The sequence below is a fragment of the Ictidomys tridecemlineatus genome, chromosome 3 (assembly GCF_052094955.1).
Source record: "Ictidomys tridecemlineatus isolate mIctTri1 chromosome 3, mIctTri1.hap1, whole genome shotgun sequence".
NCBI classification, from domain to species: domain Eukaryota; kingdom Metazoa; phylum Chordata; class Mammalia; order Rodentia; family Sciuridae; genus Ictidomys; species Ictidomys tridecemlineatus.
In genome coordinates this window covers 16,526,934-17,103,649 of record NC_135479.1, presented here as the reverse complement: position 1 = coordinate 17,103,649, position 576,716 = coordinate 16,526,934, and the positions used below count along the sequence as shown (strand labels likewise).

Genomic DNA, 576,716 nt, shown 5'->3' with positions numbered 1-576,716 from the left:
TTCTGGACTTTAGGGATTCAATTGTTAGAATGGGCAATTGATGAGAGGTGACATCTATCTTGGCAGGTCGCTGAGAACTGTTTCTGGGATTGGATGGCTCTATCTGCTTGAGGGGCTCAGAGTTTGTGAAGTTGGAGTGTTGGGACCAGGGGTGGATCTGGGTTTTGTGAAGCCTGCTGTGTACACTATTTTGAGTGTCTGCCATAAGAAGAGTAACACAAAATTATGGACACGGGGAGGGGCCCTGGCAAGTAGAAGGCATCAAGCACAAACTTACCAGCTTCCCAATGAATTCTCCTAGGCCCATGACTCATTGGGAGCCAGTAGACTCTCAGCATCATCCCCTGACAGACGTGTTCTTCCAGCTTCTAGATCACCCTGTTAAGTAAGTTTTCTACCTCCCAAATCTTTAACTTGGCAAAAATTTGATGAATGTCCACCATGTGCAAGGTACTGGACTGGGCCCCTCCCTTACCTGCTTCTGTTGCAGAACTGCATTGGGCACGGGCATGGGAACATCCGGTCCTGACTCAGGGAGCTTCAAGTCTGTGCAGGTAGCATCGAGGTGGCAGAGGAGAGACATGCTGCAGAAAGCCAGATGGGCGAGTAGGGCCATGTGCAATCTGAGGACTCAGGTGGTCCTCTGTGGACGTCAGACCCCTGGGTGCAGAGCAGAGATCCATGCTGCTCCTTCTGGCTTCTAAAAGGAGATATCCCCGCAGAAAGCTCAGAGACCTCGGCAGCCTGCATTGGAAGAGAGGGCTCAGCTGTTTCCTGCGATCCTCTGTCAGACGCATCACCCCTCTCTCGGGGCTGGAGTCAAATGTCACCACGCAGAGTTGGCAGATCTGCTCTTGGATCCTTGGTCTGGAGCCCAGCTGCCAGCCCTGTGCCCACAGTTGTCCCCGACACTGTCTGGCCCTTTTAAAGCTGATGGAACTCTAATGTCTAGAGAACTCCAGATCAATCCTAGATTCCATACACAACTTCCAAGTGTTTTCCTTTCTCTTAGAATTATTAAGCAGCAGAAATTGACAGGCTTGCCATGGTTTCTCTGCCTTCCTGATCTGCTTATGTGACCAGGTCTGTTGTGGACTTGCAGGGTGACCTTGTGGGTAGGAACCCTTCATCTGTCTGAACCTTTTTCCCTCATCTGTAAAACTGAGAAAATTGCTCCCTGTGAAGGGCTGTTTCTGAGGGCAAAGTCAGCCTGGGCCTGGGGACAGGGAAGGGAACCAGACATCTCACAGCTATCTCCTGTCCAGCTGCACGGGCGCTGGCCGAGGCTCCCCAGCTGGGATGTGTGGTGGAGATAATTAGGCAGGTCAGGGCTCTTGGAAGCCCTCGATTTGCTCTGTGGTTCATGAGGTTTTCCCATCGTTTGCACTGGGCAAGGGCCTGAGAAGGCTGAGGGCCAAAAATAGAAACAGCCAACCTTAAGGTGACAGACGTGCCTGAACATTTTCACATGGAGATGCACGGTACTGAACAAAGACCTGAAAACTCACTTTCAAAAGCTGAAGCAAATGCAAAACAACTCGCACCAGACAGACTCCACGGCAGACCAGTGTTGGGGTGAGGGTGGGGGGCGGGCAGAGGCTAGCTCAGCCAGAGAAGGGGGCCGAGGAGGAGGTGGGGAGACACAGGGATGGCCCGGCAAGGTTTGGGAAGGGACGTCTGGGCCCCCCTCCAGGGTCCACCATGACCCCTGTTTCCACCAGAAAACCTAAACATCTCCACTACTTATGTTCATGGTTTCCTGAACTTCCTAGGCCTTCCTCTAACTGGGGGTCCAATGTCTTTAGGGGCATCATTCGGGAACTTGGAAACCCTTTGGTATTGTATGCAGAATTTTAGGGGTGTAAAAAAAATTCCATGTGGCTGGGCTTCAAAATTTTTTCTGGAAAGAGAGGCCTGACCTTTCACCTGCTTCTCCAGTGGGTTCCAGACCCAGAACAGAAACCCTCAGTCTAGACCTTGCTGGAGGTAGGAAGAGGCTGGACCACATGTGATCCCCATAGGGCCGCAGGGAGGGTGGGGGCACAGGGCACTCCCAACTTTAGAGTGGGCGAGGCGGGGCGCCCAAAGGAGGGAATCTCGGGATGTACCTTCCCTCAGGGTGTCGTCCCCCCCCCCCCCAGTGGAAGCCACACTCCCTGGCAAGGCCTTGTAGGAGAGCCGCAGTCAGCACCCATAGTGAGTCCAGCACTGTGCTGGGTGTGGGAATGAGAGGAAGATCAAACGTGGTTCCTGTCTGCCTGTGTCACCATCTAGGGGCCTGGGGGAGCAGACCAATGACAATTTGTAACGATAATGCTATAAATGTAGATGGACGAAAGAGAAGAGAAAATATCGACTGGCTTAGCTCAGTCTGGAAGCTGGATGCCACCCAGGAGGTGGGTGGCATGGGTCTTGGGTCCAGGCTGTGTGACTCCTGAGAACCTCAGTTTCCTGTTAGTGCAATATGATATTAAATGATTATCATTATTGAGCCACATGAAGTCATGTCCACACAGTGCACCTGTGAATGGGATCTTAAAGTGGGATTTGACTTCTAGAAAGATCTAGAAGGTCACTGAAAGCAGTCAGGACAGCATAGGTGGAGGCATGGCTCGGGTGTGGCCCCTTGTGCCAGCTCAGCAAGGCTTCCGAGCTTTGACTTGGAGGAACTGGCTTTGGATGGTCCAGCGGCCTTCAGCTTCAATGACTCTGCAGTTCCAGGGTTGACGACCCGGCACTTTGAAGATCTGTGGTTACTAGTGATTAAGTAAGCAGAGTGTGTGTAAATCGGGGCTGCCAATCACAATACCAACCATTGCTAAAACGATCGCGCGTCTCGGGTCCCACGCAGCTGTCTGGTCCCCTGATGGAATCCTTGAATTGTGCTCATGGAAGAGACTGCACAATCCATGGGTCCACCGGTTTCCTTCAGTTCCAGTTAATTCTTCCCCTCCCCACTTAAGACTCTCTATGTCCCGCCCCCCTCATCTGCAATCCCTCCTAAACATTTTAGAACATAGAGCTGGAGGGGACCTTGGAGACCCTCATTCTCTAGAGGAGGAGAAACTAAAACCCTTAGTGGGGAGGGACTTGTTTTTCTAGACTATAGAAAAGGGCCCTGAGCATCCCACTGGGTCCAGCTAGAAGACCTGGGGGACCTGCAGCCACTTGCCCACGTGACGTTGGGTGGAGTCGGGCAGCTGATCCGCTGGGTGGATCCACACATTCCCCAGGACTCACATCCACTCTGTTCTGTTTCTAGGCTGTCGTTTCCCCAATAACCCAGGCCACCTAGTGTTGCCTTGGGTTAACGGGCTAAGGCAAATTCATAGGCATCAAATTCATAGGCATCAATAACATTTGTGTGTGTGTGTGTGTGTGTGTGTGTAGTGCTGGGGATCAAACCCAGGGTCTTGTGCATGCAAGGCAAGCACTCTACCAACTCTACCAAGCACTCTAGCCCCAGTCCTACAATTACATTCTTGACACTATAGAAATCATCACTATTTCTATATTATTTTCATTACTCCAACTGGAACTACCCACTACTTAAAATTTCCTCATTCCCCTCATCTCTTAGCCCCTGGAAACCACCAATCTACTTTGTTCCTTTGTGCCTACAAATTTGCCTGCCTTGTCATGTGGCTGGAATCACACAATACTTGTCTTTTTGCTTCTGATCTTATTCACTTGACCCATGTTGCAGCAAATCATTCAGCAGATCGTTCCTTTTTGTGCTGCATAGTATTCCACTAGATGGTTTTGTATATCCAGTATCTTGCCCCCAGAGGCCCTTGCTTTTCTCTTTCCTTCCTTGCATCTGCTCCTTGGGTCTTGGATCTCGTTAGGCTGGGAAGGACATGGAGGGCAAGAGGGCAGGGATCCCTTTCCTTCCTGGGTTCTCAGACCCTTAGCGCATCTGTCCTGCTCCATCCAGAAAGTGAGTGTCCACCGTCTGTTTGGCCTCTGCAAACAAGTCAGGGCTTTTGCTGGGGCCAACAGTGTCACAAGAAATAAGGCCCCTTTTTAGCCTTGCATCAGCTTTAATCGACTTTCTGCTCCGAGCTGCTCTCAGTGAGGGATTGATATTTTATTCAGTGTGTTAAATGGCTGACAGGAGTTGACCGTGGTAAAGGATTGCCCTGGAAGTCCCTCCCTGAGGCCCCGTGTAGGAGCAAAACAAGAAGCTGGCTCTCTCCTGGGGCGGAGGGCCTTTCATCTGGCCCCAGGTCTTCTACTGAGCTCTGTCCAAGGTCGCAGTCTCTGCTTCAGAGTTGGCACCTCCGTCCCGCTCCCTCCCAACTCCTTCCCTCCAAACTCTTGCTTTGGAGACCTTTGCCAACCCTTGGCTTCTAGTTTTGGCAAAGTTTCCAGCGTCTCAGCTTGGCTGCTTTTTGCACAATAAATCACTTGGTTTATATCCGGACCTCCATTTCTCCAAGGGTCAGACGAGAGACCCCTGACAGCGGTGCTTTTTAAGCTGCTCCACAGAACCCTGGGACTCTGCGCAAGGCCAAGATCACCTGGAGCCCACCACCCCTGCTTAGAGGGCCCTCACTTGTATTTATATTTTATCCTGGAATTCTATGCAAATAGCTCATTTGGAAGTCAAATTCTGCTGCTTAAAAGAAGTTGGAGGGATGAGGGCGTGGCCCGGTGGTAGAGTGCTTGACTGGCAAGGGTCAAGGCTCTGGGTCATCCCCAGCACTGCCAAGGAAAAAAGAAACAGAGGGGCGTGGTGGTGCACACCTGCAATCCCAGGGGCTCAGGAGGCTGAGGCAGGAGGATCACAAGTTCAAAGCCAGCCTCAGCAACTTAGCGAGGCCCTAAGCAACTCAGTGAGACCCTGTCTCTAAATAAAACATACAGAGGGCTGGGGATGTGGCTCAGTGGTTAAGCACCACTGAGTTCAATCCCTGATTACCCCCCCCCCCAAAGGGAGCTTGAAAATAACCACCTGGATGGTTTTTTCTCCCCTGGTTTTCTCCTATATTCCGTGTATTCTATATTCTTTGGCCTTGACATCTTCTCTGTGTCCAGCCTGCATGACCTCAGCCTTGAGTTTCCCCTGAGCTTCTGAAACTCAGGGCTCAGGACACTGTGCTTCCTTGGGGACAGGCGTGGGGCAGGTTGGCTGCTGTTTCAGTGGACTGTCCTGTCTAGAAGGGGTTTCTCCAGCTGGGGGAGGGGCCGGGGCAGGTGCAGAAGGTTCGGGTGGCTACCACAAGCCTTTGGGGAGTGGGTTCCCCTAGAGGAAGCCTCCATGGAGGAATAGACGCCTGTCCATCGACCTGTGACAGTTCCCTGTGACACTCCAGTGGACTCTCAGGCCCAGCAGGGGCTGGGGAGAATGGAGGTCCAGTGGGAGCCACCTGTGGGTGGCTGTCCTCACTGCCTGAAGTTGGTAGAGGGCCGCCAGCAGCACCATGAATGAGCCCCTGACACCAGATCCCCAGGACGGAAAGCCTCCCCAGGACGCTCCAGGAGCCAGAAAGGGGCTGTTTCTCCCAGAGAGGAGACGGGGTGGGGGCGGGTCAGGTCCCAGCATCCGCATCTGCATCTGGAAACCGTGTGGGCTCCTGGGTTCAGGGTGAGAGGGCAGCGTCCCAGTCACTGCACACACCCTGAGGCCCTGACTCAGGCTTCTCGGGGGGAGCAGCGTGGGGTGTGTGGGAGCTCCCCGCGCACATAAATGGTGCCATAAATGGTGGCACCATGGTCACCCCAGAGACACTGGAAATAGCCAAAGGGAAGAAGAGGACAGGAGCTGGGAGACAGCACTGTCTGTGTCAAGGGAGTGCCTGGTGGCATGGGGTGAGGACAGAGCTCCCAGAGGAGACCCGAGGAGAGCCCTGCCCTGGCACTCGGGTTTGTAAACTTGGCCAAAGAACCTGCGGAGGCTTAGCAGTCAGCGCTGAGGTTGGATCGACCTCTGCCCAGCTCTTCACAGGAGGATGGCCCTAGGCTACTTATTTGAGAACTTCTCAGCCTCCGTTTTCTTATCTGTGAAGTGGGGATGATAACAAATGCAGATGTCACTTCCACCCACAAGCCAATGGCCCTTCCTCCTTCAGTTTTATTTGGGTGGAACATGCTCAGTGTAGGAGGGCCCTTCCTGCAACTCCAAGTATGTTCAGGCCATTTGCTCTTGTTATTGATGGTTTAGAGGTGGGCGTGTGATCCAGTCTTAGCCAGTGAGATATAAGGGGAGGACATCTGGAAAGGATTTTTCTTTCTAATATGTCCAGAAGTCCTGTTCCCACCTTCCTATCCTGAATGAGGCTAGGTGAGAGTGTGATGATCAGAGCTGTGGCAGCCATCCTGCAACCATGAGGGAATAAGCACAAGAAAGAAAAGACAACATGCCACAGATCATGGAGAAGAGAGAGAGAGAGACTGGGTCCTTGATTTTGCTGAGCTCCTGCATCAACCTTGGGTTTGCTTATCCTTCCAGACTTCTTATCTGAGAGAGAAGAATTTTGAGCTTAGAGATAAAAGAGATAATTGTTATTTATTGCCACAATAATGCTGGGTAAAGTAGCCAGGAAACCTCAGCGGCACGACAAGGAACACCTTAGCTCACAAACGGGAGGCGCGTTCCACCTGCATAAGAAAGGGCCACAAGTCTATACTCAAAAGCTACTGAATGACACAGTTTAAACGGGCGAATTTTATGGTATGTGAATTAAATCTCAATGAAGCTGTTAGAAGAGAAAAGAAAGAGGGAGAAATGCTTCCAGACTAAGGAGAGGGGAGGCGAATTACTAGGTGGTGGAGATATCCATCTCCCACCCTACAGGTTCCTCAAAACCCAGCTTAAGGATTTCCTCCCTGTCCTCGGAAATCATAACTGATTGTATGCTTTTCTCTGTAGGAAAAAGAAGATTCCCTCGGTAGCCATTCACCATGTGGCCAGCCTGGGGGAGAGCAAGCCCCTCGGAGCCCAGAGAGGGCCTGGGGCCGGGGCACCACAGGTGCAGAGTGGGGTGGTATGGGGGCCGTGGAGGCCTGGCAAAGACGAGGTGCGCCGGGGTAGGACAGAGGTGACTGTGGGTCACCAGCTGCCAAGGGCTGGGCTCTCGGGGCTCTGGAGTCTTGGGCAGCAGAGCTGCCTGCACCAGGGACTGGAGGCTGCCCTCAGCGTCCCAGCAAGCGCCTGGGCACCCGCCCAGCTTCACACGAGCTTCTTCTTGGGGACGTTCCCACCCTCACTGCCGTGGGCTGCCCAATTCTTCCCTGTCCTCAAGACTCAGGGAAGATTCCCCTTCCCCAGAAAGCCTCCCCCAGCGCCCGGGTGCCCATGTGCCACCTTGGCACCCTCTCGTTGAGGGCCATTAGACTGTGGCCACCTGTCCTGGTAGTCAGGACACTCCTGGCCAGAGGTGCTGCTGAGGGTCTGGGTATGTGCTGCTGCTGGAGCCTTAGCCCAATCCTCTCCTTCAACCGGGAGGGATGGAGCCGCACCAGCTGGTCAAGGGCATGGGCAGGGCCAGGACTGGCACCAGGTAAATTCCTCTCCAACCCCACCCCCACGAGGGGTAGTGACCACAGGGAAGCCCTCTGCCCTTTTCTGACTGCCTGTTTCTCCCTGTCCCCCATGTGATGGGCAGGGGAGCCCTCCTCTCTCGGCCAGGCACCTCTCCTCCCAGAGGAGACAGCCTTCGGGGTATAGCTGCAGGCTCCCAGGTCCCTGGGAGGTTCTGCTCTCAAGGCCCAGCCTGGCCTCCCTTGGTCCACTTCCCCTGCCCTAAGGTCCTCAAGAGGAAAGGGACAACCTCTCCAGGGCACAGTTCCTTTTCCAAAAGCAATTCTGTTTACTGAGCTGGACCTCTAGACAGGCATGCAGTAAGGAAAAATCCCACAATGCATTCCCAAAGACCTCCAGGGGGCCGAGGCAATTGCTTTGTATTTTCTGCTTTTGCAGAAAGGGCTGTGGAGGTGGGAGATGCTGAGAGCCAGAGGCTTCGTTTTGGGCCGCACAAAGGGAGTGAGCCAGGACCGCTCCAGTTCAGCATTCTGATGGCTCCGTGGCAGGTGAATGACTGGGATGGTTCTAGGTGTGATGTTCCAGCTAAGGTTGGCCTATGTTCATTTTGGTCTGTCTGTCTGTCTCTCCATCCATCCAAATACCCATCCAACCACCCATTCCATCATCTACCCAGTGGTAGAAGGTCAGAGGGTGAATAGTGTACGCTTGCAGGCCTGATGGTCTATATAGTAACTACTCTGCGCTGGCCTCAAACTTGCAATCCTCCTGCCTCTGCCTCCTGTGTCCAACTAAAACTACCTTATCTCTTAAGTCTTTCTGGAATGAAAAGTGCAGCACATCCAGACCTAAAGTATAAAGTCATCATAACTAGTAACTGCCACCTGTTTTCCACCAAAAATTGAGAATTCTTCCCTGGGCCTGCCTCACTGTGACATCCAGTGACCACTGACCACTGAGGCTGGGAACCTCAGTCCCAGCCCAGCATTTCAGGAAGCTCTGCAGAGGAAATGGCTGTGCCACTCCAGTCCTCCTTTTCCCACAACCCTTTTTCCCTTTGCATCATTTTACATTCCAGGAAACCAAAGCCCAGGGACAGTGAGCAAGTTATCCAAGTTCAAGGGCAGGCTCACATGAGGAACCAGGCAGCCCCTCCGGGCTCTCATCTCTGTGGAGCTGCTCTCTCCTGGCAGGTGGATTTCCCCACTTATAACTGAGGCTGATCTCTGGGCCAAGTTGTGGGTGTGGTGCTGAGGGCACCCCGAAGTGAGGGCTCTCTGGGGACCTGAGTTTTTTCTGAGCTGGGTCTCACCCAGTTTGGGAGGCAGCATGGAGGGCAGCCGTAAATGCAGGCATTAGAGAGAAGCACGGCTCTTCTTTACTAGCTGTGTGATGAGGGCAACTTACCTAACCCCTCTCGGATTCTGTCTCTCTGTAGATGATAAAAATCCCTGCCTTACAAGAATGTTGTAGGACTGGAAAGAGTTTTCGCACATAAAATGTTTAGCGTCACTCCTGGCACAGAACGGGGGCTAATAAACAGCAGCTATTGTCGGTACAGCATCTTTTATTTCATCTTGGTATTAGCTCCATTTCTTGCCTCTATAATGTTCTGGGTGGTGTGTTTGGCAACGAGAGGGGCGGGAAGCCAGCTGGAAGACAGGGGAGATTCCAGGCACAGGGGTGGGGGAGGCAAGGTCCCTCCAAGGGACTGGTTGAGCTATGACCCAGCACGGACCCACGCACACACCACCAGCCCTGCCCACTTCCCGACTCTGCCCCGGGACCCCTCTCTCCCACCTTCTGAGCTGAGCTGGGTGTCACCAGGTCCTGCAGGCTTGGCGCAATGGCCTCAGTGGAAAGGCAGGCCCTTCACGTTGGTAGCCTCTGGGGTTCCTAGCAACCTGCAGGGACACAGCCAGACAGAATGAAAAGGGAGGGATTTTTTTTTTTCTTTTGGTACTGGGGATTGAGTCCAGGGGTGCTTGACCACTGAGCCACATCCCCAGTGCTTTTTAGTTTTTATTTTGAGACAGGGTCTCCCTAAGTTGCTGAGGCTGCCTTTGAACTTGTGATCCTCCTGCCTCAGCCTCCTGAGCCAGAAGGATTAAAGGTGTGAGCCACTGTGCCCAGCACCTGAAAAAGAGGGATTTCTTTTTTTTTTAATTTATATTTTAGTTGTAGTTAATACCTTTATTTTATTTTTTTATTTTCATGGGGTGCTGAGGATGGAACCCAGGGCCTCGCACATGCTAGGCAAGTGCTCTACCACTGAACCACAACCCCAGCCCCAAAGAGGGATTTCTAATCAGCGTCAAAACAAGAGATGGGGGGCTGGGGCTGGGGCTTGTCTAGCACGTGCGAGGCACTGGGTTTTATCCTCAGCACTGCATATAAATAAATTAATAAAATAAAAGTCCATCAACAACTAAAAATAGGCATGAAAAAAATTTTTAAAAACTAAACTAAACTAAAAAACAAGAGCGGAAAGGCAGGTAAGACCCACGGCAGGAAGGTCAAGGGCGTCCATGTGCTGCCGTGGGAAATGAGAAGGCCAGGCTGGGCCTTGAGAGCAGAAACTTCCAGGGACCTGGGAGCCTGCAGCTACACCCCGAAGGCTGTCTCCTCCTCCTCAGCTCTGGGCTGAGAGAGGAGGGCTCCCCTGCCCATCACTGTCACAGCCTTCGACATCCGATCCCTGTCCCTTGCTCACTGCCCAAGCTGGGCCCAAGATGTCCAAGCCCCGAGCCACCCACCCACAGCCAAGAATATGGGTGAGGAGGAGGGGACAAGCTAGCGGGTGTGGATGGAGACCGGATGTGGTTGGTTTGGGGTGCACCCCGCTAGGCTCCAGGTGACTCATGGTCACGTGGTGCCCCCCCCAGAGACCGCTCACGTGGGCCCCTCAACCTGTGCTTGTAACCTGTTTCCTTTCTCAGGGTTTGGAGAACTTTTCCTGGGGACTCCCCTGTGGAAGAGTTGGCTCTCAGCTGGTGTCCGTGTGTCCCCCCCTGCCCCGGCCTGCCTGGCTCCTTCAAGATGAGTAGAGCAGAACAGCATCCATCCTGGGATCTGGGTGTCACAGGGATGGCCCAGAGAGCCGCTGTGTGTCTTTCCTCCAGACTGTAACCCAGCCTGGGCATGCCACCCCAGCTTCCGAGCTTCAGGGTTGGTGCTCCTCTCAGGGTCCTCTCCCCACCACAGTGTCCCATCCACCCGAGTCCCCCTTGGGGTGGAGAGGCTGCAGCTCCATCTGGATACAGAGTGTGTGGGATTGAGGGGCTGTTTTTAGTTCCGTGGGAGAACTCACAACAAGCGGTTGTAATCTCTCTCCTCCACCAGGCATCTGCTGGCCTGCTGCGCGGAGATTCTCGTCATCTCTCAGACGGGGCCCGTCTCTGGAGCCAGCATCCTGGGTGTGACAGGGCCTCCTCACCATGTCCACCTCCCAGAGGCACGTGACTTTGCTCTGAACTGGGGGCCTGTCCTTCATCTCCCCCTCTCTCCCTGGCTGACTCACGCAGGGCCTCTGGTCCTCTCTGCCCTGAGTGGCACCTGAACACATCTTGGTCACCCCTTGTTCTGAGCTCTTTGAGCCACCTCGGACCCCCAGCGCATCCTGATAGCTCAGCCACTGCTCCACCTCTGTGCCTCAACAGGACATGTCCCAGAGCTCCGGAGATGCACAGGGACACCCCTGTCTGTGTGACGTTGGCCGAGTGGGTGGGAGGGGAGGGAGGTACGGACTCCCATGAGGTGCTTGTGCCAACAGTGGCACACACAGGGGACTTCAGGAGCACACAGAGGGGACTTCGTCTCCTGGGGGCAGGAACTCGGACAACTGGGGTTTTGCTCCAGACCAGCCAAATATAAAAGGTTATGACATTTGAGAAGATGCTTTCGGACCATGTAATGAAAAATGTCCCCTTCACAGGACAACAGGACCCGGCCTTCAGTGCAGCAGACATCTGATAGGAGCAATGATGATATAAAATAGGACGCCCCAGGTGACAGACTGAATAATACCCCGCTCTTCTCCCTCCCCCCACAGCCACAACAGGCGCCTCTGAGGCGTTTTGAGGACACCTTTATTGTCCTTGTCCTGGGCAACGAGGCTGCCAGTTCTGGTTCTGGCGGTGGAGGGTGCAGAGAGCAGGGGTGCTTCTGCGTGTGGAGGGGTGGCAGGAGTTTGCCCAGCGGGTGGAGGGGTGTGTGGAGCTGGGGGTTCCAGGGGAGGATGGAGGCACGGAGGTCGCACCATATTCTGAAGAATATGCATCGTGTAGCCTGGCAGAGGCTCGAGACCAACCGCCCCGTGGCTTCCCACCTTCAGGCCTTCGCTCCACTCTGTTATCCTCTCAGGAGCAGGGGGCAGGCACGGAGGGGGCGAGCAGGGTGCCCCAGGGTGCAGCATGGGGCTCTCACCCTGGAAACAGAATGTGCGGGCGGCTCCTGCCGTGGCCGCCTGGCTCTGATCCCTGCCTCGCCCTGCACCCAGCCTCGTTCAGGAGGGAGGTCACTTTCTGCTCATCCTTGTGTCCCCAGGGCTTGCGGCAGTGCCAGACCCTAGTAGGAGACCAAGAAATACTTCTTGAGTTAGTAAATGGGTGAATGAACCCCTGTTTTTTCCTTTGCCCAGGGCATGCTCGCCTTCCTCTTGGCCCCAGAGATGCCATTTTTTGTTTGCAACTCAACTTCTTCCTGCAGCATCCCCCCATATACTGCCCTGCGTCCTCGGCACATCCTGACTCCCACCAGGTTGCTCTTCTCTCCTGGAAGAGGACGCGGACAGAGTAGGTGCTCTGGGACAGCGGGGGGCACGCTCAGACCAATCCAGGCGCCCGGGGTGGGAGACAGTGCCTGCTGCTGCTGAGACTGCTGAGGTTTGGGGGCTCCCTCCCTCCACCCTCCATTCCCACTCTTCAAGGACCAGACTCAGAGAAGGTTCTTGAGAGTTGTCCATAGGTCCCCCCCCTCTTGTCCACTCTGCTTTCTTTCTTGCTGCATTTTTTTTTTTTTGGTAATGCGAATTGAACCCAGAGGCGATTACTACTGAGCTACATCCCCAGCCCTTTTTATTTTTTTGATTTTTGAGACGAGGTTTCACTAAGTGGCTAAGTATCTTGATAAATAGCTGAGGCTGGCCTTGAACTTGGCGATCCTCCGGCCTCAGCCTCGGGAATCACTGGGATTATAGGCCTGTGTCACTGCCCTCAGCTCCAGTGCGCTTTCTTTGCTTTGCCTCTTGGGGTGGCTCCCAGCTGGTTGATGCTCAGGCAATTACAAAGGCTCCAGAGGACTTCTGAGTCACCAGCCCCTCCCCACCTCCTCCCCAGGTATGGCACCCACAGGGTCGTGGCTAAGAAGCAAGGTTAAACATGAACACTCTGGGCTGTTGAAGCCGGGGCATGATTAATGAGACTACTCAGGAAGGGTTGAGACATTCGCATTTTTGTTCAGTGGAGGATCTATTTCAATCAGGAAGCTATTCTCACTGTCCAAAGAAGCAGATCAGCGCCCTCCCAAGATCACCCCATGAGAACACAGAAGACGGGCACAGGGCATTGTGTGGGTAGTGCCATCACAGAATGCCCAGGTAGGAGCTGAGCTGGCAAACTGAGAAGGAGCCACTGGGATTCAGCAGACACTGGTGTCCTGCAGACCCCCAGGGAACACCCGCCTCCTCAAGAACGTGGTTGCTAAAGAGCCGGTGCTCAGGTGAATGTTAGGCAACTGCGAGGATGAGATAATCTGCAAAGAGCAACAAAGGGCCGAGACAATGACAGACCCAAATCCTGTGCAGTGAAGACCTCTTTGAACCCTGGAGGAGGTCCAAGGTCTGCAAAAATAAAGAATGGATTCTAATTCAATCAGGGAAAGAACCAGGGTATGTCTTAGTCATCCCTAACTGCAGGTTTCTTATTAGCTGCATGGATAATTACACCTCAGTTGCAAGGCAGTGTAGGGTGTTGGAAATGAGGTCTGCAATTTACTAGCTGTATGTCATCAGGTAAGTTACCTAACCTTGCTGGACCTTAGTTTACTCATTTGTAAAATAACCCATAAATGGTGATGATTAAATAAGACCTCAGTAGAGTGTTCAGCATACAGTGGATGCTATGAAGCTATTAACCAATAAAGATGATCAGCCTATTTCCCACACAGTTTCATCTCAGAGCTCTTATTCTGAGCCTAGAAGGATTCAGTTATTTGAAATATCAATTCTTGTCCTCTTCATGAAGTTCAAGTTCAAGGTGATGGAAACATGGGCCAGACAGGATGTACCTGACTTTGAGAACCCATATTCTGGGGCCCAGAAGGGTCCCTGGCTTCCCTGAGCCTTTAGTCTAGTTGCTTTTTTTTTTTTTCCAGCTAGGTCCTGCAAGGTGCTGCTGGAGGGGGCATTTCTGGTCTGTTTCCCACACGGCCCTTCCTCCCCAGCTCCTTAGCATGGTATTTGACATTCAGCAAATGAGGAAGACATACTTATGAACCAAGTGACCCACTCTCCACCAGCAGGGGGGAGAGGCAGCTGCGTTCCACCGCTGGCACTAAGTGGAGCCCGGGAGAGGCGGCATAATGACTGACCTCGGAATGAAGTGCTCTCCAGCAGCACCCCCAGCTGTGGGCGGCACTTAGGCTGGTTTCCCCACCCTCCAGCCCAGTTAGAGGGTTCCCCACCTGGAGAGGTTTATTTTAAAGCAGCTCCAAGATTGGCTCATTGAAACCAGGACGCTTCTGCCAGTGAACAGCTGTGCAGAATCCAAGCAAAGGAAAGGATGCATTTGCATCAGGGGTGGGGGTGGCGAGGGAGTGTGTTTTGGTTCAAGAGGTTTTAGCAACTTTCTCTGCTGTGTCTGATTGTGACCTGCTTTCTCCAAGTGATTGGGGTGGGGTGATTCTCTTCCTTAAGCCATGGGCACGCAAAGGGGCAATGGTAAGGGATCTAAGATCTGTCAAGCCAGGGCTTTATACAGCATTCTATTTAATCCTTCTCATAGCTTGCAGGTTGATCTTCTTCTTCTTCTTCTTCTCCTTCTCCTTCTTCTTTTAGATTAGAACCAGAGGTGCTTAACCATTGAGCCACACCCCCAACCCTATTTTAATTTTATTTAGAGACAGGGTCTCACTGAGTTGCTTAGGGCCTCGCTGAGTTGCTGAGGCTGGCTTTGAATTTGCAATCCTCCTGCCTCAGCCTCCAGCTGGCATTATAGGCATAGACCACCGTGCCTAGCAATATTATTCATATTTTACAGATGGGGACACTAAGGCTCAAGAAGTTATGAGGACAGCTAGGCTGTGCAGGAATAAGAATTTGGAATGTAGCAGTACTGAGTTATTGTAGTAAAGAGGCCTTGAAAATACAGCGATTTAAAGATGATGATGGGTACCTCTTTCTTGATCACATCCAAGGTCAGTAGTAAAACTCTGCCCCAGGCAGCCACTCAGGGACCGAGGCTCCTGCTATCTGTATCTTCACAGTCCCTAGAGCTGGGGCCAGCAATTTTTTTTCTATGAAGATCCAGGTAGTGAGAATTTTAGGGTATGTAAGGCATGGGGTCTCTTATCCTTCCTTCTTGACTATTGCTCTATGATGACAGCAGTCTTAGACATTATGCAAATAAGTGGGTGTGGCTAGGTGGCAATTGAACTCTATTTACAAACCCAGGCTGGTTTGGGCCCAAGAGCTGGTAATTTTGTCCATCCCTACCCTATGGAGGTGGTTCTCCGAGTGTGGTCCTGGGGTTCCAGCAGCATCCTGTGGAAATGTGTCAGAAAGGTAACTTTTGTGCAGTCCCCAGACCTACTGAGTTAGAGGATGTGGGAGGGACCCAGTAATCTGGGCTTTGACCAGCCCTCTAGTTGGTTCTTATGCATGCAGAAGTTCAAGAGCTACTGTTCCAGAGGCCTTGCCTCTCAGCCATGGCTGCACATAAGCATCACTGGGTACCTGACTGCATCCCAGGGCAGCTGCCTGGACCCTGGGGTAGAACCCAGGCATGGGCACTTCTAGAGCTCCCTGGTGACTTCAAGGTACAGCCAGCACTGAGAAGCAGTGCTCTGGGCGCTGTGGCCACTGGCAGGATAGAACCAGCTTATCACCTGGCTTCTACCACACTCGCTTCTCCAGGGGGGCGTGTCCTGTGCCCTGAGCCCTGGGCTTTGGCCTTTTTGTCCTATCTCCTGATCCCCTGGTGCTTTCCTGGAACTTGATGGAGCTTCCCAATGAGGAAGGACCTCAGTTAAGTCCCACCATTTGATCTCTGGTAGGAATGGGGCAATGGACGAGATGACCTTGTGGAAGTGATGGGGCATGGAGAGGACACAAAGCAGGAGCAGGAAGAGGACTTGGCTCACAAGTGCCTAGCACAGTGGTTGTCACTGAGGTTCGGTGGGGGCCAGTGCTCTCCCACTTTCTGCCCAACTCTACACAGCCCCAGGTCCTGGCAGCCCTGGCTGGTGCGCTGCCTCCCAGAGGCCTGTGAATGCCATAGGGTGACAAAGAGCAGTCCCTGGGACCCCTGGGCTGTCCTTCATACAGGGAGCCCTTGGGTAAACGTTTACCGTGAGCCTGGCAGAGTTCAAGGGCTTCCTTTGGATCATCCTCTGGAATCCTCCCAGCAAGCCTCTGGCCTGGAGCTCTCATTACCCCCATTGTGCAAGTGGGGGGACTGAGACTTTAGGGTGTCAGTGACCTACATGAGGTTACACAGGTAGTAAATAGCCAGGATTCAACTCAGGAAATCTGGCTCCAGAGCTGAGCTGTTGGCCACTAGGCCCTGCTACCTCTCTTCCTAACAGCCTCAGAGGTGGACCTGTTTGACCGGAGGTCACGGAGCCAAGGTCACGGAGCCAGGAGCTGGTGGAGGAGGGGTTTGAGCCTAAGTCTCTCTGCCCACAAAATCCTTGGATTTGCAGGTTTGCCCCCAGCCTGGTTTGAGGTCCCCTCCCCCGTCCCCTCCATCTGTCCGCCCAGCATATTCTGGGTCTGCACGTGTGGGGCTGACTCACAGGGGGGCAGGAGAGCCCATCCTGTGGAGAGGGAAGGCAGATTTTATTTCTGTTCAGAGCTGTCTTGGGTTGGTGCTGGGGAGCTGCCAAGCCCAGCTGACACCACCCCCTGCCGAAGCTGCCGAGTGCGTGGGCAGCCCCTGGGGCTCCAAGGGCCCCAGGATACCGACTCCTCCGACGTGTCTCAGGAAGGATGCGCCTGCCTGCTTCATCTGCCTGCACTACAGTCTCTTTCCCCAAGGGACTTCACTGGGCCTACAATCCAGTACAGTTCCCCTGTGGGATTGTGCCAGGATTAAAATTCCAGTTGTTAAACTCTCTGATTTTGCTCCTCTGGTCCAGGAGCTCCAAGAGGCCCTTGTTCCAGGCTTGACTTCAGGCAGCCCAGGGGATCCTGGCTCTCCCCATCTCACAGACTCAGTGTCTGGGCAGCTCTGGCTGCTAACTGGCTTGTCCTTTTCTCCCTAGAACATTTCCCAAATGTCTCTGGCAATGATTCACCTGGGGCACTTGTTATTTGTGGAGATCACTTGTCTTCTACCCTGAAAATTTCTAAACAGTACATTAGAGCCGGGTCCCAGGAATCTGCCCTCTGTTGAGCGCTGCAGGCGGATCACAAAAGAAGAAGGGACATGGGAAATGGTGGCTAGGATGGGCTGTGATTAGCCAGACTCAACATTGTAACAGTGGTCCCTGAAACTTGGATCAGTCTGAAGGGCTTGGCTGCTCAGATAACCCCATTTCCCCAGCCCCCATGGCTCAACTTGGGGAATCAGAACAGGTTTGGTAGAATGATGCGCGGGAGCCTCCATCCTCTGGCTATTTCTGCTGTATCCTCCAGGGGATATTTGCTGACAATCATCAGAGACCTTGAAAGTCTTCTCAGATATATGAGAATTTTTCTCCACGTTAGTCAGACACTCCAAATATTGAGGGACTCCCCACTTTCTGAAGGTCCCTAATCCATTTGTTTCTGGTCTATGTAGGAAAATCAAAAGGCCTGGGGTGAAGGCAGTTGGTATCATGTAGTGGTGGTTTTGAAACATCTACCAAAAGTCTTTGATACTCCTTCCTGGAGAGGTGGAACCCAATTCCCCTCCCCTTGAATGTGGGTGGACTTAATGTTTCCCTTCTAAAGTGCAGAATGAGTGGAAACCACTGTGGATGACTTTTTTTTTTTTTTTTTTTTTGGTCCCAGGGATTTCACCCAAAGGCCTTTAACCATCGAGCCTCTTCCCCAGCCCTTTTCATTTTTTATTTTGAGACAGGGTCTCACTAGGTTGCTTACAGTCTTGCTAAGTTGCTGAGGCTGGCTTCAAACCTGCAATCCTCCTGCCTCGGCTTCCTGAGCTGCTGGGATTACAAACATGTACCACCACTCCTGGCTACCATAGTTGACTTCTAAGGCCAGGTCATAGATGGCACTGTGGCTTCTTTCTCTCACCTGGGTTACTTACTGTGACGCAAGCCAGCTGCCATGTTGGGAGGACACTCAAGTAACCCAATGGTGAGAAACTTCCCCCACATGCCAACAAACTGAAGCCTCCTGCCAATAGCTCTTCAGGAACCGAGGCCTTTTCCAAGAACTATCTGAGAGCGCCATCTTGGAAGCAGATCCACCAGCCCCGGCCAAGCCTCCAGACGACCGGAGCCCAGGCCAATATTTTGTCCGCAACCTCACTGGAGACCCTGAGCCAGAACCACCCAGCCAAGCTGCTTTTGAGTTTTCTGATTCATGAAGCTGTGATATAATAAAGATTGGTTGTTTTACTAAGTTGTGGGTCATTTTGAAAATGCAGCAACAGATAACTAACACACAAGGCAAGAGCAGCAACCTTCATCTGTAAGCTGAGAGGAGATGAGAGAACCGAGGCGGGGTGAGACCCAAGACCTCCCCTCCAGTGGACAGGGAACTGACACTTGTCAGGACCAAGGTCAGCGCTTTTATGAATGCCGGTCATTTGCCATCAGTGCTGTCATTAGCCTGTGACATGCTGCGTTCAGTGAGGTCAAATCATAAACATGGTGGAGTGAGTAGCACAGCAAGAGTATGAACCCAGTCTGTCTGCCCTGTTTCTGACTTTCCCGCTCTTCCGTGTGCCTTGATGATCTTGGTGACCTTGAGCAAGTTCCTCCCCTTCTAAGGGCTTCCCGTGGAACTTGAGCAGGCTCCAGGCTTATCAATGAGAAGGCTGAACCTGGTAGACACCTGCTCTGGGTTGTCTAATGTAAGGTATATGAAGTTCTCATAGCTTTGTCCTGAAGGGTACCTTCAAGAAGGGCAGCCCTGTCTGCTAAAGATCTAGTGACCAAAGAAGCAGATGTGACAGCTTCGCCTTGGCAGTCCCTAAGGAGACTCACAGCAGCTTTTGACACCACCACCTTCTCATTCCCGCAAAGACACATGGACCCCGACAGTTTGTGAATCATCACCCTCCGCCCTCGGCCTCACTCCTCCCTTCACCTCCACTGGTTCTCTATGGCTCCTACTTGTCCCCTCATTTCAATGGCAACAGCTGGCACTTGTTTAAGACACATGTGCTTGGGGGAATGTACCTTGTCATGGTCCCGTCACCTGGAGGCTCAACTGTGAGGTCACTTCCAGGGAAAGCAGCCACTATGGGGACAACACTGCCTGCAGGGATGATAGTACCTAGGAGCATCAGCTGAGGAGGGAAGGGGGGAAACCAGGACCTGGAACCATCTCGGGAAGGTGACTACCAAGCTGCCTGCAGTCCCTGTCCCTCTCTTGGGACCTGGGAGGGACATCCCTTCTTCCACATCTTCTGCAGGCCAGGCCAGAGCCCATCCGGGGACCATCCTCCTCTGTTGCTCTATTCCGGCCTTCAGTATCCCCAGTCTCTGTCACAGCCAGGACCCCAGCCCCCTCCCCAAGCCCTCCCCCCTGCCCCCCCCTTGCCCTAAGCTCCCCGATGGAAGATCCTTGAGCTGCCAGCAGGGAGGAGAGCTTCCTGCAGCTCCACCCTCACCCTGTCCCACTTCTTCCCAAGACCAGGCCATGGTTACCAGGAGCCTGGCCTCTTGCCTTAGCCGAGGCCTCCCACATTCCCTGGGCTGCCTCTCTAAGGGCTTGAGCTGGGGCTCCGGGCCTCCTCTAGCTGAGCTCCTTCTGTGGACACCCCCACTCCCTTCCACACACCTCCCACACCAGAAGTAGAGGAAAGGCCGAAGGGAGGGTGCACAGCCCGAGGCAAGGTGCAGGGCAGGCAGCTGGAGCAGCCCTGGGAGGGACAGATGGACAAGGCCTCCAGCTCCCCTCTTCCTGAATGGCCATGGGAGGGAAGAGGTCGCCGCCCCACGCTTCTCACAGAGCTGCTGGGAGTGTGAATGAGAACAGCTTGCGAGCCAGGGGCGCTGACGGCAAGGCCTGGTATGGAAGACCTTTGGACCCTTCCGGACCTGGCCTTGATCCAGAAGACAGTCATGTGACCCATGGCACTCTACTCCTTCAGCCCTCCCCACTCAGGGCTCATGTCCCCCAAATCCTGCAGGGGCTCTTAACCAGGGGAGGGCGTGGATTTTCCAGGTAGGCGGGTTCCGGGACACACAGTTTGGGTTAAGTCTGTGGCTCTCGCAAAAGGTTTAACTAGGTACCAGGCGCCCAAGCTGGGCAGTCTTCACTCTGAAATTCTAACACAACGGGCTCCAGGGCGGTGGAGATCAGCCTGCCTGCCTCAGAATCCTTCTCTTGCTCACTGTGAACTCCAGGCCACTGGTAACATTCCTATATTTCTGGAGACCTGAAGTCATTGATCCCATCCTGCATCTGAGCAGCCTCTGCCCAGAGGTATCTTGATATTTTTTTTTTGTTTGTTTTCTTACAGGCATGGGCTTTTGCCTTGTGTAGGAATTTTGGTGTGCTTCTCAGAACTGAACTTGGCTTCCCAACATGGAGCATAAGCTGGTCCCAATCACAGCAAAACGACTGTTCTTGATCTCACCTAAATTCTCTTTTAACTCGGGGTCCAGAAGCTGACCACAGCACAATCATGAGAGCCATACAGCTGAGGCGGCAGCTTCAAGGATGGCCCAGTCCCAACAGAATCTTGTTTATTTGTTTTTATTTTACACATAATAAGTTCCTGGAAATGTCTAAGAACATTGAATGTTATCAAAGCTGCATGATGGATGATGCTCTTTGGATTGACAAGAAGCAATGTGGCCTGTGGTTAAGGACATTGATTATGATCCTAAAGTGCAGGGGCATAATTCTGCCTCTTCCTAGGTATAGAACTAGAGACCTCTCCATGCCTCTGTTTTGCCAAAAAGGGGAATGAATGATTTTAATAACTATTAGGTAAGGTTTTTGTGCAATCATTAACATGTACAGTGCTTTAAACATATGATATCTTGATACACTTAAAGAACTATCAGTTATTATTGCATTTTGTAAGGTGGCTTCTGAATTCAGAGAGCTAAGAATAATGATGGACTCCCTCAATACATTTTGCCTTTAAGAACAAATCATTGATGGTCTCTTTCTAAAAATGTGTTTTCTTTCCCTAGCAAAGAGATCTAGTTCATCAACTTGTTTGTCAAATACTCAGCAAAAACTAGACTTTTACCCCTTTCAGCATCCTACCAATTTTCATTTCATTTTGATTATATTTAGTTTATGAGAACATTTGTTTCTTATTACTAGTACCTACACTTTCATTTCCACACTTTTCTCATTTTTTTTTTTTTAGAGTCTAAACTCAACAACACAGACAAACAATTATACCAACATGTCATGTGGTGCAGGCCAAATGGAATGGCAGTGTTTCAGAAATGGGACAGCTATGTGGTGGCTCATGTCACCTTGTGATATCCCATCATGGTTGCCAGTGGATGTGGAAAAGTCCAAATATTGTAAAGAGAAATCAATTCAGCACCATCAAAACACAACCCATGACAGCAACGTTGGCTCAAAAGCCAAAGACCATGGAAGCTGGGTCATATTTCTGGGTTCAGGTCAATGCTCTACTTGTTGAAAGAACAATTTGTTACCATGAAGAAGGAGACAGACATCCTTCACTTTAATAACTGACCAGTTTCAAGAGAGCTGGCTCATAAAGCAACTATTCAATACGTGAGCTGTGTGTGTGTGTGTGTGTGTGTGTGTGTGTGTGTGTGTGTGTGTGTGTGTTTATCCATTTAAAAAAATTAAATGGTCTTCTAGAGGAAAACAGACCATTTTGAAAAGTTTATGGGTATAGGGCCAGGTCCCAGGTCCCCCCCAGGCTCGGCTGGGATTGTGGTGGGAGAGATTGAAAGCACTTTCAGTAATTGCTGTTCCTTCTTGGAGCAGACTAAAAGTGGAGCTGCTTCAATGGAGTTCTGGTGAGTTCTATAGGGTGGCCTGCTCAAGAATTTTCCGGCAGGTACTCAAAGATGCCTCCTCAGCTGGCCTGAACTTCCTCCCTTTATTCTCCTGGAGAATGATGTGCTCTATAGCTGATAACTCTTACTGTATCGCCACATTTTTTGGGGGGCGGGGGTGGTACCAGGGATTGAACTCAGGGGCACTTAGCCACTGAGCCACATCCCCAGCCCTATTTTGTATTTATTTAGAGACAGGGTCTCTAACCATCAGTGAGCAAGAACTGGAGGGACTTATTATCTTTCCACTTAGGGATTATGTGGTCTTGGTGTTCTCCCAACTTTGATGGCTACCTTCTAGAAGCTGGGGAGGACGTGTGTGAGTCTGAGCTGTCCGTCTGGCACGGACATACCAAGAGAGCCCCGACTCTGCCAGAAGTGTTCACCGGTTGACAATACAGGGCCCCCTCCACAGGGTGTCAGCTCCAGGTGGGACTCCCTAAGGCCAAGCACAAGATGCCCTCCTTCCCCTTTCTTCATGATGGCTCCCACCTCTTAATCTGGAAGGTGAGTCGTTTGGGTGGTGGAGGTTTGCCAGCCCGACAAGGAACGGTGACTGTGATAATGTTCACGTGACATCTGGATGGCGTCAACATTTATGAACGTTTCTATTTCCGTCTCCTCCTCTTGTCTTGCCAGTGGGCATGCGAGGTCGGCAATGCCATCTTCAGGTCAGCCTGGCAGCCCCTGTGCCTACACGATCCTGGAGACCAAGGAAGGTCCAGAGACCCCAAAGAGTTCAGCAACGTGGTCTTGACCAGCTCTGGGACTCCACCATGGACTTTGTGTGCCTTATGCTTCTCCAAACCACCAGGGTTTCTCCTATCTCTGGGGGGCTTCAGCTCTGTCCTTGTAGCAATCCTAAGCCTGAAGGTCCCATCTAGTTCTCAGTTTAGGTGGTTCCAGAACTCATGGCACCTTCTCTCTCCCCAGCTCCTGTGCAATTTTCAGATGGGACAGAACCTGTCACTTATCGCCGTGGGGATGGGCACTTGCTGGACTCAGCACTTCCCTTTTGAAGGCACCTTATGTGAAGAGTTCTGGAGAATCCAACGTTGTCTATCCTCATCCATCCTAAAAGTCAAGTTCATCTACTTCCAAGAGCATGTGATAAAATTTTTCAGACCCACTTAGAAATCCATTATAAGGAGCGTTTGCATTTTAAAAGATTTATCATTTTGCCGATGATGAAAGTAATATATGTTCACTTCAAAGAATTAAGAAAATACAAAAAGGTACAGAGAAGGAGAAAAAAAAATCTCCTAGGATCTTCTCTCAAAAATAACTATTATTAGCATTTAATGTGCCACCTCTTTTCTGTGCACAACCATTTATAAAATTACTTGGTACTTTATCTACAATTTTGTATCTTCCTTTCTCCACTTTACACAGCCAGAGCATTCCCCTCTGACATCCCCTAGTTTTCAGAGACAGCATTTTAATGACTACCTAATATTTCATTGTCTGGTGGTACCAGGATTTATTTAGCCAGATCTCTGTTTGCAGGCTTCTGGGCCGTTCCCTATTTTTCATGATTATAAATGATGTAGTGGCAAATACTCTTGTCCAGGAAACATTTATCGGAGTTTCTGATAATTTTCTCAGAAGAGATTCTAAAACAAGAGATTGTGGCATCTCAGTTGTGCTGTGCATCTCCTGACAGAGGCTCAGAGAGGTGGAGTGGGTGGTGTTGGCTGGGTGGAGGCCTCTGGAAGGCCAGGCTGCTGAGAGAGATGAAAATGGGGCCCCTGAGCCTCCGCAGCTCCCAAGCAGTCACCTGAACCCGCTCCACACAAAGCAGAGCTTCCCCCCTGCAGGAATCATTTCATAATTAACTTAGAGACTAAAGCATATTTAATTAACCATGGAAACCTTTCCAACCATCTGCCTCTGTTTTTATTTTGAGGAAGATGGCAGATCTTTTTTCTTTTCCTTACCTCCCTCTTTTTAGGGCTGGAGCTCATTTCCAGCATCTTGCTTCTCCTCTGGATGGAGCACGTCACCCTGCCTTTCTGGGTGGTAACTCCAGAGAGGCAGAGTCAGGGATTTGCTGGGGTCCGCCCAACCCTAGGCGGGGTGCGAGTTCACACAAGCCTGGGTCTTGTAGAGCCAGCCGGAGCTCCTGCTTGGGGTCTTGCACGGCAGGGCAAAGGCACTGTCACCCCCATGGCATGGGCCATCAATGACACAGCCCTGTCTCTTGGCTGCTCTCCTAAAGTCACAGGACGGAGTGTTAGTGTGGGAAGGGACTGTGGAAAGAAAAGTCAATACTCTCACTTCATAGATGAGAAAACTGAGGACCAGAGAGGCTCCAAGCCTCTTCTCTGATCCTCTGTTATAGCCCCGAGGAAGGGGTTTGGTTTTGATTTCAGTGGGATCTCAGATGACCCTGAGGGAAGGAGGAGGGAAAGCTGCTGAGGGGATAGGAGCTATGATGTCCTGCGACATCAGGTTGTCGTGGAAGATGCACCCCCAGATCACATCTCACCCATGCTCAACCTAAGCTCAAGAGTCCAGAGGTCCCAAGATGGGCCCGTGGTCACATAGCTGACAGGGGAGCACCCAGGTAGAGATGGCAATGCTGAAGGTCTTGGTCTGAATTCCTAATACATCCAAATTCCTATTTCCATGGGATTCCTCACAGGACTGGTCAATGAAAGGTCCAGTGGTATATTAGGCCAGTTAGTTCTTGGGATATCACCTCCTCCAAGAAGCCCTCCTGAGCCATCCTCCAGGCTGAGCAGGGAGGGAGGACTTGTTCTCTGCCTTCTTATGTCCCCACTCATAGTTTGTTCTGATTCTCTGAGGCTTTAAACTTCTCAAGGTCCCCCAAGGCCTAGTCAAATTCTGGCTTATACCAGTCATCAATAAGGGATATTGATTGGAATGAGATCGATATGGACACAGGTGTCTTCAGTCCAGCAGCCTCCTTCCTCCTTCCCACAAGGGTCATCTGAGATCCCTCTGGGGGGTGGGAGCCACAGGTGCTTTGGGATGGCCCCTGAGGGCTGCCATATGCAGTGTTCATGCTGCCGGGCTGGCCACGCATCCCTGAGGCGGGGCTGTCGTGAGGAAAGGGGAACTGGCCCCGGGACCCCGGCCAGGCACCATTACCCTTAAGATGCGCACACAGGCCTGGCAGGGGCAGGGGACTTCAGCCACCACACAGTTTGTGCTTCTGGCAAGTCATTTTCACCCCCTGAGTCTCATTTTCTTCTCTCTCAGATGAGGCAATTGGACTGGACCTTTCCAGCCCTGGTGTTGATAATGACCCCCGGCAGGGGCCAGGAGTGGCTGAATAGGGACCAGGACAAAGAGATTGAGAGTCAACTGCACAGGTCAGGAAACTGGACCTGCTTACAGGCTACAATGCTCCCTACATATCAAAAACGGAAAATGACAATACTTCCAAAGGCCCCTGGATCTACTTTAATGTTCCTGCCAGGCTGAAAATTTCTCTCCTTTTAAGCTGTAACAGATTTGCTCCCTGAGACTCATCTTCAATCATTTTCTATTCCTCTCCAGCCACCGACAGGCTGGAATGAAGACAAGGAAACCTGAAGGGATGCATTAGGAATCCATAGATCCTCCTCCAGAGCTGCGTTTGTGAAAACCCGGAGCGGGGCTTGGCTTCTCCAAGGCAGATTAACCAAGTCAAGCCCTGGAAGGTGACGGCTGAGCCTGGGGTCCGCCCAACCCAGAGCCTCGCGGCAGGCAGGCTCTCTGGCACCCTGTGCCTGCTGCAGTGCCCAGCCCAGCGCCTGGTCGAGCTAGTCTCTGAATTATGGTAAAATGGAGTTGGAGAACTGATTTTTTTTTTTTTTCTATCAAAGGCATGACCCACAGAATGAAAAAATAAATCAGTGGAGGAAGATGAAAGTCAAATGCAGCTTCATTCAGGGAGCTTTTGGGAAGCAAGAAATAGAAAATGTCTCGGTCATTTGCTTTTAAAGATCAAGACAGAGGAAGCCTGGAACTCTGGGTAAATAAACCAAGAATGAAAATGCCCTTGGGGGCTGGGGTTGTGGCTCAGCGGTGGAGCGCTGGCCTCACACATGCGAGGCACTGGGTTCGATCCTCAGCACCACATAGAAATAAACAGGAGGTACTGTGTCCACCTACAACTAAAAAAAAAAAAAAAAAAAAAATACTTAAAAAAAGGCCCTTGGGTTATACACGGTGGCCAGTTCCTGGAGAGAGGTTTGAGAAGGAGAGAAAAGGGGTTCAAGGAGCCAGGAGGAGAGGGTGGCAGCATCAGAAACAGGTGACTGGAAATAAAGGGAAAATCAAAACTCAGTACGGAGATAACACAGGAGTGACTGGTTTGCATTCAAAGAAACAGAAATTACAGGAGAAAGGGGAGAGAAAACAGCACGCATCCACAGAAGCTGGTCACGGGAGAGCTGGAGGTGCGGAGGCCAGAGCCAGAGAAAGAGCTGGAGGAGGACGGGAGAGGGAGACGGCAAGGCTGGGCCCGGCTGGCCACTAGGCTCCTGGAGAGAACCAGACAATCTAGGGTTGATTTTTTTTTTTAAGAGACAAACATAACCAGAATTATTTCTTATTTTTTTTTTTTAAGAATCATTTTTCGGCTGGGGATGTGGCTCAAGCGGTAGCGTGCTCGACTGGCATGCGTGCGGCCCGGGTTCAATCCTCAGCACCACATACCAACAAAGATGCTGTGTCCGCCAAGAACTAAAAAATAAATATTAAAAAATTCAAAAAAAAAAAAAAAAAAGAATCATTTTTCAATGTGTTTTTATTCCTGTCCAACTTTGAGAAGCAAAGTTCTTCTTAAAAATCCATTTTCCTCATCTGCCACCTGGAGGATGCCTCATTCACAGTCTGGGCAGGATGGTATCACACCTCAGTGCTGGGGCCTTTCAGAAGGAGGCCTCTGAAGACCTTTAAGTTTCACTGTGTTGTCACAGCTGCAGATCTAAGAGGTGTCACCTGTCCCTGCAGCGGAACTGGCCACAATCAGATCAACCCCATCCCCACTTCCAGTGAAACCCTCTGTGTGTTCAGAGACCACCAGTTTTGGAGTCGGGGATGAGCCAACCAGGGCTGGAGCTGCCATTTCACTCTGCTTGGTGGCAGGGTTTGCAGGACAAATGAGTCAGGAAAGTAAGATGGGAGCGGATGTGCCCAAGGAAGGAAAAGAACAAGCGCCAGGCACTCCAGCCGCCTCCCACCAGGGCGCATGCAGCTTCTCAGCCCTGCCCAGCACGCCCACATCTGACTGCCTGGGGCTCCTCTCTCCTCTCTGACTCTGCTGTGGGAAACCCTTGCCCCCCACCTCCCGACGATCAGCTGATTGTTCTAAGCCCTTCCTCTGTGGGTCTTACCAACAGTCCCTACAGCCTGAGCAGTCGGTCCTTCCTCAGGACTCCAGACCCTGTGGGTTGCTATTCCACTGTCTGTCTGAGCATGGTTCCCGAGAGCAAAACTTTCTCAAACTCGCACTAATATTTTTGGCCGGGCACTGCTTTGTCGTGGAGGAGGTGGGTGTCTTCTGCATGGTAGGCTATTTAGCAGCATCTCTCACCTGCACCCACTAGATGCCAACAGCCCCACCACTCCAGTCCTTGCCAAATGTCCCCTGGGAGGCAAAACTCACACCCAGGGACACTGTTAGAGTGAGTGTTTTGAACATATCAGCCCTCTGAGAGGGTGTGTCCTCTGAGTCCTCACGGCTGGAATGGCACCTGGCATAGAGAAAGCACCTAGATTCTGTGCAGGAAGCATCCAGACACTTGGACTGTGCCCACAGACCAGCAGTCAATGAATTAGGCAGCTGCATGTGAGCCGTGCTGGTAACTGAAATAGAAGCGCCTTGGCATGTTAGGTCCATACCAAATCCAAAAGCCCCTCCTGAAGGAGTTGTGGGGGACATGCACAAGGAGCAGACAAAACAGCTTCGACAGTCAAGGCTCCTGCCATCCAGTTCCCCAGAGGAGGCCTGGGGCCACAGGACTCGGACATGGGAACACCTCCCATTATATAGGGAGGCAGTGAGGCCCTGTGGTTCCTCGACCTGTGTTTAGGTGTTTCCCGAGGGGAGGTCAGTGGGGGCAGGGAGCTGCTATGCCTGTGGACAGGTTAGGGGACTTCATGGGACTTGGCCTGGCTTTTCAGAAGGGTTGAACTTGGATGAGGACGGTGGAGTTGGGGTGGTGGAGCGGGAGGGAGTGTGTGTCGTGGCTGGGAGCAGGGTGAATCCACCTGGCCTGGAAATTGGGTCTTGACTCAGGGAGGCCAAGATCTCCTAGTGTGTCCCAAACAGCTTGCATCAGGGTCATGTGGGAAGCCCATCACAAATGCAGATTCCAGGGCCATCCTGACTTGGTGAGTCAGTATTACTGGGGTGGGCTCTGAACCCTGTTTGATGCTCCAGGTGGTTCTGATGCTCTGAAGTTTGTGATCTCCTTCCCTATGGTTGGGCAGAGGGAGGGCAGGTCACAGAATTTAGTAATGACCTTGACTTCCACTGGGTGCAGCCTGCAGGGCTCACACAGACTGGGGCAGCCCCTGGGCAGAGGTGCTGGCTGCTGCGGATCGTCTTGTGGTTCAGTGACATCTAGCTACATCTGGGGTTGAACTTGGCCACATGCCTGCAATCTCTGTGCCTCGGTCTTCTCAGCTGTGACATGGGGTTAACAACGTCCCTGCCTTATAGGATGCTTTTGAAGATTAAGTCAATCCGTTCCTATAACGGCTTCACCTGGATCTTGGCAAGAGGAAATGCTCATGCAGTGAAGATTAGTGACTGTCGTCATCATCATCATCAACATTTCAGTTTTCAGTGCTTGCTGAGGGTTTGAAAAGGCCAGAGTCTCTTTTCTTTAAAACACAGTCTGGCCCCCATAGGCCTCTGCTCCCCTCCCCTTGCATCCAGTTACTCCAAAGCATGAGGTTTCAATGGCCTCTGGGGACCCTGAGGCTCTCTGAGAGTGTGGAGGGGCAGCACTGGGACAAGGCAGTGCTCCTGGCAGGGTCAGGTCCCTGTGGGTCTTTGGCTCAGAGGAGACACTTCTCCCCTCCCAGCCCTGGGGTGACATATTGAGGTCCGCACCACCTCTTGCTAGTGCCAGATGGCCGTGTCCCTCCTCAGCAACTCTCTCCAGGAGGGAGGCCCAGGCTGGGGCAGGAGGGAGGAGAGAGCATCAAGTACAGCGACCTGTTTGTAATAGTGACATTGTGCCCCAAACCCTGGCACAAACTCCTCCTCTGAGTCTTCCAAGGACCCTACGGAGAGGGTAGGGAGGCCTTGCCCACCTCGTGTTTTAAAACAATAGCTTGAACTGAGGTAAAATTTTCATACCATACAGTTCACCTTTCTTTTTCTTTTTGTCTTTTTGCAGTGCTGGGGTTGAACCCAGGGATCCATGCATGCTAGGCAGGCACTCTACCACTGAGCTACACCCCAGCCCAATTTACCCATTTGAAGTGTGCAATTCATGGTTTACAGTGTATTCACAGAGTTATGCAACCGTCACTACTATCCAATCTTAGAATATTCCATCACCCCAAAAGAGAACATTTTAATCATTCCCATTACCCCTTCCTCCTACGGATTTGCCTGTTCTGGACATTTCACATAAATGGACTTATACAATTCTGGTCTTTTGTGTCTGGATTCTTCCACAGAGCATAATGTTTTCCAGGTTCATCTGTGTGGTAGCATGTATCAGGATTTTGTCGTCCCTCCCTTCCTTTTGTACTTCATTTATTTTATTTTTAATTTTTCAGGGGGGGGGGAAGGTGTCAGGAGTTGGACTCAGGGGCACTCGACCATTAAGCCACATCCCCAGCCCTATTTTGTTTTTTGTTTAGAAACAAAGTCTTGCTGAGTTGCTTAGTGCCTCACTTTTGCTGAGGCTGGCTTTGAACTCATGATCCTCCTGCTTCAGCCTCCCAAACCTCTGAGATTACAGGATTGGGCCACCACACCCAACTGTACTTCATTTATTTTTATGGACAAGTAAAATTTTATTTTATGTATATACATTTTTTTTTGTTTATCCAATGGACATTTGAGTTGTTTCTACTGTTTGGCAATTACAAGCAACACTGCTATGATCTCTCATGTTCAAGATATCATAGGGACATAGGGTTTTTTTTAAAATTTTTTTTTTAGTTGTTGATGGACACAATACTTTTATTTATTCATATGTGATGCTGAGGATGGAACCAGTGCTTCACACCTGCAAGGCAAGCACTGTACCATTGAGCCACAACCCCAGCCCCAGAAACATAGGTTTTTAAAACTCTTGGTAGAGACTTTGGAGTGGATTTGCTGGCTCATGCAGAACTACATGTTTAAATTTTTGAGGAGCCTCCAGATTGCCATCCCCAATGTCTGCACCCTTTAGGTCTCACTAGAAGGGTAGAAGCATTCCAGTTTTTCCATATCCTTGGCAATGTTTGTGATTATCTGTCTTCTGGCTTCCAGCCACCCGGTGGGCGTGCATTGGTATCTTGTGGTTGACCCCAAGAGGAGATGAAGGCTCCAAGCGGTGAAGCAACTTACCCACATACACTAACAGCCACAGGCGAAGCCAAAATGCCAACCAGGCAAGACTCCACTGCGGGTCCCTGCTTTTTCTTCACTGCAGGCAGCCCCCCACTGAGCCATTTCCTCCATGCCTGGCACAGTCCCCGTGTCCAAGTGGTTACAGTCCCTGTGTCCAAGTGGTTCAGGGGTCAGGCGACAGTGATGCTGTGTCTGTGGTCTGCTCACCTAAAGCTGACCAGCTGGTCGTTGCTCACTCTCCCGGCCAGTCTGTGGTCAATGCTCATTGAACACCTACTGTGTGCCGGGCTCGAGATGTAAGTAGATTAAAGAAAGCCTGGAGCTTCCCTCAAAGCTGGACGGATGGCTCATGGTGGCTCATCTGATGGATTTTCAGTCTTTAGATTCACAGTGTGACAGAAGGGGCAGAAAGCTGACCCTGGAGGTGCCAGGAAAGAAGAGTGGAAACTGAGCGCGGTGGCACACACCTGCAATCCCAGCAGCGCGGGAGGCTGAGGCGGGAGGGTCAAGAGTTCAAGGCCAGCCTCAAGAACTTAGCGAAACCCTGTCTCTAAATACAAATGAAAAGGAAGGGCTGGGGATATAGCTCAGTTGGTAGAGTGCTCACTTAGCATGCTCAAGTCCCTGGGTTTAATCCTCAGCACCACCAAAAACATAAATAAAAAAATAAAAAGTGCTGGGGATGTGGCTCAGTGGTTAAGCACCTCCTGGCACTTAATAATAATAATTTTTTAAAAAGAAAGAAGAATGGAAAGGGACCCCCATCAGGAGGCTGGGCAGGTGAGGGCACCGAGCCAGTTTAAGATTTGGTGCTAACACTGAGGGGCGTGACCAGGAAGGAGAGGGCTATGTTGCAGAGGCTGCTTGGATTATTTTCAAGGATGGAGCAATTAAGAGGCAGAAGTCAAGAAAGGAGTTAGAAGAAGGGAGGAGAAAGAACAGGGGCTGGTCAGTGCAGCTCTCCAGAGCACAAGCCTCCCATGTAGGGAGCATTCCACAGGGACAGTACTGTGCCGGGCACTCTGCTGACCCTACAAGGTCAGTGTTAATGTTCTCATTTTACAGACAAGAAAGCTGAGGCCCAGAGAGGTGAATTGCCTCTTTGGCCAAAGACATACAGTTGGTGGAAAACTCTGCCTCACTTTAAACCTGTTCTCTGAGCTCCCCCATTTTGACCTGATGAATGACCGAGGGATGTTTATGAGGAAATGTGCCACCGGAGGTGCTGGAAAAGGGGACCCAGGCTCAGCTCTAGAAGGCTAGTATCTTTGGAAACAGAAATGCTTTGGGGATGGTGGCTTCTTACCATTGGGCCACTTCCCCAGCCCCCCCCCCTTTTTTTTTATTTAGAGACAGGGTCTCGCTGAGTTGCTTAGCACCTTGCTAAGTTGTTGAGGCTGGCTTGGAACTCATGATCCTCCTGCCCCAGCCTCCCAAGCTGCTGAGGCTTGCACCTCTATGCCTGGGTACTTATTTATTCTTTTTTATAGGAAAAAAAAAAAACCAACAAAAACCACTAATGAATTTTCCATCAGATTGAGCTTGAGCATTTGACCAGAAATCCTCTGAGGCTTATGGGGCAGGTGGTAGGGGAGAGACAGTTCATTCCCACCTGCCCTTGAAGTGGTCAGCTATGGTGAGCGAGGCCCCTCCCTAGGGTCTGGCACCACGGGGCTGAAAATCAATCCCCAGGGAATCAAGGCTCTTGGAGAGATGGTGTCCCACAGGGGCAGCAGGTGCTAGTGGATGAAACAAGATATATCTAGAGGGGGGTGCAGCAAACTCTTCCTGTAAAGGGCCTGGTAATTGCAGGCTTGGCAGGACACTGATGGTCCCTATTACACATTCCTCTTTCTCTTCTTCTTGTTCCCTTTCTCCTTCCCTTTCCTCTTCTCCTCCCAGAAACCATCTTTAAAATGTAAAAACCATTCTTAGCTCATGGGCTTCACAAAACACACTGCAGGTTGGATTTGCCAGCAAGCTGTTGTTTGCCCTCCCAGGGTCTAGATACAGCTTGGAAACCAGCGTGGACAAAGTGCTTCACTTCTTAGAGCTTCATATGATGTATTTATTGAACATCTACTGTGTGCACTGTGTCTAACTAGTTGCCTATCCCAGAGCTCATTGTCCTCTTCTTCAAAACAGACTCTCTAAGTTTTAGTTGGGTACATGGCCACCAAGAATAAAGACTGATTTTCACATCCTGTTGTTGCTAGGACTGACCTATTAGATACAAAGAGCAGTACTTACAAAGAGTCGGCTTCCAGTAAATTTCATTGAAAGCCCCTTAGCATATGTCCTTTAGCTATCTTAGCAAGTGTGTCTTAGCAAGTTGCAAGGGAGAGAACCAGAGATAAATCAAGCTCTGCTCCAGTTGCTGGTGGTGTGACAGAGGCGGAACACTGGTGGACCTGGAGTTAGAAGATCTAGGTAGCAAGTCCACTTCGGTCCCCAAGGGCCCTGCAGGGCCACAGCTGTCCAATGGGGCCAATGGTGCATTCTTTGTAGGATTAAATAAGTCCAGGAGTAAAAGAATTTTGGAAAACATCATATCGGAGCTATGTTTAGAGAGTTGAGGTTGCACACAACTCTGAAGAGCTGACTGACAGTATAAAGAATATATAAAGCCATGACACCAGAAGTGCCACAGGTTAGGAGAGAAAAGAAGTTGACAGGGATGCTGTCATATGAGACTCACCATGTCAGTCATTTTCACTTGTATTAGCTTGTGGGTGATACAGGCAGTGTATCAATTAAGACTAGGTTTGACTGCTTCCTATAGGAAAGTCATAATGACAAAACCAAAATTTAGATCTCTCTCTCTCTCTCTCTCTCTCTCTCTCTCTCTCACACACACACACACACACACACACACACACACACACACACATAAAGTAAAGGTAGACAATCTAGAACTCATACAGAAACCTCATAGTGTCAAAACCCAAGATATTTCCTTTTTTTATTCCATTATTCTTGCATGTAGCTCCAACCTCACAAACTCATCTCCTGGTACAAAATGACTGCCAGACCTTTAGCCATTATGTCTGCATTCCAGGCACGTGAAAGGAGATAGGAGCAAAGAAGAAGAGGGCTAAAGGACAGACGCTGGGGGCTTTTTCGAAGTTTCCTGGAAGCCGGCTCTTTCTATCTAATATACCAGTTCTAGCAACAAGAGGATGTGAAAATCAATCTTGGTGGCCACGTACCCAACTAAAACCAAGAGATTCTGATTTGAAGAAGAAGAGAATGAAGTCTGGGGTAGGCAACTAGCTAGGCTACCAGGGGGAGACAATTCAAAGAAAGGACAGATGTCTGCCTGGCAGTGAGACCCAGCCTGGCCCTGGAGAAAGGAACTGCATTGTATGTGGTGGAGATGGGTGGAGAGCGCCTTCCAGGCAGGGGAGAGAGCGTGAGCAGAGGGGAGCACAGCCAGCATGGAGGATGGGAACAGTGAGCAAGGCCAGCCTGGAGCTCTCCACAGAGGAGACTGAGAACTGAACCTCTTCTGGGAGAGACGGTAAAAATAATACTGTCACCAGCCGGGTCCCACCACCCTGGGTGACGCACCATCCCTGGGCCACTTGGCCACTCCCCAGAAGTTCTTCCCTCCCTCTCCCCTTCCTTCAGTGTGTCCTCTGCACGGTTCTCATTGGCAGGGGTGGTCCTCAGCTCCTGGGTGGACTGATCATGCCCATTCACCTTGCCCTGGTATCTTTGGCATCCCTGTCCCTGAACTCTGCTGGACAGTTCCCTGCTGATGTTCTCTCCTCGACTGACTGCTGACGCAGGCCTCACAGTCGGGTTTGACTTTGACTTTTTCTAGTGTGAGTTGAGCCCTAGGCTCTGTGTCCTCCCAGCTCTGGGTATTTCAGGTCAAATTCTCCCAAGAGACCTCATTCCAGCTCCTTCATGGCATCCAGCTAATGGCATCCTCATTCAGGTTTATTCACCCTGCCCTAGTCTGGGGAAATTGAGATGAGTGGGTCCGGTGCCACCCCAGCCCTTGCTACTAGCTGAGACATCTGAAACTCCACCTGTTCCCATCACCTCCATCCACCTGTAGCCTTCTCCTGGGTGGAGGTCCAGATGCAATGGGGCCAGTCCTACCTGGCCCAAGGTCTCCCTTCAAGACTTGCAGGCACTTCACACCTGCAGTTCTCAGCCATGGGACCTCAGGTGAGTTTCCACACCTGCAGAGCAAGATCCATGGAACGCCCTGCTCCATAGATTGCATTTATTGTGAGCTGTGGGTCATTAACCCTTTGCCCACAGGACCTTTATAGGTGAAGAAACAGATGGGACTAACGCAAACAGAGAAAAACACCCGTGAGAAATGAGGCCAGGAGAGGGAGGCCGGGCAGAGAGGAGAGGCCTCTGTGCTGGGTCGAGAAGCTCGAACCTTCTCCTTTGAATTATGGGAGTCATTAAAGGGTTCTGAGCATATTGTGATGTCTCGGTAGTGCTTTTGAAAACTTGATCTCAAAGCAGAGTGTAGACTGGAAAAAGAGGGGCAGCTGTCCCCCACTAGAGAGTGAGTCCTATCAAGTCCTCCAAACAGGAGGAACAGGAGGGGGAGCGGGACGGTGGAGGGGAAGAGACAGGAGGAAGGAGAGGGGCCAAGGAGGAGAAGTAGAGGGGCAGGAGGTGTCTAGCTCCTGGGCACTCACCACAGTAGGAGGGGCTTGGGTAACAAGGGTGGCCCACCCCAAGTCCTTGCAGCACTCATAGGGAGGTAGGAGGGAGGGAGATGGCACCTGACGTGTGCAGAGCACTTTGGAGTTTACAAAGGGCTTTCACAGATATTATCTCACCTGATCCCTGCACCTGTCCTGTGAATAGCACCCAGCAGGTGTTCTGCCCATTTTATAAATGAGAGACCGGTGACACAAGCAAGCAAACTCATTCAGGTTTATTCAGCCAGGATGGAACAGGATTCGATCCCAGTGCTCTCTGTGCTACATCCAGCACATACAGGAAAAGTTACCCAGAGCTCTTGGGGACTCAGAATTGGGCAGAATGCATAAGGGCTGTGTTCTGGGGTCTGACTGCCTGGCTCTGAAGCCTGGCGGCATCTTGAGCTTGCTCTGTGGACCTTGGGGGCGTTTCTTACAGTCTCTGCACTTTGGCTCCTTCATTTCTAAAGATGTGAAGAAGAGTACTTGCATCCTAGGGTTGCATGAGGCTCAGGGGACATACTGAACAGGCCTGGCCCCAAGTGAGCACCCGGCAAGTGACTCTGCCATTCCTATTCCTATGGAGCTGGGTGGGACAAGGAAGATGCTCTGGGCAGGCGTGATGAGCCATCTCAGGGGGAAATGGCAGGGACCCAGGGCTCTGTTAAAAACATCCTTTATTTTTTAGTGCCTCGATCCCCTAAATCCCCAGTCCTGATCTTTTGCTTTCTTTCAGCATCTTCTTCTATTGCCCTCTTGCTCTTTTTTTTTTAATCTTTTTTTTTTTTTTTTTTTTAATTCTCCTGCTCCTCCTTGAGAGCCCTGGGGACTGGAGATTTTGCTGACAACTCCTCATCTCTTTCAAGTGGACTGTGGGTCAAGAACCAGCCTTCCAAATTGCTCTGAGATCCACCGAGAAGCATGGTTCCGAAATATTAGCCATCCCCCAGGTCTGTCAAAGGCTCTGAGAATCCCGCTTTCCTGGGGAGACGAGGTTTCTGCAGGTCAACCCCCCCCGCCAGTGCTGCTTCTCCTGAGCCTCAGTCCACATGGCCTCCTTTTTATTAAAAGCAAAGAGGGAGAGAGGCAGAGAGAGATATTAGAAATATGATTACAACTCGCCCCCAGGTTTCACAGAAGGTAATCGGGAAATAGCCGAGGGAAAACTGGGCTCTGTGGTTATTATAGCTATTAGTGGGAGATTATTTGTTTATCAGCTTGGGAAAGGTCCCCAGCCTTGGTCCAGGTAATTGCCAGGCTAGGTGGCTGGCCAGGTTGGGGCACAGGGGAGGGGAGGCTGTCTTTTCCGATTCATTGGTCTCCATTTGCTGCTTGGTCAAGGGTTCAAAAGAAAAGGTTAATTAAGAATCGGGGGATTTGCTCATCGAGTTGTCTTGTAGCACAAAGGTCACCACTATGTGACAACTGCTTTAAAAACCAACTCAGTTCTACCTGCACTTACTGACACCCTGGACCAGGTGTGTGCTGGGTTTGTTCCAGGGAGGTGAGAGCAGGTGAAGTATGGGGGTGCAGGTCTTTGGTGATCACCTGGGAAAGAAAACTTACTCCATCGTGGACATGGCAATAGACAGTTCTACTGGACTCCTGTAGAATTGGTTACTTATCTCTTTTGTGTCCTTGGAGTGCTCACCTCTTCTGTCCCTAGGCAGGCTAGCATCGGTCACCAATTCCTGATCATGTTGTTCTAAGGATCGGGAGGAAGTTGTAACAGAATCATCTTGGACAACTTTTAAAACTGTGCACCATCAAGGGTTCTGACATGTGCCATCTACCCAGTTGTGTCCATGTCTTTCGATGCATGGGGTTGATTCTGTGGAAGGTCACCCCGGTTCCTCTTTTAGGACTGAGGTCCTTGCTTTGCTAGCTGATGCTGGGAGCATTGGCAGATGATGTCTCTCAGCTGGATCCTGGTTCAAGAATTGCCTCTGCCAAAGTGAGCCTTCTCACCTGTGGCCCCACCACCTTCTTGGGGGCAACCTTGATCCTCCTATAGATAGGACAGTCTGGAGGGTCATCCTGGATCTGGAGCCCCCTTGGCAGAGACCCTTCCTGAAACTTCATCCAGTTCAATTTCTCTCTGTCTCATCCCACTTTCTATTTATTTATTTATTTTTAGATGGACACAATTAATTTATTTTTTATTTTTATGTGTTGCTGAGGATCGATCTCAGTTCCTCGTGCACGCTAGGTGAGCGCTCTACCACTGAGCCACAACCCCAGCCCCTCATCCCACTTTCTTCAATCTCCTCTCCATGTTCCACCTGCCAGTAACCACTGATGTCAAAAGCATTCTAATAAATCTCCTGTATGCAAATCTCCATTTCAGAGTTTGTTTCCCAGGCAACACAACCTAAGGCAGGACCAAAATTTTAAAAATGAGAGTCACTGGATCTAACAATCACCAGGCCTCATCCACCCATGCAGCCAGGAAGTGTTTTTTCACTATAATAAGGTCGGCACTAGAAGGCTTCTCTGACAAGGAAGGATTCCAAGTGGACCTGGAAGAGTGGGCAGAATAGAAAGCAGGAGAGAGGCCGAAAGCAGGACGAGGGAGGCTGTGAATTTCGGGGGGTTGTGGTGTGTGTTACGATGGCCGTCACTGTTCTATCTCAGCATGTGGGTAACCGCCATGCTGGAGATGTAGCAACCAGCTGGATATTTGGTGCTACCATGGAGTACCGAATTTACTAATTTTGGCTTTGGAATGGCACTATCTGAACTGTATGGATGTTGGATTATTGCTTTTTTGGAAATTCTACCTTGCTCTACCACAAGACATGTCCCAGTGTCACTCTGCCACACATATCCCGCTAAAGTTGTGCCCCACCCTTGCCCTTTGGCCCACATCAAGCAAGGGTAATCCCCCAGCTCCATGGTAGTGTTTGCAGTTTTGTCCAGAGTCGATCCCTTCATCCCACTTTAAATCTTCTCCGAATTATCTGCAGAGGCTTCAGTTCCTCCCGCTAACCCAGGGCTTTTCCTACTGTGCTGGACCCTTATGATTGATGTCGCCCTCCCAGCCCTCAGCCTTTGATGCCCTCCTCACTTAAAACTCAGACATGGTTTTCATCTGGTCTGTGTCTTGTCACTGCAGGAGTGGGCCCAGCCCAACCCAGCCCCATGTTCTAGCCCGGCACCACCCTAGATGGCCAGTGTCAGCTGGCTATAAACCCCATGGCCACAGACCAAATTTAGTGTTTAGGGAGAGGAGGATCTGAAGATCTTGGAGGGAGCTGGGAGATGTGACTCTGGCTGGGTCACATGACTGGGATGGTTCCTCATACGGAGCACAGCAGGATGGTGATTCACAGCCCCTTCCTTTCCAGGGTTCTTGGTCTCTATTCCAACCTGGCACAATTGGGCTACTGGTTCCCTGCCCAGTCTTCCCAGGAAAAAAAAAAAAGCAGGTTCAAGTGGAGCAGAGTCCTCAAGGAGGCAGCCACAGACCTTCCTCACATCCAAGAAATCAGGAAGGAGAGAATAGAGAATAGAAAACACGCTGGGAGGAGCGCGAGGGAGGCGAGGCTCTGTCCATGGTGCTGAACAACAATCCGGGGAAGAATGCGTCTTCCGGAGGCTCCGTGCTCAGCGGGGCGCTGTGACCAACCCGAGGCATGGGAACCCAGATTCTGCTATGAAGGGTATTTTAGGCAAGTTGGGTACAACAAAACACCTCCAGGAGAACGCAAAGGGATAATCCTGAATGGTCCAAATAATGATGGGTCTAAGAAAATCGCACTGGGGAGAGCTCTGGAGGTCTTGAAAAAGAAGTCCCTGAAGTGAGCCCCATATCAGGGCCTGGACCCTTGAAGAGAAAAAGGCTACTTTACATTGAAATGCAATTTCTTTACTTGTCAGCCCCTTCCCTACAGGATTGGAAGCCTAAAGGTCTTGGATATAAAACTAGTTGATCTAAATACAGCAGAGAAGCAGTTTAAATTTAGGTGCCAATGCTATGTTTAAAAAGTAAGCATGTGGTTGGCTCTGAGTTATGTCTTTAAAAGGATTAGTGAGTAATTTTTTTCTGGGTGTCTCAGTCCCAGACAGTATGACTGTGGTCTTGCAAAACTGGGTGCTTGTCATAGTCACACCCAGCTGATCCTGTAAGCAGGAATCCAAGACCCCAGGACTCAGCAGTGTCCCCATCCCCACCCACTGCTGATGGGAGGGCAGCCTGTCCTCTGCCCTCAGCATTCTGGGGACCTGGGCATGTAGGGTCAGTGTCTGTCAGCCCTACTCTGCTCCCCCCATGTGTCCCTCATTGCCTTGAATGAGAAGGGGCTGCTGAGCTTCCACTCCATCCAGGGAGCCTCACTAACCTTCCCCACTGGGTCTCAGGAGGAAGATAATTGTGATTGGAAAAAATATTGGAAAAATTTACATTCAACTAATACACGGATCCCTAACCAACTTGTGTACGGGGGGCAGGTCACATGTCTGTTGGTCTCAATTTGTCCTTTAAACAAGAGGTTCTGGCTGGATGATCAAGCATGGTTCCTGTGAATCCTAACAAGTATTGGCTGGGTCCTTATTTACCTTGGACAAATAGGCACCCATACATCCTCCCTGAGAGCTAATATGCAGGAACTCTCCATCCATGAACATATCCTTATTTCTCAATTATATTTGATTTCCTATCCATGAAGATGAACTAGACAACATGGACCCATGAGGAACTGTTTTAGTCAGCTGTTTTTTTTTTTCCTGCTATGACTAAAGAATCAGACCAGAATAATTGTAGAGGAGGAAAAGTTTATTTAGGTGCTAATGGTATCAGAGGTCTCAGTCCATAGATGGCCAGCTCCATTCCTCAGGGATTGGAGTGAGGCAGAACATCATGGCGGAAGAGTGTGGCAGAGGAAAGTGGCTCACATGATGATCAGAAAGAGAGAGACTAAGCTCAGCTCACCAAATATATATACCCCAAAGGCACACCCTCTCAAAGACCCACCTCCTCCAGCCACATCTTACCCGCCTTCAGTTACTACTTAGTGAATCCCTATTAGGGGATTAATTCACTGATTAAGTTAAGACTCTCATAACCCAATAATTTCTCCTCTAAACCTTGCATGGTCTCACACATGAGGTTTTAGGGGACACCTCACATCCAAACCCATAACAAGCACCTTTCAACCTCTCCCCTGAGACTTAAGTCACAGTCAAACCCATCCATGAGCTCCTCCTTCCATTTCTATTAACTCTGGAGAGAAAAGGCAGGGAGGGCTTGGCTTGCCCCGAAGCCTCACAACTTTCGGAGAAGAGAATAGATTCTCCCTTTTCCCAAAGTCTTCACCCCCAAGGCTTCAGGAAGGGGTTGAGTGAGCTGGTGTAGAGGGAAAGGCGTGGAGATGAGAAGTTAATCCCAATTCACTGGGTGATAAAGATTGCTCGAGAAGGTTTCCCAGAGAAACTTACAGAAGATGTGCTGAATGAGGATTTGCCGAGATCTGGAGAGAACTCTATGTTGCAGGCCAGCGGCATAATTGGGAAATTGACTGTGCTTAGGGAGCAGGAGGAGGGATCTGGAGTCGTGTTTGGTGACGCAGGACTGTGGGAGTTGGATGACGGGAGTTTGATTGCTGGAGTGGATCTGCTGCCGTGGGAACAAGAGGGATGTCAGTCCTGATGTGAGGCCTCTGTGGGTTTGTCCTGGGACTCCCAAACTTGGGGAGAATTTAAGGGGCCGACAAAACTTGGTGTGTGAATGCATGAATACGGGTGGGGACGGGGACGCAATGACATGGAGTTTCGTTGGAGTCATTCTTGTTTGATCTGAATTAATTTTAATTTGGTCAAGAGTATTAAATGGATGTTTATTAGTAATTGGTAATTAGTTCCAACTCAAGCCAAGGCTCCTGGGACTGGTTGTCAGGCTTTGTAATTGCTTCCCCACCAGGAGAAGGGAGAACAGAGCTCAAATGTTTGGTAAATGCTGGGTTGGGGAAGAGAGATGGATTTTTTTTTTTCTCTTCAGTCTATCAATTTTGTTATCCTCAATTACTGTCTCAGTGGACCCGCATGCCCCACAGAGCTCTGAGAAAGTTCTGTTACATCTGGTGTGACGGGGATAGGGGAGAAAATGCTGGGAGGGGCACTGAGAAAAAAAGTCTGAGGCTCTCAGGGGAGGCTCAGCCTCACTGGAATGGGCGGTGAGGTTGCCACCCACAAGCCCCCTCTGCACCAGGAGCCCATCTTGGGCTCCTCAGGAAGGATTGGGAAAGCATGTTGGGCCTGTTGGCCTGAGTGAGTCACCCTGAGTGGGAACAAACGACAGAGAAGATGACTCGGTGAATGGAACAGACTGTGGGTGAAGATGGGACTGGCACAGCTTCCGCTGCCCAAGGACGTGTGCAAATGCAGGGGACTTCAAATGGGCCCAGCTGGTGCCCACTGATGCCATATTGGCCCGGTGGCCCTGCCAGTCTCAGGTCCTTCTCTGGGTCTTGCATAAGGTGTATGGTCTTCCTGGTCTTGTCCCAGAGCTTCCCTGTGTGTTTTGTCTTGGTCCCTTTAACTCTTCTTTGCAGTGAGGTTGGTAAGCAGAAGCTGAGAGAATCCAGCTAGTGGCCTCCCCACTGCTACGTCCACACCGATTAACGGGGCATGGAGTTGGGGTCCGGTGTCCTGGTCTGAAAATTTGGGAACACAGTCTGCCATGGGGTCTGTCTTAGTTCCTGGATATGGTGATGCCCTATGGGAGCCTCTTTTTGTGGAAGTCGAGGAGAGGGATATTAGCCTGTCTGCTTTGGGCTGTTGCCTTCCTTCTGTGACCTGCACCTTGCTGGGAACAGGAGGCACCATGCTCTGGAGAGGCCAATGTATGTAGAGACAGAGAGTCAGGGAGGGCTGCCATAGGGCATGCAGCACTGGTGATCACCTGCCTCAGGGCCACCCAAATATGTGAAGAGGATGGCCGATGCCTTCATTTGTTTCAGGCTATTGTGTCACATATCTCATTCTCAGTGATGCTTCCCTGGCCATGCCATTTAAATATCACTGAACCCCCAGCATTTCAGCATTTCCCATCCCCTTTTCCTGCCCTATGCTCCTCCATATTAGTAACCACCCTCTAACACACTGTGTGTCTTTTACTTATTTGCTTTTTATTTCATGCCTCCTTCCATTAAAATTCAGGCTCTATGAACAGAAGGATTCAGTCTGTTTTGTTTATCGAAGTATCTCCAATATCTAGAAAAGATCCAGGTGTAAAGAAGGCACTTGATATATCTTAGATGAGTTAGTGAATTAACAAAGACAATTTTGAGCTCCGTTTGGACAGGTTATATGCCCAGCAATGGGTCACCCACTGCAAGAGGCCAAGTGACAAAGGCTTAGACTGCGATGCAGGAGTGTCTGGGCTGCTGGCCTGGTCTGAGCTGTGCTCTACTCCGGGTGTGCTGTTCCAGGAACCACGAGATCCACTCTGTATGGTTGATGGGCAAAGGTCTCAGGCACAGATGGGCCTTAGTGCTCTTCTTCTGGGCCCATGGCTACTCAACTTCGCTGGCCCTACTTTTCAGTCTCAGCCCCGATTCTTGTCTACAGTTTGATAAAGTCACTTGCCCACCCCTCATCCAGGTGCCTGTGGCCTGCAGGAAACAGAGTCACAGGGTGTGTGGGAGGAGGGCTTCACCCTTAGGCTCCTGGGGTTGGGGGCAAGGAGAGTTGATCTAGAAAGGCAGCAAAGGCCAAATAGCCAAGGGTTGAGGACAGGTCTTCAGTACCATCCTGCAGGCCAGGGCTCCAGGGTAGATTCTAGGAGAAATTAATTGGGCTGTGCCCAGGGACCCTGGCTGAACTTTAAACTTTATCTTCACTGTCCCTTCACTCCCAGCCTGTCCACTCACAGTCTCCAGGCCCACCTCCACCCTGCAGTCTCCCTGCCTGGCTCTTCTCATTCAATCAAGGGCCACCCATCCTCCAGAATGCCACTGCCCTTCTACTTCCCTAGCCCCCCAGCCCCCCATCACCCCGCCCCCACTCCCACGTCTCTTCCAGGTCATTCCCAGCTCTGATGGCCCTTCATGTAAACTACCTCATGTAAAGATGGTTCTTTTAGGGCCATTCTATACTACTGTTCAATTCTGGTAACCTCGAGGCCACTGCTGGGCACATAAAGATGTTTGTGAAATGGCGTGATCATTTGCCTTTGGGACTGAAAGGGGTTTTAATCCCTGTCTGGTCAAATCGGTGAGGAAAATGGAGATCCTGAGAAGAATATTTTGCCCAATATCACCTGGGATTAGAATTCAAGTCTTTTTGGCTTTTTGTTCAGACAGAAAGGAAAAGAAGAAGAGGCTTTGGCTGAGGAGTTGGTGCCGCAGTGCCACAAGTTAATGAGTGGCCAGGGAGGCCTCAATATCATGAAGTGAATAGTGGCTCATCTGGGTGGATGCAGAGACATCCAGAATTCCCCACCTCCCTGCAGGGACCCAGAGCCTGACACCCCACCAGAGGCCATTTGTTTCTTTGGAGATAGGCATTTTCCCTCTCAGTTTCCTCTTCAAAAATGCAAATCCCAGAGAGATGGGCTCCAGGGTACAGGCTGGCAGAAAGCTCGGGTCAGGTCTTCCTTGCAGGGAAAGGGAGGGATGGCGGAGGAGGAGCCTGATGACCCTGCCTGCCGCCCAGCCTGGCTCTGGCCGTGCACACGAGGTGTGTGCTTCCTGATTGACAAGTGGACCAAATAAAAACCAGGGGATGTGGGGAGATTAAGTTCCACTTTATTATCAGGGTTCTGCTATTTTGCGAGGGGGAGAGGCAGGTTAAGCTGCACAGACAACAGGATGAGCAGGGCTGGGCTTTCCCCAGCTGCTGGGAAGGCCCAGGGCCAGGGCCTGGAGGGTGGTCCCAGCTCGAGTGGAGGGTTCGGCTGTTGGATCTCACCCTGCTTTACCTGAGGCCCTTGGAGAGCTCCCGGAAAGACCTTGAGGGTTGGGAAGACCTTGCAGGTGGGAAGAGTGAGGCCCACAGCAGCTGAGTGGGTGCAGACAGAGTGAGGAAGCAGAGAGAGAATTAGATTGGGTTTAGCCTCTGGCCCAGGCATCACCCTAACCAGCTGTGTGACTTGGTCCAAATTTTCTGTACTTTCTGGATTTTTTTTTTTTCACTCAGGTGTGGAGGTTGGACAAGATTAGTGATTTCCAGAATTTGTTTTGTTTTGTTTTGCTCCTAGTCATGGTGGGCACATGCTCACCCCTTTCATGGGTCTGGCCACTGCGAGGACCACTCCAGGGGCTATAATACAAGCCCCATCTCCTCCCCAAAAAGCTCATCAGAATAATGGCACCGAGATGGGCGTAGAGGGAGGCCTTTGCCTGTGTTCTAATTTATATAACAGAATCCAAAGTGTGTGTGCACTGACTTCTCCACAGAGCAGCTGCCTCCTGGTCTTTAGAATTTCAGCCTTCCCAGGCCCTCAGGCCCAGGAGCTCTGAGGCCTGATTCTGGGTTCCTAGGGTACCCCAAAGGAGTGGAGGCCAGGCTGGGCAGGTCTTGGGTGTGCAGCCTTGATGTCCCTACTGACACTCTAGCTCCCCCCACAACCGAGCAAAGGCCCACATTCCTCTACCTCTACCAGGCTCAGCTCAAGCAGATCCAGCTCCAAATCCCACTCCCTGGGGATCTGAGCTGGCTTTCTCCAAGTCTCAGCATCCCTTCCTCTGCCTCTCCTGTGAATAATGCCACACAGGGAGCCTGATTTGCCAAGTCTTGTGTGAGTCTTGAGATGCTAATAGGCCCCCTGGGGATGGCAGGCTGGGACGGAAGCTGGCGCAGGAGAGGCAGACTGTCAGGCCGTCCCCACCCTAACCCAGAACACAGAACAGAGACACCCGGTCAAGGTCGTTCACACCTTCAGGTGGAGACCCAGGGCTCAAGGGCACTGCTGCATTGCTCTTCAAGCCCTGGCAGCATTCCAGAGACAGCCCAGGCCAACCCAGGCTGGGAATTCTTCTGTCCTGGGCTAATCTAGTGCTGGTTTCAGTGAGAATGTGGCGGCTGGGAGCGCACTGTTCCATGGAACTTGAAGCCAGAGGAAGAAGAAAGAAAAATCACCATGTATTGGGACCTGATGGAGGGTGGTGACTTCTTCAGGGACCCTCTAAGAGGTTCCTCCCATCAGCCCTGCGCTGCAGGCATGACTGCTGCATTTAAAGGCTCATCGACTGCAATTCAGAGAGGTCAAGTAGCTGACTCAAGATCACACAGGGGGGGCAGAGGGAGAATTTCAGCACGCCTATAAGGCTTTCCATTTCACAGCATCAGGGAAAGGAAAGTTAAGAGGCAGAACCCATCTTCTAGTGGTCAAGAGGAGGCCATGTTTCCTCCTGCCCCGCCCAAGGTTGGCGAAGACCCTCTTTTAGCACCGCCTCCCCCCACCTTCGGCTCCTTCTGAGATCTCAGCATGGCAATTTCTTCTGTTCAAGAAAGAAGAGAATCCTCATCTCCTGCCAGCAGAGATCAATAATTCATGAACTACTGCTCTAGCCGGAGCCGAGCTCGATATTTTTTAATGCTTCTTAAAATCCAATATTAACAAGTCTTCTAAAGGGTGAAAATATTTGAATTAGGAGAAATGAATGTTTTACGAGCCGGAAGGGGAGCAGTCCCTTGAGGTAGCTGGGGGATGTCTGGGGGAGGCAGCAGAGTCTTGCACTGAGGCTGGCTCAAGGGTCCTGAGGGTCCAAGCCTGAAGCCTACGCGACTTGAAGGGAATGTACCTGGGTAGAGCGAGTGACTTGACCGCGGGCCCTGAAGGGCCTCCATCCCCGAAGCCTGGGAGGTGTTGGCCATGTGCATCCAGGTCTGAGACTACTGTGCATTTAAATTCTGGTCGTGGGAACTGCTCATGTGAAATGGCTGGTCCTCCAGCCCTTCCTGCCCAGGAGGTTGCCGGCAGTCATCTTCTGTGGTCAACTGTGTCATTGTGCAACAGCTACCTACTGTCTGTTCCTCAGGATGCAGCCCAGTATCCCACCCGGCCCTGTGGACTCTGGCTTTGGTAGATGGAATGTGGGTGACCCTGGCTTACAGCTCATCAAGCAGAGGCTGAAGGGTGGGAGGACAGCTTGAGCCCCCCAGGCCCCAGCCCTGCTACCTGAAGAGGGCCTGTCTCACGCAGCCACTCCTCCTCCAACCTGGATCCAGGATGAGAAAGGAAAGCCAGACGCAGGGAGCAGACACCACTGCCAACCTGCAGACTCAGGAGCTCACAAGGAGGGGACATTGAGAATTGTGTGTGTATGTGTGTAGGGGGGGTGTTTGTTACACAGCATTGTCACGGAAAAGTGAGCACAGCACACTCTTGTCCCCCCACCACGCCTTGTCATACCACATCTCCTTGCCCCTTATCCAGGCTCCCTGTGGGCAAGTTCATTCATTTTGAAGTATGTCTACTTTCCTTTCAGACAGCCTTCCCCAGCCTTTTCCAATTTGAAAGCCCTTTCGTAGCATCCAACCTTGTCCCAACAGCCCCCACCCCTGCCCCCAGGTTCAGCAGTAATATTTTGATAATCACTGATTGGAGCCAGTGTTGGAGGGATCCAGCAAGGAAAAGCAACTATGAATTAGTTACCCTTTAAAATGGATTATATTTTAATGTTTATTTTATCCAATAGAACAGCATTTTGCAACGACCTGTAAAGCCATCCACAAACCTAAAAGGTATGGTATTTATTCCATTGTTGCTGGGCACACTGCAGGTTCACAGAGTCCTTGTCATCGGAGGCTCACAGGCACTGGGAAAAGAGCGTGAATTTTTTTAGAAGACAAACCACTCATCACAAGCCACCTCAACTCTCGGAACCCCAGTTTGGAACACTTATGCCACAGGGTTTCAGTAAGTATTAAGCAGAGAGCATGGGACTGGGTTTGTGGCTCAGTGGTAGGGCACTTACCTAGCATGTGTGAGGCACTGGGTTCGATTCTCAGCACCACATATAAATAAATGATTAAAATGAAGACCCATTAACATCTACCAAGTATTTAAAAAAAAAAAAAGCAGAGAGCATGAATGGTCAAGCAGATGTGGGGATACTCCGTTTATTTATCTTTTTTCCCATTCTGTCTCAGTTGCTTTTTCAGCCTTGTGACCTCAGTTTCCTCATCTGCGGAATGGGCAGCACAGTTCTTATTTCAGCATATGGTGCAGGAATAATCCAGAGTTCTAACTGTCCACACCTGGCACACAGTGGGACCTGAAATAATTTCCTTCTTTCTTTCTTTCTTCCCTGCCAGGTTTGGAGCTGACTCAGCCTCAGCTGTGAGGAGGCACGCCTTCGACAAAGAATGTCCCCAAGTCCCTCAGTCCACGCAGTAGCCTCCTTGAGGACAAAGTCCCTCTCCAGAAATGCACTCATCACAAGCTAAAGACCTGACAGTTTATGTCAGTCACAGACAACTTAATCTCAAGTTTATTTAAAATGCTGTTTACACGCCTCGACCCTGATCACACCTCAACCCTGATTACGTGCTCCTGTGACCCACAGTCCTGTGCCTTCATTAAAGCAATTAGTGCGGCATTGAGTGACAGGCTGGATTTCTCAGGCCTCTGCCAGTTTCACACTTGCCTGTCTTACCCGAGGACAGGCCAGTGAGCCTGTCCACACCTGGTGCTCACAGGGCCACCAGGCTCTCACCTAAGTGCTTTGATGATTCTTCCTAATGGAATTGGAAATAGAATCCTGCCAGCTGAGGGCAAAGCCGGGCAGGAGGAGCATTTAGCTGAAGCAGGTACCACACCACTATTTTAGCAGTGACGCCTGATTTTTCACACCAGCTAACTGGACCACAGGTACCTCCTGCCTCAGCCTCCTGGGGCCAAGCTCTGTGCTCCCCACCTGCCAGTCCCTGCCTGAATCCTCTCACTCTGCTTTGAGGACAGTGCCAGATATCCATATTACTAAGAGCTACAAGAGGCTGAGCATTCTGTGGGGCCTCGAAAGGTCATTCTAACGTGGTGGAGAGTGCCAGTTCTGAAAAGGTGCACACAAATGGCCAACAGGCACATGCAAAAATGCCCGACATCAGCATCCGTTAGAGAAATGCAAATTAAAACCACAGTGAGCTCCACCTCACACCTGTCAGAGGGGCTGTCATCAAAAAGGACAAAACATAGCAAGTGGCCCAGAGTGTGGAGAAAGGGGACTCCTTACACAGTGTTGGGGGAAATGTAAATTTGCACAGTCATTATGGAAGACAGTGTGGCAGTTCCTCAAAAAAATTAAAAATAAGCTGGGCGTGGTGGCTCATGCTTGTAATCCCAGAGGCTCGGGAGGCCGAGGCAGGAGGATCACAAGTTCAAAGCCAGCCTCAGCAAAAGTGAGGCACTATGCAACTCAGTGAGACCCTGTCTCTAAATAAAGCACAAAATAGAGCTGGGATGTGGCTCAGTGGTTGAGTGTGGCTGAGTTCAATCCCCAGTGCCAAAATAAATAAATAAATAAATAATAGAGCTCCCATATGATCCAGCAATCCCGCTACTGGATATATGTCTAAAGAAAATGGAATTTGTATGTTGAAGAGACATCTGCATGTCCTTGCATAGCCAAGGCAGCCAACCACCAAAGTTCATGGCGGATGGACAAGGAAGAAAAGGTGGTCTGCACCCACTGAGTAGACCTCACAGTCCTGTAGCATGCACACCCTCCCTGCTTTGGTTTTTCCTTTTTATTTATCTACAGCAGCACAGGCACATTTGTCTGCGAAGTTGCTTCTGTTCCATTTTGTGGATGATGCATCGAGTCAGGTCCTCTCTTGGTCATTCAGGTTGTTTTCCAGGCATGGCTTCCAAGCAGCGCAAGTCCTGAGTTCAAAAGGAAAGACGTCCTGTCGTTTCCAACAGCCTGGATGAGCCAGAGGACGTTTTGTTAAGTGGGCTGAGCCAGGCACAGAAAGACGGACACTGTGAGATCTCACTTATGAGTGAATCTAGAAAGGTGGAACTCAGCAATAGAAAGGGTGGAAGGGAGATATTGGCCAGAGGATACCAAATCTCAGTTCGACGGGAGGAATGAATTTGAGAGATCTATTATACAACACGGTGACGGTAATTAATGATAAAATATTGTAATTTTGAAAATCGCCCAGAGCGGGTTTTAAGTGTTAAGTACAAACAAGTAAGTAGGTGAGGTCATGCCTATTAATTAGCTTGGTTTAGCCATTCCACAATGAGTACCTATTTCAAAATATGTTGAACATAATAAGTATAGACAATTTTTGTCCATCTAAAATGTAAAAATTTTTTTTAAATGAAAAAAAAAAAAGGAGTCAGTTCTGGGTTTGGGTCCTGACTCCAACTGTGTGACCTTGGACAAATGAACCAAAGTCTCAGTTTCCTCATCAGTAAAATGGGGCTGTAACAGACACTGCCCGTGGGCCATCATGAGGGTAGAAGGAAGTAATGGTCATTGCCTGCTCCACACAGTGACTGGCAAGTCAGAGGAGCCCAATACACATCAAATATCTTTATATTTTGATAATGAGATGACTTCTCCCAATAACCCTGTGTAGTAGCTGCGCTTATGCCCTGTTATAGATGATACATAGGTTGAGGGAAGTTAAGTAACTTGTCCAATATCACACAGCAAATAAGAGTGGAGCCCAGGCCAGGCACAATGATGCACACCTGTAATCCCAACGTCGGGGGAGGCTGAGACAAGAAGATTACGAGTTCAAAGCCCAGTCTCAGTAAGCAACTAAGAGAGACCCTGTATCTAAATAAAATATTTTAAAAGTAGGGTTGGGGATGTGGCTCAGTTGTTGAGAATCCCTGAGTTTAATCCCCAATACCAAAAAAAAAAAAAAGAGCTTGGTGTGCACACAGCACAGGACCCCTCTGTGTCAAATGAAGTAATGGAGACCTGTATGACCTCTGCATGGATAAGCAGCCCATGGGGAATGCAGGGGCCTTAGAGATGAGGTTAGTGATTCCCAAACCTGACGGGGAAATGTTTAAAATGCAGATTCCTAGGAACATGCCAGCTCCTCCACAGGGAGGGGTCAAGGAGCCCATATTTTGCTGGGCATGGTAGCACATACTAATAATCCAAGAGGCCCAGGAGGCCGAGGCAGGAGGATCACAAACTGGAGGCCAGCCTGGGCAACTTACAGAGACCCCATCTCAATATAAAAAATAATTTAAAAAGAAGTGAGTTGTGGCTTAGTAATAGAGCACTGCTGAGTTCAATACCCAGTACCCCCAAAAAGAAAACAAGAAAAAGTCTGTGTTTTAAAATACTTTTCCAGATGACTCTGATGTAGCCCATCCAGGAGATGCCAAGTCACTTATGGGAAAAGTGGGGAAACTGAGTCCTATAGAGAAGTATCACCAAGATCACCCAGAAAAGTCCAAAGAAAGCTGACAGAACGTCACCTACTGTCAAGTCTGTGCTGTATGAAGACCACACTGGGGTCAAAGAAATGGCAGAAAGGCCCAGGAGTGATGGGCTGGAGTTTGGCTGTGTAGAGCAGAAGGCTGGGACTGTGGGACCCCCAACTCTAAAGCCTTAACTGTGGAACAAAGAGGACCCAAATTTTTTTGAGCACCTGCTTCATGCCAAGAAGTGGGCTGCGTACCTTTGTGTCCCTTTGTTCCAAAGCCCCTGTCACAGGTATGCAGAGCCAGGGAGCCAGGATGACAAGGGACCCACAAAGGCTTGAGATCAGTAAGGCCCCGGCTGCTTGTCACCCCCAGGGCCCTGGCCGCCCTCACCATGACTCACTGAAGGCCACAGGCATCAGCTGGGGTCCCTGGTGGCACACCTGACAGGCATTCTTCTTTTCCCACTAGAACAGGTAACACACACCCCTTGCCCTTTGGTTTTTCCTTTTGATTTACCCTGAAGATCTCACTTGGAGAAGAGCTTCGTGAAGGAGCACGTTTTTCACCCAGTTGCTTCTTTTCCATTTCATGGATAATTCATTCAGCCAATCCCTCTCTTGGGCATTTAGGTTGTTTCCCAAGAGCGCGCGCCACACAACGCTCCTGCGTGTTTGTACTTGCGAATTTCATCTGCAGGATAAATCACAGGGAGTGAATTCTAGGTCAGAGGCCATATGAATTTTTAATTCTGAGGACCAAATTGGCTTCTCCGGAGGCCGTACTAATTTACACCCTCACCCACAATATCGGAACTGTGTTTCTTTGCCGATTTGACAGGTGAGCGGGTAAAAGCTCTCTCCTTGTAGCCTAATTTGCATTTCTTTATGAGCCAGGTTGAATATTTTTTTCGTGTTTTAAAACATTTGTTATTCCATACTTGTCAACTGCTGATATGCTTTTCATGCTAGTTTTGGATCGGGATTGTTGTTCCATTTTCTTGTACATTTGGAGAGATCTTTACATATTAAGAAATCAAACCCTGTCTGAGCTGGCAGTTGACAGTTCGTTATTTACTATATATACAGCATTTAGGTTTTATACCAAATTTTTAAAGGTCTTTCTATCTCCAAATTAATATAAAAAATTTTTAGGGGCTGGGGTTATGGCTCAGTGGTAGAGCACTTGCCTTGCATGTGTGAGGTCCTGGGTTTGATCCTCAGCACCACATAAAAATAAATAAAACAAAAACATTTAAAAAATTTTAAATAGTACTTTTGTGATTTCATTTATGTTTAAGACTTTGAAACAACCTAAATTTATTTTAGTCTAAGGTCTGATGTTTGTGCAAAAGCTGCATATTTTCAAATATTTTTCTTTAATTCCAATTAATAATCAAATTCACATAAAAAACAAAACAAAAGCTTTTTTTGGAGTATGCAAATGAAATTTCACTGAAATATACAGTTTTGAGAAAGACGGAGCAACTTTGTTTTTCAGAGTTACCCGATTATTCCATGCATTTAATAAACAACCCATCTTATGCCTGGCAATTTGAAACACCACCTTCCGCATCCAAAATTGCCGTTTCTTTCTGTTTTCACTGTATACGTTCCCCATTTGACTGACGGTCTACTGGTGTGATTTCATTGCCATGGCTTGATCCTACTTTGAATATCTGGTAGGTGTAGGCCCCCTCACCGTTCCTTTTTAGAAAATTTCTGCCTTTTCTCGCTTGGCTATTTTTCTGTATGAATTTTATAATAGGCCTGACAATCACTAAAAGGAAGAACCTTTAGGGAACACAGGGGTGAGCAGGGGGTGGCGCTCGCTGCCTCCTCTGGGCCTGACACCAGAGTCCTGTAGAAAGGATGAGATGATGCTGGACCATTCCAGGTGGCTCGAGAATGTTCTCCTTTCTCCATCCCTCAATCAGCGAGGGCTTTCTGGAGGAAGAGGAGGTGAAGGATGCAGAGAAAGAGAAGCAGCAGCAGAAGAAAAGGGAGCAGTGGAAGAGAGTCCCTGGAGCCGGGATAAAAGAGACCTCCAGGCAGAGAGGGCAAGAATAGTCCCCTCTGGGGAGGAGAGGGGCCCGGTGAGGCGTCGGCAGCGTGGAGAGTGGGTGGGTGAGGAGTGGGGGCCAGCTGGGCTGGTTGGTGGTGGCCTGGATTGACCACAGGCGTGGCCAGAGAGAGATATTGCCTCAGAGTCCTGCTGACAGGTTCCAGGTGGTTAGGGACACGCTGCCCTGGCTGAATGGAAGACAGGAGCGGAATCAAAGCTCCGGATTCAGTCCAGGAACGCCTGTTGGCCCCTAGGGTCACAATCTTACGTTCCTTCTGCTGACAGAGTCCCTGCCTTCAGGGACACCCCAGCGTGGGGTGGTTTGAATGGACCGATGTGGTCCAGTGGGTACCTGTGCTCCAGGAGAGGAAGCAGAAGCCTGGTTCTGAGAGTGCGGGGTGTGAGGTGTGGGGTGTGGGTGAGCATCCGGGGCTCCACAGTGCGTCCTTGGTGGGGAGGGGGCGTTTCAGCCCTGCTTTATTGGAAGTTGTGATTCTCCAGAGCAAAGAAGGCTCAGGGAGCTCAGTCTGGAAAGGCCAGTATAAAGTCAGGGAGTGGCCTGGCATGGAGCAGGGATGGCACGGGGGCACGGAGCAGGGATGGCACGGGGGCACGAAGCAAGGCTGTGGGAGCCTGGGCTGGGGACTCACAGCAGGGGGCTGCAAAGGGTGGGTGAAGAGAATGAGTGCAGGGGTGGAAATGAGCCCAAGGGCTCTTCCTCACCTCCAACCAGAGCTCCTGGCAAAGGAATTATTACGCAGGAAGGTGGCCCTGTGAGAGGAGCCCCCACCCCAGCAGGCCCTCCCACACTGCAGCAGACCGTGTGCAGGAGCTGCTTCTGCCCTGCTGCAGTGCCTGCCTTCAAGCCAAAACTCCTCACCCTCATGCTGCCTCTTCCACTCTGGGCTGGGCTGGCCCAGAAGCGGGGATCCATTTGCCTGCCCAATGGCCTAAAAGTGTTTCTTCCCTCTCTAGTTAGAATCACCTGGAATTCTACCAGGTCCAACACCACCCCCAGAACTTCCTTTCTGAAATCATGAGGCTCAGAGAAGGTATTTGAGGGTTCCACAGCCACACAGTGAACCAAGTTATGAATGTGACCAGCACCAAAGAACAAAATTTTGACAAATTGAGTTTAATGATCTAACTGGCTTTCACTGGTAATTCATGAATTGGGCAGCTTCCCATCTATGAAATAGAAGGTGCTCTACCAGGCTTGCAGGACTGTTGTTGGCTTTTTATAAGATGACTTGAACAGAAACAAGACAACAGCACAGTATAAAAAACAAAACAAAACTAACCCAGAAGGGTTAATAGCAGGTGACTTTCCTCAAAAGGTGCTTCTTCACCTTGCTGGCTAACAGTGGTCTGTTTGGAGATTGGGTTATCATGTCTCTCCTGGTTTCTCAGAAGGTTAGCTCTTACAGGTAAACAGCATAGGTTTCAGTTTGGTCATATAGGATCTTAGCACGATTGACTCCATGTTGAGCTGGTCTCTGGAAGCCTAGTGTGGGCCTCTTGAGGCTCAGTTCAAACTGATGGCCTCCTATACAGTTTAATAACATCAGAGTCCAGGTTGCTGGTTCCTGGCTGCAGGTTTTCCACCTAGTCTAGGCCTCCTGCAGAGTGCTGCAGAGCACGTGTGGCATCCCACCCAGGGTCCTGTCCTCTCTGCACTAGGCCTGGGGGCAGAGGTCATCCTCCTACCAGAGAACCAGGACATCTTGAATTTTTGTTGTTGTTGTTGTTTGTTTGTTTTTTTAAATTTTTTAAGGTATAGATGGACATAATATCTTTATCTTATTTATTTATTTTTATGTGGTGCTGAGGATCAAACCCAGTGCTCACACATGTTAGGCAAGTGCTCTACCACTAAACCACATCCCCAGCCCCCAACATCTTGTTTTAATGAGCTTAGGATCGAGGATCTTGAGGGACTGTGTTTATTTTCAGTTACAATGAATGGAGTGTTTGTTATGGTTTGCTTTATTCATACAAATGAGCCATGGAAATGAGGTCACCAATACAGATCTATAGGGAGCTAACAGCGTTCAGAAGAAGAGATTCTTGCTGAGGAGCTAATAATTAAGGTGTGTCTGGGCCAGGTGCAGTGGTGCACATCTGTAATCCCAGCTGCTTGGGAGGCTGAGGGAGGAGGATCGAAAGTTCAAAGCCAGCCTCAGCAACTTAGTGAGGCTCTAAGCAACTCAGTGAGACCCTGTCTTTAAATAAAATATTAAAAAAGGGGTGGGGGGCAAGGCTTGTGGCTCAGTGGTAGAGCGCCTTGCAGGTGTGAGGCACTGGGTTCAATCCTCAGCACCACATACAAATAAATAAAGGTATTGTGTCCATCTACCAAAAGAAAAAAAAATTAAATTAAAAAGAAAAAGGCTTGGGGTGTGGCTCAGTAATTAAGTGCCCCTGGGTTCAACCCCTGGTAGCAGAAGAAAAAGGTGTGTGTGGAAGTCACTTCCTTTGCCTTTGATTTCCCATCCTATTAATCAAGAGCGTTAGATGGAGCATCTCTGAGGGTGTTTCAGCTCTGGCCTGCTCTGATTTTCTGAAAGGGCTGCAGCTCCACGCACTGTCGTCCTGGGCACCCAGTGGGGACAGGAGTGAGGCCTTCAGAGACTTCCCAGGGTAGGAGTGGGCATGATTGGCATGAAGCCCTCAGGCCTCGCTCTGTTGGGGGCCACTCCTGCACCTGGGTGGCAGGGCAGTGGGGGGGGGCTTGCTGTCTACTCAGCAGGTGCTTCACATGCATCTCAATTTTAGAAGGGAAGTAGCTGCCAAAGGCTCCCCTGGACCAAGCCTGAGGCCACAGGTCAGGAGAGGAATTCAGGTAGAGATGGAAAAGGCTCCTCACTGCCAGGCTGGGCTGGTGGGGCTCTTCTGCCCCACTCTCGTGAAGCAGAGTAGCAGGGGGACCCCCGAAAGAGCATGTGCCCTCTCCACTCCTCCAAGGGGAAAACAGGCTTTACGACTGTTAAAAACACAGAGGAGTTGGAAGGGCATGAGTCGGTGATGTAAGCCACGCGACAGAAGTCCCAGTTCCATGGGTGTTGAAAGAGTATTTTAAAGACTCAAGGAAGACTCATCAGCCCTGCTCATAACTCAGGTGACAGGGATGCTCTCTCTGCCGCACCTCTCAGCCACCTGCATGGACTTTTGGTTCACGTCAGAGTTGTGCAGAACCACTTGGGGTGATTCTTTCCTCTAACCACCGCTCCCGGCCTCTCCTCCCCAGCAGCCAGAGGAGACTTTAAAAAATACAAATCATTCATCATTCATCATTCCTCTGCTCTCAACTTTCCCGCAGCTTCTGTAGAATATGATCCCAGTGCCTCCCTGGCCTGTGGCAGAGGCTGCTTACGGGGCCTCACTAAGATCCCTGTCCCCCTTTTTGTCCCAGGCTCACCCCTGCACTGCGTTTCTCCGTCTCCTGGCAGGGATGGGATGATGATGATGGGGGTGGGGACGTGTGACTGGTTCTTGCTAACGTGAGTGGAGGTGACATGTGTCACCCCAGGCTGAGGCACTGGAGAGTGGTGTGCCTTCTCCATGCAATTGCCCATCTGCTAACCGGAAGTCCCCCAGAAGGGTCTCTGCAAAGATGGTTGTGCCACGTGATAAAAGACACTTGGGTCCTGGAGCATAAGGAGGGAACGGCACATGGGTAGGGAAGGGGTTATGAAATGACAGTGCTTGCCAGTCAGGATGGTACAGGAGGTGGCGTTGGTGGCCCTGGGATACAGGTGGAGTCAGAGCGAACCTCAGAAAAGCCTGAGTGGAGAGAGAGTGAGCACTGGGCAGAAGCCAGGAGACCTGACTTTCAAATCCCAGGTCTGCTCTGAATGGCGTAGACCATCCTTGATCATCTGGCCGTTCACTTTCTCTGGGTCTCAGTTTCCTGACGTGCCAAACCGAGAGGCTAGTCCCTCTTGTATGGGACAAGAAGAGACATTGGAGGCCTTTGCCGGTTGCACTTGCCAAGTGTTCAGCTATTTGGACTGAGAGGTGGCCAGGAGCAGCTGGGAGGTTCCCCTGGGGCTTGTGGGATGGGAGGGCTGAAGGCCGCACTCCTCTTTCCTGCTGTCAAGGCAGCCCATCGGCCAACAAATCAGCAATTTCTCAGAGTGGCTGCTCTACCACCCAGGCCTTGAGCTGAAGGTTATCAGAAGTTGGGAGCTTGGGTACGAAACCCACTGAGATGGGGGGCTGCTTGTTACCACAGCCTAACCTCACCCACTCTGACAGACTCTGTGTGCTCGTCAGCTTTCTGTGAAAAAAATACCTGAGATCATCAACTTCAAATGAGGAAAAGTTTTATTGTAACTTGCTATTTCAGAGGTTTCAGTCCATAGTCACTTGATACCTGTTGCTTTGGGCCCGTGGTGAGGCAGAGCATCGCGGAAGGAGTGCGTTAGGAGGAAGCTGCTCAGTTATGGTGACTGGGAAGCAAAGATAAGGCCTGTGTGTTTTAAGGGCCTGTCTCCAATGACCGAGCTTCCCTCTAGGTGCCCCCTCCTAGAGGTTCCACTCCCTTCCAATAGCATCCAATTGAGGACTGAACCTTTGACACACGGGCCTTCAGTGGACATTCCCGATCCAAACCATAGCACCCTGACACCTCACCAAATGCTGCAGAGATACATTCAACTCAAGGCATCTTATGAGACAGAAAGACAGAAACGGACCGAGGCACAGAGAAGGCATGTGTATGAGTGTGTGCGTATGTGCGTGTGTGTACTTGGGCAGGATGGAAGGGGAGGGACCAATTTGAAGAGAAGATTGCTACAGGGAAAAGAGGGGCCCAGAGCCCCTGCCATTCAGGATGGTACAGTGTGAGTGCAGATTGCCATTGGTGAAGCAGAATTAGGATAAAAGATATAGAGATCCAGGGATATAATGAGAAGGATCCGGGGTCACACAGCAAGCCGGTGGCTGACTTCAGCCTAGGACTTGGGCTTCCCAACACCAAATCCAATGCTCTTTCCTGTAAGTTTTACTGCCTCATCTAGAAGGTTCCTGGATGGGATCCCTTTTCTCAGACTCCTTGGAATTGCAGGTGTTATGCCAGATTCATGGGACCCCAATAGACCTCCAGGAGCCAAATCTGATGCAATCACACAAGAGTCTTTATTGCAAGCTCGAACCTGGACTCACAACCGTTCCCGATGCAGTGGTCCCAAGGAGTGAGTCCTGGTCCTTTGTTCAGTGAGATTTTATAGGTTTTGGGGGGATACTCTATGCATCACAACATCACACAGCAAATCATTCCATACCGCGGGAAAATCAAGCAACAACTCTTAACATTGATTAGCACATTCACTGGCGGGAACAAGTTGGGTAGGGGTGATAGGTGAGTTCAAGAGGTGGATTCATTTGAACTGATTGGTTTAGGGGTATACATGTTATCAATCACTGAAACTACTGGGAGAGTCACCTGGCATTCCAGGTATTTTCCCTGTCTCACACTGATTGGTGGTTGCTATGGGGTGGCTATGGGTCTTTCCCGGAACTAGCCTAACTGAGTCAGGGACACCTGGCGCTACAGATCTCTCCTGTTATTTACAGACAAACAACTCAGCAAGGTGGCTATGTGCCTAGGAGTGCTCTGTGGGTTTTTCCAAGGACAAGGGTCCCCCCCCACACCCAAGACAGGCTTTGCTCTGAGGTAGAGGCTGATTTCTCAAAAATGGAGTCACATTAGTTTTTCTCAGGAAGATGCACACAGGGCTCCAAGAACCTATAGTTATGACTGTCCTCACATCTGGATGATGGTGGCACATCTGCACTCACACTGGCCTTTAGTCCTCCCTGAGGGGTGTGTGGGAATGGGCAGTGAAGTCTCCTTTACTTCGGCCAGCATAAGCCACAGCGGGATATGCACTGGGGAGAACCAGGGGGCTCTAGCTAAGAACTTGGGCCTTGGGAGGAAGAACGATGAGGCCATCTCTGGGGACCATGGTGCCCTGTGCCCACCGCTTTCCTTCTGTGCCTCTCAGGGTAGAGGTTCAGATTCCTAGGAGAAAGACACTGTCTGGCTGGCTTTAGCCAGATGCACTTCCTTGCTCCACTTAGCCAAATCCCAGGATGGGACAAAAGCTGAGAGCAGCTGGCTGGTATGAGGTCCTTGCTTAGCATCTGCAGGGTCATCTTAAGTGACAGCCGCCAGTTTAAGGAAAAAGTTTCGCTTTCCTGCCCAAGGGCGTTTCTGACAAGGGCTCACTGCTCCCTCACACCATCCCAACCCCTAACTGCCCACCTTAAGACCCACTCGGCTTTGATTTCTGAGCCCGCCCCATAAAAGTCCCGGAACCCGAGCCTGTGTCGCCTCTCTCCGTCTATGGAGATGGCCTTTATTTGTCAGCTCTGACAAATAAACTCTCGTGTGGATCTCTGCCTGGTCTCGTCTTTCATTTCTTGCTTCCCCGGCTCTCATTCCTTGCTGTCCCTTCAGGTGGTACCTGAAGACAGCCAGTTCCTGGGAAGGGGAAGACATTGTGAGCCTCAGACTGCGGGGAGGCGAGTCTGCAAATGAGGTCTCTGCCATTGACTCCCACCTCCTCTCAGAAGGGCCTCCATTTTTCTAGAGAGAAGAGGTTTCTGTCACTTCATTCAGTTCTCATGGAGGCTCTAATTGATGTTTCACAGGTACCAGGTTCTGTGGCGGGCTCTGGGGATGGAGACAACCCTCACATTCCTGTAAAGACAGGAAAGTGCCATAAAGCAAAGCCACGGGGCATAGAGCCTTGGGAGGACCTGACCGAGGTGAGGCCCATCACTGCCAGCTCTGCACCCAGCCAGGGAATGCTTAAGATGGGTACGGCAAGCTGGATACAGTGGCACCCACCTGTAATCCCAGGGACTCAAGAGGCTGAGGCAGGAGGATCACAAATTTGAGGCCAGCCTCAGCAACTTAGAGAGGACCTAAGCAATTTAGTGAGACCCTATCTCAAAACAAAAAAATAAAAAGGGCTAGGGATGTGGCTCAGTGGTTAAGTGCCCCCGTGTTCTATCCCCAGTACCAAAAAAAAGGTACTAAGCCAGCTTCAGTCACATGTGGACAGAAAGTACTAGAAGGTACTTTCTGCAAGTTCCTTACAAGGAAGGTTTATCAAGAATTCTGGGGCTGCGGGCTGGGGATGGGGCTCAAGCGGTGGCACGCTCGCCTGGCATGCGTGCGGCCCGGGTTCGATCCTCAGCACCACATACCAACAGAGATGTTGTGTCCGCCGAGAACTAAAAAATAAATATTAAAAAAAAAAAAAAAAGAATTCTGGGGCTGCATTTCATGTATTCATCATCCTTGAGATTCTGACGGTGGAGCTTTCCCTAGAGAGGGTGGCCTGCCTTTTGGCCTGGTGTAGTACTGCCTGCCGGAGAGGATTCCCTCAGCTCAATCCCTAACTCCTCCCCACCCCCTGGGGACTCTCTCTGGCTGCCTCTAGGCCAAAAAAAAAAAATCCTCCTGCTCTTTGGAGGAAACTGACCAGCGCCCTGTTGTTATTTTCACTCCTGTTCTCATAACAGTCCCTGTGGAAGGACAGAAAAATGTCACCTAGATAAAGACACAAAGCATAAGAAAGAGAAAAACAAGAAGTGACATTTGGAAAAGTTTAGCCAAGAATGGCCTGGGCAGGGCTGAACTTGGCAGGAAGGAGAAGGTCAGAGCCAGCAGGATTAGGGACGTCAGGGCTGATATGGCCCAGGCTCCTCCTTACTGAGGAGCAGAAGCTGCTCCCTGATCCCCCGGGGCACTCCCTATAGGCTAAGCTGGATGCTAACTTCAGGGTTCGTCTCAGCCGTGTATTCAGGAGCGAAGTTTCATGGAGGAATGGGGTTGGCAGGAACGGGGTGACCGCCTCTGAGGGACCCACTTTCCTGGTGGAAAATGAGCCACTGGCCAAAAGAGGAGTTTGGGCTTATACAAGTTACACTGAGAGATGATTTAGTGCGCGTGTCAGTTTGGGCACTCAGGAATTTGGGTTTGGGGGTTAGGGGGTCTGTGGCCAGCACCTGGAAAGGATTTATCTTGAAAGAGATGAAAGCTATCCATGTATGGCTTTCCCCCAGGCCGCACTATCTTGGGGCTCTTCATTTTCCACATCGAATACTAAGTTCCTTTCCTTCAACTGCCAGAGGAGGCAGCTGCTATTCCCCAATTCACAAGGAAAGTGGGGAAACTGAGGTCCAGGGAGCTTGAGTAACTTCACCATTTTCAGCCTGGCCACTCTACTGTGTCCATCTGTCTCCAGATGGCGGCTCCCCTTCAGATGATCCCCTAGCCAGAATGGGAATAGGCAGAGAATAAAAGAGACAGGTGAGAGATTCTGGGAATCAGCCCAGCCTGCAAGCACGATAGGCATTCAGAGTTCAAGGAGGCTCTCTCCCTTTTCCAACCACCTTAAATATCTCCCTCCCTTGCCTTCTGTGTCAGCAATTCTGCTATTAGAGAGTCACTTTTTAGCTTAGCAGAACTTGCCTCCATTAAAATGCACATCCCTTAGCGAGCAGGCCCTGTGTGAGCAATTATCTGTGATTTAGTACCAGTGTCTCTTCAGCTTTTTTCCCATTTAGGCCGAGGAAAGGAGGGAGAAGCCTCTGAGGCCTTGCCTGAGCATGTGCAGGAGAAAGGAGGATGCAGATGAGGAGGCTGGCCATCCTCCCGAGGCCACAGTCTGTTCTGGGTGAGCCCAGGGCACTGACTGGAAGTCTTGGAGAAATAGCCGCTGTTTTTCTTTTTTCACCCCTTCTTTGCCAAAGTTTTGATTAATTTGTTTAACCTTGTTTATTTTGGGATCACTGTAGATTCACATGCAGTTCTAAGAAATAATACAGAAAGATCCTATGTGCCTTTTACTTACTTTCCCCCTTGATAGCATCTTGCAAAACCTTACTTGCATCTCCCCAGCAGGATATTGACACCGATGGGTCAAGACATGGGACCTTTCCGTCACCATAAGGACATTCAGGTTGTCATTTCATAGCCATGCCCACTTCCCTCTCACACCCCCGCCCCTCCTTAACAGATGGCAAAAACTAATCTCTCTTCCCTTTCTATAATTTTGTCATTTCAAGAATGCCACATAGAGCGGTACCAGGGACTGAAATGGAGTAAATTCAATTCCATGCATGTATGACTATGTCACATGAACCCCATTAGGACGCACAACTATAACACCCTAATAAAAGCACACACACACACACACACACACACACACAAACAAAAAAAAAACAATGCTCTATAAATGGAATCATATGTATGTAATTTTCAGAGACTGATTTTTTCACTCAGTGTAATTCTCTGGGGATCCATTCAGGTGGATATCAATAGTGCTTTCCTTCTTGTTGCTGAGTGACACTCTCTGATAAGGTATATTACAGTGTATTTGATCATCTTCTCCCCCACCCCGACCCACTGGAGGACGACGGAGTAGCTTCCAGTCTAGGGGTAAGCCATCTGGATACAGGTTTCTGTGTGAACGTAGTCTTCATTTCTCTGGGCTAAATGCCCAGAAGTACAATTGCTAGGTTGTGTAGTAGTTGAATGTTTAGTTTAGCTTTTGTTTTTGTTTTTAAAGAAACTGCCAAAGTGTTTCCCGCCATGGCTATACCATTTTACATTCCCACCAACAACGTGCGAGTGACTCAGTTTCTTCCTCCACATCCTTGCCAACCTTGGTGTTATCTCTATTTTTTTTTTTTTTTTTTACTTTAGCTCTTTGGATAGGTAGGTAGTGACACTTCATTGTGACTGTGAATTTTATTTCCTTGATGGCCTGGGTTGAACATCTCCTCACGTGCTCATTTGCCATCTGTGTGTCTACAGCGAAATGTTTCCTCTATCTTTTGCCTATTTTCTAATTAAAGTGTCTGTTTTGTGACTGCAGTAATTTTTAAGAAGGGGTGACAGTAAGTGTGTGGAGGAGATTCTGGACAAGATTCAAGGAGGCGGGGCACCCTGGATGGCCTGGGCGGTGGCAGGACCCTGGAGGGCCGGGCCCATTTGCTTAGGGTTTGTAGGGAGAGCGTTCCCCAGGGCCTGGGAGGAGGCCCAGACTCCACATCACCTCCTCTGCCCCCTGGAACTTCACAGTCATTTTCAACAGAGCCATCTGTGAGCCCCTGGGATCAGGCCCGAGGGAGGGAGGGTGGCCTGGGAACCAGAAACCTGGCTCAGGGCCCAGCTGGGTGACACCTGAATCTTAGGGAGGTGGCTGAGGGGCCAGTCCCCTGGGGCCTCCCGGGACAGCTGGGGACAGGGAGGGGCAAGCTCAGATTTCACCACTGTTTGATATGTGACCTGGGCTCCAGTGGGGGTAGCAGAAAGATGCCAGGCCCTGGTCACCATCCTTTCCCACTCCACACGCGGAACTGGACTTTAGGCCCCGTAACCTGGAAGGAAAGGGACCAGCTTTCATCCAGGTCCAGGGCAGAAACCTGGAGAGTTAGATCAGGAGGGGGGATGTGAGGTGTGTGTGTGTGTGTGTGTGTGTGTGTGTGTGTGTGTGTGTTTATACACACATGCAGGGTGTGTAGAGGACTTCCCTGGATTCTGACTGGCTGAATTCTGTCACCCGCCTACCTAAGAAACAAGCAAACAAGGGAAAAAAGAAAAATGAATTTTATGCAGTTTGATCAAACTGGGGAGAAGCAGCTAGATTACTTCTTCACTGGTCCTGCAGACACGGTTACAATTTATAAAAACAAAAGGCAGGTGACACACATATATAGATTTAGCTAGGCTGAGCTTAGCCAGAGAACGTGAGTCTTAATTTCCTTGGCACATCTGTCCTTAGCATGGGGAAGTTCAGTAGTTAAAACAATTTGGAACTTTTTAATTGTAAAGGGGGTCTGTTTCAATACTGTAGGACCAGTAGCCTCCCAATATTTGCTTTCTGTTTATTAACTGTGTAGTCTTGGACAAGAAACTTAGCCTTTGGGGATTTTGGTTCTTTTTTTTTTTTTTTAAGATTTGCACTACACGAGTCATTTTCCAAATTTCATTGATACCAGCATTACCTGTGATTTGTTTTTAAAAACTAGATTCTTGTCTCTACTACAGTCTTTTTTTTTCTTTTTTAATATTTAGTTTTAGTTGTAGTTGAACATAATACCTTTACTTTATTTATTTATTTTTTCTATGTGGTGCTAGGCGAGCACTCTGCCACTGAGTGATAACCCCAGCCCTCTACGACAGTCCTAATCAGCATCTCTGGACTTGGGGTTCTGGCATCTGGATGTCTAATAGGTTCAGGACTGCTTATGGGCAGCCAGTGTGACTTTTAAATCCATTGATGTAAAATAAAAGTTGGTTAAGTCCAGACCAAACTGCAGTTTGAATACGGGGAGAGCTGGACGGGAATCCCAGGAAGCCAAGTGTTGGTGCTTGGGTGCTGTCATTTGGTTCCCTCTCCCAGCACCATATGGCAAACTAAAGGAGCCGTCAGCTTTTAGTTCATGAAAAGGTTAGCACGCAGCCATGTCTGCCTGGGGGCTCAGAGTGGGTCTAGGAGAAGCCCTCTCGGCAGAGCGGGCACCCTGAGTTCCGCAAACACTGAATGGCAGCGGGAGTAGCTATCACCAGGGTCCTGGCCAGTCCACGCGCACTGTGTCTGAGTCCGCTTGCGCTTCTGACTCTATTACAATGGGCACTACTATGAGGCATTAGCTTAGGTGAGGGAGGTGGCAGTGCTGTCACCTGCAGTGGATACTACTAGAACCTCAGAAAGGAAGGGACTGGCACCCCTTCCTGCTCCTGTGCAGATGTATCTGTGCCTAGAATAAAACCACCTCAGCGATTCTCTTGGTTAGATGGTCACAGATCATCTTCCCCTGACACCCCACCTTGCTTTCAGAAGTAACAAGCATTGTAAGAATTGGGCATGATCCTTCCACATTAGAAAAATAATTTTTTTTACATGTTAATAAAATGTGCCCTTAGAAAATATATACTATTGTGTGGGTCTGCATATGTGCATGGCTTAGTTTACACTATGGAGGCTCAGAGTGGGTGGAGGAGAAGCTCGCTCGGCAGAGCGGGCACCCTGAGTTCCGCAAATGCTGGTTACATATCACACAGCAAAATGCTTCTTTTAAACTCAAGGTTGCATGTTTGAGACCTAATTAGGTCATTCCTTTTATCTGCCATGTAGCGTTCCACCTGGTGTCTACCCAGGTGTCATCTGTTTAGCCTGAGGTTAACATCATTCTATAGCTAAATGGTGGCTTTTCTTATTCTAGGCCAGGCAGATGGGCTGTCCTTGGCTGCAAGCCCAGAGAGTTGGTAAGAAACCAAAGGCTGTGAGAAAGCCTAAGGGTAAGTAGTCACCTCTGGGCCCAGAAGGAGCATCCTCTGCCTGGCTCCGCCGGCTCTGTCTGCAGCCTGCAAGAAGGAGTGTCAGGGGGGTCCCCCGCTGCCTGAGGATGACCTCAGACTCTGTCTGGGGAAAGCAGAGTGGGAAGAAGGGAGTGGAATTTCTGTCACCCAGGGAAGGATCTGAGTTTCCTGCTGCCTGAGAAGACCTTGGACAGCCACCGGGCCAGTGTGTTAGCACCATCCTCACTCCCTACGGGTGACGGTCTAGGACCTTGTCCAAAGTCAGGATGGTCTACATAATTTTCAGGGCCCAAAGCAAAATAAAGATGCTGTGCACTTATTCAGAAAGTCTGAGGATGCATTAAGCCAAGACCAGTTTCCTTCAAAGCTTGTGGGTCTGTGTGACTGCCCAGGCGGCATCCCCAAGAAACTGTGCCCCAGGGACATCCTATGCTAGGGTGAGAGAGAATGTGCAAGGCTCTGCAAAGGGAAGTGGCTATCACTTTGCAAGCAGTTTGGGTATGTGGTGCTCAGGAGGTCAGGGCACAGGTCCGCCCTCCAGGGGTGATTAATTGTTGCTTAGCTCCTCTGTGCCTCAGTGTCCTCATCTGAGGCCAGGCACCTGCCTCATGGGACGGCTTTGGGATTAATCCTGACACTCTCTGGAGAGACTGAAGATAGGAGATGGCCCCTGATGTCAGATGGTCTTAGTTGATGTTAGATATTCTTTCCTGGAAGATCAGAATGGGGGAGGGGAGCAGGCACAGGTGGGGAAAGCTCTGGATCCTGAGTCAGAAACCCTGAGTTCTAGCTCCAACTCTGCCACTAACCACCTGCTGACCAGAGGTTGGCCATTCTCCCTATCGAGTCCCATTCCTCCAATCCAAAATGGGGTGAGGGGTAGCCAGTCCCTTCCAGCTTTAAAGTTCTAATTCCAAGGGATTCTTCCCCTCACTATCTTATCGGAGCATTTATTTTCTCTGAGATGTAAGAAGTTCCTCCCCCTATCTGACCGCAAATCTTTCTGCATTAGTGAAAGTCCACTTCTCCTTGTTCTGCTCTTTGTGTGAAAACAAATGGCCAGTGACTCATCTTATAGGCTAAGAAACCCAGGCACATGAGTCATCTGCTCTCCAGATGAGCAATCCCAGTCCTTTCAGCGTCCCCTCTTGTTAGCCTTCCATTGCACCAGCCCCAGGAGTCTGCATCCTCCCGTTCAGAGACTCACGTAGGTCAGTCCTGCGAGCTGAGCACTGAACTTGTCCTTTGCCTCCATCTGTCCATTCAGTACTCTCCAAGCCTGCAGGGAAGTGGACCTTCTTCTCTTGTTTGACAGCTGGAGAAGAGGCTCCTGGAGCCTGGGCTGGGACCAAGGTGAGTTCTCCACAGGTGCCTCTGGAGACCCCTTAATGCTGGGAGGCAGAGCCTCTGCCCTCAGGCCCAACCTCCTCCGGAGAAGCCCAGCTCTTTCCAGCCCTTTCTCCCCTCAGCTGACAGATAGTGCCCTCTGCTAACCATCCCTGGGCATGCACCTCCCTGGTTATGGCACCTGCTGCCCAGCCCCTTTACTGCCACCCAGGAAGACCCAGGAGAATGCAAATAGGTTTGAGTGACCTTATCAGGGGACAGTCCTCAAACCTATCCCCCTTCCATAGGAGCCCTGATCAGCTCTGTCATATTGATAATATGGTCTCCATATTAATGTGAGGGAATTATTTAATGTCCATCTCTCTGACTCAAATACAATTCTGAAGTATTGGTGGGGGCATGACTTGGTCTCAGATATTTGCCCAGAGCCTAACTCTCTACCTGGCACACGGGGGTGCTCAGTACCTATTGGATGGGTAAAGAAAACATCAGTGAGAGTTATTTAAAGGAAACCTCTAGCAAATGGGGATCTTGACTTTTATTAACAAATTCCTGGAGACACATCTGTCACAGGATCACTCTGAAGGGCACTGACTTAGAAAAGCTCTATTTTAGGCATGATGTGAGGCTCACTCCTTCAGTCTGTACTGAGCACCTTCCTCCCTGTGCCAGGCGCTGGGGACAGAGCCAGGAACTAGCAATGCCCTACCCTCATGGAGGGTACATCCCAGTGGGGAGACTTACAGGCCATGCTCGGTGCTGGGGAAGGGCAAGGCAGGAAAGGGCTGGAGAGAGTGTTGGGGGGTTCTCTTGTAGACCCAAGTGTCCTCGGAGATCTGCAGAAGCCCTTGGACTTGAATAGAAGCTGCTCCTGAGAGTGACTCTAGAGACTTGGGCATCCCAGGTGAGGAATGGGGTTCAGAGAGGATTCCTCAAAGTCGCAGGCTCCTTGTCACACGCTCTGCTCGCCATCACTGTGAATGGAAGGTTTGCCAGAGACATCTGGGCAGCAGCGGCTGCTTTTCAAAGAAAGAAGAGTTTGCTAAAAAACCAGAGCCGGGGAGTGTCCTGAGGAGCAGGCACTCTTGAGTTATAGGCAGCAACTGGATGTCAGCCCTGCTCTGGAAGCACGGAGGCTCACTGCTTGATCTCTCTGGGCCTCGGTTTGCGCATGTGGAGACAGGAATGATGAGTGCCTTCCCCCTTGGGCTGCGACAGTCACCTGTGTGAGTCGCCCAGCCCCTCGCTGCCACGGTCATTCTCTTGGGTCCAGTGGGGCCCATTCATTCTACTGGGCCCCCCACTAGTCACCAGGCACTGGGCATGAGGGTACCCAGAGGGGGAACACCTGAGCTTTCCACACGGGAGAGGACACTAATCCAAGAGGTTCTGGGTCTGAGTCTGCCCTCCCAGCTGCGTGAGGCCATGGGGCTGGGCGTGGGGATCCCTGGGTGAGCCACCTGGCAGAGGCTGGCTCAGCTGCAGTGCAGCTGTCTGAAATGAAGAACATTTCTAGAAAGGGCCTTTCTTGTTTCCTCCAAATTCCTGTTTCCACTTCCAGCTCTGGAAGTAATTACAAGCCTTCTTTTAGGGTCCCTGCATCCCTGCTTGCCTTGTTCCTCCCCACCCTTTGAGGCCTCCACTGTCCTCCAGGTGTCTTGACTCTGGTACTGTCCCCTTCCAATTCCTTCTCCTTCCTCCTGCGTCATGCCTTACTTATCCTGTGCCTCTTTCCCTCCGGCTTGTGGGCAATTAGGTCGTAAGTTGTGTTAATTCATTTTATTCAAAAAGCATTTCATGAGCCAAACACAGTGGCACATAACTGTGATCCGAGTGACTAAGGAGGCTGAGGCAGGAGGATCACAAGTTCAAGGCCAGCCCCAGCAACTTAGTGAGACTCTGTCTCAAAAAAAAAGAAAAGAAAATAGGGGCTGGGGCTCAGTGGTGGCACACTTGCCTAGCATGTGTGAGGCACTGGGTTCGATTCTCAGTACCACACGCAAATGCATAAAATAAAGGTCCATCAACAACTAATAAAATATTTAAAAGAAAAGAAAATAGGCTGGGGATGTAGCTCAGTGGCAGAGCATCTCTGGGTGGTGCAATCCCCAGTACTGCAAACAAATAAATAAAAACAAACCAACAAACAAGAAAAGCACTGAATAAGTTGTTTTAGGAACTCTGGGGCACCAGGTACAATGAAGAAAACAAATGTTCTGCCTGAGGGCAGAGATTGTGTCCTAGAAAGGTAGTGGAGAAGCATAGTTTAGTGTAGCACCTCTCCAACTTACAGGTTCGTACAGATTCACCTGGGCGTCTTGTTGCAGTGCAGATTCTCATTCAGTAGATCTGACATCTGGACAGCAGTGGCTGATTTTCAAAGAAAGAAGAGTTTGCTAAAAAAAAAAAAAAAAAAAAAAAATCAGAGCCGAGGAGTGTCGCTGAGATTCCAGCGAGTAACGCCTTGGCCATAGTTTGAGTGGCAAAACTGTTATGGATTTCTCTCCCAGGGAGAGAGCTCCCTGCGATGGCAGTGATTTCTCCAAAGGAGTGACTGTCCAGTAGTAGAGCCCTGGGGTCGTACTGGTGGTGGTGGGCCCTTGATGGCTTAGGGGCTTTGGACTGGCCCTGTGAATGGCTGCTGTCTTTGACAACCTGTGAGGCTGTCTTAGCTTTCCAGCTCTGGCTTCTTAGCTCCCCACCGCTCCTGCTCAGCCAGCCTGTGGGTGAGAACATCTGGAAGGGATTCCCTGGAACCGGAGGGCATTTCCAGTCAAATGAGGCTCTGTCAGCCCAGCCGGGAACACCCACCCCTGCCATCTGCTAGAGTCCTTGCAGAATCTGTGCCCCATCGACTGGCAGTTTCCAGCTCCTCCAAAGGCACATGTCTGTGTCCCAGGGACCTGACCTAGGTGCATGAGGGGACTGAGTGCTCTTTGAGTGTACAGCAGTTCCCCTCCCTTCCTCCACTGAGAGGTGAGGGGCCTCCGAATTCTAAAGATGCCCTGAGGGCCCAGAGCTTTCTCTCCCCTTTAAGAAAATTTGTCCAGCACAGCCTGTCCCTTGCCTGTGAGGCATATTAGTATCGAATGTCCCCCCCTAGGCACTAATGGCCTGGGAGGGGGCTTTTCTGGATCCACACGGGGACTACAAAGCTGCTCTTTTTCTCACCTTCACACAGATAGGGCCTTAGCTGCTCAGAGAGGTCAGGTTACCTGCAGAAAGTGGCAGAGCCAGGATTTGAACCCCAAGACACTTTTCCCCAAAGCCTAGGGTCAAGCCATTGTCGTTGCCCCTAAATATTCTAAGATCAGTGCCTGGCCACTAGGGATGGCAGGACAGATGGGAACTCGCTCAACTGTCTTCCTCTCTCCTCCTGCCTGTGGACGCTTTCCGGTCCGGGGTTTGGGGAGAGTGTGCCTAGCCACATTTGTCACAAGCAGCTGCCTAAGACCAGGTGGCTCCTGTTAGTAAGGGTGACAAATGACTGTCATCAAGCCTGGGAGTTACTCAGCCCTAAGGATAGGTGTCCTAGCCTGACATGCTCATTACCAGCAATTGCCAAGAGCAGAATGTCTAATCCCAAATCAGGAGCCCCAGATGCTGGATGGGAACCCAGGGGTGGGGTGGCGGGCGCTGGAACAGCTTGCCGGGACATGGGGAATGGGGGTGGGAGAGCCAGGGATCGGGGTCTGCTCTCAAGGGGTTAACATTGCAGCATCTCTGCCCTCCATCCCCTGGCCCCAGAGGGATTGGGGGGTGCCATTCAGTGCCCACCCCTGCTCTGGCCCAGTTCTTTCTCCTTTTGCCTCTTCCTCCTACACCCTCCTGGGTTCCCTAGCAGGAGCCGTTCTGAGCTCACAGGCGGCTCAGCCAGTCTTGATGGGTAGCACTCCTGCCAACCCTTCAGAAGCCAGCCGATCCCCCGCCCCTCCCAGCCAGCCCCCAGAGACTGCGGGACTCAGCAGGCTCCACTGTGGCCCTGTCTGCACCTGCCCCGCTGCCCTCTTTGTTCACCCTCGCTGTAAACCTGAGCCAGCAGGTGTGACAAGGGAAAGAGGACTCCTTGACCACCATTTGCCAAGAGATTAGGGGCCCTGAGAGGAACGATCTTTGTTTCTGCATTTCAGTTTCACGGCCCTGGGAGGTTGGCGCTATCTTGCGTTCCCCAGAGACTACAAAGGTTCTGTCAAAGCCAGTCAGCGGGGCCCTTGCCTATAAGTGGAAAGACAAAAACATTGTCATCTTAAGGAGCTGTGCCACCTCACCTCTGGGGGAGGAAAAAGCAGGCCTTGACTCACTCCTGAGGATGAGGCAGGAGCCCGATGACAGATCCTGACCATGAGCTCACTGTGTGTCTCCGGGCCAGGGAGGCACCTTTCTGGGCCTCCTGTGGGAAGAAAGAAGAAATGAGTTCAGAAATACAGCAAGTTGGTGAGAGAAGTAGGAGAGGTTGGGGAGGAGGCTGCAGGTTGGAGGGAATAAGGACAGGGTGTTGGGAAGCGGCAATTCTGGGAATTGGGGCAGGCTGGAGGCTGGAGGGTGACTTTCCAACAGCTCCGCAGCTGTCTTCTGCTCCTTCTTTTGAGCATGGGTGCCCCTGGTGCAGGCTGAACAGGCAGGTGTATCAGCAAATGGGCCGAACTTGTACCCACACCAGTGAAATAGACCCCTGTCTCCCCCTCTCTCCACCCCTCCAGCATTGCCCATCCCACCTTGGGGCTGCTCAGCTCTGCTTCCAGTCCCTCCCCAAGCTGAGGGTACTCATGGGGATTGGGTGAGCCCATGGCCACTCTTGGTTACCTTCTGGGTTCTTTGGAAACCAACCTTGTCCTTGGCCCCAGCTCCAGGCTTGGGTTTGGACCCAGCTCTACAGCTTGCTGTATTCACACCCAACTTCTGCCCTGGGTCCCACTCCCGCTCATCTGTAAGATGAGCATAACAATGGTGCCTCCTTCTGGGGCTCTTGGAGGATAAAACGAAAGGCGGGGTGCTCCCAGCCAACAAGCGAGTGCATGTGGCAGCAGCTCTGTTAATTTCCACGGATTCCCTTGGGCGGTGCAGTTAAATGTACTTGTTTGCAAAGGTCCCAGCCCATCAAGCACAGCAAGGGAAAGTGGAGTGACTCCTGCTGCCATCTTAGCAGCAAAGGGGTTGGGGGCAAGGAGCTGTCCTCTATTGAGTGCTCTCTGAGGGCCAGATCCTTGGCAAGCAAAAAGCATAATTCTCCCAGAGCCCTGCAAGGAGGTTGTATTATCCATGTTTCAGAGACCAGGAAACAGAAGCTCAGGCCTCTTAAATACCCTGTCTGGGTCCCCCAGCTAGAGAGGGCTAGAGTCTTACTTGGAATCCAGCCCCAACGCCCAAATCAGCTGGGCTCTTCCCACCACCTCGCTCTGTAAGATGGGGTGTCACTCAGGATGTGCGACTGGCTGGTGGACCAGGTGAAGAATAGTGATTATGGAAGCAAAGTACCAAAAGTGCCAAAAGCTGCGGTAGCCAGCCCATACTTAGATGAACAGAGACCATGCAGGACCGACAGGTACCACAACACCCCCAGGGCAGGGAATCGCTGTGCGGAGGGAGGGGCCCCTGCAGTTCCTTCTGGGGCAGTGTATTTCCCCAACCTAACAGAGGCCAGAAAGAGAAGCGATTTACTCTACAAAATCCAACACATACGCTCAGCCAGGTGCCAGGGAGCCCTGAGTCCCCAGCACATTTCCAAATCAAGCTACTTCTTCCAGACTCCTAAGAAAGGAAGGGCCAGGCACCGTGCAGACTTACCCAAGGTCACAGACACTATTCCAGGTATGAATTTTATTGGCAACCAGGTAACACTTGAAGCAGCTCAGAAATTGGGGCGAGAAAAGTCCCTGGTTGTTATTATTTAGTCCGGTCTGGGAGGAAGAAAGGCCTCTTTGTAGAGTGATGAAAGGGACCAAAGATAGAGGCAAGCCCTTGCCCTCCCGAGCAGAGATCATCTTCGCAGACCGTTTCTGCAGCGCCTGGTTCAATCTTGCTCTACCTCATTCCCCAGAGGCCGGAAGACGTGTGGATACTTTGTAGCCTTCTCCCAGCTGCAAATGAGGAGCTGAATGTGGATCTCCTCTGGCCAGTATTAGTTAGAAACATTTTGACAACTAGTATCTTTATTTTCACTAGTCCGTTTCCTAGGTCTCTCTTTTCTTCCCTTTTTAAAATTTCTGCTGGGAACAATATAACTCTTTAACACAGTTTGCCTGTGAGCCAGAACACCACTGAAGAGCAGCCAAGGAGGCCCCATAGACATAGAGATGGCATGTGTCCCCCAGAAGAGATAAATCCAAGTGGCCACTGGTACCATGACTTCCCCCAGGGAAGGCCTGCCACAGTCACAGCATTCTCCCCCCCACGCTTCTCTATTCCACTCCTCTGTCCTCCCTGCTCCTGTGCCTGCAATGGCCTCAGTGGTAAGTGACTTCCTACCCCAGGGTGTGGGGACCAGGATGCGCACTAAGGATGTCTGGGGAGATGTCAGTGCGATTGCAGGGATCTCTGCAGGCCCAGCCCCTCCCCCACCTCCTTGAGAGCTGCACCCACCTCCTTTGCACCCTCAGCTTCTTCCACAACCTCCTCATCCCTGGCACTCCATCCCCTTCTAGAACCTTCTAAATTGGGAAGAACTAGGGGAACTCTGGGGGAGGGCAAAGGTTCTGGGTGGCCCATCCCTGGGGTAGGCCCAGGAAGAGGGACCAGGGTGAGAGGAAGGGGCCAGGTGGGGGCAGCATGCTGTCTGGGTGTGCACCTGGCCCTGGGACTAACTCCCTCCCAGAACTCAGGACCAGCCTTTGCAGCTACCTGCTAGACTCCCCCAGAACCTCCCCAGGCACCCCAATCCAGGCACCTCCCAAACCAGAGGTTTCTCCACCCACCAAAGCACTTCCGTGTCCTCTGCCCACTTATGCCAGGAGTACAGAAGTCCCCAGAGCCCATCCAAGTGTAGGCAGCCAGCCCTCTGGGGAGGGAACCTGCCCAGCTAGAGCTACATCCAGCAGGAGCATGGCCAGTGGCTGGGGCTGGTTCTAGGGAGCTCTGAGTGGCCTGGGAGGACTTCTGGGGAGGAACCAAGGTGGGAAGACTTGTGGCCCAGCCATAGTCACAGGCTGCCACCAAGATTCCTCTTGGAGAGGTAAGGCTCCCCGAGGTGTGCTGGGGCCAGGAGGCTGCAGTCCCCTCTCATCTCAGAATCACCTGCAACCCCCCCGCCCCACTCCTGGATTCTTCCTTTCCCCCATTTTCAGTTCTCCATCAGGTCCTGGTTTGGCTTCTCATCCCTCACCTCTGCCTCCCCCTCCAGCTGGGCCTCCTGCCACCTCGACACCAGTCTTTTGAAACCCCCTTCATCATAGCATCTGCCTTCCAGTTGCTTTCCATCGTCAGCGGGGTGAAGACCTGCTTACCCAGCAGCCCCAGACCCTGTGTCCTGCCTGTCATCAACAGGGCCCTGGCTGAGCTCCTGGTTCCTGCCACTCTGGCCTCTCTGCTGACACCAGAGCTCACCTATGTGGACCATCTCCACCTTCCCTCCCAGCTTCCTGCTCAGCCTGCCCAAGACAGCCTCCTGAGGAGTCAGCCTGCCACCGAGGGCCGGCTGCACCATGGCTGTGGGGCACTTGGGATATGGATAGTGTCACCAAGGAACAGTTTATTTTTTTATTTTTTTACTGTGGATTGAACCTAGGGGTGCTCAGCCACTGAGCTACATCCCCAGCCCTGTCATTATCTTTTATTTTTGAGACAGGGTCTTGCTGAATTTCTTAAGGCCTTACTAAGCTGCTGAGGCTGGCTTTGAACTTGATATCTTGCTTTAGCCTCCCAAGTCACTGGGATTATAGGCGTGCACCTGGCCCTCCAAAGGAACAAAATTTTAAATTGGATTTATACCAGTCTCTTTCAAAACGGACACCTTCATTCCATTACCAGAAAACTTTTCAATGTGTTTGGAACAATTTTGGATACAGGGACTTACTTTTTTTTTTAACTGGAAAGTTCCTGTACTCTGGACACGGAGCTGATGAAATCCTTCTGTTTGAACTTGGCGTCCATGGAGATGTGGTATAAGACTAAAACGTGAACTGGACTTGGAAGATTTGGTACCAAAAAGCAAAGAATAGAAGAGCTTTTTTAATGCTTTTTTTTGGCTATGTGGTAAGATGATGTCAAGTGAACACAGGATCCAAGAGCAAACATAAATCTTAAACTTAATTCCACCTCTTTTCTGTTTACTTTCCTAATTTGACTCAAATTCTATTTCCACCGCGTGTGCTTATTTATGATCGAGGGAGCTTGTGATCAACGATGCAGCCTGGCTGTCTTCCCCTCCCCCCACATCCTCAGGAAGCCCCTCTCAGGCTTTTGTATAGATATACTTGGAACGTTGACCTTGGTGTGTCGCATGCATGTTTGCAAACACCCGTGTGTGTTCCTGTGGCCGCATGCACATCTGTCTCTGTCCAGATGTGCACATCCACCTCCAAGATCTTGTCACAGTTTCTGGGTGAGTGCACACTCAGGGTCCCCATACCAAGATACCTGAGTGGGAGCACAAAGCCCACGGGGAGTTGATGTGAGGACAGGGCTGGGGGCACGGAGCCTCCTCCGGCAGGTTGTTCTCTCCCCCTCCACCCAGGGAGGCTGGAACAGACAGTGTTTCCGTGGCAAGCTGATGAGAATGTCATGAAGGACTGAGCCAACAGCCGCCCTGAAATCAAGATCGATGACAGCTCCTCTCGGCCCTCGCAGAGAGGCCCGTCGCTCTATCACTGGAAAGGAAATTAAATTGGTCTGGCACAGTTGGCTGTTCCCAAAGCCAATTTGGTCGCTTCAGTGTAGTGTGTTATGTACTCCAGGGTGGTGTCTAATTGATCATTTGGTTTATTCATAAATTTTGAGGTACCGTCTGTGGAGCTAACCAAGCCACAGGAAATCAGGAGGATGGACCTATTTCTTTCTAAAGGTATGAAACAACCTGAGCTAAGGGTATAGCTCAGGGTGGAGCGCTTGCCTAGCATGCACAAGGTCCCAGTTTCCAGCCCTAGCACCCCCCAAAAAATATAGGAGGCAACCTATCCATCCACCCCTCTCTTCCCCCAACCATCCAGCCATATATTCATCCTCACTTATTCAAGTATTCAGCCAATATACATGAAGCACCTGCTGAGTCCCAGGCATTGTACAGAAAAGAAAAAACCATAGAATGTGAATCTAGAAACCTAAAGTCTAGAAACCCAGACTCCAGGACCCTCCCTCGGGCAGGTCTCTGGGCTCTCTGGGCCTTAGATCCTCTCTGCAAATGAGAGAGTTGGACTTGGGATCTCAAACCCCTGACAATGCTGGGACTTCAGGGCTCCTGGCTCATTTTCTGGGGGCAGAGGCCTCTCATTTCCAGGCAGTGGTCTTCTTCCTGCCCAGGGGCTGCCTGAGCAATGCGCTGGGCTCCACAGACCTGCGCATCGCCCACCCAGAAAATGGGGTGGCCCTGAAACACACAGGGTTCAGTTCAAGTGGGCATTTGTGGGCTTGGTTGTCAGACTGGGGTACCCAGCTGGCCAGCACAATACAAAATTAATATTGGGCTGCTGTGGCCGGCGCGGTGGAGCCTCCCAGGTTCCTGGGCAGGCGGACTTGAGGGAAGCTCCTCTGGTTCCTCCCATCTCCGCAGAGTCCCTATCCAGGCCACTGCAGGACCCCCTCCCTTTTTACCCCTCTGGCCCTTTCCTGCCCTCCCCCTCCCTGCTTCTCACAGCCCCACGCTGGCTGCGAAGCCCACCCCTGGGGCTCAGTTGTCCCAATTCCGGGTCCTCCTAGGCACCTTTGGCCTAGCCTGCTGGGTCAGCGCAGAGTAAGGGAGCCGTCGATCTGCAGCCTGAGAGCTCTAAACTCCCATCATGAGCATCGGGCCCAGCCGAGCTCCCTCAGATCCTCTGTCTGTGTAATATCCGTTTTCATAATGGAGGCGCTTGATTGCGGGCTGTCTGGATTGCAGGTGGGCGGAAGCCCGGGGACAGGGCTGGGGAGAGGCTCTGTCCTTGAGCTTCACTGTTTTGATCCTGCCAGCAAAGAGCAATTTCCTCTGACTCCTCCTCCAACATCCAAACCCCTGTCAGCAAACCTAGGAAACTCACATGCACAACCACAGCGAGGATGGCATGTTAGGACATCCCAGAAGTCAGGGGGAAAGGTGGCAGGAAAAGTGGCCAGTGAGAGTATTTGAACTCACCTCCCAGAGAATTCCTCTCCCCACCTAAGCTCTACTGTAGTCCTGATTTGTTTTGTATCCTCTGAGCCCAGCTCAGTGCCTGGCCCATAGTAGTTGTTCAATAAATTGCGTGGAATAAAAGGATTTCTAGCTCCAGGGTCTCTCTAAGAAGATTGCTTGGTAATGAGCCAATTTTGGAGGGGCTTGTGGTATAATTTATTTCTTCCTCAGGTATTTGTTAAGCAGCACTCAGGTCCCTGGCACCGTGCCAAGTGCTAAAGACTGTGATGATTAGAAAATTGAAATTCAACAGTATGCATCGAGCTCTCAGTCACACCAGGCCCAGAGCTGGGTACAGGAGACAGAGAGGTGAATGGGACAGATATTCCTCCCTCCATGAACGCATGGGTTTCCTCCACAGGAGACAGATAATAAGGAAGCAAACACATAATAAGCAAGATGATTCTAGATCGCACAGGTGCTGTAGAGGGAATCTGTAGGGCTTGGGGTTGGAGGCCATTTGGGTGGTCCACTTCAGGCCCCCCCAGAACCTGAAGGCTGAGCAGAGACAGCCAGCAGCCAGGAGAGATTACACACATGCAAAGGCCCTGGGGCCAGAGACTTTTCATGGGCTGGAGGAGCAGCAGGAGGGCAGGACCGAGGGGTAAGCAGACGAGATGGGGCTGGACATGTCACTGTCCTTAGCAGACCGCACAGAAAATGTGCAGGGAGGCCACATACTCAGCCTGGAGGAGGCAGCTTCGCACCGACCCCCAGGACTCGGTGGAGCCCAGAGCTGTTCCCCCACCCTCTGTCACTACTGACCTGCTCCAGTCCCTCCCTTTCCTGGCCCCAGTGGGGCTCTGGAGTGGTGCCAGCTGCTGGGTGCACTGCTGACTCCCCCAGATGATCCCCTGTCCTGAATCTCATCCCTGCTGCAGAGAGCTGTGGGGTGTCAGCAGCTGAGGTTCCCTGGGACAAGCCGACTTGGCAGGAGTCACTGTGGCGGGGTAATGTCACCACCCTGAGTCCTCCCTTTCATCTCTCTGTCTCCTGAAGCTTTTATGTCACTGAGACCAGCATCCAGCAAATAGCCCCAGTGCTTCCTTTTATCTGGCTGGCTTTCAACACGAGCGGGCGGCCCTCCAGGAGGCCGTGGGCAGCAGCCCCGGAGCTGCTTACACTCTCGTCCTCAGGTGGCTGTGCCAAGCTTTTGAGTAGTAATAATAATCATATCAACTAATGATGTAGTAATAACTGCGACTCCAGCTCCTCATTTACTAGGATATGGACATTCTGGGCCTTGGACGCAATGCTTTCTGGGCACTGATGTAATTCTCAGTACCACTTCTTAAGGCAGGCGTTGGTATGAGGCTCAGAGAGGTTAACTATCTTGGCCAACATTGCATAGCAAATGGGTCCTGGAGCTGACAATGGACTCAGGGCTGTTTATTCCACACTCTCTCTGCCGAGTACCAGGGGTTCTCAGTGCCAGGCTGAATCATCAGGGCGACTTAATAGAAAGTAATATTTCCAGTCCCTTGACCTCAGAAATTCTGATCCTGGAGTTTTGGAGTGGGACCGAGGAATCTGTTTTTCTGTTTGTTGTTTGTTTCTGTTTTAACAGGTTCCCGTGGGGGATTCCATGAGGGGCCAGGTGTGTTCAGGTATGCGCCTGAGGGCCAACTTACCCTTTGAGAATAGAAGACAGAGAGGGGAGAAGGGTGCTCCCTGCCAGACACCCCTGCCTCTCTGGCCCTGCACGTGTCAACATGTGCCACTGTGTGGGTGAGTCTTGAGGAGGTCACACTAAGTGAAACCCACCAGTCACCAAAGAAATGCTGTGGGGCTGGGGCTGGGGCTGGGGCTCCGTGGCAGAGCGCTTGCCTTGCATTCATGAAGCACTGGCTTCGATCCTCAGCACCACATAGAATAAACAAATAAAATAAATGCATCTGTCCATCTACAACTACACTTTTTTTTTTTAAATGCTGCATGATTCTACTGAGAGGGGGCACCTGGAACAGTTGAAACCACAGGGACGGGAGGTAGAACGATGGTTTCTCGGGGCTGGGGGTGGGGCTGGGGAGTTGGTTGCACAACACAAAGTGAATGTACTTCATACTACCCAACTCCACACTTCAAAGTGGTTAAAATGCTAAACTTTGTGTTATGCATATTTTACCATAATTAGAAAATTTAAAAATAATTTTAGAGAAAAGTCGAGTGCTATGTTATGTGGAACTAGTATAGATTACTCATTTCCCCCCAGTATTCATTCTCTCTCTCTCTCTCTCTCTCTCTCTCTCTCTCTCTCTCTCTTTTAATTGAAATGGATATTTTAGCTGGGCCCATGGCTGCCCAGATTAAAGGCTACGTTTCCAAAACCCCTTGCAGGTAGGTATGGCCATGTGACTAAGTTCTGTCCAGTGGGTATAAATGGAAGGGTCCTGTGAAAGCCCTGGGGCTCTTCCTTAAGAGTCAGCTCAGGCATGCTCTTTGCCCCTTCCTCCGTTGGTTTCCAGGATCATGGGTGCTGCCATCTCGGATCCCGAAGTTGGGGTGACGTCTAGCAGAGCAGAAAGATGTGAAGGCCCAAAATTAAAATACCATATTAGCCCTGGGCTTCTACGTGACAAAGAAAGAAACTTCCATCTCTTTAAGGCCATGTTACTTCTGTTTTCTTGGTCATTTGTTCCCAAACATAACCCTAATGAATACCAAGGAGCAGAATGGATGATGGTGGGATTTCAAGGAACAGAAAGGACCGGAGGACTGGGCCATTCAGAGAAGGCCTGGGCTGTCCTGTAGACGATGTGCTGGAAGAGGAATAAGCCATGGTCCATGTCCTCAAAGGGCTCACTGTCCAGCAGGAGATACAGACAGGTAACATCTGTAGCCAGGGCCACTGCCATCAGCCCACATCTGGGAGTTCTTGCCACACATCAGGTCAGTTACATGGCCTCAGATTTAATGTTCACATCCATCCTGAGGTAGGTACTATTATTATCATCCATGCTTTTGGGGGGGAACTGAGGCTCTTAGGGGTCAAACAACTCACCAAGGTCATGCAGAACAGTGGCCTGGCGGAGATGGCCGCTGAGATGGTTTGGTCCAGAGCTCACGCCCTTGACCACTTCCCTGGGCAGAGTGGTCTTCCTGGTCTCAACAGAAGAAGAATTCACGCTCATTTGTTGAGTTCTGGAAAGCTCCATGCAGCAGGTGATGAAGGCCTCCCAGACAGGGACACAGCCCAGGTCGTGGCTAGGGAGGCTGAGCCGGGGCTGATGCTAGAGGCTTGTTGGACGAGACGTCCAGCTCCACACACAGGGCTGGGCTTGTTCTGTAGGAAGTCATCACAGGGCCCCGAGTGTCCAGATGAAAAGGGTGAGATTTTATAGGAGATCTGGGATGAGGGGCCTTCCATAGGGTCAATCCCTAGTACAAAAAAAAAAAAAAAAAAGTTCAGTGGACAGAACATCCACAAAACAGCCATGGCCCTCAGAGAGGGTGAAGTGGTGAGCCTTAGAGAAGTGACGTGCTTTCCCCCGTCCCATGGCTGCCAGGTGGTGCAGGAAAGACACCAGCCTCGGGCAGGGAAAGAGGACAGCCTGGAGCAGGCAGATGTCGGGCCAGAGACATAACTCAGGGAAGCGCTGCTCCAGCCCCGGCAGGTGGTGGTGAGGTGGGGTAGAGAAGAGAGAAAAGATGGGTAGAAAGGAGACAGAGAGAAGGGAAAGGAGACCGCAGCTGTTCACCTAAAACCCCCAGCATCAGAGAACTCACGTCTTCATTCCCCAGGCCTGTCCTTCTCGGAGCCTCTCACTCCCAGATTTCTGAGAAATCCACAAGTCTTAGAGTGACATAAACTCACTCCTCTGTGAATCCCCTCGTTTTGAGTAAAGCTTAAGTACCCGGTTAGCCTACACGATGTGTTTTTCAGACTAGAAAAAGCAAAGAGAGCCATACGCATTTAAAGAAACTTATAAGCCTATTCTAAAGGTTATCTAGATAGAAGAGAAGATGCCAACCTGCAGATCCTAGGACAAGACAAGACCACCACAAACCTCCTGTCGTCACCAGGCTGTGGTTGCCAAATACCTTCCCATGCCTGCCCCTCGCAGAGTTTCCTTTAAAAGAACACCCTGAGACCTGAGCTCAGTGGCACAAGCCTGTAATCCCAGCCACTAGGAGGCTGAGGCCTGAGGATTGCAAGGACGAGGCCAGCCTCAGCAACTTAGTGAGACCCTACCTCCAGATAAAAAGGGCTGGGGATGTAGCTCACTGGTAGACAGCCCCTGGGTTCAATCCCCAGTTCCAAAATAAAGTAATAAAGAAAAAACCCGAGACCCTAAAAATGCTTTTCACTCTGTAGACAGCTGCATCCCTCTCTCAGGACTTATTTCCACCTTTCACTTTCTAAAAAGCTGGTCCTCTTTGCTAAATCCTGGCTCATCCTTGAATTCTTTGCTGGGCCAAGAGCTCGAAAGGTCTGAGAGAGACCTCGAGACACCTCCCTCCAGTCCCCTTACAGTGACAGTGGGAGGGGAGGAGTGGGCAGGGACTGAAGCCTGGGGACCCTCCTCCCCGCCTCCAGCCCCTGTGTCTTTCTCATGCCCACCCCCAGCAGCTTCTTGATGGGGGTGGGGGGTGGGGGGGGAGAACACCCCTCCCTCAATACACGCCACATAACCTGCAGCGGATCAATCCGAGGAGCTTGCAATCTCGGTGCCTTTTGCAAGGGTTTCTTGGGGTCCCTTCCACTCCCTCAGCTAGAAAATTGTCCTGGGGTCACTTCGGGGAAAATTGTCCACGGATCACTTCGGGGAAGCAGCCCGGCTCTTCCCTCTCATCAGCAGCTTGTTCTCCATCCTGGCTGCTCCCCCAGCTCCATCTGGAACAGCTCTTGTCACACACTCCTGCCCCTCAGCCGCAGCTCCCTGGCCTTCCAGCCGCAGCCCACCTCTTCCTTCTCTAATCACCACGTCAGTGCCACAACTCCAAGAGGCAGGCACTCTGGAGAGAGTAGCCTGGGTCTCCACTCAGTCCTGTGTGACCATGGCCCTTGCATAACCTCTCTGAACCTTGGGTTCCTGATGGGGAAAAACAAGGATAATAACACCGCTTTTACTACAGTTTTTGGCCAAGGAAAATACCTAGTATGCATAACAGCCCTCAGCATGTGCTCAGCACATAGTGAGCTCTTAGATTCCCTTCTCTGGGTCCACCTCTGCCTTGCCCCCAACCTTCCTTCTACCTCTCTGAGCACTTCGTTGACACAGAGTTGATCTGGGGCAGAGATGTCAGCCCGGCTCCTCTGCTGGGGGTGCCCAGTGTATGCATCAAGCTCCCTGTGGTTAGAATCCCCACTGGGACAGTCAGGGCTGGGAGTCTGTGTTTAGCAAGCACTTAGTGCATGCCCAGGGGACATGGGACCAGAAAGACAGAGCAAGGGAGAAAATAGGGAATGAAAGGGAGGAGAAGGAAGGACTAGAGAGAGAGAAGGAAAAATCAGGGGCACAGGGAAGAATCCCTTTTCAGCAATGCCTTTAAATTTTATAAAGGCTGGTGCCGAGTGGGGCTGGCGCTCAGCGGGGTGCAGCATGGGACAGGGGCAACAGAAGCAACCTGTCCAGGCCTGGGTGGAGGGGGATGTATCCATGATTCACTGTTCTCCCACGTTGGCTCCCATGTTGAGCCAGTTCAACATGCATGGGTGGAGGGAGGCAGGCTGCTGAGGGCGTGGGGTGGGCGGGTTGTCTACCTCCTGCAGCCGCTAGGGCTGGGGGCCTGGCCAGGCCTCTGCATCAATGCCTGGAGGAACTGGAGCTGCGGAGCCTGCAGCCCAGTGGAAAGCCCCCAGGAGGGCCTTCTCCAGCCCAGCTCTCTAGGATGAGAGGCAGGAAGAGGGGACCCTTCCTCATCCTCTGCCCCCTCCCAGTCACTCTCATTGTATCAAGCGCGGCAAGGGCCCTGCGGAGTCCTGCCTTAAGGAGACCTGTTTCTTTCTAACTTGCAGTTTCTGGAAACCTCTACCACCAGGTAACTCTTCTCCCTTGAGAACTCTTCATTGATTTCCTGAAGATGCTGGAGTTCTGTGGGGTGCCGTTGGAGATGCTGAGGTAGATCGAGAAATGGAATGTTGGCACCGAAAGACAGAGAAGGGGTCACAGAGGCTCTCCTGGGAAATTCCGACTCACCCTTTGAAGCCCGCATCAGATGCCCTTGATTCGCTCCCCCCGTCGGGGAGAATTAACCCGTCTCATCCATCACACTGAAGCACCACTCTATTCTGTTGGCTTCACGGGGAGTTGATGGGTTGTGTCTGTCTCCTGCCAGACAGACAAAGAGCTCCTTAAGACTGCTCGCCTCTGTTTCCCCAGCTCCTGGCACATCCTCGGGCTCATTTATCCTCACACCCTCACAGAGGAGCAGGCTCAGGCCCAGGGAGGAACTGGGCTCAGCCGCTGCACTCAGCTGGGGCAGCTCCAGGCTCCGCTGACCCACCGCCTCCCCTTCCCCTGACCCAGGCTAGAGTTCCTCTCTGACATGTCTAACACTCAAAAGGGAAAGGACTCAGTGCTGGGAGCTCAGCCCACTGCAGGCGGCCTCTTCTGCTCCAGCCCCAACCCCTGTTTATGTTGCTGAGGGCCCGAGGTTTGGTTTCAGGGCTGATAACCAGAGCCTGGCTGGGTGGAGTCCTGTGCTTCCTTGTATTCTTTTGTGTTGAGACTGACTGTTAGAGTCCCAGTGAGGAGAGCAGCCATCAGTTCAATAAGCCTGAGAGCAGGAAGGGGGAGGAATATACAGAGGGCTCCCCCCCCTCCCCCCCGCAGCTCACTGGGCTGGGGCTCCAGGCCTGGCATGGAGAACTCAGTTCTCTGAAGTCCTCCTCATGGGCCTCAGGGTGAGGGATCCTGGGACTCTGTACCAGGGGGTCTGCGGGGACCCGGTGGGAGGGAAGATGTAGGGAGTGGGGGAAGGTGGCCACCACTGCCTAGGCCCAGCTCCGCTCACCTGCAGAGCCCTTGCTTCTAGCATCTATGTCGGTGCCCCTAGAAAGTAGATCCCCCTCATCAGGGCTCCCGGGCAGGGTGTGACTCTGGAGACAGGGCGGAATCTTTTGTTTTTTCCTTTTGGTACCAGGGATTGAACCCAGGGACACTTAACCCCTGAGCTACATCCCCAGCCTCTTTTTAAATATTTTATTTAGAGGGGCTGGGGTTGTGGCTCAGCGGTAGAGTGCTCGCCTAGCAGGAGCAGGACCCGGGTTTGATTCTCAACACCACATAAAAACAAAGGCATTGTGTGGTGTCCATTGATACCTTAAAATAAATAAATAAATATTTTATTTACAGACAGGATCTTGCTGAGTTGCTTAGAGCCTCACTAAGTTGCTGAGGCTGGCTGGGAACTTGCAATCCTCCTGCCTCAGCCTCCTGAGCTGCTGGGATTACAGGCAGGCGCCACCGTACCCAGCTCAGGCAGAATGTTATATTTGATCAATTAAACAATTACGGAGTGGGTGCCATTTTGGGCTGAAGCATGGACCCTGGGGATGGGCACAGAGGTAATTACCTTTAAGGATCTTAGGGTCTTGTTACCCCAAGATTCAGTACTTCTGTACCTTCTTCAGGGCTCAGCAGCCCTGCTAGGTTGGGGGATCAGTGTCCACCTGGGTGGGGTAGCAGGGAGGGCGACCCCTTCATAGGCTGTGTGTGTACTCCATGAGGGGTGGGGCCCAGAAAGGGACCCAGGGAAACCAGGTGCTGTTGGTGGAGGTTGGGGGGGGGTGCCCTGACTTTGTGCTTTCTCCTGGGGTCGCTCTGAGCCACACGGGCTCCCAAGATCCCCAGTGAGATTGATTTCAGTCACCCATGGAGTAAACTCCTTTGTTCCCTCCCGGCTCACTTCTCCAACTTACCACTGGGAACACACCCTCCGTAAACCACCTGCCATCTTGACTCCAGGGTCTGCCTCTAAGGAAGCTCAACTTGAGAGTGCAAATTGGCACAATCTCTCTGGAGGAAGATCTGGCACTAAGTATCAAAATTATGAATGTGCCTGTTCATGGCCCAGTGGTTTCACTTCTGGGAATTTGTCCTAAGATTTGTCTGTCAAATGGCCTATGAATGAGGAAATTGCAGCACTGCTCATGAGAGCCAAAGACTGATGCCACTTAATGCCTGTCACCGGGGATGAATTAAGGAGATCTAATGGTTCATGCCATCAGTGGAATATGATGCAGCCATTAAAAGGGAATAGGCAGAGATGCTCATGATGAGCTATTTTGGAAAAATCTCCAAGATAAAAGAAAGAGGAAAATCAAGGTATAGAGGAACATGGTTGCTTAAAACAAAATACACAGGCATAATTGCTACTGATGTGAATAGACTGTGTCTGAGAATTTACCAAGAAACGGATAATTGTGGGGTCTCTAGAGAGAGAATTATGTGGCTATGAGCAGGGAAGGGAGGGACATATCTCTGTGTACCTCTTGATTTTTGCACGATGTGCAAGTTCTTCATTATCTATTATAAAAATATATAAAAGCCAGGCGTGGTGGCACATACCTATAATCCCAGCAGCTTGGGAGGCTGAGATAGGAGGATCATGAGTTCAAAGCCAGCCTCAGCAACTGTGAGGCTCTAAGCAACTCAGTGAGACCCTGTCTCTAAATAAAATACAAAATAGGGCTGGGGATGTGGCTCAGTGGTTGAATGCCCCTGAGTTCAATCCCTGGTACCTCCCCCACAAAAAATTAAAAATGTATGCAACAGAAAAATTTTAAAAAAAATAAGAGTAAAAATAAGAGGTGTCTGCCATGAAGATCAATCCAATTTTGTCCCATCTCAGAAAAACTGAACCCACAGACATTGGCGTCCGCCTTCCTTTTCTCATCTGGCCTTCCCATAGGGCATCCCCCATCATTACTCTAGGTTTATAAATAAGGAAGGTAGGCCTGAGTTCCTCCCACCCTAAGTCTACACCTTCCCTCCCCCTCCCCTGAGACACCAGAAGCTTCCTAGACATTCTGGACCCAGGGAGGGTCACAGCCCCGCCTTCATGGAGTCCTGTGAAATGCAGACCAGGGTCTTTGGAGAGCTGGAGATGAAGCAGGGGTGACAGGAGGTGGCTGCTCCGGGAGCTCTTGGTGGGTGGGAGTCTGTTCCTATATTCCAGGGGCCTGGAGCAGTGTCTGGCGAGTTGGTTGAGTGCCTGGCTGGCTGAGTGTCTTTTTGACCCAGAGCACAGGCCTGGAGCAACAAAAGGGAGGGAGCCCCTCCTTCCAACCCTGGGGCCCTGGGCAAGGAGAGCCGGTGAGCGGAAGTTTGGAGTTGGACACATTTGGCTCAATGAGGCTCTGCCCTCCCTCTTGCCAGGTGTCCTCAGGTGAGTGTCTTCACCTGAGCCTCAGTTTCCTGTTACAGAGGACTAAGCAAGACTCCATTAGGGAGCCGCAGGCTGGGCCTGACACACAGGGTCTGCTAGCTCTTCACTCGGCCCCTCCCCTCCTTTGGCAGAGGAGTGACCCCCAGGGGAACAGACATGGGCCGGCCTTTGCCCCCCCCCTCACATCAAGAGGGGCCTCCTCCTATCTAGGTGAAAACCCTCTCTGAGGCCACAAATGCCCGTGCTATTGTCTGTGGAGCTGTCCCCACGGTCCCCACAGGAGACCTTCCAGATCTGAAGGCCCAAGGAAAGTCAAGATTGAGTCTCATCAAATAAGGGCCCAGCAGCCCCGGCCCCTCCCGCCAGACCCCCATTCCAGCTGCCCACCACTGGCCCAGGGACTCCTGGTACCAGGTCAGCTGAGAGCTGTCCAGGGTCCCAGGCCACACCCCCGCCCCTTCCCCACCCACTCCCTTCCCCTCCACCCAAGGAGTCAGGGAGTAGCTCAGATTCCAAAGACCAGGCCCTGGAGCCCCAGGCACCACCTCGGCTGCTGAGCTGTGTTCTACAATAAATCTCCACAATTAGACCCTGCAAACTGTCACTGTCACTTGCCTGATAAACAGCAGGGAATTAGCTTAATGTTCTTGGTAACTAATTCTCAAGACTAAAAATAGTCGGCAGAGTGTGGATTCCTCTTTCCCTCCCAGGTGTCAGGTCTCTCCCGGGTGTCCTGGGTCCCTGGAGGGAATGACCTCGGGGACCAGGTCTCGCCTGGTGAACCCAGACTTCAGGGTCAGGAACTGCCCCACAAGGCCACAGGGTGAGGCTGGAGCTGCCTTCTGCAGGTGAGAGGAGCCAGCTGAGCTGGTGCACCTGGAGCACAGAGGCCTCCCCGGTTGATCTCCCCAAATACCACCTCTTCCCCACCTGAGTGCGCTCCACCCAGGGCAGCACGTGAGGGTCCAGGAGGTGGGTTCTGCCCACGGTGGGTGTCACGGTGGGCCTGCCGCCTCTCTCTGGGTTTTGGTGTCCTCATCTGCATAGGGAGGGATGGAAGGAGTTGATCTGTTCGTGGCTTGGGTTCCCAGGCACTGTGGGCCCTCACAGTTGCAAGTGTTCCGTCTTCAGTGGCCTCACACGGTGTGCAAACCCCTCCCAGACCACCAGACAGCACTGGGGGTCCTTCTTCAGATGGTGTGTACTAATTTTCTCCCTGGGGGAAAAATCACTTTAATTTTGACTTTGAAATCTGGTCCTGGATGGATGTGGTGGCACATGCCTGTAATCCCTGTGACAAAGGAGGTTGAGGCAGGAGTATCTCCAGTTCAAGGCCAGCTTCAGCAATTTAGTAAGACCCTATCTCAAAATAATGGGTTAGATTGAGAAGGTAGCTCAGTGATAAAGTGCCCCTGAGTTCAATCAGGATTAAAAAAAAAAAAAAAAAAGTCTGGTCCTGCTTGGGTCCTCATTACACTCTCTCTGTAATGAGGCCTTCCCTGTCCCATGGATGAGAAAAGTCCCTCAAGATCCTTCTTCTAACAGCATATGGAATTGGGCTGTGGATGTAGCTCAGTGGTAGAGCACTAGCTTGGCCTGTGCAAGGTTCTGGGTTGGATCCCCGGCACCACAAAAACTAAACTAAAATAAAAAAAATTTTAAACTGTTTTATTAAAGTCTGGACCTGCTCTAAAATTTCCCAAACTCCTCTACTTTTAAACAATCTGTCAACAGCACAACAGCACGACAGCAATCATTCCTATAAAACAGGTTGTTCACAGTCTTACCAGCCAGTCACACTTTAGTGTAAGTGAGTCTAAAAATTTATTTTCTGATGGAGGGAAGAGCATAGAGTCTGAGTCCCTCCTGGGGCTGTGAGGATGTTGGACTTCTCAGATCCCCACCATCCCTATGGAGAGCCCCCAGGTGGAAGCCAAGGGCCTCCACAAGTTGTGGCCCCCGTCCACCTTTCCAGCCTGAGAACCCCAGTCATTCTCTGCCCAGGGCCCACAGCATTTTCTCCTCCTCCTCACACAGTCCCAGCACAACCCCGCCCTGGGCCTTGCTTCCCACGGCGACTCCACTTGGGCTTTTGCTCACAATGGAGTGCTTTTCTAGTCCCCCACCACAGTTCTCTGTGGGTGGAAATCTGTACATGATTGCAAGTACAAATGCCACCCTCTCTGTCATGAGGCCTTCCCGGACCCGTGGATGAGAAGAGCCCCTCAAGATCCTTCTTCTAAAAGCATATGGAATTGTATAATTTAAAAAATATATAAATAGTTTTTAGTTGTAGTTGGACACAATACCTTTATTCATTCGTTTGTTTGTTTGTTTATTTATTTGTGATGCTGAGGAGGGAACCCAGCTCCTCGCACATGCTAGGTGAGTGCTCTACTGCTGAGCCACAACCCCAGTCCCTTGTGTGATGTTTGACTGTGACTCATAAGAAATCCACTGTGTGTTGTGACCCAGCACACACTCGCACTCACACACACACTCCACCACGAGGAGACACATGTGAACCTATATGCAAACACACATGGACACACACACGGGCACAGACACCCACAATTGCAAGAAATTTCTTTAGGTGATACCTCTAATGTGCGATGTCTGATATGGTGGCTTCTGATTTTTTTTTTTTTTCTTAAAACTGATTCTGACTCACTCCACTCTGTGATGGGTTGCAAACAGCAGTGAAAAAGACTGGCCTATAGTTCAAACCCTTATTTACAATCAGGACCATCCAAGTCCAGAAAGAGTCAGAGACTGGCCCAAAGTTGCACAGCCAGGACTCAGGCCAGGCTCCAGCTCCACGGTGACCTGTGTCTCTCTCCATGGGCCCTTGACTTGTGGCTGCTCTCTGCCAGGTTGCATTTCTCCAAGTGAAAGGACTTCATCCCCTCCCCACCTCCATCCAGCCCCTGGCCTGCAGTAGGTGCCCAATAATGGCTCCATTGGACAGACTGAATAACGATGAGAACATTTTGGAAGTCAATGAGGACGCTGGCAGAATGAGCGATTAATAAATTCAACCGCCGCGGCCTGGAGCCGAGGTCAGCAGTCGCTCCTCTGCGGGGCTGGGCAGCCCGGGGCTGAGGATTCTGAGATTGACAGCGGAGCCGCGACGAGGGGGAGGGGCGGCTGGGGGACCGACGCGACGACGGGCGGGAGAGGCTCTGGGGGAAGGGACCTGGGCCCGGCGGTAGGTGTCTGGGCGCGGGGGCTGCGGCTCATTGAAAATCGGAACGAGCTGCCGAGAGGACGGAGCTCAGCCTTTCTGCAGCCTCTCCCCGAGCAGAGGCGGGAAGGTCGGGAGGGAGGCGCGGCGCAGCCCTGTACCCAGGCGGAGACCGAGGCCGCGGAAGAGACGCAGAAATGAGTAATTTCGACCCAGCTCTGCCGAGTTAATCTCAGAGGTGGAGCTGCTCAGGGATGGCCGGGGAGCCAGGAGGCCTGCACCGTCTCCTCCGCCCCTCCACCACCCGGCTGCATCTCGGGGCCTGTGGCAATGAGAGGTGGGCGGCCAGGCTGCCCGGGAGGGGACAATGCTCATCAGGAAAGCAAATGGGAAACTGCTCTGCCACACCGGGTCCTGGGGTAGAGGGAGATTTGGAGTGGGCAGGTAGAGTGGGGAGTGGAGAGGACCAGTCACCCCTCTGCACCCCAGTGGGGGTGTGTGGGGGTGTGATCTGCATAGATAGAAGATGGAGAAAAGGAGAAGAGAGAGGTGGCCCAGGGGATCCAGAGCCTAGCCATAGACTAACTCACTCCCGAGACCTGTACTGAGTTCTATTTGCCACCAGGGCACAGGGTGCTGCAGGGTAGTTGGGAACAAGCAACAGGCCTTCCGGGGTGGCAGGGAAAGCTGGCTTTGCACGGGGCGTCTGAGTGGCCAAAGAGAAGCCCTCGGAGCTGGCTGGGGACCACTGGCAAAAGGCTTCCTAGAAGGAGTGAGGTTTAAGGTGAAATTTCCAAAAATGCAGTCAGGGGGACAGCCTGCAGGTAAGGAGCTGGGATGTGACAGGCAGCCGGGGAAGCCTCTCCTGTCTGCGTTTGCTGGGCTCTCCTCATCCCTGCCTCTCACCCTCGGGTTTTGAAGCCTCAGGAACCCTGCTGTTTCAACTGCCTCCAATGGGAATCTGACTCACAATAAACAAACCTTCCAGAGACTGAGTCATACATCAAAATGCCAATTTGTTTTTCTGAAATGGAAGTATATTTGGCAAACTAAGCCTCATCAGCAGCCTTCTTTTGGAACCAAAATCCAGTGTGAGTCTCAGTGCCACATCATCCCAACCAAGAAACTTCGGACAAACCTTTAATCTTCTGTCTCAGTTTCCTCATCTGAAAATCTGGATAGTAATTCTGTTTCGCTTAGCCTAACACAGACACTGTACTAACTTTCTAAGTTGGATCTAGAGGTTTCTCTGTGCAGAGTGAATTGTAAGCTAACTTGATGGGTAAACAGATGGTAACCTACTCTTGTAACAAGTGGCCGAGTCTCAACCAATCGTAAATGACCGACTGTTCAAGCCATATTCAAATAAGACAGACTTGAGCTGCAACCAGTTGGGCTGACTGATCCTCCCTTCCGTTTTCTGTACCTCATTTCCCTTTCTCTGGCTATAAATATAATCTGTCCATGTGGTAGAGCAGGGCATTCTGAACCATATTTAGTTACGACTGCTGCTTTATTCTAGAATTGCAAATGAAGCCAATTAAGATCTGCAAAACTAGCTTTGTTGTGTTTTCCTCTTGTAACAGTGGCTACTTACCTGGGATCATGAGTAAGCTCTTGCACTGAAAAGTGCTTTGTTGGCTTATAAGAAGTCTACAAGTCGAGGGATCTCTTAAATTTATATTTTTTAAATAGATGATGCATGTACATTGTAGATAATCCCAAGGGACCAGGGGAAATAAGTCAACCAGCACATCTACTCCCTCCTCCCTGCCCTTACTTCAGTCAGGTACCTCCTCGACTCTTGAAAGCAACTGTAATTATCAGCCTGTTGTATATGACTTTCTTTTTCCTAAAAAAGAAAGAAAGAAAAAGCCTTTTATGTTATAAAAGTAATAGTGATCTTATAAAATGCCTAAGAGAACAAAGGGACTCCTTCCTCCTGGGTCCCTAAGTTCATCCCCCAACCTCGGCAACTGTAGTGGGTGGTCTCTTCCAGTCCTTTCGAGCAAAACTACTCTTGGTGATTCTGGATGTGCCTTTCAGGGAATAGTCTGCTCAGGAGACCCAGTTACAAATGAGAACATTCTGGATTAGCCAGGAAGTGGGCAGAGGCAGTGGCAGGTTCCCAGGGGATATTTCTATCATCTTAGAGCCATGGAATGAATTGCCTTCATCACTCCGGGGAGATTCATCATCCACCCACCCAGCCACCCAGCCATCCATCCCGCGGACCTCTCTAGGTGCTGAAGGGAATGCAAAGATGAATGAGGGAAACGTGCTCGCTGCTCTTGCATCTTTTATTAACAAGGCAAAATACATGGATTCGTGAATTTATCCAAGTCTGAAAGGGACAGGATACCTCTCACTGCCACTACCATTTCAGACAAAGAAACAGACGCAGAGAATCAAGGTCACATAGCAAGGATGTGATGGGGCCAGGCTGGAAGGTAGGTTTGGGGACACCATCAATACAAATGGGGATGGCTGCAAGGAGAGGTAGGCTCCAATGAGCTTCGGGGAGACCCTCGAGTCTCCTCTGGGGTCATTGGGACCACTTCTCCAGCTGATTCCCTCCCCTGGGATCTCTGCTCCTTTGTTTGAGGTTGACTGTCATCCTGACTTCTTCTTCCTTGTCATTGTCTGTCCCGTCAGGCCCCTGGACTCCCGAACTCCCCATCCTTCCAGTTTGCTGGAGTCACACACAAGCAAAGTCTCATTGTACACACATAGTTGGAGAACTTGACCTCTGAGCAGCCTGCCTCCACCAAGGTCTCAGCAGGAAATGACAGCTCACGCCCACTCGTGTCCAGATACTGGAGAAGGGCTTATTAAAGAGACTGTTTGCAAGTATGTACAGGGGGTGAGGAGACCTCAAGGGACCACACCATGCATTACATATTAGCATCCTTGGGTCCAAAAGAACGTGGAGGAAGAGGTAATGGGGAGAGGCTGCCAGGAGAGCAGCAAGGACCCCCCCCCCAGAAGGCACAGGGCCAATCAGGACCCACCCCAGTTTGGAGAGTTGCTGGCATAAATACCCACCTCAGTCTCCTCCCTCCAGCCAAGACTTCCTATTGGCTGAATTGAGCCAGAAGTAGGAAGGGAAGGAGGCTTATTGGCTAAGTTCACTGTGGTCAGCCTCGGGCCCAGAGCACGCGGGAAGGGTGAAGTTGGAGGTCCCCTGCACAGCCACCTGACCTGCTTCACCACCGACTGCCACCCATTCTCCCTTTGGCTGCTTGTGAGCCCTGCCAGCTCTTTCTAGTAACGAACCTCCCAATTCAGCATCACAGCTAGCAGCCCCCTTCCCTTCCTCCCTCCCCACATGACTCAGGCCCTGTGCTCCCCCACAGCTGGCCTTCAGCAGGCCCAGTGGCCCCAGCCTTTATCCTTGCCTTGGCCTAACTCCATGGCTAGTCCTTTCATGCAGAAGAGGCTCAGGAAAGACAAGTAGAAAGCTTTCTTCTAAAATGTGCTGCTGCTGTAGGGCTGGTGGGCTGATTCCTGCTCTGCACTTCACTGGCTCAGGAATGCCTGAGAGGTGCTGGCTCCTGTCCAGCTACTGGGGCCTGGCCAGATGGCTGGCCTCAAAGCCAAGGCTGGCTCTGAGCCACTGGCCTGGCTTTAGAAATCTGGCAATGAGTGGCCAAGGGAGGCAGCATGGCCTCGGCCACCTTTGGACAGGCGGCACCATCCAGCTCCATTCCAGCTATGGCTCACTGAACCCAGACCCCAGGCCCTGAGTCTTGCAGGAGCTGTGGGCAGCAGCAATGCCTGAAGAAGGCTAAGGATAGGCCCAGCTCTGCCCCTGACACACCTGGTCACAGGAAAACTGCTCCATCCTCTGGGCAGAACCTTCCCAAGATATCTCCTGTAGAATTTCACTATACAAAAAACTGGTTGAAAGAGAAGCACAGTGTCCCCAGTCCCTAGCTCCTCCCCTTCCAACTTTAGTCCCTAGTCCCTAGGGTCTCTCTTTGGAATCTTCGAATATAGAAAATAGTTTGGAATACCCAATCTCTGTGCTGCCTAAGGGTCCCACATAGCTCTCATGTGCTTTAAATTTTGTTGTTTGTTTTGTTCTGGGGCTGAACCTGGGATCGAACCAGGGTCTCCCATGTGCTATGCACATGCTTTACCACTGAGCAGCCTCCCCAGCCCCTCATGCTGAAAAAAAAAATTAGATGCATATAAAATGGACTAAATGTTATCGTAAACCCCCATGTGCTTATTACCCAGATTCAACAATTAACAATTCATGACGAATCTTGTTTCATCGATATCCTCGCCCACTTCCTCCTTCCCGGATTCCTCAGTGTGAATCCCGGACGCCACATCATTTCGCCTATAAATGTTTCAATTGGTGTCTCTAAAAGATAAGCACTCATTGAAAATACATAACCACAGTGCCATCATCACCGTTTTCAAAATTAACAACCATTCCTGAAATCATCCCATGTCTAATTAGAGTTTATATTTCCACTTGTCTATTTATAGATTTTGAGCTTTTATTTCAATTTGTTAAAAATCAAGGTCTCCTTAAGGCCACGTAACGTATTGCAGCTGGTGGCTATGTCTCTTCAGTCTCTCTCTGTCTTGTTCTGTGACTTGTAAGTGGCCAGTGAAGGCTGGGGTGATTCTCTGCATGGCCTTCCCTTGGGGGGGCAGTGGAGGAGGCTGGAGGGGGATCCCCAACTGCCTAGGGTTCTGCTTCAGGCCTGAGAGGAGAAGTCGGTCTGAGGCTCACATATGACTTCCCACCAGGAAGATGTAACTGCCTGCCTGGGCTGGGGTGGGGAGTGTCCCCCTCCACGATTGAGGTGACATCAACTCAAAACCAGGAGCACCTGCCAGGTGGTGCTAAGATTAAAAAAAAAAAATGTATGCCTAGTGAAGGTGCTTCTAGGGGCAGGAGCCTGTGTGGGAGGCTGCTCTGAATGATTCACATTCTCCGTTCTGGAGCAGAGAGGCTTTGACCATCACTACATCTTGTAGTTGAGAAACTGATGTGACTCCATTTTTGAAAACAGCTTCTACCTCAAAGCCGGTCCAAGGAAGGGGGCGTGACCCTTGTCCTTGGAAAAACCCACAGAGCACTCCTAGTCACATACCCACCCTGCTGAGATGTTTGTCTGCAAATAACAAGAGAGATCTGTGGCTCCAGGGGTCCCTGACTCAGTCAGGCTAGGTGAAGACCCATAGCAACCCCCTAACAACTCCCAATCAGCATGAGACAGGGAAAATACCTGGAATGCCAGATGACCCTCCAATAGTTTATGGTGGTTGATAACATGTTGGGAAACCATGTTGTTTAGCATGTACACCCCTGGAGGCTTAAATCAATCAGTTCAAATGAATCCCCCTCTTGTACTAAGCAATCACCCTTATCCAACTTGTTCCCACCAGTGAATGTGCTAATCAATGTTAAGAGTTGTTGTTTGATTTTCTCACGGTATGGAATGATTTGTTGTGTGATGTTGTGATGCATAGAGTACCCCCCCCAAACCTATAAAATCTCACTGAACAAAGGACCAGGACTCACTCCCTGGGTCCGCTGTGTCAGAAATGGTTGTGAGTCCAGGCTCGAGCTTGCAATAAAGATTCTTGTGTGATTGCATCGGATTTGGCTCCTGGAGGTCTATAGGGGTCCCACGAATCTGGCATTACATAGTGACCTGGACATTGCCCTGGTCCCGGAAGTTTGAGGATGCGTCTTCGGACGTAGGCATGTCGCCCCATGGATTGAGCTATGCTCACTGTTCCTTTGTGATATTACCCCTTTGCCCTGTTTGGGATAGAATGTTCATGGAAACGCCCTTTTATGTCCCCTTCTCTTGCTCTGCCTTTGGGTGTGACCTTCCTAGATGCCAGACAACCTGCTGACAGCAGACATCACAAGCTAGACTCAGCCCCCTGAAACCTGACCCCTTGCCTCATTTGATTGGCTTCTCCTCAATAAAAGGGTTCAGCACAAGCTCACAGGCGTGCTCTCTTTCTCTCTCCACGGACCCCTAAGGTCAGAGAAGGAGCCATCACAGGACCCCAAAGGAAAAGGAATCTCTGTTTCTTGTGTGGTTGTTTTGTGCAGCCCAGTTCACCTGGAGTGACCCTGAGGGTTTTAGTTGTGAGGAACGTGACAAGCCTGGGTCTCACGCCCTGGTAAAGCTGGCCATTGACTGAAGGCATTGAGTTGCATTTGGAATCCGCTGAGACCCGACTTTGCCAGAGGCTGGGGCTGTGGGAATGAACCCAGCCACCTTTGCTCTCCAGGAGCAAAGAAGCACACTGTGTATTTAACCTTAAGGCTTCAGTGGACCTCTCTGTAAATTGGAAAGAGCAGCACCTCATCTGATAGAATGGTAGGTTGCTGAGGGCCTCCTAGCTCTAAAATGGGATTTGATGAATAGGGGAAAAGGGGACAAACTATATCTCTAAAAGAGATGGGGGGTCTGAGCTGGGCAATAAACTGGGGAGGGGTGGGAAAGGTTCTCTGAAGGTCTCAAACCCTGGCTCTCCCAACTACCAGCTGGTGGCCTCAAGCAGGACGCCGCCCCCCCCCATTGTCTCCCCTGGGGTCCTAGTGGTTGGAAATATTGAGGTCGGGAAATGTAGCCAGGGGCCCTAGGTTTACTGCAAATTTCATGCAAAATAGGATGTCTAGGTTTGGATCACGACCTCAGCACAAGGCCAAGTTTCCGCTGTCCATGGTACCAAACTACTGACTCAGCCTGGTTTCCTATGGCCGCCTTGAACTAAATAATTCTTTTTGGTGGAGGCTGTCTTGTACTTGGTAGGATGCTTAGCAGCATCACAAGACCTACTAGATGACAGCAGCACTTCCCCAGCTGTTGCAACCCCAAATCCTTAGATATTGCCAAGCCTTCCCTCCTCATGAAGGGACATAAGTATCCTGGGTTGAGATCCTCTGGTCTAGGCTAGAGGAATGCTATTTCTCTATAAAGGTAACTGGTGTGTTTTCTTACTTTCTGATTTGTTCTTCCTTCCAGAATGTTCCCAAAGTGCCTTTCTATCACCCAACGCTTCTTACTTCAATGAACTTCGTTTTTTTAATGTTTTTTTTTTTTGTTGTTGTTGTTGATGAACCTTTATTTAATTAATTTATTTCTTTGTGGTGCTAAGACTCAAACGCAGTGCCTCACACATGCTAGGCAAGTGCTCTACCGCTGAGCCACAACCCCAGCCCTTCAATGCACTTCTTAAAAATTAAATAACAACCACCACCACCACCAAACTTCAGTGGCTCTCTTGGCCACACTAATAAACGTGAAAACATGGTCTTAGTGCTCTCACCCATGAGTGATCCAAACTCAGACTTGGGGAGGGGTGGAGGAAAGGCTGGTAGGTCACCTCTGTGGCTGAGTGGCTTCCCTTTGCTTGCCATCATTGTCAACCGCTGTTCCGTGGCTTGCCTCCATTCCTCCCTTTTGCCTACCTGCTGGGAAGAGAAAGAAGGCAAGATTCATCTCAGAGCCTCTCAGTCTGGAGCCAGGGCCTCCTCTAGGTCACAGCGTCACAGCTCAGCTCCGTGAGGTTTGGGCTCAGGTCGCCTCTCCACCGCATGCTGGAAAATATTGGGAGTGGGAGTCGGAACGGGGCTGCGATCCTGTCTGGGTGCAGGCCAGTGGTGTAACCTTGGGCAAGCAGTCGCCCTCTGAGCTCGGCTTCCCCATCTGTAAAGCGAGGCTGTTAACACCTCCGTCATGGAGTTGTTACAAGGATTAGATGGGAAAATATTTGTGAAAGAGCTGTGGAGTACAGGCTGCCACACAAATCCTAACCACCAATACGATCTGTCCAAAACCAGAGAACGAATAAGGTCAAGTCCCCTCTCCAAAGGCTGGAAGGTCCACATCCTGCTCCCTGGCAGCTGTGCCCGGCCCCAACCAGTCCTTGTACCTCCAGCTGTTGTCCCATCGGCCAGTCTCCTTTCCTGTCCTTGTCCCTCGGGCTGCATTTCTAAGAGACCCTCCTACCTTGAAAGACTCTCTCTCTCACCTTCACCTGTCCACATCCATCTCCTTCAATACCCAACTCCCATCCTATCCATCCTATCCATCCAGAAAAGTCTTTCCTCTGACAAAGGGGGTGGGATTAAAGCCAGATGACCCCCTTCTCTCAACTGACCCCTACAGCCCTATGCCAAAGTTAAAGGCAGGGCTGGGCATATCTCGGTGAGTAATAATAATGACAACAATAATAATTTATCATATTTAATAATAAAAGTAACAAACACATTGGAAGCCCTTGCTCAGTGCCAGGCTCTGGGTTAAGCTCTTGACACATTTTAAATCACTTAACAGAGTGCAGGGGGCCCTCTGGGATTGAACAGGTACCTGCCTCTCCACCTCTAGACCCCAGCCCAAGCATCACTTCCTTGATAGACCCTTCCCTGGGAGCCCTAGGCAGAATTAATATTGCTGCCTCCATGCCCACAGTTGACCTAATTTTGCTAGCTTTTAATTATTTATCAAAGTGGTTTTCTCCCATTCCAGGCAGTGAACATCTTGAGGGCTAGGAACCTGGTATATTAATCGTTATTAGCCTTGGTGTCCAACAGTGACTGGCACATAGTTGCTGCTCATTAAACGTTTATTGAATGAGTGGAGTAATTAACACCATATCCCCCAAGGATCATGGGATTTTAAAAGCTGCTCCCTTCATGGGATCATTTTCCTGGCTTCATACATCCAGAGCAGTGCTACCGTGGGCATGATCTGCAAACTGGCACTTGCCTGCAAACTCTGTTGTCGATCTGTGATGAAGTAAGTGCAGAAATTGAGAGGGAACATTTAGAAAATTTAAAGTAATCTGATAAAGTAGTTTTAGGCCCACTGAATCTACAGGTTTTTAAAATTGGGCTTTTGTTCTGTCTTTATTTTTTAATTCATTTCCTAATAGTTCATTCCTCCTGCATTTTGCAGTTGTATCAGCTGAAAGGGGTGAGAAATTTAGAAATAAAGAACCTGTTGTTACTGCCCGTGGTCTGAGAAATGCTGTTGTTCCATACTGTCCATCTTCACAGGGCCCGTGGAACCCCTCAGGCGGGAAGCATCGACAGGGTCCCTCTCCCTGGACCCCTTCATCATTTGTTCTCACATCTGTCTTGCCTATTGTTCAGAAGGGCATGTGATTGGCTTTTATTGCTGTTTGGATTCCTCGTATCTCTCTTTCTTCCAAAATGGCAGGTTAAAAGAATGAAAGGTGATTCTGGTCTGGGTCTAGGCAGGAAGAGGAGAGGGCAGGAGAGAGATCAATTGGAGGAGAGTTTGGGAAAGGTCAGTCTGGGAAAGAATACTCAAAGGGAGCTGAAGTCTGTCCTGAGGGCAGTGAGGAGAGGCTGCCCACAGAGACCAGCCTGAGCCGTCAGGCTGCAGGGGCTAGAGTGGCTGGGCAGAGAGGGGAGAAGGGCATTCCAGGGCAAGAAGGGGGGCCAGCGTAGACACGTGCATCTTCAGTAGGCAGAGCAGATTGGAGCCAGGCTCTTGAAGGTGAAACGAAGCCTTTCCCAGGCAAATGAAAGGGGATAAGGAACCTTTTACAGAAGGCTGTTTAACAGGAGCTCCTTCTAAGCCCCCTGCAGCTGTCAAGGCCAGAACTATAAATAAGTAAGTCACGGAAAGAGGCTGAAGCCCCCTACCCCCATCTGGGGGGCAGATGGAGGGTAAATCAGGGAAATAACATACCAGGGGAAATGTACAAGCTGCAGATGCCACTTCAGGAAGAGAGAAGGTCTTCTATCCAGCCTAAAAAGGCAGGAAGAGCAAGACTTGATTACAAAGAATCGATGGCATTAGCATATTTAAAGATCATGTCAAGGGGAGAAGGATGGGCTCAGAGAGGCAAAGTTAATGGTGTTTATTAAGCAAAGGGAACCAGAATCTCAGAGAAGTGCAGAAACTGGAGCTGTCTGATCGCTGGAGCACATGCTCCAAGGTGAGTGGAGAACAGGCCTCTGCAGGACTGATGACCAGCCAGCCTCCTCCAATCCCACAGTCCACTGCTTCTGGGGCCTTCCAATGGAGAAATTTGCTTCTCACAAACATTGCCTAGAAGAGAGACCAAGCCACCAACACAGGAGCACCTGGTTCACTCCATCTTGATGACAGCTAGGTGACTACAGTTAACCATCATGAAGCTATTGCTATGTGCCAGGCATTGAGCCAAGTCCTTTACAAATAAGTCATTATGCCCTAGCAGGTAGATGTTCTTGGGCTCACTTTATAGATAGGAACATTTAAATAATTTTTCAGGGTTAAGCTTGTAAGTGTAAGAATCAAGACTCAAGCCCATGCTGCCTGACTCCAGAACCAGATGCCAAACTACCCTGCATTCTGCCTTTCCTTCTTTCTTTCTTTTCTGCTTCTTGGAATTGAACCCAGGGGTGATCTACTACTAAGTCACACACCCAGCCCTTTATATTTTTTTATTCTGAGAATGGTCCCACTAAGTTATCCAGGCTGGCCTTGAACTTGAAATACCCCTGCCTCCAACTCCAGAGTCCTAGGATTACACACACGGGCCACTGTGTCTGTCTGCCCTGAACTTAATTTTCATTGAGAATAGTAAATTGGCCATTTAGTTGGTCTGTCAGTCTCTTCTGGGTTGATTGACCAGCTCTGAGGCCCTAAGCAAATTGGTTTTTGCAAGGCTCAGAACTATGTGCTCCATCTAAATTATGACATCAATTTGGCTAAGCCAATGTGACCAGTTGGCTTCCTGGTCAATGACCTCTCACTTCAATGCCCTCTCACTTCAAAACTCTTTTAGGGCCCAGACCTCCAAGCACTTTGAGGTGGGAATCAGGAAGGGGAGGACTAGGCTTATCATCTATGGGGCTTTGGACAGGTCACACCTCTGTGTGTCTCAGTTTCCTCACCAGTAAAATGTGTGTTGGATAACACGACTGCCTGCAAAATCTCCAGCTCCAAATAAGGATCATTTGGACCCATGAATGCACTGGCTCTTGCTCAAAGTGCCAAGATGGGGGTGGAAGGGAGGAGGCGGGGGCCTGGTAAGATGAGGAATCCAGGGCAGCCAGGCTGTTTGATTTCAAAACCAGCTGGCCGCCACTCTGGGACCAGGCTTCGCCCAAGGTGCCTCTACATTTTCTGGGGGCGGCTGCCATTGTAGCTGGGACCTACGCTTTGCGGGGTAGAGTGAAGATTTCCCAGGGCCTCTTCTTGTCCGTTTTCAGATCTGGCTCAGGAAGAAAGAGGGAGAAGAAAGTCAATAAGTTCTATCCACCTAGAAGGACTGGAGAAGGCAAGACCTGCTTCTCAGAGCTGGGGTGAGCCAAATCAGATGAAGACCCCAAGATCTGGCGGGACTGCTGACCCTGACCCTGAGGATTCGGCCGAGAGGGGGCGCTGTGGCCTCCTCCACGCCCAGCCGACTGGATTCCCAGCTGCATTCCCAGCGTTGCAGCACATTGCGCGCCGGCTTCCCCCTGGCAGCTTTTGGGTGCCAGCTAGTCCTGCACCGCAGGACATCTTCCCTTTATTTTGAGGCGCTGCCCCTTGTTTGGGCCAAACTGAGCAGTTATTCAGTTTGTAAAATGAACGAACGAATAAATGAATAAGGGCTCCTTCCGCAGAGCTCTCCTGTCTCAGTAGGCACCAGGCGTGTCAATGCCAAAGGTGCTGGGCGTCCAGCCCAACGCCCCGGCTCAGCTTAACGCGGGGCCGCGGTGACCTGACCGGTTGCAAGGCGGGAACTGCCCAAACGCAGTTTCCAGGTTCATCTGTTTTCCGCAGCGGCTTAGCTCGGTCGAGCTCGCCCTGTCCCCCACTCCCCAATGGCCTTGCTCTCATAAATTCACCTGAGTCTCCCAGTACCCCCCCCCCCCGCCAGATCCCTTGGACTCCCCTAGTCCCGACCTCCAGCCGGGCGGGAGGCAGAAGACCGGAGTCTGCCTCCTTCTCCCGCCGCCTCCTTCTCCAGCCTGTGCGGCGGCCACCACCACTGCCAGTACACCTCACCGACTGCCGCAAACCGGGGTGCAAGGCAGGGTGGTCAGCGGGGCGAAGGCTCGGGGAGCCGGCTGGTGGGAGGGCGGGGAACCCAAGAGGCGGAGAGGGCGGAGGGAGCGGGGGGGGGGGGCGAGGCGCGGAGGAGGGACCGAAGGGAGGGGGAGGGAGAAAGAGGAGGGGACGCGCGCGGCGAGGGGGCGGGGAGCCAAGGCGAGGAGCAGGCGGACAGCGAGGGAGGCGGGCTCCGGGCGGGCGAGAGACGCCGGCCGGGGCTGAATCGGAAAACGGCGGCCGGACTTGCCCGGGAAGGACAAACGAAAGCCCGCCGGGCCGGACCGGGCCGGGCCGGGCCGGGCTGGGCTGCTGGGCTGGGGAGCGCTCAGCTCGGTACCTCGGTGCCTGGTAGCGACCGAGGAGCCCAGCTGCCCACTCTGCGTCGCCGGAGTCTGCCACCGCCGGGCGGCCCCTCTGGGATGTCCGAGGGACCCAGGCATCCGGGACGGTAACGGAGCGAGGATGGGACGGCGCCCGCAGCTCCGGCTCGTCAAGGTGAGAGCGAGCGGGTCAGCCTGGATCGCCGGCGCCGCCAGCCCCCGGCCGGCGCGGGACAGGCGTGGGCTGCGGGTGGGGTGGGGGAGGGGCGCTGGGGAGAGCGGGGCACAGGTCCAGGGAGGCTGGGGCAGCCTAACTCCTTCTCCACGAACCTTTGCAGCCAGGCTTGGGTGGGTAGAGGAAGAACTCCGGGGGAAAAAGAAACCGTGTGGCGAAGCGCCGGGATGTTGGCGGAGGAGGGGTCCGCCCACCCGGGGAAGCCGCTCTGTGCCGAGATCGCCGCAGACTTTGGGGCCAAAGCTTGATTCCACCTCCCACTCCTCCCATGCAAACCCCAGCCCCGGCACTGGAGGCTCTGGAGGTGCGTATCCCTCTTCATCCCAGCACCCTCTTGGCCGCCCCGGGTCCTAGTCCTGGGCACTTTTTCCTGACCGGTCCCTCCGCGAAAGCCCCCAAGTCCAACAAGGTAACATTCGCCTGCGCGACTGGAGCCCTTGATTAATATCGCAGCCTCCGATGGAGCCGGTGCGCGGATCCGCGGGGTACCGCAGCCCCGGCGCGCAATGCTGGCTCTCCAGCCCGCCGTGCCGCTCGCGGTTTCGGCGCTGGGAGTTTAGGAAAGTCGCCAAACGGTGAATGCAGCATCCGCTGGATGAAGTTCGGGGGCGGCGAGGGGCTGTCCGCGAGTGGTGGAGCCCTGGGAAGGACTAGGCTCTAGTGACAGCCGCCACTTGCCGGCGCCGAGCGCATCCCCGAGCGCTGGGCTTGCTGGTTGCAGACACGTTAGCTGTTGGCTGCCGAGAAGGTGGGCGTGTGGGTGGGTGGACCTCCTCCCAGCCGCTGGGCAGCTCGGCTTGTGACTCACCCGACTCACCCGGGGTCGCCTGGCGCGGGTCTCAGGACTCCGCAGGGTCGGCGTGGACTGCCTGGGCCACAAACACAGACATCACGGCGGCTGAGTTCAGGGTATCCCAAAGCGACTCCAAAGACTTGAGTGGATTTGAGGGAGGGTTATGGATTGACAATTTTCTTTTCCATCGTTATCCACCAGCTGTGCAGTTTACCTGCTCACATAGCGGTTTGAGTTAAAAACCATCAAGATTTAAAAATGCAACCTCTGTGGGTTCATCCGTTGTGACTATAAGTTACCGAGGCTTTCACCGCCTTCTCTCCTAGCCAAATATTTACAAGTTATTTTTTAAAATAAATGAGGATTGGTCTCACTGAACACACATCACCTCCTCTACCCAATACCTGAGGGCTGAACCCAAGATTATTTTCTAGGTGTTGGGGACACCGTCAAAGGAAGTAGGAAGAAAAACATCCACGGAGGTTGAATAGATGGCACTGAGTGGGATATTTTCCCAAAGCCTCCTGTGTCTGGAGGCTTAGTCTAAATTCACAAATCAGAATCCAATGTTTTAAATGGATTCTAAGGATTGAAAAGTGGGTATTTTTTTCAAGTTTACATGGAAATAGAGAAATGTTCTTTTTCAGGCCTTTCTTAGAATTGTGTGCAAATTTCTGTTTAAAATGATCACATTTTCTTAAAAGAAAGTCTTTCTCCCTTCCCCCCCTTTCTTTCTTTTTCTTTTTTGTGGTGTGTATGTTGTTCCCACTAGATGGTGGATTGTGTGCCCCTGATGTCTGGCCTGATGGACTCAGTAGGTACCCAATAAATAGGGAATGAATGAGCAGCAATTAGTGCATGGAGTGCTTATGTGTAGCATGTTCAAATTTCTGGGAATCCATCTAGCTGCTTTGTAAATATTAAGTCATTTCATCCTCATAACAGCACCAGGAACTCGGAATTCTACCTGAGGCACAGAGAGGCTCAGTAACTTGTTCAAGGTCACAGAGCTGTGAGGGACTGAGTGGCAGAGCCAGAATTTATATCCATGCATTCCAACCAAAGGCTTTGTTTTGTTAGCTCTTACCAGTAAATATTCTAAGCCACTTAAATCACGCTCTGAACCTGTGCCAGAGGCAAAAGCAGGTAGTTTGGCCTGTTTGAATATCTGAATCTAGGGGATTTAGGATTAATCCCAAATCCAGCCAGTGTTGGGAAGGGATCCACTCTGGGGCCTGTAGAGTGGGCTTCACACTGTACAGGTGTGAAGAGAATGAGGGAAAGTGTATGTGATAGGTGGAGTATGTGTGTACATGTACATGCATGTTCATGGGTGAGGAGGAGACAGAGGAGATACTGTCCCAACCCCCAGGGAGAGATGGCGTGAGCACCTCCATGGCAGCCACCCGCCAACTGCTACTCTTCCTGAGAGAGATTTGTGTTCTGGTGACAGGTGACCACGATGGGTGGAGAAGGCCCAGGCCTAGCTGGGCTCTTAAAGGAGAGAGAATGCCGAGGAGGCTGCGGGTTTTGTTGCTGTCCTTATTATAAAAGCAACTTAACGGCATTAGGCAAAGTTTGGAAGCCTTGGGGGAATTACTGCGCCCTCACTCTCCTAATTTAGCTGCTGTAACATTATAGAAATGATTCTGGTGGTTCCTCTTCTCAAGCACAGGTTTGGGCACAGCTGTGGCTGTGGGGCGGCCCTCTCACTGCTGTATCAGCCCAAGTCTGTCCCCTATAGTTCCTGAGCCTTTAGAGGGAGACTGTTCATGCCTGTGTACGACTCGTGAGTGGACGTGCTTTGCCATCCTGCACGGGTGCCTGTTTGGGCCATTTTCAAGTTATTTCTTGGCTTACATGGTGTGGAGCCAGGTCTCCAAGCGGAATACTGCAGGAGGCTTGTGTAGGCAAAAGGTGCTGGGGGTGGGCTTGGGCTGCTGTAGGGTGTGGGACAACTGGCCTGGCCACAGACTGGGAGCAAAGTTGGGAAGGGGCCCGAAAGCAAGACCAAGCCTTTTTGATGTGACATGACCAGCCCTAGGGAGGGACACACAGTGCTCAGGGAGCGTATAGATGCTGACCCAGAGCCCGGGAGGATGAGCTCAGTGGAAGGGCCACGTCTCACCCTCGCTATCATGTGGCTCCTTGGAGAGGAGCAGCAGCCAGCTGAGGTCAGCCACACTGAGGAGTTTGGGTCAGAGGTACCCTTTGGCACCACCCAAGTGCCCATGATTCTTGCCAAACCCAGGAACCTGAGCTCCGGGCGTGGTGTGGACTAGAAGGAAGGGTTAGGAGCAGGCTGAGGATTTCAACAGCTAAAGGAATGGAAAGACCATTACGCTGGGAGCCAGCAAAGCAGACTTTGGTTCCAGCCCCGCCTCCAACTGACTGTGTGACTTTAGGTAGGTCATCTTCCCTCTCTGAGCTGAAGTTTCTCTATAAACAGGGATTTCGAGCAAGACTCCCTGTTCACATCACTCCCTTTCACATCTCTCGGAAAGGTCTGTGTTTCCAAACACCCCTTAGGGCTGTGACCTCCCATGGCAAGAGCCATGGGCAGCTGATTCCATTCCCATCCCTGCCTCCTCCCAGCCAAGGGAGCTTGGTGCATGGTACTTGGACCTAAGTGCTCTTTCTGGGTCTCTCCTACTGTCATTCCCACTTCCCAGCACTGGGCCTGGTGATGGACCCTGGGACCATTTGACTCAGTAATCATAGAAATGAAATCAAGCCAGGCGAGCAAACATGTAGGCAAAGCTTTTATTGGGGCTTTCATTTAGGAACGGAGCCAGCTCTGGCAAGAAGACATCAGGCCAGCTCCCCGGACAGAAGGAGGATCCTGTTTTCTTGGTTAGTTGCAGGGGCAGGAATATTCATTGTGCTCAACTCAAGCATTTTTCCCTGTGCTAAAAGATAAGTCACTGCAGCTGTCGATAAGCACATACCCAGGGTACCCCGAAATCAACAATGCAAAGCTGACATTGGTTGAGGGTGACACACACCAAGCCCCCCCGGGGCTGCTGTCAGGCCATGAGCCAAAGATCAGAAGTTCCTTTGTTCCTATGGTGGTCTTTGTCTCGGGCCTAAAGATTTATTGCACATAGTAGGGTTTAAGAAACATTTGTGGACTGGACAGATGAGTTTTATTGTTACTTCCTCCATTTAATATTGTGTAATTGGAGCAAACCTATCACTGTCCCCACAGGATATGGATGTCACGTCAAAACTGAGAAAGCTGAGAGGTGCTTAAACTACCCTAGCAGAAAAGCAATCTCTAACGCAGAAAAGACTAGAACTCCCCCTTAAGCCCACTGTGGTTATTAAAAATGAAAAAAGAAAGCAACAAACAACCAGTTCAGCACCCCCAGTGATTTGGAGTCGCCCGTGAGGGTGGATCTGCAGTCCTGAAGCTCCAGCCTTTCGCTGGGTGTGGGGAAGGGCAGGTTGGCAGGAGGTAGTCTGGGCCTTTCTAGCTCTCTGCTCAGTGAAAAGAGGGCTGGGGTGATGTCTCCCCCCCTCCCACTCCCTCCTAGCCAGTCACAGTCTCAGCAAAAGGGAAAGTGAGCCCATTTGGGAGGTGAGGCCAAGTGGAGATTCTAGCTGCAATTTTATAGTCAAAGAATGAATTTGTTAATTATAAATGAAGTTCCTATCAGTATTACTCCTCTTGCCAGGCACAGTGATGTAGACTTGTAATCCTAGAGACTTGGGAGGCTGAGGCAGAAGGATTACAAATTCAAGGCCAGCCTCAGCAATTTAGTGAGACCTGTGTCAAAATTAAAAACAGAAAGGTCTGGGATGTAGCTCGGTGGTAAAACATCCCTGGGTTCAAGCCTCAGTACCCAAAAAAGGAGAAACCTACAGGGAGGCTAATGAGAAACGATGAGCTCACTGATGTGAACGATCATTTTGAAGACAACTATCTGGAGTCTGAGGGCCACTGATGGTCGACCACTTGTTTTCAGAGTAAGTGGGGTCTGCTCCAACACAGTGGAAAGGCAGGCAGGGAGGGACGCAGAGGCGGCAGACTGTGTCAGTGTGGACAAGTGCTTCCTTTTCTGTGAAAGGGGCATGGCAGGGTTTTGTTCTGGGAGAGGGGTCCCTGCCACAGCCCACCCATTCAAATGCTTTATCCAAGCATGTTCTTTGGCGGCTGCCCATCCAGCAGCTAGAAGACTGTTTCTGGGATGAGGGAAGGTGTTTATGGGTGCTCTTCCCATCCCACCCCCTGGCCCTGCTGGTGCAGCCTCCCAAAGTGCTGAGAGGTGGAGTCTGTGGAGTGTGCACCCCCCCCACCCCACCCCCGCTGTCAACCCGTTTCCAGCCTCAGCCAGTCTGGCTGTGAGCCAGTGCACCCAGGTCAGAGCCCAGAAGAGAAACTGGCCGGACTGGTCCAGCGGCTCTTTCATGGCTACCGAAGGAGAGGTGGGGATTGTTCTCAGCTGCCTGGCTACAGGTTGGAGTCCACCCACTAGAGTGCTAAGAGGTATCGGGGCCATCGGGAGGCTTAGCGGGAATCTTGGTTGAGCTTTTATGCACTGGAAGTTCGGGGCCTTTAGGAGAACTGAACAGCTATTGGTGAGTGTCCTGGCAGGACACAGAGCCAAAGAGTGAACAGCTAGGATAACAGAGGGGGCTGCGACAGTGCTCTGGTGGCCTCCTTGGCAGGCTGCGTGAAGAGCTCAGTGGTCCTCCTGGCTCAGCAGAGCCACAGACACTGGTCATTTCCAGAGCGGCCCCTCACACTGTGGGGACAGAGCTGGGTGGGCAGCCTGTGAGCAGAGGAGGAGAGAGGTCCTGGGACGAGGGGTGGGCTGTGCAGGCGCAAGAGAAAATCACTGGGCAGGAAGGGACTGGCTGAGGGAAGGTCCCAAGCTTTCCAAGGCATGGCCCTCCCAAGGCCCGGCTCTCAGAAGCAGCAGCCTAGCCCCGTGGAACCCCTTTCTCTCCATGTCTCACAAGAGCCCCCAACTCGCCATGCAGAGGCTGATGCACAGGGTGGAAGGACACCCTCTTGCCCCTGCTCCCCACTGCCCCAGGGCTGGGTCCCCACTCTAGCAGCAGAGGACAAAAGCCATAGAGACTGCTGCCATTGTAGTCCCAACTGCTCCCTAGGGAGAATCCCCCTGTTTCACACACACACACACACACACATACACTCTTTCACACACACACAGGGAGTAAGCTACTTCTGCAATGTTTGTAATAGCGTCCCCCCCCTCCTGCCACCCCTCAGAGTCCACTATGTGGTCACCATTTCTCAGCACAGTCAGCGCTCCGTGGGCTGCTGGTCCCTAATCCTGGGCCTGACCAGTGCCCTGCCGTCCCCCATCCTCCCCCTGCCCATTCCCTCCGGGCCGGACCAGCTTCTCTCCGCAGGTGCATTGTTTATGGGGTGGAGTGGCTCCCATTGCTGAGCCCGCCTTGTGACCCTGCTGAGTCCTCTGCACCACCCTAGAGGTGAAAGAAGCAGACCCTGGAATCTTGCTGCCATCACTCTGCTCTCCTTCCTGCCCCAGCCTCTCCACAGGGAGGTTCATTTGGGCCTTTGACTGGCTGTCACTCCTGCTAGGACTTCTCTCCCTCGTCTCTCCACCAGTTCTCATCCATTCACCACACCCACCAGAGTCTTCCTGAATCATCTACTTCCTCCTCCAGGAAGCCCTTTGGTCTAAGCCACTTCTTTCCTAAGTGTCTTTGCCTGTTCCTTGTCCCCTCCCCCTGCTGTGAGCCCCAACTCATGGGGAGCCTGGGCATTTAAGCCGGGCAGGTCCTTAACACTCTGATTGACCAGACCCTATGAGGACCCCTGATTGCCTGCATCTAACCCAAGCCCCTATTCCCACCATAGATTCCTTTTTTTTAAAAATTTTTTTTAGTTGTGGATGGACACAATACCTTTATTTAATTTATTTATTTACTTTGATGTAGTGCTGAGGATCGAACCCAGTGCCTCATACTTGCAAGGCGGTGGGGGGCTCTGCCACTGAGCCACGAGCCCAGTCCCCCCACCATAGATTCTGAGCTGTGCCTGGGCCAGGAAGAGTCCCTCAAAAAATAACAGACCCAACAGATTCTGTGTGCTCAGCATCTAACCCAGAACTGTGCACACATGAGGTGCACAATATTTACTGAATTTAATGAAAGGTCTCTCTGTGCTCTAGTCCCAGATGAACATCCATCTGTGCACGTGGAAGTGCTGTGGCGACAGGAGACACACCAAGGACCCGCTAGACAGACAGGGCTCTCTGTCGCAGCACGTGGGATGGCTCCCAGGCTTATCTAGGGTTAGGCTGCTGACACCATTTAGGGACAGTCAGAGATTCCAGGCCAGCTGTGTTCTGCCCTGGCCTTGGTTACACTGTGCTTCATGAGGGGCTCTGAGCAGAGGTGGGGAGACATCACGGAGGGAGACTAGGGGCATTGAGACAAAGGGGCAAGAAACTTCTCAGAAGCTGGGGTCCAAGCAGGTTGGTGGCAGCCCAGGGCTCCCTCCCCGCCACTGCCTCCATGCTGCTGGCTGCAGGCAGGAGTAGCCAGGCCAGCAGAAGTGCCCGGAGCACCAGCATCCATCTCTCCTCCGTGGTGTCTTGTGCCCCAGTCCATACCACAGCCCTCCAGATCCCTACCACAGGGTGGCAGGGGGCAGTCTTTGGGATCCTTTCTGACTAAGTGGTTGGGCTCCTGGCCTGACCATGAACGCTCCTGCCAGGCTGTGAAACACGGGGCCTAGGAGTGGCCTGGCTTGTGCTTATCCCTGAGAAGAGCACCCTTGGAGGAAAGAACGCTGTCCCCAAAGCGGACAGAGCAGAGGTCCTGGGGTTAGAGCTAACCCTGGCACTTCCTGGATGGGTGGCCTTTGGCAAGTCAAACAACCTCTCTGTGTTTCTGTGTCCTCTTTCTCGACCATGATGGGGAACAAAGGAGGAAATGCCTGCGGGGGACTTGTCCCCACTGAAGGCCAAAGAGTGGGACCTGCTGCTTTCACGGTCGGGGTCCGCTGACCTCCTCACTCCCCTTGGGGGAGGGGGGAGGTTAAGCCCAGCCAGCACTCAGACCCCCTCACCCCATGAGACCTTCCCTCCTGAGCCAGCTCCTCTGGCTGGAGGGTGGACCAATCGGCTGCAGGCCAGCATGTGGTCCTCCTGCACAGCCACCCAGTGGGACTCGCCTGGCAAGTGTGACAGCATCTGAATTGGTCTAGACCCTATTCAAGGAGATGAGTTTATTGACAACCTGCTTGGTTGTCACAGCAAGGACAAATTCACCTCGAAGTTTCCAAATGCTTATTCTCCGCTGTTGTGCTATCACCATGTGGACCAACAGCAGGCGGTTAGCACCCGGCAGGCCTGACCCGCCAACTGGACTGACCGCCCTTTCAGTAGCCCCATCTGAAACCCCTCTTTGGGGGCCAGAATTCACCGCCTGAATCTCTGGTTCACTCTCCATGAGCCTGGCTCTCGGGCCATGTCCTTTGCACCTGTGTATCTCACTGCGGTGACGGTGGCAGCTGAGGCGGGGCTGACTGCAGTGGTGGAGCCCATGCGGGGAGGGAGGACTTTGGTTTGCTCAGAATCCCTCTTGATGGCAGGATCTGGGCGAGACTCCTTCTTGTTCTCTCATTCACCCTCACGGGTCACAAAGGTGGGGATAAGACTCTTAGCTTTCATGGGTCACAGGACCCTAGTGGGGCCAGGGGAGCCTCTCCTTGGGGGCAGGTTCACTAAAAGCTCCAAAACCCCAGCCCTGCATAGGTTCTGCCCCTTATCTCCAGGTTTTCCCAAGTCAGCTGCCTCCTCCAATATGCTGTAGAGAGGGGGTGCCCGCAGCAGCCTTGCTGGCTGACCCCCCAACTTTGGCTGTGTCCACAGGCAGATCTTCTCACCCCTTCCTGGTCTCCCATGCACACCCCACCCCAGAAAGAGCCTGGAGGTGCTGACCAGGCAGGGCCTCCCATCTGGCCAGGAAGAGTCCCTCCACTAGTCCCCTGCCCTCAGACTGAGCAGGCAGTGGGGAAGGACTGGTCCAAGTCCTGCAGGTAGAGAAGGCTCCTCCTTCTTATTCTTTCATTCTTTCCAAGGTCTCCCCAAATGTCTTCCTTCCTCCCTGGGTGATGGGCGAGCAGGTGAGTGACTCCAGAGCTCTGCAGCCCTCCCCCAGGGTTTCCCCGGCAGCAACACTATTGACACATGGGGCCAAGTAATCCTTTTGGGGAACAAGGGGTGCTGTGCATCATCGGATGTTTAGGGACCTCCCTGGCCTCTAGCCATTAAATGCCAGTACCCCCCCACACACACACACACCATTCATAGCCACCAAGTGTGTCTCCAGACATTGATGCCCCATGTTCCCTGGAAGGCAAAATGGCCCCTAGCTGAGGCTCACTGAGCTGGTTCCGTTATCCTCAATTCAGGCATCATTTCACAATCACCGGAGAGCGTTAAAAAATATAAGGACTCCTGAGTCCTCCCCCCCACCCCCCAGGGCCTACTGAACTGAAATCTCTGGGGTGGGGTCTGAGAAATGGAATTTTCTTTCTCCCAGGTCAGAGGCTAAGTACTGTCCAGAAATTTCTAGGTTTGTCTTACTCAGTTTTACAGGCAAAGAAAGAGGGCGAGGACGTTGCCCACCTTATGATTGTTCTCACCTGTGCCCTGCATCTCTGCTCCGTGGACTTGGAGCCAGCAGCCCCTTTCAGCTCCCTCCCCAGGTGTTGAAAGGCAGTCACTTCTCCAGGAAAAACAGCCACAAACCCTTTAGCGTTTTCAATCAGCTTCCCAGAGGCAGACAGATTCCCTCTTCCTTCCTGGCTCTCTTCAGATCTCTAGAAATGCAGCTCCTTCAAGGGCATCCTCCGCCCGCCACACCACAGTCCCCTCACTTTGCACTTGTGGCCGAGCAGCCAAGGCGAGAACCCGGCTGTCAGCCTGCATGGCTGGTGTCTCCACAGCTGTTCCCACACCTCGGCTCTGTCTCCCAACCCCTCAGGGAGGGTTTCCCAGAGGGGGAGCCACTCATGGGTCACAGTTGTACAGCTCCAGGGGGAGGACCGTCGCCCTTCCTGAGCCCCCCTGCTGAGAGGGCCTGACAGGTGGGTATGTACCCCTCAATTCCCACTGCCAACTCTCAGGAGGCCAGGATGCAGCCGGGCGGGGGCAAAAGAAACCCATAGCCACCTGACCTGAGGGATCCAGGCTGGGAAGAGGTGACCTTGGGGAGAGGAAGGGAAGCAGCAGGGCACTGCCAGGGGTAGGAACCAGGCCGACCCCAGACCCTCCAGTTACCATGGAAACCCGAGGACCAGTTACCATGCCCATACACATCAGCTTGTCATCTGTACAGTGGAGACATGGTGAAGGATCCCTCTGAGAGGGACTGAGAGGATTAAATGAGAAAAGTCACAGGGTCTGTAATTGGGCAAGCGGGAGGGAGGGAGGAAGAAAATGGAGGTAAGGGAGGACCGAGAGAAGCCAGGGAGGGTAAGACAGGGAGAGAGAGACGGTGGGTAGAAGAGGGGCAGGGAGGCCCAGAAGGCAGGAGCCATGGAACATATTGGTGTGAATCTGAGTGAACCCAACCAAAGCGGGTGGGGATGACTGCAGGAGAGGCTAGGAAGGAGGCCAGATGGGGTTGGCAGTGGGCAGTGTGCTCCATCATGGATGGGGAGGTATGTGCCATTTTTGTGGGTGGCTGCCAGCTCCTAGGAACCGACTGGTGGTGGAAAGTGGTGGTTCATGCTCTGGGTAGACAGAGGACCAGTCAGAGCATTTGGGGGCAGAAGGGCTGAGTCAGGAAGAAAATAGCTTGTCCCTGGACAGAGGTGGCTTCTGTGGCACTTAGCATGCACTCAGCTCCAGTCTCTCCGAGAGCTTGGGGGTGTAAGTGTTTTAGCCCTATGAGTCCCGATTGTGGATGGGGAAACTGAGGCAGGGAGACGTTAAGTGATTTGCCCACCCCCACCCAGGTAGGAAGGAGCCAATGAAAGCTTCCGGTGTGGCTCTCTCTGGCCCTAAATTTAAAGGGCTGAATTTCTGCTCTCCTGTGGGTGCTCAGGCAGGGCAGAGTCAGACCTGGAAGAGAACCCTGGGAACAAACACAATGCCCTGGGCACCTCACACTTGAGGAAACTGAGGCAAGGAAGGGGTGCCTTGGCATCATCCCAGGGCAAGTTTGGCAGAGTCTCAACGGGGCCTGCCCCCACCTACCCACCCCAGAGCACTTTTTCCTTTAGCACAATCTCCTGGGGGCCAAGGTGGGGGCCATGCACAAACCCAAAACCCAGAGGAGGAGGAAGCTCCTGCCGGGAAGGAGGGAAAGAGGACATGAGCCTCCAAATGTCCTGGTGCGACCCCGTGGTCCAAGGGGGTAGAAAACAGAAGGCCATCTGTTCATTCACTCACTCCGTCATTCATTGATTCACCCACCAACGTGTAGGAGGCCTACACCGTGTCAGGTCTCTCTGAGGGAACAAAGGTAACCCAACACAGATCCTGCCCTCGGAGCTTACGACTCAAGTGGACATACTCCTGGGACCTTGAGTGGCATCTGTGAACTCAAGAGCTGGGGTCAGGCCTTCCCTGCCCCTGGGGTGGGTGAAGCAGGTGGCGCACAGGTCCAGCCCTGCCATGAGCTCTCATTAAGGGATAGGAGTGCAGAAGAAGGGATAGAGGGGTGGTGGGCAGGGCACACCCTGAGCCCAGAGCCCCAGGGAGAAGACCTGGAGGTGGGGAGCACCCAGGCGCACCCCCTCCCTTGACTGTAGGCAGGAGATTTTCCGTTCCATTTTTTCTCCCCTGTAAAACAGCAATTTAAGTTAATTAAATGTAACAATAAATTATTTCTCGTCTGCCTGGAATAATCTTTCACCGCTCACACACTTTGGGGGAAAGAACAGGCTCTTTGACTTGGGGTGGGGGCAGGTTGTGGCTGTCACAGAAGGAGGCTGTGGGAGAAGGGACCTGGCCTGGGGCAAGATGAGGAGAAGGAGCTGCTTTGGGGTCAAAAAGTCTTACACAGTCAGGAGGGCAGAGAAAGGCCAGAGGGCATCACTGCTGCCCTCTGTCCCTGGCTGGTCTTTTGGGCACCCCTGAGGGTCTCGGCTCTGCCACGCACAGCTTGCCATCCTGCCCCCGCCCACCCCTCTGTGCTGAGCAGAGACTGCATTGGCAGGTGGGCCCTTCCCTCATCCTGTTGGATCCGTTGGGTTCGTGACTACAGATTTATCTCTCAGAGGCAGGGACGGGTTTTGAAGAGTCAATTACACATTTCATTTCTGCAAACCAGACCCTGGGTTTTCAATGCAGCAGGGGAGACAGGTTTGTAAGGAAATCGTGATTTATGACCCCTTCTCTCTTGCACAACCAGATTCGCTGCTCTTGGCTTTGCTTTAAGACATGCTCCCAAACACAGTGCACGGCACGGCCCGGCAGCCAGAACCCCCAAAGCCCAGGACCCAGGAACCTGGCCAGCAGGTGGCAGTGTGGGCTGGGGGCCTTGCGACTAGGAGAGTCACCAAGGAGGACTGTGATCTGGGACACACAGGGTGTGTGTGTGTGTGTGTGGTGGCGGGGGTGTTCAGGGGCCTTTCTGGGCCCTGAGTCTGGGTCCCCACACTCTCTCGCACCAGGGAAGACAGCAGTTCCCAGCTTTATCCCCGACTTACTAAGGCGCTCCCTGAGCAGAGGACTCCAGCCTCTCCCTCTCCCTCTCCAGATCAAAGTTACCACACCTACAAACGATTGTGCCTACGAGCTCCAACCGTGTGCCGCTCTGGTGTCTACCCTGGCACCCCAGGCCTATGCATCCAGCTCAGCCCTGTGCCTGAGACCCAGGACCCTCCCCGGGCCTGGGAGGCCTTCTCTTTCCTGTCTACCCTGCCCACCCTCAGGCTCACCCCCTCCAGAAGCCCCTGCTCCCCTGCACTCGGCTGTGTCCTCTGTGTGTGTGTCCACACGTGTGAGTCTGTGCGTGCCGTCCTTGTCCTCCTCTGCCTCTCTGAGTTCCTTTCCTTTTTTGCATACCAGGTACCTAGTTAGCCCTGGATTCCTTGAATGTAGAATCGCAGGCCTGTGACGGGGCTGGGAGATTGCTAAATCTGGTGGTTTTAAAAACAAACACCAACCTTCCTTTTAAGCTGAAAAACTCCTCCAAAAGGCACCAAAGGTGAAGGCGGGGAGCATGTCAGAGAGGTGACCAGCCTCTGCCCCCCCCCCAGGAGGTGATAATGACCTTGCTGACATTGGCAGGAGAGTTTGAATTTCAGGAGCATCTCTAGCTTCTGCCTCCAGGAGTTCCACATCCCTGTGATGTGGGGAGGTGGGGAGGGGACTCCGTTGTCCCTGCCTCACAGAAGAGGAAGTGGAGTCCCAAGGGCTGGGTGACTCACCCAAAGTCACACAGTAGTGTGGTGGGACTGGGCTCAGAGCTCAGCAGGAGGGTGAGTAATTGCAGGGGTCACTCTAGCACTGTGGCCTCTGATTCCTTCAGGCCAGCTCTGTCCTGCTCCAGAGGGCCCTGGGGTTCTGCCAGAGCTAGCTGTGAGAGGGCAGGGAAGGCAGGACCTTCTCCCTCTTCCTCAGGGCACTTTTAGGAGGTGTGTGTGTAGGGGGGGAGCCCCAGCTGCCTTGACACCACCCCTCCCTCTCTCTGGTGGCCCTTCAAGACCCTCCCCAAAAGGTTAATCACTGAATTATCCCATCAAAGAAAATTGCACTTTTGTGCCTTAAAGACCAAACTAAGCTTCAGCATCAGAGTTATTTATGGTCTCTAATAAGCATTTTCCGGGTGTGATTAACCTTTATGCCAAAGTCACGCTGGGAATTGGGATGGCAGCTTGGATTCTGTGTGGCCTGGGGTGGGGGTGCGGGCGTGGGCAGCAGCTGAAGCAGGCAGCTGTCAGACTCCCGCCGTACCACCCACCCCTCCTGGGCTCCTGAGCCACTTTGCCCTCCAAGGGCATCTCTCCTGTCTGTGCCTTGTGCTGACCTGGCCAGGCCAGAGCACCACCCACCTCGCTCCATGCAAACGTGGATCAGATTGCCAGATCCCAGTCCTCGCTTGCTGCTCAGAACCCCTGTCATCCTCAGCACCTCAGTGAGTCCAGCTATAAAATAAGGACCCCAGGACTCTGTCTGCTTTCTGCAGCCCAGTGCTGCATCTGTGTCAGGTCCCCATGGTACCTCAGACAGTCATTTTAGCTGAAGCTGTCTTTGAGCTGCAGTAGGCCCTTGTCTGTCTTAGATTTAACCTTCAAGATTTGGAGAGGTGAGGTTGGGCAGGATGGCATCAGCCTGTAACCCCAGCAACTCAGGAGGTCAAGGCAGGAGGATTGCATGCTTGAGGCCAGCCTCAGCAACTTAGTGAGACCCTGTCTCAAAATTTAAAAAGTAGGGAATGCTGGAGATGTACTTCAGGGGTAGAATGCCCTGGGTTCAATCCCCAGTACTAAAAAAAAAAAAAAAAAAAAAAAAAAAAAAAAGTCTTGGAGAGATTTAAAATAAGACAGAAGTTTCATTTGGGGCTGCCAGGCTGGGGTGCAGAATGGGGATCAGCTAGAGAGTGGGTCTAGAGCTCTGCCAGATTCACATTCTCAGTTCCATTTTGGTTTCTCTGCTAGTTGGAAAATGGCAAATCTCATGAAGTGCTGAAAACTTGGTTTGTCAAAATGATTCTGGAATTCTGGAAACCCAGCCAGTAGCTAGGGCTCATGTGGAGGGGAGGAGCCAGCAAGGAGGAGTCCAAGCAAGTGTTAGTTCTTAGGCCCAAAGCACTTTAGTTTGAGCTAAGAGAGGGTGACATGTCCAGTTTGGTGGAGGCCTGGACCTCTGGGGGGACCCATTCAGCATATGTTCCAGCCATAGTACTTGCTCTTTTGGGGGTGCTAGGCCTTGCTGAGAAGTAGAGGAAGTGACGAACCCCCCAGGAAAATGGTTTTATTGCACTTACCATTCTGCTTTAATTCCAGGGTGTTCACACTCCCTCCCTCACTGTGTTTGTGGACCCCAGATTAAGGACCCCATTCTCAGTTTTAAGAGGAAACAAACATTGCCCCTAATACTTTTGGGGTCTGTTCCCACCAGCACAGTAGTTTCCTGATGATAGGGATAGAAAATGGCAGTGTCACTGAAGAGGACCGTGTCATCAGCAGAGGGTGGAGGAAACAGGCAAGAAAACCGGACTTTTCATGGAAGTGATTCAGGAAGAAGCCTTTACAAGGCTTCCTCAGGACAAGTAGCGACGCAGGCAGAGATTCTGCTACAGAGTTGACCTTTCCAGAGAGGAACGGTTGGTCTGGGAATTTTAAGGAGCATTTTCTTTTGCATAATGCAACACAGGTCCTCACTGGACAGGAAATGGCTTGGTAACCTGCATGTCCAAGAAGGAGACAGCGTCAGGGCTGTAGGTGGCCAAGGGCAGTTGAGTTCTTTGCCCTGTGGCATTTGGTTTGATTTTAGGATGAATCTGGAATTGTTTGCTCTTCTGTAAACCCCAGGACATTAGCATGCAATCTAATTCAAGGCTTGGGCCCTGGGTGCTTGATACCGAGGTGGTTTAGCTATCTTCAGGGCTAGTCTGAGGCCTCCATCTGTGAGCCTCCTGAGCATAAGGCCCAGTGCATGTACAGGGCACTTTGGGGACACATTGAAGGGGTAATTGAGTCACTTTGCTTTGGCGGGCTGGGGAGGGGCCCTGTATGTGAATTTTGAGGAATGCACAGCTCACCAGGGGCAGGGGCAGGAGAAGCTGGGGAGGGGGCACCAACTGCAGGCGCAGGAGGGGCCGGTGTGCAGGGGAAGTGACACATGGTGTTTAGCAGGGAATAGATGGCAACGTGCCTTAAAGGGGGGATTGAAGGCTGGAGCAGGAAGCAGGGTCTAGAGGTTGGGTGACAGGGCAGCGTGACAGGGCAGCCAGCCTGGTTTCCAGGAGGTGTTTCCAGTATCCTCTGATTTGCCTGCGACTCGGCTGAGTATGTGAGTGAAGTGGGCATCCTGGGTGAGACGCGGAGGGCAGGATTTCCTGGTCACTTTCTAGAAGAAACCTCTGGCCATAGCAGCTGGGCTGCTCACCTCTGGGGACAGCAGAGCCTGGGCCTCCGCCGAATGCTGAGCAAGCCCAGCAGGTTTGTCCTGCGGGCTGCTCTCTGTTTCTCTCCTTCCTTGGGGAAGAGCCACTTGGGAAAGTGGGGGTAAAGGTATTTCTCACCTCTCTGGAGACTGCAAAGTTGAGTTACTGATGAATAAAGTGTTGGAATTTCCTTGGGCTATAGAGATGAGTAGGTTTGTCCCCATCTCTGTTGAAGCCCAGGAGCAAGTTAGCTGACCCCAGCGCCATTCAGTGAGTGTCCCTTGTGCCAGGCACAGGGCGGGCCTGCAGGGCGGGGCTTCTTGGGAGCCGAATGCTTGCTGCAGGAAGAGTGGAGGACAGAGGGGGTAAACCAGGCCCACCAGGGACTCAGGTTGACATTGAAGGGACAACATGACCCTGCGAACCACTGGGGTCAAGGAGAGCTTCCTGCAGGGGTGGCAGGAGGACAGGCTCTGCCCAGGAGAGGAACTGCTCCATGACACCTGGGAGGGAGGGCTGCAGAGCCTGATGTCATCACGGGGACAGAAAGAGGAAGGAATGGGTGCCTGTGAGGGTGGAGGTCCTGGGGGTGGGGAGGACATTCCTGGCAGGTGAGCACAGAAAGTTGGCCCCTGGAAAAAGACAGACACATAGACAGAACCAGACTCAGCTCACTATGGGCAAGTGAAAGAAAATGATATTCAAGTTTGCTTTTAAGGACTAAGGGAAGGCCCTGAGGTCCAGAGAGGATGAGCAGGGCCAGGGCAGCAGTGGGTGGGGCAGTGGGTGGATGGGAGGGTGTGATGGGGCCAAGGGTTCGTGGAGGGAGGCATTCTCCAGAGCACATGCTAAGGCAGGAGGTGCCAAAAGCCTCTGTAATCACCATAAGTAATATCATGATATTATTACTGATTTTTTCCCTTTTCCCCAAGCTCTAATGTAATCAGTACTGTCACTGAACCTGTATTTTTCTTATTTTGTTCATCATGAATTTTTTTTGTTGTTGCATTAATTTCGATTTTTTAAAATACTGCATTAGGGGCTGGGGTGTAGCTCGTGGTAGAGTGCTTGCTTGCCTGGGAGGCACAAGGCCCTGGGTTCTATTCCCAGCACTGCAAAAAAGTAAACAATTGCATTAAAATATGACATATCCTGACTCCTAAGGGTTTTGACACCCCTTAAATTTTGCACCCACTTCACCCTAGTCCAGGTGGGGCCACTCATGAGGGCTGCACGCTGCGGGAGAGCCCCACTGCCCTGACCTTAGCTAGACTAGCAAAGGGAATTCCACCCTCCATCTCACGTTCCTGCTGCAGAATCCCAGGGTGGGCTCCAGAGCTAAGAGTCTGGCCCTGAGTTCAGCCGTGCGTTTCGCAGCAGGTGCAGAAACCGGCTGGGGCTGAGACATCTGGACAGAGGGACGAGCCTACAGGAAAGAGCAGGGGAGCAGAGCAGGGCTGGTGAGGAGGAGAGCAGTCTCCGGGTTCAGCATCCTGCCTGGAAGCTCTGCAGGAGGGTAATTTAAGGAGGCTAGCCTTCCAGTTGAGGGGCTCCCGCCACTCCCCCTGTCCCCAGCTAGACTCAAATTCTGGAATCAGAGTGGGATGGAGCCTTAGGGGAGGTTAAAGAGCAAACAGGGCAGCCATCTTTCAGACGTGTTCATTCCGTCACCGCTCTGCCTCAGTTTCCTCATCTGCAGTTAGGCACAGCTACTCTGGCCCCAGGAATAATTAAGCCATGGTAGATGTTAAAGGGCCTGATACACAGCGAGGCACAATTTGTAGTGACTGGTAATAAGCCAGGTAGGAAGCAGAGCCCAGGAAGCAGCTCATTAAACAAGAGGTCAGGAGCACTGCTGCTCTGGAGCCAGAGAGGTGTGCTAATGAGGGTCTGTGAGCCCATACAGCTAGCAGCAGCAGGCAAGTGGGAGGGCATATGTGTATGTGTGTGTGGGGGGGGATGCGTGCATGTGTGCACATGCACGGGAATATAGTTGGGCCGTGCTTGGGATCCATGGTGATTGAGGTGGCTTCCTCCAGCAGAGCCTCTGTGCTACAGGCTGCTCCTCTTACCACCCTCTGTTCCAGGTCCCCTCTGAGCAGGCAGCTCCAGAGCTTCCAGACCAAGAGGATTCGAGGGAGCAGGGCCAGGAGACTAGGGGCAGGGGCTGGGAAGAAACTGGATGTAGGAGGGGAAGGGGGCAGAGACAGGAAGCGGCAGACCAGGCTGCTCATGGCATCCACGTAACCGTGTCCCTTGCTCTCTGTGCCCACAGGCCCTTCTCCTCCTGGGGCTGAACCCTGTCTCCACCTCCCTCCAGGACCAGAACTGCGAGAGCCTGTCCCTGGCCAACAACATCTCTGGTGAGTCTCCTACCCACTTCTGCAAGATGTAAGGTCACTACAGTGTCCCCTGCCACAGAACTCCCAAAGTCTGTGCACAGAACCATGCCTGGGGGCAGAAACGGCAGAGACTTCCCCTCCAGGACTCTAAGCTATTTGTCATGTCTCCATACTATCTAGGAGGATGCTAAAGCTGGGTGTCCATTTGGTGGGAAAGAGAACTAGTTAGCCAGCAGCCTGTGCTGTGGGCAAGTACCCCAAGCAGTCACTTCCCTGCTTTAGGGTGGGCCACAGGGGAGGATGTCCCAGCCCCTGCTGCCAGGCTGTGACTCGGACATCAGATGAGGGAGAAAGATTGCTGCTTTCTGCTGCTAAAAGTGCCCAGAATCACCTCCGTGGGCTGCTGACCGTGCTCCAGGCAGGACTCAAGGAATTCAAGACGTGTTAACCCCATGTGCATAGCGATCTTCTGAGGGGGCCACTGTTGTCCTAAATTTGACACATAAGGAAACTGAGGCACAGAGACACACTAGTAAGTGCCGGATCCCAAATGGAGCAGGTGGACATGCTCCGAAACACAGGGCTTTAGACCTCCCCAGTGGGAACTATTGCAAATGTTGCTCATGCCTAGAACTTAACTGCTTACAAGGGGCTTTTGTAGTATTATCTTATTTCATCCTCACAAGAGTTGAAAACCCGACATTCATCCAGAAGGGAAGTTTGAAGTGGGAAAGAATTTCTTAAGTCTCCCAGAAACACACCATCAGTGGCTGGGACCCAAATCAAAGTCTTGGGGCTCCCAAGGCCAGGCCTTTGCTAACTTTGGGCATCATCCTGGGAATGTCTGGTACCAGGCAAAATGCAGCAGTCTCCTACACCTAGGGGTCCTTGGGAGGGTTGATGTCTGTGGTGATTTAGTTCCTCCTCAAGGCTTTCCTTGATTCATTAGCTGAGCACCTACTCTGCAGCAGGCCCTGTGCAAGGGGGTAGGGGAGCTCCCAGCCTCCAGGTCCCCCGTGCAGGTACTAGAAGGCAGAGTGAGAGACGCACTGGCCGAGAGAGGGACTGGAGTGTGTTAGCAGATCAGAAGGCATCAGTTTCTGCATCTGGGCCTGCAGGGACAGGAGGCTTCTGCAACTCAGAGCAGCTGTCACCTGGCCTGCTGTTCCTTCACCAGCCAGGGTTGGGGGAGAGGGGTGAGTGCTGGGCATGGGCAAGGCAGACTGACTTCTTGTGCTGGCTGATAGCGAGGGCTCAGGCATGTCCTGGCTAGGAGGAGGGAGATGGGCAACCACAGGGACAAGCATGCCTTTAACCCCTTGGAGCCAGGCTTTGTCCGATGCTAAAGGGAGAGGTGACTCCTGCCCCAGGACCTGTCAGAGGTCAATGGCACTGAGTTTGTGGCTGTTTCTGCAGAGTGTAGGCCACTACTGTGTACGATGATGGTTGCCTGTGTCAGATGGCTTTTAAAGGTGCTCTCTGTATAGCTAGAAAGAAGGGAAGGACCCTGTCATCAACTGCTTGTGACAGTGGCGGTGGCAGGAAGGCAGGACAGGGTTGGGGTGAATCCTAGCAGCCTTCCTAAAGGAGAGGGGTTTCAAGGTGAGTCTTTTTTTTGGGGGGGGTGCTGGGAATTGAGCGCAGGGCCTTGTGCATGCAAGGCAAGTGCTCTACCAACTGAGCTACATCTCCAACCCATCAGAGTGAGTCTTAAGAGAGATTCTGGGAGCTGGCTAAGAGCCAGCACCTGAGCCAAAGCAAAGGTGCACTGGGGACCAATAAGTAGGCTTGGCGGAAGGACCAGCGCTGGATGAGGAGGGAGGAACATTAAGCCTGGGGAGGTGCTGGGAGCCCACAGCATCAGGCTGCAAAACTGGCAAAGCTGGGCTCTAGGGAAAGGAGATTCACGCCCAGTCAGCAAAGAGGGAGATGGGGAGGGAGGAGGCCCAGGGGGAGTGACTGGGTACCAGGTCAGGCTCCATTAACTTGCTTGTTGTGTTCAAGAGGAGTGACATCCCCGAGCCCATGCAGGTGTCACCTGTCCTTGGCAGCAGCGGGCCTTGATGAATGGTATTCATTCCCTGGTGACTTGTACTGGGTGCCCCCACCCCCAGCCCAGCCTGCCTGGCTTTGTGGCGTGCAATCCATCACCCTCCAAACAGCCTCTGGTATCGGGCCATTTGTCTTCTGATGCCGAGACCTACCCAGAGCGATGGGCATTGGTAGAGACAGATGGTGAGGGTGGGGCCAAGGGGCCAGGACAGATGGATGGGCGTCTGGCTGGGGCAGCTGGCACTGAGCCGGGACTTTTGTGGGGGGGCTCTCACATGCTTCATGCCAGGAGCAGGGAGAGGCTGGTCCCCAGGGCTAAGGCCCATCATGTGGCATATCACAGACTTGGCAAACCTAAAATCATGGCATGAGGACGACCATGCCAGGAAGTGACAGAATTGCCAACTAACAACATCACAGACAAATGGAATCAGAGTTGACGAGGACCTGGGGTCATCAGTTCCCATTTCTGGCCTTAAGGAAGTGAATGTTAGTAATTACTTAGTGCCCACTATGTATTTTTTGGACACTACTCCAAGTGCTTCATATCATCCAGTATCACAAAAATATAGTCAGGAAGAATTTTTACCTGAAAGAGGAAACTGAGGCCCTGAGGGATTGAACAACTTGCCTGAAAACACACAGTTACTAAGACTGACAGCGAGTTTTGAGCCAAGTGGGTTTGATTTCAGACTTAACCACCAATATCACATTATGTGGCCACTCAGAGATCCATGGTGCTCAGAGTCCAGTGTAATCAGACATCGGGGGTATAGAGCCACCACTGAAGTTTCCCATACCAATACTGGATTTGCACATGGTCCCAGTTTTTTCTTAGCATCTACTATATGCCTGGCGCTATACTAGGTGTTGGAAATTCAGAGAGAAGAGTGTGCAAACCCCCAGGCCAGGAGGGTCTGTGGCATCTTTCTTCTCTGGCCAACCAAGAAGGAGGCAGCTCAATCATTAGGTGGCCAAGCAAAGACCAGGGCTCTGACTGCCCTCTGCTACCCTCTGTAAGCCGTGCCACCCTGGCAGATCTTCTTCCCACTCATCTCAGAGGTACATTCTTCTGAATGTGTTTCAGAGGTTGCTCTAGGGCCCCTGGCAGCTGCCACTCAAGGCAGCCTTTAAATTCAGCCTCCCCTGGAGTTAAGCCAGACAAAGGGATGGGCTTCCCACCTGCCAGGATACTGCCAAGAACCCCTGCATCTTGTCCAGAAGTCCCTGATGGGAGCCAGGAGCCAGGTTCCAATTTCCTTCTGAAATTAGAGCACAGTTGGACCCTAAGACTAATGGGAAGGGAACTGCAAAAGAAACTAGGGCCCAGTTGGGCACAAGTCACCTTCAAAAGGTCTCTATTCTTATGTGAATGAGGGTGTGAGCCACCCAGCAATAAGGAGGTCAACACCTTAGGCACAATAAGCACCCTCCTGCCTCAGGGCTTTGTACTTCCTGCTCTCTCTTAGCTCCTAGAGCATACTGTCCCAGCTATGTTCCTTCCCTCGCTTCCTTTAGGTTTTAATTAAGTGCTATTATTTTATAAAAATGCTAAATTAAAACAGCACTGTCCGTCTTTATCTCCCTATAGTGCTTAGTTTTACTTCATAGTATTTCTCACTGGTTTGTTTGTTTGCTTATTGTCTCCCGGCCAAGTAGGACACAAGTACCATGCCGGCAGGGCATTTATCTTATTCATTACTTTACCTCCAGTCCTGGTTATTTCTTAGGTTTACCTAAGTGCTTCCTGAATAAAGAGCAGTCATTCTCTTCCTTCTGTACCCTAACTGACCAGGAGGGGCGCTTTTGGCAGGAGCTGCAGGAGGAGTTGGCTCCTAACTGCAGCTCACCTTTGCACTGTGGCTGGCCAATAGGCTCAGCTAGTGGCAAGGCTGGCTTACTCTGAATCAAACTGCTCCTCACCCAGAACCGTGAGGTCCAGGTGTAAGAATAACCCCAGGAGGGCAGAAGAGGCTGGACATTTGTGACAGTGGGACCTGGAGGGGATGTTGGCCCAAGAATCCAAGTCCAGCAGCCCTGAATTGAGGTCCTTACTATGGTCACCAGGCTGTGACATGGAGACTTCCTTCCTGCCTTCTCCCTTGCCAGCTGGTAGACGGACACCTCCCTATCTTGTGAAATCATCTGTCTTCCTGGCTTTCTCTGAGTCTCGCTCTCTTATCCTTAGTGTCCTTAGTGTCTTTTTTTTTTTAAACTCTCTTCCCCTCTTCTCTCCCTCCACCTGACTTGGCTTCTTCCCTCCCCACCCCTCTTTTCTCCCCCTCAAAGAGTGGCTAGGGAGATTGAAGGAATGGCTGAATTGCCTAAGGTAAAGCGCCCTTCACAGTGCCTGGTATACAGTAGTGTTAGACAAATGTTGGTTCCCCTGCCCCGAGTCCTGTACACCAGTCCCCTAAGGGACACCCCCCACCCCCGCTCTCGTCCTTCCCGGATGCGGATGCGGTGTCCACCGGGCGGTGAGCTGAGGTCTTGTATGTGCCACTTGAGGGACTGCGCCCGGGAACACAGTGCCCGAGGCCCTCTCTTGCTGCCTCCTCCCTGCCTTTGACCTCCGGGTCCCCTTCCCATCGTCCACTTTTCCTTTACTCCCTGTTCTCTTGCTGCCTCTGCCTCCTCTTGTACTTTAAAACCACAGGCCAAACTCCTAGCGCAAGTTCAGCCGCTCTTTCCACGCTCTGCCGCAAAGCCCCGCCCCACATGACTGACCACGCCCCTCCTAGGACCACGCCCATCCAGCCTTGAGTCCCAGGCATGCGTGCTGCGTGCTGGTCTGACTCTGGAGCAAGGGACGTCTTTGTCGCCTACCCCTTGTATTTGGCTTCTCTTCTTTGCCCCTGTAGCCTTCCTTCCTCTCTTCCTGCCTCGCACACAGATTTCTACTCCATGAAGGATTTTCTGGGCTCTTAATGCAAAGGCCCCAGGCGCCACTTCCGTGCAGTTTCCACGCAGTCTACTTCGAGCGACTGGAGGCGCGGGCAGGGACCCGAGGGCAGCCCCAGAGAAGGCAGAGTCTTCTCTGAGAGAATGTGCGTTAGGCATGTTTCAGACACTACCACCTATGGCATCCCTTTTAATATTCCCAGTGCCTAGCTCAGGAGATACAGTGACCGAATGAATGAATGTACAACCTATGAGGAAGGAACAATGACATCATTCGCACCTGGTGCGTGCTGGCACCCAGTCAGCCCTAAATGCTCCCTTCCCTGTTGCCTCCTTGACTGCCCCCCCCACACACACACACACTTTATTGCCACACAATATGGTGCAATTGAAAGAATGCTTAATTTAGAGTCAAAAACATCAGGCTGAGCCAGGTGCAGTGGCACAGGCCTGTAATCTCAGTGGCTCAGAAGGCTGAGACAGGAGGATCGAGAGTACTAAGCAACTCAGTGAGACCATGGCTCTAAATAAAATACAAGGCTGAGGATACAGCTCAGTTGGTAGAGTGCTTGACTTGCATGTGCAAGGCCCTGGGTTCAATCTCCAGTACATCTCCCCCCACCCAAACAAAAAAATCAGTCTGTGAGTCTTGACTCTTTTACACTTTGACTTATGACCTTGGACAAGTCACTCAACATCCATGGGCTTTGATTTCCTCATCTATAAAGGATGGGGGGAGGGTAGACATTGGAGGAGACATTGGAGGTTGGATGAGGACCTAAGAGACGAAGAGCTTTGAAAAAAGCAGAGCGTAGTTCACAATTTTATCCCCCTCCCCGCCGCCACATGCCCCTGGCGTCCCCTCCTCTGGGTTCAGCACTATCAGCATGATCCATGACAGATTGAAATCCCAACCTGGCACACCAGGGCATTGCAGAGTGCTGCCTTCCTCACTCCCCCACTGCTCTGCGATGCCATCAGGAGGCTCAGCTGCAAAACAGCACCCTCCTGGCCCACCCCAGCACCTGGCCTGCCCCAGCTCTGGCCCCTCCAGTCCAGATTCTTTCTTTTAATTAAGCCACTGGCCTTGAGATCTCTGCCCCCTGAGCCCTGATTTGCACAAATGCCCCATGAATCGCTTTGATCAGAAGGAAAAGCCAGCATTTGGTACCCATGTAGCTCTGCACTGCCCTGATCCAGCAGGAAGAGGAAGCCAATTTAGCCCACTGCTGTTTCCTGAGATTGGAGACAGGCTAATTTGGGGAGGAAATGGCAGACAGGCAGCCAGGGCTTGGCAGCTGCTGATGCCCAGCCCCAAAGAGGCTGTCCCCTACCTGTATAGATCATGGCTCCCTGGCTTGTCTGTACATTTTGTGCCAGTTCCAAGTTATTAACCCTTTCTGCCATGATGGGACAATGGGTCTCAGCAGGACTGGTGAACCAACCTCATGCCCAAAGGGGCGTAAAGGCAGAGAAAGAGGGGAAGCACCGGGGAGATGCCAGGACCATGCAGGGGTGCTTAGCCCCCACCCTGGAGACTATTTCCCCCTACCCTCCAGAAATGTCACTGAGGCCTCAACTCTACCCCAACACACACACACACACACACACACACACACACACACACACACACACACACACAATGTCTCTCCCTCTTTTTCCCCACTCCACCCTAAAATCTCTTTATCAGAGGAAAATATTAATGTTTGAAGGGGCCTTTAATAATCTTTTTCTAGTTCAACTGTTTATGAGTCTTCAGAATCACAGACCCCCTGGATCATCTAATAATAGCCGTAGCATCCTTTCTCCATTAGAGCGTGTATACGCCAAAGTTTTCATTATATTCCAGGTCTCTATGAACTCCTGAGATTCCCAATGGATGGAGATTAAGGATTTCTGATCTCAAACCGGGGGTGTAGCTCAGTGGTAGAATTCTTGCCTAGAATGTGTGAGCCCCTGGGTTCAAGCCCCAGGACTGAAAAACAAACAAACAAACAAAAAAAAAAAACGGATCTAATCCAACCACTTCATTTTATTCTAGAAGAAAACAAGGCCCAGTGAGATTTGCCTATGGTCACCCAGCAAATTAGTGGCAGAGCCCATTCTGAGCCATGGGCCCAGACTCCCAGCTCAATGCCCTGAAGGTGTCTCCTCCCTTTTCTCCCCATGGGCCCAGGTCCCAGTATAGACCAGAGCACAGGAAACGTGTGCTCAGTAAGTGTGGCTGTCAGACCAGCTGGTCGACCTGGTTGTGCTGCATCTTCCCTGCGGGGTTAGGGCAGATGTGGTTTGGTTCCAGAAATACATGAGGAGCCTGGGTCAGGAGTTGACTGGACCTGTTCCAGAGTGTTCCTGTGAAGTTTTGGAGCTCTAGTCTGATACCAAGGATGGGGTCAAAAGATGTGTCCCCAAGAACAGGGGACCTGAAACAGACCCAGCCATCTTCCAAATTCCAACCAGGACCTTAGATTTCAACTCCACTTCCAGCCATCTCTGTTTCTCCTCTGTTCTAGAACTCATGCTGGCTCCAGACTCCTTCCCGGGTGTCTCCTCTCATAGACAGGCTCATTTCTGCACCCGGGGCCATTGATTTTGTCCTGTCTCTATGTGATTGGGAGCAAGTGGGGGGAGGGGAAGGGCTATGGAGGGTCCTCTGCCTAAGGAAGGGGTCCTGCTCTGCTTACCAGTCATCTCTGTCCCCAGGCCTGCAGTGCAACGCCTCCGTGGACCTCATTGGTACCTGCTGGCCCCGGAGCCCTGCAGGGCAATTGGTGGTGCGGCCCTGCCCTGCCTTTTTCTACGGTGTCCGCTACAATACCACAAGTAAGAAGAAGGTAGAGGGTGGACATCTGCTGGGGTGGGGTGGGAAGAGCTTGAAAGTGGGGAAATAACAAGCTATAGCTATACTAATAATACCTTTTGAGGGTACCACCACCACTGCAAAGCCCACTCTGGCTGACTCTCACAATACCAGGCAGCACCATCTGGCATAAAGCTAAGCCTTCGAGGCTCAGAGAGGTTAGGGAACTTGCCCAAGGATTCCAGCTGGTAAGGGGTAAAGCTGAAATGTTTGTGTGACATTTTCTCCTATAGTTGCCCATCTTTGGATTAGTCTATTGAGACCCACAGCAACCCCATGAGGTAAGGCAGGGATCTTTCAAAGAGCCCCAACTTTGCAGATGATAGCTCAGGGCCCTCCAACCAGGACATGGAGCAGGGGCTTCACTGCCTCTCAGGGGTGCAGTGGGGCAGGACTGACCCAGGGCTGTGCAGATACTTGATCCCCTGTAAACACCGCGCTCCCCTGAGGCCCCACACATTTGCGCCAGGCTTTGCAGCTCCTTGCTATAGCACCTGCCACCCGCAGAATTAATTTGCTCTCTCCTGTCAATGACTCAGATCCCTGCATATGGAGAGAAGAACAGCTGCAGACCAGGGGCCCTGACTCACCCGAGAGAAGCTGGGGATGGGGTTCCCTGCCTTGGCCTTTGGATCCAGTAGGCCTGAGCCCAGAGCCCCAGGAGTGTGCCAAAGACGACTGCAGATGCTAGTGGTCCACTCTAAGACTTGTTGCATGATCGCTGCTCATATTTTTCCCTCTGCTGGGGCAGATTCCCCTCTGAGGATTGAGGGGGCTGGATGACCTGGTTTCTAAGGCTTCTTCCAGCTTAAAGCCCTCCTGCCCCTTTTTCCTTTACAAGACAGAATTAAATTTGGGGGCTATGCCAAGGAGGCGTGGGAGGACTGGGAGGGTGACTGTGACCCTCTCCTGGGGGCTGCTAGGGCAGAACAGGAGGCTGGAACAGCCCTTCCAAGCCTCTGTGTTCATCTGTAACCATATGCTGGCTATAGGAGGGATCAGGGAGGAGAAGAAGGACTGGGAGGAATGTGGGGACTAAGGAGAGGAGACCCAGGTAGGAGAAGAGGAGCAGGGCCTACGAGGCCAAGGAAGCCAAAGAGGAGAGTTTGCATCGAAGTGGGCCAACCTCCAATTTAGGAGGGCTCATTTTGAATAGTGAGATTGAGGCACAGAGAGATTAATAACCTGCTGGAGGTTAGAAAGCTTGGAGGCAGAGTCAGGCCCAGAGAGCCAGAGCCTGCCCAGAGCTCCGCGTACCATGCTGAGATCTTCAGGAGTTCCTGGGACAGCTGCAGTTCCAAAATTGGCATGCCGGCACATCTGGCCTCCCCTACAGCAACCCCAGAACCTGCTGGTCCCAACCTCCCTGATCTCCTCCCCAGTGCCGCTGCCCACTCTCAGGCACCCTAATCTCCAACCATAGTTCTGAATCTGAACCTGTTACCCTCACTTGGAATGCACACTCTGTGGCTCCCTGTTGAGTCCCTCCTCCTGTGTGGGCCTGCGAGCTCTTGCAGACATGGTCCTGCTCATTTTTGCACCCAGTCCTGGCTGCTCCCCATAAGCACCCTATACTCTTGTCCCCCAGGGTTACTTTACATGCCCCAAATAATCACCGTTAGGCCTTAGTGCTGGGCATGTGCTACTCAATTTGCTGGCCCTGCCTTCAGTGGAAACCAGGAATCCTGGGTTCCAGTGCCAGCCCATCTGTCCCTCTGCCCTGGTCCTCTCTGGGCCTTGGTTTCTCTACCTGCAGGATGGGGATTGGGCTGGCAAGGTGCCCTCTAGGCTCCTTGCTTTTCCTTCTGTGACTCCAGGAAAGAAGCAGGGGCCCCTAGATGTGGGGGACATTTCCGGGCAGGGCTGGAAGATCCCCTTTGCGGGTTGTCCCAGTGCCAGATGATGAGGAATGTGCCTGCCTGTGCCATCAGGAGGAGTGGAACCAGAGCTGCTCCCAATCATTAGGCACTAATTAATTCATTTACTGATGAGGTGTTGCCAGGATTTCTAGGCTTCTCCTTAATGCCCTCCCTCCTGCTCATCAGATCTTCAAAGGGATGGGAAACATTTCCAAAAATATCTATTTTCCCGTGATTCTTTGGGAGGACTGCTCAGCTCAGCAATTAAAGACAAGGAGGTCGCATCCTCCCTGGCAACGGCACCCAGCGGGTGGGGCCTGTTTTCCTTCAGGGTCACCTCCTCTCTCCAGGTCAAAGCCTGTTGCCTAGGATGGCCCGGCCCAGAGAGGGATTCCACGTGCCCCACCCCCTGTGTGGGGTGCCCTCCCATTAGCTCCACCAGCACCCCCTTTGATCAGGACAAGTGGCACGTTCTGAATGTTATATAAGGTAATATAAATATCGCTCCAAGACAATAATAATAAACATCACGGCGACACCATATGTCAGGCACGGTTCTAAGTACTTTGCACATGGTAACTAAAAACCCTGCACCAGTGAGGTGGAAGTCATGACTAGGTCGGCTCTATCTCATGGATAAGGACACTGAGAGATTGAGTGACTGGCCCAAGGTCACACAGCCGGTGGGGGTGGCACCAGGGTCTGCAGGAAGCCTGCCTGGGTGGAGGGCTCAGCTCTGAACACTGTTTCGTGCTGCCTCTCTTAAGGCAAAAACTGCATCCACAACCCTCTGCCCCCACGCCCTTCTCACCAGGTCTCTGCCCCCAAGCCCCTCTCTTTGCAGACATTCCAGAGCAGCCTCTGGTCCCAGGTAGTTCATGTCCACTGTAGAAATGCTGTATCGTCATTTCTGCCCAGGGCTCGGCACTGCACCAGACCAAGGTCCACTCACAGGGAGGCTGGGCAGAGCTTTACAAATCCGCCGAACCCCATTTCCCTTCCAGTTCCCCACAGCCAGAGCTGCTACTTGGGTTAGAAAGGAGGCCATCGCCTTTCAGTCCAGGAGGCCAAGTTGAGGCTCCTTCTCTTGGGGTCAGCATCCACTTTCCTGCCCCACCCCCCAGCATCTCCCTCTGGTCCCGATGCTGCCAGCAGAGAGGCAGCTCCAGGCTGATGGTCCCATGGGAACCGTTGGAGCAGCTCCCTTTTATAAATGAGGAGAGGGCTCTGGCTTCCTCCCAGGGCTCTGTCCCTAGGGGTTTCCAAGCCCAAGACTAGAACTCGGGCAGCTCCCTCAGTCCTCCTCCAGCTCTGTGGGTCAGTGAGAGCCACAGAGAGGCCTGCAGAGGCCAGCAGAGATGGCTCAGGGCTCATTCTCTTTTGCAGTCAATGAATTAAGTCAAGGAAACAGGATAAAGCTACTGATGCCAGAGAGGGATCTGGGGTGGCATAGGACAGCCTCACCAGCAGCAGAGGAGGCAAGACAGAACTTGGAACCCCTCTGTCCCTTCCCTTCTGAATTTATGTCCCTGGTGTCCAGGGGGAGGGGATCAGGTAGAAAGGCCAGTAAAAGGGACCCTTTAGGCAGCTCTGCCCATCCCAGAGCTCCAAAGCCAGGCAGCAGCCCTTAGGGTTTCTTGGAAGGTGACAGTTTGGGGCTCAGTTCAGGCTGATGGCTGCACAGACACCCACCCTTCCCAGACCATGCTCCTGCCTTCTTTCCCAAGTGCCGCAGGCCAGGCCAGGAGCAGTTGTAGTGGGTTCTAGTGCAATAAGATCACTACCAAGCAAGACTCACCCGGTCACCTGACATTTTCTGTCCAAGAATCCACCCCCATGTTCCTACCACATGACCCTCCAAAATAAAGCCTGCTTTGGGGCAATGCCACCAGGGGACCTTCCTTGAGAACTGCCCAGTGAAACCCCACCCCACATTAAAACCTGCCACACAAGAACCACCCATGGAAACCTCCACCACCCACAGACCTACAAGGAACCATGTCATTTAAATCCACTTGAGCTGTCACCACGTACCTTCCACCAGATCCTGCCCAGCTGTGTGAGACTGACTCAGGGACCTCATCCTCCTTTTCTGCGTGACTCCAAATGGGAGCATCTCAGAAGAGCACCCGCCATGAAATCCGCCACCTTATCAGGGCCTAGAGGAAGGCACCCAAGGGGTAGCCATGCTTGTTCACAGGCCAGTTCTGTGGCAAGGTCATGTCAGCTTCGGGGCAGAGCCGTGTCACCCAGAGGCAGTGGCTGCTGTAGCCCTGTGGGAGATGAGTGGATGGGCAGGAAACGGGGTGATAAGAAAAGCTTCCATCCAGAGGCCCAGTGCTGGCCCAGATGAATGGATGGACAGACAGACAGACAGATGCCAAGCTATCACAGCTCTCTTCTTTTTCCAGACAGTGGCTACCGGGAGTGCCTGGCCAATGGCAGCTGGGCCGCACGTGTGAATTACTCTGAGTGCCAGGAGATCCTCAGTGAGGAGGTGAGCTGAGCTGGGCAGGCTGCCACACTGAGGGGTCGGCCAGGAACCCCAGCGTGAGCTGGATGTGAAGTGGTCAGCTGGGGCCTGGGGGGCAGAGGTGATGTCAAGGCCCTGCCCCAGGGAAGATGACCGGCAGCTGCTGGGCAAGCTGTACAGGGACAAGCAGGTCCCGGTTCCTTCCCCCCGTGCCCACTGGAGGCTGCCTGCTGGGGTGTAGTCAGTTCAGACTACAGACATGGTTGTGGGGTTCGCACCCATTTCTACCCCACACACCTGAGCAACACCAAGGTCCATGAGGACTGTCAGAACCAGACATGGAAGTAGGGTAGTGGTGCCATTTTAAAAAGCCCCGGAGATCCTTTTAAAAATTTAAGTGTTTTGAGTAGATACTGCTTACACATAATATAAAATTCAAAAAGTACAGATGGGAATACAGTGAAAAGTCTCCCTCCCACCCCTGTCCCCAGCCAGTGGATTCCCTCCCCAGAGACAGCTGATTTGCCACTTTCTTGAGTGTTGTTCTGTACATACAAGGAATTACGTGTGCGTGTACTTTTTTGGTTTTACCCAGATGTCACATATCATACGTGTTCTTTGACACCTTGCTTTTTTCATGTAGCCATCTATCCTGGAGACCATTCCGTGTCACTACAAAAGAGCATTTTCATTGTTTTTACATTTGCACAATGCCCCATGGTCCATCTATGCCATAACTTACTGAACCGACCTTTATTCTCAGTCTTTGGTCCTTACAAACAGTACTGCCATGAATTCTCTCTTCCGGTGACATTTGGCGGAGGCACGAACGTCTCCATCCAGTGTTTCTGCTACCTCCGTCCCCCTCCGCCCTGTCCCTCCACCTCTACTCCCTTTATCCACAAGTGCTGAGGGAGACGGGGGTCGTGGGCTGGAAGAAATAGAAAATGTAACCGAAAAGCAAAGTGAGCAGAAAGCAAAGGGCAGAAGGGAAACCATCCCAAGCCACCAGGGCCCCTGACTCCTGGAGTGAGGAAGAGGCTGGTCTAGGCAGTCTTGAGGATTCATTGCCTTCAAGATCTGAGTTGGAAAGGACCCTGGAGACCTTCCGTCCCATCTTGAGGTTCCCAGCCCTGCCTGGTGGTAATTAATCACACGAGAGCACTTGTTAGCCGCAGAGCTACGCCCAGCACCCAGTAGCTCAAGCTGCCCAGGAGAATCTGGGAATTGGTATTTTTAACAAGTGCCACCAGGGGAGCCTGCTGTTGGGGCCAAAGTGGGAAACCTGGATCTGGTCCAACACCTTCACTTCACAGAAGGGGAGACTGAGGTCAGGGAAGTGGACAGGCTTGCACAAGGTCACGTAGCTAGAACCTGGAACCCGGGGCTTCGGAGTCCAGGTACCTGAATGTAGCAAGGTGGTTGCAGAGAGGAATCTCCTCCCCCCCCCTCCAGCCCTGAGCACTCTCGTAAGCCCCTCCCGGTTCCTTGAGCTGCTCAGAAATCTCCTTCCAGAAGTTGCAAAGGCAGGTCACTGCTTAGCCTAAATAATGACCAGCTCTTTCACAGTACTGCTCTGGCAGGGCAGCGGAGTTCCTTGGGGTGCAGGATGAGGGGTTTCCTGCCATCTCAGATTTCACAGGTCAGACCTGGGCTGGGCTGGCTTGGCCCAGCATCCCTACAGTCACACCTGAGCCCCGAACATCCTGACTGTGAGCCGACCTGGGCGGTCCTGGGGCTGGGGAAGGAGTACCCCCCTGGACTGGAGGAGGGGTATAGGGTCCAGATTAGGAAAGTTGACCAGAGGAGATGGCCTTGGGTGGGTGGTGGGATGGCCAAGAACCACTCAGAGGGATGGAAAACGCTCCCTGGCACACAGTAGAGGAGATGAGACGGAAGGAAATGGGGCTTGGGCTCAGAAAAGCAGATCTGTGCTGTGGTGGCTCTTGAGACCATTGTTCCTGCCCAGTGAGGGTGGCGTGGGGAGGTGCAGCTGGGATTGCATCTGTCTTGCAGGACAGATCTTCATCGCACCCACCTGAGGTCTGAGAGCCCTGCTGGATCTGCCATGGCAGACGTCTCTAGCTGTCCCACCATCAGACAGAGGGGCAGACAGTTGTGCCTTTCTTGGACATTGTCAAAGCTGCAGTGGCCCGAGCTGCTCTCCTACCTGACCCCCACATCTGAGCCTCCTGATTGTCAGGGTGAGGTCAGGGTTCCCCGTCTCTCCTGCTCTATCTTAAGACCCTTCCTTCTAGTTGGCTGATGAAGGACACTCAGCAGCCCGATTCCCCCCAGCTCTCTTCAAAGACTCCAGGGCAGGAGGTTGGTTGCCTCAGTCCTCCCTTCTCCATGCCCTGGAGGCCCCACCTCTGCCTGGGACCTAGGACTCTCCCTCTCTCCACCAGCAGGTTAGGCCAGAAAGGAGGAGAGCATCATTTCTCGCGAGCACCCCCACTTTGGCAATATAGTGGGAACAGCATGGCCTTCAGGGGCAGACAATTTGGGGTTTGGAATGATCTTTTATTGTTTGTTTTTGATACTCAAGATTTAACCCAGAGGCACTTTACCTCTAAGCTATATCCCCAGCCCTTTTTGTTTTTTTAATTCAAGGTGGAGTCTCACTAAGGTGCTGAGGCCAGCCTCAAACTTGGGATCCTCTTGTCTCAGCTGGAATTACAGGTCATTGTGTGTGATCTTGAGCAAGTAGCTTCACCTCAGTCCCCTACAGGGGCTGAGAATAATTCAGTGGCTGTCCCCTGGAGGTTGGGAGGGGGCTGCCTTGGCCTATGGAAGGTACCCACTCATCTGCTACCTCTCTGCCTCTCACCACCGGGGAGATCAGAGGAGTTGGTGGTGTACACAGGAAGGGATGAGAAAACTGTAACAGGGACCCCCTTTCTCTGTCTTGGTGGAACTGGCCTGCTTGCTTAGCTACTCTGGAATCAATTAATTTAATTAGTGAAAACAGCATCCCTTCTGAGCCCCTCCAGATGTTGATAGGCTCCTTCTCCTCCCAAGAGGCTTAGCCCCTTTCTCTTGGAGCTGCAAAGAGAAAGTTTCCAATTGGGTGAGTGGCAGGCTGGGCTAAGCCCTAATGAAGTACCAGCGCCCTGGGGTGGAGCAAGTCTGTGAAATGGGACACCCAGATTCCAGGTGCCCACAGCTAGACCACCAAGGGACAGGTCCCTAATTGGAAAGCCTGATTCATGCGTGGCCCAGCCAGGGGTCGGCAGCAAGTCCCCAGCATGGCTCTGCACCAGTTCCCAGTATCAGTCCCCGCTACACACAGCTGTGACCTCTACTGTGCCCTTCCCCACTGTCCCCAACTCTCTCCCGCTCCCTTGAATGCACTCAATGCCTTCCCTTATGCTCTGCTGAGCACATGGAATCTGACCCTTGTGCACATCCTGGAAGGACAGTAAAGGTACTTACTCTGGGGATCTGGGGATCTGGGCCAGGACAAGGGTTTCTGAAACATGGTGCTTAGGAACCACGTGGGCTTCTTGCTAAAATGAAGATTCCAATTCTGAGCATCTGGAGCGAGGCTAACACTCCACTCTTCTCAAGACTTCTGCAAGCTTCTGGATGCTGATGTCGCTGGTTCAGGGACCATGCTTAACAGAGCAAGGGATTGGGAATCTGTTGGCAAGGCCAGGGGAGCAGTGCAGGAAGCCCAGGTGGAGAGGAAGAGACAACGTGGGTGGGCAGGGATGAAGAGATGAGACCAGGGTGAGTGGAGGGAGCGTGGAATCCTCCTTGCTGCCATCCGGTCAGGCATAAGGACGGGTCTGACACCACCGCCATTTTGGACACGATAGTGTCTTGGAGACTCTGCTCAAAATCAACCAAGCAGTAAGTAATTGCTTGTGAGATTCTGGTCATGGAGGGCATAGCACAGTGGTCTCTGCCCAGTGCCCCTCTGTGTCACCTGCCTCAGGGAACCTGCTGGTCTTAGGTATGCAAACTGGATGGGACAGAGTGCTGGTCAGCCCCCTGCGGTTGGCTTTTCCCATGTCCTTTGGGCATCCAGCTGCTTCTGCAGTTCTTGGTGGCTGTCCCTCAAGCAGTCACTGTCTCTGGGTGTCCCTGGTCATCTCTTGGAGGGTCATTGGCTGTCCCTCGGGGTGTTGCTGGTTATTCTCCTCAGGTGTCATCGGCCACCTCTCAGGGTATCACTGGCTTTTTCTTGGGGGACGGTCACTAGCCATCTCTCGGGGTGTTGTGAGTGTCTCTCAAGGAGCAGTGGCTCAGGACCGGGCTGGCCAAATCTCTTGTTAGTGGTAGAAGTTTCTAGGTGTCTCTGGCTGTTCTGTCCATGTGTCAACTGGAAAGACTGGTCTTTCAGAGTGTTTGCGACTGTCTTAGTCTGTTCTGTGCTCCTGAGACGCACACCTGAGACTGGGTAGTGTGTAATGAACAGGAATGTCCTGGTTCTGGAAGCTGGAGACCCAGATGGGGGACTGGCACCTTTGAAGGCCTTCTAGCTGCATCATCTCCTGATAGGAGGGCAAAGAGGGGAGAGGGAGCAGGTGGGGCCCACATTCGCCCCTTGCAGGAAGCACCCATTCCCACGATGACAGCAGCAACCCATTCACGAGGGTGGTGCCCTCAGCTCCTGACACCTCTGACAGGTCCCACCTCAAACCCCTCTGTCCTGGGGCTCAAGTTCCCCACCCATGAACTTTGTGGGTATCTCTGTCGGGTATCTCTGGCCTCTCTTAGTGGCGCTATTGTCCCTCCAGCCATCTTCTCCAGCTGTTTCTCACTTGTATTAGGCCAGAGGTGGCTTGAACTCAGCCAGACACATCTCAGGAAGTCATGTGGAACTTCTGTCCCCCTGGAATGGTCCCTGTTGTCACTTTTCAGCTTGAAGAACACTCGGCAGCTCCCACGCCCCCTGCGGAAGCTCTCAGAGGATTCTGGGCCCAGCCTGGAGGAGAGCTCCCCAGACCGCACCTCGGTTGTCCATCCCTGCTCGTCCCCCAAGAAATGCACAAAGCCAGGTTTAAATTGCTGGCTGGGTAGCTTGGGCCGGTCATCCAGTCTCTTCAATGGGAAACCAAGGACTCAAAGACCAGTCTCTGAGCCCAGTTGTGAGAAAGAAAAGCAATGACATTGGAGAGATGCCTGGCTCAGTGCTCAGCATCCAGTAGGTGCTTAATAAATGACTCCTCCCTACCCCAAACCAAACAATCCAGGCCCAACCTGATGGGCCCAGGCAGGGCCCCTAACAGATGGGCTCCCTGTGACTCTGCTCACTTGTCCCACCTGGGCCTGTGAGTGAAGCCAGGATGTCCTGCTGTTCGTGGCTCTGCAGATGTTGTCATTACCCAGGGGCTTCTCAGCATGGATTTGTGGAAATTTTAATAAAAGGAAATTAAGTCCCAGCTCCAGACAGGCTCTGATGTGTGTGTGTGTTCTGGAGCCTCAGGGTTGTGGCATCTGCCAGAGGCGCTTAGAGACCTCTGCATCTGCAGCGGTGGCTCAGGCCCCCTCTTTGTCCCCACCTTGTCCCTCTGTCTCTCCTGCCCTGCCTCCATGGGTCCCAGCCCTTTTGAGGCTGGAGTTGCTAATGTGATTTCGTGGCATGTCCTTGAAAACCTCTATCCCCAAAACCAGTTCCCTCCTGGCCCCGTGGGCTTCCTGGGAGGATGTCTCTTTGGAAGGGGTGCCGAGGGCAGGGAGAGCATGGGCCGGAGGGCGTGGCCCCTCTGGGATGCCTGCTAGGTGTCCCTTCTTATGTGTGTTTGGGCCTCGGTTTCTTCATCTGGAGAATGGGCAGGGCTGCTGCCTTGGAGCAGCTCTGACTTCCGTGGATCCTGTACTTCTGGCAGGAAAGTCCGTGAAGAGCCAGGAGCTCTGCAGTGCTCTGTAAGGGTGAGCAGAGCCTCTGCCAGCCCGTCCTTTCTCGGGTTTGCATATGGCCAGTTCCTGTGCGTCGCAATCCCCTAGCCCCACCCCAGACCAGCAAAGGGTAAAGGAGGGGGATGCCAGAAGGGACCCCCCTCTCCAAGCCGGCTGTTTCCGTCTCCCCCGTTCCTTCCTCATAATCATGGAGCCCAGCTGTGTGCCAGGCTCTGGGTTTCTAGGCGGTACGTTCCTGGGACCCAGAAAAGAGTGAGGGGGGGCTATGCCCTCAGCAGGGCAGAGAGCGAGCCCTGAGGACCAGCCAGCCCCTCGTTATAGGGCGGGAACCTGTTCAGAGTCTTAGCCCCTTGATCTGCAGGTGCAGATACCAGGCAGTTTGGAGGTCAGAGCGGGGAGACCTGGAGGGAGTCCACATGCTTCAGGGGCTCTTTCTATAAAAGAAGTGACAGGTGCCCCTCTGACCCTTCCCTTGGGGTCACCTTGAGGGCCTGAGAACATAACAGACATAAACCCCTCTGTGACTGCTAAGACTTCCTGTTCTTGGAGCTTAAGATTACTGGAAGGATGGGGGCAGTAGTTTCCTTGTGTATTTTAAATTAATTAAAAAATAAAATTAGGGAATTTGAGAGATCTCATTCACTTTGAGAAGCCCTGGGTAGGGAGAAGGAAGGCCCTAGGAAGGGAGCCACAGAACCTAGACAGGTTTCCTTGGTGGCTAACGATTCTGATCCACAGTGCTGCTCCCCCCCTCTCCTGGCAAATAAGAGCTGGCCGCAGCTACAGAGAGACTTAGGAGTGACCAGGAAGATGGTGACACAATACAAAAATGGGTGGAGGAAAGAGGTCTTGGAGAGCTGAGGTCTCTGAACCCACCAGGGCCACCAAGTGTTAGGACAAGATGGCAGCGTGGACAGGTGTGAGCCTGGAGCTCACTGTGGGCGGCATTCCCGGGGTGTTATGTAGAGATGCCATTTAACTCAGATTTTCCCATCAGCACAAAGCAGTAGGCAGAGCCCCGGATTCAGGGACAGACTGGCTTCAGCTGGACAGTGCTGCTCCAGAGCAGTGCTTGACACCCAGGAGGGCCTGGGGAGGGGGCGCCCCAGCATTTCCACCCACTCTGTCCCTGCTGCCCTGAGCGCTTTGTCCAGCGGGTGCAGGGGCATGGCTATACAGGAGCCTCACCTCCACCCCTCTGTTCTGCTTCAGAAGAAGAGCAAAGTGCACTACCACGTCGCCGTCATCATCAACTACCTGGGCCACTGCATCTCCCTGGTGGCCCTCCTGGTGGCCTTTGTCCTCTTTCTGCGACTCAGGTGAGAAGATCCTGGCACTGCCTGCTGCCGTCCCTGGGTCCTCGAGCAGGGCAGGGGAAGTAGGATGCAGGGCAGCCCTGGGCTTCTGGGAAGGGGGCATTGCCTCTGCCTTCAGTGGGAAGAGGGTGGCATACGTGGGGGTCTTGGAGCTTCAGGAAGAGCCTGTCCTGGTGGCCTGTCCCTCTACAGAAACTACTGAAGGGGGCAGTGAGCGGGGACAAAGCCCAGGCTTCCCTGTGTCGCCCACACCTTGGCGGGTCTGTACCCATTTCTGGAGACTGGGCAGGTGGAGCCCTGGAGGTGGGGTGCCAGGAGTGACCTCCCCACTTTAGTTTCAAATGTGCCACGGCCGTGGAGTGGGGGCAGGTGGGGAGCAGCAGGGGCTTCCCCTTGGAGACCTGTCGTATTTGCTGACCCTCTGCTCTCAATCCTGAAAGGGCTGGAGTGGAGGGGCACCTGCCAGGGGAAGGGGCACCCACAGTGAGCCCGGTCCACAGAGCATGCCCTGCCCTGCCCAGGAGCTCACGTTTGGGTGGTCACAGTCAGGAAGGGCCACACAGGGCATGGAAAGAAGCTTGCTGCCTCCTCCCTCTGTGACTTAGCCAGCCAGCCCCACTCTCTCTGAGCCTCAGTTTCCCCAGCCACATATCCGGACTGCCGTGAGGCTGGCGGCCTGTCACTCATTCTCTCTCTCTCCTCTTGTCATTCTGGTCATCTGCCTGCCCCTGCTGTCCCAGGAGTATCCGGTGCCTGAGAAACATCATCCACTGGAATCTCATCTCGGCCTTCATCCTGCGCAACGCCACGTGGTTCGTGGTCCAGCTCACCATGAGCCCCGAGGTCCACCAGAGCAACGTGGTGTGTCCTGGCAGGGGGAGCCAGCATGGGGACAAGCCCAGGATCAGAGGAGGGGTCCAGGCCAGGCCTCGTGCCCATAGAACAGGAGTGGGATCCTGAGGAGACCCCAGGTCCGGGGTGGGGTGCTGTCACTGCCCCCGCCCCCACTCATCCTCACATGTCTTTTGGGGGGGGGCGGACAGGGCTGGTGCAGGTTGGTGACAGCTGCGTACAACTATTTCCACGTGACCAACTTCTTCTGGATGTTTGGCGAGGGCTGCTACCTGCACACGGCCATCGTGCTCACCTACTCCACCGACCGGCTGCGCAAGTGGATGTTCATCTGCATTGGCTGGGGTGAGCGGGGCGGCCCCCGCCCCAGGCCGGACGCTGCAAACCCTGCTGCCCCCTCCTCACCCGGAGTCAGGCCAGTGGCCGGGGCCTGGGAGCTGGAGGCCAGGTTGGATGGAGGGGTGTGCACCTCCTTGGGGGTGGGGACAACAGGACCATCATGAAGGTGTGTGAGCTCATACTCAACTCCTGGTAACCCCACCCCACTCTAGGCCCTGGGCTGCACTGGGGTCCTCCAGACCCAGCATCCCCCCTCCCCAAGTTGCCCTGAAGGGCTCTGTGACTGCCCGTCTCTTCCTCAGGTGTGCCTTTCCCCATCATTGTGGCCTGGGCCATTGGAAAGCTGTACTACGACAATGAGAAGTAAGTCACCTGCCTCCCCTCTCCAAGCCCTGAGGTCCAGGCTCCCAGCCTAGCTCTATGAGACCCTCCCCGAGGACCCTGGGTCATTCTGCCTCCCTGCCAGACCTTGGCTTCTGCAAGGGGCTGGATTCAGTCCAAGTGTCCCTCCAAGTGCTCTGTCAGAGGTGGCTGGACAGGCAGCAGTCTCTGGGCTCCTTCATTCCTCTTGCGCTTTAACAAGAACAGTCTCTAGAGCCAAGCTTCCCAGGTTCTGAATGGTGGCTCCATCATTAAACATAGGTACATGGCCTTGGGATAATTACTGCTCTGTGCCTCAGTTTCCTCCACTGCAAAATGGGCATCCCACTAACAGTGCCTACCTCACAGGGTCCTGGTGGGACTAGCATGTGTGATACCTAGTAAGCGTGGAGAAACAGCCTGGCGTGTAGTGTATGCTGTGTTAATGTTTTGATTAAGACTTGTTTTAACAAACAGTCCGTGGATTTATTGGAGATTGGTCCAGATGGCCTCAGAGGCTCTTTCCAGCTCTGAAGCTTTGGAGACTCTTGTTCCCAGTCACCCCTGAAAACTAGACTTCCGCGGTTGCATGGAGAAAACTAGACAGCTGTGTCTCACGGAGAATCACCTGGAAACTCTAAAAACTGCTGATTCCTGGGCTCACCACAGAGAGAAGGATGTCGTTGGTCTGGGTTGTGGCCTGGGCACCAAGGTTTTTTTTTTTAACTGCCCAGATGGTCCCAATGGGCCGCTAAGACGGAGAAAGAGGCAGAAAAGGCGGGTGGATCAAACTGGTGAGGGAAGAAGACAGAACTGTTGCCAACAAAGCATTCTCAGGATCCACTGACCATCTGACCAGGCTCCAGGTGCCTCCTGCTGCCCTCGGCCAGAGAGGAAGCCAGCGCACCCTCCCTGGCTGGGAAAAGGGTAAGGAGGCTTGGAACCAAGAACAAAGTGGGGCTCAGTGGCTCTGAAGCTCCACCTGCTGGCGAAATATAGACACTGCAACAGAAAGAATGGGAGTTTGAGACACATGAGAAAGAACTTGCAGACCAGAAGACCTGGCCCTCAACAGCTGCATTTAGCTTGCGTGGTGCTGTTCAAAAACTTGATAGCCACCTTTAAAAATCAACAGGTTTCACATTAAAATCTCAATTTCTGTTACGGGAGCAAGATGAAGTCTAGCCACTGTGGGTCTCTGCCCACAAGGACATGGGGCTTCCAGTTTGTCCCACCCACTCCCTGGAACTTGCTGGAGGGCAACTCAGGAAAATGCAAAGCAATTTTGTCTCTTGCAACAGGTAGTTCCTGTGAAATTGTCCCCATTAAGGTCATTCATGTTGCAATTTAAATAATTCAGATAGAGCCTGGCACAATGGCACACGCCTGCAATCCCAGCAACTCTGGAGGCTGAGGAAGAAGAAGGATCGCAGTTCAAAGCCAGCCTCAGCAATTTAGCTAGGCCCTGAGCAACTTAGAGAGACCCTGTCTCAGGAAATAAAGATGGCTGGGGATGTGGCTTATTTATTAAGTGCCCCTGGGTTCAATCCCCGATACCGATAAAAAAAGGAAATTTAAAAATAAAGCTTTTAAAAAAAGAATTCAGACAGATGGCTAACTGCCAGTGCCCATTTCCATAGCACCATGCTCAGCCACAGCCACCACCAGGGGACCACAGGGAGGAACGGAGGACGCAGTGCTCTGTTGGGCCCCGGCCTGTTCCTGGGCACTCAGTGGTCTTCTCCACCGTCCCTCCCTGCCAGGGTCTGCTATCCACTTTCCATCTCATAACAGAGGCTGCTGTCCACCCTGCAGGTGGGATAACTGAGGCACTGCAGTCAACTGGCTTGATCTTCTGTCAGGATTGGAATTAGGGTACCCACATCCTGACTGCCAGCCCCAGTCCTGCCCTGGCCAAGCACAGCCCTTCCCTGAGCCACTGAAGTGGATCCAGATGACGTCACCCCCTTCCCTTTCCTCTGTGACCTTCCAGGTGCTGGTTTGGCAAAAAGCCTGGGGTGTACACCGACTACATCTACCAGGGCCCCATGATCTTGGTCCTGTTGGTAAGAACCTTGGCGGGGGGCCAGACAGGGCACAGTGGGAAGGGGCAGTCAGTACCTGCTGTGGACAGAGAGGACCCTCTGCCCAGAGGTGGGGACCACTCAGAGAAGCCCAGGCCAGGACTCTGTGGGTGTTAATGAGGAGGAAGGAGAGCAGTGGGGTACAATTGAGAAGGCTGGGGACCTAAGCTGTCCCCTCCACCCACCACGACATCCTGCACACATCCACTCCCCCGTCTCCATCCGTGTGCTCGACTTGCAGATCAACTTCATCTTCCTTTTCAACATCGTCCGCATCCTCATGACCAAACTCCGGGCATCCACCACATCCGAGACCATTCAGTACAGGTACCAGTCCCCTCCCCACCCAGGGGGCTTCAGAGTGCCAGCCTCTGAGCAGGTCTCTAATGAGACCTGCCACCTCCCACCCCAGCCAGAGGCCCGGCTCCCTCCTGGACAGGCTGTGACTCTGGGTCCTCACCCCCCTCCACCCCAGGAAGGCTGTGAAGGCCACTCTGGTGCTGCTGCCCCTCCTGGGGATCACCTACATGCTCTTCTTTGTCAACCCCGGGGAGGACGAGGTCTCCCGGGTCGTCTTCATCTACTTCAACTCCTTCCTGGAATCCTTCCAGGTACAGGGCCCTCGCCCGGCCCCAGCGCTGGAGGGACCTCAGCGGCACCTGCTCCGGTGGGGATTCTCCTGGGAGGTGGAACAGAGCTGGGGACAGCCTGGAGTCTGGGTGGGCCCCCTACCCCTGCACAGGCCTCTGACGTCCCCCTGTCCCCCCCCCCAGGGCTTCTTCGTGTCCGTGTTCTACTGTTTCCTCAACAGCGAGGTGAGAACCCGAGTCAGAGCTGGGCTCAGGATGCTGAGGTCCACAGGAATTGGAGACTTTCCCCCTCTGCCTCCTCCTGCCCCAGGGCTGGCTTCCTGCTCCCAGGTCCCAGGAGGATGCTGCTCAGAGCCCCCGAGGGCCTGCCACGCCAGCTGTGTGTCCAGGGCACCCTCTCCTTTGCCCTTCGGCATTGGCATTGGGGGGGGCAGGAAGCTGGGCCAGGAAGCCCCGGGGCAGGGTTTGGGGAGAGTACAGTGGGCGGGAGGAGGGGTGTCACAGGGCTGAGGGGAGGGGTTTTGCATGGCAAAGGCCGGGTGGCACCTTGGTGCCAATTAAGAAAAGGTGTCCTTTCCTAACTTGAGAAAGTGTCCCAACAAACATGGCGGTGAGAACGTTAGCGACGTGTTTCCACCTGTGCCCGTGTGAGGGGTCCTGAGCCCCCAGTCAGACCAGCCATCACGCTCTGCTCTGTTCCCACAGGTCCGCTCTGCCATCCGGAAGAGGTGGCACCGGTGGCAGGACAAGCACTCCATCCGTGCCCGTGTGGCCCGCGCCATGTCCATCCCTACCTCCCCGACCCGCGTCAGCTTCCACAGCATCAAGCAGTCCACGGCTGTCTGAGCTGCAGGCCATGGAGTGGCCCCCTGACATCTGTGGCTGGGAGGATGATGGCCCCTGTCTGAGGAAGCTACTGGCACTTTCCCACTCCCTCCCCACCCAGAGCTGTGGGCCCTGAGAGCCCGGGAGGGCCCCTCCACCCAGCAGTTGTTGTTCTAGGCTTCTGAGTGGACAGCGGCCTATAGGACTGGGCTGGGCTGGGCCCAGTTCTCCCTGAAGAACGACGCTGGAATGGAAATGGGAAGCTGGAAAGCCCTCAGCAGCACAGGGGGCTCCCCGAGAGCTATCTTGTCTCAGAGCACAAAATGGCCAGCCCACTGGAGAGCTGGGGTCCTCAGCAAACTGGGGAGGCATTGCCCCGGGGCATCCTGGGAAACTCTCCTGACACATCTATTCACCATCATGCCTCCAAGCATTAGCCTACCACTGAGAACCCAGGTCATGTGGTTTGGTCTGGAGCCCTGGGGGTATCATTAGAAATTGGGTCGCATCATCAGATATTGGGCCACATCACTAGAAACCAAACCCAAGCCACCAGAATGTCATCGGCACGGTGGCGCTGCCACCAAAAAATGCCCTGCCTTGCTGCTTGCACCCTTGGACACTTACTACCTGTGGGACCCTCCGGCTTCCCCTCTCCTCCCCACTGACAGTGCCCTTGTCCTGACTCCTGCCACTTGCTGCCCCTGGGAGTCTCCCATCTGTGAGAAGATGGGGGCAGGGAGGGGGGTGGAGTGGCCTGTGAACAAGAACCAGGTTGTGCCCCAGCTAAGGCCAGTCTCCTTTTGAGGAAGGAGAGAGGTCCTTGGGGCCTGCAGCTGCTGGCTTTGGGACTGCCTCTGGGGCAGGATCGCCCACTGAGCAAAGGGAGAAGGGGCCCTCTCTGCCTGAGTGCTCTGGAGCAGGACAAATGGCTTACCTGCCTCCATAGTGTGGACTGGCCCGCCCCCACACTGGACCCCCATGTCTAGGGGACTGGGCAGCTAGGGCAGGGTTCTGCAGTGGGGAGGCAGAAGTGCCCGCTGCGGGGGTGGCTAGTGTAAATAATAATATTTATCTTTTCAACCAGCATCTGTGAAAGCCTGGACTCTGCCAGGGACGGGGGAGAGGGTACCTGAGAGATGCACCCTCCTGGCGGAAACCCTGATCATGGCTCAGGGCTGCTGGAGGGGCAGGGGTGGGGACTTGGAAGGAGATGATCTGGCCTGCTCTTAGTAAGGAGGTGAACCAGGGAGGGAAAGGACATGATCAGTAAGGTGGGGGAACTTTGCCGTGGCAAGGGACAGCTGGAACAAAGGCATGGCCACGGGACCCTACAGGAGAGGGTTCAATCCAAGGGAGGAGCAGAGCTGGGGAGCAGGCAGTGGAGTTAGGAAGCTGGGGAGTCAGACTAAGATAACTGTGGTGCCCGGAGTCGGCCGCTCCTGCAGGGGGTGGGGAGGCCCTGCGGGAGTTGCTGGGGTCCTTGAAGGACATATGGGGTGCCCTGTTCTGCCAGTTCCCCAAGCTCTGTGCCCTTAAGTAGAGAGATGGGGACAGGGGGACCCAGGAGTCCCAGAGCAGGGATGGACCAATGGTTCCCAGAGCAATTTAGAGTGTGAGCTGGGGTCCCCTGCAGGGATCAGGGAGTAGCCCTGCTGGCTGACAGGAGGACAGACTGACTAGTGAGTGTCAACAGCCACAGCTGAGCCTTGGAGACGCGGTTCTCAACTCGCCTTTTCACACAGTGCGGCAGTGAGGAGGCAGAGCTTTCCCCAGAGGTGGGTGGGATGGGGGAGCCTCCCAAGGATGGGGAGCCTGAGAGGGCTGCACAGACTTGCCCCTTCCTGCTTGGGCCCCTGGTTGCCCCAGCTGTCGGGCACCTTCTACTCTCAGTGTTGGGCCCTGTGGGAGGGGAGAGGGGAGCAGCCATCCAGAATGGATGCTGGGGACCTGTCAGAGCCCCTGGCCTTGGAAGGCCATGGGGCCTGGCTATGGGCAGAAAAGCCCAGCAGACAGGGCTGGTCCAGAGGAGCCTGGGCCTCCCATCCAGAGACTATATGGGGCCGCTGCTTTATGGCACAGTGGGGAATGTCTGAGCCCCAAAGATCTGCAGCCCCATGCCAGGGCCAGAAGCCCAGAGCTTCACCCATCTGCAGCAGGTGTGTTCCGGGCTTCAGGGTTAATGCAGGCCCAGACCAGGCCACTCTGCTCCAAGGTTTGGCTTGTGGGGCCGGGAAGGCCCCATGGGAGTGAGCAGGGTGTGGCACCCATCACAGCAGCAGCAGGATGGAGGTCACTGGGGTCCCCCCAAGACCTGAGTTCAAGCCCTTCCCTTATGCCCTGAAGAATCTTTCTCCACACCACACCCAGGGGTCACAGCACCCTGAATGTACCCACACCTGAGCCCATTTCTCCTTGAGACCCTGCTCAAAGTCATAGACACACAATTCTTCCAGTTCAGCTCCCCCTCCCTGACAGACAGCACAATCCCCTCCCTGAGGTCCTTGTTGTCCCTTCTAGGTCCCTATGCTGGCCGCCCTGGGGCCAGGACTGGGGAAATCGAGTATTAGAGAGGGAGGTTTTAAAACCCAGATAATAATACCTGAATCAGGGCCATTGGTAGACTGGTTTTGCAATCCACAAAATCCTTCATAGTGTGTCTCACCTAGTCTTCAACTAGCCCAAGGAGGTAGGAACCAGCCCATTTTGCAGCTGAAGAAACTGAGGCCTAGTGACCTCCTGAGATGGAAGCCTTCTGGCTCCAAGTCCAGGGCTCCTTCTGGCCCTCAGGTGACTGAAGTCCTGGGGGCATTGGGCTGGGAGGCCAGGACTGATAAGGCAGGTCTGGGACCAGAGGGCTGAGGAGGCCACAGGGTTTTGGATCGACCTGAAGCACGTCCCACCTGAAGATGTGACCCACCACGGCTGGCCCAGCCGGAGTCCAGCAGCTGAGGCCAGCTGGCAGGAGCAATGCTGGCTCAGAGTCTCTGGCAGCCCTTCCTCACCTCCCACCCCTCCACTCTCTAAAATGATGCTGAGCTTCAAACCACGTAGCCCAGGCCCCCAGAAGCCATGGCAGCCCTCTCTGCACCCCAGGCCGTCTAACCCCGTGAGGCAGCCGCTGGCCTCCAGCTCAGAGGTGTCTCGTGGTCATCTCATCCAGCCCCCAGCTCCCAACTCAACTGCTCACTGGGCCCAAACAGAGCAGGTGCTCTCTACAGCTCATCCCCAGCAATCCTGAGCGGCATTGTGTTAGGGGGCATCAGGTCACGCACACGAATCTTATCTATTCTTCCTACTGCCCTGCAAAGCAGATGCTATTATCCCCCATTTAACAGGTGGGAGAAGTGAAGCCCAGAGAGGTCAAGAGACCTGCCCAGGGCACCTAGCAGTGGCATGTCTGGATGAAAACCCAAGGTGGCTTCACGCTGCCTGCACAGAGGTACAGGACTCTTTGCAAGGTTACCCTCCCTGCCCCACTGCCTCCTACAGTAACTTTCCAGGGACATTTTTCTATTTTCCAATCTGTAGACAAACAGCATTCAAAGATGAGCTGGCCGTAGGATCTGGAGCCTACACAGCACAGGCCTCAAGTGCCCCCTGTGTCCCCAGGTCATCCCAGCTCCACCTCTCAACATGGCCTCCTGCCTTTCTCTCTAGCCCAGCAACCCCTGCAGATACCGCCCTGCAGATACCGCCAGGCAGGCTCAGGGTCAAGAGAGGCCTGGGCCCCGTCCATTTCTCAAAGCTCTCGGTGACGGAAGCACCAATGAGTTCATCATTTGGATGAAACTCCAAACTGCCACCAGACTGCCACCCAGCCCCTTCTGTCCCTCCAAGTCGTTCTGGACAAAACCCTGCCACCCTGCCTCATTGTGCACTGGGCCAAGGCAGGTGAGAACAAGGGGAGGGCTCTTAGGGACCCAAGGAGGATGGTGAAAACTGGGGAGGCCCGAGCTCCTGCTTCTCTCCCCTTCGTGGCTGGAGTGAGGGAGAGAGCAGATGACAAGCCAGTCCCTTCCCAGGTCTGCACCACCTCCAGCTCAGGCCTGGGTCAGCAGGTCGAGGCAGAAGAGAGGCCAAGCAGCAGGGTGCTTTCCCTGCCTGCCTGAGCGGATACCTACTGCCCCTGAGTGGGTGAAGAGAAATGTTCCAGACGCTGTCTAGGTCCAAATGGAAGGCAGAGACTTTGCCACTGGTCTGCCCTGGGCAGCCCCCTGAGAGCTCAGGTCCTGGCCGAGGTGGGGACAGGGGAGAGAGCAAAGCAGCCAGCGCAGGGGCTGTCATCAAGGTCAGGGTCAGGAGTCTGCAAATCCTTAGAGCAGGATTATAGCAGGAGAGTGGACCACAGCCCCAAAGGGCACCAGCCACTCGTGTGAATGCAATGATCAGGGCTCAAAGTGGCCACCCTGAAGGGCAAGCCCAGGGCTGATGGGCTGGGCTGGGGTAGGCGGGTGGGTAAACAGTGACTGAGGCAGGGACCGCCTTCAGCAAGCTGGGTCCCAGGAGGAGACATGGAGGGAAGGAGCCTTCAGAGAATCCTTTGAGCCCAAGGGTAGATCAAGGAGGAAGGCACGAGCAAGCTCTGTCGAGAGTACCCATGTTTCCTTTCTCTCTTCCTTTCTTTCTTTTTTCCCCTCTCTTTCTCCTTCCCTTCCCTCATTCCATCCATCCATCCTTCCTTTCTCTCTCTCTCTCTCTTTTGTGCTGCGGATTAGACCCAGAGCTACTCTACCACTGAGCTACATCCCCATCCTATTTTATTTTATTTTGAGACAGGGCCTCACTAAATTGCCCAGGCTGGCCTCAAACTTGCCATCCTCCTGCTTTAGCCTCCTGAGAATCTAGGATTACAAGCATGTGACAAGGTGCCAGGCTGGTTCCCAAGTTTGCTGAACCCCCAAGTTTGGGGGCACATGCTGGCCTGGCAGGATTCTGAGGAACCACAGTGAGACCTGTCCTGAGGACTGTGCCAGCCCAGGGGATGAGCCCGTTCTTGTTTTTGTCGTTCTGGGCGTGATAAAGCACAAATTGTAAAACTGTTTTAGCTATGTTAAAGTGTAAAATCCAGTGGCATTAAATCCATTTGCACCCCATAAATCTGTTCAGTTGTTATATAACAATAAAAATATATAACAATGTTGTGCATTTGTTTCCCCAAATGGAAACCCCATTAGCAGTCACTCCCCAATCCTCCTCCCCCGGGCCCTGGCCACCATGAATCTGATCTCTATAGATTTGCTCTTATATTCCAGATAAGTAGAGTCAACCATTTGGTATTTGTCCTTTTGTCTGGCCTTTTTCACTTACCATAATATTTTTTTAAGGAAATATTTTGGGGGGGGCTGGGGTGGTAGCTCAGTGGTACAGCACTTGCCTAGCCTGTGTGAAGCACTAGGTTCGAGTCTCAGCATCACATATAAATAAATAAATAAATAAATAGTTCAACAACTAAAAAAAATTTTTTTAAATATATATATATTTTGGTTTTTAGTTGTATTTGGACACAATACCTTTATTTTACTTTTATGTGGTGCTGAGGATCTAACCCAGCGCCCCCCATGTGCTAGGTGAGTGCTCTACCACTGAGCCAAAACCCCAGCCCCTTACCACGATGTTTTCAAAGTTCACCCACATTATAGCATGTATCTACCCTCTTCTCCTTTTCACAGCTGAGGACTTCCCACTGTGTGGCTGGACCATTCTTTATCTATTCAACGGATGGTGGACACTTGGGATCTTTCTATGTATTTCACGTCGTCCTGCATAGTATTGCTATGAGCATGTATGAATTTTTGTTTGGACGCCTGTTTTCGATTCTTTTGGATGCACACCCGGGAGTGGAATTGCTAGGTCATGTGATGATTCTCTGCTTAACCACCAAGTTGTTTTCCCCAGTGTCTGCGCCATTTTGAATTTCCACCAGGAGTGCATGAGGGTTCTTGTTTCTCCATATTCTCACTTGTTACTGTCTGGGTTTTGTTTTTGTTTTTGTTTTTGTTTATAATTTCTATCCCAGGGGTGTGTTAGTCCTTGATTTCTAAAAGACCCAAGAGTCCCTTCTTGGGAGCAGGGCCCTGAGTGAGGGCCTATCCTGCTCATCATAGCTGGGGGCCAGAAACGGTTTTAGGTTCTCAGCTCTCAGCAAGGGGCTTCCCGACCAGCTAGCATTTAGGTGCCCAAATTCAGACAGGTGTGCTCCATAGGGACACTGCCTTAGGCTACGATGAGGCCTATCCAAGCTGACCCCTCTCCCAATCATCTCCTGACCAACAGTAGGAACTCTCTTGAAGGGGCAGCCAGCAGCTGGGTCCTGCCCATTTCCACACCAGCTGGTGGCACCCCATTCAGCTCTGTTGGTTTTCTGATGTGTTTTTGACAGTTCAGTTGTCATTGTAATTATTGCTTGTAATCTAATTAAATGTTACGTTAATGGATAAATCAGAAGTACACAAACGAGGAGAAATGTTCATTATGAAAATTCAGCTGAATGCTTTGGAAGCCACAATATTAAACAAGTCACAAAAAGCAGCTGTCAAATTAGGAGTTGGCAAGACAAATATATAAATGATTAGGGGGAAAGGGCTATCAAAATCTAGATGAGTCATGCAGACTACTTCGCAAGGTCCTTTAAACTTGCTCTCCACTTCAGAACATCCAGAAACCCAGAGCCCAGAGCGGGGGGAAAAAATGTGGAAACAAACAAAATCCAGAGCTGGATGCTGGAGATGGTGTTTCCATGATGAGATGTTCCCAAAGAGAGTGACTCGGAATTGGAAAGGATGGACGCGCTGTGGACGAGGAAGACCACCACTTGCTCTTTGGAGGTTAAATTAGCATGTGTGTCAGCAGTGGAATTGTGTCCCCAAAAAGACCTGGTGAAGTCCCCATACCTGCGAGTGTGACTTTATTTGGAAATCAGGTCTTTGCAGAGGTAATTAAGTCAAGATGAGATCATTCAGTTGAGCCCTAAAGCCATTGTCACTAGAGTTCTTATTAGAAGAGGCACAGGGACAGAGGGGGGCAAGCCATGTGGCACAGAGGCAGAGATTGCTACCAGGAAGGCAATGAGGCTTGCAGCCACCACCATCGAAGAGACAAGAGAGATTCCACCCAGACTCAGAGGGAGCACCCTGCTGATGTGACATGTTGATTTCAGGCTTTGTTTTAGACAAACCCCATGGACTAGGAAGCTTAACAACATTTATTTATCATAGTTCCAGAGACCTAGAAAAAGCTTAAGATCAAGGTGCCGGCTGATTCAGTCCCCGGTGAGGGGCTTCCCCCTGGTTTGCAAAGGGCCCCACAGAGATCATCTCCCTCCCATCTCTTCTACAAGGGCACAAATTCCATCCTCCTCTTGACCCAACCATCACCTTCGGGTCAAGCTTCAGCATGTGAATTTTGAGAGGACACAACATTCAGTCCATAGCAGGATTCTGGCCTCCAGAACTGTGGGAGAACAAACGTTGTTTTATCCATCTTGTTTGTGATCATTTGTTAAAGCAGGCGCAGAGCCAACATCTGGGACTCCTGACTTCAAAGCCAGCTCTCACTACTCTTTGAGTTCCCTCTTTCTGACTGGATGTCTACCTACTGGGGACAGTGGCACAGAATCCAGTGAAAATGAGAGTGAACATATTTCATTTCCAGTGAAAATGTTTGAGCAAAATCCAGTGACTTCACCAACACGAGAACCCACACCCTTCCTAGCTGGGGCAGTTTAGGTTTCTCTGAGCCTGACTGTTACTCATTCATGATGTAGGTGGGTTAGGGTAAGGTTAAGCTGCCATAACAAAGAGGTCCATAACAAGCCAATGGCTTATTATGGAAGACAATGTATGTCTCTGGTGAGAATTCTCAGTGAGCATCTCCATGCAGACATCCAGGGACCCAGCTCCCTTCACTTTCTTTCCATTCCTTAGGACATTGTCCTTCTTGTCATAGTCAAAACCAGATCACTGGCCTGTCCTTGTTTCCACTTGTGAGAAAGGGACAGACAGAAGGGATGAGGCGCTCCACAGTCTTTCATCCAAGGTCTCCAAGGACTCACATCATTTCTGTTCAGTTTCTACTGGCAGAAACTTGGTTGTGTGGCCATTCTAACCACATGAATGTGTGCCTGGTGGAAAGAGGGATGGATTTTGAAGGACAGCTCGAGGTCTCAGGGCTAAAGAGTAGGACCCTGGTGACATCTTTACCAGGGCCAGGATTGGGGAACACAGTCCTGGAAGGGACCCTGTGCCCTGTGCCAGTGTCCTCCGCCAAGATCACGCAGCTTTGTGACTAGGTAGGTGTGGCCCTGGTTTCCAGGATGGGTGGCCAAGCTGCTCTGTGACAGAGAGCCACACCCTGGCCTGGCAGGGGAGTTAGGCTGTGGGCAGCTGCCACCCGGGGACAACACAGTAGGTGGCTGAGGAGGATGGCGTGCCTGGGTTTCCTCCTCCTGGTGGGCTCACTCCTCCTCCTAATCAGCACCATGGCCCAGGGGGAGTACGGCGTGGTCCACGTGGTGTCCGAGAACTGGAGCAAGGACTACTGTATCCTGTTCAGCTCCGACTACGTCACCCTACCCCGAGACCTGAGCCACGCCCCCCTCCTGCCCCTGTACGATGGCACCATGGCAGCCTGGTGCCCAGGAGAGGATTCCTTCCACCAGGCCCAGCCCAGCTCCCCCAGACCACAGCCCCTCCGCCACACCACCGCCATGGTCATGAGGGGCAACTGCAGCTTCTACGAGAAGGGCTGGCTGGCTCAGGGCCGAGGCGCCCACGGGCTGCTCATCGTGAGCCGGGTCAGCAACCGACAGTGCTCAGACACCACGCCAGCATCCCAAGACCCCCGCAAGCCCCTGCCAGACCTCACCATCCCTGTGGCCGTGCTGCGCTACAGTGACATGCTTGACATCTTCAGCCACGCTCGCGGCAATGCCGTCATCCACGTGGCCATGTACGCGCCCCCGGAGCCCGTCATGGACTACAACATGGTGGTCATCTTCATCCTGGCTGTGGGCACCGTGGCCGCAGGAGGCTACTGGGCCGGCATGACTGAGGCCGATCGGCTGCAGCGGCTCCGGGCCCGAGGAGGAGGAGGGGGGCCTGGAGGTCACAATCAGCCGCAAGGAGCAATAGCCGAGGGGTCTCAGGGAGGTCAGGAGGGTGAGGAGGATGAGGATTCGCCAGTGGACTTCACACCAGCCATGACGGGCGCCGTGGTCACCATGTCCTGCTCTATCATGGTGCTGCTCTACTTCTTCTATGATTGCTTCGTCTACGTCATGATTGGGATCTTCAGCCTGGGCGCCGGCACCGGCCTCTACAGCTGCCTGGCACCCCTGGTGCGTCACGTGTCCCTGTGGCAATACCAGTGGCCTGGCAGCCGGTCCTATCTGCAGCTGTCCCTGCTGCTGCTGGCAGGCCTGTGTGCCTTGGTGACCCTTCTCTGGGTCAGTTACCGCAATGAGGACCGCTGGGCGTGGCTCCTGCAGGACATACTGGGCATCACCTACTGCCTTTTCGTCCTGCGGCGTGTGCGGCTGCCCACACTCAAGAACTGTGCCTCTTTCCTGATGGCCCTGCTGGCCTTCGATGTCTTCTTCGTCTTTGTCACACCCCTCTTCACCAAGACAGGGGAGAGCATCATGGTGGAGGTCGCTGCAGGCCCAACAGATTCTTCCAGCCAGGAGAGGCTGCCCATGGTGCTCAAGGTGCCCCGGTTGAGCTTCTCGGCCTTGACACTATGTGACCAGCCCTTTTCCATCCTTGGCTTCGGTGACATTGTGGTCCCCGGCTTCCTGGTTGCCTATTGTCACCGCTTTGATGTGCAAGTCTGCTCTCGCCAGGTCTACTATGTGGCCTGCACCATGGCCTACGCCGTGGGCCTGCTGGTCACCTTTGTCGCCATGGTTCTCATGGAGATGGGCCAGCCGGCCCTGCTCTACTTAGTGTCCATCACCCTGGTCACCAGCCTGGCTGTGGCTGCCTGCCGCCAGGAGCTCACCCTCTTCTGGACGGGCCAGTGCAAAGCCAAGGTGCCTGCCCAGCCTGGGGCAGGGCTCTGTGTTGCGCCGGTGGCTGGCTCCAAGCAGAAGCAGGAGGGCACAGCGGATGGCCACCCCGCTGGCGAGTTTGAGGTGGTCACCAACCAAAGCACAGAAGACATAGACGTCAACCCTGGGGAGGACACAGCTGAACTGGTCACCATTTCTGAGGATGAAACCATCCGTCCAGAGGGCCACAGTGACAGTTCTGAGGGCTGGAGCGACGCCAACCTGGATCCCGATGAGCTGACCCCCAACTCTCCCGGGTCCTCAGAGGAGCTGATACCACTGATGCCAGTGATGCCCGTGGCCATGCTGGTCCCACTCATGCCGCCACCCCCACCCTCGGAGCTGGGCCATGCCCACACCCAGGCCCACGACGCCAGCCTGCCCTGGACAGGGCTCCACAAGAGGAAGGGCTTGAAGGTAAAGAAGAGCTTGTCAACACAGGCTCCCCTGTAACTGGAGGCCCTGGGACCTGTGCCTCTACGAGGGCCGCCAGAATATTGCAGAGCAAAGCCACGCGTGGCAAAAGAGAGATCGGGGCATTAGAGAAATTCCATATCTACCCGAGGAGCCTGTGTGTTGTTAGGACTAAAGCGTGAAGCCGTCCCGGGACAAGTCTGCGCACGGCCGGGGGTGGGCGGTTCCTTGGGAGTCGGTGCCTCTCCCAAATCATGCCAAGGGGAAACTGAGGCCTGGAGAGGACACATGACTTGCACAAGTGCACTTGGCACATCAGGATTTGCTTCCAGGGCTCCCTGGGCAGCTCATTCCCCTCCCCTACCTGCCCAGACCTGCAGGTCAGCCTCAGCTCCTTAACCTGCCAATCAGCCCATGTCCCGTCCCTGCCACTCCTGGCCCCACTGCCCATCCTCCCTTGCTCAGGCCAGTGGGACCATGGCTGTTCCTTGATCCGTCCATGTCCTGTCCCCCTGTCTCCACACGTGCTGCTCCCTCTGGTTGGGATGTCCTTCCCACTCCAAACAGAAATACCCCAAACCAGTCCCCTGGCTCGCTAGAAAACCCCTCAGCATCCTTAAGCCTGACTCACATCTGTTCTGCTGAAGGTCTCTGCTCAAGTCGTCCCGGACACCGGCACCCAGCCCAGCACACTCCTGCATGCAGCCACCCACTCCATCCAGAGACACTGAGTATGCCCTTGTTGTGTGCACCTCCTTGTGAGGGGCCCAGGAAAGGTGGAGGTCCAGGACAGACAGATATCAACCTGAGCATTGTCTTAAAACAGGGGCAGGAGAGGTTGGAAGGGTTGGGACTGGGGTGGGGGAACACGGGACCACGGCTCTGGTTCCCATGCTGCCTCACTGACGGGCAATGGACAAGCCTCCTCGGAGCTAAATAGTCCTATCTGCAAAATGAGCCTTAGAATACCATGTCCACCCGGAGGCAGGGGCATGGATGAGATGACCTCCAGGGATCCTAGTTTCGGGCTCTAGGTTGTGTGTAGGTGTTGCTTGATCCGAGGAAACAGAATCGGGGTGGCCGACGGCTTCCTGAGCAGGCCGTGCTGGGGATGGGGGTCATGTCCCCAGAGGCTGTGCATCCTCATCTTGTCCATGCCTCAGCTCAGGTGTCCCCTCCTCGGGGAGGCCTTCCTGTGACCCTTTCTGAAGGCTCCCAGCCTCAGCCCTGTCACCCACCATACACCTTGCTCCTTGGTTTTCTCATCTTCCCCAGGAGAGCTCGGCTCTGTGAGGGTGGGGTCCGCATCCCTCTTGATCGTCTGGTAGTTTCCAGGCTGAGGACGGGGCCTGGCCTAGGCGAGGTGCTTGGCCTCTCTTTGTTGAAGGAATGAATGAACCAACAGGGGAAGAGCCGGTCCAGCCTGAACTGAGGAGGAAAGGGGAGGCCAGGAGAGAGGGCCCTGCTGCCCACCCTGCCTCACAGGGGTCCTGCAGGGCCTGGGTCAGGGTGGAGGTGAGGCTCAGGGGGCCTGGGTAGGCCCAGGGGTGGGAGTGCGGGAGCTGAGGCATGGGTGCAGGGATGGGCGAGAACAGGGCAAGGCCCCCCTGCGCCAGGACACCAACCGGAGGTGTTGGCAGCCCCTCCCACTGGAGCCAGCAGCCATCTGGCCTGGACAGAGGGGCCGCCACAGGCCCTGGCTCACCCCCAGCCCAGGCAGCCTCCCCACTGCTGACCTGCGTCACCGAGCCTGCCCAGGTAGGCTACACCCCCACCAGGCTCAAGGGAAATCGCTGGGCAGAGCGCAGGCCCCTTGTCCCCCAATCCTCAGAGTCCGGGGTGGGAGGGAGGAGCTGGCTCCCCAGCACTCACAGTTGGGGCAGCTCTGAGGATGCTGGCCTGAGCTCCCTGGGACCCGGCCAAGGCCAGCCTCCAAGGACAGGAGTCTCAAGGAGGGACTGGGAGGAAGACCCCCACTCTGCATCCATCCAGGGGCCTAATGTGGAGGGTAGGGAAGAGCCTGGGCATGCTGTGCGCCCCCTCCCCATGGCTGGATACACGGTATTGGGCAGTGGGGTTGAAGCAGGAGTCCCAAGTCCTGACCCAGGGTGGACAAGAACCCAGGGTGCAGTAAGTGTGGGGGTGCCCATAGTCCCAGCTCTGCTCCTCACTGGGAAATTATCCTGGTCACATAAAGACTGGTCCCAGACAGGGTAATGCCCGTATGAGGCCAGCCCAGCTCCAGAGCTCCCGAGCGGCTCCCTCAGCTAACCCACACTGCGGCCAGCTTCTCTCTCACCCCTCTGCACCCCTCCCTCCCTCAATGTCTTCCCAATATCACTGCCCACAATTCTCTTGAGCCTGATTCCCAGGGACCCAATCTAAAACAGCTACAGCTGCCTTCTATGTGTGAGCCTGACAAAATTATCTAGATTCCCCCTCAAGCCCCTCTGCTCACTCTGGAAAAGGTGTGTGGGGGCGGGGCCTTCCTTTGTTCTGATGAGAATATTCTGCAGCAGTTGCGCCCAGTCACAGATGGGGTTGAGCAGGAGCTCTGGGTGGACCCTGCAGCCTGGGTGTTTAGACACAGGCCCCCCAGCATGGGTGCATGGCAGGGATCTGTGGGACACTCACTGACATACAACTCCTGGACTCCAGCCCAGTCCTGGTCTGGCAGGCCCAGGGCCGTGGGGACCAGGCATCTGCAATTTGGAGGTACTCCTGTGCCCACCCCAGGCTGAACACCTCCAGAGACTGGCCTTGGTTTCTTATCTCAGTTGACCCAGGGGAAGGTGGAGGAGAGGCCAGGTGCGAGTGCAGGGTCTGGAACAACCATGCTCCTGCCCTGGTACACACATCTTGTCAGGCTCTCTGCAGGCCCCTACCCAGGCCCTGGGCCCCCTTGACCATCCCTGGAGGGATTGAGCCCATTTCACCAACCAATCACCTCCACCTCTCCCCCACATTCTAGAATGTTCTCACCCCATGGCAGAAGTTTCTTTTTTTTGTTCTGTACTGAGCCTTGCACATAGGTGCTCAATAAAATGTCTGTTGATTGAACCTCAGGGGCACAAAATATCCTTATCTATGTAACGGACATAACCACTTCACGCCTCTCAGGAGGCTGTGTTAAGTATGGAATCATCGGGAAGAGCTGAGCCCCCTGCCTGGTGCAGTCAGGGCTCCAGAAATCTCAAGGTGCTGCTGCTGCTTTCTGGTGGTCCAGTGTCACTGCCTGCCCCTGCCTGGAGGTCTCCTAGCTGTGCGCCCTGCAGCACTTGTCAGGCTCCTTGCCAGGCACTGGGCTGAGTCCAACCAACTGGTCCAAGCTGCCATCTGCCAGAGGTGCCCAGAGCTGCAGCCTCCATCAAAAGGACACGGGACGCTGCATGTGAGCAAGTTCACACGTGTACCCCTGGACACACACACACACAAACATGGACGCACATAGAAACAGCATGGGCACATGCCTATACCACACTCAGCATGTGCACACACCCGTACACCTGCACCTCTGCTGCACACCTGCATATAGACCCTTGTGCACGCCCCAGACATGCATGCACACACCTGTGCTCTTCAGATCTGCCCCCCCCAATCCTTCCCTGGGCCCATGAGACAGTGGGGCACTAATCCCTAGATTCCCACCCCAAGGGCAGGTGGTCTAGGTCCCTACCCCTTCAAGAGAGCTACTCTGAGGAATGTGGCGGGCTGACGACTTCCTCCAGGGGCTGCCTCTGCTTTCCAGCCTGGCTCATCCTTGGGAGGAGGCTAGGGGGCAGGGAGGGCCAGGCAGGGGCAGTGGCACCAGAGCCTGGCCATTTCCACCTAGCATGGCCGCCTCTAGCAGGGGGTCTTGGATCAAGTGCCTGTGCTGGTGGGACCTGCACCCCCGTCTAATGGTGTCCCCTGATGGAACCTGCTCCCCACTTTGTTTGTGGGTTCCGAACTCCATCTCGACCTCTGCTTCCTGAGGGCCCACCCAGCCTGTGACAAGTGAAACCTAAGGTGGGGCCCTGGAGACCACACCCAAGGCTCCAGGTGGCTCAGCCCAATGCTGGGACCGTTTCACTCAGGCTCCCAGCATTTCTCTCTGGCCTCTCATCCCATCAAGATTCTTCCATGGGCCTTGGCTCTGCTTCTTTTAGTTCATGAAAGTGTTATGTGCTGGAGTTTCTGGATTCCCTGGGTCATGAGGACCAGCAAGGATCTGTGGGATGCTCTAATCCACAAAAGCCCAAAAGGGTCAAGGCCTGTCCAAGGTCACAGTGGCCGGTCAGCAGAAACGAAACACAACTCTGGTCTCCTTCCACCCAGCCCAGAAGTTGGGACCTCACCCTAATCCTCACCTCCTGCCCGATCCATGCTCTTCTGAAAACACACCACCCCTCAGGAAAAGTCTGGGTCCGCTCTCCTTGCTCCATCTCCCTTCCATAGGTTGAGTCCCTATCCTTGATGAGATGTGGCTGTGCCGCCTGATAAAGAAGTTGTGTGATTCAGCATCAAGCACCTCCCCAGCTAGGGAGGGAGGACAAGGCCAAGCACTTCTGTCACTGCCATGTGACACCCTTTGTGCCTCGGTTTCCTCCTCCATAAGAGAGGCTGCAGAGACTTACCTTGAGGTTTGTTGTAAGGAGTACGTGAGGCGATGTATGTGTATGAACAGCTACTTGCTAAGTGCTTTTAACAGGTCAGAAATATGGGGTATTGCATCACATGACGCCCAGGATTAAAGCCAAGGTTTCCAGGCCAGCACGCTGCGCCTGCAAATGCCATCTTTCCTAGGTGAGCTTTCAAAGGTGGTGGTGGTGGGGCGTCCTCGTGCCTCAGTTTCCCCTGCTTATGCCGAGTCGGATATGCTGGTAGGTGCATCACAGAGCCAGGAAGCCGGGGTCCCTGCAGGGTTAACTGAACCAGGAAACGTTTCGCGCCTTTTTCCAGCAACCCTGGCCTTTGAGCGCGCCTGTGCTGCCACCTGCTGGCCAATGTGATAATAGCAGGCAAGGCACGCCACTCGACCGCGTTGCAATAATCATAACCAGGGGTGATATTTAAATATCTATGTAATCAACTACTCATTAGCAGAATTACAAAGCCCTTCATAGGCCCAGGATTAACTCTTTAGAAAGTGTGCTGTGAGGATGCTGAGGTGGCCTGGAGGAGGGTATTTTGCTCTAAAATGAAGCCAACACCGCATCATGGAATGACCTGGTGTTCTGGTGCTGATCCCACCCCACAGAGCGAGGACAGCATGAGTCAGCATTCTCAGACCCTGGGGTGACCAGTTCTATACTGTGGGTCTGGAGCTGGACCACCTCCACATCTCAGGACAAGTTCTGGAAATGGTTAATTTTGTTCACAATGAATCTCCTTCCCACCAGGCTTTACATTTCCAATACTTATTTTATCTGGGAGGTAGATCCTCCCAGGGACTCACCTCTTAGCTAAGACTCTGGAATTCTCCCCAGTGTGAATGTCTGTCCAGACCTCCCTGCTAGGGCCTCCTCTGGTGACAGGAAGTGGGGCCTGGGGACGGGTTGGAGAGGCAAGCAGGCACCTGTGACATGCCAGCTGCTGCCAATGCTCTGAGGTGTTGTTCTGAGAAACACCTCACACAGATCCCCCAGCCTCTTAATAGCAGCCTCTTAATAGCAGGAGGAGGGCTACATCATGGTGTGACCTTCCAGAACCCTCAGCACTGAGCACAGGCCTTCACAAGGTCACACAGTGTCAAAGTCAAAACAACCAAGAACCAGAAACCAAATGCAAATGGTTGCCTTTCAGAGGTTGCTTCATGAAGCCCCAAGCTCCCCCCAATAATGGGTCTTTTTAAAGCAGGAAGAGAGAAAAAAAACTTACTGGACAAACCCTAAGCCCTGGTCCACCATGAACACTGGCCTGGCCCATCTCTGGTTCCTGACTCAACCAGATGCTGAAGAGAACTTGGGCAGGAGAGCTGCATCCCTGAGAGGCCTCCCCCATCATGGCCCAGGTGCTTTTCTAGGCCACCCCTTGGGGCACTCCCAGGAGTGTGTGACAAACGGGGGCCTTGTCTCCATCCACTGTGATAAATTGATAACGTCCCCTGAAAAGATATTCATGTTCTAATTCCTAGCACCTGTGCATGTCGCCGTTCAGGAAAGAGGGAAGTTAAGTGAAGGATCTTGAAACAGGGGGGATTGTCCTGCATTATCCGTAGTCACGTGTTAAGGTCTGTAGACAAGTCAAAATAACACCTGGTATTTTGCCAGGGAAATGTTAGAGTTCATAAACAAGTCTGGATGGTGCCTGGCAAAATGCCAGAGGGAGTGGTTTGAGAAGTAACAAAAGCAAGCCATTAAGTGTGGAGATTTCTTATTAGTTGACTGATGTATCTAGTTTATGCTAATTAGATAATCTGTGCAAAATGTATAAATAGCTCTGTTGTCCTACAATAAACGGCTTCCATTCCTGCTGCATCAATCTACAGAAGTTATTCGTCACCCCCCGGTTATTATGCTGCAGCCGGACTGCGGCAGTCACGTGGGATCTGGGGGATTACACGTAGAGAAAAAAAAAGACACTGTGGTGGAGGCAGAGACCAGAGTGATGCAGCCGTAAGCCAAGGATTGCTGGCAGTCACCAGAAGCTGGAAGAGACCCGGAACAGATCCTCCCCTGGAGCTTCCAGAGGGAACACAGTCCCATGGATCCCTTGGTGGCAGCTCAGTGGTACTGATGGCAGACTCCTGGCCTCCAGAACTGTGAGAAAACACGTTTCGGATGCTAGAAGCCACCAAGTTTGTGGTCGTTTGTTATAACAGCCACAAGAAACTTGCATGTTGTTCAATAGATGTCCACGGCCCAGGCTGCCACACGTCCAGCCCTGTGCATAGCAACTAAATGTCCCTGGAGAAGACCAGATGAAAACAGGACCAAACAACCAAGCTCCCCTAGTCCATGAAGTGTTCCCCTCTGCCAGGCAGAGCCAGGCACAGGGCAGCCAGCAAAGGGAGAGCAGGAATCAGGGTCTCAGCTATCCGTGGGTAACTTCTTTTTCCTGTTTATTATGTTTTAAAAGAAAACTGGAAATTAGGGAAAAAACACATTGACTGAACTTTTAGTTTATTTCCACACAGGTTTTTTTTTTTCCATTCATAAGAGTTTTATTTTCCATTTTTAAAGATTGTAGTAAAACATGTATAACATAAAGTGACCATATTTCAGTGTAGGGTTCAGCAGTGTCAAAAACTTAATGACACACACTGTCACCACCGGCCAGCTCCATCACTCTTTTCATCTGGTAAAACTGAAATTCTGTCCTGTTAAATACTCGGTCCCCCTCCCCCTTCACCCAGCCCTTGGCAGCTGCCATTTTCCTTCCTGTTTCCAAAGTGCCTCACACAAGTGGAATCACACAATACTTGTGACTGGCTTATCTTGCTTATCACAATGTTCCTGAAGTTCTTTCAAGTTCTACCCTATTGCAGAATTCCTTTCCTTTATGTGACTCAGTAATATTCCACTGTATATGCATACCACATCTTGCTTATCCATTCATCTGCCAATCGGTGCTTGGATTGCTCCCACGTCTTAGTTGTTGTGAATGATGCTGTTGCAGACATGGATGCACCAATTCTCTTCCCAAGACCCTTCATCATAAGAATGAAAATTCTTTTGAGTGTGCATCCAGAAGTAAAATTTCTGGATCATATGATAAATTCTGTTTAATTTTTTGAGGGTGTGCCATGCTATTTTCCAGAGCCTGTGCCATTTTTCATTCCCACCAATAGTGCACAGGATTCCAATTTCCTCACATCCTCACGGACACTTATTATTTTCTGGTTTATTTACGTTAGTGGCCATCCTCATGGGTGTGAGTGGTAACTGGTGTCGCTTTTGTCTGCGTTTCTGGAATGGACAGTGATGCTGAGCATCTCTTCATGTGCTTATTAGCTGCTGTGTGTGTCTTCTTTGGGGAACTATCTGCTCGAAAATTCGTCTCATTTTTTAATTGGGTTTTCACAAACTAATTTTTCAGAAATTTCTGTAAGATAGATCTAGTCATTTGATTTCTGGGAAGCTAGGGATATGAAAATCTTTAAAGCTTAGAATGCATCTTGCTAAATTATGTTCCAAATAATGGGCCAATTTATCCTCTATGTGTGCTGTGAAATATGGAAGTGACAGTTTCACCAGAGCTTCACAGCGTCCTTGCTAACCTGATAACGATGACAAACAGCATCTACATTCATTTGTGTATCATTAATAGTGAGGCTGGACTTTATCTCTGCCTTTTGGTTTATCGAATTAATGGTCCCATTCTGAGGCTTAGCACAGTGTTAAGCACGTGACCATTTCTTGTTGCTCCTATACTGGAATCTGTTTTCTCCTTTCCAATGTTAAAGTCTTACCAGTGACTGGGAAAGGTAGGAGAGAGAGGTTGCTGGGGAGAGGCTGGGCAACAGGCAGCCGTGACATAAATAAATTCCAGTGATTGTTGTTGTTGTTGTTGTTGTTGTTTTGTTTTTGTTTTGTTTGCAGAGTAGCATAACTATAATTAATAATAAAACATTGTAACTTCAAGCCAGGAGCCATAGTACCCTCCAGTCTGTAATCCCAGCCCCTTGGGAGGCTGAGGCAGGAGGATCACAGATTTGAGTCTAGCCTCAGCAATTTAGAGAGGCCCTCAACAGTTTGGCGAGATTCTGTCTTAAAATAAAGAAAAAGGGAGGGTGGGGATGTAGCCCAGTGGGAAAATTCCCTTAAGTTCAATCCCCGATACTAAAAAAAAAAAAAAAAAATTGTAATTTCAAAATATCTGGAAGAGAGGAGTGAAGGTCCTCCCCAGGGAGAGATGATGTGATGGATACCCTAATGGCTCTAGTTGATCATTACGTATTGTTTACATGTATCTGAACATCACACACAGTACCCTATAAAAATGTACAATTCTTACATGCCCCCTGCTTTTGCTGTACTGCAGATCAAACCCAGGGCCTCGGGCGTGCTAGGCAAGCACTCTACCATTGAACTATGTCCCCAGTCCTTCGTGAAAATATTTTGAAAAGCATCCATCACCTGGGCCATTAGGATCCTTGTTAAATAAAAGAACACAACTAATCTTCATTGCGTTCCCCCAGTTTCGGGACTTCCAAGGCCTCCCTGCTGGAGTTGAAGGCCATCTGAGATCAGCCTCCCCTCCTGGCCTCCACACCCTCTACAAGCTCCTGCTCTGCTGTCCCCTCACTTCCTGGGAGTTCCTATCCAGGACTCTCCACTGAGATCCCTCCCACACTCTCCAGGGCCCCAGGGCTGGCTCTGTCCAAGGTCCTGGAGAGGAACATAACCAAAACACGGTCCCTGACCGAGAGAATCTCACCGTGGCAGGCGGCTGAGGGGACACACAGATATATGCTCAGCCCCTTTGGACTTCAAAGACTAAGTACCTACTCAAAGGAGCTCAAGCCAAAAAAGCAGATCGGAAGGATAGAGCCATCTCTCAGAGCACCGGGGACCTTGGGAATGGAGATTTTAAAAGCTCTCCGCCTCTCCCAGCCAGCTCTGCACCACCACTTCCTCTCCTTCCCTCCCTAAGCCATTGCCTCTGCTCACTCATTTTGCTCTTGGCCCATGGTGGCACTGGCCCAACCCCACATCCTGCCTCTGGGTCCAGGGATCACCACCAAAGGCAGTCCAGTCTGCTTAGCCACCGGTCAGACTCTGGAGGGACAGGCTCTGCCTTGGTTAGATTGCCCTGTTTGTTCAGGGTCTTGTCCTTGGCCATTGGTAAGCCATGTTCCCTTGACTCAGGCATCCACCTGGCTTAATCAGGGAGACTGAGGAGGGCAGGGACAAAGGCTGGTTCCTTCTGGAGATGGGTTCTCCCAAACCAGAGTCTGAATCTGAACAGGAGCTCTACGTGACTTGCGTGCGTATTAAAATGTCAGAAGCCCCGCTGCAGAGCCGCCGTTCTCAAAACGTGGCCCTGATCTGGCAGCCTCAGCAGCACCTGGAATCCTCTTAGAAATGCACATTCCAAGTCTCGCCCCAGCCCGGCTGAACCCTCAGCTCTGAAGATAAGACCCATCGTTCATTTCTGCAGCCTTCAGGGGGATGGGATGTGCATCGATGTCAGAACTGTCACTCTCCATCAGGGGCTGGCAAACTTCCTGCAAAGAGCCAGGTGGTAAACGTCTCAGGCTTTGTGGTCTGTGGCAAGCCTGCAGGCGAAGCCCCAAGCAGCCCGAAGCAATAGATAATAGACATGGCTCCACAGTGGGCAGAACTCAGGAACCTCCGTATCCAGGCCCCAGAGAAGCCTCCCTCCCCTGAGGACAGGCAGAACTTGTGCATCTGAAGGGACATCTGTCTCACCATCAGGTTACCCTGTGTGGCAAAATGAAGGAACGTTACAGGTGTCTCCTACTCATCAGTTGCCTTTGAGTTAATTAAAGAAGAGATTGTCCCAGGTGGGTCTGACATTATCAGGTGAGCTCCTTTTTGTTGTTGGTACCAGGGATTGAACCTAGGGGCACTTTACCACCTAGCCCTTTTTATTGGGAAACAAGTTCTTACCAAGTTACTTAGGGCCTCGTTAAGTTGCTGAGGCTGGCCTTGAATTTGCAATCGTCCTGCCTCAGTCTCCAGAGTTGCTGGGATTACAGGCGTGCACCACCAGGCCCCCACCAGGCCTGACTCCAATGAGCTCTCTCAAGACAGTTTAGAGGTCAGAGATGGAGGGTGTCAGAGCGATGCTCCCTGCTGGCCTCAAAGGTGAGGCAAACTGTCTCCCATATCACACGAGGGAGAATGGAGGGGCTCTGTGTGAAGAATGGCAGAGCCTCCAGATGCAGAGAGTGAGCCCCAGCAATAGTAGGGAGATGGTGCTTTTAGTCCTATGACCACGAGGAACTGAAGTCTAACAATCTCAAAGAGTCTAGAAGAGCACCTGAGATTCAGGTGGGATTTCAACCTCACAAGACCCCGGGCAGAGGACCCAGACTGCCCAGTCTGCTCCCAGACTCCTGACCCACAGAAATTTCCAGACGGTAGATGTGTTTATAATAATTTGCTCTGCAGCCATAGAAAACTGATAAAGCGTGGCTGCGTTCCAGTACGACTTTGCCAAAACAGACAGTAGGATGGACTTGGCAGCTTGCCGATCCCTGTTTGGTGGATATGGATGGTGGAGCAGCTGTGTGCCTGTGTAAACAAACACGGAGAACCCGAGGGCCACAACAGAGGCCCGGACCACACACTGGGGGAGCAAAGAGGAGGGACGTAAAGGCGCTGCCAGGGCATCCCACTCAGTGCTCAGTCTGGGCTCTTCCCTCGCCAAGTCAGCCTGAGATGAGAGGGGCGGGAAGGGTGGCAGCTGCTGCTTATTGGATTGGAGGTCTTGGCCTGTCCTTTGATGGTGAGTGGCTTACAACCATCCCACAAGTCGTGGCATATTGAAATATGAAGCAGTCTCCAGTTTGGAGGAAGGTCTGTGTGTTCTAATAAAGATCCAACTCCAGGGGCTGTGGCTCAGAGGCAGAGCGCTGGCCTAGCATGTGTGAGGCTTCTGTGGCTCGGCATTTACAAGTAGCTTGGCGGGGTGGTTCTGACTCAGGGTCTTAGCTTACAGAGAAGCCATCCAGAAACCAAAGGATCAGCCCACAGGTCAGGGAAGAGGCTGGGAACCCAGAGGAAAGTCTGCACCCTCTCTGGTCTCTGGAGTTTGCTGCCAGGTCCTGGCTGATCTCACCTTCCAGACTTCTGGTTTCTTCTTGAATTTTCTCTGAGGGCTCTCTGTTGCCCTGTAGGCCCAGCACCCACTCCTCTTGTCTTACTTGGAGATGCGCCTCACCTGCCTGCCTATGCACCACCGCCAGTGGGTGGCCGGGCCCAGGGCAGCTCAGGAGCATGAGGGATGGTCGGAAGTCACATCATCATTTGGTATTGGCTGCAGAAGGGACCCCATTTCTGTGGTTTGGGAGTATATTTGGCAAGGACCACGTCCGGCTGACTTGAGACCTGCCTTAAATGTGGAGCAGCGAGGGAGAGAAGAGGACCTAACCCCAGGAGACCCACCAGCCCCCTCCCACCCCCTGGGAGCAAGCAGTCACCTGTGTGAAACCCTGAAAAGTCCCTGTCTTAGCCATCTGAGCTATAACAAAATAAAACAGACTGGGCGGGTGACACACAGCGGACATTGGTTTATCATAGGTCTGGAGGCTGGGAGGTCCAAGGTAGAGGCTCTGTCACATTCAGCCTCTAGTAAAAGCCACTTCCTTTACCCTCACAGGGCAGAACTCTGGGGCTCTCTGGAGCCTTGTTAACCCCGTTCCTGGGGGCTCCCCACTCTTGAGCTAATGGCCTCTCACGGGCCCGGCTCCCAATGCCCTCACCGTCAGGGTTAGGGTCAGCTGAGGAATCTGGAGGGACTATAAACATTCAGGCCATGGCAGGCCTGTCCTTGCTGGGAGATTCTCAAGTCAGGGGAGTGACTCTCCGGGTTGATATAACCTGAGGAGAGAGAGGGGTTGGGAGCCACCGTCACCTGCTTCACACCACATCCTGCCCTTCCTCTTCCAGAGAAAATCCCCACCTCCCCCCCATGGTAAAGGGCCACCATCCTGCTCCTCACCTGTCACCTACAGGGACTCCAAACAGGCTGCTGTACACAAGTGTGACACAAAGATATTCGCTTAGGCTCGCCACATTCATCCGGGCTCACCTCCCCATTCAGACAACAAAGGGCTGGTTCCCGTCATCCCCTGAGGGTTGTGAGCTTAAGTGCCCTGCTTTGTTCCTGCCTGTGTTGTTTTCCTGTGGTTTCTGTAATAAAGCGGCAGCTTCAGACAACAAAAGTCTATTTTCTAAGCCTGGAGGCCAGAGGTAGGAAAAGGGTGCCTGCAGGGCTGTGCACCCTCCCCAGGGGGAAGGGAGACCCCTGCTTTTCCTCCACCTCCATCTCCACAGGGCCTTCTCCTCTTCTCCATGTCTCAAATCTCCCTCTTCCTGCCAGGCGAGAACACGCCTGCAATCCCAGCAACTCCGAAGGCTGAGAGCAGGAGGATCACAGATTCAAAGCCAGTCTCAGCAACTTAGAGAGGCTCTGAGCAACTTAGTGAGACCCAGTCTTTAAATAAATAAAAAACTTTAAAAGGACCGGGGATGTGGCTCAGTGGTAAAGTGCCCCTGGGTTCACTCCCTGATAAAAACAAAAAAAACTCGCTGTGAGTACAATTGTGACTGGATTTGGGGCCCACCTGGATAACCCAGGAAGATCTCATCGTGAGGTCCTTAACTGATTACAAAGATCCACAAGGATCCTTCCTCCAAATGAGCTCACACTCACAGATTCTGGGTAGGCAACTATTTGGGGGGTGGGTGACCATTCAACCCACCACATCACCCCCGCCCCAGCCAAACGGACAGGACACACGGTGTCCCCTGCCAACCTTAACAGAACTGTAACTGATGAGATTCTGTTAGCCTCACGTTAGAGCCAGAGAGAAACTCAAAGCAAACAGGCCAGGCTCCTGCTCTCAGGGAACCGATGGCTGATTGGGATCAGAACAGCCAGGAAGGATGTGACCTTGCATCTCACCCATGGTGGCGCCCATCCTGCCCTGCACCTCCTGTCTGTTTCCAGAGCTGAGGCTGGAGGATGAGATGGTGCCCTCAGGAGGGGCTGAGCGTCTAGGATGGCGTCCCGGGAACTGCAGGGTCTAGTGCTCCCGAGACGCCACGGATCCTGTCTGCAGCTTCCATCCTGCCAGCTCAGGAGGCTGATGATCGCCAGGATGGCAATTAAGAAGGAGACCATCGGCCAAATGGTGCACTCTCGGGCATTCTGTGCCGCCTGTCTCCGCGCCAAGGGGATGAGCCTTTCCAGAGACTGAGGCGTGACCAGACGAGACCTAGCCCTACAGCCTCTCCCCCTGAGTGCTGAGCACTCAGCAATGCTGAGTGGAAGGAGGACGGAGCTGCTGTGGCCTGCTGGCTTGAGGGATGCTGATAAGAATGTGGTCTGTGACAGCTGGGGACACGGTGCATGGGCCAAGGAAGAAAGGAAGCCACCGAGGGTCCAGAAAAGCCGTGGACAGGGCATTGGTGGCAGAAATAGGGGATTAGACGGGGTTCTTTTCTCAGCTTGGCCAAATTGTCTGTGTGAACTTGGAAGCATTTTTAAAGCGTCCCTAGAAATTATTAGAAAAAGACACCTAACCGGAGGGTGGTGGTGGGGAGGGAAATGGGCAAAGAATTTGAACAGGCATTTTACAGAAGAAATGCAGATGGTCAAAAAATATCTGAAAAGATGTTCAATCTCTCTAGTAATTAGGGAAACAGAATTTAGAGCAATGAGAACACAGTGGGGAAAACAGTGACATCTGAATAAAATCTGTAGTGCATAGCCTCCTACCCAGGGTACTTTCTTAGTTTGGCTCATTGTATGCTGATTAGTAAGATGCCAGCATTAGGAAAAGCTGGTATACTGGAACTCTGTCTTTTCGTGACTTTTCTGCAAGCCTAAATGTTATTTCAGAAATGAAAAGCAGGGCTGGGTTTATGGCTCAGTGGTAGAGCGCTCGCCTAGCATGTGTGAGGCACTGGGTTCGATTCTTAGCACCACATAAAAATAAAGGTATTGTGCCCATCTACAACCAAAAAAAAACCTGAAAAGGTAAAAATTCCTATTACCATCATGACAGAAAACAACTACAACAGAGATATCACTGCTCACCCAACAGAGTGGCAAGAATGACAGAGGTTGATAAGATGAAGCTCAGACTGAGCTAAGGGACCAGGCTCTCTCAGTGCTGTGGCTGGTAGGGTAATATGGTGCAGCCTCTGCAAAGAGTCCTTTGGCGTATGGACTACAATTCCACTGTGCATGCCCCTTGATCCCTTACCCAAACCTTTGCCCAAACAGGCGTGTCCCAGGGTGACTGATCCTCAAAGCTCTTTTGTAACAATCAGAAGAACCCCAGTGACTATCGGCAGAGGACAGGTTAAATGATAGAGGGTATCCAACCACAAAATTACTGTGCAGCAGGAAAAAGGGATATGGTACATCCAAATGAACAAAATCACAAAGATTTCCAAAGCACAAATGTAAGTGGCAAGTCATACATGGTGGTGCATGCCATAGTCCCACTACTTGGGAGTAGGAGACTGCAAGTCCAAGGGCAGCCTCTGCAAATTAGCAATACCCCATCTCAAAAAAAAAAAAAGGTAAGTTGCAAAACAATATATATACTATGATTTCATTGATGGAAAGGAAAAGGACAAGTAAAGCCATGCATTTCAAAAAACGTATGTATACTAGTACACATGGAGCCCTGAAAGTCAAGAAAGGTACCCTCCCCACTGGTTGGGGTTTCCCCTGGAGAAAACAGCGGGACTGAGGATTGGAGCAGGAGGGGTGGAAAGAGGTGGTGGAAATGGGGACTTTCACTTTTCAGAATTCTTCAAATTTTAAATAATGAAACTTTCATATATTACTTGTGCAGATTTTTAATATTAAAAACATTTTTTAAACAGGTGCTAACCTTCTCTGAAATGTAGTTTCCTTGTGTTTAAAATAAAGGAAGTAGGAGCCAGGCATGGTGGTGCATACCTGTAATCCCAGCTGAGGCAGGAGGATCGCAAGTTCAAAGTCAGCCTCAGCAACTTAGCAAGACATGTCTCAACTTTTTTTTTTTTTTTAAAGTAGGGTGGTGGCTCAGTGATTAAGTGCCCCTGAGTTTAATCTCTCCTACCAAAAATAATAATAATAATAATAATAATAATAAAATAAGTAAATGAAGGAAGTTGGATCAGGGCCCCGCTGCGTGGCTTCCAGCTCTGCATCTACTGAATCTGAAGCTGAGCCTCTGTCCTGCTGTCCCTCCCTGCTCCAGCCCATGCAGCACCACAGTCCAGCCACACCTACTCCTCTCTGTTCCTCAAAGTCCAGCTCAGCCCTGACTCGGGGCTTTGCCCTGCTGCTCCCTGGGCAGCCAAGGCCTGGCCATGACCTCCCTGCCTGCCTCCTCCTCCATTGCTCAGTGTAAAGGTCATTTCGCAGGGACCCCTCCCCCATACACACACACTGCCCAGTGTAACACAGGGGTGGAAAGCAAGGCAGGGCTACACCTGAGGGGGCCTGTGGAGCCAGGGTGCTGGCTCAGGGGGGTCTTCCTGCACCAATCCCACACCGTCCAGCCAGCAGTCGGCCTGAACCTTGGTGGAACATGGAACACAGGCAGAACCAACAGGACTCCAAGAAGTTGAGGGTGGTCTGAGGTAGCTGGGTTAGCCATCCCGCGGGCTGGAGACACAATGCATGACCTCCCCTGAGGCCTGCGGTCTCCTACTCTAGCCTCTTCATATCCTCCCACTGAAACCCAAGTTGCTCTCAAAAACCGTCTCTCAACACAGAGACACATCGCTCCTTCCTCTCTTTCTCTTTCTCAACCACTGTTTCCCCAACCTCTTCCCCAAACTTCCTAAAGCTTAGCCATCCCGCGGCCTCGCTCCCTCTTCTTCTTTCTTGGTTAGTGCGATCTTGGAGGGTCCTTTGGAGCCATCTCTCCAAAGGGCTGAGTTGGGGGGAGGGGAGGGTGTTGCTGGTCCTGCCTGCCCTTCCCGAGTGGCCTGGAGGCCACTGGCCCTTCTCCTGCGGCTTTCCAAGGCTGGACCCCTAGAACAGCTGCCAGAGCACCATCCCTCCTCCCGCCTTCCCTGCTTTCCACAAGCCCCGCCCACTCACGCAATCTATTGGCTGAGACTCGCCAGGGTGCAAGGGAAGGCTCCGCCCAGCCCTCCAGCCCCCCTTCCCCGCAGGGCCCTGGCTCCGGTTCCAGCTTCTCTGTAATGGGCTCCCTGCACAGGGCTCCCGGGGGAGTGAGAGTTCCTTCCTTCCCAGCACGGACGCCAGAGAGCCAGGGAGCCTCTTCCTCCAGCCCCAGCTAGAAAAATCTGAGAGGTCGTGGGCCCAGCTTCGGTCCTGGGTTCACTTGCAAGGCCAGAGGGGTGGACGTCCGAGCAGGAGACCCCGACCAAGACCACGTGGTTCAAACAGAAAAAGGGATCTTTCTCCTCCAGAAGAGGGCATCCATGTCCCTGAAAAGGGCAAAGGGTCCCTGGCAGACAAATCAATCAATGCACCTTGGTCAGCCCGCAGACACGCCTCGATGTCTAGGAAGACAGGCAGGGACCACCCTGGGCCACCCGCCTGCCTGTCTCCACCGCCCAGAGGCTGCCTTCAGCCACAGGTGCCTGGACCTCACCTGCTCATGGCCCATCAGTCACACACTTCTAAGGCACCGGAAACCCTGGATGCTGCCAATCTGACTCGCTTCAGCAACAAGCCCATCTGGAAGAAAGGGATTTTAGATTTTAAGGTCAGATTCGGGGACCAGTTTGTCCCAGAAAATGCATCATTTGTATACAATAATGGGCTCTCACTTCTTCCCCAGATATTGCTTTTTTTGGGGGGTGAGGTACCAGGGATTGAACTCAGGAGCACTCAACCACTGAGCCCAGCCCTATTTTGTATTTTATTTAGAGACAGGGTCTCACTGAGTTGCTTAGCGCTAGCCTTTGCTGAGGCTGGCTTTGAACCCTCCATCCCCCTAACTCAGCCTCCTGAGCTCCTGGGATTACAGGCATGCGCCTCCCAGCCCAGATATTGCTTTTTAAAGCATCATAGTTTTTTTTTTTCTTTCTTCCAGAACTAAGAGACCCTTAGAGGTCTTCTATTCCATGAGGACAGAAAGGGTGAGAGTTTTGCCCAATTATACCAGCAAGTTTGTAACTTGGCAATAAAAGAATCTTAAGAAAATTAATCAACACTTGGGGTTTCCACCTGACACTTTTGAAGTATTTAAGGAAAAAAAATATGGTTAGAAAAAAGGGGTTTTTTTGGACAGATGTACCTCACTATTTAGGCTTAATTAAGCATAAGCCATTGATTTTCTTTAATTACACAAATATTAAATCTAAGTTTTCTCTTCCTTGCATACATCTACAAAAAGCTTTTTCTTTTCGTGTGGCTGAGCTGATGCTACCTCAGGCATTTTGGGGACCTCTAAGCAAACACAGTCAGGACTTCCCACCAGAGGAATTGGGACAAAGAATTCTATGTGAAACCATCCTTTCTGTCATTGGTCTCTTCCTGGTTTATCTAGTGGGGATTGTCACTTGTCTCCCACAAAGAGAAATCTACCCCTCTATTTATTTATAATTGGGTAGCACAATTTTTTTTCCTTTAGTCTGTTCATAATTTTGATTCCATATCCCAACTGGCTCTAACTGGCAAGAGAAAGAAGTTATTGTGGATGAATAAACAAAGCCCGCTGGGGCCTGTGATGCTATTATTGGACACAAAAGCCCCTCTGTGGCTTGAGAGAGCCAGTCCCCTGCATCCCACGCACAGTGAGAAGGGCAGCCCCTGTGCTCATGCTCTGTGTGATCCTCTTGGATTTGTAAACAACTGAAACGTAACACAAACAAGTTGTTTTTTGAGCTTGCTGGTGTTTTAAACTCAATAAGATGCTTGTTAATTAACTCTATGAGCTTTTATTTTAACCCCTCTATTTTCTCTGCATTTGAATGGACTCCTCTTACTGGTTTGAAGTGGGTGTTTCATTTGAATATGGATTGATTTCTGTGTATGCACCTTGTAGCAGTCAGGATAGGCGAATATATGATGCAGTAACGAATAATATCCAAAATACAATGGTTTGATAAAAGTTGGTCTCCTCTCTTGCTCTCTTACTCTCCTCTCTCTCTCTCTCCCCCTCCCCCCTCTCGCCCCTCCCTCTCTCTCTCTCCTCCCTTCTTCTCGCTATGGTCCTGCTAATAAAATCTCAGACAGGTAAACGGTTGTTTTGGCTTGTTGAGTTTACGGAGCTTTTCCATCGTCCTTTACATTGGTACCGAAATCCGGGACGGGGATTCCCGTCACTCAAGGCAGAACCCTGTTCCCAAACTCCAAGCCCAAATGTTCCTGTCGTAGTCCACTCCTCTGATCACCTGCCTGACATCCACCACCAGCCTTCAGATTGCTCCTCTTCAGGGATTACCAGCTACTTGCCAACCAGCGGACAACATGAACATCTAGTCATCCCAAGAAACCTCCATCAAGTGCTAAAAGATGGAGATACTGAATGACAACTCCACCGAAGGCCCATCTCTACCCCACCATGCCAAAAAGAAATAAGTCCTTGGTTTTCAACTTTATATGTTCTAGTCTGTCTTCTCCTGGGCATAGGCTTTTTCTACCAGCTCTACAGACTGGACATACTGTCACCTCCAATCCCTGTGAATGGCGTGAACTTTGAATGGCGCACCTCCTCCAATCCCTGAAGTGGTGTGAACTCTCAGCCAATGAAGAAGTAACAGCCACTCACCTTGCTCCTCCTCATCCTGTGTTAAGCCCATAAATATCAATACCCTGGTCGTGTTCGTTCTCTTACTCTTACTCTTACTCTTGCTCTCTTACTCTCCTCTCTCTCTCCCCTCCTCTCTCTCTCCCCTCCTCTCTCTCTCCCCCCTCCCCCTCTCCTCCCTCTCTCTCTCTCTCTCTCTCTCTCTCTCTCTCTCTCTCCCTCTTTCTCCTCCCTTCTCCTCTGCGACTGGCTGCTGCAGTCCTGCTAATAAAATCTCAGACAGGTAAAAAAAAAAAAAAAAAGTTGGTCTCCCCTTCATGCTACATGTCCACTGAGCATCAACTGGAAGATTCCATAATCATCTCAGCTGATGGAGGGAATCATGGAGGGCCTGGAACAACCATCAAATGCTCCAGCCTGGAGGTGACACTCCTCACTTCCTTTCACAACTCATCAGCTTGAAATAGTCACATGATCCCAGGCAACCCTGGGGGGTGAGGGGCAGGAAATTCAGTGCTTCCCAGAAGAGGAGTGCAGACTATTGACCAGTGCAAGAATCCTCCCCTCATCCTGGATCTAGGTGACAGTATGTCTGAGGAGAGCCCCAAGCCAAAGAAGCCAGTCACAGGTTTAAGTATCACCTATGAGCAAGACCCTGGACACAAGTCAGGAATAAGGAGTCAGTATTTAGACATGGAACCAGTCATGAAGGTGCTTCTGGCAGAGGGCAGAGGGCAGAAATGGTGCTACACATCCTCCCAGGCACAGAACAGTCCCTGCCACAAAGACTCATGTGGTCCAAAATGTTTCACATTGAGAAACTCTGTATTAGAGAAATGCAAAGTTCACTCTCCGAAAACAAAGCAAAACAAAAATAAGTTCTTAAATTACAACAAGCAAAAAACCCACCTCGAGCTCCGCCCTGCACCCCAGGTTAGCAGTTAGGTTGCGGCTCCCATTGAAAGAACCACCAGGAAGCCTCCACAGCCTGGGCCACTACAGGGCCCTGGCCAGGGTGAGTGACCAGGTCATACTGCTGATCATGGTTACTAGTGGCCTGAATGTTCTAAATGCCAGTAGCATCCCATTCGTTGTAGTGACAACCAAAAAAGACTCTGGATATCGCCAGATGTCTCCCAGCCGAGAACCCTGCTGTTTGAACTTCCCAGCAATTGCCAGTCCAGTTGCTCCAGTGAGGAACCATGAGCCCAGACCGGCAGCTGTAAGGCCAGCCCCCACCTGCCTCGGCCACTGCATTATCCAGTCTTCTCTCTGTGGGTCTCAGCTTCCCTATCTGGAAATTGAGAGGACTGAGCCCGACAATTCCCAAAGTCAGGTCAGAGCTTCTCAAACTTTTTGTTTTGACTCTATCGTAGTCACAACCCAACACACAGGCAGGATGGTGGAGCAGGGATCTGGCACAGCAAGATGGCCCAGATGATGGGAGGGGGATGGGACACTACAAAGCAGGGGTGCTGGCGTTTCCTGGGTTGACCTAAGCTTCCCCACTAAGAAGCCATCACAGGACCCGAGGGAGGAGAAGGATGGACAAGGGGTGAGTTTTGGGAGGAAGAAGTTACGAAGCAAGCAATGCTCACAGAAAAGAGCAAAGTGCATAAGCGTGGGAGGGGGTTGTGTGTGTGTGTGTGTGTGTGTGTGTGTGTGTGTGTGATCTTGCCATCTCCTTGCTCCTAACAAAAGATATTGAGTATACTCAGTTCAGCTTGAATCTGCTGGGAGCTTGAAAAACAGTCATTATGGCAGGATTATTAGGTTTGCAGATCTCCTTCTGGCCTCTTGACTCTCATTCAGCTGTTATCAAGAGACGGGCGAGAGGGGAGGCAGCCCAACCCTCATCACCCACATTTCCTCCCAGTCCAGCTCAGCAGCCAATAAATCTTGACAGCGACCTTGAAGGGGAGTGAGTGGTATTTAATAAAAGGCTGCTCAGTCTAAACAATGATTTGAGACTCTCAGAAAGCCAAAGGGAGAGGCTGGACAGCCTCCTCCACACATTGCCACTTGGAAAGGCTGCTGTGGATCTTCCCGTAGTCTTTGGTTCATACCTGCTCCCACGGCGTGTGCCCTTGACTGAGTTGCTGATAAAATGAGCCCCCGGGCTATGTCGGCTACGCTCCGTCCAGAGTCAGCAACTGTTTGTCAGAAATATTTCACCAGGTTGTTCTCTTATGCTGCTGTCCCCCAGCTGTTTCTGAAGTCCCTAGTGTTTGTCAGGCTGTTATGGGCCAAGGATACAAAGGTGAATCGAGGGCTGGGGGGTGGCTCAGTGGGGGAGCGCTGGCCTGGCACAAGGAGAGGCCCCCGGGTTCTGTCCCCAGCACCATAAGAGAAAAGGAGAAGAAGACCCATATGAACAGAGTCCAGGCCACGCAGGGCATAACTCAGGTAGGCCTGAGCAGGTTCCCAAGTGACCACAGCCCAGCCGACCCTAAGAGGACACGGAGGCCTAAGTCTTGAAGTACCAACGGGAGCTATGCAGGCAGAGGTGAGAGACGGTACAGCCTGTGAAAGACACAAACATGGGAGCAAGGTTGGAGACCCCTGAACCGCGAAGGGCGCTGTGTGTTTAGATGATGTGTCTGATGCAGACAGGGGACCTCGAGAGTTAGACCAAGCCGGCCCTCAAGACTGTGTCTGCCGTGCCAGGAGCTCTGCCTAGGCCTCCATCCTGTTACCAAACTACGGTTGATTCTCTTTGCTTGCAGTACTTGTGTCCTATGATGTTGCCACAAATAGTGAACAAGGGAATCCCGAACTCTTGACTCCTCAGGAAATCCAGGGTCAGGGTCCTGTGACCTCCAGGGACAGCATTTTCTTTAATTGATCGATACCTAACCATGTTTGATGTATGCCTCTTGTTTCAGAACGTCTTATCTCCTATGTGGGTTTGTTCACAAGCATTGACCTCACAGCCAACAGCACCATAATTCATGCCTGAACAAAGCTCACGGGATGCATCTATTTTCTCCATAAGGCACATCACAGTCTCCTTGCACTGATAAGCCCTGGACAGTGTTCCAGCGCTGCTTTGGATGGTGTTTTCTTTTCTTTTTTCTCATTTTTTTTCTTGGTGAAATAAATCACCAATTAAAAAGGCACAAAATTGTTTTTTTTTAAAAAAGGCACTCAATAGACCACACAAAGGACACTTGTTGACACTGTGAGGTCTGAACCAAGAAGGCAGAGCGTCACCCCGTTTGACCTCAGCTGGGCCCATCAACCAGTCTTTGCCTCTCTGCACGTGGCCACACATGGTCCCAAAGTGCTCTGAATATTGATTTGGAGGTTACAAATACATTCCAGCAAGCAGATACATTTGAAAATATGGATTTATGAATAATGAGGTTTGACTTATGTGAAAACCATAAACAGGAATCCTTACATTCTCAGTTCTGCAAATGACCACTAGCATATTTTACCTCTTGGAAGACAGAAGAAAGGCATGAATGAATCCACAGATATCTATGAATTGAAGGCTCAAGCTAGGGTAAATCACCGAGTGCCACATGACAGTAAGGCAGTGTTTCAGACCATCCGGTGTCATTGTAAGGCCAGCCTATCAGGGTGACTTACAGCTCATTCCCCATGCAAAGCAAGCCAGACTCCGATAACTGAATCATTCTGGGAGCCCCTGAGGGCTTCCAGAGCATCAGCTGTCAGCCCTGACATTCCGGATTCAGAAGTGGAGGGGCATCAGGAAGTCTGGGTGTCTTGGGCCTGCCTGTCAGTGTCAGAAATTCAACAGCCTTTACCCAGCGTGTGTTTAGAGAACAGTCTAGCAGCCAGGTGCATCAGAATTTTCCAGGACACAGTGATACATCGACTCCTTGGACTGCTAACTCCCAGGGCCTCTTCCAAGCCGATGATTGATGTGAGCTGCTAGATACTGCACTGACGGGTTTTATCTAATATTTTAAAATATAGGTCTTTTCTTACAAAGGGAAAAAAATAAGCAGAGCACAATTCCCTCTGGGTATAATCTTCTAGCTGACTCACTGAATTCAGCAGGGACTTTTTTGTGGTAGAATATAATTTATTGCCTTAGAGTTTGATTTTTATAGAATTCATGCTACACTTGGTAGATTGAAACCGATCGTTTGATGCTGTATAGATGGTATCTAACCTCTGATATTATTTTTTGCATTTCATATATTTTTTTTCACTTTTAATCTATAAAAGTAGACTGTTTTTTAAGAGAAGTTTTTTTTTTTTTAAATTCACGGCAAAATTGAGGAGAATGTGCAGAGAATTTCCACCCTGACCCACTTCTATCCTCTTCTGCACCAGAGTGGTTCATTTGTGACAAGCTGGAAACTTATGTTGACATGTCAGTGTCACCCCAAATCCATAACTTCCTTTAGGGGATCCCTCCTGGTGTAGCAGATTCTATGGGTTTGGACAAATGTATAAGAACATGTTTCCACACAGAATAGTTTCACTGACCTAAAAATTCTCTGCATAGCCTATTCATCCCTCCCTTCCCCCACCCCTGGCGGCCACCAATCTTTAACTGTCTTTAGCTTTGCCTTTGCCAGACATATAGTTGGAACTCTATAGTATGTAGCCTTTTCAAAATGACTAGCCTCGCTTCCCGCCCCCCACTTTGGTAATGGGGATTGAATCCAGGGGTGCTCTACCACTGAGCTATATCCCCAACCCTTTTTACTTTCATTTTGAGACAGGGTCTCACTATGTTGCTGAGGGTCTTGCTAAATTGCTGAGGCTAGCCTCAAACTTGCAATCTTCCTGCCTCAGCCTCCCAAATCACTAATATTACAGATGTGCCTGCATTTTTAAGGTCAATATAGATTAATAAATTACCTGCAAATCACTACAGTGTGAACAGCTTGAGGTCTTTGTCACAGCTGTATTCACGTGCTTAGGAGACTTTTGTGTGTTGAAGGATGAATGGGTGAATAAACCACTTCTTGGGGTTGAGGGGATAAGAACATTAATCTAATTATAGTCAGTGTTGTTCTTAGAACTTCATACTGCTTAGGAAAAGAGATGCTAATTCTTTTTTACCCTGAATAAAGAAAAACTTGTAAAAAAAAAAATTTTTTTTTAAAAGCCAAGTACAAGAGCCAGACTTTAGGCCATGAGATTTCACTCAGATCTTAATATTCTGCTAATTTTTAAGAATTCAGCCGGCATCTTACATAAAATGGGATGTTGCAACGGATAGCCTGGTTTAAGCAGAAGGGATTTCTGCTCATCTTTTGCAAGCTTTGTATTTGGGGCTCCCCTCTGAGCATTCCCCAAATTACCTGACATTCTCCTAGGCTTGGATATCCAGTGTGTCTGGGCACAGCCAAATGAGAGGATGACCTCACGGATCTGTTATGCTTATCCCTATTTTTGGACCCCAGAATCATCCTAGCTTTTTTGACAATAGTTACACTGCTGAGTCATGCGTAACCTAAACCTGCATCTGCAGTTACCAAGCTTCTTGCCAGGACCCAGGACACCTAGACAAGGGGCATTGGCAGGGCCATGGAGGAAGGTGGGATGAGGCATTCTGGAAATATCAAGTTGGATAGGAAACCTTGAGTTCAAGCAATCATCCAGGAGAGGTAAGTCCAGGAAAACCGAAGCTCGGGTCTGCCTCGCTTGGAATCATTTAGATATTTATAAATGGGTGTGCGGATGGACCCATGTTCAGCTGCAGCAGGGAGCTGGTGTTAGGGGTGGCTGGTGCCAGTTCATTTGGTACAGTGGGGCACTTGCCCGTGTCGTTCGATCCCTCTCTGACTGGCTGGATTTTACATCGACATTTCCCGGTGCTGGCTTTGAGGACTGGCAGGTGCCTCATCAAAGCACTCCATGTGCAACAGACAATTAGGCAGAACAAATACATGTGAAGCTGTCTAAATACGCCCTGGATCTGGGTCTGTGAATTTACAATGGGAAATAAAGGAATGTTGGTTTTGAAGGCTGTCATCTGTCTCCGTAGAAAGTGCCTTTTTATGGAAAGTGTTTTCAGGAAAGTTTTAAAGAGAAAGCATCAGCTGCTCATCCATAACGAAGGAATTACCAAGCGAGATGCTTCATAGCATGACTGTGGCTGTTACCTGATGTCCCCTTTCCCCCTGTACCTGGTATTTAGCTGGTCAAAAGTCTCTGTATAATAAAAAATGGATTTTCCAACTTTACTAGCAACTCTGTGTGATTATGTTAAATTCTGATCCATAGGATGCAAGCAAGAAGGTCATGAGTGAGTTCTAGGAAATGTCCCTAAAGTACAGACATGCTCCCTTCTTTATTTCTTCCTTAACTGGGGGCTAGAATGCAGATGTGATGCCTAGCGTTCAAGCAGCTGATTTGGACTATGAGAGAGCATGCTAAGGATGGTAGAGAGAAACCAAATAGATGTACAGGGATTTCCTGATGACTTTGGAGCTTCTCAGACAGCCCTTGACAAAATTTCATTCATGAGATTGCCATCTCTTTGCAGTGTTTAATTAAGTGTATTTATTAAACCCATACTATATATAAAAACAACATAGGGCCTGGCAAGCGGTGGTGCATGCCTATAATCCCAGTGGCTTGGGAGGCTGAGGCAGGAGGATCACAAGTTCAAAGTCAGCCTTAGCAAAGGAAAGGCACTAAGCAAATTAGTGAAACCCTGCCTCTAAATAAAATACAAAATAGGTCTGGGGATGTGGCTCAGTGGTCAAGTGCCCCTGAGTTCAATCCTCGGTACCAAAAGAAAAAGAATGTAGGGGTTCTTACCCTCAGGATCCCATGAACTTGGAAGGGGAAAAGTTCATTTTTATTTTTACAACCTCAACTGAAAGTTAGCATTTCAGTAATGAAGGTAGTATTAATAGAGCCAGTGATCATCATTAACAGATATCAGGTCACCATACACATATTACCAATATCTCCAAATATCAGTTCTATTTACTAGTAAATAGAAATTAAGAAAGTTATCAAACCTTTTGTTAGATGTTGTTATTTAAGACATTAATGAAGAAGCAAGTGGAGTTCTCCAGAGAGCCAAATTCTGAGACAAGGTTTGGCACATGAGGTATTTATTAGGTAGTGCCGTTGGGAACATCCCTGTGGAGGGTGGGAAAGGAGCAGGACAATGCAGAAGGAGACGTCCAGCTGCCATGCAGGCCCAGCGACAGACCCAGCTGACAACACAGGAATCCTGGAGCCAATGTGGACCATCAAGGCTTCCCCATGATGAGCCCTGAGCCCCTCGCAGGTCAGAAATTAGATATGGACACAGCCTTAGAGGAGGCAGCTCTCTGCCCAGACCATCTCTGATGGACGACAGTCCTTCCTTAGCTGGGACCAAGGTGGTACATCTTATCCAGAAGAGCACTGCTCAGTTCTGCCTTTCCAAATGCATTCAGAGATAAACTTTTCAGTATTCCAGGGGCCCCTCTTCTTGGGGGACACTTAGAAGAATAAGTTGGGTTCTCCCTGTTGAGCTTCAGCCCCTACAGCAGTTGCAGGTCTTGGGCCCACAATTCCTACTCATCTGCTCTGAACTCTACAGTTCATTCTAGATTCCCCTTGCCCTTAGCAAGCGTTTCTGCTGGCCTTGGGAATTACATGATCCCATGACCCAGACCATCTTCCCTGAGGGGTCTGTGACCTGGTCACCATGGGCTTCTACAACAGACAGAATAATGCCTCCAGCCAAGATCACATCCTGATCCCTGAAAGCTGCAAATGTGTTACCTTACATAGCAAAGGGGACTTTGCAAATGTGATTAAATTAAAGGGTTTAAAATGGGGTGATCATTCTGGGTTATTTGGGTGGGTCTAATATAATCACATCAGTGGAGGAGGGAGGTAGGAATGTGAGAGGCCAAGAAGGAGATGCAACCACAGAAGCAGAAGTTGAACCGGTGCGATTCTGCCAGGAGGCCACCACCAAGGAACTCAGGCAGCAACCAGAAACTGGAAAAGTCATGGAAACGGATTCTTCCCTAGATCTTTCAGAAGGAATGCAGCCCTGCTCACACCCATGATTCTAGCCCCATGAGACCCAGTTTGGACCTCTAGAACTGCAAGATAATAAATTTGCTTTGATGTAAGACCTTACATTTGTGGCAATTTGTTACAGCAGCAACAGGAAACTAATACACTTGCTCCAGCTACAATTGATGCACCTGTTCCCCCCCACAATTACAGTATAGCAAGAAAGGACCAAGAGGCACCCAGATGACAATCATACCCCTTCCTGCACCACCCCCATGTAATAGAAGCCCTGTTTCCTGCTTGTTATTAAAGTTAAGTACCCCTACCAAGAAGGGAAATTTCCTTTTTGCCCCCTGCTGTCCAGAAATAAGGAACCCAAGGTGTTCAGCTTGTAGCCATAGCTTATAGTCCAATGAGAATCTTGCTGTGTCCCCCTCTGGGACCTCTAACCCTCAGACGCTGGGGTAGTGAGGATGGGAAACCTGAGTTCTCGTAGGAGTTGGCAGAGCTGCTTCAGATTCCTTGGTTCCTCCCCTGCATTTTCCTCATGGGGCTTGCGTTTTGTAACCCTGCTGCAACAAATCACTGCAAACTCATCTTACAGCTCCGACATCAGAAGTCCAACAAAGATCTCATTGGGCTACAGTCCAGGGGCTGGCAGTGCCGGCTCCCTGGCTGGACAATCTGTGGCTTTGCCTTCCTACCCTCTAGATCCCACCTGCATTCCCTGGTGCCTGCCCCTTCCTCCACCTTCAGACCATGTCTCTCGGACCCTCCCCCCATGTCACCTATCTCACTGTTACTGCAGCTAGGAAAGGACCTCCGTTTGTAAGGAAGCATGAGATTATAGAGGGATCCCTTGGGTAACCCACATGCTTCCCCACCTCAAGCCCATATGTTTAATCACATCTGTGAAGTCACTTTTGCTCTATTGGGAAGTATATTTGCAGGTCTGGGGGACTCAGATCTAGACATCTGGGGAGCAGTTTTTCTACCAGAAAGTTGTAGAAGGGTCTTGGATTCAAGATGTCTGGAGAATTCTAGAGCATGGCTCCCATTCTCTTAAAGAATGGATGCTTCAGCCTTGCCTTCCAATTCTTTACCAAAATCTCCAGAAGCTTCTAGAAGGTGAAATACATGACACACTTGCAAATCCAGGCTCATGGGTCTGACCATCCTTTGCTGGGAAGTGGATCCCTTAATCAGATCCACACTTTGTGGGATCACAGACTAGCGAATCAAATACTCAAAAGTCTTCAGATAAAGACACTGGGCCCAGGCCCTGCAAGAAGAAGGACTAAATCATTCCCAGAACAAATGTCTTTCCTGTTGGAACCGAGCACCAGTGGAGGGCTCTCAATGTAGTCAGCTTGCCAGCTCAGGGTCCATTTTGAGGATGCAGCTTTGGACACTGCTGCCAGAGATTTGACCCTCAGTGGAAGCAGCAGCTTTGGTACACAGGAGCCCATTCCACACACAACTTGTGTTGTGCCACCACGGTGCTTCATTCATGTGCCTGGTCAGCACTGGAATGGCCAATGGCAGAAGCTAACTGGCATCAACAGCCTTCTTAATTTTGTCTTGTTGGTTGACCACTGTCTTTCCCATAGTCCATAGTTTTTAATGGATATTAACATGTGGCACAAAGATCTAGCCTGGTGCCCACTCCCATGTGTCATCCCGGAACCCAGACCACCTTGTCTCCAGTCTCCTTCCAGGTCCATGACCAGGCTATTTGCACTACCTGTGGGTGTGCACCTATCCCAGCCTTGAGCTCTTCTTTGTCCATGCAAAATGGATGACCAGGTATACTGCCAGAGTTCTGCTCCTTGCCAGAATTTGGTCTTGACACTGTCTTTCAAAGGCATTCCAATCATTTCCATCCTGTACCCACATACCCAGCCAACCCACCCACAAACTATATGTTGCTCTCTCCTGGACCTAAGGAACCCTTCATATAACCATAGGCGTGCACCAGAGGGCTGGATGCTGGTGCACCTCTGGTGGGCAGCGATGGTTGGGGTGGTTGAGTTACCTCACATGCAGCTGGCTTGTGCCCCCTGGTGCCGCCCGTGATCAACCTCAGATACGCCACTTCCATCAAACAATGGATCCTTTCTAGGTCTGCCTAACCCTCTGATTTGGTTGGTCTGACATAACCCAGTCACTGAAGGGCAGTGCCAGGTGCAAGGTCACTTGGGATTCCATGGCCTACACTCCATTTCTACCAGAGCACAGCAGCATGCTGGGAGTTGTTTTTCAAAAGGCATATGATCCTCCACTGCAGATGGCATGGCCTTGCTCCAGCACCCTGGGGACCAGCATTGTGACTGTCCCACTAGGGCACACTATGAGCACCACTCAGCATCTTTTCCATCACTGGCTCCTCTGGTACTAACAGATTCTGCTGGATCTAAGGGCAGGGCTGCAAGACCTCAGAGCCCTTTTTCCATTGAGGGTCACTTTCATGTCAGCTGGGCCAAATGGTCCTTTAATAATTTTGTGCAGAAAATAAAGTCTCAAAGTTTCATTTTCCACTTGTGGCATCTTGTTGTTGCTTCAAAAAGTTTTGAATTTGGAAGCATTTCAAATTTTGGATTTTGGGCTAGGGATACTGTACAAGATGCAATAATTGGAGTTTGACTTTGGATGAGATGTCTTCATGTGCCACTGAACGCTGGACTTTTACAATGCTTACTGGTGTGCAGTATCCCATCTTTGCAGAATTTATCTCCCACCCTCTGGAATGCATGGAGCTCACCAACATCATTAATGTCAGCTACTTTTTATTCATCTGACCCCTTAGCATCATGTCACTGAATCATCAATCAAGATGTTCTGAAGACTGTCCAGATGACCCAGTTCTCTCTGTATCATTGCCAAACAGGAGACAGAAGCCACAAAGTATTTTAACCAAGAAAAGTTCAATTTTAAAACATCATTATGTCTAAAATTTTAAAGGTGCTGGCAGACAGTGCATCGTGATAGATGGGACATCAGGAGCCTGCTAACCATTAGGGCAGAGTAAGCCTGTGGTGTGCAGTGCCAGGAGGGGCCCAGGAAACCACTCTCCAGGATAAGGGTGAGCCAGAGCCATCAGGTGCATGCACAGTGGAAGCTGAGTGTCAGAAGCTTGAAGTGACAGCAGAACAACACTGAGGCTGGGTGCTCATGTCCTCACTGGGAGAACCACAGTGAAGTGGGCACTGACCTGGGGCCAAGCCTATGAACTCACCAAGGACCAAATGCTCTGAGTGCAGAGGGCAATCATACAGTCAAAACAAGAAGCAGAAGAATCCAAGCACCTGAGAACCAGAAGAGAAACCTCTTCTTCCTGTATGGTCACTCTCAGGCATGGACAGGTGTTATGGTTTGGATCTGGAATGTCCCCCAAAGCTCATGTGTTGAAGACTTGGTCCCCAGTGCAGCATGTCCAGAGGTAGGGCTTTTGAGTAGTGATTGGATCATGAAAACTTTGACCTCATTGGTGGATTAATTCATTCAATGCATGTGTCCATCAAAACGGACGGATTAATCCATTTGATGGAATAATAATCAGAATAGACTACTAGGAGGAGGTGGAAACTGAAGGAAGTTGGGGCATGACTGGAGGAAGTAGGTCCCTGGGGTTGTGTCCTTGGTGACTATGTCTTGTCCTGGCCCCTTCCCTGCCCTCTTTCTCTCGGCTTCCCTGCTGCCATGAGCTGGGCAGCTTTCCTCCTCCATGCCCTTCCACCATGATGGTCTGCCCCACCCCAGGCACAAAGCAATGGAGTTGGCCAGCCATGGATCTGAAGCCAGGAGCCAAAATCAACCTTTCCTCCTTGAAATTGTTCTTGTCAAGTATTTTGGTCACAGTCAAAAAGCTGACAAGTTTATGACATCATGCTCACCACAAAGGAGGAAAGGCTCAGATCCATTATCATAAAGCAGGTAATGAAAGCTGGATTGGGAGATGAGACAATAAACTGAAAAACTGACACAGACCACATTGTGACAGACGGTGGGAAAGTTAACATAGCCCCGGTGTGGACTGTAAACAAACACTGCCGTCCATTCCATGTGAATGTGGACTATTGGGAATCTGGTAGGAAGAGAAAAGAATGAATTCACTAACAATTGCCACCAATAATGAATCTGAAACATTCATCTGTTCCATCAAAGTCACTACCTCTGTCTTGGGAGATGCCATGGGGGCTCCTGTTCTGCTGGGTTTGAAGTAGTGTAGTCTCTCATTTCGTAGAATCACTCTTGTTCTCCATGAGCCAAACCAGTGAATTAAATGAGATCTGAAGGGAACCACTACCCTCGAAGCCTTCAGAGCCCTAGGATGGCATTAATCTCAACCTTTCCATCCTGAGTTGCAATATTATTTCTCATTTATCTTATTCATGCACTGAGGCTTCCCAACTCTGCTAGCTCTACTCCACAAGCCCCAAACGAGCGTACATAGATGGACCAGAGGTGGTCCAACTGTCCACTACTCATGTGACTCTCTCAATCTTCATGGGGGAACCATGGAGAGGATGACTGTGCAGGGCCTAGGGACCCACTGCGCTCACTGTCAGCCAGACCTTGGCCAGGACTCCATTCATCACAGACTCCATTTATTATGGGGCCCATCTGTGGTGGGGCCTCCACGTGTCCCCACTTAAGTGAGAGTCATGATGGTACTTTAGGTCCCTGAGTATCAATGCCAACTAGGACTGAGTCCACTGGTCCTTATGATGTTGGGCATTGCCCGTTTCTTGGTGTACCCTCACTAGAGCATTGCAGCATCCTTCTTAATGGGCAGCCAGCCTTCTTTTCAATCAGTTTTGGATGTAAAAATGGGCCCAGATGTGAAAACTGGGAGGGGAGTGTGGCTGTTTATTGGGGTGACTGCCCCACCTTCTTGATCATTCACCCTCAATTTCTTTTAATGTGCACATTGAGTAGTGCTCTTTCTGGCTGCCCACCTCACTTGTCCTCAGTGTTGTTATCCATTTCCATAACCCTCGCAGGTCACGCCCCTGGGCATCACTCCAACCTTATCAGTCACTATGCACCCACCTGGCTTCTGATGGTGCCCCAATTGTGCCTCTTGGGATTAGTGAAAATACTTATAAGACTCTAGAAAGTGTACTCACCTATGCTTGAATAAAAGTAAAGGAAATAAGATACAAGGATAAAGAAACCGTCAGAGCTGTCGGAGACATCTGGGTATGGCTTCCTCTCAGGCACCCAGAATGCACCCCATCTCGGGACAATAAACTACCATATGTACAAATACCTTGGTCTCAGGGAAGCTAATTCTCAATATCCAGCAGGCCACATAGCCAACCTCAGTAGGTGTGATCAGGCTCAATAAGAAGATAACATAACAGAAACCAGATACAAACAATCATTCTGGACCTTTTCTTTTTCTTTTTTTAAATTTTTTTTACTTGTAATAGGACACAATTCCTTTATTTTATTTATTTTTATGTGATGCTGAGGATCAAACTCAGCTCCTCACGCGTGCTAGGCAAGCTCTACCGCTGAGCCACAACCCCAGCCCTCATTCTGGACCTTTTCTATAAACAATGGTGACAAGTCAGTATGGACCATCTCTGGTGTTTTTTAAACTCAACACAGAACTACACTGATTACTAATTTGTGAATGTTATTCTGGATGGGTCAGTACCACAGCTTTAGGATCCTCTGGGGATGAGCACAATGTTGCAACAAACCAGGTAAAATTAACCCTGTGTCTACACAGAAAGTTAAGGGCTACTCCTGGCCCCTATTGTTTTGGGTCCTATCATTCCATCGCTATCCATAGGCCTGACTCTGTGAGAACCTGTCTATCCAGTCCCACACAGAGGAGAGCAACTCTGAACTTACTGATGCTGGTGCCCTTCAGATTAGCACATTAATTCTGGCTATGGAAGGACAGACTCTGAGCCTCCCTGTCAGCTGGTGTGTTTTCTGGACTTTTCACAGTATGTCTACTCCAGCTGGACCACGGCCCAGTGCCTTCCTACACCACCTACCAGGCAACTCTGGCATCTCTACCCCTCTTAGTGTGGGCCTTTGTTTTTTCCTGCTTCTAGGAGCCAAGTTCACAATCTCTCGGGGTGGGGGTGGGGGGATCTTTGCCAGAGCGTTGAATTCTATATTATGAGAGAGAATGTCCCAAACCAACACAGTCTCCCTCTTCCAATTTCATGCTCTGGGCTCTTCGACTCAGCACCCTCAGAAGCCAGCCCCAAATGTCCCTCTTGCTCATGACTGCTGATTGGGTCTGGCAGCTTCATTTTCTCTCTGACTATGCCCCTGAATTATTCTGTGAATTAACCCTAGTCTATGTTTAGTGGCCAAGCAGAGGGGAGTCATCCTGAAGAAGCTCCATGTTGATGTGGGAAAGTGTTTTTGCATTTTCTTCAAGCTCAGATGGGGAAGTACACTTCTGCAGGTGCAGAGCTTTGAAAGGAATCTCGGAACCCAAGATTTCAGGTGCATCAAGTAAGATGTCCCTATTTCATACTTCAGGGACATATCCTTGCCCAACAAAGGCTTTCACCTTGTCATAGCTGTCCTACATGGACGGGAACCTTAATCTCTGTAGCATGGAGAGCTACTCCATTGGACTTAGCAATGGTCCCCCAATTACATTATCTTCAGTTATTGTCTTCCCTGTGTTTCCATCACCTGGCACATCACACTCACCAGCGCATTCTCTTCCACCAGGACACCATCCCCACTGACCATTTTAACAACTAGACTGCCTCCTCACACCAGGGCTATCTGTGCTCCAGTGTCCACAAATGACCAGGTCCTCACTGCCATTCATGCAAGCAAGTGATCGGCTCTAAACCCCACATAAACATCTGCTTTCCTGGACCACCCCTGACAGCAACTGCCCCAAGTCAACTTCCTAGGCAGCAGAGGTCTTAGGAGAAAGAATATTTCTTAGAACATACCATCGACACCTGAAAAAGTGGGGTCAGGAAGCAAGCAAGCCTGAGCAGATGAAGAAATCGAGCTATAATTCAACAACACAACAGCCTGGCCACCCCCCCATGGGGAGTTCTGGGATTAAAATGGCCCATCTAGCTTGCCTGGTGTGGGGTCAAAAGGACCTCGTCTTGGATTGCCTTGACTCAGGTGACTCTTGCAGCCAAGGCAATCCCTGCAGGTTTGGACAGAGGTAGCCTGTCTTAGAAGCTCTCCCAACAGCTGGAATGAGTCATTCCAGAAGGTAGTCTGGACAGCATATCCCCACATCCATCACACACCACATTGCAGATATTTAAGTACTTTGATAGCTTTGATAAGGATTTGCTTTGTAATCTTATATATTTTATTTTATGCATTTAAAAATATTCTGAGAAAGGGCTTTATCAGACTGCCAAGGGGTTCCATGGCATAAAACAGGTTAAATAACTTCTGATACAAAAGTATACAATGATACTTTCTCTCCAGGCTTGGGGACGCCCATCTGGTGATGGGTGACTCAGAGGCAAAGGCAGGAGGATCACAAGTTCAAAACCAGCCTCAGCAACTTTGTAAGGCCCTAAGCAACTTAGCAAGACCCTATCTCAAAATAAAAACTAAAAAGGGCAGGGGATGTGGCTCAGTGGTTAGGCGCCCCTGGGTTCAATCCCCAGTAACAAAAACAAAGCAAAAAAAAAAAAACAAAAAAACAATGATTCCTTCTCTTTCAGAAACTTCGTTGGAAATTTGCCTTTTATCTTTCTCTCCAAATTATCTACCCCTCCCTGCCCTCCATGGTCTGCCAACATACTTACATGTCAGAATCTCATGATAGACAAATTCAAGGTCTTTTTCTATTTTCCTAGGGAAAATACATATGGCAGAGACAGGTTTCTACCAAATCCTTTCTCCTCTTCTTCCTGGGCCTGCGACTCTCCTACATTCACAGGTCTCCTTTGCAGTTAGGGATGGCCAGGTGTCTAAGTTCTGGCCATGGAATGTGATCAGATGCCACTGGCAGCCTGTAAGACAGTCAATGTGCTTCCTCCTTCCCTTCCACTGGCTGGACCTTGCAAACGACCCAGCCTCCACCAAGCAAAAAATAGTAAGGCCCTACAGAGGTGTGGAGCCTCAGGATGGAAGGAGCCTGAGTTCCCTGAAGCTCTCTCCAAGGAGGCTACCCACCACTCTGGAACACCACCCTGGGGTACTAGGGGAGTCATGTTTGAACCATTATATTTTGGGGTCTATTTGTTACAACACTTTAATAGCAGAGGCTCCAAATTCTACAGATCTGGATCTCAGTTCTAACTATATCTGGGACACTATTCAATAAAGGAATTGAAGTCCAGGGAAGGTAATAGATTTGTCTAAGGTCATACAAAATGTCTAAGAATAGGACTCCGCTCTCCTGCTACCTAACCCTTTTTCTTCCCTCTATGGCTATCTGCCTTCTATGGTCCTACAAGTGTTGTGCTGTATGTGACCATGAGGTTTCTATTTCCACAAGAGGGAGCAACAGGGAGGGAGAGAATGCGTTTTTTTCTTGGCCTGCATTAGTGAGCCATTAGCTACCTACAGTGATTAAATTATCTGGAATGAACACTCAGCTCCACATCACATACAGTTCAATGTCAGATCTTTTTAAAGTTGTTCCTAGCATTCATTATCTCCATTTAATACAGGCAAATGTGACCATTGAGTATCAGGGGGCTACAGTGTCATCAGGTCTCCATTACACTCCATCTTGAGGGGTGAAAATAAGAATTTTGAATGTGGAAGACGGTTAATTTGTTACAGATTATTTTACTTGCATACAGAAAATAAGTTGAAAAGGAGGATGGAATAAATAACAACCACTTATGATTTAATGAATGCTATGTCAATCATTGTGTAAGAAATCTTGAATGCGTGCACCTACACACAGAGAGAGATTTCTGTATTAGTCAACTTTACTCTGGTAACAAACAGCTCCCAAAATTTCAGTGGCATATGCAACAAATATTTATTTCTTATTCACATTATATGTACTTTTCTACCTGAGATCTCAGCTAAAGGAGCCATGCTATGCAGACTGCCATTTTGGTGGTGGAAAGAAAGAGTCAGATGGTAGAAATTTGCAACACCTCTTAAAGCTTCTGCTTGGACATGCCTACATCACCAGACAGTGATGGACAAGGATGTATAACCCCCACGCAGAAAAAGGAAACTATTGGGGAAAGTAACAAAATATCAAATTTGAAGACAGAATTTGATATTTTCAGAGAGGAAATGAGTAACTTTGCTAAGCTCCTTCTTGAGACTGGAAATACCCTATCCAGTTGGGGTGATTAGAGAAGGCTTTGATAAAATTCCGGCTAGGGAGACGGTTTGAAGGTTAGGTAGGATATTGGCGGATGGAGAGAGAGAGCAGGGACTTTGCAGGCAAAAGGAATTCCAGAGTACAAAGGTGGAGAAGTGTTCCCGTTAAACAACTTCCACTGGCAACAGTGTAGGTGAGAGAAAATCAGAGAGGACAGGGTCTCAGATCATGAGGCCAAGGGCTTCAATGCTGGACCAAGGATTTCATTTCACTTAGGAGGCCATGAGAAGCTTTTTGCTATTTGAGCAAGAGTCTGCATGACATTTTAGTTAGCTTTTATCACTGTGTCCAAAATACCTGACGAGAACAATGTAGAGCCAGGCACTGTGATGCGTGCCTGTAATCCCAGTGACTCAGAAAGCTGAGGCAGAAGCATCACAAGTTTGAAGCCAGCCTCAGCAACTTGTCTTAAAATAAAAATTAAAAGGAAAAAAAAAAGACTAGAATATACCTCAGTGGTAAAGCACCCCTCGGTTCAACTCCCAGTATCAAAAATAAATAGCAGGGCACGTGGCACACATCTGCAATCCCAGGGGCTCAGGGGGCTGAGGCAAGAGGACCAAAAGTTCAAAGCCAGCCTCAACAAAGCCAGGCGCTAAGCAACTCAGTGAGACTCTGTCTCTAAATAAACTACAAAATAGGGATGGGGAGGTGGCTCAATGGTCAAGTGCCCCTGAGTTCAATCCCCAATACCCCCAAAATAAATAAACAAATAAATAAATGAACAATTTAAAGGAGGAAGTTTGTTGTGTTCATGGTTTTAGAGATTTGGTTTATGGTCAGTTGACTCCAGAGCTCTGGACACGAGGTTATGGAGAATACCATGGCAGAAGACCATGGGGCAGAAAGGCTCAGGACATGGCAACAAGGAAGCAGAGAGGGCTTTCTGTTTCCTCACCAAAGACAAAATATAAATCTCAAAGCCCCCCCCCAGTCAAATTATAAACCTCCAAAGACATTTACTTCCTCCAGCCACATCCTACCTGCCTATAGTTTAATCCCTATCCCTGGATTAATCCACTCATTAGGTGACACATCTCATAATCTGATCTTTCACCTCTGAAAATGCTTGCATCATCTTACACATGAGCTTTTGGTGGACACCACATATCTAAACCATAACACATAATTAAAAGCATCTCTTCTGAAGTCGATTCCAACTAGAGGACACAGGTGGCCTGAGAGAGGGAGACATTGAGAGCAAGGAAACAAGTAAGGTCCTACATGTCCAAAAACCAAGGTAGGGGTCTAGAAGCAAGGAAGTGGCAGCTGAAACAGCGGCAAGGCTCAATTCCAGAAACTCAAACCTGTGGCTCCACCTCCATCACCCATATGAATAAAGCCTTTTTTTTTTTTTTGCGGTACCTGGGAATTAAACCCAGGGCCTCGCGCATGCAATGCAAGCATTTTTTATTACTTGCTTTTATGTTATTTTGTAACACACATCTTTTTTTTTTTTAAATAATAAAAAGGCCATACAAATTAAGGCCTCAAGACAAGTGCCCATCTCTCTAGGAGATAACCAACCCCAAGCCCCCAACCCTGACCCCCATAAGCCCCCATACACGGAGAGTCTCCCACCTCCAGGGCATCAATGGAGATATTAGAAACCCAAGCTAAGGCCAAAGCCCAGGGCCTGGGCGACTGGGAGAACCAGTGTCACTAGTGTTTCAGTCTGAGGCATGTCATCCAGGTGACCATCTACAGCAGATACTTAAAAATCCAGATTTCAAGCTTTACTTACAGTGTAAAAGCGTTTCAACAAACGAGATAAAAATAACCATGTATGTGAAAATGCTTTGCACGTGTTAAGCATCATTTGAACTTCATCTAATTTAAAATTTTCCCCTAAGGTCATAGTTAAATAATAGATGCAAATGCTCCTAACAACCCAGTTGGCATGCTTTTGGGAAGATCTGTTAAGAATTCACTTCTGTAAAAAGGGAAAAGGTGGGAAACGACGAGTAAGGGAAGCGCTGAAGGGGAAGTGGTTTCCAACCTGGAGGTTTCGGACTGGGCTGGGGGAGGCCTCGAGGTGTGGGGTGGACAGAGGAGTCCGCTAGGTGGAAACCCGCCTAGGGGCTCTGTAAGATAGGACATTGCCCTCGGCTGACAGAAAGGAAAGGGACAGCAGACCCTGCGGACCCCGAGGGAGGAGACCCCTCCGACAAGACAAAGGCTGCGTCCGCGGGAGGCCGAGAGTGCGCGTGCGCCACGCAGCGCGCGTGCGCGCGGCGGTCAGCACCGCGGCCCGAGGCGTGGCGGGAGTAGGACCAAGGAAGGGAAGCGCCGAGAGGAGCAAGCCAGAAGGCGCGGGAGGGCCGAGCGGTGGGGCGCTCGCGCGCGCCCACTGGCGGCCGGAGGGAAAGGCGCTGGGAAGGCCTTAACTGCCCGCCCCTTCCCTGAGGAGGCTCGCGCTCCCGCTGCTCGCGCCTGCGCCGCCCGCCGGCCTCGGGAACGCGCCCTCTCGCTGGCGCGCGCGCTCGCAGTCACCGCCACCCACCAGCTCCGGCACCAGCAGCCGCGCCGCCGCCACCGCCCACCTTCTGCCGCCGCCGCCACAGCCACCCTTTCCTCCACTGTCCTCTTCTGTCCTCGCCTTCTGTCGACCATCAGGTAAGCACCGAGGCTCTGAAATCTGCCTCCGGGTCCCCTCCACTGTATCCCCCGCCGCTGCCCCTCGCCCCAGATGGATTTAACGCGCTGGGCATCAGTCCGGGGCCACGGCGGGGGGCCCTCCCTGCGCCCTCGGTGCTCGGGGGCTGGGACTAGGGCGGCTTGGAAATGCACGCGTGCAAGGGATGCACGCGCGCGTGTGAGGGCGTATGTCTCTGTGTTCGTGTGTGCTGGGGGGTCCTCAAGACCCGCTTCGCGCAAACCACAGGGTGGGGCGCCAATGGCGGTGACCTGGAGGAGGGGGCTGCTCAGCACTCTCGATCTCATCCTTTTGCCGCAATGGGCGTGGGTCTCTGTGTGTGTGGCGTGGGGCTCAATGACGACCCTCAAAACCGAACCTGAAATCCGATTTCTTTGCTCCTATTTGCCATCACCCCTAAGGAAGATATGGATCGGGTTCTAGAAAAGATGACTCCCGACATACCTTTCCCTACGCCCCTACCCCTGGCAGCGACACCCACTGGGCCCTTACTGCCCTTGATTAAGGCGGTGGCTCGCCCCCTCCCCTTTTCCTCCTTCAAAAATCCGCAGGGGACATTTGGGGGCTGGGAGGGATTGGGGAGATGGGGAGGGGTCCAGGCGCTGTCACTTTAGTTGCCCTTCCCCCTGCGCGCGCCTGGTAGCCGAGACGAGACAAGCGCCGTGCCCGAGAAAAGACAGTACATGGATCCCAGTGTGGAAGCTTGACATGGCAGGGGTCACCTGGCCTTGCGATGTTCAGGAGACTCGGCGGCCACGGCTCCCTGTTCACGGGCGCGCACAGCCGCAGCCCTGCACAGACGGGCGCGGGGTCTGCAGGTGCATTTCGGGGCGGGTTCCTTTCTCTGTGCTCTGAGCCTGGCGCCCGGCGTGTGCGCTCTCTGCCGGAGGCGCGGGGCTGGCGCGTAGGGCTCGCCCCTCACTGCGGCAGTGGGTGTGGACCTGGGTGGGCGAGGAGGGGGAGGGCAGGCTGTGCCTCCTCCCACTCCCACCCTCCTCATTTTTTCCCCCTCCGAACGCGAGGTGCCATCTTTTTGCGGCATGTCACGTCTTTATCGTACCATGCCAAGTCGGGTGGCCGGTTTTCGGAGAACAGGACAGGGACTGGAATTGAAGAAGAGAAGGGCAATGAGCTCTGAAATCTTGACGTTTGGGGTTGCGGGCGTAGGCACTGGGGTCGTTCACTGGGGTCTTTTAAGGGAGCTCGCTGCTTTGTTCGTAGAGGTTAGGTGATCTGCGATCTGCGCTCCCAGCCCTGTTTTTTTTTTTTTTTTTTTTGCTTTTGCTCTAAGAGGGTACTTAGCTACCCCACCTCCAGCAAGTCCCCTATTTTTTCACCCCTAATTTCTGACCCTTTTGTTGAATCTAGGGATTTGCTTGGATCGATGAACTCGAGTCACAGCCTGCAGGGCACGCACAGAACGGGTGTGACTCGGAGCAGCCCCCTCCTGGAATTCCGCCCAGCGCCTGGAGGCGTCATTCGGGCCAAAGGGGTGGGATTTGAGGTCTTGGCGCGCGGGGCGGATAGCCAGAGAAGGACCACAAGCCTCCCTACATCCCTAGCTCCTTAGAGGCTACACCCCACCAGGTTTCCAGCTAGGGGCGCTGATCACACCCACGGATGGGAGGAGATCGCAGATGGCCCCTCCCTCCTTTACTCCCAGTTGCTTGCCCTGCGGGAGGAAGTGAGGAGGGGACTGGAGGTTCCCTCAGGTGCTGCGGCCACACCCATCTTTCCGAGCCCACTGGGAGGTGGGCAGCGTGTGGGGGTTGCCGTGGGAACCACAGGCGTCCGGAGGAGGAACCTCGTTACATTGCCCCGCCCCCTTGCCCTAGGACATTGAGGACCTTGGGGTAAGGCTGCCTAGCCGGGTTGGCCTCCGGGCGGCAAGAGAAGGAGACCCGAGGCCTGACCTGTGGCTCATTTAATAGGTCCGTCAGCCACAACTACCCAGAAAGGCGTCCTTGGTGTATTTTTATTATAATGAGCGTGCTAATTAGTATTATTTCATTAATTTTATTTATCTTAGGTGTGGGATTTTTCACTTAAGGGTTGGAGTTCACTGTCACCCTTAAAACCAAGGGGGAGGGCTCTAACTCCCTGCCAACAAGTCCTAGCCTCGCTGTACTGCGGTGAGCTGGGTCCACGAGGTTTTCTGGTTAATTCTATCGCGAAACACTGGTGCGGGGGCGCAGTTCTGAGACGGACGAGCACCTTTTGAGGCCGATAGCTCATGCGGGCTGCCTAGATTGTGCTGAATTTCTGGGGAGTGTCTTGGCTCTGGTGAAGAGCCCTCTCCGGGTCAGCTGTGGCCTCGGGGAGCCCAGCCAGCCGCGGGAGGGTTTCAGAAGTTACTGAAGGATCCATTCAAACCTCTACCAACACTCGCCCTCCGATAGAGCCCGGAATAGAATTCCCATCCCAGACAGAGGAGGGAGGATCTTGCTCCCGCCCTGGAAGAGGGAAGCTTGCGAACAAGGCTGCCCATTGCAGACTCTGGGGCAGAGATATCACCTGTCCGTTAGGAGAGACCAGTGGGAGCGAGAGCATTTACCCCAATGCAGGAACAAAGCACAGGCCATGCTTCTGTTATTTTGCTCCATTTTGAAATGCGTTGAAGCTTTACTGGGGCGCTCGGGTCAGCAAGACCGAGGATCTATTAATGGAATAACCTCAGGGATAGCGGGTGGCCCTTGGAATGACGATTGGGAATCTCATTCCTGGCTCTGCGCGTGCTTTTAAGCTGGGACTCCACCCCAGGAGCTGGAAGGATGCAGCCTTTGAGCTTATGCCCCGATAGTGGAGCAGCACATCGGGAACTGTCCAGGCATCCGATCCCTCTGAGGGCTACCGAGCGCGCGCGTGCGCGCGTGCACTAAGCCTTGAGCAGTACCCAGCAGTCGGGGGTGCTCTTTTACGTCCGGTGACACCCCACTCACCCTCTGGCGCTCCGGAAACTGTAATTCCAAGTCCTGGTTTCCAGCTGGTTTGGATTGGAATGGATGATGGTGTCTGGGATAGCGACTACCCGTGGCCTCTCCAGACTGCCGCACACTCAGGCTCCAGGCTCGGCAGCACAGCTTTGAGTTTTCTGTGGTCCCTGCCTCACCCCCTCAACTGACCCATCTTACAGCAAAAAAGGAAATGGCTTTCCTGTCCGTAGTTGATTCTGTGACGTCATGTTGTGTTTAATGATGTTCCTTGTGTTTACCACATAAGTATGGCTTCTCTGTTTCCCATCTCCAAACCCTCTAAATAAATAGATATAGATGATTTAGTGCAGCACCATCCTCCCCCAGCTCCTGTCTCTTGAAGCTAATTCATTCCTTGACCAGTTTGCTTCCCTAGCTCATGTGTTTACAGCAGTAACTTGGAGTGCACCTTTGGACGGTTTGGTGGCGGAGTTTGTTGGCTTTGCTGTTTTTTGGATGAGTGACAATGTCCCTGCCCTGCACAGACCTTGTTTGCACACACCCATGGTGGAAGGGTGTGGCTTTTAAGTGACTTCTAGTGTCAGCCACTCACTGCTCCCCCAACAGGAACAAAGGAAATGGATAATGCCTACCAATTGCAAGAAACTAGAATGGGTTTGAGGAGGGATCAGATTTATTCCCAGGAGGAAAAGAATCCTTTCAATTGAACATGGCCTTGGAAGTCAAGACCAGCCTGGAGATGTGATAGGGCCCTGGGGTGTGCCCTTTGTTTATGCTGACTTTTCCTTCAGCCTTTTAAACTTTAGTTCATGCAGGTCACTTGTTGGAAAACTTAAGAAATTTTATTCCATCTTCCCTCAGCACTGTGGATATGGTTTGAGTATCCCTGAGTGTGGATGTGAATATGTGCTATTTTCCAATTGGATGGGATAATTTTCCAACTGAATCTTGCATTCTAATATTTAGTTAATATCTTCCTTACTTCCCCTTTGAAAAATAATCTCTCCAAAACAAAACAAAAACCACCCTTAGGGCCCTACAGCAGACATGCATAGCAGACATATGATAGATATTTCATCCATACTCATTTAATATCATCCTGGATGGAGAAATGGAGAGCACGATGGTGGCAAAGAGAAAGTAGATTGGGAAGTCATATGTGCTTTAGTTGTAGTCACAGTATCCGGAAGGTGTGGGGATACATCCTATGCAGTTTGTCCTGGCTCTGTGTCTAAATGACACCCAAACAGCTGCCTGAGCCCCTGGTACACCTCCTTGTCCTCTCTTCCTCTGCTTCAGAGAAGACACACTTCTCCTGCCTGCCAATTTTGGGGTAGAGGTGCTCCTTCTGCAAGAGGTCAAGGTAGTAGAGGTGGGGACCCCACTCCCTCTGCTCCTTCCTGTCCCCCAACCCTGCTTTTTTCATTATTCACTTCAGAGATTTCTCACCCTTCCACACCCCCAGAAGCACTCAGCTGCCCACTGCTCGTTTGCCATGCACAGGAGTTAGGTGCTTCCATTAGTGACATGGAGCTGGCATTGGGGACCCCTCTGCAGATGAGGGAAAAAGAAGACTCCAACTCCACCAGCCGGGCTGCAGCAGGCAGTGGAACGGTGATGTTCCATTGGGGACTCTTGGCTGTTTTCCTGTAAAACAGTGATACTGAGCTGTTGAAAGAGATTTTTTATTTTCACAGCTGGAGAGGGTGCTACTGGCCTCTCATGAGCAGAGGCCAGGGATGCTGCTAAACATCTTCAAGGCACAGGATGGCCCCCTAGACCAAAAAATGGTCCCAAATATCATTACTGCCCCGGTAGAGAAGCCCTGCTCTAGAGAGTTACCCTGGCACTATTATCTCAGTTACATTCATTGCCTTCTAGGAAGCTCCAGGTGCTGCTGGAGGTGATCTCATTTAGTCCTCACAACCTTGCCCCTGAGTAGAGGGTACTGTTATTATATCTGTTGCAGGCAGAGACACTGAAGCCCAGAGGAGCTTTATAGTGTACTAAGGCCACACAGCCAGTAAGTGGTGGGCCTGGGTGTCTGACGCTAGCCCCCACCCGTTCTCAACTTCATGCAGGTTTAACAGGCCTTTGTGGGCAAGCCTGGACCTCAGTCATATATGACATTAACCCAATGGAATATTCTGACTCCAGAATCACTGACTCACAAAAGAACTTGTGTAAGAGTCTGTGATCAGAGCGTGGACTGGGATAGGGTTAGAGAGATGTGGAGTTAAAGCTCCAGTCTCTGAACTGGCCCTGACCTGAGACCTGGGGGGAAAGTATCCTACCAGGGTCCTTAAACTTCTTCCCCAACACCCAGAGTCAGGCACTGTCATGCCAAGGGACATCCAGGTTTGGTTGGCTCAGAGAAGGCTGGAAGTCAAAACTGGAGAGTGGATAGATTCAGATGAGGCCAGGAACAAACACTGTGGCTTTAGGGAATCAGATCCCCTTATTGGGTCTGTCCGTCCCAAAGGTTGACCCTCGGCACCCCCCGATGGGAACCAGCTCTATCCTGTGGGTGCACATGGAGTTGGGTGGGTGTGGGAAGCCCTCCTGTAAGAATCCCAGGTCTCCCTCTGCCAAGTGGGCCCCGGAGGCTTTGCTGGCTGCCTGGGGCACAGGCTCTGCTGTCAACATTCCCTTATACTGTGGGTTAGGCGACTTCTCTGTCCTCAGGGCTCACTGCCAGTCACCCAGGCGGAGGCATGAGGCAGCCGCAGACCTGCAGCTCCCGCTCTCACACCACCTGTGCCAGCGATGGGACCATCGTGCCTGTCTTGCCCTGTCGCCTTGCCAGAGGGGTGGCTGTCCAAGAATTTCTTTCTTCTCTCCAGATGCCATGCTCTTGCCACCTCTGCCAGGTTCCTTTGCTGCCCAGATGGCTCCCATCAGAGTGGGGAGGCAGTGTGAGGCCCAGGACGGGCTGGGAGCTCTTTGGGTTCTCTGATTCTGTAAGTGTGCTGGTAGAATGGGCTTCAGCAAAATGCAGACTCAAATGGCTTCAAACAGATTATCTTAATTTTGATGCTGCAGCAGGCCTGGCGCTGAATCAGAGACGCAATGGAAGTCTCAACACCAGGCCATTTAATCCCCAAGAAATGTACTTTTTGCCTCAGTTATACAAAGAAGGCTTGAGTGCCTCAAGGGTAGTTGTGCCCCCCACCTCAGGTCCTCAGTGCAGGGCAGTGTCCTGCATGTGGAAGCAGTTTGGCCTAATGGTTAAGGGTATACTCAGATCACTTAAGTCTGCTAGACATCTTCAAGGCACAGGATGGCCCCCTAGGGCTGAAGTCTCAGCCCTCCCAACTCCACATTATAGGACCTAAGGTGTTGTTCTGGCTCTAGGAGAGTTTTTTGGCATCTGTAACTTGGGGTATAATAGTACCTATCATGGGGTTTAAATGGGGTCATGCACTTCTTGCCAGGGCTGGGCACATACTAACTGTTCAGCAAATAGTATCATTGACAGTATCCTCTGCATGGACATCTGTGATTGGATAAATGTACAGAGGTGCCTTTGGACCCCAGTGAGGGATCAGTTGTAACACACACATGACTACCCTGAATAGGGATCAGGGAAGGAAGAGAGCATCTGCCCAGCTCTCCTGGAGCCAGACGTTGTTTTGGTGAAAGTGGATCCCTGAAATCGTGCACACCCATGTTTAGATGTGTACATAGAACTCTTGACACAGGCAAGCAGAGTGACTTATCTGTTGTCCCGCTTGTGTCCTCTTCCTTCCTGAAATCTACACTGTTCCAGGAATAGACTGCACACTCCCTAACCCGAGCTGTCTCCTTCCCAGCTCAGCATGCAAGGTCCAGAGATCTTTCCAGTTTATTCTGATGATTGAGAAAGGAAGGCAGTAGCGAGGGCAGTAGAAGTGGGGAAGCTTTACAGATGGACTAATTCAGCAGAGTGTGGAGGTGAGGGAAGGCGAGCAGGGCCTATGAGCAGAGTAGAAAATGTCAAGTAAAGCCAACTCCTGATGAGCTGCGTCTTAGGAACTCCAAGCATCCACTAAGCAGAATCATATATGAATCACTAAATAAGTGATGAATGAGGCTTAAGAATTCTTTTTATCAGCAAGACTGAGAATCATAATACATGTTTTAAAGTCATTATAACAGAATATCATCTTTAAATGGTGCATATATATTTTGAACATTGTACTTAAATCCAATGGATGTGTGTCTGTTTACCCACCTTTTAATGCAGGCCCAGACCTTCTCTGAGTGTTTAGATTAAGTGGCTGCAATTTCTGGTGGTCTTTTTTTTTTTTTGTCTATACCACACTCATAATGTGTTATCTAGGTCTCTGGAGTTCAATTCTGATGCTGGATTTACACAGTGGAGTAAGCTGGGTGCAGAATCCCTCTGCTATTTTACCGTTTTGGTTTTTAATGATTTTTAACACCTCATTGGACAATAAAAAATCACCCACTTTTATGTAGTCTTTCTAAAGCAGTCAATTTAATTTTCTTTAAACCAGTCAAGGATTTCATTCAACGCTTGTATTCCATCAGCCTGCATCTCTTTTAAGTTGTGTGATTTTTGTACCAAGAATGGATTGGGCAGGTTTCTGAAGCACAGAGAAGCTTGGTGGTGCTTCTTGGTGGTGCAGGAGGCGGTGGCTGCAGACCTCAGGCCCAGTGGAACCCAGCCTTGAGCATTTCCATTTCCTCTTCAGGGTGTCAGGAGAGGCCTACTGGGGAGACCTTTTGTGTGAAGTAAAAGGTGGGTGGAGTCCTGCCCGCCCTCGGAGTTGTCTTCAGAGACCCAGCAGTTTGAAGTCATTCACAGAGTTCCAGCTGAAGGGGGCATCACAAAATTCTCCCCATCAGACGCAAAATAAGTTCTCTCCTTAGGAAAGAGTTTCAGATCAAGGCCCAACTACTTACAAACAGTTTGAAATCAGCAAGTGAGAATTTAATCTGAAGCCATTGATAATTACGCTTGATTCATGGCCCTTCCTCTGGCCTTATCCACCCCACTGCTAAATCTAGGCATCAAAGAGGAGAAGGAAGTGATTATCTCCGGTTCCAGCTGCTCCGGCTCCTCCCAGCCTATGGCCTGGTGTTGTTTTCCTGGGAGGCTGGTGATGCTGTCTTGGGACCTAGGTCGCAGTTGAACCACAGAAGTACTAGGGTGCACTTTTATCCTCATGTCCTCCTCCCCAGGGATCACAGGATATTAGAGACCCCTGGGTCGTACTTGCCTGTCATGTGATCTGCAGCCAGCACATAATGACAAGAAGGAAGTGCTGGGAGGAACCAGTTGGTGGAACCAAAGAACTGTGCCCCTCCCCTGAGGGAAAGGCCCACTGGTCCCCTTGAATTACATCAAATCATATGTGAACAGAATTGGGGGGAGGTAGCAAAAACCCCACAAAATATAAACAAAACAAGGGGAAAAATCCCACCAAACAAGTGGAGTGCATACTTTTCATCCCAGCAATTTGGGAAGCTGAGACAGAAGGATCACAAATTTGAGGCCAGGTTCAGCAACTTGGTGAGACCCTATCTCAAATTTTAAAAATAAAAATAAACAGGGTTAGGGATGTAGCTCAGTGGTCAAGTGCCACTAGGATCAATCCCCAGGCCTGCAAAAAATAAAAATAAAAAATAAAAACCACCCAGAACTATCCTGGACGAAAACCAAATCCATTTCTATCATTGATTTTTCAGATCATTTCAGGGGTGCTTATTTCTGATTGTCTTATCTCATCCTCCTCCCATGACCTGCCCCTCAAAAAGTGACTCATTGAGCTGGCTACCATGGCATATACCCATTGCCCTAGTGAGGCAGGAGGATCTCGAATTTGAGGCCAGCTTTAGCAGCTTAGGAGACCCTGTTTCAAAAGCTGAGGATGTAGCTCAGTGGCAGAACATCCCTGGGTTCAATCCCCAACACCAAAAATAAATAAATAAAGAGATTGAAAGAGACACAGAGAGAGAAACAACCAATTAATTAATAATCCGATGCCCAATGCTTAAATGCTTAAGGGAAGCTTACAAATTAAAGAATCATTTTTTTTTGGTGTGTGTGTGTGTATGTGTGTGTGTGTGTGTGTGTGTGTGTGTGTGTGTGTGTGTGTGTGAATATTCACTACCTTATTTGTTATATGTCTGGATTTTTTAATATTGAGTTTGCTGAAACTTGAATAGCATTCTGCTTTGGTGGTACATCACAATTTAAACCCAGCAAAACTTGGATGTGTAAATAAAACCCCGTTCGACCTCCTGCTGCATTGAGGCCCAGTGTAAATCATGATGGAGACTCATGAACTTGTCCCTTTGGTGCTGCCCATTGACAAGAAACACCAGGGATAACATTTGGAGGAGTCATCAGCCCTCCTGCCATCCATTTGTCTTGTCTTGTCTTGTCCCTAAGACCAAGGGAAAGTCTTTGCAGGTCCCCAGCAGGTCCCCATTCTGCTGTACCCCAGGTGCCACAGTTTAGTCTGTCTCCACTTCAGAAACACATCAGTGGATTTTGCAAAACATCCCTAAATCTGCTTGGATAATGGAGCGATGAATCACAGACTCACTTGACCCTTCTTTAAACCTATTAATATTCTCCATGGATAAGCCTATGGGGATGACAGGCAGGCGTCCTGGGCACCTCTGTGGGGCTCAGGGCCGCCTCCTTTGGTCCTGAAGTCCCTCCCCTTTGTGGCCTCTCATCTATGCCTGAGAAAAGGCCAGAGAGAGATGCACTCTGCTCCCTGTGGAGTGCTAATGAAGACTGAGTACATTGAAGTGCATCCCTTTCAGGGTCACAACAGTGCTATAGAAAATCATGAACCAAGGTTTGATGGTTGATGGGGCAGGTAGGAAAAAAGAATTTTTTTAATCGGCAGGATTCATGTTATAAATTGACAATCTGGTCTGAGTTTTTAAAAAAAGGACTTTTTAAAATGATCCAATATTTTGTTGTCAACAAGACTGAGTTACAGAAGGCAGGCCTTGCCTCACACCCTGTGATCACTGGCCGCTTGGACTCGCTACCCCCTGGCTTTAATTGCTGACTTCCCATTTACCAACTAGGAAGCTTTTGGCAAAGATGAAGGATTCCTGGATCTCCGATCTTCTAAAGTGGGGATTATGCAGACTTCCCCCACAGAACGGATGATGACGTGGGCAGTCCCTCTTCTCCCTGGAAGCACAGAACTGAAAGGAAGCATTCTTGAATGCCTCAATGCCTCGGAGCATCTCCGAAGTCAGTGCACAGGGAGAGGGAGATTTCCCAGGAGCCGCAGTCAGGTGCCTGATCTGAGTCCCTCCTGAGCTGAGTGGAATGTGAAATGGTACAGCTGCTGCCCCCTGGCTCCTTAGCTCCAGTCAGGCGGGCAGCTGGTTCCCAGGGGTGTACTCCAGGTCACAGGGCCCATGCCCAGGATGGATGGTGAGGCAGCCTCAGGCCAGTCTGCACTGATCTTTTCTGTCCCCTTTTTAGAGAGAAGGAGACCCAAAGTGGGGTGCAGGAGGGTGGGTGGGGTGGCTTTAGCTTGACCTCAAGCAATTTCCAGCCCCTGCCAGTGCAGACTTCTCTGGAAAGGGGCCGGAACTTCCTTTTTGGCTCATGTTATGACCCTTGGATGGAATTTCCTGGGACCTTTTCTGTTTTCTCTGGGGTTTTCAGCTTCTTCCTGATCAGCTGGGGACTTGGTACAGAATCTCTCTGGGGTTTTCAGCTCCTTACTAATCAGGCGGTGACTTGGTATAGAATCTCATATTCTAATTGTGCCCAGGGGCAGCATCTCCCTGCGCTCAGTGTTCGGCTGGAGATGGGAATCCATTACGGCAAGAGTGATTAAATTAAAGCCGGGCATTGACTTTGATGGTATAATATTCTGATTGCTCGTTCATGGAATGGCTTTGAATTGACTGGAACCGGCCTGAAGTTCATTTGCCTTTTCCCTGAGCACAGAGGGTTTCTCCAGTGTGTGGATGGGGGAGAGTCTGTCACCGTGTGTAGCCCGTCCCTGGCAGTGGCCTGTTCCTCATGGCTGGGCTTCAGCCAGAACCTGGGTGTCCAGAGGCCCATGTCATTGCTTCTTGGTAACAGTGGTGTGCCCTCATTACTGCCTCGTCCACTCACATGGGTCACAGCCTTCCAGTCCCCAGTACAGCAAAGCACACAGTCTAGAGCTGCGCTCCTCCTCCACATCCTGAAAGAGATCCCTCAGTGTCCCCCCTACACGGGCTCTGGAGCCCTCCTTCCAGTCCCATCCTCACCAAAGCCAAAAGGGATTTAGGCTTTGTCACCCCCCCCCCATTTCAATCATCATGGAAACAATAATGAATTATTCCCAGTTTCAATTCCAAAATTCACATCCAGCCCACTTCGCACACCACTTCCAAACTCCCACAGCAGCCCTGTCATCTGTCATGTCTTCAGTGGAGCCTGAGTCCCTGATCAGGCTCTCCGTCACCTGCTAAGCCAACTCCAACCTCGCACCACCTGCCTGGTCCTGGACCTCTGCTCAGCCTCCCTGTCCAGTCCCACTTCCTGCTGCCTGTGTGGAGGATGTCTCTGCCTCCCTCTGTTTAAAACACCCATCTCCGTCCTCCCTGAAGGGGCCACACTGCTGGTACTCGAGACCAAGGGCCTGCCACACCTGATCCGGGCTGCGGTGGCTAAGACCTCATTGTCTGCCTTTGTGTGTGCAGGCCTCGTCTCCCCTCAGGATCTGCTCTGAGGGCAGAGACTGTGTCCCCCGGGGCTGTCCTGTCCCCTGGATGTGTGCACAGTCCCAGAGCTCAACCCACTTGCTCTGGATGAAAATAGTTGGGCACTCATCGATCACAGACTGTTGTCAGCTGCACATTACGTTTTAATAAAGAAGGTCCTCCACCTACTAATCCACAGTTCCGTTGCTCTGTGCACTTGAAAATAATAAAAATCACATTTCTTCTGAAATATTCTATTGCTGTGACTTTGCCCTGATTCAGTCCAACCTAACACACCTCCTGGTGGTCCACATTAGTTTGGCTGTGTGAAGATGCAGGTTACCCTTTATTTTACCAAGAATACTGCCCCATTCAATCCTCACTCCCCAGTGAGGAAGGGCGTTACTTTCCCATTCTGCAGAGGAGAACTGCAGTGCAGAGATGTCACAACTGGACGGGAGGCAAGGGGTGCCTCAGTGGAGGCATGAGCCCTGCCCTCAGGCCCCCTTAGGCCTCCCGCTTAGGCCCCCTCTACCAGCAGCAGAGGAGCCAGCAGACTGTCCTGGTGCTAAGGACCAGGGATGCGTGCCCTCCAGTCCCTGGGAACGGGTCACTTGTAACCAGAGCCTGGAGAAATTATTTTAAACGGAAAGCAAGCCTCCAAACCAGGCTGCCGCTTCATGTCGCCAGTGACAGCAGAACCAAATTTAGTGTCACAGATAGGTCCACACTTAGGAAGCGGAGACACTCATTTTTCTTCCTGCTCATGTAAAGCATGAGAAATGTTCACAGCCTCCCCATTGGCTTGGGGGGCCACGAGGCCAAAGAGGGAGATGGGGGGAGCAGGGAGCGCAGCTGTAAACTCAGGCAAGAGGAGGACCTGCTCCCCTCCCCGGCAGCATCTACCGGGAGAAATGTAATTAAAAGTGGGGCAGCTTCCCTGGCAGGGCCGGCACAGCAAGCCCGCTGCTGCCAGGAAAGGAGAGAGGGAGGGGCGGCTGAGCTTGCTGGGTACACCCACGATTATTCCCCGTGTCTACACCCGTGTGCTTCACTGGGAACAGGGGGCACCCGAGGAAGCAGCTCATACAGATGCAAGTGGGACCCTGCACATCGGGTTACCTAGAACCTGCACCCTCCCAGGGCGTCCTCAGGGTTTGACATAAGTTTCCCCCACACCCTCCCTCTCACCAAAACAGCAGCCATTTCTGTTTTCCTCTTGCCTCCCACCTTCTCCCCAGCACTTTAAAAATCCATCAGCTTAAAAAAAAAAAAAAAAAGTAAAAAAGTGAAGATACCATAGTAAGTTCCTACCCACTTCCAGTTTTTGTTTTGTTCTGGTTTTATTGTTTTTTTCTTAGTAGAAGGAGTCAGGGATCATTTCAGACTATAAAATGTATTCAGAGTGAGCAGTGAGGCATTCTAGAAGAAAATCTTTAAAAGCACCCAGAACTGAAAATTGAAGCCCCCGGAGAGAACATGGGCAGCCTGGCCTGAGCACAGGTCTGCTTAGCTCTTCTGGATCCAGCAGGAGCTGCAGAGTGCGGGCAACTTTGTGCACAGCCCTGGTGCAGCTAAGGGCTGGGCAGAGGCCATCTCTCCCTGTAGCCAATTGGACAATCCAGAGCACACTGGTCACAGATTTTGGGGTGCTGGGATGTGATCCCAATTCTCCAAATTGCTTACAAGTAGATGGTATTTTATGATTTACTTGATGTCATTTAATTATTGACATGAACCTGTAAATTAAGAATTCTAGGGCTGGGATGTGGCTTAAGTGGTAGCACACTCGCCTAGCATGCGTGAGGCACTGGGTTCGATTCTCATTACCACATAAAAAATAAAAAAAAAATAAAGATGTGTGTCCACCTAAAACTAAAAAATAAATATTAAAAAAAAAAAATTCTAGCCAGGCACAGTGGTGCATGCCTGGAATCCCAGTGACTCAGGAGGCTGAGGCAGGAGGATCACAAGTTAGAGGCCAGCCTGGCTAACTTAGTAAGCCTGGCTCTTCAGTGGTAGAGTGCCCCAGAGTTCAACCCCAGTACTGGAAAAAAAAAAATTCTAGAATTCTGGGGCTGGGAGTATAACTCAGTGGTAGAGTAGTTGACTGGTGTGCATGGGGCCCTGGGATTGATCCCCAACACTGAAAAAAATCCTTCTCTTTTATAAAGTAGGACATTGAAATTCAGGGAGGTTAAGCAGGGTGCAGGAAAGTTAAGTGGCACCTGAAATCACTCGGCCACTTGGAGGCTGATGGGAAATCTGAACCCAGGACTTCTGCTCCTTAACCCGGGCTTTGGCTCCCCAGAGCTCACCCAGCTTTTCCACTCGTTGCTTTTACCTGGGGTGGGGGCTCCTGCCGTTTATCAACCTGCCAGTGCCTGGGCAGAAGAGAGATCCTGCTGCTTTTACCCCCAAAAGACAAAGAAAAAAAGATGATAGATGGTTTGTGGGTTGGTTGGTTGGTTGGCTGGCTGGCTGGCTCCACAGGGCAGAGGCCTGGGATCGTAGCTGGAGGACTTGTACTATATGATAAATAAATGGATTGCTTTTTCCTTTGAAAAAATAAAAGTTAAACTGTTCAGCATAAGACGTGCTGGGAGTGGGCATTATTTGTGCCAATAAGTGCTCCCAGCACTACAGTGATGGGAGACAGATTAGGGGAGAAATTGGGGTCCAGCAGCTCTGCTGTGAGCTGAAAGGGGATAGCTGGGGGCTGCAGGCACTGCCAGCGGACCCAGGAGATGGCAACTCCCAGATGTGACTCCTGGGGTCAGAGGTAGTGGGAAGAGGCAGAGGACCAGCCTTGAAGCTCACCTGTACTTCAAGGGATCCAGAAGACACAAAAAGAGGCAAATAAATAAATAAATAAATAATTTTGGGGGACAACTAAAGGCTAAAAACATTCTATAGAATTTAAAGATAATTGGCACATTGACTGAATTTCTCTCTGGTTTCAAATCCAGTCAGTTGAAACTTTCTACTCTCACATTACTGGTGCCCATCATCTGTGTCTAGTTTTAACGACATCAGATGATTCTCCTCTTTTGGGCTTCCCTAGGGAACAGGCTCCCTGACCCACCCATCTGCTGAGTGATGGTTTATTTGTATCCTCAGTGCCTGGCATAGTGCATGGCACAGGGTAAGTGCCACTTGTTTTTTAGTGAATGAATAAATGGATAAGTGAGTAAACTCAGTATGGGTTAAAACCCGAATCCCCCCTCACCCTGTGTTGAACTAGGGATTCATTGTGTTGCCCAGGCTGGCCAAAGCCTTAGGTTCAAGTGATCCTCCTCCTCAGCTTTCCAAGTAGCTGTAACTGTAGGAGTGTGTGTCGCCAAACCCAGCTGAGGCCTTTTTAAAGAGACTTGAGAACAATCAAAGAAACAAATGCATCATTTGGGATTTTTTTCCTCTTTCTACCTTCCGAAGGGTGCATAGGTGCAGATCCACATGTGGTATTTTGAGTGCTGACCGTAGAAAGACACACACATTTTCGACGATCTCGCTCTCACTTTTTGCAGTGCTGGGGATGGAACCTAGGGCCTCTCGCAAGGTAGGCTGGTGCTCTACCACTGAGCTCCATCCCCAGCCCCTGCCATAATCTTTGAAAAAGTTAAACCAAATTCTTTCAGATTCTCCTGAGGACTGAAATGCCACCATAAACCTTGAGCCCCACTTCAAAGACACAAGATCTTCCTGAACATGGCTGGGTCAGTGTTCTGGGCCCCCACACCTACAAGGAAGGGGGCAAGCAGAGCAAGCCAATCACCACAGACTGCCGTCTCCTAATAGGTGTGGACCCAGGCAGGGCTGTCAGAATTAGCAAATTAAAAAGACAAGTGTCGGGGCTGGGGATGTGGCTCAAGCGGTAGTGTGCTCGCCTGGCATGCGTGCGGCCCTCAGGTTCGATCCTCAGCACCACATACAAATGAAGATGTTGTGTCCGCCGAGAACTAAGAAAAAATAAGTAAATAAATAAATAAAAACACAAGTGTCTAGTTAAATTTGGATGTCACATAAACAAGTAATTTTTTTAGCACAAGTGTAGCAGGCTGCAGAATATCCTCCAAAGATATCAGGTCCGATTCCCCAGGATTATTTTCCAAAAGGGTCTCTGTGGGTGTGATTAAATAAGGATTTCCAGATAAGGGGGTGATCAGGGAGTATTGTGGCTGGTCTCAAATGCAATCACATATGTCCAGGGGCAAAGGCAGTGTGTGATGGAGACAGAGGAAATGACGTGGCCATAAGCCAAGGGTTGCCAGCTGCCACCAGAGGCTGGAAAGGGCCAGCAAGGGATTCTCCCCTAGAGCCTCTGGGAGCCACGTGGCCTACCAACTCCCTGATTTCAGTGATACTGATTTCAGACTTCTGGCCTCCAGAACTGTGGGAGAATGGAAATCTGCTGCATGGAGCTTCTCAGTTGTGGCATTTTGTTTCGGCAGCACAGTGTGTGCACTCCACACAATGTTTGGGGCAGACACTAAAAAAGTTAGGTGTTGCTTATCTGGAATTCAGACTTCACTGGGCCACTTGTATTTTACTTGGCAACCGTCATAGCCAGAGCCAAAGAAAGGGGCTTTTGAAATCTGCAAGGAAGCTGGGGGAGCTCTCAGGAAGTGGGCTTTGTACACACTCAATCTGAACTTCACTAGCCACCTCTGGACAAAAGAGGGGGCACTTGGACAGGTGTGAGTGACATACTCCTTCCCCAGTCACTGGAGTACCTACGATAATACAGAAGCTGTGTATCAGGGTGAGTTAGGCATTAACCGAGGGCCTCAAGGTAAAGTCACCAACCATTCAGAGAACCACGTGAAATAGGGCTGTGAACAGCTCAAGTGATCCTGCCCCAAGCTGCGCCTGGAATCCCACAGCCCCAGAGCTTCCCACCCTTCCATGGGGTGGTGGCCCAGGTTGCTGAAGGAGAGGACGTGGCGGCAGGCCTGAGGAGGATGGGGCAGAAGCAGGAGGAGGTACAGACCCCATGTCCCCTAGAGGAGCCTTCGAGGGAACACAATGTCTCCATCATTTCCTGTCACATCACACTCAGAAGTGCACGTGACAAGGGGCAGGATAGACATGGCCCATTTTCCCATGTGAAGAGGGCTGCCCCCTCATGCCAGGACATCAGTGGGCAGGGGCTGGGGCTAGGCAGTGTCCCAGGGAGGACGAGGGTCTGTCATTTACTATTGGCTCCCTTATACCTAGACCCTCACCCTCGGGCTTTTAATGATGTCTACAGAATCCACAGTGCTAGGGCTCTTAGGGGTCGTGGGTCATGTGGAACAGGCAGGGGTTCTGGACACCCCAGAACTGCCCCCAACCAATACCCAGGCCTGGTCAAAAAAAAAAAAAAAAAGAAGAAGGAAAAGCAGGTCCATCCCAGGGGGGAAGAAAAGCAGGACCAGGTGTTGAACGTGACAAGCTGCTTGATCTCCCCATATTAAAAAGACGCTGCTCCGACTGCAGCGAGATGCCTTTGCTTGTGATTAGGTGGCAAAGACCCAGAGGGTGTGGGCAGTGAGCCTGCCTGGGCCAGATCACCGCCACTCCAAGGGACACCCGTGACAGCACCTCCGCCCCAGCATCCCTCCTGCCTTGTGAGCAGAGGCTTCTGCTAGGGACTCCCTGGAGAAGTGTGTCACACAGGGGTCTAGGGGCATGTGTTAAGTGTGGACCCCAAAGAAGTCAGTGGGACCCTGCACATGCAGGGGATGCCCCTCAGCTGTGTGGCCCATGAGAAAAGCGAGAGAGGGACAAGGTGGCACCACCTCGAGGAGAGCAGCCACGTGTGAGGGGGCCCGGCGGCGGCGTGGAGCCCGGCTCTGCAGGGAGACTCGATCCCACAGCAGCCTCCGGAGAGGGAGGCAGGGAGCAAGGAGCTGCCGACTTCCCGCCACAGCCTTTCGTGCTATTGATCCTTTTTTCCATGTTTAAATATTACTTAAAAAAAAAAAAAGACAAATAAGCTCATGTGCCAGCACACTTCAAAAGGGTGAAGATATCTGGAAGAATTTTCTTTTAAAAGGTGGTGTCACCTTCCTGGGTAAGAAGCTCCACCTGGCTGAACCCTCTTGAGCAACCCTGGGAGATGCAAGCTCAGCCACCCCAGGCCCCGTGGGCTAGCCTGGCACTTCACTGCCTCCGACAGGGGACACTTCCAGATGAACCGTAGGAATAGAACTTACCGGAAGTGGAGCACACAACACGTGTGTGTGTGTGTGTGTGTGTGTGTGTGTGTGTGTGTTGTGCACAAAACACGTAGCAGAACACAGAGAAATCTTCTAGAGAGCTCTCTTGGAGGCAGAGGTGGCCGGGGTAGGCGGGTAGGGGGAGACGGGCTGCTGTGTTTTAATGTCTAATCCTTGTCATAGACGACCCGAACGAGCCCATGAGCCACCCTGGTCCCTGCATCTGAATGAGAGCCCCATGGACCAGTCCCCTAAGGCAGGCTGGCTAGTGTGTCACTTGACCATTTTAATGCTGAACCTTATATCCAAAACAACCTCGAGGCTATTTTTCCTCCTAGTGTTTTCACACCAATGACCTCATCACATCCTCCTCACCACTCTGCGTTGGGTGGCACTTCCCATTTAGTACAGGAGGAAATGGACACAGTCATCCAGAGCCAGGCCACTGCAGTTTGTCCCTGGGTGCCACTTCTACACCCCGCCCCATAGTCCTTCCGAGGCTCCTCGACACTGCGCCAGGCTAGGGTTCCTCCAGAATCCATGGCGTCCCACTCCCCCGCCACCTTCCTTGAAGGACTGAGAGCGCAGCCCAAGATCATGCTCTCCAGGGACAATATCCACACCCAGAGGAGCAACCAGATGTGGAGCCTTAGAGGTGTCCAGGCCAGTTCTCAGAGGGTTTTAATTACTGCGCTGGGCGTGGATGCTCTCCAGGGAGGCAGGGGTGTGGTGTCACCTGACTGCACCCTGAGCATCTCCAGCTTCGCCTGCAGGGCTCTGAACTCCCCAGAGCCCCACGTCCTGCCTGAACTTCCTCTTCTGCTCCTGACGGCAGCCCAGCTCCCCAGTGGTCCTCGTGAACCACCTGACCAGGGCACTGGAGGAGGGAAAGGACGGCCCAGAGAGGATGATCAAGGTGTTGGGAGCAGCTCCCAGGTGTGCGACTTCCTTCCACGGAGTCACCCGCTTCCCTTTCCGCCTCCCTGCGGGACCTCCTTTCTCCCCACACCTCCTCTGCTGTCGGAGGTTATGCTGAGAAAAACCCAGAGAGGTGCCAACATCACATGAAGGAACATGAGTCTACACTTTAACAGGCACCAGAGCCGCTTGAGAAGACAGGGACCTGAGCCCCAAGGTAACAGCAAGTTCATGGCAAAGCTGGGCCAGCAGAAGTCTCTTGCCTCCCTCCTCAAGTCGACCACCTCCCGTGCCCCACGTCATCTCCCTCTGGTGGCTGGGCCACCCAGAGAGGGACCCTCAAGCCCACCAGGCTGGTGAGAGCAAGGAAGCCCATGTTTGAGATCCCCTGAAACGGAGGCTTATCCTCTCAAGTGATGGAGGCCAGACCCAGGAACTGCTGATCTGATTTGCAGACCGTTCTTCAGCAGCAGTTTTCCAGAACATTCCCCACTCCTCCACAGTGTGAAGAACTCTTCTGCTGTCTCTTCCCTTGGACAAATCACGTCGCTTGGCACAGAGGCTGAGCTCTGCCTGGGAGGGTTGCACCAGCCTGTGTTGAGTGACAGATACTGAGGCTGAGTGGTCACCCCGGGTATGTGCCAGGCAGGAGCTAGAGTTGTCTCAGGCTGGTGGCCAGGACATGGCCTCAGGAGAAAAAGAAATAAAACCAAAACCAAAACCAAAAGTCCGCCTCTCAAAGAACAGAGCCCTGGTGATGTCCCTTCCCTAAAGCAGCCAGGCTGAGTTGTCTTTGTTCTGTTAAAAAATGAGCACGGATCCTTCCCGTGACCCGGGATTTCTGCAGCAGGTGGGTGTGACATCCTGGGTGAACGGCCTCCCTCCATGACCAGGCCCTCGGCTTAAATAACCAGAGCAGCGTTTGCTGCTGAAAAATATCAATTAAGTTAATGAGGTTTTCTTGCCCAGGGAGGTGGAGCAGCTCCCAAGATGGAACACAGCGTGGGAAAGCAGCCCACCTCCCGCTGGCCGGCCCACAACGGGAGCCCTGCGACCCCGCCAGGAGATCCCGGGATGGACGGGTGGAAAAGGTCATTTTTAAAATCCACTTTGGCCACTTCTTCTCTTTCTCTCTTTCCTTTTTCTTTCCAAAGTCAGCCCGTCTCTCTATTAGCATAAAAGCTGCTAGGGGCTCCTCACTCTTCATCTCTCCCTGAACACGACTGGCCCATTTCTTAGCCACTCCATCCACTTTCCCCGACTGTGGCTTGAATCATTTGTATGGCTATCCTGCTCAAGAAATGAACACAGATGGAGTGGGCCACCCTGGAAAGCAGGTGAGATACGATGGGAAGGGCTCAGGGCTTGGAGCACTAACTGGGATTGAATCTTGCCTGCCCCCATTAGCTGTGTGACCCTGGGTAAGTAGTTCTACCTCCCTGAGCCTGGTTCCTCATCTGAAAATGAGAATAAGAGCACCTCTCTTTCAGGGCTATAGTAAGGAAGATGTGTAAAGCATGAGTGGCACAGCAAGTGAGCAAGCCCCTCAGCCACAGTCCTGAGTACTTTGTAGGGAATGGGGTGGCTGTGTGGGCCGCCTCCCCTCCAGGTGCCTTTGAGTGCCTGGGAATCCCACACGCACCCCACCCTACCCCCATCACCCCCAATCCACAAAGGAAACATCTAAAGTCCCCAAGACAGCAGAGCCCCTCTGCAGGGTCCAGCTGTTGGGCCTGGGGAAAGTAGTAGCAGGCTGAAAGGCTGTATGGCAGCTGACTAGTGAGGTGAGCCCAGCTCAGCACCCGCCATGCTGTGGACATGGAATAATGATGACATTGCTAGTGAGCTCAGAAGGCCAGCATGGGCCAGTGATGTGCGTCTTTGCACATTTATTAGACACATGATGAGCACACCGTTCAGAAGATGCCCAGGTCAGGGCACGGAGGCTGCTTAGCCTCCACACGTGGATGCCCTGAGCCAGGAGCCCAGCACCCCACCTCCTGTGGTCAATGGCCTGCTCTGGAGGAAGCACAGCTGGCCTGGAGAGAAAGCCAAGAGGGCCACAGATTGTATAGCTCAACAGGTGACAACTAACCGCCAGTTACCCCAAGGGACAAGGTGTAAAAAGCCCCATGGAGCATCATTTCACCCAATGTCCCCTCTGGTGTGGTGCTAAGGATGGCATCTAATTGAAATGAGAACCCAGTGTAGCAGATCATCCTGATTCCTCAAGATAAATCAGAAATTGTATTTCATTGAATACTCCTGTTGCCAAGTGTGGGTGACTAATTCCAGAGCTTCAGAATTCTGTTATGTGCTCATGGACTGTTTGGTTTATGCTCTATCTGGAGAGAATTCAAGCTAGACTATAGGAAGAAACTCCTGAGGTTTTCTTTTCCTTTTTTCTTTTTACTAGGGATTGAACCCAGGATCTCATACAGGCTAAGCAAGTACTGTACCACTAAGCTGCACCCCCAGACCTTATTAAAAATTTTTTTTTTAAATTTTGACATAGGATCTGGTTAAATTGCTGAGGCCGGTCTCAAGCTTGCAATCCTCCTGTCTCGCCCTCTAGAGTAGCTGGGATTATAGGTGTGCACCACCACACCCAACTCTAAGGTGAGGATTTGAGATTCTGAGGAAAGGGAGGAGACCTTGGTGTATTGAGCACCATCCTGCCAGAAGTGAGGATCAGGGCGCTAGAAGATTCCCCTTAGCAAGGTCCAGAGCTCCAGAGCCCAGGGCCCTCAGCAGCTGGGTCTGACTGCCTGGTTCCCGGGCCCCTCTCTGGCTCTGTGCCTGGCTCACGGTGCGGCTCATCACCAAGGCCTTCTAGTTTGCCCTCTCAGGCTTCCTTTAGTCTGATGCTTATTAATTGTCTTCTTTTATATCCTATCAAAATACCCAGTGTCTAGGCAAGTTAAGCCTTAAAGTTTGAAGATGTCCCGTGTGTCCATTGAAATGCCTCCTGTGTGCCAGGCACTGGGCAATTGGGACCCCAGTTAGTCCCCGTCCTTGAGAAGCTGAGGCTATCAGGGAAAGACACACATACACACACACACACACACACACACACACACACACACACACACACACCCTGTTACGGCCCCCCTGGGTTCACTAAAACTTTTATGTTGTTTTGTTGCTACATTTTGACACCCAGAGACTCTCTGAAGAAGAGAGCACCTAGAACAGGTGTCACCTGAAGTCTCCCCTCTCCAGCCTTGGGTCTCTTCTGTTGTGACTCAGGGTTTCTCACTGAGAATGGGATGGGATCATGGTCTAAAGATGGGACTGACATTGGGATGCCCTCTAGCAAGTCCTCCAAGCTGGGGCAGGTCCTAAGAACCTTCAGGAAAGGCCACAGGAGCCAAAATGAAGGATAGAATTAACTAAACTTGCTTCAGATCCTGAATTGGACTCAGATCAAGCACGATGCCAAAGGAGTTCACCGAGGGCAGAGAGATGGAGCCTCTCACCCAGCAGCTCCTGAGCAGGGAGCCCTGGCCATGTGGCCACAGCCAAGCAATGGTGGGCCTGCCACAGTGGGTTGCCCCAGTGGGCCCAGGGTTTACTCCTGTGTCAGAGGCTGGATGGGATAGCCTGGAAGGCTGGCTGTCCCTGGTTTACTCAGAGGCACTGGGCCATGCCGGCGCCAGCCAGCCCTCAGGCTCTGTGTGGCCCTGGGTGCCTCCTGTAGATGGTGACCCAAGCCTCTCTTACTCAGGGCTTGCTCACCTCGTGTGCTCATCATGCTGAGTTCACACTCAGGACCTCGACCTGCCCGCCTTACTGACAGCACCTTTTCTGAATGATGCAGACCAGTGGGAAACAGACTCAACTCTTAGCTCTGTGAGAGTTATGTGCCTTGAAAACATTTATCCTGCAGTTTCATTGATGTGGCAGTGAGGTGTGGCCTGGGTTCAAGCCCCAGCTCTGCTGGGTCCTAACTGTGAACTTGAACTTGGGCAGGTCACTCAACCTCTCTGTGCCTTCCTCATCTCTAGGACTGGAACAGTGGCAATAGCTGCCTCACAGAGTTGTGATTCAAAACTGGTGAATAGAGCTTTGCATGTTATAAGTGCTTTGTAAGTACTCGATTTTTTATTTTTTATATTTTTGGACAGTACTGGGATTGAACCCAGGAGCTTATACATTCTAGGCAGGCACTCTATCACTGAGCTATATAGCCCCAGCCCTTTTTAACTTTTATTTTGAGGTGCTATCGCTAAATTCCTGAGGCTGGCCTTGAACTTGTAATCCTTCTGCCTTAGCTTCCTGGGTTGCTGGGATTATAGGTATGAGCCACCAGCCCCACTCATTGAGTGATTTTAAAGAAAAGATCCTTAAATGCATTCTTAGTGCATTTCACAAGCCCTTCATTTTGCATTTCACTACTGAGCTCTGTCTCTCCTGGAATCCAATCATAATCCTGCCTCACAGGCCTAAGACAGGCTCCAGCAAATCTGCAGAGGAGGCGGCGGCCCCCAGTTCCAGCTGGCGAGGCCAGGATGCAGCCGCCTCACTGCCCCAGCAGGTGTTCAAAGTCTGCAATCTCCAAAGCCCACTTCAAATATGCGTGCTGAGCCACGTGAGTGTGAAGTCACCTGTCACTCTGAAGGCTCAGTTTTGCTCAGTCCATGGTCAGGAGCAGAGATCATGGGGAGTGGGGCATGCTTAACATCCCCCAAACACTGGGGAGCACTGGGCCGGCGGTGTCCCTGTCCCTGCGTCCTGGCCTTCACTCCAAACCTGCTCATCCAGTCACTTGCCCTTTGAGGCAAACAAGACCCAAAACAGCACCAAAGCCTCAGTACTAAGGCCTGGAAACCTGTGACTACACAGAGCCAGCTTTTCCCCATGGGTGACAGTGATGTCATGCCCACCCTCCCTGGCCATGCGGCTCCTGGGAATCAAGCATCCCACATGTCCCTGTGGCCACCCAGGCCAGCTCAGCCAGTAGAGCTTCTCCTGCCACCTGGAGTCCCAATGACAACTAGGAGTTGCTGATGTGAAGTCATTCCAGTAGAGTGACAGTGTCCACTGTGAAACACTGTGACGGGGACTCGCCTCCCCTCTAGTCCAGGCCCCTGGTCAGCCAGAGGCCCCACTGTTTCCTTCAAGGTGCAGGGAAGTGGCACCTGAGACACACCAGGTCTGTCCCTCCTGTGTCTTCTCAGCTGCTGGATCAGAGAGCTGAGCTGGGTTGGGACCTTGCTGGTCCGGGAGGAGGTCTGCAGGTTCTCAGCCCAGGACACTTGATCATGAACAGGATGAATTCGGGCTTGAACCCGGCCTCACCTTCTCTCTCTCTTGTTTTGGACCCACGATAAGAACTCAGAAATATGTTCGGAGATTCTTTTATCCACGCAGACAACTATTTCTTGAATGCCTCTCATGAGCCGGGCAGAGCTGGGGCCCTGGGATCTGGTGGGCTACACCCTCTCTCCTGGGTTTCTGCTGTGGACGGGGATTTTGATGGGTTTTTCCCTCCAGGGCCACACTTTTCCCCCTCTGTGCCCCTCGGTTCTACTCGCCCTCAGGTTGCTTCCCTCCTATGAAGACAGCAGTTTTCTGAGGCAGGTTCCCATACAAGACAAGCAGGAGTAGGTTTGGACGGATTCACAGGAAGCAATTAGGGGCAGTATACACAGAGAGCCATAAAAATATTACTTCTCAGGTTCAGAATTTCACTTCTAGAAATATGTCCCAGGGAAATAACTGTCCCAGGGAAATAACTAGTCACATGGAATAGATTTATATACTAAGACATTCATCAAAATGTTATAATAGGAAATCTCGGAAACAGGCTAAATGTCCATCCTCTGGGAAAGAGTTATGTAATGGCACATACCCATTAGAAGGCAAGACGATGGAGTTCTAAACACCGTGAGGAAATGTGGGACGAGGCACGGTGGCCACACCTGTAATTCCAGTAGGCAGGAGGATGACAAGTTTGAGGCCAGCCTCAGCAACTTAGGCAGATCCTATCTAAGGATAAATTAAAAAAAAAAAAAAAAAAAAAAAAAAAAGAAGTCTAGGGATGTAGCTCCGTGGTATTCCCCAGTACCAAAAAAGGGAAGGAAACACTCTGACATAATGAGAGCATGGCCCAGGGTGGTGGCTTAGTGGTGGAGCACTTGCCCTAAACTTCACCTGCAGTACCACACTCCACCTGCAGGGTGAGGGCCTGGCACAAAAAAAAAAAAAAATTGTATTTTCAATATAATCTTGACTGTTTTAAAATGCATGGGAAAAAGTAAAGAGGAAATGTGAGAAAACATCAAAAGGGATTTCTCCAATGGTGGGAAGCGCTTCTGTTTCTCTGTACTTCCCTGTACTGGATAACATGTGCATATATTGCTTTGTAAATAAGAAAAAAAAGTTCAATTTGAAATTGGAGTGAAGCTGGGTGTGGTGGTTGCACACCTGTAGTCCCAGCTACTTTGGAGGCTGAGGCAGGATTGCTTGATCCCGGGAGTTCAGAGCCAGTCTGAGCAGCATAGTCAGACCTGTCTCTTTAAAAAATAAATAAAATAGGGGCTGGGGATGTGGCTCAAGCGGTAGCGTGCTCGCCTGGCATGCGTGCGGCCCGGGTTCGATCCTCAGCACCACACACAAAACAAAAGATGTTGTGTCTGCTGAGAACTAAAAAATAAATATTAAAAATTCTCTCTCTCTCTCTTAAAAAAAAATAAAAAATAAATAAATAAAATAGGAATTAAAAGGATTTCTGTGTGTGTGCTGGGAATTGAACCCAGGACAGCTTTACTACTCAGCTAAGTCTCCAGTCCTTTTTATTTTTTATTTTGAGACAAGGTCTCACTAAATAGTTTAGAGCCTCACCAAATTACCTCGAACTTGCAATCCTCCTGCCTCAGCCTCCCGAATCACTGGGAATATAGCCGTATGCCACTGCGCCCAGCTCGGGCACAGTCTTTTTTTTTTTTTTTTTTTTTTAAGTATTACTAAATACAATCCTTAACTGGATCCTGGGTCAAAGAAAAAGATCCATCTATAAAGGACACCTTTGGACAATTAGAGAAATCAGAGTGCAGGCTTACACAGGTTGAGCATCCCTTGTCTGAAATGCTTAGAACCAAAAGGGCTTTAGATTTGGAGTGCTCCAGATTCAGGAATATTTGCTTAGACATTGTTGCAGAGGCTCCCTAATCTGAAATTCTGAAATCCAAATGTTCCAAAATCTGAAACATTTGGAGCATCCTGTGGGCACTCAAGAAGTTTTGGTTTTTGGGTGCTTACCCTGACGTAGGTGTGCGAGTGGGGTGAGGGTTCTGCAGGAAACAGGATTGTTCTTTGTAGAGAGGTTTTTCTACCCTCCCTTTCACCTTGCTGACTTCTCCTGGTTCAGGTCTTGGCATAAACATCCCTGTCCCCAAGAAGCTTCTTAGGGAGGGGCACCAGGCTGTCCATAGCTGATTCTCAAATAGCTCAGGAAAAATTATATATATATATATATATATACACACACACATGCATATATTTACATATATAAAATTATATATATGCATACAGAGAACACAAATGTTGCCAAGTTAACAATTGGTGAATCTTGCTGTTTGGGTATATGGTGCTTATTGTCTTATTTCTGCAAACTTTCTGTAGGTTTGAAAACTTTCAAAATGAAAAACTGGGGGAGGAAGACGTATTGGTCCATACTGGATCATTTCCATGCTGGAAATAGAATCCACACAATTAGGCAATTGAATGTGTCTTGTTCTGCAGGCTGGTGGCCCTTATGTGTGGGGGCTGGGGGAGTCTTTGGTGTGATAATCTTAAGAGGAAGAAGCAGGGCTGGGGATGTGGCTCAAGCGGTAGTGCGCTCACCTGGCATGCATGCGCCCCGGGTTCGATCCTCAGCACCACATACAAACAACGATGTTGTGTCCGCCAAAAACTGAAAAATAAATATTAAAAAATTCTCTCTCTCTCTCTCTCTCTCTCTCTCTCTCTCTCTCTCTCTCTCTCTCTCTCTCTCTCAAAAAAAAAAAAAAAAAGAGGAAAAAGCAAATGCCTACACTCCAGGGTCCAGGTTCTTTGCTCCACTGACCCGTGTGGTGGGAGGCCCAGAGTCAGCGTTCTGGGTGCGCTAATTCAGCACTGTTCTGTTCAGGGTCAAAGTTCACCCTGGGCACTTCTGCAGGCAGCTGGCTTGGGTGGCTCTGCTAAATCCAGGTCCTCCTGCACCCCGTGTCCCAGTTGCCATCCCTCTGCCTCTCCCACCATTTCAGGAACCTTGCTTACATCTTATTTTTTCCCTTCTATTTCTCTCCTCTCCTCCTCAACTATTTCCCTGTCAGCATTTAGGTTTAAATAATTAATTCTCCTCTTTACAGCAAAACAAAACCAATGCCCTCTCCATTCACCCCCACCTCTTAGCTCTCTCCTTTTCCCAGCCAGACTTTTATTTAAGCCATCCTCAATACTTTTGCAACCTCCATTTCCTCCAACATGACCACCCTCTTCACTGGCACCCAACCAGGACTCAGCCCCACCTTCCTCCTGTACCCACTTATATTAGTCAGCACAGCCAGGATTGTGTGCAGTAACAAACAAGTCCCATGTTCTGATGGCTTCACACATCTGCATCTTCCAGCCTCTTGGCCATCTTTTAGTTTTTGAAAACTCTGTAGTTTTTTTTGTCTTGGGGCCTTTCCAACATTCTTTCCTACATCCTCCGTTCCACCTTGCAAACTTGTACTCACCCTTTGGATCTCAGCATAAATATTGCTGCCCCAAGGATGTTTTCTCAAACCCCAGATGACACAGTACCCATCTCACACTCCTGTGGCTCACTGGCCTTCCTTCTTGACACTTGGCTCACTTGACTGTCCACTGTCTTCCCTTCCAGCACCTTTATAAGAACAGAAGTGTCTGTGTCACTCAGTGCTGTGGGGATGGTACCTGTACCCTGGATGCCTACCTTAACTCCACATTAGAATCACTTGACTCACTTGAGTACCAGGCCCCACCCTGTGAGCTGAATCCAGATCCCTGGGCCAGAGCCAGACATCAATAGATATACAGTATTTCTATTGCAATGCACAAGCTTGCATTTTGGGTGATACTCAGTAGCTTTTTCTAATTGTTAAAAATCATTTTTTTCATGTTTTGGTACTGGAGATTTCATCAAGGGGTGCTTTGCCACTGAGCCACATCTCCAGCCCTTTTTATTTTATTTTGAATCAGGATTTTGCTAAGGCGCTTAGGGCCTCTCTGAGTTGCTAAGGCTGGCTTTGAACTTGTGATCCTCCTGCCTCAGCTTCCCGAGTTGCTGGGATTACAGGTGTGCACCACTGCACCTGTCCTCAGTAGCTTATTTTGAATGAATAAATGAACCCCTGCAAAATCAATCTCCCCAAATAGATAGGATGGTGAGGACATTTTCCTAGATAACAATATATTATTTCATGAAATGGTCTGTTTCATTTAAACCAAGATCTGTTATACATCTCACATGGGGCAGCCCAGTGCCTGGGGACGGTGTGGCCATTCCCATTATACAGATAAGGAAAAGTGACTTCAGGTGAGGGGGACCCACATATGCAGTCTAGGATTTCAGAGAATGTGTTAACTTTTCAATTGCAAGTAACAGAAGCCCAAGAAACTGGTTTTGCACACAATTTCACTCTTGCTCTTAGATCTGAAAAATTCAGGAATAGATATCAGGTACACCTGGATGCAGTCACTCAAATGATGTCACCAAGAACCTGGAAGGGCCATTCCTTGGCTGTGCTTGCCTCTGAGTCATCTTCCCCGGGCAATGGTAAAAATGGCCACCCTGGGCTCGTGACCTGGGTTATACACAAAAAGCTCAATAATTGTTAGCTCCAACATAAAGCCAAAGCCAAACCCCATTGTTCTTTAAATCGTGAGCTAGACCTTCCTTTTCTTCCTTGTTATTTTCCCCACCTGCAGTCCGGTCCCCTAAGTCCCATGTATCGGGTGTCCTGGTGATTTCTTCTCCATTACCCACAACGTGCACATTTATCTAAAATGCCAGGATTACCTGGCCTTTGTTTTGCTGTTAACTGAGCCCAAGGCACAGGCTTTGGGAGCTTGTCATGGACGTCCAGCCTTGCCACCTCCACCCTCTGACAGGCTGAGTCTGGCACTCTGCATTCCTGGAGAAGTTTCTGGGCCTCAACACCAAGCCAGCTCTGAGGAGGGGTGCATAAGCCCCAACATGCTTTCATTCTGGTCCTCTAGAATATTTTATGTTGTTACTGAAAACTAAGGAGGGGTCCTCAGAGAACAGACTGTGTCCATCTCAGGACAGGCTTCAGAGGTTAGGGTCGTAGCCTTGCATCATAAATAAGGACAGTGGGACTCAGGGTGGTCAAGTCACTTGCCCACGTCACACAGCCAGTACAATAAGAGCCAGAATTTGGCCAGGTACAGTGACACACGCCTGTATTTCAAGGCCAACCTCAGCAACTTGGCAAGACCCTGTCTCAAAATGAAAAATAAAAAGGGCTAGGGTTGTAGCTCAGGGGTAGAGTACCCCTGGGTTCAATCCCCACCCCACCCCCCAAAAAAGCAAACCAACAAACTCAGAATTTGAGCCCAGATCTTTCAGCTCTAGACCCTAGGGTTTTTTTTTTTCCATCACCAAGGCCACTGTAAATCAATTCCCAAGATTAGAGTCTTCTACCCGCGACTCCTGCTTCTCATCCTCTAAAAGAGGTGGACTGCTCTGAAATTCCACTGGCCTGGGCTCACTCCACACTCACTTATTTTTGCTTTGTCACTGCTGCCCTGTCCCTGCCAGTAGCCCAGGAAGTAGGTCGTAGCTGCAGGGGCCACACGCGCTGGCTGCTGCCTCTGTGTCCAGGGCCAAGCGGGGCCTGACCCAGCCGGGAGCACAGCCACCAGCAGGCTCTGATCATCTTTCACATCCTGGCCCCAGGAAGCTATTGCCAACCTTCATATTCTGAGCTTTACTTTCTGGAATTCTCTGTCTCCCGGGCTGCTGTATGAGGTAGTGTTTGGAGAAAGGAGCATTGAACAAGACCAGGGCACCTGGTGGTCTCGGGAAAAGTCCATCTTTATTTTCTTGCAGACCTGTGGCTGATGGAGCTGGCTGGTCATTGAAGGGGCCCACTCTATCACCAGGTGACACCTTACAGGACAGTGGTGTCTCCACTTGACAACTAGAGCTAACCTTTGTTTTAGCAGCCCCCCATTTTTATAGGACTAAATTAGTTTCAGAAATAATCATGGAATGAAGTGATTTTAACAGGGGCCAGAAAAGAAATTCAGATAATAAAATGTTTCTCTTATTGAACTCTCATATCATTGCACCAAGATTTTCTAAAATAAAATTTAAATATTATAATACAAAAAAGGAAAAGGGCTGGGGACATAGCTTATTGGTAGAGCACTTGCCTAGCATGAGCAAGGCCTTGGGTTCCATCCCCAGCCCCTCAAGAAATAAAGAAAGCAAGAATAAAAGAAAATAACATGATTGTTTATTAAGTACTTTTTCTATCTACTTGAGTTTTCATCTTTTGGTTGCAGTCTTATATAAAATGATATTTTATGTAAATCATTGTTTCATTACTAATAGGTGAATTTTAATAAAAATGAGATAGCTGCAGAGGTTTCTACAGTTTATCAACTACTGAACCATACCACTGATACACTCTTTTGTTCTTAATTCTTTTTTTTTTCCGTGCATAGCTACTTCCTGATTAATTATTCAAGCAATAAAATTCATAATTTAAAAAAATCCATTTCAGACTGGCGTGATGGTACCCTCCTGGAATTCTAGTGACTCCGAGACTGAGGCAGGAGGATGTCCTTAAACTAGGCCAGTCTGAAGAACTGAGACCTGTGTCTCAAAAGAAAATCTGCAAAGGGCTGAGGAGGTAGCGCAGTGGCGGAGCACTTGCTTGGTTTGTGCAAGGTTCTGGATTCAGTCCGTAGGACTGGGGAAAAAAATTATTTTGTTGTACAAGTTGATCAAATGGCGTCGGCCATTTGGTTGAACCTGTGTCCAGTGGGCTCCTGTCACTACACTTTTCTTGCTGTGCGCCACCTGCTAGCTAGAGATGGGCCAGCACAGGTGCAGGCAGACACTGGGGCATGTTCCCAGGTGGATGCAGAGTCAGCACTTCTTGGAGACACCCAGAACTGGAACTGCGGGAGCACCTCTGACCCCAGCAGGAGCCAGCTTCTCTCTCCCTTCCCCGACCCTCAGCTGGGAGATTCAGCACCCCTACCCCCACCATCACTGGCACTGAACCCGGGGGCTCGTGTGTGCTGGGCAGCTGCTCTGCCACTGAGCTACATCCTCAGGCCTTTTATTTTTTATTTGAGGCAGAGTCTCCCTGAGTTGCCCAGGCTGCCCTTGAACTTGCTGTCCTTCTGCCTCAGCCTGCCGGTGGCTGGGGTGACAGGCGCCTGGCTGACTGCACAGGCCTCTGTCACATCCTCTTTCCTTACCAGACTGAAGGTGGGCGGGACTTGAGGCCAGTTGGAGCTTTTCTCCTCTTAGGAGGACCTCCAGTCCCACTGGGCTTAACAGCCATGGTTAATAACCGGGGAAGGCCAGGGGAGCTTCTGTGTAGGTAACCACGTGAGGGAGGGAGGTTCGCTCTTCTGTGGCTGGACAGACACGCTCCAGCCTTCCTGGACAGACTCTCTGGGGAGGGCTGCTGTCTCCAAAAGCCCCTCACTGGAATTTGAAAAGCCATGGTGGAGGGCTCTGCTGTCTTGACAGCTGAGGCTGCGCTGGGATTTGTGCCTCCCAAGAGGCCTTCCCAGCCCTCCAAGGGACCGGGCTGGGCTGCCGTCTCCTCCTCCATCCCCACCCCCACTATCCTGTCCTCTCTTCCACTCCTCCTTGGCTCTGCTTCTCAAAGGCTTTGTGCACTTTTCTAAGGAGGAAGTTCTGGCCTGGGCCCCTTAATTATGTAACTCGCCGCTGCTCCTGGTCCAAGGATCACTCTGAACAGTGGTCAGGGGTGGGCACACCGCCAGGGCCACTTCACTTACCATCCCCACGCCCTCGGGCGGCACAGGAATTTGGACCCTGCAAGAATTAGCAGCTCTGTCACTGACCACAGAGCCCACTTCAGGATAGCTGTTCTTCCTTTGTTAATTTCCAGGGCACGGGACTGGTCAGTGGCTGCTAGGGGTCCTTGAGGAACTGTCCCCATGATGCTGTGCAGGACTTCAGCTGGCTCCTGGCCTCAGGTCATTCTGATCTGAGCTCCTCCCAGATGTCCTCTGTTTCAACTGTCACCTCCTTGACCAGTGGTGTCCCTTTGCCCTTTGATGTCCCCCTTGCCTCACAATGGCCTTGCACTGCCTCTCTCCAGCCCGGGGGTGTGTGGGGGGGTGGTATTGTTCCCACTAGCCTGCCCTCCCTTCAAGTGTTAAGTTCAAGTTCACCTCACCAGCCTTACCAGTCTTCCAGAGCTCCATCTCCTTGCGCCCCTACGGTCGGTCCATCTCTAGCACCTATTCACACGTAGCTCACAGATTCTGGGCGCCTGGGGTTCAGGCTAGTTGTTCCTCACTCTCTTCTTGAACTCTTTCTCTCTTTGTGTCCCCTCCCAACCAGACCCCAGAGGGCAGGGAATCTGTCTTCCATCCCTCTGTCCAGCCTGGTGTCCTGCACGTAGTAGGTAGCATTCCATGAATTGAGTTGACCAGGGGGTCACTTTGTTCTGAAATGACCCCTGTGTCACTCACTATTTGCATATGTGCCTCTGTGGCCAGACGGAATATGTCCACAGGCAGGGGCCAAGTCTGTTCCTTTGTCTGGGTCCCTGGTGGGGTTGGTACATGCCTTCCTCAGAGTACCTGCTCCCTGTCCTGGTCAACAAGGTCTCCCTAGCCACTCAGCCAGAGCTGGGCCAAATGGCTGCTACTCACACAGTCCTCTCCCCTTGTGGCCTCCTCCTGCCCCCAGCTGTCCTGGAATTGCCTGTAGGATGGGAGGGCACATGCACACATTGTGCTCCGGGCACACACAACATCAATAATGCATTTTGTGCATAGAAAGCAGCTATAAACTTTATTTATTATCCTGCTGACATGTCTGAATCGGTCCCCAAATCCACCTCCAAATGTGTTGCAAGCGGCCATCCCATCACTTCGGAGCCTGCTTTTCTCTGTCCATTAATAATAGATGCCTCCTACACCCCGAGCTTGGCAGCTTTTATTTAAAGTGATCTTCACAGAAGGGACTAATGGTTGGGCCCGAGTGTGTGCCCTCTTAAGCACAAGCATTGCTCTTAATGAACTGGGTCCCTGAGAGCAGGAAAGGCCCCCTCTGCTGCCTTGACTGCCCCTCCAGCACTCTCTCCCGTGCCAGGTCTATCCAGGTGAGTCCCTGGCCATCTTGCCCCACCTGGGACCCATATAATCTGTGGTTCAGAGTGAGGAGGAGCCCTCTTCCGGTGTGCAAATGTGCAGCCACCGATACAGAGCATGTCTGAGGGGCCGACTCCGCACCCGAGTGCCCTCCTCCCTCCAGCACTCGCAGCCTGTGTCCTCGCCCCTCTGTGCCCACTGGCGAGGCCATGGAAGGACAAGTGGGCCCTGCAGGGCGTGGAGAGAAAAGGGGGCTGTCATTGTGGGCCCTCCATGAACACAACCAGACAGCAGGCACTGGGGGCTTTGGGGTCCTTTAGCTTGAGCATGAAGAAAGGAAGCCCCCACTGAGAAATGCAAAGTGCTCTGGGGACCAAGGAGCCAGGTTCTGAGCCTGGCTCTGCACTGCACCTGCTGAGGCCAAAGGCCTCTTAGAGATGTTCAGAGCCGTCGGCTGCCCCGGGCTCTGGCAGTGTCTACCAGGCTAGAGGGCAGCCTTGGGGAGACCAAGAGCGCCCAGTGGCCCAAAATCTGACACAGTGCCTGCCACACGGCAGATGCACCACCCAAGTCCTTTTCTTTCCCTCTATCTCTCAAAATTCAAGTTGTCATTGAAGCGCTAGTCCACATGCACTGAACAGAGTCTTCTATTTGCTGCTGTAGCAAATCACCACAAGTTTAGTGACTTAACCCAGCTCAAATATATCATCTGACAGTTCTGGAGGTCAGAAATCCAGAGGCCCACACTGGCCAAGGCCAGGGCATTGGCGAGGCTGCGTTCCTCACTAGGGGGTCCAGGGCAGAACTGGCTCTCTGGCCCTTTCCAGTATTAAAGGTCGCTGTACTCCTGGGCCTGTGACCCCTTCTATCTTCAAAGCCAGCTACAACCGTCACTCTTTCTCACGGGGACCCGCTCTGAACCACTTCCACCCTCGTGCAGGTTTGAAGCCCCTCATCACCACATTGGACCACCCTGTCACCCAGGGTGAGCTCCCTGTCCTAGTCGGCTGGTGAGCACCTAATTCCACCCGCAGCCCAACTCCTCCTGCCATGCCAAGCAGCACGTTCACAGTTCTGGGGATTCGGCCAGGGACTTCTAAGAGGCCACTGTCCTGCCTGCTACCTTACATGCAAGTGCTTGTGTTTGCTTCTTAGAGGACTGAATGATTAAAGCAAGGTCTGGAAGAAGAAGGAGAAGTAGCCACCTTAGGATATAAATTTGGATCTGGCAATATCCTTGCTCTGAGGGTCTGATCAGATTTTCCTAATCAGCTCATTTTGTAGCTCTGTCGAAGCATCTCACCTCATTTTTCTACTTTTTCACCTAGAACAAGCCTTTGGAGCACGGGGCTTGAGGGATCGAGACATCCTGTGTCCCTTGGATGGTGCTTATTAATCAACATTTTGTGGCTCCCAGGAAAAATGACTGTGTTCTTTAATGGTAACAGGTTTTTACAAAGAGGTTTCTAATTTGCTCATTTTTGTTTTAATTCTGGGGATCAAACCCACACCCCCAGCCCTTTTTACTTTGAGACAGTCTCACTAAGTTGTCCAGGCTGGCCTTGAACTTGTGATCCTCCTACCTAAACCTCCCAAGGACCTAGGATTACAGGAGCGCACCCCAGCACCTGGCTCCTCTGCTCATTCTTTTCTGTTGAGGAATTGAAGTGTGAGTGGCACGTCCTTGGCAGATAATCATGTGATGAGACTTCACCCTGAACCTTTGAAGACCAAGGCACAGAGCAGGAACCCATGCCCCAAATGTCCCTGGACCACATCTAAGGAGAGCCCTATATTTTGTGCCTGGCCTGCATGAGCAGGGGTCTCTCTTGACCTAACATGTTCCCTCTGTGCACATTCCACATTATGGGATTCTGTTTTTCTTCTGGGGAGAGATGTGACTCAGTTCACTTTATCATATTTTTGTCACCATTCTGTGGCTGGAAGGAATCAGATCATTTTCTTCTATTTGAAAGCACAGTTGCAATGTCCTAGAATTGTGCTGGGGCCCCAAAGAGAAGAGAGAGTAGTAAAAATCTATTGAAAGGGACAAAGGCAGGCAGTAGCTTGGAGTGGCTACAAGCTTTCTGTTTTTATGGCATAGAGGTTGTATTTTCTAAGAAAATAGAAGGTCATTTTACCTGCAGTATCACGCCCGTGGTTCAGATGCTGTGGGACACAGTGGTTTTCAGCCTTCCTCTGGGTCTCCTCAGTATGGGAGATGTTTCCTCCTGACTTAGATTTGAATTCCGATTTTACTTTTGACTAGCTTTGTGACCTTAGGCAAGTCACTTCATCTCTCTGTTCTAGTGACCTCATATGTGACTTCGGGATTCAGGACACAATCTCTGCCTCCATCCCACAACTCCAGCAAATATTCTCTCCAGTGCGTATCAGGGTTTAGCTATCTTTCCAGGAGCTGGAGTGGCCCATGCAAGAGAAGGCTTCTGGAAGCAGGGGCTGCTTTGATAAAGCCTGAGCTTGCACGGCAGCATACACGAAGGCCTGGAAATGAGAGAGAATAGCGCACACGACCCCCACACATGGCACTAACAAGGTGTGGAGTGTCATTTCATTCTTGAATTGATTCTTTCATTCATCCACTCACAAAGTGCCCTCTCCACACCAAGCACTCAGGGCGCCAGGCAGAGTCAGTTCGCACCAGTACTCCCCATCAAGGTGCTCACCTCTGGTGGCGGCCAGTGGGAACGATCAATGGGAGCCTGATGTGATGGGCACAAGAGTAAAGATCAAGCCGGGTGCAGTGGCGCATCCCTGTAATCCCAGCGCCTCAGGAGGCTGAGGCAGGAGTATCGCAAGTTCAAAGCCAGCCTCAGCAAAAGCAAGGTGCAAGACAACTCAGTGAGATCTGTCTCTAAATAAAAACAAAATAGGGCTGGGGATGTGGCTCAGTGGCTGAGTGCCCCTGAGTTCAATCCCTGGTACCCCTCCCCCCCAAAAAAAGTATAAAGACCAGCCAGGAGTCGAGTGCAGGAGGGAAGCAGGAGGCCATGGAGGTCAAGAATTCCTGGCCAGGTCTCTGGATTCTTTCCAACCTGAGCCTCCAGAGGAGGCAGGATCAGGCTGACGTGGTATACATGGGGATGTCTTCTGAAATGAGCATGTAGTGGTATTTCCCAGACACCTGAAGTGTGCACCTGAGCTTCCTCTGCACTCTATGAGCCCTGGAAGGGTGACACAGAGGAGGCCCGTGGCAAAGAGGTGCCCTGCTGAAACAGACCTCCCCACAGGCCTCAGACACAGGCCTTCCCTGCGATCATGTTTTGTTTTGCTTTGTATTGGTTGGTTGGTTTTTGCAGTCTGGGGATTGGACCCAGGGTGCTCTATCCCTGAGCTAAATCCCAGCCCTTTTTATTTTTTATTTGGAGGCAGGGACTCAAAAAAAAAATAGTTATCAAGGGTTTCACTAAGTTGCTGAGACTAGCCTTGAACTTGCCATCCTCCTGCCTCAGCCTCATGAGTTGCTGGGATCACAGGCTTGCACTGCTATGCCTGGCCCCCGTGCTGTGTTTTAACAGGTTAACCCAGGACTTGACACTGTGTACCTCCCCTGCAGAGATGTCCTCTCCCGCCAGTCCAGGAGAGCACATCACCTGGGAAGGCGCCCTTTGGCCAGGAGCTTTTCCCAGTGCCCCTCTGCTCCCTGGTGCACCACAGCCCCACATGCCACCTCATCCCTGTCCTCCCTGATTCCCACCCAGGGCCCATGTCCTCCAGAAGAGCTTCTAGGTTTGTACAAGCCACAAGAATCCACCTTTGTGGTTGTTTTAAGGCAGACAAACTCTCCCCAGAGATTGATTTGAGCCAAAGCCAGATTGGCAAGCTGAGAAATTTGTGTAGACGCGATTCCCTGGAGAGCTTGCTGCAGGACCGGAGGCTGGAAGCTGAGACCCGTCTGAGCTGTCCTGAAGGCCAGGTGGGATCTGCAGCTCCTGCCCAGATTAGAGGGACATCTGAATTTTTAGATTTAGTTACAGAAAAGAAATGCAATGCTGAGCCTCCTTTTCAATTATTGAAGGCCACATGCACTGGGATGATCGTTTCCAGACCATAAAATTCCCCATCGAGTTACCATTCAGTGGTTTTAGTATTGTTGCCTGATTGGGGTAGTAACTCCTGTGACACCTGGAAGACCCAGAATCCTCTCAGACATGAGGGTGGGGACAAAGGCTGGGTCACAGTCTGCATTCCTTGTCTCCCTCTTGATGAGTGTCAGGCTTCCAGCGCGTGCACACAGGGGCGCACGCGCACTCCCACCCCAAGAGAGGTGTCTGTCATTTTTCCAGGTAGAATTCCATTGCCTACTTCCTCTGACTCTCTTGCCAGCTTTTTCTACGGGGTGCTTATTGCTTTTCACCAGGTTGTATGTATAGTACGTGTTTAAAACTGAGATGAAAACAGAGACGTGACCAGCGAAAGCCGCGGTGGCTCACACCTTCCCGAGGCCGGGAGGAGGGTCAGCCGGGTCTCCTTTAGGGACCTGAGTCTGCGCACTGACATCGATGCGTTAGTTTCTCGTTTATAAAGAGTCCCTTCTGCACGTTTTTACCACCACTGTTTTCTCTGGCCGACGCAGGGGCCCTCCAGGCCGGTGCGCGCCTTTCCCGGGTCCCTCTCACAAGCGGTTGCCTTCACACAGGGTGCACCAGGACAGGGTTTTGGCCCCGTCCCCAGGCCGTCACGGGACCAGGGGATGATCTCACAGGGTCTGCCATCTGCCCTGCCTGGCCGGAGGCTGCGCTGGGAGGGCCAAGGGGGTACCACGTGTCCCGGGTATTTTCAACAAGAGCCTTAGCTGTGGAGCCCCGGTCTGGGTTTTGCGTCCGGTGCTGCTTCCCGGGGCTCCCAATCCTAGAACCGTCCTCAGGCCCCCTCCCAGTGCAGCGGGGGCAGAGCAGTAGTAGAAGGCAAAGCCAGGCAAAGCCAGCCACGGGACCGGGTTCCACTGGGGAGTCCTGACCCCGGGGACTGTTTCAGTCCTAAAATCCGAACAGAGCACAGAAAGGCTCCACTGAGTGACAGACGATAAGGTCCTAATGACAGTAACCACGGCGGCACTGCAGAGCTTGACACCCAAGAACTCGTCTAGTCCCCACCTTTACAGATGGGACCCGCAGGGCTGAGCGACTTGCCCAGGGTTGCACAGCCCATAATGCAGTGGGCCCCGGGGACCCTGCCAAGGTGTGCCCTGCACTACCCTGAGCTCAGCCTTGATCCTCCGCACAGCAGGGGCCGGGTCCCTGTCAGGGGGGAGGATTCAGGGACGCCTGCTTGACCCCGTGTGCCGTTCTTTGGCGCATGCAGCAGACACCATTTATTTTCCATCCTCCCAAGGCCACGCTGAGCTCAGGTCACTCATTACTGAGAGACAACTGCTGATTAGCCATGTCCCCTACATCTTTCAGGGTATGTCCTCAGGCTCAAAAAATAGAAATGAAGCCATCTTAAAAACTACCACCTTTCCTTCCTGATTCTGCTCTCCCCACCCCCTCCATCCTCCTTATTGTCCCCAGCTAATGAAATGTCATGGCTAGAGGATCCCTTTCGGGGCTGTCCCCTGTGACCTTTCAAACTCCTACCTTCCCCTGCTTTGGGCCATGTTCCCAGCAAACTGAGATTCTGGCATGGAAAGTTCCAGGCCCTCTGTCCCCCCACCCTCCCAATAGCCTGCCAGTCCTCCCTGTGCTCCATGCCACTCTCTGCACTGCCCAGGAGGGAATGGGGGGCGGGGACCGTGGTCTCTGTGACATTCACTGCCTCCCCCCAAGCCTTCCCAGAAGTCCCTGGCTTCCCATCCTCTCCAGGTGGTCTTCCTGTGGCCCCTGCTGTCCCATCCCCTCCACTGGGACAGAAGCTACAGAAGGACTCCTGTGGGCCCAGGAGTCCTGCTTTGGGTTCATCTTCTTGTCTCTCCCAAGTCTTCTCCTGGCTCACCTCACAGGGTCCTGGTGGTGGTGGCTCCAAAGGTGGCCCATTTGTCTAGATGGTTACTGAAATGCTCACAGTTTTTCAGTGACCCCACAGCCACCCTGTGAGACAGGTGTGGCTTCATCCCCAAGTAACAGATGAAGACTCTGTTGTTCAGAGAGGGCAACTGACGGGTCCAGTGTCACCCAGCTAATGAGTGGCCCTGACAAACCCAGGGCTTTGGACTGCGCTCCAGGTGTCCCATCCACCGGAGTCCACAAAGAGGTCTGAGCAGGGAACAAGGTCCCGAGGGAAGCTTCAGAGACGGTGCCTGCCCCTCAGGAGCCAAGGGCTGGGAGTCCAGGCTGGTCCAGCTCCTGTTGCCTCCAGGAGCAGACAGGTTGGGGTCGGGCAGCTGCTCGGTGCACCCCAGGAGATGATCAAAGATGGTGGTCCAGACGGTGAGGGGAGAGTCCCTGCTCTGGGGGACAGGCAAGGGACTCTCCAGGTCACCACTGGACCCAGAAGGAGGGTTTAGGGTGCCTCCCCTGTCCTGTACTGTGAGAATGAAGCCGTGCCATCTCCACAAAGTGCCTCAGGAAGGGACAACTCAGAGCCATTACCAGGCCCAGTTGTGGCCAGTGGAGGAGCCCATGCTCCCGGTTACCCACACGCTCCTGGGCAACTGGCCTGATGGTGACTCTGAGAGGCCTGTGGCACCGCCAAGGCCAGAGCCTGCCTGTGAGGACACCCATTCATCATCAGAATGACCGCGTCTGTGTGTCCCAGCCCAGCTCCTGGGACCCACAGGCAGTGCCAGCTCTCCCTCCCAGCTCACTCCTGCGTCCAGGCTGAACTTGAGCAAATCACCACACGCCAGACCCTCCCCCAGCTCTGCCACCTTCTCTGGTTCCACTTGAGGTCCCGCAGCTGCTCTGAGCCTCAGTTGCTTTACCTGCAAAATGGAGCGAAGATGAGTTACACATCCCTCAGAAGTAAGGCTAGAGAGGCACCTCCCACCTTCAGGCTTCACCTGGGCTTCATGAGTCACTGTGCCTGGACTTCATGAGTCACTGTGCCTCACTGTCTCCAAAGACTGACCTCCCAGTGTCAAAGTGAAGGCTAGTGCTTGGACCCACAGCCACGTCCACCCTCCCTCATCCTGGGCAGCTGAGCTTCAGTGCATAAAATGGGGATAACAACATTCACTTCTTCACATAAGAGGTTGGGAGGATTCAATAAGATAAAGATATGCAGCTGGGCACAGTGATGCATGCCCGTAATCCCAGCAGCTTGGGAGGCAGAGGCAGGAGGAACATGAGTTCAAAGCCAGCCTCAGCAACTTAGCAAGGTTCTGAGCAAGTCAGTGAGACCCTGTCTCTAAATCAAATACCAAAAAAATAAAAGGATTGGGAGTGGCTCAGTGTTTAGTGACTCCAGATTCAATCCCTGTTCCAAAAAAAAAAAAAAGAAAGAAAGAAATATGAAACAGTGCCCGACTATAGAAATATCTACTCATGGTGGGCACAGTGGTGCACACCTGTAGTCCCAGTGACTTGGGAGGCTGAGGCAGGAAGATCACAAGTTTCAGTTCAGGCTCAGCAACTTAGAAGGCACTTTCTCAAAATAAAAAATAGAGCTGGGCACAGTGACACATGCCTGTTATCCCAGCAGCTCAGGAGGCCGAGGCAGGAAGATTGCAATTTCAAAACCAGCCTCAGCAACAGTGAGGTGCCAAACAACTCAGTGAAACCCTGTCTCTAAATAAAATACAAAATAGGGCTTGGGAGGTGGCTCAGTGGTCAAGTGCTCCTGAATTCAATCCCTGGTACCAAATAATAATAATAATAATAATAATAATAATAATAATAATAAAGAACTGCAGATGTTGCTCAGTGGTAAAATACTCCTGAGTTCTATCCCCAGTTCTATCCCACGCACGCGTGTGCGCACACACACACACACACACACACACACAAAAAAAAAAAAAAAAGTTTTGGAAAAAAAATATATTTACTCTTGGTGTTAAGAGATGGGTATGCATGGCTTAAAAGGGAGAGACTTTAAAAGCCACCCTTCCCAGCAGATTTAAGGGCACTGTCCTGTTGGTCTGTGGACATTTGCAGCTGTCAGATCTCACATGACGAAGAAGCTAGAACCTATGTCTGTTGGAATCAGCCAGAAATGAAGAGAAAGCTTATTAACAGTGGCAAATTGTTAAGTGAACAAAGCAGGCTAATGAATAACTGGGACAATGCCGACTCGTTTAGGGACAGCTCCGTGTGCAAGGAGAGGTGCCTGCAAGGACGTGTCCTGGAGCATGGCCGGGGGTCAGTGCTGTCCCTTTCACATTGTGGAGTTGACTTTTTCATAATGACTCTGACTTTTGGAACATGGCACCTTCCCTATCCTGCTCTTCTCTCAAAGTCTAACAGTGATTTGCTCAAGGAAACTTTTTTTTTTTTTTTTTTTTTTTGCTGTTTTTTGGTTTTTGTTTGTTTGTTTGTTTTTGGTTTGGTTTGGTTTTTTTGGCTTTGGCATCAGGGAAAGCTCCTTCTTGCCTGTTTGGGGCTCCAGGTTCAGGGGACTTCTTTGAGGCAGACTAACGTGATGAACAGGGATGCTGGCGGCCACTGAGCTGGACAGAGGCTCAGCAGCCACCTCCGCACCAGCGGGTGTCACACAACAGCCACCGTCCTCATCCAAAGGGGATGGAGGAAAAGCTCCGGGTGTTCTGGAATCAAAGGCCATCCACCGGTGACACTGCAAACACTGCTCAGCTCTCCTGTGGTAACAAAGGAGAGAAACTTTTAGTTTAAAAAACGAACAAAAACAGAAAAAGTGAACTTAAAACCAGGATGGCCTCTCGGATGCAATCTGCAGATTTTCCAGGTGGGGGGCGCCAGCAGCTGATACCGGCTGTGACACTCGGGGTGCACAGCCTCTAGAAAGAGCCCTCATTCACACCTCCAGGCCCTCGGGTGGCCCCCTGGGGCCAGTTTCCCCTCACCAGTGTCTCCCCTCTGTGTGCTCCTTCTCTTCTCTCCATTGGATCCTGCAGTTTTGCTTGAAATCTGGATCTCTATTATTGTTTGGTTCTAGAACATTCTGTGATAAGCTGCGCTGTGATGTAACCCCCAACTCCTCAGAGGTGGGTGATGCCATCTTCCCTGCAGCCTCATGAGCACTGCCTCTGCTCGCCTGGGGCTGTCTCCCGTGAGGGGCCATTGAGCAGGGGGACATGATGGAGACGGGCTCTCTCTCGGACACTCGCGGTCAGGATGTTACTGACCAACTGTCACCCACTATCACTTCGACAGAGGAGCATCGTGGCATCAGAATTGCCAGGCCCCAGGCCCGAGAGGGGGACATTTAAGTCTTGGAGGCTCTTTCTTAGGTTGCAGTTGGCTCCATGAGTGGAAACACCAGGAGAAAGTTCCCAAAGAGCTTTAGTCCGGTTGAGCTAAAGTCTTTAGCAATAATTTCTTCTCCTGAGATCCTCTCTGAAGCCCCCTTAGCTGTCATCAGGCACTGCCTGAAATAATCACCCTTATCATCACTTGGCTTCCCCTACCAGCCTGCCTGGCTCCATTATGTACTGTGTGACCTCCAGCAACTTGCCCCACCTTTCTGTGGCAGTTTCCAAATCTGTCAAAGCAGGCCAAATAATCAATCAGCTACCGTGGAATTAAATGAGCCAATACCGGGAAATGCTTGAGACGTGGTCCCCATCATTACGCCCTGGTTCCCACCCCAGGTTCCCACCAGCAAATTCATGGGAGAGCAGAAAAGGGGACCAAGGAAAGGAAAGAGGGGATGCAGAGTGCCAAGTTCATTTAAAGTTATTTTGGATTCCAGGCTTCTCTTTTCTTGGGTTTCGGTGATCTGCAGACATCTATTTGGAGTTTTGCTTTTTATTTTTAAAGATAGCTTGATGGAGATGAAACTCTCGGGCCACGAAAGCAGCGCCGCCGCCCGTCAGGTGCCGCGGCCCGAGCGCGGGTTCGCTGAGTCACGGCGCCCGGGTCTCCTCGCGGCCGCCGGGCGGCGGGCGCCCCCTAGTGTGGCCCGGGCACGCGCCACCGGGCGGCTCCCACCCGGATTGCACTCGCGGTGCGTCCAGCTGGGGCCGAGGTGAGCCAAGGCGGAGACCCGCCCCGGACTCGGGTTCTATCTTAATCCTCCATGGAGACTGGATCATGACCTTTAGCGCCCCTTTGAAGAAGGTGATGAGCCTCTGAAAAGACTCCTGGGGTGAGCCCTTGCCCTGCTTAGCTGTGTGACCTTAAACCGGCACTGAACCTCCCGAATTTTCTCATGTGCAAATGGGGAGCAATGATTTCTTCTCCTGGGAGAGATCCTCTCTGAAGTCCTCTCTGAAGATGCTTCTAATAATCCAGCTGCCAAAGGGGAGTGAGCCCCAGGAAGCTCTCCAGAGCTGAATGGCCGGTCACTTACCCATTTGCTTTGATAAGAGAGTGAGGGTCATGGGCCCATGCTTATAATCCCAACGGCCCAGGAGGATCCAGATTTCAAAAGCCAGCCTCAGCAACCGTGAGGCGCTAAGCAACTCAGTGAGACCCTGTCTCTAAATGAAATACAAACTAGGGCTGGGGATGTGGCTCAGGGGTCGAGTGCCAAACAAAACACACACACACACACACACACACACACACACACACACACACACACACGGATTGCAGGGGCGCCCCTTGCTTCCACCTGGACGACTCTGGAAAACATGATGCTTAGGAAAAGAAGCTGGTCACCCAAGGCCACCTACTGTCCTGTTCTGTTTATAATGAAATGAGCCCAATTCACTTTAAAATGGTCAGCAGGATTAATTTTGCCTCAATCACAAAAAAAGTTTAAAAAGAGAGGGAGACGCCGAGGCTCAGCTGGGTCAGCACTTGGCCCCTGGCCGTCCCGCATCCCCAGTCCTGCTCTCCTGACCCATGGCACTGTCGTCTTGCTCCTGCCTCTGGAGACCCTGAAGACAGGCTTGTCTTCCTCTGCCCACCTCCCCAGTGGGGCCAGGCCGAGAGGGGCTGGGAGGGTTTCATCCTGCAGGCCCGAGCCCAGCAGCCCACTCCCACCCAAGGCCTCGGGTTAGCTCCAGGATGACGGGGACAGCATCTGGGATCCTGGCTTCCCCTTGTCAGGAGGTGCACCTTTTCCAAGGACCCATTCTACTTTCAGGTGTCACTCCCCTAACATTTTTTCCTGACCCCCCTCCCCTACCTGGAAGCCTGGGCCACAGGAAGCAGGAAGTCGGGGAGTGACAGAGTCTGGAGGACCAGGGAGACTGAGGAGGGCGGGCGAGGAGGCTGGCTGTGGGGCCTGTTCTCCCTGCTGGGTCCTGGGGACGTGTGGGGTGGTGACGCCTGGTGCAGGCTCAGGCGTGCTCGCTGAGGTGTTCCCAGAGCACTGTCCTGGCAGGAGTCTCGGCCCAGCAGGCCTGGCCGTGCCATCTGGGGCTGGTTCCGTCCTGTGGCCAGTCATTCCACAGGACTCATCCGGCCCTGGCTCTGCAGAGGGCAGCGGGGAGGGGGGCAGTGTGCAGACCCTGGGCTCCACGCCAAGGTCACCTGCCTGGCGCCTGGACCCAGACCAGAGACCTGCCATCCTGCCACTGGCCCCGGGCTCCTGAGCTGGGGACACAGGCTCAGTGGACGCACTTAGAATAAAACGCTGGTGCAGGGAGGAAGCTCGGGGGTCACGGGGTGACATTCAGGGGATGAAAACCTAAAGGCTAGAGAGGCGACTTCATCACAAGCTGCTGAGTGTGGGTCCTGGCCCTGCTCCTCCCTCACCCCAGACCCCTGCCCCAGGGTCCACACAGGAAGTCAGGGAACTTTCTGTGGTCCAGGATGAAAGAGTGTGTGGTGAGGGGCAGCTGAGTGTCCCTGCCATTCAGGACACAGGCCCTGCCTCCCACAGGATGCCAGCTCAGGCGGGTGACTCCCCAGGTTCCTGGGAACCTGGTGTCTACAACGATGGTGGTGATGACGAAGATACCCACCTCAAGGACAGTTGTGAGGGCTCCTGGGGGCTCTGTCCGTGGCCCACACAGTGCCCACGGGAGCACGCACTCGTTTGGCAGGTTCTGTGCCCGCACTTCCCATTGCCAGCCTGAGGCTCCCACAGCATCAGCCCAGGCAGGTCCCCCCAGACTTACATGTTTAGGGGCCATCCGAGTCTGTCATAAGATTGGGAAGAAGTGACTTCCTGTTGCTCTCCAGGGACCTCCTCTTTCTGGGTTCTGTTTTCTGCCTGTGGCAAGCAGACCCTCAGGAATGCTCCAGAACATGGACTTGCCTCCCCAGTCCCACCCCCCGCAGTGCTGCTGGGAATTGAACCCAGGGCCTTGTGCATGCTGGGCCAGGGCTCTACCACTGGGCTACATCCCTAGGCCCTTTTGGAAATTTTCTTTTGAGACAAGAGCTCCCTAAGTTGTCCCGGCTGGCCTCAAACTTGAGATCCTCCTGCCTCAGCCTCCTGAGCAGCTGGGGTTGCAGTTGTGTGCCACCGTGCCCGGCCCTGGCTCGTCTTTCTTATCATGGCATGTAGATTCCAAAACATTAGCACAAGGACTGATGATCTAGGCCAGCATTCCAAGTGTTGAAGAAGGTGCAGGAACCTTGGGACACTGGCCGCCTGGGGCTGGGGCGGGCTGAGCCTTTCTGTTTACAGATTTCCTCCCTTGCATTCCAATTTTTTTCTGCAAAGAAAAATATTGACCCTTGAGATGCAGTTTATTTATTTGGCACGGTGAATACTCGCCTGTGTTTTGAAGGATGATTTAATTTCGGCGTTGGCCCCTGTAATTTACACAGCTTCCCGTGGGTGTGTCTGACTCTGCAGCGGACAGGGTCTGTGGGGGCAGCGGAGGGGCAGAGTGGTCATTAGAAAGCCGGGAGGTGGGACCCATGGCCCTGTTGTCTGCTCATGGGGCTGAACGAGGCAGCCCAGCAGCTGTGCACACCCTGGCGAGCGTCCCCAGGCCTCAAAACAACAGCACTGCCCACGTCCAGCCGTGACCCCTGGTCTCCTACTCCTGAGTCAGAGCCTGTGGAAACCTCTAGAAGCAGCTGAAGAAAACCCAGTAAGGAAAGTAAAAATCCACACTGAAAATATAGGGGGTAACCACAACAGGGTGACTTTTGCTAAGACTTATTTATTTATAGTTTTTGATTTGTTTTTGTTTCTATTCAAGAAATACGAGAGAAGCCTTAAGAGGTTTGTAAACTATGGCCCACAGGCCAAATCTGGCCTTGAGCTAAGAATGCTTCTGTGTTCTCAAATGGTTGAAAAAAAAAATGTAAAAGAAGATGATATTGCTGAGCATGGTGACACAACCTGTAATCCCAGTGACTCAGGAGGCTGAGGTAGGAGAATTGAAAGTTTGAGGCCAGCCTCTATAATCTGGGACCCTGTCTCAAAATAAGGACTGGGGTATATAGCTCAGTGGTAAAGTGCCCCTGGGTTCAATCCTCAGTACCAAGAAGAAGAATGCTATTTCATGACCTATGGCAATTATATGAAATTAAAATTCCAAAGTCCATAAATAAAGTTTTCTCACAACACAGTCATGCCAATTCATTTATCATCACAACTGTTTTCCCAGTGCCAGGCAGAGACAGCGCAGAGCCTGCAGGGTTTACTGTCCAGCCCTTGATGTTGGAAGATTGTCTGACCCTTGACTTGAAGCTAAAGTGGAATACCTCTCCATTGAAAAACCTATTAAAATAAAGCTTCATGAAAAACTTAAAATTAGCCAGGGATGGTAGTACACATTTGTCATCCCAGGGACTCAGAGGCCAAGACAGGAGGATCACAAGTTTGAGGCCAGCCTCAGCAACTTAGCAAGAACCTGTCTCAGAATAAAAAGTCAAGGGCTGGGGATGTGGCTCAAGTGGTAGCGTGCTCGCCTAGCATGCGTGCGGCCCGGGTTCGATCCTCAGCACCACATACAAACGAAGATGTTGTGTCCGCCGAGAACTAAGAAAAAATAAATAAATATTAAAATTCTCTCTCTCTCTCTGTCCCCCTCTCTCTCACTCTCTCTTTAAAAAAAAAAAAAAAGAATAAAAAGTCAAGTCAGGCGCCGTGGCGCACACCTGCACTTCTAGCAGCTTGGGAGGCTGAGGCAGGAGGGTGTCGAGTTCAAAGCCAGCCTCAGCAACTTAGTGAGACCCTGTCTCAAGATAAGAAATAAAAAGGGCTGGGGATGTAGCCCAGTGGTTAAGCACCCCTGGGCTCAATCTCTGGTACCAAAAAATAAATAATAAATAAAAAGTCAAAAGGGCTGGGAGTGCAGCTCAGTGGTAGAGCATCCCTCGGTTCAATCCACAGGACAGGGGGAAAAACAAATAAAACCATAACGGAAGTCAGGGGGATAGTAAAATGAATTTCCTGGAGCTTATTAATACTGAAATGAAATCACCAGTTCGGCCAGCACGCGGCTGGGGGTTTCTTCCACCTGATGGCAGGACCCGCCCTCGTCATCCAGCACCCTCCCTCCTAGTGCCGTCCCCTTTGCCCGGGCCACCCCTGCCCCCACCGGGCTCTTTCCTCTGGCGTGCGCTGTACCTAGTCTCTCTGCTGACCTCAACCCGGTTTTGAAGTCTGGTCTAATGTTTTCTAAAATGCGCTTCTTGGAGCCACCCCTTCCTGCCGTCTCCTCGCCTGCCCTTTGGGGTCCCACTCTGTGTGCCCGGACCATCGCCGTCACCTCCCTGCTCACAGTTGCCCCGTTGACCTCAGGCACCTCTTCTGGTGCTGCCCTTCCCTGTGAGCAGGGTCCAGACTGGCCCCTTCCAGCTCCAGGCTCTGCTCATCTGAGTGAGGAGCAGCCACGGTGCCCAATCTGCCCGCTTCTCATTGACCGGGTGGAAGTGCAGAGGGACCCAGGAGAGCGCGGACGGCCACAGCCTCTGACCTGGGTGTAAGTCAGGTGACAGGAGCCACCTGTGACCATACGGCCTACCTCAGAAGGGAAGCCCGTTCCGTCTGCACAGACAGACACTCTGTCCGTCTGCGCCCATGTTGCCCATCAGGAGCTGTCTAGACCCAGTGGCGGGAACTGAGGGCCACTTAGAACTGGCGCTCAGTGGCCTGGCCCCTGTTGAGCTGCCCTGACATGTGTAGCATTCTGTCCCTTCTCACGCTGTGAGAGGAGCCAGCTGCCAGATAGGGCACGCGTGTGTGCAGGCGTGTGCACAGGGGCCGGGCTGGCAGTGTGAGGTAGCCAAAAGGGAGGGTGCCCCTCACTGAGCCTGTGCTCTCCGGGCGTCCCTGGAAGGCGGGCTTGCCCACGTGGATTTTGCACCCAGGGGTCACCATCTGATAAAGATGGCCTGGGAAAAGGACTCTCCCCACCGTCCCTGGAGACCTCCAGTGCGGCACACAGCTGTGTCATCCAGGCACTGGAGCTGGGAATCCAGGGCTGCAGCCATTCACAAAGGCAATGCCAAGTATTAGCAGCAAGAAGGGCGCAGGGGGTGGGGGTGGGGTGCTGCAGTCACAGAGCCCTCGCCTAGGTGCTGTCCCCAGCTCCAAGGATTAAATAAACAACAGCAGGCACATCTGTAGTCCCAGCCACTTGGGAAGCTGAGGCAGGAGGATCAGTTGAGCCCAGGAGTTCAGGGCCAGTCTGGAGAACATAGTGAGACCCTGCCTCTAATTAAAATGAAACAAGCCGGGGGCTGTGGCACACACCTGTAATCCCAGCAGCTCCGGAGGCTGAGGCAGGAGGGTCAGGAGTTCACAGCCAGCCTCAGCAATAGCGAGGCACTAAGCAACTCAGTGAGACCCTGTCTCTAAATAAAATACAAAGTAGGGCTGGGATGTGGCTCAGGGTTCAAGTGCCCCTGAGTTCAATCCCAGGTACCCCTCTCCCCCTAAAAAAATCCAAGAGTTGATTTGGGGGGCTTGGGATGTGGCGCAGTGGTCAGGTGTCCCTGAGTTCAATCCCCAGTACCCCCACCAAAAAAAAAATCTAGCATTTTCCTTCTGAAGAAGTGGAGAGAGCGCTGAGAGTAAGGGCTCAGGTCTGCAGAGCCTGCCTTGCACAGCGATTTTGAGTGTGAGCTGGTGTAACGCTGGTTACAAACACATAGAAATGTCCCAACACTTGGGCAAGAATGCGGAGCACAGGTTGAGACGGGCCACCTGCTCCTTGGAGAGGGGAGTGGGGTGGCCAAAATCTGCCTGCCGTGACCTGAGGGCGGACACTCTCTCCCTGTCCCCACCGCAGCCCAGCACTCCTGGGAACTGAGTCCTTCAGCTCAGCGTCCTGCTGCCACCTCTCACCCTGCATCTCCTCCCTCCAGGTGAGCCTCGCACCAAGATGGCTGAGCCGCGCCAGGAGTTTGACACTGCGGAAGACCACGCTGAGGGCTACGCCCTGCTCCAGGACCAAGAGGGGGAGCACGGCCTGAAAGGTTAGTAGACAGCTGTGTGCAGCAGGCCACGTGCCCGGGGAGCACAGCCAGCCTCTTGCTTTGGCAAGGGCGGGCAGGGGGCCTTTGCATCCTGGTCATTGGGCTTTTCAACACCTCATTGTATAAGATGTCAGGGGTGTGGAGCCTTAGTAACTTGAAGGGGCCAGGATCACTCAAAATGTGAGGCTATTTCAAAATTTACCTTTCCAAAGGAGAGTTTGCCACATGAGTGGATGGAGTGTGACAAGCTTGCAGGGCTCAGGAATACAGGGGTCCTTGACGTCTCAGCCACACCCGTTATCCTATAGGCCTGTGCTCCTGAGCACGTGAAATGCCCAGCGTTGACCTGTACTTCTACCCTCCCTCAGTGAGTCCCCGCCTACGCGAGCTTCCAAAATGTCTGTCACACAGTCTTCTGGACACACTGACCTGACTCCATCCTCAAACCCCTAAATGCACAGCCAGATACGGTGGTGCACACCTATAATCCCAGCGACTTGGGAGGCCCAGGCAGGAGGATCATCATAAGTTCATAGCCAGCCTCAGCAACTCATCAAGAAAAAAATAAAAAGGGCTGAGGATATGGCTCAGCGGTAAAGTGCCTCTGGGTTCAATTCTGGGTATCGCTAAATGCACGTGATTCATTTTGCTGTGTGACTACGTGTCAGGGAGTTTGGGACGCTCCTGGGGCTGCCCCTCTCTGGAGCATGGAGCTGGCCCAGGGTGCTGAGCGGTGTGACAAAGAGCTCTCTCCATGGGTCTCCAGGGCACAGCCCCACTGCAGTCCTGTGGGTGGATGGCTCGGTCCCACCCACCACCAGACCCATTTCTAAGGAGACAGAACGGAGACCGTCTACATTTCTCTTTTTAATGCTAAAAATTGCAGCTGGGGTGCGGGTGGAAGTCACAGAACTCCAAGGTTGGAAGTGACCTCTGCCAGCTGCACCTATCCAAGGAGAGTCCTTCAGGAGGGGGCATCACAGGGTCCCCCAGATGTGGGGAGCAGGGGGACCAGCTCTCCTGCATGTGGAGCAGCCGTCCCCCCTGGAGAATTTTGGGACCTGCTCAGGGATTCCAAGGCTGGTTTCTCTCTCTGGGTGTCAGCAGGGAGGCTTTAGTCTAAGATGCGCATTGGGAATTGGAAAGGTGAGTTGAGGGCAGGGGGGAGGATGTGGGCACCCTACCGGAGCACAGAGGGAGGGTGTGGGGGATGCAGGCTCCAGCCAAACCTCTGTACCCAGCATCTCCACCAAATGGAGACGAGAAATGTTGAATAACTAGATTATTAAACTCTCATTCGTGGCATCCAAGTTAGAATCACAGCATACTGAATTCAGAGTGAGCTCTTCAAACACTGAGTTGTACCAATGAAAAATGGCACTGTCTATAGAGGTAGGGCAACCTGGCTTAAATATTTGGTTAAAAATATATGTTGTCTCTGGGCACAGGCAGCACACACCTGTAATCCCAGCAACTCAGGAGGCCAAGGCAGGAGGATTGCAAGTTCGAGACCTGCCTCAACAATTTAGTGAGACCCTGTCTCAAAATAAAATTTATAAAGGGCTGTTTTTTGCTCAGATTGAACCCCTGGGTTCAATCCCCAGTACCATATATTATATTGCAACAAACATACCATAATAATGTAAGATGTTAATGATAGGGCGGCTGGGTGTGGAGAGACTTATATATATTTTCTGTATATCTAAAAATATACTAACATTATAAATTCATTTAAAATCAAGTCCCATGAGGGGTGATTTTTACCAGTCTTATTTTTTGCACTAGATTCAACCTGCAAACAAAGAATAATTGACCAAGTTACTTCGTGTTTCTGGGTTGCCTTAAGTATGTTTGTTCAAACTGCTATTCAATTCTTTAATATAAGATGTGATCAGAAGTTCTGTGCGTTCTCTCTCTCTCTCTCTCTCTCTCTCTCTCTCTCTCTCTCTCTCTCTCTCTCTCACTCACACACACACACACACACACACACGCTGCAAAATTTAAGTTGCTAACCTTTTTGAAATGCTGTGAAAGGAGAGGACTCGCAGATCGCTAGCTGACCCCAAGACGTCCTCTCCAGGAAAGCCAGCGAGACCTAAGAGACTTCCAGTCTCACCAAATTAATTCTCGCTACTCAGCATTCAAAGGAGCTGTTTTTATGTGGGGAGCTGGAGTTGGCAGAAGGTGTCACTGTACTGACAACACTTTAGATAAGTGACAAAAGTCTATTTTGAATAGTGACAAAGAAACTGCATGTTAAATACCAGAACAAAGAGGGTCTGAGTGGGTGCTAAAAGCTGCAGTGGGGCGGGGACAGCCACAGAGAGCTATATGCCAGGTACGCTGGGGACACCAAGGACACCGGGGATGCCAGGGATGTGGGTAGCTGGAGAAACAGTGGCCTCTGGAGTTGAAGGCCTCGCCGGGTCGGCTGGTTAGACCTTCCTGACATTGACAAGGGGTTTTCCCTCCCTCCTTCCCTTCTCTAAGGAACTTAACAAGGATAATGCAGTTGGAAGAGTGGGCAGGGGACAGGTGCCCTGTGCCGTGACTAATGTCAAGACCACACGCAGTCTGCAGGCTGTGGCCTCGTCATTCAGCCATGACCTGCTCAAGACAGTCTGCAGGTTTTTACAGGCTCCAGGACCAAGGAGCTGGGCATGTGTGAGAAGCTTGTTTTGAACAGGCCAATGGGTATGGCCAGGGCCTGGTGTCCAGGGATGGCCTTGGGACCAAGCGGGTGGGTGTCTGATCACACGGTGCACTTGAACTCCATCCGCCTTTCTGTCATCTTCACATTCTGCCCCATCCTGAAACTGAGGTTGCCCCTGCCCCTGGTGAAGTGGCCTGGTCCACCAGAGCCTCCCCATTTCCACTGAGTGCCCCATCCCCACCCTGTACCTCTCCTACACTGCTGTTGGAGACTCTGCCACCACCTGGTCCGCCGTGACCCCAGCCAGTGCCTACATCATCTTCAGCTCCCCAGAGACGCCGCCCACCTCTCTGCTGGCCCTGGCGCCCTCACCACAAAGCTGGGTTTGGAGACAGTCGCCCTGTGGCCTTGCGTACTTCTCCCTTTTTGCTGTCACCCACTGTCACCCTTAAGGCCAGGCTCAGCAAGCCATAGCCGGACAGGCCAGATCTGGCCCCTTGCCGGCCTGCATCCAGCCGCCAACTGAGAACGGTCTTTATTTTTCACACGGTCGAGAAAACCTACATCCTGAGCATGTGGCTTCTACCCCCATGGTGTCCCACAGGTGGGAAAGGCAGCCAGAAGGGGAGGAGGGGACAAAGGGAGCCCTTCCCCACTGAGCTCCTCCCAGAGAGATGCCCTGTCCAAACACTTCCCCTGACTTCCCACTGGCCACCCCTGCCTGGCCAGGAGGCTGGAAGATGTGGCCTTCTGATGGGGTGCAGCTCCAGCCTGAATCACCTCAGGTTCTGTGTCCAAGGTGGGTTGAATGGGCTGCCAGGAAAGTCCCCTGTACTCGTGGGCTATGGCTACTAAGTAATGCTGGACCTTTCCTCAAATGGCCAGAGTCCACTTGTCCATCTGTTACAATGATCAGCTACCTGTTGGGACCCCCAGGGACTCCCAGTCAACATCCACATCACTGTCATCAGCACTGTGAGTGTTCGGTGCTACGCTGGGCCCTTCAACCAAGGTGGCATCATGCTGAGTGACAGCAGGCACCACTACTTACCAAGGGCTTCTCACACGCAGGCCCCGCGTGGTGCTGTACACAGAAGCCCCCTGAGAGGGTGGACCTGTTTCCATGCCCAGGAGACTAAGGCAGAGAGAGGGCAAGTCCCTTGGCCAGAGTCACACACACGGCAGGCAGTGGAGCTGGATTTGGGCCTCAGCACAGCAGCATTACAGGCAGCAAAGGGAACAGTGTGAAGGGAGGGGCCCTAACACACAGGGGTAAGCAAGGTCACCAAGATAACAGAGCAGCACTGACCTGATGGCGGAGATGACACTAGGCACCCTGGAGAGGCCTCTCTGAGCACACAGGGCCAGGCTCAGGAGAAGAGGAGGGAACGTTGGTGAGAGTCAGCACAAAGGGTTCAGAAACTCCGATGTGAGCTTCCCAGATTTCCATCTGTTCATCCATCCAGCCATCCAACTAGCCACCCAGACATCCCGTCACTCAATAATCCACCCAATCATCCGTTCCTCTGTCCCCTCTTCCATCATCCATCCACCCGCCCACTGTCGTTTGAGCCATGGCTTACGATGAGGGTCATCTAAGTCCCCAGTGGGACTGAACTGCAGGGACTTCTTCACTTCACTGAGAACGAGTCCCACAAATGCAAACCCTCAGGTTAGCAGACTGCTTCCCCCACGAGGTTCCCCCCAGCAGCTCCAAGAGGAGGGGGCAAGTAGGGTCGATGTCTTGTCACTCATTTTACAAATCAGAAAACTGAGGTCCTGAGAGAGAAGTTCAAGGCCCCTGCTTAGAAAGAGGTGGAACTGAGATGAACCCAGACATCGTGGCCCTTTTTTTCCCAGTGCTTTCTAGACTGTAACGCCTCTTCCTGTTAGGAGACCTTCACGAGGACAGTCTCAGCTGGCCTGGGCCTGCTCTGGGACAAGCTGGCGCCTGAGCCCTTTGCTCCGTGTGGCCACTCTCTCTCCCTCATTAGGCCGTGTGCCCCTGGAGGCAGGCTGCGTCTTTTTAGCATCTGATTCTCTCCGAGTACCCAGCCTCTGCTCTGCACACGCCAGGCGCTCAGCAGGCCTTCCCCTGCTGTATTTGACGACCTCGGCTCATCCAGCCCCAGAAGCTGAGGGATGCCTTGGTAAACCCATAGCGACCAGAGCAGATTGACTTCTGGTGCCAAGGTGCCACACCAAAGGGGGACAATGCGGTCCTTCCTGGATGAGGAGGAGAAGATAGACTTCTTCATTCTATTAAAGCCCACAAAAGCCACCTGACAAGGGCGTTCGTGGTGGAGGGTGTGGCTCTGGATGGTGGGTCTTTTGGGGGTCCATGCGAAGCTTTCCATGAAAGGAGCTGGATGAAGTCTAAGTGGACGCAGGCCCTGGGTCCGCCCTGGGCCAGTTCTTTTCCGAGGCGGGAGCTGGATCTCTGAGCATTTCTCCCGGTGTCCACTTGTCCTTCGTTAACAGCACTGGCCAACAGCAGGTTCACTGCGGCTCGGCTTCCTGGTATTTGCCGCCATTTGTCAACAGGAGAGCCTTTGCCTCACGGGAACTGGGTGGTGGAAGGGCAGCCTCTCCTGCGCCAACGAGCGTTCCCCACATCTTCATCTGGTCACCCTGGTGTGGGGTACAGTTGTGTGGGGGGGGTGCTGGTCCCCTTTGTTGTTTGCTCACATGGACGTGGGGTCCACACTGAGGGGTTTGCAGCTCCAAGGACTCTGCTCCCGAGTTCAGGGAGGCCTGGGGAGAGGCCGCCGTCCTGAGGGGCTCACTGTGTATGTTCCAGCGTCTCCCCTGCAGACCCCCGCCGATGACGGATCCGAGGAACCCGGCTCTGAGACCTCGGATGCTAAGAGCACCCCGACGGCCGAAGGTGGGCTCCCCCTCTCGCTGCTTCCTCCAGACACTCCCTCCCTGCCGCCAGCCTGCGCTTAGCCGAGCTTTGGGCCACGGTCCCTCGTGCGCTATGCTCCAGCTGCATTCGCTGCCCCCTCTCCCACGGGCTGAGAGCTGTGCTTGCTGGATGCTTCGCAGGACAGGGCTGTGGGCGCCGGGCCCATGCACAGTTCCACAGAGCCCCTGTCCCCAAACCATTGTCCTCCCACAGTCCCTTGTGAAGTTACCCTTTGCTCTTCTTTTGGGGGCCACCAAGGCCCACAGCAGCCATTTGTTTGAGGAAGGGGCAGGTCAGTGCCCATCTCCTCACCTGCATCTGGGGCCTGGTCTTGGTTTGGTGTCCTTCGTTTCTTGGGCTCTGGGTGTGGCTTGGGCCTCTGCCCTGGTCAGCCTCTGCTAACCTGTCCTTTCCAGGCCTTTGTGACCAGGTTGTTACAGGTCCCTGTGTACTTGCTGAAGTCTCCTTAGTCCTGGTTTTAATCACCTTCCCTTGTGGTCGGTGTCAATCACGACTACATCGGGAGCCAGGTCCAGTGGTGCACACCTGTAATCCCAGAAACTCAGGAGGCTGAGGCAGGAGTTTGATGCCAGCCCGAGGAACTTAGCGAGACCCTGTCTCAAATAGAAAATCAAAAGGTCTGGGGATGTGGCTCAGTGGTACAGCACCGCTGGGGTCAACCCCTGGTGACGAAAAGAAAAGAAAGGAAGAAAGTGGCTGTCAAGTGGCTGCCAACTGCCTGCTCTAATAGTGAGTCCCAGCGCTCTTACCCCTGAGGTCCTCAGCCTGGAAAAATTCCTATTGCTCTCCCGAGAGCCCGTGATGTCAGACATTTCCTGCTCATCTTGTTAGGACAGTTTTGCAAGTTGCCTGCACCCTGAGAAAATCCTAAAACACTACCCAGACCTCACGCCAGCTTCCCAAACCTTGGCTTTCAGAGCTCTGTCCATGTGACTCTAGAAGAACCTCCCACCCACTCCCAGCTGTGCTCTGGGCTGTCCGTGTCCGGCCCCAGGAGCTTTGGCTCTCACCCACAGGGAGAGGCTGGACTTTGCCCAGCTACTCGGCCTGTACCCAGCAAATGATGAAAGTGGCCTTCATTGAACTAGGCTGATTTCAGCTCCTGGGAAGCCTTCCAGGGTGACAGCTCCTCGGGTATGTGCCCAGAACACCTGGGGTGACTGGGCCAGGATGTGTCACTGGGCCAGGAGGAACACTGGCCTGCAGAGCTCACCTTGATGGGGCACTGACCGCAGCTCCTGGAGGTCCATCCTCACTGCCCGCCTCTGCTGCGAAGCTCAACCACCTCTGGTCATGCACCAGCTCCAGGCAAGACCAGGCCTGGTCATTGCCACGCAGGGGCCTCTGCCCTCTGATCGGGGTCATGAACTAAGATCTGGAAAAAATCTCTGAGACCACCTAGAGATGGCACAGATGGGGAAACTGAGGCCCAATGAGGAAAAAGCACTTGCTCAAAAACCTCCCAGCAAAACTGTAGGCCCCAGCCCTATACCCAGGGTTCCTGCACTGCCCTATCCCAATCATGTCCTCCCACACCGCCTGCACTGCCCATGTCCAATCATGTCTCCCACACCGCCTCGAGGGTCACATATCTGGCTCTCAATTGTTCTTTATTGTTCTTTACTTAAGTTTTAGGCAGACACAATAGCTTTATTTGATTTTTATGTGTGCTGAGAATCGAACCCAGTACTTCACGTGTGTCAGGCGAGCACTCTACCAGTTGAGCCACGACCCCAGCCCTCAATTGTTCTTTAAAAACAGTGCTTATGTGGGGTGGGGACTGCTGGGCTTGCCTGGCAGGGCCTGGCATCTGCCTGCGGTGACATGCTTGTTGGGGAGAAGGGGCAGGAGCAGCTCTGGGTCTTGCTTTGTGCTGGTGCTTTCTTGCATGTGGCCAGGTCCCCTCCTGACTCCCCCTGCTCTGCTCCTGCATAAGCAGCGAAGAGAGGGGCTGGGTGTGGCCCGCCCCTCTGAGGCGACTCTCGGTGGTTTCCAGACGTGACTGCACCCTTAGTGGATGAGAGAGCCCCCGGCGAGCAGGTGGCCGCCCAGCCCCCCACGGACATCCCAGAAGGAACCACAGGTGAGGGCGACCCCAGGAGCCAGCGCTGGGCTGACCTGCTGCTGGGATGGTGCACTTTGGGTCATCCTGGTGTCCGGGCGAGGCAGGATGTGGGCGACCCTGGCTTCTGGGGCTGTTGGGAGCCGGGGCCTCGGGGCCTGCAGCCTCCCCGAGGACTGACAGCCTCTGGATTCCTCCTGGAGCCTCCTCCCCTGCCTCAGTCAGTGCATCAGCTGCAGAGTGTGCGGGGCTTTCTGAGGCAAGTGACAGAGCCAGGCCTTCACACCCCGGGCATCAGCCCTCCTGCTCCAACTCTGCCCAGCAGCAGGTCACCCTCCTTGGCCGGTTTGTCCGGAGGAGCACCCGAGCTCACAGCAGGGCTAGATGCCTCCACACTTTTTGAGGGCTTCATGGGGCAGTCCTAGGAGGATCCCAGAGAGCAACCTGGCATCCATTTATATCACTCTTGCCCTGGACACAGTATTTGCAGAAAGGCGAGGAGAGGTGCCCTATGACAGGGAATCAGACAGAGAAGGGTGCCGACAGGAACAGCACTGGCTCGGGGCTGCCCAGTTCCTAGAGAGCTGCCTCCTGGGGTCCCCAGGAAAGGGACAGCTCAGCTAGGGCCCCTAGTGTCATTCTCTTTGTGGCCTCTTCCTTGGCCTTAATTGAGAGTGTCCAGCAAGAAATGCAGAGGGCCCCGCCACCCTGGGCCAGCCGTGGAGGGCAGGTGGAAGCCGGCAGCAATTTTCTTTCCTTCCTGGGTCAGTGCTCTCTCCCAGCTGGAATTGAGAAGCCACTGGGGGGCATGTGCACCCCTTCGAAGTGCGTTCCTCCTTGGCCAGGTGATGGGCAGCGAGGCCTTCTGAGATGGCTGGAGGGATGGTCCCCAAGCCTGCAGGGCTTCAGTCTGGAGCATGAAGGTGCTCAAGGACCTCGGAATGAAAACTCACAGAGTGTGCTCACCGGTGACTTGATTTTGTCCCCTGCTGTCCCTTATAGTGTTGTTGGTGGGGGAGTTTGTCCCTTGCCCAGGATGAGAACGTCAGCCAGCTCCTGACTTTTCATGGATCCTGGGTAATCGGGGGCACCATCTGACAGCCAAGCTCCTCACACTGGCCGAGCTCAGGCCCTCCACTGGGGTGGCCCGGGGCAGGTGGGTGGGATGGGCGGCAGGCCGGCCTGGTGTGAGTTGCTGTCCTCCCTGGCAGGTGTTGGGACAGAACTCTTTCTCTCTTGGAAACCTCATCTGAATTCTTCTGGGCTCTTCTTTCCTTATTCCCTATCTCTTGCCACTGTCCCATGAAGACCCTCCCTCTGCACTGGATTCCGGCAGACTTCCTGTCCCCTCTCTCCTGGACCCAGCAACAGCTCACCTCTGCTGAGGGTGGCTGGCTTCCACTGGTGGCCTGTTAGATGTGATCTGAGATGCCCTCCTGAGCCTCTGACCTGGCCAGCATCAGCTCCATGGGAGATCCCAGCAGCAAATTTGGGGTACCCTGCTGGCTGGGCTGCAGTGGTGCTCCTCTGCTCAGCCCCCGAAGCATCCCCTCTCCCACCCCAAGGGGGACCCTGACAGTGCTCACTAGGTCCCTGGCCAGAGGGAACATGTCAAGTGTCTGTCTCCAAATGATCCCTTGGAAACCACAGGGCCACCTCCCACCCCCAGCCCTTTCCACCCTCGGTGTGGTGGCAGGTTTTAGGGTTCGATGAGCATTTTTTCAGCTGTCGACAAGATGTGCCTTCGTTTAGTACCTCGTCTTGGTGCACCCTGTTTGCTGTGTCTTGTGTTCCAGTGAAACTGCCCACGGATGTCCCGTGGGGTGCAGTGTGGCTGCCACTGCAGGAGTCCTGCCTTGCTGGGGAGCAGGGAGCCCTCCTGCTTCCTTGAAAGTGCCCCCCAGGGATATCAGAGGCTGTTAGCCACCACATCCCCACTGCCATGCTCCCTGCCCCTCTGGGGTTTTTCTGAGCGTCCCTCCCCCTCACCAGGGCCTTCCAGTTCTGCACCACCAGGCCAGGAGGTCGCAGTTCTGCAGTGGCACAGGAAGGCCTTCATCTGCTCCGTGGCAGGGCAGCATCCCGGGGTCCTCCTTGTGCCTGCTGCCTTGAAGACTCTGCGGCCGGTTAGCTGGACGGTTAGCTGGTCGTGCTGTCACCGAGTGCCTTTCTTCCCTTTTCATCTTCTTCCAAACTCAGACCAAACTCATGCTCAGAGCTCCTGAGCCATGGGCTAGCGTTGGCCCAGTGCTGTGTCATGGGACAAGAAGCTGTCACCATTGAGACTAGCCCAGTGCTGTCTGTGGGGGACCCAAAGGGTGTCCATGCTGATGATGGACACCCTCACATGCTGCCTCCTTGCAGCTGCCCTGGGACAGCCAACCAGCTGGGTAATTAGGAGGCCACCGTGTGGCTGCCCAACGACCCTGGGTACCTCTTTCCCTTGCCACTCTCTCCATGGCAGAGCATGCTGGCATCTCTGCCGGTCTGGGGACTATGCTGATGGCCCAGCCAGGCTCACAGGCATTTCTCAGAGGCCGTCACCTCTCGTCGGCCTTAGGCAGGCTGGTGAATGCTGGGGCAGAGGTCAGTGTGTGGCCAGCTGCTTATGTGCTCCGCCTCAGGCAGTTGCATCCTGTGTTCTAGGAATGAACGCTTCTTGATTTAGGTCCTGTGGATATTGTCAGGAAATTGACTCAGCTTTCTTTGTTTGGGGTGACCGGTGGCTCCCTAAACAGGAACCCAAGACCCCCCAAAAGCTACTCTCTGGCACTGCTGGCCTCCCTCCGGCCAGGCAGCACCCGTTCCTGGAGGGTTTGAAGGAAAGAAGTTAACGAGTTTGGGGCACCTACCCTAGCCAGGCACCCTGCCGCACACCTTCACACGCACTCTCTACTCTCTACCCCTCCCATCCTCCGGAAGACAAGCTGGGGTCATCTTCCTGGGGCTCCAGATGAGAAAACGGAGGCTCAGAGAGGAGGTGTTGGCCGCAGGGCAATCTGGCCCTGAGTCTCCCACCTGCAGTGCTGACTGCGGGGGGCCTCACAGCAAGTGCTTCTCTGACCTCTGGGTTCTGGCATCTTTGTGAGTCATGACTTGAACCCCCTCTTCCCTCCTAGGTGACAGTCACCGGTCAGGTGTGTGGCTTTGGGGTTTTGTTTAGGAAACCGTTGTCATTGCTGTCCCCAGCGGTGACCTCTGCAGAGCCAGGGCTGCAGCCCTTGGTATTCTGAGGATGTGTCTTTCCTGCAGGTTTTAGGGAAGATCTAAGATGCAGAGTTGGTTCTGGCAAATAGTAACTGTCTGTTTTTGTCCTCCCTCTGCTGACCCCTAAACCAGCCGAAGAAGCAGGCATTGGGGACACCCCAAACATGGAAGACCAAGCCGCTGGACATGTGACTCAAGGTCAGTGGGCCCAAATTGCCTCCACCACTTGGGAATCAAAAGGAGAGAGATTCGAGCATTCAATGGGCCACCCCAAAAAGAGCTCAGACCTGGGCCCTAATTCACCAGTCCAGGAGATTTGGGGGACTTGGTTCTTACCAAAGGTGGGCCACTCAGTAGCAAAAGAGCCCTAGCAGGGTTTTTTTGTTTTTTTTTTTTCTGTCATTCCTGAAGTGTTCAGTGTTCCAAAGGGAGCTGACCTTGCCCAGCCTGGGAGTCGAAAATAAATATCTGACAGAAATGCAAATATATATGCAGACAAAAGCTGTCCCCATCACCACCAAACTTTTGCATTTGAACTTTCTTCTGTGTAGCCTGCAAACCTTATGATTTTCTTCTCAGGAAGTGAACTTGTTCAGTACAAGAAAAGCAGCTTTCTGTTATTGTTTATCATAAATATGCCAAGAACTTAATTTATAACATCCTAGAGACCCAGGGTCATTTTAGCACTAAGCCACATCCCCAGACCTTTTGATTTTTCATTTTGAGACCGAGTCTCCCTAAGTTGCTGAGGCTGAACTCGAACGTGTGATCCTCCTGCCTCAGCCTCCTGAGTTGCTGGTGTTACAGGTGTGTTCCATTGTGCCCAGCTAGAGATTCTTATTTTTTTTATTTTTTTATTTTTTTATTTTTTTTATTTTATTTTTTTAAAGAGAGAGTGAGAGAGGAGAGTTAGAGAGGAGAGAGAGAGAGAGACTTTTTAATATTTATTTTTTAGTTCTTGGCAGACACAACATCTTTGTTGGTATGTGGTGCTGAGGATCGAACCCGGGCCGCACGCATGCCAGGCGAGCGCGCTACCGCTTGAGCCACATCCCCAGCCCCCAGCTAGAGATTCTTAATCTTGGGAAATGGAGACTTCTGGTATAGATACAACATGGGCTGGGCTTGTTTAGTATCATTTTCTGGCCAAATGAACTGTACGATGTGAAAGCTTCCAGAGTACAAAAGAGCTGAGATATTGTTCTTTTGTCCCAAAAGTGATGGGGGATTTGAGGCCAGGGTGCTGTCTGTCTTTGGAGACTCGGCCTCCCTGAGAGCATGGTGAGGCTACAGATTCTCATCTCACCTGGCATGGAGAGGGTGCCTTCGTTCTTAGATGAACAGAGAGCTTTGGAAACTACTAGAAGGAGAACAATGCACCGCAGGGCCTCCGTCTGTGTGAATTAACTAAAACCCTGGCTCCTGTTTGTGTGCAGGAATGGAATCCGGGTGTGACACAGACGCTGGGCCACCGAGCCCAGCTCCCGCCCTCCCATTCCCTGTGGTTGTGGGTTTCAGCTTAGGTAACATTGGAGCTTTCGTGAATTATAATCTCCAGAAGTCATCATCTATTTCCTTTTTTTAAAAAAAGTGAATGTGAGTTTGTTCTACAGATTTGGGGTGCAGCCTGTAGTCCGACGGTACCTAAGACCGATAAGGTTGTCTCTGGATAGAGCTGTGGTGTGCGGGGAGTCGGACAGGTGAAGGCCTTGACCAGTCCAGGGATACCCGGGGGTCCACCCACCTCCTTCAAGTGACCGCAGAGACCAGGCCTCTGGGAAGAAGATGGGGGACCCGTCTGGAGGGCTGTCTGCCCTGCCCCGTGGCGGCCCCGGTGCTTGCCGTGTGGAATATTTGCTGACACCTCATGGTGTCCTGGGAGTGGACAGGACATTCTTCCAACTCACTCCTCCCTCTGGGAGCGAGCTGCGCGCTGGGCTCCCCACTGAGGCGCGTGGGCTGCACCCCGTCCCCCGCCCCCGTGCTGATGGCTTTCAAGGTGTGCTCCCGTCCGTGTCTGGGGGCTTTGTCTCTTTTTGAAGAGTGGCTCTTGAAGCCCTGGGGTCCGAACCTCCTAGTCAAGAGCAGTCCCTAGGAGACTCTGGGAGGAATGCGCTTTCTGGAAGGCAGTGGGGACCCAGCCTGTTGAGTGGCATGGTGACCAGCCCTGCCCTCGCCCTGGGCCCATGAGCTGGCCCGATGACAGAAGTTCTGGCCCTCAGGCTCAGCATGGGCTCGGGTCATGAGCATGTCCCTTTGGGGCTACTTTTCTGAGAGGTTGACTGAGGACCCCAATAAGGTCCCCAAAGACCCTGCAAGAAGCAGGGATGCGTCTTTTCCTGACACCAGCTGATCCAGGGAGGGTGCATTTATTGATCACCTGCTGTATGAAGGCACAGTTCTGGGAACACAAAGTGAATGAGATGGAGAGTCTGCCCAGCAGGAGAGTAGAGGGGGATTGAGCTGTGCCTAATCTAGGTGGCAAGCCAGTGTGAAGCCACACCCCTGCTGACGGGTGGGGACAGGGTCTGGTCCACACATTACTCACATGCCCACCGCTGCACATGTGTGTGGACACAGGTATGTGCTCCCCTGCCTTCCCTCCCCTCGTCCTAATCTCTTTTCCAAGTCCCTGAATCCTTTGGGGCCACAGGTCTGGCTCCAGGAGAGCCCGGGAAGTTTTGTGGGTTCTTCTGTTGGAACCAGATGGGATGTTCAGAGTTGGGAGTTAAAAAAGTAAAGTGTACTTATGAGGACCGTTCAGAACACACAGCCACATGCTGCACAGAGGGACTCACATGAATGTCACAGGAATAAGCCAGAAAAAAAAAAAATGAGCGTGGCCTCCATCAGCTGAGTTGGTGCAACACGTGGTGTGACCGGTTAGAGCAGGCGACCCCTGAGTCTTGGCTGCCACCATGGTCCTGCCTCACCTTAGGCAGAAGGTCTGCTGAGGGAGGGTGAGCTGGAGAGGGCTGTACGCGCTCCCCTTTAAGGGAATCTTATGACACTCTCGATCCTTGATGATTATAAATCATGGCTTTCCAGGCTGGAGGCTGGGTGGGTTTGTGGCACCCGCTTCCTTCACCAGAAAGGGAAGCAGTCAGAAAGAGTAAGAGGAAAGGGGGCCCTCTCTGACAAGCTCCAGGCCCTGCCCAGAGTCTGTGGGTAAAAGGAGAAGTACTGCCCACACCAGAAGGGGCCTTGGAGGTGACCAGGGCTAAGCCCTCCTTTTATAGAAAAGAAAACTGAGGCCCAGAGAGAGGAGGGGCTCACCCCAGGTCACCCGCAGGTTGGTGACAGTGAGACAAGAGAGCTTTCATTCTAAGCAACCAGCAGCAAGAGGAGCCCAGAGCTGTGCTCCTGCCAGGTCAGGGGCCTGTGATGCGTCTGAGCGTCTTTCTCTTATGGCGAGAGTGACGTTCCCTCTCTAAACAGTTCCTGTGCCCTTGCTAACCTTTTGCCACTGCTACCTCTTCAACCCAGAGAAGGTGAGCGCTCCAGGCCTGCAGAGGGCGGCGCCCGAGAGGCCCCCGGCCGAGGTCTCAGTGGCATCTCTGGGTGGAAAGCAGCCCGAAGCTCCCGTCCAGGCGAGTGCACACCTTCCTCAGCAGCAGCCCACCTGCCCGGTGCCACCTCCACCAGGAGGCCCTGGAGAAGCCCCCCTGGAGTGGGGTCAAGAGCACGGGGGCCCAGCCCAGGAGGGTGTGGCAGTCGCAAAGCCTTCCTCCCCTGCGCATCTCCACGCGGAGCCCCAGGGGGCCGAGGTTGTCCAGGAGAGCTGGCACAGGGAGATGGAGCCCGGGCCCCGTGAGGGCGAGGCCTCAAACGCAAGGGCCCCAGGGCTGACCCTCCAGCACGTCCCCCCCAGGCCCAGGACCCCCATCCCACCCGAAGACCCCAGAGAGGCCACACACCAGCCCTGGGGAACAGGACCTGAGGACCTAGAGGGAAGCCAAGACCATGGGCCGCTGGAGCGCCAGTTATGGAGAGACCAGGACCAGGAGGGGCTGCCTCCAAAGGGAGGCCATGACAAAGAGAGGCTGGGAGGCCGGGAGGAGGTGGATGAAGACCGAGATGTCGACGAGTCGTCTCCCCGAGACTCCCCTTCTTCCCAGACCTCTCCAGAAGGGCCGTCCCCTCCGGCCATCTCCAGAGAAGCCGCTGGTATCTGTGGCTTCCCGGCTGAGGGTGCCATCCCACCCCCTGTCGATTTCCTCTCCCAAGTTCCTGCAGAGATCCCGGCCTTGCAGCCCACTGGGCCCAGCACAGGGCCCCCGGTGGAAGGGCCCGAGGCTGCCCCCGAGTTCACGTTCCACGTGGAAATCAAATCCCATGTGCAGAAGGAGCAGGCCGGGTCAGAGCTGGATCTGGAAAGGGCCGCACAACTGGGGGCCCCTGGAGAGGAGCTAGAGGCCCAGGGCGACTCTGTGGGAGAGGCCACAAGAGAGGCTGGCCTCCCGGAGCCACCTGAGAAGCGGCCTGCAGCTGGTTTGCCAGGGAGGCCTGTCAGCCGGGTCCCCCAACTCAAAGGTCTGTGTGTTGAGCTCCCTCGCTCTTCCCCTGGCGCCCTCCTGTGCCACCCCGGCTGCGGGCACTGCCACTGGCCCTCCTTGACTCCTGCCACCCCAGAGTTCCAAGACAGCCACTAAAATGGCACCTGAGCCACCGCTGCTCCCCTCCCTCGGCCACCTGCCCCTGGGGCTTCAGTAGCACGAGCTCCTCACGCTTGGCCGCCGTTTTGCATGTCACCGACACCCCTGCCCAGTGCTTTCTGCCCTGTCCAGTTCTCGGACCTCTTGATGTATCCTCCGTGGTCCCTCAGCCCACAGGCGGTGGGTGGGCGAGCCCCATAGAGAGGACAACAGCCACCCCCGTACCCAAGGGCTTCTGCTGTGCTTCACACTCATGGTTCTAGAAACTCCCCCACACTCCCAAACAGGCAAAATCAGCCTCATTTTACAAATGAGAAAACCGAGGCTTAGAGAGGTAAAGTAACCTGCTGAAGGTCACCTATAGGAGGGGAAGGATCCAGGTTCAGAAGCCAGGTGGGTCTGGTCTGAGAGGCACACTCCCACACTCCGCAGTGCCTTCCGCAAGGTGCTGGAGCACGCTTTCCTCATGCAGGGACACAAGGGCTACGTGCCGGTCTTCTGCTGTCTTCGTCAGACATGTCACATTTGGCAGGTGACACCCACGCAGCAGCATTTACAGGTGGCCAAGAGCCCAAACTGAGCCTTTGGCCCAACAGCCCCGCCCTCACCCCGCCCTGCCTTTTGGCAGGAGACTGAAGAAGCAAGATCTTTCTGGTCCAAACCCTCAGCAGAGACCAGAGACCCCGGAGGCCCCTGCATTGACATCACAGGGGGGTCGCAGCCTGGCCCACCTGGAGCACAACCACAGCAGCTTGGGGTCAGGAGAGGTAGGAAGAGAGATTCCCCAGTGTCGTGGAGAGGACTTTCATATCCTAGGAGAGACCTTTGGCCTCAAAGTGGATGTATTCATAGGTTTAAGATTTTAGAATAGTTAGCGTTTTAGAATTATTTGCAGGGCCCAGGAATTGATGCTACTTAAGCTCACGGTCATCTATTAGATTTTTATTAGGTTCTACTTACAGAGCAATCTTTGAAGTGTTATAGATAAAGGAAACTGTGTTTAAGATTTAGGACGGAGTTGGGGTGGGAAAATCCTACAGCCTGGTTTAGATTCCAAAGCAGGAGGGGACAAACGACTGAGGCTTGTCGGGGTTTTTACCACGGGGTTTTCTAAAGTGATGTTTTATTGAATTCTGGTCCACCTGATGACAATAGGTGCATCCAGAGGGGAAATGAGTTCCATGGCCCTGTGAGTTTAGAAACCAAGTTCAGGTTTTGCTGCTGGAGAATTTGTTAGAGTCTTTAATGTATTAATGCATGTCTTGGCCCTCCAAGGACGCATCCTATGGACTTCCCACATTTATTTGATCCCTCCTGTAACATCTCCTGGAAGAGGGCTCCTTGAATCCTACCTGGATTGGGGAGATGCCGATCTTGCAGATTCTCCTGTGATCAGATGGTGCTGTTGATTTGAGCTAAGGAAGGAGCATGTGAGTCAGACCCTCTTTGGCTCCTATTCAAAGGTCTGGGTGCCAGGTTCGGCTTACAGGCTCAGTCTCGCTGAGCCCGGAGCCACTGTCTCCAGGTGGTTCTGCCACACCTGGGCTAGAGGAGAAGCACCAGGCCCTCCAGAAATCCAAGACTGTCACAGCCAGTGAGAAACCCCAGGAGCTCAACGTCCTCGGGGCAAGAGGGAATATGATGTCACAACCAAAGAAGAAAATGTGCTATCAATGTTCAATGATGAGCATGTGCTAGAGGAGAGGCTGGGGTTCGGTGGGCAGGCCCCACCACGGGCAGCTTCCTAAGCAACAGCCACCAAGTGCTGAGCCCCATATCCAGATGTTATCTGTGGGATGTTGGATGTTAACAGTTTATAGCTAATTAAGGATTAGCTTCCTCCGTGGGAAGACACCCCCCCCCCAGGGCTGGAGGGGGGATGGGCTTATGTACGCATCCTGGAACCGGTGGCCGAGGACCCATTAGAAAGGCAGGTTCTAGGGGTGCATCCAGAAAAATGGGGTGAAGTCATCCCCACCAGACTCACCTCTGCTGGTGGCAGGTGACCAGGAGCAGGGAGGCAGGGTGGTCAGCATAAGAAGGCAAATATTAGGATTGCTTATGAACCGACCCAGGGGCCAGGGGAATCCAAGGTGGCTCCAGTCAGGCCTCAAGGCCCTTAAGAAGAAACCAAGGCTGAGCCTAGCCACAGGGTGGAGACAACCCCTGATCCTGAGGTCCTGCAGGAGAACAGAGCCTGGCAGAGCTGTCCCCAACCATGGCTTTTAAATGCTCCTCCATGGAGTGGGCTTGGCCTCTCCTGGGTGGGGCTGACCCCGGCAGAGACAGGGAAAGAGTCTGTGGGTGGGAGCTGGCACTGCCCACCCTCCCAAGACAGCCCTGTGTCCACACGTGCCTCTAACAGCCTCCACTGCGTCTCCTCTGCATGTCCCCGCCCTCAGCCAGCCTGCTGCCCCCTCACCAGGTTGCTCTGAGCAATGGCCCCAGTGTGGTGTGTTGTACTAACAAAGCGACATCTAGCAGATTCCGGGGGAAAGAAACCCCACTGTGTTTTCACCAAACCCAGCTGAACAAAACGCGGGCCACTTACCCCGAACTACGGCTGCTCCACCTGCGCACCAGGAGAGTGGGTTGTAACGCGCATTCTCGTTTTATATTTTATCAGCCCGCATGGTCAGTAAAGGCAAAGAGGGGACTGGAAGCGAGGACAGAAAAGCAAAGGTAAGCTGACTCCGGGAACCTCTGATGCCGGTCGCTGTCATGGAGGGCTTGAGCTTTGTGTGTGCGGTCACACACCACGTAGGGGGCATTTGTCACTAGAGAGCAACTGTCATTTGAAGTGCATTGTGTTTTTCCTGCAAGGTTTAAAAAAATCCCATCATTTATCAGTTTTGTACCAGAGAAGGACCGTCAGAAGGTTAATGACATGGTGCTCCTTAAATTGCCATCTCCTCAGCATAGTTTGAATGAGGGTATGTTTGAATTTTCTACAATAAAGTTTGAGTCTTGCACATCTTACACTTGCCACCCCAGATCTAGGCCCAGCAAATAAATAAATAAATAAATATACATTGTGTGATACATAAAAAATATATGACACTATATGTGTATATTGATCATATATATATATGATACAAATGTACATGTATATGATACATAGAAAATGCATTAGGGCTGGGCACAATGGCACACACCTGTAATCCCTGTGGCTCAGGAGGCTGAGGCAGGAGAATCTCAAGGTTCAAAGCCAGCCTCAGCAACTTAGCAAGGTCCTAAGCAACTCAATAAAATACAAAATAGGGCTGGGGATGTGGCTCAGTGGTCAAGTGCCCCTGAGTTCAATCCCTGGTACCCCCCCCCAAAAAAAAAAAAAGAAAAAAAATGCACCAGGGAGCTGAGTGTGGTGGCACACACCTGCCATCCCAGTGACGGAGGCAGAGGCAGGAGGATCATAAGTTTGAGGCCAGCCTGGGCAACTCAGAGAGCTTGTATCTCAAAACAAAAAATAAAAAGGCCTGGGATGTAACTCGGTGGCTGAGCGCCTCTGGGTTCAATCCTCAGTACTGCACAAAATAAACAGAATACATTAGGAGGCTGAGGGGATCTTGAGCCAGGAAGCGGTCTCCAGCCAATGCAGGGAGTCCGGTGAGCCCGGGAAGTGAAGGAAGTCAGTGAGCAGGCTGCGGCAGGGCAGGGAAAGGCTTCCACGGAGGACAAGCACAGCACCAAGGGCCTCAGGCAGAAGTGTAGCGGGGACTAGCGACTGGCCCGTTGCTGATCCTCTGTGTGGGCTGACGTGAGGTGGCAGGATATGAGAGGAGGGAAAACTGACCCACTCCTTAAACAGAGTGGAGAAGCGAGGGTTGGTGCAGTGGACACCGTTTTGCAGTCTTGCCATAGTGGCGATTTGGGCTGAACCCTCATCAGTCTTCAACAAGCAATCCCAGGGACGGCAAATGAGGCCACCTGTGTGCCACACGCCTGCCTCCTGAACCCTGCTGGTCCCTGTCAGGCGTTCATTCTTCAGCTGCAGTTTACCCCCTCGGTAGCTCTGCCTCCTTGAAAGTACTCCAGAGGCTTGGCGTAGCAGCACCCACCTGTAATCCCAGCCACTCAGGAAGCTGAAGCAGGAGGATCTCAAGTTCAAGGCCAAGCTGGGCAACTTAGCAAGAACTTGTCCCAAAGTGAAAAAAATAAAGTAAAAAGGGCCTTTCTTCTTCCTTGAGTCCACTCTCCCCTTTCCTTTTCCTTCTAATAAACTCATGCCTGTTACTGGAAAGAAAGACAGGAAAAGAAAAAAGGAATGGGAAAGAAGCCGCTGGGGATGTTGCTCAGGGGTAGGGCACCCCTGGTTCAATCCCCAGAACCGCAAAAATAAAAAGGAAAAACGATAATGTTCCCAAAATTGCTCTGCTCAGTTTCCCTAGAAAATTCCACCTGGCTCTCAACAACACCTATTTTAGAGCAAAAAAAAAAAAAAAAATTCTAATATAAATGCTCCCCTTTGGGGTTGGGGAGGTAGCTCAGTGATAGAAAAAGGCTATAAGTTCCATCCCCCGCACCACCAAAGAAAATCCAATGCTGCCTGGAACATCTGGAGTGCCCTCAGTCGTGGGGCCCTGTCGCATCTCCAGGTGCAGAAGGTGGCTTGAGTTTGGGAGCAGGTGTTGAGTGCTGCCACTGGAAGAGCTTGCCCAGGAAGGCAGATGAGCACCCGGCAAGGACTGAGAGAGCCCTGCCCCTGTGCTTGAGGCCCAAGCAATAACTGTCAATCATTTAGTGTTGCAGAGGGGCAGGGACTGGCTGCCTCGGTGTTCATTCATTCTGCACACGTGGGTGCAAGGTCCCTGCCCTCGAGTGGCCCCAGTTGCAGGAGGTCAACTGTGCTACACACCTAGCCAAGTAGGGAGAAATGCCAGTGGACAGGAGCCTTGCCCAGCTAGGGAAGGAGGGGCCACCAGTAACTACCCCTACGTTTTCAGCTTTGTCACCAGCCCCAGAGCCTCAGTCCTTGTTCCTTTGCCCCCTCCCTTGGGCTCTCCTCCTTGCCAGGGCTGGCACAGAGGGACTCGGCCACTATAGCGGGGAATTCAAGGGTGAGGAGGAAACCCCAGAGAAGCCCAGTGACATCTCTGGCCAGGCCGCTGCTCTGTGGCTCTGACTCCCTCCCCGGGGCGCCCTAACTTAGCTCTCAGCTTTCATTCCTGAGGGTGTGGCCCCAAGAGGCAGTTAGGACAAACCAGGGGTGTCGGCCTCCGTCCATCAAGCCCGTCCTGTTGGCCGTTTCATTAGGTGGAACACGCAAAACTTGACTTTGCCCATCTTGGAATTTACCAGATAGGATTAAGACTAGTTTTATTTGAGACTCATTCAGAAAACTTGCATGTGGGTGACCTCAGTGGTGTCAGACACAACTCCAGGGGTTGGAGCTGGGCAGTCCTCCCTGAGGATTGTACCTCCTATCCACTTGTTATCTTCTCTTTAAAAGTTCTGTCATTTGTGAGTTGGCCACCGTAGCTCATCTAGCTAGCTGACGGATAACTCCGTGATCCGGGAAGGTGGTGGCTTTTCTTTCCTGGTGACCAGGACGGATGAGGGCACCGGTCCCAACAGCACGGGGCTCGCCTCTTTAAACACGCCGGCCTCTGTTCCTGTATCTCTGCCCTGTTTCAGTTTGTCTCCCTCCCAAAGTGCTGACGTTCACTTTGGTTTTATTTGTGTTTAGTTGAAGACACCCACGCCTTCCTGTGCTAAAGCCTGAGAAACAGGCCTTGCCTTAGCCCCAGCGCCCCACTCCTTGTAGCTCAGACCCTTTGATCAAACCCTCCGGCCCCGAGCCAGCTTCCTCTCCTAAACACTCTCTTCTGTCACACCCCTAACGGGGAGTTGGGAGCAGAGGAGATGAAGCTCAAGGTAAGGAAATGACCTTGGACAGAACCAGGCTACCCTAGCAGGGTTTCCGTGAATGTCCTCTTAGTCATGGTGACCTTCTTTAGATAAGCCCCTGCAGGGTCTTTCCACATAGAATAGTGAAAACTCTAGCTGAAGAGGAAAGGGGCCTCCGGGCCTTGCCTCTCCCGTCCCCCTGCCCTTGGCAGCAGCGGCCCCTGAGGCCCTGAGGATCCGAGTTTGAAAGTCGCCCCTGGGTAGGTTGCTGTGCCCATCCTTGGCTTTGGTAACCGGAGCGGCCTGCAGATGACCTGTTCCCATGGGCTTACTCCCTCCTGAGCCGGCTAGTGCTCTGTGGTCAGTGCTGGCTGCTTCTTGCAGCTCCTGTTAGGTACAACAGTCACCTCCTGGGACAGACTCCCAACTGCAGACTGCCAGTGCGGCTCTTGCTCCTGACCTTTGGCCAGGGTTCACCTGCCAAGCGCCCTTAGCGCACCTGAGACCTGCAGGTCGTTTGGGCCAGAACAAAAGAACATGACCTCGTTCTGTTTAGTATTTTCAGTCAGGTTCAACAAATAGTGTCCCCAGGAGTCTCTGGTGACACCAACACGTCAGCCAGGTACATCCATAAAGTCGGAAAATGAGTGTCCCCATGGGCATGGCCTCCCAGTGTCCTGCCCACTGATCAACACCTAGTGGACAACAACCCTGATCTTGCTACACGCTCTTTTGTCTTTTTATAAAATAACGTCAGCACGGCGCGTGCTGATAACCAATGCAAATAATGCCCCTGGGAGGAAATGGCAACGGGGTGCTTGGCGCTGGGGTGGGGCTGGGCTGTCTGAGCTGCAAACCCTTGAGGTTGTTGGACACGTTTGTTGCATCCAGAAGGCAAAGGGTCACCCGCTTTCGCCTCCTTGAGTTGAGGAGGGGTCCTTGGGGCCGGCCTTGACTCACGACAGTCACCCTCCCCGTTGGTGAAAAACACTTTACCCTAATTCCCTTTACAGGGGGCTGATAGTAAAACTGGAACAAAGATCGCCACACCCCGGGGAACAGCCCCTCCAGGCCAGAAAGGCACGGCCAACGCCACCAGGATTCCAGCCAAAACCACACCCAGCCCAAAGACACCGCCGGGCACTGGTAAGAAGAATGTTCTCTCGAGTCCTGGTCAGAGGAAGCTCCCAGAAGGTACAGTCCTCTCAGGACGCCACTGGCAATAATAACCCCTGCAGCTGAGCAAGGCCTTGCGGTTTGCTAAGCACTGGAATGTTCTCCGTCTTTGTAATACTTTTGGCAGTTTTCTGGGGTGGACACTAAATCCTTTACTTTTAATCAGTGAAGAAATGGAGGCTCTGAGAGTTTGCTTGGCTCCGTCTAACCAGCTGGTTTGAAGCATGAGGAAAGTGCTGTCACATGACGCGTTAAGTGGCAGGATAAGGGGCTTCTGTGTCTTCCAACCCAGGGTTCTGGGGAGGCAGCCCCAGCTGAAAGTGTTTTCAGGCCCCCAAACAGGGCATGGTGGCACTGTCTCTCTGGAGACAGCAGCAGTCTGGACAGGTCACTCCGGGTGACCTCACACAGGGCTTGGCCCTGAGCAGCCTCACTCTCTGGGTATGTTAGGAATCTTCTGGCAAAACCCAAGGGTCTTAACTGAGCAGTGGCGAGCTGTGCCCATTGTCCTGGACTCCTGTGAGCCAAAGCCAGTCCGTGTTGGATACCCGCCCGTTGGGCTGGCCGTGTGCAGCTGCTAGGAATGGCAGCCCTCTTCCATTGCCCGGGCGACCTGTTCCCTGCAAGTAGGTCTAGATGCTGCACAACTTAGGGGAGTGTGGCCTGCATTTGCTTCTGGGCAGCACCCAGGAGGCCTGTGGATCTTGGTGCCGCTGTGGTGAAGGCCTGGCCTGTCTCAGTGTCCCCGCTTGCCCAGCCTGCGGTGGCCCTCTCAGCCATGATTGACACTGCATGCTTCTGACCTGGCGTTGCCCCCAGTGTGCGTGCGGGAGGGTGGGCTGCTGGTTCGGGCAGTGGGCTTCGTTTTCACTAGTGTTTTCTTGCTGGGGTTCCCTCGAGCACTTATGATCTGGGGAGAATCAGCAGAGTTTCTAATGGGATTTTCATACGATTTTGAGCCTGCTGCGTCTCTTGGCTTTATGCCAGTCGCTTTGCCTATTGCAACAACTTGGACAAGGGTGTGCCTTGCTCTTCAGCTCTACCTGTTCTTAGGTGGCTGCCTGTAGGCGGACGTGTCTTCTCGGCTCGGCCCTGGACTTGGTTTCCTGCCCACTGTGCCTGTTCCCTGCCTCCCGGTCCTGGGCCAGATGGGCCAGCAGGCTCCACGTGAAGAATGCCTTAAGACCCTTTAAGCCTGATTGTAATGAGGCCGTCTGTGGCTTTTTCTTTTTAAGCTTCCAAGCAAGTGCAGAGAAAACCACCCCCTGCAGGGGCAAAGTCTGAGAGAGGTAAATGTGGGCCTGCTTCCCTGGGTGGGCAGGCCCCCGGGGCATGTCTGCTGCCCGGGGCTTGTTGGCAGGGCTGGGCCAAGCTGGCAGACTCCCCAGCGAGCCGAGGGCTGCTTCCCTCCTGTGTGATTTGTGCAGCTGGGTCTGTCTGGTGGACTCTCCACACAGCCTCTTCTCGTTTGCTTCAGGGACTAGGGCTGTGGGGGTGAGGACAGGGGAGTGTGTGCCGCAAGGCATTTGGGGTGCTGGTTCCTCACGAGGGTTCAGGTAGGAAATTACCTCTGGCCTCTTGAAGGTGCGTTCTGTGAGCACCACAGCTGGGCTAGACATCGCCTGTTAGGACGTCCCAACTTCAAGACCATCTTACATTCGCCGGTGCATAAGATGCCTGTAATCCCAATGACTGAGGAGGCTGAGGCAGGAGGATAGCAAGTTTGAGGTTGACCTCAGCAATTTAATGTGGTTCTAAACAACTTAGCAAGACCCTGTCTCAAAATAAAAAAATAAAAAGGGCTGTGGCTCAGCGGTTAAGCGCCCCTAGGTTCAATCCCTGGTACCAAAGGGGAAAAAAAGACCATCTTGTGGGCAATGATCCCTCTTCCCAGGCTTGGGGAGGGTGATTGACCTGCCCAGAGTCACTCTGCAAGAGATGACATTTCTCGGGTGACCACGACCGGGCCTCCTGTGTCCCTGGAGACAGGAAGGCAGAGGCTGGCCTGGAGCAGAGGCCCCATCGGGTGTTTCCTTCTGGGGAAAAGGCCTCACTTGTCTGTTGCCACAGCATGTGACCACTCTAGGCACATCAGAGACGTGGAAATTCACACTCTGCACAGTGAGGTGCTTGCTGTCACTTGACAAGGGCACTCCAGACGTTGCAGACAGCACGGCGTTTGTTATGGATGGTTCCTGGCCTGGGGTGGGGAGTGAGGAAACCAGTTTTGCCAGCCCCACGCCTTGAGGTTCTGCCCTAGCAGATCAGGATGGGGCCCAGCAATCTGCATTTCACAGGTCTCACTTCCTCCTCAAATGCTCCAAAGACTTGCCAAAGGAAAAGAAAAAAATAAAATGAAAACTCCCAGAGGTTCTGACCTGGGGTTCCCAGGGCCCCACTTTGAAAATCACCAACTGCAGACAGAATGGCAAACTCTAAAGTGTAACGGGGGCACGGCAAGTGCAGCCACAGAAGCAGGTGTAGGGGTGAAGGACTCTCAGAGGTGGCGGACCCAGTCTGCTGGCAAGCAGAGGTCCCGGCTGCAGGGTCGGGGCCTGCAGGTGCTTGGAAAGGGGTGTGGTCTGGCCTGCACAGGTGTGGGGGATGGGCATTCTTGGGGAGGGACAGCCAGCAGGACCTGGTGTTGGGAAGAGGCTTGGCGTGGCCGGTGGTTTCGGGCAGCGAGGCAGATGGTGGACATGTGGTTCCAGAGCCAGGGAATGGGGTAGGAGCCCTGGAGTTGGACGGGGTGGGTAAAGGGCCAGCTTGGTCTGGGCTTGAGGGCAGCAGCTGAGTCCTGTCATCGTGTCACCTTTGGGCAGGGTAAGGGCCACACTGGTGAGAATTTTGCAAAGCATATTGACACATGCCTCCATAGGCAGCCTCCCCCCCTACAGGCTCCATAATCCTGTCCATCTCCAATCTGAGGCCTCTGAGTTCAGAGAGGGGTAGTGACTTGCCTGGGAGTACATAGCTAGTTGGCCCCAGGGCCATGGCAGGATATTGATGGGATATTGATGAACCTTCTGTTGCTGTCCTGGGGAATGGCGTCACTGTCCCTAAGTGACAAGGTCAGCAGGAGGAGAGGCTTCTGCAGCAGTGGGCTCCAGGTCTTCCTCCTGCTGAGGTTGCTGAGCTCTCAACCTTGTTCCCACCTGCCTGTTCCGTTCTGAGCCTGACAGTGGCCCCCGGGGCCTTTGCTGACCCCCTCCCCTTAGCCTGCCTTCCTCCCTTTCTCCCTAGGTGAGCCAGCAAAATCTGGGGATCGCAGTGGCTACAGCAGCCCCGGCTCTCCAGGCACCCCCGGCAGCCGTTCCCGCACCCCGTCCCTGCCAACGCCACCCACCCGAGAGCCCAAGAAGGTGGCAGTGGTCCGCACTCCACCCAAGTCACCGTCTTCCACCAAGAGCCGCCTGCAGACTGCGCCCGTGCCCATGCCAGACCTGAAGAACGTCAGGTCCAAGATCGGCTCCACCGAGAACCTGAAGCACCAGCCAGGAGGGGGCAAGGTAAGGCGCGCGGGCTGCGGTGCGTGAGGGCGGACGGGTGGGTCCTGTCACGAGCCTGGCTCAGCTGCCACCCCTCCCAGAGCACCTGCCCTGACCCTGGCCTCTTCATCAGGTCACCTTCAAGCCGCGGTGTCCTGCTTGGGGCAAAGCCCTGGTTCTTCCTTTCCCCCGTGGCCCCTGCTGATCAGATGGAGAGTACAGGTTGTGTCCCCTGGCCTGTGGTCCTCAAGGTGGGGGTGCCCACGGCGGTGCCATTCAGAACTCGGCACCATCCAGAGGTGGCAGGTTTCTCTATAATCCTCGGTTCTGGGGAAATTTGGGGACACCACTTGGAAGAACTGACCCTTCTGGAATTAGGAGGGCATCGCGGAGTCTTCGGACGTCCTAAGGGTGGAGAAACGGGCGTTGAGGGCCTAGGGCAGCAGGACAGGGGACCGGCCAGTCCCCCTTCCTCTGCTGGTGCCTCTCCCCCATGTGAGACGGTTAAACAGGGGAGATGTATTTCCTCTAGTTCTGGAGGCTGCGGGCCTCAGTGTGTCCAGAGGCTGGCTTCTGAGGCCTGTCCTCAGCTGGCCACCTTCCCCGTGCGCTCACTCGGCCTTCCCTTCATGTGCCCGTTGTCATCTCCTCATCTAAGGACACCAGCCCTGTTGGATTAGGGCTGCTTTAGTGACCTCCGGTCGACTCAGCCACCTCCTTCAATACAGTCACATCCCGAGATCCTGAGTTTGGGGTGTCCACATAAGGATCTGGGGGGACTCAGTTCAGCTCAGAACACCCTCCTCTCCCAGCACCCGGAGGAGCCGAGAAGGGAGAAGAGGAGGCGTGCGTGGGGTGCCCACCTCCGCCACCCCATGCACTGGGCTTTCTGGGCCCCCCTTCTGGGGCCTCCTGAGGGCTGTGTGAGTCCTCGGGACCTGAGTGCTTCCCTTCCAGTTGGGTCAGCTTGCCTCCCCTCGGCGGGTGCTCGCCCCACTGTTGAATTTATGTCACTCCCGGCTGGAGCTGGTCACTGCAGGGAGACGGCCTCGGTGCCGTGGGTGCCTTCCTCACCTGACCTGTCCTCCTGTTGGCCCTTCAGTCCTCAGAGCTGGAAACTCCTGCCCGCTGGTCGCTTGGGGCAGCCCCTGGGCCCCAGTGCCTGGCCATCTTGCCCCTGCCTCCAGGCTGGAGGCTGGAGGCCGGCCGTGAGTCCAATGCTGGGTCTCGATGTCACCGTGGCTTGGTCCTAGGTCTGTGTTAGTGGCACTGGCCCTGCTCCTCCCTGGGGACACCTGGCTCCTCCAGAAAGGGCCCTGGGGGTTGACCTGAAGTTGTCCCTGTGGAGCTGTGGCCAAGGCCCGGGAGGCAGCTTTGGGAGCTGGTGGGATGGTCTCCTACCGAGCACCTGCGGTCCTGGCCCTGCAGCTGCCGCATGGGCCCTGTGGTCACAGCGCATCAGGGCGCACCAGGACCGTGTGCTTCCATCCCGAAGAACGAAGAGGACCCTGTGCAGCGTGGCCACACAGTGCGGTGGCAAGAGGAAGGCAGGGCCACCCCCCACTCAGGGACAAGTGCACCCCGGCTTCCCGGCTCCGCACACCAACATAGACCCCCACGAAGTGAGTGGACGAGGAGCTGCGTCCTCCCTGGTAGAAAGGACAGAAGCTCACGTCACACGGCTCAGCCGCAGCTCAGGAGCCCCAGCGCCAGGCCCTGTGCGGAGCCCCTCTGACCAAAGGATGGACAGCGGCCCACCCAGGGCCCCACACAGGGCCATGGAGACAGGCGCGGCCTGGGGACTCGGAGTCAGGAAGTGGGATCCATTGGTCTCCTGCCCCGGGCACTAATCCTAGTTGGATTAAAGGTCCTGCCTGTCCCCACTCTGGCTAGTGTGTGGCTTCTAAACGAAAAGACAGCGACTCCGGAGGCTGAGCAGGAAAATAGTGAGTTTGAGGCCAGCCTCAGCAACTTAGCCAGACCCAGTCTCCAAACCAAATAAATGGTGACAAGGGCTGGGCTGTGGCTCAGGGGACAGCACTTGCCTAGCCCGTGTGAGGCCCTGAGCTCCATGCCCAGTACTGCGAAGAGGGTGGTGGAGAGGGAGAGGGAGGGAGAAGGAGAGGTTTGTCGGACCCATGGTCAGGTAGCCCTGCAGAGTAGCTCCAGGTCACCACGAGGGTCTACCCAGCATGAGCACCCCCAGCTGCTGTCCACACTGCCATCTCAGGCTCCCTTGTCCCTAATGACCCCAGGAGGCTCCATCTCAGGACCCCAGTGACTGTCACTCTGCAGGGTGCCGGGCTGTTTGACCCACAAGGTACCCTGACTGGCTGTCCTCCCTCTCCCAGCCTGGACACCCCACTTCAGCCCCCTAGACTGCGATCCAGGTACAGCCACGTCTTCTCAGGCACCCCTCCTCTTCTCCTACCCTCTCCCAGATTCCGCACGAGCTCTGCCATGACCTGGCTCTGCCCTTCCACCCCACCGTTGCTGTTCCAGCCTCCCTGTGCCCATCAGACCCTAGTCCTGGACCTTGGCTCTACCAGGCCTGTGCCCATGACCTCCCCTCCTCACATCCAGATTCTGCCGCTTCTCCTCCAGGTTTGGGCCCGGGACCTGCCATCTGCCCACCCCCGACTCTCCCCTGTGTCCTGCTGGGCTCGGGGTGCTCTGCTCAGTCCCTCCTTGCCCTTTCCATCTGCCTAGAATGCCCTTCCCTCCGACCTCTCCCTTCCCTCAAGCCAAGCTCAGGTGCCATCTACTCCAGGAAGTCTTCCCAGATTCCCTCTGCCTTCTGAGCCGTAGCCGAGGGTGGAGGCTGAGTCTCGTGGCCACTCAGGTGGCAAGCGCTCCTGGAATGGGGGACAGTGTAACTCAGCACCTCTGAGCCCGCGGAGGACTCAGGCGGAGGGGGCGGGAGCTGTACCCTGATGGAGGCAGCTCCCCTGGCAGCCCTGGCTGGGAAGGTGGGAGTGCTGGGGACCAGGGGCGTCCTGCAGCTCAGCTGGGAGCAGCAGAAATAGGGATGAACGGGAAGATGACAGTCCACAGAGGAGGCCCTGAGCTGTCCTCGCATCAGGGCAGCTGGACAGAGATGGCACATCCTCATCCACTGGAAGGGCCTCTCAGGGCAGAACGGTGGGAAGGGACCGAGGAGCAGAAACAGCCTGTGTCACGTTCCATGAAGCCTAGAAGACCTAGGTGCAGCCACAGAGGCCAACCCTGGGACCTCCAGGGACAGGGGAAAGGCCGACAGATAAGCTCAGGCCTCCTCCCTCTGGACTGGGCAGAAGGCTTGGAGAGCTGCACTGAGATCTTTGGGTGCCCAGGTCCACGCGCAGCAAGTGCTCAATAAATGTTCAGCTACAAAGAGACAAAGCTGTGAGAGTCTGAAGAACCGGACGGCGGACCCCCAGCGGCCGATGCTCACCTGAGGAAGGGTGGAGGCCCCCGATGTGCGCCAGACACTGAGCCCCCGACCACAGGGCACTGGTTGGAAAGTGTGCGGACGTCTATTTTTCTCCTTTGGGCTTTTTCTCTGTTTTCACAATTTGCGACCGTGAACCCGTATTGCTTTAAGAGTCCAAAACAAAGTTATTTTTACAGGAAAATGCAGAGAATCAGTGCTGCACCCCAGAAGGGGGTGGGTGGAATCCAGGCGGGGGCTGCACAGCCGCTCAGGGATTCTTTTAAACATCTAGTGCCTGAGTCCCCACGGACCTGCTGTGGCCTTGGAGTGGGCCTTACCAAGTGTCTCCACTGGATAGTCCAGGCTGGGACCTGGTGTCCAAAAATCTTACCTGCTGACCTCAGGTCTTGACCCCAACTACTGGGGGCTCTTGCGCATGCTGGATTTGGTGACTGATCGTCCTATTCTGGTCGACACCCTGTCCCCGTTTGCAGATTCCATGCAACTGGCTCCTTGGTCAGCTCAGACCCGGCCATTGCTCAACCCTCAGGAGCTACCCCCAGCCCTGTGCGGCCCCTGGGGGTGGGGAGCTGGGATGGATTAAAACTGTCCCCTGCGGCTATGAGTGATGGGCTGTCTGTGCCCTTGTGTCCTGGTGAGGGTGACAGTGGGTGCAGTCAGACGCCACAAGGGAAGGTTCCTAGGCTCTCAGCTCAGTCCTCAAGTCAATGATCTGCTGAGGGGCCTCCTGCACCTGCCTCTGGACTAGAGTGCAGCCTTGGTCAGGTCACCTTGAGGCCTTTGTGGCCTCCAGGTTGATCCCGATCCACAGTAAGGGCTGTCGGTCTGCATCTTAGAAACAAAAGCTGGGATTCAGAAAAAAATGGTAAGCTCAAAAAATATGCATTTATTAATATTTACCCCCAAAATTTAAATGTCTCCAATAATGAGAAAATCAATACTATAAAATATTATGGAATCATTAAAAAGGATCTTTGAATATAATATTCAATAATTATAAAATTATAAATTGCTCTACTAATAAATGAATAAGTAATGTAGGCAATGCCTCCCATCTATAGGAAAAGTAGAAGCAAAACCAGGCACGTGGCCACGCCTCGACTCAGCTTCTCCAGAGGCTGAGGCAGGGGAATGGCAAGTTTGACTCTAACCTGTGCAATTTAGTGAGACCACCTTAAAACAGGAATTTTAAAAAGGGCTGAGGATGTTGTTCAGTGTAGAGCCCTTGCCTAACAATGTGGGAGGCTCTGAGTTCAATCCTAATATTGCAAAAGTTAAAAAAAAAAAATGCAAAGAAGAATGTCTGAAAGAAAATATGACAAATAGTGACTCATAGGGATTGTAATTCTTTTTCTTGTATTTCTCCCTTCCCAAATTTTCTACAATGAAAATATTTATAATCTGAAGGAAGATTTATAGAAATTCAGTTGTAACTGGAGATGTTAAATAACAGTGAGATGAGAGTAAAGTACAAGACAAGGAAGCCACGTGCAGTGGCTACACCTCGCAGCAACTCAGGAGGTTGAGGTATGAGGTTTGCAACTCGGAGGCCGGCCTCAGCAACTTAGTGAGACTGTCTCAAAATAAGATGGGCTGGGGTTGTGGCTCGGTGGTAGAGCACTCGCCTAGCATGCATACATGAAGTCCACATAATTGAAAAGGGAAGTGAACAGAAAAATACCAGAAACTAAACTGTATGACAGGGGTCTGCCTGTTGTTATGAGTTCAAATATTATGCCGATAATCTATTTAGGTCATAAAGAAAAATATCTATAAATAATTTTTTAAATCACACAAAAACAGAAGATTCAATAAATAAGACAAAAAAATTTGATTTTTTTAAAAAAGTAAACACACACACACACACACACATAAAGAGGCATAACCACAGTATAATAAGCCGGAACTTAATTATCTAAGTATCTCCAACATGACCATAAAGACTTGGAAATTTAAAACGTTCTGTGTCACTGATTATTCTTATCTGATCATGGAGGTGGCCTGGTTGGCCCTGAGCAGATGGAACTAAAGTCACTTCCTCTGGGGATGTCCAAGTCTGAGGCAAGAGAGAACCTGGGGGCAGGGGTCAGACAGAAACTTCCAGAGCGATAGGGCTTTGACGGGCTTGAGACGCAATGTTCCAGAAGGCCACAAGGAGGCGATAGAGTGCTGCGAGCGTCCTTCATTCTTGGACCCACCCACCGCGGCTGTTCCTTCTGGCAACTGTGTTAATTTGTTTTTCTCCTTCCCTTATCCTTGGTCTCTCTCTGCCACTCACCTCTGCTCATCTTCTTCTGATCTGTTTCTCTCTCTTTCCACCCCTTTGCATTCCCTGCTGACATCCAGGAGATGGAAGTGTTTTAAATGCACTCCCTTTATTAACAAAATTCCGGTCGTCCCTTTTAAAACAAACTTGCAGAATATGGATGTGGATAAAGTGAATTTGAACCTGGGGCAGTCTGCCTCTCCTGGATCAGGGCTGGGAATCCGCTGACTTGAACTGAGGACTTCAGAGGCCCCACAGTGAGCAAAGAGGACCTTGTCCTCATGTCCTGAGTGTGTGTGCTTCTGAAAAATCCTAAAGGAGCCCGGAGCAGTCAGTGTTTAAGGATGGAGTGCCAAGAATTCCAAGGGAGGCTGTCCCGTTAGTTGATCTCTTTGGCCAGTCGACTTGACAGGAGACGGACAGGTTTCTCGGTGTCAATTTCCGGGTGCTCACCTTGGAGCTTGTTTTTGTTTGGGGGCTGGAAATTGAACCCAGGGCCTTGTGCAAGCGAGACAAGCTCTCTACCCACTGAGCTGTATCCCAGCCCCTCACCTTGGACTTGAAGACAAGGTTTGCTGTGGGCATCCACAAGCGCAGCCTGGGTTAACTCCCCCCCAGCCCAGCAAGCATGGAGCCCTGCTGGGGACAGGCCCCCAGGCCTGGAGAGTTGGGGCCAGGGAGAGAGCAGCCTCAAGAAATCTGAGTCCAGACAGAACCAGATCAAGGCCCCGTGAGGGTTTGGGCAGCTTTGGGTTTTCCGGGATACGGACTAAACCCACTCCTGCTCCCACCCATGGCAGCCTCTCCTCGGGGGTTACACCCTGACCACAGACATCCCCCCACCCCGACGAGGAGTCCCTGAAATCAAACTTCAGAGCTTCCAGTACATTGTTCTCTCATTTCCAGCGTCTAGACAGGGCTGAGGCACAATGTCCGTGTTGCTCCAGCTTAGAAATTGAATTTCTTGATTCCAGTTTCATAATACCAGCCATTACTGCTTTTTCTTCCTTCTGTAAATCTTAGATTCTGTAACGGGTGTTGACTTAATGTGACGACTAACAGTAATTCAGGTCTGCTTTGTAAATATCCTTGTGTCTGTTGCCAAAGCCCACAAGAGTTTGTTGCTGATTTTTGTGGGCTTGGAACAAGAAAACCACATTGGAAAAAAAAATTTTTTTTTCTATGTATGTTGCAGACCTTACATTATTGCTTAATGTCCTTTCATTCATTTGATTAGTTTCTTTTGTGGATCAGTACAGAAAACAAGGTTATCTTCCTTGAAAAACTGGTTTTGTCACATAAGAAGAGTTACGTAACCCATCATATTTCCTTTTTTGACTTGGCTTCCAGGAAGCTCAGAGCTAAGTATAATTATCACTCTTGTAATTGTGACTCTGGATGACCTCCCCTTTTAACATTATTCCTTTAAATTTGCTTGTTTTATTATGGAGTATGTGTTTTCTAAGTTGCTCCACATCCTTTTGAAAGCGGGGAAATCTGCTTCTAGGACTTATCCAATGAAAGAATAAAAACTGATTCCCAAAGAGGGGATTCACATGGGACGCCTTAGCGTCTGAGGGGGGCAGAAATTCATTCAAAGCCATCCTGTCTCCCCCCTGGCAGAAGGGCAGTTCAGCGCCTGCCTAGTTAATAGGCTCCAGAGCAAGCCAGATGGAACTGTCTGGTGGATGGCTGGTGGCTGCAAGGATGCCTGCATCTTTCCACGTGGCTTCTGCCACTGACTTGTTTTTTGTTTTTTGTTTTTTTTTTTTAACTAGGGATTGAACAGGGGATGCTTAACCACTGAACCACATCCCAGCCCTTTTTTATATTTTATTTAGATACCGGGTCTTGCTGAGTTGCTTAGCACCTTGCTAAGTAGCTGAGGCTGCCTTTGAACTTGCGATCCTCCTGCCTCAACTTCCCTAGCTGCTGGGATTACAGGTGTGCCACCCCGCCTAGCTTCACCACTGGCTTCAGAGAGACCAACTTAAGACTCCCCTTTAATGGCCTTCCTGTCTCTAACAAGGGCTGACATGGGTGAGAAAGGAACTTGGAGTTCAATATTTATCCAACTCTACATTTACGTTTAACGGCAGAGAAATTATACAAGAAGAATTTGAATCGATCAAAATGTAAACATTTGTGTGTTAGAAAAACATTTGTGCGTTGTTGGCACCTGCCAACAACCAGGGGTGAAGAAGAGATTTCATTGGGAAAGAAATGTAGAATCAGCCAGCAACGAAGTTATTTATTTTGGTCAGAGAAGCAGAACGATTTTTATGACCTTGCATTATAATTATGACTTGGAGATATTCCAAGGTGACAAGAATCACAACGGCCTCCATTTACTGGGTGGTTGATAAGTGCCAGGCCCTGTTTTCAGTGTTTTCCGGGAGTTAACTGACTTCATTTCACTAAGACTCTAGGAGGCAGGTATTATCACCCCAATTTTACAGATGGGGAAACTGAGGCCCAAGGGGGTTAAATTGATATCGAAGGTAAATTACCAAACCAGGATTCAAACCCAAGCTTTGGCTCCCAGCTTATGCCCTTAACCTGGAAAGGCATGTCCCTGTCTGGAAATTATTAAGTAGTAAGAGTCAAAACAATGTTTTAAATACCTGATGTGGGTGAAAATATGGTAAAGGTGGCTTTCTCAACAGCAGTTGCGGAGAAAATTAATCCTTTTAGAAAGCCATTTGGAAAGTTGTATTGAGGGCTTTTTAAATATTTATAACTTTGACCCACAAATTCTATTTCTAGGACTCTATGCTATGAAAATAATCCATAATATGGAAAAAAATCCTTGCAGAGAGATGTTCACAGGAGGTATTTTTTATTACTTAAACTGGAATCAATGCAAATCAGCGTGTGGATAGCACAGGATCAGCAATCACAGGATGAAACAGGATGTAGTATTAAGAACCATGCCGGCAGCCAGGCACCATCGAGCAAGCCTGTAATGCCAGCGGCTCTGGAGGCTGAGACAGGAGGATCGTGAGCTCAAAGCCAGCCAGCCTCAGCAAAGACAAGACCCTAAGCAACTCAGTGAGACCCGGTCTCTAAATAAAATACAAAGTAGGGCTGGGATGTGGCTCAGTGGTTGAGTGCCTTTGAATTCAATCCCTGGTACCAAAAAAAAAAAAGAAAAAAGAAAAAAGAATCATGCTGGTGTACCTGTGGTCCCAGACTTGGGAGGCAGAGGCAGGAGGTTCGCTTGAGCCGAGCCCATCCTGGGCAACATAGCAAGACTCCTTCTCAAAAAAAAAAAAAAAAAAGAAAGAAAGAAAAATGCTTAGGGTATGATGTTAATACAGGAGGCAAAATGATATGTTTGCAATAATTCTACCATTTGTATGTGTAAGGCAGTGGTTACAAATAAGACGTCAAGGAAATAGAACAAAATGCAATGGTCATTCTGTTTGGTTGGTAAGAAAGCTGCTTTGTTTTCGCAACTCTATTTTTGAAATCATATGCTGTGTTTTTCTAATGTAAAAAACAGTTTTTTTTGTTGTTTTTTTTTAAAAAGGAACATAAACCAGGTGTAGTGAGTGATACATGCCTATAATCCCAATGACCTGGGAGGCTGAGGCAGGAGGATCGCAAAAAAAAAAAAAACACTGAGATGTAGCTCAGTGGTAAAGCAACCCTGGGTTCAGTCCCCACTACTGGGGCATGGAGGATGAGAGAAAATAAAGAGATAGGTTAAATATGTGATTCCAAAGTTTTACAATTCAGGCCATGAAAATTAAGAAAAGAACCAGGATGGGTCAGAGACCAGGTGGGAGTGCAGACCCTGACCCCAGTCCCAGCCTGTCCACAGTATTCGCGAAGGTGCCACTGCAGACTGGGTTTCGCTTTCAAATTTTCAGAAACCAGCTTGGCCCTGCTGGCTCTCCATTAGGAGCTGCAGCCGTCGCTATTTCCATCTGTGATTAATAAGAACCAGGGCACCGCGGGCTCCTGGGGAAAGACACCTGGGAGGAAGGTGGCGCAGCCAGGCCCCAGTTTCAGTTCCCCTGAAACCCCGCTGGCCTAGTTCATGGGCAAACTGGGTAACAGTCGTTCTTTACCAAAATGATGTCCCCACACCTTGTCTCCCTGGTCAACAAAGTCTCAGCTCCTGGGAATGCAGCTCTCAGGGCCTCATCAGGGTCACACCTGGGGACACACGGGGACACTTGCTCAGTCTCTGGTAGGCGCCTGGTGGGCTGGAGGTGGCAGAGGCTGGGTGGTGGGAGGCGGGACAGTGGGGCTCAGAGCCCTCCCTGGAGGGGGACTCCTCACAGGCCACCCAGAGGCCTCCCAGGCTTGGCGTGGGAAATTCACGAGGGGAGTTTCCAAAGTGCAGCGACTTCAGCCAGACTTCTCCAGGGGACCGAATCCTCGGTCAGGGGAGGGGCTGGGGTTTTCTTTCAAAGAAAATCTCCGGCTGCGCGCAGCGCCCCGCGCCCCCCACCGGCCAGAGGACAGCGCGTGCATCTCTGTGTCCCCCTCCGGAGGGCTGTGTGGACAGGAACACGGGGCTTTTTGTTGACGTGTGACTGGGCTCATTTTCTCCTCCAGGCCAATCTGCTGAGCCCCCGTCTCTGATTCACAGGCCTCAGGACCCCACGGGCTCCACAGGACCCGCCTCCCCAGGAGGATCTGGTTGTCATCCCGGTCACCAAGCTCAATTCCCCAGACCTTGCAGGCAGCCCCCTCTTCCCTTCCTCCTGAAGATCGGTCCCTTGGGAGGGGTGGCCCTGGCCCGCCCCTCCCCCCACGGCCGCGCACCTGGCCTGGCGCCTCCCTCCGCCCTCCTGGAGGCCCCGTGTGTGGTGCAGAGCGATGGATCTGGGTGTGGTGTGTCACTCATCCTTTTTTCTGGCTATCAAAGGTGCAGATAATTAATAAGAAGCTGGATCTTAGCAACGTCCAGTCCAAGTGTGGCTCAAAGGATAATATCAAACACGTCCCGGGCGGCGGCAGTGTGAGTACCTGCACACGTCCGTCCGTCCGTCCCACGCCCCGCTGTGTGTGCGCTGCGCTCCTGACAAGCGGCATGAGCGTCTCGACTTGCAAAACATTGCACAGAATAAATCATCTCGGGCTCGGGATCTCCCCATGCAGCCCAGGGGCTCCAAATCCTAACCCTGTGTCCAGTGTCCTTCCTCGTGTTCCAGGAGCCCCCTTTCCCTCCAGCTCGTGAGGGCCATGGGGTCCCCCGAATAGGGAAGGTTGGCTCGACTGGGTGGCGCTGTTCTGTAACTCCAGCTTCTCAGGAGGCTGAGACAGGAGGATCTTAGGTGGAAGGCCAGCCTTGGCAACTTCACAAGACCCTGTCTCAAAATAAAAACAAAAAGCACTGGGAATGTTCTGCTCCGTGCTAGAACACTTGCCTAGTCCCATCCCCAGGACTACCAACAAAGTCAAAATGAGAACAGGGAAGGAGACTGATCCCCTCTCTGGCCCCTCCCTAGGAAGCTGGGTCCTCACAGCGTGATGCCCTTCACTCACTGCCCAGGCCCTGTCCCCACGAGCCCCACAGCCCATTTGAACTTGGGCTGAAGGTGGTAGCGCTGGGCTGTCACCTCCTCCCCCATCAGCTGGGCAGTTTCACTTTAGGTGGCTCCACTGTGGGCAGGTGGCCCATTTGTTCTGACAAGTGGACACAGAGGACTCACCATCCTACCTCAAGGGCAAGAGAGTCCAAACTGCCTGGTTGGCTGTCCTGCATCTTCTGGGACGGGCCAGTTCCTAAATCTCCCAGCTTAGACTTAAACCCAGCTCCACCTTTAGCCGGACTCTAGAGGCAAAGAGCCAAAGGAAAGCCCCACAGGTGGTCCTGTCTGCAGTCATTTGGCCATTTGACCGAGGGAGAACTACTCTTAGGGCCCTTCTCAATGTGGCTGCCTCCAACGCCCCTGGGGACACCTTGTATCCTCATAGGTGTGTCCCTGTGGAATACTGGACTCTGATCCTCACTTCCCGTCCTCCCTCCATGGGCTCAGAGACACTGTCACCCTCCTGGCTGGACTCCTGTGTGCTCTCCGTGGCTCCCTGCACACTCTCCAAACCTACCCCTGGGGAGCTGGAGGTTTGAGATCCCTGAGGCCCACCCCTCCGGAGGGGCTTGGTCTCTGGGTTGGAAGCACCTTGCTCCTGGCTGGCAGTGTCACGAGCCCCCAGGAAGGTCCTCCTCCAGTCAGTCCAGCCCAGAGGGTTTATTCTTGCAATGTGCTGCGCCCCTGCTGCCCCAGCACCTGGACCCTGCCTCCTGCCTCTGAGGCCTCTGTGGCTGCGCATGGGGCCTCACTAACGCTTCCTCACCAGTGTCTGCTAAGTGTCCCTCTGTCCTCCACTCCCACCCCGTCACAGGTGCTTGTTCCTGGGCCCCTGCCCAGCTGCTGTTTGAGGAATTCTGGCTGTGACCTCTCTGGCACTGCCACCCTGGCCAGAGGAGAAAGGCCATGTGCTTCCCAGATTGACAAATCTCTGGGCTCCTGGGCTGCAGAGGCAGATACTCCTGGAGGGGAAGCTGGGAAGGCAGCCCAGGGGCCACGTGGCTCACATCCTCTGGTGACCAGTGGTTGCTCAAAGAAGCTGCAGAGCCCAGGACACCAGGGGACTTCCTCCTGTGTGTCCTGCACTGTGCCAGCCCACAGGCTAGCCTGCCACCTTACATGGAACCACAAGCTAGTCCAGGCTGACCAGGAGCGCTGTCCTTGGCCAGTGGCCACTGTTGGCTTCGGGAGGAACCTCAGTACTCTTTTCTGGTGAAGCTGTTGGAGTCACCCGCACACTGGCAGCCTGTGGCATTTTGGAGTACTGTGTCCCTGGCAAGCCCCATCTCTGGCTTGCTCCCTGGGCCTCCCCAGCTTGGAAGGGCTTCCCAGCAGGCAGGCCCTGCTCCTCCATCTTGGGATGCCCCCTGCCTCTTGGCTGGGCTCCGGGCTCCTCTCCAAGGCTGCTCTCCTCCCCACCTCTCCTCTGGTGGCCCCAGTTTCACTGACCACCTGCCCAGGGCCCCCCCTTCATCTGTCCCTTTTTCTTCCGGCCACTCCAGGTTCCAGCATCTCCTGCTCTGCACCACCCTGGCTCCCTCTCACAAGGGACCTCACCCAGGCCAGCCAGCTGGAAGGGAGTGAGGCCCGGGCCTCCCTCGAGGGAGGAGAGCCCGATGCCCCTGTCCACCTCCTTCAGGGTCCGCCCCAGAGCTCGGGCTGTTTGAAGATGGTCCTTACCGTGCTCATCCCTCGGCCCGCCTCCACAGGTGCAGGCTGCTGCCCCTGCGTCCTTCCTGTGCACATTCCTGTCTTCCTCAGCCCCTCAGCAAACAGCAAAGGCCAGGCGACTTTGAAGTCAGATTACTGGGATTGTTTTATTTAGACCTAAGGAAAAGCCCCTCCTTTTCTCTGTTATTCTCACACACAAGGCCTCCTCCTCCCAGAGTGTGCAGGTGAGCCTCCTGTGCCCTCAGGTGACCTCCAAGAGGGTCTCCGTGGGAGCCTCAGGACTTGGGGAAGTTATCAGCCAGTGAGTGACCTGCCACCAGGCCCCTCTAAGCTACAGCTTTACTAGAGACTTGCCTTTAGGAGACCCCATCCCAGGGTCCCTGGGGGAGCTGAGATCAGGGGTAGCTCAGGGGCATCGTTTCCCATGGGAGGGTTGGCAGTAAGGCTGGCTCTGAGCCCGCAGGCCCCCCGTGTCGAGTCTGCCCGCACTTGCCAAGGCACTCGGTGTGTGGATTTTGCTGTGTGCCTGCCTGTCCTATTGGTGTTGCTTTCTTCCTCTTGGTAGAGGCTGAAGCGTCCTGGACACATGTGCTCAGGCACCAGCTAGTTCTTACCCGGAGTCATTGAGTCCCACTGGGTCTCACTTGCTGACCGTCTCTATTCTGTTGGGGGTGCTGGCCTCTGTGGAAGCGTCCCAGAATGGAGCCCACCCTCAGTCCTCATGCAGCCTCTTCTCCCAGGGGGCCCGCTCACCCCGCACTCTGGCCTCCCCAAGCAGGTTTTGCAAAGCTGCAAATACAGATCACATTGATCCCTTCTTCCTTTACGCCCCCACTGGATGTGGCCTGTCAGGCTCCTGTCAGCAAGGGAGTAATGTTTTTACATTTAACTGTTTGCTAAATAACCAGGGTGGCCCTGCACAATGACCGAGAGTCCCCCGGTTTCTCTGAGGGTCTTTGTTCTGCAAGGATTGCAGAGGCTGCAACCCCACAGTTAGTCCATCAGGACCCAGCTCCCTTGGGGCAGAACTGGCCAAATTTCAACAACAACTCATTTTTCCACCCTGACTGGGTGTGTTCCTAATGCAGACGGGAACCACTGACCCAGCGGCCCAGGATCACACAGATGATTTCCATTGTCACACCCATAATAAAATAATCCCTCTTTATTCTCCTTCTCTCTCTCTCTCTCTCTCTCTCTCTTTCTCTCTCTCTGTCTCTCTCTCTCTCTCTCTCTCTCTCTTGCTCTTTCTCACTTCCAGGTGCAAATAGTCTACAAACCAGTGGACCTAAGCAAGGTGACCTCCAAGTGCGGCTCCTTAGGCAACATCCATCATAAACCAGGTAGCCCTCTGGGATGGGAAGGGCCTGGGGTGGGGCCGGGAGGGGCAGAGCGCTGGGAAGGATTTGTTGCCTGGGTCCTGCAGGAGAGTGTTAGTGTGGAACTTGCTGGGACCTGGGAGGCGTGGCGGCCCCAGCTGCTCCTGAGCAGGGCCTTGTTGGCCAAAATAAGGCATGGAGGGAGGGAGGATGCTGGTCCTGAGTCCCAACCTGTGACTGACTCTCCAGCAGTTTGTACGTGGTGCTTTTAGGGTGCCCCTGAAGGCCAGCTATATGGATGGCCTAGCTTGGTTCCCAGCCAACATGGGGGATACTTCACCACCCGCATCAGCTACAACATGAGACCCCTGGGCTATTGCCATGCCCTTGCTGTGACTTTGTTTAAATAGAAAACGAGGCCACTGGAGAGCCCCCATGCTACTCTCCCTCCCATCCCACACTATAAGGAGATCAGTGCACCCTTCGTCTCTCTGGAGTAACAGAAATGTACACCTGTGCTGTCCAATGTAGCCAGTAACCACATGAGGCTATTGAGCACTTGAAATGGGGCTAATGCAATTGAAGAACTGAAATAATTTTATTTAATTAAAATGTAAATAGCAGCAGTCAGTCAGCGGTGACCATATTGAACAGCACAGGTATAGATTTTTTTTTGGTAGTGGGGATTGAACCCAAGGTGCCCTACCACTGAGCTACATCCCTAGCCATTCTTATTTTAAGACAGTGTCCCACTAAGTTGCCAAAGGTCTCACTAAATTGCCAAGGTGAACTTATGATCCTCCAGCCTCCCAAGGCCCTGGGATTTCTGGCGTGTGTGCCCCACAGTGTCTGCAGCATAGATTTCAAATGGCACATGACAGTCCACAGCAGGGACCTCTGCCTTCCTCAGGCTCTATCTGGAGCAGAGGTCTTCACTGGAAAGAGAAAGTCAGTTTGGACCAGAACATGTCTGATTTTTTTTTTTTTTTCCTGGCTCCCTGGACACTTTGTAGGAGTTGAGTATCAGAGAAAACTGTGCTACGGCACACCTGGGGCCACCATCCTCATGTGCTGTGAGTGGCTGTCTTCATCCTCCTCAAGAAATCTTCATGCCCTGTCTCCCACTCTTGGGCTTGGCATAAAGGGTCAAGGAGGGCTGGGTGCCATGGTGCATTCCTGTAATTCTAGCAACTTGGGAGGCTGAGGCAGGAGGATCACAAGTTCGATACCAGCCTAGACAATTTAGCAAGACTCTGTCTAAAAGATAAAAGGGTTGGAGATGGGGGCTGGGGATGTGGCTCAAGCGGTAGCACGCTTACCTGGCATGCATGCGGCCCGGGTTCGATCCTCAGCACCACATACAGACAAAGATGTTGTGTCCGCCAAAAACTAAAAAATAAACATTAAAGAAAAAGTTTAAAAAAAAAAAGGGTTGGAGATGTAGTTTAGGAGTAAAACACTCCTGGATTCAATCTTTTGTTCCCTGAAAAAAGATAAAGAAAGGGTCAAGGAGGGAGAAAGGATTGGGGTCTTTCCTTTTTTAGTGTGCATTTTGACATTTGATTTGATTCTGAGATCTCTCAGGGCTGTGGTTTACAGGATATTGATGTGGGAAGATCTCACTTTTTGGAAGTCAACCAATTTAGAAGTTAGCATAGTTTCTCCCCAACTGAGTTGTCATTTACCTTTGCATTATCTAAGGAAGAAGAGTTTTCATAGTAAATATTTGATGTACACCTTGATTAGAGAGATGATGCAATGTTTTCAAGCTCTTTGCAAGGATGTACTTTTACCCAAACACATTCTAAACAAAGGAGAATCTCAACAACTCTCCCTGAGTCACTGGCTCGGTCCCCCTTGGAGTCCCGGTGCTGTCCTGTCATCAAGGGCTCCCCTTCAGAGCCCTGGGGTCTCACTTAAATCTGTGGTGCCCCAGCAGCCCCTGGCATTTGGCTCCACAGACTGCAGCTCTCATTCAGTGGATGCTTAGTCTACTAAACCACAGGGAGAGATGGCAAGAGGCTGCTGTGTGTGTTGTGTTCCAGGAGGTGGCCAGGTGGAAGTAAAATCTGAGAAGCTGGACTTCAAGGATAGAGTCCAGTCGAAGATTGGGTCTCTGGATAATATCACTCATGTCCCTGGAGGAGGAAATAAGAAGGTAAGGGGGAAGGGCAGGAAGGAGGCCACATATGGATATGGGTGTTCATTGCCTAGTCAAGGCTTGTCTAGTTTTCTAAAGGTGGAGAGCAAGGGATCTTGCCTGGACTGTCTTAGCAGCATCCAGGACATCGGGTCTAGACCTTAGCTGCCCCTTGCAGTCACGTGGGAGTTCTATCAAATTTGAGACCTGAAGATGCTAATTATTCAAGTGCAACTGGGTAGATGAGGTTTTTTAATAACAGCTCTCAAATTATTTTTTTTTTAAATATATATTTTAGTTGTAGATGGACACAGTACCTTTATTTTATTTATTTTTATGTGGTGCCTAGAATCAAACACAAGGCCTCACACATGTGAGGCAAGCGCACTACCACTGAGCCACAACCACAGTCCCTCTCAGATGATTTTTTAGTGCAAAGGTGAGAACCACTGTGCCAGGCCCTGGGGTTCATAAACACCCACAAAGGCAAGTAGCCATCCCCCAGGTCAGCCCTGGTACACAAGGAACAAGTTATGGGAACGTCACCAAATTATGGGACTTTCCCCACTTGCTCTAGGTTAAGGTACTTTGGTGGTCATCAGGCCTGGCCTCTCCCCAGAATCTGACTCAGTGGATCTGGGACAGGCCTGGGCATTAGAGATCCTCTGGGTTAAAGAAGGCTTCCACCAGTCTCTGGAAACTTCTGTGCCCTGGGATAAGTTCTGGGCTTAACTCTGGAAGTCTGTTGTGATTGAGGCAAGACCCAAAGATTTTCAGCCTCAATTTCTCCTTTAGCAAGACAGGATGGAAATACACAAATCCTGGGGAGTTTGTGAGCCCCAAATGAGCATGCTTCTGGAAGGGGCCTGGTGACTTGCAGGAGCCACGTCTAAGCCAAGTTTCTCAACTCCTGTTTCTAATTCAACTCTGTGATGGCCCAGAAAGGGTGGGCAGGGCCCTGCGTCTGCTCAGAACACACTGTCCTTATCCCAGGGGATCCTCTTCTGATTCAGTCCCCCATTTCTCTACTATGATAAACAAAATTGCAAACAGGGAGCAGAGCACATGACCAGCCCCATGAGTTCCTTTCAATTTGCGGGATTTTGGGACATTCCCAGGAATCTGTCCTATTTTTTAATTTTTTAAAAAGAAACAGCACTTACAAACGCAACAATAAAAACAATTAATTGCTACTGGGGGTGTAGCTCAGAGGCACAACGTTTTCCTAGTATGAGAAAGGCCCTGGGTTCTACTGTCAGCACCATAGGAAAAAAAATTAACATAAAAGTTCTTATCACAGCTTTTTTCAAATAACCTTTCAAGTATAGTAGTATGAAAGGGTCCTCTTTTCAAAACAGTGACCCCAAACGAATGACATATGCACCTATCCTGAATGGGAGTCTGGCTTTTATCTATACTCACATTCAAACCGCTGAAATCAGGCTCTTCACTTGGGTTTTCATGGACGCCTGAAATTGCGTGGAAAGAAGGCACTGTGTGTGGGAGCACACGTGTTCACAATTTTCTTGCTTCAGCAGATAGTCAAAGAGTCTGGGACCCAACATAAGATGGAGTTATGGTGTTGTCTACTTTGAGTAAATCAGGAGAGAATATTATGCAAACTCATATTTCCAGCTAAAACTTCCTACTTCTGAATTTCCTGGTATCCTTGGGACTCCTGGTTTTGTTGCTGTCCCTTTAGGAAGGGCATCATCTCGTCATTTCTTCTAGCGTACCAAGGAGAGTTGCCCATAGTTGCTGCAACCTCAGACTCATCAGTCCCTGGCACTGGGAAGGCGTTTGTGAAGCTCCAGGCTGGCATAGGTGGCTCTGGAGATGGCCCTTGACTTTCTGAAGCTTCTCCTTCAACACCTTTACTTGCAAGTTGGTGATAATCTAGCGGAACATAATGTGGGGTCAGTGTGGGGCTCAGTGGTAGAGCCTGTGCTTGTCAAGCACAAAGCCCTGGGTTCCATCCCCAGTACAAGGGAGAAACCTATCTTTTGACTTAGCATCTCCACTTCTAGGAGACAGAAGTGGAGACACTTATATGAGTGTAAAATGATGTGTGTACAAGGTCACTCAAGGTTATTCGAATGTTCTTCTGCATAAACGAAGCCCTAGCACTTTGGGCTTCTGAAAAAGACTGGAAGCTCCTAAATGGCCATATGCTGGGGAGTAAGTTTTGGTCCCTCTGCTGTGTTGATGTGCTGAGCAGTATGTCCTGATAGCAGAAGGAAGTGAGTTTGAAAATCAAAGTGCAAAGCATGTGTATATTGTTACCATAGCTGCTGAACACACATGTATGGTCGGACTCTGGCACCCATTTGTATATGTGTGGGACATCTCTGGAAGGTACACAAGAAACACTCTGGTTATTGTGTCTGGAGAAGCAGGTGAGGAAAGGACCATTGGTACAAACACTGCCAGTTGGAAGGCAAGGCCAGTCCCTGGTGGTGGTGGGGTCTTCAGGGCCTGTCCTTCTCTCCTTGGCACTTTGTCACACCCTGCCTCTCCTTGCAGATCGAAACACACAAGCTGACCTTCCGAGAGAATGCCAAAGCCAAGACGGACCACGGGGCAGAAATCGTGTACAAGTCGCCGGTGGTGTCCGGGGACACGTCTCCCAGGCACCTCAGCAACGTCTCCTCCACCGGTAGCATCAACATGGTGGACTCGCCCCAGCTCGCCACGCTAGCCGACGAAGTGTCCGCCTCCCTGGCCAAGCAGGGTTTGTGATCAGGCCCCCGGGGCAGTCAATAATCGTGGAGAGAAGCGAGAGTGAGAGAGTGTGGAAAAAAAAAGAATAATGATCTGGCCCCTCGCCCTCTGCCCTCCCCCGCTGCTCCTCACAGACGGGTCAACCGGGTCGTCACCTAACCTGCTTTTGTGGCTCGGCTTTGGCTCGGGACTTCAAAATCAGTGATGGGAATAAGAGCAAATTTCATCTTTCCAAATTGATCGGTGGGCTAACAATAAAATATTTTTCAAAAAAACAAAACCCATACACACAAACATGTAAAAACATGGCCACACCAACATTTCCGTGGGCAATTCCTTTTGATTCTTTTTTTTTCCCCTCTGAGTAGAAGAGGGCGAAGGAGAGGCTCTGAGAGCTGCTTCCGGGCAATTTAAGGGACTGGGGCGCCCGCCGCCTCGAACCCCATTTGAGGGTGTCACAGGGACAGCGGCAGCAATGAAGGATGGGAAACCTGGTGAGCTGCAGCCCCAGGCCGAGGATGTCAACCTAGGGTGCGGTGTGGGGCAGAGAGGGGCGAGGGGCCCAGTGGGGCGGCCTGCGCTGCTTCTTGGCCCGGGGTCTGCTGCCCCCTCTGGAAGGTGGCCTGTGGGAGAAGAGGCACTGAACAGAAGGAAGGTGGGCGGGAGGGTGGCATCCTGGATTATTTCCTTGGAGAAGACTGACCCTGCCGTCCCAGAGCGCTGGCTCTCCTCCCTGCAGGTGGAAGGTCTGGAGCTGAGGGGCCCTGGGCCCAAAGGCCCCGATTCACTGAGTTCTGAAGGTTGGAACTGCAGCCACGATTTTGGCCACCTCACAGATCTAGGACTTTAGGGCTAACCAGTTCTCTTTGTAAGGACTTGTGCCTCTTGGGGGACATCCTCCTGTTCCCAAGCCTGGGCCTCCGGCATCCATGGAGTGTGTGGGGTGGGGGTAATATTTGGGAGGTGGGTCCTGAGCCTCCCATCCTTTCCATGGCCACTGCAGCCCCCTCTGCCTGTCTCTCTGTACTCGTGTGTCTGCCGTGAGAGCCCAATCACTGCCGTACCCCTCATTATGTCACTGTCCTGAGTGCCCAGCCTCCCCCAATCCCTAGTCATGGACACTGGTTAAATGCTGGCTGCACCTACTCTACACTAAGGGTAAAATCAAGAGAGGGCAAAGTCCAGGCACAAGGGCTGGAATTCATTATCTTGCTCTAAGTCCCACTGACCCAACTGGAGTGAACCAGGGTGGGGTTGGCCATGACCCTAGATGTTTTTGCCTTCCTTGTTGACTTGTCTGATAGGCCTGGTTCCCTTCCTGTGTTGAGCTGGTAGCAGGAGGTAGGATGTCCTGGTTGCTAGTAATAACACAAGGATGGGCAGGTGACTCCCAGGGCAGGGCCACACTCTCAGTCCCTCACTTCCACCCTAGCTTAACTGCCAGTCTCCCAGAGCCCAGCCACCGTTCAACTCCATGTGCATGGAATCAGCCCTCCACACCCTCAAGCAGGGAACATGCCCCTCGGAAATGATTCTTTTCCCTAGTCCCAGTTGAAAGCAATGCTGTTTGATCTGCTGGAGCAGCTGGACATATACATAGATGTTACCCTTCCCTCCCCTGTCTGCACCCTGTTGCTTTGTAGTTGGATTTGTCTGTTTGGATTCACAAGAGTGACTAAGATAGTGAGTGTAAAAAAAAAAAAAAAAAAAAAAAAAGAATGAAAAAACAAAAACAAAAAAAAAAAACCCGGACGCATGCATCTCAAAACGCGTGTAAAGAGGCTTCTAGCCCACCCTCATGAGGGTCCTGGATGTCTCTCACCCTCACACAGGTACTTGGCTCCAAGAGGCAGGTGTAGCTGTACCCTGCAGGGGCCACCTAAGTTTTGAAAGGATTTCTTCAGCATCTGGGACCCAACAGAGACCAGATTCTGACACCTGAGGGCTATCAGCTGTGAAGAAGGCCGGAGGCACAGGGCTAGGACAGAAACATGGTGCCTCCCTCTGTCTCTCAGGCTTTCTTGTCAGGGCAGGCTGTGGCTGGTCTGGTTTGCAGCATGGAGATGGTCCTCTCTGGTGACAGCCTCAGGTGGGGAGAGAGCTGTAGCCCCCAGAAGCTCTACCCTTGGTCTGGGCCCTCATGAGGGACAGCCTGGGCCTCCGCATCAGTAGGGACTGAGATGGATTGCTGCCAGCCTGGACAGGCTCCAAGGGGTCCTGGGCTATACTGACAGAGGAAGGGGAACTAGCTAGAAGACACCATTTCTTCCCATGACCCCGTTGCTGTGGAAAAAAGGAAGCTGCCTTTGTGGATACTCAGCTGCTTCCAATTTGGGTACAGATAAAGGCAATCCTGGGGCTGGGTGGGCAGGGCTGCCCATGCAAATTACCTGGGTCTTTAACTTTCCATAGTGAGGTTTCCTACTGTCCTGACTCCTGGATAGAAAGTGTGGTTTAAAGATATGTGACCCTTCATCACTGCCACCGATTTCAGCTGTTTCTTCTTGCGCCTCTTCTTGTCCTCCTGCTGTTCTTCATGCCCTGCTCTTCAGCACCGTGGGTCTTACATGGAGAGCTCTGCAATCTCCCTCGTGGGATGGGCTATTGGGGTCAGCCTAAATATCATGGTTTTGAGTGATCAGTTCAGTGCTGATAGGTAACTACCTATCATTTTAATGAGGACAATCCTCCCAGGGCTGGGCACTCCCCTCTCCCTCCATTTGTCCCACCTCCATAGCCAATGTCCCTGGGTGGGCTAGATAGGATATACTATATGCCTGGTTCATTCAAGCTCTCGATTCACTTTATCAATAGTTCCATTTAAACTGACTTCTGTGGTGAGACTGCATCCTGTTTATGATTGCTTGCTGTGCTATGGGGGGAGGGGGAGGACCATGTAAGACAGTTCATATGGGCAAAGGGAAGGTTTGGAGTGCGCAATTAGGTTGCCTTGAAGCCCTTTTCATAATTTCAACCACACTTGCTTAGAGGGAGGGGGGTGCCATGGGCTTGAGGCCATGGGGCTGTGCTGTTCTGAAAGGGTTTCCCAGTTGCAGAGGCAGCTAGCTAGTTTTCCAACCCTTCCCAGCCAGTTATGAGGCTTGTGTAGGAACTGGAAATCCTGTTGCTCTGGCCTGCTGCTGCTGCACTTTGGTGGAGTTCTGAATCCACAATCTTACCTCCCCAAGACCCTGGCATCCTTTCCTCTAAGCTATTGGCACCTCAGTGTCACCTCTCCCACTGGGCCAAACTTCTAGCAGCTATCTCTTCCTTTATTTCCCTTGTCTTTGTTCCTGAAATAAAACAAGAGTTGGGGACAGAGGAAAGAGGTGGTTATCAGCTACAGGTCTGTGGCTTCATGAGCCTCCCAACTTCTCTCCACCGTTGGAAAGGGTTACCCTGGGCATTGACCCAGAGTCTCACCTCCTAATGGACTTAGCCCATGAATCTGCTGTGCTGGGCAGGATGATTTCTGGCACTTGCAAGTCCCATAACTTCTTTGGTAATTTTGAGGGTGGGGGGAGGGACATAAAATCATTTTAGCTTAGCTTCATGTCTGTGAATGTCCATATAGTGTATTGTGTGTTTTAACAAATGATTTACACTGACTGTTGCTGTAAAAGTGAATTTGGAAATAAAGTTATTACTCTGATTAAATAAGATCTCTGGCTCATGGATTCCAAGGACAAGAAAATTATACAGAATGTATGACTCCCAAGTTCTTTTTCACACTTAAACTTAGAACAAAAAATGACCATTTTGTTAAAAGCTGGACATGAGGCTTAACAGCTCTTTCTGGGGATCTGAAGGTGAAAAGAGAATCCATACTTGTTCATTCTCAGTTGATGCTTTCATTCTAGTTCTGGCAAACCTTTCCGACCAACTCAAATGGGCAATGAATACCCATTAAACTCACAATACTGTACTAAAGCATTAAGACCCATGCCAGTGCACTCGAACCTGAGATTAGAGGCTTGAGGCTAAAGCAGAAAATAAGTCATTTACCTGAATGAATGGCTTAGATCCCTTACAGGTTTACACACATAGCTGTCTTCTTTCCTTTGGAACCTTATTGTGGACTAACTCACCACATTATTCCTTAATAATCATGTCAAGGTCATGATACTGCTGGGAGCTACTTCAGTCAAGCAGATCTTAACTCCAACTAAAGCAGCAGCACCAGCTAGCTAACAAGGGATGTTCTCAGAATGACTGCTTTCAGAGCCATGATTGCAGCATCATTTGCTGTTCTGGCTTCACTGCTATGGAAAACAGGAGACAGAGAACTGGGTCCACCCACTCATTTGTCTTCTACAAAGGAAATCTCCTCAGGAGAAATGTTGCAGGCCAAAGAAACAATCCAGGTACCATTAAAATTACACATATTCTCATTGATTCCCAACTTCAGAAAAGTTAAATGGTGAAAAGTAAAATCTTCATTAAAGAACAATTTAGATTTACATACATACAGTGCTGGCCTCACTAGAGAAAGAACACTGAGAGGCCACAGATGGACTGCTTTCATTCAGTAACAGCAGACAGTCTTGTGCTGGCCTCTCTCCTCCTGGTACCTCTCATCTCAGTGAAAACCATCATGTCCTCTCTCATGACCATCACATGAACCTGCCATGCTCCCAGAAGACAAAGGTCTCCAAGGTTCAGAGCCAGGCAGACCCCCCAAAGTCTGGCTCCAGCAGAGCTGCCTCCAGAGCTACCATCACTGCCATGGACACCAAAGTCTCGTAGGTCAATAAACGGCTGACACCCAACATTCTGTAACTCTTTTTTTTTTATTATTTTTTTCATTTTTCCTTCCTTTTTTTTTAAGCACTAGTCTGTGCTTTGCGAACAGAATCAAGACATTAACAAAGATCAGCTTCTCTGAAGAAAAGCATTTCTATAGAACAAAGACAGCTACATGTTTCGCTGCCATTACACAGCTCAAAGCAGGAAAAGAAAATATTTACAAAATACAAGTTTTTTTTTTAATTTTTGTTTTTTGGGTTTTTTTTGTTTTTGTTTTTTTTCTTTACAATGCTAAAAGGGTTATTCAGAATTTTCAACCTTATAAATAGAAGAAGCACTTTATGCATAGGGATATGGTGCATTATTGTTGTTTAAAGAAACAATGACAAACCCTTTAACTTGCAAACAGAAAAAAAAAAATCACTAATGTTGAAAATTGTGAAAAAACCCCAACCATTAAGCAGTTTTGCCTATAATTTTTATACGATTACAAAATGGCAGAAAAAAAAAGTCCTTCCCCCCGCCCCCTTTTTGGTGATGTGATTACACATGAGACAGGCACAAGGTTAACAAAGGAGGGTGATGGGGAGTGATGAAAACCACAGCTAGGTCCAGACAATGTTCCACAGGCAAGGGGAGCATGAAAGAGGAAGAGTCTAATTGACACTGACAGGGAAATAGAGGTGAAGGAAACATGACAAAGTGAACCAGTCAGTGAAAGCAAAATTATACAGGGGAGATGGCTGCTCGCATCCCCAATCTCCTAGTTTGTAGGGGAGTGGGGATGAGGTTAAGGAGACCCTACCTTCACAGACCAGGCCAACATGGAAGGACTGATGTGTGTGGGTGTGTGCATGGCATGGGGAGCAGACGAGGAGGGGCAGGATGGGGGAACCTGAGCAGCCGCAGCCAGGTTACTGCAGTTAAGGAGTCAAGAAAGAGATGACCAAATGCAGATGAAACTGAAAACAGGTCTTGAAGACCTGGGTGACAAGGGGGAGCCATCCTGGTGGCTGAGAGCTCAGTGAGAACAGCTGGCAATTATGGCAAAGAGGCTCTGATGGGGTTCTCCAGCACAGAAAACCAAAGTAGGGATAGGGGGACCCAGCCAGAAACACTAGAGCTTAGCCAAGCCACAGATGGGAGGGAAGGGGAGTAAGAGCCCAGAATGCCCTTGTTCTGTCCCATCCTAAACTAAAAGGCCATGCTGAACTGGAGCTTTCCATCCCCTCTGCCCTTTGGCTTTTCTACCCTGCCCACAGGTATGAAGGAAAGGGTTGATCATCTAACATTGCTAAGTCCAGTGATTCAACAGTGCAGAGGATGTACCAGGACCAGGCCAGCAGGGTCTTATCCTGAACTTGTCTGCCAACTAGAGGAAGTGCTCAGGTGGGTGACAAGAAAACATGGAAACAGAAACAAAACAAAAATCAAAATGAGGAAAAAAAAATACCAAAGGAGGATCTAAATTCCTTAAATTCACTAAAAACTGTGAAAATTTCCGGCATATGATGTTTGAATATCAAACGCAGAGATTTCTGAAGCTTTAATGCCAATAGTTAGTGAGTCTGTTTAGATTCTCATCTCCAGCTCATCTGTGAGTTGGGCGCTGAGCTGTGACCGTTGCTGCCAGATGCCGACTCTTGAGGGGGACAATGGGAGGCGAGGTGGGTGCCACCTCTAATTCCCGACCAGTCTTGCTGCCTGAGGTGCGGCGAGTACAGCGGGCTGCCCGTTCCTGTGCATCCAGCTGGTCCTCACACTCTGCCTGGGGACTGTATGGCAGGGGGAAGGTTCGTCGCTCCCATGGCTGGACAGACTGTGGGCAGACAATTTGCTCTGGTGAGGACCCAAGCCAGCTTCCTGCCCCAAAACTTGTGGTCTGAAGCCCATGACCAGTCTATTTGGATTTTCTGAGCCAATTCAGAAGACCCTTCACAGGGTGGGCACTCATTTAACAATGGTTGGTACAATTCCCTTGTACATGCAGAAAATCAATTTGAAGTGCATGATCCCACCTCCAAATGGGGAGAAGGAATCATAAAAATGAAGATTCATTTTCTGCAGGTACTACCCCTTCCCAATTTCACCCGCCACTTTGCCAACCCCACCCAGGCAAAGGTGGTATACCTCACCTGTTCATCCAATCCCAGCTCTGGTGTGGAACAACGGGTGTCTTCGCTGGCTAAGTGTCGCAGAGTGTCCCGAGCCATAGGGGTGAGAGGTGCCGAGTGCAGTTCTGGGCTAATGGGGCTCCTAGGAGACTGACCGTGGGATAACTCTGACAGAGAATGGCTACTACTGACATCAGGGGAGGCGGGCTGTGGAGTGGAGGGGTTGGCACTGCCCAACTGTGGGGTGGTCCGGCCGTCTGATGACCTGTAAGACCTGTACACCAAGGAACGCAGCTGTGAGTGTAGGCTAATGGAGGAGTTCTTGTCTGTGTATTTCTGGGTGGGTGAGGGGTGAGGAGGATGTATGAAAAAAGCATCCCTACCAACAGACACTGATGCTGACTGATACCAGCGTGTTTTCTTAAGATTTAGCAAATCTCGCTTCATTCTACTACTGCCCAGAGTAGGAGATAGAAAACATAACATCTGAGAACTATGTACATCTATCATCCTGAGAAAGTCAGGGCTAAACAATGCCCAGGGCTAATCCCTGGCAGAGCACATAGTGAATTTAGGGAATAGGGAATTTAGTCCAAACTCGGATAAATGGAAACAGGATAGTGATGTGTGAGATAGTGAACTGTGGTTTCCCACTTCAGAGAACTAACTCAAAGAGGGTTAACTTGTGGTGAGGCCTTCAAAACTCCTTCAGCTCAATCACCATGACTGGCCTCCAATAGCCATAGGCAATCACAATAATTTATGAGAACCAGACAGGGACTACTCAGCAAGACTGTAACATTTGACTTAGTCATTCTTCTCCTAGTTCCAACAAATACTAATTGTAATTAATTCTAGGACATTGTCAATAGATGATATGAAAAGCAAACAATCCTGTGCACTGGCAATCCTGTGGACCCAGGCAGGCCCCAAACTCCCTATCCAGCACCCTCCCTCCACAGCCCTGGGAACCTGTGCCTGCCCCATTACCTGCTGCCCCGCCGCTGGGGTGGCATACTCGTGGTCCACAGCCACCGTGCCCTCTCCATCTCCTCACATTTGGCATGCAGGGCGGCGAAGGCTGCATCAGATAGGTCCTCGATCTGCAACAGAACAGCTTCATTAAGTCTCTCTTTCCCCCAGGAAGCTGAGTTTAAGTATGGATATAGCAATTCTAGAACCAGTCCCACCCCTTTCTAGGTTCTTCCTGGACAGGACAGGTATACACGGAGCTTTCACTTGACACCCACAGGTCTTGAGGCATCTTGAATATGTGTACCCAAGAGTTTGTTTTCTTCTAAGAGAGTATGACCATGCCATTACCTCCTCATTCTCCTCATCAGGACTCCCCTTCAGAGATTGAAGATCAACCTCCCGCCAGCTGCAAAACCAAGAAGGAAAAAAAGTCCCATTAGATGGTAGGCAGGCTGCTTGGGGAAGGCTCAGCCCTATCACAGCTCATCCTCTGTAACCCTGAGACCTCAAAAAAAAAAAAAAAAAAAAAAAAAAAAAAAAAAAAAAATCCTCATATTCAAATACCCACAAAGGCCAGAAACACATGCAGCAAGCTGGGGTTGGGGATGACAGACTAACAAACCAAAGCAAGGGAACCTCTTTAAAGGGGACAAACACTATTCAGGACTGGTACCATTATGAGAATGTAAGTAACAGATAAAAATCAACAAAAATTGGAAATAATTCTGCCTTGAATTTCAAAACAAATTCAGTATTTTAATAAAACATGTTTATATGCTAATCATGGTCAGTGACCTGCCAGGCTGTGATCTCTGGTCATACAAAGTAACAAGAGAAAATTATATAGAGAAACAATTTCACTCCCTAGGTAAGACTTTCATTTAAAGAGAAGACAGAACACCCCGGGAATCAGTGGCACATGCTTATAATCCCACATACTTTAGGAGCTGAGGCAGGAGGATATCAAGTTCCAAGCCAGCCTGGGCAACTTTAGTAAGACCATGTCTTAAAATAAAATTAAAAAAAAAAAAAGGGACTGGGGATGTGCTTGTCTAACAGTTTTGAGGCCCTGGGTCCTATTCCTAATATGGCAAGCAAGCGGAAAAAAAAAAAAAAAAAAAGTGAGGAGAGGGAGATTAAGAGAGAAGACAGATCCCAAAGGTCGGTCAGAAGAGAAGAGGGGAAAAGGGCAATAACAGAAGGGAGAGGAGCTGATTATTCAAGGCTTCTACCTGGGAGTAAGGATTTCCTTGTATTGTAGTTTCTCTACTCGGGTTGTTGCAGCAACAGACATTGGGATGACAATGTTATTAATGTCAAACGAGCTCTCTCCCCTTCTCCTCCTTATTGGCTGCTGTTAAGACAAAGGTTATGTTTTAAGAGAGGCACAATTTTATAAACGTTATATCATTCATTTAAGATATAAGCAGGATTACCAATAATCAGGCATTTGGGTCCTTAGACAGAACTCTGTAGTGAATGCCATGGCACACCCCTAGAAACTGTCTCTAAGAGCAGAGTCCTTGGGGAAATACCAGATGGTCCCAAGGAGTAATTTTCATTCATATTGCCCCACTAGCCCCCTTTTCCTTCATGAGCTCATGTGAAAAGAGATTTGTTGAATTTTATAGAGGTGAGTATTCAGGGGTTTTAGGTCAGCTGTTGAAGTTTTTATTCCTCTATAAAAACTCTATTAACACCCTCCTTTAAAAATCCCTACTCCCTTCTTTTATTCCTGAACCCTATCACTTAGCTCCTAAATGGCAATGTTTATGCTTAGTGATGACTTCTGGGTTACAAATACTGAGTTCTCTTACTCTGAAAGACGCTCCAAGGTTAGGCCCTCTCAACAGACCATCTCACCTTGGTTGTTATGAAAGCATCCTCCTCTTGATAATCTGAATTCTTTAGATAAATCTGCACCCACCACCTGCTTGGCTCTTGGGTAATTTCCCCTATTATTCTTGGAGAAAGAGCCTAGCGCCTTCCAGTTGCATCACTGAGATGAGGGAAACTTAAGAGGAGGAAGTATCCACAACTCCCATTCCTGAAGAAAAAAATGTGCTCTGATGGGAAGTGAAGAAGATCAAACCCTTGGGGAAACAAGACTTCCAAGGATCCAATTTCAGAGGCAGAGGTGGGTATCTACTGTAGCTGAGAGATGAGGAAGGAATGAAGTAGGGAGCCAACTGGCCTAGTTTCTTAGATGGAAGAGAAAGTCTACTAGCTGCTTCTGTCCATACAGCATATACCTTATCCTGAAACAGACTGTTAACTGAGCTGTGAGGGAAACAGTGGGATGACAAACATGCTGCCATGGCAACAATGCATCTGGAAACATCTAAGAGGCTACATTCACACCCAAACCACTAAGTGTGGCCAAGCCTCAGAGGAGGGGCTTGTGAAAGAAGATAAGGAGGGTCAGAATTTCCCCTACAACTAACTACAACTATCCTCAATTCTTGGAAAGTGATGTACAGTTTATTCACCCCATCATCTTAGAACATTTTCAGGGAATATTAAAAATTAGCACTTCCTGGACCAGGATTTCAGCTGCTGTCATTTATGATTTCAGGTAACCACAAAGTCTTTTCCACTTCTATCTTCTTCTCCTTTTCCACTTCTATCTCCTTCCTATCTCCAACTCAACTAGACTTGTCAATAAATTCACAAATTTACAGCAACTGCTTAGCCAAAATGGTTGAAAGATTTTTTGCAAATCTTGACTGGATGGGTTCTACAGCTAAGGATCAGTGACCTCATATACAAAAGCTTTAGCTACTGCCACATCTCTGTTCAAGTTCCATCCATGTCCCACAAAAGAACACAAAGAAAGGGTGCCTTAGGAGATTCAAACTTCTCCGTACCTTGGTCAAGAATGTGAAACTGCTGGAAAACAGGTATGTATTTTCCTCAAATCTTTCTGGGCCTGCTATTTGTACCTTCCAGGCAAAGTGGCTTGTGGAACTGTCCAAGAACAACTTCTACCTCTCATCTTTGTCCTAGACCCCCCCATTCTGATAGCTTCTTTTGATCTAACTTAACTGCGTTCTCCTATTTAGAGCCAGAGGTAGAGAGCAGGCAATGAGAACAGTAAGTGGTTCCTATATCTAGTTGTACATCAGAAAACAAGAAAGGAGAGAAGGAAAGTAGGTAGGTTGGTTGGTTGTGGTAAAAATATATATTTTTAAAGCCACTAAAGTGATTCTACTGCAACCAATGACTCTGGCAAAGCACTACCACAAATACCCTGCTCCCACCATAATTTCTCCAGTGTAATCCAGTCTCTCTCTGAATAATTGGCCAATCACTCTGCTTACTATTACATAAATCCATATTCACTGAATAGGAATGAAAGCATTAAGGGTCACCAGAGTGCTATACACAAAAATCTATATGCCAGGGCTGGGGCTGTGGCTCAGTGGTAGAGCACTCGCCTAGCATGTGTAAGGCACTCGGTTCGATTCTCAGCACCACATAAAAATAAAATTAAAAAATATTGTGCCCACCTATAACTAAAAAATATTTTTAAAAAAAATCTACATGCCAAAATTAAGTAAAAATTCCAAAGCATCCAGGCCCAGATTAACATTTTTTCAGACTCAGAAAGCCTGATATATTCAACAAGTCCCAGGTCTTAATAGCTTATATTTTCTATCACAATGAGACTTCTAAATTCTTTGATTATCTGAAACCCTATGCTGGTGAATAATTGAATGTGTGAGGTGAAGAAGGGGAAGTAGTAAGAAGCCCTCTTGAAAAAGATGGTCTGATTCGTAAAAGCAAAGAGAGAACAATGTGAATTCCTACCTGATGATAGGAGCCTAGGGAGCACATTTTGTGAGCTTAGAAGTTTCTTGATCTAAGCTCCGTAAGAGCTTTCTTTCTAAGTCACCTCTGTAATGCCTCCACCCTTAGACTGTGTACTGTCATGGTGAGAAAGCTGGCTCTGCAGTCACACTGTTGGGGTTTGAATCACAATTATAACCCTTCACAAGCTGCCTCACTTTATGCAATTTACTTAACATTGGAAAGCCTTAGTTTTCATGCCCAAAACATGGGAATTCATAAAACCACCTACATCTCAAAGGGTATTTATTATCGGATTAAAAGGGATCACACACATCAAACACTTAGCACTGGCATAAGTGTACAATAAACATTAGTGTTCTAGAGTTTTATTATTACTGTTATAATTGTTATCGAAATTATTATATGAAGAACTTTAATGGATACAAATCAGCTACAAGTATATGTGTTCAAGGGAGTGCAGCTTGAGAGATGAAAATATTAAAACAAAATTAAGGAGAATGTTTGAAATGGCTACAAACAGCTTGATGGATGGAATATGGTACTGTCAAAATTGATGGGGTGAGGGGAAAGAGTGCCTTAAACGGGCTGCCATTATGAATGTACTATGTGGACATTATCGCAGTGACCTGCTGAATTTGTAGTTCTGTTCTCTCCAACTAAAAAAAACAAAAAAACAAAACAACAAAAAAAAAAAAACATGGAACTCTCTGCCTACTCCCTTCCTTTCCAATACCTCACACCCAGTTTTCACTGGAAATAACCTCCATTCACCTAAGAACAGAAATAAGGAAATCAACAGCTATCTCCAAAGCCCATCTCCCTCCTCTCACTTCTTGGGCCAAGAGAGTTAAGGCCATGATACTGTAGACTTCTGAAGTTTAGTTCCACAAATCTTGAACAGTCAGAGATCACCTTAATAGTCTACTTCAGTAACAAGCTTCCTGTGGGTGGCTCAGCAGAGATCCAACTCCACTATTAAAAATAAAAGATTAAGTACCACCACTATGGCTTAAAAATGAGTTACCATGAATGTCCTGGGCTTTATAACTTACCCTCTAATAAAATACCCCAGAGACATGTGCATGAGGGGCAACCTGCAGAGGATGCCCAGCCAAATACACAGAGGTACTTACGGAAGCACTGGCTGTAACTTGTGAGCCAGAGCTGGTGGGTGCGGAGCTGTCTGACGAGGTGGAAAGCTGTCGCACCAAGGGACTGTGTGGTGGATGGTGGGCAGCAGCCAAGTAGCTTGAACTGTTCACATCTGTGTGATGCTTCAACACTGCAGAAGTCAACAGAAAAGAAAGGAGTACATAACTATCTCAACAAGCTTCACTTCTAAATACACACTAAAGAACAACAGCAATATGCATGAAAGGTAAAAATGCTTTCTAAGCCTAGAAGATAAAAAGGTGAAGCAAACTTGGTGATGGGAGGTAGGGGAATTGGCAGAGGTTGCTGCAGCGGTAAGAAGTGACCTGCATTTAGAAGCAGTAGTGCCCCCCTACTCAGCCTTCCTAGAAGGCGAAGGACAAAGCTGGCGGGCAATTAAGAGAAGCCTGGGCTGCCCCAGAAAGCCCTGAGCAGGTGCAAATGCAGGTAGAGGTGCCGGGCCTGGCCCTACCTTCACTTCTCTCAGATGAATGGTCTCGCAATCTCATTTTGCTGTGGTTTGGGTCATGCACGGGTGGCGGTGGGTTGAGCAAGCGCTCTGCTTTTGGCGCTGTCACTCGCTCCACCATGGGCACAGCCCCCACATCGTCTAAGTGCTGCCTGTGGGTCCTGTCAGGCCGGGTTTGGTGATGGGACAGCTCTGAAGAGGGGAACAGAAAAAGAGCTGTGAAACACCTTCTCTCAAATCTTTTATTGGAGCCCTTAAGTTCTCTCTAGGTCAATGTTATATACTCAGGGCAGCAAGAAAGTCCTTTGGGACTGAAGCCTCTAGTAAATAGCACAATGGCTAGGACAGGCATAGGGAATCCATAAGCAGAGAAATGTGACACTAGGCTACAAAAGACATAGCATTGCCGACAGGTGGATGCAATGCTATGTCACTGCCAACTGTTCAATGGACACTTTGGGTCTTCCCCCATGATCCATGGTGTTTGGAATAGCTTCCAAAATCCATCTAAGAGCATCGAAGACAAGCAGAAGTAGACTATGATACAACTGCCTTACCCAACACACTGGCATGGCAAACCAGTAACTTGAGAACATAAAAGAATGAAAAATAACTAGGACTCTGGAGGACTCCCCAGTTCTCTGAAACTTACTGGCTGTTGTCAGGAAGGAGTTGACCAACTTGTGCCTGTCTTTACGAGTTGGATCCGGCAGACTGCCTGGCATGGGTGCTCTGTGCTTAAGTGAGAATTTTTTGGGAGGTTTGATTTTGTCAAAAGGCTTGTTCTGCCACTGAGACTTTAGCATGCTCTGGAAGTGCAGGCTCGAGGGAACATCTGCAAGAAACAAAGAACACTGCAAGTAAGTCCAAACACCTGATCTCTGGGCTCCTCTTTCCTGAAGTGATAGGTGTTCACCACTGACTCTCCTGGACTTGACAAGCAGAAGCTGTCAGATAGAAGATCCATCTATAAAAACCTTGGTAAACATAGTTACTCTACTTACAAGTCAGTGTTCACCACTGACTCTCCTGGACTTGACAAGCAGAAGCTGTCAGATAGAAGATCCATCTATAAAAACCTTGGTAAACATAGTTACTCTACTTACAAGCACGTTACTTGCCTTTTCATTTTCAAGTTCCAAGCAGGGGAGTGGAAATTACAAACACCCTTTATTAGACTGATGGAGTCCCCCCCTCAAGGATGCATTTCTCTAAGTCTACTGTCTTTACTGGTTTAACAGATAGATGAACACCCTTTTCTATTCTTCTAAAGACTAAAACCTGCTATCTTCTATCAGTGTAGGCTTAACAGTTAGACCCTATCTCTAAATAAAATACAAAAGAGCTGCGGATGTGGCTAAGTGATCGAGTGCCCCTGACTGAGTTCAATACTGGGTACCTCAATCCCACCTCACCCCCTGCTAAAAAAGAAAGATTCTACAAGGGGGCTACTTGGAAGGCAGGATAATATCCAGTTTGGGGCTAGCCTGGAAAACTTAGTGACAACCCGTCTCAAAAAAAAAAAAAAAAAAAAAAAAAAAAAAAGGGACTGGGGATGTAGCTCAATGGTACTATTTGCCCAGCATACAAGAAGCCCCGGGTTTGATCCCCAGCCCCCTGTATTAGAAGAAGTGGGGGTGAGGGTGGGAGAGGGAGGACAGTGTTGCCAAACACTATAGGGAGTACTATATTACCTTTCCTCCAAATAAGAAACATATAATACTTTCCTTCCTTTGTAGCCTCCTCACCTTCTACCACCTCGGTTACCTAGGTTATTTTTTAGCTGAGCAGTCAAATGTTATACACCACAAATCAATTATCTTTTGAACTTAATTATAATCTTTAACTTTTTCTCACTACATATATATTTTTAAGTACAAAATGCTTCATGAAATTGTGTATCATCCTCGCACAGGGGCCACACTAATATTCTTGGAATCATTCCAGTTTTAGTTTATGTGCTGCCGAAATGAGCACTCTTCACTATTATTTTTTTTATCTTTTCATTCTTTAGACCCCCACCCCCACCCCCGCACCTCAAGATGGGGGTGGGTCTTGCTACACTGCTCAGCTGGTCACAACCTCCTGGGCTCCAGTGATCTCTCAGCCTTCTGAGCAGCTGGGATTGTAGGTGTAAGCCACAGCACCCAGCTCTAGATTAATTTGAATTTCCCAATAGGTCCTTCAGGAATTTCTGGACTTAAAATTACTTTCCTCTCCGACCTTGAAAGCTATTCTTCCATGGTATTCTACATCCAGTGTTACACATCAGAGAGAATCTGATTCTTATTTAGTAGGTGGTCTGAGTTTTGTCTTTTAAGCTTTTGTGAAAAATTAAAACCAAACAACAAAACACCTAATGATACTCCAGTTCAGTGTGGGGATAACAGTCATTTGTTCTGCCATAAATACTGAATTTCTAAATGTCAACATGTTATCTTTATTTATTTAGATTTTTCTTTTATTTTCTCTACAAAGTATTTGGTAGTTTTGGTGATCCCATTAAACTCTTTATGCCTTTGTGTTATTCCATAAAATTTTCCCTGTATCAGTAAAGAGATTATTTTTTTTACCCATTATTCTTGAACTCTAGTGACAATATGCAACTTTAAGATATTCTTTTTCTATGGTACTAGGGATAGAACTCCAGGGAGATCTACCACTAAGCTACACGCCCAGACCTTTTTATTTTGAGATATGATCCATGAAACACTACAAAGTTCCAACCCTTGCAGAGCATGGAGGCATATGCCTGTGATCCCAGTGACTCAGGAGACTGAAGCAAGAGGATCAAGTTTGAGACTAGCCTAGGCAACTCAGTGAGGCTCTGTGTCAAAGGAAAAAATAAAAAGGGCTAGGCTTGTAGCTTAGTGGTAGAGTGCTCCTGGGTTCAGCTCCCAACATAGCAATAATATATATAATAATAAATCCAACCCTACTAGAGTCCATACTAGTTACTGCTTCAGTGTGAAAGGGGTATGAGAAGGGAAATCCAACTCATTCCAAATTTATACAACTGCTCAGGTTCTATCTAATCTATGCTCTTTAAGTCTAGATAAAGAAACTGCTTTAAGCAGCTCCCACTACACAGGAGTATATTTTCCCCTATATTATTTCTTGTCAGAAAAATTCCATCTTTCAAAATTCAATGAAAGTTCACTTATTCTACTGAGTAGTTTCTGAATGTTTATGGTGTTTTGGCCCCCAGAAAGGACAAAGGATGTGTAGAATTAGAACCAGGATAGGGAGTCAGGGAAGAGACGAATAAATTACCATTACTGAACCCATTCTTATGTGACAGGCATATTATGTGTGTATCACTAACCTTTTCAACAATTTCATGAAGTGAGCATCATTATGCTTATTTTGAAGACAGGAAACAAAATCAGGGTGAATTAACTCTGTCTAAGGTTACAAAGTTAACACTGCCAGGCATGGTGGTGCATACCTATAATCCCAACTGCTCAGGAGGCTGAGGCAGAAGGATCCAAATTTGAGGCCAGCCTCAGCAACTTAGTGAGACCCTGTCTCAAAAAGGACTAGGGACATGGCTCGGGTAGTTAAGTAGTTAAGTGCCCCTGGGTTTAAGCCCCAGTACCTTTAAAAAAGAAAGAAAGAAAAAAAAAAGACAATAACTGAGAACAGTGCAATCTTCTGAAAAAAATTTCCAAAATAATTCTTTCTCATTTACATATAAAAACAAACTTACCTATACCAATTCCTAAAAAATTAGTTGTACATTAAAAAGGGGTGAGGAAAATAACACATTAATCGTGAATCAAATTTAGAAGTATTGATGGTAAAAGTTCTTCTAATTCAGACCAGGTGTGTGGGAAATAAAGCATTGTTAAGAAGTACCCAGCGTAGGACAACAGTCTGAAAGCTGGGCTCCAGCCTGAATGCATAACGAAAGCTCAGGGAAGGAGAGGACACTTTCTGCATATGCCCAGATACCCCTTTGTCAGAAGATGAATACCTCCACTTGGCAAAATGTGTGTATATATGTAACAGGACACCAAAAGCACAGTGATTTTGTTTTTTTTTTCCCCAGTCACAACTCTCCCAAACCTGAAAATGAAGCCAGTGAAAAAAGGGTACATAGGGAAATGAGAGGCCTGGTCATACTAAAAATAACAATGGACTAGATTTCAGATTCTTCTTAAAAAAAAAAAAATTAAATTAAATTAAATCCAAATAGCTATTGTTAAAAATGTGAATCAGGCATGGTGGTTCCTATAATCCCAGCAGCTGGGGAGGCTGAGGCAGGAAGATTGGGAGTTCAAAGCTAGCCTCACCAAAAAAGCAAGGTGCTAAGCTACTCAGTGAGACCTTGTCTCCAAATAAAATACAAAACAGGGCTAGGAATGTGGCTTAGTGCCCCTGACTTGAGTTCAATCTCAGGAACCAAAAAACAAAACAAAACAAAAAAACTGAAACAGGCTATAGAAGGGAACTGAAAAGAATATGAAACCGAAAAAAAAAAAAAAAAACTTAACAGGGATCCACGCAGCTAGAGGACATCCCACATTCTATACCTGTACCTGGGGTTAAAGTGTTATTAAGTGAAGAGGTTTCCTTATCAGATACATAATAGGAAAATAAAACCACCTTAAGTTACTATTTCCTCAAACAACTGCAGGTCTACCAGGTTCTGGTATTCTATGATTCACTGGACAGTTCCACTCATTACTTTGAACCATTTTCTTAAACAAGCTTTATTTTGTAAGCTCACTTCTTCCTCCTGCTGGGAAGTTGTAGTAGCCTCAGAGGCCCAGTTTGGCAACTCTCAAAACAGCAAAGAACTTCCTGGTCAGCAGATGATGCCGTTAATAACCCCTTTTTACAAACTTAAAAGTTAACATTGTTTCCCCCAAGGTTATATACATCCTCTACATTTCTAAATAGGAATTAATTAATTACTAAGGAAGTTGATAAAGAAACAATACTTCTGCTTGAATACTAAGAGGCTATTACACTCTATTTCCTCCAACTTCCACAGCCAGGGGACTATACTATCGATGTACACCCCAACCCCTTTTATCTGGAGACAAGTTCTCCCTAAATTGCCCAGGCTGGCCCCAAACTTGCAATCCTCCTGTCAGCCTCCCACATGACTGGGGTTACAGACTTGAGATACCATGTCTAAGCCACCCCATCCAATTAAATTTCTTATCTAGATGCCCTTAACAGCAATGAATGGAGCACTGAAGGTTGAGCGAGAGAACTCTAGGGCCAGAATAGCAGCTGGCTGTGATACAGCAACCACACAAACTGATTAGGAAGCATTTGTAAAACTGCTTAAAATTTGTTACAGAGCCCTACAGAATATAGCTAAGTATCACATTTAAACAATTCCAAATGTGGAGGAAGAAATCCCAACAGATATCCAATGAATGGAGCGATTAGAAACTCAATGGAACCATTTATATGTGAGGTTTATATGAATGTAACCATCACAGGAATTAAAGAATGAATCAAAATTAACCTTGTTAAGAAAAACAAAATTGGAAATTCTGCCATTTTTAAACATCTCCTAGAGAAGAGGCTACAAAAGGGCAGACCAGTAGTCAAGTCTAGTGCACAAGAATTGGAACCACAGTACTAGGATGAGTTGTCTTCAGTGTAGTTAAATGCTATACAGTGAAACACAGGGAATACCAATACTTCAGGGGGTGCTTTTTGGGGGTGGGGTACTGGGATTAAACCCAGGAGCACTTTATCACTGAGCCATAACCCTAGTACTTTTTATTTTATTTTTTTTGGTGACAGGGTATTGTGTTAAGTTGCTAAGGGTGGTTTTACACATGTGATCCTCTTACCTTGCTCTCCTAAGTTGCTGAGATTACATATGTGCACAACCCTGCCTTGTGGGTGCTATTCAAATAAATGACTGGTACCCTCAGGAGTTGGGCGTTTCTATGGCTCTGGGAATTGTTCATTTACAAATAGACTGTGCTCTGAATATGGCATTTATTCACATCAAAGCAAAATTATCCTAATAGGAACAATGTTAAATAGGATAATTAGAATTATGTGAAATAACCTGGGGAGACCTAACTAACTCATAGACAAATATAGTTCATGCATCCTACTTAGGATGGTAAAATTTATAAACGTTTTTGTTTATATTTTCATAAATAGAATATAGCTGGCCAACTCTCTTGTCCAACCCCAGATTTATAGTTAGGAGAGAGGTGTGTGTGTGTTTTATATAAGGAGATAGCAGATAGGGGAGGAATAACATACACACAAGCAGTATCTGGAGGCAAGAAAATGATAAAGATCAGAGAAAGAGGTGCTCTAAATATTTTCTTTCTTTATTCTACTGCTTGGAATGAAATGGTATAGTGAAGTGTAAGGGAGGGCAGAAGGGTGGTAGTCATATAGGTATGACGTAGCAAGTAGAGCAGAAAATATTAATAGGGAACGAGTTAATAGCATGCTAAGTGATAAAATACATGAGAGATGTGAGGCAGGTGGCTCAGGCATATTTGCTTGTGAGTTGGGGGAGACCAGTTATACATGGTAACACTACTGACAAAGGAATGATTACCATGCTTATTAGGGGATTTTCATTGAGTACAATTTTGGATTTTTTTTTTTGGTCTTCATTTTGAGACCATATAACACTATAATTTCAGAAAGTAGTTGGCATGGTGGCCCATACCTATAATCCCAGGGACTTGGAAGGCTGAGGTAGGAGGATGCCAGCCTTAGCAACTTAGTGAAAGCCTGTCTCAAAATAAAAAGTGCTGGGGATATAGATCAGTATTAAAGTGCCCCTGGGTTCAATCCTGATACCAAAATAAAAATAAATAAATTAATTAATTCAAAGAATAACTCAAGAAAATGCTTTCCAGTTTTCCTGGAGGCTCTGTCTGGAGTCAGAATCTTGAAATGGGCAGAAATCTGACTTTTCATAATAATTTCTCTGGGAAGGAACACAGAATATAGTGAGAGGAAGGAGAGGCATTAGCTGACTCCCAGTTTGAATTCTACAGCCATTTAATCTTGGATAAACCACCACATCTCACTAAGCATTCTTTGATCTATAAAATTACAAGACTTTGGAAAGAGGCAAATGAGACAAATATGAGAAAAGTGCTTTTTAAACCATAAAATACTATACAAATAATAATGGAAATGGTAATATCTATAATTTAAAGGGACAAGTGAATGACTTTTGAATATGAAGTTCACAGGAAAATGTTCAGGCATTTCCTACTCATGGTTCTTATCATCTTGCTATCCATATGCTCCAAGTTTTCTGAATTTTCCTACTCTTACAAGTCATCATGTGGCAGCAGGAATATTATACCACTTCCTTTTGACAAAGAGGATTTTGGTAACAAAAGCCAAAACTCCTCGTAGCTACAGCATTTGGGAGCCAAGAAAGAATTCAGTCATTTGAAGAACACACACAGAACAGGAAATTACAGTTCTTTAATGATCAAATGACAATTACAAGGGGGATTCTTAAGGATGGGGGTTAGCAATGACTATTGCTGTAAATAGTCATTGGAACACTGTTCCAATAGTTATTGGAACACTACTTGGCCTCCCTTTTTTAACTAATAAAGGTTGTATATTCTAGAATACTACAAATGCTTTAAAACCATTTTATTAATACTTTGGCAAGTAAATATATTTACTTTCATTAATTGATAGAAAAAAATCTTCCTGTTGAACCTGCCATTAGTCCACCAAGACTTTGGTCAAAATCTGACTTACACAAACTTACTATAAATTATAGTCTACACCAACATGATTTTATTTTTTGTTTTTTGTTTGGAGTCTCTCTCTGTGTGTACACACACTGGGGATTGAACCTAGGAGTGTTCCACAGTAAGTTATATTCATCACCAGCTTCTTTTTTAAGTTTTACTTTGAGACAAGAGTCTTCACTCAGCTGCCCAGTCTGGCCTCGAACTTGTAGTTCTCCTGCATGAGCCTCTTGTGTTATTGGCATTATAGGTGTGTGCCACCATGACTGGCTTCATTCCTTTTCTTTTTAAATAAAAACTAGCCACTCCACCTAAACCCCTGCAGTGATACTGGGGCTTGCACACCGGGCTTTGCTCATGCTTAAACAAATGTCCTAGCACTAAACTATATCCACACTCATCTTGTAAATTTAATTCCCAGGATTAAAATTATTATCTTTTTTTTTTTTTGGAAGGGAGAACCGGGGGTCAACCCAGGGCTTTGCAAATTTGAGGCACTGAGCTACATCCCATCCTGGGATTATTATTTAGGAGCTGTGAACTCTTAGAAATGTTCCCTTTATTTGTTGTCTTCTGTGTTTTATATTCTCTGGAACAAGACCCATACCACACTGAGGCTCAACATGGCCAAGAGGAATGCATGTCTTTTATCATACTGGAGGGAGCTAGATGTGAAAAGGGAGGTGGGAAAGGAGAACTGATAGACACAGAAACTTATCAGAGGCAGGTAAATATCAGAAAAACAATACATGCCAACACTAAGGATCCACGCTGATGAACACACTGGAAAGATGTCATGTCTTCACATACACACCAATATGAATACACTCACAAGAACAATGCTGCCCATTCTATTTTATATCATGGTGCATACAAAGAACATATTTTTAAAGATAAGCTATAAAGAACCAGATTACTAGAGGTTGGGGGCAACTGAACCCAGGCACCTCCCAGACACTCAAGAGTGAATGGGAAAACTCCCTAGCAAGCTGCAGTCTTTTTAGTGTCACATACTGGTTTGGCACATCTATCGTACCCTTTCTGCAAAGTTTGAAGACTGATGGGAAGTGGTACATTTAGAGTGAGTACCTGAGCTGAAACCTTTGTTAAGACTCATTCATTAGACTTTATATTCTGTGGTCTTTCTTACCATCTGGAAATGCTAGCACAGGGTGAACACAAGAGTCCAACTGGGAAAGGCGTTCCAACAGAGGGGCTTCGTAGTGGATTTCAGGAAGCATGGTGTTGACACTGCCTGAACCACACAGTGCACAGGAGGGATTTACATCACAGCCAGAGCGGATTGTGCTGTTCCGGTGAACCTATGAAAAGCCAAACAAAATTCTGATAATTTAGCATCGGATAAAAACCATGATCCCCACTCATTATCCCAAAGATTCAGGAAACCTTGTCAGACAGCGATAAGACACTGCCAAGAGAATGTTTGATTAGTTAAGTCATTTCCATTCTCTAGAACACATTGACCTTCAAAGTGATTAAGGTAACTTTCTTTTCAATAAAATCCAATTATTTGGCACCCTAATTGTTTGCCTAGATAGCAAACCCATAATAGTTCAAAAGATACTGAAATTGTGCTGAAAACAGTTTACAATATCTGCATAGTGAAGTTCTGTGTGTTTGTGTTACTGGGGGCCAAAACCAGGGTGTTCTAGTACTTAACTACATTCCCAGCCTTTTAAATTTTGAGACAGGGCCTTGCTAAGTTGTAAGACTGGCCTCAAACTTGAAATCCTCCTGCCTTAGTCTCCTCAGTTGCTGGTATTACAGGTATGCACCGCCACATCTGGACCACCTGATGGTTTAACTGTCTACCAAGGAGAGTAGTAGGCTCCTGATTCTCAGGACTTGGGTTTATTCTTTTTAGCAACTTCATCCACATGGAAGCCCTTAATTACCAACTACATCCTTTTTGTCTTTATACTTCTTCCTTAAAACGTTCAGGTAATCCCATACAAGGTGGCATATTTCTGGAGACAAGTAATTCATTAAATTCTCTTTAACCTAGCCTAAAACCCACTGTTAAAAGATTCATGCTTAAGTAATCAAAATAAATTTTGAATCCTGAGTGTTCTTATTCATAGTCTTTGTATTAATTCTAAGGGGTCAGAAATTATTTTCATTAAGCTTCCTTTGTATATGAGGGCAAAATAAACAATCTCTCCAGCAAAGTCTGGAATGAAATATGAACTAATTTAAGTCTTCAAAAGACTTAATTCTAGCTGGGTGTAGGGTGCATGCCCATAGTTCCAGTGACTCTGGAGGCTGAGGCAGGAGGATCAAGTTCAAGGCCCTGAGCAACTCAATAGACACTGCCTTAAAAGGGGGGGGGGGGCGGCGCTGGGGTTGTGTTTCAGTGGTAGAGCATGTGTTAGGCATTGGGTTCGATCCTCAGCACCACATAAAAAATAAAACAAATGTATTATGTCCATCTGTAACTAAAAATAAAAATTAAAAAAGAAGCCTGGAGATGTGGCTCAGTGGTTTAATCCCCAGTATCATGTCCCCTTCCCCCACAACTTAATTCTGCTAAAAACAAAAATAAAAACAAACAAACCCCCCCCCCCCGTGCCTTTAACATATTAGGCTTGGAGGAGAAAAGTCGAAGTCATGTTGATCCCTATACTATAGTTATTATAAAGAATAAATATGGCATTTACCAAAGCATAACTCCAAATCATCTGGGTAATACCACTCCTAGAAGAAACAACCTGCCTAGGGAATGGCACTATGAGATGGGATCCCAGGAGCAAAGGCAATAACATAATAAAGACAAAAATGTAGCACAAATCTCTATTGGCAAAAACATCTGCTGCAGCTGCATTCATTTCCAGCATACTCTCTGAAAGTGGCTTCCCTTTATGGACTTGTATAGGAAAAAGTAAATATTTAAGAACAATGGAATCTTTAACAACATTCTCCATCCAACTGCCTCCTTCTAGCAACCACACAGACCAGCAAAGACGGTCTTTTGAAGGTTAGAATGGACAAAATGAAATGAAGATTCTAGTTAACCAGCAATTGTAGATGCCAATGAAAGGAAAGGACACTAACTAAATATGATATTTTTAGGTAGACAATATTAATTTCTACAGTTTTTGGGAAAAATTATCCTGTGCAACCCTATTTAACTGGTTTTCTGAAGAGTCAGAGAGGAGAATATGTTTGCAGGTATGAAAACCAGATCACATCATCAATAAATGGGAGGATTTGGGAAGATCTTTAGGATCTAAAAATCATACCAAAACTATGAATATGAAAAAGATTAAGATACTAAATATCTAAATAAGAAAAAAAAAACACTGAAAGAGCAATGTGGGTTTTTTCCCCCTCATAAACTGACCCATGACATCAATGAGCTCTCTATATGGGACAATAACATTATTTCAAGGCTAGGGCATATCCCTTCAGTAAAAAGTGAATACATTTGGGTACGAAAAGAATATGGCAAGGGGCTGGGTTGTGGCTCAGCTGTACAGTGCTTGCCTCGCATGTGTGAGACCTTGGGTTCGATCCTCAGCACCACATACAAAAAGAAATTAAAGGCATTAAGATACGAAAAGAAGAACTTAAATTATCACTATTTGCAGATGATATGATTTTATACCTACAAGACCCAAAAGGATCTACAAAGAAACTACTAGAGCTAATAAATAAATTCAGCAAAGTGGCAGGATATAAAATCAACACGCATAAATCAGAGGCATTCCTGTATATCAGCGACAAATCCTCTGAAATGGAAATGAAGACAACCACTCCATTCACAATATCCTTAAAAAAAATAAAATACTTGGGAATCAACCTAACAAAAGAGGTAAAAGACTTATACAATGAAAACTACAGAACCCTAAAGAGAGAAATAGAAGATCTTAGAAGATGGAAAAATATACGCTGTTCATGGAAAGGCAGAACTAACATCATCAAAATGGCGATATTACCAAAAGTTCTCTATAGGTTTAATGCAATGCCAATCAAAATCCCAACGGTATTTCTTGTAGAAATAGAGAAAGCAATCATGAAATTCATATGGAAAAATAAAAGACCCAGAATAGCAAAAACAATGCTAAGCAGGAAGTGTGAATCAGGCGGTATAGCGATACCAGACTTCAAACTATATTACAGAGCAATAGTAACAAAAACACCATGGTACTGGTACCAAAACAGGTGGGTGGACCAATGGTACAGAATAGAGGACACAGAAACCAATCCAGAAAACTACAACTATTTTATATTTGATAAAGGGGCTAAAAGCATGCAATGGAGGAAGGATAGCATCTTCAACAAATGGTGCTGGGAAAACTGGAAATCCATTTGCATCAAAATGAAACTGAATCCCTTTCTCTCCCCATGCACAAAAGTTAACTCAAAATGGATCAAGGAGCTTGATATCAAATCAGAGACACGGCGTCTGATAGAAGAAAAAGTTGGCTATGAGCTACATACTGTGGAGTTGGGCTCCAAATTCCTCAATAGGACACCCATAGCACAAGAGTTAATAACTAGAATCAACAAATGGGACTTACTCAAACTAAAAAGTTTTTTCTCAGCAAAAGAAACAATAAGAGAGGTAAATAGGGAGCCTACATCCTGGGAACAAATCTTTACTCCTCACACTTCAGATAGAGCCCTAATATCCAGAGTATACAAAGAACTCAAAAAATTAGACAATAAGCTAACAAATAATCCAATCAACAAATGGACCAAGGACCTGAACAGATGCTTCTCAGATGAGGACATACAATCAATCAACAAGTACATGAAAAAATGCTCACCATCTCTAGCAGTCAGAGAAATGCAAATCAAAACCACCCTAAGATACCATCTCACTCCAGTAAGATTGGCAGCCATTCTGAAGTCAAACAACAACAAGTGCTGGCGAGGATGTGGGGAAAAGGGTACACTTGTTCATTGTTGGTGGGACTGCAAATTGATGCAGCCAATTTGGAAAGCAGTATGGAGATTTCTTGGAAAGCTGGGAATGGAACCACCATTTATTTGACCCAGCTATTCCCCTTCTCAGTCTATTCCCTAAAGACCTAAAAAGAGCATGCTACAGGGACACTGCTACATCGATGTTCATAGCAGCACAATTCACGATAGCAAGACTGTGGAACCAACCTAGATGCCCTTCAATAGACGAATGGATAAAAAAAAATGTGGCATTTATACACAATGGAGTATTATTCTGCATTAAAAAATGACAAAATCATAGAATTTGGAGGGAAATGGATGGCATTAGAGCAGATTATGCTAAGTGAAGCTAGCCAATCCCTAAAAAACAAATGCCAAATGTCTTCTTTGATATAAGGGGAGTAACTGAGAACAGAGTAGGGAAGAAGAGCATGAGAAGAAGATTAACATTAAACAGGGATGAGAGGTGGGAGGGAAAGGGAGAGAGAAGGGAAATTGCATGGAAATGGAAGGAGACCCTCAGGGTTATACAAAATTACATACAAGAGGAAGTGAGGGGAAAGGGAAAAATATTACAAGGGGGAGAAATGAATTACAGTAGAGGGGGTAGAGAGAGAAGAGGGGAGGGGAGGGGAGGGGGATAGTAGAGGATAGGAAAGGCAGCAGAATACAACAGACACTAGTATGGCAATATGTAAATCAATGGAAGTGTAACTGATGTGATTCTGCAATCTGTATACGGGGTAAAAATGGGAGTTCATAACCCACTTGAATCAAAGTGTGAAATATGATATATCAAGAACTATGTAATGTTTTGAACAACCAACAATAAAAAAAAATAAAAAATAAAAATAAATAAATAAAATAAAGATATTGTGTCCATGTATAACTATAAAAAATTTTTTTAAAAAAGAATATGGCAAGAATACCAAAGTAAAACTAAGATTAAGGTAAATACCTTAATCTTAAAAATTAGAAAGAGAAAACACATGCTAGAAATGACAAATTTAAAAAGTTATTCAATACTTTGTTTCTATATTCACCCTCAGAAGCAGGTAAACAATCAATTTACTATATGAATAGCTGAAAGACTAGTCATAAGGAGAAAAAAGGGGGAAAAAAAACCCCACAAAATTTTAAAAATTCTTCAAAAAAAGCACTAGTTATGTGTCAAACTGGCTATATATATTTATTACAAATGAAACAATCAACTGTAGTCATTTTTAAGTCTGTACAAGCTAACCTGGAGGAATATTCAATATCTAAGCTAAAAATGAATAGTTTTGACATAGTACTGGCATAAAGAAATTAGAAAGGCTTCTATAGTCCTTTTAGAAAAGGATAACAAACCCCAAACCTGGCAAAATTTAATAGAGTGTTTGCCTAGCATCACATAAAAAATAAATCAATAAACAAAGATATTGTGTGTCCCTCTACAACTAAAAAAAAAAAAAGTATTCAAAGACAAAGTTCCTGGATAGGTGCTGTGGCACATGCTATAATCCTAATTACTTAAGAGGCTAAAAGGCAGGAAGCTCCCAAGTTCAAGGCCAGCCTGGCAACCTGGTGAGAACCTATCTCAAAAAACTAAAAAATAAAGCCCAGGTTCTTGCAGAGGGTCCTAAACTATCTTTCACCTCTACCACCTCTTCAACTTCATTTCCTGATACTCACCTAGCCCACTCTACCAGTTACTCTGGTTCCTTGCTATCTTTCTCCAGTATGGTAGACAAACTTCCAGATCATTTGCACTAGGCTTTTTTCCTCATTCACTCCATGGTCATTCTCTTACCTTAGTTCTTTTTACTCAAATAGTCACTTTCTTAAAGTGAACACTTATTTTAAATAATATATATTTCTAAAATATGTAAGTGAAAAAATAAGATTAAGGTAAAAATAGAAAACACATGCTAGAAATGACAAATTTAAATACTTATTCAATACTTTGAGAACTTTGTTTCCATATTCACCCCCTGGGCAATTTATTGAGACTCTGTCTCAAAACTTAAAAATAAAGTAAAAAAGGGGGTTCATGTGATGAATTGGGGATGTAACTCAGTGGGTTCATCCACCTAGCTCCTCAAAAGAAAGCACAATAAAGCTTAAAGATACTAATATTCTAAAGATGAATCTAAAACATTGAACTAGGTTTGAGGGGGAAAGCAGCAGTAAAAAGAATTTAAACAAGTAATCTTAAAACTACAACTGAAAGAGCATGCTACAGGGATACTGCCACATCAATGTTCTTAGCAGCACAATTCACAATAGCTAGACTGTGGAACCAACCCAGATGCCCTTCAATAGATGAATGGATAAAAAAATGTGGCATTTATACACCATGGAATATTACGCAGCACTTAAAAATGACAAAACCATGGAATTTGCAGGGAAATGGATGGCACTAGAGCAGATTATGCTTAGTGAAGCTAGCCAATCCCTAAAAAACAAATACCAAATGTCTTCTTTGATATAATGAGAGCAACTATGAACAGAGCAGGGAGGAAGAGCAGGAAGAAAAGATTAACATTAAACAGAGGAATGAGATGGAAGGGAAAGGGAGAGAAAAGGGAAATTGCATGGAAATGAAGGGAGACCCTCATTGCTATACAAAATTACATATAAGAGGTTGTGAGGGGAATGGGAAAATAAACAAGGAGAGAAATGAATTACAGTAGATGGGGTAGAGAGAGAAGATGTAAGGGAAGGGGAAGGGGGATACTAGGGGATAGGAAAAGTAGTAGAATACAACAATTACTAATAGGGCATTATGTAAAATTGTGGATGTGTAACCGACACGATTCTGCAATCTGCATTTGGGGTAAAAATTGGGAGTTCATAACCCACTTCAATCTAATGTATGAAATATGGTATGTCAAGAGCTTTGTAATGCTGTGAACAACATTATTATTATTTAAAAAAATAAATTAAAAAACAATAACAACAACAACTGAAAGACAGAATACAAAATGAACATGCAAAACTCAACAGCTTTCCCTTACCTCAGTAACAAATTTGCTGAGGGCTGGGGTTGTGGCTCAGTGGTAGAGCTTGCCTAGCATGCGTGAGGCATTGGGTTTGATCCCCAGTACTACATTAAAAACAAACAAACAAAAAAACCTAAATAAAGGTATTGTGTCCATCTACAACAAAAAATATTTTTTAAAAATATCAAATTTGCTGAAAAGGAAATTAGGAAAACAATTCCATTCACAATAATCTTTCTTTCTTTTTTTTTTTAACAAAGTACATCTTTTGTTTATTTGTTTATTGTATGTGGTGCCAGGAATTGAACCCAGTGCTCATGCATGCTAGGTAAATGCTCTACCACTGAGCCACAGCCCTGGTCCACAATAATCTCTTTAAAAAAAAAAAAAACCTCTAACCAAGGAGGTGCAAAACCTATATGATAAAAATTATAAAGCACTGAAGAAAAAAATGGAAGTCACTAGAATACAGAAGAACTTCCCATGTTCATGGATAGTCAGAGTTAATATTGTTAAAATGGCCATATTAGCAAAAGGGTTTCAAGTCAATCCCCACTGAAATACTGATAACGGAATTAGAAAAAAAAAAAAAGTCCTAAAATTCAAAATGTATTTGGAAGAATGGAAGACCCATTATCACCAAAGCAATTCTAAGCCAAAAAAAAGCAATGCTGGAGGCATCACAATATTCCACTTTAAATACCTCTATAGTAATGAAAACTGCATGGTGTTGGCATAAGAGACACACAAAAGAATAAAACAGAAGACAGACAAACCCACAGGCACAGTCATCTGATTCTTGACAAAGGTGCCGCAAACACCCGCTGGAGAAAAGACAGCTTTTTAAACAAATGGTGCTGGGAAAACTGGAAAGCCATATAAAATGAATGAAACTCGATCCTATCTCTCATCTTGCACAAAAGTCAACTTTGCAACTGTTACAATAAAGTGCAGGACCAACACTCCTCTTCTTCTGACAGATGATTAATATCCAGAATACATAAAGAACTAAAAACAAAACAAAACAAAAACACCGAACAACCTAAACAATAAATTGTCAAATGAAATTAATAGATATTTCTCAAAAGAAAAAAAATACAAACAGCAAGCATATCAAAACTACACTGAGGCTTCATCTGACTCCAGTTAGAATGGCAGTCACCACAAATACAAACAATAATCCAGGAGTGTGGTGCATGCCTGTAATCCCAGCAACTTGGGAAGGACAATCACAAACTGGAAGCCAGCCTCAGCAAATAAGCAAAACAGAAACAAAAACCCCCACAATAAATAATAAATGCTGATGGCCGGGCACGGTGGCACACGCCTGTAATCCAATCTGTGGAGGAGGATGACACAGGAGGACCAAGAGTTCAAAGCTACCCTCAGCAAAAGTGAGGTGCTAAGCACCTCAGTGTGACTTTGTCTTTAGATAAAATATAGAATAGGGCTGGGGAAAATAGGCCCTTGAATTCAATCCCTGGTACCAATAAATAAATGCTGGGAATAATAATAATAATAATAAACAGAAAATGAGGTTGGAAAAGGAATACTTTTACTGTTGGTGGCATTATAAATTAGTACAACCACTTTGGAAATCAGTCTGGAGGTTCCTCAGTTGTATCATTCATTAGTATTTCTCCTAAAGAATTAAAGTCAGCATACTATAGCAATATATCAATAACTACATTTATAGCAGTATCATTCACAATAGCCAAGTTATGGAACCAGTCTATGTGTTCAACAGCACAGGAATGAATAAAGAAATTGTGGTATATATACACAACAGAGTTTTATTTAGCCATAAAAGAATAAAATTATGTCATTTGCAAGAATATGGATGAAGTAGAGAATATCATGCTAAGTGAAATATGCCAAACTCAGAAAGTCAATGGTCATATGAAAAAGGGGATAATAAAAGGGGAGAGGGAATCTCATGAAAATAGAGGGAGATTAGTAGAAGAAAGATGGGGGAGGGAGGTAGAGAAGAAAGGGGGAGGTACAGAAAAATGAAATTGACAAGATTATACTATTAATATTGTGTGCATGCATGAATATGTAAAAACAAATTTCACTACTGTATGTAGTTATATATACCAACAGAAAAAAAAAGATTCATAATAAAACAAAAACAAAACCTGGAAGAATAAATGTAAAGTAACTGGTAATTAACATAATCTGTTTGTAGCCTGATGTGGTGGTTCACATCTATCATTTTAGTGATTTGGGAGGCTGAGGGGGGAGGATCACAAGTTCAAGGACAGCTTCCATAATTCAATGAGACCTTGCTTCAAAATAAAAAATAAAAAGGGCTGGGATGTGACTTATTGGTAGATTCAATCCTTAGTACCAATAAGTAACTAAACAAAAATAAAATAACATTAGAAATCTGCTCTTAGAGGATAACTATACAGCTTAAAGGTAAAGCACTTGTCTTTCATGCCTGAGACCCAGGTTTGAGCCCCCAGGATTGAGGAGAAAAAAAAAGAAAAGAAAAAAGAAAATAATCTGCTCAAGAATTAAACTGGGCTAAGGTTGTGGCTCAGTGGTAGAGTGCTTGCTTCACATGTGTGAGGCACCTGGTTTGATCCTCAGCTCCACATACAAAAGAAACAAATAAATAAAGGTATTGTGTCCATGTACAACTAAAAAAATACTTAAAAAAAAAAAAAAAGAAAGAAAGAACTAAACAGCCTAAAGCATATAAGGTGATTTTTCAATAAATGGATCAGATAAACTAGGGGTTCATCACTTAGGGGGGAAAAGTTGGATTCTTGCTTCACACAAAAGTATATTCCATATAAAAACAACACCAGTTTGAACCTTAAAAAAAATTGTGGGGCAATATGTAGTGGTAAAAATGAAGGCTATTCTGTCTAACTGCTTGGGTTTTGAACCTTGACTGCTACTTAACTGTGTGACCTTGGGTAAGTTACTAGGCTTCATTATAGCAACGTAACACATAGGACTTTCTGCTTCTAGCCATGGTGAAGTAACAGTGACCAAATGTACCTTTTAGTTATAAGCTAGAAAACTGGACCACAGACAATGTTAAGACTGAAAAACAAATGGGTGGCTTCCATAACAATTCTGACTTTCACCTTAGAAGCACATTCTAGAAATGCAGAGTAGGGAAAGGGATTCCAAGAAGAAAATGAGGGTTTCATGAATTGAGGAAACAAATTTCCAGAAGCTAGGGTAACTGGAGACTGCAAGGCAGCAGTCAAGAAGTTATACAGAAAAAAAAGCTCCAGAACTCTCTGTAAGATCCCCTTCAGTGTTGTGAACACTAGAAGCACATGTACAGGCCAGGCAAAAAGCAGCTGGAGAGCTTTGAGCTTAATGGTTTCCAGAGTGAATACTGGCTGGCAGGACTTCCAACAGTGAAAGTAGTATGGCATATTCAAGAAAGATCCTTGTTAGGTATGGAACTAAACTACTCAACAGGTTACTCCTCACCTGCCCCAACTAAGGACAAATCATTCTTGTGCCAACAAAGCCCCTTTAAAGGAAGATATCATAAACTACAATCAGTTCAAATCGAACACCCAGCACTCAATAAAAGTTGCTAGATACACTGGGGCTGTTCAGTGGTAGAACACTTGCCCAGCATCTGCAAAGTCCTAGGTTCAATCCCCCGCATGGGGGCCAGGAGGTTACTAGATAAGCCAAGAGGTAAGTAAATACTACTACAGAGATCAAGAAAAATGTAGGTCACAAGAAACTAATGGATAAATAAGCCATGTTCTCAGCAAATACATTATAAGGAAAAAGTGTATGATGGATAGCTTGAAGCAAAAACTCTAATAACTAGAAAGGCCACTCTCACTGAGCAGAACTACCAAAGTACCAAATACTAAGCATTTTTCCAGAATTAACCAGGAAGAAGCAACTAGAAAATGTCAGTTCACTTCTATAGTTCTTTGTCCCTAGAATTCTGGCTACTAAATGTTGTCATTAAGTTAGTATTAGCATTTCTTTGAAACCTTGAGTTCTGACTTTTTGTTTATGTTTTCATTATTTATTTATTTTTAAATCTGGCCTTTCTAGAGGGTCACTTTTTGGAAACAGAGAACTGAGCAGAGTTTCTGGTGCTTTCAAAAGGCTGAAGGGACACTGTACATTTAAATGCTAAATTTCCAGTGAAAAGAGAGGAAAGGAAACTAAGCATGACAATGCCAGGCACTCACCTTTACAAGGCAAACTGTGAAGCTATGAAAGGTAGGAAGCTAAGAAGCTAAGGAGAAATCTGACTCTGAAAACAGGGCTTTAGCAGTCTCATTTGACCCATAGAGGTCCTAGAGAAGTCAAACCCAGGGTCTCATGAATGCTGGGAAGTGCTCTAACACTGAGCTATACCCTTAGATTGGCAGTTTCACTTTAAAAAGGAGACCAAAACCAGAGTTCAGGATATATTGGTCAACATAATGGGCTCAGTTGGCTGAAAGTGGGCATGGGAAATAATTTTATATTCCAAGAATGAGCCGGAGGTAGAGCTTTATCAAAACTAATCTGGTCACAACGCAGCTCAGTCCCCAGATGGACTAAGGGTTTCAGCCCCATTATATATGCCTAGCAGAAGAACGAGGTGAAGACTCTGAATAAAAACACCATTGCTTGTAAAATCTTTTAAATTTACAATATCTAACAGTACTGAAAACAAAACAGACAATAGAAATAGAGCTCCAGTAACCCAGATTTTGGAGTTGGCATAAAAGGGATTTTTAAAATGTTTGAAAAAAAAATACTTAAGTTCAAGGAAATACAGAGAAAATAATATATACATAAAAATATACACATATGCCAGAATCAAACAGAAACTTCAGAATGTGATGCAGACACAACAAAAGAGTTGTGACAAGAGAACTGGTAGTCTGGTTAATACAAAAATTAATTAATAAATGTTAAGAAAAATAGAAAACACCTAACAATGTATCACAGCGTACTGTGATAATGTCCAATGCACTTGTAATCAGTATCTTAGGAGGAGGAGAGAGAATGAAGCAAAGGCAATATAAGAAGAGATTACAGCTAGTTCGTGTGAAAACTCATTTAAAATTTTACCAAGCCACAAATTTAAAAAGCTCTGCAAAACTCAAGCAGGAAGAAAACACAAAACCACATCTAAGCATATCATAAAAATGTTTAAATTACAAAAAAAAAAAAAAAAAAAAAGAGAGAGAGATAAGGGGAAACCTATAAAACCCAATTTAAAAGACATAATTTACTGGAATCTGAATCTTGAGTCAAAGAAACTTTAAAATCATTTATTAACTTGGCACCTGAGTGATATCATGTCTTAAAAAATGTAAAATAAAACAAAATAGGGGTTGAGGATAAAGCTCAGTGGTAAAGTACCTTTGGGTTCAATGATCAGTAATGAGAGGGAAAAGAAAAATAAGTTCATTTATGAGAGAATCCTAGAAATCTGAATAGACTATTCTTTTATAATGTCAAAAACAGAGATGTTATTACCTGCTTTAATCTTTTTTTTATTCTTTAGGTGTAGATGGACACAACTCAATGTCTTTATTTTTATGTGGTGCTGAGGATCAAACCTGGGTCCCACCTGTGCTAGGCAGGCACTGTACCACTGAGCCACAATCCCAGCGCCATGCTTTAATCTAAAAATAGCCTAAACTGGCAGTATACAAGAATTAACAATAATATTAGACTCTTCTACTTTGGTAAATAGTTTTTAGAAGTAGAGCCACAAGAAAGTACTTCAAAATAATAATGGAATGTGTCGAATGTTCACAGCCTACCATACATAGAAAAGTTAAAAATCAGGGGCTCAGCGGTAGAGCGTTTGTCTAGCATGTGCAAGGCCCTGGGTTCGATCCTCAGCAACACATATAAATACATACATACATACATACATACATACATGGTATTGTGTCCAACTACTTCTAAAAAATAAATATTAAAAATCAAATGTAATGGTTAAATAAATTATACTGTAACTTTACATGTTTCATTTAAAAATGCCAAATATTACTGATGTTAAAAATATGCATACGCGCCTGGCATCATGGTGCATGCCTATAATCCCAGAGGCTGGGGAGGAGGATCAAGAGTTCAAAGCTGGCCTCAGCAAAGGCAAGGTGCTAAGCAACTCAATGAGACCCTGTCTATAAATAAAATATAAAATAGGCCTGACTGCCTCAGTGGTTGAGTTCCCGGTAATTGCCCCTCCCCACAAAGTATATAGAATTAAAATAAATATGTACAAAAAGAAAGCAATATATATATATATAAATACATTAATACTGAAAGAAAATGTATAATCATTTGACCATTAGTTTATTTTCTTGAAAACTAGACTATATCTAAAAATAGTAAGTTAATATTGGAAATAAAGTTTCTATATTTTATATTTATTCTAGTATAATTCTGAGATGAGATTTTAAGATAGAAAATACTGGAAAGAGTTATCCTGAAGCTTTCATTTCAGTGTTGCTAAATGCACAAACATAATATAAAATAACAGAACAGAAAGCAGTTTTTCTAAAATATTTTTCTAGGAATCCTAATAATTCATGAATATGATTACTCAGTATTACTTTTACAAGATTCCCTGGTCAAAGTTCAGGGGAAGAAAAGACTTGTAAGTCTTTTAAACATGTTTTATAAAACACAAGCAGTGACTATGGCATAAAGAGCTTCCCAAACTGATTTACCCATCATATTACAGTGGTAACACATATCTTAGAAGTACCTTTATGTTCATCATTACTTTGAAACTTTGACAGTATTACACCTGCTGCTTAACTGACTGATCATATGGAGGACTGAACTCAGGGGCACTTTACCTCAGCCTTTTAAAAATTTTGATGAGAGGTAAATAAGGAGCCTACATCCTGGGAACAAATCTTTACTTCTCACACTTCAGATAGAGCCCTAATATCCAGAGTATACAAAGAACTCAAAAAATGCTCACCATCTCTAGCAGTCAGAGAAATGTAAATCAAAACCACCCTAAGATACCATCTCACTCCAGTAAGATTGGCAGCCATTCTGAAGTTAAACAACAAGTGCTGGCGAGGATGTGGGGAAAAGGGTACACTTGTTCATTGTTGGTGGGACTGCAAATTGATGCAGCCAATTTGGAAAGCAGTATGGAGATTTCTTGGAAAGCTGGGAATGGAACCACCATTTATTTGACCCAGCTATTCCCCTTCTCAGTCTATTCCCTAAAGACCTAAAAAGAGCATGCTACAGGGACACTGCTACATTGATGTTCATAGCAGCACAATTCACGATAGCAAGACTGTGGAACCAACCTAGATGCCCTTCAATAGACGAATGGATAAAAAAAATGTGGCATTTATACACAATGGAGCATTACTCTGCATTAAAAAATGACAAAATCATAGAATTTGGAGGGAAATGGATGGCATTAGAGCAGATTATGCTAAGTGAAGCTAGCCAATCCCTAAAAAACAAATGCCAAATGTCTTCTTTGATATAAGGGGAGTAACTGAGAACAGAGTAGGGAAGAAGAGCATGAGAAGAAGATTAACATTAAACAGGGATGAGAGGTGGGAGGGAAAGGGAGAGAGAAGGGAAATTGCATGGAAATGGAAGGAGACCCTCAGGGTTATACAAAATTACATACAAGAGGAAGTGAGGGGAAAGGGAAAAATATTACAAGGGGGAGAAATGAATTACAGTAGAGGGGGTAGAGAGAGAAGAGGGGAGGGGAGGGGAGGGGGGATAGTAGAGGATAGGAAAGGCAGCAGAATACAACAGACACTAGTATGGCAATATGTAAATCAATGGAAGTGTAACTGATGTGATTCTGCAATCTGTATACGGGGTAAAAATGGGAGTTCATAACCCACTTGAATCAAAGTGTGAAATATGATATATCAAGAACTATGTAATGTTTTGAACAACCAACAATAAAAATTTAAAAAATAAAGAAAGAAAGAAAGAAAGAAAGAGAAAAAAAAAATAAGACAGGTTCTTAATAAGATGCCAAAGCAGATCTCAAACTTGTAACTCTTCTGCCTCTTATAACAGATGTTTGCCACTGCACTCAGCTAAATCTTATTTAAATCATCAATAAGGAAATGCACATTCCTATGCCACAATATTTATATTTTTTAAATAACCATTTCAACATATTTGGTTTCCCTTCAATAATCCAATGTATTTTACTTTATGCATTTTTAAACAAAATGTGTTATAAGAGGCTCAGTGACAGAGCACTTGCCTAACATGTCTGAGGCATTGGGTTTGATCCTCAGCACCACATAAAAATAAAGGTATTGTGTTGTCCATCTACAACTAAAAAAAGAAAGAAAATGCTTTAAAAATGTGTTATGAGGAGTCCATATGCTTCACCATATTGCCAAAGTATCTATGATCCAAAAAGGATGCTGGGTATGGTGGGGCATCCCAGCTACTCAGGAAGCTGAGCAGGAGGACTGTTAAATTCAAGGTTAGCCTAGTCCCAAAGTTTTAAAAAAGAAGGGGGTGCAGTGGCAAAGGTCTCATTAGCATCTGTAAGGAGGCCACAGGTTTAGTTCCTAGCATGCAACCAGCCCTACTCAAGGAAATAGGAGGTAGATATCAGGGCAGTACCAAGAGAATTTTGATTTATCAGTCAGAAAACTGACTAGGAAACTTGAGACCTTAGTGAAAAAGTCACATGAAAGAAACTGAAAGCAAAGTCCTGACCCATGTTCAGCTAAAAGTTTCAAGTTCACATTACCAGCTTATGACCAGAAACCTCATTGCTAATAATATAACATCTGAATTCATCTAGATTCCAGTGGTCTTTTTAGAAGATAAGGAGAAACTGTATTGGAGAGATACTTCCACAGCTCATGTATCACAAAGAGTCTTAAGGAAAACATGACTCCTCTGATCCATGAGTTCACTGTTGAAGACTATAAAATCACACAAGAATACAGGCCTTCAAGAAGCAGTATGCAGATGCAAACAGAAGAAGAACCTGTCTCAAGAAGCTACAAAATAGGACTTAAAAGCTATTTGAAAATAAGTATATTAAAATTGTCCAATGAGGCAAAAAAATTGTTTCTAAAAGTTACCACACACAAATCACGAAAGAAAAGTGCAGACTAAAGTAAACTCAACTGACAGTTTGAACAGCAAACTAAAGAGAATAAGAGCAGCTAAATCAAGCTAAGAGATGTTCCAGACCAGCCAGAGGCAGTGGTGCATACCTATAATCCCAGTGACTAGAGAGGCTGAGGAAGGAGGATCAAGTTCAGGACAGCCTCAACAACTTAGCAAGATCTCATCTCAAAAAGACTAGGGATGTGGTTCAGTGATAAAAGAGTTTCTGGATTTAATACCCAGTACCCTTGCGGGTACCCATGCCTATAATCCCAGCTGCTTGGGAAGCTGTAAGGAACCTAGTGAGACCTAGTCTCAAAAAATAAAAAGGGTTGGGGATGTTGCTCTCAGTGGTTAAGTGCTCTCGAGTTCAATCCCTGGCATACACACACAAAATTAAACAAAACAAAAAGCATTTCATACCAAAAAAATAAAAACAAACGACCCCCCCACCAAAGAAAGAAAGAAAGAAGAAAACATAAAAGAAACATTTTAAAGAAATACTCAATTTTTAAAAATTTGTTTATTTTTTTAGTTTTAGATGAACACAATATCTTTATTTATTTATGTAGTGCTGAGGATTGAACCAGTGCTTCATACTTGCAAGGCAGGCACTCTACCACTGAGCTTCAGCCCCAGCCCCAATACTCAAAATTTTTTTAAATAAATAAATAATTTTTAGTTGTGTTTATGTCGTAATGAGGATCAGACCCAGTGCCTCACACATGCTAGGCAAATGCTCTACCACTGAGCCACAATCCCAGCCCTCAAATATTTTTTAATTCAAGACAAACAAATCCTCACAATGAGGATACACAGCATCCTAAATGAATGAACTCACAGTTGTAAATACATTCCTTGAAATTCCAAAACATAAAAATAAGATTTTAAAAGTCTTAAGTTACTGCAAAGACTAGATAACCTATGAAGAAATGACAACTACTATCAGAATTTTCACCAACAGGTCCCAGAAAGCAAACATTATCTTCAAAGTGCTGGAAATGAACATATATAAACTTGTATATACTCACAGAACATAATTCTGTATGTTTTTTTTTTTAAAGAGAGAGTGAAGGGTGGGGAGAGGGAGAGGGAGAGGGAGAGGGAGAGGGAGAGGGAGAGGGAGAGGGAGAGGAGAGAGAGAGAGAGAGAGAGAGAGAGAGAGAGAGAGAGAGAGAGAATTTTTTAATATTTATTTTTTTTAGTTTCCGGCTGACACAACATCTTTGTTTGTATGTGGTGCTGAGGATCGAACCCGGGCCGCACGCGTGCCAGGCGAGCACGCTACCGCTTGAGCCACATCCCCAGCCCCAATTCTGTATGTTTTTAATATAGAGATTAATTTTCCAGCTCAAAGATCACTGTTGGAAGTATGTATTGAGCAAAAAGAAACAGAAATTTAGAACAATGAAGTAGAATACAAGAAGTAACCATGAACAAGAATAATAAAAGTAGATATGAAAAACTGTGCTGTATATGTATAATAAGAATTGTAATGCATTCCGCTGTCATTTATTTTTAAAAAAAATCAATAAAGAAAAAAAATAGTAAAAGTGCTGGTTAATGTAAATAAGGATGAACTTAAAAATAAATTACTTTGGTTGGGGATTTAAAAATAATATGACTAAAACAACAAATTGCAGATAATGGGAGGGCCAGATCAGGTTTTTTCTTTCTTTTTTATTGTCAGACGGGTATGTGCTAGTGTTGTAACAAGGTTTAGAGTGAGGCACAGCATGAACATCCAATCAACACACTTATGAACCAAAAAGGATCAAGATTAGTTTTCTAGAAAGGCTTTTTTAATTTTTGCAGTACTGTGGTTAAAACAACATTTTAAAGCCGTATGTTCCAAGAGCAACTAGAGATACTAATCAAATTTGTACTGTATTTAAATGCATTTTTCACATGTTAAGGATAACTATTAAATGAATACAAATGGAATGTATAAGCAAAAGAAAATAAAATTCAACTAACCTAATAGCAGAAAAGGAATAAAACAAAGGCAAAAAAAGAGCAAGGCTTATATAAAAAATGATGGCAGAAATGATTCTGTTATTTTTAGTTTTTAAGCCATCCAAAACAAGACTACTTCACACATCAAAGGCTGTAGAATACTACCCAAAACAACACTCAAAAGAAATCAAAAAAGTAAATGATTTATTATTACGTAAGGAAAAACCCCCCAAAATAAACAAAGTAAGCACTTAATAACACAAGAAGGCAGGAGGAAATTAACAGCCAAGAAGTTGATCTTTGAAAGAACAAATCAAATAGAAAAACTGCTGATAGGAAAAAAAAAAAAAAAACAAAAAACAAAAACTGCTGATAGGATTAATGAAGGAAAAAAAATTAAGACTAAGGAATTCTACAGAAGTCAGCCTTAAAACACAGAGCAATCCTCTTTATACTCTAATGCAAAACTACAAAATTCTAAAATAATGCCAGAACACTGCCACACAATTTGTGCGAAGACACTACTTTTAAAAAAATTTGAAGAAAATCCAGAAGTTTCAAGGGTATGCTACTAATAAACTGGGCATTATTTCTTCTACTGGCTATTCGTATAAAGAAGAAGTCTTTTCACCATTTATTTACTCACACTGTTGTCTGACTATATACAAGTTTTCAGTGGTCTGAGATAAAGCTGGGAACGTCAATTTATTAATGAATTACTAATAAAACTACATTTTCCTCTTTTCCCTTTTTGGAGGTGGAGGATATTGGAGATTGAACCAGGGGCACTTTACCACTGAGTTACATCCCCAGCCCTCCATATTTTTTTTGAAATAAGGTCTTACCAAGTTGCTGAGGCTGTCCTTGAACTCAAAATCTTTCTGCCTCAGAATCCTGAGTGACTAGGATTACAGTCATGTGCTGCTGCACTTTGCTTCCCTTTCCTTCTTGAAATACTATATGTACCATAATTTACTTAATTTATTAAATAACTTTACTTGAAAAATATAAAGTAACACTCACTATGTGGGGGTTATTTTTAAAATTTTACTATCTTGTTATCTCAACTAATGTTTAGATTAAGTTACAAGCACCTATCTCACAGAAACAGTAGGCCAGGAAATTTTCATTTGGCTTACTTACTAACATCTACCATCCTAGACCCCTAAAGTATGAAACACAATAAATAGTAATAACAGACACAACCTATAATCATGTCCTAACATTACAATGAAACTATGCGACAGGAAAAGTAACCCATAAAATCCATGGGCTTTACTCCTTCCAACACAAGACAGCAACATTTCCCCATTTGTGTCCTCTCAATTGATATTACTTACTATGTCCTAACCAGATAGCCTTTAAAATCTATTCCATCTTCAGAGTTTTACAGTCGTCAGGCTATTATTTCCTTCAGAATTATTATTGTTAGTCTCTCTTTCTGCCTGTAGTCTCATTTATATCAATCCATTCCCAAATAAACTATCTCCAGATTTATCTTTCAAAAAAAAAAAAAAAAAAAAAAAGATTATGGGGCCTGTGACTGTAGCTCCGTGGTAGAGCACTTGCCTAGCATGTGTGAAGCATTGGGTTTGATCCTCAGCACCATGTAAAAATAAATAAAGGTACTGAGTCCATAATACAACTTAAATATAAAAAAATAGGTTATGATAGTTACCTACCAAACCCTTAAAACTAGAGGCTAAATAAAACTCAAATCAGTAGTTCAGGTACTCAAGGATTTTTATTACTTACTCTTAGGTCTCATTTTTTTTTTTTTAATTTCTAACAAGTTCATCTTACTAGATACTTTGTTCCAACACTTAATGTGCATCTCAATTTTAAAGTACATACATTCCAACTGTGATTCAACTAAGCTGATAGTTCCTTAAAATCAGTAAAGAAATGAGTCCTTTTTCAAGTGGGTATCACAGTATTTGGTTCTGGAATGCAATATTTATATTTAAATGTAAGTTCAGGCAGTAATATTGACATTAAACATTTAAAAAAATATCCTATAGCCATATCTTTTTCAGGGAATTACAAACAAAATTTGAATTAATCCAGAAGTATATAATTTCAACAGAATCCCTTTTATTCAGAAACAAAAAGCAGAACTTATCACAATAAATGTGAATTCTTTGGCATTAATCAATATTGGAAAATAATCTGTTAACGTCTTTGCTATCCAATTCTACCATTAGAAAATCGGATCTATGAAGGTAAAAACTTTGTTTTGCTCACCAAAAGTTTTGATGAATTCAGCAAGGAGCCATGTGAGACACAGCAAGCAACCAAGACAGGGAATGGTGTTTATCACCAATTTTGGCAGAACTCCAGCCTTTCTGCTTTACCTAGTAAATGGTTCACTACCCAAAGTCAGTTTATCTCTTTATTTTTTGTGTAACTAATTTTTGTGTGTGTCAGGATGACTGTTTTAGAAAATGGCACTTTTCACCCTTTGCCTCAACTGTTTTTTAATTAAATTTAATCAGGTGGGGGTACTGGGAACTGAACGCAGGGAGACGTGAGTCATATCCCTAACCCCCTTCTCCCCTTTTAAATTTTTATTTTGAGACAGTCTCACTAAGTTAGGGCCTTTGCCAAGTTGCTGAAGGTGGTCCTGAACTTGTGATTCTCTATTATATTCTTTTCTATTTTGTTATTTAAGTACAGTTTGAAGAAAAGACGGGAGAGAAATATACTGCCAGTCAATTCTCATAATACTTTCCTGCCTATGATCATGCAAAGCAAACCAAGTATTGAAAATTCACTGTCCAAATACTAATAATTCCAGCAACTGTCTCTCATTCCCCTCCTCTGTCCTCAGCCAATAAGCTACAATAGTTCCTCTTAAGAAAGACTGTCCTTCAAACAGGCTACTCTGCTTTCTCCTTTATAGCAACATTCTTTTAAAGATTTTCTTAATGGTTCCCTCAATTCTTTTTGTCCCATTCTTCCCTGAACCCACTCAAAACAGGCTTTCACCCCTTTTTACCCTCTACCAAAAGTGCTCATCAAGGTCACCAAAACATCTCTGGCCCTGTCAGTCTTTTTATTATTAAACTGTCTACATCATCTGACTCACATGGTCATACTTTCCTTTCTGAAACACTTTCTTCCTTTCCCTACCATGCTCTCTTGGTTTTCTTTTTGCTTCAAGTGTCACTTTTTTGAGCCCTTTCTTCATCATCTTTCATAGCTCTATGTCTTGTACGTTCTCAGGATCTAATTAATCCCCAAATTTCTTCTTTATTTGAGCTTCCCAGCATTTTCTTATTTCCTGTTGTATTTTTTGCCCCACTATTTAATGCTATATGACATATTATATAGTTCATTTATTGATGTGTTTCATGAGAGTAAATATTTTTATGTTTTTAATTAGTATTGTATTCCCAATACTCAGAAAAGATCTAGCTCACTATAGCTCAATAAATACACAGAGAATGAGTGAATGAACAAAATCAAAAGTGGTAAACTAGTCTGTACTAGGATCTTATCAACCATACACCCTAGTAAGCATGTTATACACATATCAATCAATCTTCAAACAATCTTATGAGTTTTCTTAGGTTTTTGGAAAAGAGAAAGTGTGAGAGGGGCTAACATCTTCCAAACTACTAGGTGGCAGTACCATAATTCAAAGTAAAATGAATCATGTTTGAAATCAATGTTTTTGGCCACTGCATGGTACCGATTTTACTGGAGTATTATTTTATTAATTTAAGAAGAGTATAAACTCTGCTAACTAAAGAATCAATAATAAAAAGTCCCCCCGAAACTGTGAATTAATCTTCATTTTCTTTGTGAAGATAAACATTCATTTAGTAACATGTCTTTAGTAACAAAGCCTTCAACACTGCCATTTTCAGTGAAAACAGTGCAGGTGAGAAAGTACACTCTCCTCCAAATCTGGCCGAACAATCAATCACCTAACAATGTTTTGCTTTTTGAAAACATAACTTTCAGCTCCAATCCAGAGCAACTGAATCAGACTCTCTAGAAAACAAGACCCAGGAACCTAGTATATTTTTAAAGCTCTCTAGAAAATCTTGGTTGTTAGCCAAGTTTGAAAAACCCTTAAATTAAGCAAATCAAAGGTGGCATGAGATCAGTTAATCCCTCTTAGCACCTGGCTCACTGACAATGACCAAATCTCTCTGGTACTGACCTTCTTAGAAAGAGGGACAATGCTATTGGGTCGAACAAGCCTCCGCTTCTTACAGCTCAGTACGGGACGTGTCCGGGCTGCCACACAGGTACCATCAGATGATGAAGAAACTAGATTCAGTCGTTGCTTTTTATGTAATTGTTCTTCAGCATCTGAGCTGTCACAAGGAATATGGTCTGCCAAGACAGGCTGAAGACTACACAGGGGAAGAAAAATTCACTTTTTAGAAAACATGGGAAACAAAGCCTCTAATAACTGGTTCAACCTCCTCTACTAGCAAATGCTCACAAACATAAACAAGTGTTCTACAGCGGAAGCAGGTCATTTCTGGATAAGGTCCACTAATCTAAGTATGTTGCTGTGTCTGTGTTTATTTATAAGGTTCTTGGGTATGTTTACTCTATTATGTCTGAAAAGTACAAAGGTCAGTAAGTAATCTTAAATTCCTGTGATTAGGTTTTCCTCAACACAAACGTGATTAAAAAGTCTTGATAATTACAACTGGTAAGAAAATGATGGAAATCTGCAAATGTTAATGAGCTGCCTTAGAATCAGCATACCTGTGAATCTTCAATTTTAGGGATACATACTGTTCATTTGTTTAGGGTTCTGTGAACCTTCATATACACAGATTTACAAACACGGCCTTGGGGAAATTAATCTGTTCTACCACAGAGGTATTTATGTAAACTTCTTTGAGGAATTCCTCTAAGATTTGGGACCAATAATAATGATGTAAAATAACTGTATACTATTTTTTTTTTCTCCATGTCCAGGCCCTTTTAGACCATGGCAGGTAAGAGAGAAATACATAAATATATTGGTATAGTAGGACGCATGCAAATTATTAATCCACGATAAAGCTTCTGCTTCTTCAAATCAGGATCAGTATTGGCTAGAGACAACAAACTCACCTTTTATAAGCCTACTAAGTATAAAAAGTAGAAGGGATAAAACATACGTGTTAATAACTCCATTGACAGGTCTCAGTGCTCCACATGATTTGGTAGATAATGACTCTGAAATAGGACCAACAGGGGCACCATGGTTTTCCAGTGGCTGAGAAACAGATTCAATCTGAATAAGAAAAAAATAAAATACACATTAACATTTACCCAATAACACCCCTATCTAAAAAAAAGTACCATATCATTTATAACAAGCACCGAATATTTCTCATGACCGACTTGAAAATTTGAGTAAAACTCATATAACTGAGGGGAAATTAGCTTTTGCTTTGAAACAAAGAATGAGGAACATAAATATTTATCAGATTAAAAGTAGTAAAGGCCTACTGACAGGGAAATGATCCGTAGAAGAGAACTATATAGCCAAACAATTACGCAGTAACATGAACCTTATGCTAAGGTTCAAAGAGTATAGAGTAATACCAGTATTAAGGCAACTAAGAGAAAAAATTAAATATAGTTATTATCTGTTTATGGTGTATGGTGGAAACTTGATTTCTAAGAATTGCATTTTTTGTGTGTATATGTATGTATGTGTGTATATAGATTATTCTTTTGCAGGAAACAAAATCAAAATATCTAATGAATCTAATTGACAGATACTGACTTCAGACTATATAAATCAAATATGCTTAGAATATAAGATGAAATAAGATAGATGTGTAAGAATTATGTAAAGGTTTTTAATTTCAATACTCAAAACAAATCAGGAACAGTTATTAGTGTGAGTCACATGGCATCTTTCAAGTACAGGGAATAAAGCCTGTAAGACAAGGAAAGCTATCAAGCTATCCACTGGTTCTGGGGTTGGTGAAATATCTCAGAAAGATTGTTGTCTTTATCCCCTTACATTTGATCTGGCTTTGGGATGTTCTGAAGTTCTCCTTCCTATAATTGCTACCCTTGCATTTCAAGGTCAGTATTTTGAGGTTGAAATCCCACCCGCTTCTTCTACGAAGAACTATTTCTTCACAGAACTATTTCTGATCTTCACTCTTCCAAGAAAATAGACCAAAAGATCTACAGTCCTGAAAGCAGCCCTGGTAAGTATAAAGTAAGTACACAGATTAGGAAGATAATTTAAAAGATTTAATACAAATTAACCTCCAAAGCCAGCTCAAGGTAAGTATACAAACAGACTAGTCATGTAAGTATACTACAATAAGTGAACACTGTTTTCCTTGTTAGATACCCTGAACATCTACTAAGGTATCACAAATGTCTTAATTATATTAATCAATGCTATAAAAATTTTGTTTTGTTTTGTTTGGCAAGGAGTATAGAGATTTAACTGCAAGGACATCTTCCAGGATAAAATGATACCATTCTTTAACCAAATCAAAATGGCACACAGATTCATTCCCTTAAACTGTTTTGACGTTCCTTGGAAAGCAACATGGCATTAAACTGCAAGAACTATAAGATAATTAAATTGTATTTATAAAGTTCGTCACAGCAATAATATCAATAACCTAAATGCTCAGTATCTGAGGCATAATTACAAATTGTAGTGTACCAAATCAAAATGTCAAAAAGAATCATAAAAGATATTACTTCTTCTCATGCCAGGAGAGTATTTAAAGGAAAAAAAAACTTCACAGAAATTGTTTTAGGAAATGGGGTAAATGCAAAATATTTTGAATACAGTTGTAGTGACTAAAATGTATGTATACACATAATGAACAAAGTGTTAGAACCGAAAGTTTTCCTTATAAATAGGTTATATTTTTATGTTAAAAACAAAACAGTAAGAGGAACCTCATAAAGAATAAACAAACATTACAACATGACAAAAAACTACCAACAATAAAAAGGACTACAAAAAAAAAAAAGATTCAGGTTGTGTGACTTCAGGTATGCTAAATATGAAGAAGATTCCTTTCAACACAAAAATACTGTGACTATCAAATTTTTGCTGGTATACTCCAACATGAAGAATGGGTGTTAATTTTAAGTTCACTTAAAATATAGCTTTTAGCATTAAGTTGTGACAGAGGTCTGATTTATATATCTACATATTCTACAAGGCACCATGTTACGTAAGGTTGAACCTCCATTTCAGGTTTTGTTTTGTTTGGCAAGGAATATAGCAATTTAACTGCAAGGATATCTTCCAGGATAAAATGTTACCATTCTTTAACCAAATCAAAACAAATTTATCTTTCTACAGAAGAATCAATTAATACTTACCAGTAATATTATCACTCATAGGTAACTACTGCTAAACAGCCTTATTTTTAATGTTTATAGAAATATATTTAAATGCCACTAATCTTTAATGTAATTTTTATTGATCTTTTCAAAGATAAACCTACATTAAAACCAATAGGCAAATACTGTTTAGTGCAGAAATGTTAAGATGGGCTGGGGTTGTGGCTCAGTGGTAGAGCACTCACCTAGCAAGTGTGAGGCTCTGGGTTCGATCCTCAGCACCACATAAAAATAAATAAGTAGAATAAAGATATTAAAAAAAAAAAGAATACAGAAGCTCACAGAGATCAAAACCATAAACATCAAAGAGGAACTTTACCAAGATCCCAATCCCAGACATACAAGGAAGCAATGGATATTTAGAAGAAAATCCTGTAATCAATCTAAAACCCAAAAGCACAGGATTTGGCTGGTGTTGTGGCTGGCTCAGGGGGACAGCACTTGCCTAGCACGTGTGAAGCATGGGGTTTGATCCTCAGCATCACATATAAATAAATAAAATAAAGGTATTTTGTCCACCTACAACTAAAAAACTATTTTTTAAAAATGCACAGGATTTGAGCAAGTAGGTTCACCCATTCTCAAATGCAAAAGGGTTTAAAATGGTAACCCCAATCTCAGCGCTCCATTTAAAAAAAGAGAAAAAAACTCACAAATACGTAATTTCACTCAGAACTTTTATATACATTCACGTGAAACAAGGTGAACACTCCCTATCCTGAACTCTGAAAAGTGTGAACATATTAACAAACTTTTAAGAAATGTTAAATCCACAAATAATTTAGGCTTTATCAGTAACTACTGTAATGGTTCACATCATTATAGTGTTTTCAGAAAATTAAAGCATGACTCGGGTATCTTACCTACCCCTCCAATAGGAAACTAAAAAAGGATGAACGAATCTATGATTGTCCTGAGCAGAGAACAGGGGTTATCAATAAAAAAGCTTCTATCTGAATTTTATGTGTTCCGATGTACCCTAAGAGTTTCTGCATCCCACAGCCAAAAAGAAGAGCAGAAAAGCTAATGTGGTAGGTAAAATGCTTTTTATAATCCCCTTCTCTTCAAAGCAGGGGCACAGGGGATTACCTTTGGCATAATCTTAAGAGTCAGAGGAGGGTTACTGAACATTTTTCTTGACTCAAAGGACAGGTGTATGGCATAAAATGATTAAATCGGCAATGACATTCAAATTTGTTATTCATATAAAGTTAGCATCTGTCTGATTCATTACTCCACCCTGTTAGCCAGACAATTAAGTGTAACAAAGCCTTTGAAGAAAAACTAAATTAAGGATTTACGAAGGGTGTGCTTTTGTGGGGCCTGAGAATCACTAGATTTGTTTTACCAAAAGGTAAAGAAAGTAAAAGGGTAAACACAAAGAGGCTCACACTTAAAAGTGCACAATAAAATTAAACTCTACGTTTAAGATATGTGTATGAGGTTTTACTTTGTTATTCAATTCACATCACATCACACCTGCTTGAAATACCATTTTATTTTAAACACATTTATCGGCTAGAAAATTTAAGAGTTGGGTTTTGGTTAGTTAATTCTCTTTCTAACAAACAGTATCAAAATAAAAATGCTAACTAAGTGATAGGAATTTTTATGCCTGTCTTAAGATAAATTAGTGACTCTGTAGGATAACAGTACTACATTTTAGAGAGCATGGTTCTGAAAATTTCACTTCCGCCAAGTTACTTATTAGGTTCAATTTCTCCTTATGTAAAATGGGGCCATGTGCCTCATTTTCCTATGTCTGTAAGTTGATGATAAAGGAGAAGTTATATAATTATTATGTTTTATTTCAACAAACACAATGCTGTTACAAGTCCAATGGTCTGAACCTAAGATTTATACTTACTAACATTGCTGAAAACATGCATCTAAACAAACAACAGCAATTGTACTCACAGTCTTACAGATCTTTATTATTCAACTTATTTATCTAAAGCTCTATTTACTTCAAAAGGCTCAATTAGTCAGTATTTAATACTGTGGATCCAGTATTTTCTACTCAGCATCCATCTCTTTACTTTCTGCCCCCAAACCCTTGTCAGGCCAATGTACCACTCATCAATCCTGGTAACTGCAAAACTTCAAGAAAAAGAAAGTGTTTCCTACTGAACCAATGGTACAAGGAATATATCTCGGACTATTAAAAAATGACAACGCTTTACACTTTTAGCATCCTTTTCTCTGAGAAAAAACATCAGTCCTCACTTAAAGTTCAGTTCTTTTCCCCATTACTTCTGTAAAGTAGGATGAGTAAGAAAAAGTACAAGGCTTATCTTACAAATATAAACTAAAAACAAATAATGATAAATAATAATTATATTTTATTATAAATAATTATCACATTTTATATTAAATAAGCATTGCCTGTGCTAAACAAAACCAAATATCACTCAATTTCAAATATAATCTTTAAAAGAAATATTTACTAATGAGGGAAACATAAGAAAATCCAAACACCAATGAAACTGTTTACCTACTGAGAACATAATGTAAAAAAGGAAAAATGGAAACAGAAAAATAGGAATATTTTTCTATGTATCTCTAAGAACTATAGTAACGTTACACAGACAAAACAAAAACCCAAATCAACTATTTTCTCTGTGAGAATGGGACTAGAAACAGTGTCAGCTACGTACAAAGAACCAAACTCAGAAACAGTGTTTTCAGACTATGTATGATAGAGCTACCATTGTACACAAATATTATACTCTAGTTAAACTTATTTCTTACAGAGGTATGAGATGGTAATTATGAAACGGGAACTGAACCAGTGATTATAAGTGGGTGAGGAGGCTGATGAATTGCTATGAACGCACGGTTTTAATACACAGATGTTAGATAAATGTGTGTGTAAGATATAGGAAATGCACATATTTCCTAGTTTTATCTGTTGAGAAATTCCAGCAGCAATGACATAAGTAGTACCCAGATCTTGGTTCAAAACACTGCTCTCAAAAAGAACCAAGAATTGAGTAGACAAACTATAAAATGAGCATGGACCTCTTCTATTGCCAGAAAGTAAATACTCAAAAGACGAGGGGAATACGTTGAAAGAACACAGGAGACAATCTAACGGAGCTCCCAATGCCAATAACAGACAACTGGAAAAAAACTGAATAATAATAATAATAGTATTATTATATAATATAATCCACAGAATAACATTAAGATGCATGGATCCATTCTGAACTAAACAACTGAATAAATGGGGAGAAAGAATAATTCTTCCCAACAGAATTACAATTAATAAATGTTAAAAAAAAAACTAGTCAGAAAAATCCCCACTCAGTAAATAACATAGCAAAAATCACTATGAAAAAAGCCTATTTAGTTAGATGATAAAATTGTGGGTGACAGTATTTGCACAGCAACTCCCTGAGAGATAGTATTCTTACCTTCATAATGAATGATTAACTTTACAGGGGAGCAATAATCTACCAGGCTCTTTTTTTTTGGGGGGGGGGGTACTTGGGATTAATCCGGAGGTGCTTTACCACTGGCCACATCCCCAGCCTTTTTCATTTTTTATTGAGACAGGGCTTCACTAAGTTTCTGAGGCTGGTTTTAGCCATCCTCTTGCTCAGCTTCCTGAGTTGCAGGAATTACAAGCAAGTACTAGCACAAACAGGTAAGCAGGTACTATATTAACCAAGTAAATAAATGTATCATCATCAGTACAAAGACACAACACAACACCACCATAAAACCTGATACAATTCTCCTAAGAGCTTAGTAACACTTATGTAACAGTCTTTTAAAAATTACATCTAAGAATGAGAAAATACCAGGCAACCCCAGTTTGAGGAAAATTAACTGGAGTTGCTACGAAATTAACTGACCAGTCATGAAAGAAAAAAGCTGAGAAACTTATGGACTGGAGAGGACACTTAAAAGATTAAAAGAGGGCTGGGACTGTAGCTCTGTGGTAAAGCGTTTGTCTTGCGTGTGTGAGGCACTGGGTTCGATCCTCAGCACCATATAAAAATAGATATTGTGTGTTCATCTGCAACTAAAACAAATATTAAAAAAAAAAAGATTAAAAGAGATGTCAACTGGGGCTGGGGTTGTGGCTCAGTTGGGTAGAGCACTTGCCTCACATGTGTGAGGCACTGTGATTCTCAGCACCACATATAAGTAAATAAAGGTCAACCGACAACTAAAAAAATTAAAAAAAAGACAAAACAAAACTCCATTACAATTAAATACAAAATGAGATACAAAATACAAAATAAGATTCTGGATAAGCAAAACAGACATTAGTGAGAAAAACTAGTGAAATTCTATTAAAATGTCTAGTTTTATATCAATGTTATTTCCTGGTCTTTGTCAATGGTTATTATGGCAAATTGTTAACTTTAGAGGAAGCTAGGTAAAGGGTGTGTGGACATATATATGACTTTGAAATGTCTTACTAGGTGTAAAATCAATTTACAAGTATCAAGTTGGGCCTGATGACATGCACCTGTAGTTTCAGCAACTTAGGAGACAGAGGAGGGAAGATGCCTTGAAGCCAGAGTTCTATGCCAGTCTGGGCATCACAGTGAGACACCATATCCATCAAAAAATTCATTGAAAAGAAGAAAGGAAACAATGATCCAGAAATATCAAAGTATATTTCATTCACACATAAACCTATTTTCAGTCTACATTTTGTTGTCAGTTATAGGATGAAGGTCATACTTTAAGATAAATACAAAATCCATTATGAATTAGTCAAAACATCCAATACTTCATCATAAGTTATTTGCAGTTCCCTGATAATGCCTGGTCTCATTACCCTCCCTGCTGGAACGCATTCCCTATACCATATTTCAGCAAGTCCACAACACTCAAGTACATCTTTCCCAATACAACCACTTTTCTGACCTCCATTAGACAAAATAAAAATTCTTATACCCCCCTCTTCCACATGCCTGTTATTCCCCACATTGTTGACACCGTTTCAGCCTCCTTGGTAAATTATAGGCATCCATCATCACACCCAGAACAACAGCAAGCTTTTACAAAATTTATTATAAGCAAACATTGTTAACAGTACATTTTACATCTTAAATTACTATCAACAACCCTAAGGAAGTAGGAACAAAGCTACACAAAGACCCTTGAGAACAACATATATAAAAAATAATTCACTGCACATCAAGGTAAGCAGCTAAAGAATCAAATACATTAATATTTCTTTTTTAAAAAATATTTTTTAGTTGTTGGACATTTAATTCTATTTATTTGTATATGGTGTTGAGAATCGAACCCAGTGCCTCATGCATACTAGGCAAGCGCTCTACCACTGAGCCACAACCCCAGCCCCATACATTAATATTTCTTCTTTCAGAGTAATGTATAGGCAAAAGGACCACATTAATAGCATTAATGTTAACTGAAGACATTATATACAGCAATAGAATTCCACAGGAAAGCAATTTTAGAAATTTCACTTGGTATTTATTTTATCTACCCAAACATACAAAACTGAGAAAGAATCTCTCACTGAGGTAATGTACCAGTTCAAATAAGTTGGATATCACCCCCATAGTAATACCTAGGAGCTACTAGATTGAAAACAAAACTCCATTACTCAATGCTGTCTGGAGCTAAAGAGGGGAGCAATAAAAAATATATATGGAAATCCTAAAGCAAACAAAATAATGAACTTATTTGAAAAATATTATCACTAATAAGAATGAGTCTCAAAATTTCTACATAATTCTGAGACGAAAATGAGGAGAGTTAGGGTTTAAAGAGGTTTTCTATTTTCAGGTAAGAATCAATATAGTACACACTCATCATGCTATTTCAAACACCATCATGCTAATTTTTATTGCTTTCAGAAAAACCTAATTCATTCCCTACCTATACTCCAAGAAAAAGCAGACTATTATAAATGGAGAAGGCAGCACCGAATTTCTACACTTAAAAGAGATCTCATTAACTACTATATGTGAAGTTGATTCCTTGCCTCTGTGTAAGATATTTAACCAAACAAAATTGAAGCAAAAAATTGATATATTTAAATTTTTATTGCAGAACAAAATATTTATGAAATTCAGTATTCTTATTTACTTAATGTTCAATATAAGACTTCATATGTGTGTATGTACACACACACACAATACACACACATAAAGACAGAGATTCCCGAACCTGAGAATTCATTAAAATGAATTTATTTTCTTCGTATTCAACGTCTGACAAACTAATGACAGAAGATTAAGATATATATTTTATAATTTATTTATTTATTTGTTCTAATTTGTTATATGACAGCAGAATGCATTTCATAGTATACAAATGGAGCACAATTTTTTATTTCTCTGATTGTACACAAAGTAGAGTCACACCATTCATGTTTTCATACATGTACCTAGGGTAATGATGTCCATCAAGATTAAGGTACATGAAGAAAAATCTGACAGAACTAGAGGTAAAAATAATTCCAAAATCAAGGAGATTTCAATATCCACTCTCAATAATAATTGGGTAATCAGAAAGATAAGCAAGCAAACAGAGGACTTGTCACAATCAGCCAACTAAATCTGGCAGAAAACTTGACCCAATAAGAGCAGCGTACATATTCTTCACTTGTTCATGAAGCAAACTAAATCTCAATATATATCATTTCTGTGTTACTGGGGATCGAACTGAGGGCCTCACATGTAGTAGGCATATGCTCTAGTATGAGCTACATCCCTAGCCCTTTGAATTTTTTATTTTGAAACATAGTCTGCTATGCTTCTTAGGGCCCAATTGCTGGGGTTGGCCTTGAACTTGTGATCCTTTTGCCTGAACCTCACTAGCCACTGGGATCAGAGGCATATGCCCCATGCCCATTTTAATAGATTTTTAAAGAGATCGTACAAAGTAGTTTCCTAAAACAAGATGGAATTAGAAATCTATGAGAGGCCACACATGGTGTCGCACACCCATAATCTCAACTACTTGGCAGGCGGAAGCAGGAGGATCACAAGTCAGAGGACAGCTTCAGCAACTTAGCAAGACCCTGCTATAAGGAAGAGAAGGGGACCTGGAGTGTAACTCAGTGGCAGAGGGTGCCTGAGTTCAATCCCTAATGCCACACACACACTTCCTGGCCCTATTTTTGTATTTTATTTAGAGACGGAATCTCACTGAGTTGCTTAGCACCTTGCCAAATACTGAGGCTGCTTTTGAACTCATGATCCTACTGCCTCAGCCTCCTGAGCTGCTGAGATTACAGACATGCGCAAATGCGCTGGCCCGTGGAGCACTTTCTTGGGCAAAGTCCTGGGTTCAATTTCAAGCACTACCAAAACAAAACAAAAAAACCCCACATCCCCCCAAACAGTAACACCCTATAGGGCTGGGGGTATAGCTCAGCTGGTAAGAGTACTTGCCCTGCATGCACAAGACCCTGGGTTCAATCCCTGACACCATAAGAGAAACAAACCAACCAACCCACAAATCTATATAACATCCCAAAATTTATGGGAAGTAGTTAAAGTGTTAAATTTTATGAGGAAAATTTACTGCTATGAACACTTACATTAAAAACAAGATCTTGGCACTGGGGCTGTGACTCAGTGGTAGTGCACTTGCCTGACATGTGTGAAGCACTGGGTTTGATTCTCAGCACCACATAAACATAAATTAAACAAAGGCCTATCAACAACTTAAAAAAATTTAAAAACATTTAAACAAACAAAAGCCCAAGATCTTAACTTTATAGAAAATAAGAAAAATAAGTCCCAATCCAAAGCTAGCAGAAGGAAATAATAAAGATGACTGAGAAAAAACAAACCGTGATACCTAAAGGTGACCATCTGATAAAGGCTTTATCTAGAAGGACTAAGAAAAATAGAAGATTGAAAAAAAAAAAAAAGTCATATGGGGCTGGGATTGTGACTCAGTGATACAGCACTTGCCTCGCGTTGTGAAGCCCTGGGTTCAATCCTCAGCACCACATAAAAATAAATAAATTAAAAATAAAGGTACTGTGTCCATCTACAACTAAAATAAAATTTTTAAAAAGTCATAAATAAAAATGGGGATATTACTACTGATTCTACAGAAACTAAAACAATTATGAGACTATATGAACAATTACACACCAACAGATTGATGAAATGGACAAATTCCTAGAAATATAAAATCTATCAAGTCTACCTCATAAAGAAATAGAATATCTGAATAAAGTTAAAACAAGTGAGGAGACTCAATCAGTAATAAAAAAAATATAGCAAGCAAGGAAAAGCCCTGGACCTTATGGCTTCTTGGATGACACTACTGAATTTAAAACACACCTGCCCATATGATGTTGGGAAAACTGGATATCCAAGAATGAAGGTGATTCTTCTCTAAAATTACGAGTAAAAATTAACTCAAAATGGATCAAAAGGGGCTGGGGTTGTGGCTCAGTGGTAGAGCACTTGCCTCACACATGTGAGGCACTGGGTTCGATCCTCTGCACCAATAAAAATAAATAAAAAGATGTTGTGTCCTTCTACAACTAAAAGAATATTTAAAAAATGGATCAAAGACTTAAAAGTTAATAACTAAAACTATAAATCTCTCAGAGCAACAACTACAAAAAATACCACCTTTAAAACACTGAATTTGGCAATGATTATTTTTATTTTTATTTTTTTTAAGTTGTAGATAAACATAATACCTTTATATTATTTATTTATCTTTATGTGGTGTTGAGGATTAAACGCAGGGCCTCATACGTGGTAGGCAAGCACAGCATGCTAGGCAAGTGCTCTACCACAGAGCTACAACCCTAGACCTGGCAATGATTTCTTGATATGACATCAAGGATTAACAAAAAAGACAAATTGAATTCATGAAAATTTTAAAAATGTTGTGCATCAAAACAAAACAATAACAACAACCAGAGTAAAAAGGCAACCCAGAGATTGAGAGAAAACATTTGCAAATCACACATCTGAATAGGGAATGAAATCCAAAACTTGTAGAACTCTTGAAACAATGAAAAATTTCAAAAACAAACCACTTCAAAAATGAGAACTGGGGGCTAGGGCTGTAGTTCAGTGGTAGAGCACTTGCCTAGCATGTGTGAGGCATTGGGTTCAATTCTCAGCACCACATATATACACACACATACATACATAAAACAAAGGTCCATCAATAACTTTAAACTTTTTTTAAATAAGAAAAGGATTAACAGACATTTTGCCAGAAAAGACATATAAATGGGGAATAACCACATGAAAATATGTTCAATATTTTTACTCTTTGAGATACCATCTCATAACCATTAGGATGACTACAACCAAAAAACAAACAGAAAACAAAAGTGTTGGTTGAGAATGGCAAAATCAGAACTCTGTGCACTGTATATCAGTATAAAACAGTATTCAGAAAAAAACATGTCCATACTGAATATATACAGACTTTCTTTTGGTCATTATTATCTAAACAGTACAATCTAACAATTATTTACATTATTTACATTGTATTACAAGAAGGGCATGTTTCTTAACACTGGAGAACTCTCAACAGAGGTTAAACATAATCTAGAGGTTACCTAATATCTCGAGATTGAAGTATATAGGAGGACATGTGTAGAAATACTATATGCTACTTTACAGAAGGGATTTGAGCATGCCACAATTTTGGCATATGTGGGGGTGATGCTGATATCAATACCCTGGGAATACCAAGGGATGGCTGCACTTCTGCAGTTTTGGCAATCTCTTAAGGAATCTGAACATTTTATTTATGCTGCGACTGAACCTCCCTCTGTGAGCAATTTATCTAATTCTATTATTTTTGGCCTCATCCATCTTGAGCAAAAATGCTTTATTGTGTGGAATTCACATTTTTCCAATGGCTACTTTTAAGACTGTCTTCACTTTTGATTGTCACATCTGACTACAAAGTAGTTCTCATGTATACTAGTCTCCAAAGAATTTTTTTACTCCATCTGTAAGTTGACTTTTCTTCATTTAAACAAAGTGATATTCTTCTTAAACTTTGTCAGTCCCATTTTCTCTTTTCTCCTTCATAACTAAGGATCATATTTTACTGGTTATTCCTAGGTATAATAATTTTTATTGCATACATCTATATAGAGACTCTGGTTTCAATTCACTTTCCCTGAAGGATGCTAAGGTTTTTCTAAGTGGTCATCTTGATTTTGTGGAACTGGTAATTCTGCATTCAAAGAAACATACTGAAGCCTACTTAAATATTTTGGTTTTCTCCTTAATCCTACAGTGAATTAGTCTGGCGAAACATTCTTTTAACTCAAAAGTGTGAGCACCCCATGCTTTCAATGCGAAGTCCAATGTGAGATCCAAACTCCAAATTCTGCGTTCCCCACAGTGAGTAACGACAACCATCTCTGTTCAACTCTTTCAGTCTTCCAACTGTTACTTTCTATTAGACCATGTAAAAATCTGACCTGAACATGGACAGCTCAAAGTCAGATCAAGATTTAAAGGGATATATACAGATTATGGGCCTAAGTCCTGCTCCATCCCATGTAGCTCCCTCTTCGCTACTCCCTCCCTCAAATTCTACCTATGGGCCAGCTCTGAATTTCATCCTCCAACAATATACAAGCCAACGATACTATGGCTCTCTGGTGGAATACTAGAAACCCTGTGATACACGGACCAAAAAGCCCTCACTTCTTCCTGAAAATACTTTTTATCTGAAATCTTAATGACTTTCTTGAATAATTTTAAACTATTTTATTCACTTAGTTCACTTAAATAAGTTTCAAGTTAGTTATTCTCTGGTCCTTCACTACTTTTTCTTACATGGATGAAAATGGTTTGCTACTCAAGGGAATGAAGAGTGAGGAGGATAAAGGGCATGCTTCTCAACACTGGAGAACAACTCTCAACAGCTTTTTTCTTTCCAGGGGCACACCTTCTTTGTACAAAAACAGCCTTACTTCACATCAGCTATTTATTTGAACACAGAGAAGACTTTATTGGCAGCTACAAAGCCATAGGCCTTCACTGTCTCTCTTTAGCAAGCAGTACCTTTCCAACTTTCTTGAGTGGTAAGATTGTGCAAATCCCCAGAAGGGGGAAGAGGAACTTTTTAGGAGTTCCTCATTAGATCGTATTTTCTTCTCCCAACACAAAGCCATCTCCTATCTCAAGGAGAATTTCTTGCTTTGCTCCATGGCTCAAAAGAGGCTCACCTAGTCTCTAAATGTCACAGGCTGGGGCCCTTTAGAACAACTTAAATTTCAGTAAAATCTGTACTGTCTTCAAGACCCACATATATAGGTATTGATTCTGCCAAAAAATGAACATTCAGTTTGGAAATAAGGAAAAAAGACTGGCTATATGTTCTTTTGGTATTAACAATGGAACATTATTCAACAAGCCCACATTTTGTTTTATCTACTATTTATAATTGATTAGGGGCCCAGATAATCTAAGTTAGATGTTTATTGTAGATTTTCTTGTAAAAACTGATTCGCATTTTGTTGAAGACATATGATACTTTATATAAATGTTTACAAAGAACTTATTCCCAATCAAATATGCCTCAAGTTTTTTGTGCCTCTTTATTATCATCAGCTGACCTCTCAATTTACCCATGATTCTTCTCTCACTAAGCAATATTTCCCTTGGCTGGAATAATTAAAGTTTCATAAGTCACTTAAAAAAATTCTATTGATAGCGTATAATTAACTCACATTACAGATCCGAATAGTGGTGTAATTTCTCACTCTTAATAAACTACCCTCCAGTTAAGAACTCTTGATCTCTTAATGTTATATTTATCCATAGCAACAGCAGCTGGCATTCAAAACTGAGTAAAAGACCTTTTCAAAACCCAAACATCTCTATGACCTTTCTCAGAAGAAAGTTAATTTTCATTATATTTTATATGAATTCCTGTTAACCATGATAAATATAAAAGGTAACATGCTTTAATGAGTTGCAGATATAAAGAGACAGGCTAGTAACCCCCAATTTAAAGAGTTAATACTGCTTACTACCAGGAAGCATAATCAAAATGAATAATTACTGGAATTTCAAACTCAGTTGTTGAGCTGACATGAAGAAATGCTAATATTCATAAAAGCCAGCTAGCTTTTAGGGAAACTTAAAAAGTATAATAAATAAATGAGCACTCTTAGAATTCAGAAAGAAAGAAATTATGTTAGGGAAAGGGAAAGAATAGAAGAAGGAGATTTGATCTAGGGTCTAAGGATATGGAAGATTATGAAAGATAGTTTTATCCTTATTATAAAATAAGAATCACCCACAGACAGTATTTTCAACATTTTTCAGAGTTTAACCTCTAGTTCCAACCTTTTAATGAAAAGATTATATATATTATAGTAAGCCAAAAAAGTTTTATTTTACCTCTCAAAGGGTCAGGGTATAGTCAGGTCTACAGATTCCAAACAACATTCCAAAATTTCATATTTGCTCTGGCTGTGGTTTCTTGAGGGTTAGGAATCACCTTTAAATTCTAAGGTCAGCTACACAGCAAGAGGGTTCCTATGTTGCCCAATTTAGGAATTCAGATCTCAAAATGCCCAAAGTGATAAAAGGGGATAGTTTCCTTCTTTTAGCCAATGGTAACATTCTATTTATAAAGAATAAACTGTGTGCTGAAGTTATACCTTCAATTCTCACGTTTCCCCTTTCCTTTATTTTATACTTACCAATTTATCAGTCCCATGATCTGTCTTCACCTCAGAACTAAGTGGAAGCAGTAAGTCTGCTGTATGTTCTGGAGGAGGTGCCTCCCCAAGAACTATCAACCCCTGTGGGACAGAGAGGAGAGATAAACAACACTAAGTGACTGAAATAAATGACAAATTTAGGAGCTAATCTCAAAAGGGTAGAAGCAGAAGACTGATTTACCAAAAGACTTTTCTCTTATTCTATTGTTCAGAAACAAACTACACCAGCAGAGCACTCTGCCAATAAGCTATAGCCCCAGGTCTTTTATTTTTAATCTGATACAGGGTCTCATAACTTGTGATTCTTCTGTCTCAGCCTCTGAAGCCACTGGGATTACATTTGCCTTACTCCAAAAGCGTTATTTAACCCATTATGTCCCATTTAACCATTTATGGAATACCTAAAGAACTTTAATTGAGACAGGCATGGTGGTGCATGCCCATATTCCCAGTAACAGGGAGGCTGAGGCAGGAGGATGGGCAAATTCAAGGCTAGCTTTCACAACTTAGTGAGACTCTGCCTGAAAAGTAAATACAAGTATTATGGATGTGGCTCAGTAATAAAGCGCCCCTGGGTTTAATCCCTAGCACTGTTAAAAAAAAAAAAAAAAACTGATCAATAAAGCAAAGAATATACTACTAATGGTAACTTTGAAATATACGTTTCCAGAGTTTTGATAAAAAAATAAGCTCTATATAGATTTCCAATCTACTTTAATGCACCTGTATCAATTTTATTGAAATACTTGCTGAACTAAAAATTTGCTTCTTAATGGATGAACAAAAAGTCTAGTAGTAGGAGGGTATTCAGCAAGGCAGCAAAGGCTTCCTCACTATTCCACCTTAATGTTCTGATTTACTTGACATGTCATTCACCTTTTATTCAGAGCCTGGCATTTTTTAGTATTTTATATATATTACCAACTGGACTGGACTGAATCAACATAAGCAATGCAGTGTTTCTAGTTAACTTGATCACAAATGTGGCTGAAGGATTACCACATTAAATGTACTACTACTGTCAACTATGAGCTCAACAACTGTATTGCAGAATAATGGAGTGAAACAAAAATGGAAGAGTCCCTGGAATCAGAAATCAAAAACTTTTTTTTAATGCCCCACTGGCACTCAGCATATATAAAACTTTAGATTAAGTTCCCGCTTGACAATTTCAAATTCAGATCTTACATTCATCCCAAGTAATAGTGAACAGATCAAACCAGATTAAGAAGCTCTTATTAAAGATGGGCATGGTGGCACACACTTGCAATCCCAGCAGCTCAGGAGGCTGAGGCAGGCAGATAGGGAGTTCAAGGCCTGCCTCAGCAATTTAGTGAGGTCCTAAACAACTTAGCACATCCTATCTTAAAATAAAGAAGGGCTGGGGATGTGGCTCAGTGGTTAAGCAACCCTACATTCAATCCCCAGTGCCCCACCAAAAGAAAAAAAAAAGCAGCTCTTATTAGAATCAGCTGGGGAATATATCAAACATATGGCAGGTCCGTCATCAAATCTACTTATTATCTCAGGATAGGATTAAATATTCCACATGAAATCTCTTTCCAGCAAGGTGGGGTGGCACATTCCTGTAATCCCATGCATTTGGGAAGTTGAGGTAGGAGGATTTTAAGTTCAAGGACAGCATAGCAATTTAGCAAGAACCTGCCTCAAAACAAAATTTAAAAAGGGATGGTGATGTAGCTCAGTGGTAGAGCATTTGCCTAGCATATGCCAGGTTCATTCGATCTGCAGTAATGTGCAAAAATACATACTAGACTTCTAGATCTGATCAGTCATGGTTCTCCAACAGAATACATCAGAGAAGAGCCTAAAATATAGATTTCCTTTTTTAAAAGTCCTAAAAATTTTGACTATATTAGTTTGAGTTCACTAGAACATTGAGATATAGGTTCTTATGAGTGACTGAACCAGACTGATCCATCCCTAGGATCTTTTTTTTTTTTTTGGTGGTGCTGGGGATTGAACCCAGGGCCTTGTGCATGCAACGTAAGCATTCTACCAACTGAGTTATATATATCCCTGGCATCCTCTGGGATCCTTTTTAATTTAAAATTTTTTTAAAAGAAGAGATGTAAAAAGATGAAATGTTTATCTCAGACAGGTTTAAGGCCAGCTCAGAGAACGTAGGGAAACCTGTCTCAAATAAAATTAAAAGGGGGCTGAGAGTGTAGCTCAATGATACAGCACTCATGGGTTCAATCCCCAGTAGAGAGCAGGATGTATGAGTAATACAATATTATGGGCCACAACTTCAGTAACATTGCTGTCCCCTCAAATTTACAGAGGTTGGGAAAATAAAATATAGGGGAGGGAAAAGTGGGATTACCAGGTTATATGGCAGTTCTAACTTTTAGTTTTCAGAAGAACCTCCAAACTGTTTTCCATAAAACCTGTATCAATTTACATTCCCACCAAACAGTGCATTAGAGTTCCCCTATCACTGTATTCTTGCCAGTATTATTATTTTTGTTTTATTTTGATAGGGTACCAGTGATTAAACCCGAGGGTACTTAACTGAGCAACAATTCCCACTCCTTTTTATTTCGGGAAAGGGTCGCACTAAGTTGCTTAGGGCCTCGCTAAATAGCTGAAGCTGGCTCTAAACTTATAATCCTCCTGCCTCAGACTCCTGAGCCACTGGGGTCACAGGCATGCACCACTGCCCCCAGCAAGTTTTTGGTCTTTTTCATAAGAGTCATTCTGTATTGTGATGACACAAGTTGTTGGCCTTTTGTTCATGTTCTTTTGAAAAATGCCTATCCATTTTGTCCATTTCTTAGCGGGATTCTTTTTTTCCTGGGATGGGGCTGTTGCTTGAATCCCTTATATACTCTGGATATTACTCTCCTGTTAAATGAACAGTTTGCCAATGTTTTCTCACATACTATAGATTGTCTCTTCACTGTTGTTTCCTTTGCTGTGCACAAGTTTTCTAAGTTTGACATATATAATTTGTCAACATTTTCTTATATTTATTTAAGTTAACCACTGTTCCATTCATAAACATTTTTTAGGTGCTGGGGATGTAGAAGAGAATGAGACCTCTCCCCTCAATCTCCCCTAACGCATCCCTCAAAATTCCTTACATTATTCTAATACTGGGGTAAGTACAAACAATATGAAAGGTGTCAAATGGAAAAGGGAAGGACCTAGAGAAGGTTAAGAAGTGGAAGTGAATACTATTTCCTATTAGGCAGCCAGAGTAAACCATACCAGGAAGGTGATATTTGACTAAATATTTGACAAAAACATGAAAACAAACTTTACAGGTATCTAGAGAAAAGTCAATGCAAAAGTTAAGATGGGGGTAAATTTGATGATTTGAAGAATGATTAAGTTTTAAAGGATCAATCTAACTACTGTGCTAATACAGACAGTGGAGGAAAAACAAAAGCAGAAAAAACAGTTGCTTGGAACAAAGTGGCTGGACACTGGATATATATTTGAAGAAAGAATCAACCATATATGCAAATATGCTTGTGGGTTGGGAAGGAAGTCAGAGAACCTGACAAGGTTTCTAGCCTCTTTCAAGAAAATTAAAAAACAGATTCTACCATAAGGAACTTAACTTTATCTAGCCTTGGATTAAAAAAGTAGGCAAAGCATTACTATAACAGAAGTTTAGCAGCACTATAATAGAAGTTTAGAGAAGGTGACCTAAAAGAGAAAAGAGGTAGAGCCTAGCTAATGAGGCTGATGGAAGTGAGGCTTTAAGGAGATTTACATGATTACTTGAAATTTCCTAAAATATTCAAATATATCATTAAACTGTAGAGTTAATATTAAGTCCTTTTTTGTATGCAAGTAGTTACATTCCATTAAATTATTTGGGAAAAAGTTTATTCATGTTTAACAGCCATGAAAAGAAAGATTATTATCAGCTAAGAAAACTCTTCCACTCTACCCTGTCAAGTCAACTCAAACATGGAATTCCATAGCATTCTGTATTTCAACTGGGTCAATGAGAAATGGGTATGGCCATCAGTTTGAGCGCAAAAAGCCTTACGGTTAATGTAATCTGAAAGAGATAGCAACTGATAAAGGACAAAGTTAAAGGCCAAGAGTGTCACTCTATTCTTCACTCCAGCCCTTTGAGCCAGAAACAGGATCATGTGGCCTGCCCAGCCCTACAGAACTCTCACAAGGTAAGCTTCCGCTTTATACAAGGACCAATGGAATTGGTAAGGTCACAACTGCAGACACAGTCTTTAAAACAAAACAGTAATTGCAGATGAGTTTCTTAAGAACGTCCTTGGGCTACCTGAAGAAGACACAGCTATAACGTGGTTAAGCTGGGAACCTTAACTCTTTATAAAATTTAAAGGCTGGGGCTGGGGCTTGGAAGTAGAGCACTTGCCTAGCACATGAGAGGAACTGGGTTCAAACCTTAGCATGAAATAAAGCTATTTGCCCACCTGCAATGAAAATAAATAAATAAAAATTTGAAGACAAAAGATAAGCTCCTGCTACCCGGCATTTTTCTACCTGGTGTTTTCAATGCTTTTCCACCTCTTATCCTCAATAACATTTCCGTCCTTAGCAAGTACTATGGAATTTCTCAAATCAGTCAGAAGAAGAGATGAAAAATAATAAAGCATTTTAATGCATTAGATGTGGATGCAGAAGAATATTGGAAATATGAACTTATTCAATACATACACATATTATTTTCCTTTCTCTGTCATGGAAGATTTTTTTTTTTTTTTTTTGAACCGGGGATTTAACTTGGGAGCATTTAACCACTGAACCACATCTTCAGTCCTTTTATTTTGAGACAGGGTCTCGCTAAGTTGCTGAGGCTGGTCTGAAACTTGTGATCCTCCTCTCTTAGCCTCCTGAGCCACTAGGATTACAGTTGTGTGCCACCATGGCCAGCTGGGTATTATCTTTTGATATTAACTTCTGATAGCAAAGAACATGATGTATGGAAATTAGAATCACCTAGCAGTAGTTCACAAATACTTCCCCAAAATCTTCATTTTAAGAAAATTAATACAGTAAAGCCTTAAAAAATAAAAGCCCCACCATCTCTCCAATCTTCTATCCAAAAGACAAAGTTATAACTGAACATCTGATTATCAAACCTAGAATTGTCTCATGAACAACATAGGCAAATGACGTAAACCTAGGAGCAGAATGGGAACACCATCCACTCTACTAATGCACAGAGAAAAAAATCCCTTGGATTTCAATAACCAGAAAAGTAACAAAGCACTTAAAAGTGACCACCAACTTAAGCAAAACTCTGGAGGCCAGATACTCAAACCTTGGTTTTGGATTCACTTGGATACACTTTGGACCATGCAGAAACTACTTAATCTCTAAACCTTCATTTGTTTATCTTTAAAACTGTGGATAACAGTAAAATGCCTATAGCATAGTTTTTGGCACACAGTACAGGTGCTCAAAGGTTTCTATTAATAAAATAATAGAATAGTCTAGGTAAAATCCAAATGCATGGTAATATATCACTGAGGAAATTCCACTGCTTATTTATTAGGCTGGATTGAAGTATTCCCTCACAATTTATGTCTGCTAAGAACTAACAATATGACATTATTTGGAAGCAGGGTCTTTGTGGATGTAATCAAGTTATAATGAGCCCTTTACAGTGGCCCAAAACACACTGCAACTGGTGCATTTTTAAAAGTAAATTTTATGTATATTTTTGTTGTAGATGAATGCAGTATATTTATTTTTTTATGTGGTGCTGAGGATTGAACTCAGTGTGCCTCACGTATGCAAGAGGAGCGCTTTACCACTGCACTACAGCCTCGGTCCCCAATTAGTGCATTTTTAACAAGAAAATTTGGACACAGATATTCAAAGAAACAATGCTCATGTAGAGGCAAAGGCAACAAACAACTAGAGTGACACAGCCTCCTCCAAAGCACATCAAGGACTGCCAGCCACCACCAGAACTGTGGAAGAAGCAAGATTCTTCCTCAGAAACTTCAGAAGGAGCATGACCCTGAAAACATCCTGGCTTTAGACTTCTGACCCCAAGAACTAAGAAAGAATAAATTTCTGTTGTTTCAAGCCACCCAGTTTGTGATACTTTGTATGGAAACTTAGGAAACTTAACAGATTTAGATGAAAAAACAAATGACTTAATGATATGAACAAATCATTAAATCACTAACATTTAAATGATAGAATGATCTGAAAAGTTTTGAGGTTTTTTTTTTGACATATTACTTACTGGGATTCTCATTCTAATTTTATTGTCAGAAGTTTGTAATTGATACTGTATTTAAACTGCAGAAAAAATGTTTTATAAAAGATTATCTAGAATGACATATTTTATAGACCAAGAAACTGAGGCTCACAAATGATAAGTGACTTTATATGACCAAGATTATATAACTGTTAACAAAAGTCAGAATTAAAATGAAATATTAGTAAGTCTGGTGTTTCTTTAATATATTATGCCCTGAATATCAAGACTCCTGAGTAATCAGTATATACATAAAGTTCTAGAATATTTTCCAGATATTGAGAAATATCTTTAAGTTTTTAAAAAGTTTCCCCAAATTGCTCTGACATTACTACTAAGTGATGAGACAAATAAAGCAAGAGCCAAAAGTGAGATTATCTTTTCATACGTAGTTACCAAATCTGTAAACTGACAGGGACTGCCAAGACACTTTTCTCTACAGTGTGCAGCAAAAATATAAAAGTTTTTATGTCTTTGACTGAAGTAAAGATGTTTATCATGACATGCCTTATAATTAAAAAAATAATAATTTAAATAATCAACAAGAAAAGTTGGAAGAACATAGTTAATAACAACAAAATTTCCAGAAAGTGACAGTAAATATTCAGGATACACTGTAACAAAATTCTTTGTTTAAAGTAGTTATGTGACACTGAGAAAAATGATGGAAGAAAATATATATATAAAAATGGTTTGGGCTGGAGTTGTGGCTCAGTGGTAGCATGCTTGCCTAGCATGTATGGACCACTGGTTTCGATTCTCAGCACCACATATAAACAAATTAATGAATAAAGGTCCATCAATAACTAATAAAAATTTTTAAAAAATATTTTGTACCAAGTTGAGCTTATTAGGGAATGATCCCCCATACTTCTTTGTAATTTCCAAGTTTATCCTATTAATTGAATTGATACACAGTATTTCATCAATTTTAACTAAACCACACTTTTTCACATCTCAACATCTTTTAAATCAAGATGCATTTCACAACTGCTTTGCCCTGGTTTAATTGAAATAATCTCTGAGTGATACATAAAAAAATGGTGCATCTTACATTCTATGAAATATGATAAACTCATTGATTAATCAGAATACTGGGGGGTTGACTTCAGGATCTCATAGGTTAGTCAAGTGCTCTTTCACTGAGCTATATCCCCAGCTCTTTTTATTTTGAGACAGGGTCTCACTTAGTTGCTCAGGCTGGCTTCAAATTTGCAAACCACTGGTCTTAGCCTCTTGAGTAGCAGGGATTACATGTCTGCATCAATGGGCCTAGCACTATGGTAGTTTTATAATGAAAAACTAATATGACAAAACATATACACATATATAAAAGCACATATCTATATATGAATGTATATAAAATAGATGAAGCAACAAATATGACTGTTGTACTAACCAAGAGACTCTAGTTTTCATATATAGAAACTCCCACCTAACTACTGGCTAAAATAACTTAGAAACAGACACTGAAGAGGCGTCCCTGACACAGAAAGACTGTTTTTTTCCTCAGGATAGGTAATATCCAGTCATCTCCTGGCTATTCTTAGTCACCATTCCAGTTCACTCTCTATAAATCAGGCTTTAAAATTTCCTTTGTGAAGATGAAGTAAGAAAAGCAAAATAATCACCACCTCTAAAATCTCTAGAATATTTCTTAGTTTTGTTCTAGCTAATTTGTTTTTTGGCTAGGGGTAGGAGATGGGGGAGTACCAGGGATTGAACTCAGAGGCACTTTCCATTGGGCTACATATATCTCAGTCCTTTTCTACTTTGAGACAGGGTCTTTTTAAGTTGCTTAGGTCCTCACCAAGTGCTGAGGCTGGCCTCAAACATCCAATCCTCCTGCCTTAGCTTCCCAAGACACTGGTATTACACGTATACACCACCACACCCTCAGATCTTCTAGCTAATTTGTTACAGTTAGTCATGATTTAATCTGTTCTCTCCCCTAAGGGAACAAATTATTAAAAAGTTAATCCTTTGGACTATGTCAATTATAATATGCTCAGATGGATTATTGGAGATTTATACATAAATCCAATATGAGGGGGAAAACCTAGAACTATCCAGTGAACTTTTTGTTTAAAGAGGAGAAGTGGAATTTTTTTAAAAAATATTTATTTATTTTTTTAGTTCTCAGTGGACACAACATCTTTGTTTGTATGTGGTGCTGAGGATCGAACCCGGGCTGCTTGCATGCCAGGTGAGAGCGCTACCGCTTGAGCCATATCCCCAGCCCCCCCCCCCCCCCCGAAGTGGAATTTTTAACATAAATGTTTAAAAAGAGTAGATAGAGGAAGCTACAGAACTTTTACATCAAACTTTCATCACTTTATTTATCTTGTCATTTGATCACCCTTTAACTTTAGACCTATTAATTAATCTAACGCATACTGTTTACAGTAAGCAGTTTTCTTAAGGCCGTGACAAGCATTAAGGATAAAAAGATACTTAACACATTTTTAGGAGTAGACTTTATCTAGACCCATCTGTCAGTCATGAAGCTCATAAAATATTAAGAACAAAAGACACTGTGCAAGAATGTAAAGCTCCATGAAGGTAAAATTTTTGTTCACTATGTGACCATTCCACAGAGAAAAGTGGTGCTACACAGTAAGCACTCAATATTTGTTGAATAGATTTTTTTTTTTTTTTCTGTGCAAATTTCTTTTCAACTCAAATTCAAACTGGAGGGGCTGGGGATGTGGCTCAAGCGGTAGCGCGCTGGCCTCCCATGCGTGCGGCCCGGGTTCGATCCTCAGCACCACATAACAACAAAGATGTTGTGTCCGCCGAGAACTAAAAAATAAATATTAAAAATTCTCTTTCTCTCTCTCCTCTCTCACTCTCTCTTTAAAAAAAAAAAAAAACTGGAGCAAAAAGCTTTCTCCTATGTTGATTTCTCACGACGAAAAACTATGTAATGTCAATATAAAAAATAAAAGCTGTAAGGTAGCTTATTAGTCCTTCACAGGGGAATAAAGCAAAATAAAACTCTTCATCATCAATGTATTTACCTCAACAATTGTTTAGGCAAACCCTATTTTTTCTCAAGCAAGCAAGAGAGGCTTAGTAATAAAACAGGAAACAGCTAATCAAAAGAGCAAGATAGTAAAAATCCTCACTAGACATGAACACATAATGAATCTGATAGCTAATGGTTTACATTAATTATATAGTCTTTTATTTGGGGTGGGTTTTATGTTAACTCAGACACCCATGCTGTTCTTTTCTAAATACACGTCAATTAAATATTATATTCTAGCCTTGTTTACTACAGTATACTATCCAACATCAGCTTATAATATCAGATTAAACCTTTTATCTTGACATAGTGAAGAATTACTGAAAGGGTAGGAGAGGATGAAAAAAAAAAGGGAAAATGGTAGTTTTTAATTGGGCTGAAAACACCAGATACTGATCCCTTACCTTATTAGCACGAATCTGTTTGTAAATATCAGTTTGCTGACGAATTCGATATTCCAAGTCAGAAACATGAGCTTGAAGCCAGTTCCAGCGGCTCACAATAGCTGCTCGGTCTGCAGCCCATCTCCATTCTGACCTGCGTCTCCTAAAAGGAAATAAACTGAGTGAAATCCAAGAGTAGATAGTATCTATACCAAATCAGATGAAGGCACTTATACAGACTAACTTATTATCAAGAAAAAGTAAAGATGGACACACACACAGAACCTACAGGAAGGACACTTGTGGAATAAAACACTTCATATAGATTAAGAACCCTGATCCTGTGCACCCCCCCTAAAAAATCCTCTGAAATTGCCTTAATTTTTCTACTTTAAAATAAGACATATATGAAAAATAATTTGTTAAAAATTCCAGTCACAGAAAAATATTTTCTGTAAAAGCACTACTCATAACTAAACTCATCAACAAAAGCTAATACTAGAGGAAAAAAATCTTTAAAGATAAATAAGTCTGAGAGATATAAAGATCTACACAAATGGCAAGATATATGTTTTAATAAGGCAATTTTCATATAAATCTGTAAATTCAAAGACATCCCAATGAAATTCTCTGCAGGGTTCTAAAAGTTCACACAGAAAAAAGAATCATTAGCAAAGATATTCTAAAAAGTAAAACATGATATAAATTTAAATTATCAGCTATCAAAACTCATTATAAAATTATGGTAACTAAGGCAATATACGATGGACAAAAGACCAATGGAACAGAATACAGAGCCTCACAACTTAAAATTGGATATATAAAGCTATGGCATTCAAATCAAGTGAGATTCTAATGAATTAGATTGATCTATTCAAAATGCCTAGTTCTTTATATAGGGAAAGTAAAAGTTTCTTTTTTCATGATATAATTCCATAATTTAAAATTTTCAAATTGCTATATTTGTACATATACACTTAAAACACAAAGAGTATCTTGGGACTCAGAACAGGAAAGAATTTCTTAAATAAGAAACAAAACATGACCTAATTTTCAAAAAGGTCTAATTAACAAAGTTAAAAGGCAAGGTACTGATTGGTAGAGGATATCTGTAAACAGACATATCTAAAGATTAAATAATCAAAACATATAACAAAACTCCAGAAATATGCTGGAATTAAAAAAGAGATGATTTTAATTCACAGGAGAAAAACTCAAATGATCAATAAATACAACATATGCCCAATCTTATTAGAATTTGGTTAAAATAGTAAATAAAATATTGAGATGCTGATTTAAATCTAGACAGGGGATGATAAGATATGTAAAACAGCAATTTGTACACTGCTCCTAAGTGGTATGACTACTTTTGAAGAATAATTTGGAAATATCTGGCTAGGTGGACAATCTACATACCTAACCATTATGAAATTGTGCTTCTGAGAATTTAACTTTTACATCTGCATATGGAAATAGGTTCATTGCAGAATTTGTAATAAATCCAAAATTAATTACAACCTAACTGTTAAAGCACTTAAATTAATTTATTCCTCTAAAAATTTCTCCTATAGTAATAAACACAAATCTATAACTCTACATATCAACAAGACTAAATCTCAGAACACAATATTAAATGGAGAAGTCACATAAAAACAAAAAAATAAGTATGAGTACTATTACAGGGAACAGAGTGTAGCTCAGTAGTAGAGTGCTGAAGACCTGGAGTCAACATGGTGTAGGAGGTAGGAATAAATACTAGTACAGGTACATACAAATAGTAAAGGAATTTAATAAAATACTATTTGGAAACTTAATTTGCTACATGTATCAACATGACCATCAACCAACAGTGGTGCAATGGAAAAACTACATGAAAAACTAAAAAATAATGATTGTTACTAATATAGTTAGGTTTAAAAAAACGGTATAAAACATGTATAGAATGTATATACAACAAATTCAGGATGAGTGTAAGGTCTTTATTATCTCTGGGAAGGGGAATAGAAAAATTGTGGAGTTTAGCTCTACTTAAAATGTAACATTTGACTTCTCAGAAAAATTATGACAGAAATGTGGCAATTTAACATTCTTTAAGAGGGGTATATTGCTCCTGCTTTATTCTGTATTCAGTTTGTAACCAAAATATTTCACAATCTACTACAAAATTATTTTTTCCAGAAATAAACAGTCACAATGCCCTTGGTTCTACTACTAATTAGAAAACACACACTTACTACTAAAAATTATAATACATGAATTTTTATATAATCCCATTGATAAATGTCAATAATAAATATGGTTGCAGTAAGGTTAGAAATGAGTGCTTAATCATCATAATAAAAATAGTAATTGTACTAACTTTTATATGATCCTAACAAGTCATTCAGATCAACCATTGTGATAAAGTATTATACAATTGTGTATGTTCTTCTAGAAACAAGGCATTTTATAGTTTCCTAATTCTGATGGAATAACTTTAAAATAAAACAATACATTGTAGTACGTAGTGAAAGGCTTCAATGTAGGCTGTGTAGGTCTACTTCTGACCTGAATTCAAAATAATCAGTCCTCAAGTGATTAGAAATAACCTAGAGACCACCCCTTTCTAAAAGACACATAGCCAGTTGCCCTTCATATCCTATTCCCAATTAAAACTAGATTTAAAAGGCTTACCATCATCCTATCCTGCAAAATTTCTACCTTTTATAGGTTCCATTCATTTTGAATGGTACCAAGTCCCCATCTGTCACTGCTGGTCTACGTATTGATATTCATTGGTCAATCAGATTATGTTCCCTAAATGAACTCGCCTTGAATAAACTCACATTTCTTGTTACTCCTATACTCAAAAAAAAAAAAAAAAATCACACAGTTCTTTCCCCTTCCAAAATTTGGATTTCAAGGAAATAATATACCAACTTTTCAATTCTGTGACTATTTCATAATCTCGAGCTTACATTATCTTTTGATTTAATTAAGAATGAAACTACAGATTGTCCTAAAAATAGGATACTTGGACAATTGTATTGTGTGCATGTACAAATATGTACAAGCACTCAAGAGTCTTCTCTACTACATTCTTTGAAGTATGAAAACACAGGTCACAATAATTGTCAATAACCAATCACAAATAGCAACACACCAGAGTTTATCAGGCAGCAGTGCAATAGTATAGTACACATTACTATTGTATACACTGTATCAATGTCTTTTTTATAAGACAGCTGCTTTTGAACACTGATCATCTGAAATCCAGGGCAGTCCTCAAAATGACAATCTAGTTCTAGAAAATACATTTCTAATATTACACCAGTTATGTAAGTAATTTTGTTCAGCTTAAATACATTTAGTAAAAGTAACTTTTGCAATGACTTTTCTGTACCTTCATAATGAATTTTAAAACATTTTATAAATTTAAATATTCACCTATTATTTTTTCTCACTAAAAACAGATCATTAAAAATAATACTTATTTCAAAGTTACCATAAGTGGTATATATGTTGCTCAATTTAAAAACCAAAGGTAAGGAAAGACACCTTGTTGGCAAACTTAGGCTACTTCTGCGTTTGTACCCGAGGTGGACAAAAAAAATCCTGAATGTAGTTCATAAGCTTTCTCCTGACAGTGTTCCAGGATCCCAAGTATTCCAGATTAGCAGGAGAGATGAAATCTTATTGTTATCTCCGAATGAGACATCTTAATTTTTTTTCTTTCTTTCTTGTTTGCTTGGGGCAGGAGGTACACACGTGGAAAGCTAGGTTCAGGCCAGGCATAAAGGCACATGCCTGTAATCCCTGTGGCTCAGAAGCTGAGACAGGAGGATCTCTAGTTCAAAGCCAGCCTCAGCAATTTAGGGAGGCCCTAAGCAACTCAGTGAAACCCCGCTCCTAAATAAACTACAAAAAGAGGGGTAGGGGGGCGGTAGGGATGTGGTTCAGTGGTTAGATGCCGCTGGGTTCAATTCCCTGTATAAAAAACAAAACAAAAACCGGTTCAATTTTCAACACTGCAAAAACAAAACAAAAAACTGTTCTGAAAATATGGAAGGAAGGAAAGGAAGGAAGATATACTGGGAAGTGATACTGGTCAAACTATATTGTGTGCATGTACAAATATGTAACAACAAATTCCACCATTCTGTATTACTATAACATACCAATAAAAAATGTGTGCAGGGTGGGGGGGAATATACACCAGGAAAAGTAAATTTTTAAAAACATTTTAGTTCACAATAACTTTTGTACATACCTTTTTTCTTTGGTAGAAAGGTCAGAAGTAATAGGCCTGGGGTTCTATGCCTAGCATCACCAACACCAACCCCCCCCCCCACGCCCACCAAAAAGGCAATAGGCCTACTATTTCACATGTATGCTAAATAACAATACAAACTCAGCCTTCTGATAATACTTTTTGGAAACTGGCCAATGAAATAATCACAAAAAGCAGCAATAAAGGAATATTATTAGCAATCATCAGCTTATTAACAGGTTTCATTCTACAAATACATATGTGCTGGTATACAATTGATTTGCAATAGAAAACTATCAGTTTTTCTATAATGTTGTTCAAACTCAGATTAATTGTAATAAAAAATGGAAAACCCTACTCAAGAATCCATAAACTATCTTATGTTTAAAACATGAGTAATATGAGCAGAGAGCTGAGCTATCAGCAAACATGAGAGGTATGTAGTTATTAACAAGTCTGGGGTGAGATGTGATGTTACCATACCCCAGTGGCAGAGTAGAATACCACAGAATATTAAAATCACAAAGAAGGGCTCGGGATGTGGCTCAAGTGGTAGCGCGCTCGCCTGGCATGCGTGCGGCCCGGGTTCGACCCTCAGCACCACATACCAACAAAGATGTTGAGTCTGCCGAAAACTAAAAAATAAATATTTTTAAAAAAAATTAAAAAAAATAAAAAAAATAAAATCACAAAGAGTAGTATTAAAATCACAAGAGTAAGAGTTCCCTGCTGTACATTTTTTTCCTTGACAAAACAAACCACACAATTTTCTGTTTATTGAAAATGAAGGTAGGGGCTGGGGATGTGGCTCAAGCGGTAGCGCGCTGGCCTCCCATGCGTGAGGCCCGGGTTCGATCCTCAGCACCACATACCAACAAAGATGTTGTGTCTGCCGAAAACTAAAAAATAAATATTAAAAATTCTCTCTCTCTCTCTCTTTCTCTGTCCTCTCTCACTCTCTCTTAAAAAAAAAAAAAAAAGGAACCAGTGTGTGGTTCTTTAAAAAAAAAAAAAAAGAAAGAAAGAAAATGAAGGTAGACCTCCCCCAATATCGAAAATGTAAATTTAATACTCTAATAATTTATGGCTCAAGAACAGCAGACACTGATTTCACATTAGGCATATACTCAGTATATGGACTTATTAAAAAAACCTCCATAGCCTCTGATTATAGAATGATATTATAAATATAACAATGACTTGATTTCCAATACAGCCATAATCAATAATGAAGACATGAATTCCAACACTGGTAAGGTTTTCAACTGTTTCCCTTCGATGGTTCCATGCTAACAATTGGTGAAATTGCTTTAACTTTGTATTTTATTGCTGTGTGCTTTTTTTCAGTTTCCAGCAAAACTTTTGTCCACATGTATTATGGTTAACACTTGGGTAGAAATTTTTTTAACTCTTATTTTGATGTTACATAGTTTTTATTGGTAAATTTGCTTTGTCTACATGTGCTGTGTAAAAAATTTATTTAAAATTCACACTATGAATTGCTTTTCAGTTATCTAAATGCAGTAAACTTGTATAACATTTGCTTTTGTGATACTAAATAGTAAATTTTAATGTTGTCAGCTATGTGCCAATATTGGTTTGTAAGTACTTGTCAAATATATTGATTCCCTTAGATGTGTGAACTTACTCTTTTAATACATCTTTTTACAGAAGTAGATTACCTACCTATCTAGAACTGAGGACATTCTGCTGAATCTAAAAATATATAGAATAAGTACTGTATTTACTTAAGAAAAAATCATTTCCTCTTTATAGAACATTCTAAAGCCATACAGTGGAAAGTATTCCCCTACCTAAATATAAGGCTCAGTTTACATCTTAGTTAATGTGGAAAAAATTATTTTTTAAAATGTTTTTAGTTCTTTAAAATCATCTTGAATGGTACTTTTAATGGAAATGTTTCATTAGAAGACAACAACAGATCAATACCAGAAACTTTATGTAAGGGGATTTAATCTATCTTAAAAGTGGGGTCCAGGCTCCTTCTATTTTAGTGGAAATTATTCATTGAATCTTCAAAGAGGTCAATGATATAATCTTTCCTACTGCACCAAAACAGGAAATGATCTGAACACTTCAACTCAGAGATGATCATCATTGATTTTGCTAAAATAAAAGTGCTAAGTAATGTAGTAATTTCTGCTGAGAATGAAAAATAAAAATTTGTAATAATATACCTCTTTCTCAGAACTTATCAATGGACTATGAATTCATGATTGTTGTATTGACTTTCTGTAATTTATAAACCCTATATTAAATGCCCATAGCACTGCCACAGTGGTGGATACACTTTTATTCTGAGATGAACTACACTTTTATCCACAGTGGTGGATATACTTTTATTCTGAGATGAACTACAGCAAAAGCTTTGATTTATCTAAAGAGCTAGACATGGCAAATACCTTGACCTCGTGTTGGTTCTAATTAAGTTAGGCAGTTCCATTTCAAGACAGAAATTTGTACAGAAGTCCAACAAAATAGTGCCAGACAATTTTAATGGTTTCAGTAAAGCAAAAACAAATATGCCAGAAAGACCTGAATGGTGGTCATTTCAGTTTTTATTGTTTTCCCATCTACCACCAACTCTTTTCCTTTTAATTTAACAAAGGTTTTATTAAAGTCCTCAAACTCAAAGTACAATGACTGGTCTGAGTAAATCAGTCAAATGCTCATCTGGTGAGCTACTTCACAAGAATTACATGCACAAGAAAGCCTGAGACACCTAAATTCTGAAATCTCCAGTTAGTTTAGATCATTTATAAAACAAAAAGAAGACATACAGCAAAACTGAGTCTGTACCAGAATATCCAATACCTACAACTGCCCGATTCCTGATATCCAAAGTAAGGGTCACCAAGAGACATTAATCCTGAAATTACAGACTCAAGTGGGGAAGGGGGTGACCCTTAAGTATTCACTATAAAGCACAAAAGCAGTATGAAAGAAACAGGACAGAGCAGGAAGAGAGTTTCTCAACAAATTCCTACTTTTATTTACTTTTTATGATCATGGACATGTAAACTGACCTTTGGAAATAACAATATCTGCCTCACAGGGTTATGATATTCATAAAGTTGTACAATTCTAACTGTAATGTACATAGTATTAGATAAACAATTTATTTCATAAAAATAACCTTGCATTTCAATTCCATATATTCCATACCATAAATGGTACAAAAAAGGAAGTGGGGGGATAATAAGATGAAAAGAAATATCCAGGGCTAGGGCTCTAGCTCAGTGGTAGAGTGCTTGCTTAGCATAAGTGAGGCACTGGGTTCGATTCTCAGCATTGGATATAAATAAGCAAAAATAAAAGTCCATGAATAACTAAAAATCCAAAAGACAAATTAAAGAAGTAACAGGTGTTTTCACTTAGCCTGTAATCCCAGCGAGTCTGAGGCACAGATCTAAGGCCAGCCAGGGCAGTTTAGGGAAACTCTGTCTCAAAATAAAAATGGTCTGGGAGTATAAGTATAGCTCAGTGGTAGAGCACTCTCAGGGTTCAATCCCCAGTATGGTAGGGTGTTATGTAATAATTCTCAACATCAGCACAACATCAGTAACATTACCCTCCCCACCTCCTACAATGAGTTGAAGAAATAAAATACAGGAGAGGGAAAAAGAACCAAATTGTCCAGCATTAAACAGCCCTTATGTAAAATAAATCCCACGAAAACAAACTTAGACAAACATTCTCTTAGCACATTCCCATCAGTCACTCTAATTAGGTTACATCAGCTTTCTGCAAGTTTGTGGCAACAGGAAACAAATGTACCAGAGCTGTTTCTAAACTGCTGACTCATCCTGACAGTCTCTAGGGACTGAACTTAAACTTAACCCCTTTGTCTTATTATTTAAACCAGACTATTTCTGCTAATGAAAAAATAAGATTTGTATATTCAGTGGAAAAAACTCAGTCCCATATGGGACTCTTCTGTCCTTGCCCTCCTCTCATTTACACAAATATTTACACAACTATAATTTACCAGTGCTTACTCCAGGTGCCAGATATAGTAACAAACAAGAATTGTGTGGCTCATTAGGTTTAGATTTTAGTGGGGATGACATAAGTTAATAAACAATCATATAAAATGTAAGAGATAATAACTATAAAGTCCAATTAGATTGGAAGATCTGGAAAGACTGTTCTGGTACTAACATTTAAACCAAGCTCAAAAGCATGAATTAGAATGGCACGCTGGCATTGGGAATGGAGCAGGGGCAGAGAACAAGAAAGACAGAAGGGGAGGTCTGTGATATGTCTCTCAAAAGAAATAACATAAATACAAGTATTACAGGTCAGGAGGTCTGCTGGTGAACTGGGAAGAGTGTGCTCAAATTGGCAATGGATAGAGGTAAATAGGGCCAGATGACACAGAACCTATAATCCTTGTTAAATTTTATGAAATTATGTTAAGTAATCCTAATCACTGGCCCTACCATTCTTTAATGATCTTTTTTTGTTGTTCTTTTTAGTTATATATGAAAGTAGAGTATCTTTGACATATTTATACAAACATGAAGTATGCTTGTTCTAATTACAATGCCAGTTTTGTAAATGTACATGATGTGGAGATTCACTGTGATGCACTCACATATGTACATAGAAAAGTCATGTTAAGATTCTTTCCACTGTTCCTATCCCCACTCCCTCCCCCTTCATTCCCCTTTGTCTAATCCACTGAACTTTTACACCACCACCATCCCCCGCCCCACGCACTCGACCTCACACAAATCAGAACATTCAACCTTTGTTTTTTATGAATTGGCTTATTTCACTTAGTTTAGTCACCAGATCCATCCATTTACTGACAAGTGTCATAAAGTCATTTTTGAATGATTCTTTTCAAATGAAAATTTCTTTAGAACTTCTCACATTGTAGATTTTATAGATCCATGTCCCTGCAACAAGGTCTGTACTTTAATTTTATAAACTAATCACCTCTAAACTACCTTCAGTTTCATACATGTCCTTTTCTGTAGGTCAGCTGATAAATTATTTGAGCTTTTGTGCATTTCATTTTACATGTTTGAGGTGGAAGTAAGTATTCAAACACACCCAATCTTTAGAAAACTATCGAGGTAATTTAACTTCTCTCCATGGCAAACTTTTTTATCAACTGTGTCAAGTACAATAAAAGCAATGAAATAATTCTCCAGCCCTGCCCCTCAGACTACTCAGGTCAATTTGTTCTGTGTAATCTGAAAATATCTGGGAGCATGTTCTAACCCCAAAACCCACCTCTTTCTGAAAGTCTTTTATATTGAATCTCACAACTCATTACTTGTATTCTCCCAGCTTAGTGTAATCCTCTTATTTTTTGTTATTTTGTTATGTAGATGTTCTATATTTCCAAGTTATGAAATATACATTATTGGTTTTCAACTATATGATCCATATACACTTCCTTGTGGACACTACCATGTATTTTATGAATAAGCAATTCCCAGGAAACACAAATATGAAATTGATTTATCTAATCCCTTACTTTGTTTAAAACACACACACACACACACACAAAAACACACCCAACTGCAGCCTGATAAACTCAAAATGCCTAGGAAATCTCTGAAGTATTCCAACAAGAGAAAAACAAGGCAAGACAAGGAAGTATGGAAGCGGCTTACTGTTCTTGGCTGGCTATAGGATTGGACACCGGATTTAAGCATGATTTCAAACAAAACCCTGGTCTACCTACAGGTATAAGACCTACCTACAGTATAAGACCCAAGGTGCTGGCGATATAACTCAGTTGGTAGAGTGATTGTCCTGCATGCACAAGGCCCTGGGTTCGATCTCCAGCAACATTCTCTCTCTCTCTCTCTCTCTCTCTCTCTCTCTCTCTCTCTCTCTCTCACACACACACACACACACACACACACACACACACACACACCAGAACTAGAGAATAGGACCATGTCATGTTTCAACAATAATGACAAAGTTAATAATGAAAGGTTCTCAAAGTCTCTTAGTTATTTAAACTACTGATACTCAAAACTGTTCCTCCAGAATGAATCCAGTTTCTGCCTATTTTACTTCTCAGAGAGCCCATCTTTTTAGAGGAGTTATCATTTCACAATCTTTCAAAAGTCAAACTGAAGCTGGGAGCAGTGGCACACTCCTGTAATCCCAGCAGCTCAGGAGGCTGAGCCGGAGGACCACAGGTTGAAAACCAGCCTCAGAAACTTAGCGAGGCCCTAAGCAATTCAGTGAGACCCTGTCTCTAAATAAAATACAAAAAAGGGCTGGGAATGTATCTCAGTAGTTGTGTGCCCCTGAGTGGCAACCTCAAAGTCAAACTGAGATTAGAATAATGTGTATGATAATTTCTCTTTCAAAAATCATAATATAAGGGGGCTGGGGTTATGGCTCAGTGGTAGAGCGCTTGGCTAGCATACGTGGGGCACTGGGTTCAATTCTCACCACCACATAAAAATAAACAGAATAGGGGCTGGGGATGTGGCTCAAGCGGTAGCGCGCTCGCCTGGCATGCGTGCGGCCCGGGTTCGATCCTCAGCACCATATACCAACAAAGATGTTGTGTCCACCGAGAACTAAAAAATAAATATTAAAAATTCTCTCTCTCTCTCTCTCTCTCCTCTCTCTCACTCTATCTTTAAAAAAAAAAATAAACAGAATAAAGGCATTCTGTCTATCTACAACTACACACAAAAAAAATAGGGACTGGGGTATGGCTCAGTGGTAGAGCGCTCACCTAGCACATGCAAGGTGCTGGGTTTGATCCTCAGCACCACATAAAAACAAATAAATAAAAATTTTGTCCAACTACAACCAAAAAATTTTAAAAATCATAATATAGCTCAATAATCCCACTCACTCAAAAACTATAACTTAAAAGTATAATACTAGCCATTATTTGATCCAATTTAATTATTTAAGCAAGAGATGACAACAATCATAACTAAAATCAAGAGAAAAAAAAACAATAATTTTCCCAACTCCTTAGCCCTGGGCTACTTAAAGAAGAGTGAAAGAGTAGAAAAGAACATGTTTTGACAGAGTTGGTAAGTGCCTGAGCCCTCCCTTTCCTTGTCTACCCCCATATTCCATAAACAGAACTTGTTTGTGGGCATCCCTGGAACAATCAGAGAAATCTCTGCATTAAGCACAATAGGCTAACTGTATGTAATAGAATTCCTATAGAAAAACATTTATTCTCCTCTTTCAAAATAAAATACACCTGTTGGAAAAGAGTAAGGTATTAGAAATCAATAAACACTGAATTCTAAATCCTGGCCCTATCACCTAGCATCACTTAGTTATTGAAAAAAAAATATCAAAGAACAAAAGATTTTATTAATGCTCATCCTCCAGGAATGATGCTCCAACTTCAGTGAGTATAAAAATTACTTCAGAGAATAGAAGTGAGTCCTACAGTTCTGCATGAATAAGACACCACTCCTCTTAGTTCTTATGCCAAGTATTTCAGAACCATTACTCAAGAGATACTGAGGTTTAGAAACAACACATCTTCAAGAAAATGAAATTGAACCAAATGTTAGTATGTTAATTTATCAAGTTCTTAAAAAGAATTTCTAGAGAAGATGATGCTGATTCCTTTTCTCCCAGTTCATCTGAAGAATTTCAAGGGAAGATGATGCAGACCCATTTTCTCCCAGTTCATCTGGGTTATAAATACAACTATAAATCCTGGACACGATGCAAGAAGAAACCAAACAAAAACTCTGAAAGGTAGAAAGAGGAAGATGAACTGTCAGAAGGTGATACAAAAACCTGGTTTCTTCATTTGCAAGAGAATAAAAAAGTGGCTCAGTCAGGCTCATTCCTTCCAGGAGGAAACACAAAGGGGCCCTCTAATCAACAGCACAGTTGAGCTTCCAATAAGCCATGGGAAACATTACTGCCAATTTTTCCTTTTAATTTCATTTTACTGAAAATATTCATTATTTCTAATTACTTTCCTTCCATTATTTATTCAATTCAGGTTTTAAACCCCACTACTGTACCAAAACTACAAGACAAGGAAACCACAGACATCTAATCCACTATCCAATTCCCAATGTTTACCATCTTCAACCTATCAACAGCATCTAACATAGATGATTATTCTTTCAAATACTTGGCTTAGAGTTGAGGAGGGAGCGCTTGGATAGCGTTGGCCTGGTGTGCACTCCACACCTCGGGGACGCTATTGCGCGTGGATCGGCAGTTTTGGGAAGGCTTTTGCCCAGAAGAAAAGATGTTTGGTTTTCACAAGCCAAAGATTTACCAAAGTATAGAAGGTTGCTGTATTTGCAGAGCTAAGTCCTCCAGTTCTCGATTCACTGATAGTTATGAAAAGGACTTCCAGAGCTGTTTTGGGTTGCATGAGACTTGTTCAGGAGACATCTGTAATGCCTGTGTTCTGCTTGTGAAAAGATGGAAGAAGTTACCAGCAGGTTAAAAAAAAAAACTGGAATCATGTGGTAGACTCAAGGGCAGGACCTAGTCTAAAGACTACTTGACGTCAAATACCTTGACGGAGGAAGTAATTTCTTTTCTTTTTAAGAGAGAGTGAGAGAGGAGAGAGAGAATTTTTTTTAATATTTATTTTTTAGTTCTTGGCGGACACAACATCTTTGTTGGTTTGTGGTGCTGAGGATCGAACTCAGGCCGCATGAAACCAAAGAAAGTAAAAACTCTATCTGGAAACAGGATAAAAAGCAACCAGATCAGTAAACTGCAGAAGGAATTTAAACGTCACTACTCTGATGCTCACAGTACCATCTCAAGTGCCTCCCCAGCTCAATCTCCTTGTTATAGTAACCAGTCAGATGATGGCTCAGATACAGAAATGGCTTCTGGCTCTAATAGAACACCAGTTTTTTCCTTTTTAGATCTTACTTACTGGAAAAGACAGAAAATTTGTTGTGGGATTATCTATAAAGGCTGTTTTGGAGAAGTCCTCATTGACACACATCTATCTATTCAAGCCTTGCTGCAGCAATAAGAAGACAGCTGCAGAGAAGCCAGAGGAGCAGGGGCCCGAACCTCTGCCCATCTCCACTCAGGAGTGGTGACTGAGGTTTATGTAGAAGGGGAACAAAAATGATTTAAATTTTGAAAAGACCACAAAGCAACAAACTGACCTTACTATTTTTAACTTGGATACCTGTTATTCTGCCAAAAGATAATTTTCTAGAATAGTTTTGAATGGGTTATTTTTTCCTCCAGTCCCTTAAACTTTGAAGCCAATGTCTAGCTTACTAAAAGAAAAAAGAAGTGTACATAATATTTAAGATGCTGAGTATTTCATAGGAAAGCTGAATGCTGCTGTAAAGTGCTCTTTAAGTCTTTTTATTTTTTAATAATCCCCTTCTAATGAATTAAATTAGGGGAATTTCAGGGGACACAGATGGGATTTGTTGTATGATAAACCATATGTAGTTTTTAGTCTTTCTATATTGAGAAGCAGTGGTTGGGGCATTTTTTAAAGATGGCTGGCTACACTTGTTTTCCCTCATGTTAGTAGATTTGTCATAACTCAATAACATGTCTTGCCCCTAGAGGTAGTTGTTAATTTTGATATAATTGAGTCTCTCCAACTTTCTGATGAATCAAACCTGTACTACTGATGATTATTAAGCAGGACAGACTGAGCTTTTTGGTGCAAATACCTTGACGGAGGAAGTAATTTCTTTTCTTTTTAAGAGAGAGTGAGAGAGGAGAGAGAGTGAGAATTTTTTTTAATATTTATTTTTTAGTTCTTGGCGGACACAACATCTTTGTTGGTTTGTGGTGCTGAGGATCGAACTCAGGCCGCATGCATGCCAGGCGAGCGCGCTACCGCTTGAGCCACATCCTCAGCCCAGTAATTTCTAATTATATATAGAGAAGCTTGACTGTATGTGTTGCATCCTGTGTCACTTTCCTTCATATTAATATTTGTTAAAGATTTTAAAATTTATATGAAACTTTTCAAGCAGAATGAAATCTCCTCTAGGAGAAGAGGTGAGTAGGTGGGATAGATGAGATCTTATATGAATAGTACCAAAGCATTACCACACCGTGGAAAACACACTCTTAAAAATGTTAAACTATGTGCAAGTCTTCAGGATGGCACAAAGCAAAGGTTAATGCTTCTTGGGCACGTTGCTTGTTGGGCTTGCCCGAGTGTGTAAATAATTGACTTTATTTGTGTTACATGACTGGTGACTTCATTGAAATCTTCACAATTCAGTTTTAGCTCTGGATTACTTCAGTTGACCTTTGTGAAGGTTCTATCTGCATAGAGTAGGTGTTTGACTTGTTTTAAACTGTTGGGGTTTTGGGTTTGGTTTTTTTTTTTTTTTTCACTATTTAAAAGTAAAATTTACTAAGAAGAAAGGTGGGTTCATGCTAAGGGGGTTAGTGTTGGTTTGGATTCTTCTATAGTCAGGCTTTCTGAACATTGAGATAATGCTGAAACTGGAGCTTCTAATTCTAAAATCCTTATTAAAAGCCTCTTATTAAACCCAAACCAAAGTATTCTTATTGCTTCTTTTCTAAAAATTCAGGAAAAAAATAGCACCAATTCAAACTTTCCATACATGAGGGAGGCAAATATTTGCCTGCCTTGTAATAACATGACTCAGTGCTTATTTTTAAAACTGGATTATAAAAATTGGATAGCATCACAGTAAGGACTGAGCCACTTTTTATGGGTACCCTATAGTTTTATAGTTCTTAATCTAAACTTATATTTCTTCCTTTTGAGAAAATACCTACATGCTACAAGCCACCATATGCACAGACTACACAGTGAGTTGGGTCGGCTCTCCCATAGCCTTTGAGGTGTATTACAAGAGTCCAGCCATTATCATTCTCCTGAATTATTTTGAAATAGGGTTTTTTTTTTGGGGGGGTACATTTTGGCTGCAGTATTGGTGGTAGAATATACTATAATATGGATCATCTCTACTTCTGTATTTATTTATTTATTACTAGACCTCAACCACAGTCTTCTTTTTCCCCTTCCACCTTTCTTTGCCTGTAGGATGTACTGTAGGTAGTCATGCACTTCGTATTAATATATTAGAAATCTACAGATCTGTTTTGTACTTTTTATACTGTTGGATACTTATAATCAAAACTTTTACTAGGTTATTGAATAAATTTAGTCTTATTAGAAAATTAAAAAAATAATACTTGGCTATCTTTGAAGACATCATATTAACCTGGTTTTTCTCTTGTCATTTACAATTTCTACACAGACTCCACAGGCCAAATCTCTTCCACACATACTTCCTAAGTGACCATATTCAATCTCATGATTTTAAGTTTCATCATCTCAGAGGAAAGAATGCTCTATTTAATTGTTGACATTGACACAACCAACCATACATTTGATAGGGAGGAGGAATTCCTATTTCATGTACATACAAAATAAATATTAAGTGACTAAAGACATCACATAATGTGACGTCTTTAGTCACTTAATCACCACATCAGGAAGCATTCTTGAAGATCAGAAGAAACTCAGAAATCAGAAACGTTCATTTTCTGGAAAATTATCTGGTAGCATCTAATTACCAATTACAACACTTTGAGATTTCATCCCACAGAAATAAAAGCACCATACAATGATGTTTACTATTAGGGTAAATGAAATCAATCATGTTTTCCAAAGGCAAATGGCTAAGTACATTCAATAACTACTAAAAGAAATATTATACAATCATTAAGAATGGGTTAGGCTTGTCTTGCAGGATGTCTCCAAGTTCAAGGTCTTGGCGACTTAGCAAGACCCTACCCTCAAAATAAAAGGGCTGGAGATAAAAGTTCAGTGCTAGAACATTTGCCTATAATGTGTGAGACCCTGGATTCAATCCTCAGTACTAGAAAAACAAAACAAAATGAATGAGTTAGATCTTTACATACTACCCTGAAACAACATCTACAATACACCAAAGTTTGAAAAGCTAATTTCAGAGCATGTTCCTATTTGGGTTTTTAAAGAACAAAAATACCTTAGCAACTTGGGAGGCTGAGACAGGGGAATTGGAAATTCAAGGCCAGCCTGGGCAACTTAGTGAGACTCTAAAAACAAAACACTCCGGGGACCTCAGTGGTAGAGCATCCCCTAAATTCAATCCCCAATGATGCAAGTATAGTTAATAAAGAAAAATGCCAAAAATGAATGCATATGAAAACAAAAAGACTTTTAAACAAATGTTTTGTGAGACTTTTATTTTAAAGCCCTCTGTATTGTTTTAAATTGCTAAGTGTGTTTTATTTTCATAATTAACACTTCAATAAAAAAGGTAAATCAGAGAATTTTAAACATGAATAAATGAAATGGAACTATAAAGAATATGGAAGACAAAAAAAAAAAAGGCCACCAAATTCCAGGAATTAACCTTTCTCTGTATCATCTAAACATCAGAACTTTACATAAGAAAGATGACCTCCCTTCAAAAGTATTTCTAATGTTTCTAAGAATATGACTTGATTTCATCCATTATTCTTAATCTGGGTGCTTCTGTTCTCCAGAGAATACCTGGCAATATTTGAAGACATTTTTGGTTGTCACAAATGAAGGGACAGTGACCCTTGGTATTTTGGGGTATTTATTATTGTCATTATATATTAATATATATTATATCGTGTGTTATTTATATTTATTTTATTTATTGTATTATTATTTATTATATTTTTATAGACTCAAATGTTTATCTTATTGTAGATCATGTGCAAATAAAGTCCTTTAAATATAGTTCAGTTCTCTCATCCTTAGAACTAGTGTTTTGAACTAAAAAATCTTCAAGGTGCTTGATTTACAAGATGTGACAAACCTGTAACCATCAGCACAAAACATATCCTGAATATGCAACATATGGGGGAAGAATAGATATACCCAGATAAATGTTTGCAAGACTTAATTCACTCTAGATACTTCAGTAAAATTCTATTCCTTAGATATATAAAATCTTTCTTACCTAGACTTTAAGTCTTGGAAGACTTGGGAGACTTTAAGTCTTAGGATCTTGATTAAATCATAATGCCAAGCCAAAATCTAAAAACCCTTTCAAAAAGTGACTGAACTTTAAAACTGAAAGAAACTTCAGAATTATCTTTAAGCATCTCAAAATTGGGGGAGGGTGGTGACTAGGGGCACTTTATCACTGAGCCACATCCCCTTTTTATTTTCGAGACAGGGTCTTGCTAAGTTGCTGAGGCTGGTCTAAGACTTGCAATTCTCTGAGTAACTAGGATTACAGGTGTACCCTAATGTGCCCAGCTAAGTCTCTCAATTTTTAAACGAGCAAAGTGAAACCAAAATGGGACCTAAGCTAGGTGTAGTGGCACACACCAGTAATCCTAGCAGCTGGGGAAGCTGAGGCAGGAGGGTTGCAAATTCAAAAGCCAGCTTCAGCAACTCAGAAAGACCCTATCTCAAAATTAGGGGCAGGCGGGGGGTACTTCAATGGTTTCAATTTCTGGTACAAAAAATAAGTGTGTGTGTGTGTGTGTGTGTGTGTGTGTGTGTGTGTGTGTTTGGGGGGGGGGTCCCTGAAAGATTCAACAACTTGCCCAGAGTTCTAGTTCAACTCAATCTGACAAGCTCTTAGGGCAAGCTGATAAGAGTTAAACAAGCTAAAAGTTACATGCTAATGTTTAAAATTACTTTGGGAGCATAAAAAACAATCTTTTCAAAATTTCAAAAAATATTTTACTGCTCCACAGAAAGACTATTACTGTTTGACATTTTCCCCTAATTAAAATATTTTAAAAATCTGCCTTAAGATCTATTCTTATCTTGATAAGTAGGAACTATAACAAGAAAACAAACTGATCACCAAAATGGAACAGTGAGTAAAAAGAATTCCCCCATTTTAAAGGAAATCAAACCAGCAATCTACTCTACATCTGCATAGCTTTCAAGTTTCTACTTGTACAAAACTCAGTGTCTTATCACAAGGGTCCTTCCAGTTCTAAAATTCTACCCAAATGTTTGGGACATTAAATATTTCATTCATACATTAAGGCATGTTACTTTATTAAATAATGTACATACAAAATTAGTAATGAACAACTGGTGTCAAAGTGTGCTCTGTCTCTCTTTGATGAAGTTACTCACCTGTAAGCTGATGAATTATTGAACTAAGTATTTATTAATTTGTCTACAATTAGACTCAGAATTTGCTTGGAAATAGACCCTCAGCAACTTGACAATTCTAGAACATCTAGTTCTAAAATAATCTGATTCTCAAAAATTCTAAAGATGAAAGAGGATACAGATTTCCTAACTTACTGAATTAAAACTAGAAAAACATTTTTCCCAATGGGGATGGGGTATTTTGGGGGGTGGTCCTAGGCAGTACTGGAGATTGCCTTACATACACAAGGTCCTGAGTTCAAACAGTCTACCTTTGAACCAAAGACACTATCAAAATCCACCCCCATGGGATTTGTGGGGTTGTAGCTTAGCAGTAGGGTGCTTGCCTAGCACGAGCGAGACCCTGGGTTTGATCCTCAGCACACATAAAAATAAACAAATAAAACTAAAGATATTAAATAAATTAATTAATTAAAGGTATTGTGTCCAACTACAACTAAAATATATACACTAAAATATAAATATATAAAGTAATATATATTTTAAATCCCCCCTTGGAGTTCCAAATTGTTGATATAATTAAAAGTACTTTTCCCCAGACAGTTCTCTTATGACTACATGCCAGTATTTTACTACAATCTGTAAGCAAGGGAGAAGGTCTACTAATGCAAAGACAAATTCTTATTAGGAATATTTTTAGGAAAAAAGGAATGGCTAATTATTTAACTAGATAAAATGAAAATGTCTGATTAACTGCCATAAGACCCTTGATTGACAGCTGACAGTCAACTGAGGTGGATAGGTAACTGGTTTCCCAGAAGTCTTAATCCCAATGAAGTTCAGACAAATGCAGCAGTATTTTAAAAGAAATACAAATACCTTCCCCAACAAAAGTTATGAATTATACCATAAAGATCCTGTCTAAAGGAGGCTTAAAATTTTTTTTACACTTTCTCTTTTAATTTATATAATCTCTAAAGAATCTAAAGAATCTGTCCAGGTCTAGGTCCATCTCCCTGAACCCTGTACTAAAGACCTCTGAATTGTTCAATTTTTTACAAACTTAGCTACATTTTTAAGGGGAAAAAGTATTTTAAAGAGCAAAAGGCAGTTATAAGCCAGTTCTTGCACAGATAGAAGACAGCAAAAAGCTGAAGAGAGCACAACTCATCCTCCACTGTACTGTCCCCGAAAGCAAACAGAAACCCCAAGGAAAGTACACCTTCTACACAAAAAGACAGTTTTAGAGGTGTATATGATGGCATACATAGCTTTCAGAGAACACAAGTGATTCCAAACTAAACAATGAACAAAATATTAATATTTGATATTAACATTAACAAACAAACTAAATGTTAACTATTTTATAATGAATGAAGAACAAATTTGCAGGATATTCTTGCTCATCTCCAAATTAAATTTGAATAATCCAAACAGCTCCAGGGAAGGCAATGGAGAATCACTGGGATGGGGCAGAAATAATAAAGACACTACTAAACATCAAACTGACCATGTTTAAAGTTTTCTCAGGGATCTCTTGGGTCATCATAGAAGGTGACCATAAAAAACTTAAGCTGCTAATAACACCAAGCAAATGTCACTGATCTACTGAAGAATAAGTTATCCCCCACAGTACTTACAATGCACTAAAACAGAAAAGGAGTACGAAGGGTTGAAACAGAAAGTTTCATTCACTGAATATATTCTGGTTAAATTCATAACTCATATTACTAATTTTAGAAATTATTAAAAAAGAGAAACACTCAGAAACCAAGTCTTCCCCCCCCACCTCCTTTCTTTCTCTTTTTTTCTTACATACATAATTACGTATTTAAGACTGTCAAGACTTTAGGCAGAATGAGAATCAAAACCAACTTCAAACTAGGAGGACTTTATCAAAAAGTAGTATCTCAGACTTTATAATAATAAAGCCTAATATATATAGTTTGCAAAGGAAACATTAAAACTATAACAATGTTTTCTGCTAAGACAGAATACTAAAAGTAGATCAGGAACAGCTAAGTCGATTCTTTTTCATCCTGTGACACTTTTTGTTCAGCCTCTATCAGTGGCTCCCTTTACCCATATAAATACAATGCAATTTCAATCTTAACCACTAAAAAATTTTCATTAATAGTTCTCCAAATTCTCTTCAGTCCTCCAAAATAACTCCATAACATGAAAAAGTTGCACATTTTTCTTTCAATTTAATATTGAAGATTTACTTTATGTAATTATATTATTTTTGTATTTAAAAAACCCATGGTTGCAGCTTTTCAAAAATTCCTTTAAAATAATCTCGGTCATCAATAGTAGTACTATAATACTGTTAAATACATTTTAAAAGTATAAAAACAAAAATTTGTATTTTAATGTATTTTAAAACAGGGATACAAATTCCTTGACACTCCTCATCAAAACGTAGAGCCTTTTCTTCTTGAAACTGAGAGGGCTCATGTCTGCTTCAGTCAACAAAATATGGTAGAAGGAATATTGGGTGACATCACAGCATAGATTAAATGAACACACTGCTTCTATTTTGTCCCCTGAATACAAAGATCCATGTAGGAAAACTTATAACTCTGAGACTACCTTGATGTAAATGTCAGGGTCCCAGGGGACCAAAGCCTTCTCTAATCATCCCAGAAAAGGTGTCTGGCTTGTAAGTGATGATATCATCTTAGAAATAGATTCTCTAGTCCCAGCCATTTCAATCCCAGGCCTTTGGATTTTTCCAACCAAGGGCCAAGAATCCTGAACAGAGACAAGCCATTCTAACTGTACCCAGAATTCTGATTCACAGAATATACTAAAATGCAATAGTTATGATATGCCATTCAGGCTGATATGATTTGTTAGATAGCAATACATAAAAGAATAGTCATCATCCTGTAAAACTGAGGATTTGCATACTTAACCACAGAATGGTATACTATATCCATGGGAGTATAACCAGGAGTATGAACTCACCCCCCAAATCTTTAGCACATATACCAGGAGGCAAGTTCAAGAATGTTCAGAATAATAGCATTGGTCATTATTTTTAAGTTAAATAAACTGGGGTAGGAGGTATTCCAGTTCACAGCAAGAGAAGTGTGAATGAATTATGGTGTATCTATTCAGTGATACAGGGAAAATAAATAAACTACATGAAATGAGATATGAATATTAGTAATACAATGTTTAAAATCCAAGCTCTATAGACAGCTTTTGTAAAGTTTAAAGATAAGTGAAAGTAACCTAGAGATTCCCTGGGGAAAATTTAGAAGCAGCAAATACATGTTTTCAGATTTCCTTCACATTTCTGGCCCTATACAAAGACTATATCTGTTAACCTTATAATTTCTTAGGCAAATACAAGCAAAACAACTTTAAAAAAAAAAAAGGCAAGAAAAATGACAACTTACAATATAGGATAGAGGTGATCTTGGTAGTAATAACTGCTTAACTGTACAATATCACCATGTATGTATTTTAAAAATAAAGTCATAAATGGACGAGTTTAATCAAGAAATAAATACATACATATTAAACTGTATAAAATGAGAGTGCATACTTTTTTATTTTTTAATTTTATTTTTTAGGTGTGGATGGACACAACAAAATGCCTTTATTTATTTATTTTTTTAATGTGGTGCTGAGGATCGAACCTGGGTCCCATCCATGCTAGGCAAGTGCTCTAACGCTGAGCCACAATCCTTGCCTAGGAGAACATACTTATGATGGAACAGAAAGAACTAGCACGAGGTTTTGAAAAATCATTTTTTCTAGTTTAAGCAGATAATTACTGAAATCAATTTGTACTCCCAACTCTCCTTTTCATATTCATTAAAATACAAATTTTAAAGAATCACAGAAATTAATATTGAATACCTGAATATCTACAGAAATTTCCAATAACCAAAAGCAATTAAGATGAAATATATACATATATAAATAAAAGTAGGAACAAATGAGGAAAAGATAGATTTCCATTTCCAACTATTGTACCATATGCAGTCTTCAATAACTAAAGAGAGGGAAGGTTTCTTGCTATCAATCCCCCCAGCAAAGTTTAAATTTTTCATTAAATTTCAATGAAATAAGTTTAGACAACTACAACTGTATTTGCTATCCTAGGGTACTACTAAGTTGGCAATGAGAATACAGATGATCAAATGATAAAAGGTGGTTATTAACTGGCAGGGAAAGAACTACAGACTGCATCAGATTATTCAATAAGTAACTCTTCTCATAACAGAAAAGCAATGTGACATAATCAGAAGATCCCTCCTCAGATCAGGACATCTGCACAACATTAAGTATCAGCAAATTGGCCAGAGGCTTCATTCAGTAAGAGTTATAAAGCTCAAAGTAGGAATCCAAAGGCAACAAGCTATATACTGAGGGAAATCCATTAAGTTATTTACTTGCAAACACCAAAACCCTGCAAAGATCTTTTCTTCCAGGCAATAGCTGACTATCATAAAGTCCCAGAAGGGGGCAGGGGAAAGGAAACTATGCAAGTAGTTTTCACAGAAAAAGGCCACAAAGTTGCCTATGTAAGAAATGTCATAAAAGTATATTTCTTATATCCCTTCAAAAATCTGCTTTTCCTAGTTTTTCTCTTCCTTGGTTAAAAAAAAATATATATCAACCCCTACCCCACTCCCAAAATCAACACACTTGGTTCTGCAGTTTTTCAAGGTAAAACACTCCCTTTTCCCCACCTCTCTCCCACTCAGAAACTTTTGTCTCTACCTTCAAATACATCCATTCTCAGACCTCTTTGTTGCCTGAAACCAAGCAACCACCATATCTCACCTGGAAGTGGCATCCTCCTCCTCAGTGATCCTCCTGCCTCCAGAACTTTGTAGCCTCAAAAAAGCAGCCAAAACATCATTTAAAAATCTTATCAGATCATGTCACCCCTCCTGCTGAAAACCTATACAGTTTATGACTATTTTTCATGTATTGTCACTCTAATCTGGCCACTCCAGACTACTAGTTGTACCTTTAACAGCCCAGACACTCTACTTCTGGCTGCTGTACTGACTCTTCAACTTTGAACACTTTCATCTCCCAGATATCCTTGGGCCTTCTCCCTTACTTCCTTGAAGTCCCTTATCAAAAAAAATCTTCTTTAACCAATACAAAAATAATAAAGTTGCTGCTGTAGCTTCTAGCACCAATCACTGCTTTCCTGCACCCTTTTTAAACAAATATTTTTTAAAATATTTATTTTTTACTTAAAGGTGGACACATCTTTATTTTATTTTTTATGTGGTGCTAAGGATCGAACACAGGGCCTCATAGGTGGTAGGCAAGCACTCTACCTCTGAGCCACAATCCCAGCCCCTCCTGCACCTTGTTTTAATTGTCCTCTGCAGTACTTAAAACTTGGCATCATGTATTTACTTTTGCACTGACTCCCTTCAGCAATGCAAGTTTCAAGAGTAAAAATTTGTATTAGTTTTACTCACTGATGTATTCCCAACACTGAACAGTCTCTCTATATGCAGCAAGCATTCAATAAATGTTTATTAAATGAATGGATACTGTTGATTTTAGTGGTGGGGAAGCAAGTATCCTATTCACAGGGTTCACAGTAGTAACTATGTGCATGCCTGGAAGTCAGCCAAAAATCTTTATTGAGAGTTATTACAGATTTGATCTAATTCGAATTCGAATCCCAATGGAAATTTTTAGGGACATTTAGCAAAGGCTGATTGACTACAGAAATTTAAAACTTCTATTCTTCAAATAACATATAAACTAAAAGACAAATAAAAGCTAGGAAAGGCAATTTGCATTATAACAAACTTTTTTTTAAATGCAAAAGCCTTTTCAAATAACTCAAAAAAGACATCAGTACTTGTAGCTTTAACTAAAAAAAGACATAGGTACTTATAGCTTTACAAAAAAAATATAAATGGCAAATAAATATAAAGGAAACTATAGAAGTACATTAGTAAATCAAAGTAATAAGTGTAAAGAATGCCTGTTTGCCTGTTAAATTGAAAAAGTTTTAAACAATTATACTATGTTATGTTAAACAATTATGCTTTGTTAATTTGTTAAAATATGTTAAACAATTATACTTTGTTAAGTTTCAGAGAAACACTACTGATGAAAGATAGCAGTTTCTTCTGGAGAACCTATTTATCAAAACCATCCTTTATCCCATGACCAAAAATATACCTATAATTTATCATAGGATAATCTGTGATATGAGGCAAGTTTTAAAATACTTTTAAGCTTCTACATAAAAGATGACAAACTTAGTGTCACATTTCCCACGTTTGTCTTATTTGTTTTTCTTTAGTTTCTACAACTATGTCAAAATGTTTTCAGAGGGACTGGGGAATATAGCTCAGTTGGTAGAGAGCTTGCTTGGCATGCACAAGGCCCTGGGTTCAATTTGCAGTACCACCAAAAAAAGGGGAGGGGGGGTTTCAGATGGTTGCCAGTGATGTAGAAGCTATTATAAAGACAATATCTATCAATCTGGGGTCTGTAAGTCTGTCTACTACTACTAAATTACAGTTGATCTCTTCAGATGTGGCATATGATCTTAACTTCAAAGTCATTCCCATTCTGAAAATCTGATTCATTTGCATTCTATGCTTTATCTTCTGAAGTAATCCAAGTTGGAAACCCTACACTAGAGGTCAAACTTTAAACCTGTGTGTTATAAATAATGGTTGACAGACCCCACACTCAGAATTTCTCAACCAGGAAACTTGAGGTAGAGTCCCCTAATTTCTAACAAGTTCTTAGGTGCTGGTCCCAGAGACCATATTTTGAAATTGATGAAATTTTTCCATTAGAGCCAGAGAGAGGTCCAGCATCTCTGGAATCAAACTATTATAGGATAATTGAATAATATTGGAAATTTTGTTAATAGGATGACAGCTGGGATAGAAAAGCTGACAACCAAGTCATTCCTTAAAATCAGTTTAAGCAGAATGAATTCCTTTAAGAATCACTTTGTGTGTATATATAAATATACCACATGAAATTTCACCTTTAAAAAGAACCAATCAATCACCTTTAAAAAGAACCAATCAAATATAAATTATCAGCGGGAAACCACTACTCAATATAAAATTTAGGAATCAGTCTAGAAGTTTAATTACCCCTTTACACTTCAAGCATAAAATAACAGGTGTTGCAAATAAAAATATTCATGCAAAAGATTTCTTATAGCTCCACTATTTTATGACCAATGTTTTATCACCAGCTTCAATATTTTGCACTGAATTTACATTCTACAGCTGAATACTACATATAGTAGCAAACGTTTGTTGAATGCTTCCCTTGATCTGACTGTGCTATACACACTGCATGAATTTTCATCATTTAATTATTATAATGATCATATAAGGCAGAGCCTACTACCTACACCTTCTATCCCCACATTGCAAATGGATAATATGAGGCACAAAAAAATTAGGTCATTTTCCCCCAAAGAAGTACAGGTAAAATCTACTTATGAATCCAAGCAATCTGGCTCCAGAGTCCTTGCTTTTAACTACTGTACTTAATCATTTAAAATCCAATACTTCTAAATTACAAACTTTTTTCCAAAATTAGCTCTTCCTTTAAACTTATTGTCTGTCAATACTACCCAGGCTCAAAATTACAAAGTTCATGCAATAATTAAATTAAGTCCTATCACATTTCACAACTACCTTTTTCATTTTATTTCAAATTGACGGAAACAGTCTGTAGTTATCAGACTGTATTTTCTGTAGTTAACAGTCTGTATTTTCCTGTCTTCAAAAACAACTAGTACTTATAGGCTTTTGATCTTCCTACATTTAAGGCAGCTGTGGGCCCCACTACCAATGTGTTGAAGGCCAGCTTACTTAACAAAAATCATTTTAAGCACAGTGAATTCCTTTAAAAATCACCTGTGTGTATACATAAATATACCACATGAAATTTCACCTTTAAAAAGAACCAATCAAATTTATGATTTTGTCAGGATGAATCCAACTACTATGTTTAACCATAAAGCTCTATTTAAAAAAAATCAACTTAAGCTCTTTACCTACATCTTTGACTCATTTCTCTATTTCCACAAATAGTTAAAAGCCTATACATATTTAAAACTGATATTTTATGCAGAGCATTCTTTGTTTCTGCAGAAGACGGAAGGAGGAAAAAACTCAAGAAATAATATTCAATTCAAAAAGGTACCATTTCTAAGTGGAAAGCTAAAAAATAGTTTTGAAAAAGAACCATCCAAATATCAAAGCCCTCTTTCATAAAGCCATTAACAGTTAAAGAATCAAACTGTTGAGGCATCCCAGTATGAACAGTATCTGAATATCAGAGCAAATTTTATTATAGGACCAGGGCTGGGCTCCAGCTCCAGACAGAACAATTGTAGAAACTCTGTACAAAACTGTTTAAAATGAAAGAACTCCAAGCTTTCATCACTGGGGTCTAGATAAGTAGAACAATTTTATAAAGTATATAAATCTACACCATGCAATTCCATGCAATGTATAGAAATATCTCCGACCATGATTTTGAAGCGCTAAATCTTACCAGATAGCAGTAACTATATTTAAAGGTAACAAAGGAGGTGTACTTTTTAACTAAATGAAATATGAGACAGGCAGCAATTCAAGAATATAAGAGCAGTGTTGAAATGAGACAAGTTATGTGAATCGGTTCAAATGACAAGCTTACATGCAATCTTGAGCAAGTTTTCTTCCCCCTACCTCAGAGTCTCAGTCTCTTCATCTGTAAAATGGGGGTACTATCTAACTTAAAAGGACTGTTGTGGTGACTTGAGATCACGTATATATGTAATACCTTAGCACAAGAGTACAGCATTTTAAGAACAATATGAATTCTCTTCCCTTCCTTATCCTATACATGTTAAAGTACCTGTGATATTCGTCTAGATTCTAACTAAAGTTAGGTGAAACAATACAGCTTTTGATTAACTTGTTGCCATTTAATGTATCTACTATATTACTTATCTTTCTGACTACTGCTAGAGATGATGTCTCACACTAGTGGTAGTAACATACAAAAACATTCAATTATGCTTGAAAATACTGAGAGGGTTAAGGGGGGTTCTTGGAAATAACAGTTCTACCAATTTTATTTGAATTATTTACTGTAACGAGCCATCTATGGGCTGTGTGTGTGAGCTATGTGCACTGAGCATATGAGGGGACTGGCCTGACTAAACTGCCTGATTGGGTTGTGCATGCCTTTTCTCTCCCTCAGCCTGATCTCACACAGCACCTGAAGTGGGTATGGCTTTCCAAGTTGTCAATCTGCTGACCACAAGACATCACCAAGCAAAAAGACTCCACCCTTCAAAACCCAATCTCTTGCCTTATTTGGGTGGGATTTTGTATCAAATGTCTTTCCCCTAAATAAATAGAGGGGCTTGGGGTATGCTCTCTCTCTTGCCTCTCAGCATGAGAGCTGACACCTGAGGTTTCCAAGGCATCCCTGACCCCTATTCAGTGTATAAAATGTATTTCTGTGTTTGTGTGGGTTTTTTTAGTTGCCACCCCAGCCAGCTGGTGACAATTTACTTTTAGAAATGATTAACCCTGAGAATTTCCCTGACCCAGACACTCTCATAAATACTTGTAACAAAAAGAACTCTTATTTTAAAAATAAAAGGGGGAAAAGTCATATAATTACAAGTCAGACACATCTATCTACCTCGCAGTGCTTTTCCATTTTCTGCATACATACATAATTCAGGATACAAATAAGTAGTTTCATAACATATTTACCGAATTACTGCTATTGGTGACAGGATCTTCTATCAATATATTTAAAAAAACAAAAAACAAAAAACCAGCTGCGGGGCTGGGGTTGTAACTCACTGGTAGAGTGCTTGCCTAGCACATGTGAGGCCCCAGGTTCGATCCTCAGGAAAGAAGGGAAGAAGGGAAGGAAGGAAGGGAGGGGGGAGGGAGGGGGAGGGGGGAGAGAGGGGGGGGTATTGTGTCCACCTACAACTAAAAAATAAATATTAAAAAAAGAAAAAGAAAAAGAAAAAGCAGCTGCGCGAGGTGGTGCATATCTATAATCCATCTTGGGAGGCTGAGGCAGGAGGATCGAAAGTTCCAGAGCAGCCTTAGTAACTTACAAAGGACCTAAAGCAACTTAGGGATGGATAACTATCTCAAAAAAAAATAAAAAATAAAAAATAAAAAAATAAGGGGCTAGGGATGTGGCTCCGTGGTTAAACGCCCCTGGGTTCAATCCCTGGTACCCACCACCTCCAAAAGAAAGAAGGGGGGGGCATCAGTCACTTCACTTCTTACCTCTCAGTGTCTGAAAGAAACCAAATCCATATTCCGTTTATGGCTTAGACAGCTGCTCAAGCCACTAACAGGAGAAAACTAAGGGGAACATCATAATGGATAAACCAGGTGGACAACCCCTTAACCTACAGATAAGCCTTAGCCCCACAAAATAGAAGATGATTTTGTTTGCCTTTTAGATGTAATATGCAGTACACAGCACCACCTAAGAAATATTCTTGCCAATCTGAAACTAACGATCAAATCTCTAGATATATTTTAGCATACAGGAAATGGTAAGACAGAAGAACTTGGTACTACACCACAGGGAAAAACCAAATTCAGAATGTGGAAGACAGTACATGATAAACAAACCTATTTAAAAAAAAATAAATGGGGATGGGGAACTGTTAACAGACTGAGATTTAAGAGACATAAACAATAAATGTAATATATGAGACCTTGTTTGGATCCCGATTTGAACCAACCAATTATAAAAATTCATACATAAAAGCCAAAGGAGAAAATCTGCACACTAGCTTTTAGACTATGGAGAAATTAATTTATTTTCAGTTAAAAAAAACTGTTATTGTGATTATTTTTTAACAAAGAATCCCTCTCAAAGATACATGCTGATTTGTTCACAAATGAAATAATAAAATAATTAGGATTTGCTATAAAAATAATCCAGATTCAATAGGAGCCTCTGGATTGAATTACTTCATTTTACATAAGCCAATCAAAGTGTTATCCCCCGAACACCTCTGAGTGACAGGCACCCATCCTGAAACTGAGGTGCTTTTTATACACTGAGGAGCTGACAGTAGAGCTGGGGCAACCTTCAGTAGGGCCCAATGCCCTGAAGCCACCTGCTCCAGTGCTTCACATGTCTAAGTCTTAGGTGGTGACTAGCCCAAGACTCCATCCCTCAGTTTGCCAAGGGAATCCAACTAGAAAATGGATATGGAAAGGTCATTATAAGCTGTAAAGTGCTATGCCCATGTAAAAACACAAAGACCATACAATAATCTGGCATAAGAAAGGTCAGACAGGAGGGAAAGAAACTAGAGGTTTTTAAAAATAATAATAATAATAATCAGGGTCTAGTAGGCCTTTCCTCACCCAACAGTCATGTACCTTCAAGGGGTACAAGCCATGGAGTTTCGGTGCCAAGCAAAGTGTCTAAAATCCTGGTGCTGTCCCCCTTTTGGTACATACTGCCCTAAAATTGCATTTTAAACATCCCTGTATGAAAAGTACCATAACTCCTTTTCTCTGGGATCCTGGATACTTTGATGCCCCTAACTATGTAGTCAACTCCTTACTCAGGATGCCAGAGCAAACCTTTGAAATGGATCAAATCTATGTTCCCTTTGATTTCCTGCAGCCCATGGCAAGTCAGAGTCTTAAAGTCTAATCACTTCCTTTGTTAAGAGTTTGACACAATTTTTCAATGAAAGTGACATGTATTAGCCTTCACCAGATAGACTTCTGTTTAAATTTTTCAACACATAGTGGTTATATGTATTTGTAGGGTAAGTGTGACATTTTGGTACATGTGTCCAAAGTGTAATGATTAAAAAAAAAAAAGATACAGTACTCAAAACAAAATGATACACTATTCACTCTAAACTCAACCTCCACACAAAAAGCATAAAGATAGAAAGTTAAAAAGCTGCTAGAGGGGCTGTGGCTGTGGCTCAGTGGTAGAGCATTCACCTAGCACGTTCGAGGCCCTGGGTTCGATCATCAGCACCACATATAAATAAATGAAATAAAAGTATTGTGTCCAACTATAACTAAAAAATAAATATTAAAAAAAAAACCCTGCTAGATGTATACCCTTGAAGGAACCACTGGTGACTGGTACATAAAGCCCAAGAGATACCTTAGGAATGTACAAGTAAGCGACTAAACAAAAAAAACAACAACAAAAAAAAAGAATAATGAAATCATGCTTTCAAGTCTCCTGTCAATTATGGTTCTGCTATTTCTTACACGTCATTTACTATTATAAGCCACTTTTTGAACAAAAATATATTTGTGATGTCCAAGACAAAAAATATGGCAAGAATGCTGTAAAGAGGGGTAGTTTTTACTTTGCCTAAGGCATTAATTCAAAAGTGACTGGGCAATTAAACAGATCTGATTTGGGGTTGTAGCATGCTGTCACAAAAGAAGACATCCCTGGCAACAACCAAGCTCAGAGAAAACAGCATAAACCATCATGACTGATTTTCTTAAATTAGTAGATTTTATATTTTGAAGTAGTTTTAGATTTTAAAAAAGAACTGAGCTGGATATGGTGGAGCATGCCTATCTATAATCCAAACTACTCTGGAGATTGAGACAGGAATATATAAGATCAAGGGCTAATATCAATGACTTAGGGAGATTCTGTCTCAAAGGGGAGGGGGGGCTGGGAATGCAACTCATTGGGTTCAACTGACCCTGAGTTCATTTCCCAGTACCTGCACCCGCAAAATAAAAATTCAGTGAAAAACACAGAGAATGTTCACATACCCCTACCCAAGTTTCCTTATTACTCTGGTTCATTTTTTACAACTGATTAACCAATACTAGTATTTCATTATTGTCAAAAGCCTATAATTTACATTAGGTTTCACTCTGTTTTGCTAACTATGAGAGAATGATCTTTCAGCATCTCATTATCTTCATCATAAAAATATAATATGAACTCCTATTAATCTTCTCCCCTTCCCCACCCTACAATTCCAAGTCTTCCCATTTCAGTATATCTCAATATACAGCAATACCTTCCATTCACATGCCAAGACCTAAAACTCAGTTCTCTTGTACAACTCAGTCCATAACACCAGTCCATCAGCAAATACTACCTGCTCTGCCTTCAAAATACATGCACAATCACATATTAATCCTCAAAAACTCTACCACAACACAATCATTCTGGCCCAAGCCACCAACCTCTCTTTACAACAGCCTCCCCACCCTCATTTCTGTCCTCAGCAGTTAGTGTTCTTCTCAAACTGTCAGATGATGTTAATTCTCTGTTTCAAGGAGGCACTTGGTCTCCACCTGAACCTAAGAGGTACAATCTTTAAAATAGTCTTCCTCACAACTTGTCTCCACCTACATCAGCCTCCCTTTACAAATATGACATTACCTCCTATGTTCCCAAATTCTACTGGCTTGCTTGCTATGAGTACTCCAGGCAAGTAAGCAGGCTCTGTCCCTCTGCACCTGTTCTTTCTTTTGCCCAAAATGTCTTCCTAATGTATCTTCATAATTGAGTCAACGTTTTTGCAGAACGATCACACTTTCAGAGTTAGGCCCAAACCAACCTATTCATCACTGCATCCCCTTTCCCCCCTTTATCTTGCTTCAAACAATATATATATACATACATATATAATATATAATTATATATATTTAGGAATAATCTATATATACATATACACACGTATGTAGTATATATACTCATTGTTATTGTCTTGATCTCCCACTAGAAAATAAAGGGAAAAAATTATATTTGTTTTGGTCTCTGAAGCAACTGTTAAGTGTCTGGCCTTGAAAAAATAGGTACTGTAATGGGGTCCTGAAGAGGACATAATTGAGAACTGGTGGAAAAATGAATTAAAATTTGGGTACCAGCACCTACAGCCCACATAAAGCCCAATTCTGAACAATTCAGAGACTGATTTGGAAGCATGAAACGTTCTTAAAGGCTTAAAGTTGGGGGGGGGGGGGGGGGACGAGTGACCATGATCTGAGAGGCTGGGATTCTGCACTTGAAGATTTCCCTATTTTAAGACTCTAACATAGTAATGCATTCCACTGTTGTCGTGTATTTTTTAAAAAATAATAAAATCAATTAAAAAAAAAAAGACTCATAGCAACCAAGTATGCCAGAGACACAAACATATTTGGTCTGCTATCATAAAAACAAAGGCATCTTTGTTTATAAGTACTTAAACATGTATTCATGCTGTAAAATATGTAATGCTCTTAATCATATTCATAACAAAAGTGCTGCAAGATCAATCGAAAAAGTGTGCAAGTGTGTGTGCAGGGGGTGGTTCATCTCCTATCAATTACAAGGGTAGTCAGAAATTGTCAATCTATACTAATCCAACAATTTACTTACATGCAAATAAAAGCACTCCTCCTAAAATCTAGTGTCTAGAACCCAACTACATCTTTCTATACAGGGAATCATCCCCCAAGGCTGTGCAAGAGAGGTGCCTTTCATCACTAAACATACTGGGACTATACATACAGTGAAACTATTCTCTTCAAAATAGCTACAGAAGAAACCTCTTCTAAAACTGAGTAGAATAAGAACTCCCTGATTATTAACATAATAAAACCAACTCAGGATTAGGGATCCCGTTCAACAGCAGGGCACAAGATCAAGCATGAAGGAGGCTCTGGGTTTGGTGTCCAGCACCAGGAACAACTCCTCCTCTCATCTGAGTGCTCCAATTAGGAAAAGATGGTCTCAAGAAAACGTAGCTTAAGCAAAAATTTCAACCTTTCAGATCAATTACTGTGATGTTCAGTAGTAGCAGGTTCTACTAGTATCACTACTGACCATTTCATTTCAGTTCTCAAACTCAGACACCTAATCAATGCAGGCTGGAATTCAAATTTGGGTCTGGTTCAACAGTCTGCATTCTAAGACACACCCCAAAATACATACTGAATTCTGGATAACATTGATAATATTAGTAAAATATTTTGGCAAATAAACGGTCGTTATTTCACAAAATCTGCCTACCAATAAGGATTCCTTCCTCAAAAACTGATCATGGTTATCAGACAAACTTTAAGAAATATATCCAATTGAATTATGACACTAATAAAAAGGAACAGGGGAAGCTACAGGAAATTCCAGAGGTAATTTAAAACTACCCTTCACCGGACTTCACTGGAGATATCATATGACACGGTAGGATTATGGAAACCAGCAATAATTGCATTTAACAAAATGTCTTTCACAGAATACTACCACTTTCCCTGTGTAAAAGAGTTTGAAAGGTTATTTTTATCCCTCAGAGTTACAGTAAGGGTAAGGTGGACAATCACAGCTCAGAGAAGTAACACTTGCTAAAAAGGAACCAAATTTCATGTTCTTTAAGAAATTTTTCTTTCCCAGCAATGTGGATATTAAGTTTCATATTATGAATTAAATAGAAAAACACCAGTGACTTGGGATATCTGTGCTTATAATCTTCAAAATGGCATCAAGTAAGAAATGTATTTAGAAAGCAAAATGCTGATAATGGAACACTGTACCATTCTCTGGTAAACTCTCCACTACTATAAAGCATTCCCCAACCCAGTTAACAAGGAAAGTGCTAACTAAAAGTTGAGAGCACTTAAGATTCTCAACTACATATGCAATTAAAATAGACCACCACAATAACTGCATCAGAGGTTCTTAAAAATAGAAGAATCACCCTTCCTAATTTTCTTAAGATGGCCCACAAAGTCCTGCTTTATCTGAATCTTGATTGTGCCATAAACATCTGTATGAAGCACTTTAAAAGCCTCTACTTGGTCTTGTATGCTTTGATCACACAGGCAGAAGCCAAAGAGTCTCTTGGTAGGAGCTTTCACAGGATCCTTTATTTGTGCTCAGCTAGACTCGTTATAATTTCAATTTTAATTCTTTCATTAAACCTCTTTTTTAGAAACCTATTATGTTTCAAGGTACCTTTATTATAGTAGTGAACCAGGCAAAACCCCCCAAAAGAGGAAATTTATATTCCAGAGGTAGACAGAAAACTTTAAAGTTAGCCAAAAATGTGTGTGTACACATACATGTGCACAAGTGTGCTCTGAAAATATCATTTGTGATGAGTGTTATACAGAAAAAAAAATTATGGTAAGAGGACAGAATGAAGTTGTCCTTTTAAAGCTGATAGTAAAGAACACCTTTTTTTAAAATTTTTTTTTAATATTAATTTTTAGTTTTCAATGGACACAACATCTTTGTTTGCATGTGGTGCTGAGGATCGAACCCGGGCCGCACGCATGCCAGGCGAGCGCGCTACTGCTTGAGCCACATCCCCAGCCCAAGAACACCTTTTTAAGTGATCAGAGACTTGAACAGATGAAGCGTTTAATCAAGCTGACAGGATATCAGAACGTATTGTTTTAGCTAGCAAAGTATACTAAAGAGGAAGATTGGAAATTATTTTTTAAATAGCTTTAGGCCTACTCCAAGTCTAGGCAGGAATTTAGCTTCTTGAATAAGTCCACCAGTGTTGGTAGAGCACCCCAGCCAAGGGATAAGCGGTAAAGTGATATCAAAGAAGTAAACAGAACCTGGATTCTGTAGAGCCTTGTAGCCCATGATACAGAGTTTCCATTTTAGGTTGAGACAGGAAGACTTTGGGAAATCTGAGTAAGAACACAAAGTCTATTGTAAGTCTATTCTGGATATTGTATGAAAAATATATTGTAGTTTATCATTAACAGCAAGGAAACAAATTAGGCAGCCACTGAGGCTGCCCAGGAAAATGATAATAGCCTGGGCAAGAGTGATAGCAGTCAAAATTCAGTAGTATTCAGAATGCCATTTGAAGGTAGAGCCCATAAAAGCTGTCAATGGAACAGAATGTAGAGATGAAAAGAACAAAAACCAGGTATCTGTGTCTCTTCCTAGAAAATGTTTCTGACCATTATGAAAAGTAAGGGATTTGACATATTCAGGTCTTTGAACACAGAAATAGTGGAAATTATGTTATATTTGAATGAATTAACGGTTCCAAATACTATTAGTGTATCAGGCTTGGAAACTAAGCACCTTAGAAAAATGAAAAAGCAGTTAAAAGTTCCCAAATCAAAATGAAATCCAAAAACCCAAGACCTGTGTTTCACTGGACTTGGAAATCTAACTCAAAAGCACCACTTGCCTGAAAATGTATGTTAAAAACTGCTTATTTAGAAAAACAAATCACAGAATCTGAGCAACAGTGCTTTGTTTCAAGAGTTCGAGATTTGCTACACTATCTGACAGGATTATTTAAAATGACAAAGAATAGCCTCATCAAATAGAACTAGAGGTCCTTGGAGTCCTGTGATATTAGGTATCTGGTACATCATCATAAATCAAAGAATGTAGACTGTTTCTAAACAAATTGTTTTAGCAAGCAAAGTATATTAAAAGGGAAGATTGGAAGTTATTTTTTAAATAACTATAGGCCTACTCCAAGTATTTTTGCAAAATTGTAAGATCAAATTCCTGTGCTTTTGGTTAAGATTCAGATTTGACATCCTCCAACTTCCCTCTGTGAGAGCTACAACAGATTTGGAGTGTGGATGAGGGGACAGAACCTGTATTTCTTGAAGATGAAATAAAAAATATATTCTTTAATAATGGTCACACACTAGAATTAACTAGGAATATTTTTCAAATATGAAGGCTGGATACCAACTCCTGATCAATTAAACCAGAATTTTAGAGTTTTAATTTTATGTTAAAATCTTAAACATTTTCCAGTCATTCTCTGTGCAGCCCAAGTTTAAACCCACCACTTACAGCAATAAAGATTCAAGTAAAGAGCTTATGGGGGGGGGGAATCTCCTTTAAAATAAAGAATGTTTTCTGAAGTCAATAAATTTGAGCCCTCAAATTAACACATGTCCAAGTGAGGGCATCCTGGAGCTTGGGTAAAAGAACTTCACTAGGAATTGTAAACTCATTTCATATATGCTTAGTTTAACAAATCAGGAGAGGATGGAAAAGAATAATGATGATGCCCTGGTTAAACGCACCCTCATTCTTTCCCTGGGCTTACATTTTGGGATTGCAATACTACCAGAGCAACAATCCTAGAGTCAATTCAAAACCCTCATCTTCCTATAATGCTGCCTTAGAACTCATTCTATAGAATAGCACTTAACTGCTGCACAGCTAAATTGTCTCCAGCCACAAAAAAAAAAAAAAAACCTTTTACCTGGAAAACAGAAAAGAATACCAGAGTTTGTCCCTTTCTCTTTCATCACTCATCAACAGCTAATTCTGAACATTTGTGGACTCACAATTTACAGGAGTACAAAGGAGGAAATTCCCAGGGCACAGCTACAAATTTTTCTTCAAGAAATTCTATGGAGCCGGATATGGTAGAGCTGTAATCCCAGCAACTGGGGAGGCTGAGGCAGGAGGATCTGAGTTCAAAGCTAGCCTCAGCAACTTAGTGACATGCTGTCTTAAGGTGTGCGCACATGCACAGAGTGGGGGTGAGGGGAGTCTGGGATGTGGCTCCGTGATGGTTAAGTACCCTTGGGTTCTATACCTGGTATTCACCACTACCACCACAACCACCCCCGCCCTCCCCACCAAAAGGTGGGGGAGTTCTTAATTGACAAACCTTTCCATCCTCCCAAATACATAAAGAAGGCTGCCACAATTTCTTTTTCAATTATATTCTAAAACCATCTGTCCTGGTTTTAAAGCACAAGCTGATCTTCACCTCATTATAGATGTTCAAACTGCCACCAGTTTTATTTTTAAATATCAGAGAAGTGACAAAATTTCTATGATGGAGGATATATTATAAAAGGGAAATTTATCCTACTTATTACTGACTTGGACCACTCTACAATGAATTGGCTGTTCAAACTGAAGGTGAGTGGTAATACAAATAGAATATGGATATCATGTTAAGGCACAGTTCAGACTAAAATGATCTATACAATTTTCCTTTACACATTTGGTTTCTGGAAATCCGAAATCAGAACAAAGGACGTTTTCATTTCAGATTTATATTTGAAACTGAGCTAACCAATTAAGTATTTCCTTCAATAAAATTACTGTTTATTTTAATTGTGTAAAAGCACCAAAGTGGTAAGGAACTTGAACGCCATGACACGAATACTCAAAACTAACTGGTACATTCAAGATATTAAACCTGAGTGCCTAATATGTACCTGCCAAAATAATCATCTGAATCATAACAAATCGAATGATTCTGCTGAGCACTATATAATAATCAAAAGAAAGGTTCCATATTCTCAAGAAATAGACCTAATAAGAAAAACAGCAATAAAACTATCGAAAGGGCTTAAATTAGTACAAATTAAGTTTTGAATATCAGTTTCTGATGTGGAATCTTAAGGACATAGCAAGAACAAAAATTTGGAAAGTCAAATATATTAGATGTGAAACTAGTATGCGAGAGCCCTTAAAATTTGAGAAAACAAGGTTGGAAGTCACTCATTATACTAAGATAAAGGTTAGAGCAATCTCAAGTTTGCATCACTGTGACTGTAGATAACTTCCCTAAAATGTTAAAGGAGGATAACATAGACCAATTGCCATGAGAATCAAATGAAATGTGCATATAAGGTTCTTTGTACAGTGTCCAGCACCTAGTCTCAAATACAGGTTACTATCATCGCTATCACCATCACTACTGTTAGACAATAGTAAAATCGTAGTGGTAGAAGGGACCTTCAATTTATCTGATTGGATATCTATCTGTTTATCTACATTCACAGTGTGTGGAGTTCCAAGACCAGTACATTAGCCTCACTTGGAAACAATAGAAAACTACACTCTAGGCTCCATCCCCAGACCCAATGAACCATAGATTCTAAAGTATTAGTCCAGAAATCTGTTTTAACAGGATTCCAGATGATTGTGATAAACATTAGAAAATGACCACTTTAATCAAATTCTCTAATTTTTACACGTGAAGAAACGAAAACCTGAAGAGATTCTACCATCTGCTCAATATAATCACTAAGACCATTTACTTAGGGTCTGTTATATTATGCCAGGTTCTATGCCAACCACTTTCTGCATTTTTCATCTCCAGTCTCAACAACACTTCATCCAGGCCCCAATTAATAGAAGACAATAGAAGTTCAGAAAAGTAAAGCAATGTGTCAAAGGTTGCCCAATCATTAATTACCAAAGTCAATATTCAAACCTGATCAAGTCTGTGATCCCCAAAACTTACTAAAACTGTTGTGACAGAACAATACTGAAGCACACCAAGACTTCCTGGTTCTAAGGCAATGGCCTTTTCATTCTACCTCACGATCTTAGCTGTGATAATTTTACAATGAAAAATAAGCAGAAACTGCCACTTTAAGCAGGAGATAAGCTGATCTTTACTACAACCAGAAAGGGAAGAAGGACATACTATGAAAAGACATGAGGTGGGAATATACACAGCCAAGGTATGGAGAAATGGATATGGGATAAGTAATTTTACAGTCACATAAGTACAAGAAAACAATCTTCTGTTCAATCATCCAGCTTTCAATGTCCAAAAACCTGGCTACATCTTTTAATAGTTATTGGCTAAGGTGGCTCCAAATTTATCAGCTCAAAAATATCTTTATTCTATAATAATTGTTCAATTTTTTTAAAAAAATTCAAAAAATGTTAAGGAAATATTTCTGGTAACTGTCTCCTTTACCCCTCAACTCTAAATTAACAAAAGTTAAACAGTATCTGGATCTGCATACTCCAGTTAAGGAAGGATGGAAGGAAGGACAGAAGGAAGGACGGAAGGAAGGACCTGAATACAAAAAAAATTTAATTTTATCATTTTCTATCTTTTCTCTGATGTTCCTTCACACAACTTAACTGTATGTTAACCTTCTATTAGGCACTAAATCATACAATAAGTATCATAACCAAAACACAAGGAAAACCAGTTAGAATCTTACTGTGTTGGTTCAAGTAGAGAATTGTGGCTCTGGAGATGAAGTCACATATTCAAAATATTTATTTATTTATATAGGTGCCAAGGATCTAACCCAGAAACACTTTACCACCAAGCCACATCCTCTGTTGTTTTTTTGGAGACAGGGTCTTGCTAAATTGCTTAGGGCTTCACTAAGTTGCTGAGGCTGGCTTTGAACTTGCAATCCTCCTGGCTCAAGCAGGGCCACCAAATTCAACTCAAGAGAAAAGAAAGTCTTGTTAAAAAATTGGGAGTAGGAGTAACCAAATACAGAAATTAAGGTGGACTCCTAGATTTATCATCTACTGTAATGGATAAGGGGAAGTGGTGGAAGGATTGCAGCAGAATAGCTGGGTTTATTTAGCCAGGGAAATCAAGAGCTCTACTATATTAAATTTAAGTACTTACAAGACTGTCAGAGTATGAACTTCAGAAAAGAGAGCTAGTCAAAGAAAATAAATTTGAAATTATTTTGTTACATGGATAATGCTTGGAACTGAAGATCACCCAAGAAGAATATAGAGAAGACAGGAAAGGAATGACAGGAAGTGGGGTGAGAACTAAACTCTGAGACACTTTCACAGGGTAAGCAGAAAAGGAGGATCAGAAATTTCTGTAGAAGCCATTGGGGGATGGGTATGCCTTCTTCTGATGTAATGAATTCTAATCAGTGCCCCCTAGATCTGGATCTACCCAATATTATATCCTCTTCTAAAAGTCAAATATCAGTTATACTTAATTTCTACTCTTCTGTCCCCTCTTAAATAAATTCTACTTTATTCCTTCACTTCTTTCTGAATAAATACAGGAATACTTTTTAAAAATTACCAAAAAAAAAAAAAAAAAAAAAAGACATGGGACCAAAAGAAGTCTACATCTTTTTGGAGATAAGACTGTGAGATTTGGGGAGGGGGGATGCTGGGATTGAACCCAGGGGGGCTTAGGCACTAAGCAAGCCACATCCCCAGTTCTTTTTTTATATCTTATTTATTTATCTCCCCGAGTTGCTTAGGACCTCAGTAAGATGCTGAGGCTAGCTATGAACTTGTTATCCTCCTCAGTCAGCCTCACAAGCCCCTGGGATTACAGACATGTGCCACCATGCCTGGCTGACTGTAAGATACACAGGTAAAATAAGATTTTTCTACAGAACTGGCTTCAAAGTAGTTTAGGTTCATGTCCACTGTAGCTGGGTGATGCACACATGAAGAGTTGACAGCACTGTTCTCTCCACTTTCATGTCTGCATTTCTACAATAATTGTAAAAGGGGGATGACAAGCAGCCTATGAGAAACTTCTTGATTTTCATCAACAATTAACCAGAAGTACAATTAAGGATTTATGGGTTTGACCCAGACATTCTAAAAGATTCAGAGCATACCAACAGACTCACAATTTGAAAGTTTTTTCCCCCTAAATTATATGCTGCGATTTTTTAAAATATCTCACAGCAACCCAACAATTTCATAGCAACTCAAAATTTTTTTTAACCTATGTACTTTAATTTTGATAAAATTTATCATATTAAAGATCTCTTATATTAGCTTGGGCAACTACACAAATATACACATAACTGAGATGATATCAAGTGTTCTTACGCTAGTTTATATATCATTCAACACTACACACATTCAATGAGAATTTCACTACTCGGCAGCTTTTAACCACTGAGAAATAAGGTGCTGCTGCTCTCTCTGGGTCATAACCCTATACATTAGTCAAAAAGGACAAAGGACACCGTATTTAAATTCCATGGTATTCTTCATATAAATAATCTAAATTTCAAGATGTGATTTTCTAATCACATATTCTTCTTTTGCACAGTTTCTAGGGACTGAATCCAGTGTCTCCCACATATTAGAGCTCCACCACTGAGCTGGACCTACAACCCATAATCTACATAGTTTATAAATAAAATTATTATTTTTCTCTGTACACTAGTTTGGCGTGCAATCAAAACTTACTCTTCTGAAAACTGGCAGTGTTATCTTTATCACATGGCTTAAATTTTTATTTAACATACACCAACACATGTTCACATACCAAGAATGATAATTCTTTGTAATACAGAGAGAAGAACCAAATCTCTACTAAAAATAAAGCCTTCTCCTAGAAATGCTGAGACTGAAATGATCCACAAAGAGGAGAAATCTGGCATCATCAGCAATCATATTTAAATTGATTTCCTGCTGGACATGATGCCCCATGCATTTAATACCAGCAGTTTGGAAAGCTGAGGATGGAGACTCCCAAGTTCAAGGCCAGCCCCACCAACTTCGAAAGACCCTATCTCAAAAAACAAAAAGGATGGGGATGTAGTTCATTGGTAAAGCATCCCTTAGTTCAAGGGGGGGCAGGGCGGGGGGAGGGGGGGGAATGTGTGCAGATTTTTCTCAACTGGTAACATTAATGACAAATCAAATCAAATAGACTGATTGCCCTAAAGGCCAATCATTTCTCATTTCTTTCTGACATTTCCTAAGTCTTTCCACATCACCCATCCCATGTAGGTTCTCATTCCCAGAAAGTATCCATGAAGATTCAGGAAGAACTAAAAACAAAAAGAGGAATTTTTCTTTTTTTTTTTTTAAATTGTAGATGGATACAATACCTTCATTTTATTTATTTATTTATTTTCTTGTGGTCCTGAGGATCAAACCCAGTGCTCCATATGTATGAGACAAGTGCTCTGCCACTGAGCCACAATCCCAGGCCTAAAGAGGCATCTTTCATTAAATGTATATATTACTTTTCTACTCAGGGTTCAAAATTAAATAAAATCAGGAGCAGAAAACCAGAAAGTCAAAGTGCTAACAACAGAGAAGGCAAAATGCAAGCACAATCGAACTGCCATTCTAAACCCAATTATGCCAAACACATTATTTCCTTGAATATGTGTAAATCAAAAAACAAGGCAAGGGGCTGGGGTTATGGCTCAGCAATACAGTGCTCGCCTAGCACGTGCAAAGCGCTGGGTTCGATCCTCAGCGAAAGAAAAGAGAGAAAGAGAGAGAGAAAGAGAGAGAGGGGGGGGGGGAGGGAAGGAAGGAAGGAAGGAAGGAAGGAAGGAAGGAAGGAAGGAAGGAAGGAAGGAAGGAAGGAAGGAAGGAAGGAAGGAAGGAAGGAAGGAGTTGTGTCCAACTACAACAAACAAAAAACAAGGCAAAATGTTCATGGTTACGTTTAGTTTATGGGCTGGAAGTGAATAAATTGCAGCAAAGCCCTTTCATAACAAAGTATAATTTTTTCAGATTAAATTTTCTATGAATATTTGTTTTTGTATTTATTAGGTACAGGGCAGAGCAAGAGTACAATACAACACAGGAACAGAAAGCAGATACTATTCAGTAGAAGTGTAAAACCCTTCCCCCAAAAATTGTTTCTCTTGATTTTCTGTTTACACATTTGGCTTAAATTTGCTTTTGTCCCTTGGCCCTTTCCTTCTTTCAACTCTACTCATTCTTAAATTGCTTCCCATCCTTTCTAATGCCTGATAGTCAAAATAGTACTTCGTGCTAAATTGTCTTAAGTATTTCCCAATATTCCAACCATGTGTGATTTTCCCATCTCATTTTTAGAGTGTCTACCTATTTCTTTCCTGTATGTATCACATATAAATTACTTTACATATCTGAGTTAACATCCTTAAGTCAAAATTTAACTACAACAAATTCTTCTGAGCCCAGCATGAATCTTGTATATAGCAGGCAACAGGTATTATGGGGGGGGGGATGGGTGAATTCACTCCCTTTAATACAAGTAATTGCCATAAAAATTTGGGGTATGTACTTAATCTGAATGTACCTTCCACCTTCTTGTTCTGAAAAGTTTCACAAGTAATCTTTTGGGGAGTAAGTTCAGGTGAAAAGGTATTTAAAGTTTATATAATCAGCTCCCAAGCTTCTCTACCTGCTCTCAGTGGAAGGTGGTAAATTGTAGCTGAAACAAGTTAAGTGATCTGCCCTAGGTCATTCAAATAGAAGCACATTTCCGGACTCCAGCCTTGACTTTTGGAGAACACTGTTCCCAAACATGCAAAGTAAATACTTACTAGCTTTCAGTTTCATAAATCAAGAGCATGTCTGCTTGTTTGGATATACATGTGGCTAAAGTTCAAAGTACTTTTAAAATATTAAGTCTAATACAAAATTCAGTTAGTATTATTCACCTGATCTGAAGGCCACACCATACAACAAGAACTGAAGGCAAAGGATCAGCACAGTAACCCAACAATACAAGTACAATTTGCATCAGGACAAGTCAAGAAGTTAACACACAAACTGTACAAAATACACAAACTGTACCTCTAACCAGGAATTCTATAATATAATTCATTATATTTAATCTTACCAAATGCCCTCAATAGCTTAGGAATCATAAAGGGAACCAAAAGTGATTACCATAAAATTTTCTAACTTGCTGTTAGGTTTCTAACTTATCTTAGGTTTTAAGGGAGAAACTACAGCCAATTCATTAAAAGGCAGAGAAAAAGGAAACTAGAAAGTACTCCTCTACTGCTATATTCCCCACATTACAAAACAATAAAGGAAAACAATGTTTATATACTAAATAAAAAATTAGCCTTTACTGAGTGAAATCATGGTATATTAAGCTCTCCATATTCACAGCTTCTTCATCTATAAATTTGACCAAGAGCTAATTAAAAATATTAAGGGAAAAAAGAAATCACATCTGTACTAAATACAGGCTTTTTTTGGGCCATCATTCCCTAAATAACATAGCATAACAGCTATTTATTTAGCAATTACATTGCATTATGTATAATTAATCATCTAGATACAACTAAAAGTACACAGAACCTCAGGAAACTGAGGCAGGAGAAGCATTAGTTTTGAGACTAGCCTTAGCAACTTAGTGAGACCCCTCAGTAACTCAGAAAGACCCTGCCTCAAAAAAAGAAAAACAAATAATAAAAGGAGTGGGGAATGTAGGCAACTCAGTAAATAAAAAATTAGCCTTTACTGAAGCAAAATCGTGGTATATTCAGCTCTCCATATCCACAGCTTCCTCATCTGTAAATTTAACCAAGAGCAAATTTAAAATATAAAATAACCTCTGGGTTCAATCCCCAGTAACAACAACTAAATAAAACCTAAGATAAAGTGCATGGGAGGATATATATCATTTACATGTAAATATTACACCATTTATAAGAAATCTGGGCTGGGGATGTGGCTCAAGCGGTAGCCCGCTCGCCTGGCATGTGTGTGGCCCGGGTTCGATCCTCAGCACCACATACCAACAAAGATGTTGTGTCCGCCGAGAACTAAAAAATAAATATTAAAAATTTTCTCTCTCTCTCTCTCTCTCCTCTCTCACTCTCTCTTTAAAAAAAAAAAAAAAGAAAGAAAAAGAAATCTGGGCATCCTCAGACTTTGCAGCGAGTGGTAGTATGCCAGAACCAATCCCCCAGGGAAACCAAGGGATGTCTGTACTGCTGTTACTCTCATATAGCAAGGCTATAATTTAAAATACAGATCAAAAAAAGGTGCTGGCAAAGATGTGGAGAAATTGGAATCTTCATACACTGCTAGTGGGAATATAAAAGAGCACAGCTGCTTTGCAAAGCAGGAAGTTCCTCTAAAAGTTGAGTGTAGTTACTATAAAACCCATCATTTCCACCTTTTTTTGGCGGGGGGTGGAGGTAGGGGGTGTTGCAGGAGATTGAACCCAGAGGTGCTTAACCACTGAGCCCCATGTCCAGCCCCTTTTAATATTTTATTTAGAGACAGGGTCTCACTAAGTTGCTAAGTGCCTTGCTAATCTGCTGGGTTGGCTTTGAACTTGTAATCCTCCCAACATAGCCTCCCGGAGTTGCCAGGATTACAGTGTGCGCCACTACATCCATAGCATTTCCACTGCTAAACACAACATGGATACTCTTGGATCCATGGATGCCTGAAATCACAAATAGAACAAAAGTCTATATATCTTATGTGAGTTTCTATACATACAAGTTAAAACTTGTAAGAGATTTTCAATAACTGAAGAAAAACAATTATAATATGCTATAATAAAAATGTGATGGTATTATCTCGCTCAAAATATCTTACTGAACTGCACTTCAGCCTTCCTATGATGATGTAAGATGACAGAATGACTACCTGATGAGATGAAATGAGATGAATAACAGAGACATTGTGATATAGCCTAAAGGTACTCCTACTGATTTTCCCATAATTCAGAAAGCTCATCATCTGACTGAAAACAACAGAAACATGAGAAAGTGAAACTTCAGATAAGGTGTACTACTTTATATGCCCCATTTTCTTTATTCATTCATTTTCAAAAGACAAGTGATGGCCAACATTCGGTGAGGAATAAATGAGTTTATTTAGGAAAAGAATTAGACCATGGCTGATGTTTGTACAACTTTGAAACTATACTTAAGTCAATAAACTATATGAACTTTTTTTAAAATGTAGAGAAATTATAATCCTTTTTTTTAAAGAGAGAGAGAGACAGAGAGAGATAGAGAATTTTTTAATATTTATTTTGTAGTTTTTGACAGACACAACATCTTTGTTTGTATGTGGTGCTGAGGATTGAACCCCGGCCGCATGTGTGCCAGGCAAGCGCGCTACCACTTGAGCTACATCCCCAGCCCCTATACGAACTTTTACTCATTTACTTCAATAAAGTTGTTTTTAAAAGCACACAATGACTCTCATCTATGCTAAATCTATTTAAAAGAATTAAATAAGATCAAATAGAGCCTTGCTCAGTGAAGAAATATAATAAATGTTAGCCCCAAACCCACTTACATTAATCACTTTAAAGTATTTAAAGCTAATAATGCCACCATCATTTTATTTATTTTTAAATTTTTTTTAGTTGTTGATGTTCCTTTATTTTATTTATTTATATACATTGTGAGAATTGAACCCAGTGCCTCACACATGCTAGGCAAGTGCTCTACCACTGAGCCACAACCCCAGTCCCTCCACCATCAGTTTATATGCTTTCTCTGATCAATATTTTAAACAAGATTAGGAATGAAAACTGTTTAACAAATGGTCCAATGGGAGAATGCGTTAAGAAAGGAAGGGCCGGCCACTCAAGTGACAAAACTATCAAAAATTGTAGTTCAAGAAAAATGAAGAGAAAACCTAGCCCTTACACCAAAATTCAAATCTTGCTTTCTCACTCTGAATTGAAGAGTTTTAAATAATCCAAATGAAATATTTCAATGGCATTGTTTCTTTGCTTTAAATCATGGGATTTCAAATTCTGACTTTACGCCAAGAATCACCCAGAGATTCAGACAGACTGTTACCCAGGCATGGTGGCTCACGCCCACAATCCCAGGGACTCCAGGAGGCTGAGGCAGAAAGACAGCACAAGACAGCCTCAGCAACTTAGTGAGACCCTTTCAAATTAAAAAATAAAAAAGGCCAGGGATGTGGCTCAGTGGTTAAGCACCTCAGGTTTTAGTCTTCATTTATTCCCCCTGCTCATCCACTCCCCAAAAATAGACTATCAGGCTCGATTCCATTCCCTTGCCCAGAGTTTCTGGTTCAGTAGGTTTGGGGTATGGCCATAATTTGCATTTCTTACAAACTCCTTGATAATGTGTGTTGATTCTACTGGTCTGTGGGATACATTTTGAAAACTGTTCAACCAAAAAGATCAAATGGCAATTGTAAAGCTCTAGATAAAATTTAAAATACCTATATTATACTTATTGCATTTTCATGAATATTTGTACAGAGAGTAAAGGACTGAAATTAGGTTTTGCCTGTGTTGGTAACAAAAACAACAAACATTTGCTTACACTATGCAGATCAATATCTAGTTGAAAAGCTTCAATGCTTACCTTCTCACAATTTATGACTTTGCTACAAAATAAAAGGTACCTACTCTTTGTTATCTTTTTCTCCTTTTTTGGTGGTGCTGGGAGTTGAACCCAGCATCCCAAGCATGTTAAGCAATAACTTAATCACTGAACTATACCCCCAGCCCCACAAATGTACCTCTTCGAATTTTCTTTTTAGTATATTATTTTTTATTTAGGCGCTGGGAATTAAGCCCAGCACCCTGTCCATGCTAAGCAAACCTCCGCTGCTGAATTACACCCCAGCCCAGTGTTGTCTACAGTTAACAACTGATAACAGTTTTCACTACAGAAGTATTTTACAGAAACTTCAAAGAATGCAGAGGCCTACACATATAAAAGGATACATAATTTTAGATAGTTCTGGAATAAAATGTATTATGTTGGAATGTTACCATAATGAGCTAAGTGTCTACAAAATAACTGCTTGTCTTCTGCCTTTCCCCATTCAAGTGCATAGATGTGTAAAATTCACTTTATAGTATCAATTTTATTAAGTCAGAACCCTAAGAAAAATCTCCTATTGCTTAAATGATAGCATTCTAATCTCCAGTCCCAAAACAGTCCATACACATCACCCCTATCCAATGTGTTTCAAGTAGCCTGCCTACTGGCCTACTATAATTCACCAATGGCCATGGGAGCTCTACAATCCAGCCATTAACCAAGTGACACACCTAGATCAATGTCACTGAACACTAATGGCATATATCACCATTTTTCTACCTACTGGCTCAACGTCCTTTTCAAATTGATGCTGGGGCTGGAACTCAGTGGTAGAGTACTTGCCTAGCATGGGTGAGGCACTGGGTTTGATCCTCAACACCACATAAAAGATAACCAAAAAAAGGGTTAAACTCTTTTTACAAATAGATATTCTGCAACCTGTACACTCAGAAAAATAAGAAATTACGTTCCATCTAATTCAAATGTATGATATGTCAAGATCATTGTACTGTCATGTGTAACTAATTAAAACAAATAAAAATAAATAGATAAAATGGGATGAAATGAAAGTGTTCAGGGAAATATCTAACCCAGAAGGATGGATCACAAAAGGAAATTACCTTGGAGAAAATGAGAGGACTGAGAAGATTCAAAAAGCAATTTTATCATTTTGAACCCCTAATCAAATTTCTGTGTGTTAAATGTCCAAAATGCATATCAATCAGAAATTCAGATATAGTATTTTCAGACAGTGTTTGATTTTTCAAGTTCGTAAAAGTAGATACTATATAGATACTATATATAGCTATTAATTAAAGTATTTGTGTTTCTCTTAAGAAGTCTAAACTGTGTAAGGATTGAACATATATTAAATTGAAAACTGGTTTATCTGGTTCCAGGATTGAAAATCCTTTTGCATTCCCACCTATGAATCCACATTACAAGGTGAAACAAATATATTAAACCAAATATTTCTTAAAACAGGGAACATACATATTTAAACTCAGATTATCCCACAGAACAGAGTCTAAAAGAAATCATGCCATTTAGGAATCATTTCACAGAATCCCTTGATTTAGCTAATCTTAAGAGACAAGAAAACAGCCAAAGTATCCTTCTCTTTCTTCAAGATTATCTATACATCTAAATCAAGGTCCCTGGAGAGACCAAGAATTTAAGTCTAATAACTTCTATACAATACTGATAAGTTTACAAGGAGTCTCTTTTAACTAAGGTCAAAATATTCCATTGGGTTTAGTGTGGAAATATTGGGTGCAAATTAAGAAGTGGAAGGCAATTTTCAACTTCGACTCCAAGAAGAAAAATGAAATACAAGTATAATTGTGGCTTTTTGTTGTTAGAATTTTAACATGCAAGTGCCTAAATTGAATCCAGGGGCACTTAACTACTGACACATCACCAGCCATACCCACACATCTCTCTCTCTCTCTCTCTCTCTCTCTCTCTCTCTCTCTCTGCCCCCCCCCCTTTTTTTCTTTTGCTGAGATTTTCTTTGAATTTGTGATCCTCTTGCTTCAGCCTCCTGAGTTACTGGGATTACAGATCTGTAGCCCACAGCATAGCAGGAACAAGTTTTTTTTTTTTTTTTAAGATTGGAAATCATAATCTAGAGCTTTTATTCTACATTTATATTAATATGTTACTATATTTGCTATTAATATTATTTTGTTATAATTTGTACCAAATTTAAGTTTTTATAAGTGTTCCATATCTGGGACAATGGAACAAAATGGTTTGAAAGACCAGTGGCTTCTAAACTTTGCTGAATATTGGAACCACCTGAGGATCCTCAAAAATTGCTAATGCCCAATTCCCACTCCCCAACTTATTTAGTTAGTATGGAGTTCAAACTGAGCACTGAGATTACTAAAAAAGATGAATCTTAAGTCTTGAGTTAAATTCAAGCTTATCTACTGTAGTAGTGTCTTGAGAAAATTGGTTGATATTTCAAATATTTTTCTTATTGGTAAAGAGGAGATGTTGACCATGCATATCCTATATCACTAGTAGAAATTTTAAAAATTATTTCATTTTAGTTATACATAATTTTGACAATAAATATGCATAGAATTAAATTCGTTCCAATTCCCTTTCCCTCTCCTCTTCACTCCCTCTATTCCCTTTTCTCTACTGATCTTACTTTTATTTATGGCTTTTTAAAAAAATTAATAAATTATGGATACACATAAAAGTGAAATTCACTGTGATATATTCATTTATATATATTCATCAGATTGATTCTACCATTCCTGCCTTTTCCATCTTTCCTCCCTCCCATTCCTCTAACTCCACTAATCTCTTTTGGATTTTTGTGGATTCCACCCCACAAATTTCATTCTTTTCTCCTTTACTTTGGTCTAGCTTCCAAATATGAGAGAAAACATTTGTTTTTACACTTGGCTTTTGGGTTCTGATTTATTTTACTTAGCATAAGGCTCTCAAGTTTCATCCATTTACCAGAAAATGCCATAATTTCACTCTTCTTTATGGCTGGTGAAACTCCATTGTGTATGCATCTCACATTTTCTTTATTCATTCCTCTGTTGGTGGACACCTAGGCTGGTACCCTAGCTTGGCTACTGTGAATTGTTCTGCTTTAAACATCGATGTGGTTCCATCCCTTTAATATGCTGATTTTAGATTTCTTAGATATATAACAAGTGAGATAGCTGGGTCATACAGTGCTTCTATCCCGAGTTTTTTAAGGAATCTCCATACTGCTTTCCAGAACAGTTGTATTAATTTGCAGTTCCACCTTGTAGTTCTACCATTTCAACGTGGCCTCCACAAAAAAGCTTCCATTGGTTTACCCCAACACACACCTTCACTGTAGCACCTCCTACTTTGGTTTGAGGGAAGTATCACCTCCGAGGGCTCACAGGACTGTGGCTAATTATCTCAAGAAGGAGAGGAACAAGAAAAACTAAACAAACTGACCCACTGCAAGTATATCATATTAAAGCAGTGTGAAATTTATGCATAATCTGTTTCTGCAGCTGGGTGTAAAAGACTAACTGTAAAGAAACAAAATGGGAGGGACTGGGGTTGTGGCTCAGCAGTAGAACACTTGCTTAGCATGTGCGAGGCCCTGGGTTCAATTGATCCTCAGCACCACATAAAAATAAATAAAGGTATTGTGTTCAATTACAGCTGAAAAATAAAATTTTTTTTTAAAAAAATAGGGGAGACAAAATGGGAAAGACCTATGTGAGAAAGAAAAGTTGAAAAGCAGGCTCAAAGGCTGCCAAGGTAGCTAAAGCAACAATAAATTATCTACACATCTAAACCAAGGTCACTATTATTATTCAGAATGGGGAGATCATAGGACTACTAGACTCTAATAATAATCAAGCCATAGACAGTTGTCTCAGAGGAACACAAAAATACAAAAAATTAACAAGAATGGTCTGTACATCAGATCTAGAATTTTTTTTTTAAAAAAAGGCATATTTAGACAAAAAAAATCATGTGGCCTTCATTAAATAGATGATAGTTTAAAAACTAATGCCAGGAACAGTGGGGCACATCTACAGATTTCCAGCTACCTGGGAGTCTGAGGCAGAGGAAGGACCACATGAACCCCATGAAGAGTTCAAGATCAGCCTGGGGAAGAGATCCTATCTAAAAAGAAAAAGGAAAATGGGGCTTGCAGGATAGGAGGGATAGAACTATCAAAAGCGAGGCAATTGTCCCTCTAAGTAAACAGTGTTTGACATATTCTTGGACAGTAATCAAGAAAAGACAGTCAAGAAGAAGGTAAGGTATTACAAAAAAACAAGCACATACTTTCAGAAATAAATACCTTCCCATATAGTTGCTATTGTCTAAGAAGGGGTGAATTCTCCTTTGAAGCCAAGTACAAACAACTCATTATAAAGGAATATAAAAGTGAGTCTGTGGGCTGGGGATGTGGCTCAAGCGGTAGCCCGCTCGCCTGGCATGCGTGCGGCCCGGGTTCGAGCCTCAGCACCACATACAAACAAAGATGTTGTGTCCGCCGAGAACTAAAAAATAAATATTAAAAAAATTCTCTCTCTCTCCTCTCTCACTCTCTCTTTAAAAAAAAAAAAAAGTGAGTCTGTGCTGCATTTGTGTTTTAGTTTCTAGTTGGCCACCACATTGTGAGACCACAAGGCAATTAAATTTATCTACACCTTAGTTTTACCTTCTATAAAACAAAGGGCCATTCACATGCCATCTAAAGCTTCTTAAAACTGCTAATAAAATTTCATGACTCTCAAGACTATAATTTTTGTAGAAGAGAAAAGGCTATCTGCATTAAAGCAAAATTAGTTTTCCTGCCATAGAACGAGCAACTAAAAAGAAAACATGGCTAATTTTTTGAGACCTGTTCTCAGCTATGTTGCCCAGGCTGGTCTTAAATTCCTGAGCTCAAGTGATCCTACCACTGCCTCCAGAGTGCAGGAACTGCATGTGCACATCACCCTGCCTGGTTTCATGAAATAAACTTTACCAAACAAGAGCTCACAGAATTCTTTTTCTAAAAGCAAGGTAATCTTACCACCTGATTCTTATTTATGTTCCCTTGTTTAACATTTTAAAAACATTCAAAACCACTATTAGGCCTTTTGCTGATTACATTAAAATTTTTAAGTTGCCAGTGTGGTTTTAATTGCAAATATCATGTCCTGTCATTATTTTTGCAACATAATGAAAAGAAGGGTAGGAGAAAGCACAGATGTATACAATCATATATAACTGTGAATTGCTTATTAAAAATGGTAACTTGTAATTATTCACATTTTTAAAGTAGAAAAGAGACCAGATGAATGATGCAAATTAGTAATTCTGCTATTTGCCAGCAATAAAAATATGTGACATAAAAGCAACAGAAGTCCAAAATACTAAAGAAAACTCTTACAAAACAGATTAAATGAATACAAAGAAAACTGAACAACCAATATACATATACTTGAGGGAAAGAAAATATCTGCAAACTTAACATGTAGGTTTAATGCAATGTCAAAAGTCCCAAGGGGAAGTCATATAAAAATAAATGCCACTGAGACATCATCAGCTATTTAGGAAATAGGCTACAAGACTTAATTCATTCCTCATATCATTAAATAAAAAAATGTGTTGATGGATTAAAGGGCTAATTTCTAAAAGTAAGACCACTAAAAGTATCTAGAAGAATGAAAGATTTCCACTATTTTAGGTTGATAAAGAGAGCTCAAGAGAAAAGATCACCAGACAAAAATTATATACATAATATAACTCGCACCCTTTATCCCAGTTGGATTCCAAAATATTTTAACACAGGAATAGTATATTTACTTTATCAAAAAATTATAAAAAGACTACTTAAAAAACATGAAGCCAGGTATGGGGGCATATGCCTGTAATCAGCAACTCAAGAAACTGAGGCAGGAGGATCACAAGTTCAAGGCCAGCCCAGAAAGCAAGACCTTGCCTGAAAATGAAATACAAAGGGGTGTGGGCAGAGGGTTCAGTCCCCCAGTATCACAATAAATAAATTTTTAAAATGTTCCACTTCACCATAATTCCTAAATGTGAATTTAAGTAAAGGTGATTTTCCTCGACAACTTAATGAACAGTTGTTTTCTATGCTAATTGGAGAGTGTTTAAAAGAACAAGATGATATACTGACATATATTGCTGTTATGAATATAACTGAGAATATTTTGACAAAGCAAACAAACCAGAAATACCTGTAGTCTTTTAAATTGTTCACACCCTCTTTTCTTTGTAGATTTTGAGGCCTTAAATAAAATAAAAATCAAGAGTTGTATTCAAATCAGAAAACATTCAAAAAGTCCATCAAAAGAAATTAAAAAAAAACAGTACAATATCTAGAAAAGGAATTTAGACTCAATCCAGGGGATTTTTAAAACTATTAAGTTTATAAAAATACAACTTGGAAGTACAGTGAAATGATGAACATGTGCATACAGCTATGATATATACAAACTAAAAAGTCCTCAAAGGCCAAGTAACAGGGCTGGAGCTCAGCAGTAGTAATGCACTTGCCTGGCACATGAGAGACACTGGGTTTGATTCTCAGCACCACATATAAATAAATAAATAAAATAAAAATCCATCAACAACTAATGAAAAGATTAATTTAAAAAAAAAAGGCCAAGTGACAAACTGAAAACAGGACATTCAGATGAAATAAAGGGAAGAAAAAGTGAAGTGATAATATTCATTTCAGAGCTAATACCATATATTAAAATTTTCATAGCAATTACATGAAGCTATTTTCCCAGTACAAGAAATTAGAAAACTTGAGGTCCTGATTTGTTCAATGATATGATAGGGACCATAGTTATAAAAATGCTAGAACTTGAAAATCTGGTTCCCAATCAAATGCTTACTACAGAGAAATTCCTCGGTGTTGGTGGAGACTTGGTTCAAGTGTTATCAAAATCCACAACTCTCATATAAAGGACATAATCTTATATACATTTTCATATACTTTAAATCATTTTGAGATGATTTAGAATGTCTATCAAGTAAATGCTATGTAAATAGTTATTACACTGTACTTATTAAGGGAATAACAAGAAGTCTGTACAAATACAAACATAATTTCCCCCCAAATATTTTCATCTCCAATCGAATTCTCAGATGTAGATGGCCAATTTTATTATCCCAAAGGAAGATAATATTTTCCACAATGATATTACAACAGATCAAGTAATATTAGAACACATTCTGATTTACTTTTGTGATTCTTTGCTTTTGGCAAGGGGGTTTTATGATTTTTATCATCAGGGGGAAAAAAGCAATAAAGAATTTTTTTTAAATTAGTTCAAGGAAGGATAAAATTATAGTGCTATCATTTGAAGGCAAGAAAAGTCTACCTTCCAAGTCCTGTGTACTTTTCAAAATCTTCATTATTTATATTAGCAGGTACAGATTACATACTTCTAGACTTCCTATGATATGCCAAAACTCACGGATTATCAAGAAATGTTTGTTGAATGAATGAGCAAACACTAATTTAAAACAGAACAAGATATCTAGATTTCCACCTCAGTACAAAGAAGCCTATACCAACAAAATTTTGATAGGAAACTGCGCTTTTATATTTGAACCATGGAAAGTTCAACCAAATTCACTGACTCCCAGGAGCCTCTAAGTCAATTCTAAATACAAAAATACACACTCAGCATTCTTTCTAATCATTTATGAAAATAAAGCACATTAAGGTTCTGGTGAACCTTTAAAAACAGCCATGAAGTGGACGTATAGGTTGCCAAGTATATAATCTGCATGACAACTTACTTTATGGGGAAAATATCTAGAAATTACAAATGTCCCCTCAGAAAAGAACTGTACCCAGGAGACACTACATAGCAAAAGATTTATCCTAAGAAAGAAATAGAATTAAGACCCTTTCAGTAGCTGGTGAGGACAATTTTGCTTTTGCAGACCTCTCCCAGGAAAGGAATAATGATGACACTGTTCTTTGGGTCTTCAGGCAGAGAGAAAACATTAACCTTCACAGGCCAAACTTACTGTTGTCTATACAAAATGGAAGGTACTTTTAACTCTCCAGTTCATTTTAGATTATTTGGATGTCACATAGAGGGTAGTAAATAAAGTTATCAAGGTAAATAGTCAACTGTTTCAATTTTGCCAGAGGGCTGATATTCTAAATCAGGAATCCAATTCTTAATAGAAAAGAGATCAAACTCTTTATAAAGAGAGAGGGTTTGGCTAAAAAACATATTTCAAACATAGATGCCATGATTTAGCCCTTTTTATTTCCTATGATCTTTTTTTAAAAGATGGACACAGTATCTTTATTTTTTTTAAGTGGTGCCGAGGATGGAACCCAGTGCCTCACAAATGTGAGGCAAGAGCTCTACCACTGAGATATAACCCCAGCCCCCGCCTATGATTTTTTTTTTTAAGGAAGACAAATCTACTGAATTCTACAACCAACTTTCTATTTTTACTTAAGCTATTCCACAATGTAGTATCTAGAGATAATACTAAAATTACCCAAACTTTCATCAAGACTTTTAAAAAAGTTAAGCACTATCTATAAAAGCTACCTTCCTGAAGAATATTTTTATGCTTTGTCTAAACACAATCTTTTCTCAGGAGTTAATAAAGCAAATCCTAGAAATGCTTCTGTTATAAAACCTTCTGTTATAAATTAGGTAAACAAAACTCACTTAAGTACCTAAAATTATAAGCTGTAAGTGAAACAATGAGCACAGTGCTCCATTCATATTAGCTTCTCTAAAATCATTTTACTCATTCTTTCGTTCTTCATTCTAGACAGCTAAAGAGAGAGGCTGCTTCCATGTAACCTCTCTCTAAGCATTTATTATTTTGAGAATCAACTGTGAAAAGCACTGAAATAAATGCACATTAACCCACAGGCTTCTATGAATTCCACCATATCATATATGAACAAGCTTTTAATTTTCACAGGAACTTTCGCATAGTCTGACCCTCTAAACACCACAGGAAACAAGGCAAGCCATGAAACCATATTCCCATCTCCATTATACATTATTTTTAAAGGTTACATGGTTGAACCAAGGTCATATAGTGACTAACTGGCCAAACTGGTTTCCAATCTTATGAGAGTCCAGGTTTCTTTCCTCTATACCAATCCTAAAAGCATAGTAGAAAAATCTCTATCATGTATATCTGATACCCTATTATCCTAAGGGGGCCTCACATCTACATGTTCCTTTTTTTTTTTTTTTTTCAATAAAAAGTCAACAAGGGGCTGGGGTTGTAGCTCAGTAGAGCGCTCCCCTAGCCTCTGCAGGAAACTGGGTTCCATTCTCAGCATCACATAAAAATAAAACAAAGGTATTGTGTCCAACTACAACTAATACAAATTTTTTTTTTTAAAAAAGAGTCAATGATCCTTCACATTAGAATGACCTTGAGAAGCCATAGTTTCGGATGCCAAAATATGATCTACTTTAATATGTACATTCAAATGCAATTGAAAATGAATACGAATTTTGTATTGGTTCAGAAATTCTGAATATATTTTAAAGAGAAATGGAAATTCAACTGGTAAGATACATGTAATCACATTATCTCTTTCGACCTGCTTAATAAATATTTTAAATATTTAAAAAAAGGCAAAAACTTGAGGCACCGTGGGAAGCACTCTGGGGGTAAAATTTAACCATTCTTCATATGAGGCAACAGCTGGTAATAGAAGGCTGTAAGGCAATGTTTTCTCTAGTACAGGGCAAAGATAAAAAAAATTCAAATCATAAGACTAAAGCTTTGATAGAAAGCCTCAGGAATCTGTATTTTTAAAAGTACTAGGATAAAGGGCTGGGGAGATAGCTCAGTTGGTAGAGTACTTGCCTACCATGAACAGGGCCCTGGCTTCAATCCTCAGCACCAAAAGAAATAACATTAGATAAAATAAAAGTAATAGGGTGATTCTAATGAACATAAAATTTCGGACTACAAACTGAGGATACAAGTTTAGGGTAGAATACCCTTAACATTGGTAGCTGGTAACTCGAGGATTACAGTCTTGATCATATCTTCTCAATAGAAAAATAGGGTGGTAGCAACACAACCTTCCTACTTCAGAGAAAAGTTCTGAAGTACTGAAGGAGACTGATTTATAAAAAGTGCTTAGCACACAGCAAAAATTCATACTAACATCAGTACACTAAACCAATATTTAACATGAGTTCTTTTATTAGAGCACATATAACAATCGGCAAAAAACTAAAAGCCTATGCTACCCAAATCACCATCTTTTATCACCGACACTTAAAAACAAAGTCCTCCCCCTATACTCACAAAATTAATCAATTGCTGAATTTAATAAATTCTCTCTTTCTCTACTTGAGCAACTGCAATTCTAGTCTTCATTTCATTTGATATGATTCTTTAGAGGGCCAGCCACAAAACCTGTCTCAACTATTCACTTCTGCCACTGTAGTATTAAACAACTATACAGACAATATCTAAATAATGAGTGTGGCTGTGTTTTAAAAAAAAAAAAGAAAAGACTTAATTTACAAGAACCACCATCCATCTGCATTTGGCCCACAGGGCACAGTTTGCTGACTCTGATAATCCTTACAAAATAGAGCTCAACAGACCTTGGCCTGATACCCAAGGGCTTCCTTGGGTCCCCACCACCCTACTACATTCCAAATTGCATTCCATAAATGTGGCTCCTTTGTTTTGATGTTGTTTTGATACTGGGGATTGAACCAAGGGGTGTTTATCACCATGCTACATCCCCAGCCCTTTGTATTTTGAGATAGGGTCTCACTACGTTTCTGAGAAACTAAGTCTGAAGTCCTCTTAATTTGTATTATATTGCCTAAAGACTAATGACACTGGCTCAACAAATCATACTTTCAAAAATAGGGATTGGAATTGTGGTTCAATGGTAGAACACTTACTGGGTTCAACCCACAGCATCACATTAAAAAAAATTAAACAAACAAGCATTTATTTTTTTTAAAAAAAGAGGTATTTAAAAAAATAATAATCTTACAGGGTGAGGTGGCACACACTTATAATCCCAAGGGTTCAGGAGGAGGAGGCAGGAGGATTGTGAATTCAAAGACGGCCTCTCAGCAACTTGGCAAAGCACTAAGCAATTTAGTGAGTCCCTGTCTCTAAATAAAATATTTTTTAAAATGGATGTAGTCAGTGGTTAAGTGCCCCTGGGTTCAATTCCAGTACCAAAAAGCAAAATACACACACACACACACACACACACCCATAGTGTGGTTTGATAAACTAGGAAAAGAAAGTGATCCAGATTCAAATCCAGATTCTGTCTGTTGTTAAATCTCTGCTTCCTCCTTCTCTAGTAATATAGGCGTTAACACAACCTACCTGGTGAGACTAGAATTACCAGTACAAAATAAGTAAATCAATTACCATATGACTTTCATAAATATAAATTTGGTAACTGCTATATAAGTTGACTGTCAACAAAAACTGCTAGGGCCGCAGCTAGGTGGTAGAGTACCTGCTTTGCACATGTGAGGCACTAGGTTTAATCCTCAACACCCCATAAAAAATAAAGATATTGTGACAATCTACAACTAAAAAATATATACTTTTACAAAAAAAAAAAAAAAAACTTGTTGAGTATCTTCTATGTTCAGCATTATCTTAATAAAGAAAATATAGACAAAGATGGTCCCTCAAAGAGAAATGCAGTAAGATTTGGATCTTAAAGCAGTGTAATTTAGCAACATATTGCATGCTAACTTTCTAGCTCTTTTTTTTTTTAAAGAGAGAGAGAGAGAGTTTTAATATTTATTTATTTATTTATTTTTTAGTTATTGGCGGACACAACACCTTTGTTTGTATGTGGTGCTGAGAATTGAACCCAGGCCGCATGCATGCCAGGCGAGCGCTCTACCGCTTGAGCCACATCCCCAGCCCTTTCTAGCTAATTCTGAAAAAAGAAAAGCTCAGTATTATTTCCAAAAATTATTTTAAGCATAAAGTAAATATTCAGTTAACAATCAAGTTTCCATCAAATTAAAATGCCCAGGATCTGACAAGTTTACAGGGCTCTCTGACCTCATTTTCTATCACTTGTTCTATACATGGATCATCATGTCATCTCCTGCCACCCAGGCATTTCTGCTGAAAATCCAACAAACTGAGCACAGTGCCACAATAAGATCTAATTGTTTTGTTCTCTTTGTTGGGAACACACTTCCTCAAGATCTTTCAAGGCTTTCCTGCCTTGCTTCATATAGATACCAAAGTAAATGTTGCCTTTTTGGGGCTGGGGTTGTGACTCAGTGGGTACAGTGCTTGCCTCCCAAGTGTGAGGCACTGGGTTCAATCTTTAACACGAAGTAAAAATAAATAAATAAAATAAAGGTATGTGTACATCTACAACTAAAAAAAAAAAAGTTACCTTTTTGGACAGGCTTTCCCTAACCACTTTATTTTAAAGTAACTTCTCCATTACAATCACTTTCAATCTTCTTACTCTTTTTTTATATCACCTGTTAACTGGCCTCTGGTCATTTTACTCATTGTCTGTCTTCCTTCTTAGATGAATCCCCATGGAAACAGTAATTTCCTACTGACAGCTATATCCCTAGTAATTAATATAGTATGCAAATATACTGAAGATTTGATACATATTTGTTGATCGCCAAATGAATGAAGGATACATTTATTTGCCATTCCAAGCTACATACTTTCTTAAACTTAGGCACTTCTAATTAAATTTATCATGTCAAGGCTACTCTCAGAATAGGAGTTCTTACTTTAAGGCTTTATGGAATAATGCCCATATTCTGGAAAGTAATCCTAAAGCTTATTTTCTAAAGGGTTCCAATTGCAAAAACATCTTAGAGCAGCAGTGATTTACAACTTTGGCTACTATATGGAATCTCCTGGAGAGTTTTAAAAATATAGATATCTGAGTCCTACCCCTGAGATAGTTTCATAGAATTTTTTCCCACCTCAAGTACCCAGGAGATTTTAGTGTAAAGCACAAGTTGAGAACCATTCAATTTGAAGACAAATTTTAACTGGATCAAGTTTTTCAAAGCCATTATCTATGGAATAAAGAACCCTCAAAAAACTGGCATCTCTGGCAAAAAAGATTAATATACAAGTTCCTGAATAATTTTATACTATAAAAGCATCCTAAACAAATATCAGTATTTCTACTCCACTTGAATACAACCTGCCACTGAGATTTTAGAGTACATTCCCAGAACACAAATGACATTTTTCATTTTGAACTTACATGAAACAAAAGCTCATTTCTTAATATTAGATTTTGAAAATATCATACCTTTTGAAGACAAATCAAGGACTAAATTAAGACCGTGAAGTCCTTTGTTGTTTTACCGGAAACCCTTTCAAGCACTGTATTTCCACCAATTAGTGCTATTACACAGGATGACTGACCCTAAATTTAGGTGAATTAATACTGACACCAGACACAAAGGAAAGGGCAAGAAGGAGGAAGAATTTCAGAGAGTATTTAGATGGTCCTGAAAGGATTTGAAAAGAACAGGTGTTAGACTGACATACGGGGTAGATTTTATTCTTTTGTTGTTGTTGATTTTTCAAGTTCAACAAGCAAACATCAAATAATGAACCAATTCATTCATACCAATCTGGAGTGCCAAGTTACTGATTTTTACACCCTCGACTAATAAGCCCTTTTAAAAGTGATTGGCAAGACAGAAAGCAAAGCAGCAAACTAATACTTATTTATAGAATCAGTTAATCCATATATGCTAAAATCCACAATGGTTTTTGACTTTAAATATTACTTTTTTACTTTTTTTGACTTTAAATATTACTTTTGACTTTAAATATTACTTCACTAAGGCATTCATTCTGCCTACCCCTTTACCTTGACTCTTGACTGTATAGAGACATCTGCTGACAAACAAATGTCAAATCCTCAGGAGACATGATATAGAAAATCAGAAATTTGAAGCAACTTTTATTTATTTATTTTGGAAGACAGACAGACTCTTTTAACTACGATGCTTCCTCAGAGGGACTTCTTGGTCATATTGTAATATTTTATCCTAAACACTACTCAGTTCCATTGTCAAGTTAATTCACCAAGAAAGTGGAAATGAAGAAACACAGGCAAGTACATAGCTCATCAATATATCTTAGTTGAGATCAGAGAGAGATCCTTAAGAGACATGAATAACTGTAAAATTATCAGAGTTAAAAAAATAACTACAAAGATGGGCACAAGAACAGTTTTAGCTTCATGTGTCATTTTACCCTAAGTAAAATAGTGCCCTTTTATTAGTAACTTTCTTTCAATTAGGAGCTTGTGGAAAGAAATGTTCTGGGATTAACCAGTAAACATATAAATGAAGTCACATATTCAAATTCAAAAAATGTGCATTGGAAATGGAAACAAAACAGTACAGGATGTAAACTCCATGGTGGTTTACAAAATGTTCTCTTACATATTAAATTTCATATAATAGAAACAACACTAGTAAAAAGGCGGGAGAGTTAACAATGTGGCAGGACAAGAGGTAAATATCACAAGAAACATCATGAGACCAGGACATCTATTCAATACTAGATTACCAACCCAGGAATAGGATTTGAGTTATACATAATATAGATGAGAACAACAACAACAACAAAATGTCAGCTGAAGAGAGAGAGAGGAAACTAAGAAAATCTAATCTTACAGGGACTCCAAAGTGGTAGAAAACACAGGCTGGGGAGTAACTGTCTAGGTTAAGGAAAGTAGGGAGGCAAAAATAATAATAATTGAACAATACAAGAGACTATGAACACCAGATGTCTCAATATGTAAGAAAACTCCCCTGAAACTCGCTCCTGGTTTAGTGCCCTGTTCTCATGCAACTATACTCCTTCTAAATCATATGCTATTTTTGAAGACAGTCCCACTACCTTGAAAACTGTTAATTTTTGCAGTAGAGGCAAATGAACATACCCAAGTAAAAGGATATCTAGTTTTGGTGGGAGATGAATAGGAAAGGGAAAAGACAAAACAGAATAAGACAGTGGCTAATAGCCTTCTCTCAATACAAACTTAAGGGAGAAAGGCCGAGTAGCATGTCCATGTTTGAACCATATATACCTGAAAATGAAGGGTAGGGGTGGACAGAAATGCTAATTCTGATTTGTCCTTTAGGGATATCTTCCCCTCTTGGAACTACACTTTAAGAATTTCTCTTTTTAATTGTTCTTACCCTATTTTAAAGGGGGAGGCAATTTTCTACTATAAAGGTACAATCTGACTCACCAATTAATTCATCTTCACTGCAAACTCTTAAGCACTATCTGAAATCAGGTAAAGAATATTCTTTTCTTAGGGATGGTGACAAAGAAATAGGGGGCAATCAGACCAAATAAAACACAAAGTTTATGACATAGCAGAAGATGATGTAAAACTGTACTGAAATAATCTTACAAAGGGTATTCACTATGCAAGTTGACTTTAGTATCTGTTCCCCCACCAAAGACATATACAGAAAGCTAATACCGTAGTTTTGTAACCAGAGGTGATTTTGCACCACAGGGCATACATGACAATGTCTGGAAACATTTAATTATCAAAAACAGGAGGGGTATGTTACTGACATTTAAAGAATAGATACCAGAGAGACTAAAAAATACATACAGTGCACAGAACAGCTACCCATAAGAATTATCTAGTCCAAATGTCAATGATGCCTCTGTTACTAGAAATCCTGCATAAACAAACTCATTTCTGGAAAACCATACAAATATAAAAAAGGAGGGGAAGAGTGAGTCTATTTAGTTTTTACAGCCTATAAGAATCCTACATAGGGCTGGAGTTGTGGCTCAGTGGTAGAGCACTTGCCTACCACATGTGAGGCACTGAGTTCAATCCTCGGCACCACATACAAGTAAATAAATAAAGGTATTGTGTCCATTTACAACTAAACAAATACTTAAAAAAAAAAAAAAGAAGAAGAAGAAGCCTATGTAAAAGATTCTAAAAACAATCATCCTGTCTTGTAGAAACTATTACTCAAATGACAAAAAAAGTAAGAGGTAGAGATAAAGCTCAGTGGTAGTGTGTGCTCTGCATGCACAAGACCCTGGGTTCAATCACTTGTATCGCAAAATAAACAAACCCAGAATCCAGAAAATCTTAGGCAGGAAATCTTTTTAAACACACACACACACACACACACACACACACACACGCAAAAAAAAAAAAGCGTATCCTCCTCGCAAGTACTTGAAAAATATGCAAATAGTTCATTTTTCTAAATAACCGTAAAGCTTGAAGTTGACCTGGCATACTCATGTATCAGCAAAAGCAGAACAGTGATATAAACTTTGAGAAAATAATCTGGGGGTTAAAAAAAACAGCCACTAAGGGGCTGGGATTGTGGCTCAGCGGTAGAGCGCTCACTTAGCAGGAGCAGGACCCGGGTTCGATCCTCAGCACCACATAAAGATAAAATAAAAAGATGCTGTGTCCACTGAAAACTAAATAATAAATATTAAAAAATTCTCTCTTAAAAAAAAAAAAACAGCCACTAAAATAATAGTTATCTTTTGACCTTAGAATCCAATTTAAAAGGATGAACATAAGACAGGTATAGTGGCACATGCCTGTAATCCTAGGGACTCTGGAGTCTGAGGCTTGATCACAAGTTTGAGGCCAGTCTCAGCAACTTAGCAAGGCATTTAACAATTTACCCAGACCCTGTCTGAAAATTTTTAAAAAGGGGGCTGAGGATGTAGTTCAAATGGTAAAGCGCCTCTGGGTTCAATACCCAGTATAAAAAAACAAAGAAAGAAAAAACGATCATTAAACCATGATTCAAATCCAGGTAGACCCACCAGCTTCAACCACTGAGCAATACTGACTGCTACTTGCAGTATTGTAAATCCATTTTTTAAAAGCTCAGTTTTAAAAATCACCGACTATTTATTACATAATGTACAGCTTTATATCTAAACGTAGAACATACTTTTCAAATACCCATAAAAGCTTTAAGAATTGACCATGTAATGAGTCACAAAAGACATAGCTCAATTTCCAGAAATCAGAAAGCATACGGGCCACATTCTTTGAATGCAACAAACCTAGAAATAAAAAGTAAAAAAGTACCAAAAAATAATTCAGACTAGAAATATTAACATTTCTAAATAATTATACTAAAGAGAAACCAAAATTGTTGTGGGGGGGGGAGGGGGCCGTGGGGCCAGGGGACATCATTCTCACCAAACTCTTCAAAATGGTCAGTCCAACTATTTCAAAGAAAATGTTAGACCTCAATGTATATTTAAAGAAAATAGGGGCTGGGGATGTGGCTCAAGTGGTAAAGTGCTAGCCTGGCATGCGCGGGGCACTGGGTTCGATCCTCAGCACCACATAAAAATCAAAAAATAAAGATGTTGTGTCCACCGAAAACTAAAAATAAAACTAAAAATAAATAAATATATTAAAAAAAAAAAAAAGAAAGAAAATAAAACAAATGATGTGATTATATTCTTTAAGAAATGCTTTAAAGGGGCTGGAATTATGTTATGGCTCAGGGATACAGTGCTCACCTTGCACTTGTGGGGCCCTGGGGGTTGGATCCTCAGCACACATAAAAATAAATAAAATAAAATAAGGTATTGTGTCCAATTACAACTACAAAAAATAAATATTAAAAAAATCCTTTAAAAAAATCCAAAGAAAGAATAAATGAATAAAGGTAAAAATAAATACACTGTACACAAAAAAGATAACTTTAATCAAAGTAATAAAAAGTTAGTTTTTGGTTAAAAACTAAATGATAAAGCAGGAACGCTTTGTATCCAAGAAGGGGAAAAAAACTAGAAATGGAAGAACAGATATAAAAGAATAAAGCAGCATTGAAGAAAAGACTTGAAAAGAATACAAAGCAGAATTTCTTGTCAATAAATTTGAAAAATCTAGGCAAAATGGGCAATTTTCTAGAAAAATACATCACTAAAACTGGCCCATGAAGAGGTTACAAACTTTTTAAAATTAACAACCACAAAATAATTTTTTAAGATGTAAGCAAGAGATACCTATGGTGGTACATGCCTATAGACACTGTTACTCCAGAGGCAGAGACAGAAGAATTGCTAGAGCTTAAGTCTGAGGATCAGCCTGGGCAACATGACAAAATCTAGTGTCTCCCACCATTAATATATGGCGGGGTATGAAGGAAAAGAAAGAAAAAAAGAATGGATGGATAAACGAACATACATACAGGAAAAAATGAAATGGCAAGAGCTAATCTAAGCATACAAAAGATAGGGTGATTTACCTTTTCAATCTATGAAGCTTCCATAACCATAACCATACCTAGTCAAAAAATAAACAACAAGTCATTCCAAGTTTTAAACATGGAAAAAGGAGCAGCAAAAAAAAAAAAAAAGAAACACTTAACAAAATAACCTTTGACATATGTAAAGAATACTTCAGGTAATCTAGATACTAAGTATTTATGTTACAACTCCACATACTGCAATGTAAACTAGAGAAAACATGTGATATTGTTGTCCTTTTGTCCATTGCCCTTCTCTGGTGTCCTGAAGAGCACTAATTCATAAAAATGACAATATTGGTTCAATAAATTCAAGGTTTAGCCAACATTGGCAAATCTATTAAAGGTTCTGGGGAGGTGTGTATGTGTATAGGAGACAAAAATATGTATATAAATATAATAATATAAAATGCATATGTATACACTTACAAAAATATCTCCATAGATACTGAAAAGGCATTGATTAAATTCAATGCTCAATCATGACAAAAATACGTAAGTCAGAAATTTAAAAAACTACATCTGATATAACAATACTTTATCTATAAAACCTATAGTACAAGTCATACTCAATGGCAAAACTTAACTTTTCTGATTAAACTCAGGAACCAGATTAGAAAGTCCCCTACCTCTGTACTATTCAACAGTGTACTGGAGAGTCCCAGTGTATGCAAACATATACATGATACCGCCCTGATTCATGATCTTTATCTACAATTAGGCTATCACAATAACCTTGCCTTTAGTCTTTTTTTTTCTTTTCTAATTTTAATATTTGTTGATATTTATTGGTGTTACTGTTTATCCATAATAATTAAAGGGGGAATCCTTCCCTTTAGTCTTGCCCTGCTACAAACCATCTGAGAACATCCAATCCATCAATGACTTTTTTACGAGCACCTGAATCATGCCATAATACTTAAATGTTTCCTCACTATTGTTAGGATAAAATTCAAATTAGTCTTCCAAATTTATCTTCCTTTTCTTGAACCTTATATCTTTGGCAGATAATTCTTTCACTGATATATGATTCAACATACTGAGTTCCCTCATCCTTGGACCTGAAACATAATATTTCTTCTTGGAAACCTAAGAATCATCTTTTTTTTTTTTAATATTGTTTAGTTGTCAGTGGATCTTTATTTATTTATATGTGGTGCTGAGAATCGAACCCAGTGTCTCACATATGATAGGCAAGCACTCTAACGCTGAGCATCATCTTTGATCCAAACTCAAGTTCCATCTCAGGTGTTCTGCTCAGCTAATCTCAAAGTAATCACTCCTCCTAAGACTTCAGTATGTAATTCCTGAATCATGTACCTAGTACTGAGCAGACCAATACTTATCTTTGGTGCTTCCTTTTCCAATTCAATGCCGGGGGTACAGTAATATAAATTAACTCCTTGAAGACAAGAACCAAATCCTCGATTCTATTTTTTTTTAAGATGGACACAATATCTTTATTAATTTTTAAGCAGTGATGAGGGTCGAACCTAGGGCCTTGCATGTGCTAAGGGAGTGCTCTACCACTGAGCCACAACCCCAGCCCCCTCAATTCTTCTTAAATGTTTTCATCGTTCCTTATTTAACTACCCTTCAGAGGCAAGGTTAATCATGATAAATGATCCTGAAAAGCTGGTCTCCAAGGATCATTAATTACAGCACCTTGAAAGTTGTTAAATTTATTACTATTTTGCTCAAAGAATTCTGGAACTCCTTTTCTGGAAATGCCTCAGGAACATTTTGACTATCTTCAATGATGACACATCTTAGTTTCTATTCAGATCATCAACTAAGATGATTCCTCTGATCAAAGTTGAAGAACTATCAAAGGAATGAACATAAGCTATTGCTTTTAGGCCAGCCTGTTAGGAAACACCAAAGTGTAATTCTGCGCTTTACCTTTCTATAAATTTATCAGCCAATTTACCATTCATGAATGAGATTAGGGACATTTATCTTACCTAGTGTACATCACACTAAAGCAAACCACGAAAGCTTAAATAATTTAAATTATTTAGACATTAATAGAAATAACCTCTCGTACACTATATGTTCGTGTGTGCACACACACACACACACACAACTAAGTGTTATGTGTACATCTGTATCTAGACAGAGTCTTGAATGTATTCTACTTTAAATTTTCAAGGTTACTCCTTATCTTTCAACTCTAGGATCCGAGACCTGCTTACTATCAAACTAACATTAAGAAAAAATTAAGGGCTGGGGTTGTAGCTCAGTAGCAGAGCACTTGCCTATGGAGCATGTGTGAAGCACTGGGTTCAATTCTCAGCACCACATAAAAATAAACAAATAAAATAAAAGGCATATTGTCCATCTACAACAAAAGAAAGAAAGGAGGGAAGAAAGGAGGGACGGAAGGAAAGAAGAAAATTAAGAGAACTCTTAGTTAGGAGGACAATCACCACACTAAGCAATCTTCCTGCAAACACAAAATCAGATTTTTCTACTTACACTTCTAAACAAAATTACTTTTATAAATGTGAGTATTTGCATAAAGATCAATTTCATGTACAGATAGGTAGAAGCAAAATAAGTTTTAAACAAGATTCTTTTCTTTTTAAATTCTACAAAGAGAAGACTGGGTCTGTTTTCCTGGCCTTCTGAATAAGGATCTTGAAGAAATAACTATGCATAGGGTGTGCCCAAAGAATACTCGCTGAAAAAAAAAAAAAAAAAACTGCTGGGTGAGTGCCAGTTTAGAAAAAAAAAAAAATTTTTTTTCACCCAATTGGAAGTATAGAGAAACAGAAGTTGCAGCAACTCAGTTAAAAACTCTGAAGACCTTTTTAGGAAAAACGCAAAAAAACACATCTTTTCATTCTTAGTGTAAAAATTTTACGAAAGGTAACTAAATAAATCAATGAAGGATTCAACTATGCTAACTTTATCCATCTAAAAAGTAGTAACAGATTCTTTGATATCTGATATTATCAAATGGCATTAGGAACCCTGGGTGTTCTACATAAATGAACTTCATTATCTATCATAGTTTCTGTTTTGTGAAACCCGGAGCCTCTTGAGCGGAAGTCTGTCATAGTTTTCAATTAATTATTTCTGGGGAAAAAAATAAAACTTATGGTTTTGCTTAACAGGAATGAAAGTGAACTTCTCCAACAGTAGCTTTATTAAGTAAAAAAGATACCCATCCTGCAAAGGTTTTACTCTCTCACTACACCCCATCCTCCTCCAAGGCCATTCAGAACAACATAACCTTGTGCTCAGATATTTTTCATTGCCATAAGTTAAAAACAAACAAGAATAAACAATAGCTACAATAAGCAAACACAATGATACCAGGTTGAGAGAAACAAGTGAACTGGCTCCTTATGGAAATGCAAGTAACAAGAGCTGTATGGAGGATCACTAGGCCACTCAGCATACCACAGCAAAGCAGAAGGCATGTCTAACAGGGAAAATAGCCTTTCCCAGCCTGGCCTGGTCCCATAATTACAAAACAAACAACATTTCTGACAAAAAAAAAGGTATAATCCTGAGGTGTCAATGAGGAACTTAAGTCTAGCAAGACAAAATTAACAATTCAACAATAGTCCAGAATTTTCCCCACTATTCTACTAAAGAAACAAAAAAATCTCTGGTCCATCCTTCAGGTTTTCTGAGGCTTGCCAAATAAATCAACAGAAGTAAGATACCAAAAGCCTTCTACCCAGGCACTGAAAGGACACATACTCAAACTAAATGGGTGAAAAACCATCAGATATTCTTCAATTGTTCTTTCACTCCTTTTGAAATCTTCTAGTAACTAGATTTACCAGAAAAAGCTTTCTTGAGGAAAACACTTATTTTTAATACCTACTAAATAAATACCCACAAAAAAAAATAATAAATAAATAAATAAATAGCTACAATTCACATATCACCAGTAAGCACAGGGAGAAAGAACATAAAATATGTTATCTTAAAAAGATTTTTCTCTGGGCTGGGGATGTGGCTCAAGCGGTAGTGCGCTCGCCTGGCCTGTGTGGAGCCCAGGTTCGATCCTCAGCACCACATTCAAAACAAAGATGTTGTATCCGCCGAAAACTAAAAAATAAATATCAAAATTCTCTCTCTCTCTAAAAAAAAAAAAAAAAAAAAAAAGATTTTTCTATTTTGGGGCTGGGGTTGTGGCTCAGTGGTAGAGCACTTATCTAACATGGGTGAGGCACTGGGTTCGATCCTCAGCACCACATAAAGATAAATAAGTTAAAAAAAAAAAAAAAAGATTTTTCCAGCAACTGGGAAAATAAGCCAGTTTTCCACAAAAGGTATAAATCATCCTTCTTTGCTTTTCTTTTTTACTTTTTAATTTTGATACTGAGATCAAACCCAGGAAATCACACATGGGAGGCAGACTCTTTTATCATTGAGCTACATCCCATACTTTTTTTTTTTTTTTTTTTTAATTTTCAATGAGGATCTAATTTGCTGAAGTTGGCCTCAAACCTGTCTCAGTCTCCCAAATAGCTGGGATTACAGGCATGCACCACCAGGCTAAATACCAGGCTAAATCAACCCTTTCAAATACCAAAAATGTTCTTATTTGAGAGGGGAAAAAATTATTAAATTGATCACTTCTCTGGATCATTAAACTACAAGGAAACTACTTAACCTTCCCATCATCCCTTACAGTCAATGCCATGCCCAGTGTACTGTGCTGATGAGAGCTATTAAGTTCATATGTGTAGTCTTAGATCTCAACTATAAAATAAAGATATCACAATCATATTGAGTATTTTAAAGATTAAATAAGATACTAAATGTAACCAAACATATACAAGGTGTGGCAAATAAAAAAATTAATTAATTTCCTTTTTTTAACCTTTAAAAAAAATGCTAAGTCTGCCCTAGCAAAATGCCCCTCCCCAACCCAATCTACACACACACACACACACCACACACACACACACACACACACACCACACACACACACACACACACCCAGGCATGCATGTGCATACACAAAGGTAAAGGATACTACAGGCTTAAGAATATATTTAGTTAAGAACATTATGCCTTTCCTCAAAATGTGTTATCAATTTATTTTGTATTAGCCTCTTGAATATAAAGTTAAGTGTCTTTATTTTGCATGGTTGACAGTCTTTCCATCAACCAAACCTAAAGGACAATTTGATTGTTTCCAAGAATATAGCTAGGGTTTATGCCCAGGCTATGCATAAACAGCCTACAGTAATATTTTGACCTCTTATTAAGTGTATAATCTTAGGCAAGTTACATTATTCTGCAAAGAATGTAAATTAAGATAAAATATCTACCTCATCAAATTATTAAAGATTACATAAAAGAATTAAGACAACGCCTATCCTCTCCCAAAATGTAACAAACGTAGGCTATGATTATTTCTCTATCAACATGTTTCAACTCTGTTGTTTAATTTAAGTTTATTAAAAATGTTTCTTAGTTCAAATGATTTAGTCAAAATTCTTCTGGGGTTCTGCAGTCTGCCAGATTTCAGACTAATCCTGTCTCAAAGATCCTAAACTCTTGCCTCCCTCAGTTTTTACTTTGCTGGGATGTATCTCTCAAGTACCAGAAGAACAAATGGGAAACAGGGATTAAAGGAGAGAGTAAGAAAAAAAGTACACTACACATATACAGTATTATTCAATTTCTTGGCATATAACCCTTTATTCTATTAGGCAAAACAACTCACGGAAAGTGACTTTAATAATGCCTTTGCCTATTGCCATTTCCCCCATCTCTTCCTTTTCACCAAAATTAAAATTTCCCCACAAGTCCTTTACCTAAATTCTGAATATAATCTATCTGAATATAATCTATAGGACAATAATGCTACTGAATAAGTTGAAAGAATTAATCCATATTTATAAAATAACAGCACCATGCATGGTGGCGCACACCTGTAATCTGACTCCTGAAGCTGAGGCAGGAGAATAACAAGTTCAAGGCTAGCCTCAGCAACTTAGGAGGCCCGAGCTAACTTAGGATCTTGCTAAGTTACCTAAAGCCTCACTATCTCAAGATTAAAAAACATATTAAAAGGGCTGGGGATGTAGCTCAGTGATTGTAGCTCAGAGTCTGTGGTACCTTAAAAAACAAACACACAGGGCTGGGGTTGTGGCTCAGCGGTAGAACACTTGCCTAGCATGTGCAAGGCCCTGGGTTCGATCCTCAGCACCACATAAAAATAAAGATATTGTGTCCAAATACAACTAAATAAATAAATAAATATTAGAAAACAAACACACACACACAACTAGCAAGTTTTTAGTATGTTCCCTAATTTAAAAGAGTACAGTGTTTGCACAACTCATATACTTTAAAATCATCTCTAAAGGACTTGTATTACCTAATACAGTATAAATGTAAACAGCTGTTACACTATAGTACTGAGGTAATAATGACAAGAAAAAATATGTACATTTTCTGCACAGATGCGTTTCCCACCCCACCCCACCCCACCCCACCCCACCCCCGCCCCAGAGTTTTTGATCCTTACATGCTGAATCCATTGATGTGGAGCACTTAGATACTGAGGGCCTTCTGTAATGTTTAAGAAATTTTCACCAGACTTATATTAATTTCAAAACAATTTAACACCTTAGTAAAAATCCTTCATAAGTATACAAATATTCTGAGTCCCATGAGTCCAAACTTATAGAAACTCAATGCTTCCTTTACATTAATACATGAGCATAATTTTCCCAGACACATAATGGGAAACGGGAATAAGCAATGCTCTGGTAGACATAAAAGAGCATGACCTTAGGCATGAATTTCTGCCCAGATTGCAAAATAATCTAGTCCATTTGGTCTGTGTTTAGGGACAGAGTGGGAAAACTAAAATGCTACTCATTTGTGACAGAACATAGCCCCAAGCTTTCCATTTTCTAGTTAAAACAATTTATTTTATCATGTTGCTGGAACCTAATAGTGTGCTCTGCAAAGCACTGGAACCTCTAGTTATAACCAACAGAGAAAAATGTTTAAATTAAAAATACAGAAATGCTCACTACACCCAATAATCTCCCCCATCTGTTCTTTCTCCATCAACATATCTATCCAATCTATTCACCCATCTCCCCCATCCGTGACAAAAAAAATCTAATAATCACTCATTACAGTGTCTCTCTCTTCCTCCTGCATCCAATTCATCAGAAGTCCTAGTCATTTCTGTCTCCACTAACGAACTCTCTCACTCTTTCCTGCCAAAGATTAGGTCCACCATTCTCTTTCACCTATTAGTAAGTGCCTAGGTAGTTAAGACTTAGTTAGCCTAAATCTACCTCTACCCCATTCTCCACATAATGGCTTCACAGTAAAATCCTAAACTTGATATGATCTACAAAGGCCACCTATATTATCTGTCAATTACTTACTTCTCTGGACTCATTTCTCACTTATTCTCCTTTTTTAAAACTTTTTGTTATTTTTAGATATACATGACAGTAGAGTGTACTTTGACATATTATACATACATGGAATATCACTTACCTCAGCAACTTAGGGAGACTCTTACCTCAGCAACTTAGGGAGACTCTATCTCAAAATAAAATAAAAAGGGTTGGGAATGTGGTTCAATGGATAAGCACCCTTGGGCAACCAAGTAGCAGCAACCCCTTTCCCCCAAAACACAGACTCATTATCACATCCCATGTTGACTAAAAACAGCTGATGTGAACATTCATAGTACTCTGAACTTTGTTTCTGTGACACCCACAACTGTAAATATGTCATCTACATGATTACTTGCTCAAATAATTTCTGTTTAGCCTATATTCTCCATGAGGGCAGAGCAAGAATCACGTCTCTCTTACCATTGTATCCCTAGCACCACAACGTACAGTCAGCAGTGTAGATCTAAAAAAATGAATTAATCAAGTTCAAAGTCTTCCAAAATAAGGCTTTTGTGTCTCCTTCTATCTTTAGAAGATTACTTGGATTTACTGATTTTTAAACTTGCTGAAACTTGTAAGGAATACTGAAACCTTCATTTCTAAGACCTTAGTATAAGAGCCTGAACCCTTGTGAGTTATTAGGGTTATTTTGCAAACTGGGTTCTGAAATGCTTTGGTTAATCGTCTATTCCTATAGTTAACCAGATTTGAAACCTCAATTATCTATCATGGTCCCTCCTTCATTCAATACTCCCACACATTCCTATTTTTAAATCCCATTAAATTTACCTCTACATCATTTCTGAAATTATCTCCATATCTCTTCACACTACCACCCTTACCAACACCAGCCATGTCTCCAATATATCCCATTCTAGCCTTTTAAACTGTCTTGCCTCTGTACCTCCATAAACCCCAACCAAAATAAACACAAAAGTCAGCCACCTTTCCAAACTCATTTATGATATCTTTTCTTTCCAATCCCATTAACCAGTTATAATTTCTTCCTATTTCATTCATTATCACCCAGAATTAACTTTATACTACTATGTGCCAGGCACTGTTCTAGTCATCTATCTTACCATGTTCTCCACTCTCTATAAACTCCATTAGGATATTGACAGTTTTTCTACCTGTGACATCTCAAGTCTTAAGAATTTGTTGGGCTGGGGATGTGGCTCAAGCGGTAGCGCGTTCGCCTGGCATGCGTGCGGCCCGGGTTCGATCCTCAGCACCACATACCAATAAAGATGTTGTGTCCGCCGAGAACTGAAAAAATAAATGTTAAAAAATTCTCTCTCGGGCTGGGGATGTGGCTCAAGCGGTAGCGCGCTCTCCTGGCACGCGTGTGGCCCGGGTTCGATCCTCAGCACCACATACCAACAAAGATGTTGTGTCCGCCGAGAATTAAAAAATAAATATTAAAAATTCTCTCTCTCCTCTCTCACTCTCTCTTAAAAAAAAAAAAAAAAAAAAAAAAAAAACCAATTTGGATGGAAGTATAGCTCATGCACAATCCCCAGCACTGCAAAAACAACAAAAACAAAAAACACCATAAAAAAGAACAATAAAAAACAGTTAAAAAAAAAAAATTCTCTCTCCCCGCCTCTTTAAAAAAAAAAAAGAATTTGTTCATTTAATAAGTACTTATCACGGACTGGAGATGTGGCTCAAGCGGTAGCGAGCTCGCCTGGCATGCGTGCGGCTCGGTTCGATCCTCAGCACCACATACAAACAAAGATGTTGTGTCCGCCGAAAACTAAAAAATAAATACTAAAAAAAGTTCTCTCTTGCACTCCCTCTCACTCTCTTTAAAATAAAAAAAACACATTTGAAGCAACTACTTCTCCAACAAATAGATATCCCCCCCCAAATTCCTGTTGCCTAACTTCTTTAAGAATACCACAAAAAGCACTAAGAATAATTTTCACTAGCTACATATCTTCGCAGGAATCAAATGCTAAGAGAATAGAAGGGGAAAAAATGTAACTTCTTGGGTCATATGCAGGTTACTAGAAAAAAGCAAAGAGCACTAAATCAAAAGTGATCAGCAAATTAAAGCTTCCTCATCTCTAAAGTAAATTCTCTAAGAAAATAATGGAATTATTCCCATATTTGTATCCTAGATACCAAGGAAAACAATAATCACTTCAATAGACTATGAAAAATAAACTAAAAAAACTAGTTGTAGATCAAGAAACTTTTTTTCCCCCCAAAGTTATACTTCTAGGACAGAGGGGTTAAGCAGAGAACATGATTCATGTTTTTTGGCTGATGTTTCTCCGGACCCATCATTCTATGAAAGGAAGAGTTAAGAAAATGACAAATTTGATTGCCATTCTGACAAATTCTTCTCTGTGCCCTTAATAAATTCTTGTAGGAGCTATAGTTTGGAGCATTGCAGAGTCCCTAAAAAGCAAAACCTACAAACATATTAGTAATGCATTATATCATAAGGTCTTCATTAACTCTGAGAGGGTAAAGTTACCCAAGAAAAGATAAGTCACTGCAATCAAGACCTTCCAAAATTCGAATAAGTGCTTTAGTATCACTGAGGAATTATATTTTCAACCAACCTTGATGTGGAATAGACTTCGGAAGGCTATTAGACAAAAAAATAGATCAGCATAAATAAAGCCAGAAATTGAAGCATGAAAATAAATATGAATAGGGGAAAAAACTGAATCCAAGAATGAAGCTTTTAAAATGGTACAACAAAGAAACTGACAAGCTTGGTTCTAAACTTCCAAATCCAACAGAAAAACAAGAAATCTACAGAACACAAATTATAGCATCTAGGTAACATAAACAGACTAAAAGCGTAGGTGAGGGGAAACATTTATTCTTGGTTGTTTATCTTTTTCCTTGTAATCCTTAAAAACAAAGCACTGTGTAGCCAGGCATATTGGTACGCAGCTGTAATTCCAGCAACTTGGGAGGCTGGGGCAGGAGAATCATAAGTCCAAGGCCAAACTCAGAAATTTAGCAAGGTCCTGAGCAACTTAGCAAAACCTTGTCTCAAAATCTTAAACTCTTAAACAAACAAATAAAAAAATGGCTGGAGATGTGAGTCAGTATGAAGCACCACAGGTTCTATTCCAGCATCAAAAATAGAAAGTAGGGGGGGGGTGGAGGTGGGAGTGAGGGGAAGCATGTGAAGAGCATCATCTTCAACAATATTTCAATAGTCATAATGTTTTATTGAATTATTTTTATAGCAACCTTCAAGATAAGCTTAAATCTATAGTTAACAGTTCAAAGGGGAAAAAATAAAGCGCACCGGGACAGGGATGTAGCTCGATGGTATAGTGCTTGCCTCACCCTAGGTTAGATCCCCAGTAAAACACACACACACACACACACACACACACACACACACACACACACACACCCGCGCGCGCTGGTAGGGGGTCTATCATGTAGTCCATTGCTAATTGTTTTGACATGAGGTACTTATTATGGAAATTTATAAGCACAGGACCCATAAAATGAAAAACAAGTTTAGCAAAATCAGAAATGGCTCCAAGGACTGAGAACAAAATAAGAGAAAAAGGGCGGGGATTGGGGGGTAGGGCTAAAGTGAAGAAAACAAGTACACATTCAAAGGCACTCAACAAGGATATCACTTCTACTTAAGAATTAAACATTAAGGTATTTCCTACACCTTCCACAGTAATGTCAGTTAAGAATGATTTCATTTCTAATAAACCCAAGATAGTACAGAATTTTCAAAGCAGTTGTATGTACACTCTACCAAAACAAATGCATGAAACATTTTGAGAATATTTTTCAAGAAAGCTAAACAAAAGCATAAGACTTTAAAAACTAACATAAAATCAGTTAACAAAAAAATTAACCAAAAAAGGGAAAGATTTTCTCTAACCTGTCTCATTTAGCAATATATAGTTTACTGCCAAGTGCAGTACAATGACAAACACACAATTTGCCAAAAATTCAACACATTAAAAAAAAAAAATCAATCATCCTATTACTGCTAGCATGTGCCAAGAATTTACAAGAGATCACAGTTAGAGATCACAATTTTTCCTTTAGGAGGTAGGGGAGAAAAAAACACAACTGAATTCTTGGTTGAGGACTCGATTTTCAGACATTACATCCACTTGTAATTTAAATAATCTTATTTAAAAACAATTCATTCCACAGTCTCCTGTACAAAATATTTTCATCATGGCTGCCTAAACTATATATATTTGGCCTACTATACCTATGGAAACAGAATAAAATATAGACAAGCTGCTTAACAAGAACATAACTTGTTACAGCAGAAATAACGACTCATTCTAGGACTCAACAATTTCATTATGGTTATGAGATTTGGGAGAAACTATCTGATCACATAGAAAAGGATTCTGAGCATCTGAAAAACAACTTCCCTTTTCTTCTTTTTTAATTAAAGTAATGCTTTATCTGGCAAATTATTAAAAATTTAAAATTTTGAGAAGGTCAACAAACATTTAAATAAATACCAGTCAATCTGGTAATGAGGGTAGCAGGGTGGGAACAGAAGTTCACTGGATTAGATAATGGGGAATGAAGGGAAGTGGGGAGAGGAATGAAGGGAATTGAGGGGGGATGAGAATAAAACAGTAAAATGAATAGAATCTAACTTTCCTATGTTCATATATGAATACAACACCAATGAAACTCCACATCATAAACAACTCCAAAAATGGGATACTAATTAAAAGTTATACTCCATGTATGTTATATGTTTAATATGTCAAAATACACTCCACTGTCATGTAGATCTAAAAAGAATTTTTAAAAAGCCAATCTGGTAATCAAAAACTTTAGAGTATTTATGCTGTACTGGTGGTTTGAATTTAAATACAATTATAATGTGCAAAAAAATATTTACTTGACAGTACTTTCAGTGCCCAAATTTCGTTTCCTTTTATATGATCTAGAGCTCGGAAAGTTAACATTTTAAAAGAGTATTTGGATAACTTAATTTCAAGAGGATTCAATCAATCCCAAAAAGTTTCCCAACATGATCCCTTGGCTGGCCTTATACTTCTCACCCCTCTAATCAACGCATTATTATTTGAGAATATTACTCAGAACCAAGTAGTGAATGAATGAACTAAGAGGTTTTTTCAAGTTATTAGAATACCCTATGGAATAAGTTCTCTTTGGGTATTTTTATTTCATTGCATTAGAACACTTACCACAGCATTACCAAAACCTATTAATATTTTCAATGCAATGTTTCTGAACATAACCTTACTTAGAGTCAAGATGCCTTTTTGTTAAATACACAAAATACATAGTTTATGAATCTTCAACTGCATGCGCCTACTATAATTTTAAATGAGAAATGTTTAATGTCCACCAAGATAGTAGTAAATTATGCAGCAAAGTCAGTGAGAATAATGCCACAAATATTGGCAAGCTGATTTAAGCTGCTAACACTTTTAAAGAAAAATAAGCTATCTTACGAAAGTAGTGAACCTCTAAAACATCCACTTTAAACGTGAACTTATAAGTAAACTTATAGAACTAGGTCTACAATGTAGAAATTCTGCAAAAATTACCTGGACTATTATCTTCAAAACAGAAACAAAACAAAGTTTCATTTCAAATATACAAAGTCATACATGTGAATAAAACAAACAAACCCAAGAAACACAGGTAATTTGCTGGTTAAAAGCACTGCTGCCTCAATCACCAAACTCTTCAGATAAAATCTTAAGTCATCTTTTTACTATTGGTAAAGAAAAAACATTTTTCCAACATATCTACCAACTGCCTTCTCTAGTACATTACACCATTTCTTCCAAAAGGAAAATGAAGAGAATCTACTAGTCAACTATCTGCCCATCTTTCCCAACTTCTTATGTACCCTCTTTCACAAATCTAACATTTATAAGTAGTAAATGTAGATTTATTATTTTTAAATATAATGTACTTCCTTATTTAAATACATAAATAAAGAACTGAAAGAGTGAAGTACCTCTGGTTCCATCATGCCAATTTGGCCAGTTGCCCATAAAGAATTTATATAGAATTTTCTCAAACCAACAAATTTGGAAATACCAGTAAAAATGTATCTCAAATACGTCAATACAACTTTGCTGGGGGGAAAAAAAAACGAATCTAAAAAAAAAAATGGCATCTTTCCAAAGAAAAATCAAGGTCAAATGGATTGTGTTTGGAGGCAACAAAAAATATTCTTAAGCACTTTCCAATTATTAGTCCTTAAAGTGTAAGTGTGAATCACATATTTGATCTTGTCTATTTCTCCATATAACTCCCAAAATCCTTGGGATGTCCAAAGTGATAGCAGGTTTTCTATACTAATAAACTGAACTGATGGCTGACAAGCCCCAGGTAGCTTCAGAATGGGGGCTAGTCACTGCAAAGACCAAGGTGGGATTAAAGAGTTGGTACTTTCAACCTCTGGAGTGGGGAGGTTAACTGAAGGTTAAGTTGATCACCAAAGGTCAAAGACATAATCAACCTTGCCTATGTAATCAAGCTTTCAAAAAATTCAAAAGGACAAATTCGGAGAGGTTCAGGACACTTAGGCAAACCCAGGGAGGGCAGGGAAGCTTCAAAACCCCTTCTTCCATCCTTTGTAATTTCACTGATTTAAAAAAACTGGTAAAGGTACAATAGCATTTCCCCGAGTTCTATGAACCATTCAAGCAAAAGAACTGAAACTGAGGAAAGGGTTTTAGGAACCTGATTTATAACCAGTTGGTTAGAACAGAGGTAAAACAACCTGGAGCTTACATTTAGCACTTGAAATGGAGAGGGGTGTCAGTTTTGGAGACAGGGTTCTCAACCTGTGGGATATGACACTTTTCCCAAGTAGACAAGAAATGCATTTAGAGGACGTCCACCTGGGGCTCACTAAAATTGACTGATTGCAGGTAAGAAGAAGCCCTAACATTTTTTCAAGTCACTGATATTTTCTATGTTGAACGTTGCAGTGAGAACACAGGAAAAAGTACTTTTCTAACAGTAAGAAATCTTATATGGAAGGTGAGGAAGAGTATCGGCATAGAGGTGGTTGGTCATAAGCTGCTGTGTTATACTAGATAATGTACATGTGGAAATGAGCTATTCTATTTTTGTACGTATTTTGAGTATTCCACAATAAAAATAGTGAGTTCTTTATAAAAAAAAAAAAAGAAAGAAAGAAAGAAAAAGATTGGGGTATGCTGTGCTCAATGTCTGATTAAAAGCCACTATGGGGCGCAGTGGCATGCACCTATAATCCCAGCAGCTCGGGAGGCTGAGACAGGAGGATCACAAGTTTGAAGCCAGCCTCAGCAAAAAGAGAGGCAATGAACAACTCAAGTGAGACCCTGTCTCTAAATAAAATACAAAAAATAGGACTGGGGATGTGGCTCAGTGGTCCTGTGCCCCCAAATTCAATACCTGGTACCAAAAAAAAAAAAAAAAAAGCCACTATAAATTCCAATAAAGCTAACTAAATTAACTACATATTTATGGCTACTTATTAAAAACAACAAAATCTCAACACTCAAGCCATATAGTTTCAAAAGAATTTTACTCACTCTGAAGAAGTACTGGTATGATGTTACAAATATGATGTCTTATAGTTTTTCCTTAATAAGGTTTCCAAGAAAACTAGCATCTTTTGGGCTACAGCAACATAACACTATATCAGAAATTCCTGCCTTTTTTTCCTTTTCTACTAGATACATGTATCTACCTACCTAAAACTAGGAAAAAGATAAATGGAACATAGGCACCAATATACAAACAATTATAGTCTCTCCAAAATAGGGATTCACTAAGTCGTCTTTGCCCCAATATTTCTCAAGAATGACATAATGCATGCAGGCAGTCTACTCACAGGGATACATGGCATTGCTCAGGATCAGCTCTGGTCAATTCTTCCTCTTCAATATCAGACTCTCCTCCTGAACTACTGTCAGTGATGTCTGAATCAAATGCTTGTTCACTGCACCGCAAGTTGGCTATGCCACTAGCTGTAAATCTCTCCAACTCTTCTGAAATTGAATCGCTTTTCAAGAAGTTGCTAAGTCCCTCTGAAGTGGTAGTTTCACTGGCAGCTTTTCTCAAGGCAGCTTCAGCCTTTCGGGTCAGCATCAACTGGCTCCGGGATCTCAAGGATTCCAAATTTGGCAATTTGCTCAAAGTTTTCTCTAAAAATCCACCCAGCTGATGCTGCAAATGCCTCTCCACTTGCTTGGCTTGTACAACCTGTAAGCGCTTCTGTAACCTACGGGCACGGCTCTCAATATCAGCCTGACGCCTCAATAAAGCTGTTATCCTTGTATCAGAATCTAAAGCACTGAAAAGAATGGAAGACAGGGGAGACTTTCTGCCCTCTAACTTGACATCCCCCAAGTTAGAGCTGGAGTCTGTACCAGGTGATAACCTACTGCTTCCTTGAAGTGCTGGCTGTTCTATGGAATTGACAGAAGATTTGTTTGCAGTGCTATTATTGCTATATAGAGTTGTGTGTTCTACATCAAGGCTTCTGTGTGGAAGAGTGCAATTGGTCATACCCCCCTTTATGTCCCCAGAGTCAGTTACCGCCACTTCACCTCCCTGAAGAGCAGATGAAGTGAGAGCCCGTTTTCCCTCATTGAGGGAACTGGAATTGTCATGATCAGAATGTGTTGAACTTTTAGTCAATTTCTTAGCCAACCCATTTACAGGCGCTTGTGGCAGAGCTGTCTGACCACTTGTATTCATGGTTCTAAGATTTTCTAAGGAAAACTCCAAAACTGGCTGTCTCCCCAACAGCTCAGCTCGGAGTTCATAGGATTGAGATAACAGAGAATGAGATTTAAGGACTGTCTGCTTGCTGAAGACCCCTTGCAATTTCAAAGACTCTTTTGAAGGAACAGATGTTACATCAGAGCAGAGGTAAGATGCCACCAGTGGTTGCAGCTTTCCCAAGTCTTCCTTGGTAGAATTACTTCGGAAGTCTAGACTAGGATCCTCTGCAGCAATGGCTTTTCTTTTGGTTCCGTTGGCAGCAATAAGGATATTGGCGTTGCCGTTATTTTCGGCACTGCCGGGGGACAAGGTGGAGGATGGGGGAGCCAGTTTGAACCGGATGTGATGTGCTTCAGCTGCTGCATCGGTGAGAGCGGGCGCCATCGCAGCCATTCAGCACAGAGAGACAGGAAGTCCAGCCTCTCTCGATGCCGGTGCCGAGGCCAGCTCCACAGCCTCTTACTGCCTCCCCTGAGAACAGACTAGAAGAAAAAGAAGAAAAGTTAGAAATACAAAAACACTGAATAACATACATTTTTCATACATACACTATTTAAGGTATTATCCAAATTCTGCCTCCAGGAAGAAAACACTTTGGAGCACTGAATGTCTTTCATCTGGAGGGATGAAGGGATCACAATTCCTGAACAAGACAAAGAATTCTACCCTTCTTTTTGCCACTTGAAAACCAGATTTAAAGTTGCCAAAACAGAAGTTCCATTCAGCGATAATCACAAGTTGTTAAATCATTTGTATGTAAAACAAAAATCTCCAAACTTCTTGGGAATCAGTGGATTTAAAGCAAATATATCAAACTAAACATCCTGAAATAGCAAAATATTAGTAAGGAACTCCTCATGCTTACAAAAAAAAAAAGTAAGCCAAATGTCATAGGTTTGTACACTTTTCTGGCCAGAAATCCAATTTTCATCAGCTTCTTCCCACTTCTCTGCAAGTACAGTCTGTAATACAAGGATAAATGTACCACTCCTACAATAGCAATTTTTTTAAAATTTTTTAATATTTATGTTTTTAGTTTTCAGCGGACACAACATCTTTGTTTGTATGTGGTGCTGAGGATCAAACCTGGGCCACACGCATGCCAGGCGAGCGCACTACCACTTGAGCCACATCCCCAGCCCCCTACAATAGCAATTTGCTTCAACAAATTTCTTTCATATCAGAGCACTCATTAATGTCTTCTATACTGGCTCCTTCCTTTCAGCCTAAGAATTTACTCAAGTCTCCTCTGTCCTCAAATTAATTGCCCAACAAGTCTCATTCCCTTTAACCAGAAACTCCTTTAAAGAATATTAAAAACAGCTGCCTCTATACTATTTCCTTTTCCATAATCTAGATTCCATCCCTACTGCTCTGACAAAGTTCACCAGTAGGATCATTTTCAAGTTCAATGATCAAGTCTGTGTCTCCTTTCTTGACTTCTTCCAAACATTAGCATTGGGCATGCTGACCTTCCTGAAATTCTCCTTTCAACACACAGATTATTAAAATATGCACACCAGGGTACTTGTCCTTAACACTACTATCATTCTGTTCTTTCTCCTGCCTACCTACCCCTTTAAATGCTGATACTCCCAGCCCCAAGATTCTCAATTCATTTCCTTGGCATCAATTATAGCATGATGGAAGGGACTGGGGTTATGGCTCAGTGGTAGAGTGCTCACCTTGCACGTGGCAAGGTCCTGGGTTCGATTCTTAGCACCACATAAAAATAAATAGGTAAGGGCTGGGATTGTGGCTCAGCATTAGAGCGCTCACCTCCCATGTGCAAGAACCTGGGTTCAATCCTCAGCACCACATAAAAAATAAATGAATAAAATAAAGGTATTGTGTCCAACCTACAACTAAAAAATAAATATTTTTTAAAAATAAATAGGTAAATAAAGTTAAAAAAAAAGAAGTCTCCCAACCAAGATTTTTGGGAAAAACAAATTATAGCATGATGAAGCTTGCTTACCCTCAAAAAAATTTTTTTTCTGAGCTATACTAATCAACATTCCCACTCCTAATCCCTAAACTCCCTGAATCTCAGAATTCCCTTTCTTCTTCCAACACACTTATTCCTCACCCTGTTTCATTATCTTAATTAATAAAATCATTTTTATTTATTTAATAATCAAGCTAGAAACTTCAATTATTTGCCTCTTCTTCATCTCTCTTAATTTATTTGATCTGGGAGCAAAGGGAAACCTATGTAAGTCATCTATTCTTAAAATATGGTCTCTGGAATTATTATGGGGATCTCAAGGACCATTTTGGTTTTTGTTTGTTGGGATTTTTGCTTTTTGTTTTTTGCGTGATGGGGATCAACCCAGTACCTTGCATGTGTGCTACACATGTGCTCATCCACTGAGCTACATTCCTAGCCAAAAAGACCATTTTGGAGGTCCATGTTTTCACAGTAATACTAAAACACTGTCTTTTTCACAGCGTTGACACCTACTCTTCAGTAAGAGAGTGCAAAACCAAAGATGAGCAAAACTGCTGGTATGTTAGAACAAATTGTACTAAGAGTCATGTATTCTCCACTTGCAGTTAAAAGAAAGCAAGCTCCACTTAAGATTTTCTTGATGAAGCAGTAAGAATTAAAATTTTTATTAAATCTTAACCCTTGAGTACATGTTTTAATATTGTGTATTGAAAGGAAAAGTACGTGTAAAGCACTGTGCTGCTTTATGAAGTCTGAGGAAAAGCACTTATACAATTGAGTTACAAAGCTGAACTAGTTTTCTACATGGAATACTATTTTTATTTGGCAGAAGGACTGACAAGTAGTTAGCAGCCATTTTCTCAAAGCTAAACAAAGTGAATCTGTCACTTCAAGGAAAATCATTGACAACATTTTTATTGTTGGGCTGGGGTTGTGGCTCAATGGTAGAGCGCTTATCTAGCATGCATGAGACACTGGATCCGACCCCTGGCACCACATAAAAATAAACTTTAAATAAAATAAAGGTATTGTGTCCATCTACATCTAGAAAAAAGTTTTAAAAATTTTTTAAAATGTTTGTTGTCAATGATAAAAAAGTGAGATTTCAAGCTAAAATTAGTATTTTGAACTTGGATCCACCTCATAAGCTTGAACATTTCTCCAATACTTAAAAAGCTATTTCTAATTAACCAGATTTGTGGTGATAGTAATCAATGTAAATATCTAACATCATATAATACAATATTCACATTTGAAAGCTCTGCATAATCCCCTAGAAAACTATGTATGGAGCCAGCACAGTAGCGCGTGCCTGTAATCCCAGCGGCTTGGGAGGCTGAGACATGAGGAATTCCAAAGCCAGCCTCGGCAAAAACCAGGAGCTAAGCAACTCAGTCTCTAAATAAAATTGGTCTCTAAATAAAATACAGAACAGGGCTGCAGAAGTAACACAGGGGTCGAGTGCCCCTGAGCTCAATCCCCGGTGCCAAAAAAAAAAAAGATAGAAAAGAAAAACCATGTATGGATAAAACTCAGTGCAAGACAGACCACTGGATCTTAATATAACAGTATGAAAAGTTAACTGATACAATTTTAGCTTCCATGTTACAACCAGCCTTTATAAAACTTTGGGTGAAATGTCATAAGATAGTCACAGGTATTTGATTTAAAAAAAAAAAAACACTCAAATAGTCCTTTTCAAATCTACTTTTCTGATGAGAGCAGATTTTTTCTTTTTTTTAGTGCTCGGGATTGAATGCGGGGCCTTGCACATGCTAGGCAAAAGCTCTACCACCAAGCAACATCCCCAGTATTTCCTTTATATACTTCCACCTAAACCACATATCATAATATGCATGTAGAAGACATTAGTACCCAGTTGTTTTCTATTAAGTCAATTATTAAAAAGATCTGCCAAAAATGTAAAATAATGCCTTTCATTAAGCTTTTGCTTTGGCCAAAAGTTATTTTTCATAATAAGTAATGGGTTTATTATTTTAAAATGAAGTAGTAGATAATTATGTTTAAAATTTCTCAAAGTCTCTAATAAAGCAAGTATGTATAGATAATAACCCAAAAAAGGGTTGGGGATGTGGCTCAAGCGGTAACATGTGGCCCGGGTTCGATCCTTAGCACCACAAAGATGTTGTGTCCGCCGAAAACTAAAAACTAAAATATTAAAAATATATATATATATTCTCTCTCTCTCTCTCTCTCTCTCTCTCTCTCTCTCTCTCTCTCTCTCCTCTCTTACAAAAAAAGTAATAATAATAACCCAAAAAAGCTCTTTGTGCCAGTAATTTTTAAGAGTGAAAAAAGAGTTGGGTGTGGTGGCACAAGCCTATAATCCCAGCAACTCCATAGACTGTTCAGCCAGTCCCTGCAACTTAGCAAAACTCTGTCTCAAAAGAAAAAATAAGGACTGGAGATATGCTCAGCAGCACAGTGACCCTGAGTTAATTACCCAGTATTTAAAAAAAAAAAAAAAAAAGGTAAAAAAGTCCTACAATCAAAGTATATGAATACATTATGCAATCCTCCAATTTTGACATTTTCATTCAATACCTATGTGAGATGATAGGCCCTACAGAACTACACTAAGCTTCTTTATAGTATGACAATTCAAATTATTAATATAAAAATACTAAATTATTGAGAAAACATTATTCCTAGAAGCACCCACACACACGCAGGCCAAATTTGTATACTGCTCTAAATGCTCTAAGTTTCTTATCTAGGGTTGTGTTTTAATGAACTTTCTATAAAAGGAGGTCTTTGGGGCTTATATATTTATTCATGGACTTTTTGGTTTACGGCATTCTGTGTGACACAAACTGTTCTATGTTCACTTTTTGCAATTCTGATTTTAAATTCAATATTAATTCCTAACAGAACATAAATGGTTGTTATAGATCGACAACTGAACTAATAGAAATTATTTGTTCAAAATACTGTGTTTTACAACATACAAAGCATTTTCCCATAAACAAAAAATCACTATCAGATCTTTCCCATCAATATCCTATTCTTTTGACTACCAATACACAGTTGATATATCAGCAATGCAATGAGGCATATTATCAGTGACACAATTAGTACAACATGTGGAAAAAAATTGCTGTACCTTACTTCCCAAAAGCACTAAAGTCTCAGCAATGGCAGGAAAACAGTCTTCTTTCTGGGGACCCAGACAAAGAAAAAAAAAAAAAAAAACTTACACAAAATAGAAAAACACAGGTTCACCCAACAAAAATAAAAGATGGGTCATGATGGGTATATACTGGTGCATGCCTATAATCCCAGCTCCTCAGGTTGAACTTATGGTCCTCCTCCATAGCCTCCTAAGTTCAAAGCCACATTCAGCAACTTAGCAAAGCCATAAGCAATTCAGTGAAACCCTGTTCTCTAAATTAAATACAAAAATAGCTGGAGATGTGACTCAGTGGTTAATTGCCCCCGAATTCAATCCAAAAAAAAAAAAAAAGTGGGGGGGGGTCATAATCAACATCATACCACTGAAGGTATTTTATTTTAGAATTATACAATTCTTTAAAGTTTGACAACTTAAGAAAACTACACTGGCTCTAATTTCTAAGAGAAAAGTGTAAGACACCAAGAAGACTTCTTTTGGGCTGGGGTTGTGGCTCAAGAGGTAGAACACATGCATGAGGCACTGGGTTCGATCCTCAGCACCACATAAAAATAAAATAAAGATATTGTGTCCACCTATAACTAAAAAATAAATATTAAAGACTTCTCTGACCATAGTCCTCTCAAGCTGTCCATGAACTTGAAATTCAATCATACAATTTCAAAAGCAAAAGTTTATTTTATTCACATTTTCTCCTTGGTCTCAATATCCCCCACAGGATGCACTACAAAGAGCAGTTCCTAAAACAATCATCTAAATTCTATCTAAAATCATCTTCTTTCTTTAGAAACTCCTATTCTGAATTCCTAAAATCTTTAGGTTTCCAAACCAAAGAAACAGTACTGTTTAAAAAGAAAAGATATTTAAACCCATATCCTCCCTCTTCCCTTATAGAATTCAAATGCTATGCTTGAATTCAATACTATCCTTAAAAGCATTTATAGGTCAGGAGAGCAAGAGCTCAAGTAAGCAAGTCTGGATTCATATCCTGGCTCCAACTCCTCAAATTATTTTGTTCCCTCAACTGCCTCATCTACAAAATGATAGAGCCCACCTTATAAGGTTACAGTATTTTTATGTGCTTACACAAAATATTTTCATTAACTGAATCGATTACCTAGAACAAAATATCCTTTCATATTTATCTATTAATTATAATCTGGAAACAGCTAACATAGAAGGAATAAATTTCCACTAATTTTTTAATGCACAGAAAAAAGAACGCAAATTAGTCTAAAACTGCTTTTTTTGTAAATCTAGATTAACTTATTTTATTAGTTTTCATTATGTTGCTTATAATAAGAAAAGCATGTTAAATTCCCAGTAATTTAAATTATTATCTTTCTATACAATGAAATACTTCATAACATAGAACAAAGCATTGCAGAGCTACATTTACTAACATGAAAAAGCATTTGCTTCAATGATAAGTTTAAAAAAGTATTACAAAACATACTACGACCTCATTTTTGCTTTAAAAATGAAGGTGACAAGATTCTTTTGCCTTTTAACTTATACAGTGTCTCCATCAAAAACATGTATTACTTGTATAATAAAAGGGAGAGAAGCAAAAAAAAGGAAAAAAAAAGAAATTCTTAAGGAGTCAAAAAATCCAAATAAAGCAAAAACATCATAGTAAGCAAAATGTTCATTAAAACAATGTGGATCCCACTTGACCTCATAAATAACAAAAAGCTTCACTCAACAATTTAAAAAAGAGAAAAATTGTCAAATTTCTGCAGTTTTGCAAAAATAGCACATCAGCTTATGATAAATCACCTTTCTTCAAAAAATACAAAACATTAAAAGCTATAATTAACTAATTAATCATGATAACAACCTGGGTAGTACATTCAGGGCTGAGGTCAAAATTCACTAATGAGAACAGATAATGCAGTTATACTGTATAATCAAAATAAAGAATTCAAAATATCCTAATTCTTATCTCATTTGGTAGACTATAATCTGACAAACACAATACAGATGGAGCTATCTGTTGCCACTGTCATAAATTAAGCAGTAGAGACCCAAGAAAGGGGTCATTGCCAGGCGCGATTGTGCATGCCTTGTAATCCCAGCATCTCAGGCTCCTTGGTTGAAGCAGGAGAATCAGAGTTCAAAGCCAGCCTCAGTAACTTGGCAAGGCCCTAAGCAACTCAGGGAGACCATGGGTCTAAAAGAAAAGGACACAGCTCTGTGGTTAAGTGCCCCTGGGTTCAATATCCGCTAAAAAAAGGGGGGGGGGCTGCGAAGGGGTCATCAAATCAAGGTCCTTTAGCTACAAAATATTGGGCTATAAAATTAACAGTTTCTCTCCCAATTCTAAAGAAGCATTTTAAGAACAGGAAGCTGTAAAGGTATTCAGCATGCAAGCACATTTAACACTGCTGAGAGATTTAAATCACAATCAAGTTCAAATGGGTGACCTTTAGGGTCCATACCAAGATCCTTCTATTCTAAATTGCAACACAGACCCAAGAACAAATTTCTATTTAGCACAAGTAGCACTTGGGAAACAAACACATACCCGCCAGGGCAGTGTTTCTCAAACAGCATTTCTAACATCTCAGGCTGAATAATTTTTGTCATGTGGGCAATACTGTGCATTGTAGGTTGTTTGACAGCCATCTCTGGTTTCTGCCCGCTAGATGCCAGCAGCACCCTTCTGCAAATGGTAACAAAAACACCAAAAACACCTCAATACATGTGTCAAATGCTCCACACTGGCAAAACAAAATTACATCTACCAATTAAAAGCCCCTAGCTTGAAATACAGATAGATGTCTGTGTCTCTGTCTCCAGAAAGCAAAATGTTACCAGGATCATTTGAATACTCCAAGTCAGAACTAACTGCACCTACAAATGAAGACCTCACTTTATTCCCTGTAAATTCCCAGCAGTACGCCAGGTATACAAGAAAAACCTAGAAACACCCACCTTGAAAAAAATGTTAAGCTGCAGAGACCTAAGGGGAAGGGTTACCATCATCTGGCTGTCCAACAAGCCAAGCTTCACAACTGCACTTACACATTGAAAAAAGGAAAACGAAGCAAAACTCAGATGGGGAAAAAAAGTTTTTACTCCTAATGAGGCTTCTACTAACCTCTTCCGCACCATTATCTCATTACTCTGCATAAAGGATGAGTGAAAGAAAGGGGAGGAGGAAGAATGGTTGAAGAAGTATCCATGAAGTTTTCAAAATTATAGTTGAGATTTGAAAATTATTTTTAAAAGTCATTATGTAAACGATTAAGAAAAGAGTGGTAATGTAGCCCTCCTGAGAAAGGCAATGGCATGAGAAAAGGCAGGGCTCTTGTAAAACAAAGAATCTACAGAGGATTAAAAGAAAGGAACAATTTTCTTGAAATATAAAGCATATTTTAATAAAGAAAACAGTTCAGAAAAAGGTGGGAAGGTACTTTGAAGCCTGATTACTAATGGACAACTCTTAATAGTTAGCCAGCATTTACTCAAACTTAAGACAGCTGAATATCATTAAAGATTTTGAAAATGGGAGTGTCCTATCAGACACCAGAAAAACCAATTGGGTAGGGTGGATAAAAAGAAAGTGAAAAGACTAGCAAGGTGGCATATGCCTATAATCCCAGCAGTTCAGGAGGCCAAGGCAGGGAGATCAAAAATTCAAAACCCATCTCAGCAACTTAGCAAGGCCCTAAGCAACTTAGCAAGACCCTGTCTCAAAAAACTAGAAAGAGCTAGAAATGTCCAATGGTAAAATGGCCCTGGGTTCAATTCCTAGTATCAAAAAAGGTAAAAAGGAATCTATACGGCAAAGACGAATGAAGAAGCTACCACAATAATGCAGGTAGAATGCAATGGAACCTCAACTAAGGTGGTCACCACAGCAGAATGAACAAAATCTACTTCAAAACTTTAATCCAGAAATGTGAAATGGCTATATAAGAGTCAAAAATCTAGGATAACAAGGAGATAAAGCTCTCTTTCTTTATAACTTCATCTCCTTTAGGATGAAATCTTTCCATTTATTTCTCATAAAGCGCTCCAGGTTTAGTATATCCTCTCTATTCCTTACACTACCAACTCAGCCCAGGTCCTTATCAGCTCACACCTGTACCCTAACACCTTTCTGATTAGTGTCTCGGTCCCCCAAACCAGGTCTTCCTCCTCTAGAAGAGTATCTAATCTTTTTCATGAGTTCAATCTCCTTAAGAAAAAGTTAAAATAACACCAGAAAAAATATATCAAGCAGCATGAACTCAACAACCCCAGAATTTTCCAGATTCCCCAACTCCATCTTTGCCTATGGTGCTACTTCTACCTGGAAGGCCATTCTCCAATTCTTTTGCCCAGAACTTATTATTCTTCAATACACAGTATCTCCCCCAAAATTTGACTCCTCAGATTTTTATTACTTTCTTTCTACTTAAATTGCATAATGCACTTAAGTCACATCATTCAAATTCAAATCATCTGAATATTCCCTACTTGTCAAATTTTTTAAATTCTCTTTCCAAAACGAGCAAAGTTCTTTAACAGCATCTTTTTGCATGCTTACTAACTTGATCTAGAGCCTGGTACATCATAAGCACTATAAGCACTGATTAAAAAGACTTCTTGAAGTGGGTCTTCAAGTATAAATTAGATTTTGTTAAGAAAAAATTCTAATAAAGAAAATGACACAATCAAAATAATGGGAAATATTTGAGAAAATAAATAGTCATAGAAAGACATAGATGAACCAGGTGGTATATACAGCTTCTCAAGAAAAGAATGAGAGGAAGAGAACAGCTATGTAGAGATTTGTGATGTACCAGAAGTTACATTATGGAATGCACTGGAAATTATTTTCTTTACACAGAAACAAATGTAGATATATAAAGTAAATGAAACATGCTGAAAGAGATAATTTTTTAATAAGAAAGAAATAATGTGGGTCTTACCCCACCAAGTTCCTAACATTATCTTTTAACAGAGCTTCTTAACAAGTTTTATAACTACTAAGAATTATATCTAATTGGAAGACAGGTTACTAACTTTCATTGACCATTCACTATGTCAACCAGCATGCTATGTTTTTACATATATTCTTTTGTTTAATCTTCATAATAACGTTATAAGGTAAGTACTACTAGTGCTGTCTTACCATTTTATGGATGAGGAAAGTTTGATGCTCAGAGAAGATAATTAAATTGCCCATGATGACATAACTACTAAGCTGCAGAAGCAAGATCTCTAAGGCTTTTTAACCAGTACATTAGGCAGTTTAAGGCTAGGTTTAAATTGGAAGGGCCTTAATTACCAAATACTAAATTCTGAATTTTAGTCTTTAGAGGAAAGTCAATGAGGGAACATCAACTATCTACTGATTATCTCCAATAAATATTAAAATGCCTATTTTAGTCTTTTGACTAAAGCACTGTACTAGGTACTTACAAAGGATGACAAGGACCAGTAATAAAAGGAGTCTCCAGGGACCCTCACACAGCCTGAGAAGTAAATGAGGTCAGGAAAGTCTTCCCAGAGGAACAACATCTAAGCTGAAACCAAAAGAATGAATAGGATCCAAGCTGGATGCCCTGGAAGAAGCCTATAATCTCAGTGACTCAGGAAGCTAAAGCAGAAGGATCACAAATCAAAGCCAGCCTAAGCAATTAGCAAGACCCTGTCTCAGAATAAAAAATAAAAAAGGCTATAGCTCAGTGACACAATACCTCTGGGTTCAATCACCTGTAACCCCCACTACATACACACACATACACACAAGAGTAGAATCCAGCACTGACCATACAGCTACTCCAAGCATCCCATAATCAAAACACATTCCCTGGCCCTGACAGCAAATCCAAAACCAATTCGTGCCCCTCAATATTCCCTGTATAAGTGCATCACGACCACAATCATTATTTACCTCTTCTCATAAATATCTCAGATTATAAATATCTACTAATGCCAGACACTAAGAATTGTAAAGTTTCATTAATGCCAAAGATGATTAAGACATAAATTAGGTGTGAAGACAGCTTAATGCACTGTGTTTTGCCTGATGGGGGTCAAGAGAAGACATTCTGATTTTTGTGGGGATGGAGACACAGTTCATGCAGACACTGACCCACATACTCTACTATCCTAACAATAATACACTAAACCACAGTATCTATTCAATCACAATTCCCCACAAGATGCTCAATTGAGAAGAATCACGATTCGAGGGGCCAAAAGCACCTCCGTCCTGGGACAACACAGCAGTGGGGGACTTTCTGACAGAATTCTGAAAGGTGTAAGGGGTTGGGGGAGTTCAAACAGCAGAATGATACGCACATTCATTCCAACCTCAATGCCACTACCTTACTTCAGAATCTGATTATATACTACAGTAATTATTTCCCAATCATTTCTCCTTCCGTGCTCAAGAAGCCTGCAATCTTGAGTCTACTATTACAATAACTTACAACAGTTAGAAAGGAGGAAGGGAGGAAACATAAATCCCATTGTTTGGTGCTTAAAATTCTCCAGTGATTTTAGGGCAAGAATGAATCCAAACTCTTTGCACAGCACATATTTGCCCCCCTTTAACATTTAACCTTTTCTTACCTCAGCCACTTGAATCTCATACATGATTCCTGGTTCTTCTATGCTCCTCCACCTTTGTTCATGCTACTCTTTCAAAGTTCAGGTCCAAAATTAGATGCTCATTCATGTCAAAATGACATGCTCATATTGAGCAATTGCAACCAATATAAAACTCACAATTTCATCTATCCCCTCCCTTCCTAGGCCATGTATTATTTTTTTTTTTAAACCCCTTTGTGGTCCTGGGGATTGAACCCAGGAAAATTCTGCCCCTGAGCTATATTCTCAGTCCTTTTATTTGAGACAGGGTCTCACTAAATTGCCCAGGCAGGACTCCAACTTAATGATCATCCTACCTCAGCCTCCCGAGTAGTTGGGATTAGAGGCATTAGCCATCAAGCCTAATTAGACCATGTATTTCTTGAAGAGTTATGGAGTGTTTTCTATCTATCCCCTACATGCAGCATAGTGTCTGATGGACAATAGACCAATATATGTTAAGCAACATGAACATTTTATACTGAAAAAATCAGATTAAGATCCATTAGAAAGCTAATGGGAATATCTGATCATGAGGAAACAGCAATCTAATAAGAAGCAAGTATCAACTAAATCTAGGACAGACCTCATCCACCTCATGTTCCAGTCACATACATGCCCAAGCCCCTCTGCACCTAAATGGACAAACTTTTTAAAACTATGCTTTTTAAATTATCCAATTTGGTTCCATAGCTGTTTTTTGTTTGTTTGCAGTTCTGGGGAATCAAACCCAGGGCCTCATGCATGCTAGCAGGCATACTACCACTGAGCTACATCCCCAGCCCTCCAGGGCATTTTAAAGGGATTATCAATTTTACATGCAATCATACAAACATTTACCTAGCAACTGCACTTCTAGGAACTCTATCCAACAGAACTACTCGAATGGGTACACAAAGATATACATATCCAATTCTTTCACTAAAGAAATTTAATAGCAAAAAAAAAACCCCAACCTAAAATTTCAAAAGATCAAACCACATAAGTATATTTCCACATGGTAAATATACACACACACATAAACTTAATTTTTTGATAACCATGTCAAACTATGAATGGTATTTATCCTATTCATATCCTATCACTGAACTCAAATTTATTTGTCTTTAGCTCACAAAAGGTCAAAAAGGAAAAAAAATTCACTTTTATCCTATTTCTTTCTAACACATTAATGATACAAGTACTTCTGAACAATCCTAAAATCAGATTTCTTTTTTTTTTTTTTTTAAAGATTGAGAGAGAGAGAGAGAGAGATTTATTTTTTAGTTTTTGGCGGACACAACATCTTTGTTTGTATGTGGTGCTGAGGATCGAACCCGGGCCGCACGCATGCCAGGCGAGCACGCTACCGCTTGAGCTACATCCCCAGCCCCTAAAATCAGATTTCTTGAAGAGTCCAAGCAATTCAAAACAAAAGGGTTATTCTTCAAAGTCCATGGCCAAATTCCAGAGATCCAACTGAAATCTACCTTATCCCCTTTAAATTGAATTAATGATTAAAAATGTCTTCTCAAATGCCAGGGGAATGTTAAAAGTTAATAACGGGACTGGGGTTACTAACTCAGTGATACATCGCTTGCCTAGCATGTTTGAAGCCCTGGATTTAAAACCTAGCAGGCCCAAAAGAGGAGAAAAAGAAGTTAATACTAACATCCTTCTTTTATTCTCGAGAGGCAAAGAGTAAATAGTAAGGAATAAATCATTAACGGCAAAAAAAAAAAAAACTGTAGCCATATTTCTAACATATAATATTCTTCTTTTTCCCAAAATATTTTTTAGTTGTAGTTGGATACAATATCTTGCTTTATAAGTGATGCTAAGGATAGAACCCAGTGCCTCAAATGTGCCAGGGAAGCACTCTACTACTAGGCCACAACCCCAGCCCCAACATATAATATTCTTAAGGTGTTCAAACATTCTCCATGGTAGTATACAAACAATTTAATGAAAATTCCTGATAGTTCAACTTATAAGACCAGTATTTCTTTCAGGTTTTTGTTTTGTTGTTGTTTCCAGTGCTTTGGATTGAACACATGCAGGACCTGGCAGATGCCAAGCAAGCAACTCCCCTTCCCCCAATAGAGTTCCATAAAGCCTCTATACTAGCAAACATCAGACACTCACTAATTAGCTTTTAACCTCTATCCCTTCACACCCTCTGGTAGAGGTGCTAATAAGCAGTCACAAAGGCCAAACAGCAAGTAGCAGAAGAAAGCCTACATACCAGTTCTTAGCAATTTTTGGTTTAACATCTTAACAAAATTGTTATTCATCTTTTTTATTCTCCAACACTTTGCAGTCTAAGTGAATTTGACCAGGACTGACCTTTAAACTGCTCCCTTTTTAAAAAGGAATTAAAAGGTGATGGGGCTGCATTAAGTTTGATGCCACGCAAGCAACTTTTTCCAAGCAAGGGCAGAATCTTCTGAACTTAAAATTCAGAGTAAGATCTCATTTTAGATTCCTAGTTCAAGTAACAAGAACCAAAATTCTTGATAACATTTAGATAAAACAGCATTAAATTTATCTCTCATATACATTTCCTGACTCTCAAAAGCTTGGAGAAAAACTTTAATTCTAAAAAATTATTAGAGAATAAAAGGCAAGCTCAGTCAACAATAATAAAACATGGCTAAATAATTCCCTGGTAGAGAGAATTCACATGTTAAAATTCTATCTTAAAATCTTGGAAAAGCAAAGCTTGCAGAAAATAATTTTTATTAAACACCTATTACTAGCCACATTGTACTACCCAGATGGACCTGTTGGCACAAAGATTTAAAATCTTCACATACAATCTTTAAATTTTCCTTTTCAGAGGACTGGAGTTTTTCATTTCTCAAGTATGAATTGTGCTAGATACATTGATGAAATTGGTTTCCACATACTTTGTATTTGTAAATTTAAAATAGAACTAAAATTCCAATCTGCACAACCAGCTATCAAGCAGGCTCAGTAGGCTTTTCACTTTTTTTTTTTTCCCCTACCTTTATCCTATCAAAAGCAAGAAAAAGGTCAGGCACTTGATGGTGCACACCTATATTCTCAGCAACTCAGGAGGCTGAGGCAAGAAGATCACAAATTTGAAGTCAACCTCACCAACTTAATAAGGCCCTCAACAACTTAGCTAGACCCTGTTTCACAAATAAATAAAAAGGATTGGGGATGTAGCTCAGTGGTAAAGAGCCCTAGTACAAGAAAAAATGGATTGGGGTTTGGGCTCAGTGGTAAAGCATTTCAAGAGCATAAGAAGGTTCAACGGGAGTAGGGGGAACACTTGTTAAGCAAAAACAGACTAAGACATAGAGAAAAAGTATCTATTGCAGCCTTTTGGAGTCCCAAGTTTTTTGACAAATCACATCTATTGGCTTACTTTCTTCTATATATTTTACCCAAAATCCTAATAGATAGGCACAAGGCTTAACACAGAAACAAATCCCAGAGTAAAACTCATCACTAATTATTTAGTATTAAAGCACTTTTCTTTCCCACTTTCTTCAATTTAAATAAGTTTCTACCTTGATTGCTTAGATTGAACCAGATCACAGGAAACATATTTTACACTAATGCCCTCTGCTTGCTCATTTAATGAAGAAGCACAGTACAGATGTCTCAAATAAAATGGCCCCAAACACCCGATCTGACAGTGCAATAAAAGGCTTGGACCATATCTTTTCCTAAAATAGGATGACTGTTTTTGTTGCTGTTTGCTCTTTTGTTGTTCGTGTTTTTAATCTGTACTAAGCCTAGTTTTTAAGCCATGTTGCTTTCTGAAGACATATATTTAAATTATAATTTCTATCAATAAATTGATATTAGTATCCAGGCACACTAAATGCTGTGCAAAAATATTCCTGCAAATGTAATAACTCATAATGCAAAGTAGGACTCTATCATCCATACTTCCCATTCCTGGAGATGGGAGCTCAAAACTCAGGTGAACACAATATGGTTATAAGATAGTATGAATTAGGAAAAACAAATACTCCACTGTACTGTACAGGTCTCCAACATTTAAAGGCTACCAGAATACAGACAGGAGGTAAGTGATATGCATTACTTGTTACTTATGCATTAAGGAGAGAATTGTGGGTCACAGAAAAAGACCAGAATGCATACTTGGGAGGGCAACTTACTAGTTATCATTACCACATATTTGGTCTACACTATTCTTTCCCCTCCAGACTCAAAGAGAATGGAGAGGTCCAGGGGTAGGGGGAGAACAAAAAAAAAAAATTAGATATATACATTTCTGAAAGAAACTTGACTTAGAATCTGTCTTAATGACTTCACCAAGATGACCCAAAAAAAAAAAAAGCCCCACCCAAAGAAGCGGATTAAAAAAAAATTGCTGTTTCAACACAGTTCTCTATTATTGTTCCAAAAATCCAGTATGAATTAGTTTAACGGTTTTTAGAACATTTTTTAAAAATACTTTTCTAATAGAACAGATAATTAAGCTTTACTCAAAAAAAAAAGAACCTAACTAGAATTATTCAATTTCTAACAGGCATCACAAACCAAAGGACCCATGTTTATAGATTACATCAATCAGTCAGATCATATCAAAGAACAAAGCCAAACTTGTTATTTGCTTAAAAATACAATTAAAAATCTGTAGTCAAACCAATAACATCCAGAGGATAGAGAGACATTGGTGGTTACAGTGTAGCACTACTAAAGATGGAAGAGTACTGGCAGTGTTTAGAAAGGGCGGAGGGAACAGACTATAGTTATTTTCCTTTCTTCTTTCCTTGATAAAAAGTTCACAAGTAAGTAAACTAAGGCTTATTCATTTTCTAGTTTCCAGAATTTTCCTCAACAATCAAAGACTGCTCTACAGGTTTAACCATAGAAATAATATGTGTAAGGAGGAAGAAAGAAAACCAGGCACAAATTTAATGCATCACTGTGGAAAAGCATAAAAGTCAAATACTAATGTTCTGAAGGCTTTCAGAAGAGAAGCAGAAACACATCTATCTCAATACCTCACTTCAAGAGATTCATAGAGGTGGAAAGTCCAAAAACACCCCACCCTATTACAAAAGCTCTAATCCTTTACTTCACTGAGCACTCAACTGCACAACCACGATTCACACTTATTTCACACACAATGAAATAAGTCAATTATTGACAATCATCTTTACCAGAAAACAGACCTTTTAAATATCTAATATTTCCCTCCAAGTAGTTCACACTTGAGAAATAGATAACCACCTCAAATTATGAGATCACTAACAAATATATCCAAAAGACTGAAAGTCAAAGGAATCCTACACTTTGTTGGATAAACCTCCTGGAAATCCAAAATTCCATGACTGAGGGTAGTTATCTCACATTTATAATACATTTTTTAAATTCCTAAGGGATGAGCACTTCTACCTTGCCTTATTTTTAGAACTACACATCACACTGCACATTATCACATGACATGATGTAACTGTTAGCAAAGAAAATGGCCCAAACCATGGAAAACATACATGATAAAACAGATCAATACACACTTAAGAATCACTATATTTTATATTTACTTGAAAAGAAAGTTTAACTCTAGATTTTTTTAATTGAAAGTGTCTAGTAACCCGTGTAGAAACAGAGAAATGTACTTTGTATTTTCCATTAGAAATTTACTCAATTATGGGGAAAACTGAAATGAAGTAACAGATAAATAACATTCTTCTAAAGCTACAGGATTAAAAGCAAAAAATACCCAGCATCAAAAATGTAACAAATATTAATGAAATATCCTTAGGTAGCACACATTACCCAAAAGTATACACTGTTGTTAAAAGAAAAAAAAAACTTAACTGGCAACGCCTGCAGACAATTGAAATTATCTAAATTGGTAAAACTATGTGAGGAACCAAGTACACCCTATAGAAGGGGGAGGGGAAACACACCCACTTAAGCCTTTGTAAATAGTGGTACTTTAAATGACCCAAAAAGCAGGAGGGAAAGCGAACTACAGACCATTCTGAGAAATGGAAAAGATATTCTAATGTACTACTTGAAAGTACTTCTGAAGCGAAGTTCAGTAACAATCTATAACTATATCATGATTATGCAAGGCGAAGATTATGTAATTTATCGTTTATTTTAAAAATGTTCTCCGACTCTGTAACTGAAAGAAACTAAAACATTTTGAGCTCCTCAACGGGAGAGGAAAGGTCCCTCTAAGCTACAATTTAAAATATAAACATACACCCCAAAACAAACAAAAAAAACACAATGATTGCTAGCCACGTGACAAAGGAGATGGCAACACCAGGATTGTGAATGGAAGGGAGGGAGAGGGAGGTTGAAGGACTGGAGATATTACTCAGAACTTTGGGGACCGCGGAATTCGGGTCTTCTGACCATTAAGGTGCCAAACTCTGGCTCCTATGAGTTGTTCTCCTAACACCCTCAAGTGCAGTTTTATTAATAGGTCACGGAAAATGCTCCAGTGACCTCCAGGATAAAGGGGGGGAAACAGGAGGAGGAAAGAGCAATTTAAAGTGGCGCCATCATGTCACCCCTTCTCCCCTAAGGCAATCAATAAGCAATAGTTAAGTAACGTGCTTCTCCAAAAATCCACACTGGGATTCCAACATTTGAAAACAAAAGGGTTTTTAATTTAATCACAAGAGTAGGGCTGATCATATGGAAAACAAAGTATTTGCAGAAAATCTAAAGATTATCAGGCGGAAAACAGCACCCCCCAAAAAAAAAAAAAAAGAAAAGCATTAAGATTCCAACTCTCACTTAAAAGCAAATGCCTCTTCCTCTTTAGTTAAAAAAAAAAACAACACGTCCGCCTGAGGGGGACTAGATCTGAAAACGTAAGTGACCTCAATTTACAGGCAGCAAAAATAATAAATAAATGAAACAATCAGAGTTGTGATAAAAACCGTGAAACGCTCAAGATATGTGTTCGAGCAAAGAAAAAGACCTTTTGCAGTCAAGAGAAGTTCAAGGCGAGAGCCAGAGTTTGTTTGGGTTTTTTTTTTTTAAAACAGGAATAAACCATGTTCTCCAGGCCGCCTTTTTAAATAGAACGCCAAAGGAAAGCCCAGCGAACGAGGCGGCAGCTGGTGGGGAAGGGCCCCCGCACACCCCCGCCCTTGGGGCGACTCCCAGCCCGGACCCGCAGCGGGGAAGCCCGGAGAGGCCATTTAAAGTTCCGGGGATTTTTCCTCCCCTGCCCTGCCTTTCTAGTTACAACTAACAAAGAGAAGAAGAAATGGGAGCCACAGGGAGAGCGAAGAGAAGGAGAAAGGGCAGCGGGAGGAGGAGGAGGAGAGGAGCAGAAGCAGCACCTACCACGTGATGGAGGAGCGTAGCCCGGGCGGACTCGGCCCCACAAAATGGGCGCAGTTTGCAAACAGCCCCCCGGCCTGGGCGCCGAGGGCCGGCGGGCGGGGGCGCGCGGCGGCGGCTCCGGCCGGGCCCGCCGCTCTCCTCCCCCCCGGCGCCCGGAGCCGCCCTGACTTTCCGGGCGGGGGGGCGAGGCGGAGGGGGAGGGGAAGGCGGCGGCGGCGGGGAGCGGCCGCTTTTTCTTCTCTTCGGGCCCTTTCTCCGGCCTTCCTTCGCTCCGGCGTGGCCTGGGCACTGCCGGGTACCGCAGCCCGGCAGGGCGGGCGGGGGCAGAGGGTGAAGCCGCCCCCCCGCCCCGCACAAACAAGCGCCGCCGTCTGCAGCCCGAGCCCGCACCCGGCCGCCACCCCCGGGCGTCTCTTCCCGGCCGGGGAGCGCGCTCCGGCCGCCCCCCGCGCCGCAGCGGCGAGACAAGTCGGCTTCTCTGCGATGCTCGCTTCTCCCGCCGGCTCGGCGAGCGGTGGCGGCGGTGGCGGCGGCACTGGGAAAATGGCGGCCGAGCTCCTTTTCCCTCCCCCCCCTTTAATCTGAAGCGGAGGGAGAATGGAGCGAGCGAGCGAGCGGGCGAGCGCCGGGGACACGGGGAGGAGGGACAGCAGCGCCTCCGCCGGCTGCGGCTGCGGCGGTGAAGGGCCGCTCCGCCCCGGCGCGCCGCCAGGGGGCGCCCGGCGCGCCGCCCCCATGGGCCGCCAGGAGGCGCGGCCGCCGCCGCCTCAGTCATGGCTCCTCGCCGCGGCCGCTGTTTCTGCACCTCCGTCTGCGGAAGCACGCCAGGCCCCACTGCCTCGGACGTGCAGCAACGGCACGAGGCATTGCGGCAGGCAGAGCAGGCCCCTGGCTCCGGCCGAGGTGAGGCTAACCTGAGGCGCTGACGCCGTCACATTCCCTCCGCGCTGGACTGGCGGTGCCGCGCGCCGGCTATGAGGGGCAGGGCGGGCTGGCGCCGCGGAGCGAGAGGACGTGAACGAGGAACTGTGTGCACTGTGTAGTAAAGAGGCTAAGACCGTCGCTGCCACACTATTCCAGGGCAAACCGTGCGTTGAAACAGGCAGAAAGCTCCCTGACCAGTGAAGCGGGTTTTGCCACCCGCCCTTTGTCCTACAGCCTGCCTCCGTACACTGCAGCACGGCTGGGCACTAGCCCCAGCGCCGCGCTCCGCAGCCGCCGGAGGCGGGGGGCGGGGGGAGGCACGTCGTTGCGCAGGCGCGAGCCAGGGCCCGCGCCGGGCCAGCCCGGGCAGGGGCAGTCGGGAGCCTGGAGGGGAAGTGATGGCCCACCAACGCCGGGCCCGCTGGGAACTGTAGTTTTCGTTAAGAAGCACGCGTCTTGTTTTGGGTGTCATGGTTTGGCAGATCCGCAAAACAGGCAAAAGGCGTTACACAATGCGCATTTATGCTTCCTGCCGCCACCAAATGGAAGTTCAGTGCTATGCTAAAAGTTTAACAAAGAACTCCATAGAGAAACCCAATCTCACAACAAAAAGCAAACTTTCCACTTTCCCACCAGAGTTTGTTTAATGTGGTAGCACCTTATTCCTTATGATGATTGTCAGTACATTATTTATTTTATTCCTTTCCCAAAATAGGGTCTTAATATTGAAATTCTAGTTTTTAAAAATTTATTAATATAATGCAAAGTCTCTATATAATTCCACCACCTTTAAAACTAAAGAAAAAAATGACTTTAAAAAAATTGTCAAGTCTGCACACAAGAAGCATATGGTCTGCTACCAAAAAGGAAGATGCAAAATGCTTTTTTTTTTTGTGTGTGTGTGTGTGTGTGTGTGTGTGTGTGTGTGGTTTACCAGAACCAATATCCGGTGTTATGAGCCACTTCTGCTCCTCAAAAACACCCTCCCTAACGTTACGGAACAGTTTTAGTCTGCCCACAAAGTTACACTAACCAGCTCCTACAGCATCTGCACCTAGGTTTCTCTGAGTCTATATTTGTACTCTTTCAAAAATCATCCTCAAGCACAATCATGGTCCTCAAATATCAAAAACAAACAGCTTTGAGTCACAGGGTCCAATTATACAAAGTAATCTTGGGAAGAAGGTTTTAAAAAATATAAACACACGTTTCTCCACATAAATACATATTCTATATTCCACACAATACAGCAAGAGTATGTTAACACACCATTCTAGGACCAATAGATGGCGAACTAGAGCCCTATTCTGAGATCTGAAATCTAAATTAAAGCAGAATGAAAAAAAAAAATCCACCAAATAAGGAAAAGCCTTTTGCAATGTATACTTAAATATTATATTCAGAAACTCATCACAAAATAATCTAGCCCAACTCTTAAAAATATGACTGTCAAATTTAATTAACTCCCCCCCCAAAAAAACAAGGTTATTATATACATTTTTCCAGGGGATTAGAATAAAGGTAGAAATGTTAATTTTTAAAACCATGCCTTTGGAAGAAAAATAAACTCCAGCTTTCCCCTCTTATTATTACTTAGCCCAGGAGATTACATTTGTTATGGCATTTAAAGCAGTCAACCTGTTTTACATTTGTATGTGTGTGTTTTTTGCTGGAGATCCAACCCAGGACCTTGTGCATTCCAGGCAAGCACTCTACAACTGAGCCATATCCCCAGCACCTGTTTTACATTCTTATCTAAAATCATGTCTTTCTGCTTAGGCACCAATTTTTATAAGAGCATCCAAAAGTGAACACCCACATATGGACACAAAATCTTAAATAAATAAATTTTCTTAAAATCTCCCCGAGAGACACACTGTATGTCAAGACTGTTGAAAACTCTCACACATACTCTCATCTTCCAAATCAGTCTTTGAAAAGTCTGATTGATTCTCTAATATCCACTCTATACAGATAAGTTTAACCCATTCTCTTTGCCAATAACTGGTAGGAATGGACATGAGATATGAACAGAGGCTATCTGGGAGGTCTCCGAGGGAGAACTGTGAGAAAATTTTCTTTAATCATAAAGACGAGATGGAGGAAAACAGTCCCTCAGAGGATGACACCTTCATTTGCTAAGATCTCCTTGCCCCTAAACTGAAGACACCACCAGCGTCAAAGGGGCAGAACAGACCAAGAACCTTGGTAACAGAATTAATCCACTCAATCAACCAACTCTGACATTTGCATGACTTCTGGACTTCCAGCTACTTTAGAATAATGTAACATGAAATATTTCTTGGTAATTTAAACTCAACTTAGGTTTATTATACCTGATGTTAAAAACCGTAACAATGTCATATTTTAAATATTACATTCCCTTACTTACATATTTTATAAATTTATGCATTATTCCTCAGACAATATTTTCCCTACTATAAATAACTCTGTATACATCTAGCTCCTTATCTGTGTTCTCTCTGCCTAGAAAAAGGCACTATTCCTACTCAACATTATTCCTTGTTCATTCTTACCCCCAAACCTACCTCCAACTCTTTTTATATATTCCACCGTGCCACTGTTATCATTTACTTAACAATAATGGAGATAGTTAGCATTATATTATTCTTGATTAAGTTGTTCTCTGTAATTCCTCTGAGGTTATTTTCAAATACCAATCTTACCCTTTCACCTTTCCAAGCCAGCCTGAAAGCCCTTAAAGGCAGGAACTATGGTTATGCAAATTTCAGATCTATTACTCTCATCAATACAATAAACATATTCCAAAAAGGCACTTTCTAACTTCCTTACCACAGACCTTTCAACAAGCCAGAAATTCCTAAAGAGAATATTCTGTCACAAACTTGGGACCTCATATGCCCAAAGTAATCTCAAAAGGACAAGAGATTACCTTTTGTTCTTCACTTAGAAAAAGTAATTAGTTTTGCTGGGCACAATGGCACATGCCTGTAATCCCAGTGACTAGGAGGCTGAATCAGGAGGATCTTTGAATCAAAGCTAGCCACAGCAACTTAGCAAGGCACTAAGCAACTCAGTGAGGCCCTGTCTCTAAATAAAATACAAAATAGGGCTGGGGATGTGGCTCAGTGGTCAAGTGCCCCTGAGTTCAATACACCCCAAAAAAAACAATTAGTTTTTTTTTTAAAGCAATTATATTAACTCAGAGCAAAGTCCTACAGCTTAGACCATTTAGTTTCAAAAGGAAAAGGAATCCATTTTTAATTATTTACCTTGCATCCCTGAGACCTTGTCCAGAACCTGGCAGAAAGGTGATATTTTATAAGAATTTGTTGAACACATTTAAAAAGTAATTTACAGCACAGAATTCAGGGGTATTCCCAGTTTCCATGCTTACCAGCTGCACAAAGTACTTATTCTGCATTGTAAAATGGAGATAACAATGGTATCTTTCTCATAAGTTTAACTATTGTTATTACTGAATGAAGCTATTTTCCATAGTTCTAAAATTGAAAGGTTAAAATGAGTTCAGCAAAGACCAGTTTGTCTTTCCTAGACTCTTCCCTACCTAGTTCATACTTCAAATCCCTATATACAGACTCCAGCAAACAATGTTTTCATTGTTTAAATTCAGATAACATTATATCTAAAAATACTTTTGACCTCCCTAAAAACATTCTAAGACTATTACAATCATAAATCTAAAACAACACTAAAAATTTTAAATGCATTCAACTCAACAAAAATCTAGTGGGCATCTATTAACCTTAAAACTCTTTTCCAGATACAACATAAATGAACAAACACATCTATCTATTTAAAAACCAAAAACCATGTTAAAATTGTACCTTTAAGCAAAATCATTAAATTGATAAATGTTTTCAGGTTCATATTTAACTAAGTTTTGTGGGTTTTTTTAATTTTTTTTTAATATTTATTTTTTAGTTTTCAGCGGACACAACATCTTTGTTTATACATGGTGCTGAGGATCAAACCGGGCTGCACGCAGGTGAGCGCACTGCGGCCTGAGCCATTTCCCAGCCCACTAGCTAAGTTTTAAATAGAAAAACCAGAATAAACTGAACCAAGGCTGGGCATTGTGGCACATGCCTATAACCTCAGCAGGTCTGGAGGCTGAGGCAGGAGGATTGCAAATGCAAAGCCAGCTTCAGCAACTTAGCAATGCTCTAAGCAACTCAGTAAGCCCCTGCCTCTTTAAAAAAAAAAAAAAAAAAAAAAAGGCAGGGTGTGGATATGGCTCAGTCATTAAGCACCTGAGTTCAATTCCTAATTCAACAAAGAAAAAAAACAATGAACCAAAATTAATAAATTTATTTTTTAACTTTTGGTACTAGGGATTGAACCCAGAGCAGTTTAACCACTGAGCTTTTTTTATTTTGAGACAGAGTCTCACTAAATTGCTTAGGGCCTGGATAAATTGGTGAGGCTGATTTGAACTTCCGATCCTCCTGCATCAGCCTCCCAAATCACTGGGATTACAGGCAGGTGCCACAATGCCTAGCAAAAGTTAAGAAATTTGGGCTGGGGATGTGGCTCAGGAGTAGAGCACTTTCCTAGTACGTGCGAGATCCTCAGCACCACATAAAAATAAATTAATAAAATAAAGATATTGTGTCCAACTACAACTAAAAAAACAAATAATTTTTTTTTTTTTTAAGTTAAGAAATGTGCTTTCGAATCCACCATCTGCGGTGGGACTGCCGCCACGATGCAGATTTTCATAAAAACCCTTACGGGGAAGACTATTAGCTCAAAGTTGAACCCTCGGACACTATAGAAAATATAAAAGCCAAGATCCAGGATAACGAAGGAATTCCTCCTGATCAACCAAGATTGATCGTTGCTGGTAAGCAACTGGAAGATAGACGTACTTTGACTACAACATTGAGAAGGAGTCCACCCTTCATCTTGTGCTGAGGCTTCGTGGTGGTGCTAAGAAAAAGAAGTTGTCGTCTTACACCACTCCCAAGAAGAATAAGCATAAGAGAAAGGAGGGTAAGTTGGCTGTCCTGAAATATTATAAGGTAGATGAAAATGGCAAAATTAGTCACCTTCGTGGTGAGTGCCCTTCAGATGAATGTGGTGATGGAGTTTTTATGGCCAGACACTTTGACAAACACTATATGATTTAAAGAATACTTTTTGAGCATTAAATTGATGGTCCCATCATCCTTTGATATGCCTCTTCACGTGAATGTTGATACACACATACTGTGACCCAGTGCTTCTGGGTCAACTACTGAATATTTTCACAACATAGTAATTTCTTAAATGACCTATATTTTGGCAGGAGTTATGTTATCAGCTGTCTAAGCTTAAGCCAGTTTTCAATTCAAAGATGCATCCTGTGTTAGTAGGATATCTGCCCTTTTCAGTACAAGGAAATATACTGCTGGTTAATGTTGTGTATAAGCTCTTAGAAATTATTCAGGATGAATCCTTGTAAAATATGTGATGGTGTTGTTCACAGCAAAAAAAAAAAAAAAGACAATTTTAAGCCATTAAAAAAAAAAGTTAAGAAATCTAAGTCAAAGAAATTGAGATGTCAAAAATATATAAAGGCTATCTATTTCAACCTCCATATTGTATTAGTGTAAAAATGAGGCCAATGAAGCCATTTAGAAACTCTCCACAGCCTCAAAGCTGAAGGACACACTGGGATCAGGGTCTCAATCTCCAATTTTCACATTCCCCAATGTATTACCTGCCTCCCAATAGAAACATTCTACTAGCTTAGTGAATAAGAAGTGAAACATGACAAACTTGAACAATATTACTTATCTTCCAGTTTCACAAGTATCAAGAACCAACCAAATTCAACTAAAAGAAAATGGTCATACTGATTACAATGACTACAAAGGTCCAAATTCAGATTTTTTTCATTAAATGAAAACTTGCAGTAATATTAAGCAATTTAAGGCATTTGGGGAAAGTTACAAATGTTGGCTTATTATAAGAATATACAGCACTCCTTTTATATGTCCCATCTAAAATCAAGATAATTTTATTTCTCATACTAGTGATACAAGCTCCAGATTTTACATATACTGCCTGCCAGGGGTGGTAGTGCATACCCATAATCCCAGTGGTTTGGGAGGCTGAGGCAGAAGGATCCCAAATTCAAGGTCAGCTTCAGCAATTTAGCAAGACCAAAAGGGGCTAGGGATGAATGTAGCTCAAGGGTAAAGAACCCTTGGGTTCAATCCGCAGTACCACAAAAAAGAAAAAGAAAAAAAAAAAGATACTATATCTTACCATCTCACCATAGAAGTGATCCAATAACTCATCAAGAAGAAAAATTAATTCTTAGTGAGTCTCATGATTTCATTATGTTAACAATAAGAACAATAAGTAATATTTTTTAAAAACATTCCTAAATATAGAAATAATTTACTTGGGGATAATTCAGAATATCAAGTTGGGCATGGTGGTGTACACCTGTAATCCCAGTGACTATGGGTGCTGAGGCAGGAGAATGACAAGTTCCAGGCCAGCCTATAGCCATTTATCAGAGATCATATCTCAAACATACATACAAAAAAAAAAAAAAGAAAGAAAAAAACCACCTGAATACATTGTATTGCTTAAAGAAAAACAAATCAGGTTTTCTCATCTTAGGCTATCATTAAAATCTAATGTCTAACCAGGTGCAGTGGCACAGGCCTATAATCCCAGAGGCTCAGGAGGGTGAGACAGGAGGATCAAGAGTTCAAAGCCAGCCTCAGCAATGCCAAGGCGCTAAGTAACTCAGTGAAACCTTGTCTCTAAATAAAACACAAAAAATAGGGCTGGGATGTGGCTGTGGCTCAGTGAGTTCAATCCCCAGTATTAAAAAAAAAAAAAAAAATCAAATATCCAATTTGTTAGTTTTCTTTTCTGCAATCCCAAATTTCAAAGTAATGACACCAGCACTACTTCTACTGCATACATCTTAACCAGGACTTTCTATGAATGTTTTGGTAAATTCTCTCACAAGGAATTCTATTAAGGTGAATTTTAATTAATCCCAATGTTTTGAATTTTAGATTAGAATACTTTAAAATTCTCAAATAACTAGGAAACGTACTTAACCAAAGCAGTTTATTGGGTGGGACACACCTGTAATCCCAGCAGCTCAGGAGGCTAAGGCAGAAAGATCAGGAATTTAAAGCCACATTCAGTAATTTAGGCCCTAAGAAACTCAGTGAGACCTTGTCTCAAAATAAAAAATAGCAAAAAGGGCTGCCAATGTGGCTCACTGGTTAAATCCCCCTGGGTTCAATCCCCAGTACAAAAGAAAGAAGTTGTTTATTAACCAAACGTATTAGGAGTGCTCTACTACACATACTGATTGTGCACATAAGGCAATATCAATTGAAGCAATCTGCCTAAGACCTAAACACTATCAAAAAATAAAAGTGAATGTCAGAATTTGCCCAAAATTTACCAAGAAACTACCTGCCTTCTCATCCAACTAAAACATAAAGCTAAGTATAGAACTTCAAGGCAGCTTTGAGAGGCCAAGTAGAGGAGGGCCTGATAAAAGAGTCAGGAATTAGAAAACACACTCAGAGAAAACAGAAGGCAACAGATATACAAGACAAAAAGACATTAAAAAATTTTTAAAGTCAGTTGCTAATTCCAAAATTACAATGAAACTTGTAAATCTTTGCTTCGACAGCATAGCAAACCTAGGGATTTTGAAAAATGCTACACCTGGTTCACTCCAAAGGAGAGGCTTATCATTCTTGGAACAGAAAACTTCTTTTTAACCCACTAATTTCCTGGATTCTAGAACTGGATTCTATGTATGCACAGGAATATTCAGCTATGGAAGAAGGAGTAACTAAAGCCACTGAAAAAAACAGGAAAAAACTTACTGGAGTGTCAATTTAATCAAATGTTGTAGCAAAATTAAACATACTTTTGTTAAGATAAATACAAATATTATAGAATATGATGTAAAATTCTAATTTATTTCAAGACAGAAAAACGAATCTTCTGGGCTGAGGCCTGTAGTTCAGTGGCAGAACACATGCCTTGCATGTGCAAGGTTCAATCCTCAGCACCACATAAAAATAAATAAATAAGAAAAAGGTATTGTGTCCATATACAACTAAAAAAACATTTAACAAAAGGAATCTTCAGGGACATGTCCTGCTGTGAACAAACAAACCTGCTCCAAACAACCCCAGACTCTGGTAGTATTTGAAAGTAGAAGTTACAAGAACTCTTGTTGAGACATTTATAGATAGGTACACATGGACAAAATCTCCTAGACAGAATCCCTTTGTGCAGATGATGAAACCTAAAAACATCTCTAATATAAATTATCTTGAGTACATTATCAAAGATACCATAAGCTATTGAGAACATGACTAGAATTCACAAAATGCTAAAGTCCCTGCTATCTTATCTCTGTCTTTCATTCACTAAGAAATCATATATAATTTCCTCAACAGCAATCTTTTTCCATTTCTGAATTAGACAAAAATTACTGAATCTAATATTCAGTATTTTCAACTATATTCCAAATTTATTCCCATAATCACATTTAGACACAAATTTAACAAAATTTGTCAAATTAATTAGCGCATGCACACACTCACACATAACAAACGCATACTGGGGTTTAGTTAAACCCCAGGGGCTTCAAGCATGCTAAGTTTGTACTCTATTATTGAGCTACAGTCCCAACCCTCCTTTCATTTTCAAAAAACTGGACATATCCTTAATGCCCTACATTAATTGCCATTCATCCATAAACATTTAGTTAAGTGCCTACTGATGACTAAACACTATAATACCTCTGGAAAAAACAAGTCCTTAGTCAACATTACAAACTATATGGTAGTTAATTAAAAAAAAGACTTCTATTCTTTGATTTAAGAAAAAAATATTTAGTTGTTGACAGACCCTTTATTTTTATTTCTTTATATATGGTGCTAAGAATCGACCATGCTAGGCAAGTGCTCTACCACTAAGCCACAATCCCAGCCCCTCATTGATATTTTAAATGGCTAAATATTCCAAGCTAAGAAGTGACCAGAACAATTAGCAAACCAGCAAAATTTTAGTTACGCATATTATACTTGAAATTCCACTGACTTCTGACTCCTTTTCTTTTTTCTTTTTTTTTTTTTTTGGTACCGGGGATTGAACTCAGGGGCACTCAACCACTGAGTCCTATTTATATTTTATTTAGAGACAGGGTCTCACTGAGTTACTTAGCACCTCACTTTTTCGGAGGCTGGCTTTGAACTTGGTGATCCTCCTGCCTCTGCCTCCCCTGCCACTAGGATTACAGGTGTGCACCACCATGCCCGGCTAAGTCATCCCAGAAATATTGCTGAGAGACACTTCTACGGTTTTGGGTTTTTTTTTTTACTACAACAATAATAGATTTTTTTAAAAAATTAGTTATACTTTTAAGTATTATCTTCATTGAGTAATTAGGCAATTATTTACAATTGCTAAATGAATGTTCAAGGAATTATTTCAGAATAAATCCAAGAACACTGTAATTCATTTAATAAGACCATTATCACTCCATTATTACTCTAATACCAAAATTAGACAAAAACATCACAAGAAAATTACGGGCCAGCCAGCCATGGTGGCACACACTGTAATCCCAGCAATTTAGAAGGCTGAGTCAGGAAGACTGCAAGTTGGAGACCAGCCTCAGCAATTTAGCAAAACCGTCTCAAAAAATAAAAAGGGATTGGGGATATAGATCAGTTGGTAGAGTACTTGCCTTGCATGCACAAGGCCCTGGGTTTAATCCCCAGCACCAAAAAAAAAGAAAAGAAAAAGGACTAGGGATGTAGCTCAGTGGTAAAGCAACCCTAGGTTCAATCCCCAGTTCAAAAAACAAAAAATCTACAGAACAATATTCCTTATGAATGTAGATATAAAAATCCTAAATAAAGCAAAATTAATCTAGAAACATATAAAAAGGATCACATTTTTATAATAAAAACACTCAACAAACTAGGAATTAAAAGAAACTTTCTCAACCTGATAAATGGTTTGGGAAAAACCCACAGCAAAAATAACATTTAGAGCCAGGTACAGGGGGGTACACCTGTAATCCCAGCAACTCTAGAGGCTGAGGCAAGAGGATTGCAAGTTTAAAGCCAGCCTCAGCGATTTAGCAAGGCCCTGAGCAACTTAGCAAGACCCTGACTCAAAATCTTAAAAAATAAAAAGTCTTAGGGATGTAGCTCAGTGGTTAAGCAACCCTGGGTACAATCCCCAGTACCAATAAATAAGTAAATCATGCTTAGGCAGATGCGTTTTCTCCATTAAGATCAAGAACAAAGCCAGGTGTGATGGTGCATTCCTGTAATCCCAGTGACTCACAAAGCTAAAACAGGAGGATCTCAGTTCAAAACCAGTCTCAGCAACAACAAGCAACTCAATGAGACCCTGTCTCTAAATAAAATATAAAATAGGGCTGGGGATGTGGCTCAGTGGTTGAGAGTGCCCTTGAATTCAATCCCTGGTTCCCCCGCCAAAAAAATTCAGAACAAGGGTTGGGGTTGTGGCTCAGTGTCAGAGCGCTTGCCTAGCATGTATGAGGCACTGGCTTCAATTCTTAAAACCACATGTAAGCAAATAAAATAAAGGTCCATCAACAACTAAAAAAATTTTTTTTAAAAATCAAGAACAAAACAAATAGATCCACTCTCCCTACCTCTATTCAACATTGTACGAGAGGTTTTAAACAGAGCAAATTGTCAAGAAAAAGAAATACAAAGAATTCAGATTAGAAAGGAAGAAATTAATTTCTGTTTGCAGATGGCATAATCTTGTATGTAGAAAATTTTAAGGAACCCAAAAACTATTAGAGCTATTAAGTTCAACAAGATTACAGGATACAAAAGCAACATATAAATAAAAATGGTACTTCTACACACTAGCAATAAGCAATGTAAAAATGAAACTTAAAATAATTCCAAATAGCATCAAAAGGAATAAAATGTTTAGAAATAAAAGGAAGTGAAAACCTATACTATGAAATCTATAAAAATTACCAAAAAAAAAAAAAAAAAGGTTAAAGAAGTCCTAATTAAATGAGAAGACATACCATGCTCATGATCAGAAGATATAGCATTGCTGAAATGGCAATAATCTCCCAACACTGACCTATACATCCAATGCAATCCCATAATACTCAAAAAATCTTGAAAAGAAAAGCCAAGTAGGAAGATTCATATTTCCAAATGATTTCAAAACACAATTCAAAGCTATTTATAGGTATATTTTGAAAACAGGCATCCAAACAAATTTGTACAATCATGTTTATAAAAACATTATTCATAATAACCAAAACATGTAAACAACTCAAATGTCCATCAATTGATTATAACAAAAATGTGGCTTCTCTATAAAATGGAATATTATTCAGCAATAAAAGAATAAATTATTGGTATATGCTATAACATGAATAAACCTTAAAAGCATGCTAGCTCACCAGTGTGATGTGCATGCCTATAATCCCAGCTACTCTGGAGGAGGAGCCCAAGGCAGGAGGATAACAAATTCATAGCCACCTGGACAATTTAGTGAGGTCCTATCTCAAAATAAGATTTAAAAAGGGATGAGGATGAAACTAAAGTCATAAAGCACTTGCCAAGCAATTGGGCAAGGCCCTAGGTTCAATCCTTAGGTTTTTGTTTGTTTGTTTGTTTTAAATATTTAGTCAAAGAAGTCAGTCATGAAAGACCATATGTTAGGGCTGGGACTGTGCCTCAGCAGTAGAGCACACTGGGCTCGATCCTCAGTACGTACCACATAAAAATAAACAAAATAAAGATATTGTGTCCATGTATAACTAAAAAATATTTTTTAAAAAGACCATATGTTATATAATTTCATTGATGTGACATGTCCAGCCCAGATATTTCCATAGAGACCAAAAGAAAATTAATGGTTGCCAGGGTCTGAGGAGAGAAATGATAATAGAGATTGACTGTTAACAGAGTTTCTTTGGGAAGAGGGGAGTATACTAAAAATTCACTTATTTGTACATCATAAATGGGTTAATTTTGATAAGGAAAATGTATTTCAATAAGACTATTAAGAAAGATAAAGGTTGCTGGGGCTGTAGCTCGCTCAGTGGTAGAGCGCTTGCCTTGCACATGTGAGGCCCTGGGTTCAATCACCAGAACCACATAAAAATGAATAAATAAATGTTAAAAACCAAGTGGTTTTCAAGTGCCTTTCTTGTCAGTTCAGTTCTCTTATAAATAAAGGAAAGAAAGAGAGAGAATGTCAAAATAGCACATAGTTTCTATACAACTTCATTTTGCATAAAAAACGATGAACAACTTGAAGGTAAGCCACACTTCTGCAATTTATTTCCCCTTGAAAAGTTACTTCAGAGTACTAATCTGCCTTCATGTTAGGTTTGCAAACTCATTGCCAACATCATATATAAGCGAAACTTGTGTTTCCTTCAAATTCAAGTTACTCTAAATTAATCTCTGTAAGAAGGAAACAAGGTTGGGCACAGGAGCATATATGCCTTAATCTCAGGGACCCCAAGAGAGGCTGAGGCAGGAGGATCTCAAATTCACGGCCAGTCTCAGCAACTTAACAAGGGTTGGGGATTTAGCTCTGTGGTTCAATCCCCACTACCAAAACAAAAACAACAACAAAAAAGAGAATGAAATGAGGAAGACCCAACATATCACTGATAAAATCAGTCATTTAAAGTTAAGACATCAGTAAATGAACACAAAATTTTTAGTTTAAGGAACACAAAATCCTATTACTGGGAGGGTTATCATCAGGGACTTAGGACTGGAATGTATTATTTAAAAGCTTTAAAAAAAGTTAACAGTATTATACTCTGCCTGCAGAATATTGTAACAGATTGTTGGCAAGCCTTTTATTTAAAAAAAAGGGTAGTTCAAAGAGAAAGAATTTGGCATTGGCATTGCCAGCACTACCCAGCATATAAAGAAGATGTCCTGATCCACAATATGAGCTTCTGAGGAGAGTATGTGCTGAACAACAGAAAATATGCTGATCAAACAACTTACTTTCAAAGCAGACTGATCATTTTATTTTTTTCCTCTGTAAATCAACAACTTTTTTGTTGCATACAATCTAATGTAAATGTGATGAGCACACATCTATCCCACAGTAATCAGTGGACTAAGATAATTAATATTGGACTAGCAGTCTAGGTTCAGGTCTACAACTAAAGTAAAGGTATGACTTCAGACAAATGCCTTCACTGCTCTCAATTTCTACAAGTATAAAACAAAAGAGCTTAATCAACTTAAATTAAGATTTCTTTTAACTCAAAAGCTCAATGATCCAGAAGCCTGAAAAATACAGTAGTAGCAGTAGTAGTAGTAATAATAATAATAATAATAAAGTAGGGTTCAACACACATTTAACAACACAAAGCTTCTTTTGGAAGGAAATATGTAAAATTTTAAACTATATAATAAATTCTTTCTCAAAAATATTAGAGCCTAAGATAAATATATGTAATATATACACACACACATATATAACAGATTTGATTCTAAATTATAATTAGAAATTGACATAGAAGACCCACTTGTAATAGAGATAAAAACACTTAACTAGTATTCCGTAGTTGAAAATTAAAATATATGGCTACACAATTTTTGTTTTAAATATTTTTTTCAGTTGTAGATGGACACAATACCTTTATTTATTTATGTTTATGTGGTGCTGAGGAACCAACTCAGGACCTCACACATGCTAGGCAAGCGCTGCATCACTGAGCTATAACCCCAGCCCGGCTACCCAATTTTTTAAAATCTAGACTTTCATCATATAAAATTAAAACTTCACTTAAAGGAAAAGACGCAACATAAAGCGTACAAATAGACTTTAAAATATTTTACTGAGTCAGGTGCCGTGGCACATGCCTATAATCCCAAGGACTGAGGCAGGAAGATGGCAAGTTCCAAGTTAGCCTCAACAACTTAGCTGAGTCCTGGACAACTTAGTGAGACTCTGTCTCAAAATAAAAAATAAAAAGAGCTTGGGATGTAGAACTCAGTAACAAAGCATCTCTGGGTTCAATCCCCAGTTCAAAAATGAAGGCAAGAGATCATAAAAGTCAAGAGCCCAGCAAGGCATCAGTGGCACATGCCTAATAAACCCAGATACTCAGGAAATCGGGGAAGAAAGATCATAAGTTCAGGGCCAACCTGGGCAATTTCGTGATTTTATTTATCTCAAATTAAGATTTTAAGGGGGGCTGGGGATGTGGCTCAAGCAGTAGCACGCTCGCCTGGCATGCGTGCGGCCCGGGTTCGATCCTCAGCACCACATACCAACAAAGATGTTGTGTCCGCCGAGAACTAAAAAAAAAAAAAGATTTTAAGGATTGCAGTTGTAGCTCAGTGGTAGAATGCTTGCCTATCGTGTGATGAACTGGGTTCAATCCTCAGCACCACATAAAAATAAATAAAATAAAGGTATTGTATTCATCTACAACTAAAAAATGTATTTAAAAAAAATACGATTTTAAAAAGGGCGGGGGGTGGGGGGCTGGGGTTGTGACTCAGTGGTAGAGCGCTTGTCTAGCAAGTGTGAGGCACTGGGTTTGATTCTCAGCACTGCACATAAATAAGCAAAAGTAAAGGTCCGGGCTGGAGATGTGGCTCAAGCTCGTCTGGCATGCGTGTGGCCCAGGTTCAATCCTCAGCACCACATACAAACAGGGATGTTGTGTCTGCCGAAAACTAAAAAAATAAATATTAAAATTCTCTCTCTCTCTTAAAAAAAAAAAAAAAAAAGTAAAGGTCCATTGACAACTAAAAATATATTTAACAAAAATTAAAAATAAGGATTAAGGATTGGGGTTTGTCTCCGTTGTAGAATGCTTGCCTAGCACGTGCTAGGCCCTGGGTTCAATCCTCAGCACCACATAAAAATAAACAAAATAAAGTATTGTGCCCAACTACAACTAAAAAATAAATATATAAAATAATAAAAAGGACTGGGGATACAGCTTAGTGGTATAGCACTTGCCTATCACATGTAAGACCCTGGATTTGATCCCTAGTACCACAAAATATAAAATTAGGTGCTCAATTAAAAATTTCAAATTGTTAAGCAGCATGGTAAAGGGAAAGAGGAGGAAGAAAAACAACTTTTTTCAAAGTAGTACAACATAAATGATCGAAAGCAATGAAAGACCATAAAGTATAGGAGCAGAAAGATCTATGTAGGTAAAACAACAATTAACACATTACAAGTAAATGCAAAGCTACTAGGAGATTGTTTAAATATATAAAAGCTAGATATCAAAGACTGGATGGGTCATTTGATAAATAGGGTATTAATAGTAATTAAAGCGAAATAGCTAATAAACAATTTTATTTGCTTCAATATTTACTGTAGAAGATATGAGAGAAGAAAACTTACTTCTAAATTATTCTTTTTAAAGCATACAGATTACAAGCTAAGCTCGGTGGAGCATACCTGTAATGGCAGTAACATGGGAGGCTGACACTAGGGGATCAAAAGTTTGAGACCAGCCTCAGCAACTTAGCAAGACCCTGTCTCAAAATTTAAAAAGCTAGGGATATAGCTCAGTAGTAAAGCACCACAGTACAATCCCCAGTACCGTGAGTGAGTGACTAAATCACTAATAGTGAACCAAATTCATCATTAAACAAACAAGATGCTTCCAAACTGATATATCAGATGCCAGGTAGTCTTGAGTCCCAAAATAAGTCTCTGGGTTTTAAAGGCATTTAAGTATAAATTATAAAATGGCTGGTGAGAAAATCCTAGGTGACAGTCAAATGAGAGAAGTGACCTTCTATAAATCCCAAGAGGACAGAATTCAAATGTTTCCTTTATCAACATTTACCCAGCCCCTTGCTCAACTCTCAGGAATATTTAGGCACTCAACAGACATTAAACAAAAATTTTTAAATGGCCAGGAGTGGTGGTACACACCTGTAATCTCAGCAAAAGTGAGGCGCTAAGCAACTCAGTGAGACTCTGTCTCTAAATAAAATACAAAAATAGGGCTGGGGATGTGGCTCAGTGGTTTAGTGCCCCTGAGTTCAATCCCTGTACCCAAAAAAATAAATAAAACAAAAAAAATTTTTAAATGCCACCAGTATTAACTCCCATCTACTCAATGTCTCTACAACTCCAAATGGACCAAATTGGCCTCTAATGAAGGATGGGATCAGAAGGCAAATCAGCATTAGTAATATGAGGGCTTCTAAAAGGGAAAACCACATGCCAGTCAGTCCAAAAAGAAAATAAGCACCTAAGCCAGGGGCAATGGCAAGCACCCTAAAATCCCTGGGACTCCAGAGGCTATGGCAAAAGGACCGCAAGTTTGGGCCTCAGCAATTTAGGAAGACCCTGTCTAAATATAAAAAGGGCTAGGGAATGTGGCTCAGTGGTAGACCACCACTGGGTTCAACTCCCGGTACAGAGAAAAAAAAAAAATAAGTATGATTTATATTTGCTTTCACAAAAGTCTTGATAAAATTCTACATTTTTTAAAACCTGAGTAACCACAGAATTGAGAATATTTACTACAAATAAGGCAAGATTTAAACATAGAAAATTATGGATAGATACTGAGGAACTTCCTCAAATGAAGAAATAAGGACTGATCTTAGGAAATGTTTTACAAATGCGGTATTTAATATTTTCATAAACTGAGTAAAAGATACAAAGAATTCTCCATTCTGCTAACGAAATGCCACAATGAGTCAGAAAACTAAGGGAACTGAGAGATGGTAAGAATTTCTAAGTGCATCAAATAAGAAACATTTGTAAAACTTCGGATTTATTTTCATCCGAGAGAATACAACAAGGATGAAAGCTGTCTAAACATAGGAAGGCCTGTCCAGCAGAGGAGAAACTAGACTTGCTCTAGGCAGTTCCTGTGTAGACAAAATTGGGCCCAAAGTGGAAATTCCAAAGAGAGGTACATTTTAACTAAAGCTTTCTAACCATCAGAGCTAACAGGGTGATTCTTAACTCTGGGTTATTTCTAAGAGCCCACTGATAGAAGATACTAAAATATTGTAGGCAGGAAAATGGCAAGTATGTTATAATATGGAAAAATGAAAAGTAAAGCATTTACAGAATGAAAATTTAAATTATACTTAATATAATTTATGAGTTCTAGTCCAGGAAGGAATTTTTGAATAATTATAGAATGTTCCTTAAAGTCAATGTGATGTTCTACAACCAAAAAAAAAGACCAAACTATATTAGCAACAAAGAGAAAACTTAAATATATTTTCCTATCCTTCTACCAATTTATAGTTTTATAAAATGTAATTCTCGGGCTAGGGATGTGGCTCAAGCAGTAACGCGCTCGCCTGGCATGTGCAGAGCACTGGGTTCAATCCTCAGCACCACATAAAATAAAATAAAGATGTGGTGTCCACTGAAAACTGAAAAATAAATATTTTTAAAAATCTCTTAAAAAATGTAATTCTCAAACTTTAAAAATATTTAATAAAAAATAAAATAAAATCATTCTGAGAGGTTATAAATAAATCCAGAAGGGAAAAACAATGATGACAAAGATCCAAAGAAGAAGGGGCTGGGGCTGTAGCCCAGTAGCAGAGCACTTGCCTGGCATGTGTGAGGCACTGGGTTCAATCCTTAGCACCACATAAAAAGAAACAAACAAAATAAAGGCATTCTATCATCTACAACTAAAAAAAAAATAATAATTTTGTTTTTAAATCCAAAGAAAATGACAAAAGAGGAAAAGAGGTTGAAGGAGGTCTCACTGGAGATTTTTTTTTTTTTTGAGGGGGGTGGGGACACCAGGGATTGAACCCAGGGGCACTTAACCACTGAGCCAGATCCCCAACTCTTTTTATGTTTTATTTAGAGTCAGGGTCTTGCTAAGTTGCTGAAGCTGGCTTTGAACTCTCGATCCTCTTAACTCAGCTTACTGAGCTGCTGGAATCACAGCATGTGTCACACCGCCTGGCCTGTAGATTAAATTTAAAAATCAAGCACCTTGGGGTGAGGATGCAGCGGGGTGGAAGAGCACTACTAACCCTGCATGTATGAGGCCGAGTTCAATCCCCAGTATCACAAAAATAAAAATAAAATCAAGCGCCTTCAATTGAGAAAACAGGAAAGCTAAAAATCAGAATATATATCAGTATGATAAATACTAATTTATCTACCAAATCTCAATACAAAATATTAAACTTTTAAGCTTGAAAAGTTAGAGTATATTTTTCTGTAACAGATAAATCTGTAGAATGTGTTTTCATCAAGAAGCATTAAGAGTTAAAGACAGATTTCCAAGAAGTGTTTTAAATAAATTTATGGATAAATCCATTCTGGAGTCCTACAAAATAGAAGTGACGCCTGAAGTAAAACCCTAAGTTTCTGAGGTTAATCTTTTTTTCTTTTATCCAATATAACACCTCATCATAAATTATCCCTTGGTGCCAATTTATATAGAACAAATGGCTGATAGATTCATATGACAATGGCTGTCAGCAAACTGGTTCTCTTTTTCCAAAAGCAAATATTAAATTATTGGTATGGTTCCTTCTATTCTTTAATATTTTTTTTAGTTGTCAATGAACCTTTATTTATTTATTTATATGTGGTGCTCAGAATCAAACCTAGTTCCTCTACCACTGAGCAACAACCCCAGCCTTCCATTTTTTTATCTAGGTATGTGTATGTAGTACATAATTATAAATATATGTATATAAATATATATATATTCTTTATCTTTTATACATTTGGAATATTCCTTAAATAACCCTGTCCTGAATTTTTCATTTATCATATATTCAACATAAAACATTTAAAATTCTTCAAAAACTAATATTTTATGGTTGGTTGTATAATGATCTACCATTAAATAAACCATCCTTTATTTTCCCATTAATCCTGGTGCTTATGAATATCTTTGTTCACAAATCTTTCTAAGTATCTCTATTCTTCCCCTTTGGACAAATTCCTAGAAGTAGAATTACTGAATTAAAGGATGCTTTTACCATCAAAATATTATATTTCAAAAGCAGAATTCAATTACCAATTTGATAGGTAAAAAATACTTGTCATTTAACACGTATTATTTTGATTTATTTATCAGAATTAAAATGTTTCTCATATGCTTCTTAAGTCATTTGTATTTCATTTCTTCTTTGTAAACTCTGATCAAGTTGCCAGTAAAGCTTTTCTTACTTTCTCCTGGGCTGATAAATTGCTGAAAGCCAGTTGAGATGAAGTCACATATCAGTGACTTCAGCTCCCCCTGCTGGCCAAAAAATATCAATATGATCAGGAGCCAGATAAAGGGAAAGTGGACTACCATTACAAACTTGCCCATTTTCTGGGCTATTGATTACAAGCACTATTTATACACAGTGGGGAAAAAAAAAAAAAAAGATTTTGTGCACCTAAAATTAAACTTACTGGAGATTTGACAGAGAAGTGGAAACGCAAGAACTAATGTCACAAAGAATTCTGTTTATTTTTGGCACTGGGAATTGAACCCAGGGATAGTATACCACTAAGCTACATTCCCACAGCCTCCCAAATTCCTGAAATTATAGGCATGCACCACCACACCTGGTATGTCATAAAGAATTCTAGCATCATCAGATCCCTGCCAAATACACCAATTGATTGGTACATCATAGGCCTAAATAACATTCATTTCCTATACGTGACACTGGGTTGTTAGCAAACTGGTTCTCTTTGGCCAAAAGCAAACATAAGAAAACAAAAACAGCTTTGCATATCAGCATTCAATGTAAGATTATTTTAAAAAATAATAATATGGCCAGGGGTGTAGCTCAGTGTACAGCATTTTGCCTAACATGCAGGCCCTAGGTACAATCCTCTGCACCACAAATAGTATAATTACAGTAAACCTTGGCAACCCTTATTCCAAAGCTGCTCACAACATAGACTGGATCCTACTGTTCCAACAGGTAAGTACAGGACTGGAAAACAGGTGCCACTAAATCAGCTTTTCCACTGATATTCTCCTCAAGTTCTCAATGTAGTGCTTAGACCATTCATTCAACACACATTTACTGAGTGCCATCAAGTGCAAGTAATTAAAGCCAGCCCTTACTCTCAAAGAATTTAGAGATCTGATAAGGTGAAATAGAAGCAAACTACCAGTCGCTACACAATAGAAGTGCTAGGTATGCATACTGCAGAGCAGGCACACCTCAAGAGACCACAATTCCACCAGTGTCAGCCTCTTTTATTACTGTTATTACCACCACTGTTATTATTTGAACTGTACCTTAAAAACTAGAAGAGCTACAAGGAGGCCTGCATTTACAACGATCACTTGGACAGCAACTTGTTAAAGGCAGCCAAAGAAAATGATTAGAGGGCTGGGGATGTGGCTCAAGTGGTAGCACGCTCGCCTGGCATGCGTGCGGCCCGGGTTCGATCCTCAGCACCACATACAAAACAAAGATGTTGTGTCTGCCGAAAACTAAAAAATAAATATTAAAAAAAAAGGAAAAGAAATGATTAGAAGATGATTGAAGTTATGCAAGTAAAATAGTGAAATTCTGAACTCAGAATAGAGAAATGGGGATAACTATGATGGCAGAAGAAGGAATCTAGAAGCCTCCAGAATCCTTGATTTGAGTAATTGGATATTTAACAGTATCACTCACTGGGATAGGAAGATTGGAAGAAGATGGACTTGGAGAAGTGAATGATAAGGACATTTCTAAATGCCCCTGGGACAACAAAGTGGAGATGTCTGGAGATCACAAAACTAGTCAGAAGAGGGAGAAAAAAAAAAATTTGCAAATCATCAGCATATGGATGGCAAGTTAGACAAAGACCTATCTAAAATGTCCTCCAGGAACTGCATAGGGTGAGAGGAGAGGAGGTCAAGACAACTACTGATGCTTTTTTTAAATAATTTTTTTAATATTTATTTATTTTTTAGGTGTAGATGGACACAACATAATGCCTTTATTTTTTATGTGGTGCTGAGGATCGAACCTGGGTCCCACCTGTGCCAGGCGAGTGCTCTATGGCTGAGCCACAATCCCAGCCCCAACTGATGCTTTAAAGAATAAAAGCAGATGGCTTGCAAAGAAAACTGTTAAAGAGCCGGGTGTGGCAATGCACACCTGTAATCCCAGTGGCTCTGTAATCCCAGCAGCTCCCAGCAGTTCCTTGGGAGGCTGAAACAGGAGGATTGCATTCAAAGCCAGCCTCAGCAATGGTGAGGCACTTAGCAACTCAAGTGAGACCCTGTCTCTAAATAAAATACAAAATAGGGTTGGGGTGTGGCTCAGTGGTTGAGTGCCACTGAGTTCAAACAGGGTACCAAAAAAAAAAAAAAAAGAAAAAGAAAGAAAGAAAGAAAGAAAGGAAAGAAAGGAAAGAAAGGAAAGAAAGGAAGGAAAGGAAGGAAAGGAAGGAAAGGAAGGAAAGGAAGGAAAGGAAGGAAAGGAAGGAAGGAAGGAAGGAAGGAAGGAAAGAAAGAAAGAAAGAAAGAAAGAAAGAAAGAAAGAAAGAAAGAAAGAAAGAAAGAAAGAAAGAAAGAAAGAAAACAAAACTGTGAAAGAATAGGCAGAAATGGTGGTAATGATAAGACCAGCCAGCCCAAGTATGGTGGTTAGATTAACCCAGCTATTCCAGAGGCTAAGGCAAGAGAATCACAAACAGTTGAAGGCCAATTTCAGCAATTTAGCAAGACCCTACCTCAATTTTAAAAAAGGGTTAGGGATGTTGCTCAGTGCCCCTGAGTTCAATCCCTAGAAAAAAGGAAAAAAAAAAAAAGTAGCTTTTTTCCCAATTTCTTTAAATCAAGTAACTTACATATTCTCTGTACCTCCAAAACTTACTGTGGCTATTCCCTTACTCTTCTGGTGCAAAGGAGCCAGCAATGTCCAAGGCTGGCTCTCTTTCCTGCTACCTGACTTCTCTTCACACCCAACCTGCATCACTGATGCTCTGCCTCAGCCTGCTCAGCTCTCTCTGAGCACTCTCTAGCCTGGTCCAGTAGCCCTGCCTCATAGTCCAGACATTCAATTGACCCCTTCACTTCAAAATAAGGAGAGAAGAGAAGGAATATGGGAACTAGTCTCTTAATGAAAACTGGCAACCCAACATCATAACACCTACTTATCTGGAGAAATCCCAGACAACTATAAAAATCAGATGTGAAAGCACTGAACTCTTCCTCTGTATAAAATGCACACAGACAAAACTATATCATTTTGCAATGGACTTCCCTCTGGGTTTCAAAAGAAAACCTTAGCTGGGTGCTGTGGCACCCATGTAATCTCAATGGCTTAGGAGGCTGAGGCAGAAGGATCAAGAGTTCAAAGCCAGCATCAGCAATTTAGCAAGGCCCTAAGCAACTCAGTGAGACCCAGTCTCTAAATAAAATACAAAAGAAAAAAAAAAAAAAGGCTGGGGATGTGGCTCAGCGATTAAGCACCCCTGGGTTCAATCCTAGCTTTAAACTTGGAATCCTCCTGCCTAAGCCTCCCAAACTGCTGGGATTACAGGCATGCACCATTGTACCCAGCCTAAAATTCTGTTCTCTAAACCGTTAAGTTTATGTCACTTTGTTATGGTAGCCCTAGCAAATAGATGTCATGAAGAAAATTAGCAATTAATATTTATTGAGCACCTACCATGTGCTAGCCTAACTACACTACATCAATAAAAGTCCAACCTAGGATTGAGGTACTATAATTATACCCTTTTCTTTTTTTTCTTTTTTTAATATTTATTTAATTGTAAATGAACACACAGTAGTATCTTTATGTATTTTTAAGTGGTGCTGAGGATTGAACCCATAACTTACATATTCTCTGTACCTCCAAAACTTACTGTGGCTATTCCCTTACTCACACATATAAGACAAGCACTTTACCACAGAGCTACAGCATCAGCCCTAATTATACTCTTTTCAAAGATGAGGATACCAAGGCTCTAAAAAGTTAATGAATTTGCTCAATATCACACAACCAGAGGACCTCCCCTACTTTTTTTTTTTTTTTTTTTTGAGACAGGTTCTCACCGAGTTGCTAAGTGCCTTGTCATTGCTGATAGCAGTCTTTGAACTCATGATCCTCCTGTCTCAACCTTCCAAACTGCTGGAATTACAGGCATGCGTCATCACACCTGACTCAGAGCACCACTCTTACTACTAGGGTATGAGGAGCTATTATTAATAGTAGTTATTATAACAACAGTAGTAATTCACTAAGCCAGACACTTCCCCTTGTCCTTTACAGATATAATACACACAAAAATCTTCTGAAGTATTATTATTTCCAGTACAAAGAAGGACCCTCACCCTAAACCCCAGAGAGATTAAGAAAATCACTAAAATCATATAGCCAAGAATGATAACAATATATCTAACTGCAAACTTCAGGGAATAATAGTGAAAACCTTTTACTAAAACTCACTTTTACTAAAGTAAGTAAAAAAAATTTTAATATCTGACACTGCAGTTCACTACTAAAAATACACATCTATAAATTCAAAATTCTTCAAGATCCTAGCCAGGCACAGTGGCACACGCCTATAATCCCAGTAGCTCAGGAGGCTGAGACAGGAAGATCCCGAGTTCAAAGCCAGGCACTAAGCAACTCAGTGAGACCCTGTCTCCAAATAACATACAAATTAGGGCTGGGAACATGGCTCAGTGGTCAAATGCCTCTGAGTTCAATCTCCAGTATCGCCCCCCCCCAAAAAAAATTCTTCAAGATCCCAAGAAAGGGGGCTGAGGATGTGGCTCAAGCAGTAGCGTGCTCGCCTGGCATGCATGCGGCCCGGGTTCGATCCTCAGCACCACATACAAACAAAGATGTTGTGTCTGCCAAAAAATAAATATTAAAAAAAAAAAAAAAAGATCCCAAGAAAGCACATGTCTTAGATTACTGAACCCTTTACATATATATCCCTTCAGGCAGTGTACACTAGAGTCTGCCCTTTCAGCTATGGCTTACCACTTCTCTGACCTCCAGACAGGAGAAGAAAAATGTGAGGACTAAGATGCTGGATTTTAATTTTATATTCAAGTGTCTGAATTTGATATAAATATCAGAAAGTATAAAAAGATATAATGTAAGAAGTCTTCTTGAGCTGGGAATGTGGCTCAAGCGGTAGCACGCTCGCCTGGCATGAGTGTGGCCCGGGTTCATTCCTCAGCACCACATACAAAGATGTTGTGTCCACTGATAACTAAAACATAAATATTAAAAAATTCTCTCTCTTAAAAAAAAAAAGAAGTCTTCTTCCCACGCTCTCCTCTACCTGCCTAATTCCTATACTTAACAGGCAACCAATGTCACCATTTTCTTGTTTATTCTTCTAAATTGTTTTTCCTTTTTTTCAGTCTGAGGATCAGATGCAGGGCTTTGCACATGACAGGCAAATGCTCCTCCATCAAGCTTCATCCCAGTCTCTTTTTTTTACTTCATTTTGGGACAGGGTCTCATTAACTTGCCCCATCTGACCTCAAATTTACAATCCTCCTACCTCAACCTCTGAATATCTGAGATTACAGGTGTGTACCACTGTACCTGGCTCCTCTAGAGTTTTTTTTAAATGCATGTATAAACCAAACAATTTTTTTTTCTTTTTATCTTCTTTTTATTCCTTCCTTCCAGCCTGCCTGCCTTTCTTCTTTGTGCTAGAAATGGAACCCAGGGCCACACACATCATGCTAGGCATATACCCTATCACTTATACACCCAACTTTTTTTTTCCCCCATAAAACACAAAGGATGACATATTATACATACTATTCTGCATCATGCTTTTATTATCACTTAATTTACATCTTGGAGATCTTTTCATATAATATTGGATTACATTTTAATTCTATCCTTTTCCTTGTTTTAATTCTTTTGTTTTGCTTTGTTTTTGGTACTGGGGACTGAACCCAGAGAAGCTTTACCACTGGAGCCACATCCCCAGCCTTTTTTATTTTTTTGATACAGGGTCATACTAAGTTGCTTAGGGCTTTGCCTAGTTGCTGGTGCTGGCCTCAAACTTGCCATCCTCCTGCCTCAGCTGCTCCAGTTGCTGGGATTACAGACATATACCACTGTGCCCAACTGCTGTAATACTTTTTACTCGCTTTCATCATAATTCAGTCTAGCACACAAGACACCCAGCAGCCCCGAAGAACTACCTGACAACTGATGGTGGCTCCATGCCACACACCAAAAACCATTTATCTTTTCTCTCCTACTCATCTTCATTTTGCTCTTTCCTCCCAGTTGCCAAATCCTCCCTCTTCCTCTGCATCTCAACCATCCCCTAACACTGACAAGTGGACATGGAAACACTGATATTGCTTAGTCATGGCTGGCAATATTCAGGTTTTAAAAAGGTACAGATATCTGATATAGAGAAAAAAGAATAAATAAGAATTTCCATGGGAACTTCTAACTAACAAGAGTGCCTTAAACTGAGGAGTTTTGTTTGGAGTTATTTTTTCTTTGGTACCTTGATTTTTGAGATGGATAAGTACAAGAACTTTTTTTTTTATATATATTTATTTTCTAGTTTTAGGTGGACACAATATATTTATTTTATTTTTTTTTTTAATCTGGTGCTGGGAATCAAACTCAGTGTCTCAGGCATGCTAGGCAAGGGCACTACCATTTGAGCCACATGCCCAACCCCACAAGCACTATTTTCTATAAGCATGGCAACAAGCACATACTCAGGTCTCACATTTAACGCCTGGCAGAACTACAGAATTAATTCTAAAACACTTAGAAGCAACGCATATGAAGTACAGAAAATGAATATTTTAGCTTCAAAATACACATTTTAATTAACATATAATTTCTTTTTACTTAAAAAATAAGTAGCTCCAATTTGAAAATACATCCCAGAAACATTTTAATGATATTAACAATAGAGGGCTGGGGATATAACTTAGGTCTGAGAATATAGCTCAGTTGGTAGAGTACTTGCCTCACGTGCACAAGGCCCTGGTTTCAATCCACATACACACGCAAAAAAATTAGTTTATATTTTGGGGCTGGGGTTGTGGCTCAGCGGTAGAGCGCTTGCCTCGCACGTGTGAGACCCTGTGTTCAATTCTCAGCATCATATAAGAAAAAATAAGTGAAATAAAGGTACTGTTTCCAACTACAACTAAAAAAATAAATATTTTTTTTAAAAATGAAAAAAAAAAGAAGTTCCCTCTCCAGCTACCAACTCAGAGTTCAGTCCAGCACACAAGGTACCTGGTAGCCCTTAAGAACTACCTGAGACAACTGATGATGGCTCCAGGCCACACACGAAGGACTGGAATTTGTTCCTCTTCTCCCCAAAAGTGATGCTTTTTTTCTACCCAGATCAACACTACAAATTTTTTTAAACTTTTTTTAGTTATACATGGACACAATATCTTTATTTTTTATTTATTTTTAGGTGATGCTGAGAATCAAACTGAGTATCTCACATGTGCAATGCATGCATTGGGCTGGGGATGTGGCTCAAGCAGTAGCGCGCTCGCCTGGCATGCGTGCAGCCCGGGTTCGATCCTCAGCACCACATACCAACAAAGATGTTGTGTCCTCTGAGAACTAAAAAATAAATATTAAAAATTCTCTCTCTCTCTCTCTTCTCTCACTCTCTTTAAAAAAAAAAAATGCATGTACTTAGCTACTGAGCCACAACCCCAGCCCCAAATACTACAATTTATGAGTTTTTTAAAGTAATAAAAATCACGAGGAAAATGTTAGCAAATAAAAAATTTGTCTGACCTTTGTCTGAAGATATTTTCCACTGATCAAAGAATTGAAGGGAACATAAAATTAAGACAGCCACATCCCTACATCCTCAAGTAGTTAACAGGTAGTAACTCTGTATGGAACACTGACATTCATTCTGTATTTCTGCCATGCTAAAGACCTTTTGTGGCTGAGGTTGTGGCTCAGCGGTAGAGCGCTTGCCTAGTGCATGCAGGGCCCTGGGTTTGATCCTCAGCACCACATATAAATAAATAAAATAAAAGTTTTGTGTCCAACTACAACTAAAAAAAAAAAAAGACCTTTTTGTACACTTCAGAGGTTACCATATTGTAACACCCGAAGTTCAAAGATTTAGAGGTAAAACCCTGAAACATCATAGCAGGCCTCCCTGAATCTAATACCTTAATTAAAACCAAGGAACTATAACATGAAATCCAATATTCTATCCCAATCTTCTTGACTGTTTTCTAGAAGCATAGAGGGATTGTTAAGAAGTGCAAACAATGGGACTGGGGATGTGGCTCAGTGGTAGAGTGCTCACCTAGCATGCATTAGGTACTGGGTTCGATCCTCAGCACCACATAAATGTAAAATAAAGATATTGTGTCCACCTAAAACTTAAGAATACATATTAAAAAAAAAAGTGCAAACAACAACTTTGGGAGGCTGAGGCAGGAGGATCCATAAGTTCAATGCCAGCCTGATCAAGACCCTCAGCAACTTAATGAGACCCTATTTCAAAATAAAAAAATATAAAATAAGGACTGGAGTGTAGCTCAGTGGTAAAGCACCCCTGGATTTAACTTCTACTACAATAAAAGAAGAAGAAGAGAGGAGGAGGAGGAGGAGGAAACAAGAGCTGAAGCATAGCTCAGTGACAGAGCTTTTACCTAGCACTCACGAAGCTCTGGGTTTGATCCCAGGCACTGCCAAAAAAAAAAAAAAAAAATGTAGAAATGCTCCATACAAAGTCATCTGATTCCTAGGGAGTCAAAATTCCTACAGTCAAGAATTCCTAGTTAACCCCCATGCAAACCCCTCCAATTCTACAGGAAAAAATGCTGGAAAAATTATGATACTTTAGCTTCTTTTATACTAATACAAACAGTCATTAAACAACAATAGCAGCTAAACCATAAATGAGGATGAAAACTCCCATCTACATTACCTAAAGATTTCCCACAAGTCTAAATATTTAGTTAAATTTTTTCCCCCTATGATGCTAGGGATCGAACCCAGAGCTTTATGCATGCAAGGCAAGCACTCTACCAACCGAGCCATATCCCCAGCCCCAAGTTCAAATATTTAGGTTAAACAGATTGCATTATTCTGATTTATTCACCATTCCATTTATCTGGAATTAAACAGATCAGATTACCACAAAACAATCTTTTCTAAACTAGTATCGAACGCCAAAGGAAGAGCAAGTTGGTAAAGAGCTTCCATCATTTTCTCTGTCCTTCCTCCCACTTCTTCCCTATATATGTCATAAGCTATGTCCTCTACTTAGTTCTAATGGAGAGTTCTTTGGCCATCTGTATATAAGAGATCAGAAGGTGCCCTAAGAATCTGGAGAACCACCACATCAACAGGAGCTTTTTCATCTAAAGGTCACCTGTCCACAATGCCCAAATGAGGTTTAACCCTATAAGGTGAAATTTGGCACAAGTGCCACCTGTTGAAGAAAGGAAAACAAAAAAAGCCAGGCATGGTGGCATACACATGTAATCCCAGCGGCTTGGGAGGATGAAGCAGAAGGATTGCAAGTCAAGGCCAGACTCAGCAACTTAGCAAGATGCTCAGTAAATTACCAAGACTCTGTTCTCAAATTAAAAAATAAAAAGAGTTAGGAATGTAGCTCTGTGTAAAGCACCCTTAGGTTCAATCCCCAGTACCAAAAAATAAATTTAAAAATCTCACACACCTATGGTGCAACAGGAGGACTCTCCAAAGAGTTGTACATATAAACCAGCAGGCCTTAGAGTGTTCTAATATACTACATGAAGTTTCAGAGTAAACAAATGGTTAATGACACATCTTTTGTAACACGTGAATCAGCTACTGATTTGCAAGAGTGGGACACACCCTAGTACCTATGACTCTAAAGTACCTGTTTGAAAATGAACCTGGAAGTCTGAATGCCAATCCATGCTACCAGGATTGGAACAGAATTCTACAAGTATGCAGGCTGTTATAATTTAAAGTTAAAAAGATAAACACATCATTATACTAAATGTTGATTTGAGAACTGCACTAATATTCTATACCAATAATCAAGAACAATAACAATTTACAAATCCTAGGAAATTAATACTAAGGTTTTGACAGGAAAGGGTAAGGGGACTGAAGAGTACAAATCTAAGAATCGAAATTTCTCAATTTTAAAAAAGTCAATAAAATAAACTTGGTAACGAAAAACAACACATCTTACCTTAAGAGGCATCCAAATAGCATTCATAGTGTCAGGAATAGTTCAGACAATACTCAGAAATGAACGAGAAGAGTCTTAGTAATTCCCTCAGTCACCAGATAGGAGCAAGTAGGAAAATTGTTTCAAGAAGGTTTCTGAAAGAAAGGATTTTCATTTAGAGAAAAAAATAAAATACACGAATTGATTTCAGCTATCTGTGAAAAAACTTGGAAGTTCTAGCTTTTTTCATCAACCGGAAAAGGTAATGGTAGAGTGGTAGAGTGCTTGCATAGCACTTGAGGCACTGGGTTTGATCCTCAGCATCATATAAAAATAAAAAAGTAAAGGTAGTGTGTCTATCTACAACTAAAAAATAAATATATAAAAAAAAAAAGGTATGCAAGATAAAACTCCCTTTGGAAAAGGCAAATGTGTGGGTGGATGTGTGTGAGAAAAACACTTTACATAAACAAGAAATAAATATGTAACACATATTATAGAATATAAAACTGTTTATCAAAGAATTAGAAAACCAAAATCCCGGACAGAAAACATGATTATCCACAGTATTTCATAATTACCAAAAAGTGACTTGTTAATTGACCACCTAAAAAAGATCCTTGCCACATTTAATTGTACTCAGTAAATTAAAAACCTCTGATGATTCCAACTGTCCTAAATTTTCTTAAACTTAAGTTTATGCATCGGTTTATGTGAAAAATAAGACCTGTTCTTCACCCAAGTAGTACAAGAAAATAAAAGACCCTTCTTTCCTAGATATCTTTAAAAGCAGACCATACAATTTAAGTTTGTATGCAGGCAAGAGGATGAACTAAATGACCTCCTACAGGATCCTTGTTCAAGTCCTAGGCCTGAATGAAATTCCAGCTTAACCAGTTACTGCTTCGCTTAAAATGGAGGATTGCCCTGAGTAGGGACAAACATAAAGCACTCACCTCTTAAAACATAAATTCTGAAAAAAAAAATTGAAAGAGTAAAGTACCCTCACTTAAAAAAAATGTAAATATTGAAAACCTCCAGAGTGGATTTGTTCTTGCTAAGCGTTTGTCACTTCGGCTTCGAACACTTGTCCATCACTTTCCTTACCGCTCGTCGGATTGGGGGGAGGGGGCGGGAGGAGTTTTGACTCTTGACCCAATCTCAGGAGGGTTTAAGAACCGCCCCCCCCCAAGATTCCCACCTCCAAAGACAGCGAGATAAGAGAAAGGGGAGAGCCCGGGTTCTCACCCCTCCCCCCGCCTTGGACCCTAGTCCCAAACCTCCGCCGCCCCCCCCCTCCGCCAGCCTTCCCGCAGTGGGGCGACTCCTCCTGCCCCATTCCCATTGTTAGGGAGGGGGCTAGTGGGGCAGTGGGCTCGGGGTAGAGGCGCCGGTGGCCGTTGCCCCGGCTCTCTTCAAGAGGGGGCGGCCCGCGGGATGCAGCTTCCCTTCCTCTCCGCGTCGGTCCGTCCCACCTCGGCTCGGCCTGCCGCCCCAGGCTCCGCTCGGCACCCCCGGCCCGGCCCGCCCCCCAAGGCGGCCAGGCCCCCGGCCGCTCGGTGGGCAGCCTGTGGCCCAGGCCTACGGGTGGGCGCGGGGCGGGAGTCCCTCAGCCCCGCACACGCGTACCCGCTCCCCCAGCCCAGCCGCTTCCAGGGCCCTTCGCGGCGCCCGCTCCCCGGGCCGCTCGGCCCCCCGCCTCCCGGCCGCGCCGCCCCCCTCGGGCTCCCCGTAGGGGGCCGCCTCCCCTTCCCCACCATCACCTCTACCCACTCATGCCCCCACCCCCCGGGGCACCAGTGCCAACGGCGGCTCCCCCAGCCCCGGACCTACCTGCACGGCTCAACCAAGCCTAGAAGTGGGGGCGGGGAACCTTCCGCCCTCCTCTGTCTCTCATTGGCTCCTCCAAGGCATATCGTAGGCGCCATTGGCTGAGAGCGGATGTCCGTCAGGCTGGCGGGGCGGGACAGAAGGGGGAGAGGGATGCTGGTGCCTCGGCGTCTCTTGTCTCTGTGTATCTCGCTGTCTCTGTCTCTGTATGGGCCTTTGGAAATGAGAGGCTTTAGGACGCGAGGATTGGAAGAGGGCCTGAGGTGGGAGAAATAGGAATCCCGGCAGTGCTTCACATCAGTCGACCACTTCGAACCCCCTACCTAAGTCCCTTAGGTCCTCTTCTCCATCACCCAAAACCCCGACCCCTCACCCTTTAGGTTCTTCATCCAGGAAGCGACGCGATAAAAACTCAAGGCCGGAAGGCCATAGGGGGCGATTTTATATCTGTATGTAAAATATACACATACAAATATTTATAAAGTCAACCATATATAAGGTCGTGAGGGCCTGAAAAAGAAAGGGCACACATCTCACAGACAAGGAAGGACTTCAGTTACAGCTGATATAAGAAAAAATCAAAAATCACTCTCAGAACTGGTGACAGTGCTTACCTCCTAGAAGGTAATCTGATTGCTTAGGGAACCAGGTGGGAGGAAGAATCTCACTGCATATTCTTTGTAGTTTTTGATTTCTGTACCATTCTTAAAGGCTCAAATAAAAAAAAAATAGTCTATTTAAATGTTTAAATAATCTAAGGTCATAAAACCAAGGGACAGAGAGTTCTTGAATGTTTGTCCAAGAAAATTAGGACAACATGCAGATTTAGAGAGAAATCTTAATTTTTAATTTGTTCAGTTCCAGATTCCAGGGATAAACCAAGTGTTGTCCCAGAGACAACTGGAGTTCTGGAACTTGGGAGAGAGTGGACAATCTGGACTGAAAAAGATATGGGGTACTTTGCCCAAAAACATGGTTGTCTACAACATACTAAAGCATAAACAACTCCCAAGAAGCGTGAAAAAACACCACAGTAAAAGTCAGGAGGATGAAAAAGAAAAGAAAGACTAATTGAAGCAGCATAAAAGATAAAGCAGCAAGTGGTTCTGGCAAAACGGAGTAATAAAACCGTGAGAACCTCACGGGTCTTGAGGCTCACTTAAGGAACCTTCTTTAGACCTCGTAATCATGTGACAATAAGAATGAAAGTCAAGAAAATACCCATAAGTCAGAATTTTTTTTTTTTTTTAAGTACCAGGATCAAACCCAATGCTGAACCTTGCACGTTGAAGGCAAACACTGTCACTGAGCTACATTCCCACCCTTTTTAAATTTTATTTTGAGACAGAGTACTGGCTGCCTCTGAACTTGTGATCCTCCTGCCTCAGCCTCTGGATCAGCTGTAATTATAGGTATGTGCCACCATTCCCAGCCATAAACCAGAAATCTTAACATTTTCACACCACAGACCTTTTGGTAGTCTGGTGACACATATGGACCCCTTCTCAGAATTTAAAATTCATAACAAACATACATAGGAACCCAAAGGAAACTATCTACATTAAAATACAGCTTCTAAAAGTATGGTAACGTGCTTTTTTTATTAATGTATTAAAATCTAATGACAGGCCAAATTACCACTATAAATTTTATGTCATAAATAAGCATAAATGTTATTTTAAGATATCTGCAATAACTATTATAATATACTGTGAAAATATCTGTGATTCTTATTGATGACAAGATCACAGGTACTGTTAATACTAGTTTGTTGTCTCTCTGTAATTGAGATAAATACCCATTTTTTTCTTGGACTACAGCATAATTAAAGGCATATTATTGCTGAGCATGGTGGCACATACCTATAATCCCAGCAATTTAGGAAGCTGAGAAAGGAGGATTGCAAGTTCAAAGGCCAGCCTTAGCAATTTAGTAAGAACCTCAACACCTTAGCAGTACCCTGCCTAAAAATAATAAATAAATCTGGGTGCAGTGGCACATGCCTGTAATCCCAGCAGCTGGGAGGCTGAGGCAGGAGGATCACAAGTTCAAAGCCAGCCTCAGTAATATTGAGGCACTAAGCAACTCAGTGAGATTCTGTCTCTAAATAAAATACAAAATAGGGCTGGGAATGTGGCTCAGTGGTTGAGAGTCCCTAAATTCAATCCCCGTACCAAAAACATAAAAAATAAAAAGGGCTGGGGATTTATCTCAGTGATAAAGCACCCCTAGGTTCAATCCCTACTAACCAAAAAAAATGGGGGAAAAAAAAAAGACATTATTTTTCCTGTTTCAAATTCATAGATTTCTTAATCTGTGGACCACAGAATAAGAAACCCTACCCAAAGGGAAGCATGGTGACTTGCATTTGTGGTACTAGCTATTCAGGAGGCTCAGGTGGAGAATCACTTGAGCCCAGGAGTTTGAGGTCAGCCTGGGCAACATAGTGAAAACCTGTCTGAAAAAGGAAGAGAAAGGAATCCTTCCCTAAAGAAACCATCCTTCCCACCCTTCATACACTCCTTATCTGCCCTTCCTTGTCTCTCTCTTCTTTTTTTTTTTTAATTTTTAATTTATTTTTTAGTTTTCGGCGGACACAACATCTTTATTTGTGTGTGGTGCTGAGGATTGAACCCGGGCATGCTACTGCTTGAGCCACATCCCCAGCCCCTCTCTCTTCTTCTTCCCCTTGCTCCAAACACTCTCTTGTTCCTAATCATGCCAGGAGATAGATATCTGACATCCTGTGACACAAAGAACAACAAAATATGAATGGGACTTGAAAGAAACATATTTACATCTTATCTTTGTTCAAAGAAAAAAAAAGAGCATGGGCTGTGGGTGTAGCTGAGTAGTAGAGCACTTATCTAGCTTGCATGAGACCTTGTATTTGATTCCCAGTGCTGCAGAGATAGGAACAAAGGGTAAAGGGAGGGAAGGAGAATGCTTGAGACTTATTGTAGATCTGAGATGATTGGGAATAGGGGGCCAGGATGGTGTATCACTCGTTTCCAAGAAGGAAAACAAATTATAAAAGTTAAACATATTGGACTAGGATTGTGGCTCAGTGGTAGAGTGCTAAGCCTTAGGTTCGATCCTCAGCACCACATAAAAATAAATAAATTAAATAAAGGTATCATGTCCATCTACAACTAAAAAAATTAATTTTAAAAATTAAACATCTTTACCAGTTAAGACTCTTTTCTCTAAATTATTTCTATTTAAAGCAGCCGTAAATAAGACCTTCAATTCAGCTTCTTATTAATTTTTATCAATAAAATGGGGCAAGAAATAGTACCTACATATTGTACTATCAGACTTTTCAGATAATATATCAGTAGGAGATAAATTCTAGGGCATTAAAAAGTGCCTGCCATAGGAGGTGCTCAATTAATATTTAGGGGAATGAATATTAGTCCTCATTACCTTATAAATATATAAATATACTATAATGTACCCATAAAAATGTGAAGAAAAAATAAATATATAAACATTTAGTCCTCACTATCTTGTGAGTATTAAATTGGTTAATACATAAAATGGATTTTTAAAGTGCCTAACAACCTGGCACCGTGGTGCACACCTGTAATCCCAGCAGCTCGGGAGGCTAAGGCAGGAGAATCGAAAGTTCAAAGCCAACCTCAGCAACAGCAAGGTGTGCTTAGCAACCCAGTGAAACGCCGTCTCTAAAAAAATACAAAATAGACCTGGGATATGGCTCAGTGGTCAAGTGCCCCTGAGTTCAATCCCAGTACCTACCCTCCCCTCAAAAAAATGCCTAATATAGGCTTAATACTCAGTTGTTAACTATCATTGTTATTATATTTTACATCTTGAATTCCAGGTCAATTCATGAAAATGTCTGGCATGATTAGTTGTGTTAATGACATGAATGAGTAAATTAAGAGCAATAAGAAGGTTAACCCAGAACACTTATTTTTCACTTAAATGTTTCAAAGAATATTCCATGTCTTGCAGTTATATTTTTCATTCCTCTACTGGGGAAGATTGGTCACTCTTTAAAAGAATCGTAAACTTGGAAAAAAAAATCACTGCTCATTTTATAAAGGGCTACATTCTTCAAAACTGTCCAAAAAGACTTCATAAAGATCAGCAATTCTTATACTGCTGGTGGAAGTGTAAACTAGTAAATTATTTTAGAAAAGACTTTGACAAAACCTAGTAAAATTTAAGATATCCATATTCTATTACCCAGGTGTCCCACTACTAGACATATATTATAAGAAAATGTAGAATTTTAAGTATAAGGTTTACACATAAGAATATTCATAACAGCATTGTTCCTTATTGCCCAAACTGAAAACATCCCAAATATCCACACATAAAATGGTTAAATTGAGAGGCAGGAGGATCACATTAAAAAGACCCTGTCTGAAAAAAAAAAAAAAAAAATGTTTGGTTGTGTGTGTGCGCGCGTGTGTGTATGTGTTATTTACTGGGGATTGAATCCAGGGGTTCTCTACTGAGCTACACTCCAGAACTTTTTATTTTTATTTTAAGACAGAGTATCACTAAGTTTCTGAGGCCAGCCTCAAACATGAATCCTTCTGCCTCAGCCTCTAGAGTTGCTGTGATTTTAGATACATGCCACTGGTTTCAAATTAAAAATGTTTAAAAAGGGTTTGCGATGTAGTGCAGTGTAAGAGCACTTGCCTAGCATGTGCAAGGTCCTGGATTCAATCCCCAGTAACACACAACACACACACACAAGTTAAATCGTGATTCTAAGAGGTTGCTGGTGTTCTACTTTTTACAAGGTGACGGCACATAAGTATTTGTTCTACAACTACCTATTGAAATATACAAAAAGTTTTATTTACTTTTCCGCATGTATGTTATGTTTCACAATAAAAATTTTTAAATCTCTGCACAAAACTGGAAAAATATATGTCAGAATTTCATAAAAAGAAAAATGCAAATGGCTCTTGAATGCAAAGATGCTCAACTTCACAAAAGCACAAGCATTAAAACTGCTCTGAAATATTTCATCTAACAGATCACAAAGATAAACAATGCTTGCTAACATTGTGATGGTAACAGAAGAAAAATAGCCATTGTTTTACTTCACTAGTGAAAATATAAATTGGAACAATTGATATTATAAATGCATATACACCCTTTAATTCAGCAATTCCACCTCTAGGAATTTTATCCATTAATTTCCTTAAATATTCACAGAGCCTTCCCACATAGCAGACACTGTTTGATGCTGTAGAATTTATCCTACTGATATATTCTCTGAAAGGTCTGGAAACATTGGGCCATTTATCTCATTGTTATCACAGAGTTACCCAAGATTAAGAGGGTGCAAATCTCAACCAGAGAACATAATTGAGATTATATCAGAGTACATTAACGAAAAGTATAATAAATATTTTCCCTGTTTCCAATTTTTGTGATACCCCGTATGTACACGGGTTAATGGTATGCTTACTTTGCTTTTTTTTTTTTTTTTTTTCTTTTCAGTGCTGGGGATTAAATATAGGGCCTGGAGCATGCTAAGCATGTCCTACTTTCTCTGACTGACTTACACCTCTAGTCCCTGTTTGCTTGTCTTTCTTTTTTTCTTTTCTTTTTTCTTTCTTCCTTCTTCTGTACTGGAGATTGAACTCAAGCTACATCCCCAGCTCTTTTTATTTTTTATTTTGTTACAAGATCTGGGTAGGTTACCCAGGCTATCCATGAACTTGCAATCCTCCTGCCTCAGCCTCTTCAGTAGCTGGGATTACAGGCTAGCACCATCATGCCCATCTTGTCTATCTTTTAACAAACATTGTAATAGCAAAAGATGAGGGGGAGGGGATAAAACCCAAATGTACTTTATTATAGAACTGGTTAAATATTTTGTGGTTGAATCCTGCTCTTATCACCTGGTTTGGCTTTATGGGCATGTGACCTGTGTAGTCATACAGGGCCCTGAGCTCAGTCGGACCCCACATGCCCTTGTTGCCATCTGAAATTGTTAATAATTTTACTTGTGAACTTGGGACAGTGAAGCGAATGTGTGAGCAGAGGAGCAGGGGCAGCCTCCTTGCTGCCCCAAATACAGACTTCGTGATAACTTGTAAGCACGGAATCCTGGAGGATTTCTGACGCATGGGAGTTTGGCAAGACTCAGAGCATCAAATAAGTTGCATATATGACTGGGAAGCCAGAAGCTGACGACCCTCAGAGAACTTGCTTCAGACTCAGAAAGCAGGCAATAGCATTCTATGAAACACAAAGGACCAAGGGAGCATGACACACCCTTTGTTGTTCATGTTTTTTGTCTTTATTAGTTAATTGCAAGTTCAGTGGTAAAGCACTCCCTGAATCACTCCCCAGTACTGGGGGGAGAAACGGAGAAGGGAAAGGGGGAGGGGTAGGGATAAAAGTAAGAGTAAGGAGAAAAGATAAAAAAGAGAAAAGAAGACAAGGGAAGCCACAATCCTTTCAGTCCTTCCTTACTCCTCAGTAACCTGGAAGTATAATGGTGGTAGAATATGCATGAATCAAGAAATGAATTAGCCAGGAGGGTGGTGCACACCTGTAATGCCAGCAACTCAGAAGTCTGAGGCAGGCAGATCGTAAGTTCAAAGCCATCCTCAGAAACTTAGACTCTCAGGGTCTTTAGCAAGACCCTGTCTCAAAATAAAAAATAAAAAGGACTGGGGATATAGCTCAGTGGTAAAGTACGTGGGTTCAATTTCCAGGACTAAAATAGATAAATAAAATGAGGGCAGACACTGTCTTCTGTATTTTTTTAAATATATCTTTTATTTGTTGCTGGATCTTTATTTTATTCATTTATTTATATGTGGTGCTGAGAATCAAACCCAGGGCCTCACACATGTGAGTCAAGCACTCTACCACTGAGTCATAACCCCAGTCCTGTATTTTGTTTTATCACAGAATCCTAGATAAATAATTACTGGGTATGCCGAGGAAAAGATGTTCCAAGCTCTTTTTTAAAATCAGACACATAGATATCTCATGTCCTTCTCTATAAGGTAAGGACAAAAGTTCAAATTTTAAACTAAACATGAATTTTTTTTTCAGTCCTAATGGGGATAGAACTCAGGGCTTGCACATGCTAGGCAAGACCTTACCCAGAGCTACATCCCCAGGTTCTTTAAAACATTTATTTATTTTTTAAGTTTCATACATGGATAGAATCCTGACACTAGGGAAAATTTTGGTGACTGGACAGACTAGGCAAAGTGTGTGTGTGTGTGTGTGTATGTGTGTGTGTGTTGTACTAGGGATTGAACTCAGGGGCACTCAACTATTGAGCCACATCCCCAGCCCTATTTTGTATTTTATTTAGAAACAGGATCCCATCGAGTTGCTAAGCATTTTGTGGTTGCTGAGTCTGGCTTTGAACTTGGGATCCTCCTGCCTCAGCATTCCAAGCCACTGAGATTACAGTCATGCGACCTAGCCAGACTAGGCAAAGTTAAGAAGTTTATGCTGGTCCCAGTTAGCTAGTCCCAGCTTGTCCCTAGGTTGGAGTGTCTTCCACATACCAGGTTCTGTGCTAGAAGGGCAGCAATGAACATGAAAACCACTCTCCAGGTCCAACAAGCAATTGCAGCACACTATGATGTGAGGTGGGTTAATGGAGATACAAGGAACCAGGGGTACTTACATTAGGAGAGCAAGCCAGTTCTGTCCCTCCGCCTTTTATCACTTCAACAATAGCATTTAGATCTTATTATGTAATAATAATTGGTCATGTTTTCTAGACAAAGTTGATATACCTGAACCACTATAAAAAAAACCTAATCCTTAAGTTTGGTTCAGATATTCAAACGTGTCTAAGAGATTTGTTGTGACCTGCGTGTAAACAACAAGGGCAGGAATATTTTCTGGGGCAAAGTCAGTCACTGAACATCAAGTTCCAGTAGCCATGGGTTTAGTGTACAGCCATTGAACTTTAGGCAAATATTTAGTGACTCTCTCCCTCAGTTTTTTCAAAGGGTTCTTGTAAAGTTTAGCCCAGGAAGAATCTTGCACATAATTGGTGCTCAATAAAAAGCTTGGTGAATGCTAAGGACTCTGTCCTTCTGTATTAAATGTATAAAGAGATGAGATCCTGAACAGCTCCCAACCACCTTCCTTTGTATTTAATTTTTAATTAATTATATAATTATCATTTCTTTGTATTCCCTCTGTCATCAATTTAGTTATGAGATCATTGGGCAGGTATTCAATAGGGCTGGAGTAAAATGGAAGTAGCTATATATTGATCCTATTTATTTCTGAATGATAGTACGTATTACTGGACTCCTCTTCATGAGACCCCCTTAGTTGGATACTGCCTGCTTTAGCAACTAGGTTTCTGTCCAGCTTAATGTTCATTATGAAAACAGTCACTGAGCACATCCTATGTGTCTGGCCCTGCCAAAGCCCTAAAAGTACAACAATGAATGAAATGGCACCACTTGCCTTCAAGTTTAAAAGAAGGTGGGGAGGGCTGGGGGTGTACCTCAGTGGGAGAGCACTTGCCTGGCATGTGAGAGACACTGGGTTCCATCCTCAGCACTATATAAAAATAAATAAATAAAGGTATTGTATCCATTAAAATAAATAAATAAATAAAGGTATTGTGTCCGTCTACAACTAAAATTTTTTTTTTTTTTTTAAAAAAAGAAGTGGGGACATAGACAAAAGAAGACACAGCCATTACAATGGGATGAGTGCTGAACTAGAGGGAAGAGGGGCTGGTGGAATAGCATGTGTGAATTCCAGAAGGTGAGGGATAGCGTACAGTTTTCCAGAAACAGATAGCTCCTTGTGGTTAAAGCATGAAATCCAAGAAAGAAAACTAAAAGAGATTAATGTAGACTGGTGGTTCTCAGGATTTAATATGCATGAAAACCACCCTTATTAAAATAGCCTCCTGAGCGCTATCCTTAGACATTCAGATTGAGCGGGTCAGCCTACAGACAAGAACTCCTTATTCGAGGAAAACCACTGTCTGGAGAAGAAGGTAGGATCAACTTGCAGAGCACCTGTTATGTGGTGTTGAGAGGTGTTATATGTCACCCTTGAGAAGTGGAGAACTTTTTTTGAGAGATTCTAAGCCTGCAGGAGATATGGCTACATTTACACTTTAGAAATATCACCCTTGGTAAAAAAATGAAAAATTGATCAGAGGTGAGACTGGAGGCAAGGAGAGTAGCTAGGAGTCTGCGAAGAAACCCAAGGGAGAAATCGTGCGGACCTGAAGAAAAGACAATGTCAGAAATAGGAATAGAAAGGAGATGCTGAATCCAAGAGGTACTTGGAAGGTAGAACTGATAGGGTGTGAGGACCATGGGTGGGATGCTGAGATGACCGGCAGGGTTTTAGCCTGAGTGACCCATGAAAGGAAAGGAGGAATGGAATGAGGGTGCCTATCACATACAGAGAGAATGAAGAAAGTTTAAGAGTTGCATGTGGCTTTTGGCATTTTGAGTTTGAGATGTCTGTGGGACATCAGAATCATCTCAGAAGATGACCACTAGGTAGCTGAGCAGGTAGATCATACAGATCTGAGTTAGACACATGCTAGGCAATCATTCTACCACTAAACTACACTCCTACCCCACATGAATTTTAGAATCAGCTTGTCCATTTTTATGAAAGAGAAAGTTGGTTCTTTATGCTAGGAATTATGCTAAATCTGTAGATCAGTGTTGGGGGTATCAATATATTAACCGTAAGCCTTCTATTACAGTTGAATCTGGAATATTCCCCAAACCTCATGTGTTGAAGACTTGGTCACAAGCTGGTGGTGCTATTGGGAGATGATAGAAATTCTAGGAGGTGGGACCTAGTTAAGGGAATGGGTCCTTGGAGGCAGGCCTTTGGGGACTTAATCTTGTCTCTAACCACTTTCCTCTCCTTTCTCTCTCTCTCTCCTTTCTGGATGCCCTGACATGGGCAGTTTTCTTCCACTAGACCCTTCCAACATGATATTTCTGCCTCATGACGTTTCTGGCTCCTGAAAGCAATGGAGCCAGCTGACCATAGGCTGAAACCTCTGAAACTGACCCAAAGTAAAAATTTCCTCCTCTAAGTTGTTTTTCTCAGGTATTTTGTGACATGGCTTAAAAACTGACCAACACACCTTCCAATTCATAATGTATTTAAGTTGGCTGAAAATTCTTTCAACAATGCTTTGTAGTTTTTCATTGCATAAAGTCTTGCACCTCCTTAGTTAAATTTATTCCTAAGTGTTTTGATCTTTTTTCCCCAGCAAGGGAGGTACTGGGGATTGAATCCAGGGATGCTTAACTGCTAAGCCACATCCCCATCCCTTTTTAATATTTTTATTCTGAGACAGGGTCTCACTGATTTGCTTAGAGCCTCACCAAGAAGCAAGGTTGTTTAGAACTTGTGATCCTCCTGCCTCAGCCTCCCAAGCTGCTGGGATTATAGGTGTGCATCACTGTGACCAGCTTGGTGTGAATTCTTTAGAAACCAAATAAATTAATTAGAAAAATGTCTAGCATTTTGGTAAAATTATGCAGAAATACAATTAATTTTTGAATGTTGATCTTGTGTCCTACAACTTTGCTGAACTCGTTCTTAGTTTTAACAGGGGAATAGCTCCGTAGTGGGCTTATCTACCATATACTAGGCCTATATTTGATCTTTTAAATTTTCTTTTCTTTTTTTTTTTTTTTTTTTAGAGAGAGTGAGAGAGAGAGGGGGACAGAGAGAGAGAGAGAATTTTAACATTTATTTATTTTTTTCTTAGTTCTCGGCGGACACAACATCTTTGTTGGTATGTGGTGCTGCTGAGGATCGAACCCGGGCCGCACGCATGCTAGGCGAGCGCGCTACTGCTTGAGCCACATCCCCAGCCCTATATTTGATCTTTACCGCTACAAAAACAAAAAAAAAAAATGAAAGGGCTTCTAGTTCTTACAAGTTTTTGGATTCCTTAGGCTATCTTACAGACAATGTCATGTTATGTACAAAGAAAGATAGTTTTATTTTTTCCTTTCCAATTTGTATATCTTTTTCTTTTCCTTTTATTTATTTTTTATTTATTCTGATTTCTTATACATGATGGCAGAATGCAATTCATTTCATATTATACATATAGAGCACAATTTTTAAAATATTTTATTTTTTATTTGTAGTTGGACACAATACCTTTATTTTTATTTTTATTATTTATTTATTTATTTATTTATTTTTAAACTTTTCAATATTTATTTTTTTTAATTCTCGGCGGACACAACATCTTCGTTGGTATGTGGTGCTGAGGATCGAACCCGGGCCGCACGCATGCCAGGTGAGCGCGCTACCGCTTGAGCCACATCCCCAGCCCACCTTTATTTTTATTTATTTTTATGTGGTGCTGAGGATTGAACCCAGGGCCCTGCACGGGCACTCCACTGCTGAGCTATAACCCCAGCCCTAAAGCACAATTTTTCAAGACACTGATTGTAGACAGAATATTTTCACACCATTTGGGGTCTTATACACATACTTAGGGTAATGATGTCTAATTCACTCCACCGTTATTCCTACCCCCTAGTCCCCTCCCTTCCCCTCCCTTCCCTTTGCCCTATCTAAAGTTCCTCCATTTCTCCCATGCTCCCCGCACAATCGCCATTATGCGTCTGCATCCTCATATTAAAGAAAACATTTGGCTTTTGATATTTTGATATTTTGGGATTGGCTTGTTTCATCCAACTTCATCCATTGCCCTGATTTTATTCTCTTTTAATGCTGGGGAATGTTTCATTGTGGATATACCAAAGTTTCCCTATCCATCTACTGAAGGGCATTTAGTTTGGTTCCATAATTTAGCTATTGTGAATTGTGCTGCTATAGACATTGATGTGGCTGTGTTCCTGTGGTGTGCTGTTTTTATGTTCTTTGGGTATAGACTGAGGAGTAGGATAGCTGGGTCAAATGGTGGTTCCATTCTCAGCTTTCCAAGGAATCTCCATACTGCTTTCCAGATTGGCTGCACGAATTTGCAGTCCCACCAGCAGTGTATGAGTGTGCCTTTTCCCCCACATCCTTGCCAACACTTATTTGTTTGTATTTTTTTTAAAGTTTTTTTAGGGGGGGGGGAGAGAGAGAGAGAGAGAGAGAGAGAGAGAGAGAGAGAGTTTTTTAATATTTATTTTTCAGTTCTTGGCAGACACAACATCTTTGTTTGTATGTGGTGCTGAGGATTGAACCCGGACCGCACGCATGCCAGGCGAGCACGCTACCACTTGAGCCACATCCCCAGCCCTGTTTGTATTTATTTTTAGTTGTAGGTGGGCATACAATCTTTATTTAATTTTCATGTGGTAATGAGGATTGAACCCAGGGCCTCATGTGTGCTAGGTGAGCACTCTACCACTGAGCTACAACCCCAGCCCCTGTTTGTATTCTTAATTGGAGTGAGATGAAATTTTAGAGTAATTTTGATTTGCTTTTCTCTAATTGCTAGAGATGTTGAACATTTTTTCATATGTTTGTTGATTGATTGTATATCCTCTTCTGAAAAGTGTCTGTTTAGTTCCTTGGCCCATTTATTGATTGAGTTATTTGTTGTATATCTTTTTCTTGCTAATTGCACTGGCTAGAAATTCTAGTACAGGGCTGGGGATATGGCTCAAGTGGTAGTGTGCTCGCCTGGCATGCATGCGGCCCAGGTTCGATCCTCAGCGCCACATACAAACAAAGATGTTGTGTCCGCCGAAAACTAAAAAATAAATAGTAAAAATTAAAAAAAAAAAAAAAGAAATTCTAGTACAGGGTTGAAAACAAGTGGCAAGAGTAAATATCCCTGTTTTGTCTGTGACCTTAAGAGAAAAACTTTTAATCTTCCATTATTAAGTATGCTGTTGTGGATTTTTCTTTATTGGGTTGAGGAAGTTTCATTCTCCTCTTAGTTTGCTAAATGTATAAGGTTTACTTTATGCATTTAAAATGTTATTTCCCTGGGGCACTGGGGCATATCTGTAATCCCAGCAGCTTGGGAGGCTGAGGCAGGAGGATTGCAAGTTCAAAGCCAGTCTCAATGGAGTTCAAAGCCAGTCCCGATTTAGTGAGGGCTTAAGCAGCTTAGAGAGACCCTGTCTCTAAATTAAAAAATAAAAAGGCCTGGGGATGTGGCTCAGTCATTAAGCACCCCTGGGTTCAATCCCTGGTACTTAAAAAAAAAAAAAGTTATTTTAAGGGAATGTAACTCATAGAGCACTGGTTTAGCATGCAGGAGGCCCTGGGTTCAATCCCCAGTAACTAACACACATACACACACACACACACACACACACACACACACATACACACACACACACACACACAGTCACATATACTCACAATTATTTCCAGAAGAAATTCAAGGTCTAGAAGGAAGGGACTGAAGGGTTAGCTCAGTGGTAGGTTGCTTTCTTAGCATGCATGAAGACCTGGTTTTGATCCACAGTACTGGGGTAGGTGGGGGGAGAGGAATTCATGGGTCTGATGAGATTTTCAAAATATTCAAAGGGCCAGGCATGGTAGTGGTAGTGTATGCCTGTAATCCCAGTGATTTAGGATGCTGAGCCAGGAGAATCTCAAACAACTGAGCAAGGCCCTTAGCAATTTAGCAAGAGCCTATCTCAAAATAAAAGATAACAAGGGCTGGGGAGTATAGCACCGTGGTAGAGTGAAACTGGGCTCAGTCCCCACAATACACTTATTAAATGAGGTTATAAAGGTAGGATCCTGGTCCAAAAGGAATAGTGTACCTATAAGAAGAGACATCAGCTGGTTATGGTGGCACATGCCTATAATCCCAGCTACTCTGGCAGGAGGATTGCAAGTTCAAAGCCAGCCTCAGTGATTTAGTGAGGCCCTAAGCAACTTGGCTAGACACTGTATCAAAATAAAAAATAAAAAGGGCTGGGGATGTAGCTCAGTGGTTAAGCATCCCTGGGTGCAATTTCTAGTATATCTCCCTCATTGTCCCCCAGAAAGGGACACCAGCCAGGTGCTGTGGCACATCCAGTTTCTTGGGAGACTGAGGCAGGAGGATGGTGAGTTTGAGATCAGCCTCAGCAATTTAGGGAGATCCTGTCTCAAAAAACAACAAAAACATGTTGTGTACATCTTAAATATATATAATAAAAATACAATTTAAAAAAAAAGAGATACCAGAGAGCTTGCTGGCTGTCTTTCTACTATATAAGGATACAATGAGAAGGCAAACCAGGAAGAAAGATCTCACCAGAAATTTAACCCCTTGGGAATATTCTTTTTCATACGCATTTTATTTTATTTTTTTCCTCCAGATTATTATTTTATTATTTATTGGTACATTATAATTATACATAACAGTGGGATTTGTTATAATATATTCATATGTGCACATGATAAAATAGTATAATTTGATCAATTTAATTCCCCAGTGCCTCCCCTTTCCTTCTCCTCCCTCCCCCTTATCCCTTCTTCTATTGGTCTCCCTTCATTTTTTTTTAATGTGTTCTAATTAGTTATACCTGACAGTAGAATGCATTTTGACACACTGTACACAAATGGAGCACAACTTCTCATTCCTCTGGCTGTATGTGGTGCAGAGTAACACTAGTAAGGTAATCATACAATTATATACTGTAACACACACATAGACACACAGACTCCCTCTCTCTCTCTCTCTCTCTCTCTCTCTCTCAGACACACACACACACACACACACACACACACACACACACACACACACAGTTATTTCCAGAAGAAATTCAAGGTCTAGAAGGAAGGGACTCAAGGGTTAGCTCAGTGGTAGGTTGCTTTCTTAGCATGCATGAAGCCCTGGGTTTGACCCTCTCCCCTAGGGAACATTGATCTTATAGTTTCAACCTCCAGAACAATGAGAAAATGAATTCTGTTGTTTAAACAACCCAGATTATGGTGTTTTGTTATGGTAGACTGAGCAGCCTAAGACACAAAACCCTATCACTCAATTGTTGTCATCCATTTGGCCCTTTGAAAGTGTTCTACTTTGGGGGCACAGTGACACACACCTGTAATCCTAGCGACTTGGGAAATTCAGGCAGGAGGATCATGAATTCAAAGCCAGCCTCATCAACTTAGTGAGACCCTGTCTCAAAATAAAGACATAAGGGGCTGGGATGTGGCTCAAGCGGTAGCGCGCTCGCCTGGCATGCGTGCGGCCCGGGTTCGATCCTCAGCAGCACCACATACCAACAAAGATGTTGTGTCCGCCGAGAATTAAGAAAAAATAAATAAATGTTAAAATTCTCTCTCTCTCTCTGTTCCCCTCTCTCACTCTCTCTTAAAAAAAAAAAATAAAGACATAAAAAGGGATGGGATAAGGGCTGGGGTTGTGGCTCAGTGATAGAACGAATGCCTAGCATGTGTGAGGCCCCGGGTTCAATCCTCAGCACCACATAAAAATAAATGAATAAAATAAAGCTATTACATGAAAAAAAGAAAAAAGAAAGAAAGAAAAGAAAAAAAGAGAGAGAGAGAGCTGGGATGTGGCTCAGTGGTTAAGTGCTCCTGGGTTCAATCCCTGGTTCGAAAGGAAGGAGGAAAGAGATGGAGGGAGGAAGGGAGGAAAGAAGGAAATAGTTCTAGGTTTGTGACTCCCAATTTGAGTGATCATGAAGCTAAAACTGGTTTGGAGTAAAACAGAATCAAAACATACTGGGGTGGCAGTATAGATCAGTGGTAGATCACTTGTCTAACATGTCCAAGGTTCAAACCTCAGCATTGCAAAAAAAAAAAAAAAAGAAATTTAAAGAAAGATTAATAGGGGGCTGGGGCCATGGCTCAGCAGTAGAGCGCTTGCCTAGCACGTGTGAAGCACTGGGTTCCAACCTCAGCACCACATAAAAATAAATAAATAAAATAAAGATATTGTGTCCACCTACAACTAAAAAACATATATTTAAAAAAAAAAGATTAATAAGATCTTGCCTCCAGAAGATGGATGAAAGAACTGAGGGAATGGGAGTTAGGGAAGCAAGAATGTTGAGAGGAGTTAAGCCTATAGGTCAGAAATTTGAGTCTTGTAAGCTAGAGAGTTTCAGTGATGGACTTGTTTCAGGCCTGGTAAACTCTCTTGCATGGTCTTGGGTGAGGGACCACTGCAGACTGGAAGGTCACTGGAGCTGAAGAGATTGAGGAAAGATGAGGCATAGATAAGCTAGCCAGGACGATGGAAAGGAGGGTAACAAACCTAGGTGTCCGAACCATCACTTACCATTTAGGAATGGATGAAGGTTGATGGATGATGGAGTTGAGGTGGAAATGGGTCTCATAGTTATTATGAGTCTCAAAAGGAAGAGATTGTACTTAAGGGTGGAGGGAAGATATGGGAGCAATAGTGGGAAGCCATGAGAACTCTATACTCCTTTCTCCAGTATGTTCTCTATCCACACAAACCTCACTTTGTATAGATGGAGAAAATACTTGTACGCAAACAATTTCATTATTTTGAGGTCTATTTTATTTTAGTAACTATAAGCAGATAAATGTATATATTTTTAATCCCCCCTTTTTTTCTCATACAAAAGATAGCATGCTGTCCTATACTTTGCTCTTTAATTTTTCCTGGAAATTAGTTGATAACAGTTCATAGAGATCATCTTTATTCTTTTTTTTACAGCTACATAGTACTTCTTCATATATATACTACAGTTTATCCAATCACCTTTCCTATTCTTAGACATTCACAGTTGTCAATATTGGCAATGACAAATAATAAGCAATAAACATACGTATTGGTATTTTCATATTAACAAAGAGAAATTCCTAGAGTCTATGGAATTTTGCTGTATACTACCAAATTCCTACCATGAGACTGTTGTGCCTGTTCCCCCATAGCTTCATTAAGCATAAAGTTTTGAATTTTTGCCATTCTATTGGGTGAGAAATAATATGTTTTTCACTGGTTTGTCTTATAGAAATATTAACTTTTTTTGTGAAAGTTTTAACATATTTATTTATTATTATTTTTTGTAATTTTTTTTATTTCTCAATGGACTTTTATTTTATTTATTTATATGCAGTGCTGAGAATCAAACAGTGTCTTACACATGCTAGGAAAGTGCTCTGCCACTGAGCCACAACCCCAGCCCTTAATATATTTATTTGAAAACCAAGTTCTGTGAAGAAGCCCACTAGTCACGTTTCTTCAGAGTGTTTGCTTTCATTGGTGATGTATGTTCAAATACTTATTCTCAGCTTGTCATTTGCTTGTGTGTGTGTGTTAGTTACTGGAGATTGAACTCAGGGGCTTGAGCATGCTATCCAAGCACTCTTCCCCAGCCCATTTTTAATCTTAATTTTTAGACAGGGTCTAAGTTGCTTAGACTCCGGCCTTGAACTTGCAATCCTCCTGCATCAGCATCCTGAGAAGCTAGGATTAAGGCCTTGTGCCAATGTGCTGGGCTTTGTATTATTATTTGCCATGCAAAACTGTAGTTAAATCATGTATCAACATTTCTTTCATTTTTTTCTATATTAAGGTGACTTTTTACTTTCTCACATGTACATATGTGTGTGTATTTTTTAAAAAAAAATTAGTTTCCTTGTTTTTTCTGTGTTGAGGATTGCACCCTGGGGCAATGTATGACTGAGCTAGATTCCCCAATCCTTTTTGTTTGAGACAGGGTTTTGCTAAATTGCTGAAGCTGGCCTCAAATTTATGATCCTCCTGCCTCAGCCTCCTGAGCTGCTGGATTACAGGCATGCGTCCCCAATGCCCACCTTCTCCTTTTTCTTTTGGTGCCAGGGATTGAACGCAAAGGTGCTTAAACACTGAACCACATCCCCAGTCCTTTAAAAAAATATTTTAGAGACAGTGTTTCACTGAGTTGCTTAGTGCCTCACCGTTGCTGAGGCTGGATTTGAACTCAAAATCCGCATATCTCAGCCTCCCATATTGCTGGGATTATAGGTGTATGCACTACTGTGCCTGGCTTCATATGCTTTTCTATTTTTTTTTTAATGTGGTGCTAAGGATCGAACCCAGGGCCTCGTGCATCCTAGGCAAGCACTCTGCCACTGAGCTACAACCCCAGCCCTTTCATATGCTTTTTTTTTTTTTGAAGTACCAAACTTAACTTTTTTTTGAATATTTTTTTAGCTGTAGATGGACACAATAACTTTATTTATTTGTATGTAGTGCTGAGGATCAAACCCAGTACCTCACATGTGCTAGGCAAGCACTCTACCACTGAGCTACAACCCCAGTCCCCCTTTCATATGCTTTTTAAAGGAATTTTCTTTGCTGTCCTCTGTTAGCTCTGCCCCGTTTTGTGGAGTTTGAGGATTTTGTTGGTGGGGGTGGGAGAACATTTGATGTGCTTTCCTTTTTCTTCTGGAGATTTACATTTCCCCTTTTAGTACTTTTTGTAAGTGGTTCTAGCCAGAAACACTGCTTCTATGAAGTTGCCAATCCTGGTCCTGTTGTAGGGACAGGGCACGGAAGACAGCAGGCAACAGTTTTATTTGGCTGCAGCTAGGTTCAGAGGGCACAGCTTTTGTAATCAATTAATCCCCTGAACCCCGAGTTCAAGTAGTTTCAGAACTTTACACCCAGCATGTAAGGGGAAGGGCTCAGAAGTTCACATGAAGTAGCTTTTTCTTTCACTGTTCTGGGAAGTTAACCCTTTAAGGAGAACACCTGAGAAGGGGAGAGCTTCTTCTCCCCTTTCTTTCCTCCAGACCCTGTCAGCTGTTACCATGGAGCCCAATTGGTAACTTATCTTAAAAATGTAGACATCTTTGTGAAGCCCCAGCTCAAGGCCAGAGACCTTGTTTACACACTTCTACAAACTACTAAGGGGGTGTTCAGCACCTGGAGTGCTGATTTCTTCCCTGCCAGTGGCCAAGTAAAACAGGGCAACACGAAAATTGGGAGTTTAACTACATTAAACTCTTGTAGAGACTCTTTTGCGGACAGTCCTAAAATCAGCCATGGAGAAGATTTCTGGAGAAGCCCAGTTAATACTTTTCTGTGTAGAAAGGGGGTGCCACTACAGTCCCACAAATTTTCAAGCTCTTCTCCTAAGCCAAGGCTAAGATCTGTTAGGTTCAACCTGTGTTCAATGTTTTGCATTTATTGTTTCACCTTTTCTTCTTGGAGATTCTTATGCTTCCTCCAGGTTCTCTACTCCATTCTGCTCTGTCCCATGCAGTCTTTTAACCTCCCTCTCACCATCCTCTATGGACTCATGGGCCCTCTTAAAATTTTTCCCTTAGGCTGAGGATGTGGCTCAAGTGGTAGCGCACTCGCCTGGCATGCGTGTGGCCCGAGTTTGATCCTCAGCACCACATACAAAGATGTTGTGTCCGCCGAAAAAATTCTCTTTAAAAAAAAAAATTTTTTTTCCCTTTACTTACAGGTAATTTGAAGTTGCAGTACTCTAGTCATGAAGGAACCAGCCTTCATGTGTCGTTTTTATTTGTTCTACTTTATTTATTTAGTTGTAGATGAACACACAGTATCTTTATTTATTTTTATGTGGTGCTGAGGATTGAACCCAGTGCCTCACACATATGAGGCAAACACTCTATCACTGAGCTACAGCCTCAGCCCTGTTCTACTTTATTTTATGGTTCTTTTGGGAGGGTGTGAGAAAGATTCATAATCAAGCTACTACCATTATTCTCCAGCCTGAGGTCTCAACATTCTCCCCTGCCCCCAATATTTTTTAGTTGTAGTTGGACACAACCTTTATTTTATGTATTTATTTTTATGCAGTGCTGAGGATTGAACCCAGTGCCTCACACATGCTAGGCAGCTCTACCACTGAGCCACAACCCCAGCCCCACCTCAACATTCTTCATAGACAAATACATTTCAGCTCCTAGTCATGATGATGAAAACCATTGAAAGCTAGCAACAGAAAGGAGGTGTCTTAAGTGATATGAGAACATTGCTACAATGGCTGCTATGGCTCAATATAATATCGGTAACTCCTAGCATGGCAATTAAAAAGGAAAAAAAATTTATTTTCTTTATGTTGGGGGTTGAACTCAGGAGTCCTCTCAACAATATTAGCTAAGTAAACACTCTACCACTGAGCTACACACCCAGTCCAAAATATTTTATGCAAAGACTAGAAAGGAATTAAAGCAGGATGTGGTGGCACACACCTTAATCCTAGCTACTTGAAAGGCTGAGGCAGGAGGATGGAAAGTTCAAGGCCTCAGCAACTTGGTGAGACCCTGTTTCAAAATAAAAATTAAAAGGGCTGGGAATGGGACTGGGGTTGTGACTCAGCGGCAGAGCACTTGCCTTGCATGTGTGAGGCACTGGGTTTGATCCTCAGCACCACATAAAAATAAACAAACAAAAGAAATGGTTCCTAACAAAGAAGTTCCTTAAAAAAAAAGACTGGGAATGTAGCTCAGTGATGGTGTTGGTCTAGCATATGTGAGGTCCTGGGGTTTGATCCTAGTACTTCAAAATCAAAAAAACAAAGATGTCTGCATTATGGGTTTTAACTCTTATTGTCACGTGGTTACCAGGGCCTAAAGAGGTTTCCTTAAGTGAGTCAGGATCCCTGAGGCTCTTCATGGTTTTATTTTTCATTTCTCTGAGCCTTAGTTTCCTCTTGTACAAAACAGGTGACTGACAAAAGCCTGAACTTGTAAAAAGATAAAATGAGATTATTCTTATATTAAAGTGCTCCATAAATGTTAAATACAAAGCAAATAAGTGCTAATATTATTCAAGATACAAAAATGATTTTGGATATAGTCTTGACTGGTAAAATGTTTTAGGCTGGAAAGAGGTTTAAGAAAGGAAATCCCTTTACCAAATCAAATCTTTCTATTCCTAGGAAATGAAGAGGAAAAAAAAAAATAAAAACCATTTTACTTCATGCATCCTTAAGACCTTGAATTTTCTCTTCAAATACATATTTGAGCCACAAACTCAAAAGTTCTTTAATCATGTTGAGTCTACCCTTTGCAGGGTGTGGTGGGTGATGCATACCTGTGATCCCAAGAGCTTGGGAGACTGAGGCAAGAGGACTGAAAGTTCAAAGTCAGTCTCAGAAATTTACCAAGGCCCTAAGCAACTTATTGAGAACTTGGCTCAAAATAAAAAATAAAAGGGTTGGGGATGTGGTTCAGGGCTCCTGTAGTCAATCCCCAGAACCAAACCAAACCAACCAACCAACAAAAAAAACCCCCAAATCTACCCTTTAACCAAAGTTTTAGTCAGGGTCCTCTGAGTTCTGACTGGACCTGTCCCTGGGCTTCCCTCTGTCCCTGTATGATCACATTTGAGCAAGTCTGCTAAATCAGTTTAGCAAAACTTGCATGTGTGAGGCACTGGGTTTGATCCTCAGCACCACATAAAAATAAACAAACAAAAGAAATGGTTCCTAACAAAGAAGTTCCTTAAAAAAAAAGACTGGGAATGTAGCTCAGTGATGGTGTTGGTCTAGCATATGTGAGGTTGGTCTAGCATATATGAGTCTTAGAGACTCATCAACTTGGCCGATTTTCAGCAATAAACCTATCAAGTCAGTTTAGCACTCAATCCCACTTCTATCCCTGATGATTTAATAATTTTCTTTGTTTTTTCAATCTTTTTTTTTTTTCCTTCCTCTAGTGGTGCTGGGGACTGAATTCAGAAGCGCTCTACCACTGAACTACACCTCCAGCCTTTTTAGTTTTTGAGACAGTTAAGTTGCTGAAGTCGGCTTTGAATTCTCAATTCTCTAGCCTCAGCCTCCTGAATTACTGGGATTACAGGAATGTGCCACTTAATAATTTTCCATTTATTGATCCCCCTCTGCTCATTGGATACGAATCTGTGTTTATTGTTGGAGTTAAGAGTTGAGTCTAGGGCTGGGGTGTGGTTCAGTGGCAGAGAGCTTGCTTACCATGAATAAGGCACTGAACTTGATTTTCAGCACCACATATAAATAAATAAAATAAAGGTTCATTGACAACTAAAAAAAAAGAAAGGAAGAAAGAAAAAAATCCCTTTGCATGGTCCCCAACCTATCTCTATGGCTCCCTTTGAATAAAGTCTACCTTATTGTCTCCAGTAAGGGCCATAATTTTTTTTTTTTTTTTCCGTTCGTTACTGGGGATCGAACTCAGGGGCACTCAACCACTGAGCCACATCCTCAGCCCTATTTTGTATTTTATTTAGAGGCAGGGTCTCACTGAGTTGCTTAGTGCCTTGTAGTTGCTGGGGCTGGCTTTGAACTTCCAGTTCTCCTGTCTCAGCCTCCCACACTGCTGGGATTACAGGTGTGTGCATGTAAAAAAAATTTCAAACTGAACTATTAACATTTTTTTTTAACAGTGCTAAATATAAAAGAAATATTTGTGATGAGGAAACTAGTAAAAAAGAAAGAAAACCAAAGACTTGAAATTTTCTATTTTACAGCCAATGCTTGTCCCCAAAGAGGGAAAACATACTTCCATTTTTAGTTTGAGTAGAATAGATAAGTACACCTCAAAGCCTCATCAAAAGACTGCTAATAGATGGGCAAAGTGACTATAATTCTAGCAGCTCCAGAGGCTGAGGCAGGAGGATCGCAAATCCAAAGCCAGCCTCGGCTAAGGCAAGGCATTAAGCACTTAGTGAGACTCTGTCTCTAAATAAAATGTGAAAAAGGGCTGGGGGTGTGGCTTAGTGGTTAAGTGCCCCTGAGTTCAATTCCCGGTACCAAAAAGGTACCAAAAAGAAAAAGACTATGCATATGATACATTTGAATATATGATCAATAATAGTTTCCTCTGTAAAACCTGGGCTTTATATTATTCTACTAGCACTATTTAAAGAAATGCTAGAGAAGACATCTAACAATTAATGTTAGACAGAATTTGAATCGTCCAGAGGAATTCCTAGTTTTGGACATACACTAAATGTAGAAGTACCCAGCTGTCATTTAATAGTTGAGTCTCAGCTTTCTTTTTGGTAAAGTGTAATAATACCTACCTTACCAGATTGTTTGATGGAAAATCTGTCCACAAAGCAAGTAACACAGCACCCAAAACAATGTCATTAAACATACCTATTTAACAAAGTTTGCACTTAAAGAAAAATAAAATCTATATGGAACATTCACAAACCATTGATTAGCAGGCAAACCAGCCAAAGAAAAATCCCATGTCTAAGCTTCTATTTATCCTTGGTTAGCTGACAATAAATGGCAGGTTCTAGGGAAGATTATGAAGTCTGAGTTGTTTCTTGGATCTGTTTGGTTCATTACTGTGTGTTTCTCTCTTGTCCTTTCTCCACATCTGAATAAAAGCCTTCAGTTATTCCCTAAGATACTAAAATAAATAAATAAAAAGATTTCAAACTAGAGTAAAACAGTAAAACTTAGTTTACATATTTTACTTTTTCTAGATCCTGATTTTTTTTTAAAAGTAGAGTTTAAGTGGAACAAAAAAGTTTTTAGAGGAATTTCAGAAATCACACGATCAAAGAATAAGCAGTTGACTTGCAAATTTGCAGCTGCTGGTAAGGAGGTTCTATAGTTTGAAAAAAATATATTCTAAAAATTACCATTTTTTTGTTATAATATTTATTTTGAAATTCCAAATAATGCTAAGAAGGGTATGAACTTTAAAAATATATTCATATAGTAAAAGAGAACGTAAGTAAAAAATAAAAATTAGAGAAACACTGCCCTAGACTTCTGTAAAACATAAAATATTTCATCACTATTCTGCTGTGTCTTACTATAAAAATACAGATGGCACAGCTCTTATATAGCTTTAACAACTTGATTATAAATTGCTTTCAAAAGTAATTTATTTGGATTTTCCATATCCTTTAATGAACTGCAAATATATTAACAGAAAAGACCTTTCCCCCCCAAGACTGTACAATTTCTGAAATAAGTCAGGAAAAGCAAAAAGAAGACAGAATTACATTGTTTCAATGCAAATAGAACACACACATCACACCCACACTTGCATTTTCCCAGGTTTTCACAAAGAAAACAGGTCAACATATTTCTCAGTGAAGACCCATACTATACTCTGGCTAATCAGAGACTCTGAAACTGTTTTCTTCCAAAAGAGTATTTTTAATAGACTAAATACTGGTTTATCACTGAGTTTTTGTTTAAGGTACAACAGCAGCATGGTTCAAACGTTACTTGCAGTTTTTGGAAAAAAATAAAAAAACTTTTAAAGTAATGAAATACAGAAAAAGCAGGGACCACCTTTCATTATTTGAGTACCATTGCTCATTTGAAAAAAATATTCAACCTTCTAAAATTCCAGAGTAGCAACCATTTCCATGGGGGGAAAAAATCCGATGCTACAACATAACTTGTGAACAAAAGTGTGTGCGCGAAATGTGTGAGAAAAGCTTAAACAGAAAAAAGGATGTCAGTATTTTTAATTTCCTTCAAAGTAAGTTCTGAAATTGATAGCAAACATTTTGCTGGGCCAAAATGTGTTTCTTCTTCTGGTTGTATGATCCCCATTCTATGGGAAGTGAGAGAGAAAGGATGGAAGGAAGGAAGGAAGGAAGGAAAAGAGCAAGAAACAGTTACTAGGTAGGAAATAAGGCTTTGAATACCAAAATTACTTTAAAAGTAAGCATAAAGAAAAATAAAATAAGGTCACATGTGGACTGAAAGTGTCCCTCAGCCAGCTATTGCCATGGTATGCTTTCCATAGCTATCCTTTCATTCTTCGTCTGAAAATCAGTACCAGAGAGTCTCTATGTCCCAGTACATAAATTCCTACTACAAAAAGATTATATTTCAGCAAGTTATGTTCTGAGCTTAGCTTTCTCCAGGCTTTCTAACTTAGAACTTACATTGAAGCCTTCTATAAAATTCTACATTTAATACTATTATATAGCTGGCTTATGATTTGCCAATAAAAAGAAAAAGAATCTAAAATTAAACATTACAAAACTAATAGATAATAAAATAAAATATTTGTTAGAATCCAAGTGCTAGCCTTTGGGAATTTTTAATGATATTCATTTATTCCCAACCTTTCCTTTTCCTTTTAAATTACTTTTTTTAGACAGCACATATAGATTTAGGTAGGAAATTTTGTTAAATGCTTCTCTCGCATCTAAAACCTAATCCAAGATTTTTGACTTGAATTAATTTATAATGGTATCTAATGCATGTTTGGTGAGATTAATAGTATTTGACAGAAAATTACTGAGTCTACAAGCTAAAATTATTTTCACATATTTTGTAATCCGCCTTATTTTCACAGCTTGACTAACAAATACAGGTAACCAGTAAGTTTGTCCTTCATCAAATAATCCAAAATAATAACTGTAGGCCTGTCATTTATAAGAAACTATAATTTGTTATATTCTGACATTGGCACTAAATAAAATGTTAACAACTAAAGCTTCCCTAAAAATTTCAATACATTACAATAAAGGAGATACACAATTTAAGATTGTTTAAATCTGTTACTGTGAAATTCCAATAATTCCCATTTTATATGCATAATTAGATCTTTAAAATTGTGGCCATTTCCCAAAGACACCAACCTATGTTATGACGAACTCAGGAGAGATCCTGTCTCCTTCATCAGAATTTTGTTCCCCTGAACTAAAAAGTTTCAATATTCTAAACCCAATTACTCTTAGTAAAAAGTTTTGGTGACTCATATTACCAAAAATAATCTGAAGCAGAGAGCTGAAAAGAATGGAAATGACTTCAACAAAGGTAACCACACATTCTTGCACTCTGCTTAAACACTTAGAAAAGTCAAAGGGACACTGTCTTGAACAAACGTATATTCAAGGTTATGGTACAATTATGATTGTATTAAGGCTTTCACTATCATGATCTCTTAAAGTCTCTCTTTAGTGTTCTTATATTGATTCTCATGGTGAACTTAAGTGGTTATTAAGGGCCTTGTTTTGGCTTTTCAGTGGGGAACCACTCTACCATCTCTGAATGTTAAAGGTGATCCCACAGAGCTCAAAGAGATGAGGCAATATGGTAAGGACCAATTTTAAAGTTTGTAATACCAAGACAACAATGATCAACACTTTGAAGCAAGATGAATAAATTAAAATTCTTGGTTAGACATTAAAGCATTCTTGCCAAGAATAAGTGTACATTGTATGGAGGGATATTTGATTCCTACATACCAGTCCCAATATGCCCATTATATTTGTTCATAGGAGACACTGCAAGTTTAAGGTAATTTACATTCCTTGGCAATCAAGTTACTCTGTTATAGGCAATGTCTTTTATTGTTCCATCTGGCACTTGCTAACACCATTCTTGAAGAACCTAGAAATGAAGGTCAGTCACTGTTTATCAGGAACAGAACCAAATAAAAACAAATTTTTGGAAAAACGACCAAGAAATTCTGGTTCATCACTATTTTCCATATCTAATGGTTCCTTCAAGATAAAACATAACTCTTCCTTCCATGATAGCTTTGCAACTAAGGGAGATTAAAGAAAAAAGAAAAGAAAGTTCCCCACCTACCCCCCCTAAATTGTCATTCATACTGGTAAAAGAGCCAGTCTTGTTAGCAGCTAAATATTGCACTGCCTTTCATTCTGTATACAGTCAGGGTCCAATGAAAGTGGCACACTCATGGTATAAATGATGGATGATGACAATGCCGGCTCAAGAGTGAAGACTCAGTATACGGAGGGACAATAAACATGTCAGCACTGGTCACACATCCAATTGTAAAAGTCTTGAGTTCCAGAAGTTAAAATTCATCACTTTCAGCTGCATGAAGTTGTGTGTCATCTGCATCAGTCATGCTGCTCTCCTGGGATTCATCAGTTCCCACTTTAAAAATAAAACGAAAGTCTACAGTAAGATATCTGACAAATATAGCTTATTGATTCATGAAAACAAATAAGGAAAATTGCGTTATATTTAGAGATGAGACCCTAAATAAAGAACATTAAAAATCCTAATATCCTTTAATAAAATGTAATTCAAGTTTCTTATTTTAGGACTGGGGTTGTGGCTCAGCGGTAGTGCACTTGCCTGGCATGTGTGAGGCACTGAGTTCGATTGTCAGCATCACATATAAATAAATAAAATAAAGGTCTATCAACAACTAAAAAAAAAAAAAAAAAGTTACTTACTTTATAACATGTGTGATATTTATTTAGTGCATTTAACCTTTAAGTATTTAAAAATGCCTCTCCCTAATTGATTACTTATTCCTGCCCTCAGAATTAGAAATAGTTCTCTGAGAAATGCAAATCAAAACTACATTGAGATTTCATCTCACTCTAGTCAGAATGGCAATGATCAAGAGTACAAGTAACAATAAATGTTGGTGAGGATGTGGGGAAAAATGTATACAGGTAAAAAGGATGTGGGACTGCAAATTGGTATAACCACTCTGGAAAGCAGTATGGAGATTCCTCAGAAAACTTGGATTGGAATCACCATTTGACCCAGCTTTTCTACTCCTCAGCATATAACCAAAGGACTTAAAACATACTACACTATAGCCAGGCTCAGTATCGAACACAATCCCAGCGGCTTGGGAGGCTGAGGCAGGAGGACTGCGAGTTCAAAGCCACCCTCAGCAATTTAGTGGGGCCCCAAGCAACTTGGTGAGACCCTGTCTCTAAATAAAATATAAAAAGGTCTGGGGCTATGGCTCAGTGGTTAAGTGCCCCTGAGTTCAATCCTCAGTAGCAACAAAATCAGCATACTATAGTAACATGGCCACATCAATGTTTATAGCAGCTCAATTCTTTTTTTTTTTTTTAAGAGAGTGAGAGAGGGGGACAGAGAGAGAGAGAGAGAGAGAGAGAGAGAGAGAGAGAGAGAGAGAGAGAATTTTAACATTTATTTATTTTTTCTTAGTTCTCGGCGGACACAACATCTTCGTTTGTATGTGGTGCTGAGGATCGAACCCGGGCCGCACGCATGCCTGGTGAGCGCGCTACTGCTTGAGCCACACCCCTAGCCCAGCAGCTCAATTCTTAACAGCTAACCTAAAACCAACCTAGGTGCCCTAAACAGATGAATGGATCAAGAAAATGTAGTAAATAAATACAACAGAATATTCCCAGCCATAAAGAATAAAATTATGGCAAATAAAAACAAATTTTTGGAAAAACTGGAGTCTATCATGCTAAGTGAAATAAGCCAATCCCAAAAAACCAAAGGCTGAAATGTTCTAATATGCTAATGCTAACACACAATAAGGGAGGGGAGTAGGGAGGGAAGAACAGAAGTTCATTGGATTAGACAAAGGAGAATGAAGGGAAGGGAGGTAGCATGGAATAGGAAAGACAGTAGAATGAATCAGATGTAACTTTCCTGTGTTCATATATGAATACATGACTAGTGCAACTCCACATCATGTTCAATCACAAGAATGGGAAGTTATACTCCATGTATGAATAATTATGTCAAAATACATTTCTATTGTCATATATATCTAAAAAAAAAAACAACTAAAAAAATTGAAAAAAAAAATTCTCTGAGCCACTATTAAAAAAAAAAATCTATCGTTTTCTCCTTATCTCTAATCAGTCACTCCACTTAAAGGATAATCCTTACTAGTCCACAGAAATACAGATTATAATCTTCAGATTGAAAGTGTTATTGGGGGGGAGCGCTTGCCTAGCATGCGTGAGGCAATGGGTTCCATCCTCAGCACCACATAAATATAAAGGTATTGTGTCTACCCATAACAAAAATAAATAAATAAACTTAAAAAAAGTGTTATTGGGATTATAGGACTTATAATTAATTAAGCATATATTTGGGTTTGTCAGAGCTACATAGAATTTAAATAGCCACTACTATAGCTCTGTCAATATTTTAAAATGTTAACAATTTATTATTCATTCACTTTGCACTTAAACTGTTTTAAACATTTACTCGTTTATCATTCTCTCTTCTCACTACATTCCTTTTTTTTTTTGGTGGGTGAGTTGTAGTAATTGGACTCTGGAACTTAACCACTGGGCAAAATCCCTAGCCCTTTAAAAAAACCATCTTTATTATTATTATTTTTTTTGGGTGTTGCTGAGGAATGAACCCATGGCCTTATGCATTACAGGCAAGCACTCTACCAACTGAGCTATATTCCCTGCCCTAAAAATTTTTAAAAAATTTGAGACAGGGTCCCACAAAGTTGTTTAGGGCCTTATAAAGTTGCTGAGGCTGGCTTTGAACCTGCAATCCTCCTGCTTCAGCCTCCCAAGCTGCTAGGATTATAGGCCAACCCCCCTTTTTTTAGTTATCAGCAGACACAACATCTTTGTTTGTATGTGGTGCTGAGGATTGAACCCGGGCTGCACGAATGCCAGACCAGTGCGCTACCACTTGAGCCACATCCCCAGCCCCTTTTATGTTTTATTTTGAGAGAGGATCTCACTAAGTAGCTTAGGGCCCTGCTAAACTCCTAAAGTTGACCTCAAAGTTGTGATCTTCCTGCCATAGCCTTCTAAGTCGCTGGGATTACAGGCATGTGCCACCACACTTGGCCCTATGTACTAGATAAATATCCAAATATAAATTGAGGTCCAGGTTAAAAAAAAAAAAATCAGCAATAGATTTGTTATTACATAGTAAACTAGATCCAGAACTGAAACTTATTATCTGATTTCATATGCACTTTGGTATTATATCACCCTATTCAATTTCTCTAAAATTCCATTTTGTATAAAGAAAATACCAGAGTTAGAAAAATAAAAAAGCAGCCCATAAATTCTTATGTAAAAGGTAGCTTAATATTCAAAATTCTATGTATGATACTCACTGATCTGTTCTTCTTGGGTTATTGGCTCCTCATCATCTGGAAGGTAGCGCTTATCAATTGCCTCTTTAATCTGGTTATTGGCTCCTTTAGGATCTAAATCCATAGCCCAAGAGAAATTCATCAGGGCGAGGTGCGTTTGACCTAACTTCTTGTAAACCTAAAAATAAACAGCAGCACTACATTTTTCATTAAGTTGTAAGCTTTGACTATAAAGTCCCAAACATTTATAATATAAATTAGGCTCTTGACTTATATGCTCTAAATCCATTCTCATGGGAAGGGCATCTTCATCCTATAAAGTCAGACAAGCTCTTGAGTTCCTTTATAATAGAATTCCTTCCTTTAATCTTTCAGGTAGTGACTTTCCAATAAACCTATTCTGGAACACTGACAATGGGAAGAAAAAGACTACACAAGCGACTTGATTAACATTCAATTATATTGATTTTAAATGGAGTTTCATCAACTCTTAACACCTGTCTATGGCACCTAGACACTCAAACCAGTTGGCATCTGGTGGCCCAATCTATAAAATTCAGGTCTTGGGAATCAAGACAACACAGTGCCACTGAGTTGTTCTTCTGAGGGATTTGTAAGTATTTTATTATTGATAACTGGACAGTTTTCCATGTGGTAGTTTGGGTTATGAGCTCATTACTGATCTCGGGCTATAAGTTCTTAACTACTAGTATCACAGGTTAGAATTATGGGGTTCTTGCTCTTTCATTAGGACATTATCCTCTTAAATGCTAAAACTAAACCCATTATCCCCAGAGCACTTAGTTCACAGCTCTCGTTGAATTTTCTCAATTAGATGTTATACAATAAGCATTACATTTATTTTTCAAAAGTTAATATTTGTTATGAAAGTCACTATGTAGGACCATAACCCCAGTCTTTACCTTTCCTATTAAGAAGTAAACGAGGGATTCTTTGGGAACAATTTGTTTCAATTCTTCAAGTTCTTGCAAAGCAGACTGAAAAATGCAAAGAAGAACCTTAGTGTGATAAAATTTTACAAAACTGTGTTCAAATATTTTTGTTAGATTTTCCAAATCATTTTAATAAAAGCTTACTAGGTCTTAATCAATGTACTTCCATATTGCATTAATTCATGCTATGAAAATAAAATGCACAAAGAAATGTCAGACATTCACCAGAGTACACTGAACATATATGAGTGCACACACCTCTTTGAAAGGTAGAGGTGGTGATAAATCTTGATTTTATCACTATTTTAGTTAAAAATAACAATGATCTCATATTATCTGTGTAAGTGTATTAAAGTGTTTTGAAAACTAGGCTGCAGAACACAAATTAAGTCTCAAGTTCTCTCTGGACCTTCTCCCTAATGGAAGTGCTAAGCTTTGAATACCAACCGCCTATTGAAGTTTGAACCTCTAAATTGAGTTAAAACTGTGTAGTTATCTTTTGACTCCTGGTAAAGGATTGGGGAAATGAGAGCAAATATAGAAGAAAGAATCAGATTTGTACTTAAAGGGGAGATATTATCATTTAAAGTAAAACTGGCTTCCCAAATGAGATGCCATCCCATTTCTTTAACCTGCTGAAAGGACAAAAATAAAAATGAATATAATCTGGTGTTACATAAAGTTAGCAAGTAAGGGGAAACAAGTATTGTAATCACTGAAGATGTAAGTGCACATTTTACATGTATACACTTACATCTTCACTGAAAATTGATTTCACATTTTTAGTGAAATGGGAGGCTGAGGTAAGAGGATTGCAGGTTTGAGGCTAATCTTGACAACTCAGTAAGACCCTGTCTCAAAATAAAAATTAAAATGGGCTAGGAGGCCGGGGTTGTGGCTCAGTAGCAGAGCGCTTACCTCACACATATGAGGCACTGGGTTTGATCCTCAGCACCAAATAAAAATCAATAAAGATATTGTGTCCATGTATAACTTAATAAAAAAAAAGGAAAAAAGAAAAAAAAAAGGCTGGGGATGTAGCTCAGTGGTAGAGTGCCCCAAGAAAAGATGCAACCTGTTTGTGAGGATGATCTAGCAATTTAAAAACTGCATGTAGGCTGAACATAGTGGCTTGGGAGGCTGAGGCAGAAGTATTGGAAGTTCAAAGCAACTCAATGAGACCCTGTCTCTAAATAAAATACAAAATAGGGCTGGGGATGTAGTTCAGTGGTTGAGTGCCCCTGAGTTCAATCCTGGTATCAAAAACAAAAACAAAAACAACCCCCCCACCAAACTACATATAACCAATCATTGATTCAACAATCCCACTATTAGGAATTTGTCTTAAGGGTATAATCAAAAAAATTCACAAAGTCATAAGAATACTCAAATCAACTTCTACTACAAATGATCCTAGTGTTTAAATACAGCCTATTTTTTTTTTTTGGTGGTGGTGCTGGGAATTGAACCCAGAGCCGTGTGTATGTGAGGCAAGCACTCTACCAACTTAGCTATGTCCCCAGCCCTGCAGCCTATTAAAAAAAAAAAGAAAAAAAAATTAATGTATTTCAATTCATAGTACACATATGGATCACAATTTTTCATTTCTCTGGTTGTACATAATAATTATAGCCTATTGAATAAATTATGATCCATTCTCTATGTATTTATAAGTGCTAAATTGTATGTTTAAAAATAAAAGCAAAAAAGATGCAAAGCAGTGAATACCCTTCCCTTGTATCAAAATATATGTAACAAAATATATATATATATGTATATAAAAAAATATATATGTACCATTCTCAAACATAAATACACTTATGTGGGAATATGTACAAATATTATAAGAAAAATCTCATGTCATTTCATATCTTTTTTCTCTTATTCTGTTTTCCTTATGTTCTTTCCTCAATAATTCTATCAGTTTACATAATTTGAATAATAGAGTGAAAAGTAAAGAGCAAAACACATCAGAACTGATCTAGTCCCCTTGTTATAAACTCTCACAACTCACTATGTGATCTATACATATTATTTTTGTAATTATTGGTTAATTTCTGTTCTCCCTGTAGAGGGGTACTAACTGTTAAGCTACACAAAGGCAGGAAATATGACTTGTGTTACTTACTGCTATATTCTCAGTATATACTGCAGGTGATGGGGATCATACTCAAGGCCTTATGCATGCTAGGCAAGCCCTCTGTCAATGAACTATAACCCAGCTCAGTCATATATTTTTGGAATATATACACATAATTTATCATTTATTCACTTATTGTGGTCCTAAAAGGATCATTAACCTCGTATCTTTAAGATATCTTCCTTAGAGAAAACTGCCTTTCTTTACATGGAATGTTTATAGGGAATAACCACACATTTCTAAATATCCACATACTTATCCTTCCTAAAAGTATTAACTTTTAATAAACTTTTAGTTTATTAAAAAAATGACACAAGTTCATCAATACAATGTAGAAGATAATTCAGATATATACCTTACCTTATATTTTTCATTTGCAAATAAAACCGAGGCTCTGTGAAATTTGCATAGAGGGTTCTTAGGATCAATAACAATGGCTTTGTTTAGGGTATCCAAAGCCTTCTCAGATTTTTTTAGTGCATGCTGAACCTATAAGAAATAAAGGTCATGTTAATATTGCCTCCTGATATTTTAAAAGAAAGATGAGAACCAATAATGTTACTCAATATCAACATAAATATAATAACACTATTAACGATGAGGTGGGATAGCTGTTATTGCCTTAAGTGAATTTACCAATTGATTACCAACTGATTAATAGAGTATCTCTAAATCTCTTCCAATTCAAGCAATTAAAGATGAGAACATGATAGTCAGAAGAAATGTCTTGAATTTGCTTAGGGATGAAGACCTAGGTCCTCTGGCTCCCAATCTGATATTATTCATAATGGTAATCATGATTCTCTGTACATTTTTTCTTGGTATTAGGAACTGAACCCAGGGATACTTTACCACTGAGCCACAGCCTTAGCCCATTATTTTTTATTTTGAGATACAGTCTTGCTAAGTTGCTTAGGGCCTCGATAATTGCCATCATATTGTCTCAGCCTCAATCATGAGCCACTGGGATTATACATGTACTCCTCTGTGCCCAGCTTACGATTCTCTTTAGAGCAGATATTTGGTAACTTTTATGTCTAAAAGGCAAACAAAACTTTGATTTTCCCTTCATAGAAAAATGTCTTATAATTTATCCAGATAATATATTTCAGGCTTATTGTGGTCTTTTTAATATTAGCGTTTTCAAAACTGTGTTCAGGGGCTAGATTGTGGCTCAGCAGTAGAGCGTTCGCCTAGCACGGGCGGGACATGGGTTAGATCCTCAGCACCACATAGAAATAAAGGCATTGTGTTGTGTCCATCTACACCTAAAAAATAAAAAACAAACAAAAAAACTGTGTTCAAAGAACTGCCTGTTATTAATTCTATATCACTTAGAACAATTACACTTATAACTACTTTAGCAATTAATTTGAAAAAAGGGATTGAGGATGTTGCTTAGTGGTAGAGCATGTGCATGCATGAGGCCCTGGGTTCAATCCTTAGCACTGCAAAAAAGGTTAACTATTTGGCTATCCTGTAAAGTATATTATTTGTCATTCATTAAGCAGAAATTCTAAAAAATTAAGTGACTTGACCAAGGGATAAGAGCACATCAACGAAAAACCAAAAGGTGGTGTTTTAGGCTGTATAAGGCTCTGGGATACTGTTTCAACAACATTAATAACAAGAAGCTTCAACTTTCATTATAGCAATTAAGTTAGTGGGCAAACATATTAATAAAAGGAGAAAACGTAGCAATAATGTTTAGAAAATCACTTACTACACCAATGTGGCAAAGTAAAACTGAACTTTGAGGGTTGATATCAAGTGCTTTCTGGAAATGCATTTCTGCAAGGCTGAATTTTTCTTGCTTATAATAAATCATTCCTAAACCATACCTGCAAGAGCAAAACAAAGTAAAATTTTAGGGATAGAACTACTGGGTGCTAATTTACTTCAATTAATAACAGGATATGTATGCAATTTAGCATTTTAATAATAGTGGAAAAATTGTGATAGTCTTATAGGGGAGGCAAACAGTATCAGTCATGATAAAAATGTTAAACATTTTAGAAGAAGACAATTTTAAAATAAAAATAAGTCAATCCAACTAATCAAACAAAACTATAAAAATGGGGAAAAAAGAAACCCCATCTTTAAAACAATCACTATAATCTAGACTTAACTAATTTCAACCGAGTGATATTGTATGTGTGTGCCAAGAACTTGGCTAATTCTTCTTCTTCCTTTTTTTTTTAAAGACAGAGTATTGTTATATTGCCCAGTGATATTCCTGCCTCAGCCTGGAACTATAGGTATGCACCATTGTACTCAGCGCTGCTAAATTTTTAATGTGAATTATTTCATTTAATCCTAGAAGAGTTATCATTCTCATTTTTAAGTAAGAAAACTTAAAGTAAGACCAGAGAAGTAACTTGCTTAAAGTTATATAGCTAATAAGAATTCTAGCCAGTTCCTTTCTGAATACAGGTATTTCTCCTGAATTTTCAAAACGTCAACTGGATATAGTATGCATTGATACATAAGAAGACCTCTCTAGGCCACAAATAGATAATGATGGAAAATAAGCACCAAATGAATAAGAAAAAAAATACACATATACAGCTAATTTATTTGAGTTGCTTTGTTTATCATCATAATAGTGTTATATGTGAAGAAAAGTTATTAAATAGACTGTGCTAATGATAGTAAAGGTAGAAATAATAAAGAAAGACTATTCACTTTGGAATTAGAATAATAAATTTGCTCAGTGTTTAGATAGATAATGTTACCTAAACAACTCAGTATTTAAATTCTTCCCAGTTTGAATAGTCCTCCTTATAATACAATTTTTTATGTGGTAAATCTGGTTAAGAATGCAACTACTGCAAAATAGCAGAACAGATCCTACATGTTTAAAAAAACAACACAAGACCTATTAAGAACTGAATTCTTGGACTGGGGATAGAGTCAGTGGTAGAGTCCTTGCCTTGCATGCACAAGGCCTGGGTTCAATCGCTACCACCATTTAAAAAAAAAAAAAAAAAAAAAAAAAGAAAGAAAAGAACTGAGTTCTTAAAAAAATAAGAGAACGTGAAGGGAAGGCAAGCTTGGATTGATGTGTCACCAAAAGCTGGCATTTTTTTCTCCTATATAACTATTCCATCTATAACTATTTAGAAGATAAAATCCATTAAAAACCATAAACACACAAGCCAAAAATATACATCAAATATACTCAGGAACACTCAGAAATTTTTGTTGTTAGCTGTCTGTCTCTATTGTTGAAAAAAAAAGGGGGAAAAAAAAAAAGAAAGAAAAGCTTTTAATAGGGGCTGGAGTTGTGGCTCAGTGGTAGAGCGTTCGCCTTGCACTTGCAAGGCCCTGAATTCAATCCTCAGCACCACATAAAAATAAATAAAAAAATAAAATGTATATATGTATGCATGTGTATGTGTGTATGTGTGTGTGTGTGTGTGTGTGTGTGTGTGTGTGTGTGTGTGTGTATATATATAAAATATACTCTTAAAAAAAAAGCCATCAATAAGACTTGGTCTTTGCACTTCATTAGCACTTACCATGCATTATAATGTCGAGGATTTACTCTGATAGCATTTCGAAAACAAGCTAATGCTTTATCGAGTTCTTCAGTTAACACAAACTCGTGCCCTAAAAGAGTATAGGCATAAGCATAATTTGGATCAACCTGGATAGCTCTCTGGAAGAATTTAATTGCAATATCATGTTCCCGTTGTAGACTGAAACAGTTCCCCGCAGCACACCAGGCCTTAAGAAAGAAGGAAACAAACAAAAATTACATAACTAAATTAAAAAAAAATTTTGTTCTACAAAATCAAACCTATAACTAAAATCAAATCTTAACTTATAAAAACAAAAACCTAAACTCAACATTTGAGTTGCCCAATAGGCATCTTCTCAGTTGAGGCTAAAGAAGGTCATTCTCAGTTCTCATATAGAAATGAACAGAAGATAGAGACTTGGGGGCAGCTGAGTGTAGGGCAGAAAGCTGTGGCTCTGAGAGCTCTTAGTTTGAATCTCATTGCTGTGATCTATTATAGGCAGAGCAGCTGCACATAACTCACTTTAACAGTTCTGAACTTCATTTTCTCTTTTGTAAAGACAATAGAAATCTTCTAGAGCAAGTTTTTTTTTTTTTTTTTTTTAAATACTGGGGATTTAACTCAGAGATAATTTACCATTGAGTTGCATCCCCCACCCTTTTAAAATTTTTAGACAGGGTGTCACTAAATTGCTGAGGCTGGCCTTGAACATCTGATCCGTCTGCCTCATCCTCCCAAGTGTTGAGATTACAGGTATGTGCCACCATGCCTGGCTCACTAGATATTCTTGAAATGCCCTGAAAGTAAGGTCTTAAAAAAACTATCTTTTCTCATCACTTGCATAAATCCTACTCTTACATTGAACTAAGAAAAAAAACCGGAAACAATAACAAATGTCAAAAAACTTGCGGGGCATGGTGGCCCACGCCTGTAATCCCAGCAGCTTAAGAGGCTGAGGCAGGAGGATCACAAGTTCAAAGCCAGCCTCAGCAAAAGAGAAGTGCTAAGGAACTCGGTGAGACCTTGTCTCTAAATAAAATACAAAATAGGGATGGGGATGTGACTCAGTGGTTGAGTGCCCTTGAGTTCAACTCCTGGTATCCCAACCACCCAGAATAAAAAATAAATGAAACCCCAAAACATGAAAGATGTGAACTAATTGTCTTTATAGGTTAAAATGGCAATTAAAATTATTAATTTATTTTAAAATCAGCAATTCCTTCAATCTATATTACTTCTGCTCAATTATTTCTAACTAATGTTGGTTAACAGTAACTTTAACACAGTCATTGATTAATCCTAAATGAAATACCTGCTTTTGGATTATTCTATTTCTGAATCTGCACCACTTATTCTAGGATTTTTTGTTCTGAGTCCTTCCATAGGAGAAGGAAAATAAGTGTAGTTAGCTTTTGAACAATAGTCATTACATTTTGGTCATTGATGAACCCCATATATGACAATGGTCCCTTAAGATTATATTGCATAGCTATGTTGTACTGATTTTTGTGTAATTATATTCTATGATGTTCTGCACAACGAAAAAATTGCCTAACACATTTGTCAGAATACATCCTTGTCCTTAAGTGATGCAAGACTGTATATGATTCATTTCCATTTGTTAAGGGTGATCAAAAGGTAACTATACAAGCAAAGTGTTTTAGTTAAGATACCTCTGGTGAATTTTTATCCATGTCTGTTAAATCTTTTGAAAGAACCGAAAGAGCAACATCTTTTTGAAGATGCCAAAGTGTTGTAGAGTAGATCTCCATGCCTTCAACTCTGTAATTCTCAATTCTTCTAACTTCTGAGAATATCCTTTCCGCCTGAAATACAAAAACTAGTAAGGGAAAACAAGTTGATACAATTTATATATATGCAAACAGAGTTCTGGTCACTATCTTCATAGAACCAAAGTGTTGCCTTGGTTTTATATATATATATATATATATATATATATATATTTTTTTTTTTTTGAGAACACAACATCTTTGTTTGTATGTGGTGCTGAGAATCGAACCCGGGCCGCACGCATGCCAGGCGAGCGAGCTACTGCTTAAGCCACATCCCCAGCCCCCTTGGTTATATTTTTTAAAGTGAATTTTTTTTTTAAAAGAGAGGGAGAGAGAATTTTTTAAAATATTTTATTTTTTAGTTATTGGCGGACACAACATCTTTGTTTGTATGTGGTGCTGAGGATCGAACCGGGGCCGCACACATGCCAGGCGAGCGTGCTACCGCTGAGCCACATCCCCAGCCCAAAAGTGAATTATTAATAACACAAGGACAAATTAAGCAATCTTCTGTGCTATAACTCAAATATTAATGTATTCACATCATACTAAATCAAGATTTTTAATTTTTTTTTAAATTGTAGATGGACACAATACTTTTTTTTTTTAATGTGGTGCCATGGATCGAACGCAGTGCCTCACGCATGCTAGGCAAGCTCTCTCTACTACTGAGCCACAAACCTGGCCCTTAATCTAGTTTTTATACACAAATTTGTGGTAAAATCAGGGGATGTTGCTCATACTTGCCTAGCATATGCAAAGCCCTTCATTCGAAGCCTAGAACTGGAGGGGAAAAAAAAAAAGTTGATATTTCCTCCTCCTCCTTTTTTTTTTTTTGTATAAAGGCACAATATCTTTATTTTTATTAGTGCTGAGGATTGAACCCAGTGTTTTACACGTGCTCTACCACTAAGCTACAACCCTAGCCCAATATTTTCCTTCTTAAAAACCACATTTTTAAGTTTTGATAATGGCTTTATAGAATAACCCTCTCAGCAAAGATAGAAGAATGACTTCTGTTGTACAAAATCTATTTTTGTACTTTGTATTTTTGCACTGACTTTCTGAGAGGCTGACCTGAAAACAAGTTAAGATGGCTAGCAACTCTATGACATGTTGAACACACCGAACCTGCCAGGAACTCTAGTTCCCACCTTCTAACTGCCCTTTCCTATGTGAATATCTCAGCTGTCAGATAATATTTTTTCATCACCATATTCACAGGTTCCAAACTGTACTTCTTTCCCCACAAAATTTGAGGTTTTATATTATATGAAACCAATTAGTTTCCTAATTTATTAATTTAGCATTTTAAAAATTCTCAAGGTTTAGATTAGAATAAAGAACATTCATTTATTTAATGAAATAAAGATAGAAAATAAGGAAAGGATGGTTATAAAATCGGAATTTATTCCCAAGAAATGCCATATGGTATCCAAGCACTAGCTGAACAAATGATTCGTAACTTACCTAAAATCTCTTATTTTATTTTTGGTAGCAGGGATTGAACCCAGCAGTGCTTAACCACTGAGCCACATTCCCTAGCGGCCCCCCCTTTTGAGGGAGCTGGGGGGGGCACTGGGGATTGAACTCAGGGATATCCAACTACTGAGCCACATCCTCAGCCCTATTTTGTAGATGAACACAATATCCTTATTTTATTTATTTATTTTTATGTGGTGCTGAGGGTTGAACCCAGTGCCTCAGGCATGCGAGACAAGTGCTCTACCTCTGAACTACAACCCCAGCCCTCCCCAGCCCTATTTTATATCTTATTTAGAGACAGGGTCTCAATGAATTGCTTAGTGCCTTGCCTTTGCTGAGGCTGGCTTTGAATTTGGGATGCTCCCGCCTCAGTCTCCCAAGCTGCTGGGATTACAGGTGTGTACCACTGCATCCGACCCCCAGCCCTTTTGAGACAAGATCTTGCTAAATTGCTGAGGCTGGTTTTGAACTTGTGATCCTCCTGCCTCGGCCTCCCAAAACCCTGGGATTGTAGGTGTGTGTCACTGTGTTCAGTCCCTAAAATTTCTTAAAAGGAAGATCATAAGTTCAAGGCCATCTTAACAACTTAGAGAGACTCTTTTTTGTTTTTAAAAAGAATTTAACCATTATTTTATTTATTTGTTTGTTGTTGTTTATTTGTTTTTATGTGGTGCTAAGATCAAATCAAGTCTAAAAAAAAAAAAAAAGGCCTGGAAATGTAGCTCAGTGATAGAGGTACAGAACCCCTGGGTTCTCTACCTATCTATCCTGCCTTCCTCCCCGAATGCACCAATAAACCAAATACAGGTTCCTTTTGTTTTCAAATATCAGAATCCTCTGCTTCTTTTGAAAATTCTTTATGGTATACACAAAAAAGAAAAATGGAAAATAATAAAATTAAGCTGGAAAAAAAGCACTACTTTTGAATACTCAAGTTGCTCATGGGTCTGTAACTATGGAAAAATCAAAATTCACATATTCCAAAGTACCTGTAAAACAATAAACTATAAATAATTTTGAAAACATAGCTTTGCTTCTTTTACACACACACACACACACACACACACACACACACACACACTGTATTGGTAAATGCCATAATCCCAACATGCATCTCCTAACAATGAATTAGCAATGAATAAAGCTTTCTGGCTACAATCCTCTTTTTGGTACTATATAAAATTACATGAATAGACATGTCTGCATTTATTTTCTGCCTGGGAAGAACAGTTTCCCCTTGTGTCTTTGCATGGCTCATGAAGGGAAGAATAATCTTCTGATTCTGAGCTAATTAAAAAAAAAAGGAGTACCATACTTTCAGTGCCCCTCACTCAGCCTCCTTACCATGCTTCATTTTTCTTCATATTACTTCCTGCTACCTATCCTCACACATTTATTGGCTTGTACTTTGGCTATTACTAGAATGTAATATACTCCATGGAGGCAAGAAATTGCCTCATTGTATTAGAAAATACTATATACTGAAATACATTCTGAAAAGTAACCTTGTCAACTTTTTGGGGGGTTTTGTTATCTTTTTAAGCTTAGGGGTAGGAAGAAAATGCTTTGGACAGAAGAAATTATTTAAATTGGAAATTGCATTTTTTTTTAATTTAATTAACCATCCTTTCCTTTTCTCTATAAGCAGATAACTTGTCAGGCACAGTGGCACATGCCTGCAATCCTAGCTACTTAGGAAGCTGAGGCAAGAGAATCACAAGTTCAAGGTCAGCCTCTATTATTTAGCAAGACCCTGTCATGAAATTAAAAAAATAAATTGGCCTGGGATGTAGCTCAGGATACAGCACCTTTAGTTTCAATCCCCAGTATAACAACAGCAACAAACACTCCCCAAGCCAAAACCCAAATAAAAACACATATAAGCCCCACTAACAACTGGTATCTTAAGTAAAAAATTTAATTAAAACTAAAAGGATAAAAGCCTTCTGATAAGAATATTGTGTTATCAATTAAATATAATTTTCCTAATAGCATTCTTTAAGTTTCTAAAACAAACCAGAGTCCGGCACAGTGGTGCTCACCTATAATCCCAGTGAATCCCAAGGCCAAGGCAGGAAGATCCCAAGATTGAGGCCAGCCTCAGAAACTTAGTGAGGTTCTAAGCAACTTAGTGAATGCTCTGTCTCAAAATTAAAAATAAAAATGGGCTGGGGATATAGCTCAGTGGTTAAGTGCCCCTGGGTTCAGTTCCCTAGTACCAAAAATAAATAAGTAAATAATAACAATAATTCATAAAAACTATATTGTAGAAAGAATTTATAGATTATATATCTAAATATGCATTTTCAGATCAAATGAGCAGAGTACAAGGCATTCTGCATATGAGTGCATTGATGGCTCTGTTCTCACAAATCTCCCTCAAGAAAGTCTGAAAAATTTAAATTATCCCTTAAAGCAAGAAAGAATCTTGTCAGCGGGGCGAGGTGGCACATGCCTGTAATCCCAGAAGCTCGGGAGGCTGAGACAGGAGGACCAAGAGTTCAAAGCCGGCCTCAGCAAAAACCGACGTGCTAAACAACTTGGTGAGACCCTGTCTCTAAATAAAATATAAAAAAATAGGGCTGGGAATGTGGCTCAGTGGTTGAGTGGCCAGAGTTCAATCCCTGGTACCCACCTCCAAATTTTATCTACAAATTATAAATAATGATAAGATAGGTCCCTCCCCCTTTTTTTCAGTACTGGGAAATCCAATCCTTGATGTAACAGGCAATCATTCTGCTGAGGACATAATAATCCCCGAGAAAATAATTATATAAACAAACATAATAAACAAATATTGATGTTTTAGATCTGGTCTTCTCAAGCATGGCCATTTTAATTACACTTAAAATTATTTCTAGAAAGACACATGTACCTATTTTCTATACTTACTTGCATGTATTCTGAAAGTTCAAAATAGGCCCTTCCAATTTGGCACAGTACCCAACCAGTATTGTAGTGGTGAGAAGGCAGGTGGCTCAAAATATTTATAGCTTCTTTGCAGTTGTATGAACACAAAGCTAAATAACCTTTTCCCATTTCACGAAGAAGGCTCATCAAACCTTCTAGGAGAAAACAATATAGTAACTAAAGGAGAGAAACAAAACTCTGGTGTTTAAGAAAGGCTGATTACAAACTAATTGATTAAAATTCCATCTATCTAGAAAACAATGAAAGCAGTGTAATGAACATAAAGAAATTACTTAAAATAAGTACATAATAATGTAAAATAAACAATATTAAGCATTTAAAACAGACCTGCAGCTGCTTTTTGTAGATTAAAAGCTTGGATCTGAGGTGTGATTGTGGATATTTTCCCTTCTGAAATGATGGAAGAATCCAATTTTGTGATTTCCAGGCTATCATTTATGTTAGGTTGAGTTATTCCTCCTTTATTAGTTTTACTTTTTGTTTTTCTGTTTGGGATTTTAGGTGGAAACTTCATTTTTAATTTTTTGCTATTCTCCTGCAAAAGGGTAAAATTCCATACTTAATACTCAAATATTTTAGATTTCCCCCTCAACGCTTTCTCAAGTATTAGATTTAAAAGTATAATCTTGATTAATCTCTATTTTTCTCAGAAGAAGTTTTATAAAAACAGTCTTCAAAGTCAATTCTAAATTCAAGAATTCTAAATATAAATTGTATTTACTTATTGTGACTAAGGTGAATCTGTATCAAGCGGTATTTTTTTTGCAAGTATATCATATTCTCATTTATTATTTTACAGTAAGAAAATAAGAGGATGCAATACCATTTAATTGTCTCATAAATCACAAAGTTGAATTTACTTATAATGTCCTTCTATGGACCAAAAAAATTTAACCAAGGCCATTGTAATGAAGTCCTTTAATTTTTTAAACTTTTAATTTTGAAATAGTTTCAGTTTATAAGAAGATAGAAGCAAAGAAAACATAGAGAATTTCCATTCAGTCTTTCATTAGTGATAACATATAAAATTATATTGAGGAAACTGAAATATTATACTATGAAATGAACTACGGACCTCATTTGTTTGGTTTTCAATTGAACTCTTTTGCGTGCTTGTGGGTGTGTATATATACAATTCTGTGTAATTTTATCACATGAATGGATTTATGCAATCAACCACCATGCTTGGGATATAGAACTATTTTACTATCACAAAGAAATCCTTTTTTTGCTATGCTTTTTTTTTTTTTTTTTTGGTGCCAGGGATTGAATTTAGGGGTGCTCAACTCCTGAGCCCATCCCCATCCCTTTTTAGTGTCAGGGTTTCACTAAGTTACTGAGACTGGCCTCGAACTTGTGATTTTCCTGCCTCAGTCTACTGAGTTGCTGGGATTACAGGCATGTGTCACTGTGTCTGGCTGTGTTATGCTCAGGCCTATTTCCTGATAACCACTGTTGTTTTCTATAATAACAGCTGGGTGCAGTGGTGCATGCCTATAATACAAGCAGTTCATGAAGCTAAGGCAGGAGGATTGCAAGTTTAAAGTCAGGCTCAAGAACATAAAAAAACCCTGTCAACTACATAAAATATAAAAAGGGCTGGGGATATAGCTCACTGTTACTCCCCTGGGTTCAATCTCTAGTACCAAAGAAGAATGTTATATAATATTTACCAAAGGACCAAAAAATTATAGCTAGCTTTCCAAATTTATTTATAAAGATGAAGTCATCAATGAACAGATATTTTAGCAGGAAAAGCATTAAGTAAATGTGGCATTCAGAATTCTTTACCTTGGTTGTAGAGCTGTCACTAGTAAAAAGTCGAGAACTTCTTCGAGGCAGTGCATTTGGGGGAGATGTAATAGTGGGGCTCAATACCTGAGGTGTTGTACTAAAAAGTGATAAAACGTTATTTAAAATTCACTTTTTGACCATTAACTATTATTTCAAATTTAGCCATATTAAAAATATGCATTTCTAATATAAGTACTCTAGAGTTGGTGAGTTTGGTCAGTCCCTTTCTGGTACCCCCTTTCTAAAAAAATTATATACATACATATATATGAACACAATATCTTAATTTTATCACTTATTTTTATGTGATACTGAGGATTGAACCCAGTACCTCACATGTGCTAGGCAACTGCTCTACCACTGAGTAACAATTCCAGGCCCCCTTTCTGGTCCCTTTATGAAAACCCACCATTTAAAAACTACTCACATTACTATAAAATGATAAACATTATAGGAGAGATCTCTAATTGAAATTGATCTAAAAAAATACTTAAGGTCAATAAATATGACAAGCACATCTATATGCCAATTACCTTTAGCCCTTTATTTGCATGCATAAAAAAGTTAGGGAAGTGGGCCAGGTGTGGTAGCGCACGCCTATAATCCCAGCAGCTTGGGAGGCTGAGGCAGGAGGATTTTGAGTTCAAAGCCAGCCTCAGCAAAAACCAAGGCGCTAAACAACTCGGTGAGACTCTGCTTCTAAATAAATAAATAAATAGAAATTGTAGAAATGTTAAAAAAAAAAAAAAGGGAAGTTATGTCAGAAATTAAATATATTTTCAAAAAATATAAAACTTGAGCTGGGCATGGTGTGCATGCCTATAATCCTAGTGGCTCAGAAGGCGGAGGCAGGAGGATCACAGGTTTGAAACCAGCCTCAGTAACTTAGAGGCTATAAGCAACCTACTGAGACCTTGTCTCTAAATAAAAAATAAAAGGGGATGGGGATGTGACTCAGTGGTTAAGTGCCCTTGGGTTCAATCCCCAGCACCCACCCGCTCAAAAAAAAAGAAAAGAAAAAAAAGAAAAAAAATTAGAGAAAAAAGGAAATTTCTATCAGGTATGGATCATCTAAATGTTGGGCATTTTTAAACAAATAAATACCACTAGAACAACTGAAAGTTGAGAAATAATTTCCCTGTAAATTCAAACAGCTGTATCAAAGGTTTATTCTGGTTAGAGCAAAAGGAGTCTGACAATCATTGGATATATTTTTACTTTAAAGGCAAACCCTAAGAATTCCATTCTTAGAAAGCAAGCAAATTTAAAACTTAAATGATATAACTGGGATTAGGTTACGTTTATAATTTTTAGGAAATTCTACAAATAGGTATCTAAGTCTGAAATTAAATGGTTTCTTAATAAAAAGAGAGAAAGAGAGATGCTGCCCAGTGAGTAAATCATGTCCAGGATTATTCTTATTTCTTTCAAAACACAGAGCCCCAGTGCAGGGATATTAGGCAAGTAAGAACACTTTGGTTGATATTCATTTTTTAAAAGTACAATAAGCTCTCCAGGCATAGTGGTGCAAGCCTATAATCCCAGCAGCTCAGGAAGCTGAGGCAGAAGGAGCCAAGTTCAAAGCCAGTTTCTGCAATTTAGTGAGGCCCTTATCAACTCAGTAAGACCCTGTCTCTACTAAAATATTTTTTAAAAAGTCTGGGTATGTGGCTCTGTGGCTAAGTACCCCAAGTTCAATCCCCAGTAACACCCCCCCAAAAAAGTCCAATAACCTCAATTTGGTAGAAATAACTATTATAATTTATACTATGAATGTGAATTGTGGGGCTAGGCTGTAGCTCAGTGGTGGAGCACTTGCCTAGCACACTAGAGGCACTGGGTTCGAGCCTCAGCACCACATAAAAATAAATATTGTGTCCATCTTCAACTAAAAAATTTTTAAAAATGTGAATTGTACTGTCAACATGATTATTGATCACAGAAGAGTTTGTCAAGAAGTAGGATGAAAGAACTTCATCAAATGGGGCAAGTGGGACAAACCTGAAGATGTTGCTAAGATTGTTTTAAAGAAAACACTCAACTGAATAAGGATAACACAAATTTTGTGGAGGTAGAAGTAAAAATTAGTAAGAATTCTAGAGCTGGGAGGATAAACTCTTCTTATAGAGTAGATACAGACTTACAATTTTTGTTAGGCTTCTGTTAGCTCCAAAGGCCCACTTGATGTAATGAGAAAGAAGCCCTAAGTCTGAGGCACCAGAAAAATTAAGTAAAATCATAAGTTTGGAAAATGGACGTGTATTTATTTATTTAGTTCATATTATGTAACCAATACATGAATCTGTATAAGTTCCATTTGGTTAACTAGGGGTTTAGCAATGAAAGGAATATGCTCTGGAACTAGATTGCCACAGCGTGAAATTAAGGTTCTACTGCCATCATTAGATATATACATTATATGTCAGTTATATTGTTTAATAAATTTATGTAAATAGCATTATTTTTTCTGGTTTTAAAGCAAAATGTTCTGGTAGTTAACAAAAACATCTTAGAAAATTTACAGAAATAAATTTTGAAGGATACTTTATGTGGAGAAAATGATGGGGTTTGCCATGCTGCAAAGATCCACCATGTGATTCGAGTTGAGCCTTAAAGCCAGGTGACATCAGCCTGACCTCCTCCAGGAAGGGCAAGGTGGCTGGTGGCTGAGTTTAATCACATGCCCAATGATTTCATCAACCATGTCTACATAATTCAATCTCCATTAAAATTCTGAACATCAAACCTTAGTTGAAATCCCTGGTCTCTAAACATAGGTCCTGATTCCATGAAATGAACATAAAAGTCTGTGTTTGGGACCCTCCCAAAACCTCACCATAGTCTCTTCAGTTATCTGGTCCTGCTTTGTATCCTTCACAATAAAACTCTAATCATAAGTATAGTATTTTCCTGGTTCTGAGTTGTTCTAGCAACTTACTGAATATGAAGGGGTAATGGGAACCCTCAATTTTACTAAGTTGATCAGAAATGCAGGTGGCCTGGGGAACTCTGCACCTGCAACTGGTATCTGAACTGAGGACATTTCAGATAGTTCTTGTTGCAGACTGATCTTAATCTTTGGAGTCCAGTCTAAGTCTGGGTGGTTAGCATCAGAATTACATTACAGTATTGCAATGAGAAAACCACTCAACACTGGGTGGGGTAAGAACTATTATAAAGGAGTAGGTAGAACAGTTCTTGGCACTCATCCTGATTGGGAATAGGCAGAGGGCAGAAATCTCATACTAAATAGGCCATAAAGAGTACTCTTTCAATAGCAGGGCACAACTAGACTGCTCTTGTTCCACCTAACAAAACAAAACAAAACAAAAAACCCAATCAAACAAACAAACTGCTTCCAAATAATCTAGCTGCATCCCAGAACAAATCTTAGAAATACCTAAAGTAATGATAATAATAACAAAAAATTCCAGTTGCTGTGTGGCTCCGGAGGCTGAGGCAAGAGGATCATGAATTCAAAACCAGCCTCAGCAACTTTGAGAGGCCATAAGCAACTCAGTGAAACCCTGTCTCTAAATAAAATTAAAAAAAGGGATGGGGATGTGGCTCGGTGGTCAGGTGCATCAGAGTTCAATCCCTGGTACCTCCCCACTCCAAGCATTCAACAATGTAACACCAATCAATAAGAAACACAACTAGAAATGACAAAGTAATAGACTTTTAGACAAAAACATTAAAAGGACCAATATAAATATTTTCTGACTATTTAAAAAGGTAGAAGAAAGCATGGGTAAGTAAGGAGACAAGCAAATCAAATTTCTAGAGATGAAAAAGGAGTGTCTGAGATTAAAAAAAAACAAAAAAACAAAAAACACAACAACTCCCCACTGGATTGGATTAACAGTAAATTCGACATTATCCAAAATGAAACAGAGCAGAAAAAGCCCAGAAACAAAAACGGACAGAGTATTAGTAAACTGTGGAACAATTTCAATATGTTGAAGACCTTACCCTCAGTACCTGTGAATTTGACTATTTAGAATAGAGTCTTTGCAGATGTATCAAGTTGAGATTATAAGTGTGTGTGAGTGTGTCCCCTAATCCAGTATGACTGTCATACTTATGAGAGGGAAATCTGGAAAGAGACACACAGGGAAGATTGCCATGTGAAGATATAAGTAGATATCTTGAGTTATGCTGTCACAAACCTATCAGAAGCTTCAAGTAGCAAAGGAGGATTCTCCTCTGCAAACTTTGGAGGGGGAATGGCCTTGCCAACAACTTGATTTCAAATTTATAAGCTTTAAAACAGAGATTATATTTTAGCAACATGGTCTAAAGGAAAAAAAGTAAAAAGTGGGAGAGAATAAATTTCTGATGTTTTAAGCCACCCAGTGTGTGGTACAGGCTGAATATCCATTATCAAAATGCCTGGGACCAGTGTTTCAGATTGCAGAGTTGTCCCCCCCAATTTGTAATATTTATATAATAAATTTTACTAGTGGGGCATTCCTAATTTGAAAATCTGGACTCTAAAATACTCTAAAACCTGAAACTTTTCGAGTGTTGTGTTGGGATTCAAAAAGTTTTAGATTTCAGAGCAGTTCAGATTTTCAGATTAGGAATACTCAAGCTTTAGAAAATAAATCCAAGCAAAAAAATAAGATAAAAATAGCATAATAAATACAAAATATATAGTTGATAATTACATGTAGGTTTATATATTCTTTAGGGTTAACATATACTCAGCCTATGTAATGTTGCTCTGTAAGAAGCCTCAGCTCTTTCTCATAATGAGCCTCAAGCAATCACTATCAGCAAGCTGGTATTCATTATTACACTTACCATCCTTGTAGTAGAGCAACATTGAGTCCTTTTAGACAGTCAAAGAAAATGAACATTTGTGTCTATTTTAAGAATTCTGAATTTGAAGTTTTGAAGATTAATTTTATAATCTATGTATAGAAGTGCATAATGGGGGGAGGGGATAATGAAATCTATCTGTACTTGATCTGCAGAGAAGGTCATATACATAAAAAGAAATTACTCTGAGGAAATGTTTATAATATTTATAATATTCATAATATTAAAAAATCTAAGAGGGCTGGGGATAAGCTCAGTTGGTAGAGTGCTTGCATGACATGCACCAGGCCCTGGGTTCAATTCCCAGCACTACCAAAACAAACAAACAAACAAACAAGCAGACAGACAAATGAAACAACCACAAAAACAACAACAACAAAAAAACACTAAGAGGTAATTAGAGTATTGGAAAAACTTGTTTTAGGTAACTATTGTGTTATTTGCATTATAAAATTCAAGTAAAAATTATATTAGTCTTTTCAGAAGTCACAGATTTCAAGTTTTATATATTCAAAATTTATAACAGTTACATTAGAAATTATATATATATATATATATATATGTACTAGGGATTGAACTCAGGGGTACTCAGGAGCCACATCCCAAGCCCTATTTTATGTTTTATTTAGAGACAGGGTCTCACTTAGTTGCTTAGCACCTTGCAATTGCTGAGGCTGGCTTTGAACTTGTGATTTTCCTGTCTCAGCCACTCAAGCTGCTCAAATTATAGGCATGCACCACCATGTCCGGGTACATTAGAAATTTGTGGGTCAATACCCAAAAATATAAAGAAGAAGGTTTTACAGCAAGAAAAGATGAACAATGGGAATTGATAACATCACAATAAATACCTTGTTTGAGGGCCAGAACTCTGTGTTTGTGCAACAAGAATTGGAGTGACCTCGCGACTATTTCCACTCTGTGAGAAGACAGACTTTGTTCCAGTTTGGCCCATTCTGGCAACAGACTGTAAAACACAAAAAGTCTAAGGTTTGTGATTATCAATTGCAGTATAAGCGATAAAAGACACCATGGTGCTCCCATCTACATTTTTGTAATGAAAGAGCTCATAATATATATTATCTTAAAATACAAATTATAAATATCACTACTGTCAATTGCTATTAGTATGAATAATAATCTATTTCCTCATTTTAACATCAAAGGAATTTTACTTCTCTACTATCTTTTCATCTTTCACTTTAGTTTCAGAAGAAAGGCTCAAATTCTGAGGAATTATTCTATTTAACTCGTTGTGAACATCCTCTGTATTGCATACCTTCTCAATTTGGGGCTAAGTGCTAAAAAATTTTAAGACAGCTATTATTTTAGGATTTAACTTCCTATACATAAGAAATAGCAATACAATAAGATTTTTTACTCCTCTTTTGGCACTTAGTAAAACAGTTCTATAGAAGTTCATAGGAATAGATTTTTAAAAATCATGAAAACTTTCAAAATTCAAAAGATACTGCTCTTTATTGTTACTATTTCTTTCTTGTTTTTCCAATCTTTCATTAAGTTTTTGATCCCCTTGAAGAAAAAAAAAAAAGATCTTTGCTTGCCTCTTCTGTCTATTCTAACTCATTATCTTCTTTCTATTCATTTTACCATTTAGTTTCTTTTTTTTTTTTTTAGAATTTTTAATATTTATTTTTCAGTTCTCTCTCTCTTTTTTTTTTAATATTTATTTCTTAGTTCTCGGCGGACACAACATCGTTGTTGGTATGTGGTGCTGAGGATCGAACCCGGGCCGCACGCATGCCAGGCGAGCGCGCTACCGCTTGAGCCACATCCCCAGCCCTTTTTTTTTCTTGTACTGGGGATTAAACTCAGATACACTCCGAACCCTTTTCATTTACTTTTTTTTTTTTTTTAGAGAGAGAGAGAGAGAGACAGAGAGAGAGAGAGAGAGAGAGAGAGAGAGAGAGAGAGAGAGAGAGAGAATTTATTTTTTTAAGCTTTCGGTGGACACAACATCTTGGTTTGCATGTGGTGCTGAGGATCGAACCCGGGCCCGCACGCATGCCAGGCGAGTGAGCTACCGCTTGAGCCACATCCCCAGCCCTCATTTACTTTTTAAATATTTATTTTTCAGTTGTAGTTGGACACAATACCTTTATTTTATTTATTTATTTTTATGTGGTGCTGAGGATCGAACCCAGGGCCTCAAACACGATAGGCGAGTGCTCTACTATTGAGCCACAACCCCAGCCCCCTTTTCATTTTTATTGAGACAGGATCTTGCTAAGTTGCTTAGGACCTCACTAAGTTGCTACCATTTAATTTCTGTATAAAGTGATCTTTGATATTAATGGACTTTTTTTTCTTTTGGTACTGGAAATTGAACCTCATCTACCACTCTGCTACATTCCAGTTCTTTTATTTTTAAGACAGGGTCTTGTTAAATTGCTAGATGGACTTCAAACTTGAGATCCTCCTGCCTTAGCTTCCTGAGTAGCTGGAATTACAAGATTACAAGTGTGTGCCACCAAGCTCAGCTTCAATGGACTGGTTTTTTAAACACCAGATTATTTTCTTCAAAAGTTACTGTTATTCTAATATTGTGTACAAAATTATCAAAAAGTTTATTACAAATACTTATTAATAACTTTCTCAGGGGACTAGAGATACAGCTCAGTTGGTAGAGTGCTTGCTTTGCATGCATAAGGCCCTGGGTTCAATCCCCAGCACCACCAAAAGAGGAAAAAAAAAAAAAAAACCTTTCTCAGCAGATTTGAAGGCCTTATTTTTTGTCTTTTCTAAATTTAATATCATTGGTTATCCTCTCTCCTCTGTTTTGAAAGTCTGTATAACTTCCTAAATAGTCCACTAACTTGACTGTGCTCTCACTTTATTTGCTGACGTCCCTTTATTCTACAGTTTTAAAATGAGGTATATGTACTGTGTTACTTAGCTACTTTTTCTCTAAGAAAGCTGGGACATTTGTCATTTCTATCACTGGATAAATTATTTCCTCTACAACTACCCACTGAATATTTTCATCTACCCTACCATCACCTCAGAATAATACTTTATAATCCTTCCTCTTCCTTCCCAAAATTGGGACCTCCACATTCACTCAAAGGACAAACATTGTCAATTCTGGTCCTTTCTTATTTATCAAAGAATTATATACTGCATTCACTATTTGGCCTGATTATTTTTTTAGTCGATACATGTAACTCTTCTGGAAATGTTGTGTAAGAGGCAAGAAGAGAAGGGAGGCAGAAAAGGATGAGACAGTGTGTGTATTTTATTGCTTAGGCACTCATCTGCTGCCTAACTTGTCTTTGAGCTGCTATGGCTCTTCTGGTTTTGGTCTACTCTACCTGGCACACAACCATTCTACCATGTTTTCTTCACAACTGTAATAAACTAATTCCACACACATAGTTTGCTCCCATAACAACACACCCATAGTTATCAACTTAAAAAAAAATCAGGTTTGAAATAATTTAATAGTTCATATGTAAATTACTTTACAGTTCCTTCTTTTTTTTGATAGTTTTGAAGTTTCTATTTCCACTAAGGAACTATAGATACAGCTTTTGCAGGAGAGAGAAGGGAGGAAAAAAAAAAAAAACTTTTAGCAGATTTGCACTGTTCAGGAGTAAAACAACAAAAAATAACAAAAAAAGAAACATTTCTAGAAGGTAAGAGGCTACATCTGTTATTCATATATTAGTATGACTTAATTAGTTTCCATTTCTTAAACATCTATTAAGCATGGCAGTAGGCATTTAAAATACATGATTTAATTCTCACAGAAGATATCCTACACCACAGAAATGTTTCACACAAACGGTACTTTGTTCTACTGCAGTACATCTATATAAAAGAACATTATATAAAGAGCCTCAAAAAACTTTTTTCAGTGCTTATAATAATTATACTATCAAATATTTTTACTTTTACTATATATTTATGAAAATCCACCATAAAAATCGTATTATCAGAAATATCTTGCTTACCTGAGCAAATTTTTTTTTCATGTCATTTATTAGTGCTATTTAAAAAACATGGACTGGGGTGCAGCTCAGTGGTAGAGCACTAGGCTAGCACGTGCAAAGCCCTGGCTTTGATTCCCAACACTGAAAAAACAAAACAAAAAAACAACCCCCCCCCAACAAAAACCCCAACAAACCATTACCATAACAACAACATCAACACCAAGCAGTGGGAACAAGTAAAAACTATGGCAGACATAATTTGTAATTTATATTAAAAATATAGAAACAATCTTAATTTTGTTTTTAAAAAGGAATTAAAAGCAAAAATGAATATATTTACTAGCTATATGCTGATGAACTAACGAGTTATAATGTTATAATGTTAGTTAGAAAAAGTCACCAGTTATGTATCTAAGATAACCATGAAAATAGGACAATCATATTCTTTTATATTTTGATCAACAATTCTAAGGCAAAAACAATTACAGAAAAAGTTAAATTCTCTCTGAATTTATTTTTACAGATTGGAATTTTAAAGAATTTAAAAAAAAAAATCAATACAAAATTGCATTTTACATGTAAAATACCTTTTTTGTAGGGGCTCCGGTGGATGGCACATCAATTACAGAAGGTGTATTAGTGTAGTTTTGTAAATAGGATCCATCTCCAGGACTTGGGGTTTCTAATGGCAAAATCCCAAAACTGAGAAGAGGTTGAAATCAAGGTGTCAAAAAGTCATCAAGGCATATATAAAGCAGCAGTATACTTAAATTAGAAGGTCTAAAAGGAAGAGAATGGCAAATCAGTCTTGGGGGCAGTGAGGACCTGAGGGGCAGATTAAAAATAAGCTGTGAATGAAGACTACACCACCCACCATTCCTAACACTAAAAAATAATAATAATAAAAAAAAAGAACTAAATTGAGATACAACTATGGATCTCAGGAGGTTTATTAAAAATAAAGAAGAGTGGCTTTATAAAAGCTGATAAGCATACACTAGATAATTAAGACATATTTAAGAGTTTTAAAAATTTCTCCAGGGGTTAGGCATATAACTCAGTGGTAGACCACTTGTATACCATGTGCAAGGCCCTGGGTATGATCCCTAGCACCACAAACAAAATTCTTAGATTCTGGGTTTTAGATACAATTATGGAGACAATGTCTCTAGACAGTAAGGATATTTATCTAATAATTATCAGTATAATTATACAATGGTGTCTAAGGGCACTATCATCTCACAGTCAAGTTATTTTAGTAGTTCCCTGGGCCCAAGGCCCCATTCATAGCATATAATTTTTTTGACACTTTTAGATATGTACCCCTCTTGGATGGGTTCCTATATTTATACATACATATACTTCTCATAATTTTGACAAAACATTTCACTGATTGATAAATACTTCCTCCATATTTTAGAAAAATGTACTAAAAAAGCCCACTGATGTTAGCTAGGCACAGTAGCGCACGCCTGTAATTTCAGTGGCTTGGGAGGCTGAGGCAAGAGGATTGCAAGTTCAAAGTCAGCCTCAGCCACTTAGCAAAGCCCCAAGCAATTCAGTGAGACCCTGTCCCCGTCTCTACACAAAATATAAAATAGGGCAGGGGATGTGGCTCAGTGGTCTGGTGGCCCAGAGTTCAATCCCTGATACCCCCCCACAAAAAAAAAAAACCCTCAAAACAAAACAACAAAAACAAAACAAAACAAAACCCTAAAACTGGTGTTGCTATGGTTATATCATAGGCATAACAACATTTCAAGGGGTTCACTGCCATCTACTGATGTACAGCCATAAAGGTAGTATTTTTCAATGCATACACTAAAGATAATTAAGACATATTTAAGAGTTTTAAAAATTTCTCCAGGGGTTAGGCATATAACTCAGTGGTAAAACATTTGTATAGCATGTACAAGGCCCTGGGTATGATCCCCAGCACCACAAACAAAATAAAACAAATATACAAAATTTTAATCACATCCACTGTTATCCACAGTAATTTAGGAAATTGCTGTTCATGTTAATTTATATTATTAATCATATGAACCATTGTAAGATCACAAAATATTACAATACATTTTGAACTAACTTTTTGTTTGACTTACCTTGGGGTTAATGGGCTAAGAGCAGCTGGTCCTCCTAATAAACTTCGACCAGTTTTTGGTTTATTTTGAACCTGTTTAGATAATATGGAAGTTCCTGTTCCAAGAGGTACAGTATCTGGTGAAATTACAGCTGAATCAATATAAGACACTGAGGAATCTGTATTCAAGGAGTACTTTGAATTGGAAGATTCTAAGTTCAATCTGTTTAATTCCTGAAACAGAAAATTTCTATTATGTCATTTATGACACATTGTTTAGCTCAGATAATTTTCTCAGTTTTCACAATCTTTTGAATGGTAGAGTAAATACACTTACAATTGTGTCCTGGGGTGTTTCCGTAAGAACTGTCTCAGGCTGTCTATGAGATAAACTATGATTAGATACTAGTGTTGTACAAGAATTGGGCAGACAGTTGCTAAAGTTCTGTATAGATGTTAACTTAAATGTTTGGTCAGGATCTGGCTTTTCACCTGCAAAGACCAAAAAAAAAAAAAAAAAAAACAAACAAACAAAACAAAACAAACAAAAAAATAAAGATATTTGCCTCTGAGGAATAATTTTCTTTCGAGTTTTATAACTAAGTGGAAATAAGTCCTTATCTAGAGTTTTAAAAAATTCTTCTGTCCATTTCTGTTAATCAGATTGGCCTTCCAAAAGCCCATCCATTAACTTATCATAAAATTTAACCCAAAGACAAAGATGTAAATGTAGTAAATATACTAAATTGAAAGGACACTAGTTTTTAAATATAATAAACCACAGAAAAATGTAGATTTGGATGTTTGTTTTACAGCAGAAAACAACTAGATGGCTTTTTTCTCAAGGTAGAAGGTGACTTTACAGAGGTGAAATGCAGGTGATATTACAGTAAAGACTGAAGTATTTCTGGGGATACAGACACCTGTTTTAAAATGATCCTTTACATAGCTTAGAGCATATATACTGAGACACTATATTGTCCAAGTGTCATTCAATTAATAGTTTTTGTTCCAGGACTGTATTAATTTCTTATCCAGAAAGCAATTTGGCTAGTGATATACACACAATACAACTTATTCTAAAGGACTGAATATATTTAAGGTGAACTGGCTAAACAGAAAAGACTAGTGGATTTAATTTTTGAGGTAGCATAATGGAAGGTAACATTATTTCTGAATCCTGTGATTCTAATTCTCAATTTCAACAGTCCTTAGTTCATAAAATATTTTTATTGTAGATAGATGATTTGTATGAATCTCCAAAAATTAAGGGAGGAAAAATAAAAAAAGAAAACATGCAAACCCCCTTCCATCCCCATGTCCCCATGGCCTCCACCAACCTACCTATTTCACATAATGATTCAAAGGGAGACCAGAGGAAAGGATTTAAACTAAGGCTCTTTTGGTAACATTCTGATCCTTTGGCAAGCCGATCTGTCTTGCTGTGGAAACAAAAGAATAAAAAAGCTATAAAGCCCCAACATTTATGAAGATAATTTTTGGTTTAGAAAATCATATAAATCTTATATAAATTCTGACAGCACTCCTCTTGATGTTTCCCTCAATTATCAACTTCTCCTTCTTCCCATTTTAACTCTATTATTTGGAAAAGTTCAAGTTAAAAGCCAGGTGAAACAAATACAACATGAACTGAAATATTAAAATAAACTCTACTGCCTTCTTGAATACTACCATATAACATCCCAATGGCAATTCTAAATGTGAGTTACATATTTTAAACATATTTAAAATTATTCGATTTTTAACAAAAAGCAGTAGCCCTTAATGAAAAGGAAAATTCATAATTCTTCCCTAAAGGTTTACATTTGGAATCTTCACAATATCCCTGGTAATAAATAACTTATAACAATCTGGGATTATGAGAATGGCATTGCTGATTCCCAAGATTTCTATTAGGAGGGCAGAAGGGGTTGGTGGGTATTGAGATTCACTGACGCTTTGAAGTAAAAATACTATTTACCTTGTCTGAGGTTTCAATGTTTTAATACCACATGAAAAAATATATATATAGCAAGTCTTCTAAAATTGTAAGGTTTTACAAAGGACCAGATGGCAATGCAACCAACATTTTCAAAGGAACCTCCTCTTCAAGTGAAACTATCAGATAAAATACACAATCTGTTTTAATATGCCAATTATCAGTATAATCTTAGGGAACTATAGAGACGACTTCCTTGGGAAAACAGGCATTAGTTTGCCTGCCTTCTAAATTTCTACTTTAAAAAAGGAGAAAACAGGGGACTGGGGGTATAGTTGGTAAAGTGCTTGCCTCACATGCACAAGGCAGTAGGTTCAATCCCCAGCACCACAGGGGGAAAAAAAAAAAGTAGAAAAAAGGGCAAAATGGATGTGGTGGTGCACACCTATAATTCCAGTGGGTTGGGAAGCCAAGACAGGTGTTCAAAGCTAGCCTCAGGAGCGGTGGGGTGCTAAGCAACTCAGTGAGACCCTGACAAAATATGGCTGGGGATGTGGCTCACTCTCGTGCCTGAGTTCAATCCCCAGTACCAAAAGAAAAAACAAAAACAAAACAGGGCAAATGATATGATAAACCTAAGAAGTTTCAAGTGGATATAGTTGCAAATGCCAGAATTCCCACCTATGTGGGCAACAAAAGCAGGATTGAAAGTTTGAGGCCAAATTAAAAAAAAAAAAAGTTTGAGGACAACCTAGGCAATTTAGTTACATCTTTTTTTTTGGGGGGGGAGGGAGGGAAGGAAGGAGGGAGAGTGAGACAGGCAGAAACAGAAAGAAAGGGAGAAGATGTTAACAGCAGAGATGTTATCAGCAGAGTGCTTGCCTAGCATGTGTGATTTGATCCCCAGCACAGGAAAAAATAATAATAATTAATCTGGGGGGTGGTGTCCTAGAGAATTGAACTTAGGGGTACTTTACCACTGAGCTACATCCCCAGCCCTTTTTAAAATTTTGAGACAGGGTCTCACTAAGATGCTGTGGTTGGCCTCGAACTTGTGATTGCCTGAGCCTCTTAAGTCTCTGGGACTCAGGCACATGCCACTGTGCCCTGCCCTATTTGTCTAACTTTGTTTTTTTTTTTTTTTTTTTTTTGGGGGGGGGAGAATGTGTGTGCCAGAGATTGAACTCAGGGGCACTCAACCACTGAGCCATATCATCAATCCTATTTTGTATTTTATTTAGAGACAGGGTCTCACTGAGTTGCTTAGTGTCTCGCTTTTGCTCAGGCTGTCTTTGAATTCAATCTTCCTGCCTCACCTTCAACTGGTGTTACTGTGATTACAGGTGTACGCCACCATGCCCAGCTATTTGTCCCACTTAAACTAATAAACATGTGGGCACACTCTGGGAATGGGCAAAGAGACATCTCATGGCGGGATTACTCTCATAGCAGTCAGAAGTAGAACAGAAGACAGTCCTTTGTTCATCCTAGCTAGATCTCTATAGTGGCAGCCAGAGCTGTTTCATGCTAGGGCACATTAAAAACACACGTACACAAAGAAGGAATCAAAATGAATGTAGACTTTTGAAAAATGTAAATAAATTTTGTCAAAGTCCATGCCTAAGACTGTTCAGGTGAAATTTCTTACAAGAAAAATAATTGTCACAGATTTATTTAATCATCTAACAGGGACAGAGAAGTAACCTAAAAATAGGAAATAAAGAAAATGTATAAAAAGGCTATTTTCTAAAAGCAACAGAGTTAGAAGTAGTAAATCAATACTTGGGATTTATTATTTTTTTTTGGGGGGGTGGAGTAATGGGGATTGAACCCAGGGTTGCTTTATCACCAAGCTACATCTCCAGCCCTCCTTTTTTATTTTGAGACAGGATCTTGCTAAGTTACTTAGGGCCTACTAATTTGCTGAGGCTGGCCTTGAACTTCTGATCCTCCTGCCTCAGCCTCCTGAATTGTTGAGATTATAGGCATGAGCCACTGCACCTGGCAGGAATTTTTAATATAAGGCTAGAAAAGAAAAATACAGTGAAATCTCAATATTTGAGGACTATATTAAGCCTCTTCTACTATTTTCTTCTTGTAATTCTGAAATAAAGACATTTCCTCTAATCCCCTTCTTCATAAACCCTTCTCTGGTGAGAATCTCTTTGATAAATAATTCCTAAATCTACTTATTGACATCAAACTTACCTTTCCTCTGCCAGCTGGACAGTTTCATCTAAGTTTAGTTCCTTACTTAAAGCTTCATGTGTTCAAAATCAAATTCATTTTTTCTCCTGAAATCTGTTCTCTCCTTAGATATTAGCCTGCCTCACTTCTAATTTTTCAAGTGAGTAGAAAATAGGGCAAATGATATGATAAAGATAAGAGGTTTAAGCTGGGCACTAAGAGCAACACTATTATCACAAGTTCACACTCAAAAAAATCTACTTACAGACAATTCTGACTCATTCTTTCCTAATCTTCACAAACAGAAACCTGGCCTTAATTCACGTACTTTTATTTTACCTCTGGCTTAAAGTTCCTTCTTTATTTTTACTGTTATGATCTGTATTGCTTCTTATATGTCAATAGTCTTCTTTTTTAAAAATATTTTTATTTTTATTTTTTTTAGTTTTCGGCAGACACAACATCTTTTGTTTGTATGTGGTGCTGAGGATCGAACCCAGGCCGCACACATGTCAGGCGAGCACTCTACTGCTTGAGACACATTCCCCAGCCCCAGATTCTTAACACTCCATGTTTCCATTCAATCACAGTTTGCCTATTTATTTTTTCCTGTGTTTTCCCTTGCAATTGATGGATATGCATGTATCTAGATTATAGGATGCAATTTTAGTCATAAGACAGGCATATCACAACTAAAATGAAAATTCAGTTTTGAGGCAGGATTGTTCCACTTTGGATTCTTTACCATCTTTATGATGAATAAAAATAACATAATCATATTCCTCAGAAGGGGGAAAAAGCTTCCATCTTCACAATTAGGAACTGCTTTCACACACACTGAACTTTTCTCAGGACTGGAATTCAACTGCACCCTCAAAACTTTATTAATAATTTTATTTAAAAATAATAGTAGTACTTACATGTGCGAGGCAAGCGCTCTGCCACTGAGCCACAACCCCAGCCCCCAAATTTTAAAATTTAAATGTTCTCTTTTATTTATTTTGGGATAATTTTAGATTTATAAGAATGTCACAAAAGTGATAGAGTACCTGTGTCTCTTATACATAATCCCCCCTAATAATATCTAATAAAATCACAGTACAATTATCCAAACCAAGAAATTGACATTAATATAATAATGTCCTCATTTGGATTCAGCTGCTTTTATGTGTGCTCATTTGTAGGTATAAAGTTTTATTACATTTACAGATCTGTGTAACCACCACCACAATCAAGATATAGAACTGCTCCAATTTCCCAAAGAAACTCCTTCAGCTGTTCTTTTAGTTACATTTTCTCTCAGAATCACTCATGTTCTCCATCACTATTATTTTGTTAAATCACTACATAAATAGAATTTCGAAGTATGTAAACTTTTGGAACTGGCTTTTTTCACTTGCCACAATGCCCTTGGTATCCAAGTTATTGCATACAACAATAGTTCATTCCTCTATATTGCTAAGCAGTAGTCGTCCACTATATGAAATATTTATTTACCTATTTACCCACTGAATATTTTCCAATTTGGGACTTTTACAAATAAGCTGCTATGATATATAAGTATCCCCTTATATCACAATGTATGAGGAATCCTGTTGTTCTGCATCCTTAGCTGAACTTGTTATTGTCAGAAGTTTTTTTTTTTTAGGCATTCTAATAGGTATACTGTAGAATTTCATGATGGTTTTACTTGCCTTTAATAATGGCCAATGATTTGGTACATCTTTTTTTTTTGTTTTGTTTGTTTTTGTTTTTGGCAGTACTGGGGACTAAACCTAGGAGTCCTCTACTACTGAGCTATATCCCCAGACCTTGTATTTTTGAGACAGGATTTGGCTAAATTGCCAAGGCTGGCCTTGAACTTGTGATCCTCTTGCCTCAGTTTCCTAAGGTGTGGGAATTATAGGCATGTATCACTATGCCTGGCTGAATATGGTGCTTTTAAGAATATTAAAATTTTGACTTCTTTCACAAATCCTGCATTCCCAGGTATATATCACTCCCCTCAAATAATTTATAGTTTTCAAACATCTATTTTCCTTTAAAAGTTCTATGGTTATATAGAAATGTTATATTTTTTCTTTTTCTATCAAGTTTTTCCTAGTTGACATCTTACTCTTCTGCTTAACCAAGCAGAACTGATTACTATTTTATTATACAAACAAAATATTGCTCAAATTTTATCACAGTACTTTATTTATTTTTTTTACAAAAAGAAATCATTTTTTATTTAACAAAATTATCTTTTTTTTATTAGTTGCTCAAGACAATACAATGATCTTGACATATCATACTTTGATTCAAATAGGGTGTGAATTGCTGTAAGTTTACAAATGGACGTATAACCAATGTGATCCTGTAATCTGTACATGTGGAAAAATGAGAATTCACAGTACTTTTATTATAATAATAAAAATTTACAAACTTTGTTAACTGTTTCTTTCCTTGTATTCTATTATAAACCTTTGAGGGTGGGGACTATTACTTACATTTATATTTTCAATGTCAAGTACTGTGTCTAGCTATAATGTGGGATAGATCTCCAAGTATCTTGAATGAACAAGAAGGAAGGTAATGCCAGTTGAGTGCAGGGCACAGTGGCATATTCCTGTAATCCCAGTGGCCCAGGAGGCTGAGAGTTCAAAGGAAGATTGAGAGTTCAAAGCCAGACTCATGAACTTAGCAAGGCCCTAAGCAACTCAGTGAGACTCTGTCTCTAACTTAAATTCTATACAAAAAGTCATTTTCAAGTTTTTTTATTTTCCTCTTTTTTTGGGTACTTGGGGATTTAACTCAGGGGCACACACCCAGCTCTATTTTGTATTTTATTTAGAAACAGGGTCTCACTGAGTTGTTTAGGGCCTTGCTAAATTGCTAAGGCTGGTTTTGAACTTGTGATCCTCCTGCCTCAGCCTCCTGAGCCCCTGGGATTATAGGTGTGCAACATTTGGCTGGGCAAGTTTATTTTTCTTAATACTATATTCATTTGTCTTGGGGCTGGGGTTGTGCCTCAGCGGTAGAGCGCTTGCCTCGCACATGCAAGACCCTGGGTTTGATCCTCAGCATCAAATAAAATAAATAAAGGTGTGGTGTCCAAGTACAACTAAAAAGTAAATATTAAAAAAAAAATTCATTTGTCTTGATTTATCTTAAAACAGATGCTATTCTGGTTCTTTAAATAAGCAGTCCTCTATTACTTCTCATACAACAGATGACATTTAGATATACAAAGTGCTCCCTTGGGCAGTTGTGAGCAATTTCTACTATTCTAATTGTAAACTCAACCCACAACTTCAGAAGTATTTCAGAATGAAAATGAGTAAGAACAATATTATTATTGTTCAATAATATTATTATTGTTCAATAATATTATTATTGTTCAATAATATTATTATCGTTCAATAATATTATTATTGTAGTAACTTTGATTTCATACTGACTTTTCTTGAAACTTTAAATAGATTTAGGGGCTGGGGCTGGGGCTGAGCAGTACAGCACTCGCCTAACACACGCAAGGCCCTGGGTTTGATCCTCAGCACCACATAAAAATAATAAAATAAAGTCATTGTGTCCAACTAAAACCAAAAAAATAAATAAATAAATATTTAAAAAAATAAAATAAGTAGATTTAAAGAACTATTTCTATAATAACTATTATTTCAACTGCCATTGTAAGAGACTTCTTTTGACATACTTCAAAATTGCTATGATATGGGGCTGGGGTTGTGGCTCAGAGGTAGAGCATTCACCTAGCACTAGTGAGGCACTGGGTTTGATCCTCACACAACATAAAGATAAATAAATAAAGGTATTATGTCCACCACCAACTAAAAATATTTTTAAAAAATTGTTATGATATGCCAGATGATAACTGTCATTCTTTATTACTGAAATTTGCATTCAAGCCTTTAAGGAATAGCAGTGATATTTAATATCAGAGGAAAAAAAAATAACATTGTATTTATTCAATTGTTAAGCAGTACTGCTGTAGTTAATTATCATTAAAGCTAAAAAATGTGATCCACAATTTTACTATTTAACTGGTTTAACAAGGTCGAGGAATCAGAAGATTTTGTACTATTCAGCCAAGTTATATTTGACAACATAGATCAACAGCTTTTTTTAAAAAATATTTTTAGTTGTTGATAGATCTTTATTTATATGCAGTTCTAAAATCGAACCCAGTGCCTCACATATGTCAGGAAAGTGTACTACCACTGAGCCACAGCCCCATCCCCTCAACACAGGTGTTTTAAACTACAAATCATTCTCATACAGGAAACATTTCTGGTGGTTGAATCATTCTTACTTACCAATATACATGTCCCAACAATGAAAGAGTAAAGCAAGCTGAATCACCAAACTCAGTAACAATATCATCATGGCTTCTCTGCTTATTAAACACTCCACCAGATAAGATCTGTTCTCCCTCCGCAAGCCTTCAAAATATAAATTTATAGATTTAAAAACATCAAATATAAAAAGCACTTCATGAAGACACCATCATTACCAATATATGTCTTAAATATGGAGACAGATAAAGTAAAAGTTTATGGGGGCTGGGGATGTGGCTCAAGCGCTTGCCTGGCTTGCGTGTGGCCTGGGTTCGATCCTCAGTACCACATACAAAGATGTTGTGTATGCCTAGAACTAAAAAATAAATATTAAAATTCTCTCTCTCTTAAAAAAAAAAAAAGTTTATGGTACTTTTAGAATAGCAGTAAACATGTACTTCAGATTATCTGGGAAGAAGAAAATTATTGTCTTTACAATTTCAGTTTCTTCTGACATTTCTTAACTCATTAAATTTAATTTCTTTTTTTCTTTGTGATCCTGGGGACTGAACCCAGAACCTTCTGCATGCAAGGCAAGCACTCTACCAACTGAGCTTTATCCCCAGACCTAAATTTGGTTTCTATGTAGACATCTAGTCTAAGCAATATAATCATTACTCATGTCAGAAGAAATAGAAGATGATCATTTTACTGGAGGGAAATATGAATGGTTCTTTACTAACAAGTACGGTCATCCTTAGTTTTATAATTCCTTGAAATAGGAATGTACAAGCAAATTAAATAAGACTAATACTCATAGCTTTAATCATTTTAAGTTTTATGAATGAAATCTGAGTAGCACTTCATCTCTTTTTGTCAATTATGTTTTCTTGATTAAAAAAAAATTTTTTTGCCAGGCCAGAGTTTTAAAGTTTTTGATTAAAAATAATTAATTAAAATTACCATGTGGAAAACTCTCAAGTAGGTTAACAGCATATCCTGAATACATCCTTTCACTATTAATGGGACTTGTAAGACTAACACACACACACACACACACACACACACACACACACACAATATAAACATTTATAAATAGGATAAGAACATCAATTTAGGGGGCTGGGGTTGTGGCTCAGTGGTAGAGCGCGTGCCTAGCATGTTCGAGGCACTGGGTTCGATCCTCAGCACCACATAACAATAAATAAAATAAAGGCATTGTGTCCAACTACAAGTAAAAAAAAAAAAATGTCAATTTAGAAATTGGTTTAAGAGACTAATTGGCAAATTAAGAAAGTCAGTTTTTAAGACTTAAGCATTAAAATTTTTGGAATTTAAAATAATCTAATAACAAATGTTCCAGAAATTGTATAGCTACTTTAGCTATCCCTAATTAACAAGTCATCAGTCACTGGACAAATAATATGGTATAGTTATAATTTATAAATATATGGTGACTTTATGAGACTTATTTACATCCTCCAATGAATAAAATGTACATACAGGCTTTTACAAATATCTGTTTAGCCACTTTATCATTATCCCACCTTCTACAGCACAGGAAAGAGAACTTGATGGTTTATCTATTTCTTGAGCTGCCACCAGATTTGGAATAGGAACAACTGACTTGACTAAACTGTAAATAAGGAAAAGTAAGTGCCCTTGCTTCAAAAGGGTATACAGTAGTAGTAGTTCCCCCACCAAAAAAAAAAAAAAAAGATTTTGAAAGAAAACTACACAACCATCAAGATACATTATCCTTATTCAAAGTGGCCTAACACTGAAAACAAAGGAAAGGAAATAATATTTGTGATAATTTTTGAAATTGATAAAAATAATTATAACTTACACTTCTCCAAAAGTTAAATTCTGATATCACCATAACAATGAAATCTCTCTATAACAAAAACAATGTGATAAGCAACAATGTAAACATTTAAAATGTTACTGAACAGCTTTCTACTACTAAAAAAGGAGAAAAGAGGATTAATCACAGTTTGTCAGAAGAATTTTATCCAAAATTATATAGTATAAAAAGAACAAAATTAGAAAAGATTTTAAAACTTACTTGCTGAGATCAACACAACATTTTGCAAGCAGGTATTTACACTGTGGTGTAGTACAACTGTGTCCTTTCAAGAGTCTATATGCTTTGTATGCCTTTCCTGAGCGGTAATAACAGGTTGCCAGTAAAAACAAGGCTTCTTCTGAGTGTACTAAAAACAGACATAAAAAAGAAAAAGAATATTGGCCATTGTTCAGAACTTGAATGGTACCCAATTATCTGGCAATAAACAAGTTTAGGAACAAAAAAATTAGGCATCTTCTTTAACCCAAAATAATCATTATTAATTTACTTTTGAATTATGGAGAAATATATTGCTGATAGAAAAGTTCATTCTCCAGTTCTTGATTATCTTCTCTCTATAAGAAACTGAGGAAAGAATACAGTGAAGACAATCATGGTATTACTGAAAATCTTTAAGAAAGTAAACACATATATACCACCCTCTCCCTTTGAGAAGTCTACAGTATTTTGTCTTTTTTTTTTTTTAAGAGAGAGAATTTTTTTTTATTATTTATTGTTTAGTTTTTTGGCAGACACAACTTCTTTGTTTTGCATGTGGTGCTGAGGATCGACCACTTGAGCTACATCCCCAGCCCCGTGTATTTTGTCTTTAAAAGACAAGATTTTACAAATACATTTTTCACGTAGGGTGTAGCATATGTTTGTAATTAAAGCGATTTGGAGCGCTGAGACGAGAAGATTGCAAGTTTGAGGTCTGCTTTAGCCATTCAGCAAGACCCTGTTCCAAAAAAGAAAAAAAAAAGGACTGGGGATGTAGCTCAGTGGTAAAATGCCCCTGGGTTAAATTCCCTGTAAGTGCCCCTCACAAGAAAAAGTAAAATAAAATACATTGTTTTTAATACCAAATTATATTCAAGATAGCTTAAAGGAAAAATTCTAAGTCGGTGGACTTTAGAATAACACTATTATTGTTCTCTAATGGAAGGAGCTGAGTTACTCAACATTGGAATCCTATTTCTTTGTATCAGGAAGTGCCCCATGGTTCTTCATGAAATGTGGCATTTCCTCCTCTTATTCTGTCTCTCTCCTAAACCAACCTTCACAGATGTTTGTGTGTTTTCTTTCAAATCCTTCAAAAATAGGATTTGAAAGAAAACACACAAACTTGTGTTTTTATGTAATAATCCCAGTGGGTTGAAAGATCTTATAAACCAGTGGTTAAAGAGTAGTCCCTGTACCAGCTTCAATATGACTTGGAAATGTGAACTCTTGTGCTCTCAGACCAACTAAATCAATAATTTGGGGAGTGAGAACCAGTAATATATGTTAACAAACTCCTCAGGTGATTCTGTGGCATGTTGAAGTTTGAGAATCACTGTTTTAAAGCATGAGACAAACTTGTCACATTTTCCTGAAAAGTTAATTTCATTCTAAGATTTGGGATTAAAAAGTAAGAGATTTTATTCTTTTAAGTATTTTGTTATATACATATGCAAGAATCCCCCACAATACCTCTTTGGTCTATTTTATGATTTTCCATGAAACAATAGTATAAAAATAATATGTAGTATAGGCTGGGGTTATAGCTCAGTTGGTAGAGTGTTTGCCTTGCATGCACAAGGCCCCGAATTCAATCCCCAGCACCCCCCGCAAATGTAGTAAATAAAATTTGCACATAAGGCATATCACTTGATGCAGGATCAAAAAACAATTGAGGAGCTCTGCTGCAACAGGAACAAATTATTAATTTCACTGAGCTACAAGTATTAATTTATAGGAGTTAGTGTAATTCCTTTCAGATTTTGCAAAGACTTGGTTTCTTTCTTTTTTGGGTATTGGAGTTTGAACCTGAGGTGTAAAGCACTTGAGTTATGACCCCATCCCTTTTCATTTTTATTTTTTTGAGACATGGTCTCATTAAGCTGCTTAGGTCTTCACTAAGTTGCTGAGGCTGGCCTTGAATTTGTGATCCTCCTGTATCAGCTTCCCAAGTCACTAACTAGGATTAGAGGCATGTGCCATTGAGCCCAGCTAAAGACTTAGTTTCTTGTTGCTATCTTAAAATTATTGACCATACCAATAAACAATGGCTCCCATAGTTTAACTTCTACCACAGTAATGCTTTATCAAATGTTTTGTTTATAGATACTTGATTACATGTGGGTCCATTTTCACTGCAGTAAAATTCCCTAACAACATAAAGATATCAACTATTTTGTGTGTGTATGATTTTGGTGTTTGCAATTACTTTCTAAAGTGTACTAATTTAAAAATTACATATTCAACTGGGATTATGGATTGGTAGTTTAGGCGAAACTTAAAAAAGTAAAATAATGACACTTAAGATAATGAAATGAATTCAGAAAAACCTGACTTGTTATACGAAACATGGTGGTTTCTAAGGGCTCCCTATAATTAATGGAAAAAGATAACAGTACCCAAAAATATTACTAGTGAACCAGCAGTAAGCACCTAAAGAAAGCAGATGTATGTTTACTGAATAGGATTGACAAATAAATATCATCTAGAACAATAAACTGATAGTCGCTTCCTAAAATGCCAAGGTCAGAAAAATTCTAAGGCTGATTATGGTAAAGCCAGTTAATGTACAGACACCAAAATAAGATCTGGAAACAAGGTCTGGGATTGTGAAATATAATGTCCATAATATATTTCATAATTATGAATAAAGAGAGCAATGACTGGGCAGTCACTCCTAAGGTAATACTGAGAAGTCAATCATGTGCTTGTTACTACAGTACATCCATATGATGAAATTGTCTACTCTATAAAACAGTCACACAGAAACACTTTGAGAATGCACGGTTGAAGTTGTAGAACACTACTGAAGCTCCTCTTCTTTTTATTAATATGTATTAACTGCATATTAATGGGATTCAGTGTGATATTTCCATACAGACGCACTGATCAAATTTAATCTGCTTTTTCACTCTCCTGCCAATGAAGCTCCCCTTCTTACAAATAGGTTAGGCTTCAAAAATGGAAAGGTATTTTGAACAGAAGTCCAAAATAGTTAACAGGTACATTATCTTAAATCCTTCATATACATTTCCATCAAATAGAAAGAATTACTTTTTCAGTGCTTTCAAACTAAAAAAATAAGTGCTTCATGATAATTAACAATATAAATAATGCTGGGGTTGTGGCTCAGCGGTAGAGCGCTCGCCTCGCATGTCTGAGACCCTGGGTTCGATCCTCAGCACCACATAAAATAAATAAATAGACAAAACAAAGATATTGTGTCCATGTATAACTAAAAAAATCCAAAAAAACCCCAAAAAACAAAAACACAATATAAATAAGCACCTATTCTGTCAAGACCTAAAATTAGTTGAGGTGTCTTCTACATAGCCTTGATAAAATAAAATATTATAGAAAACTTCTTAAAGGTTAGAGCACTCTGCTGACTGCTCTATTATACACTTGGATGTTGTATGTATTTAAGGGCACAACATTATGGAGCTATCTATGATTTGTTATACATGTTTTATCTTGATTATCTATTTAAGTTCTTAAATCAATTACAATAATATCCTCCTCTGACCTGAGGAGGATACATTTCAAGACCCCTTGTGGTTACATGAAACCATAAATACTGCTAGGCCCTATGTATACAGGTTGAACACATCTTGTTCAAAGTGCTTGAGATCAGAAGCATTTCAGATTTGAGTCTTGGATTTTGAAGAATTTGCATAGACTTCACTGAGTGAGCATCCCTAATCTGAAAATCTGAAACTTTCCAAAATCTGAATCTTTTTTACTATGAATGCTCAAAGTTTCAGGGTAGCAGAATGAAGTGGTGCATGCCTGTAATCTCAGTCATTCAGGAGACTGAGGAAGAAGGATTGCAAATTCAAGACCAGCCCAAGGCTGCGGATGTGGCTCAGAGGCAGAGTGCTTGCCTATCACATGTGAGGCCCTGGGTTCAACCCTCTGCACCACATAAAAATAAAGATATTGTGTTCATCTACAACTAAAAAAATATTAAAAAAGTAAAAAAGTTAGACCAGCCTGAACAACTCAGCAAGATCCTGTCTCAAAGTAAAAATAAAAAGGTTTGGGGATATAGCTCAGTATGGAGGTGGGGAGTGAGAGGGTATGTGGATCTCAGGGGCTGGGGTTGCAGCTCAGTGGTAGAGCTCTTGCCTAGCATGTGTGAGGCACTGGTTCGATTCTCGGCACCACATATAAATAAATAAATAAAATAAAGGTCCATTGATGACTAAAGAAATAAACCAATGGGGGATACCAAAGTGCATCATATATAATAAGGATGAAAAAAGATCTGGAAACTCACTGTATTAGAATATGCTAGGAAAGAGAAGGAACTTGTAAAGGACTTCCTATATACCAGAACTATAGTAAATTCTTTATATATGTGGGTCTTCGAAATTACTTGTTCACTAGATATTTTTCCTTCTTAAAGATGAGGAAAATTAGATTCAGAATAACTTCTTCTTGTCTAAGATCAAATGGTTAATGAATGTGAGTTCAGATTCTTACACCATTCTGCTGTTTTTCCTTTCTTACACTAGTCTACACCAGGCTATGAAACTCCTTAGGAGAAAGAAAAATGGGTAACAAGGAACTACTGAAATTCAGAAAATATTTCAATAATTTAACAAAAGATTCAACCCATGAAGTTCTTTGGCCTCATGCCTTGTGAAATGTTTTTCCCAAAACATTAGAAAATACATGTTTTTCCATAACATTAGAAGCATAGGAGGTCACTAAGCAAAGAGGTTACATGTAGTCTATCAGCTACATGCCAACCAAGAACACTGTGCTAACAAGAATTCTGAGGTTGATTCAGTGGAATGAGTACTGTGATGAACTAGTGATGTCTACTATGACTGTAAATCAGAGAAGTGGCAAGGATTTGCTACCCTTGATAAAGGGGAATCAGAAAGAACAAACCAGTTACTGCCTATGGACAATGGTCTCGAGTTTCTTCACCTTAAAAACGCAATAGCAATGTGCACTATATAGGATTATTGAAGGTTATATAAGAAAATAATATTAACCACTTAGGTCACCAGATATAGCAAGAAGTCAATAAATGACAGAATTATTGTTTTTAATTGAGTGATGATATCTGCACTCAATGCACTAAAATTCTAAAAATTTCCCTCATAAAAATAAAGTTAATGGCTGGGGTTGTGCCTCAGTGGTAGAGTACCTGCCTTTCATGTGTGAAGCACTGGGTTCGATCCTCTGCACCACATAAAAATAAAGATATTGTGTTCATCTACAACTAAAAAAATATTAAAAAAGTAAAAAAGTTAAATGAAGCGGTTAGGTCCTATATTGAGAAATACACACACACACACACACCAAGCAACTTCCCAAATGTAAGCATTTTATTATGCACACATAACTTGCGGATTACAGCTTTGTGTGGACTAATCTGGGAATTCCACTACTAATTCAGTGGGAAAATTCAATTATCTGATTTTTAAAAAATTTTAAAATATTTATATTTTTTGTTGTAGTTGGATACAATAGCTTCATTTTATTTATTTATTTTTATGTGGTGCTGAGGATCAAACCCAGTGCTTTGCATGTGCTAGTCAAGCACTCTACCAGGGAACCACAACCCTAGCCCCTCAATTATCTGAATTCTAAATGAGTACAACCTTTAGGAGCCTAATTGCAATGAAAAAAATTGCATAGTTTTTTTTTTTCTTTTTGTGGTGATGGGGATCAAACCCAGGGCCTTTCACATTCTGTCAGTAGAGTTTCACTGAACTACACCCCCAGCTCTGTTCTGATCAACAAATTGAAAAAAGATTAGAAATATACCACAGAAAAACTGGTGCTGCCTAGGTATTGATGAAAATAAAAATAGATTCTGATAAACCTTGCTCTTGCATAATGAAATAGAAGAGGGTAATCTATTCTATCTTCTTTCTAAAACAGTCTTTCCTTCTTACCCTTGTCAATCTTTTCATTGGGACCTCAAACTCCTGCTGCACGGATCTTCCCCACTTTTCTCACTTAGCTCCTGTTCTCTTCCAGAAGCTTCACTGCACTCTCAAAAGGAAAGTTAAATTCCTCATATGTCAGTTACCTCGGAGTAAGATAAGGAGGTTTCACCTTCCTTCTCAAGACTGTTCCCAAGCTTTACTCCTGTCCTTTTGAGAAATCCCTGATCCTGAGGTTCATATCTTCTTAGAAGTCTCAGCTACTGAACTCATGACTCTTTGCTTCATTAATGAAAGAATTCTGGGTGTGGATTATGATCTTCCTCTCCAACATTATTCCCATACACATCTCATTTAGACCTCATATGAACTTTGGTGCCCTGACCTCTCTGTTCTTTCTTAATTATCAACCATCTCAGTCTTAACTTTACCTGACCCACATCTTGTCTATGTGTGTGTGTGTGTGTGTGTGTGTGTGTGTGTATGTGTGTGTATATATATACATATGTTTTTTTTTTTTTTTTGGTGAGGGAAGGGGTACCAGGGATTGAACTCAGGGGCACTCAATCACTGGGCCACATCCCCAGCCCTATTTTTTGTATTTTATTTGGAGACAGGGTCTTACCTAAGTTGCTTAGTGCCTCGCTTTTGCTGAAGCTGGCTTTGAACTTGAAATCCTCCTGTCTCAGCCTCCCAAATCACTGGGATTATAGGCATGTGCCACTGGCCTGGATATATATATATATAAATTAAAAAAAATACCTTTATTTTATTTATTTTTATGTGGTGCTGAGGATTGAACCCAGTGCCTCACATGTGCTAGGCAAACGTTCTACCACTGAGCTACAGCCCCAGTCTCCCGGCTATATATTTTTAATATTCTTATCTCTTCTCCTTTTGTGACAAATGCCTGGCAAACCTCTGATATCCACCTTCTTTATGCTTACAGTAAATAAGCACTTACTACAAGAGAAAAATCCTAATACAGAAAGATTGGACCATCAATTCATGCAGGAACACACAAAACACACAAAAATAAAGCTCACCTGCAAACATTACAAATTGAAAACTCTTGGCAAGTAATCCAATGGAAACAATACAAAAAATAAAAAACTAAAACAAACAAATTAATAAAAAGAACACACTACTGTTTCTGGTCTATACATGTACATAAAAGCATTTATATACCCAATTTACCACATACATGTATATGTATACATAGTAGAGATGTCAGTAGCTCTTAATTTATAGACCTACATGGTACAGGGTCAGCATTGATCAAATCTCTGTGTAATTTCAGCCACACATTCTTTTTCTTTTTTCCCCCAGTGATGAGATTTGATCCCAAAGGCCCTTGTGCATGCTAGGAAAGCACACTTCCACTGAGCCACATCCCTAGGAGTCTTTGTGTAATTTCAAAGCAGTAAGAAAATGCACTTGGAAAAATAAAATTACAAAAAGGTAAAGACTTCTCAGTGAAGCATAAACTTGTTAGAAAAAAAGCAATAATGGGAGATATGCCTTATTAAATATGGAAAGAATATAAAGTGTTAATTATAAAATAATATGATATTGACTTAAAAATAGAAAATTAAGATGGGTACAGTAGTACATCTGAATCTCAACTACTCAGAAGGCCAAGACAGGAGGATCACAAGTTCAAGGCCAGACTGGGCAATTTAATTTAGCAAGATCCTATCTCAAAATAAAATAAAAAGGATTAGAAATGTAACTTAGGGGTAGAATGCTCCTGGATTCAATCCCCAGTAACTGACCCCTCTCCTGCCAAAATACAAAAAGAAAGAAAATTAACTAGTGGAAAAGAGGAGACTCTGGTGGCAAAGCCAGATATTTTAAAAAATTTAATATAAAACCAAGTAAGAGCCAGGTGCAGTGACGCATGCCTGTAATCCCAGCAACTTGAGAGACTATCGCAGGAGGATGTAAACTTTGAGGTCAGCTTCAGCAACTTGGAAAGGAACTTAGTGGAACCCTACCTCAACATAAAAAATAAAAAGGGCTGGGGATGTAGCTCAGTGATAAAGTAAGTGCCCCTGGGTTCAATATCCAGGAACCCCCCAATCCCCCATCCTCCACAAACTAATCAACCCTCCCTCAAATATGTAAAATACCATGTGGGACTTATTTTAAGTAATAATGTAAAATAACAGAACTTTTGGCTCTTATCTTCTATAAATTCTTTGAAAAAAATTTAATGTACCAAGAACCATGTACTTAGTATAGCTGTAAGATGACAATTTTCCAGCTACTAAAGCAATGAGAAAATGACAAAGCTGATTTGAGTTCAAATAAATGAAAATGTTAAATAGCAGAACTGAAAAGTCATAATTATCAGGGCTAGAGTTGTAGTTCAGTGGTTGAGCGCTTGCTTAGCACACGTGAGGCACTATTTGATCTTCAGCATCACATAAAAATAAATAAAAACATCCTGTCCATATAGAATTTAAAAAAATATATTTAAAAAAATAAAAAATTAAAAAGTCACAATTATCTACATCAGCATCTTAGCAAAATAATTATAATAATTTAATGATAGAAACAAAACACATTATAAAATGTTTATTAAGCATTTATTACCATGTTAAATGTTTGTGCCAAGTGCTTTATATATATTATCCTGCTTACTTTTTCAATTCCATAATTCCATATTTATTAATGAAAAATAAATTCATATAAATAAATTCATATATATTCAATTCCATATTTATTAATATTTATAAATGAAAACTCTGAAAAGCTCAGACATTATATAACTTGCCTGGGGTCATAAAAATGTATATTTGAGTGACAGGATTAGGAATTGTGCCATAGTTATGGATTCTAAATCCATGTTGTTAGCTATAGAATATAGACAAACCTAGAGCCGGGCACAGTGGCACACACTTGTAATCCCAGCAGCCTGGGAGGCTGAGGCAGGAGGATCACAAATTCAAAGCCAGCCTCAGAAACATCGAGGTACTAAGCAACTCAGTGAGACCCTCTCTAAATAAATACAAGTAGGGCTGGGGATGTGGTTCAGTGGTTGAGTGTCCCTGAGTTCAATCCCCAGTACCAAAAAAACAAAAAACAACACAAAACAAAAAAAAACAACCTAGGGAAAGAAACCCTAAAGAATGGGAAATGATTAAATACATCAGAGTCTATAAACCTGAATCAACTCTATGATTATTAAAATAAACAAAAGGAGCCACATAGATAATAGGTAAAGTTTTTATGAACTAGTGGTCAATTATAAAGAAAACACAAGAGGGTGATACTAAGAATCTTGTTAGTCATAAAAGTGATGGAATTTCATGCATTTTATTTATAGTTCTATATAAATGAAAATTTACAAACCTTCTGCATACAGTCGCTCTGCAAGGAAAACTGCATCTCGGTAAGCATAATGGTTTAGTGCTTGCCATATAGCAGCCTGCAAGTGGAAGAAAAAGAAAATAAATACAGATACACAGAGTTTCAAAGTTACTCCTAGCACAAAGCTTTGAATATAAATATCTTTAAGTGATAAAACCTCAATGCCCATAGAGCAAACTCCACAGTGTGTATGACTCCTGACATATCTGCATTTACTCACTCAACCTGCATTACTTTTAGTCTTCTGTGCCTTTGTATATCCTTTTTCTTCATCAGGGAATGCTGGCTCCCTTACCAACCTTCCCTAATAAATTTCTAATTCTTTCTAAAGTCCTAGCTTAAATAACGCCACCGTGCCTGGCTAACAAACACTATTGTATTCACTTCTTAAAGTACATGTTTAAGAAGTTCTCCAAATTAAGATATATACTTAGAAATAAAATTACTGAGTTATTGAATATGTTCATCTTTATTAGATAATGTCAAATCATTTTTAAAAATTATTAATTTATATACCAAATAATATTATGAGTTTCTATTTCTATTTCTTGGCTAACCTGTAGCCATTACTTTTTTCACTTACTTCTTCATTAGAATAGTCATATTATATTACAGTTATCTGTTTACAAGTCTGCCTATCCTACTAAAATTACATGCTCTTACCAGCAGTGGTTTTCAACCATTTTTCATGACACACATGAAGGAAATGTTCAAATGTATGTCATCCTCCCACAAAAACTTCCTCACCTATTAGCTTAAATGCCACCTATTTCTCAGCCACTCAAGGAAGCACACTGGAATACAAATGAGTAAAATTATAGGACTAATCTTTAATTCACTTGAATCATGCTTTTTCTTTTAGAGTCAAGAATCATAAAGTATATATAAGATAGGACATTTTAAGTTAAAAATAATAAAAAATATCTACATCCATGTGCTAACCACTCAGGTCCAGAAATAAAATATCAGCAACTATCTTTGAAGTTCTACAGGCTCCTCCAGCATGTCAATAATATAAGTTCTTCTAGCCTTAAATAGGAAACTACCACCCTGAATTCTGCTGACCTTTCTTCTGGCTTTCTTCATAATTTGATACGTTCATGCCTATCATCCCTAAGAAGCAGCATATTTAGTTTTCCAACTTTAAATTCATGCTTGATGATATCTGAGGCTGGAGTTTGTTCACTTTCATTGCTGAATAAATAATATTTCCACTGTTTAAAGATATCAAAATATGTTTTATATGGGCATTTGGGTTATTTCTAGAGTTTCTGTTTGTTTGTTTTAATAATGCTACAACAAACACTATTTTTTTGGTTACCAAGGATTGAACCTGGGGGCATCAGACCACTGAGCCACATCCCCAGCCCTATTTTGTATTTTATTTAGAGACAGGGTCTCACTGAGTTATCACCTCACTTTTTGCTGAGGCTGGGTTTGAACTTGTGATCCTCCTGCTTCAGCCTCCTGACCGACTGGGATTACAGGTCTGCGCCTCCATGCCTGGCTAACAAACACTATTATATTTTGTATTCACTTCTTGGAGTACATGTTTAAGAAGTTCTCCAAATTAGGATACTTAGGAATAAAATTACTGAGTTATTGAATATGTCCATCTTTACTAGATAATGTCAAATCATTTTAAAAAATCATTAATTTATAAACCAAACAATAACATGAGTTTCTATTTACTCCATAGCCTTGTATAAACTACGATTGTCAAACTTTAAAATTTTTTATTAATCTGAGAAAATAAAAGCCTCCAATCAATTTAAAAAAAAATAGATTATCAGGCTGGAGCTCAGTGGTAGAGTGCTTGCATGTATGAGGTTCTGGGTTCAATCTCCAGCAACACACACACACACACACACACACACACACACACACACACACACACACACACAAAGTGATAATAATTAAAAAAAAAATAAAGGTTTAAACTACTCAAGATCAAAGACTTCTTGTTTGTACTGTCTTAACTTTTTTAAACTGGAGGGCTTTAGTACTTATTCAATGAATATATTCTGAGCGTCTACTATGTGACCACTTTCTGGACTCTAGATATTTAGCTATGAGCAAATAACTTCTGCTCTCATTAAGTCTCATTCAAATGTTACTCTTATCTAGACCAAAGCCTTTCAACCCCACTTAGATGATGTTCTATCCCAAATTCATTGAATCACAATTTCTACACCTGGGATTGTGCTTAGATTATCATTACTTTTAAAGTTTTCTATAGGTGATAAATAAGCATTCAGGGTTCAGAATCATTCCACATGTCCAGATAAGCAATCTCTCTTTTTATAGTAAAAACTTGTGAAAATTTATGAAAGCTATTAACCTCCTCCCCAGTAAAAAGCATATATTCTGGAAGTCTGCATATATTGAAAATCCACATTATCTTGGAAGTATAGTATAAATTTGGAAGTATAGTATAAAGCTCAAAATCTAGTCCACATGATAGGAGCTGAATATGTCATCTACTAGAAATAATAGGTACTTGATAAGTATTTGTGGAATTAAATTTAAATATTTAAAAGAAAGGAGCCAGGTGTGGTGGTGCACATCTGTAATCCTGGTGATACAGGAAGCTGAGGCAAGAGAATCATAAGTTCTGGGCTGGCTTCAGCAATTTAGCAAGACCCTGTCTCAAAAATAAAAAAAATAATAAGGACTGGGGATGTTGGCTCAGTAGTAAAGTGTTCCAGGGTTTTAATCTCCAATACCAAAAGAGAAAGAAAGGAAAGAAAAAAAAAAAAGGAGAAATGGACAAGTTACTACTTTTAAAAAGGTCCTTACTCTTTTGTATTTTAGCAACTACTACAGAGTTAGTGTCTGAAGAAGCATTACTGCTGCTAAGAGTAGGAGTGGCCAAGTTGGAGGCCACAAGATCACAAGTTTGAAGTCAGTCTCACCAAGGTAGAAAGACCCAGTTTCAAAATAAAATTTGTAAAAAGGCTGGGGATGTAGCTCAATGGTTTAAAAAAAAAAAAAGTACTGAGATAAACTAAAAGTGTTCTCAGAGAATTTCAACATTTGGATTGCATAACAACTTCAAAAAATATCACTCAGAAAATAGTAGACTAAAGGGTTTTCAATCTAATTTGACTCAGCAATTATCTCTTTTCTTTCTTTTTTTTTTTTAAATTTAATGAAGAGGATTCCTGATTCTTGTTAAGCACATTGATCAAGTTGTTATGAGCTTTAATCACCTACAAAATAAAGACTAAAACACCTACTTCAAAGACAGGCATATACATGAAAGTCTAGCTAAGTAATTGATAATTATAATTCTGCCCCCCAAAACATATCTGGTCTTCTAGTACTGGTGTGGCCTAGGGTTCTGGAACCACACACACATATAAGTACCTTTCAAAATTATACTAACTTAAAGCAACTGCAGTAATAATGAAAGACACACACAAACAAAAAAAAACATTTGCATCTATAAGGCAGACCATATTTTGCCTGGATTTCTTTAGTAGTATCTTAATTGGCCTCTCTGAATTCTCCCCCATGACTTTTTCACAAATCAGATCTGATCATGTAACATCTTTACTCAAAATCCTTCAGTAGCTTCTCATTGTTCTTACTGTAAAAATTGTAATCACCAAACTTGGCAACACAGTACAGTTTGTGCTTACTTCTCTTTTCTCTTTCTCTCTCCTTCCTTTCCTTCCTTCCTTCCTTCCTTTCTTTCTTTTTTTTTGCAGAGCTGGAACCCAGGGCCTCCTTGCTTACTCCTAGGCGAATGTTCCTTTCTTCCTATAGTCCTAGTCCTTTTTATTTTATTTTTCAAACATGGTCTTGCTAAATTGCCCAGGCTGACCTTGAACTTATGGCCTTCCTGCCTCAGCTGGCATTATAGGTGTGTGCTACTGTGCCCCATTTCAAACCAGTTCATCCTTTATTATATTTTCTTGTGCTCTGTGCTTAGCACAATAGTGTTTTTTTCAGCTCTTCTAATTTACCATATTACTCCCATCTTACAGACCTTCTATTACATGCAGTTTCACCTAGTACATGCCTCCTTTCCTTCAAACTAAGCAGATTCCAGTTATCCTTCAGATTTTTCTCTTAGAGAGGGTTTCTTTGGAACCCCAAGATGAAATTTGGTATCCTTATTAAACACTTAATAGCACCAAGAATCTTTCCTTTGTAATACTTCTCATCGTAATTTTACATTGATTTTGGAAGAAATTTTAGTGTCTTCCTTACTATTATAAACTCCAGGAAGGCAGGGATTACATACATCTTTGTTATTACTCTTCAAGATCTATTATGTGTTTTAAAGCAGGTGCTAAGTAGACACATGTTAAATGAACAAACAAATGATTTTGAACTTTTGACAGTCTTCCCATTATTAGCATTCTTGTATTTTAGTCTTAGCTTTAATTTTCTTTGTATTTCTTATATCCAATAATTAAGGATCTCTGGGAGTCTGTATTGAAACTTAGTAATAAACAGAATTATTTTGTAATGCAAATAATTAACCACCTAATTACTCATTTATGAAATCTGAAGATTTTTCAAGAACCTACTTGTTTAATTTTGTTCTGTTAAAGAAAATGATGAGTAGAGGATTTAATGTTGGAGATCTATGCTCAAATTTGTGTGCCACCACTTTTAGAATGATTTTGAGGGAAATATTAAACTCTTCTCAGCCTTAGTTTCCTCATCTGAAAAATGGGGCTCTATTTCTAGACCTGTTGTGTGGTATATGGGATGATACATATTATGGGCACATATATAATAAAGCTATAAAGTTCTAGAACTCTTTTTTTTTTTTTTTTGCACTGGGAATTGAACCCAAGGGCACGTAACCACTGAGCCACATTCTCAGCCCTTTTTTATTTTTTATTTTGAGACAGGGTCTTGGGCTGGTTATATAGCTTAGTGATAGAGTACTTACCTATGATGTGCAAGGCTTTGGGTTCAATCCTCATGTAACACCAAAAGGAAAACAAAACAAACAAAACAACCCTTTAGACAAGGTCTCATTAAGTTGCTGAAGCTGGCTTTGAACTTGAGATCCTCCTGCCTCAGCCTTCTCAGCCGCCAGGATTATAGGTATGTGCTACTTTTTTTTTTTTGACTTTTCAAAGTTAAAGAAATGAAAAACAATAAAGTATCATATTCAAGAATCATATTCTTTTCTGAGTTTAAATCAAGCTTTGCTCAGAACATCATTCCTTTAATACCAATTTTGGTGGGAGTGGTAGGGTATGCTAGTATGGACTAAACTCAGGGGCAGTCTACCACACAGCCACATCTTCAGCCTTTTTATTTGAGATAGGGTCTCATTAAATTGTTGAGGCTGGCCTCAAATTTGTGATCCTCCTTCTTCAGTCTCCCAAGCTGCTGTGATTAAAAGCCTGCACTATACCCAGTCCTTTATTACCACTTTTAGCATCAGAAAGATAATAATGCCAGCCAACACAAACTTTTATAAATCCAGAAGTTAATATTGCCACTTACAGAAACCCACCTATAGTTTCCATCCATACTCTGAGAAATCACCTCTAAATTCCTAAGTGATGGTGTCTCTCTGGGGTTGGTGGTGGGGGGAGCAGATTACTCTGAGGCACTACAAATTAGTAGCTGATGATGAGCAGAGCTAAAATAAGCTCCTGGTTATTCATCTACCTCTACCCAACTGATGGTGTAGGCCTCCACCAAAAGAAAAGCACTTAGTACATCAACCTCTAGAGTTCTACAAATTAATGCCAGATGTAGTTAATGCTGCTAAAAACAGTTATGAAACCAAACAGAGCAACATTCCTTCCCTCCCCACATCTCCACAAAATGTTTAAGAGAAATGTAACTGATTAAATTAATGGCTTGGTCCTTGGTTCCATTAATTTAAAAGTAAACAAACAGCATAAAGTTGCAAAATTCCTTACTTGTTATTCTTAAACCTGAAATACTATTTTAAATGTAAACAAATATCTCTAAGTACTCAGACTTAAATGTGACTACTATATCCTTGTTTTTGTCAAAAAAGATAACAGCTGCTTTTCAAATAACTATAACAACAATGAATAATAAAAAAGGAAAACAAAAAAAAAATCCAAACATCATTGTGGACTTTTACATTATATATTTTAATTTAATGTATAGAGCTCTAATTTAGTGAGGCTAGGGTGTGGCTCAGTGGTAGCGCATTTGTCTGGCATGTATGAGGCCCTGGGTTCAATTCTCAGCACTGCATACAAATAAATAAAATAAAGGTCTATTAAAAAAAAAAGAACTCTAATTTATTTTTGGTTTATATCATTGGGCAAATCCTTCCTCCCCATTTAGCAATGTCAGTGGTGGGGGAAATGAAGGAAAATCTGGTAGGTAAAGGCCAGGATTACTGCCAAATGCTCTACGATGTACTCCATCTTATTCCCTCCTCCCCACCAACAAATATTAGCTGGCCCAATTTTTGTACCAAAATTAAGTAACTTGTATATCTAAATTCTTACCTATTTCTTTCTTGCCAATAGCAGCAGATTAATATTCCCAAAGCAGTGTTTTCATTATGTAATTCTTCTACTCAAAAACTCTTTTGTACATATAATGGTTATTCATTATCACATCAAATCTAAACCTCTCAGCCTGGAGGTTTATAACTTGTTTCTACTCGGCTACTAAAACCTTCTTCTTCCTGTCTCAATTCCTACTCAAGCCAAGGGTTACAATACTTTGCTGTTCTCCCTAAACAATATTACAATCTTTGGGCTTTTGCTCATGCCATTCCATGCCACAAATATTCTTTTTCTTCTCTATCAATTCCAAACTTTTCAAAAGTTTTAGCCTTTAAGTTTTTGCTCCTTTAAGAAGCCTTTCCCATTATTCTGTCCTGAAAAGATCTCTTTTTCCCAAATTCCTTTTTTTTTTAATACTTATTTTTTAGTTTTAGGTGGACACAATATCTTTATTTTACATTTATGTGGTGCTGAGGATCAAACCCAGTGCCTCATGCATGTTAGGCGAGCGCTCTACCACTGAGCTACAAATCCAGCCCCCCAAATTTCTTTATTATTATTTGTGCTATCAAATACATACTGACTTGTAACATTACTCAATTTTTCCTGTTAAGCATTCTTATCTTCCTCTTAAAATTAGGAGTTATACCTCAATACTTGGTAGTCTCACAAATATCTGCAATTTAATTTGTTTAAAAAAGAATGTTTAATTGCCCTCCTTCACATCTACCCCCATCCCCAAAGGATTTTCCATTTCTTAAATAGCACCAACAAAATGAAATCCAGACAGTCATTCTTTTTTCTTTTTCTTTTCTTGGGTACTGAGGATTAAACCTAGGGTCACTTATCTGTCAACTATATTACAGTTCTTTTTATATTGAGGTGGGGTCTTGCTGAATTCCTAAGGCTGGTCTCAAACTTGCAATCCTACTGCCTCAGCCTTCTGGGTCACTGGAATTACAGGTGTGCACCACCACACATAGTCATTCTTGATATCTACCCCACCTTCACATCAAATCAATATCCATGTCTCATTGGTTCTATCTCTCATTATTTCTTGAGCCATAAAGAACTTTTTCACTATCTAAGAACTCTAAAACGATGCTGTGTATATGGTACCCAATTACTATATTGCTTATTAAAGTGATTTTCAAAAGGCTTGGTTTACAACTTCATCTAACTCTTCTAATTGTCAATCTTACTCCTGGGAATAATTGATAAATTAAAAGTGATAAATAAAATAGCTGCTCATTTTATCTGTCAACTTTTTCCTATGCCTAGTAATACCGTAAGCCTTAGGCATTCCAAGAAAGAAAACTATTTTCCAAATTTATTCTCATTCCTTTTCAAATATATGCAATCAGTCATCATTTTTTTAAGACTATCTTACTTTTTTCCTTACTAATTCATTCCGATTTTCAATACTATGCCTCATCAGTTGATCTTCATAACTGTGGTCAAAGTTGCTTGCTCCTCCCACTGTTAAAGATCCCTTCTTAATTAGCTGCTGCTTATACCATAAATTACAACCAAAATTCTAACCTAGTCATATCCTCCCACTTTTTTGGGGGGGTGGTGGTGGTACTGGGATTGAATCTAGGGTTGCTTTACTACTGAGCGAAGTCCCTGGTATTTATCATTTAAAAATCCGAGACAGGGTCTTGCAAAGTTGCTGATGCTAGCCTTTAACTTGTAATTCTCCTGCCACAGCCTCCCGAGCTACTGGGATTACAGGCTTGCACACCTCACTAAATTCACCTAGTTATATCCTAAACTTACCATCCCAAAATCTAATGGACAAGCTAGAATCAGGGAGGGGGAAAAAAAGATGAATTTGACTTTTAAGCCTTAAAAATATCTGATAGTACTTTAAGAAAAGATAGAAAACCTGATGGGTACTATCTAGAATAGGCTACATATTTCTATTCCACTCCATGCTTTTATACAGGTTGAAATTATTATTAAGTTGTCATTATATGCTATAAATGCAACTGCTTTATCATTTCAGAAGTCTTTTAGGGCCAGAAATACAAAATTACAAAAATATGAAACAGAAATTAATTTAAGCAATCTACTAATCCATTTAATTTCATGTTGGGTCTCAAAAAACCATAAAAGGAACTCTACATCACAAGAGAAATTTGGATTGAAAGAAACAGCTTTGGAAAAACTGATACAACTTAGGAACAGGTAAATTTCTTAAGATAAAATCCTGCATTATGTTAATTAAAATACTAATGGCTGTTATAAATAAAGAGCTGGAGATGAAGCCAAAGTAGGAAAAATGAGCATTTCATGTTGTGAAGAAAAATTAAGGAAATACAGAAGTAGAGATATATTAAAGTATTTGTTATTCGATACCACAGGTCTCTTAAGGGCAATATGAAGAAATTTCTAAAACTGGTTTGCTTTATAGCTTCAAAGTAAAGTCCAGGACTCAGTGACAGCAGCTGATAAGAGGTCAACTCCTCTGACCAAGTCAAAGATCACATGGTGAGATGAAGGTCTTCCAGACCTGGTCCATCACCAAGGGACAAAAGATTCAATTTCTCCAGATGGCAGGGGGGAAAACGACTTGGCACTGCATCACACACTTAAAATCCAATAGGGTTTCCTCCCTGGTAACAGCAACTGTGCGTCAAAGCATACCTTGATGTGGTAAGGATAGTGAAATGGACGGAAAAAACCTTATTTATCTTTCATTTCCTGAATGTCTTATAAACATGTACAATGAAATATTTCTGATCCTCATCACAGGTAATGGAAAAACCCAGATTCGCCCTTTCTACTCCCTTCCCTTCTATAGGTGCTTGCACCTCGGGCGCCCGGGCCTTTGAGTTCTCTTCTCAGATCAACACTGTCCAGTGGGGAATCCACTGAGCAAGAAAGACAACGTGGGTTACAATGTCCGGCACCAAAATAGAAATTACTATTAAAAATGCCGATCCTATCCTCTCACACATAACAAAAACAAAAACAAGAAAAACCCCGCAAACTTGCCCCACCTTTTCGAAAATCGTACCCAGCGCCGTTCAAATGTGATTCTCAATCATCCTTTAGACAAGAGAGCACCTGGGGCGCGTTTTCGGCCCCCCGCCCTCATCTCACCCCCCCACCCCGCGCCAGGCCAGGCCCCTGGACTCGGAGGAGGGGTTGGCGGACGTGGACTCCGACAGAAAAACAGGCATTCCCGCCGAACGCCACTCACACTAGGGGTAGAAGTAAGGTAGGGCTAGAGGTAACACGGCTTAGGTCGCGAACAAGGCCTCGGAACGATGGAAGAACGGCACGACCCGCAGGGGTTGAGGCGGGAGAAGCAGCCTGGCCTAGGCCGCACCAGGCCGCGAAGTGGCCATACGCGGTTTCCTGACTGAGGCTGCGAGCCAAGTCTCAGAGAAGAGGGTTATCATTACCTGGACGGGTTCCTGCAGGACCGTCATCCTTGAGGCTCAGGCCCACTTTCTGCAGTGCCTCAGGCCCCCCCCGTAGCGGCTCCGGCCCGGCCAGCCCCGGCTCATTTAAACTCACCAGCGACCGTTACCGGGGGATGGGGGAGGCCGAGCGATTGCCGAGTATCTCCGAGCGGGATACGAAAATATCCGAAGTGTAGAGATGCAGGCGAAAGTAAGACGGAAATGCACGAAATGGGCCGGAAATGCCCGAAATGAGTCGGCCGAGAAGGCGACCTTTGCCGGAGATTGCCGAAGATTACCGGAAACTACCGAGTTTGACCCAACGCGTAGTTTCCTGTTCTCGGCCACGCCTTCACCCACGCACGCCACGCCCAATCGTCCACGCTCTACGCTTCCCTGCCCAATCGGCAACCAGCAGGCTGGGAGTGGCCTGACGGATCGGGCGGGGATCGTTACGTGGCAGAGTTGGAGTCTGGATTCGCTACACTCCCCCTTCTGGATTAATTGGTGCAGAGTAGATAGAGAAAAGGGTAAAACACCAGAATTTGGGCCCGACTTGAATTAACCAAAAAGTATTTGTCTTTTGAGTTTAGATCATTATCCATTCCAGAAATACCTGTTTACAGCTACGGGGTAAATTTTAGAGATTTGACTCTCTCCAAACATATAGGATGGCAGGTCCTCAAGGTGATTACGGCCTATCTAAGGGTAATGCAAAGAGTGCTACACTATGTGGTGCCCATTATAAACGGTATAAGAATTCAGAGGAGAGGCAAATTAATTGGGATTAACAAAAAGAAAAGAAAAAGATTTAAACTAGAGTTTGAAGGATAGGTATAATTAGAAGAAAAAACAAGATATTGTAAATGAAGGCAGGAGAGATGAGGTCAGCTGGTAAAAAGTTAAGGCACTTACTGAAAATAGTTACTGAGGTGATGAGATGACGGAAAAATCTCAAAAGGCAGTTTGAAATTTTTATTCTTGATAGAAGATGCCATTTGGTGTACTAGAGAGTATAGTATTAGAAGTCCAGTGGCCTGGTATTGAATTTTGTTTCTTGCGCCAACTACTTAACAGATTCTTGGGCACCTCTCTTGAGCTTCTATTTGCATAATCTGAAAAAATTATCAAGGAAATTAAGTCCATTAGTAGATGTTGCAGCGTCTAGTACCACTGTAGGCACTTTCAAAAATTTCCTTTCTGCTTCCTTACTCCCCCCACCTCAAAAGCAAGAACTAGAAACTAAAATTGTGACTTTCAGCAGACAAGACAGTTTTTGAAGGTTAATTTTCTGTTCAGAGCTGGAAGTGGTGGCTTATGCTTATATTACCAGCTGCTTGGGAGACTGAGGCAAGAGGAACTCAAGTTTAAAGTCAC

At 44.4% G+C, this 576,716-nt stretch overlaps 5 protein-coding genes, 4 long non-coding RNA genes, 1 other non-coding gene and 2 pseudogenes across 46 annotated transcripts; 5 read left to right on the top strand and 7 right to left on the bottom strand.

The window, feature by feature from the left end:
* Positions 1 to 90,706: 90,706 nt before the first annotated feature.
* Positions 90,707 to 100,850, bottom strand: LOC120884072 (uncharacterized). 2 transcript variants are annotated; one of them, XR_013436014.1, is made up of 4 exons: positions 98,711 to 100,850; positions 96,318 to 98,245; positions 93,242 to 93,375; positions 90,707 to 90,855 (listed from the first exon to the last, which is right to left on the bottom strand). It is a non-coding gene; the product is annotated as an uncharacterized LOC120884072 (long non-coding RNA). The 2 variants fall into 2 exon arrangements; XR_005726265.2 differs by having other exon boundaries at positions 96,318 to 100,850.
* Positions 100,851 to 101,183: 333 nt separating this feature from the next.
* Crhr1 (corticotropin releasing hormone receptor 1) lies at positions 101,184 to 145,274 on the top strand. Of its 3 annotated transcripts, none has more exons than XM_078041936.1 (14): positions 101,184 to 101,545; positions 101,709 to 101,909; positions 119,743 to 119,830; positions 127,466 to 127,585; positions 131,893 to 131,978; positions 139,035 to 139,141; positions 139,879 to 139,999; positions 140,182 to 140,335; positions 140,632 to 140,692; positions 142,683 to 142,755; positions 143,015 to 143,100; positions 143,249 to 143,440; positions 143,547 to 143,588; positions 144,069 to 145,274. In XM_078041936.1, the coding sequence occupies exons 2-14, from the start codon at positions 101,874 to 101,876 to the stop codon at positions 144,322 to 144,324; spliced, it is 1,422 nt and encodes a 473-aa protein (XP_077898062.1). In that variant the 5' UTR covers positions 101,184 to 101,545; positions 101,709 to 101,873; the 3' UTR covers positions 144,325 to 145,274. The 3 variants fall into 3 exon arrangements, with proteins under 3 accessions (XP_077898062.1, XP_040124593.2, XP_077898063.1); XM_078041937.1 differs by having other exon boundaries at positions 101,185 to 101,545; positions 143,249 to 143,384; positions 144,069 to 144,298; XM_040268659.2 differs by lacking the exon at positions 101,709 to 101,909.
* A 7,336-nt stretch (positions 145,275 to 152,610) lies between these two features.
* Positions 152,611 to 154,689, top strand: Sppl2c (signal peptide peptidase like 2C). The gene has a single exon (XM_005328157.3). The coding sequence runs from the start codon at positions 152,611 to 152,613 to the stop codon at positions 154,687 to 154,689; it is 2,079 nt and encodes a 692-aa protein (XP_005328214.2).
* Positions 154,690 to 161,736: 7,047 nt separating this feature from the next.
* On the bottom strand, positions 161,737 to 194,865 carry LOC120884071 (uncharacterized). Its single transcript, XR_005726263.2, has 3 exons — positions 194,655 to 194,865; positions 171,896 to 171,981; positions 161,737 to 165,017 (listed from the first exon to the last, which is right to left on the bottom strand). It is a non-coding gene; the product is annotated as an uncharacterized LOC120884071 (long non-coding RNA).
* On the top strand, positions 193,597 to 288,820 carry Mapt (microtubule associated protein tau). 17 transcript variants are annotated; one of them, XR_005726262.2, is made up of 13 exons: positions 193,597 to 193,892; positions 243,274 to 243,384; positions 248,838 to 248,924; positions 250,963 to 251,049; positions 254,368 to 254,433; positions 257,722 to 258,768; positions 261,517 to 261,572; positions 265,751 to 265,883; positions 269,157 to 269,422; positions 279,983 to 280,075; positions 282,152 to 282,358; positions 283,582 to 283,663; positions 285,685 to 285,796. XR_005726262.2 is itself a non-coding variant. In XM_021728370.3 (13 exons), the coding sequence occupies exons 2-13, from the start codon at positions 243,291 to 243,293 to the stop codon at positions 288,516 to 288,518; spliced, it is 2,340 nt and encodes a 779-aa protein (XP_021584045.2). In that variant the 5' UTR covers positions 193,620 to 193,892; positions 243,274 to 243,290; the 3' UTR covers positions 288,519 to 288,820. The 17 variants fall into 17 exon arrangements, 16 of the variants coding, with proteins under 16 accessions (XP_077898061.1, XP_040124587.2, XP_040124586.2 ...); XM_021728370.3 differs by lacking the exon at positions 282,152 to 282,358 and adding an exon at positions 288,303 to 288,820 and having other exon boundaries at positions 193,620 to 193,892; positions 285,685 to 285,797; XM_040268652.2 differs by lacking the exons at positions 279,983 to 280,075; positions 282,152 to 282,358 and adding an exon at positions 288,303 to 288,820 and having other exon boundaries at positions 193,616 to 193,892; positions 285,685 to 285,797.
* On the bottom strand, positions 217,876 to 229,954 carry LOC144376019 (uncharacterized). Its single transcript, XR_013436013.1, has 3 exons — positions 229,153 to 229,954; positions 220,514 to 220,583; positions 217,876 to 218,656 (listed from the first exon to the last, which is right to left on the bottom strand). It is a non-coding gene; the product is annotated as an uncharacterized LOC144376019 (long non-coding RNA).
* A 4,451-nt stretch (positions 288,821 to 293,271) lies between the features above and the next one.
* Kansl1 (KAT8 regulatory NSL complex subunit 1) lies at positions 293,272 to 490,605 on the bottom strand. Of its 12 annotated transcripts, none has more exons than XM_078041924.1 (17): positions 490,561 to 490,605; positions 488,749 to 488,882; positions 438,771 to 440,148; positions 411,441 to 411,491; positions 358,152 to 358,293; positions 348,461 to 348,562; positions 333,582 to 333,697; positions 332,621 to 332,816; positions 310,644 to 310,815; positions 302,422 to 302,604; positions 301,773 to 301,961; positions 301,282 to 301,430; positions 297,568 to 297,689; positions 296,684 to 296,741; positions 296,351 to 296,463; positions 295,382 to 295,634; positions 293,272 to 295,065 (listed from the first exon to the last, which is right to left on the bottom strand). In XM_078041924.1, exons 3-17 carry the CDS (start codon positions 440,057 to 440,059, stop codon positions 294,838 to 294,840), a joined length of 3,363 nt encoding a protein of 1,120 aa, XP_077898050.1. In that variant the 5' UTR covers positions 440,060 to 440,148; positions 488,749 to 488,882; positions 490,561 to 490,605; the 3' UTR covers positions 293,272 to 294,837. The 12 variants fall into 12 exon arrangements, 11 of the variants coding, with proteins under 11 accessions (XP_077898050.1, XP_077898052.1, XP_077898049.1 ...); XM_078041926.1 differs by lacking the exon at positions 490,561 to 490,605 and adding an exon at positions 444,742 to 444,795 and having other exon boundaries at positions 488,749 to 489,971; XM_078041923.1 differs by lacking the exon at positions 490,561 to 490,605 and adding an exon at positions 489,684 to 489,971.
* On the bottom strand, positions 303,640 to 303,746 carry LOC120884588 (U6 spliceosomal RNA). Its single transcript, XR_005727018.1, has one exon. It is a non-coding gene; the product is annotated as a U6 spliceosomal RNA (small nuclear RNA).
* On the bottom strand, positions 328,178 to 328,268 carry LOC120884679 (small nucleolar RNA U13; annotated as a pseudogene).
* Positions 370,551 to 372,060, top strand: LOC101963047 (SIN3-HDAC complex-associated factor-like; annotated as a pseudogene).
* On the top strand, positions 459,371 to 464,533 carry LOC144376018 (uncharacterized). The gene is made up of 2 exons (XR_013436012.1): positions 459,371 to 459,564; positions 464,247 to 464,533. It is a non-coding gene; the product is annotated as an uncharacterized LOC144376018 (long non-coding RNA).
* Positions 490,606 to 514,285: 23,680 nt separating the features above from the next.
* Cdc27 (cell division cycle 27) lies at positions 514,286 to 575,509 on the bottom strand. 7 transcript variants are annotated; one of them, XM_021728380.3, is made up of 19 exons: positions 575,340 to 575,509; positions 565,436 to 565,511; positions 556,173 to 556,320; positions 554,144 to 554,269; positions 547,049 to 547,146; positions 546,042 to 546,196; positions 545,727 to 545,938; positions 544,209 to 544,323; positions 540,520 to 540,653; positions 534,842 to 534,941; positions 533,378 to 533,585; positions 533,012 to 533,184; positions 528,515 to 528,667; positions 526,839 to 527,047; positions 525,041 to 525,158; positions 523,678 to 523,806; positions 521,148 to 521,222; positions 520,246 to 520,402; positions 514,286 to 517,295 (listed from the first exon to the last, which is right to left on the bottom strand). In XM_021728380.3, the coding sequence occupies exons 1-19, from the start codon at positions 575,364 to 575,366 to the stop codon at positions 517,213 to 517,215; spliced, it is 2,496 nt and encodes an 831-aa protein (XP_021584055.1). In that variant the 5' UTR covers positions 575,367 to 575,509; the 3' UTR covers positions 514,286 to 517,212. The 7 variants fall into 7 exon arrangements, with proteins under 7 accessions (XP_021584055.1, XP_021584057.1, XP_021584056.1 ...); XM_021728382.3 differs by having other exon boundaries at positions 520,246 to 520,338; XM_021728381.3 differs by having other exon boundaries at positions 533,012 to 533,181.
* Between the last annotated feature and the right edge of the window lie 1,207 nt (positions 575,510 to 576,716).

What these genes read in the sequence shown, in the direction of transcription:
- Mapt (XM_021728370.3), top strand. Translation starts at nt 243,291, where the DNA reads ATGGCTGAGCCGCGCCAGGAGTTTGACACTGCGGAAGACCACGCTGAG. An exon ending in CATCCCAGAAGGAACCACAG is followed by an intron (nt 251,050 to 254,367) that starts GTGAGGGCGACC and finishes CCCCTAAACCAG; the next exon opens with CCGAAGAAGCAGGCATTGGG. An exon ending in AAAGACACCGCCGGGCACTG is followed by an intron (nt 265,884 to 269,156) that starts GTAAGAAGAATG and finishes CTTTCTCCCTAG; the next exon opens with GTGAGCCAGCAAAATCTGGG.
- Sppl2c (XM_005328157.3), top strand. Translation starts at nt 152,611, where the DNA reads ATGGCGTGCCTGGGTTTCCTCCTCCTGGTGGGCTCACTCCTCCTCCTA.
- Kansl1 (XM_078041924.1), bottom strand. Translation starts at nt 440,059, where the DNA reads ATGGCTGCGATGGCGCCCGCTCTCACCGATGCAGCAGCTGAAGCACAT. An exon ending in CTGATGAGGAGAATGAGGAG is followed by an intron (nt 296,464 to 296,683) that starts GTAATGGCATGG and finishes GTTCTGTTGCAG; the next exon opens with ATCGAGGACCTATCTGATGC. An exon ending in CCCCAGCGGCGGGGCAGCAG is followed by an intron (nt 295,635 to 296,350) that starts GTAATGGGGCAG and finishes CTTGGTGTACAG; the next exon opens with GTCTTACAGGTCATCAGACG.
- Crhr1 (XM_078041936.1), top strand. Translation starts at nt 101,874, where the DNA reads ATGCAAACCCCAGCCCCGGCACTGGAGGCTCTGGAG. An exon ending in TGTCCGCTACAATACCACAA is followed by an intron (nt 127,586 to 131,892) that starts GTAAGAAGAAGG and finishes TTCTTTTTCCAG; the next exon opens with ACAGTGGCTACCGGGAGTGC. An exon ending in TCCGAGACCATTCAGTACAG is followed by an intron (nt 143,101 to 143,248) that starts GTACCAGTCCCC and finishes CCTCCACCCCAG; the next exon opens with GAAGGCTGTGAAGGCCACTC.
- Cdc27 (XM_021728380.3), bottom strand. Translation starts at nt 575,366, where the DNA reads ATGACGGTCCTGCAGGAACCCGTCCAG. An exon ending in AAACACCCCAGGACACAATT is followed by an intron (nt 545,939 to 546,041) that starts GTAAGTGTATTT and finishes TTTCTGTTTCAG; the next exon opens with GAATTAAACAGATTGAACTT. An exon ending in TGGATAAAAATTCACCAGAG is followed by an intron (nt 527,048 to 528,514) that starts GTATCTTAACTA and finishes TTCTTTCTTAAG; the next exon opens with GCCTGGTGTGCTGCGGGGAA.